This window comes from Gouania willdenowi, chromosome 6 (genome assembly GCF_900634775.1).
Source record: "Gouania willdenowi chromosome 6, fGouWil2.1, whole genome shotgun sequence".
NCBI lineage: Eukaryota > Metazoa > Chordata > Actinopteri > Blenniiformes > Gobiesocidae > Gouania > Gouania willdenowi.
The window spans coordinates 52,958,825-53,535,540 of NC_041049.1; the positions used below are offsets into that span (position 1 = coordinate 52,958,825).

At 37.6% G+C, this 576,716-nt stretch overlaps 21 protein-coding genes and 1 pseudogene across 28 annotated transcripts in view; 7 read left to right on the forward strand and 15 right to left on the reverse strand.

The window, feature by feature from the left end:
- Window positions 1-12,861: 12,861 nt before the first annotated feature.
- On the forward strand, window positions 12,862-207,267 carry ccnd2a (cyclin D2, a). 2 transcript variants are annotated; one of them, XM_028449094.1, is made up of 6 exons: window positions 12,862-12,983; window positions 134,524-134,580; window positions 189,234-189,449; window positions 192,216-192,375; window positions 200,388-200,536; window positions 204,807-207,267. In XM_028449094.1, exons 2-6 carry the CDS (start codon window positions 134,572-134,574, stop codon window positions 204,987-204,989), a joined length of 717 nt encoding a protein of 238 aa, XP_028304895.1. In that variant the 5' UTR covers window positions 12,862-12,983; window positions 134,524-134,571; the 3' UTR covers window positions 204,990-207,267. The 2 variants fall into 2 exon arrangements, with proteins under 2 accessions (XP_028304895.1, XP_028304894.1); XM_028449093.1 differs by lacking the exons at window positions 12,862-12,983; window positions 134,524-134,580 and adding an exon at window positions 187,590-187,808.
- On the reverse strand, window positions 111,184-111,301 carry LOC114466240 (uncharacterized; annotated as a pseudogene).
- A 4,054-nt stretch (window positions 207,268-211,321) lies between the features above and the next one.
- On the forward strand, window positions 211,322-219,343 carry tigara (TP53 induced glycolysis regulatory phosphatase a). The gene is made up of 6 exons (XM_028448454.1): window positions 211,322-211,467; window positions 213,312-213,349; window positions 213,455-213,576; window positions 214,522-214,599; window positions 214,681-214,791; window positions 218,750-219,343. Exons 1-6 carry the CDS (start codon window positions 211,376-211,378, stop codon window positions 219,140-219,142), a joined length of 834 nt encoding a protein of 277 aa, XP_028304255.1. The 5' UTR covers window positions 211,322-211,375; the 3' UTR covers window positions 219,143-219,343.
- Window positions 219,344-222,507: 3,164 nt separating this feature from the next.
- LOC114464260 (fibroblast growth factor 23-like) lies at window positions 222,508-225,231 on the reverse strand. The gene is made up of 3 exons (XM_028448309.1): window positions 225,054-225,231; window positions 223,980-224,083; window positions 222,508-223,616 (listed from the first exon to the last, which is right to left on the reverse strand). The coding sequence occupies exons 1-3, from the start codon at window positions 225,229-225,231 to the stop codon at window positions 223,098-223,100; spliced, it is 801 nt and encodes a 266-aa protein (XP_028304110.1). The 3' UTR covers window positions 222,508-223,097.
- Window positions 225,194-244,699, reverse strand: LOC114464358 (fibroblast growth factor 4B-like). 2 transcript variants are annotated; one of them, XR_003674185.1, is made up of 4 exons: window positions 243,541-244,699; window positions 242,861-242,964; window positions 233,465-233,691; window positions 225,194-225,296 (listed from the first exon to the last, which is right to left on the reverse strand). XR_003674185.1 is itself a non-coding variant. In XM_028448455.1 (3 exons), the coding sequence occupies exons 1-3, from the start codon at window positions 243,887-243,889 to the stop codon at window positions 233,515-233,517; spliced, it is 630 nt and encodes a 209-aa protein (XP_028304256.1). In that variant the 5' UTR covers window positions 243,890-244,698; the 3' UTR covers window positions 231,045-233,514. The 2 variants fall into 2 exon arrangements, 1 of the variants encoding a protein (XP_028304256.1); XM_028448455.1 differs by lacking the exon at window positions 225,194-225,296 and having other exon boundaries at window positions 231,045-233,691; window positions 243,541-244,698.
- A 1,617-nt stretch (window positions 244,700-246,316) lies between these two features.
- LOC114464356 (solute carrier family 45 member 3) lies at window positions 246,317-290,708 on the reverse strand. 2 transcript variants are annotated; one of them, XM_028448451.1, is made up of 6 exons: window positions 290,573-290,708; window positions 263,767-264,132; window positions 257,605-257,795; window positions 255,787-256,444; window positions 250,315-250,580; window positions 246,317-250,228 (listed from the first exon to the last, which is right to left on the reverse strand). In XM_028448451.1, exons 2-6 carry the CDS (start codon window positions 263,912-263,914, stop codon window positions 249,797-249,799), a joined length of 1,695 nt encoding a protein of 564 aa, XP_028304252.1. In that variant the 5' UTR covers window positions 263,915-264,132; window positions 290,573-290,708; the 3' UTR covers window positions 246,317-249,796. The 2 variants fall into 2 exon arrangements, with proteins under 2 accessions (XP_028304252.1, XP_028304253.1); XM_028448452.1 differs by lacking the exon at window positions 290,573-290,708 and adding an exon at window positions 273,960-274,091.
- Window positions 290,709-301,686: 10,978 nt separating this feature from the next.
- Window positions 301,687-322,379, reverse strand: ferry3 (FERRY endosomal RAB5 effector complex subunit 3). Its single transcript, XM_028451518.1, has 14 exons — window positions 322,333-322,379; window positions 321,825-322,013; window positions 320,292-320,437; window positions 316,752-316,933; window positions 314,560-314,659; window positions 314,260-314,384; window positions 312,017-312,123; window positions 311,716-311,913; window positions 310,351-310,479; window positions 308,189-308,254; window positions 307,902-308,104; window positions 303,912-303,969; window positions 303,631-303,698; window positions 301,687-302,007 (listed from the first exon to the last, which is right to left on the reverse strand). The coding sequence occupies exons 2-14, from the start codon at window positions 322,003-322,005 to the stop codon at window positions 301,915-301,917; spliced, it is 1,656 nt and encodes a 551-aa protein (XP_028307319.1). The 5' UTR covers window positions 322,006-322,013; window positions 322,333-322,379; the 3' UTR covers window positions 301,687-301,914.
- Window positions 322,380-325,255: 2,876 nt separating this feature from the next.
- e2f4 (E2F transcription factor 4) lies at window positions 325,256-336,571 on the forward strand. Its single transcript, XM_028449708.1, has 11 exons — window positions 325,256-325,651; window positions 326,912-327,021; window positions 330,301-330,462; window positions 330,591-330,634; window positions 330,725-330,789; window positions 330,885-331,073; window positions 332,756-332,804; window positions 332,962-333,108; window positions 333,312-333,359; window positions 334,825-334,869; window positions 334,952-336,571. Exons 1-11 carry the CDS (start codon window positions 325,487-325,489, stop codon window positions 335,065-335,067), a joined length of 1,140 nt encoding a protein of 379 aa, XP_028305509.1. The 5' UTR covers window positions 325,256-325,486; the 3' UTR covers window positions 335,068-336,571.
- Window positions 336,572-338,344: 1,773 nt separating this feature from the next.
- On the forward strand, window positions 338,345-369,705 carry elmo3 (engulfment and cell motility 3). Of its 2 annotated transcripts, XM_028450814.1 has the most exons (21): window positions 338,345-338,606; window positions 344,578-344,678; window positions 347,827-347,867; window positions 348,048-348,120; window positions 349,981-350,031; window positions 350,258-350,427; window positions 351,467-351,566; window positions 351,651-351,802; window positions 352,855-352,933; window positions 355,319-355,369; window positions 355,446-355,568; window positions 355,676-355,798; window positions 356,555-356,659; window positions 357,565-357,673; window positions 357,759-357,895; window positions 365,142-365,305; window positions 366,290-366,402; window positions 366,470-366,574; window positions 367,435-367,514; window positions 368,212-368,289; window positions 368,488-369,705. In XM_028450814.1, exons 2-21 carry the CDS (start codon window positions 344,601-344,603, stop codon window positions 368,698-368,700), a joined length of 2,145 nt encoding a protein of 714 aa, XP_028306615.1. In that variant the 5' UTR covers window positions 338,345-338,606; window positions 344,578-344,600; the 3' UTR covers window positions 368,701-369,705. The 2 variants fall into 2 exon arrangements, with proteins under 2 accessions (XP_028306615.1, XP_028306616.1); XM_028450815.1 differs by lacking the exons at window positions 338,345-338,606; window positions 344,578-344,678; window positions 347,827-347,867; ... (10 more) ...; window positions 357,565-357,673; window positions 357,759-357,895 and adding an exon at window positions 360,332-360,485.
- Window positions 369,706-370,136: 431 nt separating this feature from the next.
- On the reverse strand, window positions 370,137-382,014 carry fbxl9 (F-box and leucine rich repeat protein). Its single transcript, XM_028450009.1, has 11 exons — window positions 381,712-382,014; window positions 379,796-379,897; window positions 378,741-378,875; window positions 377,248-377,427; window positions 374,725-375,030; window positions 374,441-374,657; window positions 373,694-373,851; window positions 373,382-373,597; window positions 372,445-372,657; window positions 371,637-371,854; window positions 370,137-370,914 (listed from the first exon to the last, which is right to left on the reverse strand). The coding sequence occupies exons 1-11, from the start codon at window positions 381,769-381,771 to the stop codon at window positions 370,728-370,730; spliced, it is 1,992 nt and encodes a 663-aa protein (XP_028305810.1). The 5' UTR covers window positions 381,772-382,014; the 3' UTR covers window positions 370,137-370,727.
- Window positions 382,015-383,440: 1,426 nt separating this feature from the next.
- Window positions 383,441-417,803, reverse strand: LOC114464261 (cyclic nucleotide-gated cation channel beta-1). Its single transcript, XM_028448310.1, has 37 exons — window positions 417,741-417,803; window positions 417,623-417,644; window positions 417,457-417,502; window positions 416,692-416,797; window positions 416,486-416,505; window positions 416,317-416,413; window positions 414,995-415,019; window positions 414,623-414,716; window positions 414,412-414,512; window positions 414,269-414,332; window positions 413,370-413,445; window positions 413,256-413,280; window positions 410,787-411,093; window positions 409,377-409,526; window positions 409,230-409,283; window positions 403,984-404,033; window positions 403,051-403,181; window positions 402,452-402,944; window positions 401,546-401,744; window positions 401,108-401,122; window positions 400,090-400,116; window positions 396,947-397,045; window positions 396,701-396,855; window positions 391,671-391,892; window positions 391,137-391,345; window positions 390,962-391,012; window positions 390,772-390,858; window positions 390,560-390,624; window positions 388,266-388,388; window positions 388,037-388,178; window positions 387,791-387,950; window positions 386,966-387,063; window positions 386,796-386,879; window positions 386,564-386,682; window positions 386,308-386,454; window positions 384,561-384,756; window positions 383,441-384,464 (listed from the first exon to the last, which is right to left on the reverse strand). The coding sequence occupies exons 1-37, from the start codon at window positions 417,801-417,803 to the stop codon at window positions 384,246-384,248; spliced, it is 4,341 nt and encodes a 1,446-aa protein (XP_028304111.1). The 3' UTR covers window positions 383,441-384,245.
- Window positions 417,804-424,313: 6,510 nt separating this feature from the next.
- On the reverse strand, window positions 424,314-440,105 carry LOC114465476 (matrix metalloproteinase-15-like). 3 transcript variants are annotated; one of them, XM_028450511.1, is made up of 11 exons: window positions 439,886-440,105; window positions 439,613-439,732; window positions 437,198-437,346; window positions 435,846-435,968; window positions 435,456-435,772; window positions 435,117-435,278; window positions 430,196-430,527; window positions 428,911-429,049; window positions 427,626-427,776; window positions 427,438-427,553; window positions 426,213-426,691 (listed from the first exon to the last, which is right to left on the reverse strand). In XM_028450511.1, the coding sequence occupies exons 2-11, from the start codon at window positions 439,724-439,726 to the stop codon at window positions 426,213-426,215; spliced, it is 2,082 nt and encodes a 693-aa protein (XP_028306312.1). In that variant the 5' UTR covers window positions 439,727-439,732; window positions 439,886-440,105. The 3 variants fall into 3 exon arrangements, with proteins under 3 accessions (XP_028306311.1, XP_028306312.1, XP_028306310.1); XM_028450509.1 differs by having other exon boundaries at window positions 439,613-439,795; XM_028450510.1 differs by having other exon boundaries at window positions 424,314-426,691; window positions 439,613-440,104.
- A 1,112-nt stretch (window positions 440,106-441,217) lies between these two features.
- On the reverse strand, window positions 441,218-448,295 carry zpd (zona pellucida glycoprotein d). The gene is made up of 10 exons (XM_028450864.1): window positions 447,751-448,295; window positions 447,606-447,657; window positions 447,423-447,530; window positions 445,808-446,016; window positions 445,562-445,719; window positions 444,802-444,916; window positions 443,270-443,397; window positions 443,001-443,184; window positions 441,428-441,551; window positions 441,218-441,339 (listed from the first exon to the last, which is right to left on the reverse strand). The coding sequence occupies exons 1-10, from the start codon at window positions 447,769-447,771 to the stop codon at window positions 441,218-441,220; spliced, it is 1,221 nt and encodes a 406-aa protein (XP_028306665.1). The 5' UTR covers window positions 447,772-448,295.
- An 8,074-nt stretch (window positions 448,296-456,369) lies between these two features.
- Window positions 456,370-486,294, reverse strand: nup93 (nucleoporin 93). 2 transcript variants are annotated; one of them, XM_028450660.1, is made up of 22 exons: window positions 486,153-486,294; window positions 483,636-483,818; window positions 482,304-482,421; window positions 469,769-469,831; window positions 468,385-468,513; window positions 467,844-467,918; window positions 466,922-467,014; window positions 466,691-466,830; window positions 466,456-466,588; window positions 465,487-465,644; window positions 465,238-465,403; window positions 465,069-465,162; window positions 462,502-462,693; window positions 462,303-462,429; window positions 462,138-462,210; window positions 460,316-460,360; window positions 459,571-459,687; window positions 459,365-459,483; window positions 457,885-458,002; window positions 457,720-457,803; window positions 457,501-457,629; window positions 456,370-456,704 (listed from the first exon to the last, which is right to left on the reverse strand). In XM_028450660.1, exons 2-22 carry the CDS (start codon window positions 483,812-483,814, stop codon window positions 456,594-456,596), a joined length of 2,463 nt encoding a protein of 820 aa, XP_028306461.1. In that variant the 5' UTR covers window positions 483,815-483,818; window positions 486,153-486,294; the 3' UTR covers window positions 456,370-456,593. The 2 variants fall into 2 exon arrangements, with proteins under 2 accessions (XP_028306461.1, XP_028306462.1); XM_028450661.1 differs by lacking the exons at window positions 482,304-482,421; window positions 483,636-483,818; window positions 486,153-486,294 and adding an exon at window positions 474,007-474,327.
- Window positions 486,295-489,124: 2,830 nt separating this feature from the next.
- Window positions 489,125-490,101, reverse strand: steep1 (STING1 ER exit protein 1). Its single transcript, XM_028450334.1, has one exon. The coding sequence runs from the start codon at window positions 489,994-489,996 to the stop codon at window positions 489,319-489,321; it is 678 nt and encodes a 225-aa protein (XP_028306135.1). The 5' UTR covers window positions 489,997-490,101; the 3' UTR covers window positions 489,125-489,318.
- A 1,549-nt stretch (window positions 490,102-491,650) lies between these two features.
- mt2 (metallothionein 2) lies at window positions 491,651-492,852 on the reverse strand. The gene is made up of 3 exons (XM_028449589.1): window positions 492,695-492,852; window positions 492,531-492,596; window positions 491,651-491,841 (listed from the first exon to the last, which is right to left on the reverse strand). Exons 1-3 carry the CDS (start codon window positions 492,717-492,719, stop codon window positions 491,750-491,752), a joined length of 183 nt encoding a protein of 60 aa, XP_028305390.1. The 5' UTR covers window positions 492,720-492,852; the 3' UTR covers window positions 491,651-491,749.
- Window positions 492,853-495,834: 2,982 nt separating this feature from the next.
- anapc13 (anaphase promoting complex subunit 13) lies at window positions 495,835-497,329 on the reverse strand. The gene is made up of 2 exons (XM_028450869.1): window positions 497,092-497,329; window positions 495,835-496,233 (listed from the first exon to the last, which is right to left on the reverse strand). Exons 1-2 carry the CDS (start codon window positions 497,188-497,190, stop codon window positions 496,108-496,110), a joined length of 225 nt encoding a protein of 74 aa, XP_028306670.1. The 5' UTR covers window positions 497,191-497,329; the 3' UTR covers window positions 495,835-496,107.
- Window positions 497,330-500,557: 3,228 nt separating this feature from the next.
- Window positions 500,558-517,487, forward strand: rspry1 (ring finger and SPRY domain containing 1). Its single transcript, XM_028451429.1, has 15 exons — window positions 500,558-500,882; window positions 504,121-504,738; window positions 505,223-505,275; window positions 507,056-507,168; window positions 508,212-508,338; window positions 508,548-508,606; window positions 509,711-509,777; window positions 509,906-510,037; window positions 510,137-510,252; window positions 510,354-510,497; window positions 511,909-512,020; window positions 512,163-512,265; window positions 513,804-513,956; window positions 514,276-514,380; window positions 515,457-517,487. The coding sequence occupies exons 2-15, from the start codon at window positions 504,335-504,337 to the stop codon at window positions 515,551-515,553; spliced, it is 1,785 nt and encodes a 594-aa protein (XP_028307230.1). The 5' UTR covers window positions 500,558-500,882; window positions 504,121-504,334; the 3' UTR covers window positions 515,554-517,487.
- Window positions 517,488-518,733: 1,246 nt separating this feature from the next.
- arl2bp (ADP-ribosylation factor-like 2 binding protein) lies at window positions 518,734-524,004 on the forward strand. The gene is made up of 7 exons (XM_028451665.1): window positions 518,734-518,850; window positions 519,052-519,121; window positions 521,259-521,320; window positions 521,521-521,627; window positions 521,714-521,799; window positions 523,376-523,472; window positions 523,856-524,004. The coding sequence occupies exons 1-7, from the start codon at window positions 518,832-518,834 to the stop codon at window positions 523,946-523,948; spliced, it is 534 nt and encodes a 177-aa protein (XP_028307466.1). The 5' UTR covers window positions 518,734-518,831; the 3' UTR covers window positions 523,949-524,004.
- A 576-nt stretch (window positions 524,005-524,580) lies between these two features.
- Window positions 524,581-530,289, reverse strand: pllp (plasmolipin). Its single transcript, XM_028451664.1, has 4 exons — window positions 529,834-530,289; window positions 527,494-527,667; window positions 527,117-527,233; window positions 524,581-525,536 (listed from the first exon to the last, which is right to left on the reverse strand). Exons 1-4 carry the CDS (start codon window positions 529,996-529,998, stop codon window positions 525,429-525,431), a joined length of 564 nt encoding a protein of 187 aa, XP_028307465.1. The 5' UTR covers window positions 529,999-530,289; the 3' UTR covers window positions 524,581-525,428.
- A 1,588-nt stretch (window positions 530,290-531,877) lies between these two features.
- On the reverse strand, window positions 531,878-544,994 carry LOC114465557 (protein-glutamine gamma-glutamyltransferase 2-like). Its single transcript, XM_028450647.1, has 15 exons — window positions 544,956-544,994; window positions 544,178-544,348; window positions 542,842-543,072; window positions 541,540-541,658; window positions 540,371-540,499; window positions 538,991-539,168; window positions 538,689-538,830; window positions 538,481-538,584; window positions 536,245-536,387; window positions 536,035-536,134; window positions 535,011-535,156; window positions 534,811-534,940; window positions 534,557-534,714; window positions 533,091-533,227; window positions 531,878-532,101 (listed from the first exon to the last, which is right to left on the reverse strand). Exons 1-15 carry the CDS (start codon window positions 544,969-544,971, stop codon window positions 531,918-531,920), a joined length of 2,088 nt encoding a protein of 695 aa, XP_028306448.1. The 5' UTR covers window positions 544,972-544,994; the 3' UTR covers window positions 531,878-531,917.
- A 17,130-nt stretch (window positions 544,995-562,124) lies between these two features.
- LOC114464853 (cytochrome P450 2D3-like) overlaps window positions 562,125-576,716 on the forward strand; it is a 21,116-nt gene continuing 6,524 nt past the window's right edge. Inside the window, exons 1-5 of the mRNA XM_028449476.1 lie at window positions 562,125-562,308; window positions 564,751-564,913; window positions 570,488-570,640; window positions 570,728-570,888; window positions 570,967-571,035. Coding sequence (XP_028305277.1) covers window positions 562,147-562,308; window positions 564,751-564,913; window positions 570,488-570,640; window positions 570,728-570,888; window positions 570,967-571,035 — 708 coding nt within the window. The 5' untranslated portion in view covers window positions 562,125-562,146. The remainder of the gene's footprint in view (window positions 562,309-564,750; window positions 564,914-570,487; window positions 570,641-570,727; window positions 570,889-570,966; window positions 571,036-576,716) is intronic.

Sequence of the window (576,716 nt, forward strand, 5' to 3'; positions counted from 1 at the left end):
TAATTAGAAACCTACTACTTTATCCAAATATTCTTCTTTACATTAATTTGCATGCAGAATTTGATTGTTGCTTCGTAAATCTGTTTTATTCTAATATTTCCCACTCCTCTGTGTATAGTTCATCCAGGACACACGTCTGAAATAACTGATTTAACTTTTTATGGTTTCACATAAAGCAATGATTTTAATGCAAATTACTTTATCATTCAGATGGATGATAAATACATTTAATGTAGCTAAGTTTACTGTGCAGACTGAATGCAGATTCCAGGCTATTAAAAAACACCGTCAATTGTCTCTGGTCTTTGGAGAGAGCAGACGTGTTTTCATTCGCTCCGATAACAAGACCTTGGCTACAGCTGGCTACAGCTGAACAGCCTGAAAAATTGGGCCCAAGACTGAAGGAAAATGGTGAAAAAACCGCAGGGAGGCCCTTCAGAACCCAATTCGGGTTTGGAAGAGGTCAAGGAGATGATACGCGAGGGTCTACGAAACCTATCTGCCGAGATAAAGTCGCTGGAAAAGACGCTGGAAAACCTACAAAGCGAAGCAAAGGTACTGAAAGAAAAGAATGAAGGAAATGCTGAAGAGATAAAATTGTTGAACGCCAGGGTTGAACAGCTGGAACAAAAGGAAAGAGAGAAAGATGTCATCATCACAGGCCTAAAGATAAAACCCAGGAGTTACGCGAGTGACGAAGAAACAAAATCGATTGAACAACAGGTCATTGACTACCTGGAGTCGAAGGACATTGTCCTGAACCCTGACAACATCAACTCCTGCCATCTCCTGCCAAAGAAAAATTATAACAGAGCTGTAAAAATAACCTTCAAGAATATGAAATTCAAAGGAGAACTACTGAAGCAAGGAAATAAACTGAAGGGAAGGTGTACATCAATGAAAACCTGACGAAACAAAATGCAAGCATTGCATGGAAGGCACGCCAAATAAAAAAAGGAGGAAAAATTGTGAGGACGTGGACAAGAAACTGCAGGATTTATATCACACCACTGGGAGAAGAGAACGAAAACCAATCCTCATCAAAACGATGGAAGACTTGGGAAAATACGAAGGATCCACCTAAACAACAACATTACTGATGGTAATCATGGATATGGACCCAGATCTATATAAACCCTGGAAACAAAACTCAGACTGTGATTATTTTACGGAGACTGAATTAAATGTGGAAACCAAGAGTAAAAAAGGTCTGTCATTTATTCATTTCAATTGCTAGGTGGTGGGGTGATTAAGGATTACATTAAATTTAAATTCAAAGTGTTTATTGTCATATGTGCAGTTAGAAACACGTTTTCCTGTACAATGAAATTACTACCTTGCTTATGAACTAAGATATAATAATGTGTTTATACAAGTTAAATCTAACAGTGGAAAATACAACACTGCCAATAGAACTAACAACAGCTGGATTAACCTTGATGTAGAGACAAAACAAGCTGCAAACTTGTGTGTCCAAAAGAGACATTCCCGAGTGGTGACATTATGGATGAAAAGGGAAAAACCTTCCAAACACCTTCGAAAGAGGAACTATTCTTGAACTGGAGGAATGCTAACAACGTCTGGCAGGGAACAAGGCCAACACGAACAACGATAGAGAGGAGGAGGAATAAAAACAAGACAACACTGACTACAGATGAGAATACACAAAAAAGGACTGTTCAGAACAACTCAAGAATGTTTGACCAGAGAGACATGTAAACCCATGTAAATTTGCGATGGTAAAACAGGGGACGGGACCCAGATAAGCAAACTGCTTCTCTCGTCTACTTTTTCGGCATGTACAAAAAAAAAAAAAAAATGTAAAAAAAAAAAGTGAATGTAACCATGTCGGAAATAAACTGAATAAATAATAAAAAAATAAATAAATAAATGACTGTTTGGATGAAAACAGAACTTGATTTGGTGAGATGTTAATTTTGTTGAATTGCATTCTTTTAAGTGAGATACCTAGACTTTTATTAACTAACATTAATACCGTTAACGTTTGTAAATATTACAAACACAACTATGTCAGGTTGATAAATGGTAATTTAAACTCCTATCCTATATATTTTAGTGAACTATATCTGTAACAGATTTAGTCGAATAAAATCTAATGTTATTTTGCTGACTAAAACTAGACTATAACAGAAATATTCCTGTTGACTAAATTGGAACTAATTTTTTTTATTTTATTTATTTATTCAGTTTATTTAATAAAGTTGCATTTTAGTCAAAAGACTATGTCTTAAACTACAACAAAATGTGTTATCCCTGTGTGCATGCATGGTGCCTCTTTGGTTTTCTTCCAATGTTTAAAAAAGGTATGTATGGCTATGGAGTCTCTGCATTCACTATAGTGATATATCTTTGAGATATAAATGTATCTAGTGTACACTATTGACATTATTATTACACTATTGCTTTCAGTTTATATTTTTTTTTAATTATATTCTTCTATCATTTCTATAACTTCTATAATAACATGTTACCGCTTCTTATTATGTTAACTCAGGAAGCCCTGCCTTGGATTTGAAGTTAGTGAAATCCCTAAAATAAAAATGCACAAAATGACCCCAAAGAAAACTACAAAAAAACATGCAATACCACTGCAAAAACCGACACAACAGACAACAAAAATGCACAAAATGGCTGTAAAAACACACTAAAATCTACAATAGTACTCCAAAACACACAGGAAAGGACAGAAAAACACAGAAAGGATAACAAAACACTCAAAATGATTCAAAAAAAAAAAAAAATTACTTTGAAAACTCAAAATGACAAGAAATATAGACAAGAGGACCCATCAGATGCAAAAGTTCTTCGGAGTTCATCTTTAAACCTGCTTCTTTCTCACTGCTACCAGATTTATTTTGATAGCGTTACTGGTGACTCTGGTTTTCTTTCTGAGTTTTGTTTTCTCCGAAATCTAATTTTGGTGTAAAGTTGCCAGACAGGAAACGTTGACTGTGGTCCATCACAGCAGGCAATTATTTTATAGTTATGTGTTGGGATTTGAAAGCAACTAGAAGCTGTAATTTGTACGAGTGCTTTGCTTTTCTCGGGGATAGTTAACGATTTCTCATTGTATTGATAAAAATCCCTGAGGTGGCACATTCAATTGCCAAATCATTCATCCTTTTAGTTACCGACGCATTTAACAACACAAGAACTCTCAACAAAATGTGTTGTGGATAACACCAGTTTGAGCTGAATATGACACCTGCTAGGTTGAATGAACATTGAATGTTTCTGTCCTAAGATTTCTACAATGCTTCATGGAGGGGGGAGGGGTAATTCCACCCACTATCAGACAATTAACTAGCCGACAATCAGGTGTGACAAAAACCTCCCTCACAGGAGCTGAATGGATGTGAAAGGAGTACAATCAACGAACATGATTGCCATCTTGCAGCTTCCTCTCTGGGTGGGAGATAGACCCTGTGGAGCTGGCACATGAATTATTATGGCACCTTGGACTTTATATTTGATCGTAGTGCATTACACTGGAGATGCTTTTCTTCTGATTTAAAAACAGTCAGAATGTTTTTAATCATGTTGAAAATTGACCCAAAAATTACAATGAACTATTTCTAATGCTACTAATTTGTACTTGCTGGTGCCTCCTGGTCTCTCAGCCTTTTCTTCCTCTCTCTCTCACCTAAAACACCTGATTCAGATCAATTATCAGGTGGAGAGAGAGGGTATGTAAAAGGGCTGGAAGGACCAGAAGAAGGGAGGCACAACACTAAGGCAGCAGAAATGTGGGGGTTTGTCCAGGATCAACCCGGGACTTCTCGCACCCAATTCGAGAATCATACCTCTAGCATATGATTGTTGGAAATCTTTGTTCTATAACCTTCCTTTGAAATGATACAAAAATTAACTCTCGAGCAGTTTTTCTCAAATGGGGGCATGTGTACCACTAGGGTTACGTACCGGCACTATAGAGAGAGAGAGTGGAAAAGTAACAAATGAAAGCAATAGGGTGTTTTATAAACGTTATTTTGAGTTGAAAATGACAATGATAATAATGATGATGGAATTTTTATTGATTAGAAAATGACCAGTCTTGGTCCCAGACCAGGCAGGAGATGACCAGAAATGATAAAAACTATTGAAATAGATCTATTCATGAGACAAGAGATACTGTTTCATTCCACTTAATTGCAAAATGAGCTTCTTTAAAGTGTGTGTTAATGCTCATTCATTCCATCATGATGCTCTACAGCTGTTTTTTCATAGTATTCTGAGAAAAATGTTGTAGCCGGACAAAAGGGGTACATGGATTCAGACATATAAGAAAGGGGGTACTTAAGCAAAAACAGTTTGACACTGCTTCAGAGGATAACAAGAAGACACAATATAACCATAGTACTGTTATGGCAATTTTTATATTCATCATAATATCGTCAAATGTGTGTTCATGTGTACAATTTGTCATGTTTTAATACATGATGACTGCATTACTCTTCGCACTTTTGAACAGCTGAGTCATGTTAGATTAAACAGTACAGATTGTATTGTACTCAGTGCAACACAGAGTCTCTGCTGAAGGCCATACACACGAACACACACACTATCAAGGACAGATAAGAGTGGCGCCCAATCTTCCTCATAATATACACGTCTTCATCATCCTCAAATGTTTCCACTGTTGGGCATCTGACTCCCTCCTTCTCCTCACCTCAGGGTGGAACTTTTTCTGTTATCTGTATAAAAGCTTAAGCTGTGAAACTGTTAGTTAGCGGGTCTTGCCTTTTTTCTCTTCCACGAGCCTTTTGCCTTTCATTCTTTCAGGATGGAAGCTTCTTTTTTACTCCTTTTTTATTTATTTTATAAAAAACCTTTTTTATAAAATCATCAATGCCTCGCCTGGACTCCATCATTCAACCAGAGCAATAAATCATGTCTCCAAATGAGGTCAACCGCAAATTTGCCGTGACAGTACTTTCTCTAAAGATTTGCACTCTGAGGTGCAGTAGCAGGTGATTTGTTTTCCTAAAAGAGAGGAAAAATTCCAAAGGGAACAATTACTCTTGGGGATAGGCAAGTTTGTCTAAAAATCTACCATGTGTAATGTTTAAAGCACAATTTGACCACAGATATCTTCATGTCACCACAGATTCCACCAAACACTATCAAAAATGTTACAAAATTACACCAACATCCAGTCTAAATTAAAAGTTTGCTATTTGTTGAATGATGTAGACTACAAATCAAATCCATTACCATCGACAGAAAAATATATTTCTTTTTTTCTTTTTTTTTTTTAAGAGCAACCATCTTATCTGACATCTTTTTAATCTTCCTTATCTTCAAAGTTATTTTTTCTGCCAATAGCCTGTGGAAAAGAACAGCTCTGATAGACTATATGGAAACAAATGCAATCAGCCTTTTCTTTTTTGTTGCACTTTTTTTAGATATTTGAATGTTCTTTGAAAGTCAAGAATGATCAGATGTGGACTGAAATTATTTTTCCAAAACAACCCAATAGCCACTCAAATGAGTTAAAATGGGAAAAAAAGTAATGAATAAAGAATAGATTGCTTCAAAAATAGTGTAGAAAATACATTGATTTTTCATCATTGTAAACTAGTAAAAGATGGCCTGGACAGAAAGGAACCCAAAATAATGCAATAACTATATAATATAACATGGTGACATGTTATATCAAAGTATATCCTGTCATTGTGTCATTTGAATCCAATGTGTTTTCAATCTGTCTTTCAGGCTGAAAGCTTTGTTGGGGTGAATTGGGGTCAGTCTGTTGGTGGCACTGAGACTTATACAGCACTTTATATCAAGCAGACTAGTGGAGGAAAGGTAAGGACAGAGTTTACCGAGTTTACTAGAGAGAAAATGATAAACCATCATTTTTAAAGTAGTCTATCAAGTCCATAAAATGTATGGGATGTTGACGGAAAAATAGATGAGACTATTTTGATATACAGGGTTTGTGGAATGGCATAACCGCATATAATTGGTAAGATACTCAGATTCTAGATATGAATTGAGAAAGTATAATGGAATAACGTAGTTGACCATAGAGAAATGATGAACCAAAGCATCTTTGGTACTTTAAAAGGTCCTCATTATTTTAGTATCCAACTAACCTAAAACGACAATCCATTCTTTACCTTAAACAAGTGCTGAAAAACCAAGATCCGCATAAATCTGTATAATGTGCTGGTAATGACTGTGGATGTCACCTGAGGGAGAAATAGATGAAGCAAAAAAAAGGCAGCGGGGTAAGTTAAAACCAAGAGGCCACTCTAAAGGGCAGCCTTTAAACTTATTGTGCCAATGTGTTGAAATGTTCTCAGGCCGGACACAAGTCTGCAAGTTGGCTCCCAAACAAAGGATGTGATTTTATGACCATCATTGATATTTGGATGTCTAGGTCTGAAATGGTGGATACAACAAAGACCACAGAGAGTGAAAAAGTAGCCATCAGCATCAGTTTTGGTCAAGAAGGTTAAAACATTGTATAAGAAAAAAATTCATAGTAAACATTTATTACCTCTGTTTATCTGAGGTAATAAATGTTTGTCAGTTAAGATTATGTCAAAAGCACTTAAGGGATTTTGACAACATTTTTACCAAAGATAGACCTTACGTCATGAAAGACTCAAAGACTAATTCCCATTAGCAAAATTTCAAAAATTAAAATCTTTGTTGTAGTTCCAGTGAGATTCATTTTAGTCTTCTTTTTGAATAGTATGTTAAGTTGAGGCAGTGCTTAAGTTGTAAATCACCAGGTCCCAGAACAAACGCTGGGTGTTTTTCCCGCTCTAAGAAAGACAAAAATGTCACAGAAAGGATAAAAAAAAAATAGAAGTGTCAAGCCCACGGGTCTATAGGTATGTTTTCTTTAGCTTTTATATAAGCGTAGTGTGCCTGTGTTTTCACCTTCTCAGGATGGTTGAATGGTCTAAGGAGCCTGACTCAAGGTATCTTCCTTCCGCTGCTGTGGGTTGGAATCCCACTTTTGTCATATATGTTTTTTCATTTTTACATATTTAACACGGCAAATTCCACCTTTAAATATACATATACGAAAAGAAAAAAAAAGTTTAGGGTATTTCCTGGGTTAGGGTTAGGGTTCGGGTTAGGATTCGGGGTGGGTTAAAATAAAAGGATTAGCGGGTTAGCTCAAAATAGATTAGCTAAAATAAAACTGAACTTTAAGTCACATGGTGCACCCACCACGTCAAATAACCTGGCCAATGAGGGCCGCTTCGTATGCATAGACTGGCAGTCTATGCATACGTTTCCGTATCAATAGCCACGGCCTAAAAAAATTTAAAGCGCCTTTTGCCACCCGTTACGGAGCGCATCTGTCTGTCTCTCTCTCTGAGTGACAGCTGTCAAAATCTGCCCTGTTTCAGCAACAAGGACAGTGCAAAATCACCGCTAATTTAGCCACAAAGGACACTATACTTTCAGAACACAAAAACCCACAAATACAAAATATTTACAACCATAACATAAGGCTATAACTTCTCTAATGAATCAGAAGCACAGCAAAAAATGAAAACAAAATGCGTGCTTACCATTTATTTGTCAAAACACCAAAAAAACCAGCCATTGAGAACTTTGTATCCTCGCAACTTTTTTACATATTTAACAGCCGAGGCCTGCCTTGTTTTTCATATGCCAAGAGTAGCAGATCATCTTGAGTCCACCCTGAGTCCTCCTCATGTCCACTCGATATAGTTCTCCTCCTGTGTCCTTTCTGTTAAAGGCCGGTTCTCCTGCATTAGCATCATCGCTACAGGTGCTGCTAGTCACTAAGCTAAGTGCTGCTTCTAAACATCAGGCTTAGCTTCACTTATTGGCTTAAAAAAGCTCTTTAAATCTGCCTTTTTTTTTAGCCATTTTTCTACCATCTTTCAAGCTAACAGAGAAACTACTTTTGCGCCAAATCACACTTAGGCGTAGCGTAGGGGTGTGACTTGACTTTCCGCTGTCTCTCTCCCTTGCGCAGTGTGTCTACATTCAGTTTTGTGCGTACAATGAAATTTCAAGTCATTTCAACTCAATAAAAGACACAGCTGTCCAAATATAATACTTCAAAATTGAATTAAAACACATAAAAGCAAAAAAGGTGTGCAGGATCTGGCACAAATTAAGCTCTGAGTTGAGATTTATTCCTTTATTCAGACAAGGTTTTTCAAGATTTATTACTGATGAAAACTGGCATTTGACAGTCAAAGCATGTCAGGAGATAAAAAAAAATTCCTGAAAAACCTTGTCTGAATAAACGAAACCTCAACTTCATATCATATCTTTGTAGTTTTGTTTGTTTGTAATGGACAGATATTTATGAAGCTTGACTCAGTCATGTCAAGTTGGCTGCAGAATTACCCACCAAGTTTCATCCGGATTGGGTCGGATTTGGATTGAGTACTTTATTGTGGTTTTTCAAAATAAAAAAATGGGGTTGTCCTTACATTTGGAGCTACTGTGTGGTTATTAATGATGATATTTCTTACAAGCCTTTGAAGTGTGAATGATTATGGTACCATGACCAGCATCACTGATCCAGATAACTGCCAATATCTGGCAAAGAGGATATTTTGCTTGATGGAGGTTTGAACTCTCTTGGTGCTCTTTTTGAATGTCTTTACAGTATCAGATGCAAAAAAGAAGCTACAGTAGGTTTGAGCATTTTGAGGGAGCAACTGAATGATGTTGAACACAGAATAAATGGCCGACTTTGTACCATCTAAGCTTTTTAGCCTCCTCTGAAATCCATGTCCTCTTTGTTTTCAATCTCAAAGTTGACACACAGATCAGAAAATTGGCTGAACTTAGTATGCAAACAATATTAACTGAAAATAGCAACAGTCACATTCTATTTTCACATCTTTTTTAAAATTTACATGTTTTTTATTTAACTGTTTTTATGCTCCCAGATGCTAATACACTTGGTAACATTTAAAAGTGAAAAAGTCAATAAGAATAAAATTACAACTCAACCTTTAAAATTCCTACAACATTCATGAGGCATATTAACCTTTAAAATAATCTAGACATGTTAAGATGCAAATTATGTTATTTGCACTTCAACAATCTTACCTGCATGGCATGTTCTTCGCAAGCTGTCCCAAACACTACATCATCCTTTGATATTCAAACTTAATCTCAACTGATTTTCATTGATTGCTTCTACAACTTGGATGGTGTCCACCTCTACGTGTGGTTAATATAGGTGATATGTGATGTTACTGCACACACCAGTCTATATAAGGTCTTACAGTCAACTGTTTGCATCAGAACAAGAACTAACCAATAAATTCCAATTAATTGACTTCTGAACTCTGAGACTGGCTTGTTTCTAGAACAACAAATCTATGGAAGAATGCAAAAGAATATCAGCAGTAGTGAAGGCCATTTTTAAAACTGGAAGAAGATTTTTAACACCAGTATCCGTCCTAGATCTGATTGACTGAGCTGAGTTACCGTTGATAAAGGGTCTTGGACACAGTGGTGAACCAGAACCCAGTAACACCAAGGCAAAGCTAATGTTTTCCCTTGTGGTGATGCAAGAACCATCCAGAAGGTAAACTATTGCTAAGGTAGAGAGGCCAGACAGAACCACTTCTCAGTAAAAGGTCCAGTGCAGTAGATTGGGTGGCCCAGCCACAGCCCGCACTTGAAACCAATCGAACATCTCTAGAAAGACTTAAAACTGCAGTATGTAGAATTGTTAGATGCTCCACGCTCCCCCCTCCCCTCTGAACAAAACTTACCGGTCTTCTTGTGATGGCTTGCGCGAACGCACACACTGTGGAACTCTTTGCAACTGTTTTACCCATAAGATTAGTAACAAATGTCAGGACTTTATCTTGTGTTATTAGAGAGTTTTCTCATGTCTTAGGGACAAGAAAGCACGTATCACTCACTGTTGTGAGGACAGTAACTAGAGGCTCAGAGCCACACCTCCACCTCCTGATCCCAGCTGATCAGAGCAGAGAGACAGACCCTCTACATTCACACTGCAAATAAATTGTCTGTTCTCTCCACCTTGGATAATGTTTCTTTTAGGTTTACAAACCATTTATCCCGTCTGTTATCACTCTCTCTCCCTGACTCGGTATGTGAGACAGACTGTGCACAGATTGAAAGCGCAATCCGCCGCACATACCGAGGCAGAGGGACCTCGGCGGAGTCCATTCCTCCTGAACACATTTGTGCATTTAAACTGTTGCGTCTCCACCTTGGTCTACCTTTTCCTGCTTGCTTTGCCGTGTAACTGCTGTGCCAAAAGCTGCACAGAGACTTCTGCTGGAACCATAGCATAGCCATAGCACTGTTCCTTTTCTCAGATCGTGAACGCGCATAGACTTTTAACAAGCAGCTTATGCAGCCAATAGTAATGCCCAAAACAGCTAATGAAACACATGTGTTTCTTGAAAGATCTCTGATTGGCTGAAGTCCAGCGTCATGCTCCTGGATTCCTAAACTCATTTACAGGGCCAGGAGAAGGAGAAGAGATTTACTGTCCTACTAAGAACACTTTGGATTACAATATGCTCAAAGATGATTATAGATTTTTGACCTAATGACGCCAAAAATAACTTACATACTACAGCTTTACGGCTGTCCTCCAGTGCTGCCTGTCCAACATGATGGAGCTTTAGAGTATCTGGAAAGAACAAAATGGCAGAAAATGGCCCACAAACATGTTTGCCAAGCTTGAGGAGACATACCCAAGATGACGTGAGGCTGCTGCTGCCAAAGTTGCTTGGACTAAATGTTAAGCCAAAGGTGTGAATACTTGAATTTAAAAAAAAACAACTATAGCGAAACCAGTTATACTATTTTGAAGCATGACGTGGAAAAAGAGAAGGGGTCGTGAATACTTTCTGGTGATATGTAATGCTTTTTTGTTTTGTAGAAGGAAACGAGAGAAAATCCACACAAGCCAAAAGAAAACATGCTAACTCCACAAAGAAAGGACTAAGTAAGGGTTCCTAATCAAAAATCGAATCTGGGCCTTCTTGATCAGTAGAGGATTGATGTGTGTTGGCGGTGGCATCTCTTGCCTCTTTTTGACTGAATGTGAATACAGAAATGTTTTTACAATATGGGCCACAATAATGAAGTGGTTAACACATCTGCCTCACAGCAAGAAAGCCATAGGTCTTGTGTTTGATTCCCAGGGGGAAAACCTCAGTGCTGTTTTGTGTCATCATTTACATCTTCTCCCCATGCCTACAAGGATTTCTTTGGATTCCCTTTCTTCCTGTGTTATATAATGTTAGATTCAGGCCTTAGATCCCCATGAGAATGCAAGGAGATACATGAATTAATAATTTGTCACACTGTTTCACGTAATAACATTTCAACGCACTGAGGGTTGGAAAATTCTGGGAATTATCAAAACTGGAAACTTTCCATTAGAATTAACAGGAATTTATGAGAATTAAAAGAGATTAACAGGGAATTTATAAAACTGGATGTTGGCCATTCACTGGGTAGTTAAATATAGTTGGAAAAAATATACGGCCTGATTGTTTGTTTTATGTGTGTGTTGCTGTGTGGAATCATTTTATTAAATTTTCAAAGTGTTCAAGCAGATGATTAATATTTTACTCAACGACAATGTTTTCTTTGGTGAAAGAAACACTGCAGTGTTTGAACAGTTATTGGTTTTTGGTTCCAAAAACACATTTGTGGTGTTGAAGATCTTTGTGCAAATCCATAAAACAAGATGCTTATAAAACTTTATTAACTCTAAAGTTCTAGTTACAAATAAATCTGTTGAAATGTTATGCTTCTTAATGGTAGTGTTTTGCATGGATTCTAATGTTTATGTTTGGATGTGATATTTTTTTTTAGCTTAGTGAATTAATGATATTACAGTAGTTTATATATATATATATATATATATATATATATATATATATATATATATATATATATATATATATATATATAAATGGGTAATAATAACATAATAAGTAGAAACTCCAACCTGAACCATAGAAAGTGGTAAAATAACCTCCATTTATTGCTGTTTGGGCGAGGTGCGTTACGTTCAGAGGTGTAAAGAGTACTGATATATCCTACTCAAGTAGAAGTACTGTTACTTGATTGAAATTTTACTCAAGTACAAGTAAGTCATACATAAAATAGTCAAGTACAAGTAAAAAGTAGCTCAATAAATAGCACTCAAAGTAAAAGTTACAATAGTTACTTTCACCCCCCATGTTTATTTTTGGTAAATAATATTGCCACATTTCCCTAGCATACAGTAAACATCTCATGAATAAAGGAAATATCCAAATCTTGCACAATTGGAACCTAATTTATTTTCCACAAAGGCATCTGTATAAAATAAAAAGTTCGACAAAATGTACTATTCTTTTGTCTTTTTTTAATAAAATTAAGTAAAATAACAACAATGAATCCAATTAAAAATTAGAAAAAAATCTCAGGCTGAAATGATGATTTCAGCCGTTTTGGCACGGTACAGTACGTTTAATATGGTTGGTTGGCTATGATGTGATGCATTTGATTGTTGTCTGGTAATTTCAATTTTTATTTTTTGTAGTTTCACAATGTCTGTTGATCATTTCAAAACAAAATAATGATAATAAACTCCGTAACGGTTAAGGTGTCAAAATGTAATGAATTACTTCACTTCTTATAAAACGTACTTCAGTAAAAGTAACATTTATGATTAAAAAAAATAAATAAAAAAGTACAAGTACCCATAAAAGCAACTCAATGACAGTAACGTGAGTACTAGTCCTAGTGTTTACTTCTGCATGAAGCTCTGTCTTTCACACTCAGCCCTGTGACCGCGCTTTGGGGGCGTGTCCTACTACACTTCCTAAGGACCAATCAGAGTTCACACTAAAACTTTGTAAACAACTTCCACACGCTGTGTTTAAGCTCCTCTGTGAGCCTTTCCACGAACGACCCTATGGTGCTGCAAAGGGACGAGACCAAAGGTGGCAGAACAGGTGAGACAGCGATGACTCCGGCTACAGTTTTCATGTCTTCTGGGTTTTTATTTCCGCGCAGTGTTGTTTTATCGACGTGAGCGCGCGTGCCTGCTCGACGCGCTCTCGTGACTCGTAGTAGTGGCAGTGGTGGAAAAACAGCTGCACGTCACGCGCGGAACGACATGGAAAAGAGAGCAGTGCACGGCTGGTGTTATCCAAACCAACCCAACAATTCACAAAGAATTGTAGTACAACCCGAGCTCAGAGTACAGAAGTAAAAAAAAAAAGAAACACACTTTTACACCAAGTGAATGTAACCATTGGTTCTCTTTAACAGTAAATACATAGAATATTAATGCTACTTTAGGGATCCACCAGCCTTAAGTGTTGGGCTTTTACACACAGAGTCATCATGAGTAGCTGACTCAATTATTAAAGTGAGAAAGTAGTGAAAAAGCATGAATCTCATCAAATCTGGGTGTGGCTGTGTGTGTGTGTGTGGGGGGGGGGGGGGGGGGGGGGGCTGTGTTATCCAGGTGTTAACTCGGATATGGTGTCACTCTGAACCAGATGTTAGGGATTTTAACACAAAGCCTGCAAAATCCATTCCAAGATGTTACCAGTTAGATTGCATGTCCTCCTCGCTCCTACTATTCCTAATTCATTCTTAAAAACATGCAACCAGAGAAAAGAAGGGAAAAAGAGAGCCCCCCCCCCCCCCCCCCCCCACCACCTCCAAACATACACCAAATACAACTACATACATGTGTATTATGCATGTGAAGGGAGGGTTTTTTTATCCTGGCAGTTTGTCCCTCATCATGTCCAAATGTCACTTTCACTGGCCTTTTATTAAACAAACTCTTTAAACAAAGGCAGTGGCTATTCGTACAGTTGCCGTATCAATATATCGACATTGTAAACGTACGCAGCGCCCCGATTTGGCCAGTTCAGGTCACGTGATAGGTCAGTCATTGGCCAGTTTAGGTCGCGTGACTAAGACTAACCCTGCCCCTAAAAATTGTTGCGATATTGGGTTATAACCTAACCCTAACCCTAAGATGCTACATGCGTGTACTTCGGTAACCGTACCAATATCACCGGGGGTTGTCTGTACGGCAATCGTACAAATAGACACTTTCTTAAACAAACAATGCGTCAAAATGTTGATTGAAGGAAACAACAATTATCGCATTAAATAACTGTACATTAAAGGTGTCATGTTTAACATTGAATTGAATAATAAATAAACTTGTGTGTTAATTTGCTTTGCTGAATAGAAGTCTACTTTTTAAACATCTAGGTCATCTTGATCTAACATTGCAGTTGTTAGTTTCAATATAAAATTAAAAAAACATAGAGTGTAAACGCCCTATGGTATTTGTTTAACATTTCAATTAGAATGAAGTGAGTCAAAAATGACTATAAAAAATGTAATTAATATGAAAAATTTCAGTAATGTACATTCTGCACGACAATGTACACGCTCCCAGCATCAAATCAGATATATCTAAGCTGCTTTAATGCTGGGACATTATATGTAAACGTGATCAGATTTAGGGTATTTCCTGGGTTAGGGTTAGGGATAGGGTTAGGGCTAAAATAAAAGGGTTAGCGGGGTAGCTAAAAATGAGCTAAAATAAAACTGACGATACTTTAAGTCACATGGTGCAACTATCATGTGACCTAAACTGGCCAATGATGGGTGTTCCGTATGAATAGACTGTCTATCTATTCATGCTTTCCCGTACAAATAGCCACTGCCTTTTTTTTCTTCTCAAAATAGCAATATACAATTTATTTATTTATTCAGTTTATTTCCTACATGGTTACATTCACTTTTTTTTACATTTTTTTTTTTTTTTGTACATGCTGAAAAAGGAAACGAGAGAAGCATTTTGCTTATCTGGGTCCCGTCCCCTGTTTTGTACATCAAAAATTTTCATGGATTTACATGTCTCTCTATATATAATATAGATTATATAATATAATTCTTGATATTTTTTAACTGAATAAAGTCTAACTAGAAAGACAGTTGCATTTGCTGATTACACATGCCACACAGCTGCACAATATGTGTCACTTTTTGCATATTCTGCATGTGTGAGTGAGTTCTGTTGTGTGACTCGTTTAGGGGAAGGTCTGGGTTAGGACACAATCAGCAATCCATTTAACTCTGCCTTTGATGCTGTTCTGAGAAGTAGCAAAAGCAGCGACTCCTTAAACAAGTATTTTATTACAATTAAAAAAAAAAAAATCATTATATATGAAAATGTAATTATCTATATCGCCAAAATTGAAACCCTCCTATATCTTGAATCTCAATATGTTGTCTAAATGTACCATTCTTTTTATTTTCATTTTGGTTTTCTTTTGGGCTGTACCAAGTGTCCATTGTCCCTGCTCTGCGCTGTAGCTCGTTGTTTGAAATCTGCAGCAGTTATGTACATCCAGCTCCAACCTATGATGCATGAAGATCTAACTAGATGTATATCACTGTAGCAAAACCATTATAAAGTGATTTTTGTTCATCATACCTCCCCTTTAATGCACTTTATTTTATTTATTTTTTATTTTTTTTTGGAATGTATGTTTTGTTTTATTTGAAGGACTAATATAAATGAAAAACTTTGTTGTGCTTTTTTGTTTTTTTTTTAAAAAAAGCAAAGGCTACTTTAATATTTTAAAAATGTCATAATATTCAATAAACATTTACTTTCTTTAAAGAACATGTCTAAAAATGTATTCAAGGCTATGTATGCACTATTTAAAAAAAATAGTGAAAAACTCAACAATCGCATTCAATATTCAGTATTCGGCCAAGCGTTTATATTTTATTCGGCTTCGGCCTCAAATTTTTATTTCGGTGCATCCCTACTAAAATATGTATTTTATTAACTATAGTTTTATGAAAACTACTTCGAAGTGTGTAAGCGTGAGGCATGTTTAAGGCCCTCTGGTGGTCCTTAAAGTCAATTACAATTCTTTGTCCCTTTTAATAGTCCTTTCGAGAGTCTTTATTGTCATTGTAAAAAAACAAAAAAAAGCAACAACAATATTTCAGGTGCATGCATGGGAATTATACTCAAATATATTAAAAGCAGAATAAATGAATGGATGCTTTAAAAGAAGAACATTCAATACCCATGCACAGCCATCATGTGCATTTTGCAGATTAATGCACACAGCTCCTAATAGTCGGTAATGATAGTCTGTTATTCAATTTCAGGGTATTGTTCAATATGGAGTTGGCTTGGGGGTAAAATCTTTATCCTAGTTCTTGCTTTGTTGTGAATTTGTGGAACTGAGACAGATATATCTTTTTAGCATTGTTTAATCTCTGTATAAAGTTACTGTAAAAGCTGAGTTGTCTGTTGAGAGTCCTGCAGTTGAACAAACGGAACACCAGCCAATGGCCACCAATGTTATATTCATTTTTGTACAGAAATGGTACGAGTTGCATTTAAGCTTTTTATCTCTTGCTGTGACCAATTATTCACCCTTGTGTAAAATGTGGAGTATATGTGCTTCATGCTGAACTTGCCGTGTTTAAATGAACAATGGGCTGGATATAATTTAATAAGCCTGGTAATGCTGAAGCAGAGTTCAGTGGATATCACTTTGCATTTGCCTGCTGACTGAACAGACCTGTTATTAGCAGCCTTTGAATGTGGAAAAGTCGCGATAAGAGTAGGTAACGTTCTGAGGCCACTTAAGTCCTGCTTTAAGTGGAAGACATGGAAATCCAACCACTCAGCGACAGGTTATTGACAGCAGCAAATGTTTGTGTCAAAAGTTTTCAATTATGATTTAAAAGCTGCCTACAAACGGCAAAGCTATCCATCAAAATCACCAGTCGCTCTGTGACGCTCCCTCTTACAACAGAGATTGTTTAATTTGTTTAGTGGACTTTTCTGTGCGTCGCCCACACACCAGTGCATTTCTGTCTGGGTTTAATAATCCTTACGTGTTGCTGTATTTAAGCTCGAATGGCCTTTCAAGGCTTACTGTTGATGTGCTTTTGTTTTGTCGCTTGCTGAGCAGCTTGCTATAGGCGCTGGAGGTGTTTACCCAGAACGGATGTGGGCGAAACTCTTGTTGTGGAACGTCAACATCTGCATGCTCTGTGCTCCCTCAGCACGCCCCCATCAGCTGGAGGAAGGTGGAGGGGAAAGAGTGTTTGTCTGTATGTGTGTGTGGCTTCCTGTCAGATGGGTTGAAAGAGTGATTTAGGTGAAATTTAGTACAGGGGTTCTCAACTAGTCTTACCCTGGGACCCATATTTTTTCCACGGCTATTAAATCGCGACCCACGTTTTTCAAAAATAGCTGTTGAAAAGACACTCTCTATTTTAAAACATAAATCTATATATTTTCCTGTGCAACATGCACTTCACAGCACGCCTGTCAAAAGAAAAAGTTTTTTTCAAAATAAAAGACAAGGCCAACATGAGCAACTTTAAGTATTTATTTATTTTTGACCAGCTGTTTGCGACCCACTGAATACAGGTCCGCGACCCACTTTTGGGTCCCGACCCACCAGTTGAGAATCACTGATTTAGTAGACACTATAAGGTCACATTTTTCCAGGATCACAGAAAATGGATAAAAAAATTAAAAAAAAAAACTTTCTGAAACAGAAGAAGTAATTTGACTAGGGATGAGCAATACAGACTAAAAAAATATCCAGATAATATCTGGTATTTGTCACGATAACCAACAAGGTTTTTAGGTGCATTCTTGGCTAAATTAAGGGACAAATGGCCCCCGCTAATTTATGACATGGGCATTTATTGTTCCTATCTTGGGATTACACATTCTTACCGGTGAGAATACTGACGATATATCGCACATTCTTAAATTTGACCCATACAGCTAATATGACTGCATTTGAATCTGAAAAGGAATCTGTACAAAAAATAATTTAGCTGTTGGTGTATTTGTACAAAATGTGATGAGTTTACCTGGTGAAGCATTCCATCTCCAAGCACGCGGCTGTGCGGTAATTCGTGCAGGGTGATTTGCCAAAGGTTTCACAAATAATGTTATGGAATCATGTTTAATAGCTAGTGTGAAGTAATCCAAACAAGGAATGATGGTAAAACAAAAACAAAATGAAAATGTATTAAGTGACATGGAATGGGAAAACTCTGAAATGGAATTTGGGAAATTTTCCATCTAGTCATTTTCTGACTTGCTTGTTACTTTTTTCAGGGTCACGGGGGTCTACTGGTGCCTATCTCCAGCTCTCATTGGGCGTTAGGCTTGGGAATTTGGGAAATTTTTGAAATGGAAAATCTGAGGCCCTACTATTTTTTGTTTGAAAAATATATTCTTCAGTCGAGACTTGACTTTTTGGTTTCACTTCATTTAAATTTTACTTTCTAGGAAACCTAATTAACTTCAGGTAATGTGATACTGGGTTCTCACCTCCAAAAGTTACTGCACTTGTTTCTTTGTTTTTTTCAAAGTTCTCGCCAGCGCTGTTGAGCGTAGCGCCCCCCGAAGTTGTAACTTTGCTCCCCTACGGAGCGATGGCGCCCCCTACTCTCCGTTTTCAGCAACGTAGGGGGGATTTCCTGTTGTTTTTATCTTCTTTAATCAGTACCGTTGTAATACTTGTTGCACACTTGGACACAAAAGGGACTTCCAGGCGTGCACGTTTTAATTCTCTTTTTAATCTGCATAACCGAGAAATACATACATCAGCTGCATTGTGCAAATCCTTAGTTTTTGTGTGCGCGCGCACGCGTCCTCTGCGCGTGTGTGTTTGTTCCAATATTACTGCAGGTCCCACATAATATCTCATTTAAATTTGAAAAGCTCGTCTTGGAATCAGTCTATTGAATAAAATGTTTTTTGTAGTCTCAACAGTGTCTCTGAATATTTATTAGTGGAGGACCTATACCAAGCATGAGTAACTCTAGCTACATTCATCATGATCTTTCACCAATTCAACAAATATCAGTAGTTGACTCTATTAACCCTGTTTAGCGTGTTTGGTACAATTTCAAGACGTTCAATAGCTAGTAAAGTAATCTAAACAAGGAACAATGGTAATACAAAAACAAAACACAAAAGTATTAAGTGACATTGAAATGGGTAAACCCTGAAATGGAATTTGGGAAATTTTACATCCATCCATCCATTTTCTGACTCACTTGCTACTTTTTTCAGGGTCACAAGGGTCTGCTGGTGCCTTTCTCGTGCGCTCATTGGGAGTTAGGCGGGGGAATTTGGTAAATTTTGAAATGGAAAATCGGAGGACCTACTATTTTTTTGTTGGAAAAATATATTTTTGTGAATTGAGTCTTTGGTTTCACTTCATTTTAATTGTATTTTGCTTTTTTGGAAACGTAATTGATTTCAGGTAATGTGATACTTGGTTCTCACCTTCAAAAGTTCTTGCACCTGTTTTTTTGTTTCGTAATTCTTTTTTTTTTTTTGCTTCTTCCAGCACTCAATAACACTCTAAAAAGAGGTGAGAATGTAAATTAATGGGTTTTATGAACAATTTTACTATTTATAATAAACACATTGAGAGAAAACTCAAACCCCGCCCCTGGTTTTTGTGTGTGCAGGAAAAGCACCAACCTTTAACCCCTGTGCACTTCCTGTATCACGTAGATGTTTTGAGAGCGAGCTGGTGACGGCCTTTGTTTTTCTCTCTGAACAAAAAAACTCTTTCACCAGTGGCTCCATCACCTGCGTGACACACTTGTTGTCTCACCAGCTAACAACTAAGATCAAAAGGTGATTGTGCTTCTTTTTGGAGGCCACTGGGGTTCCAAATGTGTTAATTAAAAAAAAAAGATCTATGTTTAATTGTCATTCCTTGTTGACATGTAATAATACCTTCAACCATATAAGAAGTGTTTGTATTCTTGGGTCCAGTTTGTTTTACAGATAGCCACCATGACTTGAAATACACTGATGTCATTCGTTCCCCTAAGCAGGTACACATTGACCACACTGTTTGGTGGTTTTACTGTTAGATGTACAATAAATGAGGTTGCAGTGAAGCACTAAGGAGGAAGAGAATGAAATGTAGTTCATTTAGTTCTACTAAAGTCTTATGGTTTAATCCACCACGAGATTTGATATTGCACTTCTACAATCATGAAAATGAACATGTTCAAAAATGTTTTCTTAAAACTGAATGCTTAATAGAAACCTTCTTTCGTGCATTCATTTGGTTTGATTTGATTGGTTGATTGATCAGGTTCCCTTCGTTTGTAAATTGTCCATTCTATGTTCATAAACCAAACCAGGGTTAATGTGCAAGCCAACCAAAAGGAAGCTGCATTTCACCTTGGAAATGCGCAAAATCCAAATAGCGCAATAAGAACTGGTAATGGAAACAACTGAATTAAAAAAAAAACACTCATATCGTTCAAAAGTTTTTACGCTTTCACAAGGAGGTATTTCAGGCGTTTTGATATTTACCTGTGTCGCGAAAGCCCAATTGAAACACTTTTTCCGCTAATACACATCACAGGACGTGACAAACCTGGTTACATGACCACTTCTCTCCAAGAAAACATGACGTGGTACATGTAAACTGAAGAGGAGACTGGTACATTTCTTAGCAATGTACTTTAAAATTATGACCGCCACATTAGATATGAAACAACAAAGGATAATGGAGAGTTATAAGGAGGTTTAGAGCATCCATCTTTCTGTAGCAAAGTCTCGCTGGATGAGATTTCACGAGATTTGCGAGACTCCTGCCCAAAACAATGTTCAGTGGAAACACGTTCAAAGCGCAATTATACTGTGTCACCATTTAGAAATATCACTTTAATTTTGTGAAAATCTGTAATGGAAACCCAGCTCGAGTCCGAGAGTGCATTTAAGGATGAATACAATGTCAATATCATTCTGTGTTATTAAAAGAAGTAATCTGTTGTTGCGAGTTGTTGAGTACCTTTACGTTGCATGTCTCTGAGGATTTACTTAAAGGGTATCTAGTGAATTTAAATTCCAAGCTCTATCAAAAGATCATAATACTTGATGTTTTGTTATTTTCTTTAAAAGTATTTTTGTGCAGCCAGGAGTTAATAAAACTGCCATTTTGTTAGACATGCTCACCGTGGTGGTGGCAAATCCTGTGACCCAACACAATAGTGTTTTTCGTCATTCCAATGGCTAAAGTCCATGTTTACTTGTAAACTTTGGCCACCTTTTGTTAGCCATCATCAGCCCTCATCAACCACTGAAGCTGGCGGTTGCTGGTGGCTCCTCGGAAGCGACCAGAATCACCATGTAGCTGGGTCACGGATTGTGTCACAACTCCTTTACGATGCTGACAATGAAATGGCAAGCTTGTAATGAGTATATACATCTTTTATCATGACTTCAAAATGTGAGAGGTATTTGTTTAACCCTTGACTGGACTTTTGACTTTATCGAAATCCTCATGATGCCGTTGTGGAAGTTATACATCTTTTCGACAACTTCTTCCAGTTTGACCTAGAAGAGTCCTATATCTAGGCCTGCCACAAGATGTAATCTCTTAATATGTCTTTGGGATCTTGTCCAAGTTGATCACGCCTGTTACAAATCATGAGGAAGACAACCTGCGGGGATCCTAATGAGATCCCTTAAACACTTCTTAGTACAAAGGAGCAGTTGCTATACTTGAAGCTCCCAGATGGATTCATTCCTCACTCCGTCATGCAGGGTCAGTGTCACCACCGCGTGGAGGATAATCATCTTGGCCACTTGTGACTAGGGATGTCCAGATTCAACTTTTTCACCTCAGATACAATATCGATATTACAGTCTTGCGTATTGGCCGATGTCGATACGATACGATATCAGCACGAATCATACATACTTTTATTACTTATTTTGTAGTGTGGAATGTTAGAAAAGGCTTGATCAAGTGATGTTACTCAAACAGAGAACAATAGTCAACAACAGTAGGTATGAGAAAAACTGTCCCATTTATTATTAACCAGTTGGTCAAAACGTCCTGACCTACAAAGGCAGTGTTCAGTGGAACAGTTTACCAACCACAGTGAGAGAAGCCTCCTGCTTTGACACTTTTAAAAGTCATTTAAAGGAGTGGCTCGGATCAACCCAGACTTGTGACCACAAGTGATTTAAACTAATATTTTTATAATGCACCATAGGGCAATGTGCAATGCACTGTTGCACTTTAAATACAAATCTTAAAGAAAGAAGTACATTAGGGCTATGTGCAATGCACTATAGCACTTCTATATATATACTTTTATTATTAGTATTATTATTATATTTTTCTTAAAAGGCAATTCAGGGCTATTTGCAATGCACAGTGGCACTTTACATAAATTATTATGATAATGAAACTCAATAATGTAAATTTATTGTTGCACTCCTGTTACTGACCAACTCTGAGTATGTGGAAGTGAACGGCTTTTCCTTCCCCTGTCCTTTTCTTCGCCCTACAGCATCCTGTCTATTCTCTTGAGAGTGTAGTTGTTCTGGTCCCAGTGTTCCATTTATATGAAAAGTTACTGTATTTTATCATCCCTATGTTCTTTGTCCTGTATGTAATCCTTTTGCATATTGTTTTGTGTCTCACCTTGTTTTATTGTTAAGTGTGACATTTTATTACATCAGCCTGTCTAACGACAACAAATGGAAATTAGCCGTGGGCTATAATCTGACATTTGAATGTTCATTAATATGTACTGTCCCTACTTAAATAAAGAAATAAATAAAATAAATACATTTTAACCTTCAACATAATATCTACAGTATTCTACAATTGAATAAATATAACATAATATATATCAGAGATTTTAGATGCAGTTCGATAAAATTCGATTTTCGTTTTCTGGCTGATATCGGACCGAATTCCGATATCAATATCAGATCGGGACACCCCTACTTGTGATATTGTGCTAGAGCACTCAGTGGTCTGTTCTACTGAATATGTATATGATTACCCAGCCCTGGGAGTCAGGCGTATCTAAGACTACCGTAAAGGTCCACTGTTAGTCACTGCTTGTATCTGGAATGTCATTCTTTCAGCTTGATATAAATTCATGGCCATAAGTAAAGGGAGTGAATTGATGTGAAACAAAGAGAGCTTTGCCTTGCTCACTCTGTTCAGCACAACTGTCCATAGGAGTGCTGCTTGCTCTCATCACTGCTGCCGCTTGCCTCAGCCTCATCTTAACATACCTCTTTATCTTAAGACTTTACCTCCCCTACCCATGCTTGAATACCGACTTTTATTCGGAATGTGACAATATTAAATCTCAACATAAAATTGTGTTCTTGCTTTTCTGTTTTACAGAGTCGACAACACTCGGTAAAAGGATGTGATATGTCCAAATCTCATCTTTTTTATATATCTGTGTGTACTTAAAAAAGAAATCCACAAGTTTCGCTTTTTCACATTTAAGTCTCATGGTAACTGCCCGTCACATTTCTTTCCTTCTCCCAGCTGCAATGGTATTTTCACAGGGTTGCTGGGTATCTCTCTCATTTTCCATTTCAAGCCTTCCTGATAGATGGTAGAACTCTGACCTCTAGTGGATAAACCCACTTACACTTCCTGGTATTTTATGTGCATCAGTGAAGTATTTCATATGTATTGACCTTGGCATTTTGTCCTAGTACCTAAATCATAATTTTATAACAACATGAGGAGAAAAGTGATCTCTAAATGTTATTTTTACACTAAAGCTTACATTGAAAAAGATTCATTTTCTAAAAGTTTGCTCATTTAATTTTAAATAACTAAAAAATGACATTTGAAAATTACCTATATGGGAAAATAACCTTCATATGTCAACACATTTTTATTTGAAATAACACAAAATAATTTCTAAAGAACAGCAACTGTCACTGGTCTTGCTCATATCAGAATCATAGTAGCAGGAAATAGAATAAACATTTAAAAAGGTAATACATTTTCACTCACATCAGTGAATCAGTTATGCTCCATAAATGTGAATTTAATAATGAAAATTTGGACAATGCATTTAAATTTTAATTTAGACTGTTCTAAAATGACTGACAATCATAAACTAAAATTTGAATATTCTAGTTGAGTGTCCCATGAGGTGTCAGATGATACCACATAAACATATCAAACAAACAAAACCAACATTATTTATGCATGCAATTTTTGTACTGTTTTACTTAAATCAGGCAATGGTACTATTAAATCATGCTTCAGATTGCTACATGTATTACATCTGCTATTCTAAACTGGCACCACTAGAGGGCAAAAAAGCCATGCAAATAAGCTTGTAGTGACAAGCTTTATTACTTACTGAGGATATAGGATATACTGTACAGTTCTTCCAGCTTTATTAATTCAACAAAAATAGAGATTTGATTAATTTCAGTTTCTGAATTTGTTTTTATGTTATGTTCTGATTTCAGGCAAATAAAGGCATTTGTTGTACTCTCATGTCTTAGATTTTAGTCACCAAGTATTGTATATACAACAAGAGTAAACACTTTTTTTTTTTTTTTTTTATCGCCTGTCTTAAAATATGGAGAAAAGAAGCAGCTTTAGCTGTTAGGTAACCCATGCTCGACTGTGTAACATCAGCAAAAGAAAGCAGACATGGTATGGAAGTGTGGTGGGTCTGCTTCCCTTTGAAGTGGAGCTTAATGACCTCATGTAGGCCTTGTGACCCCTTAGGGCTGACCTTAAGTTGGAAGTTTATACTAGAAGCCAAACCTATGCAGACTGTGTTTCACAGAGAGGATGGATGAGGATTAGAGGGGAATGTTGGGTGGTTTGGTGTGCAATCATGGGTGGGTGTTTGGAAGTAAGAAAGAAAAGCAGATATAGATTAATGGAAAAACACCTATTTGTAATCAATTATTAAACTCTATCTATCTATCTATCTTTTCTTTAGACTTTCCTTGACTTCAGTGAAAACGTGAGCTTGAGGTAGTTTTCACTAATACATTCCTTTTTTTAATTTTACTATTAAATATAGCCTGCTGTGTTTCATTTAGTGAACATACTTTGGAAATGTGTTAAAGGGACACTCAACCCAAATTACAAACCATTATATGTAAGCTTTACTAGTAGGAAGGATATGGCATTTAGAAAGGAACTTCAAATGCACGCTTTTGGAGGCCGACGTGTTGTGATGTTGCGGTTACTCAAGGAAGTGCTGCCTTCACGTTACTCCAACGGCTTTGATGAGGTCAAAGGCATCTGATCGTATTATCTTATTCAGCTTTAGTCTGATTGTCTAAATTTAATTTATGTGATACAATGCATATTGCTTTAAGATTCAGGGTATAACAGCAATGGAATTTGATGGATGACACATTTGCATCACATTTGAGAAAAAATTTGATTTCTGAGTATCAATCTACTTCTTTAAAACTGATTTTAAGCAGATACACTCCATAAATCATGTTGGAATTAGATAGTTAGCCCTTCTTTGTGTTTGTAGTATTTTTTTTATTATCTTTGAATGTTATAGCATTATTGTTTTTGATAACCATCATATTGGTTTTTGTTGTTGTTGTGTAGAGTTTTCCTTGAATGTCGTTGAAGGACTATGTACTTCCAGTATTGAACAAATGTCTTTTTCCTGAGGCTGATTGGCCTTTCCTCCATGACGTGTCACTTCATAAGATGAATGACCTCATTATCAAAGGCATGTGGGCCTAATCTTCTAAATTATAATAAATAAATCCTCCAGTTTAAGCAAGGAAGTTACCTGTTTCACAAACTAGCATGTTTAGTCTTCATCTAATTGATAAAATGATTAAGTTCCTTTCTGTGTTTGTGTTTTAAAAGCATTAAGAGTATTTGCTTTAGTTTGAACACACTACTTAAATGTCTCCTGCTGATTAATATAAAACTCTCATAGGGATGGATGCATACCCCTTATTGCAGACATTACATGATGTTTTTTTAATTCGGAATTAAATCATTCAGAGTGTTCTGTTTTGTGTTTACATGGAAATAGTAATTCCCGAACTGAGGTTTACATGGAAATCCGGTTTATTCGGCTTTAGTTAATTCCACTTTAGGTCAGGGGGTTGGGAAGGCTCGGATTGGACAGGGCCGCCAGGTTTGATTATGTCGTCACCCAGTGCGTCATCGCCGCAAGTCGCACATGCGCAAAACAATCAGAATTAACTTAAAGTGTAATTAAGTGTTGTTAACTGTTTACAAGCCACCTAATTCAGAATTAAGTTTAAATCTGATTTAAATTGGCATTAGGAATTAAGTGTTTACAAGGTCATTTTAAAGAGGAATTCACTTTTATTCCACTTTAAAGAGGAATTAAAGCTCCCATGTAAACGTGGCCATTGTTTAAGTTTGGTACATGTTGCATTAGATTTGTATTTTTACTTTACCAAGGAGGCATTTATTTATCTGTTTGTATTTAATGGAATTTGACAACATTCTCACCAAAAATAGATATTACGCCATTGAAGATTCCATTCAATTTTGGAGCAGATATACAGATATATTGTTTCTGGATGAGTTTGAAAAATTGAAAAATCTCTTTCTCTCATCTTTGGTAAACATTCAAAAATTCATATCTTATTTCTTAATTGACCAAACTTCATGAAATTTAGCTGAGTTATGTCGGGTTGGTTCCTCAATTACTGCATCCAGTTTAATCTAGATCAGATCCTGGATTGCATATTTATTTCATTGTGATCCTTTGGAAAAAAATGGGCGTGCACTGACATTTGGACCTACTGCTCCATTATTAATGGGAATAGAAATTTCCTACAAGGCTTTAAAGGCATCCGTCATGGTACCATGACGGATGCCATCTTTGAGTGCTCTTGTTTAGGGAGCATCTTTTTTCAATGAATAAAAATCTCTTTGCTAATTGTTGAGTTGTTTATATTTGAAATGTTGTTTAATTACTAGTGTTTTGTCTGGATGCTCTAATTATCTCCATTGAGATGAAGCAGGACCTCATCATTGCTGAGAACTTGTAGTCTGTAAGACTCAGCTGCCACCCTAGGCTGAATCACTCTATCCTTTAGTCTTCTAAACATTAGAGGCAGCTGTTGTTTTGGTCTTAAAAAGAAGACATCAAACACAGCTCTTCACTCCATTCTTCAGTCTAAACAGATCAGCCTCCTTCTTCTAGTTTCCTTGCCCAATCCTTAACGAGGGTCAGGACGTCCACTGTGGCTAGGTTTCTCTTTTTCCAACTCATTCAGAAACTGTTTGCTGAAAACTCGGGCAAAGGTCAGTGAGTCTGCAATATCTGCAAGTTTTGCGTATCTGTAGCTGGGTTTCCATTACAGATTTTCGCAAAATAAACAATATTTCTAAATGTCGACAAAGTATAATTGCGCTTTGAACGTGTTTCCATTGAAGCCTCGTAACTCCATTGAAATCTCATCTCGTGAGACTTTGCCGCAGGAAGATGGACGTTCCAAACCTCCTTATATCACTCTGCATTGCTTTGTTGTTTCACGTCTAATGTGGCATTAATAGTTTTTAAGTATAATGTTAAGAAATGTTCCGGTCTCATCTTTTCTCAGAGAGAAGTGGTCATGTGACTAGGTACCTCACATCATGTGACCCTAACGTGCATTTGCGGAAAAAGTGTTTTCGTAGCACTTCTACAACACATTTCAATATCGAAACGTCTGAAATTTATGGAAGCCCGTTTCCGCTACAAAAAAAAATAAAAAATCACCAAGGAAAGTCATAATTATGAGTTAGAAAGTCATAATTATGAGAAACAAAGTCATAATTATGAGATAGAAACATTTTTGGTACATTCATCTGTACCCATTGCACTGACCAGAAATCTCCATTTGTTGTTCAATAAACCACGCTACTTCAGCCACATCAGTTTTGTCCTTTCGACGCCAGAGCCTCTTTTTGCTTAGTATCTTTTCAAGGGTGTGTTTACTCAGCATATTTCTATGTGAATTTGCAAGCAAACAAAGTATTTCATCATTTGTAAATCCCCGTCTTTGATAGTTTTATCAGCATCTCTCAGTATCAGCTCACCACATGAACAAGCTGCTGTAAATGTGTTTTAGTATCTCATAATTATGACTTTTTTTCTCATAATTATGACTTTCTATCTCATAATTATGACTTTACTAACTCATAATTATGACTTTCTATCTCATAATTATGACTTTCTTTCTCATAATTATGACTTTCTATCTCATAATTATCACTTTCTTTCTCATAATTATGACTTTGTTTCCCATATTTATGACTTTCCTTGGTGATTTTTTTTTTTAGTGGCGGAAACGGGCTTCCATAGAAATTCCTCTTCATCAAAGCATTAAAAAAAAAAAAAAAAAAAAATTCAGGTGTTTTCATTACCAGTTTTTATTGCGCTATTTAGATTTTTGCACATTTCCAAGGGTAAAGGAAATTGTTAGAGTTTTGAGATACTCTCATGTTCAGTAGCTGAGATTGCATACAGAGAGATATAGTCAGAGGTTATTGCTTTGCTGAATCAATCAATCAATCTATTACAGATAACAGAAAATGAATCAACACCAATATCAAATCAATAGGAGAACAGGAACTTATCTAAAACACAGCAGTGGGCCTCAGGGTTGGCTCACTCCCTCGGCCTTGAATGTAGTTTTCTCAGCATTTTTATTCTATTTTGTTATCTAGTGTTTCTCTTCCCTTGGCTGGCACATGGCTGGGACATGTGTCTTCTTTTGTTATGATACGTAGGACATTTGTGATTGTCAGGGACAAACATTCAATTCAACTTTATTTATATAGCGTAAAATACAACAAAGTCATCTCAAAGCGCTGAAAAAAATATGGTAAATGGACTTGATTTTATATAGCGCTTTATCCCCACACTGAAGCAGTCTCAAAGCGCTTTACATATCAGCTCATTCACCCAATCACTCTCACATTCACACACCAGTGGGACAGGACTGCCATGCAAGGCGCTAGTCGACCACTGGGAGCAACTTAGGGTTCAGTGTCTTGCCCAAGGACACTTCGACACATAGTCAGGTACTGGGATCGAACCGCCAACCTCTCGATCAGAAGACGACCCACTACCACCTGAGCCACGGTCGCCCTTATAAATATAAAGTTCATAGTAAGAAAGAAAGAACCCAACAAGATCGACATGAACAAGCATGAGCTCATCAGAGATAGACATGCACAAATTATGTAGGTCAAAGCATAGATTTCAAAAGTTTATATCTAATAGTATTCTTTTAATTAGAAGATGTTTTACATTTTGAAATGAAATGATCAGTTTTTGTAGTTATTTAAAGATGACATTAACTGCTCATATAAAGCAATACAAATTATGTTCAAGATTATTGATTTATTCATTATTATTATGTATCATTTGGGGTCTATTGTGTCTGTTTATTTGATTTATTAGGTATATGTATATGAGTTGTTTAATGTGTATTAAGTTTAATATTTAAAAAAGAATTACTGTTCTTTGTTAATGACATATTTTGTGCGTTTTGTTCAAATTGTCTTTTTTAGTGTTAATCTGAGTGTCCTATTTATTTATATCTGATTTGTCTAATCGCTTGCTTGTGTGATTGTTAGATTTAGATTAAGTTGAAATCAGATGTTCTAAAACTGTTTAAAAAAATAGGCTTTGAGAAAGTTGACCTGAATATTTTTTCTTATGGGTAAATAAGAGCTATTTGAGATTTAATTATAGTATGTTAAAGAAAAAGAAACCTTGAATAATGATCCATATTTTCAAAACGCAGCTAGAGATGTCTAAGAAAATAGATGAGAAGATAGAAATGTTGCACATGGTCCAATGGTGGGGACCCTCACCCAACATGGAGCACCCAACATGGAGAAACAACTATGGCCTTTGTTTGTCACCCCGTGGATCTCGCACACAGTTAATATAGACTTTTCCCACTGACTCTGCCAAGAGTCTGAAGTCATTTAATGAAGTGGCGGCTGAGTTTAGAAGGAGCCAGTGTGCTTGCTGCCTGTGCTGACAGAATGGAAAATGTCTGTGTTATGCTGTGAAAGGCAAGTGACAAGAAGAGTGTGTTCTGATACTCACCTCAGTGCACACACAAACGCTCACACGTGTACGAAGGAACACACATGTGAACACAGGCGCATTTAACAAAGCTTTATGAGGAGAGACAAGGTGATTATACAAACGTATACACACATGCTTCTCCTCCAGACGGCCAGGGTGCATTCTTACACCGATACATTACAGATTCTTACTGGTTTGTACTGGGCGATGATGTGCGGCTCTACCAAAGTGAAACTTCCCAGCCGAATTCCACAGAATCTTTAAGGTTACACAGGCAAACACTGGTCTTGTTTTATGAGCATGGGAATATTTGTTGGGAAAAGTAGAGTGATTCAATTGTAAATAAGAAGAGTTTATTTCTGGATGATTGTTTCACAAATTCTTTGTGTGTGTGTGTGTGTGTTTCATTTGTTACAGCAAAACTTCACCTTTCATTCTTATTTTCCCGGCTGTCTATTTATCTCCTCTCCCAGTGAATGGACAGTATCTCTGTATGTATTTGGTCACACTTCCTTTCATGTCCCTGTCTTTTCATCTATCTATGGCCAGATTGCAGTCTGTTTTGGTGCCCTATTGTGCAGCTGTCAGTTATTTTTAAAACACTTGAGTGTCATTTGCCTCAGATTCCATCCCTTTCAATTCTTGCTTCTTTTCTATGGGTCCTATAGCGTACATCTCATTGAGTGTGCATCAGCAGGCAGATTCATTCTTCTCTTATTCCAAAAGCGCATTTTTTTTTTTTTTTTCATAGCAGCTATAAGCCTTCTTTTTAAATCCACAGACAATGTGGTTTTGTCCATCCTCCTCCATCCTTTTCAGCGTTGGGTTCAGGGAATCTCTCTCTCTCTCTCTCTCTCTCTCTCTCTCTCTCTCTCTCCCTCTCTCTCTCCCTCTCTCTGAGGGCATCTGGGGTACCCGTGAGCATGGTGCTTCTCTTGAAGCCCATTGTCCTTCTGTAATGAACCATGATGCAAGATAACAGAATTAAATGTAATAATTCATGCAGGCTTCGTTGTGGAGCACGTGGCTAGCGGTTGGCGCCGGCCGTGATAGCCTCCTGTTCTGCTCCAAGAACAATGCGGTGACCCTGTCAGCGCCACTCGCCCTGCTCTGGTCCAGCGATCCTGTTTTGCTGTTCTCTTGCTGTACTCCAGCATTCTATTCAGAGGCACTTAACAGTGGAAGAGGCTCTGGATCACTGGCATACCAGCGCATCTCTTTGGGAAACAAGGCAAACTGTCCTCCCAGAATTCCTTCGTTCTTTAGCAATGCAACTTGCCTTTTATATATAGAGCTTTTTGTTTAGGCGTTTGACATCTTGTTGAGCCTATTGGTTAAGATTTTACGCTGTTGACCTCTTAATAGTGCAAGGGGTTACTTGTCAGTTGTTTCTTCTAATATATGTCATCGCCTTGTGTCATTTACGAGTCACATGCTATGTATTTATTGTACACAAACATTTGACCCAGCCTCAATTCTCAAACATACTTGCGACTGGTTACCACTATGTTTACCTTCTTAAACCCATGTTGCCCCATCCCAACAACATTCTACAAACTAATAAGATCAATCAAAAATGTATTTGTAAAATAAATAAAATCTAATAAAAACAAAGCATTATATAGTGGGAGATCATTAATGTATAACTTTAACATAAGTATATTCTATAATTGAATATAATAAATAGAACAATAAATGAGAAGACCAGACCCTTAAAAATAACCTTAATACATTAAATAAAAATAAATTGTGTAATTAGGAAAATAGGCAAGACATTAGGTGGCTTCTATAGGCTATATGCAAGCATTATTTCTGCATTTGCCTTAAGGATGCAATAATATTTCTGGTTGCGGCGTTCTGAATGCGGAAGTACCGGTGTTATAATTTAAGTTGTTGCTGCAGCAACGGCAGATGTGATCAAAGAGGAGCATGGTGCTAAGCTGCCCTCGTCAATCCCGGGTAGCTTTTTTTTTTACGTTTTACAACTGTTTAAAGTGTTATTATGTGATTGTGTTTGCAGCTCTGTGTGCGTACGCATCACATGTATAACACCGGACTTCTCAGTGCAAAGTGGACTCACCGCGGCTGTTGTAAACAGGAAGTTACGTGTCTCGCACTTCTACAACCCTATGTGTTTTTATTGTATTTTTTACAAAATCTACAGTCTGTATAAAGTGATGAAACAATAAAACAATGAGCACGTATATATGTCTCATAAAAATAAATAAACATTTCAGTCGCTTCCACTGGGAATCGATTCTGCATCAATGAGAAAAACTAAATCCATACGTCTACTGCATTAACCACTCAGCCACTGATCAGCTGTCAGCACACTAATCTCTAATGAGCATACACACTGGAGGTTGCAGGGAAAACGCAGTATTTCCATGTTTACTTGTGACCGCGTTTACCTGAATTTACACATGGAGAAGCTATCTCCATGATTCTTTTTGTTCACAAATGACTCTAAGAACCTTTTTTTAAACAATCTGTGCAGCCAAACTTCAGCGTGGTGTCCAGAACTATGACTGTGTTTTGGTTCAACTGGCGACCTACTTCCGACAAAAAAAACTTCCAACAGTCGCAACATACCACATGTTTCAACTGGCCACAGGTAGTGTATAGACAAGAATAAAATACAAGCCTGTTTACTGTCACTGTAGAGTGAATAACATGTGACTAAACATAATTATGAGATGTGATTAATTATTTGTACATCAACTTGAATGTGTCAATGGTAAAAGTTAAGCAAGTGAAATTACATAAACACACTTGAATTATACACTTCCGTATCATATATTACTTTCAACTTGAATGTAAAGTTACGTGGGACACAGCAGTGGCGGCTTGAACCGCTGCCCTCGCATTTTTGAGGACAAAGCTTTGTTCGCTTACATGTCGTATTACACATAAAGGGAGACGCAAATAGTAAAACAACAACTAAAATACATGATAATAAAAGGCAAATATTGACTCGAGTGGTGAGGTTGCTAGCATAGCACCGTAATAGCATTCAGTGATCGCCAGGAGTAAACGGCCTTCCTGACATTTCAGCGGAAGTGACGTCACGTTCCTGTGCGCATAGAGCCCATTAGTATCACATAATCTTTGAACACACCTGCTAATCACAGATGCCAGAATGACAAGTATCTTTGCTTGTTCCACCTTTGTCATGTTGGTTAAAGCAATTGACATTTAGTTTCTTCACGTTTTCCCATGGAATTGCTTCCCAGTTGTTGTTTGAACATTTTATTACACTGATAGAACAAAAAAAAATATTTGCTGAAGTTGTATCATCTAATACAGATCAATGATTTTGAAATATATTTTTTCCATTATCTTTACTGTTCCTTTGTCAGTGTGATATTTAAAAGTCAGTTCTCCCCAGTTTGATAAATGATAAACACTTTACACTACATGTGTGGTTTTACGTTGTTTGTTCTTTCACGCACCAATGGCAACTAAGCTGCCTTGCAAGCAAGGCGCTAAACCTTTTTTGTCAGCGACTTGGCCTTTAGTGTTGTGCTTAAGGACATGTAGCGAGATAGTAACATGCTCTACCACCTGAGTAGCCTTGTTTTTTTTTTAAGTTTTTTGTTTGGGGCATCTTAGGCAAGGCTTTATCTCTTCAATTTTCCCTACAGTTTGTTTAACTAACCCCCCTTTCATTTGATTGTAAGTGTATAGTTCACACTTTAATTGTTATTAATAATTGAAGCAGGAGAACCTGACATAAAAATGTAATAATCAGTCCCCTCTAAAAAAAAAACTGTTCAGTTGCTCGTCGATTGTTACTAATTTAATGCTAAATTACCCACAGCTTCAGTTCTTCACAACTTTATGCAATATTTTTGTCATCCTGGTTAATCTGAACACAAATCCCCTTAAGTTGAACACATATATTTGTGGAAATTAATTATAATATAAGAATCAACCCAAACTTTTGATTGTTATATTTACATTTCTTGTATTTCGATCATGATTGCAATGTTGTGGCTTTTAAAATCATAAACCCTTGAGAATCATGTCAAATAAGATCATATAAATTGTCATTATATATATATATATTTTACTTTTTGCTGCAGCCTTATTTAATGTAACAGAACAGTGAGTATAACTGAATCTTTGCAGTGACGGGTGAACAAAGAAAGAACAATAAAGAATGAAAGTGAGTCAAACTGTAAGCGTGCTTTGAGTGTGCCAGTTTGGTGGTCTTCCACTGAAGGTTGTTAATTAGTGTAGAATGTAGACTACAGTTTTACTGCCAGCATGAATAAAAAGACGAAAGCAAAAGAGAGAGAGAGTGGGTAAACTGTGTATAGTTGCCAAGAAAGAGGAATTTTTGATGGGTTGAGAGTAGTTCCAAATGGTGGAACGAAGCCTGGAGACTCCTGAGGTCTTTGCCTCCCGACCCATGTGTCTACTGCCGTGTACTCAAGTGTACAACTGTCCACAAGAACCATACACACAGTCAGAAATATCGGTATTTGGAAAAAAGAAACTTAAAACTCATTGGGACAACTTTTGTTCTTCTTTTTATCAGATTAAAACATAGTTTAGGCCTTGCAGATCAATAAATCGAAGATCATTTGCCTGAAAAAAAAGATGTCAAAGGATGATATTGCCACTCGAAAGTTTGTTTTGATTTTGAAAAGTTTTGTTCATTGCTTTGTGAGATGTGGCGTCCCATAGAGTAATGCATAGAAGTGTTTTTACTTTATTCTTGCCTTGATTTCCTCTGAAAGTGACTTTTCAACACATTTCTGGTGTTTTTACGACTGGAACTTTCGTCAAAAACAATGGTGGATGTTTACTTTGGGGCTTAAATTGAAAGATCCGAATCAGGCCGAAATTAAATCTCTCGCCGAGTGAGGTGGTGTCACGGGGAATACTGGGAACAAACTGGAAGAAAAGTGGTGTCAAGCGAATCCCTATCCCGCTTGTCTAGAGACGAAAAACACGAAAAACACTTCTATGCATCTGTCAACAGGACTCCGCATTCTTCAATGCAATACGCAAAACATTTACGATCAAAACAAAGTTTCGATTGGCAATTTCAACATTCTACAACTTTTTTTTTAAAGCAAATGATCTTTGATTTATGATTTAAAAGGTCTACACTATGTCTTTATCTGATAGATCTACATTTTCAAGAGAATAACATTGTTTGTAAAGATAATGGAAGGGGTTTTCCTGTTTTGATAATTCATGATAGATAAGCGTGTACACAATCCAAGTCTTTAATTTTAGGGAGAATTATGGATATACAGTTTGTGAAGTTTTAAACATGTTCCATTTTTAATAGTTGGATAACTGTAAGGGAGGGGGGAGGAAGCACTTTAAAGGTAACCCACATTAAAGAGTTTTCTAGCTGCACATCCATCTGAATTTCACACAATGGAGGCATCAACCCTCCCATGCTCCAAGCCTTTACACAAGGAAATGAATGTTTACTCATCTTATTTGATGATTTCTTTTCATCTTTCTGCTGTATAAAGGCATGCAGAAGAACATTCAATAGACCTTAAATCCCTCTAAAGATACTGCTCAATAGGCTGTCAGGTGTTGTTTTGCACACATTTTGTTTGCTGTATGAATGGACATGGGAAGAATCAGGTGCCTGGTCAATGTGGCCCCATTCAAGGTGTTTAAACACAACATATAAAGCACTTCCACAATTTAGTTTTATTGTTGCAGCGTCTTCCTAAAACAGTTACCGAGAGCAAAACGGGCGAGGCAAACATCCTGGTCTTACCTCCAAATGTAACCAATCACGTTGTGCTTAATGTAGAAGTAACATGTTCTTTTCACAAATATACTGATTTGTGTTGCTTAAATGTCTTTCTTTCTAAATTCAATTAAAGGCAAACTCTATGAAAACATGCACACACTACCCCCCACAACTTACTCAACGTAGTGTAGTTTAGAGGGATTGGATCCCAGTTGCACCCTCCCTGACTGGCCACACCGTGGTGCTTTGTGTGCAGCAGATGTAAGGATAGTCATGAGTAGAGACTGAAGGATATTATGTCTGTAATACATAAGTAAATCATATAAACTGAGGATGTCATGATATTTTTTACATTTATTTCACAAAGCAATGTAAAGATTTGAACAGTGAATTGTATTAACTTATTTGTACATTTGAATTCTTGTGCCCTAATGTTTGAACAATGCTACGAACTCAGTTAGGATTTATCTGAGACCCCACTGGTCGCATGCGTACAGTATCAAACTTTTGAAAAGTTTTCTTCTGCTCCCCTGGGTCAGTCTCAACCTCCCTCTCCCTATGGTCCGCCTCCGAACATCTGCTCCCAGCCAGCCACCTGTCTCCTGTCAGATGCAATATTAATGTACGCCATACACTTGTTAATTATTTCCCCTGAATGTAGTCATGTCAAGCTGAATATGCATAACAGGATTGTAAAGAACCATTTTATTAGACGTGATCACTCTCCCTCCCGCCCCTCTCTCTCTTTCTCTCTGTTCTTCTCCAAAGGCTGTTTTTCAGGTCTTTCTGTCCTGTAAAGTGTGTGTGTGTGTGTGTGTGTGCTTGCATGTGCGTGCATGTGAACTCAGCATGCCTCCATACACCAGCTAGGGCTTGTTTCCCAGGAGACACACAACTGCGTGTGCGAGGAGGGTGGCAGAGGGATGGTCGCGGGGGCCGATGGAGGGGATTGGGTGATGGAGGGGTGGCATGTTGAAACGGGAAAAGGAAGAAGGGTGGGGGTAGTGGGTGTTGAGGGTGAAGTAATGAGAGGTGTTGTGGGAGGGAAGCCGCGGAGGGGGTGGCAGCAAAGCGAGGAGAGGCCAGGCGGGTGGCACGGCAGTTGGGCCTCCTTGTGTCCTGGTCCCTCTTGTCCCTCCTGGTCCCTTTTGCGGACAGCATCTGCAGCCTGCTTTACATGCAAAACACACCCTGCAGAGAGGGCGTCTACACATGGGGCTGAGGGGAAAAGAAGAAAAGCATTCCTGAGGCTGTGCTGGGAGAGGAGGGAGGTGGGATCCTCAACAGCTTCACTTTACCACTGTCTCTCCCAGATGAAGCCATGGGGGGATGCAGTAATGAGGGATGAGAGGGGAAAATTTACTTCTGATTATTTCGCTTTAAGTCCTGCCTCAGCTCATTAACATACACTGACAATGCTATTGTCTTTTTCTGATGAGAACTCCGTTGCACCGCATCCAAAACCAAATTTTAATTTTGAAAAGACAAACATGTCTGTGAAGATTGTTCAACAAAAGTTGGACTTCAGCAGTTGGGTTTCAAGAGAAAAAAACCTGCTTTTAAATAAATGCTTACTTAAAAACATCATAGTAAAAAATATCCATGATACTTTCAAGAGACACATATTGTAGTCCATTTGTAATATAGAACTTTACTTTAAAAATATATGCTATACTTTTGTTTACATTGTCTTTTTCTACTGAAAGACCACTGTGAGACCACCTGGGTCATATGTTGGACAACCCAGGTATGGGATAAATTTAGGTAGATTATATTGTGCATTATCTGATTTTTCTTTGACGTTTTAGCAACTTCTCCTAAGTACACAGCTTAACTTGGTTGGGAATCTCACTGCATTGATTAATTCAAGTCAGGGCTATAAATTATACCAAAGGTTAGTATTTGAATAGGTTGTATCAGAATTCATGATTTGGTGGTGTGTGTGCACGCTGTACATGTATATTGAATGTACTCCTAAAAGGATAACTGATAATTGTCCCATGCACTGATCACGTGGCATTTCTTTGGGTGTTTTGGATGCATTAATACCATCAAAATTGCACAAAGTAGTGTTGTACACAAGACCACACTATATCCAAGACCGAGACTTGCCCAAGACTAGAACGCACCAAGATCAAGACTAGTCCAACACTTTTGGGATTTTAGATTGAGTCAAAAATCTATTTTAAAAACCATGACAAAGTTGAACAGTTAATGAGCATTCTCTCTTTAATTTTAGTTTTCTTTTAAAACAAATTTGCAAGACCAGAACAAGGTGTCTGCAACTCCTTCAAAGCACAACATGCAAAATTCTCAAATCTTGACTAAATTGTTCTACTAAATTCTAATAAGAAATAAATCCTTGTATGTATTTAAGCGCCACTGATTAGTCCAGAATTATAAGATATCTGAATATCTTTCAGGAGAATGGGGTCTAAATGAGTGTTCAGAGGTATATCTGACGAAAAAAGTTGGACTGGTTCGTTTTTTCAGTTGTCTGACACATAAGGCACTTGAAAAAAATTCCAAGGAGGCAGAACAATCAGTGAGCTAATGATGAATGTTTTAAGTTAAATTTCATCCTTTCCAAGTGCCTCTCCTTATTGTCACATTAATGAAGTGAAGGATGAGGCAGAGGGAAAAAGCTCTCGAGTCCAGGACAACACCAAAAACTGAAAAATATGATCTCTAGAACTACAACACTACCACAAAGACCGTTTACGGTTAATGTGTCACAGGCATTTTAGTTGGATCCAGAGTTTAGATTGTGCCATGGGCTCTTTAGAGTCAGACCGAAGTCACCAAATAGCTTTACTTCCTGTTCTCTGCCAGTCACTGACTTTAGGTACAATTGAGTCAGTAAAGGGATTTGGGTTACTCATTTAACTTTTTGCTGCGTTTTCATCTGACACAGGATTGGTTGTCCGTTTTTGTCAGGCTTGACGGGAAAATGAGTTCAACTTTTAAATGTGGCTTTGATACCACTTGTTTTTGTCAGCCGGTCTTGTGAGAGACGTCTTTTCATCTAAAGTTTTCAGAAGAAACCAAGCGGATTTGTTTAATATTATTACCTTAACTGTGCATTTCCCTTTTATGACCAAAGGCTGAGTTAATTTAAACACAATGGGGACTATTTTAGTCTTTCCATTAACTATTTTTTCTTTTTGTTTGGGGTTTATGTCTTTCTCTCTCTCTCTGTACAAATAAGCAACAGGCATTGGAATGTAATTTACAGGACAAAACGAAGGCCAGAATTAGTTTTTTAATTAGCTTAAGGAAATACTTCCATTATTTGCTCAACAAAGATCCTTTTTGTATTGTGTTGTGTCCAGGCTGGTTCCTCATTAAAGCCTAATGAACAACAAAAAAAGCCACTATTCCAGCCCTTACTTCAATATCTAAATGATCCTCCACATTCCTGCCATTTTCACTGTTTGTCTTTTCCATTCCTGCAGAAGGAAGCTTCCTCTTCCTTTTTTTTCTCTCCCTCTGCAGAAGCAAATTGTGTAAGATTGCTTTCTTTGTGTAACTACTGTGTGCAATAATAAACTCAGGAAATGAGGACTGTTGCATTGCTTAATGTTAGTAATACAGATATCAGGAGGTAGATTGCTGTGAGTTCAGGTTTCAAAGTGCAGGCTGTCCCATGCAGTAATGTATTGAGGAGATGAATGAGTTGTTTCTATGCCATTCTGTCAATCAAGCCAGGGTTTACCCCCATCTAAATAAAGACATTTGTTTCATACCCTGATGGAAATGATTTACTTTGACTAAATGTCCAGAGAAGCAGTCTGTAAAGGAAGCAACTGGAAAAACTGTAATTCGGTCAAAGCAGTTACTGTAACTTGCTACAAATTACAAAAAAAGTTCACGTTCTTGTTAATCAGTCCAAAATCATTTTGGTTTTTGAGAAACTATTAGATTTACAGTTTGTAGGAACAATATTTGAAAGCATCCCAAGATCATTGACACATGCTGTGCTGAAAGACCAGATCTCACATCAGGTGAACCCAAACAAAGATCTTTCAAAGACATTTTATTGCTCAATGCTTTCTCTGGTTGATATATGAATCAGATTTTAAAAAGGCATATCTGCTTTAAGCCTAATCAATTTATCCTGATGATTATTTCTAAAATCCCTTGAATTTGCAGCCCATTTCTCAAAAAACTATTCTGTAATTTAAATGATTTTTTGCACTAATTATTTATTAAAATTGAGTACCGATAGGTCAGGTGTGCTCAAATTCAGGGACTTGTTTTTATACTTGTTTACTATACTAGCATGAATAAGAGGCAATTTAGAAGCTGCATATGCAATGGTATAGTATGGCAACCTTGGTTATATGCAAAATAAAATAAATAAAAAGAAAGCAGTTTAAACGCTGTGGAGGTCGATACGTTTGACAAACTGTAACCTAGAGATTACTCAAAGAAGTGTTCCATAAATTGATTTATGAGGTTAAAAGCATCAGCTTGTTTAGACTTAAACTAGTTTTAACGTGTATTCTGTGCTCTGGATGGCATACATCAATCTACAGCAAGATGGCCAACATCCAAATTCTACTATGATGTTTCTGGTCTTCTTTGGAATAATGTCATAGCTTCCAAGGAACTGGATAACACTTCACTCATTCACTGCCAGCCTTTATCAGACCAGCCAACTCCACAGTGCGAGGCGTATTAGATGATTTTCACTGATCTTTCAAGACCCACAGAATATTTTGTACTACAACAATCTTTATGGCTTGTTTTGTTCTTTTGTAATTGGCAATTGAAAAGAAGCAAGTTTGTGAGCAGAAAAAAGCCTTTTTCTGAAAAAACCTGTCAGTGACTTTGAAGCACCTCAACACCTCATCATTGGTTTCCTTCTTTAAAACTACAAAAACAACACTGAGACTGATCATTTGATGGCAAAATTGTTATTATTTAGCTATCTGGGTCAGAGTTGAATGGTTTTCTTACTGTATTTTGGCCTTCCTCCAAGCATCTCCCCCCGTCATTCTCCACACACGCCACTTCCTCCTTCTCCCGGACATGCCAAGTGACACCGCTTGCCTCGTATTTTTTATTGTTTTTCTCTGACCATCTCAACACTCAATAGTCCACTTAGTTCCACACATGTTCTGGTCGAGTGTGAGCTCGACCAGAACATGTGTTCTGGACATGTGTGGAAAGTTGATGCTTCAGCATCAACTTTTGTAAGGCCAATTTTTGTCTTGTAAACTCTTTTCCTCTTTCTCTGAGCTCTGCCCATCACGGGTGATCTCTCATCCACCGCTGCTGCCACCTACATGTCACCAGTTGGTCACTACATCATGGTACAAGCTCAATATTCACGGGAGAGCTTCCTCACACTGTCTCCTAGCAACAACAGCCGAAAAACACAATTGACGTCTTTAGACGTCATTGGCAGTCAACGTTATTAAACCAAACCACGTCTTTAGATGTCAATGGCAGTCAATGAGTTAACTTAGCACTAAAAAGTTGGATTGAAATGTTATTTCACTGTAGAATCTTTATCCGAGCCAAAATACGAAAAGTAGTCCTGACGTGATGACAACATTATATTGGCTGATTGGCTGAAATCTCCAAATGTGTGATGCTTTACATATATAACAATATTACATGGGTGTTTGAAAGCTAGAACGTTGATATAAATGACTCCAAAGACATTTCTAACAAATTATGAGCAAAGTTTTATTTTTCAGCTTTAGACCGATCATCTAAATGTAATTCATGTGATGGGTTGCGCATCGCTTTAATTAGTCACAACTTTTGAGTTTCAGCTCTGTCACCTAGTACCTGGTTGATCTTTGCTTGCTTGTAGGTTCTTCATTTTTTTTCTTTTCATTCCCTCTTTCACTCTCATTTATTCCCATGCAGTGGTAAAGAACGCCTCAGCCATGCCCACTCCAGATGTTTAAGTTACCCTAAAGGAAGGAGGTGAACCATTGCATAGTAGCATAGTAACAAATATACACAATTAAGATTCAGCTTTGAAAGAACATCAATCTTTGTTTCATACTTTTCCAAGTCTGAGTTTTATTATGATATAGTAGTAGTGGATAATCAACAGTGTAGTATCAACAAATTTCCATAAAATATTCTAATGTTTCCCTTCACTTAAAATTTTGGAGGAGAGCATATCCATGTTCCCAGTGATGCAGTCTATATAAATGTGTTCAGCATGTACCACAGATAAATGTGGAATAAATATTATTTATTTAATGATTACAAAAAATATAAATTATTGTGGAAAAAAAATGTATCTTAACTGATGCCATGCTTTAAATACCCAGCACAACTCTTGGGTTTACGTTGACTGTGTTCTGCAAAATTAATATTTCCATTGCAGCTACGTAACCTAATTGTAGGTTTGAGTGCAAATGTAACTACTTAACTCCTTTTCCACTGCTTGACTGCATTGTGTTGTTTCCAGCATTATGAATTGTGGTGTCACAAAATGAATATCTATTCAAGTCTTGATGTTCATGTTCTGGGAAATGAAACTCGCCTTTTTGCTGAACGAGAGGTTTTGCATGAACTTGACACATTTTAGCCAAATAATGGTTCCTTTTTATCTTTTTATACAAAAGTGTATTACTTTAATCCTCCCTTTGAGTCACTCTTCTATGAAACAAAGGAGGAGATGAAAGACACAGGTGATCTACCCTGTAATTCTCCAAGTCTCCCGTAGAACTGAATGTGATCAGGGGGTGATGGAACCTTCTGCATTTAAGTGTCCATGTGCAAGTATGCCTGTATGATATAAGGAAATGCACTGCAATCTTTCTCACAACTTTTTGATTTTTTACACGACCTGGTTGATTTATATTACCAATTAATCGGACACCACCCAATTAATCGGTTGGGCTCTATTATGTAACTATATATCGGTCTTTGGCAGATACATCGGGTATCAACTTTTTAAAAACTGCATCTGCATCAGCCAGAGAAATCCCATATCAGTCTGGCTGTACTCTACTCATACAGTTACCCTTGGATTATTTACCCCTACTTGTCTCTGAGGTAGGTTGTAACTTCTGTTTTGTGGTCAAAACTTGGAACAATCATGCACCCAAACATACACTTCTTCCTCCATCTTCTACCTACTGTATCTTATCCTCTCCAACTTTGGTCAGAGAGTTCTGGATGTTGATTCCTTCTACTTGAAATTGATAGGAAAGACAGACATATTCCATGTCTCTCCATTAGTGTATATACATAGTCTCTTACACACTCAGGGTGCCCTCCACCCAGACATCCCTGTCTTGTCCCAGCTAGCTGTAGCGGCTGCACTGCGAGGGAGCGTGAGGCCCCACAACTGAGCCAGCTGTTCCAGACTCGCTTGCTGCCCTGGGCCCCACATTCCCTCATTCAAGGGAGCTTTGTAGTTCTGACATCTTGGAACAGTTGAGCAGCTCAGCTTCTAATGCTGCTGTAATGGTGAGAGAGGCAGAGAGTGAAAGAGGGAAAGGAAGAAAAAAAAAAGAATGAGACAGACTTTATGTGTGCTTGCTTGTTACCCTCAATCTTTCTACTGCTCGCTCCCTTGACCCCTTCAGCTCCTTTATTTCAAGCCTTTTACTGTACTTTACAGCTTTTACTGGAGTAGATTTGTCGCATCCCGTTTAGATAACTCCTGAACCATGTTTTACTATCTGGTCCAGTGTAGATATTTTGTTGCACTTGATTCAATAGTTTTTGTTACATCATGTTGTAATACCCTTATATCTAGCATTTTATTCAGTGATGTATTTATTGGCCAAACTATTAATTTTAATGGTGAGTATACAGTACCTGTTGTGACTTTAAAGGTTTCCCGGACTCCAGGAGTCAATGAGGTGTATTTCAATTCATTGCGTAGCTGATGCTGTTGTCTACCATTAAAAGCAGAGTGAAATGAGGTACACACATAGAGAATTTCTGAATCGGACAACATTTTTTATCTGTTACAGACTCCACGCATGAAGATAAAAAATCAGACATACAACAACCAAAAATCTCAAAACAGCACGCACACAACATTTCAGTCCCACCACCAATCTAATGAGATATAACGTGATCTAATGCTGCGTTCCAAGCAACGCAGAACTCAGAACTTTCCAAACTCCGACTTGAAAAAGTTACTTGGAACGCCATCTTAAGTCATTACTCCTACTCGGTAAAGTCAGGGAAAAAATTTTCTGATGATAACGTATTGGCGCTGAACAACGTTTAACTCAAAGATGATGATTTTCAACTTGGAAAAGGGAAGTTCCGAGTTGCCTTGAATTCAGCATTACATGTTTCTCAGTCAGCTCGCTTTTTGATTGGCTACATTTCGCCCTACATTACAAATCACGGCTTTCCACACACACACACACACACACACACACACACACACACACACACACACACACACACACACACACACACACACACACACTAGGAGATTTGGTTGTTTTGGTTGTCGATTATCATAGAAAACTGACTTTGAAAACTGAACACACCTCATTATCTTTACGTACATACGCCGCTGGAAGTTTCATTCTGGGGCGTTATCAGCCCAAGTACTTTAACTTTTTCTCTTGTCTTTCTTTCATTTTTTTGCTATACTACTGCCAATTTTAAAAAAAAGAGAACCGTTTTGATTCACAATTTTTAAAAATCGGAGTGGTTTACAATCTGGGAAGTTTTTTACCCAGCTGTTGTGTGTTAACCAATTGTAACCTTAATGAGAGGGTGTCACCTCTTAAACCTTTGTATACTTCAACAGCAATCTAAATTAATGGGATTGGCTTAAAGTTCAGTATCAGTAAATGCTAACCTGCAAATGCCAATAAAAGAAAAGAAAAAAAAAAATGATTGTTGACATTTTCATAGGAGCTGACGCATCCAAATACTTCCTCTTTGTTCACTTTGCATGCCCACGTTCCCAGATCTATCACTGTCTTAACTCAAAATATGAATGATTGGCACAGTTCCCATGGGTGTGAAGTTTTAACTTGCTGAACTCCAGGGCTTTTGCCAGCCGTGCACTTTACATGGCCCCGTTTTTTTTCTCAATGACATGCAATTCAGGAAAGGCCAGTTTCATGGGGTAATCAAGAAGGTTTATCTGAAGTTATGGAATTGTAGATCTTAGGACTGGACTAATTGCTCTCTCCACTACCTTGTCACAGTGGAAGTGCTGTTTGCTCAAGCCACTTATCCATTGCAATCAGCTCAAGTCACATTTGCTTCACAGAAAAACTTCATGGGAAACTTGGACTGATTACCTGCCACGGGAGAGTTTCTATTCCCACTACAAAACACTCTGAGTGCTATGAGACTTGTTCCATGAAAAAAAAAAAGAATCAATATAGCAATATAGCAGTTTTAAAACAATAATGTGAGACTTTATAAATGGTTCTGGTCAATGATATGCAGACCTTTTAAATTCCTCTTAGTACAAGTCCCTCATTTGTCTTCCTGGTGAAGCTTTCATGCACATATTGCATGCATTTTTCTCTCTCATTTTCCTATTTTGCAGATGCAATAAATTACTTTATAGAAAACTTCTCATTTACATTTCGTAAGCTTCATAAAAAGAGGGTTTGTGTTTGAGAGAGAGAGAGAGAGAGAGAGAGAGAGAGAGAGGGACTTGTTATTGTAGTTCCTTATGTAACCTTTAGATGGAACTGCTGTATGCACTTTTGTTGTGGTCTCCATTCAGTTTTCTATTCAAAGCACATGGCAAGTTGTGTACAACAGCAGATAAATGTCCATTGCACACACACGTGAATTCACACATTTCATAGCAGAAAGTGATAACTACAAAACTACATTTCCATAGAAAAGGCTCATGAGAATGCCAACACAAAGGACACATGCCTTTAGTAGAAGTGGCAGTAAAAAAACAAAAAACAAATATAAGGTAGAAAAGCAGCTGCTGAACCCAATAAAGAATTGGCTGCTAAAGACAACCTGTGGCACCAATTAGGAGGCAGCGTTTTCCTTTCTTTGTAAAAAAAAAAAAAAAAAAAAAAAAAAAATCACTGTTAAACGAAGTCTGTACACCTGACTGGTAAAATCTAACTATTTTTGGGGAGAAAGTTATCTGCGAAATACTTCAATACTAAGACTTAGATTACCACTAATTGGTGTAGCGGTGAAGAGCCACCATGCTATACACATACAGGGCCGTTACATTTGGCATTTCACCTTTACTGCTAGCTTAAATAAATTCAGCTGAAAATTCTTTAGCTTGTTTTGTTTCATATGAACATGCTGGCCTTACATAATGACTGGTTTTCATTTATGATACAACAGTTTTAGTCAATAAAGCTTTATGACATGATGCTATCTTGAAGTAACAAGTTGGTAAATGACTAAACTCAGGTTTGCTGTGGAGCTTGAATGAAGATAAGGGCCTGAAAAAATAAAGTGCAGATTTTTCATTGATGTATGATGTTCTGGCGCCCTTGTTTTATTTTGTCTAATGACTATACTACTACAAATAACTCTCGTGAAATCTCATCCTGTGAGACTTCGCTGCGGGAAGACGGTAGCTCAGAACCGTCTTATAACACTCTGCATTCCTTCGTTGTTTGCTGTCTAATGTGGCAGTAACCATTTTAAAGTATAATGCTCAGAAATGTCCCAGTCTCCTCCTCTGTTTACACGTACCGCGCCATGTTTTCTTGGAGAGAAGTGGTCATGTGACCAGGTACGTTACGTCATGTGACCATGTACGTTCTGTGACGTGTGTTTGCGTAGTGCTTTTGCAACACATTTCAATATCGAAACATCTGAAATTCCTCCTCATGAATGCGTAAAAAACTTTTTAGCGATATTTGAGTGTTTTTTTTTGTTGTTTTTTTTAATTCTTGTCTTTCCAATACCAGTTTTTATTGAGCTATTTAGATTTTGCGCATTTCCAAGGGTAATGGAAACACAGGTAGTGATTGATTTATTATGCCGCTATCCCCTCCTGTGTTAAAGAGTTGTGTGGTAATGTCAGAAATGGTGAGCACACTTTGACTGTTGTTCTGTGATCTTAAACGAGTCCTCTTCATTTCTGGCATAGTTTAAGTTTTGGAATTTGTGAACATAGTAAAGATGTAACAATTCATCTATTACATTGACGAACACACAGCTAGAAAACCTTATCTACACCGTCCAGTATCCAGGTATTTATTTCACAGTCACACTGGTTGAATTTTTATTTTGGCTAAATCGTTTTGAATGGAATCGTGCCGCAAATCTGGTCAAAATTTCATACAGCATCCGTTAAAACCATGAACCGACGACTACGATACATTAATCTTCAATAGTCACTTGTTTCGATCAGGGTTGGATATGTCTGTTCAAAACACTGAGTGCACTAAACAAGAAAAAATAAAAGTTTTACGCTTTTTCTGACCAAAAATGCTTTTCACCTTTGTAACATTGGTTTTGTAAAAAAATCAAATTTTTGAAAACAACATTGTGCATGTAAGTGCATTTCCCTATTTCGGAAGAGTTCAGTGTTTTGGCGTTAACGCCTACAATAATATATGGAAAGTTTGGAATCCAAACACCAAGATGAGCCCACAAAAAAAAACATATGAACCTAAGAACTTGAGCTCTTTGATGACTGTACAGCCTAAAGCTCATTCATACTGTTTCCAGTAAGTTCAGTATTCACTGTGAGATTGGTTGAGAGTCTTATTGTGTCTAGGGTTTGTTCAGTATTTACTACAATTATCTGACATCAAACATAATCCTCAGTTTGGTCTAATGGCACGCTAATCCAAACACCTGCTGTTGCTTTTTTTTTAATATAGTGTTCTAAAAGAAGGTTGTCACTTTAATGACACAAAAGAACAATACAGCATCAAACTCCATTGTGAATATAATACAAAACTTGTGTGTTTGTGTTTGACATGCTTGTATAGAACTTTACAACAAAAGCAATGTTTGAGCAGTTGGGCGTTTTGAATGAAGGTAACTCCTGTCACAGTGTGTTGGAACTGGCTGGATGTTTTCTTGTCCTTTAAAACGAATGAAAAATAAATATGTGAATATTTTGACAGAGCTGGAAATTTTTGGAGAATTTGAGACAGGTCCTGTATTTCCTTTATTTTTATAATGAGATCTACTTTAAGGACAAATCAAATAACATTTTTAGGTGTATAAAGACAAATACAAAGCTCTAAAAGTTTTGCAGAGCCTAGTGTTGTTTGAAGACCACAGGTGTGCGACCATCATTAAATAATTGTGTGTGTTTAAGAGACAATATTTAGATCATTGTCTGGTTGTGTGCATGGTTGTTAAAGCAAATGAAAGTAGATATGAGTCTTGTTTTGTATAGAAACAAAGACTAGATATGTGTGGCTTTAAATTGATTTTGTCATTTAAATTGTCAGTATGTCCTCTATCTAGCTAAAATGTAGCCTCACACATTTTTTAAGGGACTTTTCTTTAAACCCGCAGATCACATACATGTTAACCTACATTTTCACAATAACCTTTATTTCTATGTGCTAAATATGAATGTTTGAGGTGTGTCAAAACAACTAAGCTTCAAGTGATGCAGCTTTTTGCCGTGTGCTATACGAGCGTTTCTCAACCTCATTGCTGTCACCATTCATACATAAAATGCAAAGGCTTCGGCATAGTTTGTGGGAGGAAACAAAGCAACTGTTGTCAGAAGACTAAATAGCAGGATAGACACACAGTGACGCAGAAAATGCTGCATGCATGTTCTGTTCTTGGTATTCATATTTAGGAGGATTTCTAGGAATGTGGGTCAATTTGTGTAATGGAGTGGTTTGTCTACTTCCTGCTTTGGGTTTTTAACAGCTCGGCAAAACCCATAACGGTTGTTAAATCTAATCAATTGTTGCTTTTGAGTTTACAAAGACGGAGACAGTGTGAGTGAAAAAAATCACATCATTGATAACAATATTTGTCGAATTAACTTGGAAAAAACAACTTCTGAAATTGGAGAATTCAATTTTATGTACAAATTTAGCAGTTAGAGAAGCAACACAATGGAAGGTTCTAACCTGTATAAAAAAGATCTAATTTACTTGATTCTAGAGCTGGGCGATTTTGTCTTAAAAAAATCTCAGATTTTTTAAAGAAAAATTTGAGTTTAGATTCAATTTTTGATTTTTTTTTTTTTTTTTCCAATGCACTTAAAAATGACTGCAGATTTCAGATATATTGTCAAAAGTGCAACTTTATTGCTGTGATTGTCCTCAAGAGTTAAAATACATTGAACAATCAAAAAATAAAAAGTAAATGAGGCTCTGTCATTCAACAATTTCAAGCTTTAACCCAGGTTTAAGCAAAAGTGCTTCACAGTAGCTTCAATTTTCTGATTAAGAAATCAGATAACTACATATTATGTAACATATAACATTACAATTGAAAAAAATAATACCATCCCTTAGAATCTCAGCATAGTGTGAATGAGAAATTTCTTCCATTGGAAGAAATCAGATAACTACATATTTTATAACATGTAACATTACAATTAAAAAAATAATAAACTCTTCCCTTAGCGTCTCAGCATAGTGTGAATAAATAATTGAACATGCCTGTGGCACACATATAGCCTACTCAAAGGGTAAACACATTTAAACAAAGAGGGGGCTGGCTCACATCGTGCTACGGTAACCCACAACCACGGAACGTGAAAAAGTCGGAAAAAACTGTGGTGGGAAGAAAAAAAATGTAAAAAAAAAAATTCTTTTTTTAAACTCAAATTTGCAAAATAATCTACAAATTCGATAAATTGATTAAATTGATTGTTTTTTATGGCCCAGTCCTACTTGATGCCAATACATCATGCTCAGTATTAGGTGCAATACGTGTCATTCACTTTCTCTGCGTCTTTGTTTTAGCTAAATAAATAACAACGGAAATAATGTTGGTTTTGTGGTTAAAACTGACAATTCTTTAGTTGTACTTTTCTACCATGTTTGTACAAAGTGACATATTTTCAGCGTGTTAAAATATGTAAGTTTAGTGTGTACTTTGTGGATTTCAGTCATCATAAATCAGGATTTAATAACTACTGAATCACAGAAAGAGTTTGCAACGAATCAAACAAAAGTAATTAACACATTTGCTCATAACACATTCTAATACATTCACACATTCAATAATTCAAGTTCTACATTTTGCTCTGTCATGTACAGGGTCAGCTATGAAAATAATCTCATGGGAAGGCTCACAAAAATTCACCAAAATTTATAAAATGACATAAGAAATACATAAAATTAATTAAACTTACAAAAACAGGAGCAGAAAAAAACAAAAAACAAACTACAGACACATAGATAAAACGACCAAAAAAAAAAAAAAACACAAAATGACAACAGAAATACAACAATAGACAAAAGAAACAAAACAAGTGGGGTGGTGAAAAAAAAATCAATTCACATACGAATCGTGATTCTAATCATGCACGATTCTGAATTGATTCTTAAACTTCAAAAATTGATTTAAAAAAAAAAAAAAAAAAAAAATATATATATATATATATATATATATGTGTGTATATATATATGTATAAATATATATATATATATATATTTTTTTTTTTTAAGGCCTTAAAAAGTATTAAATTGAATTTAGATCAGTGTGTGCTTTACTGACTGTGATTGTACAATGTTATTTTTGAAATATCACAGAAAACACCAGTTACATTGTTGTGTCATTTGAAATGGGCACCTTTTATGAGAGAGAGAAAAGCAGCCAGCCTAAGCTTTTATTTAGGCAATTTTATTTATTAACAGAAACTTTATTTTTGTATGCCTTAACATATCCTTATAGTCAATGAGAATTGAGACTTACTAAAAAAAGTTTCTATTTTGAAAAATCACAAAAAACACCAATTTGTGTTATTTGTGTACAGTTTATTTTTGTAACTTCTGGGAGAAAAATGCAGCTTGTCTTAGCTAATTTTATTTGTGAATAGAATTTTTTTTTGTATACTTTAAACTTATTCTTGTTGTCACTGAGAGTTGAAACTTGCTTCTGGAAGAAAGTAGCAGCTGACCTAAGCTTTTATTTAGGCAATTTTATATATGCAAATTATCTCTGGTACAGTAAATAAGTTTTTATTTGTTTAGCATGAATAAATGTTACATTTTGTCTTAAGTTTGCCTTTGTGTGATTTCATAATTAGAATCAGTTTATTGAAAAGAATCTTAAACAAACTATATTGTTTTGATGCCATAATTTGCCTTACCACACATGCATTGTATCATTTTTGAATCGAGAATCTGTTAAAACGAGAATCGATTTTGAATCGAATGGTGAGACACCCAAAGGATCACATTCCTAAAAACAAGTATAAATACCTAAAAACAACAGATACATTTACAAAATTACACAAAATGACTAGAAAAAATAAAAAAATTACAAGAAATGAGGGCTAAACCCAAACAATTACTAAACCCTTGATCAAAGGCAAATGGTGGCCCTGGGGCCACATGCGACCCACGTTCTAATTTTGTGCGGCCCCCAAAAATGTGCAAACACAATAACAAAAACAAAACAAACAAAAACAGGACCAAAAAAAACCATAATTAAAACGACCAAAAAAAAAAAACACACAAAATGACAACAGAAATACAAAAATAGACACAAAAAAAATAGACAAAACAAGTATAAATACCTAAAAAGATATGTTTACAAAAATATGCAAAAAGACTGGAAAAACATAAACAATTACAAGAAATACATCAAAGTTAGACTAAAATACACCAAAATATATCAAATGACATCAGAAATACACAAAACTTAATCAACACTTGCTCAAGATGACTAAAATACACAGAAACAGCAGAAAATTGTACATTTTAAATGATACCTAAAATACACAAAATGACTACAAAAACCCTGTATTAGTGCTATTTTGAATTTTTTTTTTTTCAAAACCTTTTTTGCTTTTTCACTAAAATGTGCAGGTAGGTCTTCACAGAAATGTTGTCACTGTTTGTTGAAAGAATCAATCTATTGTTTACTGGGATATTGCACTATAATGGTGTCACTGGTGAGAAAGACCCTATTTTTTGTTAACAGAAAGCACAGGACATGTACATAGTACACTTTTTCAATGTTTTGTCTTTCAGAGATATAAATTAAAAATTGTATTTTTTCACTTAATCTTTTTTTTTTATCTTCTTGTGATGTCATGGATTATCGTAGATTGATTTTTCACCAATATATCGATAATCGCAGTATCGTCATATTGCGAGATAATCGTTATTGTGAGCTTTGTATCGCGTATCGTGAGGTACCCAGAGGTTCACACCCCTACTGTTGTTAATATTGTTTTTATTTTATTTGGTCCCAGCTGTGATAACAGTTGGCTATCTTTGATCTAAGGTGAGAAACTTAACATCACATCATGCGTAGAGTGTTATTCAATAATGAGTGTTTTATTAACTAGTTTATGATTCCCCTCCACCTACCAAGACACCTTGACGGAGACTTGGTTTGCGCTGTTCATTTCCACATGACTTGATTTCAGGGTTGTATTCAGTGAAGAATGTCACTCAGAAATCAGATACCTGGAGGAGCCATTGTGCACACTGTAAAAGCAGTGAGCAGGATCTCTCACATTAGGCTGGTGAATGCTTGTGTCCACAGCCCATGTGGAAAAGTTTTTAAATCAGACATCAACCCTCCTCCAGAGGTTGAATAACCTCTGGAGGAGGGTTGACCTAGTAATGTATAATCCATCATGGTGTGGAGGTATTTAGATTATAGACCTTTTATAGCTGTAATGATGCAGCCATACTGGGCAGTTGTGTGACTAAGGGGGACTTCACTGTGTCTTGGAGGGAGAGCAGATGCTGGGAGACTATACCTAATCCTACCTTGTCAGTCAATGGGCCTCAGTAAAAAAAAAAAAAAAATTCAGTCATTAGCTGCATTTCACTCTCCATTGCTAAAAGGGCCCAGGAGGAAGTCAAAAAGACATGTGGTCTGCATCAGCTACTTGAGAAAGTCAAGAAATTATCCTGTCATTTACTACAAAGCAGTCCCTCTAAAGGTTACTAGTTGCTAACAATTAGGGTGTCGCAATTCAAAGGTCATTTAAAGGGAGGGTAGTATTTTATTGAGTGAATGTCTCACAGATGAGTAAAGAGAAATATACAAAAAGCAAGATGAGCCACATCAGTGTTTTATTTTCTATATATGTTACTATGGTGATACTAGGTGTGAAGGAGTGATGCATCATTGTGACCTACTTGCTTTGCCAGTGGTTTGGTTGAAGGTGCTGACACTGTTCACAATCGGTTATGGTTGAGAAATAGGGAACATTCCCAAAAGTTATTTGTCATTGTGAAGCATATAAAGCAGATTTTCATGCGCGAAACTCATCATACAATTTAAAAATCTACTAAAACTATTGAGATGTACAGACACTGATCATGTTTCTTGGTCTATTACTAAGGTTTGTACTTGTAGGTGTTGGATGATATTTCAGATGTGTTTTTTCCCCTTAGTTATTTTTTTTTTTTTTGTAATTTTGCCTCAAAACAAAAAACAAAAAAAGAAATCAAATTAAATCATATTTTTTCACTAAATGCTCTGGGATTTTTTGAAGATCACAGAAGACGGACATAAATTACAGAATTCACTTCCTGAAAAGGAAATGTTAATAATAATATTGTATGATTTTGTCCATGCAATTATGCAATGGGAAACAGTGTGTAAATGTCTGATATTGTCTCAAAACATACACAGAAGGGCTTGATTTTGTTTAGATAAAATAATTTAATGACAACAATATTGGAACCTTTATTTTACCTGGTTAGTCCAATTGAGATCAACGATAAAGAAAGGATTTGACACACTTACCTGCTGATATGAGAATGGCAATATGACATCGGCTTAACCCTCATCTACAAAATAATACACATTTTTACAATATTTCTCTGAGGAATGTAACGATTAATCGTAAGGCAGTTAAAAATCGATTCATAGGTATCACGGTTGATATCGATTTTCTGAAAATTGAATCGCAGTACTTTTTTTAACCAGCAGAGGGCGCTATCCACAAGTGTAGGCGGCGGGCGGAGTCTGCTAATACTTTCTTTCTGGCCGCCTTCTACTCTTAAATATGTTAATAAATGATTCATTACCCCTTTAGCACCGAAAGAATATCTGTAATATTACTTGAATATCTGTAAAAGTCACGTTTTTCTATTAGCTCTGTCTGCTAGCATAGCTTCTCTTCTTCACTGCAAGATATCTGCATGCCAACCGACCACTGGGTTACCAACGCCCTCTGCTGGTCCAAACAAATATGATGTAAATCAGTGCAATGACGGGTTTTTTTTTTTTAAGTCCAATTGTTAAGGCACAAAATACATTTTCAGTTGCACTTTTAAAAAGAAAAATAACTATTATGCAGTTTTGCATTGTTTATTATAGAACCAGAATTTAAATTAATAGGCTTCATTTTCATTTGTATTATTCCTTTATTTATTTCATTCAAGATTTATTTTTAGTTAAATTGCATTGTTTTGAATAGTTTATCAAGGAATTCTTTTGACAATGAAAAGTAAAAGGAAAATAGTACCGTATTTTCTAGTTTTTTTCCCAAAAAAAAAATTACAGTCTACAGTCCCATTTTCTAAAATAAATCGTGAGAGAATCGTATCGTGAACCCAGTATCGTGAATTGAATCGTATCGGGAGTTGAGTGAATCGTTACCTCCCTAATTTCTCTGCTTAAAACAGGTGGTTTAATGTCTAGCAACCAAACAAACACGTAATTTCGCCTGATTTCAGTGCAAATAAATAATAATAGTTTCCTCAATTAAAATGGAAAATTGGCTACCTACACTCAATCTATAAGAAAGGAGTATTAGCTAGCGGCTTTATTCATGCTCTATCAATTATTGTATCATTGAGCAAACTAAACCTCAAAACCACGTTATTTTTGCGAAAAAACATCAAAAACCTGGAGTTAATTATAATAATTATAGTAATGCATTGGATTTTATAAAGCGCTTTATCATAGACGCTCAAAGCACTTTGCAGAATTAAAGAATTATTCTTTCACTGCCCTGGGGCAGACTGACGGAAGCCAGGCTGCCATAGTGCGCCATCGGCCCCTCCGACCACCACCAACGCTTACTCACACACTACATTCATACTAGACAATGTGGGTGAAGTGCCTTGCCCAAGGACACAATGACAGATACTACTTTATTGACTGTCCTCCACTGTGGCACCTGGAGTTCTCAGTGGTCTCCCATCCATCCACTAACCAGGCTCAGACCTGCTTAGCTTCAGAGATCTAACGAGATTGGGCAATGAATGGTATGGTCACATAGTTCACTTTTCTTTTTCTTTTTTTTTTACTTGTCTGCACATGCTGTCAAAGGTCAACACTTCAAAAAGTGCAATCATTATGAGAGCAATGCATGTTTTGTTATTGTTAATTGTGACCATCACCAGCCCTTCCTAAGGAAGGGTAAAAAATCTTTTATTATAGGGAGGATATAAAAAGGGAGAGCAGTGTTACACCTAGGTGGAGGGGGAGGGGGAGGGGGAGGGTAAAGGGAGCAGGGAGAAGAGACTCAAGGTAGGAAATAGAAAGGAAATAGAAACATAGTTCTCTGAGGTTTCATTTGCACAGTTTAGCAACTGTGGGGAGCTGTGGTTGTAACTTTAAAAACTCTTGACAAGAAGCCTTTACAGTATCATTATTGTAATATTCTAAGTAAGTATAACATATTGGATTTTGAAAGTTCCTGCATGCATGCTAGGGCAGGGAATAAAATATTTAATCGATTTATCAAAATTGTAGAAAAAAACGTTTTTTATTTTACAAATTTTGTTTTGTTTTTTTCCCACCACAGTTTTTTCGGACTTTTTCGCGTTCCGTCCTTGTGAGCCAGCACACTTTTTGTTTACACTCTTTGAGTAGCTATATGTGTGCCACAGGCATGTTTAATTTTTTATTTTCACTGTGCTGAGATGCTGTTTTTTTTTTTTAACTGTAATGTTATATGTTATGAAATATGTAGTCGTCTAATTTCTTAATTAGAAAATTGAAGCTACTGTGAAGTAGCTGTTACACTTTTGCTTAAACCTGGGTTAAAGCTTGAAATTGTTGAATGACAGAGCCTCATTTACTTTTTTATTTTGGGATTGTTTTATGAATTTTAACTCTTGAGGACAAACACATCAATAAAGTTGTACTTTTGACAATATATTTGATGTCTGCAATAATTTTTAAGTGCATTGCCAAAAATTTTTTTAAATCGAATCGAAACTCAAATTTTTCTTTAAAAAATAGATTTTTTTTTTGGCAAAATCACCCAGCCCTAATGCATGCTTAATTTTTTAAGTTCTAAATGGGCTTGCCCATCCACCTTTAATGGATTTTATATGTAAAAAAAAAAAACCCAAAATACAGAGACTATAGCAATTACCCAAATTTCTAAACACTTCTTAAAAATTGGTTAAAACTAACCAGCCATGCACCCATAGATAATATACAATTACAATTAAATTACAATTGTTTTATTCTTAGAAAATCAATTACAATTACATTCTCAATTACTAGTGTTCAATTACTTTTAAGCTGAACCTGAAATAAATAATGACAATTATATTTACGCCATAATTGTAATTATTATCAATTACAAGATTATAATTGACCCCAACCCTGATTGTGAGTGAATAGTTTTTGTAAATGAATTTAAAAGTATTGCATACTGTTTACTTATATAATTCTACTTAGCGGTGTCCTGATCCGATATCGATATTGGATATCGGTCCGATATTAGCCATTCAATTAATTTTGTATTTATTTTATTCATTTGTAGAATACTGTAGACATTACGTTGAAGGTTAAACATTATGTAACCAATTGGTTAATAATAAATGGGTCAGTTTTTCTCATACCTACTGTTGGCCTACCTATTGTTCTCTATTTGAGTAACATCCACATTCCACACTACAAAATAAGTAAATAATATTTTTTTTATTAGAGAGAGAGAGAGAGAAAAAAGTATGTATGATTCATGCTGATATCAGATCAATATCGGTATAGGCCGATACGCAAGGCTGCAATATTGTTATTATCGGAAATGCAAAAGTTGTTCGAGACATCCCTAATTTACTGTCATAATACAATTACTGAGACTTTATGATAATAATGTGTTTTGATTGTGCTAATAAATGACAGTAAACAAATATGATATCTGTTTGTTTTATGAACAAGTGGTTTTAGTGGGAGCTGAAGTTGAAGTGGTGTGTGGTCATCCTAGGAGAGTCTCCATGTTACTTATGTATCAGTGCGTGGCTCCTATGGAGGTGGCTGGGAGGGTCTTTGGAGAGTTGAGTCCACCATCTGCCATGCTGGGGCTCTGGCTTTGCAGCTTACCTTGAGACTCTGTGTGTGCCATGGCTGTCCACTGTTAACTTGTGCTCTCAAGGTCATGACCCTCCAGTCATTTCCTTCCAGTCACCCATTCTGACAGCAGGGTTAGGTTTATATGATACCCGGGGTAAGTGCTACTTGAAAGTGCCAAGTTTCGGGAACCAACGCTCTTAGCTTTGATACTCTGGTTTCTGTTATGACCCCACTTTGTCCACATTGGCCCTTAGTCCATCTGGACAGGTCCCACACATGCTGACACAAGTGCCACCATCCTTTTATTAGTGAGGATGCTGGAGGCATCTTTTTTCTTCCATTGTCGCAAACTCCTCCTACACTGTTTGTCCAATTTTGACAAATAAGCTATCAAAAAATTCAGAAAGTTCTCTATATTTATGCTTGTACTTTTATAATTTGTAACTTAAACTTTTTGACTAATATTTTTTCTTTCCCATTCCTTTTTACTGGAAATTTTAACATTTTCCAACTTTTAACGCCTTCATCCCCACCCATTATTCAACTGATTTTGACCATTCAACCTTTAACATGTTCAGCTAATGGTTTCAACCCATTCCAACCTTTTTCACCCGATTGCTAATGTTAAGCTATTGTTCGGTTATTGCCATTGCTATGCAAATGCTAATGCTATGTTATTGCTATTGCTGGGCCAGTGTTAATGCTAGATCATTGCTATTGCTAGTCTAATGCTAATGCTAGGTTAATGCTATGGCTAGGTTATTGCAATTGCTAGTGTTGCTAATGTTACGTTTGTGTTCATGCTAGGCTAATGCTAGTTAATGCTAATGTTACGTTAGTGTTAATGCTAGGGTAATGCTAGTTAATGTTAACGTTACGTTAGTGTTAATGCTAGGCTAATGCTAGTTAATGTTAACGTTACGTTAGTGTTAATGCTAGGCTAATGCTAGTTAATGTTTATGTTATGCTATGCTATGCTATGCTATGCTATGCTATGCTATGCTATGCTATGCTATGCTATGCTATGCTATGCTATGCTGGCTAATGTTAAAGCTAATGCTAATGCTAGCTAATGTGAACTAATCCTAAAATAATCCAATCTTCTTCAGGAATTGCAAATATTCTAGTTTGTATTTGATTTCCTCCTTTCAAATTATATTAAATTGAGTAGATTTGTTTCCTTCTAGTTTAGCTTTTTTTTCAATCAATCTTTTTATTCTGGACTGGTAAAATTGCATTGCATCATTGCATTTCATTACAACATAGGTGGCTTTTGGCATCATGACTGTGATGATTATTTTTCTCATTCAATATATACCTCTAAAAATAGAAAATACAGGCTATTTCACACATTTACTTTTCCAAAGCAAAGTTACTATACTCAAATATTGAGATGCTCTTTGGTTCTGTGTGGTCGTTCACAAAGTAACTCTCCCCTGAGAGCTGCCCTGGAATTTGTCGAATCTTTGAACCCTGTGCACAGCCGGCCGGTTTCACAGGCCTGAGGAATCTTTCAGTGGCTCTTGGTGCCAGGAGGAGGGCATCAGGTGTCACACCAGGGCCTCCATCATCCTTTCCCTGACTAATGTTAGGTTTTCCAGGAATAAAAAGCTTAATACCTGACCAAAAATCAGAAGTGGAAATACAAAGAGTAAAGAAAACATTTACATCCCTACTACTATTCTCACCCGGGAAGCTTTTTGTCTGTTTTTTAATGTTTAAAGAAAATAATGACTCAGTCAGTTTGATTTGTACCCATTCCTGCCTTTGTTTACCCTGGTTATTTTTACTGGTATGCTAGTATGTTGCTGTCCTTGGTAGACTTGGACCTCTGATAGATGTCAGCTGGTCTGCAAGACTAAGAACAAGGGCAAGGCTGATTGTAGCTTCCCCCTCACAGGTGCCTCCTATCCTCCAATGAAGGCCGGGATAAGCAAAAGGAAAAAGTCCTTGTTTTCGCTCAGTAGTAGTGATTGTGAAACATCTACATTAAAAAACTGTGTCATCATTACAGTCTATACCTTTGCATGAGATAGTCCAAACTGGGGCAGCGGAAAAGGAAAAAGATTTGAACATAAAAATAAAACAATGCATTTGATACCTGGTACAGATTCAATCTCAAATTTAATGAGTTTACTATCCTAATTCATAATATCTATTGGACAAAGATAAAAACCAAAAAACCTTTGAGTACCGGTATTTATGTGCGGTAGATGTTGATCATAATTGTGTACACACATCTGAAAGAATTGATCCGTTTAGAAAAAAGTATGGAAAACCCCTGCATGCTCATTCAATATTTTGTTTTGACGACCATATTTACATCTGTTTTTGAACGGGACGAAGCGTGCTGGGAAAATATTCGTCAGCTTGCACGACTAGATGCCCGTTTTTGTGGGGGTGGCAGTCACCTTCAGTTGAGTGTCATGGCTCAGGAATGCTGTCAATGATAGCTATTTTTGCGTGAAAGCTCAGAAGCCAAAAAAGAAAAAGGAGTGGGGCACATGGTTTTACCTGTTCAAACTCAACATCTTGGATGGGAAGGAACAGCGTTCAAACACGCATGTTAGCATTGTAATTATACTAGGGAAGTGGCAGTTTGCCAAGCATTTCATTATTTGCCCTTTAAGTTTTATGATGGTGTTTGTGTCAGCATTGCTGCCTTGATTAAAGTTTATTTACCAGTCATTGGATACAGTAGGCTTTCGTGCATGCTGTTTATTGGGTGCCATTGGCATGATATTGCAACACTTTGGAATTTCAAGTCCAGAGAAAGACAACAGAGGTTTGGAGGTATCCCTCTGGAATACAAGCTTTGAATGTCAAGCCTGTTTGACTTGGTCAGAAGTTCAGCCATTCCGCATTCTTGACTAAAGGATAAAGCAGCTCTAATCCCCTTTACCAGGTAGCTAGAGTTGGCAGTGCAGCCAGAAATTCCAGCAGCATACCAATTTTGAGAAGTTGCTAGGGTTTGGATGGACAATTCGAACAACAATGAAGGACTCTCATTCAAAGAACATACGTGTTAGGTTCTGTGAGAAAGTCGGCCACACTTTACCACAGAGATATGTGCCATGAGGAGTGTGGCATTTTTAGAGCGCTTTGCATTCAGAGGCACTAAGCGCTATTAAAAAGTAGACTTAGAGCAAAATATTTAAGAAGACATACAATTTAAGATACAGAAGTAAAGACTAAAGCTGGAGATGTGTATTAATGACATATTGATAGTCAGGTCATAGCGGGAACAGATTATGGTAACAGTAGGCTCTTGGGCGGTTTACCTGACAATCAAACTGAGCAAGTGACCTAAAAGCTCTGCTTCCTAAAAGCCCAGTGTCAGGATACAGGATCACTCCAACAAGAGTGACTTGAGAGACACAGAAGGCAGCTTCCAGCTTCTTTATATTCTTTGATAATGCTCCCAAAGACCAAGGCTTCCACAGAGGTGGAGCAGTTTTGCTGACCTGTCCTGCTGCTCTCCCAGCCTCAGTGGATTAGTTTTGAAAAGGCCCCTCGAGAACAACTGTGGATAAAATACATTGGTCGGTCTTTGTCCTGTCTGTCTGCTGGGCTGGAGAGAAATGACTTTAGCCCTCTGTCAACTCGGCCTTGTGAAACCGCTCTACAAAAGCCATTCATCTGTTGTACTGTACAGGCCAAATGGCCGGCATTCCTGCTCACAATTTGTTTTGAAAGGCACATCTGTCTGTCCGTCTTTCATATTATAAATCAGTTTTGTACAATAGTTTCTATGTCTAGTTGATCTGATTAACCTTTTGTGTGTTTATTACCAATCACTGATCTGGCTTGTTTATTTTTTTTTTGTTCAAGATACTAAGACACAAAATCTAATTTGTGCTTGTACATGAGCTGTACGATGCAAGGTCAAATGCAATTTCTCTTTCAAAAGATTTGTACCCAGCTCATCAGCTAACCTGCCAAACGTCTGTGAATGTATCGCTTATGTTATAGTGAAATATTTGTGTTATTAGTTTTAGGGCTGCTCTGTAGGACAACAGTGTTTTGGTTCCTTACAGTGGAGCGATTACAAGTTGAGCCCATTGACTCTGATCTCGTTGGCTGGATTTAGCATTTTCTCATTGTGATTGTCAATGACAGTGAATTAATTTTTATGGCACCTAATTCGATTTTAGATAGAAAGCAAACAGAAAAAACGGAATCAGTTAAGGGATTAATTTTTATTGTTCAAAATATTTGTACCAAAGAAACATTTTTTTTTTTCTTGGATAAATCATAGGAAGCTGAATCAAACCCCTAAAATGCCTTTGATGAATTCCTTATTAACTTAAAGCTGCTCTGGAAGATAATTACCTCTACCAATGAGATCATTTTTAGAAATTGTCTATTTGTACGGTTGCCATACGGACAGCCCCTGGTGCTATTGGTACAGTTACCAAAGTACAAGTATATAGCGTCTAGGGTGTGGGTGAGGGTTAAGTTATAACCCAATATCGCAACAATTTTTATGGTTAGGATTAGGTTTAGTCTTAGTCACGTGACCTAAACTGGCCAAATGGGCCGCTGCAAATGGATAGGATGTTGGTATATTGATACAGCAACCGTACGGATAGCCACTGCCTAATTTTTATGCTGCTGTTATTTTATTTATTTGTCTGTGAACAGTCTAACTCCAAAAGTATGGAAGGATTTTGAATACATTTTCAGGCGATATTGAAAATTGGAGATGGAATAAAGCTGAGTAAAAAAAATCGATTCAATCAATCTTGGATCAATTTCATTTAAATTTTCCAAAGTAGATTTCTTCATTTTTAGTCTAACCCCAGTAGACGTTAGCAAAGTCGACTACTGCGTCTGCGAAACACGAGACTGCATTCAGTGCAAAAAAGCTGCTCTAACTTAAGTTTGGAAGTTTTCTTATTCATATGCAAGTAAAATGTGAAAAATAAATCAGTCAATACTGAATCAAAATTGAATCATGATTATTTGATTCAAAACCTTATTATTCAGAATTAAATTGATTTAGGAAGTTGGCCATGTTAGGATATGGGGAACAATATACGAATTATTGTATCGATTAGTTCATCTGTAAACTAACTGTAGTCTAACTCAAAAACTAATGGACAGGAAATAACAGAAATGGGAAAAGGAACAAGTTATTAAATTCTGATCAATATACTGATTGTGGATCATTTTGAAAAATTGATAAGTTCCTCTGTTCAGCTCTTTGAACTGGTTTTACAAAACCTCCTGCTCGTGACTTTGTGCATTACGTACTCTAGTCAGAAGTTCAGTTTCCATTTTAATCATCCAACACCACATCCATGTGCTAGACATTTCTTAAAAGCCTTTTGAATGATCACCATGATCAGGATCACTGATCCTGTTAACTGCCAATATTTGACAAAGAGGACATTTGTTGCTTGGCAGAGGTTTGTACTCTGAGTGTTTTTGTTTTTTATGAGATGAAGACATGGTATTGGCCTCATAGATCAATAAATCAGAGTTCACTTGCGTGGAACAAAAGGAAAATATATAAATTGCCACTGCTCCACTGTAAACACTGTTGACATTGTCAATAAAGTTTTTCACATAGAATTGTGGGATTCATTTTTAACTCCTGTGAGGAAACAAAATAAAAAATAAAATCATAATTAAGTGAAAATGTATGTCAAAAAAATAATAATAATTGAAAATAATGAGTAAGATACAATTAAAAGGTACATATTAGTTGTACTGACATTGATTTTTCTGACTGCTCCTTTTGAATTATTTATATGTCTTATAAAGATGTACAGTATGAGAACAGCATTAATGTCACCCAATTTTCCCTCAGGGATCAATGGTTTGATCCGAATGATTTGAATCTGAAGTTTTTATCAAATTAATTTAAATTAACCTAATTTAACTGATCCTGATGACATCATTCCAGACCATAATGATTAAACAAATACAAATGGATGCAAGGTAGTATCAGTTATTTCACCACTAAGGGCCAGAATATTTGGCGATGTTTAAGACTCTACTAATGCTGGCATCGCTGGTCTCGTCCACAACAACAAAACATGAGGCTATGTCATTCAACAATGTCAAGCTTTAACCCAGGTTTAAGCAAAAGTGTAACAGCTACTTCACAGTAGCTTCAATTTGCTGATTAAGAAATCAGATAACTACATATTATATAACATATAACATTACAATTGAAAAAAAAATACCATCCCTTAGAATCTCAGCAAAGTGCGAATGAAAAATTAAACGACAAAAAGTCCGGAAAAACTGTGGTGGGAAGAAAAAAAATGTAAATATATATATATATACATATTTATTATTCAGATTTGCAAAAAAAACATTTTTATCTACAAATTTAATAAATCGATTAAATGGATTTTTTGCCCAGCCCTACGGTGACAGTGTTTCATCCAGATTCTGTCCATTTCTGCTTTCAACAGTGGATTCAGTTTTCAGTAGTCAATTCCGTGATTTCTTCCGCGATTCCGTTAACATGGATTTTATAGGGCCCTAGATGTGGAGTCCCATAGACGGATGCATAGAAGTGTTGTCACTTCATCTTACCCTTATTTTTTGAGTTATTTTGCCAAACACGGAGGACAGTGATAGGCTTGTTACAGCGAGACATTACATTTCGGATTCCGATTTCATTAAACATCCGCCATTGTTGTGCTGCAACTTTAAGTCCATGAAACACCATAAATGTGTTGGGAAGTCAGAGGACAAACACAAGGAGTCACGGAAAGAAAGAGTAAAAAGTCTGTTATCTGATAAAAATAATATTGGTCTCCAGCAGCTTTAATCAACCTAACAAAATGACGTCTTCTGTTTAAAGGGTCCAGAAAATCTCAGTCCTGAATTAAAACTACATTTTTTTTAAATAATTTTTCCTTTCAGAACTATTTTGTTGGTTTCACAATCACACCATCTGTGTCACTATGTCACTGTGTTTGAGTGTGTGCGTTTTTTTTTTTTTTTTTTTTGCATTTGTCACTGTGTCATTCAGTCTTACATGGAGGGCTTAGTTCCCACACGGTTAAAGAAACGCTGCCCAGAGGTCTGTTGCCCATTCCCAACCGGCTCACCGTTTCAGCGGCTGGAAATCCCCCAATGCACAAAGAGGCCAGATATGATACCACAGCACTGCAGGCGAGGGAGGGAGAGAGGGACAGTATTGATACGGCAAGCACTTTTGTCTGGGAAAATTCTTAAGGGAATGCAACCAATTGTTGTTAATTGTATGGGGGCTGCATTTTGTCCCAAGTGCTGCTGGTATGTGTTACTGGTTTTGAATAGGAGAGACAAGCATACTTACTGATGATCAGCACTTGTGTTTTGTTCTATGTGACTTTTTCTTGGTTTGTGGATTGCTCTTTATTCCCAGTTGGGAATGTATCAATCTTCTGAGGTGTACATGTGACATCACCAGGTCATATTTCTCAAAAAGAATTCCTGTAACATGCCATGTGCTTCCTTTCATTATAATGTATATTTTTGGTGTATATGTGTGTATTTAAATCTGCCACCTGAGAGAATATATTGCCATCTGAAATGCTCACCTAGGAACATCCCTTTTGAGTTATTGGGGTTCCCTTAAGCTGGTTTTTACATTTAATGATTAGGTATTCAATACAAATTATTATCATTTTTAGTAATGCACCAGTGTTAATTTCGTTGACTAAATATTTTCGTTATTATTTTCGTCACAGGTATATTTTTGCTCACGAAAACTAAAAAAAGAAGTAATTGATTGAGGCTAAAACTATGAATAAATTGATTGACATTATCATCAACGAATAAAGGACGAGACGAAAAGAGACTGTGATGAAAATCAGGGAGAGATGTAGCCTGGAATCCATCCTAATTTCCTTGTATTATTCATACAGGCCATTAGTCTAGAAGAATTTCTACCCCCAGAGCCAGCCGTTTTTGAGCATTTTGACTGATTTTTAAAGACCCACAGAATATTTTGTACTATGACAATCTGAATTCTGACACCATATTCTGAAAGATTAGAGTTTCTACTTTCATCAAAAAAAGTAGCTTGTTTTGTTCTTCCGAAATCAGCAGTTGAATAGAGCAAGTTTTACACAAATCGCTAGTTTTAGAGCAAAAAAGCTGAGAAAACAGGTAGGGCTGGGCGATATGGCCGTTTTAAACTTTCATGCAAAAAAGGGGATATCACAACTAAGTCAAAGTTGACATAACTGTATTTATTAAACAGTGAGTGGCTCAAACATAACATTGTCAACAGAAAGTGCACGTTCTGTGCAAAATTGTCACAGAGACATTTCAAAACAAGACATTAGTGCAGGATGCAACTCACATGGCATTTCAAAACACAAAATTAAAGTGCACTTTTTGTACATAATGCCACTACAATATTTTAAAAACAAATAGTGCCCTTTTGTGCATGTTGTCATTAAGATGACATTTCAAAACAACACTAAATTTAAGTGCACCTTTTGTGCATAATGCCACTAAGATATTTAAAAAAAAAAAAAAAAGTCCGCAAGTTTAACGGTATGGTCATTTTCAACACCGCACAGACTACAAGCTGCGATATATCGAGTATATTCGATATATCGCCCAGCCATAAAAACAGGCTTTTTTAAAAAAAAAATCTCGGTGACTTTGAAGGAATTTTTTTTTTTGCTTTATTGAAAACTATAACATCTGAACATTGGTTTCCTTCTAAAAAAAATAACAACACTGAGACAAGGCTTTTGATGGCAAAATTATTATCATTTTGCTATCTGGCTCACAGTTGAATGCTCCCCCCGTCAGTCACACAGACGTCACTTCCTCTTCCTCCCGACATGCAGAGATGATCCGTTTAGCCTGGATAGTTGATGGTTTTATCTCACGATCGCAACATTATCAATAATCCACTTAGGTCCACGCATGTTCTGTGTTAGTATGTGGTGCTGTGAGCTGCTGGATACTTCACAATATCACTTCATAGCGCCATAATCTCCCCCGTTCCTGCTTCTCCCTCCTTAGCTAATGGTAGCATCAGTGGCTGATCTCACATCCAAAGGTGCACTGCTGCTACCTTCAGGGCACTAGGTGGTTACATCACACTACATCTTAGATATTGATGGAGGGGCCTCTTTCAAGGTGTATTCTAGTAATCTCTGTGAAAAAACGCACTTTTCTCATCAATGGCACTGAGCGTTTGGATTTGAAATGACGAATTATCTCGTCAATGGCACTGAGTGAGTGAATTGGCCTTGTTTGAGCCTTAAGAATGAAGTAAAACCACTTCTATGCATTCGTCTATGGGACTCCACATCCCACAATGCAACACATGCAAAACTTTTCCGACAGTATTAATAAGTTAGTATTTACAGTGGATTTCAAATAAAACTTTCAAGTGGCAATTTCAACCTTTTACATTTTTTTTTTTTAAACAAATGACATTCAATTTATTGATATGAAACCTGCACTATGTCTTTATTTGGAGAAAAATAAAGATTGTCTCCTGCTGCTTTAACATAGTGTATTGTTTTAAATTTAATTTGTTCACTGTGCTCGATGAAGGATCGGCAGGGGCTGTTTGACTGAGATTGAATCACACCAACAAGTTATAAAACCTTTACATAATACAAGATTTACAAGTTGTTTACAGTCCCAAACTAATGTATTTGGCAGCTTTGGACTTAAAATCATTTATTCTCTAGATTCTGTCACTTTTTGTTACATTGTTTTCAATGAATGGATTTCTTAAAAACCAAACAAAACAAAATGTAAAGAAAACTAACCTATGGCTTGTAAACCACCAGGGAATTCTAGTTTTAAAACCTACTTTTGGTCTCTGTGTAGTGTGATAGTAGGAAAAGGTTTAGTGAGGCCACAGAGAGATCCGTGATACAACCATTGACACAAAGGGTTCCATTGGCAGTATGATGAAGGCGATGTGGTTTGAATGCACTTCAGACAGATAGTAGTGATGTACAGCCCCATGTGCATCTACTCACCACATCATCATTCCCCAGCCCTGAGTAAAAAGCCCTCAAACAGATTTCCACTCCAAACCTAAAATTTCAGAATGTGTCCTCTGCGTGAAGCAAAAACAGGCTTTTAGGAGGCTTGAAACAATGGCCAAATACGTGGGAAAAAATGGTTAATTTCAAAAATGATTTTGAGAGTATTATCAATCTCTGTTGACATTGAATTTTTTTCAGTTTTTTGCAAATCGCAACTGCTTTTGGTTTTTCAACCATTGCCTCAATATCTTTGGCCTGAAAGTAATTATGATTAGATCTCTTATCAGTTCGGTCCGGCTGAAATCAAGTAGAAAAACAGAAAAAAGGTCATTTATGTAACCATGTAGCAGTAGTAAAGAATAAAGTGGCCAACAGATTAAATGCACCCATTCCAGGCTTTTAAAAATAAATGTATGGGTCTAAATATCTAATGCAAAACCATTTATAACTGTATAAATGTATTACGCGTTCAGACAACTTAACATTAAGTGTAGAATCACAACAAAACAATAAACAATAGTTTGATTTATAGTAGTGCTGAACGATTTTGGAAAATAATCTAATTGCGATTTTTTTTTCTCAATTTTGTGATTGTGATTCAATATGCAATCACGGGCCTCTTGTCATGTATTTTTCAATGAACACAAGCAATAAATCAATTTGTTACATTCAAAAAAAAATTCAGATTTATTTAACCTTTAAATAAATATAAAATGTACATTTTAAAGCACAGTTTACAACAATAAAGCAAACAAATCTGTGGCTTTTTTTTCAACATATCTAACTAACGTTTCATGAAACATGTAAACATGTGGACTGCACTTCTTAAACACTCTCTATACTTAACAGGACAGTCTATAAATAAATAACAAAATAAACAATAAAGCTTACTAATATCTAGTCAGTAACATCACATATACTAATGTGCAGGAAAAGTAAGCAGAACTAATATGTGCTTTTACCAATTGGATGTTTTTTAGGTAAATCAAACTCCAAACAGAAAAAAAAGACAAATCGCAGCCTTTGCGATTAGAAAATTGCGTTTTATATCGCGATAATATCGCAAATCCAATTAATCATTCAGCCTTAAATTCTTAATTTATAGCTCTTTCAAAAATTGTGTTTGTGTCACATTAGATACTTAGATGCTTGAGCAAAGTATAGACTTTTCTGTTTTGTTTCCGTTTCATGTTCAGATGACTTTACTGACTATTAAACCTCTTGACATTCTAAATGCGGTTAGTATATTCAACTGTTGTTATATATTTAAGATTATTTATTAAAATGGGATATTTACATTGAACGCATGCAAGATTACTATGCTAGAGTGACAATAGCCACAATGTTAGACCATCAGAGAACCGTTAAACAGAAGAAATACCATGGAAATGTGTGATATGACCCCAAAGCATTATTTATGCAATCTCTAATTATCGCCAACTGGCAAATCACCCTCACATTTTGCACAAAAATCCACACAGCCGCAGGCTTGGAGGTGTAATGCTTCTGCTCCGACATTTGTACACCAGCAGCTAAACCTGTCCTTGTACCAGTGCCTTTTGGGATTAGAATGCAGTCATAATAATTTGGCCCGCTTGTTCCTCACAACACATTAATAACACCCTGCAGATGAAGCTCTGCATGTATTTTTAGTCACAGGATAACTCGATTTGGCGCACGATTTTGATTGAGATTACTGGTGAAATTGGACGTATTTGTCCATTTATCAAATTTTCTAGACATTCAATCAGCCATTTTCTGGTAAGAAGTAGTGTGTAAATGCACGAGACTTTTCCGTGCCATGTTGGGCGCCGACATTTATTTATTGTGTCGCTTTAGTCTTTTTCTCCTATAAGGGAGAGCTCTTGTGAGTGAGTTGTGTTGTGTGGATCTATTTAACTGTGCTTTTCACTCGATATATCAGGAATCTCGATATATCACCCAGCTCTAGTTCATTATGTCTGCAACATGAGGCCCTTTTTTTATTTCTTAAATTTAACTCTCACTTTAATGCATCTCCCCCTTTATCTGATTTAACCCAGTGTTACACGTTTTTGTCACTGGGCCACTTCAATGACCACGTTTACATGGGAGCTTTAATTCCTCTTTAAAGCGGAATAAAAGTTAATTCCTTGTTAACCTAACCTTGTGAACGCTTAATTCCTATTGCTAATTTAATTTCAAATTAAACTTAAATCCGAATGAAGTGGCTGGTTTATTCCGATTTTAATTCTGAATTAGATAATTCTTTTTTCTTGTAAACACTTAACTTGGTTAAAGCCGCTTTAAGTTAATTCACATCGTTTTGCTCTTGCGCGCCTTGCGGCAATGAAGCGCTGGTGACGACATATTCCGAGATGACGGCGGCCCGGACATCATCCAAGACTATGTAACAAGAGCCTTAAAATGCATGGATATAATGAAAAGAGTGGATGGACAGAGGCATAAACATGCAGACTTTCCACGGACACACACAGACTTATTAAACACACACGGACCTCGGTAAACGCGGTAAACGGAACAGGTTTCACCGGACGGCAGGCACTAGGACCCGGAGGTGGAGTAAATGCGTCCCCGTACTGCATTCACAGGCTGTAATATCACCTAGTTTATCATTTTACCTGTTGTTAGAGCTACTATCTTTACCAGGGAGAAAATATTTATTCCTGGTGATTCCTGGGATTTTTACCAGTGATTAGTAACTATCTCCTTCTGCTCCGCGGTCCAAACTGAAACCGTGTTATTTTTGAGCTGCTGCTTCAAAACTACAATCGAAATGAAGGTAAAACAGTTTCATGTGTGGTCTTCTGTGTTATAGCCGACAATAAAAGGTTTGTTGTGTGTTTCTCCCGATAGACGTGATACGTCACATTCTCCCCCTGTCCAATCAGACCCTTCCCAACCCCCAGACCTAAAGCAGAATTAACTAAAGCCTAATAAACTGGTTTTCCATGGAAACCTCAGTTTGGGAATTACTATTTCCATGTAAACACAAAACAGAACACTTTAATTCCAAATGATTTAATTCAGAATAACAAATTCCGAATTAAAAACCATCATGTAACCATTGCCAATATAGAAATGCATGAATTGGAATCCCCTTTTGTTATAGAGCAGTAAATACTGCAAGGACAGGGACAGGACACGGGGAGGATGTCCGACCAAAGCGAAGTCCTATTTTGGTTGAAAGTTTCTATTGTCAGCAGTGTGTTGAAGGCTGACTGCCGAGGGGAGTGGGTGGTTGAACACAGAGGAAGGAGGAGGGATGATATACTTTGAGGACATCTCACTACTATACTTGTCCCAGCCCTCGATCCTTCCTTCTACAGCTCTGATCACTCAGAGGCTCCTTTGTCCCCCATTTTGAATGTTGAACTGATTTCAGTCACACTCTAAAACATGTGTAAAGGCAAAGGCAGGGGTGTGCAGTAGGAGTGGCAGTGGGTGTATGTTATGTAACAGTACTTTCACTAACAGGAACTGGAATTTTAAAGATATAGCGTGGCAGAGGTGTAACCAAAATTGGACGTTAAACAGTTATTAAAAGATGGCTAATAAAAGATTGAAGGAAGACATGATGTCAGGCAGCCTCCCTTTGTGTTGTGGGGCCAATTTTTATCGTGTTGTTTTGTGGCAAAAGTGGTGCCACATGCTAACAATAGCTGCTTGAGGAAAGGGTGGGACGGTGTGATGAGAAAAAGAGAATGTTGGCTTTAAACTTTATTATAAATGGAGATTTAGAAAAAAAAAATTGAAAGATTTATGTGTGAAGCCTGAGAGGAAAAGGAGTGCTTGGAAATGATACACTGAATTATATATGAGTTTGTAATTACCTCTAAACTGTTAACAGATTTTAGATTAAAAAAGCTTAAAACTTAAAAAAAAAAAAAAAAAAGAAAGTAAATTCATTGAGTGTGTGTACTCTGAAACACCGTGAGGCCAGACAAAGATGTTACAGTAATAATTTACTTGATGTTTTATACATAAGGCTGACATTACGCTGTCATTATGTCATAAGCATGAATAAGGTGTCATGAAGGCTGTCATTAAGTGTCGTACGTTACCCTAACCTTAACCTAGGGTTGCACAATTAATAGAATATTAATCGTGATTATGATGTTGGCCTCCACGATTAAATTTACCTGATCATCTGTGATTTTTACATTTAAAACAGGGACTCTGATGCATATCAAATCAGGCACTTTCTTAACCCCAGTAGTCTGCCAACCACCAGGGGGCGAACACATGAACGCAGGCTTCATTAACAAGTGAGCTACCCAACAGCGGCTTTGCAGCTTCGGGTCACTAGGCAAATTAAACTAGATAAGAGTCATGTTGAGCAACCTTCCTGTAGCGCTGCTTTTGTTTTTTTTTTACTAGTTTTTATGAAGAAAAAGCAACATGTTGACATGCTCTGTGGTCAGCAACAAGTTGACTTGATAATACTACGTTAACTTAACGTAGAAGTGAGTGGCAGTCGCAAAAAATTTAAAGTTTTAGGTAGTTTTAATGTTTTTTTCTTCATATGCTGTAATTGTTTTCAAGGAGTTGCGCTCAGAGTATGTAACAGTGTATTTATATAGTTAACCCTCAATACATTTCAAATGTTAGGGTACATTTTAGTATTGTCAGCCTTCAACTTCAAGTAAAGTGTTACTGATGTTACTACGGTATATACACACAAAAATGCTAAAAATGGAAGGTGAAGCAGTGTCTGTGACAGGCAACTAGGACTACTATGGCGTCGACGCAAAAAATACGTTGACGCAAAATATGCGCGCCGATGCATCGTCCGACCAAAAAAAAAGATTGCGGCGAGTTTCAAAAGTGCAAGGCAGTGAAGGCACGCACCCGTTTGTCGAAGGTAGCTGTTCCCCATAACCCTTGTCCTTTATCCCGGGTGTGAGCGGACGGCAGCACATCGATGCGACAAGGAGGAAACAGTAGCAACAGTAGCAGCAGCAGCAACAACACACACACACACTGTGAGCTGCCGGTTCCCACTGCCTTTTTGTTTTATTGAATGCTACCTCTGACTCTGAATGCATTGTTGTGTACTGTTATATTCTTACTTGAACTTTATTTGGGAATTTTGAGTTGAAGAGCAATAAACATATATTGCAATGTTAAGGAATTCATGGTTTTTTTTTTTTCAGTTTAGATATGTAAATCAACATGTATAGATTACTTTTAGTAAATTAATGGGGGGATAATCGAATTGAGTCGAATCGAATCGAGTCGAATCAAATCGAATTTAACTGGAAAAATGAATCGTTTGATTAATCGATGCATCGAAAAAATTATCTCTACATTAATCATTTAAAAAATAATCGTTTATCCCAGCCCTACAGGCAACGTGTTCTTGTCTCAGTTTTACAAAAGGCTTCATCATCCTCCAAACACTTTTAGCTGTGAATCCTACACAGACTCCAACATGCATTGGCCCATACAGGCCAACACAACATGAACCCACCCATACACTCAGGCTGCAGGGGTTTGAGTCCCTACTGCCTGAACTCTATTCTAATGGGGGAAAGTAGTCTGTAATTAGTCCAGATCATTCAATCAGCTCCAAATTGAGACACAGGGAAACTATAGATAATTAGTTTTTTGTGATATGATCTGGCAGCTTACTTATCTTAGATGTTTACAAAATGCTATAATGTTTAGACATTAAATGCAGAGCAATCAGGACTAAAGCAACACCGCATCAAACATAAGCTTCTGAGAGCTCAGAAGGCTGCACAAACAAACAAGATGAAGGTCAGAGTAAATGCTCTGGGCTACAAGTACGTCATGTGTGGGCCATCGAGTCGGAGTCCTAAAGGCCACACACACACACAGAGTACCCACATGCAGCTGTGGATGCACATACTGTACTAAGAAGAAGTAGCATGAACACGCACACACGCGCGCCCTCTCAGACTACAGGGGCCTCTCTGCAGCCTACGTATACACCCACGCGTTCCTGTTGCCGCACTCATCTTACTGGCGGCTCGGGCTGAGCCACTGAGCCAGCTGGTGGTAACAGTACTTCCTCCCTGCTTCCCTCTTGTGCTTCGCTGTTGTGCTCTCACCATCTGCAGCAACTGGCTGAGGCTAAAGTGTCATGTTACCCCTTCACAACTGGAGACCCAAAATCCTGACACTTTGTGAGCTCACACACACATACACAGCAGTAACAGTTGTAATAACCATCAGATTAGAGGGCGACGAGAGCGGAACGTAGTCCAGGTTCTGGTGTTAGGAAAAGGGCTTTAGAAAAGAGGGGAGTGGGACATTTTCTATATATTGGAATGAAAAGTTATACATAGAGACTTAATAATACTTTATTGGATTTTACTAGAAATAGTTTAGAGATAAGTGTTATTATTTGCCAAACCAAATGGCTTTAAGCTAGCTTTCTGCTTGTTTAAAGCCAGAGAAGATCATTTAGATTTAGTTTGATCTACTATAACAATATAAAGTATGTGACTTCCTATTCAGCATCCATATTTATACAGCTGATTGATTACAAAGCAATCCTATTAAAGGAAATGAATTCTCTGAAAAAGTAAGTAAGACAGACTTTTATGATTTTTTTTATTTTTTTTTTAATTGCTTTGTGTAATTATTTGGGCCTTAGCAACCCACACTATATCTTGTGGTTGCCATTACACATGTATCAGTTAGGTAAACCTTGTATATTGAATAGAGGTGTGCCAAAATATCGATACGACCATATATCGCAAGGTTTCGATTCATTGACGCCAAAATGTTGATTTTGTGATTTTTTTTTTTTATTTATGTTTATTTTTTCAAATTGCAACATACAAGACATGACAAAAACAATATATATTTATATATATATATATAATAAATGTATCACAAATTTAATTGATGCAATAGACGTCCCAATTCATTCACTGCATTCACATGCACCTTGAGAAAACTGAATAAATGCCTTAGCCTGATAGTAACTAAATGCATGTAAACAGTTTAGCTTGGCTAGAATCGGACTATCTGGAGCTCAGTTAACACAACCAAATAATATGATCACCAATCAAGTTATTAGTGCTAGCTCGACAGGAATGAGACACAGTAGTGCTATTACTAAAAATGTATAATGGTATTTTTTAAAACTATATTGTTTTCACAGTCTATTATGATATATTTCTTTCAAACACAACTGGGTGTCATGGATTTAGATAATAATTACTGCAGTAATATTTTTAAGGTCATTCTAAGACGTCAACATTACGGCTTTGAAAGACCTATTTTACTGTCATTAGAAGTGATTATGGTGGTAAAAACATTAATGTCCACAGTACACAAGTAATAATGCAGGTTTGCATGACTCCACAAAATGATGTTTACAAGGAGATGCACTCAATGTTCTAATAAGAAAAAATGATTTAAATGGCAAGTAAAGTAATTCACTGCTTCACATCAATGTTTATGTTGTTGAATTATCTTCTCTTCATAATGGCGTTTGTTGGTCACACACATGCTAAAATGAAACGTATTCTTAGCATTCATACAACCAAATGAGCGACAGATTTTGAGACACTAGCCTCACAACGTCCAAACCACAAGTCCGTAGCAGCTTGTTGCTACCAACCAGCAGCTAACCTCCGAGCTAACAGCTAGGACTGTTTTTTTTTGGATGACCTGGCCTAAAAACCCACTATATTATATAAATATTGTAACCCCACGACCATAAAAAAAATGGATGGACGAAAATATTGGGTTATCTATTATTGTACTTTTTGGGTCAACCGGAACTACGTCAATACCAACTGTTTTGTAAATGATAGAACGCCATCTATTGAGTCCAACAAAGTTTGTTAGGAGTTTGGTTTTCTCTCCTGTATGTATACTCGGACAAGACGAGAGGCCTTTAATCGATTTGTAACCATAGCTCCATAGATAGCTTAAGTATCTTCAGGTTGGTAAGTAGCCTACATTTAATTTGGTAAAAGTTATTTGAAACTTTTTTTTACTCCATCATCCCACGGCACAACAGGACTTGCCTCATGGCACACCGTTTGGGAACCACTGGTGTAGTATACATGGTGTGGTATACATGTTGTAGTATACATAGTGTAGTATACATGGGGTCATGAGAAACAATTAACACCTCACGACCAGATCAGCAATCGTATGGGCGTAAGGAAGTCAAATATGTTTAAAATCCAGTATCACACAGTTGAAGCAGTGCCACAGACCGACTTACCTCAAACTCTCACACTTCTCATGCACGAACACCGTACGACCGCTGTAGAACTGACAGACCGTACTGCCCACGTCTGTCCAGCCAGTTCCTGGTCCGTCAAATCGCCACCTTTTTTTTTTTTTTTTTTTAAGCTCTTTTTGCTGAGGTTCTTCTTCTAATTTGTATGTTGCATTTTTGGAAACAAGACCCCAAAAAGTCGTGTATGAACGTACAGTATGAGCACTCAGGTTGCATCAGAGTGTCAGTCCATGTTGTGCGAGAACATGAATTGTGAGCTGCGCACATTCAGACTCTGCAATTGAGTTGCACAATTTAAGCTGGAGCTGAGTACAACAAGTGAAAAAATTGCATGGTGTATGCCCGCTTTAAGTGCATAGTTAAGATCTGAAATGAGGATTGATGAATTCAGGGGCATTTCGGTGGCTTTAGTTTTTATTTTAGATGACAATATGTTGTATTTATATCTGTTGTTGCTCCATTATAAAGTATACTGTAATGGCGTGTGAGGATTTTGTGCGGATCCATTTATTAGGTAATTGTAAAGATCTGTGTGGGTGAAATTGGGCTAATGTTTTGGTGTTGGCTGGGACTTTATATGGACACTCAGACATACTTAGCACTGATAGCCTTATATCGTCCCCTGGTCTCTTCTGGTAGTGTTTCTTAATAGTTGTATGTCATAACGGGATATACAGTAAATCACTCCTGTGTTGAAATAAAGACATTTTTGTCATTGGACAAACAGAAGGCGGACGAGTTGTCGTCCTCCATTTCAAGATGGCGCCTGTTTATTTCCTACCGTTAACGTCGTCTCATCTGTGACGTAAGCCCGGCTTCCCGAATTGAGTTCCTCTAGAAGATCCCTTAGTGATGGTGGGTGGTAATAAAGCAGTAGAGGGAGCCAGGGAGTTTGTCAGCAGAGGAACGCTTGGCTATACTGCTCAGAGGGAGGGCAAGTGCTGCATGTGGCTGGATGGTATCCTTGGGAAAGTTTGCAGCTCACTCTCCCACTCTCTGAATCTTAGCTGGGGACAAATACCACATGGAGCTGAGAGGAAGCCTGCCGGAGCGTGCAGGGCCACGAGCACACAGGAATGTTTCACTTCCAATGGAAAATGTTCACAGCTGTTAGTTAGGCTTGCTCTCTCCCTCATGTTTCTATCTCTGTGTATCCATCTCTCTGTTCCTCTCACTGTCAGAGGTTTTCTGCCTTAGTCAGTGTGTGTTTGTGATTATCACTATTTTTAGTATTCATGTAGTTACACCCCCCCCCTCCCCATACAGTATATATTTGATTTATGTCTGTGCAACATCACCACAAAATTCATTAGACATAGGAACTTATTTGTTTAATTGCTTATTCATCACATGGTTGCCCTGCAGCAGAGGTTAATTTCTCTCTCTCACACTCGCACGCACACACACACACACACACACACACACTTCCTCTATTGGTCATTTGCATGAATATTTGGTAAGTTTGCATTATGTGCATTTTTAGTTACATTTTTGTTAGTCAGCACGCACACACACACACACACACACGCACACACACACACACACACACACACAAACTCTTCCTCTATTGGTCATTTGCATGAATATTTGGTAAGTTTGCATTATGTGTATTTTTAGTTACATTTTTGCTAGTCAGCACGCACACACACACACACACACACACACACACACACACTTCCTTTATTGGTCATTTGCATGAATTTTTGGTAAATTTGCATGATGTGCATTTGTAGTTACATTTGTGTTAATCAGCACACATGCACACACACACACACACACACACACACACACCCTAAGGTCATGCAATCTGTGCATGTCAGAGTTTGCATGGTATGAATTTGCATGAATTTGCATATGAGTCTTATGTAACACACTTTAATTTCCAATACAAGCATATAGACACAGGCAACAACTTACATTTCTGCAGTTAGCTTGAAATGGTTTTGGACAAATGATTACTCTTGTGTACCACTATGTTTGTTAACAGTGTGTTGCTACTCTGGCTATATATACAACTTGTGTTTCTGTCATCCAAAGCTAAATCTGTGACATCATCATCAGCGTTTTTTTTTTTTTTTTTTTACAAAGGCATTTAGCAATAAATCAGTTAAAAAATAGGTTAAAAAAAATGATCAAAGTATTAGGGATGTCCCAGTACACCTTTTTCACTACCAGTACAATACCAATATTGCAGTTTTGAGTATTGGCCGATATTGATATCAATCCGATACGATATCAGCACAAATCAGACATACTTATATGACTTATTTTGTAGTGTGGAATCTTAGAAAAGGCTTGATCAAGTGATGTTACTCAAACAGACAACAATAGTCAACAACAGTAGGTATGAGGGATCTGAATCTTTGGGTGTCTCACGATTCAATAAACTGATTGAAATGATTTAATAACACAAAGGCAAACTTAAGACAAAAGGTAAGGTTTATTCATGCTAAACAAATAAACACACACACACACACTCCTTGTGCTTTCTATGTAATAAATTGTAAGTTGGGGTCAATGTTGTTTCCTGTTGGGATTGTGTCATATACAGTAAAGGTCTGGGTGAGTTTTTGTGTTTTGGCCTAACGCTGTTGCCGTAGTAGTCAAAAGTCGCCATCTTGAAAGCCGATAGCCTACTAGTCTCTACTAACTAAGTTCTTGTATTTTCAGCTTGAAAAAACATATGATTGTGAGTATGTTTAAGTTTACTGTTTGATAATCCTGAGACTGTGTTTGTAAAAGTTAAGCATAAATGGTGTGTTATATAAATCACCGCCGATCGCGGTAAATGTTAGCATGAGCATATTCATGGCTTTTCCCATAGCCGTTAGCATGAAGCTAGCAGACTTTTTGTATCGTGGTATTTTCTTTTTATGAGAACACTAATACGTATTTGTATGTTCAGTTTACAGTGTTTCCTGAGTAAAGACTCTAAGCAGATCTACTAAATCAGAGTTTTTCTTGAAAAATAAAAAATGAAACTAAATTTTTTTTGGAATTTTGAAGTTTATGAATCGATTCAGAATTGTAGATGATTAGAATCGCGATTCTTATGTGAATTGATTTTTTTCCCCCACCCCTAGTAGGTATGAGAAAAACTGACCCATTTATTATTAACCAATAGGTTACATAAATTTTAACCTTCAACATAATATCTACAGTATATATAGTATATCGGAGCCCTGTGATGGACTGGCGCCCTGTCCAGGGTGTACCCCCACCCAGCGCCCTATGAGAGCCGGAGATTGGCACCGGCAGACCCCCGCGACCCTGATAAACGGGAATAAGCAGGTATGAAGATGGATGGATGGATATATATCGGAGATTTTAGATGTAGTCCGATAAAATTCGATATTTGTTTTCTGGCTGATATCGGACCGATATCCAATATACTAAGTATATCACGATGTCACTCACGATGGAAATGAAAGAATAGATCTGCAAACAAACTGTTATTCGATAGGTCCTTCAAAAACATCCAAAATACATTAGAAAAAATAAATAAAAATAAATTGATTAATTCAATGCCTGAATCTATAATTTGACAGTGTACATTGCTTTTAATGCAATTAACGCATTTGTTAGGATTGTTGTCATAAAAAACTCACTCTAGTCACATCTTTTCTGGCAATTGACCTCACAAAGCCCACCTGTAATTACTCACCCACTGATACACACACCTACTGTAGGTAGAGCACATGTTTATCATGCCACACACAAACATACCCAGAGGCTTTAACCGAGGTTTAGTTTTTTCTTCCTAAACCACTTCCCTGCCTTTCCCCATGCTCCTGGTGACGACACACTCTTGGAATTTACTTCTTGTGCTGGTGGTGCTCTCGGGAAGAAAGAGAGACTGACTTTGTTGTTCAAATCTGTCTGTGCTCTGCCGCCACTAACAAGGACCATTCGGTGTCTCCTTTTCCCCAGTCTTTTATTTAGACTTCCTGTTCACTTTTTCCAATACTCATGTTTTATTTCAACTAACACTTGTTTTACTAGAATATATCATATATGTTTAATTACATGGTAGTGTTTAGAGATTAATGTGCTTTATCTGTTGTTATTGTGTTGTGTATAATTATATCAGATGTGTCTGCTGACCACACGCCTCAGAGTTTGTGTAAATTTACTTTTTTTTTTTAATGATAGGAAGCTTTTTGTGCACAGTTTTCAACACGAATGATCATGCCCCCGTGTGTTTCCAGTGAGTGTGTGCGAAACAAACACAGGGGGCATGCCACTGGGTGCTCCAGAGGCCTGTGAAGGGATGGCTTCCCCCCCTCTTCTTTTCAAACCCGGCTGTAGATTGATGGGGGAGGTGTTGCTTTTGCTCACTCATCCATCACACACTTTATTTGGGTTTTAGAGGAAAGGGAAAAGGAGAAAAAAGCAAAATAAAGGAAAAAAGACTTCCAGAAATATCAGAGGTGAGGGGGTGGGGGGTGTGTGGAGGGTTGAGGAGTTGAGTAAGGGGAGGCCCCTTGTGCTACATTGCCCCCCACTTCGGCTCCCCCTCTCTTTAAGCAGATACTGAAAAAGAAGTCTTACCCCTGTGACCCCTTGCCATTCTCCAGCCACAGCACTGATAACAAAAGATAGATAAAGCCAAATGGGGGCAGATTTAGTAAAGATTAGCAGGCAGGTTTGTGATTCTGACTAAGGATTGTGTTATGTGTGAGCGTGCATGCACATGTTTTATATGCACTCTGGTATATGTGGGTTGTTGGCAACAAATTGTGAGATGGGGTTGTTTGAGACTGGTTGGTGGTCTTTGGCTCCCATCAGGGTTGATCACCAGGTCTTAAGGCTCAAACATACTTGGGCGGACTCCCCACACAACAGACTCTGCTCAGACTGTCCTCAGAGCTTACATACTTGGGCGCACCGCCCCGTAGTAGTTTACATTAAAATCCTACATGTCCCGTGATTCTTAGCGCTTTGCTGTAGTCCTTGTACTCCTGGGACATGTTTTAAAGGTGTCTCTACTGTCGTAGCTCGTCTACCAGTCTGTTCTCTAAGCTTGTGTTCATGTCACCTGCTCTGTTTCACCAGGCGGTGAAATGCAGGTCGGTGTTACATTGAATGCGGGTCGATACAATGCCGAGCAGTGTTTTGTGTGGCGAGAGAAGTCAGCGTGGTCGTAAAATCTGAGCTTTGCATTTAATTGGCCTGGCGGACTCTGCATAGACTCTGTTTTGCGGGTGTCCACCCAAGTATGTTTGAGTCTTTATGCTGCGTTCAAACCTGACGCCGCACCAATTTTCATGAAGCTCGCACTGCGCGAATGCTTCCGCAGGTTTGAAAAACATTATCCCCATATTTGCTTCATATGCGCGTCTGAAGCAAATATAAAAAAAGGCGCCAACAAGACTCCCTTTCTTTTCACCATCAACTACAGTGGACCCCTGTAAAATTGCTGCTCTTTACCTTCTGTGGAAGCTGAAGAGCCGTCAAAATGCTCAACGCCGACGTTCCTGCGTTCACAAGGTTTACCAGTGACGCATCCAACTCGGTAAGTTTCACTGTTTGCTTCAGGAGCTGCACCAAATCCTTCCTGGTCCGGTTGCGGTAAAGAAAACGGCCGTGTCGTACACCGCAGCGATTATTTTCTCCTTCATGCTAAAATGGTCGAAGAGACCGGTTTCCGCGTTGGCAACCTGACGTCATTGACAACAGGGACTCTGATTGGCTTTCACGCCTGCACATCACTTGAAACATTCACTGGAGTTCAATGTTTTTAACTCAGGCAAATGACGACGGGAGAAGAATTTGCCTCTTACAACATAAGTGTGTATCAGTACGACCCTCGTTATGATGAAGGGTGGCATTACCAATTCCAGAATAAACCTCATTTGTCATTTTGTTGTTGTTTTTGCCAACCGTGCACTCTACTGATTATGAGCGCAACAGTTGAACACAAGCTGAGACAATTTATAGTGCAGAAATGTGCATAATTCTTCAGATTGAACACACGATCAATCACATAGGCTAAATTTACTGGCATAACCTGCAATATGATTATCAGAATACATTGAAACCTTGTTTGCTGAATACATAATACACATTTAAATGAGTGCACTTTGACTTTGTCCAACTCATATAATTTCATCTTTTCTGGTATCAATGGAATAACCAAAGTTGGAATTCATTTTTGCAGGGATTTATTTTAATGTATTTGGCAGAAGAATTTATTACAGGTGCAAAATCACCAACAAGCCACGTAATGGAAAATTATTGATTGTCACTCGATTGTGGTGTTTTTTTTAACATGATGTGTAAAATGTCAGTTTTTAGTGAAGCAATTAAAAATGATGATGATGAGTGAGTAAAGAGATCGAATTACCTAATAAATAATGTTCCTCAGGTCAAAGTAAGTCAGGCAAAATAGAAAAATAGTTGAATAATTTCAAAGTAAAAAAAAAAACAAATCTTTCCCATATAAAAGTGTGAAAATGTTGGAGGACAAAATAAGACCTGGGTTGTTCATGGAGGCGAGGCTTTTGGTTTTCAGTGAGAAACGTTTCCAAATGTCGTCCTCGCTGTGAATACCTCAAAAGTCTTATTTGAATCACAAATGTCTTTCGCTTCCCAATCGTTCACAGGTTCTGGTCAGTCGAGGAATTTTGGGTGCCATTAAAACCATGTTGACAATGACTTTCACCCTCAGGGCCACCGCAGGGGTCCGCCCTCCTGCTGACCCCTCTATTGCTGCTCAATTTCAACTTTAACATTTCTACTCCCAAATTCTAGTTGGTGCAACAAAGCACCAAGAAAACCAGTCTATGGTGAATGCTTTGCATTCTCCTATCGCTCTTATTCTTCTTCCTGCCTTGTTCTGCTTCTCTTTGAGGCTTATCAAAGACAGCCCAGCTCTGTCATGTTGCCAAATCATAATGACACCCATTTAGCATGCTCATCAGTGGACAGTTATTAATATTCAAGATGCTACCAGGGGCTGATGAATAATAGAGAGGAAGAGTGAAGAATAGAAAGGGTGAGATGGAGCTATAAAAGTTATGTACATGTAGAAAAATAAAGAAATTTAAAACTGCTGGCGACTATACATATACTTAGAACCGTACCTGTATTCACACTAAACATTGTTCTAATCCACTACTGATGCCAGTGTGACCCCAAACTAACTGCCAAAGTGACTTTTCAACACATTTCTGGTGCTATTACAAAACGAAAGTTGTGGCAAAACAATGGACAACCAAATGGTCCGAATTTTTTTTGACGACGGTCCTATCACTGGGAATATTCTAAAGTAACCAGAGCATAAATGCTGTTAAATAAACCACTGTCTTCCATGTCTGGTGAAGAAGCATGAAATCACGTTAAGAATGAAGGTGAAATGTTTGTGGAAAAAAAACATTTCCGCTTGGGCGCCATCTTTGCATTCTTCATGTCACATGACCATTTGTCAACAAACTGATTGTTCGTGTAGGAAATCAAAACAATTTTCAGCTTCAACATTTGTTTGTGAGTAAATTCCAATTAGAGGATTTATGAGAACAACTTTTGGATGACATTCAGGTACAGTTCTAAAAATGTGAGTTAATGTCGTCAGCAGCTTTAAAATTAAACATCTAATCATAGTTTTATAGTGCAGTTTTATAGCTCAGTTACCTTACATTAATATAAGTTGTATCCTGTACCTATGGATTACCAATGGCTTGCAGATTCAAAAGACTCGTGGGTTAATTCAATGATTCAGATTCATGGATCTTAGTCTTTGTTAGATCTTAGTCTAGAGTTTTATGGTTATTGAAAGAGTTATTTTATACCTGTCCGTGTAATAGTCTTCACCCTCATTTTTAACCTTTTCTATGTTGTGGCTAAAAATGTCACACCAACCTGTGAAGTGGACATAACTCTCATCTCATCTCATAAAAAAGGTTATCTCTAAAATAATAAAACAGATCTATAAACACTTGAATTTGCTTTTACAATGACTTTGGTTATAGTATGAGTGTTTGTTTATTTTGTGGATATTAAGTCCCTGACTAAAAGAGTGCTGGCTATTCAGTGGGATTTGCAGCATTGATAGAGTATGTTTTAGGGCTGGGACGGCACCTTCTTGTCCCGATTCGATTTTAATTCCGATTTGATTTAAATTGCGATTCTGATTTTACAAGTATTGCGATTCTACAGCGACGTTTATCAATTTTTTTTCCTTATCCAAACACATAAGTTGAACCCTACACTTCTGAATATGTCACAGTTCCAAAATCGATTTAGTCATTTTCTGATTTATCATTATTTATTCAGTGATTTATTATTATTTATACTGAAATAAATAAAATAAAACCTCCATCATGTACAAAAAAACAAATTTGTACATAACTTTTTGAAGTTAGGAACAAGAGCTGGTCAACATGCTGGTAGTTAGACTGCTCCAAAAGAGAAGTCGTAATGTTTTGCACTGTGAAGATCGGCCTCCCTTTTCTGTCTGAGCCACAGTTTAAAATAAAACAGCTCTTTTCCCCCTCATACTAACGACAGAATACAAATTTTAAAGTTTTTGTCAACCCTACCTTTTGAAAATGTCTTTAATACGTGCCGATATAGTATATCAGACTTTGTTTTTGGGAGACATTTGTGGTGCACTCTGTGACCCTACACAAAAACTCTATTCTGGAGCCAGACGAATGCTGCCCATCCTGTCAGCTTGCAAGGACAGAGACTGTGGCATCGCCAATGCCAGGGTGGGCTCTGCCTGTGGGGTTGGGCCAAGAGTGAACATCAAGAGTGACAGAACAAGAGAAAGAAATTGTGTAAAGAGGCAGTCACTCATAAACACACATTCCCTGGCAAAAACAACACTTCTGCCTGTAATGAAAGGGATTGTTTTTGCTTGATAAGCCCTCATTGCATCTGTACTCAATTGAGTATTTTCTATCTCCCACAGAGAGCCACACAGATGATGAATAAAAACACCACCAAGGAATATTTATGAAGATAACTCAGGAAATACAATGCAGAGGAGAAGGGCACTTAGTTTTACAGTATGTACGACCCTCGGCTCTCTCCTGTATCATAAAGAGAACTGAAAACATCTGTAAAAGTATGCTCCGTCCACTGAGCCATCCATGTCTTTAAATGTAAGTCAAATAATTTTATATTTTTCCTTTATATGGATATTTGTATACATTCATGTTTGAAATTCAAAAAAGTACAGAAATCACATTTTTATGTCAGATTCATCAAAAGGCGTGGAATGGGAGTGAAGTGGTACGGCACAAGACCTGTCATTAAGTTCCCCACAGTTATGACTATTCGGTGACCACCAAAAACAAGGAACTCTTAAACTGTGGGAACTGTTGTCAAATGTAAACAATGTTTCCCTCACATCTTGTTACTTAAGTATTTTTTAAGCCTTTGATGAAAATTCTCCTCACACAACCACATGTTTAGGTTTCTGTGTTCAGGTCAGCTGACCTAACAATGTTTTTTAATGTAGTTTTGTACGTTGTATTGTGTTGTAGTTGTCAAGCTATTGTTCTGCCAGAGTTTTCAACACTGGCTTCCCTCGAGAAATGAAACAGTTGATTTCCAATAAAGTTGTTTATTTCTTAGTTGGTGAATTGGTTGATTTTTATCATTGAACAGGTGAGGGTTCTCAGTTTCAGTTTCTCAGGTGCAAAACCTTGAATTGTAACAGAAAACAAACAAACATCAGCACTTAAACACTTGAGTTAAACATTAATTTCTCACAAATTATGTTTTTGCTTTTAAATGTATTCTCTTTCTCAAAACCTTAGTTACTTTAAGCTTAAAGACTTAACAACATTTAAATAAAATAAGCAAATTTTCACTTGATTGAAATTAATTCAATGTTAACATCTCTTAGACAAAATTAAACTCCGAACTTTCAGTTATAATTTGCTATTTCATTCTAATTTGTTAACAAACTTTAATTAATTAATAACTAACTTGTCTTGTGTATTTGAATTTAAATTTAGCTTTACCAAATTAACTTTATTATTTCTTTAATTTTAATGTTTTGTTTTAATTTATAATTCAGTTTAACTATTTAATTTAATTATTCAATAAATTTAGTTAACTGTTAAACCATTTCATCTTATTTTATCAATTAACAATGATTAATAATATCTGATCATAATTAAATAATGTAGTTACTTAACCGTTAAATAATGTAATTCCCTAACTGTTAAATAATTATTTGATAAATATTATTAGTAAATATCAAAAGATTATACTTAAATAATTAAATTACCTAATTGTTAAATAATTCAATCTTATTTTATAAATTATTCATGTTTAATATCTAAACATTTTAATTAAATAATTGAATTACTTAACTGTTGAATAATGTAATCTTACTTGTTAAATTGATAATGATTAATAGTATTGAAACAATTAAATGATTTAGTTAGTTAAACTAAACTATTTCAACTCAGCATTAAATCACAGAAGCACAGCTGCTCTGCTCTGCATCAGATCAGCCACATGGTCCTGGGTTTCCTCCTGTGGTCCAAGCTTCAGTCACTTCCACATTAAAGTCAGTGTTGTCTTTAGTGATCCTTGTCTTACCGGCTCCCGCTCTGGTTAAGATGCGGTTGCAGGTGAGTGGCGATCATTGGCCACACGTTGATTGCTGCGTGCGGCGCTGCTCTCTCACGTTCTTTTTCAGCCGCACCAAGTGTTCCGCCTTTTAAAGTGGGCCGTGTGTCAATGGACCGGAAGTTGGTTTCCGGTCTGCGTTTTCATTACTACCTGGCTCAGTTTGACTTTACAGTAATTCTTTTGATCATTTGAAATAGTAAATGAATAAGCTATTTCATCCAAACATTGTTCTCATCCACTACTGATGCTAGTGCCTGTTTTCATGGATGGAAAACCAAAACAAAACAATAGCGGATGATGATTTTTTGGCGTTTTTTCACGGAAACACTCAAATACGGCCAAAATCGGACTCGTATCACGGGGGAACACATTAGACAAAGCATGATGAGAATGAAATGGTAAATGGACTTGATTTATATAAGCGCTTTAACCCTATACTGAAGTAGCCTCAAAGCACTTCAGCTCATTCACCTATTCACGGGACTGAGCTGCCATGCAAGGCACTGGTCAGCCACTGGGAGCAACTAAGGGTTCAGTGTCTTGCCCAAGGACACTTCGACGCATGGACAGGTATAGACTGGGATCGAACCCCCGACCTCTCGAATACCGTACCTTCGATTTATTGATCTGAGGCCTACATTATGTCTTTTTTATCACTGTTATTAAAAATCATTAGTTAACTTCCCAAGTGTCCTATAAATTGTAGGTTAATGTACTTTTTTAGCCTTACAAAATCATATCCTATACCAGTGTTTCTCAAATGGGGGTACACAATGGCACTACAGCTGGTATTTGAAAGAGAGAGAGAGTAGAAAATTAACAAATGAAAGCATTAAAAGTATTTGGTTTTATAATTTTTATCATATAATAATGATGATAAAAATGATCTTTATTAGAACATGAACTGAAAATACAAAGGTCACTCTTGGTCCCACACCAGGTGGGAAAAGACTGGAAATGATAAAAACCATAGGAATAAATCTATTCAGGAGGCACTAAATACTGTTTCGTTCCACTTATTTACAAAATTAGATTATTTAAAATGTGTGTTATCACTCATTCATTCCATTGTTATTCTTTACAGTATTTTTTTCATAGAATTCTGTGCAAAATGTAGCAGTCGGACAAAGAGGGTACTTGGATTCAGAAATAAGATAACGGGGGTACTTGAGCCAAAAAAGTTTGAGAACCACTGCCCTATACCATTGTCCTTTTCCTATTTCAGATTTATAGTTTCCTATCATCCTTTTAAAATGTCTATGAACATCTAACAGATGTACAGGTTTTTCCCTTGTTATAAAGGGACTGTGACTTCCCGTACAGTAAGAGCGCACTACTTATATGAGCTTCAAGGAAGCAGACAGGCAGTGTGACACAGGGGTCACTTGTTTCTGTCACATTTACAGAAATAGTCTCCCTCCTTTTCCATGGGGTGGACATTGCAGGTGTGCATTCACTGGGATTGCCTGGGTGGGATGTGCTGTTGTTGTGATTACCTGATTCTGCAGAGGAAGAGCTCTCTCTGAGGACACATGGAAAAAGGCTGCTGTCTGCCAAGGGCTGCCATTAGCACTACAGCCAGTTCCTGGATCAACTCAGAGGGCAAAAGGGTCTAAACCAGTTAGGGGGTTTCCACCAATATCCACGTTTACATTACACACTAGTGTTGTATTCAACACCACACTATTTTAGACCAAAACATGCCCATGACCAGAAGGCACCAAGACCAAGACAGAACCAAGACTTTTGGCTGTCGAGGCCGAGTCAAGACTATGACGCAAATTTTCATGACGCGTTCACTGCGCAAAAGTTTCCGCAGGATCCCAAAAACTTTTTCCCCATTTTTGCTTCATATGCACGCCTGAAGCAAATATATAAAAGCCGTCAACCAGACTCCCTTTCTTTTCACCATCATCTTTATATTTTGATAGCGCTTCGAGAAGACTATTGTTGGAATTTGTGTTATATAAATAAATTTGAATTCAACTGTTGTGGCAGTTTTGACTGGAATGAGTCAAGTTTTAGGGTTGCTGGTCCCATGCGGACACAGTGTTTATTTGGTCAAAGGGTTTTTAGGCAGACCGGTCTGGGATTCAGGGGTTTCCGTATGTGTGTCCCGATGAATCCGTAGTTGTTCTGTGCTCTCAGAATTTTGTATGCTGCTTATAGTGCTAGTCGTAACGTTGACGGAGCCTCTGAGAAAAGGCCTTGATGAATGTTATCAGTACAATAGTATCTGGCCTGCTTTGGGCAGTTTGACCAGAACTGACCAGGAGAGATTCTGTAATATGGAGGAGCCCAGTAAAATCCCAGTAAAATTGTTGCTCTTTACCTTCTGTGGAAGCTGAAGACTCATCAAAACGCTCAACGCCGGCATTCCTGATTCACCAGGTTAACCAACGACGCATTCAACTTGGTGAGTTTCACAGTTTTCTTCAAGAGCTGCCAAATGCTTCCTGGTCTGGTCTCAGTGTCCATGCCGACGACAACAAGGACTCTGATTGGTTTTTGCACACATTCGCTCGTGTTCAATATTTTCAAATCAAGCGAATTAGGAATGTCACGAAAAAACTGGAGCCGGCATGCTACGGCCAACGCTCTTGCGAGAAGAATTTGCCTTTTACCACATCTATCTAATTTACTTAGCATGTAATCTGCCTGCGCAAACATTTCACGCCGCGTCCAATGTGAATGCAGCATAAGTCCATATAATCAATTTTAAAAACCATGTCAAGGCTGAACAGTTAGACTGTTTTATCTTTAATTATAGTTTTCTTTTTCAATACATTTAACAGACAAAAACAAGGTCTAACTCTTTCAAAGCACAGCGTGCAACAAACTTGTGACATATTTGTACAACTAAATTCTGCAAAAATAAATAATTGTATGTATTTAAAAGCCACTGATAAGTCCCGAATTATTCAAAATATCTGAAAATAAGATGTTTATTTTCCAGGTGAATGAGACCTAAAGTAAGTTTTCAGGTATTACCTAGTTTTTGCAGTTTTCTGATACATAAGACAATGGAAAATATTTCCAATGAGGGAGAACAATTTGTGAGCTAACGCTAAATTCCTTAAAGGTCAATTTACAACATGAATTCATCAGGAACAGTTCCAAGTACTTCTCATTTTTATAACATTAATGAAGTTGAGGAATAGCAGATCGCTGCTGGTCTTCAGTGGTCTAACCTGTCCAAAGTATGGACAGTTTGAGACCAAGACCTTCAAAATGTCACAAGACCAAGACTTGGTCTCGAGTACTACAGCACTATCACACAGTACAGTACATGGTAAGAGCGTAAACGGGAGACTTTAGATATGGTTTGAGTATTACTGTTGGGAATTACATCTTTTTTCACTGAGACACTAATTATGATAGTTAATACCTTTAGATTAAAGTCAAATAAAAATTTACCCAGTATTAATCTTAAGAATTGAAGAACATTTTAGGCCAAAGCTTGCTTAAATGTATTGTATAGTAAACTCTTATTTATCGGGACCTTTACACTTTTTTTAAAAGATATTTTACAAGATTACTCGTGAAACTTAGTAGGAAAAACCCAACCTATTAATGGGATAGAACTGCAGCTTATCTTGGCAATCAGCATAACAAAAGCAATAGTTATCTCCAAAATAAACGCACTTCCTTGATTGCCAGACAAATAATGCATTAAACTGTTCCAGATTAACCATTTTGTTGGGATGAAAATGCATCCAGATAGACCACCATAACTGAAAGACCAGTTTGTTAGTCGCCCCTGGAGTTTTTTGGGTTTCACTTTATGTTTTAGTGATAAACAAAGAAAAACAAGTACGTAATGTAAAAAAAAAAAGGGGGGGTTTCACTGACGTGTGCCTCCCACTCTTTCCACTCTTTAATGGGGGCCAAGATGCCTGGCACTGGCCTGAACGTCTCAGCTAGTCCTAGGCAGCTGGGATCTGAGGGATCTCCCAGCAGTTATGCAGTGTGCTGGCAGCCTCCTTTCTCTCACCCCCACCAGTTTTATTTCTGCCTTTTTACTCGCAGCCAGCTTCAGAATACAATACAGAAGAGCCCTGTGCCGTGAACATAGACACACACCCATGGGCATACACACACATCCACACTTTTACAAGCCATTGAAATAGACAAGACAAGGCGGAAAGAGGAGTAGACGCCTCTCAGATGCTGAGCTTGGCTTGGTGTGCCACTTGACACAGACGGCTGCACACAAGATAACTGTTGTTTATTGTTTATGGAAGGACCCTCTGCCACACTCCATGCTCTCTTCATCTGGAGACTGCTAAAGAGCCACAACCGGGGCCTACAGGGGAAAGACAAACAAACTCAATTTCACTGTATGTGTCAGGTTGTTTTTATACGCATGACTTGGTATGCAATTTTTGCAGTGGCTTCTACATTGAGCATTTGCTAGTTCTTTACCTGGATTTGATTCATTGTATAATTTATAGGAACTAGTTTGGCTCTTCGTGGGTCTTAGTTAAAGCAGGTTTTCTTGAAAACTGAAAAATTAGAGGTGTCTCGTTCCAATATTTATATCGGATATCGGTCTGATATTAGCCAGAAAACGAACATCGGATTTTATCGGATCACATCTAAAATCACCGATATAAGTGCTCCGATAAAATTTTCCGCTCCAGCACTTCTATCCATAGGTGACTGTGGTTCACACCTATTGTTGTTGACTATTGTTCTCTGTTTGAGCGTTACCATCACTAGATCAAGCCTTTTTCTAACATTCCACACGACAAAATAAGTAATAAAAGTATGCATGATTCGTGCTGTCATATCGAATCAATATCGGTATCGGCCGATACACAAGGATACAATATCGGTATTATATCGGAAGTGAAAAAGTTATACCGGGACATCCCTATGAAAAATAATGCTCCATAACAGTGTTTTCCAAACAGGGGTACCTGAGCATATTGCGATAATAATAATACTTCGGAAATGTTACTAGTTCCTATTTAGGCTACTTTTCGTACACATTGACCACAAACTAACAGTACTATTGCTTAGAAAAATACTATAATTTCTTGTAATACAGTATTATTTTATGCTGTAGAGGCCAATTTATCCCACTTCTGACAATAGAAGACAATAATTTTAAAAAGGAGAGTTTACTTAGTATTGAAATAATCACATAAAAGTGCATGTTTTTTTTTTTTTTTTAATAAATTAATAAGGAACCAATGCTCGAGACACAGTTAATGGTTTAGAAGACCCTGCTGTTCCACAAATGAAAAAGCATATGAAAATATGGAGAGGGCACTTATTATATGAAGACGGGATACTGTATTATGAGTTAGTGTCATTCCCCCTATTTTTACACTGAGTTAAGCAGTCAGCGATTTTTTTTTTCAATGGTTACAGTATAGATTGGTTGTGCTGTGGTAAAATATCCATTATTAAGTGTTTTCAACAAAAGTTTAGGTTCTAGTTTTGTTTTTTCAAGCTACACTGCTAGGTATACAATGCGCTTTGTTTTGTCATTTATATGTAAGTGCTGTGATTATTAGAATACTGTTACTGTTTTATTAAAATGTCAAAAATTAAAAGACAAAGAAATGTTTCCCTAGTTTTCGTAAACAACAATTTTCCACCTAAACAAAATTAGAATTATAGAAAACCAATGAATACAGTGAAGTTTACTCAAAACTATTTACTAAATACATTTCTCAAATCCATTATTGGCATGATCTATTTCATTTATTTCCTGAATCACTGTTTAGTTAATTAGCCATAAGAGTGACTTTTTTCAAGGACGCACATGATGCAATTGTTTTGATTTCTTGTTTCTTTAGTTTGTTTACAATTTGTTGTAAGCTTCCAGTACATATTGTAAATAGTTTATTTTTGTTTTTATTTATACAAAATGAAAAAATTATAATTTCATACTTTTGTACTTTAAAATCTTTGTACTGTTATTATATTTCCATACAGATTATTTATTTGTACATTTTATATATATATTTATATATATATATATATATATACATACAGTATAAATCCTCTTAATTTCATACTTTGATACTGTTTTTAATCACTTTTTATAATAATTGTTTTGGCTCATTGATTCATTTAAATCATCAAATATGACTTAAATTACTTAATGGATTACAAAAAATAATCAAGAGCTGCAGTTCAACAAGACTAAAACATATAGATAGTGTATGTGTGTTCTAGACAGATCAGATGACCTTAGATGAACTTACTCATGCTCAGTGACAACATACACAGAAGCGAGAATAGAAATGTATACATTTTTTAATATCTGTAAGACGGAGTACATGATTGTATCTTCACTGTGTTTGCAAAACAGACAATATTCTTAAATCTGTAAAATCATTCAACTACGATTAGTTTCATACTTGAGATGTCCCAGTTAAAACAAATGTTTAATGTTTATATATTGAACTATGTCTTCTTATAAAACTTTGCTAATAATATAGTTGTACTTTTAAGACATTATTTATTTCCCTCTTGTCATTTTTATTTTTTTTCTTTTTTTGCATTTTTTTTATTACGTTGTAAGCACATACATTTTTTAAAAAAAATTTTAATACAACAAAATAGCACACAGTCCAGACATATGCTGTATATTCTCTTTCTGAGAAGGTCAGTCTGAAGGTTATTCTTTAGGCTGTAATCAAAGTGTGCAGTCAGTAGGATGGGGTGCAGCTGGACACTGAGCAGCCATGAATAGCGGGGTAGCTCAGGGCGTCATGGAAAGGTCCTGCTGACGACTGTACCACCAGGGTCACAGACCCTCCACGCTGCTTCCACAAGAAAATGAGAGTAAACAGGCATAATAGGGAGGGTCTAAAAGAGACTTGGACTGTGTTCTTGTCAATAATTGCATTCATTGTTCTCTGCCACTGTTGGGTTATGGTCACAAGCTGTTTAGTAGGCCCCTGTCTGTCTACTGCTCACCATGGGCCTGGTGTCAACCCTAACGCCCCCGAGGGAAGCAACTTGTGCCAGGGGTGGGAATGCCAGCCCCCTGACCTACGTCTGCCCACGCCAGGAGCAAACAGTCACTGGGCCAGTTCGGGGGACTCAGGGCGTGCTGTGCGCATGCAGCTTCACTGTTAAATAAAGCTGGTTCAAAGAGCACATTCCAGACCCCGGCCCAACAGCAAAATAGCAAGCTCTCTCGCTGGTAGTGTCAAAGAAGCAGATTGTTTCATTTTATTGCTCTGCCTTTATCTCGATTGGGTTGGCTGCATCATAGTATTAGACTTCCTTGTGTTCTGTGGGTGTGACAGATGGCCTAGTTGTTCCAGATTACCTGTGTGTTTTAGTGCTCAGATGTTTGATGAAAAGCCACTTGTTGTAAACGTTGAGATTTTTATCTTACGGAAGTTAACGCCTTCTTTTATTGTAAGTTAATAAACGATAACTGAAACGAAAGCAAAAGTTTTTTGTCTGTTTTGCACATGCTTTGTGCGGTTTTCATTATTACTTCTATTCAAGGTTGGGGTCAAATATAATTTTAATTGCCTAATTGATAAGTATTTTATGGCATAATTATAATTCTAATTTAAAAAAATATGTTGCTATCATAATTGTAATTCAATTGTAATTGAGGTCAGATAATTGACTTTGCAATTGTAATTGCCATGAAAAATCTAGAAAAATTGTCAATTATAATTTAACGCAAACCATGGGGAACCATGTTACAGTTCTATGTACAGTTCTACACATATGTAGTTAACAATTATTAAAATACGTTTCATATCAAATTGAGGGGTATACTGACACAAAAGAGGCTCAGATGCCAACACCAACAAATATTATTATTGATTAGGAAGCCTAACAAGGTAACTAATAGATAGGAAAGAAATTCCATGATAGATATTTGTTTTTAGTTTACTTTACAGCTGATTTAAGTCCTGTTATCATAAGAGATGCTAACATAAAGCTAACACAAAAGCACGGTTCACTTTTATTAGGTTATTTATTTCAGGTTCATTAATTGTAATTGAACTTTACTAATTGAGAACATATTTGTATTTTTTTTCTGAGGATAAAAAACAATTTAATAATTTGATAAACATAATTTAGTTGTAATTGAAAAAAATACTGGTCACTATAATTATAATTTAATTGTACTTGAACATGGGGAATTGGAAATATAATTGTAATTAAAAAAAAAAAATGTAATTGACCCCAGCCCTGTTTATGATCATCAATAAATGTCATTCTGATTACAGCTGACACAATACCTTGCCATTACAATATGTAGGGGCTCACATTTTCCAGGATTGAAATAGCAACACTTTGATTATTTTTTAATTAGCTGTATTTGAAAAAATATCCCACATTCACACGCTATTTTTCACCGCAAAGAGACGGAAGTGTCCGTTTTTGCGCAAACTGTGACGTAATATATCGCGATATGATGGAGTTCACCTCCACCTTTTTATACCTTTATTTAACCAGGAGAGTCTCATTGAGATTAAGAATCGTACTTTGCGACAATGGCCACGTTTACATGGAAGCTTCAACTCCTCTTTAAAGCTGAATAAAAGTTAATTCCTCTTTAAACTGACCTTGTTTACACTTAATTACTAATGCTCATTTAATTCCGAATTAAACTTAAATCCGAATTGAGTGGCTAGTTTATTCCGAATTAAGAATTAGATAATTTATCTTTCTTGTGAACACTTAACTTGCTTAATTCCGCTTTAAGTTAATTTGGGTCGTTCTGCACTTGCGCGACCTGCGGCGATGACGGGCTGGTGACGACATAATCCAAAATGGCGGTGTCACGGACACCAGCCGAGACTATTTAACAAGAGCCTTAAAAGGCATGAATATGATGAAAAGAGTAGATGGACGGGGGCATAAACATGCAGGCTTTCACACGGACACACACAGACTTAAAGATACACAGACCTTGGTAAACAGAACAGGCTTCACTGGACGGCTGGCACTAGGACCCAGAGGAGGAGTAAATACAGCCTCGTACTGCTGCGCAGAGTTTTACTGGGCTTTATTTACCAGTGATTAGCTCCTATCTCTCTTCCGCTCCGCTGCTTCAAAACTACAATCAAAATGAAAGTGAAAACAGTTCTCGTGTGGTCTTCTGTGTTACAGCCGACAATAAAAGGTTTGTTGTGTGTTTTTCCTGATAGTCACATTCGCCCCCTGTTCAATCAGAGCCTTCCCAACCCCATAACCTAAAGCGGAATTAAATAAAGCCAAATAAACCAGTTTTCCATGTAAACCTCAATTTGGGAATTACTATTTCCATGTAAACACGAAACAGAACACTGTAATTCTGAATTATTTAATTTGGAATAACTAATTCCAAATTAAAAAACATCATGTAACCGTAGCCAATATCGCACATTTACACAAAAGTTTTATCGGAAAACGGGTGACCTAACGTGTACAACTTTAGCAAACGGACAGACGTCATTCACTGCAAATACAGCAGAGAATTGATACCAATAGTTAAGTCAATTAATGGTGTTCAGCATGTTTGGCATGATTTCAGGAAGTTTAAAAGCCAGTATTGACGTTTGATTAGAGAAAGCCAATAACACGGAAACAAAATGGAAAAGGGCCAAATGACAAATTGAAATGATGCAGAAATGATTCTCAAAATGTTGAAACAGAAAATGAGAACCTCTAAAGATAGACCAACTTCTAGGTTTCATTCTAAAAAATGCAGATAATTGTCTCATTGCTTCCCAGTTTAAGTCTGTGTGAGAACAGTCTCCACTCCAGGCAGCGTCATCTGCAGCTCATAACGTTCAAACTTGTGTGACATCCAGCGTGTGGTGACTCTGTTAACAGTGCTGTACATCCCCTCTAAATGCCAGTGGCAGAGTGGAACACACAAGCTGAGAGTGGCAATAGAAGGCAGATGCCATTGAGTCGTTCCTTACCATTGAAAATTGCTCCCCTACTTTCTCCATCTGCTGATAGGATCAGAGGACTTAAAAAAAGGGGCCTCCACCAAGCTGAAGTCACATTTTATTGTGTTGGTAAATGTCAGAAACAAAATGTAGGCTTGAGTAGAGAACTGGAATTGGATCTAATCTGCCCCAGGCCTTCACGTTTGATGTACAACCCCGTCAGTATAGAATCCCAAATGTAGTCAATGCAGCCCATTCAGGATGTTATGGTATTTTGTCCTATAATAACCTGACGTCACTGTGAGGAAAACCACTTTCATATGTTGCTTGACGTTATGAAAACTGTAGGTTGTGTATTCATACATACATTCTCATCTTATCTTTGTTACTGCTTAAATACAGAAGTATTAGTAACCAGATTTATTTAGTGAGTGTATAAAATTAACTAAAAAAAACCCACTGGCCATGTTTACATGACATTTTTTCATTCGGAATTAGTTATTCCGAATTAAGTTATTCGGAATCGAAGTGTTCTGCTTCGTGGTTACATGTAAATATAAATACCGAATTGAGGTTTACATGGAAAACCGGTTCATTCGGCTTTATTCAATTCCGCTTTAAGTCTGGGGCTTGAGAAGAGTTCTGGCTGGACAGGTTGCGATGCGAACGTGACGCATCACGTCTATCGGAAAAAACACACAACAAACCTTTTCTTTTCGGCTACAACATAGAAAACCACATGAGAACTGTTTTCACTTTTATTTTGATTGTAGTTTTGAAGCAGCAGCTGGACAATAACACACGGTTTCACTTAATTTTGTCCTCGGAGCAGGAGAAGGGAGGTAGAGCAGCAGAGAAGAGAGATAGAAGTCCGTACTTTGGTCAATCAAAGCTGTTATATCTCCACTATACAGAACGTTGAGTGAAAAAAGAACTTTCTAATGATCTACACATCATTAGTGAAACTCTGATGCTTCATGTCTCGATGTAGCCTGTTCCTTTTGCCAAGGTCAGTGCGTGTGTATAATAAGTCCGTGTGAATGCCCGCGTGTTTATGATTTTATCTATGCACTCTTTTTTATTATATCCATGACTTTTAAGGCTGTTATTAAATAAATAGTCTCGGCTCTAGTCCGGGCGGTCATCTTGGACTATGTCGTCATCAGCGCATCATCGCAGCAAGTCGCGCATGTGCAGAATGACCGGAATTCACTTATAGTGGAATTAAGTCTTCACAAGAAAGACAAATTATTTAATTCGGAATTAAAATTGGAACAAACCAATCACCTAATTTGGATTTAAGTTTAACTTGTAATGACATTTGCTTTAGGAATTAAGTGTCTACAAAGTCAGTTGTACAGGTACTTTAAAGAGGAATTAAAGCTCCCGTGTAAACCTGGCCACTGTGGCACATTCTTGCTCTGTTAGCAAAATTGCAAAAGCTAAAACAGAAACTAAAAGTTCATTTGCTTTTTTTTTCATCTTTTATAGGAGCTTTTTTATGAGCCCCCGAGGTCATTCTATTGCTTATAACATGTTCTGCGCGTGTATTGTGAGAATAATTCAAGGTGGGAAGTATTTTATTGAGTTTGATTGAGGTTGATTATTCACCACAATGAAGAACTGATCCAAGAGGGCACAGAACACAAGGTTGCACAGCAGTTAAATTAAAGGTACAAAATACACATCCACCCACTCGCGCACACCCTTAGTTTCTAAGCCAGTGTGGGACGATGCCCAAGTTCTTCAAACTCAAACCATGTTGTGCTTTGGATTTATTTATTCATTTGACATTCAATCAGGGAACAAAAGTTAGATAGAGTCACAAATGTAAATAGTGATTTTTATGTGTTACTGTAGTTACAATAACACAATAGATATTAAATATGGCATTTTACTACCCATTTTGGACATAAACTCTATTCTCTGTTGTTGCATGTTCCCAGTTTGTCTTCTTCATCTATACATTGCCTCCGTTAGATGCAAAACATGCATAGGTCTTTGTAGCAGTGGCGTTAGCAGTATGTGGCGAAGCACACGGGGTAAGACTCATTCTCTTTGTGGAAATGAAGGACTCATTCTATGGTAATGAAAATGCCATGATCTGTAGTTACAGATGATTAAACACTCAGGAAAACTACTATTAAATCCCCCTAAATTTCACTTTAAAAACCCAAACATTGCTTTGGTGTGGATTTCCAAAAATTGAAGCAAAACAAAAACAGATGCAAAGAGAAACTATTAAAATGGAGAGAGCATGCATAGCATAATCAGTGGCAGCACCACATCCTTAATTTATGAGTGTATGTTTTTAATGAGGGGGGACTCTGTAACAGAGGTTAGCAACAATGCTACTCCACTCAAAGACCAAGGTTCAGATACACTAAAGTCTTTCTGAACAGTTTGCATGTTCTCAGTTAGGGTACATTACTCGCTGTTTAACAATATACACATTCAGGTTATCAGAGTTTCTGAGTTTATAACTTTATAGTTAATAGTTATACCAGTGCGTATTAGGCTTTATGCTACTGAGTCACATTAGATGACTGGATGTTTCTCTTTATGGAGGTGGATTTGTGTTTTCATTATTCAATCAAAATTATTGCTTCAAACAAAAAATAAATAAAACAATGCAAACAAAGGACTTCTTTTCAATAGAAAAAAAACATTTTCAATCAAAGAAAAATGTGTTTGAATGTAAAAAAAAATATTTGACACAGAAAAATTGCATTTTAACCCTTTTTTCCTTGAATAAAAAGGTTGTTTGATTGAAATGCATGTTGGGGGAGGGGGTAATAGATGGGTTTGAACAATGAAGACACGAGCTGTCTTTCCATTACCCTTGGAAATGCGCAAAATCTAAATAGCGTAAAACAAAACTGGTAATGGAAACACTTTAATTTGGAAAAAAAACACTCAAACGTGTCTAAAAAGTTTTTACACTTTCATGAGGAGGAATTTCAGTCGTTTCAATATTGAAATGTGTCACAAATGTAATGGAAACCCAGCTACACCCTCCATACCTCTTCAGCTCAGTGTATGTTGGTCAACGTGACCTGCTTTAGTTTAAACCAAGAATCCAAAATTTGAGAAATTCTCAAGACAAAAAAAAGTCTTGTTTAATGTCAGAGGCTTAAATTTATGATTAAATTGTTTCAGGTGACAGATTCACTCAAATAACTCTCACAACACATTAAACGTGACAGCAGTATATAGAAGACCAAACCACAATCTGCACCTACATCAGCTGAGCATTCTTTAAACACTAAAGCTGATCCAGTGTTTTTACAAACCATGGCCGTCCTTTTAAGATGACAGGATAACCTCGTCTGATAAGCTCAATTCACGTTTGTTTGTCATTGAGAGTCAAATCAGACCAAATTTAAACAAGATTACAAACAAAGCTTGTTGGTGAGTAGGATAACTATTTCATAATCTAAATGATTTTTTTTCATGGGTGCAACCCACACTCAGCTCTGCTGCTCATCCAGGGTTTCCAACTGTTAGATAGATAGATAGATAGATAGATAGATAGATAGATAGATAGATAGATAGATAGATAGATAGATAGATAGATAGATACTTTATTCATCTCCAAGAGAAATTCACAGTTCCAGCAGCTTACAGGTATGGGAACACAGGGGCATGCAGGGAAAGTACAATGTAAAAATTTAAAAATTGTTGAAGAGTTATTACCAAGAAGCATTTTTACAATAAAGAAATATTTTACCAAACACAAATTTCCCTACTTTGAGGGCTATATACCATTGTTTCATGGTCTTACATATTACACAACAGTTTTAGCAAAAGATTACAAAAAAAAATAATGATTCTCCAGTGATCTTATTGTTGTAAACATGAACAATCTGCATCCGTTTAAAGCAGCATTAGGAGTGTTTTCATTGTGATTTCTGCCATTGTTACAGTCAAACGCAAAACACAATTTAAATTGGATTGTTTTTTTTTTTTTGTTTTTTTTGTTAATTAGAACCAGAATGGTTAAAAAAAACGATTTTTTAAATTTTAAAAAAAGCAATCATGTCATAAACAACAAAGGAGAATAAAACCATGTCATGGACACAAAGAAAATTAGCAGCTGCATCAAATTGGCCGTAAGTACTCATAGAAACACAGTTTTAACAGGTCTAGTCATGCAATATAATTTTGTTGTGTGATCTGAAATTAACTGAACAATAAATTACTCACACACAGGAAAACTGTACATCCATGTATTTTGATTACTTGAAATGAAAACTGTGATGGATTTATCCTTTGAATAACATGACCCCAAAGGCATGTACAGTATAATTTACATCACCCTTCAAAGCAAATGGATTGTCTCGCAGTGAAGTGCAGCACATGGTCCAAATGCTATGCTTCTCTGGACTGCCTTCCTTATGATGCATTATCTTATGACTTCCTTTCACATCCGTTTGCCCCCTTTCCCTCAAACCAGAAAATCAATCTGGTGCATGGACGTTGTCAAACAATGATGTGGACCCCAGTTGGCTCCATCCATGGGGCCCGGATGGGATTGACTAAAGAATTTATCCCGGATGTTTGAAAATACGGTATCAATTACTTAACGCAGGGCTCCAACAATCCCCTGGCTTTGTATACACACACACATATATGAGCACACACACAAACATGCATGCTCACAAAACTGGTTTTTCATCTGAAAAAGTCAGATTACCATCAATGCATCTTAATTGGACACTTTAGTAAATAAAGCTTGGCATTATCAGTGTTTTTCCATCCTTCACTGAGAAGCTCTTTCTTAAGCCTGCTTTTCTTTAACTTTCTGTTTAATTGATTCTGCTTGTTGGAGGCGTGATCAGGCGGTAGTTAGACATGGCATTTGTGTAACACACGTCTCTCTGATGTGTGAATCATATCAGTAGAAACACACTCTGAGGCTGTACAGCTCGCACTGGCAATGAGTTATGTAATGAACACCACTGCTTTTCTATTACTGCTGTGGAGGACTTCAATGATTTTTTTTTTTTTTTTTTTAAGCATTTTCTTCAGGAAATTGACCTGCTGCTTTGAGCTTGAACAGCTTCCCCATTCTTGTCTCTTTGGAATGATAGGACATAAATATAATATAAAGTCCATACAGAATTCAAGATGCTCCAGTAAAGACATGATGAACATTCAAATTTCTTTTTCTTTTTTCCTCCTTGCTGAAATAGCTGTGTTCTAGTTAGGATCCTCTTCTTCCAGAGTGAACTTAAAGCTGCTACCCATTATATTTTTATATTAAATAAAATCATTTCATTTATTTCATTTTATTTATTGATTATTTAAAAGGGACAATGCACATTGATAGACAGACATGCTATACAGTAAATGAGTCAGAGTTGGCCAAAAGAGGCTAGCTTTCATCTGGTATCCCTGGCCACCTAAAATGTAAGGTATTGAAATACAGAAAAGAGAATTCGACAAGACAAAAGAGAACATGTACGACAAATAGCAAAAATAATTACTGATAAATGAAGGCACCAAGAGAAAACACCTTAGTTACCATAGTAACACAGTCCGTGGGTCAAACCTGCTCCCGACCAGGTTTAAGCAGCAGGCTTGGCTTAGGCTGCAGATGCATTCTCATGAAACCATGTCATCATTATTAAAGAAGTAATTTAATGATGCATTAAAACACTCAATAAAGATCTACAAAAGGAAAAAGGAGTAAAAAAAAAAAAACTTCTGTTATACTTTTTTTTAAAAAGGAAATTAAACAGAATATCATGGCAAATATTTAAATATGATTTTAAATCATTGCAAATGACACTAGAATCATTGTTGCATGTTTAATGTGTGCCATATTTTTAATTAGATGATCACAGTCTCCATGTGTTTAAACCATCAGTAATAAGGATGCGTGTATATCCATCGCTTCCGTTTACCACACAGTATGGCAGAGTATGACTCTTTGATCAATAAAATGAACATCATTTATTCCAAAAGCAAAGGAAAAAGCTTGAAAGTTTGTTTTCATCTTCACTCCACCAGTCTCCACATCCCACAATTGTATTCTCTGGTCTTTGGTGAGAGCAGACGTGTTTTTCTTTGCTCCGATAACACGACCTTGGCTACAGCTGGCTACAGCTGAACAGCCTGAACAGCCTGAAAAACTGGGCCCAAGACTGAAGGAAAATGGTGAAAAAACCGCAGGGAGGCCCTTCAGAACCCAAGTCGGGTTTGGAAGAGGTCAAGGAGATGATACGCGAGGGTCTACAAAACCTATCTGCCGAGATAAAGTCGTTGGAAAAGACGCTGGAAAATTCACTGGAAAGACTACAAAGCGAAACAAAGGTACTGAAAGAAAAGAATGAAAGAAATGCTGAAGAGATAAAATTGTTGAACGCGAGGGTTGAACAGCTGGAACAAAAGGAAAGAGAGAAAGATGTCATCATCACAGGCCTAAAGATAAAACCCAGGAGTGACGAAGAAACAAAATCGATTGAACAACAGGTCATTGACTTCCTGAAGTCGAAGGACATTGTCCTGAACCCTGACAACATCAACTCCTGCCATCTCCTGCCAAAGAGAAATGATACCAGAGCTGTAAAAATAACCTTCACGAATATAAAATTCAAAGGAGAAATAATCAAGCAACGAAACAAACTCAAGGGAACGAAGGTGTACATCAATGAAAACCTGACGAAACAAAATGCAAGCATTGCATGGAAAGCACGTCAAATAAAAAAAGAAGGAAAGATTTTGAAGACGTGGTCAAAAAACTGCAGGATTTACATCCTGGAAGAAGAGGACGGAAAACCAGTTCTTATCAAGACGATGGACAACTTGGGAAAATACGAAGGATCCACCTAAACAACAACACTACTGATGGTAATCATGGATATGGACCCAGATCTATATAAACACTGGAAACAAAACTCAGACTGTGATTATTTTACGGAGACCGAATTAAATGTGGAAACCAAGAGTAAAAAAGGTCTGTCATTTATTCATTTTAATTGCTAGGTGGTGGGGTGATTAAGGATTACATTAAATTTAAATTCAAAGTATTTATTGTCATATGTGCAGTTAGAAACACGATTTTTTTTTATATATACAATGAAATTACTGCCTTGCTTATGAACTAAGATATAATAATGTGTTTATACAAGTTAAATCTAACAGTGGAAAATACAACACTGCCAATAAAACTAACAACAGCAGTTAGAAACACACTTATGAACTAAGATATATTACATTAAAATACTACTTTGCTTGTGAACTGGGATGTAGTGATGTGTTCATACAAGTTGGATCTGATCCCATCATCAGACAGTGGAAAATACAACACTGCCAATAGAACTAACAACAGCTGGATTACCCTTGATGTAGAGACAAAACAAGGTGACATTGTGGATGAAAAGGGAAGAATCTTCCAAACACCTTCGAAAGAGGAACTATTCTTGAACTGGAGGAATGCTAACAACGTCTGGCAGGGAACAAGGCCAACAGATGAGAATACACAAAAAAGAAGAAATCAAGAATGTTTGACCAGAGAGACATGTAAACCCATGTAAATCTGCGATGGTAAAACAGGGGACGGGACCCGGATAAGCAAACTGCTTCTCTCGTCTCCTTTTTCGGCATGTACAAAAAATGTAAAAAAAAAAAAAAAAAAAAAAAAAGTGAATGTAACCATGTCGGAAATAAACTGAATAAATAAATAAATAAATAAATAAAATAAAAAATGCGCGAAAATGTCAACAAACTGAGTGTTTACAGAGGAGATGAAAACAAACTTTCAAGCGGCAATTTCAACCTTTTACATCTTTTATTTGAGCAAGGGATCATTGATGTATTGATCAACACCCAATGGATTTATCTGATTAAAAAAAAATATCTGTGTCCTGCTGAAGCCCAATCTGTTAAAACAAAATAATGATATAATAAATGATACATATTAAGTTAAATGAATAAAGTTGTGTGGTACGCTTTGTTATGCAACCTGCTCTTGTGTTCAAAGGCTGCTGAGTACCCTCTCCTGCTTTGTTTGGCTCACACAAGGGTTTATCAAGTGTAGGGTGGGTAAGCATGACGCTGGAGGACTTTGGAAGTGAGCGCTCATGTGTCCATGCCATAGGTTTTGCTCTCAGTGTATTTGTGTGTATGTGTATATGTCTGTGTGTGTGTGTGTGTGTGTGTGTGTGTGTGTGTGTGTGTGTGTGTGTGTGTGTGTGTGTGTGTGTGTGTGTGTGTGTGTGTGTGTGTGTGTGTGTGTGTGTGTGTGTGCGCGCGTGCCTTTGATCGCATGTGTGCAGTGGTGTTCAGATGTGAATGCATGCATGCATTTGTGCAAGCACTTTCTTGTGTCTCACTCAGAGACTTTGTCCTCTCATAGGTGTGCCAGCCAGTCAGCTGAGAGAGAGAGAGAGATATGGTGTAAGAGCTGGGAGAGAGAGAGTATGGGAAAACATTGGAGCGCTCTATTGAATGAGATTGGAGCCAAAGCAGAAAGGTGGCGTCAAAGTGCGGCGTATGTTGCTTTGAACCCTGCTCCAGATGTTTGTGCATTACAAATATTGCAGACAGAACCAAGCTGGTTCAAGTTGGATAAAGATCAATTACAATAACTAAAGCTGACGGAGAATTTCTTTCAGATTAAGTCATAGTGTAAGCCTCATGAATCAATAATTCAATGATCATTTTGCCAGAAAAAAAAGTAAAAAGTTGAAATTGCTGCTCAAAAGTTTGTTTTGATCCCCACTGTAAACACTCTCTTATTGACATTTTTGGAAAACTTTCACGCATTGCATTATGGGAGGTGAAGTCCCGTAGACAAACGCATAGAAGTGTTACTTCATTCTTGTTATGATTTCTTCGCCAGATCAAGAGGACAGGGATTTGCTTGACACCATTTTTGTTCTAGTTTGTTCCCAGTATTTCCCGTTATATGACCTCACTTTAACATTTCGACATAATTCAAATCTTTCTGTGTAAACCCCAAAATAAACAACCGCCAATGTTTTGCTGCCACTTTCAGTCGGTGAAAACACCAGAAATGTTTTGAGAAGTCACTTTGGCAGAGGTTTTGGGGCAAACAAGAAATCACAGTAAGAATGAAGGAAAACACTTCTTTGTATCTATCTATGGGACTCCACATTCCACAGTGCAATGTGAAAACCTTTTCTGACAATGTCAGTAAGAGAAGGTTTACAAAGGACATCATAACAAACTTTCAAGCGGAAATTTTTAAACTTCTACACCTTTTTTTTAACAAATGAAATTTGAGTTATTGATCTGTGAGGCATGCACTGTCTTTATCTGAAGACATTTTCATCTCCAGCAGCTTTGAACAATTGGCCAGATACTTACATTAAGTGTTCTAAATCTCAAAATTGATGATCTCTCATTCAATGTCTTTTTATTAACCCCCCTAGTCTAATCAGAAAGACTTTATAGCTAATAAACTGTATCTGATAGAAAGAAAAGGTACTTTGAGGGAGGCTCACTGCCCTGCCACCCACACTGTTGACAAGGCGCTTAGCCTGATGACGTTGTACAAACAGTAACAGCACTGACTGACCCAAGCACTCTTTGAACTCTGACTGAATTGCGGGTCTCCCAGCAGCTGTCCAGTATGACCTTACCCCACAAAAATCAATCAGTACAAACACACTGGGAAGATTGGCACAGTGGAGCACTCTGGAAAGAAGGATGTGTGTGTGTGTGTGTGTGCGCTCAAGTGTACAGTATTTTGTGCGTGTTGCCTGCTTCACAGTGCTGGGTATGGTACTAATGCAGGGAAATGAAAAATCTTCCAGAAAGTCTGTCCCATTCACTATTTTTTCTCATTCCTTTTAAGAGGACTTTTTCCACTGACCCAAGTTCAACAGATTGGACTAGTGGACTCATCCCAGTGGAAAACTCTTATACAAACCAGACAAACATACACAAACACCGAGTGTCAAGGTGTTCTTTTCAATGATTGAAAGGTGCTATCGCACTTCTTAACCTTTCTTGTCAATTCAACCTAATACCAGACTGTAGGAGACGTAGTGATGAGGTTTAGGAAGCACATATAGTGAACCCTTTGGCTGCCAGGGTGCCCCACCTACTCGGGCACTGGGCAGGACACTCACTGGCTGTCTGTCTTTCTGGCAAATCAACCACAGTTGGCAAAGCTTCCGCCTTCACTACCACCAGATTTTTACAGATTTTTTCTCTCTCTGCCTTTCTGTGACATTGTGCATCTCAGCCAGGCTGTTGCCCTGGGTTTGAGTTATGTGTTGGTTATCTCCTTCTGGAAAAGCAGTGCCCTTGTTGCTTCATGGAGCCCAACTCTAGTGACCGGCTATTGATAAGGCTAATGTCTCCCGATAGCTACCAAGCTTTCAAGTTGCGGCACAAAACAGCCGGCTCTCTTTTATGTTGTTTTCCCAAGCCAAGGACAGGCAGGCCTCCCTGCAGGACTGAGCTGGCTAATCAGTAATCACTAACTTGCTGAGCCCAGCAGTCCCCTTCTGATTGGCTGCTTTTCATTTCTTCTTCCTCAACATCTTCTGTCTTTGCTGAGTCTAATTTATCTTCATCTTTTTTTTTTGGGACTGTTTAAACTTCACTTTTGTCTTTTTACTACCTTAGTGACCAATAAATGATCATTTTTTTCATTATATGCAGTTTTTTGTGAACATTTTTTTTAATGTGTTGTTGGTAGAGAACTCGTATGTTACACTTTTTTTTTCTTTCAGACCATCCAACTTGGCAAATGGTGCTCTTTTAGCCAGCTAATGATACAGACGGAGGGATCAAGAGGGCTATAACTGTGCCACACAGACACATGGTGTTAAATTAAAACATTAGTACCACTGTATGACTTTATTTAGGATATGCCAAAAAAATTGATTAGGTGGCAGGGATGGGACAAAAGAAACTTCTCAAGCCAAGCTTGGCCCATTGTCCGAGGACAAAACCTCTCAGCTGCACAAAGCTGGCTTTCTTTAATTTAACAATGCACAATATGTTTACCCAATATATGCATGGTGACAATATTTAGAATAATAAGGGCATCTTTTAATTTTGTCTGGTTAATCTCACAACAGAAGGTGAATACTCTATAACTTTAAATGTCATTTTATGTAGTTGATTAATCAATAGTTATTGATAATTTGTTTAAAGGTTTGGAACCTATTGTTTGTGAAAGCTCCGTCCCAGCAAAAACAAAACAAATCTGACAACATCCAACCAACCAACAAAGCTCGCAATTCTCATCATTATAAATAAATACAAATGATAAAATACAATCTTTATTTAGAACATCAGTTTGAAAGCCCCTTTAATAACTTTGTTTTTTTTTAAATTAAAACTACGACTGAAATAATAATGATAATGTATGAATTATATTATATATGGATTTGTTTACAGTAGGGGTGGGACGATACACTGAGTTCACGAGATGATACGACGGACGATAATGGGCTCGTGATAATGCGATGTTTGTGGAAAGGTAAAAAATCAAAAGAAATTGCATTTGGAAAAATAACCATGCTTTTATTTGACTCTGGACATAATTCCATACTTACTCCGGGTATGACCTTCTTAACTCTACAGGTACAGTATGTATGAAAAATTATAAACAAACCATCACGATATGTCTTGTGACATTTTAATATCGCAATATTTTGTAACACGATATATCATCCCATCTTTTGTTAAAAGTATACCTAATTATGCCATAACAAATATTTCTAATGTATTTTAACTTCCTCAGCTAAAATATACTATTAGTAATAATCCGCATGGTATCCAAATATTTAAAATATTCTTCACATGCTGTTTTTATATCCAACCTATCACAAACCACAAGGTTCATTCCATGACACAAATGCATTTTGGGTAGAGCAAATGAACTTGGAAATTACCAGAGCATTTTCGATACCGTAATGTTATCCATCAGCAAAGCTAGGAGACGTTAGCGACCAGCTAACACAGTGTTAGGCAGAGCTGACCACCTGTTGGCTCTATAGACATTTCAGTTCTGCATTTATGTATGTTAGATAGATAGATACATTATAGGAATTATCACAAAGAGAAACAAGGATGATCGATAACAGTCCTAAATCCCAGTCCTAAAGGTGAATTCATAAAGGTTGAAATTGAAAAATTCACAACAAATCAACCATATGTGCTACAGATTTGCAACTTTCATCAAAATGCAGCCCCAACACTCAGGAAACATTTGTACATTTAAATGTATTAAAAATTATGAAATGCATCACTGTTTTGAGCCTACAGTGCATTATTTTTTTATTTTTATTTTTTTACTATTTTTTTACAGTTGCTAAAAAACATATACTTGCAAATTCCTCTTAAGTACATTTTCAATGTTGTACGTTTTGGAGTCATTGTACATGATGTTTGGAAAATATCAGAATATTATCTCAAAAACTGATTTAAATTTTTTTATTTCTTTCTACATCATTTTGTATTTCATTCTAATATTTACAATTGTAAGAAATGCAAAAATGGCATTTTTTTAAACACCAGTTTTTCACATGTTTAGCCAATACGGAGACTTGTTAAAGGTCCCATATCGTGTTATTTTTTCACCCATCTCCATTTGTTCTAAGAACCCCAAAAATATAGTATTTGAGGTTTATTTTCCTAAACTCGCCTGTTTGCAAGAGTTTTAGCCTCTGAAAAGTGACTTTCTGAGCAACTCTACACAAACAGGCTGATTTGCGGCCTACTTATGCATATTCATGAGTGGGCGTGTCTGTAGACGGGACACTGACTTCCTCCTCCCCGCACGATGACGTCATCCAGAGGATGGCCCGCCCTCCTCCCACCCACTCCGTAGCCGAGCTCATGCTGCTTTATAAACACAAGACAGAGCGTGGGGGCGGGGCGTTCGCCGGTACATGCATAGACTGTAGAAAATACATACATAGCACTGTGCGAAGGACGCTGAAATGCTCACCTTTGTGGGTGTGTCTGTTTACATGTCAATCACAGCAGAGAGCTTCCTGGAGGCGCGGCTTCTCCAGCTCAGTGCTGCAACAATTTCGTCATCAAAGTGGGAACGCGTCATCAAATTGAAGCGAGGTGTTTGGGCTCACCTTGCAGTAAGAAAGGAGAAAATCACCCTCTGACTAACGATTGAGGGAATCAATGAAAAAAACTATTTGGGCATGTGTATGAAGCCCTAATAGCACTTTATCATGTTTAAAGCACAGAAAAGTTTATTTAGCGAAACATGAGCCCTTTAAGAAAAAATTTCCAACATCTAAATGCAATGTGTGTATGTTTGGATTTTTGACAGCCGTTTGAAATGTGCTTTTGAACGCTAACAGCTGCTGTCTTGTAGGTTGTCAATTTGTGAATCTACCTGTGACGTTTCCATTTGCCAATTAGCTCAGTTAGTTAGCTCAGGATGTTTCTTGATGTTGAAGGTTGTGCGTTCAAACCTCAGCTCATGCAACAATTCTGTTTTTGCCTATAATTGGTCTTGCCTTGACCATTGCTGCGCAGCAGCTATAATTCTTTTCATGCCGCATACCCTCAAGGCTTCCCATGATTCTTTCATAACCTTGAAAACCATATTGTGGAAAGTTTAAGGACAATTATCTTTTTTACATAATAATATTGAGAAACACATTATGCTAAAATAAAGCTTTTAACTAATACTTATTTTAAGATGATAAAACTTGACATTAAGTAATCCTACTCAAGACTTGTGCACATTATTCTTGTCGTGAATCTTTGTGTCCTATTCATTATATAGTTCAAATTTGAAATAACACATGCACATAACCTAATGGTTTCTAAAATGTTTTTTATAACTTGTTTTATGTTTAATATTGAGTACAGTTATTTACTGACAAATTTGTGCAGCTACTTTGTCATAAATGGGAACCCATAACCCATTCTATCTTGCCATCATCCACTACCCCCACCTCCTCTCGTTATTTTCTTTTCTTGTGGGTAACTAGACCCAGATGGTACCTGGTACAGCCCGTCAACGTTTTTTTGGAGTCAGATCCCTCAATCAGTAGCCAGGAAGCCCATAGTAGTAAGAGTAAGGTGTGGGGCTTTTTTCATGAGGCCACACTGGGGTGAACAGAGTCTTAAGGAGACAAAGGAAAGAGTGGGGGAGGTTGAAAATTACTGTAATTTAAGAACTTTTAAATTGTGTTTCATTTCAATTAACTTAAATAGGCAGCACACTCGCCAGCATAGTATGAATGTTTTTCTACATTTCCCACTACGAAACTAAATGTTGCTTTGTGTGATTGAGTGAGAGCATTTGTGTGTGTGGAAGTTGGAATGCCCGACGTGCATGTGCGTGTGTGTAAACTCAGCAGTTCAATATCCGGCTTGGCCATGGATACTGTTGAGGCACTGCACTTTAGCCATTAGTATTGTTTTACATGGTTTATCTGAGTGCCATACTGTGTGTGTGTGTGTGTGTGTGTGTGTGTGTGTGTGTGTGTGTGTGTGTGTGTGTGTGTGTGTGTGTGTGTGTGTGTGTGTGTGTGTGTGTGTGCATGTGCGTGTGATAAAATGATTATCACCATTATTTTGAAATCTACTTTTAAACAAACAATATGTGTACAGTTCAGTACGGTGTCCCAGAAGGGCCACACAATACAACACACCAACAAAAGTCACAACACAACAGCAAAAGCCACAACACAACAGCAAAAGCCATAACAGACCAACAAAAGCCACAACACACACCAACAAATGCCACAACACACCAACAAAAGTCAACACACACCAAAAAATGTCACAACACACCAACAAAAGTCACAACACACACCAAAAAAAGTCACAACACACCAACAAAAGCCACAACACAGACCAACAAAAGCCACAACACACCAGAAAAAGTCACAACACACCAAAAAAAGTCAGAACACACCAACAAAAGCCACAACACAGACCAACAAAAGCCACAAAACATCAACTAAAGCCACAACACACCAGAAAAAGCCACAACACACCAACAAAAGCTACAACACATCAACAAAAGTCACAACACACACCAAAAAAGTCACAACACACCAACTAAAGCCACAACACACCAACTGAAGCCACAACACACTGACTAAAGCTATAACCAAAGTCACAACACACCAAACAAAAGCCACAACAGGCCGATATGTATGTAGCCTATTGTCAATTTAACGGTGATTTAGTTGTAAATTCAGACTCCTTGTGGTTAACTCGATAATAATAATAATAATGCATCAATTCTACATAGCGCTTTATCATAGACACTCAAAGTTGCTTTACAGAATGAAGGCATTATTCTTTCACGCCACACTTAGTGGTGGTAAGCTACTGTTGTAGCCACAGCTGCCCTGGGGCAGACTGACGGAGGCGAGGCTGCCATAGTGTGCCATCGGCTCCTCCGACCACCACCAACACTCACTCACACACTACATTCATACTAGGCAATGTAGGTGAAGTGCCTTGCCTAAGGACACAACAACAGATACCACTGGGGTGACTGCCACCTCACTGTGGCACCTGGAATTCTCAGTGGTCTCCCATCCAATTACTAACCAGGCCCAGACCTGCTTAGCTTCCGAGATTTAACGGGATCGAGCAATGACAGGCTGGTATGGCCACACGATGCGATGTTCGTTCATATTGGGGCTGTGTTGGTAGTCGACGTGTTGTTAACTGGCAGCATTAGTTTGTGATCTTTAAATCTGAGGCTGAAATGTGCACAAACAAAGTAAATGTGTGTGTTGACTTATGTACAGTAGTCCCTTGCTATAACTCGGTTCACCTTTTGCGGCCTCTGTGTTTCGTGGATTTTTTTACAGTGCAATTTGGATGCATTTTTTTACAGCGTATGAACGCGCATTGCGTTCTGCTTCCTGATTGGCTAATGCTGTGTTCACCCATCAGTGACACATCCAACTCGGTTTCACTGCCTGTTGAAGAGAGAAGCTGCGCTCCTTATTCTCCTCTCAAACATAAACCACCAGTGAAAAAAAGCCGGTGTGATTAGCGGCTAATGCTATGCTAGCTCAGTGCTACAGATAGAACTTTACCTGCTACTACCACCTCCTCGCTGATTCTCCTCCACGCCACATCCTTAATAGTCTGGTCCTGGTTATCAAGGCTGTGTCATTCAGCTCCAGGTGGTCACAAACAGCTTCTACTCCGTGGTTGAATGGGTCAACAGACTGGTGTCCATGTTGACGTGACGTCATCGTCAACAAAGACTCTGATTGTGTTCGGCATCAATGTCTGGTCGCTAGCAGTGTGACTCTGAAGTGTTGAAACAGGTTTATGTTTTAAAATCTACGACGGTTTGAACTTTGAGAGTTGTGTTATTTCCTGTCTGAGAAAAGTGTATAAAGTGTTCGGTGAGGGGTTTTACAGCCTTAAAACGTGTATAATAAATGTAAAAAATAAAGCTGACTACTTCGCGGATTTTGCCTATTGCGGGTTATTTTTTTAACGTAACCCCTGCGATCAATGAGGGACTACTGTACTCATACGGAGGTGTGTTTACTTAGGTAGGCTTGTATGTTTACCACAGAATGTTGTGAAGGTATACAGTATGTGCACACGTGTGTGTGTCATGGCCTTGTGGGTGTTGCGGTAGAAGTTAAACTGGTAACCAGCATGTAGAACCCTTAATCTCAGAGCACCCTCGCTGAAAAGTTGAGCAACCCCATTGAAAATGTCTGGAGCCACCCCTGCCTAACGCCCAGTGAGAGCTGGAGATAGGCACCAGCAGACCCCCGCGACCCTGAAAAAAGGAACAAGCGGGTCAGGAAATAGATGGATGGATGGAACCTAAGAATTTAAAATGTACAAAAGGCTAACTGAATAAATACACTATCACAGAGTGCAGAGCACATATTTTAAATGTAAATATTGCCGACGATTTCGTTATTTTAATCGTGGCAACCAAAATCCTGATCATGATTAAAATGTAATTAATTGTGTAGTCCTAGCCCCACATTCCCAAGAGCTCTCACATTGGGGAAAACCTGGAACTTGCATGATATCCTTAAAATTAATTTTGTAGTGAACAGTGCTGCCGCGATTAATCAACGAGTTTAGTCAATGCGTCGTTTTACAACTGTAATAACTAGGATATGTTTTTGCTTTACTGTCTCAAACAGTTTATTATAATTCACCTCCCTACCAGTGACCCTGCTGGTTGATCTACTATACGCCTTCTTCCTTCTTCTCCTCCTTTCGCTGCTTAGACCAAACACGACAGCGGCATATGAGTTGAAAAATATCACTGTATTAAGAGAGACGACTATACAGTATGAAAGGTGGACAATAGTTGTTTGAACACTCTGTAGAACGTCACTGGTTTATCACACGAGCACAAACGCGATACGCAAGCACCTAAAAAGTAATCACACCAGAGTTGTGGGAGATGCGTTCAAAGCGAAGGAAAAAGACAACTTAGGTAAATCATCATTAATGATAGCAAGTGTTTTAACCTCAACATGATAGCGAGTGTAAACTTGAGTTGCATAATATGCATGCCTGCCTGTTTTCAGCACAAGTTATTATTATTAAGAGATCAGATTTAACAATTGGTGTAGCTCTGCATCCACAGAAAAGTGAAAGTTAACACTAGTAAATGATCAGTAATTAAACAGCGAGGGTTTTTAAGCCCACCGTGCACTCACATGTAAACAGCCTGCTTTCAGAACAGTTCATATTTAAGGCATAGCTAAGCTCTTAGGTTCAGGTGTTTAGGCTAGCCTAAAATAATTAGGCAGATTCTGACGTGAAGATTAAGATAAAATCCCACACAGAATATTAGAAATGGACTTTTTATAAATCAGTATCATCAGTAAAAAATATTTGAAATGTGAAAAATATCTGACTGTAATTTTTATTTGTTTAAATTCATCGAATTATACTGTTTACAATTGTCAGTTAAATGTGACGGTTTATGTTTTGGCTCTTTAGTTGTTTTTAAAATAAAATGGACACAACAAAATAACAAACTCCTGATTTTTTTTATTTAGTCACTTAGATTAGTCAACTAAGTACGATATTAATTAGGGCTGAGTATCGCCAGGTACTTCACGATACGATATATTGCGTTATTTTATTTTATTTTTCATCATTCATCAATTTCATCAACGATACATTACGATATCTGTGCCACTGAAGAATTTCAGAATTTATCTACTGCACTGAATTAATTTCACAGGAATTACAAAACATTGTCAATTAATGAATGACAGCCAAGTAAAACAAAGTGTATACAGTGGCTCTTCTTAACACACACACACACACACACACACACTATAAACTTGTAAATATCCATTCCTAACCTATTGTCTCATTATACTGTGTATGTACTGCATTATCTCTGTGTATCATGTGTATATATATATATTGTTTTTGTTGTGTCTTGTATGTTGCAATTAAAAAATAAAAATAAAAAAACAACGATATTTGGCGCCAGTAAATCAATAACGTTATATCGTTGTATCGATATTTTGGCACACCCCTATTATTACCCCCCCCCCCCGAGGTTTGGGCTCCGTCCGTGCATCTGTCCGTCTGAGTTAAAGCGGACATTTTTCTTGGAAACTGTTTAAGATACGATGACCAAATTCGGTGTGTGGCTTCAGGGTATCAATACCTTGATGGAGTTCGAAATTGAGTAGTGCACATTTATTTTTTCCAAAGTTATTGCCCTTGTTTTGGATTTTTTTTCTCAGTTTAAGGTATCTTCAAAGGGGACAGCTTTTCTTAGAAACTGTTTAAGATAATATTTTCTCATGTATACATCTAAGTTCTTAGATTTAGGACATTTAGGAAAAGGTTGTGAGTTATAATGAGAACCAATCTGACGGGGGATGTTGCTGACTATGTCTTCTTGGTAATCGAAAGATTAGTAATTAGAAAACTAGGTTATTTGCTTTAATTCGAGCACACACTCAATCGAAAAATGGAAATGTGCTGCATGTTCATTTTTGAAGTACTCACGTTGCTGTAATTGAGTTGCTTTCATGTGTCGTTGTACTTTTTTGACTATATTTCTAAATCAGTAATTTTACTTGTACTTAAGTACATTTTAAATGAAGTAAAGTAATTTGTTACATGTCTACACCCAACCCTTACTGAGCAAATTATTATTTTTCTTTTAAAATAATCAACGGACATTGTGAAACTACAAAAAACAAAATAACCAGAAAACAATCAAATGCATCATCACATCATAGCCGACCAACCAGATTAAACGTAATGCACCGTGACAAAACAGCATTGAATGCTGGGTATTTTCTGTTTCAGAGTTCATAAATGTCACTCAATTTGGAGCCTGAGAATTTTTTTATTTTTTATTTTGAACTGAATTCATTGGTGTTATTTTATTTACAAAAGAATTGAACATTTTTTATTTTATACAGATGCCTTTGTGGAAAATAAATTAAGTTTTTACATGAGATGTTAATGTATGCAAAGGAACCGTGGCAAGATTTATGACCAAAAATAAACGTGGGTGGTAAAAGTAACTAGTAACTTTTACTCTGGGTACTATTTAATTGAGCTACTTCTTACTTGTACTTGAGTATTTTATGTATGACTTACTTGTACTTGTACTTGAGTACAATTTTAATCAAGTAGGATATATCAGTACTCTTTACATCTTTGCCTATTTGACACTTTTTAACCTGGATTTAAACCAAACTCTAACTTCTGTTAGTCTGAAAACAAAGTGGACTCTGCTCTGTTTTTAGTTTTAGCTCAACACAGACCATTATAAGCTCAAACGCAAAATCCTAAGATTTAACTGTTCCTACAATATATACATGTAGCAGTGACTGTCTGTGTGATGTTGGATGTGCAGTGAGTGATAGCTGAACAGCTGTTTCCGGAGTTGCTACATCACCGTCTCTGCCAGGAGCCGCTGACCATGCTGCACTTGTCCCTGTCCAGGACCAGCTGCCTCTTGTGCTCTGACGTTAGTTTCTGTTTCTGCAGAAACACTGAGTAGCTATGACTCACAGAGGGCGCTAGACAGGCTGGATGCCTGTGACAGTTGGAAGATGCAGAAGGAAATGTAGAGCTGTAGATGTGAGGAGACACTATTCCAATGTCTCTTTAGAATAAAATGATGAGTCTTATTATTGCTGTATAACAGGGATCACCAACACGGTGTCCGTGGGCCCCAGGTAGCCCACATGGACCATGTGAGGGACCCTCAGAGGCTCTTGTCATACTGACAAAGATAAATGCATACAACAGATGTAGTTATTACTTAGTGAAGTTAAATACTACTGCACGTGATAAAGTTTAAGTATTAAATTACCATCTTTGAATATTTATTTTCGCTGAAATATTGTGACAAATGTTTTTAAATGCTGCAGATTTGGTTTACGGGTTGTGGTATGTTATATATCATAATATGATATTGATAAAATATATATTTTTGAAAAAATGCAAGGTGGAATTTGCAAATTTCACGATAAGTTAAAAGTTGTTTGTTTGTAGCAAGTAAAATAGCACCAATTGGATTGGATTGGATTGGTTTATCCAAAAGGAAATATTGAATAAATTAGGAGAAATAAAGTGTTGCATGTTGAAACTTAAACATTTCCTACCTTTTTAAGTTACCGCTAGCCTTCCTTATTATCTTACCCTCTATTTAAAGTGAAACAGTGAAAATGGAGCATTTAAGGAAGCTCTTTTCTAACTGGTAGCCCTTCGGACTACACAGTATCTACGAAGTAACTCACAGTTTCAGGCAGGTTGGTAACTCCTGCTATATAATATATGGTTTGTAGACATCATGATTTTTATGAATATTTTGCTGTCACCACCTGCTTAAAAAACCTGACAAATATGGATAAATACTGATATATTGACCACTGGCTCAGCTCATGGTACAGCAGTGCAATGATGCAGATTTAAAAAGCCATCGTAACCCTGCAACGTGCTCTTCACACCTCAAACTTCACCTTTTACTTCATATCTTCCTGTGGCAAACCCAAAGAAGCATCCTGTTTGCTGCATAAAATGTGTTTTTGTACATATGTCACTTGAACCAACAGTTTGAGCCTATCTTACCTGACCCACCCTTTTAAAAATGACTCATAGGGCAAACTGTGGGTAAACTTAATGCAAAGTAGTAGACACAATAAAACCTTATCAGTTTGGGTGTTAATTTCTTTGTTTTTTATTGCTACAATTTCCGCCACCTCTGAGGACAGTATATCCAATAAAGGTGTGTATACTTATAAAGAGTGAATAACTTACCCCAAGATAGCCAGTAATGCATTGCTTTCCGGATCAGAGTTCACCAAAGCAAGGGTTAGTCTGCCGACACTCAGGCTTCTGTTAATCAGTGATGTCGGCTTTCCTCTTTCAGGTACAGTAAATTGCCCATGAACAGTGGCGACACAGATTTCAAAGAATCGTTCCATCCTTACAAACAAGGCAATTATCAACCAATCACATGGGAATCAGTCTCCCTCTTGTCATGTGGATTTATTTTTGCCCGACACAGTTAAAGTTTAGTCAAATCCCTCTGGGAGTGAAAGAGTTCTTCACAAAAACCTCAATCACAGGACTTGTTTCAAGTGGCTAAATGAATTGAAAAACAGACAAAATTCCTCAGTCCAAAGTAGTAAATGGCAGTGGAATGTTTTGAGGCATTGAATGTGAAGTGGGAATTAGGTGTAATCAGTAAAACACATGAAGAATGCAGCTGTTTAAAGGACAGTCTTTTGCTACTCACATTGTCACACAAATAAAGAGATGAGAGGTAAATAAAGCTACACTGGCCTCGTTTACATGGGAGCTTTATTTCCTCTTCAATTCAGAATAAAAGTTAAATCCTCTTTAAACTGACCTTGTAAACAATTAATTCCAAATGCAAATTTAATTCAGAATTAAACTTCAATCTGAAATAGATAGCTGCTTTATTCCGATTTTAAATCTGAATCAAATAATTCCTCTATCTTGTAAACGTTTAATTCCGCTTTAAGTTAATTCCGGTCGTTCTGTGCATTCTCGGCCAGTTGACGACATAATCCAAAATGGCGGCCCGGACTAGAGCCAAGACTATTTATTTAATAAGAGCCTTAGACGATATGGATATAACAAAGAGTGGATGGACATAAGGATGAACATGCAGACATTCGCACGGACACATGGACTTATTACACACACAGGAACATTGGCAAACGAAACCGGCTTCACCAGACGGGTGATACTAAATAACGTAGATGCTTTATTATCACCATGTATATCATTGTACCGGTTGTTACTACTACCTTAGAGGGTTTTTCAGAGTTTTACTGAGCTATATTTACTGGTGATTAGTTCCAAGGTTCTTCTCCTGCTCCGCGGACCAAAGTGGGGCTGGAGAGTCATCATGTGTATCAAATATGAGGCTGTTTGAACGTTGTATATGAGAGTTATAGCGTTTTTTTTCTATTATGGCGTGCAAAATGAATTTGATGCGAATCCATTGAAAAATAGCGTCTTTCCGCTCGAGGTGTTAGCGTGGGACACCACTAAAAGTGGCGCCCTCTCAGAACGCAAGGCATTATGGGTAATTTTGACAATGAATCTTGTTTAGGGATGGACAGTCAACACGTGTATCAAATATGAAGCAGTTTGAACTTTGCATTTGAGAGTTATATCGAAACGACATGAACCCATGATGGCCGACTTCCTGTTTGGTTTTGGGCAGGGTCATAATGTAACTTTTTGCTCATCTTGAGGTTAAAAATACATGTAAACTTGATGCGAATCCATTGAAAAATATCCAAAATACAGCATTTAGAATGTGATGGCGAAGGATTTTCCAGTGACATTATAGGCCCCTCCCACTGATCACAGCCTGTTTTTTCTTCATCAGCGACCTGCTCCCATCTTATAAGATTCATCCAACACTATTTTGAAGTCAACACGACATATTGTCTTTCCACGAGAGCTGTTAGCATCAGACGCCACTAAAAGTAGCACCATCTGAGAACGCAAAGCATGATGGGTATTTTTCACATTGATTCTTGTTCAGGGCTGGACAGTCATCATGTGCATCAAATATGAAGCAGTTTAAAGTTTGTATATTAGAGTTACATGCATTTTTCTAATATGGCGTGCACCATGAACTTTGACCCCTACTCATTGTTTACTGGTTAGTCGTACAGCTTCAGGCCAACGAAGTAAAATACTCCACTTGAGATGAGCTTTTCAGAAATGTAAGCATCCAACTTGTACGATAAATGTTCTCAGAGATATAGAAAAGTTGGTTTTTTGGCACTTGACGCGACCTTGACATTTTGGTGCCATAAAAGGTCAACTGCATATCCTGGACATTGCCCCTATGAGATGACATACTGTATGTGTCATTAGTGCTGCATTAATAGCCTAGTCCTCCTATTAAATAGTTTTAGGACAAACCAAGTTATAGAAAAAAATAAATGATGAGAACTCTTTGTTCCTTCCTTTGTTAATGCTCAGATTGCTCATTATTCTAAATGCTGACATGAATGTTGATAATGTGGCCCTTCGATCAAACAAACACGTGTGTGTGGCCCCGCTGTGATCAAAGTAGCCCACCTCTGTTTTCGGAAGTTGCAACCATTTTTTTCTGTTTTGTACGAGATGAACTGTATTTGTTGTATTTGAAAAGGTGCTGTCCGCGTTGGAGGCACCGGGCGCAAGCCAAAAGCGCTCGCCGTGCGAAAAGCTTCACGCACAGCGGGACCTCCGACGCTCCCGAGAAGCACGTCCAGCATATATTGTGGATCTACACCTGCCGCTTTCGACGCGTTTGGTGTGAACACAGTTGCAGTTACTCGCTCCATAGTGTAACCGAAGGACAGTGAGTTGAAACTCTGCTAAAATGGTGCTTGTTTGCATCTGCGTCATTAACTGCGATAATTTTAATATAAGGTCCACCAATTAAAACGGAAATGTCTGTTTCACAATATTTGTGATGGAATAATTAACTTGACTTTCATATTTTGAAAAAATATAGCGGTAAAAGGATGGAAGGATTTAGGTTTTCTGAAATATTAAGCTCCTCATTTAGTTGGTTTAATTTCAACAGCAAATTTGTAGAATTGTTATACACTGGCTTCTAAGAATTCTCTTAAACGAAAACTTTCAAAACAGTTGTCTCCTGTTTTATCTTATCTGTCATGACATTTTTGTCATCGCATCCTTTTCACACCCGTTTTTTTTTTACAGTCATGAATTAGAGGATGTTGGGTTAAGATAAAGCATGAATGCTCATTCATTGTGACACCTCTCAGATCTCTGTCCATCTGATACATATCTGCTAAGTTTAACCCCTTCAGAATTAATGCAAATCTTGTGATTGGACCGATATATATCCTGCCTTAGTTATGAATTAGCTTTTGTCTTGTGATTGTGTGTCAAAAGAGGGACATGTATAAGGTTTTGAATAGCCTAAGCCAGGGGTTCTCAACTGGTTTCACGCTGGGACCCACATTTTGCCACAGTCATTAAATCGTGACCCATGAAAACATACATATAATTTTTTAAAAAGCATAGATCTATGTATTTTCCTGTGCAACATGCATTTCAAAGCATGCCTGTCGAAAGAAAAGTTTCTTTTAAAATAAAAGACAAGTCCAACATGAGACATTAAGTATTTATTTATTTATTTATTTATTTTGACCAGCTGTCCGCAACCCACCTAATACAGGTCCGCGACCCACTTTTGGGTCCCGACCCACTGCATGAACTACAGCATTGGTTCCCAATCTTTTTTGTCTCATGTACCCCCTTTGCATTTTTGTAAAATCATGTGTACCCCCTCTTCATATCATTAGTACCCTCTCCATAATTTCATATGCTTTGTCATTTGTGGAACAGCGGACTCTCCTAAACCATTAACTGTGTCTCAGACATTGGTTCCCTAAGGCTTAATCTACAAAGTGTGTGTTTTTTTTTAGAACTTGCTGGAATAATTACACGGAAGTCATGAACAAAACTGTCATTGGACATCACAAAACGATCAACAGACGCCTCTGAGGAAGACTGGCAGTTGACAGTAGCCACATGTCAGGATATCAAAGTAAAGTTATCTGAATAAATCAAACATTAACATATTAATAGTACTGTTAGTTTGTGGTGAATTTGTCCAACAACAAAAAAAAAAACCTAAATAGGAACTAGAAACATTTCCCTATTGTTTTTTTAATTAATTGTTAAATCTTTACGAGAACCCCCTGCAATGTGTTTCTGTACCCCCAGGGGTACATGTACCTCTGTTTGGGAACCACTGAGCTACAGGAACAATAGGGTAGTCGACAGATTAGGTAAAAATCTTAAAAATAAACTGCTTCCCTCTGCGTTGCTTTATCTATATCTTCTGCACACATCTGGCCTTAAAGACGCACACCCTGTCGATGTAACGGACACAGATATTTAAAACTCCAAAGGGTCGTCACGTTTGTCCACCCACTCAGCAGTAACACCCATAATGTTACCAACTGATATGATTTTCATTTTATTATTTTTGACTACTTTATCTGATGCTTATTTGGCATTAAAAAAAAGGAGGAATAAGAACAAAACGTGGAGTCATTGATAGAAATATGTGTAATGAAAGATAGCGGTAATGGGGACAGATGGACAAAGATGGGGAGGTGACAAAGAAAGGAAGATTGGGCTGGTGATTGATAGACAGATGGAGGGAGAGAGAGAAAAAAAGAAGACGGACTGTGATAAGGACAAAGACATCAGTCACGTTTAGGGGATTTTCCCTCCTCCCCTTCAGGGAGTGGACCTTGATCCAAGCCACACAGACTCCACTGTGTCATGGTGTGTGTGTGGCCCTGTGTCAGCTTGCAAGTGGTGACTCTACGAATCATGACACAGCAAATATATAGAGCCAAGTGGAATACAGTTTTGTTATGTCATGGTTTCTCTGCACATTAACATTGGTCACCTTTTAGAGAATCAGAGTTGTTTCAAATTCACCGAGCAATTTAGCACTTTCTGTATTTGTTGTGAATTATTTAATTTACATTTTTTGAGCAAAGTTAGCATACTTTAGCATTGACCAACTCAAGCCAGAAATGGCAGTCGCAAGGCATACCTCAATGTCTGTTTAAAGTTTACACGAAACAAAACAAAATACTTTAACAAATTACCATTTGTTTTTACTTTCATTTTTGGGTTATACAAGTATCAAACAAAGGTTTCTATCTTTAGTGAACCACTATATCACAGCATTAATGTACTACCTGTTGCCACCTACTGACTTAACTTTTAAAAAATGTTCTCTAATCAGATTGCGAATATGGAAGGTACTGATGGCATTCTTTAACACACAAGCACTCAGATAGCGCAAACCTTTGCGAAGCGCCAAAAATACATCTGTGTTAGATGGCAGTTATCTGGATCAATAATCTTGGTTATGGTTCCATGATCATTCACACTTTAAAGGATTCTAAGAATGTTCTATTCCCAGCAATAAAGTTACAATAGGTCAAAAAGAGTTTTTCAAGATTGCGATAAAATGCGCGATCCCAATGAAACTCAATAATAAGTAATCAAGGAACCAACCAGACATAACTGAGTCAAATTTCATCAAGATCGCTTAATTGCAAACTGACATAATTTTTTGAATTGTGCCAATTATTGTTTAAACTGATCCAGAATCAGTGTATTGATCCATATCTCATCCAAAATGTAATGGAATCTTCCATGGCGTAAGAAGGTATATCTATGGTTAAGATTTTGTCAAAATCAGTTAAGTACTTTTGACATAATCCTGCGGAACAGAAACAAACTAATAAACTAATAAACAGTGGTGAAAATATGTGTTAGCAGTCCTAATTTTCCTAACACTTGTTTGATCAAACTTAGAAACATTTGAAAGTTTTTCACAGCCCATCTGATTACCTGTTTTACCCATAGACTGTAAAAAGAATGGATGGAACAAGCTCCCCAGTGGAGTGAAGCTTTTATTTTTAGAGCTCCCCCTGCTGACTGGCTGCAGTATAGGTCATAAACCCCACCTCCTCAATGATAACAGATGTGATGTGGGTCAAACTGTAAAGTTAAAATACTTGTCACGTATTTTTTTTCCAAACCTAAACTCTGCTGTGATCATTACTTATTATCACCCTACATTGTGTTCAAGTGATCATTTTTCTGGGAAGTTTGTATTAAATGAGGTTGAAAAATGGGATTTTACGTCATACTGTATATGAGGATGATTGACAACCGCGGATCTTGCGTAGCTCCCTTTGTGACTAGCAGCTCTTTAACTACATATTTGAGTTGAAATATATTGTGGTTTTGTACTAACCTCTATGATTGGAACAAGCCGTTGGGTAGAATTTCCAGCGGGAAAGATACTTATGTTCTTTGCGTAGCTGGGCTTGCGTAAGTCATCAGGGCAGTATGCTAAATGGGCGGGACGTGTTACCAGGACTCCTCCCACCAGACTCTACTGCACAGACTGTGGCTTTAAATGACGTCAAATTTGCAAGATGGAAGCGACCCTAAAAGCCGTATTTTGCCTTCAAGAACATTGAGTGGGAACAGCTACAGGGCTCACCCACTGGTTCTACCTGGTATTTGACAGTGGTTGTAATTCACTGATCTTAAACAAGCGACCAAAATCTGTTTGTAACTTATATTGCCTTTTACTGCTGGTTTAGACTTTTTAGACCAAAAAATGCCAGTTCATGAAAGAGTGGTCCAATGTGACACCATAAACTAAATCGGCAACAGTTGGTTGTTAGTGAATATTGGAATACCATGTAATATTGTGTGCAGCAAGTATTATATGTTGTCTTATAATTCTATTGGTTAAGTGGTTCTGAATAAAGAATCAGCAGATGTGGACTATCAGATCAGTCCTATGTACAGGATACAGTGCATTGAAGAGGTTAAAGACTCACATTCACGTGTACACTGTCCTGCATTGTGTGTGCATATGAAGGTGTGTGTGTCAAACACTTGCACTTGCAGTTCCTGTTTGGGGAGGTCTGTGGGTCCTGGCAAACAGTGTCTGGTCTTATCTCTTGTGTTTTATGTTTGTAGCAAGCCAAGGGCACAAGCAGCCCTTTGTGGCTAAGAGGTGGCTGGTCTCACTCCAGACCAGCTCATGCAGCTGTTCACCACTGTTGGTCATATCCATGTGTGTGGATGCTTGTGTGTAAAGATACATTGTAGATGAGCGCTTGTTGGATGGGTTTAGGTCAAATAAAGCACTTCATTTAAAACTTTCGGACACATAGATTTTTATCAGATAAACGCCTCATAGATGAATAAATCCTGGATCGTTTGCTCAAAAGAAAGATGCAAAAAGCTGTAATTGCTGCTTGAAAGTTTGTTTTCATTTCCACTGTTAACACCGTCTTATTGACATTGTTGGGAAAGTTTCGCAAATTTGCATTGTGGGATGTGGAGTCCCATAGACGGGGGGCGTTTTTTTGCTTCATGGCACATTCACACCAAACGTGTTGAAAGTGTCAAAAGCGACAGGTGTACATTCACAATACTGTATATATATTCTAAGAAGCGTCAGAGGTCTTGCTGTGCGTCCGCGCCTCCTGTGCGGCGCGTTTTGAAGCTTTTCGCACGGCGGATGCTTTTGACGTGTGTCCAACGCCTCCAACATGGCCGACGCTGGAGTCGGGAGTGTTGAACTTTTGGGGCATATCGCGGTGCGTCGACCAATCCGGAGCGTTCCCCAAACGTGATGTATTCAGAATAATGAGATGGGGGGAAAAAAAACTACAAGACAAGGAGGACTCGTGATATCATCTCATTCCACAAGACAATACATTTCAGCCAGATTCGGATCTTTCCTTGTAAGCCCCAAAATAATCATCAGCCATTGTTTTGCCACAACTTTTAGTCTGTGAAAACACCAGAAATGTGTTGGGAAGTCACTTTGACAGAGTTTTTGAGGCAAAGCAAGAAATCGCATATGAATGAAGTAAAAACACTTGTATGCATCTGTCTACAGCAGTGTTTCTCAAACTTTTTTGGTACCCCATTTCTCTTATTTCAGAATCCAAGTACCCGCTTTTGTCCAACTGCAACATTTTGCTTAGAAAACTATTAAAAACTAATATAGAGCATAATGATGGAATGAACGAGTGATAATACACATTTAAGAATCACATTTTGTAAACATGTGGAAAGAAACAGTATTTAGTGCAGTGGTTCTCAACCTTTTTTGGATCATGATCCCATTTTTATATCATGAATTTCTGACGACCCCAAAAACGTTTTTTTTTGAAGAATAACTTTTTGATCATGTTTGAGCTCAGATATTTATTTATTTTTTACTGCATTTTAGTTGAGTTAGATTTTAATTTCACAAAGTCAAAATATAAAAATACAGTTGTTTAAGATTATCATTTTAATAATAAAAAAAAAGAATAATAATAATAATAATAAAAAACATTCAAAAATGCATTTAGATTTTTTCAGAAATTTCAGACGACCCCACCTAGGGTCCCGAACCCAAGGCTGAAAAACACTGATTTAGGGGCTCCTGAAAATTATTATTTCTGTAGTTTTTGTCATTTCCAGTCATCTCACTGGTGTGGCAGCAAGACTGACACTTTATTTGTTAATTTTCCACTCTCTCTCTCTACAGTGGAGATCAATACAAACTTTCTAGTGGAAATTTTACATTTTTTTTCGAGCAAATGATGTTTAATTTATTGATCAACACTGTCATCATTACTATAATTATATTACTTTTTCTATATTTATTCTGTACATGTTCTGTTTTTGTTTAGTTTTTGTGATGGTGAACTCTATAGTGGAAACCTACAGTAAACTTTGTGTATTAACTTCATGTTCAACCTCTTCCTCAGCCTGCTTCCTGGTGACAACAGCAATTTCCTCATTGGAGGTTACCTCCTGGATATCACAAAGTGCATTGTGCATGTGACCCTTTTGAGCGTTCTTTAGGAGCCACTGGTGAAACCAGCACAAAACCTTGTGCTGCTGTGGTGGCGGTTGATTTTGGAGGGGGCAAGAATGTGGCCCCTAGTCCCACTTCTGGTTATTCAGCATGTTAGAAAGAGGGGAGGGGAGAGAGACAAAGACAGAGGAACATCAGGCATGCTTTGGTGCAGTAGAGTTGTTTTGTCCCTAGTGTGCATATAAAAGTGTTTCATGGGTAAAATCATGCCATCAAATGTATTTCTTCATTTGTTTTTTGTAGGTCTGGGTAAACTGAACATACGTTGTGTTCTTGTCATGTTTACCCACAGACAATACCTATTGAACCCGCTACAATAGATTTAAAGACATTGGTTGTATAGTTTAAAAACATATCTGTGATTCTACCTAGGTTTTACACGATCAGGATTTTTTAGCCGTTCACCGATCAGTGAGTTTAAAAAAACGATCACCGATCTGATCATATGAATTCAGGTTGGTTTTTTTTAGGTACCGACCGAATTCCTTTGGTACTTCCTGATACAGATTCATGGAAAATCTAACGGTACCATGTTTCTGGACCTAAACGCAGCCTTGTGACTGTGAGGGAGTGGAAGAGTTGAATAATTTCCACGCATGACCTCAACATAACATTTGTTGTGCGTGGGTGTGTGGCCCTTTAACTGCGAATGAATGCGCTCGTCGCTCGACCAGTGTAAGGAGTGAGGGAGCGTGTGTGAATAGAGCAGATCGATTATAAGCTGTCTGCTGTTTTTAGTGATTGGCAATATAAACGTTGCAGCTGTTGAGTTTAACCAGAGTCCCTTGTCATACTCAGTGACTGCGGTTAGAGATGAAGCTGTGGAGGCAGACCACACTGGAACAACGTGAAACCTCCATTAGCATTAGCGGAGCAAAGACGTATTTCCTGACTGTTAACAGCTTGCTTATAGTCCGTATTTACAGGTGCACTACGGAGGTGGGCGCATATACACACGCACGGAGACGCTTTCAGAGCCAGTAGACTGGAGAAGAAGTCCATTGTTCAGCCGCTTCGCTCCAACCGAGAGACATTTTTGCCGTTTGCTCATAGCTTTTCACCTTTGTGCACAAATGTGAGTGAAATAAAGCCATGTCACGTAAAGCAAACCACTCTTCAGTGTAAATGAGATAGAGAAAACAATGCAATGGGAGCATCTACACAAAGTTTCATCACGACAATGATATCATTGATCGGATTGGCGATTTAAGACATTACAGCCGTCACTTAATTGCATAAAACGCGAAATATCGGCCGAAGAGATATAGCCATCAGATCGGTATAACGCCTAATTCTAACATTTACTCTGCCTGATCTATATAGCAAAGTTTTTGTCAGTCCCTAGTTGCATTTCATGAAACTGATATAAATTGTGGAAAATGTGCAACTTTTTTAACTTGTACAAGCTGTGAAAAAAAAATGTAGGGCTTTTTTTTCTGTTCAAAATTTCCCAAATTCTATTTCAGGGTTTACACATTTCCATTTTGTTTCATCTTTAGATGATTTTACTAGCTATTAAACTTCCTCAAATCAAACCAAACATGTTAATAGAGTTCATAAATCAGAATCAGAATCAGAAATGTTTTATTGGCCAAGTACAGTTTTTAGGACAGCACAAGGAATTTGACTTGGTAGTCGGTGCGCGAAACAAAAAACAAAGAAACAAGCCAGCAATAATAATAATAATAATAATAATGTTAAAATATATATATATATATATATATATATATATATATATATATATATATATAATGTTATATATATATATATATATATATATATATATATATATATAAAGTCAACTAAAGTTATTCGATTTACATTTTTATGCTTCAGATGCCACCCATTCAATGCCAATTGAATGGGTGGCTGAGGAATATAACTTTATTTGTATAGCGCAATTTACAACAAAGTCATCTCAATGCGCTTATCAAAATATAAATTCATAATAAGAAAGAAAAAACCCAACAAGATCCACATGAACAAGTATTTAGCCATCTAACAAAATCAACGTCGTAAAACACCATTAAAGAAACATAAACAATTATTTAATACAGCCTCCATACTCTCCCAACAAGATATATCTCATGACACGGCAGCACATCCGTTGTTTGTGTTGGAAACACAGAAACACGGAGAAAATGTCAACAACAACAACTCTGAACAGCCTCAGTGAGGAGCATCCACAAAGCTAATCCTTCCTTTTGTACCATTCGCTGTAGAAAATACAAACAATTTTCTGACCTTACCTTTGCTGAAGGTCTGATAGCTCAGGTGTTGGTCTTCCATCTTGTAAAAGCTGTCATTTTTCCTCAAAAAAAAGTTTGTTTATTGTCTCTAGCGCTGTCATCCTGACTGTAGTGTTATCCCGCTTTTAGCTAGAGAACGTAGCAGCAGCGGTCACGTGACATCAATTCACTAATGCACTGTGAACGTAAGTATAGTATTTAGCATAGGTGTAGAGAGCTGCCTTTTTATGTAAATGGTTTTCATCTTGGGGAACTGACTGCACATGCGCAAACATAAAAACATGCTATGGGAACAGAGTCAGAGCAGCAACATGCCTTTCAGAAGGGGTGTGGCCTCCTCCTGCCTTACAGTGGTTAGGAAATAGCGATGTTTAGCGATTTGGGCACTAAAAAGCACAAAATGCTGACACTTTCAAACTTATAGGTACTGTAGGAAATTGAAAAAGCAATAATTTATAATTATAATTAAAACAAATAATCAAAATATCAATTCACCCTTGGGTAGGCACTGCCTACCTTGCCTACCCTGACTGCACGTAGATACTGTACTTCTGCCGTGATTTGTCACAAAGTAAAGCAATCACCAGTTCAGCTAATACTTCAACTTGTCTTTTTTCAAGATTTGAATGCGGTCTTAATAACCTGAGCTCCTTGTAACTCACAACACATTAAATATACACTTTAGATAAAACCTACTTGATCTGTTACGTGTAGCACTTTCTAGACTTTCAGTCACCTATTTTCCAGTGAAAATTAAGTGTAAATGAGCGATATTGTCCCGTGTCATGTTGGGGCCTGATTTTAAATAAAGAAAGTTTTACATTTCAGAATATGGATTCTGTTTTTTTACGTCTGTTTTCTGCTATCACAGAAGATCGGAGGCCCTAAATCTTGTTAAACCTTTAAAATTAGAAATTCAACACTGTCAGCCTGACAGACTATCCTTTTGTCCTGGCTGTAATATTGTTGGTAAAATAACTGAAGATGTTGTTTTTGATGAAGGATTCAGATTCTTGTATCCACATTAGAGGTTGAAGCAGAACAGAAAAGAGCATCTAGGTTCTTCCCTGGTTGGCTGCTTTTTTGCAGCTGGTAAAGAACTATTTGACACATGTTGTTTGTTTGTTCTTCTGGTTACTAATTTAAACAAAGTAAACTCAGTGGGGCTTCTTTGCAAAGATAGAAGCTCAAGTACAACTACACGTCATCAACTTGTGATGCTTCCCGGAAATTCATGATGGCGGATGGCGAATCACAGACCACAAACCACAGCTTTGAAAGAAAAAAATTAATATGGTGCGTAATTAAGGTGTTTTCTTAAGCACAGATCTTCTAAAGTACATTTAAAAGATTTTAGGCTAAACGTGTAAAAGAAAAACAGTGGAGAATCTCTTTAATAACACCACCACAGTTAAGTGAGATGTTAATATGTTGTGAAGTTAGACCTCAGGGCTGTATGAAGTCAATCTAATCCACAATATCTCTGCCCATTTGCATACTCATGTACCTGTGTGCAGGGAAGTCACAGTCATACTCATAATCAATATAATTCTAATGTGTACAGTAGGTGGCCTTATTGTTGAAGTTCAAAATGTTGTTTGAAATCTTTAGGTCTAAAAGCACCCAAAGGAAGTTGCTGTTTAGACAACTTTTTTCAAACCTGGCAACCTCTCACACGTTGCCAGATGTGTATTCTCACAGACAGACCACCGAAGTGGACTTAACAGTTAACACTAAGAACAAAAAGAAAACCCTATCAATTGCAAGTCTTTCTTCTTTTTATTGCTCCGTGCTTCGTTTCCCTTCCCTTAACAAGACAACTTGAAATTCTTCGACTAGTCTATACATGTCACTTCTTCTACAACCGTCGTCATCCATCTTGTTCACTTGCATTTGAAATTCATCGCCTGAATCGACCTTTCACCTCCATATGTGTGTCATTTCCTCTCTTTGGTGGTGTCACTCTGCAGAGGGAAGGGGTCACAAAGGTTAGAAAGATGAGCTGTCAGCATTTGATCCCTGTGCAAAGTTTAGACTGCGGGTGGCAAGGATTCCCTCAAACTTTGGGTCACAAAGCATGATTCTTTTTCCATCCATATCCATTTTTATTCCTTTTGATTTGTCGTCAACTTTTTAGTCGTTTTTCCCTTTTTGGAAAAACGACTAAAAAGCATGAAGAACCTAGTTGGTATAACTTTACAGTAATGCGTTATGTTTTGTTCTTTCCCAGGGCCAGCATTTCATGATTTATCTTAACTACTTGCCTTTTTTGTGCAGGGTAATGAGGGTTACTTGTTCCTATCCTAGCTGACTATGAGTGCAATGCATAGCACACATACCACAGGACAGCAGTCTATGACAAGGCTAACACACACAATAGACAATCATTGTCAGACACACTTTAGAGCAGTGGTTATTCACCTCATTGGAGGAGCGGAACCCTGCAATCTTCTTCACTGCATTCACTGAACCCTTTGTTATTGGAAAGATGAAATCAGATTTTTTAAAACATAGGTAACTATTTTATGTAGAAACACTGATGTTAGAGACTGGGCCCATTTTGTACTTTGTTCAAAGCACTTTTGATCTTATTTTGAACTTTTATAAATTCATATTTAAAATTGAAAATAACATCGTTATTGTAATTTATCATCTAATAAACTAGTTGATCATGGAAATGTAGTTTGTGTACAAATAAATACAAATAAATTACAATTGTTTTTATTGTCTAAGTCAATTACAATTACGTTCTCAATTACTGAAGTTTGATTATAATTAATCACAATTACTGATAAATAGCCAAATAAAAGTTAACATTCCTCTTGTGTTAGCTTTTTTTCAGCATCTCTTATAATAACAAGTCCTAAATCAGCTGTAAAATACACTAAAAACAAATATCTATCATTTAATTTCTTTCCTATCTATTGGTTACCTTTTTAACCTACCTAATCATTGAAAATATTGGTCTTAATATTTTTGGTGTGGGCGTCTGAGCTTTTTTTGTCAGTATACCCCTCGATTTCTTTTTTTTTTTTTTTAATGGTAAAATGTGGGAAAGCTTGATATGAAACACATCTTAATAATTGATGAATAACTTGATGTGTAGAACTGTACATAGAACTGTAACATGGTTCCCCAGTTTTGCTTTTAAATTATAATTTTTTATGGAATTTTAATGGTAATTACAATTACAAAGTGAATTATCTAAACTCAATTACAATTTTATGTACATTTACATTTATAATTACACCATTGCTGTAATTTATTATCAATTCCACAATTGCAATTATAGTTGACCCCAACCCTGGTCTTGACCACTGCCAAACCCTCTGAGACTGACTCAACAAACGCCTGGAGTGCGATTGAACCTAGGTTAAGAACCACTACGTTAGAGAGTCCAAAAAAACAAAACATGCATGTGTTTGGACTGTGGAAGGAATTAGGAATAAACCCAAGCACGCTCAGGGAGAACATGCAAACACTAGAAAGAGAGAACAGGGCCAGCAGAGCTTGAAGATCAACATTAAAGCTGATATCCGGAGTTTCTGAGAAACGTCTCGATGTCCCGCCCTAAACAGCCTCACTTCCTCCCACTGCCTCTACCAGTCTATCAGAAGCCACGCCTCTACTTTTCTGCACGCGCATCGCGGAACATAACAAGGTCGCATTGATATAGGTCTATGGGTCAGGTAAGAACCAAAATCATATTTACATGTTTGCTGTTATGACGCGTGGCCTTGTTTCCGTGCACAGTTCCACATTCACTTTGATTGACAGTCTCAAAAACAGGAAGTCAAAGCCTGTTGGCTGTGCGCAGTCGGCGATCGTTTCCATTTGAATAGTTGTCTATAGGACGAAGGAGGGACTTAACCACATTAATGTATATGAATGACCACCGGCAGTAGACCATAGTAAAAGACTAGTTAGGTATTTTTTTGCATTTCAAAAGAATTTTACATAAACATAGATTTCTCAGAAACTCCATATATCCGCTTTAAGTGTTTATGTCACTGAGCGCTTCACTGATTTGCATTTCCAGTACATCACTCATTGGTTTTTAGGTATTCGATCTGTGTGCTTCTTATTATCATTATTATCACCAACCAAAGTTGAACACAGTGATTTCAGTGAGTCCAGCAGAAGTTCAAATTATAGACACTGTCTTTCTCTTCCAGTGAATGTAACTAACTTGAAAGGCAGGAAAGGAATTTGTGCCTTTGTTCTTTTATGTGAATGCAACTCTTACACTTTGCCCCTTTTTCTCGTCTTCTCTTGTCCGTCTTTTCTTCTCTGTAATCTATTATGTCCTCTCTATCCCACCTCTGCGTTTCATTATCTGAAACATCTCTGTCGACACTGTGTGAATGTGTGTTTTCAGGCATTTCTAAGTTAGTCTGTGTTCTGACCTTTGTCAGGAACATCTGCCTAGTCATGCTGGAAAATGGAAAATAGAGAGATGAAGTTCTTAACAGGGGCCGAATAAAGAGTAATAGAGAGGACATTGAGAAATGCCAATCATCTGGGGTTTTTTTCCCCCACTGCACTGCGTTTGAAAAGATAGGTGAACCACCTTGAACAAATGTGAAGAAGACCAAAGACTTGACTGAAAGTTACTAAGTCTTTACTTGGGTGGCGTTGGAATGGGCTGTTTACTCAAGCTTTGGACTGACTCACAAATCAAAGCCTGTGTCAGAATGGAAAGATTAGGGAACAAGAATAGGTCTGGGATCCTACCTGCACTCTTGTCTCTTTGTTTTCACCCACCTGCATTAGTTGTTCACATTGTGTAACACACACACACACATATACAGACACGGATTATCAAACAACAGAGTAACTTTCTGATACTTTGATAACATACACCTGTTTTTATCTGGTGCGTCAGTAAATAACGGCTGCAAAAGAAAAGCTAATGAGTGTTGCATTAAGATACAATGCAGAAAGGGAGATTCCCAGTCCTTTGAAACACACGGTTGCTCCCAGTGTGACCTGTCACAGCAGCTGCTGACACCTTAGGACACGAACTCCTATACACTTTCCACCTTTGCACCATCAGCACCAACAATCATAGCAATGGAGAGTAAAGTGGACAAACATAAAGGTGTAGAGTCAAAGGAAAACCTTAAAGCAGCAGTGTAGGCTTCATAGATCAATAAATCAAAGATGATTTGCTTGAGAAAAAAGATTTAAATTGCTTTGATCTCCACTGTAAACACTATCTTATTGACACTGACATTTTACTTCATTCTTAGTGTGATTTCTTGTGTTTGTTTCCAAAAACTCGGCCAAAGTGACTTCCCAACACATTTCTGGTTTTTTCATGAACCTAAAGATGCGGCAAAACAAACAATGGAGGATGTTTATTTTGTGGCGTACACGGAAAGATCTGAATCCGGAATAAATAAAATCTCCTGCAGGTTGAGGAGATATCGTGGGAGAATACCGGGAACGAACGAGAAGAACATTTGTGTTGAGTAAATCACTGTGTTGTGAAGAAACACAAGAAATCACAGTAAAAGGAAGGAAGTAAAAACACTTCTACGGGACTTCACATCCCACAATGCAATACGTGAAACTTTTCCGACAATCTCAATTACAGAGTTTTTACAGTGGAAATGAAAACAACTTTCGAGCGCCAATTTCAACCCAGGAAATTATCTTAGATTTTTTAAATCTATTTATTGATTTACTATCATCTTTAGCTGCTTTAACTAGACCAAAGCAATTGATCATTGACTATCTGCCAACAATCTTTGTTCCATGCCAATGAAATACATATTGCAAACTAGTGGGAGTTACAGGGCAAGGCATGTACTGGTTTTGACTTCCTGAGTTGTTGTTTGAAATTGGTTCATTAGACAGTATGAGACGAATATACTTAGATCAGGTTTCAAAGATGGGACAAAATTATGGAAGATATTTCATTTTAAGACCTGAAGGCCTCACACCGGATCTCTTCTCCTGACATCTGAAGGTCTAAGGATCTGATTCAAATCTCTTCTTTTCACCTACTTTGTTTTCATGTGTTTTCTCAACTTCACATTTCACCAACTGTAGGATTGTTTTTCCTTTCTTGTCTCGTCATTCCTTCGTTCCTCCACCGTGTCGTTATGTTTCCCCCGAAGTGAAATCAACCTTGTCCTACTGGTACACAAAACGGTGCAGGATTTCACAGAGAAGGGGTGGAGTATTAACTTTTGGAAGTGAAGTTACCTCTGTGACCTACTGAAAGGCCTCAAATGCCTCATGGGGTTGCATACTTAAGATGACTTCTATGGAGAAAGCAAGGCATTCCACCTGATAGTAAAGAGACTTAGCACTATTTCAATTGGCTGCTTTGTGGGGGAAAATCTACTCATCCTAGTTATAGTGCTGAGTGATAAGGTCTAAATAAAAATATTAAAGCAAGGTATTAACCAAGCATTTTACCTTCCACCTTTTATATAAGATTACTTTCAAAAGAAGAAAATGCATCTCAACAGTAAAAATGCATTATTTCAAGGGAGACTGGAAAATATTCACATAAATCATTTTGAATGACCAGTGTAGCAGAAATCATACCTGGCAACACAAACTAATTAAGTAATTTTCAAAATTATTTTCATCATAATAAAATAAATTTTCTAACATCTTTCATTCTCAAATGTTTTGTTTCTCTAGGATTATGATCCTGTCTGTGAACGATCCGGTGGGAGACTCAATTATGAAATGTCTCAGGTAGGATAATAAATATTTATTGTTTGTATGTTTGATTGATTGTTTGTTTGCTTGTGCAGAGAATAATGGTATGATCTTTGGGGCTGTTTGATTTTCACTTTGAGTAATGTTTTTTAATTAATAGGGGTGTCCCGATCCGATATTGATATCGGATATCGGTTCAATATCAGCCTGAAAACGAATATCGGATATTGGATACAAATTTCCTTTTTTGTTTTTTTTTTTTTTTTGCAATTCATTTTTTATTCATTTTATACAATTGTAGAATACTGTATATATTATGTTGAAGGTTAAAATGTATGTAACCAATTGTTTTAATAATAAATGGGTCAGTTTTTCTCATACCTATTGCTGCTGACTATTGTTCTCTGTTTGAGTAACATCATAATTTAGGAATATCGATATTGGCCGATACGCAAGGCTGCAATATCGGTATCATCTCAGAAATAAAAAAAGTTGTATTGGGACATCCCTATTAATTACAATGAAAGATAAATGGATGGGAGATGGCACCAGCAGACCCCATGGTTTTGGTTTTTTTGTCCCCCATAAGCCACCGTACTCTCTCAGCTGTCCCTTTAAAAATAGGTCTTACATTGATCGTTTGTCAAAAGTTATTGTGTGGATTCCCAGAACCTTGTTCCCTTGTTCTATCCTGTCATCTTTGGCTTTCCTTAATGGCTGTATGGCTTGTTTCTTCTCACTGGCTTTCTGTTGTTTGTATTGTTTACTTTGAATAATAATTATTTATATAGCTTCATACTTATTGACATAGGTAAATAACACATTTTGTGTTATGTGTGTATTTTTATGTTTAATTTAGGCAACAAAAAAAACTATCAGTTTTTTAGGGCATCTCACAAATAATAAATCACACCATAAATAAAAGAATTAGCTTCTTTTTTTTTTTTTGCTAGTACTATTTCTTATAAATTATAATGACTACATTTTATACCCAAGGTTTACAGCTTTGGCAGACAGTTATATTCAAAACTTAAAACAGCCTGTGCTTTGTTATTTACAATAGTGTGAGTTGGTGAATTAGTTGTTAGCTGTTTCATTTATAGCGTGACAAATATTCAGTATTTTTAATAAAAACTAAAAACTCAACACACATGAGTGCAGTCCAGCAAGCTACAATAAATGGTATTTTTCATCATAGCTCTATATTTTCTGATGATCTCTGAGATGGCTTTTTGTTGTAATTGGTGCTATATAAATGAAGATGAATTTAATGTAATTTAATTCAATATGACATAGGTCTATTTGAATTCAATGTAATTAAAAGACTACATCCAGTGCTTTAAGAAGGCTAAAGCTAAATAACTGTTTAAAGTCAGTGAGCCCTCACACCTCTATAGCTATAATTTTATCTCACTTTGGATGGACCTACATTTGTTGTTTTCCATATGTCTGTGCCTCAGGGAGCTTTTACCTTTTGCATTACCACTGACATTGAGGAGACTCCTGCCCTTCCTCTCAACTCAGGCCTGGGGATGTTATTCAGGATAAGACAGAGCTACAATATAATATACTCTCACGTCTGTTACTGTCTCAGTTATATCCCAACACTGCACACCTCCGACTCTACTGAAATAGTGTGTGTGTGTGTGTGTGTGTGTGTGTGTGTGTGTGTGTGTGTGTGTGTGTGTGTGTGTGTGTGTGTGTGTGTGCGTGTGTGCGTGTGTGTGTGTGTGTGTGTGTGTGTGTGTGTGTGTGTGTGTGTGTGTGTTTTATATACTAAGGTGCTATAGCATGTACGTCATGACATGAAACCTGGCAAACTGAAAATATAACTTCTGTTTTCAACCCAAATAATAATAATAATAATAATAATGGCTTGGGTTTATATAGTGCTTTTTTTGTGGAGACAAAGCACATACAGAAACTATTATTCATTCACACTATTCCCTCACATCAGTCATACCGGTGGTGGTAAGGTACAATGTAGCCACAGCTGCCCTGGGGCAGACTGACCCAGTGTCAAATCCACAAACCTTGAATGCTGTTTTATCCGCATCGCTGAGCACTAGTGATGCACCGAAGTTCAGGCCACCAACAATGGCCCAAAGGTGCATTTTTGGTTTTTGGCTGAAACAGTTCCTCACCGAAAAAAGCCGACCAAAACAGGATGTTGTGATAACGCGCGCGCATGTCTAGAAACAGACTCTTAAGCCCCGCCCACCAGCATTCGATGCAACTCTGAACTCTGGGTTTATCGATCGGAGGTCGCTACTTGGAGTGGAACCTCCAGCACGGTAAAGTCGAACTTCCTCTCAAAATCAGTTGTCTAACTTCTCATAACAACGATGGAACCACATGTTGGTGGTAAAACAGTGATTTAAAGCATTTTAATGCTATAAACTTTAGGAAATAATTTACAATATTCACTACGTTCACAGATTACTTATTGTGGAAAACTGTAATGCAGGCTTTATTTATGTTGCTAGTTTTTATGATTTTGAAATGAATTTCAAATGTTTTTTTTTTTTTTGTTTTTTTACTTGAGCTCTGTGATAGTGAAGATGAACACTCTTATCAACCTGGACTACAAATCTCCTCTCTCCATTTCTGTATCTCGGGGCTTTGTTCCGCATGATTTTACATATGCTTGTATGCATTTGTAGTATTACCACTGTTACCTTACAGCCTTTTACACAACTTAAACTCGAGCAGCTGACAGACAAACAGACAAGTCACTGTTTATTGAAACCACAGCAGTCAGTGCACACAGGAGAGAAAACTAAACTAAAAGATCAATCTTTTTACACTGGTATCATTCAATGCTAATCCGATACTATCGATATTTTTTGATCAATACTATCAATATTTTTTATTTAGCCGTGCATATGAAACAGCTTTTGTGATGTTGGCTATGTTTTTGTAACAATCAGCCCGTGTGTAATCAGCTTTTATCATCAATCTGATCAGCCAATCTCAATCGGTTACAGATTGATCGGAGTGGTATCATTGGGGTTGGAGGGGAAGATAGTTTTAAAAGTTCAGACAATCTACTACAATTCAGATTTTTATGGTTTGTTTTTAGGGACGACGAGTTCACGATACGATAGACAATCATTTCTTTATGTTTTTCCTTTCCAAAAACGTTGTGCCATTATCGTCTATCGTATTGTATCATGAACTCATTGTATCATCCCACTCTAAGATGTGATTTAGCAAAATTGAACAGTTTCACACTTCAAGGAGAAAAGAGATTATCTTGAACTTGAAAAACTAAACAATATGGTTTAGATCAAACTAACTGGTGAATTGCAATAACATCAGTTCACTAAGAGGTGGCATTGTCAGGATTAGATGATGACATAGGCAGTGCATGCTGGTCTTGGTTCTCAGTCATCTGCTCAAGCCCATTTGAAATGCCCAAACAACGGCCAAAGCACTGGTCTGCCTTAGGAGTGTGACGATATCTCGATATGGCGATAAATCGCGACATTTTTTTGGGCGATCGATTATCAATATGCTCGCGCTAAGTATCAATTTTTCTTTTTTCTTTTTTGTTTTTTTATTTGTTAATTTTTATTTATTTTTTTTAATTTTTTTAAGATTTGTTTTATTATTTTCAAAACATTTTCTGCTTTTTCACTAAAATGTGCAGGTAGGTCTTCACAGAAATTTTGTTTCTGTTTGTTGAAAGAACCAATATATTGTTTACTGGAATATTCCAGTATAATGGTGTCACTGGTAAGAAAGACCCTATTTGTTGTTTACAGAAAGCACTATTGGAGATACTTATTCGTTTACATTGGTATGTTGACACTTATTTACAGAAATGTTGCACTAAAATAGTGTCACTGTTCATAGGACACTTTTTCAATGTATTGTCTTTCAGAGATATAAAATAAAAATTGTATTTTTTCACTTAATCTTTATTTTTTTTGTTATGTCATCGATTATCAAAGATTGATTTCTGACCAATATATCGATAATCGCAGTATCGTCATATCGTGAGATAATCGTTATTGTGAGCTGCGTATCTCGTATGGTATCGTGAGGTACCCAGAGGTTCCCACCCCTAGTCTGCATACCGCAAATACCACATTGATGTGTGCCAGCCTATTACCAGTGCCCAATGGTGGAGCCCACCCAGAGTCGCAGACTTCCCTCTGCTCACTTTCATTTGGCCTTCCTGCCCTGCACTGGCACTGGATCAGAGGCCGGCCGCATGTCAGGGGACCGGCCTAATGATGGCTGCAGCTATGCCGTCCCTTTCAAGCCCCAACCCCAGAGTACAATTTTAGCTAATGCTATTTCCTGTAGATAAGATTCAAACAAGGGATTTTGACTTCTCTCTCTTTCCTTATCAGGGGATTTAGAAGTGAAGGAAGGGCACGGAGTTGATTTCTTGGTTTCATCATCAGCTGGTTGTGTGTTGCTGGCCACCATTGTGGCTGCCATGATTGTTATCACAATAGAGTGGCTAAGGATAATAATGACAGTCTTCTTTTATTGATTTAGAAAAGAATCAGAAGACTGGCAGGAAGATTGATCTCTTTAAGCTTGGATCTACTGTAGTTTAGTTTCCAACCATTGTCAGTTCCCTAAGTCTATTCGGAGTGGTTATTTCACTCCCACACTATACATTCTTTGTGAATATACACTGCTCTACAACATACTTTAAAACACAACTCAGATTTATTTGGGATAAATCTGATTCATATCTGTGCACATTCATGTTACACATTAAATGCGACTTCTATCAGATTGAGTTTGAACTGAATGTGACCCTGAAGTGACCCGCATGTACAAAAGAGGTCCTGAGGTACTACGTGAGACCGCAACACAGGCACAGCAGCAGCGGTCACATGGCATCATGTACTGTGAACTTACATATAGCATTTAGCATAGCGCGATTACGTCCAAAGGCAGCTCTTTACGCTGCCTTTGGACGTAAATGGTTGTCATCTTGGGGACCTGACTGCGCATGCGCAAACACGTAAAAACACGCAATGGGAACGGAGGCAGAGGAGCAACGTGCCTTTGGGAGGGGGCGTGGCCTCCCTGTGTGTGTGTGTGTGTGTGTGTGTGTGTGTGTGTGTGTGTGTGTGTGTGTGTGTGTGTGTGTGTGTGTGTGTGTGTGTGCGTGCGTGCGTGCGTGCGTGCGTGCGTGCGTGCGTGATACCTGGCGGCTGTGACATCACAGGGTCGTTAGTGACATCACAGGGTCGTCTGGTAGGTTACCTGTATGTGAGTTTAAAGCGGGTCAAAGTGATGATGATGATGATGATGCTCATGTATGAGGAAGAGTACGTTTGATGACGAAGATGATCCTATATTACTTTGCACCCACAAATAAACCCCTTTATAACACTACAGAGTATGTACACCTCTTTGTACATCAACCTTGGCCATAATTGACAACTGTACTTAAGCTCCCACTATGAATACATACTTCCAATGGGCACTGTACTAGTATGAGTGATTACAATTATCCAGTCCAATAACAATGCACCAATGATTGACGTGCAAAGGCTGAGTCAAGCCAAAATCTTTGATAATCAACCTTTTAAGATCACTGTGTGAACTACAGTTTTCCACACGAGAAATTTTACATCATGTATCCCATGATTGTTCACAGCTGGACAGTTTCTTTGGAAACAAAACATTGAGCCACTCTAGCTCTATTCAATTCCCATTTTTTTTATATACTCCTGTCAACAAAAAGATGATTTTTTAAAATCACATCCTTGTTTTATTGCAGTTTATTTCACTCAGTTCTACGTTCGAGCCAATTGTCTGATGAGTTTGTTTTGTTACCTAGCATTTAGCGTTAAATGAGATTCAAAACCTCTCAGCTTTAAATGTCTCACTCCTTTTATATTTTGTGTTCTCGGTTCGAGGACTCTGGTCTTGTCAGGAGGTGCATGATGGCTGGCAGAGTCAGAGCAGCTCACACACACCAGGCCACGTGCCCCTCTGATCTCAATCATTCATAAATTCAGCCAGGGAGATATCCACCCTCCACCCTGCAGTGTGCTCTTATCGCTGCCTTCCACCTCCCTCCAGCTATTAGGAAGGAATGAGATGTTGCAGTGTGAAAAGACACACACACACAAACAGTTACAGTTAGTGCCTTCCGTTCAACCAGTTCCAATATCTCTTTTATCTGCATTTGAGGTTTATATCTTCTTTATATTTGTTTATACTTGCGTGTTGCCCTGGTGTCAATTATTGTCATCTGTTCTGTTCTGTTTAGATTTGTCATTTCTTCTTCTTACTCTTTGAGGTTTCACTTTGAGCTGCTCTCGGAGAAAAGCCGTGAAGTTTCCCCTCAGTCACTGAGTCTACATTTTACTCTGCAGGCATTGCTAGAGACTGTAACTTAACAGAATGTAAATAGAGTACTGCTTTTCACATTACTTCACCACTTATTTTTAGTAGCTGAACAGCAGAAGGGTGTGCCTTTTTCAAGCTCCAACAGAAGGTCTTATCAGTTGAATACACAGGAAAAAAGTGGGATACATTATAAAGCAAACACAACAGTAATGACTCAATACAGGAAGTGTTGATTTAAGGTTCAAGTTTTAACTGTAACTGGGAGACAATTGTGAAGTGTTTTTTTAAGCAGGGAAAGAATGCTGCTTTGCTGCCTGTGTTTTCCCCTTTTTTTTCTTCCTGAATCTGCTGCACATTAACTAAGGATGTCATTGATTTTCCTAAAACCAGTTGCATGGGGAGAGTGGTAGCGTCTTATTACAATGTCATTGTTAAACGACACAATACTTTATAAAATAGCCTAAAAATATCTGGTCATGTACAATTACTAGAACTGACCATCAGGCAAGACCATAACTAGATATAAGTCAGTTAATATTGTAGATATTATCACTGGAAAATGATATTTTGAAGTTTGAAGAAAGGTCCCAATTTATGGATTTAATGAAAACAATGCTTTTCACCTTTATCTTTCTACCATTTCGTAAAATTTCTGTCCACAAATGAATAGTTATTGCAGTACTATAGTTCTCGTTGTAATGTTAGGTTATATTACTATTGTTAACTAAATAGTTACGTATTTTGGGAAAAGTCTTAAAGGGATTAGTCCACATTTGGCAGCGTTTTTGGGGGCAAACACAAGAAATTACATTAAGAATACAATAATAACACTTTTAAGCATTCGTCGCTCAAAAGTTTTCCAACAATGTCAATAAACTGAATGTTTGCAGGGGTGATCAACCTTTTAAGTGTTTTTTTCAAGCAAATGATCTTTGATACAATGATCTGTGATGCCTACATTATGTCTTTAACTGATAAAAAATGTCTCTATCAGCTTTGAAACATTAGTCCACATGCTCTTTGGTGGTAGAAGCTAATGTGTATCCTCGTAGGAGAGACTCACTTGAAATTGATGTGGACGTGTAAGGAAGTAAGCAAACTGGCCAAATCCGGGGTGGTTTCACACTCGACCAGTGTCAGGGTCCGACCCAGTATACCAACCATTGTAGGACACCAGTCAGCTGGTGCAGGTAGGGCCTTTGGTTGCAGTGTTAGCGTAAAAGGACCCTTACTGGATGGTTGACCTTCAGGAATTTTATGTGAAATGTTTTAAATTGAGCCGTCAATAAATAGAAGGCAACAATGCGTTACCTTTTTGTGATGATCTTGGTGTGTTGCCACCGACACACACTCACACACACACTTGTGCTTGGCCTTGTCCCTGTCCAAACAGCCTTTCTATAGTGAGAGGCTCCAATGGAGTGGATCAGCTCCAGCTAAGACACCCTTTCACACTTCCTCCCTCCTTTTCTCAAAGAAACCCTCCCTCCTGTGTGACCGCAGGTCCTTCCTTCCTTCCTCTTGACACACAGGCCTTAGGGAGTTACAGAGAAGTCAGGATGGCCGGATGTCTGTTGATCAGACACACAGACAAACAGAAAGATGGACCGACAGACAGACTGACAAGGAACAGACACTGAGACTCGAGGATACCGCAGCTACCGTGGACCTTGGGCTTGGTTTTCTTTCCATCCGGAGCTGCTGCAACGAGAATTACATCATTCCTGTTTTGATAGGACAGCAGGAAGGTGTGTGGGGGGGTGCAGTGGGGTGTGTGGGTGACAGCTTGAAAAAGTGTGTGGACACTGAAGTGGGAAACTAAAGTGTTGATCAGAAGAACCATTGTTGTAAGGAGAGATGTTTTGACCTCCGGCCTGAAGTAGAAACTCTTCCCCTAACTTTTTAAAATCACAAAATGAGTGTTAAATTTGATCTCAGAGCTGAGTTCTCCTACAAACACGTTTACAATGTCTAAAGAAAAACAAAGATAGCATAGAGAAATGCATTTGCAAAGGCATGGTCTCCAAATACAGTAGTGACGTGCAGTCAGGGTAGGCAGGGTAGGCAGCGCCTACCCAAGGGTGAATTGATATTTTGATTATTTGTTTTAATTATAATGTAATTATATATAATTTTTTATTTATTTATTTTTTTCCCCCCCGATAGTCTCGAGTACCTATAATGTTGAAAGTGTCAGAATTTTGTGCGTTTCAAAGCGCAAAAGACTAAACACCGCTATTTCCTGGTACGACAGAGATGCTGCACAGTCTCACTCTGCTGTAAGGCAGGAGGAGGCCACACCCTCTCCCAAAGGCACATAACTGCTCTGCCTTTAGCCCCCATAGCCTGTGTTTATATGTGTTTGCGAATGCGCAGTCAGTTCCCCAATATGAAAACCATTGACGTAAAAAGGAAAATCGCTACGCTGCCTTTGGACGTAGCCGTGCTATGCTAAATGCTATATGTACGTTCACAGTGCATTAGTGAATTGATGGAGCCTGGCCTGACTTTCTCTAGCTAGAAGCGGGATAACACTACAGACAGGATGACAGCGCTAGAGACGATAAAGAAACTTTCTTTTGAAGAAAAATTACAGCTTTTAAAAGATGGGAAACCAACACCTGAGCTACCAGACCTTCAGCAAAGGACAGGTCAGAAAATTGATGGTATTTTCCACAGTGAATGGTACAAAAGGTAGGATTGGATTTATGGATGTGCCTCACTGAGACTGCTCTGAGTTGTTCTTGTCATTTTCTCCTTGTTTCTGTGTTTCCAACACAAACAACAGATATGCTGTCGTGTCATGAGATCTATCTTGTTGGGAGAGTATGGAGGCTAGTGATAGACCGATGCATCTGCCGGCCAATATTATTGGATGATTTTTGCATATTTTTACGTGTATCGACATCGGCCGATGCGGGCTGCTGCATTCGCCGATCCGCATTATTTGCAGAGAGCAGAAATATTTTTTACATCACCTGTTTTTAATATTTGTTAAGTACTTTTTACTTGTTGTCGTTCTACCTCACCTTTTTTAATTTCAATAAATGTTCCTTTTTTTTAAATTGAGACTTGTACCATTTGTTATCATCAGTCAGTATTGATCAGTCCGCATCGATCATCGGCTAAGGCTGCTGGAAAAAAACGGTATCGGCATCGGCCCTAAAAAATCCATATTGGTCGCTCCCTAGTGGAGGTTGCTATTAAATAATTGTTTAAGTTTCTTTAATGGTGTTTTACAATTTTGATTTTGTTAGATTAACACTTGCCAGGAGAAACATATGAAATTGTCATTGGTGTCGACATTGGTGGTCTCGATTTGCAAAGCCCTGCCTACCCAACCCTTGTGCTCACGGCACGTCACTGTAACCTCATGTTGTTGTGTTGTTTTGTCATAATTTTGTCAACTAATTTTTTTAAGGGACACTAACGAGACTGAGTAATTAAAGGAAAAAAAAAATGGAAAAAATATATTTTCAAAAACCTCCTCAGACCCAGAAGAAAAAAAGTTTTGACATTCATATTTTTTGACATATTGAGTGTCTTTAAGTTAAATAAAATATGTTGCAACAAAAGTTTTCATCTCTCCTTTGAAGTGAACATCAGCTTCATTGTTGATACAAAACGTAACTTTAAATTGCAATGGCAATGCATTCATCTTTTTGTGGATTCTTGTCTACATTTCTTCCATGAACATTACAACAGTTATATGAAGGAAACACTTCTAAACGCTAACATTTATTTTGTAAAACATCATCTCACAAAGATCCTGGGTTTTAGCCCTGTGGTGGTGGCGTAACGGTCGATGAAGCGGGCTTCATATTATCATCTACTAATAAAAACAAAAGTATTCTTTCGACAAAGGGGACGTAATCCAATCAGAACTCATGTGATCATGTGGTCTTACACATCAATCACATCAAATCTGTCTATGTGTATTTACAAACAATAACTCATTCCAATATCAGGTTGATCAATGGTAATTGAATCTTTAAAAAAAAAAACAGAATAAACTTATATTCTTTATATTTTAGTTGATTTCATCGTTCACAGATTTAGTTGACTAAAATTTCAATGTCATTTAGTAAAACTAGACTATAACTGAAATAATCCTGTTGACAAAATTTAAATAGAAATAAGGCTGTGTTTGAAATGGTACACTCCGTACTATGCTCTACAAACCTAATGAGTATATACTGTCTACTACTGTATATACTATTAGTATGATTAGGAGGATTAGGATGGTAACCCACTGAAGTATACTTCCAAGTTTTCCGAGATGCATTTTGAACCTACAACGACAAAAACCTGAAGCACACTGAGGCTAAATATCTCTATTGATTTACCACTTTTGAAAACATTTTAAGTGAGAAAATGACAAACGTGGTCAATTTGATTCATAAAATTCACAGAAAACACATTTCATACCAACATTTCAGAGATTTTTGGAGACCTGGAATTGTGCTGCTTCTGGTTAACTTCAAAGCAAGAGCCCTATTAACAAAAGGGTTGAAAACACTAATGGAAGACAAGAAGAGATGCTTTTATTTTGAAAAGGGGATGTTTGATTTTTAGCTTGAAGCCAGTCCCAGGACGGTTTTATGTTCTGGTTGAGTATGACTAGTGTGCCCACCGTGCATACTAAAGACATTTCCTTATATTTCATACATCCGGGTATTTCTCACAGACTCAATCGTTTCATAGTATCTAATGTGAACACACTACATACTCATTTGACTTCAGCTTAGTATGAGTAGTACTTTAGTATGACATTTCAAACACAGCCTATGACTAAAACTAAATAACACACAGTGCACAGCAGCCTTGCACTTACATCACAGTTATTTCCTCTGTTGCTGTCTTGTGAAAGAGATGTCAAGAAGCTTTATTACTGGATGAGCAGAAGAAGAAAAAAAAACAAGGAAGGATCATTGTAAAATAAATCCCTTTTCCCTTTTCGGTTACTTTCTTTCTTTTTTAATGGGTTTTAGAGTGTGGCAGCTGTGCTAAGCTACTGCTGCAGATTTCACACACCTTCAGAGTGGTCCACATCAGTGCACTCCATCCACGCACCCCGTTGAACTGTCGGCCCTGGTAATCAATTGTGAGCCTTGTGCTGTCACTGTGGGCCTCTGCACGCAGCAGCTGGCTGCAGGAAGACAAGCACTCTTCCTCACTCTGTCCAGAGATCAGCTGCACCCAGCTGTCCTCCAGCAGCAGCCTCTCTATTCATAGCTATGCCACCGCTGCTGCTGCTGCTGCTGCTGCTGCTGCTGCTGCTGCTGCTGATGGCGATAGTGAGCGAGCCCAAGCCCTCTTTCACTGCTGTCACACGAGTTCCCATCACCATTCTTTCTTTTTCACTTCTTCCTTCCTAAATTTTCAACTGTCCAGACACATCCGCCCCTTAATCAGCACAGCAGGCCTCGTGCATCTGTCTGCGCTCGCTCTCCGTCTTTCTCCTTCTTTCTTCTCGGGTCAAAATGTCCATCTGTCTCTGTATTTACGGACTTTTTGTCCACTATTTTCACCTTGCCTTCTTACTCTCAGCTATTCTCCTCCTGTCCTCCATGCTGGGTTTTAGATTAACTTTCCTTCTTCTTTGCTGTCGAGGCTTTTCTCTGTTACCTCCATCCATGTCCCTTCTGTCTCTGTGTTGTGGTACCCATTCCTCTTTTGCTCCTTTGTTGGCTGCCATGTCTCAGTTTCTCCAGTCCTTTCTCTTCAGTACTGTTCCCTTTCTTGGGACTCACACTTATTTCCGCACAATTTCCATTTCATTCTTTGTCACCCCTTCTGCAATCTAAACTTTGCCCTCGTTTTTTTCCCCCAAATGTCACAATACTGTATCTTTTCTTGCCTTTTTCTTTATAGTAACTTCTTTCTCTGTCCCCTTTTCTGCTGTATTTTTTTCACAGGTGTCTGTAAGGCGGGGATTTACATTTTCTCAGGACAGGCAGCCCATGGAGAGAGGCCTGCTGGCAGATCAAAGGCCCCGGCTGTAAAACGATCTGAAAGAGTCCGGCATTAGCATCCATCAGGGTACCTTGAAAGCTCCCTGATCAGCCGAGAGGGAAGCTGAGGGCCCCCCAGAGTGAAAGCCCAGTCTGGAGAGGGGTGATGGAGAGGTGGAGGGAGGGTGGAAGGAGGGTGAAGAGACAGAAAAAGTGAGAAGTAGGGAAGTAGAAAGTTAGGAACATTCTCACAACAAAGTGCAAATGTTATCATTACCTCATTTCATTTTTTAGCGTATGCCAGACATAGGCAACTGGTGGCCCGGGGGCCACTTGTGGCTCTCGGTATAATTTTGTGTGGCCCCAAAAACAAATCCCCAAAAATTGTGTTTCAAGAAGTTGGAAGGAACAAACAAAATAACTCCCAAAACACACAAGTTGACAGCAAATTGCATTAAGATTACACAAAAACAAATACGTAAAATGACTCGTGAAATGCAAAATGACAGCAACGACAGACACAACGACCACTTCAACAAACAGAATGACTACGGAAAAAAAAAAAAAACATATCACAGAATAGTCCAAAGACACACAAACTGTGAACAAAATTACACAAAATGACAGGGAAATACAGAAACAAAACAAAAAACTGAACGTGAACCCAAAAATGTACAAATTCACAACATAAATGCTGAAAATTACATAAAAATACACAAAATTACAAGAACTCAAAAATAACAAAAACACACAAAATGACTAAAAACTTAAACTGAAACAACAAACTCACAGACAAAGACATAATGCTGACATAAATGTTGATAATGTGGCCCTCGGATCAGATACAATCACATTTTTGTGGCCCCCAGCTGTGATAGAGTTGCCCATCCCTTGTGTCCTCTCACTTCCTCCATCTTTCTAAACCCTTTAAGGGATGCGTAACATCTCCATCTCAGACCTTTTCACACAACCTCACGTTTCGCAACTGCACTCTTGTGTCAATATAAGAACTAAGTTTATTAGTCGTGGAACTCGGTAAAAAAAAATAATCTCATTAATTAGACTTTGTAATTAATTAATCGCCCAAAAATATTTGACACGAGAAGCAATGTTTTTCCAATTTAAATAGATTTTTGTATATGTCTGAATCAATATAAACAATGAATGAGCTTAAACAACAAAATTGTGTTGTTATTTTTATCACTGAGTGCTAACGTAATGTGCAATATGAATACAGAATATTATGATTGCATTGTTCACAAAGCATAAACTTAAATTTAACTAAGCTACAGTATATTCAGGCTTTTCCAGATTTTTTGTAAACTTTCTAAAACAGGGGTCACCAACCTTTCTGAAACTGTGAGCTGCTTCAAAGCTAGTGAATAGTTTAAAGCACTTTAAAAAGCACTACATTTTCACGTTTAATTTATGCAATTGTTTTATTTTCAATATTACTATTTTACTAGTGACTAACGACTTTAAATAATAAACTATGTAACATGTTTGTATCACTACATACATCCATTTTCAGACCCACTTGTTCCTGTTTTTCAGAGTCACGGGTGTCTGCCGGTGCCTATATCCGGCTGACACTGGGCACGGGGCAGGGGTACACCCTGGACAGGGTGCCAGTCCATCGCAGGGCAACACAGACACAGACAACCACTCACACTCAAATTCACTCCAATGGGCAATTTAGAGACTCCAACCAGAAGCCGGAGTACCCAGAGGAAACCCACACAGCACGGGGAGAACATGCAAACTAAACACAGAAAGGACCCAAGTGTCCAACCCAGGGCTTGAACCCAGGACCTTCTTGCTGTGAGGCGAACATGCTAACCACTATCTCAAAATTGTGATGCCAAAATACATTTGTCACAATGTTTCAATGAAATAAATGTATAACTTGCAGCAGTATGTATCTCTACTAAGGCTCTGAGTACATCTGTCATTTGTATTGATCTGTGTGGGTTTGAAGCCTGGCGAGTAAATCAGATTTTAATTGGAGCTCATTGGTGACGAGAGTTCCAGAACAGGCCTGAGGGCACCTCACATGGTCCATGCGGGCTAGCTGGTGCCCGCGGACACCATGTTGCTGACCCCTGTTCTAAAATAAATGTGTTTTGTGTATAACATTCTAGAGAAGTGGAAACTGAACGGTGCAAAATAGTTCGAATATCTGTGACATGAAATAAACAGACCACCTGATGAAGCTGATGCATTTTTTTGAAATTGTCTTTATGATGATCAGCTCATAAGTTGGGTCAGACGGTGCTATCTGTAGCACTGCTTCTCGCCCCGCCTACGGTCGACTGTCCACTAAAACCATTTATCCACTGACTTTGTTCATTTGTCTCTCATGGACTGATTCATTTTGGCTCTGAACCCTGTCATCTTGTCCAGTGTGGATTGGAGACACTGCTTGCTCGTACCAGGGTCGCTGTCCGTGCTCGCTGCTACAGGTTTAGCATTGAGGTGCTAGCTGCTCCATGTTAGCATTGAGGTGCTAGCTGCTACAGGTTTAGCATTGAGGTGCTAGCTGCTCCATGTTAGCATTGAGGTGCTAGCTGCTACATGTTAGCATTGAGGTGCTAGCTGCTCCATGTTAGCATTGAGGTGCTAGCTGCTACAGGTTTAGCATTGAGGTGCTAGCTGCTACATGTTAGTATTGAGGTGCTAGCTGCTCTATGTTAGCATTGAGGTGCTAGCTGCTATATGTTAGCATTGAGGTGCTAGCTGCTACATGTTTAGCATTGAAGTACTAGCTGCTATATGTTTAGCATTGAGGTGCTAGCTGCTACATGTTTAGCATTGAGGTGCTAGCTGCTACATGTTATCATTGAGATACTAGCTGCTACGTGTTTAGCATTGAGGTTCTAGCTGCTACATGTTAGCATTGAGGTGCTAGCTGCTACATGTTTAGCATTGAGGTGCTAGCTGCTACATGTTAGCATTGAGGGGCTGGCTGCTACATGTTTACCATTGAGGTGCTAGCTGCTACATGTTTAGCATTGAGGTGCTAGCTGCTACATGTTAGCATTGAGGTGCTAGCTGCTATATGTTTAGCATTGAAGTACTAGCTGCTACATGTTTAGCATTGAGGTGCTAGCTGCTACATGTTTAGCATTGAGGTGCTAGCTGCTACATGTATAGCATTGAGGTGCTAGCTGCTACATGTTAACATTGAGGTGCTAGCTGCTATATGTTTAGCATTGAAGTACTAGCTGCTATATGTTTAGCATTGAGGTACTAGCTGCTACATGTTTAGCATTGAGGTACTAGCTGCTACATGTTTAGCACTGAGGTGCGAGCTGCTATATGTTTAGCATTGAGGTGGTAGCGGAGGCTAGAAGAGGTTCAGTGAGCAAACTCTTTCTTGCACAATTTACACACAACTGGGCTTTTTGTTTCCATCCGGTGATATTATTAAAGTAAAATCAATGCCCACGAAGCACAGCAACAACTTCTCCTTGAGTTCTCCTGTTTCTTGTTATGGTCTGTGCATCAGTATTATGGATAAATCAGGAACTTGTGCAATGAGAAAGGTTCCAAGGTGTTTGGAGTGCATTTAGTGCATTATTTTTCTGTAATTAAATAATCGCAAATAATGCTTTGTTTTTTTTGTTTGTTTTCTTGTGCAAACCGCCTGTTCCATAGTGTTAAAATCATTTGAAATTTATGTAAAAGACCAGTTATTACAGTGGTTCCCAAACTTTTCCTGCTGTGCCCATTTAAAGAATGGAGAACATTTTTTTACCTTTATCGGAAAACGTAATTATCATGACTATTCTTCTTCAAAACTCTTTAAAGAAACGACAACACGTCACTTATTTTAGAGAATTATAATAAACATTTTTGAGTGCCAAGAAAAAAACGTGATTCTATTTTTCAAGCTCATTGTTCAGCATGGCCATTCTCACGCCCTGAAGTTTGGCAACCACTGAGTAAATACATTGTTTTGGTTTGTTTTTCTTGTTTGATTGCTTGGCTGTAGTTTTTGTTCACAACAAGATCTTATTAAATCACGTTTTATTATTTACCTTCTTAAATTACTGTTCAAATAAACCATTAAACTGTTGGCTTACGTTCAGATACTTGGTCTGTGTATTCTCTGTCACCAAAGAACGTTTGATGTAATGATTTTAACTTGACAGGAAATTGCGTGTTGTGCTACTTTTTGTGCAGTGATTGATATATTGTAGAAATGTTGGTGTAAAGACTATAAGTCTCTTTTTGTTCAGGTTCTACTAGAAGTGCTTTACCAAAATATCACACTTTAATAGGATGATGTCTTGTTGTATGTTCTAACATGTACAGTAAGTACTTCTTACCAGTGTTTGGTGTCTTCATCCCAACAACATTGACACATTCACGATGTTCACGATCAGTAGTTTAGCTGATTTCTCTGATAATTAGGAAAGGTTTTTTTGGGGGGTTTTACTTTTTTATTATAATTATTTTTATTTTGTGTGTTCAGTTTAAGCACAATTTCGTCAATTACACATTTAGGTTATTTTGACACATTTATTTTATGATATCTATATACCGTTCAGTAATTATTCCTTGGGACACTGCCAGACAATATGTATTTTTATTTTATTTACAACGCGATAACAATAAATCTAATGTTGAATCTTTATCTGCTAACCAAGTAAAAAAAAACAACTTTTACACATATTTTCTATGTTTCAATCCATTCATTCATCTTCTATAAACCCTTATTTCTCACATAATAAAATAATGAAATATTGAGTCATATTTACTAGCATTGCTTGAATAACACGTGCATGTGCTTGCTCATCTTGTGATTTGAAATGTAATAAACAAAACAATTATACTAAAACTGTTACATAAGAAGTTGTGGAGATTATTTAAGCTGCTAACCGTGATGAGATTTTTTATCAGATAAAATGATAGTTTATGCCTCATGGATCAATGAATCGAACGTTTACTACAAAAAGAAAAGAAAAAGGTCGAAATGGCTGCTTAACTTTGTTTTCATCAACACCCTAAACACTCCATTGACATTTTTGTGCATTGCATTGTGGGATTTGGATGCATAGAAGGTTTTTTTTTCTTCTTCTTCTTACCATGATTTATTGGGGAGTTTTTTGGGATGAGAAGTAGGCCAGTGATTCACTTCACACCATTTTTGTTCTAGTTTGTTCTTGGTATTTCCCATGTTATCAGAATAAATTAAAAACACTTCTATGCATCTGTTTACTGGACTCCACCTCCTACATGTCGACAAATGGAGACAAAAAACAAACATCCAAGCTGAAATTTCAACCTTTTTTACTTTCTTTTTAGGAGTAAATGATTGAGGCCTACGCTATGATTTTATTTAATAAAAAAATATCGGGGGCAGCAGCTTTAAATACTTGTGTTAATCATTAGTTGTTGTTTTTTTTTTTTTTTAAAGGTCTTTTTTCTGTCTTTAACAAACTTTGACAAACACCAAAAGTAAAGTAAGTAAAAAGTAAGTCCATCTTTAAAGGAAAACCTGCAGATCTGCATGTAGAGGTGAAAGTAATGGATTACAAGTACTCATGTTACTGTAATTCAGTTCCTTTTATGGAAACTTGTAGGTTTTTGAGTATATATTTCTAAATCAGTCATTTTACTTGCACTTAAGTACGTTTTAAAAGAAGTAAAGAAATGTGTTACATTTCTACACCAAACTGTTAGTGAGTAAATAATAATTTTTTGTTTTAAAATGATCACATCATAGCCGACCAACCACATTAAAACAGAATTGAATAGAGGTTATTTTACCACTTTCTATGCTTCAAATTGCATATATATATATATATATATTTTTTTTTTTTTTTTTTTTTTTTTAATTCATTGATGTTATTTTATTTAAAAAGGAATTGTACATTTTGACATTTTTTTTATTTTATACAGATGCCTTTGTGGAAAATAAATTATGTTCAATTAAATGCCAATTGAGCAAGATTTGGTCTCTTCTTTTTTAAGTTTATACATGAGATGTTTACTGTGTGCAAGGGAACCGTGGCAAGATTTATTACCAAAAATAAACGTGTGGGGTGAAAGTAACTAGTAACTTTTACTTTTAGTACTATTTAATTGAGATACTTTTTACTTGTACTTGAGTATTTTATGTATGAATTACTTGTACTTGTACTGCAATTTCAATCAGTAACAGTACTTCTACTTGAGTAGGATATATCAGTACTCTTTACACCTCTGTCTGCATGGATCCATCAGGTTTAATAGCACATAACCCATAACTGTGGTTTATCTATATTCATGCATGTACATTTATTTAACTCAGACTGAAAAACACAAATCCTGGCAGCCTCAGTGTACAGGCTGACATGAGTGCAACAACCTGTGTGCACTGCAGGGCCCGGGGCCACAGGCCTCTGCATGCCTCTGTCTCAGCTCAGTAATGGATGTCCCATTTGCTGCAGTCACATACACTTAGTGACCCGAGCACACACACACACACACACACACACACAGACAGACAGACAGCAGCGTCCATCCTGTCCACCAGAGGATGAGTTCCTCCTCTGTTTAGAAAAAAAAAAAAGAAAAAAGGATGTGATCTCACTGGTTAAAAATCCAACCTATGTCGCTTGCCACTCATGACTTAATCCAGGCTTCTCCTTTGTGCAAAGTAACCCTCCCCTTCCCCTCTTCTCCTCTTACTTTTTCTTTTTCTGCATCTTTTCTGCCCATTTATCACTCAATCTGCCTGTCTTTCTAGGAATAAAAGCTGACCGAGAACAATGTTGAAAATAACTAATAAATAACCCATAGTCAATTAGTGTCTCCAACAAAAACTGTAATGTACATGTAAAAATGCTTGTCTTTAGCTTTTTTTTTTTTGTAACAAATGGTGTGAGCCTCACAGATGAAGTGTGACATATTTCTAAAATATGCATCTAACAACTGACCACCCTGAAATGGGTTCCTCAAAGTTTTAAAGACACTTTTGAATGCTGACTTGTTTTTTTTTGTTTTTGCACGACATTTATTGCCTTAAATGACATGCACAATAATGAATGACATATCACTCATCATAAAAAATCAAGGCGACCCTGAGTATATGACGTAATTCACCCCATGGAGAACTGGCAAATGCAATCCCGCTTTATTTGATTGTACTACTGGGGGCAGCACGGTGTCGTGAATGGTTATTCTGCCTCACAACACATGGTTCAACTCCCAGGGTGGAGACCAGGGACTTTTCTTTGTACTCTGGGTTTTCTCTGCGTACTCCTGCTTCCTCTTAGCACAAAAACATTTGTGTTTTTTTGAAAACTTTAAATTGATAGAGGTGAAATCTGTTTTTGGTCTGTGTTAATCAGTGTTAATTTTGACTTCAATGCAATGTAGTTTTAGTCTGAATTTAGTCAGAACTACTTCATTTACACCGCTCGTCATTAAGAAGTAGGTTGACAAAATCTGTTACAAATATATACAGAATATAAATTAAAGATTAATTTACCATTGATCAACCTGATATGGGATGGTGTTAATGTTTGTAAATACACACAGACAGATTTATCTGATGTGATCAATACGTAAGATCGCATGAGTTCTGAGTTCTATAATTTCGTCACTTATAGTTTTGTTTTCATTAGTAGATGATAATATAAATATATTTTGATATCACACATACATGAAACCATATTTGCTACAGAATTTTACCATTTCTAATTAGTAGAGGCATATTTGTAAATGAATACAGATTTTTTTTTTATTTTTTTTACAAGCAGAGTGATTTACTTTGCTATGAAAATGTCTTCAGAAGGCAACGGTCTGAACCAACAACAATACCTCTAAGAACCCCTACGTGGCATTAGTCATAGTTTTAATAAGAACTGGCAACAAAACAGAAGCAGGTTTATCAGGACACTGGTTTGTTAGGATTCTTGATGATTCAGAATAGGAATACGGTTTGATATACAGTCAACATTTTATTCATATCTGTCTTTGATTTGTTGATCTGTTGTCGTACATGCTGGTGCTCTATGTGTTCAAAACAAAGCGTTACAAACAGAATGAGATTCTGTTGGTGGTTTGAATGTATGTTGTTTTCAGTTCAAAACTGTGGTCCAGTCTTTCTTTTCCGTAACACTTACTTTATACCAGGGGTGGACTGGGACCAAAATTCAGCCCTGGCATTTTGAGTCCAGACCAGTTCACTACATTATCACCACTACATAGAAGCCGTTATTAAGTCAACATGTGGCTCTTTATGTCTTAATTTTGATTATTATTCTCCAGAATAATATAGATATACACTATATGTTTTTTATCTTCTATTGAAAACGTATTTTAATTTTTTGGTCAATATAATCAGTGAAAGTTATACCAGCCAATGCAGAATGTAAAACTAAACTAAAAATGTGGCTTATTAATCCGTCCTAAGACTGTAAACTGTCTTAATGTGAAAAGATTAGATTGTGCTATACATTTCCAACTTTTCTTGATTGATAGACAACACATGCACTCTGATCTCAAACAACTGTTCACTTTTTTTTTTTTTTTTTTAATAAAAACATATCAAGGTACTAAAAATTACAAGAAGCAGCTCGAATTATTAATGAAAAACAAACATTCTGTTTAAATTTAATTTTAGTCTTAAAAAAACAGGAAATGAAGTGATGCAGTTGTACCTCTATGTCTGCTGTAATCACTTTGACAGGTGTAGATTCATGTTTCTAAAGGGTATTTGTCCTTTCATGATCAAAACATCCTTAATATATGTGATTTTCTAGTGTGAAGTTTCATTTTACAAATCATATTAACTAAAATAATGTCCTGCATTTTTCAATATATTATAGACCTCGTATCAATACATTGAAGATCATTTGCTCAACAAAAAACAAAAAAAGATGTAAAAGGTTGAAACTGCTGCTCAAAAGTTTGTTCTGACATTGTCAGAAAAGTTTTTCGCATTGCATTGTGGGATTTGGATTTGCGGAGACAAATCCATAGAAGAAACACAAGAAATCAAGGTAAAAATGCAGTAAAAAAAAAAAAAAAAAAAACTTTAATGCATCTGTAAACAGGACTCCACATCCCACAATGCAATGCACAAACATGTCAAAAGCGTGTTTACCATGGAGATAAAAAACAAAACAAAAACAAACCTTCATGCTGCTAATGATCTTTGATTTATTGATCTATGAATTATAGAATTATCTGAGAAATAATTTCAAAACCAGCAGCTTTAACACTTTTATTTTATTTTATTTTTTTAAAAGATCAGTATCCTAATTTATCAACACTACCAGCTTTGGTTTATCTTGTTATCAAATGGTTGTAAAAAAAAAAGAAAATCTCTGGTATTTCACACGTGTACTGAAAGGTGTGCAGAGCCGCAGGTGGCGGCAGGAAATCATGTGTATCTACAAAACTGAAGGGAGATTCCAGAGGACTGAGATAAGATGGTGTTGGACAGGTGGCATGAGGGACAGTTAGAGATAATAACAAAGACACACAAGTTGTTCCTGAAACAGTGGTTCTGCTGATACACATAACACACACATATCAGCCCGTGCATTTGAATAACCTGTGGATATACTGGCTTCTCACACTCATAAAACTTCCTGCTGGATCAATGTGTCAAAACGTGGTGTTTTGTCAAGGAGGGTTTACTGATCCCAGAATGACCTGAGGAACTGCACTAACCGGATGCTGTCTAGTGGGAATAAGAAGGAGAAGATGAGTGGGCGTGTAAATCTACGCCCTCTTAGATTTATATCATATAGTGCATTTTATTTTCCTCTTATGCCAGCCCTGAAGTTGCTTTTGTCCATGTATTAATGCTAATATTAGTGTCCATTTATTAATCAGCTTTGGTATTACACACCCATGCACTATATTGCTGCAAACATCATATAGAGACATGGTTTAGTCTCTCTATCAGTTGTGTTGACCACACAACGTGCCCTCATCAGTGCACACACATTCAGGAATGTCTCTGGAATCGACCTTATCAGGTGCTTTGTCTGTTTTGTCTGGGGGGCATCCGAAAGAGGGCTTGGCGTTACAACTTCTTTTTTTTTTTTTTGAATACCGTTACACATCCCCTCTTCTTATCGTCTATCGTTGTCTCTTCCCTTTTTTTTCCCATACCCCTCTTGTTTGTTTATATTTTCCATACCTACTTTTAACACAGTGTGATAAAATTCCTATTTATTCTTGCTAAACGCTAGATTTTCAGTCAAGTTTTTCAGTTGATATTGGATTATTATTATTGTGAGATTATTATTTTTCAAATAAGAAAATGTATGGAATACGCCCACTCCTCCCTCCCTCTCACTTTACATGTCTGAAGGATATTCTGCACTTAATTAAATAATATGATATGTTAGGGGTCTCCATTTACTGGATTATTCTTAATGTTTCCTTTTTTTTTTATCTATTACATTTCATTTATACTGAATGCAAAGGTAGTGATATGTGTATATTCCTGTGCAGGTTACATGGATGCATTCTTGTTCAGATTTCCTTCCCTTGTGCTATCGTTACCTCAACTTTATACCTCGTCTTTTTATTTTTTTGTAAATCGTTGAAGGGCCAAGCTTAATTAAGCTGCGTTTCCATTTCCCTTGGAAATGCACAAAATCTAAATCACGCCGTAAAAACTGGTAATGGAAACACCTGAATTTCGGAAATATCACTAAAAAGTTTGTATGCATTTCATGAGGAGGAATTTCAGACGACACGTCACAGGAAGTGACGTACCTGGTCACATGACTACTTCTCTTCGAGAAATCATGTATGTGTCGACAGAAGAGGAGGCCGAGACATTTCTTATCTGCCACATTAGACGTGAAACATCAAAGGAATAGGGAGTGTTATAAGGAGGTTTGGAGCGAGAAGTCTCGCGGGATGACATTTCACGGGAGCTACGAGGCTCCTCCCCAAAACAACCTTCAATGGAAACACGTTCAATGTGCAATTATACTTTGTCGCCATATAGAAATATTGCTTTTATTTTGCAGAAACACAGCTAGTGCTAGTTTGTATTATCTTCAAGTTGTCTTTTTACTTTTTTTACTTAAAGCTACTGTTATATTGTTTAAGAAGATATATCTGTATGTTTCAAAACTCAATAAAAAAAAGTTAAGAAAATAAAATGTATACTGTATCAGTTAAGGTAATGTAATGAGTAAAGTTCTCAGTTCTGCCTCCTACAGAACCAACCGATTGATTTATCCTTGATTTGTTAAGAGGCCACTGGAGCTGCGTTTCAATTGGGTCCATATGAGAACAGTGCCAAGAGGTCATCTATAACAATCATTTTCAGTGGCTCATTATTCCCAGGCCAAACAACCCAAAGGCCCAATTTCCTACTGCACTGTTCATAAAAGTGACAGATGGCCAAAACCTGGAAAAGCTTTCCTATAATCGTTAGTCCTCTGAAGTGCTACATACAATGCTCCTTAGTGTGGTGGAGGTTGGACTTTTTCCCTCCCTCACTCTCTCATTTTCTTTCTCCCTCTCACCCTCACCCACTTCTTCCACCTTCTCTATCCTGTTCATTTTTTCCAAGGTGAAGAATGTGAAGGAGGAGAGCAGAGTGTGCTGTAATAGCTCCAGGCCATATTCTACCAGGTTCAGCTTTTCATGTCTTTATGTGCCTCACCATGTGGATAAAGCGCACAAATATTTGTCAGGTAGTTGTGTCTCCCTCGCCAAAGGCTCACTCCACCTTAACGCGGTACTGCTCTTAAAGTCACACACACGCAGACGGAGAGATAGACAAGGTCTTCTTTCATCCCACAGACCTGCCACACTCTGGTATTCAGGGTCATCTAGTCACTTAAGCAAGTCTGCACCCCTCCTCAGCTGCCTGTGAGGGTCTTTTCTTGCTGGGGAAGCGCCTGTGTGATAAATGTGTGGCTTGGAACAACAGCTGAGACGAGGACTTGGCTCGGCCTTCCCACTGCCTGTTTCAGACACAAGTGTGGTTTCCTCATATCTTGGCTCTTTGTCATGAATGACCTCTTATATTTTTTTCTCCACCTCCAGTTTTAACCAAACTCTTCTACTCAGCATTAAAAAAGCAGAAAGAACAACTACTCTTTTCTCTCTCTGTATTACTTTCCACTCCTGTCTTTTGGCCACAAGAAAATCTTTGTCATTTCAGTCACTTTATTACTTCCAACAAGGAGGTTATGTTTTCACAGGCGTTTGTTTATTTATCTGTTTGTTTGTCTGTTTACAGAGTTATGTCAAAAATACCAAATACCCAAATACATTTTAACCAAAGATAGTAAGACACAGGTAACTGGCTGCCCTCGTTCTAATTTTGTGTGGCCCCCAAAACAAAAATTGTAATTCCTGAAGTTGGAAGTTATATGAAGCCCAACGTAACACACGAAACTCCAGAAACACAGAAAACGACAGCAAACTGTCAACAAAGGTACACAAAATGATTACAGCAAAAACATATACAAAAAGCACACAAAATGCCAACAAAATTGCACGAAATGACCGAAAACTACACAAAAAGGCAACTGTAACACAAAAAATACAACAAAAACACATGTGCATTACTCAAAAAACACAAAAAGGCAACAAAAATGTGCCATATTGATAAGAAAATAGACTAAAACACACGAAATGTCTAAAAACTAAAAAAAAAACGCCAAGAAAACCCACACAAAAGGACTACAAAGACAAAACATTTTGTTCTTTCCTGTATTAATGCTCACATTGGTCATTTTTCTAAATGCTAACATACTGTACATGTTAATAATGAAGCCCTCTGATCAAACAATCACATTTTTGTGGACCTCATTCAGATAGAGGTTACCCATCTCTGCCTTACGCCATTGATCCAGATCAATATTGCAGGGTTTTTCAACCTTGTGGTCGTGGCCCCATGTGGGGTTGCCAGGAAATGAAATGGGGTCGTCTGAAATGTCCAATAATAACAAAACTAAAAAAACACTGATTAAAATGATTTCTTATTTCATTTAATTTATTTTTATTGATCCATATTTCTCAATTAAAAAAAACATTGCATAATATCACAGGAATATAGATATCGACAAGGCAACTCAATGTGCTTTACATGATCAAAAAGTGCAACAGAAAATATTCAACAGCTTAAAATCTATAGGAATATTAAAGTCGCCAAAAAAAAAAAAAATTAAATCATCAGCAAACATATTACAACAACAACATGACCAAAAATCTCCCTCTCAATCATACACAGTAGAGAAATAGAGTGCCTTTAACGTTGATTTAAAAATATGAATGTATAAGATATACAAGCTTACAAAGAGCTTACGTGCTAATAATTATTTTTCAAATTAAAACACCACACACACAAGCTCAAACAACTCTATTCTATACTTTCACTTTCTCAAATATAAATCTAGTTCATATATAAATGCAGAATAAAAATATCTTAGTGCACTAACCCTTACTACTCTATTTGTAACACAGCATAAAAAATAAGATCAGAAAAAAAAACGTTTCTGAGGTCGCAAGTAATGTGTAATATAAAAATGGGGTCAAGACACGAAAAAGGTTGCACAACTGATATACTGATTCTGGATCAGTTTGAAGAATCAATACATTTTCTAATATACAGATCTTTATTAAATTTCTTTCAGTTATGTCGGTTGGTTCCTCTATTACTCCGCCAGGTTTAATCTGGATTGGATCTGGATTGAACGTTTCATCATGATTTATTGAAACAATAAATACATTCTAACCTACTGTATGGTTATTAATTGGAATATACATTTCTTACAAGCCTATAAAATGTGAACTATCATGATTCCATGATCAGGATCACTGATCCAGATAACTCCGACTGTTCTTGTTCACTATGTAATCTTGTGTAGGACTGTGTGAGGTGGTGGGTGGGCTGATTGGTGGTTCAAAATTGTTTAAAGAATACATTTCTATTTTAGTGAAACTTTTAAAAACCTGTTTTTCTTATTCCAACTTTCCGCTTTTATGTCCCCTCATTTCTTGTTCCTCCATGGCAGCTTGTATCAATCATATCATTTTTTAAACCTTTTGTTTAGTTACTGTGCTCAAAAAAAATAATAATAATGTCACAAAGTTGTTGTCATTCTTGCAACAAACATGTCACCTCCTACATAAACCTGGTTACCCTGTGAGCTGTGCAATTTCCAAATCTTTCACAACAAATAAATCATCCTCCACAGTTCAGTCGTCTGCTCACTTGAACCACTTACAAATTCACCTTTAGTCTGTTCATTCATTGCGGTGCCTCTTCAACCAACAATTCATCTTGTAAAAATAGGGGGCCGAACCCCCATCTCCTTCAGCCATCTTTCATCCTGGGTTTGTGGCTCTCCCATGTGAGTCTCTAATCTCTCCCTTGTGTCTCCGAAATGTCAGTGCAGAGGAGCAAACATGTACTTGCTCGCAATGGATTTCCCATGGAATGCGCCATTTTCAGTTCGCCCTACGTACGTTGCCTGTTTTGATAGGTGCTGATTATGGAGTATTTATTTTCCTACATGGGTGTGGGAACCCAACCTGTTGGTACACTACAATTGTGAGGTGGGTAGCTAATTTCTTTTGAAGTTCGTGACTCACACAAACACTATATGACAATCAGAATAGATGGAATTATATGACATCTGTGATTAACATTTAGGCCCCACACTAACGGTGACCTTTTGCTGTTTTTGTTTCCAAATGTTTCTTCGAGTGCTAGAGAAGGCAGTACCTGTGTTGAAAACCAACAAGGAAGAGCCAAGTACGGGGACTTAGCTATGCGTGTCAGTTTACCTGGAATTTCAGGATGCAAACGTACAACTGTAACACAGGTTCAGTTTCCATGCACATTTGCATGAATTCACATGCGCGTTCATGCAAGTGCGTGCGCAAGAAAAGTTGGAGTGTGCATGCCATCTTTTGTTTGTTTGTGTTTGAGAGAAGAGCCTTCACAAGTCACAGAGGTTAAGCCCTAACTATCTGGCTCGTTGGTGAATGGTGGAGGTCCAGGCCTGGGACTTAGTGGAGGAGGGGTCAAAACCACGAAGAGAGTGAATGATGGAGGGAGGAGGGGAAAAAAAAAGGAGACCCCTGCTAGACAATTCCCCTGGCGTTGGGTCATTCACAGACACAGGAAATGCTTGACCTCACACCCTGAGAAATGTCCACAGTGGCCCACTTGTGTTAAAGGTGTAATTGGGCATAATTAGAAGCTGGCAGATAGAGAGAGAAGTTTAGACGGTGTGTGCACCCCACATACCTTCAATGCCTGCCTCCAGCTGCCCGGCTGCGACATACTGGAGCCAGGCTGCGCAAATTTACAGCAAACCCATTTATAAACAACCCCCCCCCCAAAAAAAAAGGTTAATTGCTTATTTTAAACCTTCAAGAAAAAAAAATGTTTAAACATTGTTACAACACCTTCTCACTCAGCTTTGACATCTCAATGAAAAGCAAAGTTAAATAATCAATCTCAATGGCTGCGATGCAAACATGTGAGACATGTTTGAGATAAAGAAGTTTAAACCATAACTGCAGACATTAGCTCTGCGTTGTGACCTTTCACCTTGACATCGGCTTCAATCCCTCTTTTGTGTTGCTTTGCGGTTCACAGGGGGGGCTGCCTCAGGTGGCATGGAAGTATTTCCTCAGGACTTCTTTACATACCAGCTTCCTGGCCGTCTTCCTGTTGATGTATGTTTTATTCATTTGTTAGATTACTCAGTTATGCTATACTTACCTTTCTTGGATTGCACTTTGGATGGAAAAAAATCGCCTGTTTTACATGAACTCGCTAAAAAGCACAGGCAGAGTCAGAGATGCACTTTCTTTAAGCTTTTTCATTCACACCATCATCCTGCATGCTGAGGTTTAAAGTGAGAGTCGGGGCTGTCAGTCATTGGTTTAATGGGGGTTGGGTTGATAGCACAGGAATTTAATTGGTTGAGGTTTAGGGATAGGTAAAGTATTGTCTGGAACACAATGTAGAAATCTTGCCGGAAGACAAATATCTCACTAATTTATCAAAACTTGGTTTTCCCATTCCTGCAAAAACAATACATTTCATGTCTGAGGTAAAGCAAGCAAGTTAAAAGAGAGAAGGAAGCAGTAAAGCTATTAACAGCGGAGAGAAACTGAATACCATGGGGGCTGGTGATCTGGAAGTATCATCAAAGGATTGCAAAAGACAACCCCACAGGACTTGAATAAAGAAGTGAACCTGGAAATATAAAAGAAGTGGTGGGTCTGGGAGGAGGAATGGATGGTGGGGGTGTGGGAGAGTCAGGAGGGGGTCGGCAGAGAAGTCGGAGAAGTCAGTGATCACTCAGGAGGTCTGGAACTCTGACCTCTGACCCCATAGCGGAGCGGATGCCACCATGGTGAAAATGTAAGAGGTGAGGTATGTGAGCCCCCCGAGCCCTGGCGGAAACCATTCCCCCAATGATGAATGGGATGTTAGCATTGACACAAATTGGCCTATAATAATGACACAAGGCCGTTAACCACACACACATAGAGTGACAGAGAGGGAATCAGAGAGTGAGAGAGCAGGCAGCGTAAAAGAAAAAAAAGAATAAGGGAGAGAGAACAAGAGAGGGAGAGAAGTCGTGCAGGAAAGCCTCACCCAGTGGGATAACTAGAGAGAGGTAGATTTATGAGCCAGGGTATCTTCAGTGTTTTCTCTCCACTCTTGTGAATGGTGGGACTGCACAAAAGTCTGAGAGCTTAGAGGGCCCCTGACATGCACACGCAGGATGGCCAAGAGGTTGAAACACATGCTCACGTTTTCATCTTGCAACTTCCATTGGATCGCATCCTCACATCGGAAGTGTTTGCATCACTTCCCAATGCTACGCACAGTGCATGTCCTGCTAAAAATAGTCTGAGTCAGAAGAAAATGGTGACATTCCTTTTTATAGCTTTAGCATGACACCGCATGTTGTCGCTTGCTCTCTTTTCCTCTCCTTCTAACCAAACAAGGCATCCCTCTGTCTTTTAGGAAACACATGTATTAGATTAGGCAGGTTGGGAGGCAAGGGTCACACTCCTGTCAGTAATTGAAATGCGATTATGTATGAGCTAACATGATTACAGGGGTGAGGGGCTGGAAGGAGGGGGTGATTGAAAGGTGAAAGCCGGCCTGTGATGTGTCTCTGCTCTCCTATTCCACAGTAGACATTCCAGAGGTAATGGCACATGAATGAGTCTGCCGCCTTCATGCCGATGGGGAGTGAGGACAAGTGGAGTTTATGTGTCTTCTTCTAACTCTCCCCCCCCCCTCCCAATGTAGTCACAAATAAAAACTGTAAAATAGCTTCCTGGGTCATTTGGTGCTTTGTACAAACAGTTATTGATTGTATTGATTCATTTTAAGATGATTGGATGTATTGGAAAGAATCTAAGCATTGGGTTTTGTCTGCTCTGATTAGGACACTGGCTGTGTTTGCATACTATTCTAATGTACTACTCATAATAAGTCCGATGTCAGAATGAGTATGTAGTAGGTTCACATTAGACAGTATGGAAAGACTGAGTACGCAAGAAATACTTGGATATTTACTATATTAGGACATTTTCAAATTACGCACGGTGGGCACATTCAACCGCCCCATGATGCATTGTGAGCGGAACATAAAATCATCCTCAGACCGGTTTTGAGCTAAAAGTCAAACATCCCCTTTTCAAAACAAAAGCATCTCCTCTTGTCTTACATTTTTTCTAAACGTTTTTGTAAATAGGGCTCTTGTTTTGAAGTTAACCAGAAGTTTTGTCAGTAGGCTAATGGCGGTTCTGCGAAAATCTCAGAAGAGTCGGCATGAAATGTGTTTAAGCAAGTTTGATGGATCAATGACCTGGGGCCTCATTTCTAAACACTGTGTACATAAAAAAAGAAAGCGTACGCTACTTATAAGCAATGTTTGGGACTTATAAAAAAAAAAAACCTGGCGAGATAATGTGCACACCTACACGGCTGAACCCTGCCTTACGTAGAAAAACATGTGAAACGGGAAACTCCAAACCCAACAGCAGAGGGATGAACAATACATATCATATATGAAGGATACATTTGCAAAAATGAAGGAGGAAAAAATTATACTGATGCCCCACACACACACGCACACACATACACACACACACACATGCGTCCTCTCTCCAGTTTACCCCATGTCAGTAAAGCGGCAGATGGCGTTTCTCTGTTTTTAAGTGTTAAAAACACGTTTTCTCAGGTGACTGTCGATGCTTCTAAGGTTAGAGCATGGCAGTAGGATGTTAAAACCATCGGCATTGCCTGAAATGCAAAGTTAAATGTGCTGAGGACGTTGGAGATTGTCCATTTGTCGTTTTTGTGGGGAACTGGGGTGTCACTCATCTTCCTCATCAGGAATTCCCACGCTATAGTAAATTCAATTTCCAGCCAATCTGTCTATGCTCACGTTAGGTATGATGAAATCATGTTAGTGTGAGCCCTCCTGGAACCCATAAGGAATGCATTGAAATGACTGAAATTAGAAAAAAACTGATTTTACATGGGAGTCTATTAGAGCAGTCTGGGTGATTTTCAATTTGACTGAGATCGCCCAAAAAACTGCCTAGAACTGTCACAACCCTGTAACACTGTGGAAGAATATGATGAACACTCCTTTTTCCCCTTTGGTAGGGCGTCGCCCTGATCGCCCTTATAAACAAACCGCCCATGGTCGCTACTGTCGTAGTTCGTCTACCAGTCTCTTCTCTAAGCTTGTGTTCATCTCACCTGCTCTGTTTCACCAGGCAGGTGAAACGCAGGTCGGTGTTACATTTAATGAGGGTTGATACAATGCCAAGCAGTATTTTGTGTGACACCAACTACGCAGAGAAGTCCTCGCGGTTGTAAAATCTGAGCTTTGAATTTAATTGGTCTAGCGGACTCCTCACAAACTCTGTTTTGCGAGTGTCCGCCCGAGAATGTTTGAGCCTTTAGCCTCAGTGTGTTTCTGGGTTTAGTCCTTGTATTTTTGAAATGCGTCTTGGGTAACCTGGAAGTATACTTCAGTGGGAACGATCAGCATCCTAATCATACTAATAGTTTATAGTAGACAGTATATGCTCATTGAGTGTGTAGTGTGATGTATGTCAGTAGGCTATTTTGAACACTGATAGAGAATCATTGGAACTTGTTTAAGAGCTTTCTCCAATGGAATTGAATGGACTTGATCCATAGGGCATGCCCTTCACATCAAGTTATTTTCCATCATCTTTTTCTCATGTTTGCCTAATTCATCCGAATCTCAATATATTTCCGTATCATACCCATAAACCAACTTAATTGTTCTCATCTTATTTATTTATTTTTTTGTCTAAACCTAAACCAAGGTGAACATGTGATTCTTTCATTCAATGAGTTTTGGTTTTGTTTTGAGTGAACTACGTCTTCTGAGTAATGTGGGATCGAGATTTCAGTTGGAGGAGGATAACCACATGTGAAGTAAAGATGTGTGTGTAGTCGCCAACATACACACACACACACACACACACACACACACACACACCCACACACGCACACACACACACGCACACACTGGTGTTCCATTTGAGCCCAGTGGTCACTAACTGATGCCAAGTTACAAGCAAAGACGAAGAGTCATTGCTAGTTGTAGTCATAGTTACAAGTGTATCTGTCACCAGTACAACTCAGACTGTTGTACAATTTCATTTTAGATCATAATTTGTGTCTCAGGAGGCTATGAACTACTTTCATTGTGTTAGCAGTTGTTGACTAACCAATAATGTAAAAATATTTTAGTACATTATTGTGTCTATAAGGCTACTTTATAACATTATAATATAGGAAATTCTTGTAAAAATTATTTGTTAATTAAACGTGTATAAGCTGGTCTAGGCAAGGCATAGATATTCTGAATCATTTTATGCATTTGTCTGTTCATCAAACAGGAAGTAGTTTTATTGAGACAAATTCTTGAAATAACTTTTTAGTTAAACATGATTGAAGCTCATTTGAAGTTATTAAAGGGATGATCATTGTTATTAACGGAAGCTTTCATTAATGGAAAAAGATTGAATGACGTGACAAAAATCTGTACTATGTCATCTTCTTTGGGAGAACCTACGGACCTATAACCTATTCAAACAAAATCAGGTACAAACATAATAATAATTAAAAAAAAAAAAAACATGCCATAAAATGGTTAAAATAATTAAACCTAAATCTGACATTCATTGATTGTCACATAATCAACATAAAATATTACATATACCTTCTTACATAAACAATTAAAACAGATGTAATGCAACAATAGTCAACAAGTCCCACCTATTGCACCTGACTAAATTCGATACAGACTGAGCACGTGCAGGTTTTCGCTGCTCTTGATCTCGCTGCAAATGCACATTTTGTTCACATCCTGCATCGCTTCGCTGTCTTCCCTGAGCACACGTTTGTTGCAGCGTTTTTTTAATTGCGTTGTAAAAAAAAAAAATTGTTACAACTGCAAAACCTAGAATGAGCACAGTCTGCAGACGATCTGATAAGAATAACCTGCACACAATAAACAGGTGCCACCAACAAACTCAGGAACTCATTGTTGAGTTACCCAAAAAGAACTGGCTCCGACCTCCAGCTGCTGTAATCAGTTAATGCCACAGCGGTGTTGAAAAAGTTCCCAGGATTGTGCAGCATTTGCAAACACGCGGCTCAATTAGTGACACTTGGAATAGATGAAGTTTGCATTTGAGTCGTGCATGTTTAGAACACTTATGTATGTAGTATTTTTAGGAAAACCTGATTTGATATAAAATTAGTTTTTAATATTTGAATATAATTAGTTAAATTCCTCTGCAAAATGTCTGATGACAAAAGTAGCAGAGAAAGGAATGCAGGGAGGTATGCACAATAAACAATATTTGGACATTGCTGTTGCTAGTCCGTTACAGCGTTCAGACAATTTTGATATTATGACAGGTAGAAGGAGATTGCACTTTGGATCTGCCAAAAGCACTTTAGTCATCAACTTCAGATTAAACTTACTACACAAATAATCAAATCTGACTAAATCGGATTCAAAATTAAGGACCTCTGTCTAATCTGAGTATACATGTAAGAGAGAACAAAACTCTGTCTGACTCCGCCTCGATAGGTGGCGCTGTATCCCTTACAAAACAGTGTGTAACGACGTAGTTGCTGTTAGAAGAAGAAGAAGAAGAAGATAGCAACGATTAAATTGGTTTCCTAATCCGTTCAAAAGTTTGTCTTCTGCCATCAGTCTCGTTTTTGTTTGGTTGCAGGAGAAAGAAAAGGTGCATGTGCAGAACGCTGTTAGCTTGGTTTTCGGTCGTATTTTACTGGTGTGTTATTCGAGCTACAGGTTGTCTAGCTCCAGCCAGGATAACCTCCTGTTTACATGCATTCAAAAATCCAGTTACTGTCAGGCTAAACCATTTCCCACATGTAAACCCTTGGACTGAAATATAATCAGACACATGCATGTACATTTACTGTGATGGACACTTCAGTGTGTCTAAGGGTTGGATGCACCGATGGATCCTAGAGTGGTTAAAATGTTCTTTGCTCAGATAGTCCAACATGCAAACGAAGTCTAGAGGCGTATTCTAGAGTGATTGTTGGTCTCGGAGCGTTTCCAATAGAAGCTTAGAGCAAATAGGTGCGTCGTGAACACAACTGCTCTTGTAGCGGGTAAAACACAGGAAGTATCGGTGATTACTTAAATGATAAATGGTAAATATAGCACTTTAACCCAACACTGAAGTAGTCTCAAGGCAATTTTAAAAAAAAAAGCTCATTCACCCATTCATTCACACACACACCAATGAGACTGAGCTGCCATGCAAGGTGCTGGTCAACCACTAGGAGCAACGTAGGGTTCAGTGTCTTGCCCAAGGATACTTTGATAGGTATAGACTGGGATCAAACCCCCATCCTCTGGGTCAGAAGACAACCCCTCTACCACCTGAGTCATGGTAGCCCTAGAGTGCATGGTATTGTGGGTGGTCAGTAGAGCCGACGACAACACAAAACAGGGCTTTAAAACCACCAAAAGCACGGCAACTTGTTCCTGCTCCATTGTTGAATGTTGTGAAAGAACAAACTGAGAAGGCAGAAGCTTCTGCACACTCTTAAGCGCTCACTTTGGCCCATTGTTGAGAACCTCTTCTTCGGGTTTCTGTTTCTCCGCCTAGAGAAGTCTTTACTCCAGTAACAGCACCACCAAGCAGTTAGTTCATGTAACTGCACCAGAGGCTGTTTGGAGCAGATCAGAATTAACACTCTGAATGCAAACTGAGCCAAACCAAAGTCATAAAATGATCACCTGTCCTCCATCCATTTGGACCGAGTCCGGAACTAAACTGGTGTGAAAGCACCCTATGTACTCTAAAATACATGTTTTGTTTTGTTTTTTTTTACTTTGGGGGACACTGGAGAACCCAGAGATCTCAGATGTATATTTGAAGATTGTGTGCAAACTCTACAAAAGTTACAGTCCATGAAGTCTTGAACATGTCATCCTTTTTGGTGTGAGCCACAGCTAGCCCAAAAATCATTTTGTTGACTAAATATATTTGTCATTATTTTTGTCATAAATATATTTTTGCGACAAACAAAACAAGACAAAAACTAAAAAAGAAGTCTTTGATTGAGACTAAAATTATGAATAAATTGATTGACATTATCATCAACGAATAAAGGACGAAACGTGAATAGACTTTGACGAAAATCATGGAGAGATATAGCCTGGAATTCATCCTAATCTCTTTGTATTATTCATACAGGGCATTAGTGTGGAAGCGCTCACGGCGTTAGAGGTCTGGTAGCTGAGAGGGGCGGGACAAGCACGCACAGAATAGCCAATCAAACGATGAGCGAACCTGATGACAATAGCGCGACAAGCGTAGTTATTTTTCCCTAAACAGAGCCAGCAGACAAAAACAGCGTGTAGTACGGTACAGACTTATGGTTTTAAATCCTCTTCTTGTTGTGGTTTCAACAATATATCCAGATCTTTTAAAACAGAGCACAGCACAGCTGTGATGGTCTTGTCTATGTCAGCTGCCATGTTTGTTTTGATACTGCTTTTTTCCTGTTCGGCTCTCATTGGCTCGACCTGTCACTACCTAATCTTTTCACATAGCGGATCCTTCCAGATCCTTTCAACGCATGCGTGAAACGCGTTTACATCCGGTCGGCCTATTTTACGGCAGTTTGTGTACTATTTAAAAGGTTGAAACCCTGCTATTTAAAAAGAATTAGAAATGTATGTTTGGTTTTTGACATTTGCACTATTTGTTTTGTATAAATTGAGTTGGAAATTAATATTTACACACATTTTTGTTTGCATTATTATGTGAGAAAGATACCTTTTCAAACTTGACATCTGTCTGTCTGTTTGTGTTATTCATTACTGCTTTTGTATTGAAATAATGATATACCAGCGGTAAAAAAAATGTCTCGTAAATCTGTTATTGATTTGATTGTTAATGTTATTGATTATAATAAGACTAAAATTAAACCACATCAGAATGACTAAATTTTGACTAAAAATAAAAACTATTTTAGTCAAAAGACTGAGACTAAAACTAAATTTAAAAAAAATAACACTGATTGAGTTAAGTAGTTTTTTTATTTTATTTTTTGTAATTACTTAACCTCTCAAAAAATGTTCTTTTAACTTGTAGCCAAGAACATAATTACTGTATTTCCACATGTAGTCTACACCTACAGACATAAAACGACTTTTAATGACACGAAATCACACGCGTCGCATCAGTCGGTGCCCGTAGGCAGCCATTTCTAACTAAACATGGAGGCAGTATTGACTTTTTTTTTTTAAGAGTTATTTTTTGATCATGTGTTTTATTTGGACTAGATTTATAATTGAGAAAGTTTAAGTATAAGATACAGTTATTTGACATTTGATGTGTCTTTTTTTTGTTTTGTTTTTTGTTTTTACCATTTTTTACCAATTACTACACATTTCAGGCAACCCCATTGTAATACCAGGCGACCCCAAAGTTGAAAAACACAAGAACTCAATGTAAAAAAATACATTAATTATGTTTTTATCTACAATTTGAAAGAATGTTGTTTTTTTGGGGTGGCAGCGTTTGCTCTTTCAACAACCTTTACGTGTTGGGGAGGAAAAGGACACCAGTCGATCAAAAGTTTGTGTGTACTTGGTCCTAACTTGTACATCTGAGACTATTAGCATTCCAGATGATTCAGTTATTCAAAGCATTGTCATATCTTCTTTCCAAGCTGTTATGTCAACATCTTGCAGCCACACAGCTGCTCCTCCTAGATCTCCACATTAAGTCGCCTCTTAGTGTGAAGTTTGCCTTCACCAAGTCAGTGGTACCCCAAGTCTCTGCTGTCCATTATTACCATAGATGTACCTTATGCATCAGTACTTTGACCCCTGGTTACAGACTAGAGATTACTGATGGTGGCTCTCCTTCCTATTTTCATTTATCTTTCTTTCACCTCTTTATACCCCCCAACCCCACTCCTTCACTCTTTCTCTCTGTAATGTCTCAGCTGTTCCCTGCAGGCAGGGCTCTCTGACTGAGTGCCTGCTCTGTTATGGGTTCATTGAGCTGGTATGCGGCAGGAATCTTTGGATCAAGGTAATTTCACACTGTTCAACTTTTTCCCAGGCTGTTAAGCTTCCCTTTACCTTTGTGCCACTCAGAGAGGGAGATAGGGAGCAACACATGTAGCCGTTAAACACACACAGTGGCTCAGGACTGACGCCACCAGCGGAGCCCAGGGAAAAACTTGAAAGATAGGCCCTATAAATTACAGTCTAACACCTCAGTTTCCCAAAAGGATCAGACTACTGGGCCTGATCCAGAGTGGTGGGAAGGATGGTGAACATTCATGTGTGGTGCCGTAATGAAGCTCCACGTCGTCCCCTCATAATTCCCCGACACTTGCACTTTTCTCTGATCACTGAAATACAGTGTTTGGAATAACGGCGTTTAAAATAACTGTGTTTAAAGTAACAGTGTTTTTTTTTTCAGTAACGGGGTAATCTAACTAAGCCGTGGCAACACCGTTAACGTTACTGAACATTAAATGTGGTGCGTTACATGCATTGATTGAATAAACTGTTATCCGAAAGCGCCACTGGCTTCATACGCAGCTATAGTGAGGAGGTGGGTTAAAAACGAGGTGAGCGATTATGATTGGCTAAGGCAGCGTCATGTTTCATGCTGGCCAATCAGAGCCAGTGTTTTTACACGTGTGTCATTACACGAGCCACACACACACAACCACCACAGATTGGATGAAGCAGCAGAGATGGCGAGCGTGGAGCAGTCCAGTGAAAAGTTGACATTTTTAAGGTGGCGATACAAACACGACTTTAAATTAATTGTGGTCAAAGTTAAGAACATGCATGTGAAGTGTTCATTATATCCAGGAGAGAAGACTTTGTCCACATCCGTTCTAAGCAACTCGAATTTAATGAAGCACCTCACAACGACACACGCATCTAAAAAATGTGAATTATTTGACATATAGCAAATTGAGTTAGTTTTATTATAGAGTAATTAAATTACTAACTCAGTTACTTTTTGGAACAAGTAGTAACTATAACTAAGTACTTTTTTAAAGTAACGTTCCCAACACCACTGAAATATCAAAAAACATCAGAAATTGCATGCGTGTGTGCACATGTTGCATCTTGATTTCTTGCCTTATTTAGTAACCTTTTTTTTAAAAAAAATTTAATCTTATTTTGTAACAAGGCCTTTACTTCTCCTTCCTGTCTCTAAATTCACTTCCTCTCTCATGTATGCATGTGTGATTTGGTTATTCAACTTTTTGTCCCCAAAAATGGAGCACTCAGTGTTATCTTTAGTTACAATGCGTTGGTGAGCGCCCGATGCAGCTGCATTAGGAGGAAAACGATCTATAATTGTCACAGTAATCTTGTTCTCATCTGCGATCAGTTGGCTTTAACATGTTATGTGCCATCTGTTACCATCTGTAGGGCAGAGGAGGAAACCAGGGCAAAAAACGAAAGCAACAGGGTGAAGCCATGTTTGGATGTTTAGTCACTATTTAAGTATGCACACCTAACAAGGCATTTGTTCTGTGTTGGGTGTTTGTTTTTTAGTTTGATGTGAACCATTGAATAAAGCATTCATCTGAGTAGTCTAAGTCAGTAATTATAAACCTTTTCAGCCCAACGCTCACCAAAATAAAGGTGCCGGAGACCAGGGACAGAGCCATCTATAAGGGGGAATAAAGGGGAGAGCTTTTTGGGGCGCATCCATAAAGTCAGCAAAATGATGGTCTATTGTGAATCTACGAAAACCCAATTTATTTATTTATCTGCATAATATCCACTGTTATCCAGGAAGTTTATTATTATTTGTGCCATAGTATATAGTCATCTTAAAGTTGTAAATCACTGTTTAAATTAAAAAATAAAATGGGTTAAAAAAAGACCAAAAATGGTGGAAAAGGTGGTGAAAAACAACAGAAATTAGTTAAAAGTTGCAAATTAGAGTGGTCAAAAACGGACAGGAAAAAGTGTTGGTTTAAAAGTGGCAGATATTGTACTTTAAAAAGTAGGAACAGTCAGTTTAAACTGGCAAATAATAAGCATGACATATCATGAATGTGGTTAAATTGGTAAAAAAAAAAAAAAAATGGGTCAATGGGTGGCAGAAATGGAAGAAATGCAACAAAAATGCATTAAAAGTAGCAAAGTACGGCAAGAAAAAGTGATGAAAACAGGTTAAAATATGGCAAGTTTGGTGTAATTGTAGAAAAATGGTAAAAATAGGCAAAAAGAGTCTCAAATTATTCTGTTTCTTGAAGGCATCTGGCGACCCCCTCTCAGTGTCTCCCGACCCCAAATGGGACCCTGACCCCAAGGTTGACAACCCCTGGTTTAGGTCATTGAGATATGCTGTAAAAATGCCAGGATTATAGTCGCTCTACATGCACTGCTTTGTGCAGATGTTTTTTTTAAACGTGTTCCTGCATCTCTTTGTACAGCAGTAATTAGAGTTAAGTACAATCACCTGGGAGTATTTTCTAATCGTGCCATCATTAAAATACCTGGGAACTTCTGCTGATAAATGATGAGATCTTTTTAACCTCAAACCCCATGTGTTTTAGTCGGAGCTTGTTGTGATCCCAGGTGGAAGTCCTCAGGATGTTGATCCTCCCAAAGCACCAACAGACACAATTTTGGACAGTTTATTGCACCAACAGTCCTTGCGTTCTGTATGTATCAAGGACTGTGTTGGATTAACAATGCCTTTGTTCTTGTTGTGTGCTGTGAAAGAAGGAGGAGCGATATAGGCTGGAACAGTGATGCAGTATCAGCAAGCAGCTGTTGAATGAGTGACAAAGTCAAGGGCTCGTGATAGGAACATGGGAAAATGGTAGAGGAGCCGGAGGGGAAGAGACAGCAGCAGTACTGTTAGTCCAAGTGAGGTTAGCTTCACTTTTGCTAAAAACTCAGTTGTAACGACTACATGATGTTTTTTTTAATTTCAGAATTAATTATTCAGAATTAGATTACTCGGAATTAAAGTGTTCTGCTTTGTGTTTACATGAAAATAGTAATTCCGAAGTGAGGTTTCCATTGGAAAAACAGTTCATTCTGCTTTATTCAATTCCTCTTTAGGTCAGGAGGTTGGGAAGTGCCTTTTCTTTTTGGCTACAGCATAGTAGACCACATGAGAACTGTTTTCACTTTTATTTTGATTGTAGTTTTGAAGCAGCAGCTGGACAATAACACATGGTTTCACTTTGGTCAGCGGAGCAGGAGAAGGACATAAGAACTAATCACCAGTAAATAAAGCCATGTAAAACTCCTGAAAGCAATAACCATGAATAAATATTTGCTCCCTGATAAAGATAGTAACTCTAACAAATTATATAATGATAAATTTGCTGATATTACAGCCTGTGCATGAAGTACGGCGACGCATTTTTAGTATCACCCGTCCGATGAAGCCTGTTCCGTTTGCCGAGATCCGTGTGTTTAATAAATTTGTGTGTCCATCCATTTTTTTCATTATATCCATATCTTCCAAGGCTTTTATTAAATAAATAGTATTGGCCGGAGTCCGGGCGGCCATCTTGGATTATGTCGTCACCGCGCAACATCGCGACTGGTCGAGCATGAGCAGAACGACCAGAATACACTTAAAGCCGAGTTAAACGTTTACAAGATAGAGGGATTATTTAATTCGGATTTAAAATCAGAATAAACCAGCCACCTAATTTGGATTTAAGTTTAATTCAGAATTAAATTTGCATTCGGAATTAATTGTTTACAGGGTCAGTTTAAAGAGGATTTAACTTTTATTCTGAATTAAAGGGGAATTAAAGCTCCCAGTGAGAAACAGGAAAGAGGAAAGTTTTGAAGACATGTAGCAACAGCTCTACTAGATCTAGTTCTTCATGGCCATTGACCGATTGTTGAGATCAAAATTGGATGACTAAGCGTTTTCTTTCCCCAAAACATGTCGTCTTTCATACTCTATTCATGCCATTTTTACCTCCAACAAAGGAGCTAATGTTTTCCCTGGCATTTACTGTATTGATTTATTTGTTTGTCTTTTAGCAGGATGATGTCAAAAGTTCTTAACAGATTTTTAAAAAATGAACTAAAGAATGGACCATATGCCATGGAAAATGGAATTCAATGTGAAGGCAATCCGGATCAATTCCAAAAGGTGTAAAGAGTACTGATAAATACTACTCAAGTAGAAGTACTGGTACTTGATTGAAATTGTACTCAAGTACAAGTACAAGTATGTCATACATAAAATACTCAAGTACAAGTAAAAGTACCTCAATTAAATACTACTTAAAGTAAAAGTTACTTGTTATTTTCATCCCCCACGTTTATTTTTTGTAATAAATCTTGCACAACTGGAACTTAATTTATTTTCCACAAGGGCAGACATAGGCAACTGGCGACCCAGGGGCCACATGTGGCCCTTGGTCTAATTTTGTCAGGCTCCAAAAACAAAATTGCAATTCATGAAGTTGGAAGTTATATGAAGCCCAAAATAACACACAAAACTCCAGAAACACAGAAAACGACAGCAAATTGCAACAAAGGTACACAAAATGATAAGAAAGACACACTGAACAACCACTTCAACTCAGAATGACTACAAAAACAACAACATATACAAAAGGAATTCAAAGACACACAGAATGCCAACGAAATTGCACAAAATGACAGAAAAGTACACAAAATGACAATAACACAAGAACTTAACAAAAACACTCAATAAACACACAAAAAGGCAACAAAAATGTGGCAAAAATGTGGCTTATTGATGATGAGAAAAATGTCTAAAATATCAAAAACAAGAAAACCCACATTAAAGGACTACAAAGACCAAACTCATTGTTCTTTCCTGTGTTAATTTGTCATTCTAAATGCTAACATGAATCAACATAATCAAATTTGTGTGGCCCCGCTCTGATAAATGTTGCCCATCTCTGCAAAAGGGTATCTGTATAAAATAAAAGCTTTGTCAAAATGTACACTTGTTTTTTCTTCATCAGTGAATTCAATTTAAAATAAAAAAAAAAGTTTGGCTAAACTTATAAACTCTGGAACTGAAAAATTACCCAGCATTCAACGGCGTTTTGTCGCGGTGCATTACGTTTAATCTGATTGGTCGGCTATGATGAGATGCATTTGATTGTTGTCTGGTTATTTCATTTCTTGTAGTTTCACAATGTCCGTTAATCATTTTAAAACAAATAATAATGTACTCAGTAACGGTTGGGTGTAGACATGGAATGAACTACTTTACTTATTTTAAAACATTCTTAAGTACAAGTAAAATCACTATTATAGAAATATACTTGGAAAAAGTATAAGTACACATAAAAGCAACTACAGTAATGTGACCACTTGTAATCCGTTACTTTCACCTGTGCTTCCAAGCCTTTAAAGTGTGAATGATCGTGGTACCATGATCAGGATCAATGATCAGTGATCAATGCCAGTATCTGGTGATGAGATGAGATTTGGAGCTTTGGTGGATGTTTGCGCTCTCTGAGTTCTCTTATCAGTGTTGTTCTGCAAATAACCATAACACACATATTTTAAGTGACTGATGTTCAGTGCAGACTACTACAGCGTAAAGTCTTTCTCCTTTTACATCTACCACTGTGCATGGACCTAATCATAAGTCAAATGGTTTCATTATGGGTCATTTAGTCAATGAGGGCACCGTTTAAAAAGGACCATTATTGTCAAATATACAAGTAGTTGGACTTCATTTAACTGAAAAACTGACTGAATTTGTAATTGTACAGACAAGGACATATTTTAGATTTTTTTTTTTTTTTTACTTGTATGAACTAAAATGAGAGATTTAACTCAGGAAAGACTTCCATCCATCATTTTGTAGCTTTGAGACTTGACAAAGAATGATTATTTATACAAAGCATAATAAACCTTTGAGAAGCCTCTTATGTAGTTTATTTAGGGCATAGAAATATTACTGGAGATATTATTTATCACATATTTAGAAAAAAATGTACATTTCAGGTGAGAGGTTCACCTTGGAAGAAAAGAAAGTGAAACAGAGGAGGAATAGAGGAGTTGAGAAAGGCTGAGATGAAGGAATGTGGTTGTGCTTAGGTAAATGAATACCTGACATGTTGTGTGTGAGGTTAAGGTTTGGCCAAAGCTACAATGTCCTGCTGTTGGAGAGACTCACTAAGGTGTTAGTGTAGTATCTTTAACTGTGGTGGACAAAACCTACAAAGTGCCAACAGAAAGTTTAGAGCACAGTAAAACCAGTGCTTGTTCTTATCAAGCCTGAGCTTTCTTCAGCTTTTTTCTTTTTAAGATGGGTGGATTAAAAAGAAGCGATACAGAGACTTACAATAAATCAGCAAAAACAGGAAACTGTATTTCCTGCTATATTTTTTTTATCATTGTTTATAGAAACCGTTGCTAATATCAGAAACATCGTTTGAAGACGTTTCTCAGATAGCGTGATCGAATTTCAACTTCAGTGGCTTGTTAATGTTGACTATTTTCAGTTTTGATATTATCGCTGACTTATTCAGACGCTTGCTGGACCAAGACAACACTAAAGTAAAAGCAGCGATGGGTTTAAAGTGTTGATTACACTTTTAATTCAGCTTTTAGTTGTTTTGCAATTTGCTTGAATTTTCAGCTGTTTTGTCATTAAGCGTTCACCTCCATTATAGATAGGATAATTCATTTATTTTTCAGTCAACACACAAACAGATTATTCTTAAAAACACCAGATTTAAAACTCCCAGATTTCATTCAACTCAAAACTGTCCAAATGATTTATAAAGCAGGCAAACTTCACTTCCAAAAGGGTTGCAGGAAAGATTTTTAGAGAGAGAAGAGGAATATAATATAATATAATATAATAGGAAAACTACATTTTAAGATCAGAATCAGAAATGTTTTTAATGGCCATGTACAGTTTTAAGGACAGTACAAGGAATTTGTCTTGGTAGTTGGTGCACAAAACAAACAACAACAAAAAATTAAAAAAAACAAAGAACAACCCAGCAACAATAATAATAATAATGATAAATATAAAGGATGAGGGATAAATATAAATATATATATAAGATACAATATACTAGAAGAACACAGAAAAGGATGAGTATAACAATAACAGGGGTTTAATAATGGAACAGCCTAAAGAATGAAATAAAAACAAAACACCAATATAAAGCAGTTTAAAAAGCTTTTTAAGATGTTTATCATAAGTAAGTATCAGAATGTAGAGCAACATATTTACCTCGGACAGCAATAATAAGTGATAGTATAAAATATAATAATAATTAATAAACATGATAAAAGGTATATATTGTGACTGAGAATCTCACTATAAAAGCAAGGAATCTCTGTCTGCGTGTGTGTGTGTGTGTTTGTGTGCGTGTGCGTGCATGTGTGTGTGTTTGTGTGTGTGTTCCTCAAATATCTCTGCGGATCAGGATCAGACTGAGCTGAGAGTTTCAACATGGCTGCTGCTTGGTTCAAGGGTGTGCATCGTCAGATTTGTTTGGGTGCCCCACCTCCTGAGTCGATGGACTCAGTGATGATGTCATCAGTCCTTGCTCTACTGTGATGATGTCAATCAATCAATCAATCAATCTTTATTTGTATAGCGCCAAATCATAACCAATGGTATCTCAAGGCACTTTACAGTAGAGCAGTCTTAAGGACGGACTCTTCATTTTATGGATACACACATATGCATATATACGTATATACACATACATATGTATCCCACACCCAACATGAATTCATCATGGCGGCAAGGAAAACCTTCTGTTAAGCAGCAGGAACCTTGTGTGGATCCCATTCCTATGATGAACAGCCATCCACGTTATGCTGTGTTGGGTGTGTGCAGAGAAAAGGGTGGAGACAGAGCCGCTGAGTCTCTGTAACTCCACACTGAGGATCCCACGGACCTGCAAGACAAAAGCCAGAAGGAGTACAGGAGCAAACACACAAGGGAGTAAGCAGACATAGAGGGAGTGTTTGAAAGAGGAATGGGACCCTCTCCGGTCCCTCTCTAACCTAAATGACCTCTCTCTCATCAGATAGAACAGTAGAACATTGGAAAATTGATCCTTACCTCTACAGTGATGATGTCATCAGTCCTACCTCCACAGTGATGATGTCATCCCTATGTTCCAGTGATTATAGTGAGATGTCATCAGTCCTACTAGATAGTTACTGATGATAATTGTGATGAAGTTAGATATCAATGACAGCAGATAAATATATCAACTCTTTTTTATTTGCCAATATTAAACTGAATCCTGTAGTTTTTTTTTTTTTTCTTTTGCAGTCCAATTTTATATTCACCCACCTGTGGATGTTAACATGCCAAAAGCCAATCGTACAAAGAGAGAACTAAAACGTCAGGCAATGCACCGTGCACGTAATGCATGTGAAACCATGTCTGAAAACTTAAGCTCCAACTTTTCTATAGCAATACATTCTTTCTACGGGAACTGCACTCGTATTAATAATTTATATATTGCCACACTAAATAAGTGTAATATTATTTTTTTTTTATTTATTCAGTTTATTTCCGACATGGTTACATTCACTTTTTTTTTTTTTCACATTTTTTTTTTTTTTTTGTACATGCCGAAAAAGGAGACGAGAGAAGCAGTTTGCTTATCTGGGTCCCGTCCCCTGTTTTACCATCGCAAATTTACATGGGTTTACATGTCTCTCTGGTCAAACATTCTTGAGTTGTTCTGAACTGTCCTTTTTTGTGTATTCTCATCTGTAGTCAGTGTTGTCCTCCTCCTCTCTATCGTTGTTCGTGTAGGCCTTAATATTATGTACATGTCATGTACATTAATCTGTATGCATGTATATGTGTTAATGTGTGTACGTATGTATATATGTTTGATGTGCATGTATAAACTGTATATATACAACTTGTGCAGAATATATATTGAATGTGTATTGTAAAAAAAAATAAGTTAAATTTAAACATTGAGCTGCCTCTAACTTGTCCTGAGTTACCATGACTACCTGTCAACATTGAGCTGCTCTGTAAACCCAGGCCCTGGGTTCCAGCCCTGGGATGGACACTTGGTTTATTTTTGTGTGGAGTTTGCATGTTTCTTCTGTGCAAAACATTTATGTTGTTGCTTATGTTAATTAGAATCTCTCAGTTGTGACGGTTGAGAGGGTTGGAAAATGAATGAATTGCTGATGTGGCTGAATTTTAACATTTGGATCAAATTAAATTAACGTGGGCTTTATTTTGGTATCCTTGAAATATCTAAAGGGACTTGGATTTTGGTAAATACCACATCACTTAAGATTAGTTTTTAATTTTTTGCATGTGCATCAGGAAGAGATAGAGACAGTGGAAGGTACATTACACTGCTCTGGCTTTACCCAAAAAAAAAAAGGATATAATTATTGTTTTTACATTTTAAAAGTATGCACAGTGTGTTTTTACATGGTTTATGTTATTCTTATTCTTATGATCTTTGAGGTCTATAAAAGAAGCCATTCTCACAAAATGTCCAGAAATATGAGAATTAAAAAATGGCAGCTATCTGCACTGAGATCTTCATCTCATTCCCTTGTGTGAAAAGTCAAATAGTCCAAATCATGACAAAAAAAACAGCTCAACAACTTTCTGAATGAAATCTTCAATAAATCCTGCATTTAGGCATCTTACCTATTTTGTGTACAGTTCTCCACATTAATTATTATAATTATTATTAATTAAAATGATTATTTAAAGCACAAAAGCTTCATTAAAATAGACAAGTGTCACACTCTGCTTGATCATTCCATATTTAATCTCTTGTGAAAGTTTCATCAATCCAAAGTGACATCTCATCTAACTATGGAATCACAAAGACAGTGCCGTATCACAAAGATGCCAGAAGAAAGGAGTTAGGAGTAAGAAATGTTTGTGCTTTTAACCCCAGTTTTTTTCATTCCTAAAAAAATAAAAAAAAATGATGTGAAGGCCTGTCTCAAAGAGATTGGGAGGAGATGTTATATTTAAAAGAAATAAAATAAGACAAGGAAAGCACTCAGTGTCCAAAGCTGCATTGTTGTAACATCATCAGACATGGAGGAGGTGATGTTAGAAATCCAACAGGTGGTTAGTGGAAAAGTCAGGGACGAGCTGCTGGAAACACTCACATCACGCTGGGGATGCTTCACTCTGCTGGGAGGCAAACATTGAGGATTCCTCAGTGGTTTTTTTGGAGAAAATGTCTTTCATCATTTCATTAAACAATGAACAAATACACTTTACGCATAACTCTAGCTTTACATTTCATACAAAAACATGTTTCTATTAGGCCTGGGCAATATATCATGATTCAAGATATATTGAGTTTTCTATTAAAGTGATGTAAGAAATGACAATATCGTCTATATCGAGATATATCTATATGTTTTGATTTATACATTTCAATTCACTTCAACTTTATTTGTATAGCGCAAATTACAACAAAGTCATCTCAATGCGCTTATCAAAATATAAAATTAATAATAAGAAACACAGTACAAGTCACATTATACAATAATTGAATATCATGCATAGAGTACAGTCAAACAGTGTCCTTCTTTACATTTTTTCCATATTCCTGAGATATATATATTTTTTATTATTTTTATTTAAAGAAAAATAATCAGATAATGTAAAGCAAAGACTAGTGACACATATTTTATAGCTATTTGTTGATAAATGTCTGTGTGACATTTTTCATCAGCAAATTTAAATCAGAATTTGAGTTAAAAATATTGAGATTTATACAGCATATCACCATTTTAAACAAACATATCTAAATATGAGTTTTGGTTCATATTGTGCAGCCATAGTTTCTAGAGCCACATGATGCATTTCTTTATTGTAAGAGCATTTTCTTCAAAACCTCTTTATTTCACCTTATAGGGGGAACCATTTCTTCAAAATGAATGAGGAGTTCAATAATATACATCTGATGAGTGATATTAGTATTTCCATTATGTATGTATATATATATATATATATATATATATATTAGGGCTGAGACATTGTGCTTTTGTCCCAACTTGATTTTAATTACGACACTTGGATGCCGATTTGATTCATATTGCAATTGAATTGGTATTACTATTCGTTAGTAACTAATATTGCAATTTTTTTTTCCTTGTTTTCCATATCCAAAAACAAATGTTTAATCATACCCTATAGAAACAATATGAGTTGTTCCAAAATAATGCACATCACAGTTCAGTCATTCTGACATTTGTTTTAATTACACATGAACATAACAATTATTGTGATTTTTATGTACTTATTTTCCTTATACACAAACAAAAGTTGACAATATATGTACATATAAAATATATATATAATGTATTTATGAACCTACTTTGTTTTATATGAACATTATTGAGAAATGATCAGGAAGAAAGAAACAAGCGCCTTCATCAGGTCAAGGCAACAGGGTTCTCAATTACATCACCATTGTTGGAACATATACCAGTTTATTATTCCAGTTTTTGTTTTCACTCCTGACACAATGCTATGTGACCATATTAAATTTAAGTTGAAAAACAATACATATTTCAGTGATATAGTATCTTCTATTTCCTTACATCTCTGTGAATATGTATTTTATTTAAACTAAAAACCATTTTTAGGCTGATAAAACAAAAAATAAATACAATATTTTAAAGTTTATCATCCATAAAATTCAGGCATGAGAATTTGGAAATTTTAAAACTAAAAATTATCAATCCATTGTCATTATATTAAAGATAATCCAATTTTTTTTTTTTTAAATGTATGCAAAAATACACATTTTTTAAAGGTATGAACTAGTATTGCCAATATTCTGTTGTACTTTAAGTTTCCCAAACCTTCCAAAATTATTCTGGACATTATTCCTATTTTTCAATATACTGAATGAAAAATAATTACAAGGTTTATTCACTTTGTGTATCAGTGATGGTGTGTTAAACTGAAAAGACACAGGTGGATTCTCCCATTATTGACTGTAGCTACAAATTTTTTCTATATTTCAGTTCTTTTAAAAATAGATTAAAGAAATTAGAATGACACATTTGGTTTGATTTCATCCATATTAAATACCCCTTTTGTATTTATTAATTATTTAGTTGGATTATGTTTTATTTTATTTATTTATTTATTTTTAATGGTTTTTTCCATGAGGCTACTGCATCAGCTGTCAGGTGCTTCAGTTGTTTTGACATGATTTTTGTCTGTTTATCTTTGATTTTTGATATATAAAATTATTATTATTATTATTATTATTATTATTATTATTATTATTATTATTATTATTATTATTATTATTTGATAAGAGAAGAGAAGGGATTTTGGCTGTATAGTTAAATTTGATGTTTTTCAGGGTATATACAATTTTTATTCTTGTTTTGTTTATTCTAGAATATCTATGCCTTGTGGGATATATAATAAAGGTTTATTATTATGAATGATTTCAGTATAGATTAGTTAGTGCAAATTACATTAAAGTGTTTTTTATTGATTGGACAGTACAACAGGTGGAGCTGTGTTTGGAAAGGAGAGCTTTTATTGGTCACTTTCAGTCGTTTTTTCGTGTCGGACTTTATCTGAAGTCATGTTATCACTGCTGATGGCTCAGCGGGGGGCGGATAAATCCCCCTCCGACACCGTCCTGTGTGTATGCGTCACACACCGCCGCTGGTGGGATGTGTCGGTCAGATGTAGCATCTCTGTATCTCACTCTGACTGCGTCTGCCAAAGCTGATACAGTGATTACTTATAGCAAAAATCCTCCCTTTAGTCTTTTTTTAATTCATTTTTAATTTTTTTTCACTGTCGGATTTTTATATACAGACAAATATTGGAAAGAAGAAAAAAAAAGAAATAAAATGCAAATTAATAGTAGATAGCGCTTTTTAACACCTAAAATAATAATCAAGTTGTGCAAACGCGTTTTTGTGTAATTTTAAATGTTTTTCTTATTTTCAAAGCATTTTAGAAGACGTTTTTCTAACGACAAACGATTTTGTTTGAGAAGAAGAAAGAAGAAAAAAATAGCCGCGCTAGTTATTTATTCTTCAGTCGGGACTAGACACCCGATTAAACTTAAGAAAGCTTTTGTGCTTTAAAGCAATTGTGTTGACTGTATTTGTTTGATGATTGAATGCTTCCGGGGACAAATGCGCTCCTGCTGCTCTGCGCTCTGACTGGATGCAGCGGTGGAGGGGGAGGGGGGGGGGGACATGGGTTTGTACAGCGGTTTATTCTTACTTCATCAATTATTTGTTTGAAAAAAGCAAGACATCAGATCCATATGTTGTTTGGAAGTGACCTTTATTTTTTTTTATTTTTTTGTTGTTTTTTCGTATTCAAAAAAAATCAATTAAACCAATACAATCTGTTGGACTTTTCCGTTTCCGGTCTCATTTGCTTTTTTTTCCCACCCTCAGAAAAATACATTCTTTTGTCATAACGTCATCCTTTTGCTCTATATGCCGACAGCGTGACTGGCATATACCTTAAAAATGCGTCTGATGTTTAGAAATACGACTTTATTCATGATCAGAACGCGCTATTTTTTTATTTCATTTTTATTTTATTTTTTTTGATGGTGCGCATCTCTGTGCGTAATTGCGCGCGTCCTTTATTAATGCCAAAGGTTTAGGAGCACCTGCCTCTGCTGTTCAGTCATTAGTTTGTTTATTTGTTTGTTTGTTTGTTTGTTTGTTTGTTTTTTGGGGGGGGGGTTGTTTTTATTTTTATTTTATTTATTTATTTTACCTTTTTGCTAATAAACTGTGTTTTTGTAAATGAACTAAAAGTGCACTGATGGAAAAATACTGTCAAATATAACTTATTTTACATTCTCAAATAAAATCGACTTTTTTTTGTTTTTTTTTTTTTTTTAATATTATATAAAAAGTAATTTGCTGTCGGTTTTATTCAGTTTTCTTTGACAGTATAAGCTCGGAAGTTGTTTGATTACCTTATGTTGAACATTTGAAGTATTTTTTGCGCACTCCAGACTATAGCAGTTTTAAAGACAGGCAGAGACTAATAAATGACCACTGTGATGAAGGATTGGAGAGTAGAGCGGGTGGAAGGGGGGGTGGGGGGGTGGGGGGGTGCAGAAGAAGAAGTCTGCCCAGTAACAATCGCACAGCCTCGGTCTGAGGGCTGAGAGCTATTGGCTGTTCACAGGGAGGAGGAAACTATGGAAGCCCGTTTCCGCCCCAAAAAAAAAAAAAAAAAAAAAAAAATCACTAAGGAAAGTCATAATTATGAGTTAGTAAAGTCATAATTATGAGAAAGAAATTCATAATTATGAGTTAGTAAAGTCATAATTATGAGAAAGAAAGTCATAATTATGAGTTAGTAAAGTCATAATTATGAGTTAGTAAAGTCATAGTTATGAGATAGAAACATTTTTGGTACATCCATGACACTGACCAGAAATCTCCATTTGTTGTTCAATAAACCATGCTACTTCAGCCACATCAGTTTTATCCTTTCGATGCCAGAGCCTCTTAAAGGCTTAGTATCTTTTCAAGGGTGTGTTTACTCAGCATATTTCTATGTAAATTTGCAAGCAAACAAAGTATTATGACTTTCTATCTCATAATTATGACTTTCTATCTCATAATTATTACTTTCTATCTCATAATTATGGCTTTCTATCTCATAATTATGACTTTCTATCTCATAATTATGACTTTCTTTCTCATAATTATGACTTTCGTTGGTGATTTTTAATTTTTTTTAGTGGCGGAAACGGGCTTCCATAGGAAACAACTTAGTCTGGAAGAAGAAAAAAAAAACTTTAAAGAGACATTTACCCCACTTTTTTTTTTTTTTTTTTTTTTTCCTTCTTCCGCACCGCGTTGCTTTACAGCCTCTGAGCTTGGGGATGGAAATTACCAGAAAACTTTCACAGCTCCCTGTCTTTCCCCTAACGCTCTCATTCAAGCCTCAGTCTTTGAAGTTGACTAAGAATAGGACTAGGATTAACATATTTACCCATGCAGATTCCCTATTGTGACTGTATGTGAGGCTCAAACTTTTGGCAGTCATTCTGGTAATGATCTGCTCAGCAGCTCTATAGTTTAGTTTCCACCTGCTTGTTTTTTTTTTCTTTTTTTTTTTTTTCTTCGTGGTTCATTAAAATATACATCATATATATATATATATATATATATATATATATATATATATATTCCAAATTGATATCTAAAGGCAGCACGCTGCACAGTGTAATGTTATCTGTTGCTGAACATGATGCATAAGTGCATGGGGAGGGAAGATGATGCTAGAAATTTCCTAGAAAGTTATCACATAAACCACATGCTGTTTGTGACCGCTGTAAAAATGGGAGGGGGGGTGACCATGTGTGGTCGTGTGTGTGTGTGTGTGCGCGCGTGCGTGTGCGCGCGCGTCTCTGATGTGTTCGTGTTTCTCAAAGTTTATGACAAAAAAAAAAAAAAAAAACCCCACAAAACCCGACAGATGTAAAGGTTAAACGTGTCGATTTTTTTTGTAATTTATTTCCAACAGATTATGTGAAGTTTCCCACTCAAATGTGCGTTTTATGGCTTAAAATAAAGAAAAGATGTGATATAATTTATTATCATTGAATATTTATTGTTTTTTTCTTGATATTTTAACTAATTATGGAGATAAATACATCATGAACAAAAAAGATTGTTCTGTTTTGCACACACAAAAAAACCCGCAAAACAATTAGAAGAATTCATGTTTTTTGCTTATATATTCTTCAATTACTCCATGGTTTCCGTCCATGTAAATGTGCAAAAAGCTTGTGTGAGAGTTGTCTTGTACATACAGCAGGACAGTGGAAAGAGGCAGGCTGAGCAGCGTGTTGCGTCTGGTCTAGCCTATACAGAGGCAATGAAGTGAATTGCGTCAGTGGCGCATGCAGGGCAGGCTTGAAATGCGCCTGATCTGGCCAGGCAGATGAAAGTGGAGGCGCACTGTGGGGAGAGAGAGGAAAAGTTCTCAACAAGGAGAGGCAGGACTATACTCTCACGGAGCCCCTGCAGTCTCCTCGCTGCTGCTTCTTATTCTTTTTTTTTTTTTTTTCTTCTTTTTTTTTTTTTTTTTTTTTTACATGCCTCTTCAACACTTTCCCTGCCATCTTTCTGCGTTTTTGTGCGCGTTGACGCTGCTTTTCCAGTGAAAAATCGACTTTTTTTTTTTTTTTTTTTTTTTTCTTCACGCGCAGTCAAAAGCACCAGCACCAGCACCAGCACCATGGAGCTGCTGTGCCTCGAAATGGACACCATCATACGAGCTCGTCCAGATCCGAACCTTCTGTGCGATAACAGAGTGCTTCAACGCTTGTTGAAAATCGAGGAAAGATTTGTACCCCAATATTCCTATTTCAAAGGCGTCCAGAAAGACATCCAGCCATTTATGAGGAGGATGGTCGCTACTTGGATGTTAGAGGTAAAAACCGAAACACCGAGTGCTGACAAGTCTTTATGATTTCCGTGCTCGACTTTGAAGTCCAATAATTTCATAATGCGTGTTTTTTTGTACCATTCTGCATGTGACACGTTGATCTTAGTTCCTCAAAGCAGCTCAATGCGTCGCTGCCTTTTATTTTCCTTTTTTCCTTCGTCTTCTTTTTTGTCCTTACATGTTAAAGTCCGTTCATGTCGGTGGCAGTTTTCTGAAAGTGCAAGCTGTTGAATCCACTGACAGCACAGCCTCCCTGCTTTAAAAGCTCGAAACTGAGCTCCTGTGGATTGTTTAAAGTTGTTATTTTAGATAGGCTGAATATTTCCATGCACACGTATGCACTCGCCAATACAAGGCTGCCTTGCGCTGGTTGAATCGCCATGTTGGTTTTTTTACAGGAGCTCCGGCGCTTTAAAGAGGATTTACAGTGTTAGAAATGCAATAACAGCGGCTGAAACCTATTGGCAATGACAGAGGGGGGTCTCATGTGTCATCCTGTGTTGGAAATAAACTCCAATATTGTTTCAATTATTTTATATATTTCTTTAAATGTCGGGAAGGTACGAGGCCCTTATCTGTTCTTGCGGTCTTTTCCCCACGTCGCAGCTCTTTGCTCTGTATTTATGTTCATTTTTGGGATTATTGTTTGTTTCATGTAGTCATAACACATATGACGAGAAAGGTGGGAACGAGTGCTTTATTTTCATATAAAAATGATCGATGTGCGACTTACACAATATTTATTATTAATATTTGAAATTCACATAGGGGGTTGTTGGTGACGCACATCTGCCCAATCTCCAGCAACTTTCCTTTTGTTTTGACATGTTAACACTATTTATCATGAGGGGATTTTCATAAGAACTGTCGGGTATGATGTGGAAGACTCTCTGGAACATTATGGTGTGAAGAAAAACGGTGTAGGTAATTTATTTAAATTTCTATTTATTTTATGAAAATATGACGAAGGAGAAAAAAAAGTGTTTCCGTCTGCCTCGTTGTTGGGGAGGTTTTTCTTCTTTTCTTGCCTTGGCTGATAGTGACTTATATTCATTTTTTTGTAGTGAATTAACAGCAGGATTGTGGCTTTTTTAGACTATATGTGTATGTGATGTGTTTCATTGTTAGTAACACAATTTGTTGCACATTTATGTAAGATGTCGCAACAGACATGGGGCTGGGCGCAAATTCTTGGCCGGGCCCCAACTATGTGTGTCATTGAATTTATATGTGATATTCATTTTCTTTCTTTTTTTATTTTTCTTCTTTCTTTTTTGCTTTGGTTTGTTTGGTGGCTTTATAAAAAGTTTTATATCCATTACATAGTACAAAGTGTCATATATTTTGAGGGAATCGAACTCTGCTTTTAACGCTTATGCGCTGTGTTGTCTTCTGTCTCCCTCTGCGTAGGTTTGTGAGGAGCAGAAGTGCGAGGAAGAAGTTTTTCCTTTGGCCATGAATTACTTAGACCGATTTTTAGCAATGGTGCCCACCAAAAAGTGTAACCTACAGCTGCTGGGAGCTGTATGTATGTTTCTTGCATCCAAATTGAAAGAGACTCGTCCATTAACAGCAGAGAAGCTCTGCATCTACACAGACAACTCCATCAGGCCACAGGAGCTGCTGGTGAGCAACAGTTGCTTCAATACTTCCACAACACTTGTTTATTTTGATGCACAGATTATATCACATGTGGGGGAAAGTAGTTTTTATCTGAAATGTGTGTGTGTTGTTTTTTTGTTTTTTTGTTTTTTTTAATGCATTTATTTTCTGTCTTCATCCCAAATCATGGGCTCTAAAATATTTTTTTTAATTGTATTTGTTATGCAGTTACTGTCATTAAATGTGCTTGAGAAGTGAAAGTCCAACAGTGAACTGATCCACAAGGACTGCCTTACTGTACAAAAGCCATGCTGCATTTACAGTATCATTACAGTCTTTTTAACGGTCTATATCGCCATCTAGTGGAAAATATTTGCATTTACATTTAGGTCCATTTGAACTCCAGCCAATGTCTTGATTTTGTGTTAACTTTGACATCAATATTTGATTTAGTTATACTCATAGTGTTTTGACTAATGCAACTAAGTTTTAGTCAAAATATAGTCATCGAGACTATTTCAGTTATAGTCGTGATTTTAGTGGACGAAATCTAAGTGGTTCCCAAACTGGGGTACCCCTAAGGGTACTTGAACACTAGGAAGTATACACAAACGTTTGCCAGTTTATTTTTGCACATTTTATATATATATATAATAAAACATGAGTTAATGTATTTAAAAAAAAGATTAAATTACCATATATATATAATAAAACATAAGAGTTAATGTATTTTTTTTTTTTTTAAAAAGATTAAATTACCATTAATCAACCTGATATGGATATAGATATGAAATTAATGTTTGTAAATACACACGGGCATATTTAATGTAATCATAAACTGTCATCTCACTTCCTATTAAATCACTTACCGGTTCTACCGATAGTTTTCACTAGTTAACAAATATACCTAATATGACCTAATATGTTCACATGTATGCTTTTGATAAGTCCGAGTCTTGTTATTGTCACTTTAAGAAACGTAGTCAATTAAAACTATGACGAAAATGAACTCTGCTTTCCATCAGCCAGAGACAGTTTTACAAACCTTCATGTTTTCCTTTTAGAGTTTAGTGCCATCCATAAAAATAAAAAAAAAACAGCAGAACTTCAGTTATTACATATACTATATGGACAAGTGGCTTGGGGATTGTTATTGGTCTCATTTATGCAACAATATTTTTTCTATATAGTCATTCCATTATTCAAAGAAGAAAAAAATAAATAAATAAACATGTCACACATACATAAGTGTTTCCCTTCTGTTTGTGGTGCTGTGGATAAATTCCTCAGTAAACAACACCCAGTTCCACCCATGTGGTAAAGGCCAAGCCACATTTTATTGTGTGAAGGTGGCTGATGGATTCAGGCCCATCTCAGGCTCTCATGAGCTGCCGGAGGGTTTCTGATAATTGCATCTAAAGAAAATCTTAAGTTATTAATGATCGCTTGATTTCGCTCTGCAAAATAAACAGTAAAGTATGCATTTAAAAGTGCTGCACCTTTATGTTCGTATTTTAGAGTTTTGTCCAAGCTAGTTTGCTAAGGCACTGTTCCAGTTCCTGTGCAGGTTTTTTTGGCTTTATGCACATACAGGAAACAGATCAGCTGCTCAGAGCATGTGATCTTTTTTTTTTTTCTCCTGCTCTCATCTTTGGTAACAATTTCTTGTAAAGAGAACCGCAATGTTGCACAGAAGGTGTGACCAGAGGAAGGCACAAGCAGAAGGAAGTGGGTGACAGTCGAGCACGTATTGCAAGCTTTGTCATTGCTATTGTGGCACTTGTGCATTTATAGATCGTAAGGTTTGCAAAGTAGATGCAAGTGTGATTAAACCTTTGCAGCATTGGTTTGACATGGTCCTTTTACTACAATGGAAACCTGAATGTGAAGTAATCCTGACTGCTTGGACAGACACAAAAAAGCATAGTGTATTGATAAAAATCATGTTAATTAGACCTTACAAACAGCTGGTAGAACAGTAAGAGTCAGCCATGTTGGATTGTCTTATGACTGAGGACATGCGGTCTGTCCATAGCTGTAAGAGAAAACAGAGAACCTTCATGAACTCCCGTTACAAGGCTCCAATGCGGAAGCAAACCACAACATTTTTTCCCAAATTAGTCATCAACTCTTCTCTTAATCACCTCCTCCTCCTGCTCTCGGAAGTAAAAGTTACAACGTAACCAAATAAGTGAGAAGTCGCCACACCTAAAACAAAACTCTCCTCATATTGCAAAACATACTAAGACAAAGATGTGCTAACCTAATGTGTTTATCTTACCAATAAAAAAAAGTCTAGGGGTTAATATCTGTAATTTGTTTCATTTCTGTTTGGGAAAAAAAGGTCTTAAGCTTTAAAGTTAGACATAAACATTGTGTAGGAATAGGAAGACCATCATACTTTGAAGCTTTTAATGCTGCACTTCCTTGATGAGCATAGCCTTCTCATCCATTTTCAGTGTATGCTTGTATGGAAGAACCTCTGGTGGGCCTCTTTAGGAAAGTCCCCAGATGCCAGACAGACAGACTGGGAAAGCGAGAGAGAGGGAGAGAGAGAGAGAGAGAGAGAGAGAGTGAAAAGGAGAGAGCGAGAGAGAGACTGTGTGTGAGGTCATCTGGGTTGGTGGCGCTGCTAACATTTGATTGTCCCAGACTTGGCCAAGCAGAGATTAACGTTGATAGAAGTTGATCACAGTCCATTATCAGAGCTTTACACATGTAGGACTATACCACCAACCTGTTTCTCATCCTCTTTCTTTCTCCTCTCTTTCTTTCTTTCTTTCTTTGAAGGAATGGGAACTGGTGGTGTTGGGGAAGTTGAAGTGGAACTTGGCAGCAGTAACGCCAAACGACTTCATCGAGCACATTGTCAGGAAGCTGCCGCTACCTGAGGATAAGCTGGCACTTATACGGAAACATGTCCAAACCTTTATCGCCCTCTGTGCCACAGGTAGGACTCCACAAAAGCATGCACAAGTAATATCTACCTGCAGTAGAAGAGTCTTTATGAAGTAGAATATTTAGTTAGAGGTAGTTATTCAATGAGAGTACACACACACGTATATTTCCCAGTTTGACCAAGTAATATCTTTCATCTACCTTCGTCGAGTTGTTTCTTTTTCCTGCTATGATATGCAGCACCTTACATAGGACCTTAGATTCTCTATGATCGCAGAAAACGGACGGAAAATACAGAATTCACTTCCTGAAATGGTAATATTTTTATAATTGTAATTTATTTTGTTTTAAAGTTTTTTAACACAGTCAGGTCAGTATTGCAACGTGACACTGAATAAACTCTCATGCATGTTTTGGGAAAATATCACGCATTTACTCACAATTTGTCATTGGTCAGAAAGACAGAAACGTCAATTGTTCTTGTGAATAACATGATGTAACAAAACGCGCAATGACGGACTTCACCTTCTGAAATAGAAATAACTAAATCACACAACCTAAACTCTTACTGACATGTTTTGGGACATATCCACTAGTGATGTAAAACTTTTTCATTTCCGATACGATGCCGATGTTGCAGCCTTGAGTATTGGCTGATACCGATATCGATCCGATACGATATCAGCACGAATCATACATACTTGGAATGTTAGAAAATGCTTGATCAAGTGATGTTACTCAAACAGAGAACAATAGTCAACAATTCAAGTTCACTTCAGTTATTATTTACTGTCAGTATATGGTGGGAACAACTGAGGGCGGGGACAAAAACAACAAAAACTTATCGGAGCGCTTATATTGGAGATTTTAGATGTAGTCCGATAAAATCCAATATTCGTTTTCGGGCTGATATTACACCAATATCCCATATCAATATCGGATCGGGACAACCCTTATATCCACAATATTTTTCACTGTAAAAATGTGTGCACTAATATGTAGCTTGTGGCGAACGGCTGGACGTTAAATCTCACGTGATCTTGCGTTTGTTATTTCTGCTGTGTATAAATATGAAATTAACTGCAATAAATAACGCCATAAACCATATCAAGCATTGGAAAGTGGATGAAACTCAAAGGAAAATGTGTAAACTGGCACGGAAATTATATTTGAATTAGTCAATTCTGTATTAGAATTGGGGCAATTTTGAAGCAGAAAATCTGAGGCTCTACGTCCTGCTCAGTGTGTCGGTCACAACAAGCTGAAACCCTGTGGACACAATTCCCTCAGTGACAAATGATTCTCCTGTGACACGGAAGACCTTTTAGCACTGGGATCTTAGGTTGGACATCAATCGTCTGTCCTTTCTGAGGCTGCTCTTTGGTCCGTGTTTTAGAGACATTTCAGTGCCTTCCGCAGCATCCAGTAACACTTCAAAGCAGGGTTAGACCAATGGAGGAGCATTCCCACGTTGCACCCTGTAAAAAGAAGATTTCACTGGGGTGGAGGGAGGTAAACCCATTGTCTCTCAGCTCTTGAGGTCAATTGTTCCTTTAGGATCAAACAGTCCTTGAGTCACGAGGAGAGCAGAAGGCCTTTAACTTGATATAAGTAGATGGTGAGGTGGAGGGGCAGAAGCATGTTGAGTGTATTGTAGTTGAACCAAACCTTTGGCATGGCGTATTCTCATATCTCATTCCCATGATGGCCTACTTTTCATCTCTTCGCTCTTATGTTTTTACACCTGCAATAATGGACCAATGTTGAGATTCTACATGGGACACATTTCTTTAGTTCTTCAGTCTGACTGGAAAGCAGTAGACTTTACCGCTCGTTGGGCTTTAGCCTAACACCTACTGAGGTGACACTGTGCAATTCATGGGTAATAATGTTGTTTTGCATGCCTTTCTTTCTCACACTGGGTGACTCCCACCTCTAACTGCTTCTTTTTTTGCGGGCCACAAACAGGAATGTTAACTACACCCCCCATGGGAAATAGCTCCCTGTGCTGACATCTTTCAGAGGCGTGTGTATGCTATGATGAATAGATACAAAGAAACCGACAGGTATTTACAACATAAGACAATCTTTGATGTTATTATCGGGTGGAAAAAGTCTTTGTGCAAAATTTATGCTTAGAAAGCTTTAGAAAGAAAATGTCTTTTTCATTTATTACGTCTCAATTTTCACGTACGTTTGCTCGCATTGTCTCGACCCTAAGTTTGTGCCAAAGGAACAACGTGAGGAACAATGTGTCAGTGATGGGACCTATTCTCAAAGCGACACTTTAAAAAGCTTGCACTTTGTTCCTAATTACTTCAATGAGGCAGTGGAAATATATTTAAGAGCCTCCCGGATCATCTCCCTGAATTTTTTTGCTTCAGGAGAGAGAGAGATGGTGGGCAGATCGGTGTAGATCTGCAACAGGCCGTTTATCTGTGTACACTCTGCTCAGACTTGCTTAAAGTGGGAGCAAATTGTAAAAAAAAAGATCTCAGGGAATCTGAAACCCCCCCGTTTGTGGAACGTTCCCAGCCATAAATCTTTCGGTTATCTGGTGAGAATCCTCCTTGAGAGATCCTTCCAGCAAAGTTGAGAAGGTAAAGACGGGGCTGAAGGAGCAGATCTCTCAGCAGGATTTACATTTGCAAGGCGGTTGACAACGGGTCACCTGTGGCCTTCCTTATTTCATGCTATCTCATTCAAGCCACCTTGACTCCCACCACCAACGTCTGTGTATTATAAAAAAAAAAGAAAACTTGCATGAAGCCATTGCTCTCAGTCTTAAAGCGAACAAGGGCGATGAGGAGAAGTGGAGAATTAGGCCTCTCCTTCCTAATGGTTTTCTCTTTTGATGAAACAGTTCCGTTCGGGCCACTCGGTGGGATTTTGTCAGGTGGCACAGGCTGGCTCTGTATTAATTAATAACATTGGTTGGTCCATTCAGAGCTATGCAAATGGCTCAGGGGCTCAGCTACTAGCTAGGAGAAAGGAGACAAAAGGCTTGGTCCTTACATTTCATATGCAGAGCCATGTGAGGGTCTGCGATGCTGGGCCACTTGATAGGAAACACCAGCATTTCCCTGAGGCAGGCCGCTGGATAATAGCTCAGAAACAAGCTCATTAAGGGAGATTATCAACCTCCATTCCTGCACACAGACACCAAGCACTCCAAGCTTCCTCTTCTATTCTTATTCAATTGAGGTAAAGTGGGAGAATGGACGGGGTGCATGGGGCAGACAGATGCACCCCGACCTGTCTGCTGCGGTTATTGAGCTCTGTCTTCTTGCCTTATTGGCTGGGATTCTTTTTTTTTTTTATTCTAACCAGTACCCATCTCTGTAATGGTATGCATGAGTGGTGACAATAGTCATAGAAGTTGATCAAAAGAAAATTCTGGAATTGAGCCAATTGTAAATCATCCCAAAGGACACGATAGGAGTGGAGATCCCAACTAAAATAAATCATTTTATGAGATAAAGTGGGACCATTTCAAAATGGTAGACATTGTTTCTGCTGCAGACCTCACACATGAAGATGTGGTGAACTCCGATTATCTTAACACAGAACGATTTTGTCCCACCGTTGACCTTCCTCCAAGACAGAAATCTCACGTGATCAAATGACATCTAACAACCTGATTTAATGATGCGTTTCAAGCAACACAGAATTTGGGATTCTCCAACCTCCTACTTGAAAAAGTGACTTGGAACACTACCTGAAGTCAGAGCTCCTACTCGGTAAAGTTAGGTGAAAAAATCTAATATTATAGCGGTGAGCCTTGTTTGCGATATTTCGATGTGCTGACGCTGAACTCTGAAATGCCAAGTTTTGAAGTACCTGGAACGCAGCATCACGGTGTTTCTCAGTCAGTTTGCTTCTTGATTGCACAAGAATCGGGAGTCGAAAGGTTTCTCCACAAACTCGAGGAGTTTTAGTTGTAAATACTTGCAAATATCTACGATTGTTGGCCTTGTCCCGTCTCAGAGCCATTTATCAGGACAAATTCACTCTTAACACACCTCAGACCACAGGATAATCTTATAAGACAAAAGATAATCTGGAAATTGCCATCCTAGTCTTAATGTGTGTACCCCGCTTAAGATGTCACCAAATATCAACACTGCACGTTTTAGTCGACCTAAACAAATACCTTATTTACCGAGAGCATTCACGCCATTCTGTGGGAAATAGTTGGACCAGATATTTGCCCCAAAGCTTAGCACGTCGAATTCTAGAGAGAGCAATGTATTTCCACACAGAACTGACCAGTACATTTCTGCACAAGAATTCACAGGCACCCTCTTGTTTGTGCACTCAGTTTCATTCCCTCAGAGGTAGGAATGCTCCTCATGAAGCCTCCTGTCCAAGTGAAATCCCCTCCAGTCTCTGTTCAGCATTCTACAGACAGATGAGTCATCTCAGATGTGGTCAATAAAAAGGTCTTCATTGGTGTTTGTTTACATAATATCCTCTTCATGTGGGATGAGTCAGGACTCTGGAAAATTTGCCACCTCCTCTGACAAATTATCACGTGTTGATATGCTTGGACATGTGAGGAATCACGTCCGGTCCTGGCTGCATTGTCAACAGATGAGGCAGGAAGGAGGTTCAGGAAAGTGGGTGCTTTTAAACGGGACACACACAATGAATCATAGTGGCCTGTCTTTAATATTGGTATTTTATCTTGCTTGTGCAATCAGCAAAAAATGCTTTAAATGCTTTGATGAGATGAGTCAAACTGAAAAATTGAAGGCAGAGGTTTTAAAGTTCAATGTTAAAAGGTTCAAAACTCAAAAGATTGTTCGGCTGTTTACCTCAGAGGTCATGTTAACCACTAAGACAAATATTTGTCATGGGAAGAAAAGTCAACTTTAGGGTTGGCTGGGTTTTTTTGTCATGCTTTTGTCTTTGTGGTCCTCTGATGTAGAAACTCTTATCTGACTTTTACAAGAGGGCTTGAATTAAAGTAAAGCATTTAGATTGTTAGCAGAAAAGCATTGAAATATAAGTCCAAACAAGATGAAGACCTCTCGTAAAATGAACCATTGCTTTGGTCTTATAATCAAAAGGTTTTTAACACGTTGCTGGTAATGGTTCTCGAACAACAATCGGGGTAAAGAAACTACTAGACTGTAAACTGCAGATGATTTTATGGGTAAATTAAAGTCTACTCAAATGCACGTCTTTCCCATGTTTGGTGCAAGATTTGTCTTTTTTTTAAAAAGTGCATAACGTTGAACACAACAAAGGGATATTATTATGAAACAGTGAATCAGACGAAAGCAAATAAAGCATAATAAAAGAAAAATAGCAAACATGAAGACTATATGGCTTGTTTACTAGTAGTGAATTTACTTTTTCAGACCAGCTTTTCTGCCTGTTACCTTTGGTTTCTGGTCGAAAGTGTCTGAGTGTTTCTCCACTGGAAGTTGTTTTGACTTCAAACCATGTCATATCATCCCATTTCCACAATTTTTTTATTGTTTTTTAAAACATCTAGTCAACAGGTCCAGGGTTCAAAAAGGTCAATAAGCTCCGCATTTATGAAAAAAAAACAAAAATGGTTTATAGCGCCTCCATGTGTTACGGCTGAAACAATGAAAACTGTTTTACTTTTTACATTTGGCCGCTGGTCAAGTATCCCACTTTAATTAATTTACATTTTTAATATGCATGCTGCTCACTACAGCCACCCAGAAGGAGCAGGCCATGTAGGGCAGCAGACAGCATGACCAGTGGACTGAGAATGACATATCATTGGTTAGAAACATGGAGGAATGAAGACGAGGGGGCACAGGGAGGAGAAAGGGCCATTGAGGGGGTGAGAGGCGTGCAGGCCGGGCTGCTGCTCGCAGGGTGCTTTTCCATCGCCGCCGTCGCCACTCAGCTATACACACCGTTTATCCTTAACATGAATATCAATGAGGGGCTCCTAAAATACAGCCATTCTTTGCCCCACATGCAGTAATCACCAGGCTGCAGCATCAACTCGCACCGGCTGCACGCGCACGTCCTTGTTCTACTACAGGCCCGTCTTGTCTAGATCGCAAAAAAATCAGCTTGCTCCCCACTGCCTGCCTACAAACCTGCATCTGTCTCCTTCAGTCTGTCTGTGTGTGTGTGTGTGTGTGTGTCTGTGTGTGTGTGTGTGTGTGTGTGTGTGTGTGTGTGTGTGTGTGTGTGTGTGTGTGTGTGTGTGCGTGTGTGTGTGTGTGTGTGTGTGTGTGTGTGTGTGTGTGTGTGTGTGTGTGTGCATTGTTTTTTCGCTTGTGTCTCCAAGGTGTCTCAGCCCTGCCTGTCATTCTGCACACTTACAGTAGATGTGTGTATGTCTTTGTCCTCTCAGGCCCTCCATACAAAGTTGTGTTCTTACAGCAGTGATGTAATGCTGGGGGGCTTTGTGTGCTCTTTCCTCTTGGCTCGGGACTGTCTTTAATAAATCGCCCCTTGGCAGAGACCCAGCGGCTCACACAGGGGTGTATAATAAGTTCATTTATTTGTCAACACTGAGCCCACAAGATGAGAAAGCGCCTCGCTGCGCATGTTAAAGAGGCAGTGACTGGCTTTGCTGCTATCAAAGAGACCCACCTCTTTGATTTCTGATATTAAAAAAAGAGGAAGAAAAATCTTCTTAAGAGGCATGGCATGCCGTTTGCTTTGAAATTTAATATGACAATATGTTAATGTGAAGGCTCTCCCCCCCCGCCTCCCCATCATTGCCCCCACTGCCCACTCCTCTGGTCCATTGGTGGCCCAGGAACAGAAATGCTGGTGGGGGGGCGCTTCAGATGGAAGGCAGGAGGTGAGGGTCACTGAAGGGCGTCTCTTTTCTTCTTCCAAAACCTCACAAGAGTCTGGACACAGACTTAAGAGTGATGTGTCATGGAGTTGTCTACCCCCTCTCCCCTCTCACCACGCCCACCACTTTCCCCCTCTTTTCTCCTCATTGCCTTGTCGCCATACCATCCATCCGTCCCTCTTCATCTTTCCCCTCCCGCCGACCCCTGGCCTCATGTCCAGCCAAAGCTTTTGTCCACCCTGCCTCAGTGAATTGGTATCAGCAAAGAGGGGATGGAAGCTGTGTCTCTCAATTGGGTGAAATGAGGTGATGACTCTGGACAATGGAGTCTCACTCTTCTGCCTTCCCCTCTCACAGACCAGCCACTCTATTAATATGCTAAAAGATAGGAGTGTCGCCAATGCAAACCACTGCCTGTTGTAGCAACAAAGACTGGGGCATGTGCGCCATTCAGCGTCCCATCTAAGCAGGCCATGTGTTGTCCAGGGGGAAAGGTAGGAGTTGAGCAAGACATAAAGAGACAAACAGAGAAAGTTTGAGTGTGTGTGTATGTGTGTGTGTAATGGCTGTGTCTGTCCCCCTTCCACTTGCTCTCTCCCTGTGTATGCCAGTTGCCTTGCCTTTTCGGGCTTCTGGCCCGTTCACAAGCTGTCTCATTTGCATTATGAATGACAGTGAGGGGAGCTAACAAGGTTATTGGTCTTTGAGACGCACGCCTGTGACCACACGTGGAAAAAGACCTACAGCAGTGCGCATTGGCAAAGGCACTGAGCCTCTTTATTCCTCCTTTTCCAAGCGCTATGGGGCTTTTTTCAGGGAGCACACGATTTACTCAGGAGATGGAAGAAAAGGGGCCGGCCTGGGGAAAGGGGGTTGGGATTGTGGAGCAGGCAAGGGTGGTTGCTTTTCAGCTCCTTTACAAGCCAAGTGAACCCTCATTATCAAGGCCCCTGGTCATTAGCGAGTGCTGTGTTCAAGCCCAGAGCAATAGAAGCAGTATTTATTAGCTGATTGCTATAGATTACCAAATCATAGTGTTGTGTCTCAGAGGAATATGGACAGTCACACATAACTTCAAATGTTCAATTTATAAATAAAACATTTTTTTTCTCAGATTTAATTGATGGAATGTTAAACCAATAATCAATGGAATCACATATTTTGAATTTCTGCTTTATGTTACGCAACAACCAATCAGCTATTGTACAAATGTTTCAGTCAACAGCACAATTCACCTCTGTTTTTATTTCTTCTCCTTACAGATTTTGGATTTGCCATGTACCCTCCCTCCATGATCGCCACAGGAAGCGTCGGGGCAGCGATCTGCGGTCTGCAGTTGGATTCAACTGATAAGTCACAATGGGGAGACAATTTTACAGACCTACTTGCCAAAATTACAAACACAGAAGTGGTAAGTTTATTTTATACTGTCAGATTCCTGTTTAAGACTATTTCTTTCTGAAACAAGAAGTGATCAAATTAAATAAAAACTGACTTCTCATAAACTGGTTTAAGGTCAAGGTTGCCTGCTCACTACACTTTATTCTGGAACTTTTTATTGTGTGACATTTCATCTTGGTAACAATACAGATGCTAGAATTGTGTGGGCATTTGTGTGACGGTTACTGATTCAAAGGGGAACATTTGGGGAATTCTGTCACAGTTTGCAGAATTTGGAAGATTGAATTCTTTTTGATTCCATTTGTGTGAGCTTACACTGAACGCTCAGTTAATAGGAGTGCATTACTGCATGGGTACGGTGAACGCTACAGTGGTGAGTGCATGTTAACCCTGCAGATACTTGCCTTTAGGGTCTGTTGAATGTGACTCTGCAATTGGTAGTACACAACAGTTAAGGAGAACAGGACTGTATGCCTATAAGTGAAGTGGTTTTTTTTAGTTTCTGTTGGGAGAATCTGTATTTGTCCCATTTAATTCAATTCTAAACACTAAGAATACGTTTATTGGTCAGTAATATCAGAACTTATACCAACGCTGGAGTCAATGCGTGCAGGGTTCACATGCAGCAGATACTGTAAACCTGTGGCTGGTATTTTCAGGCTTTAGCTACGGTGTGTTCATTTCTGCTCCCGAAGGAGGCAGTAGAGGAGGAGCAAGAAAGCTGCTAAAGTGTGAAAAGGGGTGTCATGCCTCCCTTGCAACAATCAACCCTCTCTCGTCCCCTCTATGGTCCATAGTGCATCCCTGCTGGAAAGCATGGCTCCCTCTGGTGTGAGCTGTGTGAAGTCTCGCTCGACAGCGGAGGAAAAACAAATAGCAGATCTGGGCAGCACAGGGGCCTCGCTGTGTTTCTGCTGCAAGGTCTCACACTTGAGGGAATTAAGTCACTCTGTGTCTCTGTGATCAACTTCTTAGATTCCTGGAAGCAGACAAGCTCTGGCTGGTAAACAGTGAAGGCAAAGCAGAGGGCATCCTTCCTAGTTCAACATATGGGGGGGGGGGGGTAGTTTGAAGCCAAGCAAAAGCTGTTAGTGGTTGAATTGCTAGAAACAAATTTAAAGTTGTTGTGTAATTAAAGGGCCTCAGTGCATTTCACAGATATTGTTCTGTGTTAGGTGTTTTATTGTTCACTGAATGGAAAAGAGGAATCAGTTTGCTGCAATCATGGAGCGTAGCATCAATCGTGGACTGTACTTTGGTACAATCATCACACTGTCTCTGATTCTGGCCATTAGAGTCGGGGCTTGTTGACACTGGTCTACCTCAGAGCCAAGCTAATGATGAAGGCACACCAAGTTGCAGCAACTTCTGCATCTACTGAGGCCAACAACATCATTGCCAAAGCTCCCTCCTCCTCCTCCCACTGATGCTATTGGTGTTTGTGCTTCACAGATGTTGTGGTTTTCCTGTGGAAATGGGATAGGGTCAGGCCACCATCTTGGACCACTGGGAAAATAATGTGTAGCTGAATATGACCAAAAAGGACAGAAAAGATAAGAAATAAAACACACTGTCTGAAGCTAAATCCTTCAACAAAGACGTCTTTAATAAGAGTAACAATCAACTGATGATTCAGCAGATAAGTGCTTCAAAATAGAAATGTCACATTATCTATTCTCCTCTATGGAACTTGAAGTCATGTGATGAGTGCCAGGCTCTGGATGCTGTTTGTGATCCAAACTGTGTGTTTCAGCTGTTAGACCACCAAGTCCTCCCAGAGTAGCTAATGCAGTCTTGTGTGGTAAAGTCAGCAGTTGAAATGCATTCCTCGGCTTCACACATTTCTTCCTCTCGGTTTTGTCCGTCTGCACGACTTCCACCAGCTGCCAGTGTCACAAAAGACGCCCCCGCACGTATTGATTTGTCAGAGCGACTGTTCGCCGGACATTTGAGGCGGGGCACTCGGCAAACTGCAACAGCAAAGGAGGATCTGATGTTGTCATGTGTTTTCCGGTTGGAGGCTGTAAAAATAAGATGCTTCAGTGTGGCTCTCCCTCCCATGGCAGGTTTATTCAGTGCTCTCGACCCCCCATTGTCCAAAGACCCTTAGTTTCTCTAAAAAAACAGCATTGGTGCGCTCAGTAGTCACACACTGAAGTCATTAAAGGTTCTCAGATAAAGCCCATGGGGCTTGGCATGGGATCTGAACTGCTGCTCTTTAGAGCAGCAGAGGCAGGGGGAGGATGTCTTTTAAGAGGCCTGCATTCTTGTGGTAAGACACAGGCAGTTCCTTTACATGTTCTGCGCTTTACTTAATTTTCTCACAGGAATTGAGTTTTTATGACCAGTGGGGCACATGGTGGTGGGAAGGTTTTTGTGCATGTGTGAGTGCGCACTGCCCTAAGTTTTGCGGCCGCCCTCTGGAGAAGATTAGGGGACCGGCACTGCTCAGGTTTCCACCATGTTGGACTCATTGTTGAGGAAAGTGTTCTCCCCAAGGCAAAGTGCCTGAGTGAGTCCAGCCTCCCTTACACACGATCGCCTCAATGGATTGTTAGACAAAATATACTGGTGCTTATTACAAGCCGTAACAACAACAACAACAAAAATGGACATACATGTACATTTATGCAAATGTAAGATTTACGACTTACATTTATTTGTGTAGTCAGTGCAGTCTTTAAAAAATTAGATCTCCAATAATCTTTCCCATATGTGCAAAACGTCAACATGCCTCCAAAGGTAAAAGTTTGATTTAAATCACACAGCTTCCCTTTGACAACATGGCACACACTTTACCCTGTGCTGTGTCATGCTGTTTGACCTCCCATTGTGTGACCTTTAGTCACTCAGCCCCGTGCAGCTCCCTCAGAGCAATTCAGACGTGAACCAAGGCTTAGTTCTTGTTTTATCAAGGCCCAGCGGCACCAGGGGCCATGGATTGTGGCCCATCAGGTTTGAATTAGCTGTAAAATCCTGAAGAATGTCTCGGTGCTCTGCAACCTCTAAACTTTCACCCATCTCACTCACTCTGTGTGGACACTCCCACAGATGCATGCAATGCTTTAAGTCGGGGGACCCTAAATGCATCAGCAGTGTTCTAGTACCTCATGCTCTCCACCAGGGCGCGCTATAACCTCCCCATGTGCTTCTGCTGACAGGAACTTTCATATTAGCTTGCAGCATAGCAGCCATATCCTCTTGCTGCTGAAGATTATGAATGACTAACATCACTGTTCCCCACCTTTAAACAGTTTGACCTCTCTCCACTGTGCTTGCTAACACCCCATTCAACACTCTTCTACCTTAGCCCTCCACCTCCCCTGGGAGTTACCCCTGTCTTCCTGCTCCGCGCTGCCCCCTCTCTCAACCCTTCCATCAGGAAAGGATATGAGGCCTCGGTTGCTGTTGAGGGGTTCGTCTCCCAGGTGGATTCTCAGATTGCTCTGGTAGCCTTTGATGGTGAAAGCCGAGGCGGCCGCGTCTCGAATAGATCCCCTGCAGGCAGGCAGGCACACAGACTGGCTCTCATTAGAAAAACACCACCTTTGTGTTCCCAGAGGAGGTGGATGTAATTAACATAGCTTTAATACTACCTGTGTTTTAAACTGCTGTTGTCAAGGCGACTTCTGTTTGGGTGTTTTTTCTGCGTGTGTGTGTGTGTGTGTGTTTGGGAATGGCAAAAGTGAAGGGAGATGTGGGTGGTTGGGATAGGAGACTCACACGTGAGGACTGTTTTGGGAGGCGTGGATGGAGCAAAACTGTGGCGGGCTGATGTAATGCACTGGTCTGGCCCTTGTCTCATTGTTGGCAGCAGTGGGAGTTACTAGAAAGTCAGGGGTCATTTAAAATCCCTCCGCAGTCGTACTGAGTAGGGGTGCTGAAAAAAATATTCTGCGATTTATCGCGATATTACGTTGCGCAATTCTCGGATCGATTTAAAATACATCCATATCGAAGCAAATATAGATGAACGGTAATTCAGAAGCCTGCATTAAACTCCTGCATTTAACCTTAAGGTGTTGCATTTTTCTTTAATTTATTTTATGAAGTTTTTCTATCTTTGAAAATGTTATTCCAAAAATAGATTTACCTTCGCCTGAGTTTTGTATGGGATATAATAAAAGGTGGACTTCCATTCCTCTGTTAGAAATGTATTAACTGTAATTACACAATCCAAGATGCACAAATATTAATTTCTACACTGAATCTGAACATATAGTCTGTGACTATACATTATAGTGATTAACAGGTTTCTTTCCATTTATTCTGCGTTACAGGACGTTCTCAAAGAGTGCCAGAAGCAGATTGAAAGAGTGTTGGTGAGCAGCTTAAGAGAAGGACGACAGCACCAGCAGCACCAGCAGCAACAGCAGCAGACTCAGAGAGGCACCAACGGCAAAGGCCTGGACGAGCTCGATCAATCCTCCACCCCGACAGATGTCCGCGATGTCAACTTGTGAACCAACAGAGGACATCTTTGCACAGGATTCGACGAAAAAAGGAGGAAAATTTAAAGCATCATTTAAAAGAAAAAAAAAAAACCCCAATGTTTTAAAAGCAGAAAAAAAAACTCCACAAAAAAACAAAAAATGTATAAACACAAGCCCTTTAAAGGAAAAAAAGAACAATGCTTGCTAGTTTTTGTTTTGTTTTCGTAGATTTTCTGTTAAAAAAACACCTGCACGGGAAACTATTTTTGATGATGTTCTGGTCAAAAAGAATCAAAATTTGATACAAAATGAAGCTCTGCGGTGCCTTGGATAAACAGAAGGGAAACCAATAATATTTGCATTCTCCCATTGATTGTATTGCATCACCTTTAAGTTATATTTGGAGTATAGCTTGCTAATGAGGCTGTTATTGTTGAAATTGTGGAGAATGCATACATGTGATCACAGTGGGGGGAGGGTCATTTCCCCCCTTTATTTGGTTCTTTAAAGGTATCATCACTATTTCCATATAGTGGTCCATGTAAGAGCAGACTTTTGTACGGCCGTCAGATGCCCACATGCGGGTGAGGTCTGAGGCACAAAGTTAGAGGGTTCTACTGCCAGGGCGAGAGCTAGAGGGGATACTGATCATTACTAGTATTAGAAATATTATTATTGGATATATTTTGGAACTGAATATTAGAGATGAATAAGCTCCGTATGTCAGGCTGCTTGTGTGGTGCGTGGATGCCTGCATGTGTGTGCTATGTTAGTGTTTGTTTGTAGTAGACGTGAATGATGTACAGCGGGTGCGTGCGTGGGGCGGTGAATGTTATACATGGTTTTGTCTCCAGATAAGCAGTGTGAGGCACTTGAGTGAAGTTTTGTAGAATTCACAGTTTTTAGGTTGAACGGATGGTGGAGAAAAGCCCAGTCTCCACATGAATCATCCACCCATGGAACAGGGCATATGCTAGATTACTGCCTTCTCCTCCAAGCGTTAACGATATGTTTGTTGGCCGATGTTAGCCAATAATCGGCTCTCTGCAGAGAGACGTTTTTGGCGCGGGAGGAAGTGAGCAAAGGGACATGGAAGCTGAGCTCGTGTTCTTTGCGAGAACTTTTGTTTTATTTTATTTTTTGTTCCGAAGGTATTTTATTTCCGAGGTTATACGAGGTGTCTGTTTATCACTGCCACAGTCATGATGAAATACCACAGACACTGCTTCCTCACGTTGCTACAATATGTTTCCTTCGTTGTGAAAGGCTGTTGAGAGCATGTACGGCACATGTGGAAACACTGGTCGTTCCTTTCAGAAGTTGGAGCTCCTTTTTAGGAAAAAGAGAAACGAGACCCAGGATGAGCTGAGTGAGGAGGGAGAATACTGGCAGACATTTGGCAAACCAAGAACATCAGCATGAGGATGGTTGGACGGAGACAAATTTGATGTTGCAGGAGTGTGCTGCCTTGGCTGGATGAGGGAAGATGAACAGAAAGGACACACGAGAAAGCCTCACAATGACCCACAGATGCCTGCGCATTTTGGGTGGAATCAACATTATTAACGGATATCTACGAGGACACGGTTGAGTGATCAAAGAATCGTCTGGGGTGTTTCTGATGTGGAACTCGCTTGAGGAACTTTGACTTAATGCTGTCAAACGTTGTGAAAGTACCTTGATAAGGGCGGGGTTGCGGGTGGGAGAGGGTTAGAGGGTTGATAATAAACTGTCAATGCATCTGGAGTCCCACATAGGGTTGTTTTCAGCTTCCCTATATGATTTCAATGGCAAAGCACTTTGAGAACATGCTCCCCAGGAGAAACATAAAGTGAAAAAGCGTTGGGTGGCGATTGGAGGTGAATGGATGTTTTCTTAGTTTTTTTTTTTTGTTTTTTTTCCTTAAAAGCCTTTCCTTTGGTTTACTTTGTAGGGCTGGATTCCCAATCATCACAGACTTATACGCATGTCATGCAGAACTTTTAAAAAGGCTTTCCCAGACATACAATGAGAGGACATTCCTGACCGAAAAACACAAGTAAAACATTCCTGTTTGTGGGAAGTCGGACCATTTCTATTTGACCTAATCAAAAAAGAAAAAAAAGCCAATATGATTTGAAAAGTACCTACACTGAGCTTAGATCTATTTGGTTTTCCTATTGTTGATAAATCTAGGTTTTTACTTGAATTTTTTTTCTTTATTTATCTGCAGCACGGCCACAGAGAGCCACGAGAAGCTACAAAAACTGGTGGTGATTAAACAAAAAAAAAAAAAAAAATCCAGTATTTGCACAAGTTCTTACAAGAACATAAAGGTTTGCAATGTTAAAGACAGCACCAAGCCTTTGTTAGTAACCACCTGATCTGATGTGTGCTGCAGTGGCTGCTCGGTCGTTTCTTCTTCTTCTTCTTTTCGTTTTTATGGTGCTGGCTTGTGTCGGGGTGGATTCAGGCCGATCGTCTGCCAGTGAACACAGGTGTCCGCTGTGAGCTTTGCTGCTTCAAATCATTGTCAGGGGTGGAGAGTGTGTGTGTGGGGGGGGCGGTGGGGGGGATTCACAGCCAAGCAGACAACAGCACAAAAGACCAACGATTTCCTCTTTGATCTGATTGGACACAGAGATGTGTCTGAGTTATTGTTTGGTGTTTTTATCTTTTTTTTTTTTTTTTTTTTTTTTTTGAGGGTATGTGTATTTGCTGAGTGTATGTTTATCAGTCGTCTGAAGAGAAAATGTGGGGATCTGATGTCATTCAGTAAAACTGAGCAATTTGATCATTTGCCAAAATTTCCCCCATTTGAATATTTGGTATGACCCCATATTTTTATTTTTTTGCCTCTGTTTGCCTGATGTAAGCTCTCTCCCAAATGTAATAGTTGTGATTTTCTTTCCTGAAATTTACTGTTGCATGTGTTATATATTGAAACCACCTTGTCCATTTGTGTTTGATATATTTTATGGGGTGACCAGACCCGCAAATGGTTTTTTTTTTTTTTTTTTTTTTTTTAAGATTTAGAGATACTGTATTCCAAAGTGAAGAGAGGACAGAGGAGGAGGTGTGAAGACATCAACATAAAGTGTCAATATTTTATTGTTGTCTTTTTGCGCTGCTAAAAGCTATGAATTTGTTTCATTTATACAAAAAAAAAAATAACATTACCTAGTCGTGATGTGTCACTTGAGTGTGCTGCTATTTTATAAACATTTGTATTATAATATAATTATTTTACTGCTTAAGAGATACAGTCAGAAAGAAAAAAAAAACGAAGTAGATGGCGATAGAAGAACATGAAATGAGTATTCGACTGGAAATGTTCTTTGTACAGTTTGACAGTTTGCTTAGATAGCATGTTTCCTCTTTTTTTTTTTTTTTTTTTTATCTCGTTTGCTCTCAGTCTTCAGTCACAATCTGCACCGGTGGTATTTCTTATACCTCAGGATTACTGGACAGAAATTACACAAATTCATCGTCTATACCTCTGCCAATAGGGAGCGTCGAGTGAAGGATGAAGAACACAGTGGGAGTGGTGGGAAAATCAAACCACAGCTTTTTTTTTGGCATTTTTGTGGATTTCCACCACTGTAGCAGGAAAACAACGAGCCCCACGGGTTGGGAAACGGAACATATGCAAGGCTCCACTGGGACTTAAGGAAAGGAGGAGGAGGAGGAGGAGGAGGAGTGGGGCGGGGGGGAAATGGACATCGCAGCATTTCGGTTGTTGTTTTTTCTTTTTTCTTTTTTTTTTTTTTTTTTTTGGAGGTGTCACATTGCTGATATTTCAGACGTGTTTATTTCTGCTCCTGTTGGTGCTACATCTGGCTTGTTATGTGTAAGAGAGGGGGAAATACTGCATTCCTAAGATGGCCAAAGTACACTTATTGCTTTATACAACCACAATCACTATGAATGTCAGTCGATGAGGATTCTCTGTGTGACAAGGACGTGTCATGGTTAAAAACTAAAAAAAACACACAATGTGGAGTTTTGTGCACCTTTGGATCCGCCACAGAGTGGTGGGTTGAGCTACATGTTCAGTCGTAAATATTCTGATATCTGGATATTTGAGTGGTGCAGGTTTCCCGAGGAGCTGCAACCCCCCCCCTTCTCCACAATAAGTCATATCATGTACCTCAAATGTCTGTTGCACAAACTGTTCAATAAAGTTCTGCTTTAAAGGGTGTGACACCACATCAGCTCGCTGTTTCTTCAAAATTTGTTCTGAATCTTTTTTGTTGTTGTTGTTTGTCTATAATACACTTCCTTATGTGTGTTTTATGGTGCTGTGCCTTTATGATGATATAAACCTTTCTAAAACTGTGAGCTATTGCTTTTATAGGTACTGTATAGTCCAAAGGGCTACCAGTTATAAAAACACTACATTTTCATAGTTTCACTTTAGTTAGTGGCTAAGATAATATTGAAGGCTAGCAGTGACTTAAAAAAGTAGGAAATCCTAATTGTTTCATTTTCATTACATTTCACTCAAAATTATCATCTTAATATTTTACTATATACTAACAAACAACTTTTAACTGATCGTCTAACATGTAACATTTGTAAAATGTAGCAAATATGTCTAATTTTTACGAAAATCCACCTTGCGTTTTTAAGAATATCTCATACCACAACCCATACACCAGGGGTCTGCAACCTGCGGCTCTGGTGCCTCATGTGGCTCTTTGACTCTTTTGCAGTGGCTCCCTATAGCTTTTAAAACTATTGAAATAAATATATAATTTCTTACAAAGGGTATTAATGATTATTGATTTTGACATCAACTAAAATCACGATATAACAAGTTGTCAACCTAAAAATAAATCACATTGTGCAATAACTCTGCCACCTTTTCCCTCCTGAAACAACTACAGACCATTAACCTTCCCTGCACCTTAAGTTTTAAATAAGATAACTAAACCAACTAAAAGACTATTCTGGAAGTAAATATACATTTTAATTGTGTGGGGACAGATTCATTTAACTGCCAACATGGCGGCTAAATATGTATGCATGATATGCGGCAAGAAATGATCAGTTAGCATGTGTTGACTGACATTATGTGTTATCATATTCAAGTTATTTTTTGTAACCCTTCGAATACATTGTCTAAAAAAAACATTTTTTACATAACATTATCCGATAAAATTTAACTATAGAATTTTATACATTATGTTGTATTCATTAAAAAGGTATTTTTTTCGGCTCCAGAAGGACTTTAATCCAGGTGAGATGAGGCAAAATGGCTCCTTTGAGAGTACAGGTTGCAGATCCCTGCCATACACCACATCTACAGCACTTCAAAACATTGGTCACAAAATTTCAGCTAAAATAAACATTTAACTGTACTAACTACTATCTACATCTGTCATATGTATTTATCTTTGTGAGTTTGAATCCTGGGAAATTAATCAGATTTTAGATGGTCCACCTGTACCATGTTGGTATTGGGGGAAAGGTGGATTTTTAAAAAAAATTATTAATTTTAACCTTGTGAATCTACAAAAGTGGAAAAGAAAAATACACTATATACTTATTTAAAGAAGGCTCTATAGGTCGAGTTTAAATTATAGTTGCCCAGTTCCTCCAAATCACAATAGAAAATTTAAAGTGTCTATTTTTACGGTTGCCGTACGGACAACCCCTGGTGATATTGGTACAGTTACCGAAGTAGACGTATGTAGCATTTTAGGATTAGGATTAGGATTAGGGTTAGGGTTAGGGTTAGAATTAGAATTAGGGTTAGAGTTAGGGTTAGGATTAGGGTTAGGGTTAGAGTTAGGGTTAGGGTTAGGATTAGGATTAGGGTTAGGGTTAGAGTTAGGGTTAGGTTATAACCCAATTGCGCAACAATTTTTAAATGCATTTTTTTTGGGGGGGGGGGGGGTAACCTTTATTTCACCAGCAAAGTCTTTTCCACTGCAGGAGACATTGTAACTAGACAAAGAAGTGCTGAAACCTGGACATGTTGACCAGCTTATGTTTATTCAATAAAATCTAAAAATAAAATACTAACTTTCTGCATTTATTTGTTGTTTTATACATAAACATGTTGCACTAAAGTCAAAGTTGGTTTGAAAGCCACAGACAGATTGTGTTGTTTTTTTATTTAAGTTATTGACACATGACATGTTAAAGCCATTGTTTTGAGTGTAAAATATGCCAATAAAATATATTTCATACATAATGTTCTCATGACGGTGTAAACATTTACAGATTAGTTGTTTCTTTTTTTTTTTTTTAAATCGCAATAATAGCCTTATACTTTGATATCGGGATATTTTGTATCGTATCGTGACCTAGGTATCGATATGAATCGTATCGCCAGATGCCAGGCATTACACACCTCTAGTTTAGACAGACTGAACAGCTGCTCCCTGAACACACACTGTCTGTCTGTCTGTTGCTCTACAGACCGCTAAATGCGTCTGTCCCCTGTTTCTGTCAGTAATCTCTACAGCATGGCGACCACTGACGTTACAGCTCTGACATTCGGCCTCACTTTGGTCCGACAGTAAGTAATAAGTGTTATTAAATGTATAGTAATGTTAGTTAGTGTACTGACGGTCAGTCTGTGTCTGTTACTGTAGCTCAGAAGAACACTGATGTCTGTTATTTAGTGAATACAGCGTCACTTTAAAGTTAAAAAAGTCAAAGTAGTTTGTAAATAAAGTTAAATTCATGACTTTCTCAGGCTGAACCTTCACTGTTATAATTTACTACTATTTAGAAACACGTTCATTAAATGTGTTTAACGCCTGTTCTCACACCAAATACTGAACTTACAATAGTGTCCAGACAAGTACACATTCATAGTATTTTCATTTTTAAAAAAAATAAATAATCATTTTAAAACTTAAATGTTCTAATTATTTGGCTGGCGACAGTATCTCACAGTGACCACAAGGGGGCAGCATGGAATAGTTTATTGCATTAGAATAATGAGAAATTTAATTTATGGGAATGAAAGTAAAACACGCGCTTTTAAACTCAATTTGTGCTTTAATTATTATTATTTATTTATTTTTTTTAGCCTCATACACCTCAACTTTAAATAGTTAGACTTCATTCTGCTTTTAGCTCCAGAAATATTGTTTAGATATTAAAGACACTAATAAGTACTTCTACGATTCACAATATGTACATTTTGTTTCACTCAATGTAACTTTTTAACCAAAACAATTATTCAAAAGAAGAAACTTTATGGGAGAATGGCCTTTTATTATAGTTGCTTACTTTGTAAACACTGCTTTCAGAGTACATCTACTGTATAAATAATATTAAAGATTAAATAATAAATACAACTTTTTTTGCAAATGTCTGCCATCAAAGCTATACAATATATAGGTTTGAAAAGAAAAAAATGTGAACTTTATCTACTGCTGTGAGAGTTTTCTTTTTGAATTTGTGTTCAGAACATCTCTTGATTTTAGACTTGGGATTTGTTATATTTTATTAGAAGCATCTTGATTTTTTAATCATCTAGTCTGACAAAACTAATATATGATATATTTATTTTCTTTTTTTAAATTATTCTTATCGGATCCCTAATATTATAGTGAAAATTTTACCAAAAGTTGGGAATATGATTTGACATTGTTTTATCATTTTTAATTCATTTAAAAATGACTATGCTTGGTTAGGGCAATTGATTTTTGAAAAATCAGTTATTTTTCAATTTTATTCTTTTATTTTTTTATTTATTATTATTTATTTTTTGCAAATTCAAGTTAAATTTTTTTTTAAATTTATTTATTTTTTGAACCACATTTTTTTCAGACTTTTTCACGTTCCATCCTTGTGGGTTACCGTAGCGCGATGTGAGCCAGCCCCCACTGTGTTTACATGTGTTGACCCTTTGAGTAGGTTTTGTGTGTCACAGACATGTTTAATGTTTCATTTTCACTATGCTGAGATGCTAAGGGAAGAGTTTATTATTTTTTTAACTGTAATGTTATACGTCATAAAATATGTAATCTGATTTCTTAATCAGAAAATTAAAGTTACTGTGAAGTAGCTGTTACATTTTTGCTTAAACCTGGGTTAAGGCTTGAAATTGTTGAATGACAGAGCCTCATTTACTATTTATTTTGGGATTGTTCCATGGATTTTAACTCTTGAGGACAATCACAGCAATAAAGGTGCACTTTTGACAAAATATCTGATGTTTGTCATTTTTAAGTGCATTGAATAGAAAAAAATCAAATTGAAACTTGAATTTTTCTTTAAAAAAAATCAGAGATTGTTTTTAGGCAAAATCGCCCATCCCTATGCTTGGTACTTATGTACAGTCCAGTATTGATAATACTGTACAGTTGACAAGCCTCTGTATCTGATATTAAATTGTGTTTACTGCAGTGGGGAAACACAATACAACAAAGAAGGACTGCTACAAGGTAAAACAATGCTCAGAACCATTAGAGGAAGTAAATAAGCTGTTTTCTACCATCAGGTCATTTCTACCACTAAGTCTAATATTTCTGCTTCTATCTCACCTTCAGGCCAAGCCGTTGACTCTCCTCTGAGTGAGACTGGCCGACAGCAGGCAGACGCTGCTGGACGCTACCTGAGGGACGTCAACTTCACCAACGTTTTTGTCAGTGACATGTTGAGAGCTAAACAGGTCAGCACAAGAAAAGAAAACCTCACAAAAAAAGTAGATTTAGTCTGTCATCAATGAGACAATCAGAAGATCCATGACTTTACAGAAAATGTTTTAGGCAGTGGCTATCCGTACGGTTGCCTTATCAATATAGCGACATTCTATCCGTACGCAGCGTCGCTCATTGGCCAGTTTAGGTCACGTGACTAAACCTAACCCTAAAAATTGTTGCGATATAGGGTTATAACCTAACCCTAACCCTAACCCTAACTCTAAAACCTAACCCTAATCATAAAAACGCTACTTACGTGTACTTTGGCAAAATAGACACTTTCAATGTTTTAACCCCTTTTACCATTATGTATTAGTAATCCCAGCAGGAAGTACCAGACATATATTTATGTTAAACACTTAGAACAAAGATAGGAAACGGTTACAGCAGGAATGACAAAAATGTGATTGTCTGACCCGAGAGCCACATTATTAACATTCACGTCAGCATTTAGAATAATGACTGACCTGAGCATTAATACAGGAAAGAATGAAGGGCTGTGATCATTTTTAGAGTCACTCTGTGTTTTTGTTATAATTTTCTATGTTTTTCTAACATTTTGTTTGTTTTTTTTAATGTTGTTTTGTGTGATTTTTACATATTTTTCTTTCATTTTGTGTGTTTTTCTGGTCAATTTGTCTGTTTTGTCATTTTGTGTGCTTTCTTGGAGTCATTTTGTGTGTTTTTGTTGGCCTGTATGTTTTTGTCGATTTATTGTTGGTTATTGTTGTAATTTTGTGCATTTCTATCCTCATTTTATATATTTTTTGTCATATTTTGTTTGTTTTTGGACTCGTTTTCTCGTCGTCATTTACTTTTGGGGTGACGCAATACCAGACAGCAGACTGCATTCCAAAAAAATAGAAATTCAAAAAAAAAAAACGTCAACAAATTGTGTTCTTTATGTTTTCCAGACAGCTGAAACAATAATGAAACACAACAGCAGCTGTTTGCGTCTTCAGATGATATGTGACCCATTACTCAAGGAGAAAGTGAGTTGATGTGAGATCTAATAATTTAAAAATATAAATATTTAAAATCATGTTCTGCATGTGTTGCGTTGGTTTTCCCAGAGCTTTGGGGTTGCTGAGGGGAAACCAGTGAAGGAAGTGAGGGAGATGGCTCAGGCAGCTGGTCAGTCCTTTCCAAACTTCACCCCCCCACACGGTGAGACCCAGGAACAGGTGAGGACACGGTCAGAGAAGTGGTTTCATTCATTTATGACTTACGTCTCTATTAGTTGTTTTTTTGTTTATTTAAAAAAGAAAAACATCTTTCTGTAATTATAAATAAATAAATAAATAAATAAATAAATAAATAAATAAATAAATAAATAAATAAATAAATAAATAAATAGGTTATACAGACTAAACTACACTAATTCCCTTTAAAAAAAAAAAAAAAAAATCACAACTCTTAAAATATTTTGCTTTAGTTTCTTTTTAAACGGTGTTCGTAGTTCACAAAGCTACGCTCTAAACTGAAACTGTGATCTACTTTACAGCTACTGTATAGTCCTAAGGGCTACCAGTTTAAAAACACTTCTTAAATGCAACATTTTCACAGTTTCACTTTAATTACAGGCTAAGCTAATAAGGAAAGCTAGCAGTAACTTTAAAAAGGCACTTTATTTCTCCTAATGTATGCAATTGTTTCATTTTCACTACATTTCATAGAAAATCATCATGTTCCTATTTTACTACTTCTAACAAACAACTTGTGAAACATGTAAAATTTAACAATTATGTCATATTTTGCGAAAATCCACTTTGCGTTTTAAAAAAACGTATCTTATATGTACCATATTTTATATATATATACTGTATATACACATACCATACCACTGACCATATATATATATATACACATACCATACCACTGACCATATATATATATATATATATATATATACACATACCATACCACTGACCATATATATATATATATATATATACATACCATACCACTGACCATATATATATATATACACATACCATACCACTGACCATATATATATATATATATATACACATACCATACCACTGACCATATATATATATATATATATATATATACATACCATACCACTGACCATATATATATATATATATATATATACACATACCATACCACTGACCATATATATATATATATATATATATATATATATATATATATACATACCATACCACTGACCATATATATATATATATATATATATATATATATATATATATATATATATATATATATACATACCATACCACTGACCATACACCAAATCTACAACACTTAAAAACATGTTTCAGTGAAATTAAGCATTTAAAGATGGTTAATTTAATACTAAAACTTTATCCCATGCAGCAGTATTTATGTGTCATATGTACTTAGCTTTGTCAGTTTGAATCCTGGAAAAGAAATCAGATTTTAGGTGGAGCTCATTGGTGACTCTAGAGCTCCTGAGGGTCCCTCATTATACAGTATATGTTTATACACAGATCAAATTATTTCTCTGTATTCGCCCCATCCCTGTGGAGCAGTGGTTAAGGGACTTCCCATAATGGTGGCCCGGGTGAGATTGAAACCGGTGACTCTCCGATTACAAGTCCGCTTCTTTAACCAATAGGCCACCACTCCCCACATGGTCCATGCGGGCTGCCTGGTGCCCACGGACACCGTGTTGGTGACCTCTGCTCTACGGAATACCAATTAATGTACAAAAACTTTTCAAAATAAGAGACAATGATTACAATTTAACTGGAGAACTTCACTTTATTCATCTAAAAGTCCACACATCACTTCAAAAACCTTGTGCACTACTGTTTGTGGTATAAAATGATGGAAATAATAATAATAATAATAATAATAATAATAATAATAATAATGATAATATTAATAATAAAGTCTTGTGAAAACTCGTGATATTAAAAAAACAATACAAACTCATGAATTGATTAATTGTAGTCCTGACCTGATATTGCATATTTTAGATATTATTGACCGAGATGTGGCTCAAAAACCTACAAGCAGGCACGTCTCACCCGTGGGTGATGCAGGGGATGCAACACCCGCACGTTCATAAAAACAAAAATTCATTCAACACTAAATACAGAGATTCATTGTTGAAAACGTATTGATCCAGTTAGATTGATTGAATGGTGATCAAGCAAATCTCAGCCAGTCATTTGACAAAGCTGCTGTTCCACGAGGGTAAACAAAGAGTGGTGAGTAAAGTGTAAGTAAAGTGACGAAAAAATGAGTAACAGGTGGCAAAAAATGGTGCAGAAGTGGAAAAAACGTGGCAAGAAATGAATGAAAAGTGACTAAAATGGCCAAAAGCAGTCAAGAGTGGAAAAACAGTTGACAAAAAAAGAAGAAACTGGTGGTATGTAATGGCAAAATGTAGCTTATATGAGCAAAATGTGGCAAAAATAGCTTATTTGGATGAAAAGTGACAAAAAAAAATGATTAAAGAATCAACAAAACTTGGATTAAAGTGTCAAAAAGAACTTGCAAAAAATGAGAAAAAAGGGATATTTATTGGCAAAAGGAAGCTAAACTCTGAAAAAACAAAAAAGTGTCAAATTTTTTTGGGAAAGGAGGAAAAATGGTTCAAAGGAAGTTGCAAAATGGTCAAAGAAAAAGGTAAATGTTTTTTTTCCCCCCTTTTAAGGGTTTCTGCTGAAATAATAATTGAATTGAAGACATGTTGACTATCACTGACTTAATAACAGCTTTATAATGGTTTTAGTAAACTCATTTAATAAACTAAAATGGGATTCAACGGTTGCCCTACCATTAGAACACCCTCACTTTTTAAAACCGCTGCTCTACGCCTGTCTACATGTAATATATAAGTGTGGCCAGTAGGTGGCAGTAAACACTCCCATGTAGGGCTTGGGAAGATGTAACAGGTCATTATTTCATCCACAATGATTTCATGTGTTTTGCATCAGTCGGAGCTTTTCGTTTGAATGGAATGTGATCAAAGTGCAACAAAAAAAAACTGTGTGTTCGTCACCAGCTCCATTAAAAAGTCACCACTAAGCTCTGTGGAATGTGTGTGAGAGGCTGCGTGGGAGTAGAGGTGACAGGAAGGACCATGACCCATTATAAGCTTTACGTCTGAACCTGTTCCCACTGGTCCAACCAAGTATGGCAGGGATGGGCAACTCTATCACATCGGGGGCCACAAAAATGTGATTGTATCTGGTCCGAGGGCCACATGATCACATTTTTGTCAGCATTAGAATAATGATTGATCTGAGCATCAATACATGGGGAAAGGGTTTGGTCGTTTTTTTGGTTGTTTTGGCAGTTTTTAGTTATTTTGTGTATTTTTGTTATTTTTTTGTGTTCTTGGTGTAATTTTGTGTATTTTTCTGTCAATACTTTTTGCATCTATGTTGTCAATTTGTGTGTGTTTGGGGTCACTTTTTATATTTTTGTTGTTTCTGTATTTTCTTGTCATTTTATGTGGTTTGTGTGTCTTTGGAGCTATTCTGTAATCTGTTGTTTTTTGTGTTTTTATGGTCATTGTGTTTGTTTAAGTTGTTGTTGTTGTTGTCATTTTGTGTTTTATGACTCATTTAGTGTGTTTTAGGAATGTTTTGTGTGTTTTTGTGTACTTTGTGCAATTTGCTGTCCATTTGTGTGTTTTGGGTGTATCATATTGTGCTTTATATTTCTTCCAACTTCTTGAAATACAATTTGTGGGAATTTGCTTTTGTGAGCCGCACAAAATATCATCATTTTTGTTTATTTTACTCTCATTTTGTATATTTTTCTCATATTTGATTTGCTTTTGGGGTTGTTTTGTGTGTTTTTCTGTCATTTTCTGGGGGGTTTGAACTTGTTTTGTGTGTCATCATTTACTTTGGGGTTTGGCGCAATACTAGGCAGCGGACCACATGCGGCCCCTGGGCTGCAAGTTGCCTATATCTGCAGTATGGGATAGGCTTATGTTGATTATCATGGTGCTGGTGACAATAATTCTAGTTCTAGTAAAAACATGATTTCCTACTCTCGCATGGCAAACAGGAACCATTGACTGGATGTGGTTGTCACATTTCCATTTGATGCCATGAAGTCCATTCAAAACAAAGCAAACATAGAGTTTTCACTCATTCCTGCTCTGTCCAGGTAAAGGAACGCGTCAGACAGTTCATGGAGAAGATGCTTCTGCTGATGGGAAATGAAGATTGGCTCCACAGAGGAAAGGACGTGTCGTCTGCGTCTGTGCGTGAGACGCAGCAGGAGGAGCAGAACGCACACCAAGGTGTTCAGGGCGTCCAGGCCCACGCTTTAGTCGTCACCCACGGGGCGTACATGTGTGTGGCAGTCCGTCACTTTGTGGAAGAGTTGGGCTGTGATGTGCCTCAGGGCTGTGACAGGGCACACATGTTCTCTTTAAGTCCTAATACAGGCATGTGCAGGTTCATCCTGACTGTGGGCAAAGAGCAGGACACATTAGTTCTGTCAGGGATCCATTGTGTGTTCATCCACAGAAAGGATCATGTTAAAGAGCTGCACTGAGATTGTACATGGTTGATGGTCAGTCACTATTAAAAAGGTATTTATCTATGTTTTTATTACCTCTGACAAGAAAGTGATATTCTCACAAGGTTTTATTTATTTGGATGTTTGTTTGTCTGCATTTTTGTTGCCCTTTTGTGTTGTTTTGTGTTGTATGTTTTTTGTGTCATTTTGTGTAGCTTTGCTCTAGTTTTGTTTACTTTTCTGATATTTTTGGGTATTTTTGTTATCGTTATTTTGGAGTCATATTGTGTAGTTTTACTGTCATTACCTCCACCATCCATCCATCCATCCATCCATCCATCCATCCACTTTCAGACCCACTTATTCCTGTTTGTCACGGGGTCTGCCGGTGCCAATCTCCGGCTCTCATTGGGCGCTGGGTGTGGGCACACCCTGGACAGGGTGCCAGTTTACCTCCACCAAGGAGCTCATATTTTCACCATCTTTTTTTTGTTGTTGTCTGTAAACAGGATTATGTCAAACGTAGATGGACGGTCACTAAACATTTTTTTTTTTTTTTTTTTTAAGTGTTAATTTTTGTTTTTATTATCTCTGCCAAGGAAGTAATATTCTCATCAGAGTTTATTTATGTGGTTGTTTGTTTGTCTGCATTTTTGTTTCACTTTGTGTATTTTTGCCGTCATTTTGTACATTTTTTGTTGCTTTTGTGCATTTTTGTTGTCCTTATGTGTTTGGTTTTATTTTGTGTAGTTTTACTGTTATTACCTCCAACAAAGAGGTCATAATTTCACCACCGTTTTTGTTTGTCTGTTGGCAGGATTACATCAAAAGTTATTATTATTATTATTATTATTATTATTATTATTATTATTATTATTATTATTATTATTATTTTTATTTATTTTATTTTTTTTTTATCTTTATTTTTTATTTTATTTTGATCTGGATCTATATACTGATTCTGATTTTTAAAAAATCCAAAAAATTCCTATCATCAAAAATGAATATCTCTTTTCATAATAGACTGATTCCTTTGAAATTCGACGCAGTTATGTGGTTTCTTAATTATCCCCAACTAGTTTTATCTGGATCGGATCTGGATTGTGCATTTTATTGCGATATTTCAGGAAAAATGGGAGTTCACATACATTTGTACCTCCTCTATCGTTATTAATGGGATTAGTCATTTCTTCCAAGCCTTTAAAGTGTTAATGATCACTGATCCAGAAAAGGGTTTGTGCTCTCTGAGTGCTCTTTTTGATGATAGTTTCATTTTTTTTATCATTCTCGTCTCCAATTAAAAAAGTGCTGCATAAACAAGGCCTAAAAGCCTCTTTGCCTATTTGTTTTTATCTTCTCAAATCATGTTCTAATTCCCCTTCAGCTTACTGTATGTTCAGCTTATCTAAATTGAACACACTTTAAAGTCTGTGTACTAATCAGTAAGCAGCCTTTGTGATTGGTTGCTGAAATTTCCATTTAAATAGTTTGTCACATGAACAGCAGCGTCTTTGAACCCAAAATACTTTCTGTTGTCACCTCGTCGCCCCTGCCTGGTTATTTATTGGTGTAGATGTGAACCTCTCAGGGCCTTAATGAGTCCGTCCGTCTATATTTATCCTGAGGGAGCAGATGGATGTTATGGACGAACACGGCTCACTTTGGCCAATCAGTGACTTTGTCAGTGTTGTGAATTAACAGATGAGTCAGCAAAGAACAAATAAAGGCCACAGCGTGTGGCGTTATAACTGAAATGTGATTGTTTTGTTTATTGTTCAAGCTAAACAAGATGTTTGGGGACATATACAGTAGTTTGACTGTTTTTAACGGACTGAAAGCACTGAATTTAAACTGTGACACATTACAAGTTAAATCCACTCAATGTCTAGCTTGTGTTTCAATGAATTTCAAGTAAAACAAATACATATTTCCAAATAAACTCTCATTTTGATCATTTATGCTTCTTCCAAATTCTTTACACCATCAACCTTTCAACATAGATTTGTTTTTTGTTTTTTTGATACTCATGTTAGAAAACAAAATGCAGTCAATGGACAGAAGACAAATATCAATTTAATCAACATTTGGTGCACTGGGTTACTGGAACTGCATTTCCTATCTTTGAGGATGCCATTAGTTCTGACCAAATCTCTTAATTGGCAGAAAGGCAGCTTTAGACTTGATGGAACCACCACCATGCCTCGCTGTTTGATGCAGAAGTTGTGTATAATTCCACTGCATTAGCTAACAAACTACCACAGTGTAAAGATTTCAGATGTTATTTGTTCAGCTGTTGGTCTTGTATCTCCTTTTGAAATCTGGCATTTTGGCTGCAACTCTTTGAGGAAAATTAGTTCTGGTTGGATTATCCTTGACTGTAAACGTGTGTATACAGGTCACATTTGTTACTGGAAGTTTTCAGACCTGTTTTTTCTTTCTTTGTTTATTTGTACTACTTTTGAAGTATTTTGTAAACCCAGATTAATGATTTGATAATGTGTATCTTTGAAATCCATTAATTTCTTTCAGAAATCTGAAGAAAGCGAATTTTCACACCTTGTAATGTTAATTGTTACCTCAGCCTAGGAGGCAAAACTTTCACCAGCGTTTGTTTGTTACATCAAAACTAGTTAAAATACTTTTAATCATAGATAGACCCTATGTTATGCATGATTCCATAAAGTTTTGGAGTGTATCTGGATCAATATACTGATTCTGGTTCAATTTTTAGGAATCCAAAAATCCCTATCTTTCAAATAAAATCAAAAATTAATCTCTGAGTGCCTGATCTTTATGAATATTGACTCCATTTTGTTGAGTTTGTTCCACAATTATCCCACCCTCTTTTACCCAAATCTTCATCACACTTTTTCAAAAAAAAAAAAAAAAAAAAAATGGGGGTGCCCTTATGTTTGGACCAACTTTATCTTTATTTTATGAGGTTAGAAGTTTCTTTAAAGTGTGAATGATCATCATGACCATGATCACTGATCCAGATAACTGCCAAGAACTGGTAAAGAGGAGGTGCTTGACAGAGGTTTGTGTTCTTGTCTCGATCTGGTAAGAGTCACAGAATTGATTATATCAATGGTTCTCAAACTGTGGGGCGCATCCCCAGGGAGGTTATGACTGTGTGTATTAAAGGTAATTTCCTCTGTCTGCTGTTGGGCGTCTCTGTACTAACAGAGACTCATTCCAGCTGAATGAAACAATCCACACCATATGTTACAATATCATCCATGTTTGCAATGCATAGTATGTTCTTCATACCATCAGCTTTATTTCGAACCACCCAAGTAGATCTTCTCTGTTACATTTGAACATCTAAATTGCAAATAAAATGAAACATGCTGTACAGAGATGATATGTTTTATTTACTTCCACAAAAAAAATGTCCTATCACAAAATATATACAGTAAATACTAAAACAGGTCAGAAATAGAGTTTGGAACACATTTCAATAAATAAATAACTTTCACTGCTGCTGTGGCTGTTGGTGTCCAGCACCTGACCTATTCCCACTACCTACTGCCATACATGGCGAATGCCTCTTTGTTTCCATGTTAGTGAACCAGATTACGCATTTTCACATACTGTATGTTGAAGAGATATGAATGCATCTGGCACTTTGATTAAATTTTAACTGAGAAATGAGGTGAAAGGCCAACAGTACAGTAGTACAATGTTACCAAACTCCTCCGTCATGTGTAGTTCAAACAGGGAGCCTTCCCAGGCCACTGTTATGTAACCAGGTTCAACACAATGTTTGAGAGGAACTTTGAAATGAAGGGTATTCATTGTGCTTCACTCTCAGGAGTTGGTAAATGTTTAGTGCTTTGACAGGACAGACTGGGCTCTCGTTTCTGTGACTTCTGCATCTCTGCAAGTTACTCAGTGGCTTTCCATCAAACAGCAACATGTCTGACAGGACCTGTTCCCTCCATGCTGGACTGAACATCCTTTTCACATTTCAAACCTAAGTTCAGTGTCTTTACTCTTGTTTGGCCTGGTCTGCGGTATTGTCTTCGGCTGGACTGATGGGCGCGTTGAGCTGTAGAACCAGTAACGGCTCATCAAGGGAGGTGATGGTCTCTTTGGACACTTCACTGGCCTGGTCTGCGATATTGTTTTTGACCGGACTGATGGGCGCGTTGGGCTGTAGAACCCGTAACGGGTCATGACAGGAGGTGATGGTCTCTTTGGACACAGCACCGGCCTGGTCCTGTTCGGGTAGACTCTGCTCCACGTCTTTCAGATCCTTAGTCGGATGTGATTCTGTCCGTAACGGATCAGAGGGGTCCACCTGATCGCTCCTTTTCTGTCTTTTCATCAAGGGGATAAGGAGTCTCTCCAGCAGGGCTGAGGAGGGTTCAGGAGGCTCTCGCTGAGCCGCTTGGTTCTTGACTCTCTCCAGTTGTAGTAGTCGGCCACCGCTCAAAAGGGTAAACACATTCTGGTGGTTGGCCGACCAATTGTGCTGAAAGAGACAATCCCTCTGCTCCATCTTCCTCTATATGGGAGGAAAGTGATAATAAATGTAAAATAATCTATGTTTTCTCTGCTGATAATCAAAGCCAACATCAAAAACCTAGTTTTAATAAAGTAAATGGACTTCATTTTATATAGTGCTTTATCACCACACTGAAGCAGTCTCAAAGCGCTTTACATATCAGCTCATTCACCCAATCACTCTCACATTCACACACCAGTGGGACAGGACTGTCATGCAAGGCGCTAGCCGACCACTGGGAGCAGTGTCTTGCCCAAGGACACTTCGACACATAGTCAGGTAGTGGGATCGAACCCCCAACCTCTCGATCAGAAGATGACCCACTACCACCTGAGCCACGGTCGCCCTGAGCCAAGTACTCACTGAGTTGTACGGCTCCCCCATTGAGTCCATGCAGAGGAAGCGTTTTCTCTTCAAGTCAAATATTGACACAACGTAGTTTGTAGCTGTTCTCACTGGCAGGACAACTGAAATAAACAGGCAGGCTGAGGTGAACATAATGGATTACAAATACTTGTGTTATTGTAATTGAGTTGATTTTATGTGAACTTGTAGTTTTTTGAGTATATTTCTAAATCAGTAATTTGACTTGTACTTAAGTACGTTTTAAAAGAAGTGAAGTAATTCATTACATTTCTACACCCAACCGTTACTGAGTAAATTATATATATATATATATATATATTTTTTTTTTTTTAAATGATCAACAGACATTGAGAAACTACAAATAAATGAAATGAAATTACCCAGACATCAGTCAAAAGCATCACATCATAGCTGACCAACCAGATTAAACGTAAAGCACAGCGCCAAAGTTTTAGAGTTCATAGTTCTTTTTATTTATTTATTTATTTATTTATTTATTTATTTATTTATTTATTTATTTATTTATTTATTTATTTATTTATTTATTTATTATTTCTTTGTTTTAATCACTGTATTTGCTGTTGTTGTTTTTAACCTGTAAAGTGTCTTTGAGTTTCTTGAAAAGCACTTTTTTTCCAAGAATTGTACATTTTGACAAAACTTTTATTTTATACAGATGCCTTTGTGCAAGATTTGGTCTCTTCCTTTTTAAGTTTATACATGCAATGTTTACTGTATGCAAAGGAACCGTGGCAAGATTTATTACCAAAAATAAACATGGGCGGTAAAAGTATAACTAGTAACTTTTACCTTGAGTTCCATTTAATTGAGCTATTTTTTACTTGTACTTGAGTATTTTATATAGGATTTACTTGTACTTGAGTAAAATTTCAATGGAGTAACAGTACTACTTGAATAGGGTATATCAGTACTCTTTCCACCTCTTCAGGCAGGGGTGTATTTTACTGTATTTACTGTAATATTTTTACTGTATGTAATAATATATACATGCCAGAACACACTTAAATTAGACAGACCATGTAGAAAGCTTGCATTTAGAACACAACTCACTCAGAGAGTTTCCATGATGGTGCTTTTTCTCCACCCATATGAAGAGGCGTCTCAGAGGTGACCCTGTGTTCCTGCTGCTCTGCTGCAGCACAGGCCGCTCAGCGACCTGGAGCCTGGGTCTGCAGCTCACGGGCAGATGAACAGCAATCAGGATGAGAAGGAAGGGAGCTGGTTGCATGATCAGTGGGGATGAGGGGACCAGTGCAAGCACTAAAGCTCAGGGTTGGTGTGTATGGGCCGCTTCTGGAGGAGGAGAAAGTCCAACAGGTCTATTTAAACAGAGGGTCAATAAACTAGCTGACTCATTGACCAAAAATGACTCAAGCTCACCTGTTTTTTCCATGAAATGCTTGTTGACCTAAACCGAGGAGATGCTTTTAGAGAACAGAACAACCCAATACTTTCCTATTATTTGTCTTGTATGGATAGAAACTAAAAAAGTAACAATAGAGAAGGTGTAAAGATGAGCGAGACTGGGACTTGACTTCCTCTGGAAAGTTTAAAAACAGGTCGTAGTCATGCACAGCGGTGAGTTTCACCATTTTAGTCTTAGACTTTTTGACTGAAATGCCCAAATGTAGTCATCAGGATTATTTCAGTTATAGTCTAGTTTTAGTCAACTAAATCAGTGCTTCTCAAACTTTTTTCTCTTATGTCTGAATCCAAGTACCCCCTTTGTCCTCATAGAAAACTATTTAAAAACAACTATAGATCATAATGATGGAATGAATGAGTAATAACACACATTTTAAAGGATCTCATTGTGCAAATAAGTGGAAAGAAACAGTATTTAGTGCCTTTTTTGGATCGTGAGCCCATTTTCATATCAAAGATTTCTGGCCACCCCAAAGACATTTTATTCCAGAGTTAGTTTTTGATCATGTTTGAGCTCAGATATATATTTTTTTAAAACTGTATTTTAGTTGAACTAGATTCATATTTCACAAAGTGAAAGTATAGAAATACAGTTGTTTAAGATTGTGTGTTTGAAAAAAAACACTGATTTAGTGGCTCCTGCATGAATGTATTTTTATAGTTTTTACCATTTCTTGTCATCTCAAGACTGATGCTTTATTTGTTAATATTCCACTTTCTGTCTCTCTCTCTCTCTCTCTCTCTCTCTCTCTCTCTCCTACCCTGTTGTACCCCCTGTAGTGCCATTGCGTACCCCGAGGGGTACATGTACCCCCATTTGAGAAACACTGAACTCAATAACATCAAGATTTTAATCGCCTGAATCTGTTATAGTAGAGTAAAATATAAAGCACAAGAGTTTACTTGTCATAGTCTAGTTCAGCGATTCTCAACTGGTGGGTCTGGACCCAAAACTAAATTTGGTTGGTTGAATTCTAAAAAAAAGAAAAAAAAAAGAAAAAAAAAGTGGGTTGCAATTTAATGACCATGGCAAAATGTGGGTCCCAGGGTGAGACCAGGTGTGGGTCCCTAGACTAGTTATTAGTTATTACAAAACTAAATGTAGTCAACAAAAACAAACTACTTTATACTCGACAACATGAACACGGTTTCTAAACATGAGATCAGAACTAACTTCACAGATTGATGAGGGGAATTTTTCCTTTGTGTAGTTCTTTATATATTAAGCTACATACTGTATGTCTACATCAGGAGTCCAAAGATGGAGAAGTGCTGATGATTCCCTGACGACAATCATTCACGACAGTGGACAGTGATATTTGACCCAGTACAGTGGGTCAAATAGATGACAGATGAAACATGAATATTTGTGTAAATTACCAACTGAAGCTGTTGTAAATATCTCAGTCCCTCAAAACTATAATGAAACTTCACAATATTTGCAGGACTCACAGTTTTCCCATGTTTATACCACGTGACTGCAGTCATTGTTAATGTGAAAATTCCCTCAAATCACAAAAGATTGGTCAACAAAAAATCTAATTTAAATAAAAACCTGGAGAACCAGGAAGCGCAAACAAATGTTGAAATTTGGAAAACATGGCTGGATAATATTAGAGAAATCAGCATTATTACCACACGAGGGCGCCAGAGACTTGCTCATGAAAATCACTTCAACATGTCTTTAGTTATTTCACTGAAACTCTTTAGTTTTAATTATACAGATGTGATGGTATCCTTCCATCAAAGAAAGAAAGACACAAAATGATAACTGACGATTTTTTATTATCAATTTTGTCAGTGATCAATTCAAGCTTTTCTTTCTTTGACAACAAATGTGTCCATGTCTGTAATGACAACTTTTTGCCAATTTTAGCAACATGTGATATTTTTTTTATTTTTATTTTTTTAACTTTTGATCATATTCAGAGCAAATAACATTTAAATTTTGATTTAATGTTTAATATCTATATTTAACATTTAGATTCCACATTTAGATATAAGCTTTACATTTAACAATTGGATTGAACATTTGTCATTTATATTTAAATGTAACAATTAGATGTAACATTTAGATTTAACATAGATTTGGATTCAATATTTAACATTTAGATTTAAGATTTTAATTTAAGATTTTAATTTAACATTTAGATGTAATGTTTAAATTTTTATTTAACATTTAGCATTTATATTTTAATGAAATATTTAGTTGTATCATTTAGATTTAGATGTAATATTTAAATTTTGATTTAACATTTAGCATTTATATTTAAATGAAATATTTAGTTGTAACATTTAGATTTAACATAGATTTGGACTTAATATTTAAGATTTAGATTTAAGATTTGAATTCAACATTTGCATTTGATATTTAGATTTAAATTTAACATTTAGATTTGATATTTAACATTTTGATTTAATATTTAGTTATAAGCTTTACATTTAACATTTATATTTAAATGTAACATTTAAATGTAACATTGAGATTTAACATAATTTTGGATTCAATATTTAACATTTAGATTTAAGATTTGAATTTAACATTTAAATTTAAAATTTAGATGTAAAATTTTGATTTAGAATTAAGATTTTGATTCAATATTTAACATTTAGATTTAATATTGACATATTTTCATGAGGAAAAAAATATCACAAAATTCACTTAAGTTTTTTTACAACGTGGTTTGTCGCTAAATGTGGCAAAATGATGCTGTTTATTTTAGCACGCACAACTTTACAATGGGCATCCCATATGTCTCTGTATATACTGTATGATGTAAAGCCTGTGCTTGGAAATGACTCACTCCAAACTTCTTTTTACAAAACATCTTTATTCTCATCTCAGGAATACAGTTGACTGCTGTGCACAGCACATACGTACAAAAATAAAAGGAAAACCATTTGTAATATAGCATTTTACTCATACTCGTCATCATATTTTATTTTCAGAAACAAATGATTGGAGAAGTCTGTCGTTCCAAACTAATTTACAATCATTTCAATAATCAGAACTAAGGCAGAAGGTGAGGTATATGTTAAAAAAGAGGAGGGGGGGGGGACTAAGAGGAAGCACTCTACCCTCAGTGCAGGAATAGAAAACTGAGAGAGAAACACAAAGGCAGCGACACACACACACACACACACACACACACACACACACACAATAGTCCAATATTCTGAGTGTGGATCTTTAATCTGAGTGGTAAGACATTTCTCGTCCAATCACATGTCTGCATGCACAATAGAGAGATCAGGGATGCAGAGGATGGATGTTTCTCTGTTCTCCTCTCAGCTACTGCTACGTCAGAGCTGATCAGTGTTGTAACAGTGAAGTCTGCTACTAATGTCTGATGAGCTTTTTTTAGGCTGTCAAATGCAACATTTCCCTGCATAGCTTTGGAACCTTTGTGACTTTTTATTTACTTATCTCCACACTCGAATCAAAGCTGTGCTGTCAGTGTAGTCTGAAACAACACACACACACACACACACACACACACACACACACACAGAACTCAATGGTTCCCAACGTTTTTCGGGTCGTGACCCCAATTTTATATCACAATTTTCTTTTTCATTTTCTCTAAAATTCATTTTTTAAATTTATATTTGATATTTTTATTCTGCATTTGATTTGAACTAGATTGATATGTGAGAAAGTGAAAGTAGAGAATACAGTTGTTTGAGATTATGTATCGTGTTTTTAATTTGGAAAAAGCATCTATTTCTGTGTTATTATGTGTTGTGATTTTTAATTGTGCAAAATAGATAAATAAAAATAAATACATACTGTACAATAAAATTAAGTATATAATTTAATCAGTGATTTTTTTTTTTAAATTTAATTAATACTGGGCATTTCAGGCGACCCCACATGGGGTCACGACCCCAAGGTTGAAAACCATGCACTAATTCATCACAAAATAATTACTTCTCATAGCTTCTTCAGTAAACTGCTCAACCTTAAAAAATATCTCCTTTCTCACTTCCATAAAATCAGACCTTTCAAAATAAAGCTTCAAGCGCTACTTCCAATGATCTGAGTGAGTGAGTGAGTGAGTGAGTGAGTGAGTGAGTGAGTGAGTGAGTGAGTGAGTGAGTGAGTGAGTGCACATTCAGAGTTTTTGAAATGACCCAAACTGCAGCACATAGTGACTACATGACACATTCAGTAACAGTGGTAATACGTGAACAAACAAACAAACAAACAAAAGCAAATAGCTTGAATTATAGTAAATGAGGAACTGTGTGTAAAGTGTTCCCACGCTCAGTGGTGATGTGAGTGGTGCTGACTCAGCATTTAAACCTGAGGGAGTTGAGCAGCTGTCTTCACAGTATTCAGTCCAGCAGACAGATCTGTTCACTCCCTCTACTTATGGAAGCACTTGATTCTTTACTCTATATTTTTCGTGGCCATTTTTGCTACATCAGCTCGGACCATTTGTCCTCCTGTCATCCTTCGGTGTTCTCTCTGTTTCCTCCCTCTCTCTCTCTCTCTCTCTCTCTCTTCCTGTTCTCTTGATTTCACACAATGACCCATTATTCCTGACTCAAGGTAAACTGATCTGAAACCAGCTCAGCCCTCCTCACTTTGGCAGAACATGACAGGGTTGTGTTCAGAAGAACACACACACACATATGCGTACCACACACACACACACACACACTGATACTGCACATCTGTATTACTGTAGTAAAGCAGGAGCTTAAAGGACAACAGCTCACAGACACTTCGTCAGGGTGTTACAGTCATTTTTCACATATGACATTTTATCTTCCAGAATCCTATATTTGACTAAGTTGGTTGTTTGATTCGAGCCGAAAAATTTCCCTCCTTTAGCTTTTAAAGTATTTGCACGTGTGTGTCATCTGAAATGCTCTCATTGCACTAATGTCTCATAGTCTTTTGACTAAAATACAAGTTAGTTTTAGTCGAAAGTTAGTCATCAGGACTATTTCAGTTATAGTTTAGTTTGTCAACTAAATCAGTAACATACATAGTCGACTAAAATATAAGAGTTAATGCATTTTTAAAGATTAAATTAGCATTGATCAACCTGATATTGGATAGTGTTAAAGTTTGTAAATACACACAGACATTAGACGTGATCAATGCAAAATATAACATGATCACATGAGCTCTGATTGGATTTTGTCCCACGTGACGAAATTGTAGTTTTGCTTTTTATTATTTAACCCTCATATTATCCTCAAATATGACTAACACATTAGCCCTGGGGTTCTGTTGCACATCTAAAACAGCTTGGGGTCAAATTAACAGCGGATGAACACTAATGTGTGCAATATGTGTTCAGCACATTAAAAAACATATCATCATGATAAGGTTATGCTTAATCAATTGTACCCATCAAATTAGGAAAAGTCATGAAATGTAAAGAAAAAAAAAACGATTAATTTTTAATTGATGAACACTGAATGTGACCACAAGGCTAATAGGAGGATTAAAGATAATATCAATATATTTTAGTATAGTTTTCATTCACGTGTTTTTTTTAAGACAGTGTCTATTCGTACAGTTGCCGTACGTACAACTGTGCTATTGGTACAGTTACCAAAGTACAAGTATGTAGGGTCTTAAGGTTAGGTTTAGGTTTAGTCTAAGTCACATGACCTAAACTGGCCAATGAGGGGCGCTGCGTACAGACAGAATGTCGGTATATTGATACGGCAACCGTACGGATAGCCACTGCCTATTTTAAATTAGTCATAGTCTAGTTATCGTTTAGCAACCTGTGGCTCCTTGACTCTTTTGCAATGGCTCCCTATAGTTTGACACACACACAAAAAAATCATGATAGAAAATAAATCCCATTGTGCAATAACTCTGCCACCTTCCTACTTCACCTCCTATCAACTTTCCTTGCACCTGTGGCTAACCTTATATTTTAAATCCCTAGTAAGAAAACGAAACAAAAAAAGACTATTCTGGAAGAAAATAGAGATTTCAATTGTGTGGGGAAAAATTAATTTAACTGCCAACGTGCCAGCTTATGTTTAATATTTGGCAAGAAATGATCATGTGTTACCAAATTCATTTTTGTAGCCCTACGAGTACATTAACTAAAAATGACATCTTGTTTAGATATTATTCAAAATAACCTTAACTATATATATAATTTTATACACTGTATGTCTTCATTGAGAAGGTATATTTTTTTGGCTCTGCAAGGACTTTAATCCAGGTGAGATGAGCCAAAATGGCTCCTTTGAAAGTAAAGGTTGCAGACCGTTGGTCTAGTCAACAAACCTCCCACTGCATTGCACATTTCAAAGCAACCTTTCATGTATTTGTTTAACAGGGAGGAGCTGGGGTGGGGAAGGAAGAGAGAGACACATCTCCTGGATGACAAGCACATAAACTCATCTCTGACCTTGTTACTAAAATGGCTGAGGCGCATCTATTGTGCTGCGAGCCCACTAGCGAGGGGCCTCCACACGACAACTATTTCAACCTGCATTGTCAACATCCTCGCCAAGTTAAACAAACAATCAATGCCACATGCCAAGTCCTCGTGTAAGTCCTCTCCATCTGCTTCTCCCTCCATTCACCCCCTCCAATGTTCACAGAATGTTAAATTACAGTATCGGAAGAGAGGAAGAGCGTTTCTGAGTTCAAGTATGATACGCTGCTGCATACACAAAGCCTGACAAGCCTTTGGTTCTAAACAATGCTTCTTATCTTATCTTATCTTATCTCATCCTCCCCTTCACAGAAAGTCCTGCTATAGCACTCAGTCAACAATCTGCAGGATGCATAAATAGCTTAAAAACCTGGGTTTAATGCACAAGAACCACTTTGTCTAAATATCAGACACACTTATCATCTCTTTCATCTATAGCTTTTTTTTTTTAACAGAGTCCAGGATCACTCCTTTCCAAAGTGGAGCATTTATATTTTTAACATTACCTCAGCAAACTGTCCTATTTACAGTTGGTTGGCTACTTAACGACTCTTTGAAGCTTCGTCTGCATAAATACGTTATTTTCAGTGCCAAACATCATCAAACCGGTGTGACTGTCGAGCAAATCAATCCCGATTAAAAAGATTCTTACAGCAACAATAGGTTGGGTCGGATGAAAGATCTATGACGTCATGACACACAAGTTCAAATCAGGCATATCAAAAACTGAACAATTCCACATACTTAGGTAAAATAAATGCACATTTATGCATACAGTACACATTCTCACCAGATTTATGAAAATATAACCCAGGATTGTCAAGACTCCGTTGGGTGTAATGAGCAGAATTGGCACGGATCAAGTGCTGACTGGCAACTTTGTTTCCATATAAATAAAGAGAGCTCCTCTGTGCAGCATGGAGGAGTCTCACTTACCTAAATGATTTCATTATGGAAAGAAAATGAACCAGAGAAACTTGTGGCCTGCTAGGAATTGGGCTAACCCCCCCTTCCCCCTGGAGGTGTCTGAGCTGAGCGATGACTCGTGTATCATTCCTATTTCTGACTCGAGCACCACTCTTCTGTTCTGTTCTTGCAGGCGAGGGTAAGGGAGCCGTAAAGAGGAATTCAAGGCACCGCCGCCACCTCATGACAAAGCAAGAAAAAAACCCAGTGCCATATTTTGCCCTGACAGTGATAGAGACAATCAAATAGATTTAACAGTAAAAACGAACAAGTACGTAAACAAGCATTTCCCTCTGAGGATCTTTTTCATGCATGTTTCTCTTTTTTCTACATAAGCGTCTCAGGTTATGGTGTTTTGAGGTAACAAAGTAAAAGTCAGTCAGTAGATCAACTAATTCCAGCAAGCACCCATAAAAACTGAGGGGACGTCCCCTTCTGAGGACAAAAAATAAAATTAAAAAATTAAATAAAATCAAGAAAATCATAAAAGCAGCAAAGAATGGCATTTTCAGAACTTCTAATACAAAGAAAGCAACCCAAATATACATATATTGTCTCAATAAATACTGTCAGATATAGCTGTATTTCTTCCTTTTACAGTCCATTTTGTGTTTTGTACGTACGTATATAATTGTTTTTTTCTGTTACCTGGGAAACAATCCACATGTGCAAATAAGTTATTGCCAGTTTTTTCCTCATCATATTCGGGGTAGGAAGTGCGTTACAGTCATGGCAGTGGTGGCCCTGTTGCCCCTCTTTACACGGCCATGCTTGGTGAGTGCTATGTAGGAGCCTCTGTAGCTCAGAGACTCGTAGGCGTTGTAGTTGTTTGCGAGCAAGCTCTCCTTGAACTTGCACTCGTCGTGGAAGACTGTCTGGAAAGAACCAGGAGACAGAAAAAACAGACGAGTCAAATATTCAGCTTTTGTTTAATGAAAATCAAACAACTCACATATAAACTAGTAGCTCAGATCTGCTCTATAGCTTCTTTTTTTATGTAAATATCCTCTGGTACCAGTTTGATTTAACGACAACTCAACATTAACTACTACTACTAATAGTAATAATAATAATAAACTTTATTTACAGTGCAAACATGTTACAAAGTGCTTTCCAAAGGCAGCTATGCAATAGAAAATAAAAGATATAGAATGATTATATTATTATCCCCCACCACTAAGTGTGGAAGTGGGATTTAGGTTTGAGCTCCGAGTTAAAGGAGACAGCTTTTCTCAGAAACTGTTTAAGATAGGGTAACCAAATTCAGGGTGTGGCTTCGGGCTATCAATACCTTGATGAAGTTTGAAAATGAGAAGTGCGCAATTATTTTTTCCGGAGTTATTGCCCTTGTTCCGTTTTTCTTTACTATGTTTGAGGTATCTTCAAAGGGGACTGATTTTCTTAGAAGCCGTTTAAGATAGGACAACCAAATTCGGTGTGTGGCTTCAGGGTATTAATACCTTGATGGAGTTTGAAAATGAGAAGTGTGCAATTATTTTTTTTGGAATTATTGCCCTTATTCTGATTTTCTTTACTATGTTCGAGGTATCTTCAAAGGAGACAGATTTTCTCAGAAACCGTTTTGGAGAGGATAACCAAATTTGGTGTGTGGCTTCAGGTTATCAATACTTCGATGGAGTCCGAAAATGAGAAGTGTGGTTGGCCATGGTTAGCCCCCATGGTTAAATAAATACATAACTAAAATGTGTCTGGAGCTGCAAATGAGTAATAGTTTTTAGGATTGTTTGTTTTTTTTGTTTTTTTTTTACTTATTTACTGGCACATCTGTTTGCATTGTTTTTGCCTGAAGACTCTTGATCATGTGAAGATTTAAAACTGAAAATGAATTAAAAACACAGCCCACTGCTTTCACTGAAAACACATGTAAATAAATGAAAATCATCATATGACCGTCCCAACATTGATAGTGTCCTGTTCAATAAGGACACTCTGGGCTCTGTGTATGAAGCAGTGGTTCCCAAACAGGGGTATATGTACCACTAGGGGTACAGGACCACGTTGCAGGGGGTACTCGGAAAGATTGAATAATTAATTTAAAAAATAATCGTGAAATGTTCCCAGTTCTTTTTAGGCTATTCTTTGGACAAATTTACCACAGACTAACAGTACTATTGCTCAATAAAATACTATTTCCTTGAAATATATTAAAACAGAATAATTTTTTGCTGTCAAGGCCATTTCCTCATACTTCTGACAATAGGAGACGAAAATTAACTACATTAAGTTTACACATAAAATTTTTACTGTATGCAAGGGGACTGTGGCAAGATTTCTTACCAAAAATAAACCTGGGGGGTGAAAGTAACTATTGTAACTTTTACTTTGAGCACTATTTAATTGAGCCACTTTTTACTTGTACTTGAGTATTTTGTGTATGACTTACTTGTACTTGAGTACAATTTCAATCAAGTAATAGTATTTCTACTTGAGTAGGATACATCAGTACTCTTTACACCTCTGCCCATGACATCTAGGGCCTGTACTACAAAGCTGGGTAAGTATTTCCGGGATATCTCTCCATTAGTGGGCTTCACCTAACCAAACATTCTCCGTCAGAGAGCCCCTGTACTATGAAACTGGATATAAACATGGTCAGTTCATCTGATGTAAATCTATACCTTTCCTAAAGGATGTCATCAGTAAATTAAAGGAATGCATTTATCTATTAATAATCTTTCTTTCCTAAGTGCAGCTGTCAGATCTACACCAATCAGGATCTTCTAGCAATGGGCAGGTCATTTTCCAAAAAAAATGATTGGTCAGGAGGCGGGGCTTTTGCACTCGCTCAGATGTTATCCAGCACTAAACATATTCTCAACCAGGTTAGTCGTTCAGCCTAAGTTACTACGGTGATTTAGCTCGGTATGAAGTTAGCCAGAATCGTAGTACAGCACACGCCGAATAAATCCCAAAAGTTAGTGCGATAGGAGGAAATCCAACTTCGTAGTACAGGCCTCTAAAATGTTTTTATATAATAATCTCTTCGTGAACAGTACATGAAGTTTTTTTTTCATTTCAGTTTCACATTTAACAAAAGGACTCCTTTTGACGAGCTTAAGGTGATGACGTTCTTATTAATATACACATTTATGCTGAAAAAAATATGAATAATAAACGCCTCAAAGTATTTCACAAATTCTAAACTTTTTCTAAACTTTTTTTTTTATTTTATTTTAAGATCATTGAATTGACAGCCACAACATTCAGAGATGTTCAGAAAGGAATAACTTGACTTGTCCTTTGTGCTGAGCTGGCAAAGTACAAATGAAGCCTCTCCTCTCCATCAGAGACCATGTGGCCTAATTCAATCTCTTATCAGCCTCACGCTACTCTCAGGCTAACGCTTCATCACTCACGAACAGATAACCGGCTCACACTTTATCTGTCAAATATGTGAGCCGCAACAAGCAAACTAGCAGCCGTGTGTCAGCGGGGCTCCAGTAAACACACTTTCCCTCCCCCACCACCTGGGACATCAAGATATTTATAACTCTCTGCTCTGCTTCAAAGCAAAACCAGTCAAATCCTCAAAATGACTGCAGCAAACACACTTTGTCATTTACTTTTTTTAATGTTAATTTTGGGGATGAAACGAATGCACAGCAGTTTTTAGATATAGAGTGCTAATTTTGTCAGATCATCCCATGAGTGTAACACTGACACATCAAACATATGGCGGATGCTACGGGCTGATACAATACAGCATGATCATTGGCATGCACGTTCATTTTCATAGCAACGTAACTAGAAAGAAATGCACAAATAATTCCAGCAAGTTCATTTTGTCTTCTTTTTTAAAATAATATGTTACGGTTTCATTTATTCAAACAATTTTTTTTTCAAAAAATTTACTTTGATTTTTTTTTTTTGCCTTGTCTGCACATGCTGTCAAAGGTCAACACTACATGAAATGCAATGCATGTTTTATCACCAGCCCTCCCCAAGGAAGGGTAAGAAACACTTTATTATAGGGAGAATATAAAAAGACAGGGCAGTGTTACACCTAGCTGAGGGGGGAACAGGGGAGAGGGAGTCAGGGTAGGAAAATGGAAGGGGTGAGGAAGAGTCGACTGTTTTTAAGGTGAGAGTGCAATGTGATGTTATAGTTATGCATATTGTGCTAATTGTGTTGTGTAATCAGTTCAGCCAGTCTGGTGACAAGTGTGGAGAAATTTGAAATAGATTTTGAAATTTACTCTGAAATTTATTTTGTACTTTACTTTGATCTCCTGACATGTTTCGACTGTCACGACAGGGGGCGTGGACAGCCAGGGAGAGCTCTCGGGTTGGCCATGCCCGGAAAGAAATCATAAGGACACATGAAAGCGATCAGTAGATGCCTCTGAGGAAAACTCACAGTTGGCAGTTGAAACATGTCAGGAGATCATGTCAGAAGTAAATTTCCTTAAAAAAGTTGTCACAAAGCACAAAGCCTGAAAATTTCTGACTGAAATGTGTTTGTAAATATCAAAGCCATAACCCAAAATTTTTGCATTTTGTAATTTTAGTGAAAAACTTATAGATCTCCACCCTAAACACTTCGTTTGTAGACATTTTCAGGCATTGCATTGTGGGATGTGGAGTCCCGTAGATTTAGAACATTTTTGTTCTAGTTTGTTCCCGGTGTTCTTCGGGATATCAGAATAAAGTCAAAATACTCCTATGCATCCGTTTATGGGACGCTGCATCCCACAATGCAATGCGTAAAAATGTCATTAAACGGATAGTTTTTGGGGGGAAATGAAAACAAACTTTGAAGCGGTTTCAAGCGACTGAAACATCTGAACAATTTGTTTAGGTTTGAGTCATGAGGGTGTTTAAAGAGTAACTAAACACTGAGGTTTTCATGTGTCTAGGCCCGAAAAACCCAAAAGTGCCTTTATTATGAGCGAGGCTTCTGCAGCACTAAAGACACGCCCAGTCTATACTATAAAATAACCAAAGAACAATCTAAGCTATTCTAACTAGTAGGGGTGTGTATTACCTGGCATCTGGCAATGCGATTCATATCCCGATACATAGGTCACAATACGATACGATATATCCCGATATTAAAGTATAAGGCAATTTTGTGATTTTTTTTTTTATATATATATATGACTTAAGGAACATCTAATCCGTAAATGTTTACACCTTCATGAAAACATTATGTATTAAATATATTTTATTGGCATATTTTACACTCAAAACAATGGCTTTAACATGCCATGTGCCAATAAAAAATAACATACAATCTGCCTGTGGCTTTTAAACCAACTTTGACTTTAGTTCAACATGACTTTAGTGCAACTTAACTGAGGTATACAGTATGTATAAAACAATAAATAAATGCAGAAAGTTAGTACTTTATTTTTAGATTTTTTTGAATAAACACAAGCTGGTCAACATGTCCAGGTTTCAGCACTTCTTTGTGTAGTTACAATGTCTCCTGCAGTGGAAAAGACTTTCCCGTTTAAATAAAACATTAAAATAAATCAATATGGATGCATTTTGAATTGAGCCGAGAATCGCACAACATAATATTGCGATGTATCGCTGAACCGATTTTTTTTTTTTTCAACACCCCTAGTAACTCGCTACTTAACACTCTATATACACAACTCTTCCAATCCAACCTACTCGCCACAGATAGTAGGGTGCACAGTTTTTATAGATGGGGCGGAGCCAACAGTGATAGTCCATGACGTAAGAAGCCACCAAAACATCACAAAGCACCATTTTCAGCCCATAGCCAACTTTGTTTGTAATAGTTAGGTTTCAACCCATAGAGGGCAGTCCCGCTTACATTTTTTATGACAAAAATATGTCATTAAAACAGTCAACAACACTTCATAACAAATACATTTGTTTTCAGCAGAAAAAAGTGTTTTTTGGCTTTAAACAATACAATTTAATTTAGCAGACACTTTTATCCTAAGTGACGTACAACACGTGCAGTTATGGTTAATGGACTTGCTCAACATCCCACAGTGATGGACATGGCTGGATTCAAACTGGTGACCCTCTGAATACAAGCCTGCTTCCTAAACTGATTGGGGTAAAACTAAAACCATTTCATCAGAATAAGTAATGAATTTAATCGGTCGAATTGTTAACTGTTCGTATGTTCAGATCTAAGCGTAGGATGTGCACTTGACCAAATTCTCGCAAGCCTGACTCATATACTTTTTGTTGGCCAAAATGTAAAGAATTGTCTCGAATCAAAAAGCAAGGATTACAGCGTTTAGGCTGTGGATGAGTAACATTTCATTTAAATCGTCATTAGGCATTGGTTTAGTTAGTTATTGAGAATTTATTTCAGATCTCAGCCCGAGTTCGCTCCAACACTGCCTCTGTTATTTTCTTCCACAGAGCGTTTGAATGAGCTCCTTTAATGCCAGTTTTCACACTGCCGAAAAGCCAATCTTTGTTTTTCTTCAACTCAACTGTGAAGATGCTTTGTCAGCGTTTGTTTAACCTCAGTGGGCGGAGCCTCCGAACCGGGAATATTTAAGGGCGTAATTATCAACACCTGATCATTGGTGCGCTGGGATTGGTCAGATACGAATGTTTCATAAGTCCCACGTTGGTCCTGTCGTACGACACAATGTGACCTCAGATTTGCACTTGTTTTCACGCAAGGTTGGTAAATGAGGGCCATCGTGTTTTGTGTGTAAAAAGGACAGTCATCTTACTGCAATGACGGGTAACCTGAACCTGAACCTTTCCTTCAATAAAAACATAGGCAGTTTTGAACATATCACACTTTGTACTATGCACTGCAAACCAACAAAAAGTATGCACTGTCTACTATATACTATACTGTATGATTAGGATGATGAACGTTCCCACTGAAGTATAATTCCAAGATACATTTTGAACCAACAGCGACAAAAACCTGAAGCACACTGAGGCTAAACATCTCCATTGATTCGCTGCCTTTGAAAGTGACCAAGTAGAATATCAACATGTGGTCATTTGAGCCATAAAACTCGCCGACATGTCGGAGACCCACCATTATGCTCCTGAGAAAACTTCCAGTTAACTTCAAAACAAGAGCCCCATTTACAAAAGCGTTAAAAACTAATAGAAGACAAAAAGAGATTATTTTGTTTTGAAAAGGGGATGTTTCACTTTTCAAAACAAAAGCATCTCTTCTTGTATTTCACTTTTTAGCTTAAAGCCGGTCCCAGGACGATTTTATATTCCATACAATGCATCATAAGGTGGTTGAGTATGATTTGTGTGCCCATCGTGCATACTTAAAAAATGTCCCGATATAGTATACATCCAAGGTATTTCTTGTGTACAAAATCTTTCCATACTATCTAATGTGAATGCACTACATACTAATTTTGACGTCTGAATGAGCAGTACGTTTGCATGACATTTCGAACGCAGCCTTAGAAAACATTAAGTTATGGAAACAAGAACAAAAATTTTTTTTGGGAGACCAACTAGTTTTATCACAGAACGTTGTTATTTCCAGACTCATATATTTAGGCCTTTCTCAACCTTTTTTCTAGGTATGCTGCTATAGGTTTATGCTACCTGAAACATTTAAAAAGTGTCAATTTGTACGGTTGCCGCACGCACAACCCCCGGTGCTATTGGTGCGTTTACCAAAGTACACGTATTATGTAGCATCTTAGGGTTAGGATTAGGTTATAACCCTATATTGCAACAATTTTTAGGGTTAGGGTAAGGTTTAGTCTTAGTCACGTGACTTAAACTGGCCAATGACTGACGTATCACGTGACCTAAAGTGGCCAATGAGGGGGCGCTGCGTATGGATAGAATGTCAGTATATTGATACGGTAACCGTACAGATAGCCACTGCCAACATTTAAGTGTCAACATTGATAGCTAATTAAGTCCCTGGTAATCCTGGTCTGGGTGTGTTCTCTTCTCTCTCCTCTTTCTGTTTCCACAAGATTGTCTTTCATTCCGTAGCTGATGTCTTTAGATCTGTGGTTCCCAATGTGGACTGCTCGTTGTCAACTGCTCTCTCCTTCCCACTAGGCCAAATGTCAAAGCAGGTGGCTGCCCTAACTAACCCAACACTGGCTCTGCTTCTGCTGAAGGTTCGCTTTTCACTTCTTTGTCCTTTATGCTTGCTAATGTAAAGCTGTCGGAATTCAGGTTCAAATGGAAATATATAACTTAAAGGTAATGTGGTATTGTCTTTGTTCAGATTTGTAATTATTTGGAGCCTGTTGATGGTTAATGTAGGTGAGGATTTGCTTCACAGAATGTGCTGACCAGAGGTGAAAGTAACGGATTACAAGTACTCACTTTACTGTAATTGAGTTTCTTTTAAGGGTATTTGTATTTTTTGTAGTATATTTCTAAATCAGTCATTTTACTTGTGCCTAAGTCCGTTTTAAAAGAAGTTAAATAATTACTTACATTTCTACTCTCAACCGTTACTGAGTAAATTATTATTGTTTTGTTTTAAAATGATCAACGGACATCATGAATCTACAAAAACTGAAATGACCAGACAACAATCAAATGTAACACATCATAGCCTACCAATCAGATTAAACGTAATGCACCGCACCTAAACAGCACTGAATGCTTGGTATTTTACTAACTTTCTATGGTTCATGTTGGGGTTTTTACTTATTATGTTGTTACCCACATGGCATTGTTTTAGAGTCCATACATTTAGCTATAATTCTTAGAGCCTGATAATTATTTTTATTTTGAATTGAATAAATCAATGTTATTTTATTTATTTTTTTTGAAATTGTACATTTTGACAAACCTTTTATTTTATACAGATGCCTTTGTGGAAAATAAACTAAGTTCCAATTGTGTAAGATTTGGTCTCTTCTTTTATAAGTTAATACATGAGACATTTACTGTATGCAAGGGAACCGTGGCAAGATTTATTACCATAAATAAACATAGGGGGTGAAAATAACTAGTAACTTTTACTTTTAGTGCTATCTAATTGAGCTGCTTTTTACTTGTACCTGAGTATTTGGTAACACTTTACTTGAAGTTTCATACATAAGGCTGACATCACGTTGTTATTATTATGACAAGACACATGTGATTAGCATGAATGAGGTGTCATGAAGACTGTCATTAAGTGTTGTTTGTTAGTCTAACCCTTTGTTACCCCGAACCCTACCAAACCTTAACGCCAACCCTACCTAACCTTAACCCTAACCTTAACCCTAACCTTAACCTTAACCCTACCTAACCTTACCTTAACCCTACTTAACCTTAACCCTAACCCTAACCTTAACCCTATCTGACTCCACTAGATCTCTCCACCTAACCCAAAAAATTCCAACATAGCTCCAAAGGTGTCATAATTTAGCAAACGACACCTAATGAACACATAATGACAGCCTTCATGACACTTTATTCATGGTAATGACAGGTGTCATGTCATAATGATGACAGCGTAATGTCAGCCTTATGTATAAAACTTCAAGTAAAGTTTTACTGAATATTTTATGTATGACTGACTTGTACTTGAGTACAATTTCAATCAAGTAACAGTACTTGTACTTGAAGGATCAGTACTCTTTACACCTCTGGTGGTGTCACTTAAATCGATTTACTCTTCTGCTGTAAGGCACACACACACACACACACGCACACACACACACACACACACACACACACACACACACACACACACACACACACACACACACACACACACACAGACGCACGCACACAGCTGCATCTGTTAACCTCATCATTATCAACCCATAGGCCAACACTGCACTTGCTTTAAATAGAGCTTTATAAATTCCTGATGAAATGAACACACACATGCAGCTTTCAAAACGCATGCACACTGCGCATGAGCCTCCTTGTGTGTGTGTGTGTGTGTGTGTGTGTGTGTGTGTGTGTGTGTGTGTGTGTGTGTGTGTGTGTGTGTGTGTGTGTGTGTGTGTGTGTGTGTGTGGTACAGTAAAGGCTCTGACAGCACCAAGCAGGGTGTGCGTCCTCGCTCCAGGACCAGGACGTGACATTGCGGAGCAGAGCAATAATAGCTGATTAAGCAGAAACACCTACCGTTGCGTACAACCTCCCGCGGCTGTTCATTGCGACAAACATCTCACTGGCCATCCCGTAGAGGCTCACCACCCCTCTCTCCACCGTGGAGATCTCTATCAGACCTGACACACACGCACGTGGACAAAGACACGTCACATCCACATCATCATCATCATCATCATCATCAGAGAGAGAGGACATGAACCCATGCACACTCCTGTCCCTGCGCCTATAATGGGTGGAACCCTGCAGCATGCCGAGCCTTTTGTTCTGCATCCTTCATCATCTCCATCTTTCACCATCATCATCAGCATCCATCCAGCATCCCTCTCTGCACGCACGCTGCTCGTTGCGATGCACTAATTGCGATAGTAAATTGCGCGGACGTGCACAGCTATTGGTCCGTGGACCGCCCTCACCGGGGCTGCGTAAAAATAAGTTGTGTCTAAAAGCGTCCATACATTCATGAGATGGTTGAGCTGGGGGAGGATGAGGAGGAGGAGGATGAAGGCAGAGGGGGGATCAGCACTGATGGATACTTCCACAGATTTGTCTTCAATTCTCACCCTGATTTCCACAGAGATATGATCATGCAGATTATAATAGAGGGGCATCCCAGACTCATGCTTCTTGATGTTCACCCTCCATTATTCCTTTATGTCTATCGCATTATTACATTTGGTGGAGGTGTAACTCACTGTACTGGTTTTCATTATGTACACCGTTTATCCTGCCGTCGGGGAGGACCTGAAGGTGAAACCCGATGCCCACGTTGCAGTAGAGCCTCCGCACTCTCTTGATGCCCAGCAGATAGTCGCTCTCCCAGTTCAGCTCCGGTTTCTCCCCGGAGATCCCCAGTACAGAGCGGGAGAATAGGGTCTCCCATCGTCTCTCCAGTAAAGTGCCATTGGTCCTGCTGCTCGGTACCGGGTACGCTGACACGATCCCCAGCACAAAGCCCAGGAGAGCCACCGCGGTCAGCGTCCAGCAGTGCGGCGTGCCGGCCTCGCAGGACATACTGACGAGGAGCCTTTGCGCAACGGCCATCCGGTTTACCTCCGGGCCACGTGGTCGAAATTAATGACCCTAAAAATACCGCTCTTCTTGTTTTGCTTCCTTCGGCATGCTGGCTGGGGGTTATTTTGGGAGCGCAGAGCAGGGCTTTGGGCATGAAACGCAAGTCCCGGCGCTCAGGAGGAGAGGAGACGGCAGAGCTGGAGCAGGTGATGGAGATGCTGGTGGTGGTGGTGGAGGTGGAGGTGCTGGTGATGATGGTGGTGGTGGTGGTGGTGATTACCATGTTTTGCAGCTCCTCCGCGCCCCTCTCTCTCTCTTTCTCTCTCTCCTCTGAGACTGAGCCCTGTGCTGTGATGTGCGCTACCCGATCACCAAAAAGCCGCTTTCAGCTCCGCATCCCCCGCATGACATCATGGTGACTTCACCGCTGGGGTGGTGATGATGATGATGATGATGAGGATGAGGATGAGGAGGAGGATGATAGAGAGGAGACAAATGCCAAGTGTGTGGAGAGCTAAGTGCTGGTGTGCAGCCGATCCTGATCCCAAATTGGGTGTGTGGTCGTATGTCTGTCAGGCCGCTTCCTTATTTAGAATGAAGGTGTAAAACAGGCCCCACTTGTCACCGGAGAGCCATGACGGGACTCTATGGCTCTATGGAGCTGCTGCGTCTTCTTCTTCTTCTTCTGCTAGACAACTTTTCCCTGCGTAATTTATGTTTTCCTGTGTGTGAAGTGACATGTCAGCTGGCGCCCGGAGCCAGCAGGGGCCCCGGGCTGAGATCAGGGTTCAAGACCTCCAGCATCCGACCACATGACTGTGCCCTTGAGCAACACACTCACACTCACACAGACCCGTCTCCTGCTCCACGGTGACATTTTAATCACGTCTTATTTTTATACGTGCGCCCAAGCCGTTTCCCGCGGTGCGTTCGTGAGAACTATGAGGTTGAAAACTGGAGAGGAATGGAACACATAGTCAGCGTGCCATTCCATGTGTGACAAGAAAGCCCCCAGTCGTTTCCATGTAATGGATAAGGCCACCAGCAGCGCGCTCATGCGTCACTGAGGCAGGAACGAGTGGCGCGCAGCAGTGACGCAAAGTATCCAAAGGATGGCGCCATTTCCCAGCGCATTCACATTCATGGCGCTGGTGACAGTCTTTGGCAAGAGACAGAGCTATGGAGGTAGATTTGAGTCTTTATTAATCAATAAATTAATAAAAAATTATAATATAAAAAAACTGTTTTTCTATTAAAAGAAAAATCACTTCAATAATAATAATAATAATACAAAAGTGTTCAAAGGCAATTATTATTTTTTTATTTTATTGAAAAGTTTTTGGATTTTGATTGAATAACAAAAACACAAATCTACCTCCATACTTTAAAGGTGTACAATTTTATTTTGTTTGAAAAAATTTTTAAATTCTTGATATGTTATAGTAGATTTTCCTCTTAGAATACAGAAACTAAAAACTACATAATACCTACTGACTGGCATTAATAAATCCTCCCTAAAAGACTTTAAATCAGGGGTTGGGACTGCTAAACGACAATAAAAACACACTTAATGACTCAAAAAAAGACGAGAAAAATGTATCCAAAAATACTAAACAACAACAAACTGACACAAAATGAGGAAAATATATAAAAGACAACAAAAAATAAACAATAAAGACTCCAAAACACAACATAACCACAAAACTACTGGAAAACACATCTACAAAAATACAGAAAATGACATAATAAAACCACATGCAATGAGAATAATACACTTTGTGCCTCCAAAACAACAACCGCAACAACAACAACACACATAAAATGACAAAAATATACAAAATGACAAAAATACACCAAACAATAAAAATACTTAAAATGAGTCCAAAATACACAAAATTACAGGGAAAATACATCATGACTCCAAGAACAGAAAACAACAACAAAGAAAGTACTGTAACCCAATTTGGGAAGTTTCTGTATGCAGTTTGCGTGTTCTCCCCATGTTTTCTCTGTAGGTAGCACAGATTAAATGCATTTAACCTACTAACAACCTTTTCATTAAGAGGTTGTAAACCTCCTTTATCAACAAGTAGCAGGAAAGCTGCTCAGAATGGCCTGGAGTACAACTCACAACCTTTTAGATGAAACAGCATCAAATTCACAATGCTTCCCAAAGCTGATCCTCTTTCTGATTTATTTCATCATTTGATCCTCTGCTGCCTGAAGATCCTCAATTTATACACTAACTGTCATTGTATTTATAAAAGTGGAATGTCGTTTCAAGCACAATTGTTGTTGTAAAATGCAAATTTTTCATAGATATTTTATACCATGATAAGAGTAGAATTACATCACAACCTTAAGATTTTACAACAAAAACTATTTGCTACTACAGTATATATGTAAACACACATATATAAACAACTCAGGACAACAATTCATCAACAATGCAGCTTTTATTTTTGTATAAAATGTATTTTGGCACCAGCGAATTTATACTTACTGTGAAACGTGTTTTAATGAGACAGGTACAGCTTTGTGTATTTACTGCATGCATTAGCGATGAGACGTTGGTAACAAGAGGTTTGGGGAAAAAAAAAAAAAAAAAAAGTCATGTCGGAACAAAGTTTGGCACTTTTTGTTTAAATCGAATGAAACCAAATGGGGTCACAAAATTATAAAGTAAAACCATTACCAACACTCATCACTCTGTCATGGCATACATTTATATAATCAACGTTAAAATCTGATTACAAATGTATCAAAAAGACATTTGAAGCTCTTCTGCTGCCTCCCATTTCAGGTCAATTATTGAGATGTTTTTATGCTTTGTTCGTTTTTAAATGTTTTTTATGCAATCGAAACTGCCAATGTAATATTTCAGAATAATATTAATGTATTAGTTTAATTTAAACATAGAAATGACCCATGAATGGTAGACACAAGTAGTTATTGTGACAGATGCATTCACACACAATGCCAAACTAAATAAACCTCAAACAGAGTTGTTTGGTGGAAATAAACTCTCTTTAACTGACAAGACACAGCAGTGATTGCAAAACGTTCCCACATCTGATTAGACACACTCCAACATCAGCAGTACCTACATTGTATAATGTCAACAAAGCTACAGTCAAATCAGTAACATTAGAATAAATTATAGTCTTAATGCAGCGCCTGAACCGGATCTATACAAATAACTTATTGTTTTTCACAGAAACAGCCTTCACCCCCGCACCAAGAAAAGATGCCTAGAAGTCCGATACATGCTATTTTTTTGTGTAGTAAAAGCATAATAAATAAAAAAAATACATACAGTATTTACAAAAAAAAAAGTGTGAAAATAAAATGTACAGGCACTTTTGTTTTGACACCTTTGGCTACTGCCAGGTTTAACTGTGCATTTCAGGGTGAGAGGAAAAAGAATGTCCCTTCAGTGTTTTACCAATGTGACAAATCCTCTCCTCTGCTCACCCACGCACAGAACAACTCAGACAATAGCATCTTTCAGGACAGTTTTTACTCTCTCAGCTTCATCTAGGACCCTTTGTGCAGGACTCAGAGATGAAAAGAAAATAATACTCAAACAAACAGTTATACTGTACAGAAGTAGATTAGGGCCAATTTTGATAGAGAAAATAATTGGGCAAATCAAGAACAAAGTTGAAATGTCGAGATTAAAGTTTAAATTTCAAGAATAAAGTTGTAATATAATGCCGAGATTAAAGTCGAAATTTTAAAGAAGAAACTCAAAACACAATAGCATAATGAAAGTGAAAGATTTGCTAATAAAGACAAATCTACGGAAGCGGACTAGGGCAAATTCACCATATACGACAACGGTCGTGATCAAAACTGGCCCTAATCTGTTTCTGTAGTCCTCAATAGCCACAGACGGAACTGAATGCTCAACCTCTTCCAAACTTGACTGGTTTTTCTTTCTGAACAGATTCAGTTTTTGGCAATATCTCTTTAAAGTTCTTAAGGAGACAACGCTGTATTTATGAGCTAAAAAAAGAAAGAATCTTTGTTATTAATCCTAACTATGAAGTATAGTTTAACACAGGTGTTCTCAAAATTTTTTGGCTCAAGTACCCTCTTTTCTCTTATTTCAGAACCCCTTTGTCCGACTACAACATTTTGCTTAGAGAACTATTTAAAACGATTAAACTCGATTCAACTTTATTTATATAGCGTAAAATACAACAAAGTCACCTCAAAGCGCTGAACAAAATATAGAGTTCACAGTAAAACAAAAAAAAAGAACCTTATTATTGTGCATACAATTTAAAGAATCTCATTTTGTAAATAAGTGGAAAGAAACAGTATTTAGTCCAGTGGTACCCAACCTTTTTTAGATCGTGACTCCATTTTGATATGAAGAATTTCTGGCGACCCCAAAGACATTTTTTTTCTTTCTAGAATTAGTTTTTCATCATGTTTGGGCTCAGATATCTTTGACTGCATTTATGTTCAACTAAATTTACATTTCACCAATTGAAAGTATAGAAATGCAGTTGTTTAGGATTGTGTGTTTTTTTCATTGAAAAAAAGAATAATAATTACCGGCACAAAATTTCAAAAATCTATTTACATTTTCCAAAAAATTCACTTCAACTTTCATCACGATATTGTATTTTGAGTTTGCTTTCAAAATTTTGACTTTAATCTCATTTTTCCAACTTTAATCTCGACAACAAGGAGGCGTTAAAACAAACAGCATTGGGTTCAACACTGGTTTATACAGCATAAGGAAAAACCACTCACACTCCATTGAATATCACTTTTCATAAATTCCACACTTAAACAGCGCTCACTTTTTCTCACGTCTCCACTCGCACGCTCTGACTCACACCGACCTCAGCATTGTTTCCATCCCATTAATGCAGTTCTCACACTTTCACTAATTTCCAGTAACCAAATGTTTTTATTTACAGCAATATTTTTGGGCCTTCTCATGAATGGAAGATACTGATCCAATCCATCTATCACACATTTCCTGATGTGTGGACACCTAAACCCGTCTGGCCTGAGATTGTCGTTTAGGGATCAAATCTGAGGAGCATAAGAGAGTTCAGACCATGAAGAAGACAAAAACAGAAAACAAGAGGAGCAGTGAAGAACAACTGGATTATAACGAAGGATAAACAACTTCATTTAAAAAAAGAAACACCACAGTCGGTAATTTCCCCTCAGCAGGTTGCATAAAAAAGTCCCATAGGGATAATATAGTTATAATGTATACAAAATAATCTTAGTAAAACTATTTCATGTATTAATTATGACACAATATAGATCAGAATAAAGTACATCTTAATTCAAAGAGGGTTTAAAGTCACAGAGGAACATGAGTGATTTTTTTTTTTTTTAAACATATTCCCAAAATTTGCATTGAAACACATTTCACAAGTTGGGCAATGCATTATGGGAAACATGGAATACTGTACAACTTTTAAAAATGAATTAGAAGACAAATGACAGGACATCTTCACTTCACCACCTTTGATGGCACACAAGGAAGGAGTTAAGGCCAAACGTGTTAGAAATAAAAGCTTTAGGCATGCTGTGCCAGTTATGCAAATCTATTATATTTCAATTGCCTTCTAAAGACAGATATTTCACAAATGGCACATTAAGTTTAGTCTTAGTTAGGGCTACTGAAATAAAACACAATAAATAAAATCAGATTGTAAAGACAATCTAGATTTGACCTGTCTGATGTAAACGCCACATGAACCATGGACTATTATTCAAATATTAATCCAACAAGATGATGCCTTGATTGAACCATTATGTAAACTTGATTTTTACATTGTTTGCAGATAGGGAATTGTAGGACAAGCTTGGTATTCTGGGATCAGAAGTGCATGGCTGAATGTCTTCCCTGGCAGCTGATTGACTAGTAATGTTTTACAGTGTTCACCTTCTACAGGTTCCTCAGCGTACCAGGTCCTTTTGGTCAAAGACAATCTGACTGGCCAGGTAGATGGCAACCCCTCCAAAGATGGCCGAGCAGGCGATGTAGGCAGTCACAGACTGTGCAAACTGAACAATCATACCCATGAAGAGGGTGGGGAAAACCTGAGAGAGGAGGAAGGTGCTGTCTAAGAGAGCAAAGTCCAAACCCACGCCCCGTTTCTCGAAGGCCGACTCGGCCTCGTCATGCTCCAGGCTAACGGGGCCGTGAGAGGCGCCGTTGTGGCTTTGTGGGATGGGATAGTACTCGTACCCATCCTGGCTGAAGAAGGGATTTGTGTTTTTGGAAGTCAGTCCATCATCTTCTTCAACAGGAGTCAAATACACAGAGTCATGTTTGGCTGAGACTCCATTCGTATGAATGCTTTTGGTTTTTCTTTTTGGCATATAGATCTGAAACCACACGAAAACACCATTCGTTTACAAGAATCACAGATATACCTGATGAGCCGATAGTTTTTGTGTGATTGTGTGCCTACCTCTTTCTCCTTGTGGTAATGACAGGTGAGTGTGTAAGGCAGAGTTTGCAGCGCTGCGTATGCATAGCCAGTGAAAGCCGCCATGGCCGTGACCAAGACGACACTTTTGGAGAGACAGATGACGAGAGCTGAGGCTGTGAAGCTCACCATGCTGCTCAGGTAGACCCATCGGGAGCCAAAGTGACAAACCAAACGACTCATCACCAAGGAGAAGAAGGTTGAGGTAGCACACTGCAGGAACAGACCCAGGCTGCCCATGCGGATGCCTGAGAGAAGATGGAAAAATACACAATCAGGGATACACACACAGCTGAGTGAGACACAGATGGTGAATATGTTTTTTTACTGTTGTCGGCTAAGAAACCAGCAGATGTTCTCAATCAACGCATCATCTCCCACTAAGGCTCCAACTCTGAAAGACTCACAATGTGTTTGACCAAAAGTGAACTTGAATGCTTGATTTAGCTGCTAAACTAAAGACTACAGACCTACTGTATGTAGGGTGGGAATGAAAGCTCGGGTTATACAACTTAACAGACAGCACTTTATAACTTTACAAACAAACCTTAAAAAGCCAGTGAACATCAAGCACACAGTCTAGCTCTTGTTTACTGAGGCTGTAAGCCTCCTGACTGGCATTTAACTGACTTAGCAAACCAGTTAACAAGAGTAGAACATTTTACAGAATTTGATTCTTTTGTGTCCCATATCCTGCCTAAGATAAGAGATTGTTCATATATACGCAGAGAAAACAGATTGGAAGCTTTAAAACAGGTTAAGTCCTGAATTTTACCAACAATTATAGCTGCTGCGCAGCAATGGTCAGGGCCAGCCAATTTTAGGCAAAACAAGACAGCAGCTGTTAGTGTGTAAATGCAGATTTCGATTGGCTGTCAAAAATTCAGTAAATAAAATAAATCCAAAAATACACATATTGAATCAAGACAGCATTAAGATGTTGATAGTTTGTTTTTATAAATGATTCATTGGCTCCATTAGTGAAAAACAAATCTTTAAAAATGCCATTTTTGCATTGAATTCAATTGTTAGCTTGAGCGAGAAAATCAAAATACTGAAAAAATAAGTTTTTAAGGTAAAATTCTGGTATTTTCCAAACACTGTCTACAATGACTTTGATGATCTTTGAAAATGTATTTGGCAAGAATACATGTTCACAATACCCCATGACCCTGAAACGAGCAGCAAAAAGGTCAGAAAATGAATGTTTACAATATCGTTTACTAGGGGTGTTGAAAAAAATCGATTCGGCAATATATCGCAATATTTTGTCGCGTGATTCTAAATGCATCCAAATCGATTTTTAACCTTTATTTAACCAGGAAAGTCTTTTTTTACTGCAGGGGACATTGTAACAATGTTGTTCTATACATATACCTCAGTTAAGTTGCACTAAAGTCATGTTGCACTAACATGAAAGTTGGTTTAAAAGCCACAGGCAGATTGTATGTTGTTTTTTTAATTTAAGTTGTTGGCAGATGGCATGTTAAAGTCAATGTTTTGAGTATAAAATATGCCAATAAAATATATTTCATACATAATGTCCTCATGAAGGTGTACAAATTTACAGATTAGTTGTTTCTTAAGTCATTAAAAAATAAAATAAAAAATTGCAATAATCGCCTTATACTTTAATATCGGGATATATCGCATCGTATCGTGACCTATGTATCGAGATATGAATCGTATCGCCAGATGCCAGGCAACACACATCCCTACCGTTTACAGTTCAATATTTTAATACACTGTGTAATTTGTGTAAATTTGTGTAGGACAGTCTGCAGATGTGTTGTAGCAAGTTTGGTGTCAATTGAGCAAAAAATGTGAGAGGAGATATTTTGAAATAAACAGATTGATGGACTTGATCATTTGCAATAGATTGAAATGTACAAAAGTTTCTTCGGTGTTGGGGCTACATTTTAGTGAAAGTTGCAAATCTGTAGCACATACAGTATGGTTGATTTGTTGTGATTTTTCAAAATATTGAACTTTAGAGGTTTGATGTCGCACCACCTTTCATGTCCTGTAAATCTTATTTCCCACTCATATTTAAATAGGTTCTCATACCTGTTATCACTTCTTTAATAAAAAAAAAAAGTAATTAAATTCTGATATTTTTAAGATTGCACAGCACAGTTGATCTTTATCTCAGCCTCCAATCACAGTGACCTCTGCTGGCTGTCGGCAAACAATGTGGGTCGGAATTTTAGCATCAGAGCGACATACTAGGTAGATCGTGTTACTCCAGGAAAACAGAACTGATAAACAAGCGTATGAAAAGTTACAGAATCAGAACAGGACAAAAATCTAAACTCTCAGTAATATGGATGAGCCTGAGGCAATGTACCACTCAAGTTTTGCTGAAGAGAACTGTAGTAGATGAAGAACTGTTAGTTTAGCTTAGCAATGATTGAAGAAAGCAAAGTAATAGTCGCAAAAGTAATAGTAGTAACTAAACAGATGGTTCCTTTGTGCTTGGCTTTCAAACACCAGTGATAAAAGGTTTTTAGGCCGGGGTGCCAGACTCAAAACGCAGCTCCCTTTGTTGTTGTTGTTGTTCTTCTTCTTGTGTACACTAGTTAAAAACGCTCCTCTGTTATTCGTGAACGGATCGGGCTAAAATGTGGTAGGTATAATCCATGGCTGTGTATGCATTGACACTCAGAACCTGATTTTCGATTTGGGGCCCCAAAAGAAAAAAAATTAACGAAAGTCAATTTCTCATTTATTTGCGAGCCAAATATTACAAAGGTTGGTGGTACCAAATCATTGGCACATACCAATATATAAATGGGGCCTAGTACCCCATCCGTGTCACGGATTTTTCAAATGACTACTCCTCCATTAGTTCTCGTTAGATTGGAATGCAGTTTGGTGTGACTCTGAATATGATGAGACGCTCGGAGCCCTTTTTTTGAAATGGGGCCTGGGGGCCCACCCCCCATTTCCGGTGATTTCCAAATTTATGGGAACATAGTCGTGCGATATATTGTTTCAAAGGTAATTCAATGTCTCATTTATTTGTGAGTCAAATATTGCGACAGTTGGTGGTACCAAATCATTGACAAATACCAATACACGAATGGGGCCCATTACTTCATATGCACCATGGGGCGCCAGGGGGACATATGCTAAATCCACTTTTTCAGCCCATAAATGCATTTTGTTGTATATTTAGTGTTTAGAAGTACAAAAAAGTTCAAATTAGTCTCTTCAGGTGCTCTGTTGATATCTTTATATTCTGTTTTGGTCATATTTTTCAATCTGTTTTGATTTTTCTATTCTCTATTACGTTTTTTGAACAATAACATCACAGTATTTGCAGCGGAACTGCCAAATTAGGACATCGACTCCAGGCCCAACACTTCGAGCAATCCTCCATTTTTATTTCTCGCTTTTATTTTGTAGTCCAAGCTCAAGGATGTCGAAATTACGAGAGGAGAAGTCAAAATGTTCGGTTGTTGGATGTAGTTAACCACACGCTTCATTACACCGTCTCCCAGCATCAGAACCTTTTCGAAGTGCCTGGTTGAGTTTTATTTTTCACGGAAATGTACCAACATCTGTGGGTAAGGTCATTTTTGTGTGTGTGAAGCACTTCAAGGATGACTGCTTCTGCAACCTCCACCAGTATAAAGAAGGATTTGCCGAAAGACTTCGTCTGATTGAGGGTTCAATTCCTTCTATCTTTGGAGACAATGAACAGAGCACTTCGGTAAGCTGTAAATAACGCTAAAAAGTGTGATAAGACGTCCCTGTCATTTTTTGTTAGCATTAGCAGTTGCACCATCTTCATATGTTAGCGCTGTGTGCTCGTTTTAGATTCTTGATGATATGGCCTACGTGATTTAATTTAAGTCTAAAGTTTTCAGTAGTCATTTCATTTTGCCGTTTTGTCTTCGAAAAGATTGTATTAAAATGCATTTCGTGGCATTAGCTTGGCGCTAGCGCTAGCTCGGCGCCTGTATTAGCTCACTTGTTAGGGTTCTGCAGGTTCATCATCTTCATTTTCATCTCACTTCGCCGGGTCAGACTCTGGCTCCAACATGTAAGGCTGGATGGACAAGTCTTCCGTTGTTGACATTTTGTAAATAACGTGTGAATAAACATTTTCTGCGCCGCTAAATAATCGTATCTCTTCTATCAAACTACAAAAATGGCCGAACAGGGTGGAGTTGAACCGAGTGTCACCTCTGCAACCTGGAGAGGGGGCGGGGTCTCATTTGCATTTAAAGAGACCGCACCAAAACGAGTTGCTATTAGAAGCACATCAGAAAAGGGGTAGAAAAGGGGCCTGTGGAGCTACAATGAGGAATTCAGACCCAAGCATTGCAGTTCCGCTTTGAATAGACCACAACTGTATGATTTATATGTAAAAAAGGAAGGACTTAAATGCATGATATGTCTCCTTTAAATGACTACTCCTCTATTATGCTCGTTGAATCGGACTGTAATTTGACGTGGATATTCTATGAGCGGATGTCAAGAGCCTCTCAGAGACCTTTTTGAAAAGGGGGGGGGGCACCCCGTTTTCTGGTAATTTCTAAATTTATCGGAATATACGTAGTCATGTGATATAAAGTTTAAAAGGCAATTTAAAAATAAACAATAAAACATCATATTTGTAATGCTTTCACTTGTTAATTTTCCACTTTCTCTCTCTCAAGTACCCCTTGTGCCATCAATCGTCAACTGTAAAAATTACGTGAGGATACTCAAAAATACTTTAAAAATAGTAATCTACTTTAAACTCAAGATCAACGAAAGCAATAATTTCATATCGATAACCTCTTACATTTTGTGCTTATTCCAGTTAAAAAGGGAATACTAAATTAGCCAGTTAGCTTGTTAACAGTGTGATTTGACTATAGCTGAGATGCAATGATAACATGATGTCAATAGCTGCGTTTCCATTACCCTTGGATATGCGCAAAATCAAAATAGCGCAATAAATACCTGAATTTCGAAAAAACATTCAAATATTGCTAAAAGGTTTTTACACTTTTATGAGGAGGTATTTCAGGTGTTTCGATATTGAAATGTGTTACACGTTACAGAACGTGACGTACCTGGTCATATGACCACTTCTCTCCGAGAAAACATGGAGCGGGACGTGTAAACAGAAGAGGAGACCAGTTAACCAAATTATTACTGCCACATTAGACGTGAAACAACAAAGGAATACAGAGAGTTATAAGGACGTTCTGAGCGTCCATCTTCCTGCGGCAAAGTCTCGCGGGATGTAGTTTTACGGGAGTTAAGAGGCTCCGGTCCAAAACAACCTTCAATGGAAACACATTCAAAGCGCAATTATACTTTGTCGACATTTATAAATATCGCTTTTATTTTGCATAAATCTGAAATGGAAACCCAGCTAGTGTTTTATCAGTTGGTATAAATGGTATAAATTGTTGGAAGAAAGTAAGACCTGTAAAAGAAAGAGTACACACTGACCTTCATCATATCTTTGTCTGGATACACTTCCTGGTAACGCACTGGGTACGCCCTCATACAGGCCCTCCCCGACAAAGTCTGTGTAGAACAGCATGAAGGACATGACTGCTATCCAGCTGCAGAGCTGAGCCACACACAGCTGCTTCATCACCTGAGGCACGTGGCAGTAGCTCCTGTAGATGGCAGGGGTCATAGACCAGCATGTTCTCAGTAAGCACAGCAAGGGCCCAAACTTGAGGAACCTCAGTTTGCACTTGATCAGGTAGCAGCAGGAGCGCGGCACGCCGCAGCTGCCAGCCTCCAATGCTCCAGGTCCTGTTTCGAGCAGAGAACCCGATATGCTGCTACTGGCCGACGAGGCCTCCTCAGACACTTTCATGGTGATGAGCACGCTGAAGACGAAGATGAGGATGAGGAGGAAAAAAAGGCACTCCGCCTGGCCTCCAAGGTAGATGGAGAGAACGCCATGACTCCAGTCCAGAGCAGGAAGCAAGTACCCCACACAGCCTCCCAAACTGACCATGAAAGAGAACATGGCGAAGGCTTGGCTGCACTCTTCCTCCTCCCGGTAAAGGTCCGACAAAAGAGCTTCCAGTGGTGTGAAGCACATCTGTCCACAGAAGTCGAGCAGGCCTACGCCAAGAATGAGGAAACCAACCTTAAAAACAAAGCAAAAGACAAATACTTTAAACTGTGTTTTAAAGATGCTGGAGACAATATTTTTCTTCTAATCAGATCAAGACATTGTTTAGGCCTCATAAGCTGTGTTTCCATGACAGACTTCGCTGCAAGAAGTTGGACGCTCCAAACCTGCTTATAACACTATTCCTTTGTTGTTTGCTGTCTAGTATGGCAGTAATAATTTTGAAGTATAATGTTTTCTCAGAGAGAAGTGGTCATGTGACCAGGTATGTCATGCCCTGTGACGTGTAATTGCGGAAAAGGTGTTTCCATAGTGTTTGCGATACATTTCAATATTGAAACGTCTAAAATACCTCATGAAAGTGTAAAGTTCTTAGCAACATTTGAGTGTTTTTTCGAAATTTCCAGATTTTACACATTTCCAAGGGTAATGGAAACACAGCTGTAGATCAATAAATGGTAGATTATTTGCACGATTAAAAGATGTAAAAGGTAAATTTGCCGCTCGAAAGATTATTTTCATATCCACTGTAAACACGGTTTATTGACATTTTTGGAAAAGTTTCACGCATTGAATTGTGGGATGTGGAGTCCCATAGATGGATGCATAGGAGCGTTTTTACTTCATTCTTACCGTCATTTCTTGTGTTTTCCCAACACATTTCTGGTGTTTTCACAGACTAAAAGTTGTTGCAAAACGTTGGAAGTTAATTTTGGAATATTTCCGTGTTCATTACATCTTGCAAAGTGAGTTGATATCACGGGGAACAAACTAGAACAAGCAAATCACTGTGCTCCTTATAATTCCAGCAAGTTCATTTTGTTTTCTCTTTGAATAACTTGTCAAGGTTTCATCTACTCAGACAACTTGATCAAGGGAAGCCTCCAGAAAAAACTTGTTTGAGTAGATGAAACCTTGACAAGTCACTGTCCTCCTTGTCTGGCGAAGAAACACATGAAATCACAGTAAGAATAAAGTGAAAACACTTTCTGTATCCATTTATGGGGCTCCACATTCGAGAATGCAACGCTCAAAACTTTCAATCCTTTTACATCTTTTTACTAGCCAATGATGTGGAATTTATTGATCTATGAGGCCTACAATGTCTTGTCTGATAAAATAAACAATAACAATAAGGTTTTGTTTAGTAATAGTTGGTTAGAACTCTATACTACCTGCAGCGTGTGCCCGCCCCAGCTGAGACGTGCTGCCAGGATGTCAGCGTGGGGAATGATGAACAGTGCCAGGAGGACTCCCAGAGACAGAAGCCAGATGAAAGGCCGCCTCCTGCCATAGCTGCTGTTGCAGTGATCACTGGCTGAACCAATCAGGGGAATAAAGAACAAGCCGAGCACCGGACCAATGCCTGCGTTTCGAAAAGGAGAAAACATGGCAGAGGTCAAACATCGCTAACAAAATATTAAATCAAGCAGACGACCAAAGGAAAACTGCAAAAATTCTATCTTTAAACTGGCTCCAAACTGATCCGACTTTCACACGTTTTCTTACACAACACTCTGCTTTGTTATGACTTGTTTTGTTGCTGTCCCCGTCTGTCTTGTTACTGACTTGCTGGAGGACACGTCACATTTATCCCTCTGCCATCCTCCTCACTGAGGCTGGTGCTGAATCCTACAGATGCCCTTCTGCTTGAAGGCAGCGGCTCATCCTCCACACGTGGCTGAGTCTGGCTAATTAGAGCGCACCATGAGACACTGGGTGTTCGCACACAGACACGCACATATGATGGCAAATGACCGCTCTCGGGGCTGCATTTTGACATTTCCAAGCCCCCCTGTGGAGTTTTCTATCAGAGTCAAGACAAGTTTTTTGCTGACATTCAATGTGTCTCATTGTGTAATTGTCCTTTTAATGCTACGAGACAATGAACGATACAACTAAGCTTTCGAAATGCAAAATTCCAAAGAAAAGGGTTGCCACACTTGTTTCACAATGATTTTTTAAAGACGTTTTCAGAACTTTTCAAAAATATTTACCAAATTTTCATGACTTACTGTAGTTCTGAACCGCTAAGATTTATTCAAGACCATCAGACCGGGCCTTTCCAGTAGGTGTGTCACGGTTAGTAGCAAAAATGTGGCACAGGGAATGCAAGTTGTGTCCATCACTTATCTGTCATACAGCATCGTACAATGGCGCAATAGCCTTAGCACCCATTTTGCAATATTTTTTAAATAATGCGTCAGCTATTGCATGTAACATTAAACAACAACTAGTGCTACAATGTTTAATTAAAAGACTATAAGATTACAATTTCAATTAGCAGACAGTATTAAAGCTACAGTATGTAACACAAGGTGTTAGGGTTAAGGGACTTGCTTAACATCCCAATGAAATAGCGAAGGTTGGATTTTAAACATTAAAGGGGACATATCATGGTTTTAAATCCTTCCTTTTTACATATAAATCATACAGTTATGGTCTATAAAAAGCGGAACTGCAATGCTTGGGTCTGAATTCCTCATTATTATAGCTCCACAGGACACTTTTCTGATGTGCTTCTGAGAGCAACTCGTTTTGGTGCGGTCTCTTTAAATGCAAATGAGACACTCCATACCCCGCCCCCTTTTCAGGTGACACTCGGTTTAACTCCACCCTGCTCGGCCATTTTTGTAGTTTGATAGAAGACATACGGCTATGTAGCGGCGCATAAACTTTTTATTCAGAGGTTATTTACAAAATGTCAACAACGGAAGACTTGTCCATCCAGCCTTACATGTTCGAGCCAGAGTCGGACCCAGCGGAGTGAGATGAAAATGAAGATGATGAACCTGCAGAACCCTAACAAGTGCGCTAACACAAGCACCGAGCTAACGCTAGCGCCAAGCTAACGTCACGAAATGCACTTTAATACAGTCTTTTCAAAGACAAAAACGGCAAAATGAAATGACTAATGAAGACTTTAGACTTAAATTAAATCACGTAGGCCATATCATCAAGGATCTAAAACGAGCACACAGCGCTAACATATGAAGTCTGAAGACGGTGCAACTGCTAATGCTAACAAAACAATGACAGGGACGTCTTATCATCACACTTTTTAGCGTTATGTACAGCTTACCGAAGTGCTCTGTTCGTTGTCTCCAAAGATAGAAGGAATTGAACCCTCAATCAGACAAAGTCTTAAGGCAAATCCTTCTTTATACTGGCGGAGGTTGCAGAAGCAGTCATCCTTGAAGTGCTTCGCGCACACAAAAATGATCTTGCCCACAGATGTGAGTACATTTCCGTGAAAAATAAAACTCAACCAGCCACTTCGAAAAGGTTCTGATGCTGGGAGACGGTGTAATGAAGCGTGTGGGTTACTACATCCAACAACCAAACATTTTGACTTATCCTCTCGTAACTTCGGCATCCTTGAGCTTGGACTACAAAACAAAAGCGAGAAATAAAAATGGCGGATTGCTCGAAGTGTTGGACCTGGAGTTGATGTACTAATTTGGCAGTTCCGCTGCAAATACTGTGATGTAATAGTTAAAAAAACGTAATAGAGAATAGAAAAATCGAAACAGATTGAAAAATATGAGCAAAACAGAATATAAAGATATCTACAGAGCACCTGAAGAGACTAATTTGATTTTTTCTGTACTTCTAAGCACTCTAAATATACAACAAAATGCATTTAAGGGCTAAAAAAGTGGATTTAGCATATGTCCCCTTTAAAATAAAATAGGCTATATTTCCAAAACTTTTGGATTCGGTTTTTCAAATTCCATAACCTTTCTAGGAATTTCATGACCGTGGGGACTAGTGATCGATCGAGTCATCGGCCGGGTGATTTCATCGGCCAATTTTTGCGTCTTTTACGTGTATCCGCATTGGCCGATGCTCGCTGCTGCATTCACCGATCCACTTTATTAACAGAGCAGCTGCTACAGGCAACGACAAGTTTGAAACTTTCAAAGCATCTTTTAGCTGTTTAACTTGGGTGTTGTTCCGTGGTTCCACGTGTTGTTATCGTCGCAGTTGTATTTAACGAGCAGCTGGCTGGAGGTTTGGCGTGTGTGTGTATTTATTCTTGTTAATGTTGATGCAATTTAGAACAGACACTTAAACAGTTTGTTGCTTAATGCGCATCTGACATCACGTTATTTTCCTCTGCTAATTTATGTTCTGGGGTTGTGTTGGAATGGACAAATATTCATGGTTTCTTTTTGTGTTTAATACTGTAATTATATATATTTATACTCAATAATACTGTTAATAACATATATCTTCAGTCAGGCGAACTTTTATCAAAGCTATTTTCAGGACAAGGACAAACAGTTCTCTTTTACAATATTTCATGAGATGTCACTATTTTTTACTTGTTCTACATCCCATTTTAATTTTTTTGTTAAATATTTTTTACTTGGTGTCATTATACCTCACCTTTGTTCATTTCAAAAAAATATTCCTTTTTTTAAATTGAAACTTGTACCATTTGTTATCATCATTGTGTAATTTTTATGATGTAAATTGAGGGAGCAAATGTAGTATCGGCTCCAAATATTGGCTCAAGAAAATTGGCACTACGTATCGGTCAATGTCTAAGGCTGATGTGAAAAAAAATTGGTATCGGCATTGGCCCTAAAAAACCCATATCGGTCAATCCCTAGTGAGGACCTTGGAAGAAGCTAAGAAGCTAACTGGCAAATGCAGTCTTGTTGGACGAATACAAGCACTCAGTTCCAACACATTTCATCTGAGTGCAGCTGTGGAAGCCCATCACAACTATCCTCACCATTTACAGCAGTAAGACGGTCTCACGCTTTCTTTTCACTGCTAAGTCTATCTTTCAGCACACAGCCTCTCAAACACACCAAAGAATAAGTGATGTGTATGTCTAACCTTTTATTATTTATTATTATTGTTTTGTTTTGAGATGTGTTATGAGATGTGTCACTATTCACGATAAACTGAACATGCTAGACTAACAAGGGGGAAACTGGAGACAACTGTGGCACGACACAGCCGACACATGGTCATTAGACAAAGCTGATGGCAGCCGGCTGAGAACCTGACACCACTGCTTGGGGAAATTAGCCTTAAACCTCCAAAGACAGATTATCATCGTCATTCAGATAACACACAGGCACTCAATTATTATACAGGCATATGGGAATGAGGCCGAGTGCCATTTTTCAGATTGGTACACAGTCGAGTACAATATAATCATTATTCTTAGTATCACTACTCACAGTGAGAGAAATGGGAAAGCACAAGTGTTTGGTCTTCGTACGTGAATAGCCAGCCTCTGTCGCTAACACAGAGACTCTTGGTGGGATAAACTTGTTTCTGTGTTCTGTAAAGTCACAAGGCAGACTCTCAAAGAGATGCCTTTTGAACAGATAACTATGTGAAAGCCATTTTGTCCTCCAGGATAAAGCAACTATTCACATTTGTTTTCAAGTAAACCTAGTTAGTGTATACTCCGGCTGAGCTATTCTCATGTTTTATAAACAATAACGGAAGTTCAAACATGCTGTGAAAGTGTAAATTATAGAAAGAATATAAGATATACAAAATAAATACATGCATATGTACACATACACAATACACACATGCCCACATATATGCATACATACACTATAAACAAATTAAAATTAAAAACCCTGAGTGAACAACAAAATAAATAAGTTACCCAAAAAGTTGTGGGATCATCAGCTCTAATTTACGGTATCCTTAGCTTCCATTTTCTCTATGTGAGTGAGAAAAGGTTGCCAGACAGTATAACATTTCTGCCTCTTGTGGTGTATCATATTTTCTCATATTTTAAGAAATGAACAATATAATTTACCCATGATTTATAACTCAGAGGATGTTTGTCCATCCATTTAAACAATATTAGTCGTTTGCTAAAAGAGAACCAAAATCTACCAGGGTTTTGGCCAGGGCTTCCTCCGCATTTACAAACTGCTTCTCCGTACCGTTGTGTGTGATCCATAATCTCGCTGGGTAGAGGAGGCCGTATCGGATGTTTGGGCATCCCCGCAACAGCCGCTTTACCGCCGTAAATGCTGATCTCGCCTGCACCACGCTTGGGGGGGTAATCCGGGAATATATAGACGGTAGTTCCGTTGATTTGAAGCGGGCCGGTTTCCCGAGCACGGCGGAGAATCTCCACACAGTCCTGATAATAATGTAGCTTGGCTACAATGGCGCGTGGCTTATCTGATCTCCTTGCAGGTAGACCCCAGTGAGACCGGTCGATCAGAATGTCTCCGTCCATGTTCAGCACCTTTCTCAGCAGACTGGAGACAGCAGATGGAGTGCTAGAACCGGGTGTTTCAGGCACATTCAAGATCCGAATATTGGAGCGTCTCATCCTTTCCTCAAAGTCGAGGCATTTTTCTTTCAAACTGGTTACCTCAGTCTCCAGCCATCCCACTTTAGTTTGCAGTGAAGTCACGTCATCAGAGCACACTGACAGTCCACGTTCCATTTTCCGATATGGTTGTTTTCATCGTGTCCAAGTCGGAGCGGATTGCAGCTGTACTGTTAGTCACTTCTGATTTCACAGCTTGTAGGTTGTTTCTAATGACTTGTAGCTCTTCAACAAGCATGGTTTTCAGCTCCGTCATAAGCAGCACGACTATTTCATTCTTCAATTAACTAAGTATTTCAGCTTCCATGTCTTCCGTGTCCATTTGGTCATGGGGTTTGCGGTGACTCCCGTCCGTCAGCATCAGTAACCGAGGTCGTGGCTTTAGGCCCAGGATTAGAGGATCCTCCGGCGAACTTGTAATTTCTTAAGTTATTAGCCATTGGTGCAGCAAGCACTGAGAAGCGACGGACAAAGGAGACACTTAAAGCGATACAACGTCACCAAAGATGATAAAAAGTGCCTAGTTACAGCTTTTAAACAAATTTTTTCGGTAGAGCTTGACAGAACACGTGTCACTTCATCGCCTGCTCGCTAGCGCCCCCGGTGTTATTTTATTTTATTTTTTAAATATTGTACAATTTGACAAACCTCTTATTTTATATAGATGCCTTTGTGGAAGAAAAATTAAGCTCCAATTGTGCAAGATTACATTTGTTCCTTTTTAAGTTTCTACATGAGATGTTTACTGTATACAAGGGAAACGTGGCAAGATTTATTACCAAAAATAAACATGGGGGTAAAAGTAACTAGTAACTTTTACTTTAAGCACTATTTAATTGAGCTACTTTTTACTTGTACTTGAGTATTTGATGTATTATTACTTGTACTTGAGTACAATTTCAATCACGTAACGGTACTTCTACTAGAGTATGATATATCAGTACTCTTTACACCTCTGCCTACATTACACAGTGGGGTTAGACACTCTCCCTAACTAACCAAGCCTTACCTAGCACCATGGTCATGTAGCGCTCCTCTACTCCAGCCTCCAGCAGCAGCGGGGGCACGTATGTGATCCCAGCTGCTACACAGATCTCCAGGCCACAGGTCAGGGAGTTCAACAGGACGAGACGCCACTGAGACCTCCATCCAGGCATATTTATTCGGAGTCGGCTACCCTTTCCTCCCCTACAGGACGACCGCTACTGGAGGCAGGGGGGGTGGGAGAAGCACCCTGACAAGGGTGAGGGGGGAATCGTTGGTAAGCGGTTGGTGCTCCAGTGGGACCAAAGCTCTGTTGGGAGGGGACGACAGCGAAGACACAAGAATGTCTCAGATGACCTGGACGACTCATCCTCTTCTTAGCATTCTGGATCTGAAGAGGAGAAGAAATTGCTTTAAAACAACATGCACCTGACCTTCATCAAACCATCTCTGGTATGTCACTCATAATATTGTACTGGCAGAAAATGGCAATTAGGAATCTGGTATCTTCTTTTTGACGAGTCTTTTTTCAGTCACTACACATTAATTTTAGTGTCATTCAGTTGCACAATGTGTATACTTCATAAAACTTTGTATACAAACAATGTAACCAAATATAACACAGATTACGTCTAAAGCTAACGATCCTTCACCAACTGCTTCAGTTGAGAAAACTAATAAATAACCTGGCAAATCAGATGAGTTGTTATTCTAAACTTGCACTACAAACCATTTTTACATGTCACTTTTCCCAAATGTTCCCCACCTTTTTACTGTCTTTGACTTATTTTTACTTCCCTATCTAAATCCACCAGCCACTCTCTCCTTAGATGACCCTGTCATTATGTGCATTTCAAACCCTAAACGCAGCTTTGGTCACATTTACATAGGTGCCCTTTTCCTAAAAATTTAAGAAGGAGATGATGGTAGAGCTGTCGAGCTAAGAAAGCATGGGGAAGTCTTTGGATCATGAAAATACCATACCGAAGAGAAGGTTTCAGAGTGGAGGACTGATCTGGTCACATGGTTTAATAAGCCAGATTTGAATAATAGAACTTTTAGGGTTTACTTGATTTTAATCCATCAATGATGAGCAAGCCTCAGCTTTGGGCATTAGGATGATGAACCTGACACTAAAGTAAAGTACAACTACCATTGGACAACATTTACCATTATGTGTTCCACTGCAAAAACACCAAACATTTCCCTAATACAAATCTGCTATGCTGTATTTTTACTCTGCGTTGATGGCATTTTTCTTTTATTAGTTGAAATACAAAAGATACAAATGTGCCTGCCAGCCAAGCAAATCCTCTGCTCATTCCAGGGCCAAATCTTAGAAGAAAACTAAACTGCAACTATATGAAAAACAAAAGAGACACTGTGAAAATAAGTATTCCAATAACACTCATACCTACGAGCATTCATCTCCATAAATCTGTGCTTACTGTGAAAAGTTTACTGTTGTTATACAAATTGAAATGCACTGTTAAAGTACAGGAGAAGATCAGAAACAGGAACAAAAACATAAATAAAACATGGTGCTGTATTTACATTGGTGCTACATTTCTCTGCCAATGCTACACATTTGGTTTCTCCCAGGAAATAAATAAATGTGATGCTTTTGTCACTTAAAGAAAGAACACTTGACTAATCTCATTATGAATGATATGGACCAATTTTTTTTTATGAGGTGAGGAGGAGAAGAAAGGGGTTGAGCAACTCCCGGTGAGTATTTGAAACAGTTGGCTGTAGTTGAATTACTCTGCTACCATAAAAGCACACTTCCTGAGAAAAGCATTTGTTGGACTCAGAATAGATGCTTATGTAGCCATGTGTTTTACTTCAACATGCAGTTTAATGGCCGAAAATAATAAGAGTGTGTGGATTGCCAAAGAAAACCTGTATGGTAATCAGCTGTGGGTTTTCCCGTAAGCTGCTCGACATGAAAACAAGCAATTTTACCGTTAGTGATGCACCAATACTGATACTGGTATCAGCTATCGGTCCGATACTGCACCAATATACTCGTACTCATTAAAGTTCATGTTACCAGAAAATGATACCCATTGCATCTAATGGCTTTGAATGGTGGCCTGTCATTTGTGTTGTATTCTTTTGGATTAGCCACCAGGGGACATATTTAACATTTTTATAGTCATTTTTAAAACTATTTTATCAAATATTCAAACATTTGCTGTAACAAGCAGAAAATAAAATAAAACATGTCTTCTAATTCATCGCATTTGTGATATAAGTATCGGTACTCGCGATTGGCAAGTACTGTACACATACCCAAGTATTGGTATTGTATTGGTTTGGGGAAAAGCTGGATTGGTGTAACCCTATTTACGGTTTTAAAACATCCAATACTTTTACTTTAAGAATAGAGTTCTTTCTTTGTGACTTCAACTAGTATATTTTGCAAAAACAAAACAAAGGTTTTTCTCTCATGCCGACTGGTTTTCTCATGACGCGAATATAAATAAATTAATAAACAAAGTAAGGCCAGCAAAAACATAACCTACTTGGTGGAGGCAATAATATAATTAGGTTTTTGGGATTTTTATTGTGGCTATCTTAAAGTAAAAGCTTTTTGCAAATCTGAAAAACAGTGCAACTGTGTTGACAGATTGGCCTGGGTCACAGAGGGGGGGAAACATTTCACACCCGTCAGATTTCATTCCCCCCTAGCCTGGGCACACTGAAAGACACCCATCGGGGGACCAGCCTTTGCCCCTTCGGTCTGTCTGGCCACTACAACCCCCTAACCCAAAGTGAGTGTGTGTGGGGGGTGTGCGTATGAGTGTGTGTGTGTGTGTGTATCCTCCCTCTCTGATGCATTTTTTTCCCTCATCCTTCCTGAGCCCTCAGGGTCAGCTTTGTCTCTGACCTGCATTCAACAGAACTCTTTTGACATATCTGCCCACGACTGGTTATGCCTTTATGGTTCTGACTCTCAGTGTGAATGATTTCTAATGCAGCCACAGCTGACTCCCAGTCAAACTTTCTCACTAAAACTTAAAGGGTCCCCAGTGACAAGAACAGATACATTTCATTTGTCTACTCAAGCAGTCATGGCTGTCTGCACATTAAGCTAAAAAGGGAGTCAAACCTCAAAGTATAATTGGTTATGACTCCCTTACAGCTGGAATGTCAGGCAAACAAATGGAAAAATTGAGTGGTAGTTGCCAGGAACGGCTCAAACCACCAAATGGTAAACCTGCTTTTTAAATTTAGGTTTTAGTTTATGTGAGATAATGTGTAATATGATCCAACAAAAGCACGAGAAGGGGAATCACTAAATTCGCTCTGATCTGCTCATTTCCGTTTCCATGTGTTAAAATGGAAAAGTGACTCAATGTTTACAAAACGTTAAAGAAAAAGAAAAAAACTAAGTCTGCAAACATAAGTCAATAATCTTGAGCCTCAAGCTGGGTTGAGGACTTTGTCTTTTCGTAAAAACTATGTTGTTGTATCTCTAAGAAGAGAAACAAAATATTAAAACAGAAAATATTCTTACAAAACGGTCACACAATAACAACAAGAAGACAGTCAAGTCGTCAACATCCCCGGACAGATTGTTTGTCATTATAACTCACAACGTTTTCCTAAATGTCCTATATCTAAGAAGTTAGATGTATACATAAGAAAATATTATCACATCAGAATATAAAATTACTAACTATATTAAACGGTTTCCAAGAAAAGCTGTCCCCTTTGAAGACACCTCGAACAGAGTCCAAAAAACGAAACAAGGGCAATAACTCCAGAAAATCTCATTTTCGAACTCCATCAATGTATTGATACCCTGAAGCCACACACCGAATTTGATTATCCTATCTTAAACGGTTTCTGAGAAACGCTGTCCACTTAAACTCAGACGGACGAATGCACGGACGGACGGAGCTAAAACCTATATACCCTTCCACACTTTGTGGCGGGGGATAATAATAAGGTGCTTTTCCAGGTACTACAGTTTCCTTCAAGAGTCAATAAATCCTCTGATCATAAAAATGTTTGTTACATTCCCTGAAGTCTCAGAATTGACCAAAGTAAATTACGTGCCTCAAACAATCTTTCTCCTGTGTGTTGGTCCATTAATAAGCTAGTGTCAGTTAGGGTGTACCAGTTATTCTGCCCTGAGTAAGCTAGAAAATAATGTATTTGAGTCTATTTCTGAGGATACCCATGATAATTTTCAAAAACAAATTATTTCATTAATTTATTTCCCATTGACAACTACATGCTAACAGAACTGACAAGTAAGATCTTTGCTTTTTGTTTTTACCCCATGTTCTAATGTCCTTTAATGCAGCTGATGCTTGGCCATAAGTATAATAAATTCTTTTATATGCACTTTGCTAAAAATACAGCAGGTAATATTCAGAGCTCCCTTTCAAAGTATAGTGAGACGTTGCATTAGCAAACACACTAGAAGTCTTACACTGGCACATCTAATTTAGCAATGATTTATACTCGGGCCCTTCTTTTTACTGGAGATTTGGAAACACACACAAAATCAGTTTTACTCTAGCTTTACATATTTAAATACCCTGAACTGAACTGCAGTCAGTGGGAGGCTGGAGGCTCTTTTTTGTCAACTTACTGACTGAACCTTCACCAAACCCTTTTCAGCCATCGGCTGTGCACCCCTCCAATGAGTGTGAGCAGTATTGCTACAATACAAAACAGGCTTTGTGTACATTGTGCTAGTGAGAGTAATGCGATATAGTGAAGTATCCTCTGCTGTGCAAACGTTTTTGTTTGAAGGAGGTCTGATTTGTGAGAGAAGAGAGACATGAATTTCTCGATGGCGACATTAGACCCACAAACACACAAAGGCAGTGGGTGCACAAACACCAGCAGGAGGGTCTGATTATCCGTCAACCTAAATGTCTCCATCGCTAATGCCTTTCTCTTCTTTTAGATCCTGCACATTAATTAAAGAATTCTGTATAACAGACAGGTTAGAAAAGGGCAACGTTAGAGGACAAGGCTGTGCTATACCCACTGTCTCTGGTTTTAAAAATGAATAACCGGTTTTTAAAAGCTTTCAGAAATGACTAAAAATAAACCCAAAAGGACCAAGAGTTTGAAAAGTAATATCGCAATCATCATCCTGATTATTCATTTTTCTTTCATGTAACACCATCTCATGCCCAATTAAACCATTTTCTAATCTTTTCTGGGTAAATCTTGGCAACTAAAGCACTTTGCAAGGTGTACATGTTATACACATAATGGCAATTAAAAACCCTTGAAAAACCCAAATGTTACAACATGCTGCACCATTACCATTTTCCAGAGCCCAACCAAACTTCTGGGTTGTGCATTGGTGCCATTTTGCTCCTAACAGAGCAGAGTGGGTTAACTGAATACATCTGACAGATATGCGAGTGTTCAGAAACAGGCAAGTTCAGGCAGGGTCAGTGATGGTCACGAAAGGCATATCCTTAGAGAGCTGCACAGACCCCATCGGTCACACCAGAGGTACCTTGACTGGTAACTAGTTCTGAGATGACAGCCTCACACCTCTAAGCAGTGGGCACTGCCTTATTTCTGATGTGTACTGGTGTGCTGATGCCAGTGGATGCTCTGGCTAGTCCTCTGACCTGAATCCAATTCAGTATCATCATGGGACATCATGTATTGTGCAGCAAAAGCTGCCAAGTCACACACACTCTCCAGGAGTGGACTGAAGTCTGGATAATCCTCACTGAGATTTCTTTCTGGTAAATACAATGCACAGTTGATCAACAGAGTTCATAAAGGTATGAGGAGTGAAAAACTATTGAGAGTTTTATTGAGCCTAAAGAAAATACTTCTAATAACAGGGTGCTTGTCTGAGTGCTTACCACTACAAATGGTGTTGCTTCCAATGTAAAGCAATATTATTGAGATCTAAAGTCTCAATTAGGTTAATCAATCAAGTGTACAAAAGTTAAACATTTTTTCAGTTGCGCTTAAAAGTTGTACTGGAACTGATTACGTTAATAACACTTTCATTTTTCTGCCTTGCCCTTTATGTTTTGACATTCAACCAATGGACTGGAACTGTCAGACTAAATAACCAATCGAGATAAATGAAGGTTTCAGACAATAAAACAAAGTAAATGAAGTACTTAACCTGCAGGTTAACAGCATTCAATGTGCAGTTAATTATTTTAACAACAAATTTATGATTGCCATAAATCGACCTCTACAGAGCCTGCTACCATTACCATGAGCAGTTTTCTTCAACCCGTGATAGTTGCATACATGCAGAGTAGGGGTGTAACGAAATAGTGAACTTGCGATTCGATATGAAATACGATAACGGGCTCACAATACTAAATACTCACAAAACGATACAAAAAATTAAGAGTAACAAATGTGTAACAAATCTTTGATCAAAAATGATTTGACTGCAAAAGTTGGAGACAGTGTGTTGGAGTGTTTTGTTTCACAAATATAAAATGGAAACAAATTTACCAGTCTAACATTTCTCAAACGTAAAATTTTTTAAATCTTTTTTCTTAGGACGTTTGTACTTTCCATTCATTAGCTGCCTCTTTCAGTACTGCAGCAATGCTTTGGCCTGTGTGTGATTAAAAAAATCGCTCATGTTTGGAGCACGTAGCTTTTCATTTCCCAATCATCGTCTCAAGCTGGGTTTCCATTACAGATTTTTACAAAATAAAAGCGATATTTCTAAATGTCGACAAAATATAATTGAACGTGTTTCCATTGAACGTTGTTTTGGGCAGGAGCCTCGTAACTCCTGTGAAATCCCATCCCACATGAGTTCGCTGCAGGAAGAAGATGGTCTGAACCTCCTAATTTTCTGTCCACACATATCGCGCCATGTTTTCTCAGAGAGCAGTGGTCATGTGACCAGGTACCTCGCGTCATGTGACCATGTGCGTCATGTTCTGTGATATGTATTTGCGTAAAAAGTGTTTCCATAGCGCTTTTGCGACACATTTCCATATTGAAAAATCTGAAATTCCTCCTCATGAAAGCCTAAAAACATTTTGGCAATATTTGAGTGTTTTTTAAAAAAATTCAGGTGTTTCCATTACGTTTTTGTTGCGCTGTTAAAATTTTTGCACATTTGAAAGTGTAATGGCGTTGAGTAGCAGGTGAAGTCCGGTCGTCTGTAGTTACCGCTACTCTCTCAGCCTTATCCATGGAGTCTTTTACTTTCGCGGACCAAGTCCAGTCGCAATGAAGTGCAAAGGATATCTGGGAAATGTCTGCTGCTGTGTGATCCATGTGTCGACACAGGGGGCTGTGCGTTGAAGTTACAGAAACAAAAACTACACCTATAAGTAGGAGTGAGTTATGGCAAGGATGTTGCAATACAATACGTATCATGATACTTGGGGAAAAAACTAGAAAATACTGTATTATTTTCATTTTTCATTGTCAAAAGAATCCCTTGATAAACTCTTCAAAACAATGCAATTTAACTACAAATAAATCTTGAATTAAATAAAGGAATAATATAAATGAAGAAGAAGCCTATTAATTTAAATTATGGTTCTATAGTATATAGTATACAATGCAAAACTGCATAATAGTTTTTTGTTTTTTTTTTTTAAAGTGCAACTGAAAATGTATTTTGTACCTTAACAATTGGACTTTAAAAAAAAAAAAAAAAAAAAACAGTCTGCATTGTATTTACGTCAGATATTTGTTTGGACCAGCAGAGGGCGGTGGTAACCCAGTGGTCGGTTGGGATGCAGCTATTCTGTGCAGTGAAGAAAAGATGCTATGCTAGCAGACAGAGTTAATAGAAAAATGTGACTTTTACAGATATTCACGTAATATTACAGATATTCTTTCGGCGCTAAAGGGGTAAGGAATCATTTATTAACATGCTTAAGAGTAGGAGGCGGCCAGAAAGAAAGTAGTAGTAGATTCCATCCGCCGCCTCAGCATTTGGACAAGAGAAGGATAAATATATATATATGCTGTTTAAAAAAAGATATCGAAAATCGATATCAACCGTGATACCTATGAATCGATTTTTAACTGCCTTACGAATAATCGTTACATCCCTATTCAGAGGACAAATTCAGTCAAAACTGTTTGCGTCAAAACATTCTATTCATTAAATAAATGTTTAAATTTCCCCCAAAAACCACACCATCAGGAAAAAAAAAAATTTAATTTCACACCCCTACCTGAGAGTGAACCTTTCAGTGTTTTCAGTCCATGCCTCGTCTCAATCTCTGCTTAGAAGACACTTTAGTGCTCTTATTTGTTAAATTACGGCTGTTCCGCGGACATGTTTGTCCGTTTCCAGACACCACGGTGTTTGCTAGCTTACCGTTTCAGCCAGGTAGTTTTTTTTCGATGCATCACTATACACGCAACCGACTTATGAGTCGACGGAGAAGAATCCATAATCTTCACTTAGTCCTCTATCTTGTAAACACTGCAGCATGTACATTACTACGGAAGCAAGAGGGTCTAATTTCTTTATATCACCATTTTTTTTATTTCACTGAATTTTGTGCCGCAAAATGTCATTGCATTTCTAACGCAGATTCATTTGCGTTCTTCCGGCAACTCTTTAAAGGCAGGTCCTGAGTGCCTTGACCCTGGTCCCTAGATGTAATCTTAAGCCCACATCCATCAATGTGACCCCTGACACTGACTACCATTCACTGCACATCATGTGATCAACCCAACATTTCAAAGATAGGGACATCACAAGCATTGGTGCCAAGATCCTCTCAGAGAAGCTTTTTTTATTTATTTATTTTTTTTAATCAATGGAGAACAGTCATCCTGCAATGAATATACGATGAAAGAACAATCTTTTATTTGAATAGTAAAGACAAACATGTCTTTCTTCTTGAGAGTCTGATGACACTTCATGTTCTCATAATATGAAGTTCTGTCCACTCTTTGCATAGGATGATGACTCACAGTAAACCCCTGACGATTCAAAGACCAAAAGTTAAAGCAGGAATCTATTAGTTCATTGTGCCACAGAGAGCTGTGCTGTTTAATATTATCGAGATTAATTTTAATAGGAGAGAACAAGCATAATTTATTTTGTGATTCATTCAATTATTAGCCTAACAGCAACATGTACTGTGTGTGTAGGCAAGCCTGCACCTACAAGGGGACAACACCATTAGGCAAATAAGCTTATCAGGCCATTATGCATGGAATGCAGGCATTTTTCAGAGTATCATCACAAAGTGGACAGGCCGACAGCATGGTGAGCTGAAACTCCTGTATAAGCATATTGTCCCCAATAGTGGACATCAAGGCAATGGTAAGGCTGCTTTAGGCCTCTCAGGCTTATTTTAAAGTTAAATAGAGAAAGCTGTGGCGCATCATGACAAAAACACCTGAAAACAGTGCAGATAATGCAATTCTGTATCTCTGTCAAAAACGAATATACAGTAAAGCCAGCTGGACCCATGTTGGATGACTGATCATTCTGACTCATGCAAACAGCAGAATATTGTGCAGCAATAATTTTTATTTTCACCTTTTGTGAGTGTGGCTGAAAACACAATATGACTGAAGCCATGAATTCTTATTATAACTTTATTGTATTAAATGGAAAAGAACCATTCAAAATAATTCAAATTCCTTTTTTAATTGAATCTTAACGGGGTCTCTTCATGTTCGGTTAATGGAGCCATTTTGTATGAATACTAGGTTAATTACCAGCCAGTTAACAGCAGTGGGATGGCATTTCATTATAATTGTAATTTGAAACTAAATCATGCAGTTTTTTTTTTTTTTCCCCTAAATCTTTTTTATGTGAAGTTATTTGGAAATGAACAGACTTTTGCACATTTTTTTTTATTTTTTTATTATTAATTATCACTATCAAAGGAGAATGGCATGTGTAACAATGATGTTTCATTGGGATTATGCTATTTGGATCTACTATTTCAGCATGATTGGAAAAACATTAATAATTTTTATTAAAAAATATTCTAAACTCTGAGTTTAAATTAAGATTATAGATTTATTAAAATAAATCTTTTGGTGTTGCTTTAATTATCTTATTGTAATCCAATGATTTTGAGACTACTTGACGAACAATGAATAACCTAATCCATACCATGATTAACATCACAAGCTTGGAAATTTCTGACAGATGTTTCACACATACACATTGCAGAGTTGTGGAAAAAAAAAAACCAAACAATACATCACCACCAAAACATAAATTAATTAGGCAGGATGACACTCACTTACCACTGAAGAAAAGCGTTGCTGCAGCTACAGATTTGAAAATCTTAAGGATACCCTTCTAATCTTTAACTGCTTCTTGTTTTCTTTATCCAATCATTGTCTGTTCACTCGTAGTGAAGATCTTGACCACCTACTTCTAGAAAGAGTCTGACTCTTTAAATCCATCCACTGTGTCCTTTATTCCCTCCTCTCTCTTTAGGCCACCTCCTTTGCATCCCTGCTATTATCCCCCTCCCTTTCTCCCTTCTTCTGTCTGTAAAGTGGGAATTGTGGAAATCCCAAAGCACTTGAGGAATCCTGCTGCTTTCAGTGTGTCTGTATCTCTCTGAAAGAAATTACACGCTTTTGCCTCCCCCTCCAAATTATTTTTCTAAGATATAAAATCTGAAATATTAGCGTGTACAAGTACCTAAAATGTGAACAGGAAAACAAATAATACCTCTAAATTACATAAAGAAAAATGACACCCTAATGAGACAAAGAATGCAATATCACCTTTCAACCTCACAGAAATGGCCACACCCATTTCCCCCTCAACTATCTAGCCACTCCCTAAAACTTCAGTATTCTATACCCCCTGACCTAGTATCATGTTCAGCTGCCTTTCAGGGCTGAGGCAGCCCTCCCACCCTCTCTCATTACATCTCCTCGTCTAGTCCAGTTCTACTGAGGCTTATACTCCTGCATGACTGCCCCTCCATAGACTGCTTTAACCCATTTCCTGGTTCAGCAGCTCAGCCAGCAGAAAGCCTATTTGAGGAGACAGGAACACAAAATCACACACATACACACACATGGTTGAATACCATGTCTGCACCCAGAGCCTGCAAGCCAAGTCCAACCCTCTATAGAAACGCTTTTAATTTGATAACGGTGGGAGGAAGAAGAAAAATGGAGCGCAGGGAGATCTAAAATGGGGAGGGTGGTTAGTGGTGGAGGGCTGGGGGTGTCAGGTAATGTCATTAGGCAACGGGTGGCTTTGAGGAATCTCTGTTGCTGGAGCTCAGAGGCAGATCAATAGAGCGGAGTGCAGTGAATAGCTGCTGGCAGCACTTCCCCGCTGCAACAGGAGCAGCCTGTCCGGAATAAAAACTATTCTTACGGCATTTTGGGAAAAGACGGATCACATTTACAGGCTGGAGGTCTGAAATCAGTTTCTTCTCTTTATGCTTTTGTTTGGAGAAACTCACAACATGACAGTTCACTTACAATTAAAGCTGTTGTTTACAATAAATTTTTTTATTAGATAAAGTCATCATGTAGGCCTCATAGATCAATTAATCAAAGATCATTTGCTCAAAAAACAAAGGAAAAAGGTCAAAATTGCTGCTTGAAAGTTTATTTTCATCTCCACCATAAACACTCATTTTCGCGCATTGCATTGTGGGAAATGGAGTCGCAGAAACTGATAAAAGGAAGTGTTTTTACTTCCTTCAGAAGGAGATTCTATGGACACCATTTTTTTGTATCAGAACGAGCTCATTTTGTCTCCACGACTCCACATCCCACAATGCAATGTGCGAAAAGTAAGGATTTATAGTGGAGCTAAAAACAAAACATCTAGTGGCAATTTCAACTTTTCTACTGTCTTTTTGGAGAAAATTATGTTTGATTAATTGATCTATGACATGCAAATTGGGGTTAGCAGTTTTAAATAATTGGCAAAAGGTGTATTTGAAGATCAAAAGGTACGCATTTGAAATTTCTTTACGCACACTCTTAAATAAGGTTTGTACGGTGTCCGTTAAGAATTCAGAATACGTCACACATAAGAAACAGAAGCTTTGTTTACAACACTAATAACACTCACTGACATCTTTTTTTAACAAATGGCTGGAAAGCTCTACGAGCAAAACATGAATTATCTTTAGCCTCTAACGTTTCTGTGCTGCTGCAAAGTTTTTATTGTTACCGATTGTGTCTTTGCTTGACTAAAGCTTTGGCTAAAGATACTGGAATGCTGGCCAAGAACGCTTTCACTCCACAGTAGCCTTTTGAGCAAACGTTCCTTGTCCTGAGCAGGCCAAACCCACCCAGTCCATAATAAGCTACGACACACACACTGCTCTCCGCTTTGATAAACCAGGGAAACCAAAACAGTGTGTCAGAAATAGAAGTCAAGGGCCACTACACTCCACATAGCAGCAGGGACCCAATAAAGCCTAAATGTCACCCACATTATACACAGCATGACAGCAGGCATCAATCACTCATTGTGTGCTTCAACAGCAAATTAACCTTTAAGTAAATACGTGATGCAGATGCTTAAACACTGAGCCTCGGTCCATACATAATAGCTTTTAACATGTCGAGTCCTAAAGATTAGCACTGCTCTATTGACCATCCTCAAGCACTACTAAGCTACAATACCGCAGGAGTTATCTATATTCAGCCATAACATAGCTGGTCCGTGACTCCTCCGTGTGCATCAAATCTCACATAAGCATGAGGTTGCACTCAGCCATCTGTCGCATGAAGCCAAATAACTATCACAGTGTAACAAGTGAACAAAATTCCTTAAGTGTTTTCGAGCAGTGAAAGGAAACACAGGCACAATAGAAAAACCAGAGAATCGCTGACAGATTAAACAGTAGCGTTTAGATTGATTTTTTCCAAATGGAAGCTCATCTATTGGTACAAAAACATTGTAGGTTTAGCGATGGAATTTTCTTTGTGTTCTTAAAATAAAACAAACACTGGATTTTACATGTAGTTTGTAGCTTAAATTGACCAAGATGACCACCTAAATAGGACCTCCAAATACTCTGATCACAACAAAACCCCTGGAAAAAAATTGAATTCAAGTTCTGAAATGGTTTTTTGTTTTTTCTGTTTGAAAACCAAATCAAAATAAAAAATAAACAGCGTGGTTTTTAATAGAAAAATGCTGCTTCTCTGGTTTTTTATTTTTTTGTATTTCTGTTTTGGTTTTAAGTCAGTAAAACAAAAACCCCACACTGTTTATTTGTTATTTCGATTTGGTTTTAAAATGGAGTAACCACAGATCAAAGCGTACACGGATTAAAAAGAAATCTGATCCTTTTTTTCTCGCCGTTTATTTAAAATCAGGCCACAACATAGAAAGGAAAAGGGCTTGCATGCACATTTTGGGACACTATGACACATTTTATACTTATACTTTTTTTACTGGAAAAAAGGTGCCTGAATGTCTAGAAAAAGTAAAAAACGGACAAATGGACAATTGCGTCCTTAATTCCATTCAAAATCTCTCACTACGTGTAATGGTTTGAGTAGTGACCATCATTACAAAGAAAAAGCTGTTGTAAAATGGCAACTGTTGCAAATGTGATATCGTACATTAATTGTTAACTCAACAAAAAATAAACTTTAATATAAGAGACAGAAGAAGAGGTAAGTTTTAAAAGCTTAGCCTGTAAGTAAATGAAGCATCACAACAGAGTAGCTTTTATTAAGCCAATTGCTAACAGTAAAACATAAGATCCATGTGTAAAATGGTTGTCATGCATGATTGGGAATTTGGTATACTTTGTACATCACTAGCATAGACTAAAGCAGAGGTTCCCAAATGGTGTGCCAGGCAAGTCCTGGTGTGCCGTGGGATTTTTGACAACCATACTGTTGCGGCAATCTGCCCGAGTTCTCCCAGCGCGTAATGCTGGGTGCATGTGCCGCTCCAAGCACATGCCAACGCACGCTCATACTGCTTTGTGTGTGCGCATGATTCTCCGCTGCGCAGTCATGATTAATGAAGTGTAATTAAGAAAAAAAAAAAAAAAGCTTTTGACAGCAATTTTCATAATACATAGAAAGTAGGTTTAACTATATAATGCAGAGATGGGCAACTATTATCACAGTGGGGGACTGGGGGTCTCAACAGGTGAGCGCAATCGCAGTGATGAGAAAGTCACCCTATAAATGATGGGGAAAAGCAGTGCGCCAACCTTTGGCTATGCACAACGGAGCTGAGAACAGCACAAACGTGCACTGCGCTACCGGTGAGCTCACAAGGACTGGACTGTTAAAATGTGAACTCATCATTGTCTAATTCATTTGCTCAATTCATTTGCTCAGTTAATTAAGTTATTTATATGAGAAGATAAAAATAGTTTAAAATGTGCTTAAATTAGAGCTGTTTTCCAAGAAACCTTCTACATCTTGTTGTTAAACCCTCTGAAGATCACCAAGGTTATGATCCAAACAGCAGCATGGATACAGTGAATGCAGCAGTGCGTGAAGGGCTGACAGACAGTGGGACAGATGGACATCAACAGGTCCATCTCCTCATTCCAGCGGTTGTTCCAGCAGGAGTAGCCCCCGAGGCACAATGATTAACGCCCGAGTCAAACGCTACACAAACCAGATGGTAAAGAGAGCAGGGCAAAGTCCATTTTCTATCCTTGTTAAAACAGCATAAACCCACACGCAGACACACACCTACACAAACACACACACACAAACCTTTAAGTAGGTTTTAATAAGCATTTTTGACCATAGCAAGACAAGTGCTCTGCAACTGAACAGCAATATTCAGAAAATATTGCTTCTCTCCCTCAATAACAACAGTACAGAGATGAAGAAAAAGCCCACACAATTACATAACGGGACATGCTTTATAATGTTTTACAACATAACTACACCCATGTTAGTTTTTAGAAACAAAAAGTAAGCGACTGTGTAATCACGATTTAACTTCCTTGATTTGAGTCACACACACCCCTTAAAGTTTGATAGGGCACTCATCAGGAAACTGCCCAAACAAGCTCAAAAACAGGGTATTAATATAACAACATAATCAAGGGTAGGACCACAATCATTTGTGGAACTGTTCAGACTGAACATTGTGTACTGTACACACATTTTCTGTGCCGTTCCGTATTTCTGAAACATAAGTGGCCTGGTGTGAAAACTAAAAATGTCTTCATAGCACACTCAAAAATGCAGATTGCTGGAATCATAAGCTGGAGCATTTCAAAAAGGCACAGTGCGTCTCACATATCAAAGGTCTCACTCAGACACTCAATAGCATCCCTTTCAGCTTGCTACATGAAAAACACAGCAGCGTCCTGTAATGTGTCTTTTTCCAGTTCACAGAACCAAACTTCAAAGAGAAAAAACTCAATTTGGAAGCCTTTAACTGTATTATTGTGTTGTACATCCTTGCAGTTTGATGGGACAATATTAAAAGATGGCAGAGTTATTGAACATTTGGCAGACTGTGTTTTTCTCTCTATAGGCTCTCCTTTAAACACTGTGGGGTTGATGAGACTGGCAGGAAAAACCAAGTGTGAATATGAATCATGAACATCTGGCCAAGTCCCTATCATCATGGGAAAAATGTTTGAGAACAAGGCTGCTTTACCCCCTCCATTAAGGCTGGAGCTTGTCGATTCTCGACTTCCACTGTGGCTTTAGGGACCGTGCCAAACTATCATAGCATGCCTCTCATTAACGGAGAATTACCGAAAGTGATATGCTTGTTTGCCTTCTGTTCACAAGAGTGAGACCTGAGGCTGTATGGCTTTCAATGCCATGCATTTTCCTTCACACTTCATCCTTGTGGGCAGAACTAAAAAAACTCAGTAAATGAAAATAAACTTGTTGGGTGATTAAAGTGAAACACAGACAGATTTTCAGTGCTTTTTAACTCAACTTGGTGAGAAGAACAGAAAAGTATATCCTAATTGTTCTCTATAATACAGTAATAGATTACTACCACGTCAATATTCTTGAACTAACTTTAGAAAAATCTTATTCTGGCATTTTCTTTACAAATCTACAAGTGTTTGGAAAAGAAATGTGCCGAGTATTACGTTCAGGATTCTCGCCAGCACTGTTGAGCATAGCGGCCCCCGACGTTGTCAAAGTTCCACTGTGTGCGTCCTCCACGCGGGTGGGTGTGTTCCAATATTACTGCAGGTCCCACATAATAGTTCATTTAAATTTGAAAAGCACATGATGGAATCAGTCTTTTGAATAAAATGTTATTTTTGTCTCTAGAGTGTGAATATTTATTAGTGAGGTACCTACACCAAGGATAAGTAACCAAGTACATTCGTCATCACAAATTCAACAAATAACTTTTAGCTTCTAAGTTAGGTTGGAACAAAGGTTAAAAAAAATGTAACTTTAGCTTTACTTCCCTAAATTTGTTCCTCAGAGAGTTATACATTTTAAAATGATCTGCGCTGGTGGCACTAGCTTGCACACCACGCGATCCCCCTATGCTGTAAAAAATTCCTGGTGAGAAGAACCCTGACGTTAAAGACACAAGAAGAAGCCAAAGGTCACTGATTCGCAAAGTTATTACAATGTTCTACACTTAATAAATGTTGCATCTATTGTAGCTAAGAGTCGTCATATTCTGAGCAGTTTTTATACGAGTCATGATTAATGAAGTGTAATTAAGAAAAAAAATAAATAATCTTTTGACAGCAATTTTCATAATACATAGGACTAAAGTAGGTTTAACTATATAATGCAGAGATGGGCAACTATTATCACAGTGGGGGACTGGGGGTCACATAATCAACATTCATGTCAGCAGTTAGAATAATGACCAATCTGAGCATTAATACAGGAAACGAACGGTTCGTGTTTTTGTTGTTATTTTGTATGTTTTACTGTCATTCTTTGTATTTTGTATGTTACGAGTCATTTTGTGTTTTTTTGTCATCATTTTGTATGTCTCTGTTTTTTGTCGTTTTGTGTGTTTTCATTGTCATTTTGTTTTTAAAATGACTTCAGTTTCTGTTTTTTTTGTCATATGTTATATTTTCCAGTTATTTATTTGTAGTCGTCTTGTGTGTTTTGTGCATTTATCTTATATATATAATAATGTAATACGCAGAATGTCTGAAAACACCTTTGCGGTTTCAAACATCAAAAATTTGACACTTCAAAAAGATATAATAAAATCGAGACTGGATCAGAATGAAAGAGACAAAAAATACAGAATAACCCGGCACATTCTTTTTATATTTAACCTAAAGTACAGTTAAGTACTCTTAAAAATAAAAGTCTCAGACATGAACAAATGATAGTGTACATAAGTGCTGTGCATTTAAAGTAAGTTGAGCATTAGGTGACAACGCCTTAAAATGTGAACGACTAAAATACAGAGCAGTAAATTAGGATTTAGGAGAAAAACAGTTGGTGGAGTGAGCCACGAGAGAACTGAACGAGTGCCAGACAACCCACACACTTTGGCAAGGAGTGATTAGATGGCAGATTGAAGAGAAGATGGGGAACATTCAGGCCTTTAATCAGACAATATTAAAGAAGACTGATAAGTCAGATTTAATATCAATTCAGTTTTGCCCTGATCCCATTTCCATTACTGTATTAAAAAAATGGAGGTGGTCCGAAAAGGTAAGAGAAGTGGAAGATGAGGGCAACTATAGATCAGTGGTAGAGTGGGTCATCCTATAACCGAAGAGTAGGGGGTACAAATCTCACTCTCTCCAAGTCATTGTTGTTGTGTTCTTGGGCAAGGCACGTAAATTTACATTACCTAGTATGAATGTGGCGTGTGAGTGAGTGCTGGTGGTAGTCGGAGGGACCGATGGCGCACTATGGCAGCCTCTCTTCTGTCAGCTGTGGCTACAATAGTAGCTTACCACCATTGTGTGTGGAGTGAAAGAAGAATGCACATCAATGTAAAGCGCTTTGAGTGTCTATGAAAAAGCGCTATATAAAATCCAATGCATTATTAACTATAATTAGTATCACGGTCAAACATAAGGATTGTAAAGCCACTGATAAAGAGAAGGCAGAGAAGGCAAACTTTTTCAGGAATACAATGTTAAAAAATAAAAAAAATAAAAAATAAAGTTGCGCTAAATGCAAACATGGATATTTTTTTGAAAAAAAAAAAAAAGGTAATATATAACAATAAATTTGTGCACTTCTCCCAGTGTTGTTTTTGTAATCGGTGATAGCATTCCTGTGAATTAGGGTGGGAGTTCAGGGCAGGATGTTACAGTATATTACGGGCAAACTGTAAGAACTTAAATCCCACAACCTTGAGAGAAACATGAGGAAAAATGTCATCAGTGTCTCGACTGAGAGGAATCAGACAGGCTCCTTTCCCCTGCTGTTAGTGAAATATGGTTGTATATTAATGTGCATTCCATGAGTTTCAACCTTCTCCCTAAGACTAGGAGCAGCTTTTGTGTTGCTTGTTGTTGATACTGTTCAAGGAGCCATTGAAATACACCACTTCGACAGAGGAGTCTTTATTTCCCTCATTTTTCCCACATTTTGCTATCACTACTTTACTCCCTGCTACTGTAGCGTCAATAATGAGCTCATTGTTTCTACAAACATTTGCACTTTCAGGAGGACACATTTGTTTTAGCTGTAGATATGCAGCATCTAAATGCTTTGGATTGTTTGGATTAAGATAATTAATGAGAAAATAAACCATATAAAGCTGAGAAATGAACCCCAGCCAAATTGAAATTCACACAGAGACAAAAGGAGAAGCTGGTAGCATGGATTCTGACAAAAGGAAGCGACTCAAATTACATGAAGCCTCGAGGCAACTTAGTCCAACTCAAGAAGTAAGGACCAGATTTCATCACATTTACTGGAGAAGAAAACAATCAAGAAGAGTGAAACTTCTATGTTTTATAGCGAAGAGCAAAGAATTGGGCCATACTTTAGTAAATAAAAATGAAATAAAACAAACCAGCAGACTGTGATGGGTGTCTTAAAGAAGTGATTTCCCACTGAGGTTACAGTCTCCTGCTTCAGTCTGTTGGGATACCTGTGATTGTTTACGGCTGAACAAGATATCTGAGTGACAGCAGCACACAAAGCTTTGAAGAGGACAGAGCTTAAAGGGGCGAGAGGGGAAAAAAAATCCTCTGAGCAAAAGCTGCTCAGGCTCTCCCCACTTTGAAAGAGACAGCTAAAAATCACACCCACCATTTACTCCAGCACCTGTCTTTAAAAACATATGCAACAGCCAAGAGTGTTTTTTTGTTTTTTTCAGAAACCAACTACACTAGGAAAAAAGCCAGAAAGCACTTGAAGCTGCAGATAAACAGCCTACGATTGATTAAAGCTGCAAAGCCCACAGTCTCCCTGAGTAGCTTGGTGTCCTCGACCGCGAGTGCTAATCCTACACTTGGCTTTAGGGTGTATTAGACTGTCAGAGAACAACTCCAGAACAGCCAGCTAGTTCAGCCTCAGCATCCTGAGTGAAGAAGTATTTCCATCAGAGTGACAGACGAGCTCTGCAAAAAGCAGTGCAAAAACCTCCTGGGGAAACACACAGTAAGCAGACAATTTTAACATTTCTAAGTTTATCCATTTCTGCGTCATGTCTGTTTCCTCTTTCTCCACTATTTAGATGACTTTACTGGCTAAAATGTTCCGAAATCGTACCAAATGTGAATCAATTGATGCCATTACCGCTAATTTCACATTTATGTGCTTCAAAACGGCTTTCGGAATTTGGAAGCGTTACGCAGAAATCACTCGCGACACTTTGGACCCTCAGTTATACTTGTTCTACAAAAATTAATTTTATGACAAGGTCCCAAATAATATTTGTAAAATCTTTATTAACCAACTGGCAAATCACCCTCACATTTTGCTCAAAACTCTTTGCAGCCGTGTGATTGGAGATGCTTCTACCATCACAGATGGTTCACCACTTCAGCTAACACACCAACAGCTAAACCTGTCTTTGTACCAGTGCCTTTTCAGATTTGAATGCAGTCAAATCTGAACAACTTGTTCGTCACAATACAATAAAAACACACTTAAAGCCCTGCATTCATTTTCAATCACAGGATAACATGGTCATTGCTCGAACCATAACACGTAGCCCAAGATTTGGAACAGGATTATGGGAGGAATTGGACATACACTGAACAAAAATATAAATGCAACACTTTTGTTTTTGCTCCCATTTTTCATGAGCCGATCTCAAAGATCAAAAACGTGTTCTAAATACACAAAAGACCTATTTCTCACACATATTTTCACAAATCTGTATTAGTGAGGTAGAGCTGGGCGGTATGACCAAAAATGTATATCACGGTGATTTTTAAAATTTTAATGTTTCACTGTACTTTTTCTCATGCATAATCAGGTGTTCAGAGTATTTTCTACAGGTCGAGAGAGGAATTACTGCAGTAGATTGACTTAGGATGCTCTATTTTACTGTCATGATGAGTGGATATTGTAGAACAAGTAAACAATAAGAATATAATAATAATATTACAATATACAAAAATTTACAAATATACAAAAACATATTTGAAAATTATACAAAGTAACACCAAAAACACACAAATGACACCAAAAATTCATAATCACAACAAATATACATGGAGTGACTAAAAAACCCACAAAATGACAACAGGAATACACAAATTTAGAGAATAATTTAGAAAATGACAAAAAATGCACACAAAATAACAGAAAAATATGGCAAATAAACACAAATTGAGTAAAAAACACACAAAAGGACTCCAAAAACACAAAATTACCAAAAACGACTCCAAAAATACACTCACAATTAAACAGTTTAAACTCAATGACTCCAAAACCCACAAAATGACTAAATAAATAAATAAAATGACAAACAAAACAATAACACTATTATTTTATTGTAGAATATATTAAGAATAAGCAACAATCGATAGTGATAGTTTGTAATCTCGATCCACCATTTGCTTTTCTGTCGTAGCGAGTCCCTCAAGCAAAGTCTTAAAGTGACATTTGGCTTGACTTTTCATTTGCGTTCCACGTGCTACCTGCTGATGTGGAGGGCACTGACTTTAACTTCATACATTATTCATATTCCATGACTAAGGTGATGGAGCAAATTGCTCGTGTTGCCGCCTCTGGCGACAACAATTGCATAAAATGGTTGTCTGGTCAACGTCGGATTTTTTTAAACCAAAAAATCTCCAACAGACACAGCTCCTCTTTTTGGCACAAGTTCTTCTGTGTCATCATGTTCTAATAGTTCTGCAGCTTCAGAGCTTTCAATGTCTTTCTTATTCAATTACACCATAACTAACACCAGAGCGCTACTGTTTACTTTCCCCTGTATAACCTTGAAAAGGGTCCGGTTGGGAATGCTGTGCAGCGTACCATTCCGAACATTGTGTAATCAAATACACTGGTACGGCGGTATAATAAAAATTTATATCATAAAAATAAACACCAGTATTCGGTATGAACTGGTATATCACCCAGCACTATAGTGAGCACTTCTCCTTTGCAGAGATAATCCATCCCACCTCACAGGTGTGGCATATCAAGATGCTGACCCCCTGGTGCCTTATGCGGCTTGGGGTGTGGTCGTCCGCCCTGGGCGGGCTGCTCCTGGTGCTGCATCCGTTCCGGGTCCTTCCGGCCTGGGGTCGGGCCCCTGCTGGCTCTGGGCTCGCCGGCGGGTGCCCGCTGGCTGCCTGTTCGGCGCGGCTCTGGTCGTCTGCTGGGCGTGGGCTTCGGCTCCTCCGCTGGGGCCTCGGGCAGGGAGTTCTCTGGGCCCTCCCCTCGGGAGGTTGGGCGCGGGGGTGGGGTGGGGGGGTGGGGGGGCCGATGGGGTGGGGGGTCTGGGGGTTGGGGGTGGGATCGGTGGCGTGGTGCGCTGGGTCCTTGGCTCCTTGGGGCTTTCTCGGGTGTGTATGGGGGGGGCGATGGCTGCCTCTCGGCTTGGGATCTTGGGGGCGTTCGGGGGGCTGCTTGGCCGTGGGGTGGTCGCCGGGGGCCCTTAGGCTGCCTGCTCTTGCTACTGGCCTGACTACTTCTTCGGGCCCGGGGGCGGCTCTTGGGTTTTGCAGTGGCGGTTCTTGGAAATACATTTGTCATGGATGCACTGGCCTTGGGCTGTGGGATAACACTCATACTGGGCTCAACCATAGACACGTTGTTCCCAAATACCTGTTTTATGGAATTTCCACTCACCTCTTCCTCTGTTCACAGCCACCACCATTATTCCTAAACCGCACACTGGTCACCAAACTGGCTTGACAACACAACAATAAGCACAATATACACAACCACAATTTCACATCGCATCACTTAAAACCTAACAACTATTCCCCACCCATTCTATATCCTATCTTGTATCCCTCTTCCCTGTTAACTTCCCCACCCCCCTCCAACCCCTCACCTTGGTGTAACACTGCCCTCTCTCTTTTACATCCTCCCTTTAATAAAGTATTTCTTACCCTTCCCTAGGGAGGGCTGGTGACGGTCACAATTATGCAATGAAATAAATAAATTTATTTAATTGCAATAATAAAATATGCATTGCTGTTAAAAGATTGCACTTCTTGTAGTGTTAACCTTCGACAGCATGTGCAGACAAGGTAAAAAAAAAAAAAAGATGCTGAGTAGACAGCATGATTATTACAAAGGTGTGCTTTAGGTTGGCCACAATAAAAGGCCACTCTAAAAATGTGCAGTTTAATCACACAGCACAATGTCACAGATATAGCAAGTTCTGAGGGGAAGTGTAACTGGCATGCTGACTGCAGGAATGTCCACCAGAGCTGTTGCCTGTGAATTGAATGTTCATTTCTCTACTATGAGTCGTCTCCAATGGCGTTTCAGAGAACTTGGCAGCACATCCAACCAGCCTTACAACTGCAAACCACGTGTAACCACACCAGCCCAGGACCTCCACATCCAGCATGTTCACCTCCATGATCATCTGAGACCAGCCACACGGACAGCTGCTGCAACAATCAATTTGCATAACCAAAGATTTTCTGCACAAACTGTCAGAAACCGTCTCAGGGAAGCTCATCTGCATGCTCGTCGTCCTCATCGGGGTCTCAACCTGACTGCAGTTTGTGGTCGTAACCAATTTGAGTGGGCAAATGCTCACATTCGATGGTGTCTGGCACATCGGAGAGGTGTTCTCTTCACGTATGAATCACCGTTTTTACTGTTCAGGGCAGATGGCAGACAGAGTGTGTGGCATTGTGTGGGTGAGCGGTTTGCTGATGTCAGCGTTGTGGATGGAGTGGCCCATGGTGGCGGTGGGGTTATGGTATGGGCAGGTGTATGTTATGGACAACAAACACAGGTGCATTTTATTGATTGCATTTTGAATGCACAGAGATACGTCACGAGATCCTGAGGCCCATTGTTGTGCCATTCATCCACGACCATCACCTCATGTTGCAAGGATCGTTACACAATTCCTGGAAGCTGAAAACATCCCAGTTCTTGAATGTCCAGCAGACTCAGCGGACATGTCACCCATTGAGCACGTTTGGGATGCTCTCGATCGGCGTAAACGAGAGCATGTTCCAGTTCCTGCCAATATCCAGCAACTTCTCACAGTCATTGAAGAGGAGTGGACCAACATTCCACAGGCCACAATCAACAACCTGATCAACTCTATGAGAAAAAGATATGTTGCACTGCGTGAGGCAAATGGTGGTCACACCAGATACTGACTGGTTACAAAAGCTTCAAGTCTCATCAGGGTCTAAATAGAGTATCTCTTTTCTCTATAGGTTGAATAAAGAAACACATTGAAGTGGTCCATGAAAAGGGGAAAGAGGTCTTTGTGTGACAGCAGCCATGGTCATGGTGACAATAAACGTTCCTCTGTCATGGGTAGGAGCTGTTTAACCTTTGATCCTCTTCACTCTTAATGTGGTTTTTGTGCTGTGAAGGTCCTACCATAGGTCAAAGAAAGCACACACATGAAAGTTTCATAGCCAAAGAGTTCAATCCCATCCAAATACTTTTTACATAACCTAAGCAGACATTTGTAACTCCAACAAAGCTTGAAAAGTAACAAAAGACAGCAAAGCAATAATCAGATAAGAAAACTTTTAAACTTGTTAAAAGCTATTGAAGACAAAGAAATTTTATCAATAAATCAAAGATATGCCCACAAAAAGATGAATAGGTTGAAATTGCCGCTCGGAAGTTTGTTTTCATCTCCACTGTAAACGGTGTATCGACATTGTGGGAAAACATTCGCGCATTGCATTGTGGGATGTGGAGTCTTGGAGATGGATGCATAAAAGTGCTTTTCTTCATTCTTCCGGTGTTTTCTTGAGTTTGCCCCCAAAAAATCTTCCAAAGTGATTTTCCAACACACTTCTGGTGTTTTAATGGACTAATCATGGAAAGAATGAAATGTGTGTCTGATTTTTATTTTTTATTTTCTAAATCAGAGACTCCAGCAGTTTTGCGTAGATCTGATTCCAAGATTGTATATGTTTTTTCCACAAGATTCAACTTTTTCTTTTTTTACCACTTCCTGATGGCATCATGTAAAACATGTATTCCATATGGAGATACACTTCCAAACAGGTGTCTAATACAAGAGGCAGGCTGTACAATTAAAGCAATCTGATAATCTTTGTCCTGTTAACTTACTTTTACCCATGTATTACATCAATAATAAGGAATTTCATGTTGTTGTTTTAAAAACAGTCCTGATGACACCTGTGCTTTAGTCTAGACTGAGGAACTAAGAACAGATGTTGGCCAGACGACCTCAGGGATTTCCCTGGAAAAAAGAAAAAGGATCAGAGAAAATTGGTGTGTGAAGTCCATTTAGAACTTTTTAAAGAAAGCATGAAAGTCGTATAATAAATGTGAAAATGTTTTAGGTTTTGCCAAACAAAACATTCTTTCTGTGAAGCTTCTCAGTCATCCAGGTCATGTTTTTACTAAAGCAGCTGAAGTTCTGCTTGAAATCCAAAGCCTTGTTGCCTCGACTAAGTTTTAGAACTAAAATATTCAACATCTGGTGATGGATAATAAAACTAATATTTAAGTCTATTATGGAATAATAGCTGAGACAAAGTCAGAATTTCAACTCTATTAAAATGACTAGATCAGGGGACCAAATACAGAGCAGTTTGATCTCAAGTGGGACACATTTTATGCAGGGAAAACAAGTAATTTCACAATTATTGTGCCTGAGTTTACACTTCTACGTATATTCATAAAATACTAAATACGTAAAAAACCGACAATATCCAAGCAAAGAGTGACATATCATTCCCAAAAGATCTTCACTTTAAATTTCCTAGGTTTTGTGACCAATTACTATTTAATTAAGGGAAATATTGTGTAATAATTTGTGGAAAATTTAAGGATTTTGTAAGAAATGAGTTTTTTTTAACTGTTTAACTTTAAAAACTACTGCAATCATGGAATAAAAGCCCTGGGAAAACTGTGAACCACTACAAATATTGTTTAATTTCATTCACGCAATGACTCATGTTTTCTCTGTCATTTTTACTTTCTACTCAAGTCGAATGGGATGCCCTGAAGGGGCCATGGGTTTCAGACATGTGGACTGGAGTCATCTGAAAAAAGCAATAATTGATTAATTATGAATTTATTATGGACGATTATGAATTGATTCTTAAAATCCCAAATATTGATTATTTACATTTTTCAAATTGTGAATACAAACCAGGTGAGTGGATATTTTAATGACACTAAACAATATAAAGGTGATGTGAGAAGTCAAATAATTCAGCAGCTGACTGATGTTAAATAGAATTTCAATAATCAGCAGTAACAAAAAATGGAATCGATAATAATCAGTGTTGAGAGTAACTAGTCATTTTTGTACTATATTACAGTAATATATTCCTTTTTGAAGTAACTCAGTAGTGTATATTACTAGTTACAATTAAAGTAACTCAAGTTACATATTTAAGTTAAGTGCATATTTGCTTGGTTTTCTCACTGTTTGCAATTATTTGAGAAACAAATGATGATCATTATAGTGAAATACAACTTATGGGGAACAAAAAAAAAAAAAGAGCTTTTTGCTCCTAAAACAGCAGAAGTATTTGAAACAAAACGTTATTCCAACACTATCACTGTGATATAATTAGTGTTCTGAACCAAAAGTAACACAAAGTAGTGTAACTCAGTTACATTTAAAAAAAAAACAGTAAAATAAATAAATAATAAATAAAACAAAACATTTTTATCCCAGTAACTAGTAATATAAATATATTACAAATATAGAGTAACTTACCCAACACTATTAATAATTAAAAATCGCGCCTTGTTGAATTGAGAATTAAAATGGGCTGATGAATTACCGTTAATTACCATCAGGTGTGGTTGTCTGTAATCCACCAATAAATTAAAGTAGAAACTGTCACAACAAAGTCGTCACAAAGAGTTTGAGATGAATATTAACAAACACATCGTGTGTGTGTGTCCTTGAGTCCAAACAACAGGCAGTGAGAGAGGCTGCGGGCACAGGGGGAGGTAGAGGTTATATCGGGCGCTAAACCTGGCTGTAAAAGTTGCTGCCTGCCACCATGGCACTTGGCAGCGCATCAGCAGTGCAGGCAGTCCGGTCCGGAGTGGGTGGTGGTGGGGGGGGAGCTCAGCTGCAGTGTGGGGAAAAAACTTCCAGAGAGCCACATTAAAAGAGACTAAAGCCTAGACAATGATCCTACCCACTACAGATCACCTCCGGCGGCCTGTAGAGAGCCACAGACCCGGCTTGTTCTCACCGAATGATGAGCTCACATTTAGAAACTCGACAGCGCGGACCAAGCGCTTCTTCACCACAATGAAGTTTGAGCACAATGAGCGAGCACAGCACAGTGTAACACACACAAGGACCAGCAAACAGTGAGCAAATAAGTGTACCTTACCAATGAAACAGTCACCGAGGGTCAAACTTCACCCTAAACTTGTGTTGGACCTCCGGCAAATCCATGCAGCGGCTCACTCGCTACCGTCGGACCACTGTTGCTTAACTTGGAGAAAAGGCAACTACACGCTACAGACCAACTGCGTCAACCAATCAACGGCAAGCTGTAGTCATAGCAACCACATCCTGCCCACTTTCAAAATAAGAGCCCCATTTCGCTACAATCAACAATTTTAAATAAAGCAAGGCTTCGCATAATCCAGTGGTGATTTCAAGTACTGAAGTTACTGTAGCTTTTATGGGTACTTGTACTTTTTGAGTCTATTTCTTAATCAGTAATTTCACTGATTTTTAAAACAAGTAAAGTAATTTGTTAAATTTCTACACCCAACAGTTACTGATTATATTATTAAGAAAGTTGGTCCCTTAAACCACAATACTGTACTGATTTCAGTTTCAGTTTATGAAGGCACATTGAACACAATCCATACATTTTGCATGGCACTGTTAAAAATTAGAGGTCATAAATGTAGAAACTTAGCTATTTACTACTTTAGCTATTTGAAAAATAATGTATATTTTGACAAACCTTTTATTTTATACAGATACATTTGTGGAAAATAAATGAAGTTCCAATTGGGCAAGATTTTGTCTCTTTCTTTTTAAGTTTCTACATGAAATGTTTACTGTATGCAAGGGAATATACTGTGTATATATATATAATAGTTATAGTCTATAGTTTTTGGGCTTTTTTTTAAAGTTTCAATTACGATTTATCAACCCATCGGATACCCTACAAAAAACTTAGTTGTGATTGGATTTCATCCCATGTTTAGTTTAATTTTAATTAGTTGATAAAAATGTCAATATGTTTTGATTTACTTTTCGTTCACATGTATTTTCAAAACAAAATGAATACATATTCTTTGAATGTTTCAACAGATCTTTGTAGCATAAATGAACTTAAAGACCACCTGTACTGGTCTTGTAGATAACATAAAATGTGTTTAGTGTATTATCAATAAACAAAATATTGTTTACAATTATTTGAAAAAAAATCAAAGCACTTTTTTATTTGCACAATTTTATTTAGACAGCCATCACACTTTAGTACAGCCGTGCACCATGTTGAGTATCCATATACTGTACATGAAAAGTACAGTATGTTGTATTGGTGCATTGGTTCTCATATGTAGTTTTACGCTTTTGTAATGATACGACATGAATAATGAGATTTTCTTTATTATTTCACGGACGCCTTAGCTACTGCTCAATGACCCGTGGGGGTCCTCAGACCGCAGACCATTGAAATAAAGCACAACACTTTCAAAACAGAGTTTAAGAGGGTGAAAAACTTTCATTCTATATGCAAGAAAACTAAAGCATTTTGTACTAGATCTTGTACATTTTATCTCTACCTGTACAGTAGATGTATGCCCTGATTTATTTGATTTAAATAGTTTTTACTATTTTCTCTATTTTTATACTTATTTTAGGTGTTTACTTAAATATGGTCATCTGTACATACAGTATTCATTTCATGTCTTTTTAAAATTTCTTTTTCATCCGGTGCCTGACTGTAATCCAATCATGAAGGACATAGGAATAAACCTCTTTATATCTGGGAATTAGGACAACAATTAACTTGAACAAGTAGGCCAGATGATAAAAATAGATATTTCCCAGCAGTCGTCTCAGTGCTTTCTAAGTAACAGTTATTCTAAATTAGTCATTTCTAAACCCACCACTTTAAATTTATGAATTAAATTATGAAAAGGGTGAATAACAGCTGTCAAATTATGTTTGAAGTACGACTCATTTTTTATATGAGAATATTCTGTTGGATCTGCTAAATATTATTCATTAATTGTCCTAGTTTTTACATACAATCCACAACTTCTATGAAACCTAATCCTCTTTAGAAATCTTTTTTTTATTGCACATTTTTGGCTGACGGGGAAAATCCGAGTACTTGGAGAAATACCAATCTCTAAACAGAGACATGGTCTACTTCTTAGCTATGAGGTAAATCTGACATAATGCCAATATTAAGCATATGTTTTATTTCCATTTTAACCTCTGTAATTAGGATTTCTATGATTGCAAAAGTTTCCAAAGGGATGAATTAAAGACAGAAAAATATGACAGGTTTTTTTTTTAATCTGCTAAAGCGATTATATTTGTGTAATTATCTGATGCAATCTAATCAATAGACATTAGTTCAATTATTCAGAGGTCCTAAAGCAATAGGTTTAGATATGATTGTGTTGTCAACAGGTAAAGTTGTACAGTTATTCTAGAGTTCTTATTCTACTTGGCAAACTTTGAATCCAGTTTTGGCCAAAAAAAGGCAACTTTTTGTTTTTATAAAAAAAAAAAAAAAACAGATTGAATCTATGATTTGTTGCACAATGGAGTGTAAAACATCTACCAGTGCACTCAGGTTCCTCTCTTTAGGCTACTGACCAAAGAGACAGACACGCACTAGGTTTAAAGTTCACTGACCTTTTTGCTGTGATGCAACAATGTGAGAAGATTTCCAGGAAAGTTCTACACCACAAAGCATTTCAGCTTTTAAAAAAAAAAAAAAAAAAAAAAACAGTGTTGGGGGACTAGTATACTTACTATCATGAACTATACACAATCACACTTTAGTCATATTGAAATGTTAATTTTATAACATCAATCCTATATGCCCGTCTGTTTTGTACCATTGATTTATTGCTACTTCTCTGCCTTTTGGGTAATTTACATATACTGTCTGTAAATGTTGATTTATCACAGCAGTGCACACTACTCCAAATAATATCACCCATAAGGATTCCACATACTTCACATTTTACAATATTGTGGCCTCTGAGTTTTTTTTAATAAGAAGATATACCCAAATTTCTTAATTTCCTGGTGACAGTTTACATACTTTCCTTTTCAATTAGGCTAATACCACCCACAAATGAAGCTGCTGTAATCCTTCCAAGGAGCATATTTGATCTGTGGGTGGCTGCACTAATCGCAATGAATGGCATAGGAATATTTCGGCCCGCAGGATGTTTTTGGAATTACAGAAAACATGAATCATCGTTTAACACCAAATAATTCAGTTGTAGTTATCTCAGCCCTTCTTAACACATACATTTCAATTAAACTTCACAATATCTACCAGGGCTCACGGTTTTCCCATGACATGACGCCATTTTTAATCGCAAATTGTTGAAAAAGAAATCTGTATCTTTTCCAAAATCCTGCAATTTTATTCAAATCATTTCACAAGTTCTGCTCAAATTGAATACAAATGGGTCACAAACTCAAGGAAATGTAAAGATTGGATAGTATCTGTAACTTCCATTACTTCACAAATATTTACAGGGCAGAATAATGTTGAAATTGCTCATTATCCAGCCTAAAATTTGTGGCAAAGTGGTCCGTATTTGGCCCTGGAACTAAAAGGACTGAGATATCTGTGTCAAACAATGGGCGTGCTGTTGGTGTTCTCTGCACCCCTCCCATGCTGCATAAGTTCATGGCTCGGCAGGTGCGCAGGTTTAGGCAATCAGGGAGCATCTGAGTGTTTGGCATGTTCTCAGCAGCAACCAGGATCAGACACTGCATGTTTGGAGGACTTTCCCACTACAAATTGTCTGATCTTAGAAGAGCAAGTTGCTCCGTGGATGCGCTCCATTTACAGTCTTAAATATTTAGTACAATGTTGCATTCAGGGACGCCCTGTACTTCTCATATGTGACCTAGTATGTACTGCCTCTGTTGCTTAGAAACAGAAAAGTGAAGTTTAAAAAATGTGGAGTATATAATATATTAAGGTAAAAACCATTTGGTTAGAATATGAAAAATGATTTAATTTAAAAATGAAAAAATCTTGTTTAAATGTATAAAATATTTACAATGTGAACTTAAATCATATAAGAATGATTTGGTTACAATGTGGTTTGACAGGTTAATAGTATGCCAAGTTTGTTAAATGAGTGATTGTAAAAATGTCTGTTATACAGTTTTCTGTTACGACATTAACTAATTGTTGTTTGTGTTCAAGATTTTTTACCTAAAGACTGAAGGCTTTGCTACCTTCTACAAAGGAATAAAAGAAATGCAGGAAAGAAACCTGATGTCTGAGTAAATTCCCGTCAAACGTTTTCTGAGTGGGTCTCTAGCCCTATCAAGTACGGAACACTTAAGGGAGTACTTGACAGTAAAAAAAACGCTTGGGCATTTACCGAAGAAGGAGAATCAGTCCTGTCAGTCCGACTCCAGTCCAGGCTGAGAAGCAGGCTCCAGGCCAGGTCCAGTGGGGCTCCAGCCCAGCACGACTCCAGCCCAGTCCGACTCAGCACCAGTTCATCTCCAGTCCAGGCAGACAGTCAATCTTCAAGCACATCCTAATCCCAGTCCAAGATGGCAGAGCCAGTGTTCAAGCAGTTAAAGGCCCTCAGAAGAGTGGACAAGAGACAGTTGACAAAGGTTGTGAACCGTGTCGGAAGGACATATCCTGAAATGACTTTTAAAGAAAAATTATTGAAGCTGATAATGGACATAAACAATGACATAGAGGCAGAGCTGCTTGCTGAAGTAGGAGAAGGTAAACAACTTAGTCCTGAGCAAAAAACTGACTTGGCCAGGACAGAAGAGGAGTGTCAAACTAAGCTAAAGGAGACCAAAAGTCTACTGCAAGGGAGATTGAGGGCAGACTTTGGAGAAGCAGAGGTGACATTGGCACTGGAAGCCGCCAAAATAGGAAACCAAAGGTTTACGCGGATCCCATCAGACACCAGCAAAGGGACCTATGATTTTATGGTAGACCATCTGGAGGAGCTTTTAAAGATGGAAAAGGCAACCTTCCAAAAATGGTATTGCTGGACTCCCCGTCCTGAAGCCAGACAAAACGGAGGTGCTGGTGTTTGCCCCTGATGACGCTATCCCAGGGATTCACCAGTATTTGGGCGACCTGAGTTTGTCTGCTAAAACAAGCCTTAGAAATCTTGGCATTATCTTTGACAAAGCAATGTCATTAGAGTACCACTCTAAACTGCTGACAAGGAACTGTTTTTACCAACTGAGGAAAATCTCTAAACTACGTTCACTTGTGTCCAGAGATGATCTTGAGATGATTATCCACGCCTTTGTGTCTTCCCGTTTAGACTATTGTAACAGCTTATTTTCTTGTCTAAACAAAAAGGCGCTGTCTCGTCTTCAGCAGGTACAAAACTCTGCGGCGAGGTTACTGACTCGCACAAACAGAAGGGCCCATATTACTCCCATTCTAAAAGCCCTTCATTGGCTCCCAGTCACTTTTCGTTTCAATTTTAAAATTCTGGTGCTGACCTTCAGAGCCTTGCATGGTCAGGCTCCCTCCTACATTAGAGACTTGTTGTGTCCTTATACCCCCTCCCGGAGGCTGAGGTCTCAAGATCAGAACCTGCTCATGGTCCCCCGTACCCGTTACAAGACCAGAGGAGATCGCTCCTTCCAGGCGGTCGCGCCAACGCTCTGGAACGATCTTCCGTTTTCCTTGCGTTTGCTTGATTCCGTTGATGCTTTTAAGAGCCAACTGAAAACCTATTTGTTTCAGAAAGCATTCTAAATTCCAGTGATAAAGGGTTGTTTTATGACCATCATATTCTTGTGACTGTAACTGCAATTTGTATTGTATTGTATGCACTGTATGTATTGTGAAGCACTTTGTGACTTCTGTCTGTAAAAGGTGCTATATAAATAAATATAACTTACTTACTTACTTATAGACATTACCCAATGGCTAAGAGTTCATGAGCAGCCCCTCCAGGAGTTGGTTTCCTAAAAAGCCGATTACATTCAGGCTAAAAGATAAAATGAAGGAAGAACTTTCACGTTTGGTCAGGCTGCTTAATACAGACCAGCCATCAGACTGAAGCCGACATCCCTGCCAAAGTGTACAGAGAACAAGCGTGACTTCTACCGCTGGTGGAAAGAGTGGGACGCTCTGCAATCACAAGCTGAAACATCAGGAACTAAAGAGGTCAAGAAGTTCCAGTTGCTTGACAGTTTGGAAGACAAAATAGTGCAAGAGAAAGCCCCAAGTGATCTGCAGGACCTTGGTGATACTGGAGCCATAAAAAATCCCTTGACAACCGAATTTATAGAAAGTAAGCTTCCTGATAGTCTCAAAAAAGAGTGGTTGCTGTATGCTGCTGTGAAAGTAAATGAAAGTATACAAAAGAATCCTTTCGACAACCTGTAGTGCTTCCTAAAGAGCCAAGAAAGTATTTACGAACAGATGGATCAGCTAAAAATGAAGAAACCAGTCGGAGAGAGACAAAGTGGGAATCTAGACAAGCCAAGATCAGAGCTACAGGGTCCAGTAGCAGTGACACCTTGTGACCTTTTCAATATGCAGACTCTGTGGGGACCCAAAGCATCTCAAGAAGCTGTACCATTGTTACAAGTTTCAATTCATGAAGCCTGCTGAGAGGGAAGAAGCAGTAAATAAGGTGCCAGAGTGTGAAGATTGGTCAAACCACCACTACTACCTCTGTACAAAAGCTACAAAGACTCCCAGAATGAGCAGCGGTAGCATACCAAGGGGAAGCAGGTGCACAGAGGCTCAAGAGGTTTTTCTGGCAAAGTTGTCACCTGACCCAGCTCAGCAATGCAAGAACGTTTTCTGCAACACAGTGTCTATGACACTAAACTCTAAGAACCAGTCAGATCTACTGGAAGAGCAAGGTGTCCAAAAAATACCTGTCATCATGATGATCTTGGAGGTGACGGATGCAGGTCAGAAGATTGGCATATTGATCTACTGAGCATCAGACACAAAATGTATCACCCCGCTGCAGCAGAGATACTCAATCTATGGTGTGAGGACATCACACTGATGGTGCACAGAGTTAGAGGCATGAAGATCTCAGTGAAAACAAAGAGGTATCGCCTGAAAATCAGGGTCCACTCCAGTCTAGGAACCACAATTGGCTATGTGAACAAGATGGCATCCAATAACTTCCTGTCACAGTTTATGAGGCCGCTGACTTCCGGTACATTGTTGTTCTTCTTACGAAGCCAGTGAGCAAAGGGAAAAATGAACACGTTTGGTGTCAAAAAGAGGTGATTAGACTATCAAAAGGGTTGGAGGTTCAGTATTTTACTGTTGTGTACCTAGATCTACCTTTTTTCATGGTATAATTCCTGTATTAGCTTTAACCGCTTCCCTGCTGATAATACAGCACGTCAGCAATAGCTAGCCAAAATCCGGACAGATAACTGAACTCCAAGTAGGGAAACAAGAGTGTGTAGCTGGCATTAAATTGTGCTTACGCCAAATTGAAAACGAGGACCAGCGGAGACGATTTGAGCTGGCTCTGAGTCAAATAGTGTGGCTCCAGCTGCAGACGTGTTTTGGAGTGCTTTGCTAACTCAGATGACCAAATTCACCATTATTCTAGGTGTTTGCATGTTTTATTCTGTATTTAGTTATAGTTACCGGTGCATGTAGTATTTAAAGTTAAAGCTCAGTGCATGAGTTTTGTGAGGCACTCCACGCTCCCTCCTTCCGTCCTGAATGAAACTTGCGTGCACGGGCACACTGTGGAACTGTTTGCGACTGTTTTCTCCATGGAGACTAGTAAAAAATGTAGAAACTTGTGCTATTGGAGAGGTTTCTGTTGTTTTAGAGACATGAAAGCATGTATCACTCACTGCTGTGAGGACGGTAAGAGGCTAGTCACCGCTGCTCACACACAAGCAGCCGAGCTGGAGCAGATCAGAGCACACACACTCCGTCCACACACCAGATGTTTTTAATAAGCTATTTATTCCGTTTGTTCCCTCTCTCTCTCTGACTCGGGGCGGACTGTGCTGACTGAAAGCGTTTCAACTAATATAATGCAGAAAAAATATGCATCGTATTTCAATTTTTTTGGAAGCGTGGCGCGCTTACAGTTAAGTTGCTAGACAGCTCCATAAACATTCAGTGCTGCTGGCGTAGAAGAGCTGTCACATACTGTACTGTCAAAAATCCAAAACACCGTCATATGGTGCACAGTGCTGCGAGAGCTGTCAGGGACTCGGCCCCTCACACTGTCTCGTCATTGGACCGGAAGTGTGGTGCCTCACACTGTCAAATGCGGAAGTAAAAATGTTCGTTGCCCGGTGCAAGACGCCAATTTTCCACCAACTGCTATGCCTCGGTCTTGACAGTATCGCCGAGATCCAGCGACATGTTACAGCAAAACAACTTGCAAGTTTCTTCCCAGATGTCCACCCTGAAAATTAGATCTCATCAGTCTCAAGGAGGGCAGACTGGTCCCACAAAAGATTCAAACCATTGGTGACCTGGTGCTGTGGGATGGCCCATTGGGGAAGATGGTTGGTGGTTCTCATTCGGGGCTCTTCGAGCAGTCTATTGTTCAGGCCTACACTTCAAAGACTCACTTTGCTTGTTCAATGAGGTCTGCTGCTGTCAGATATGAAGAAGTGATTGAGACACCAGCTGCCCACCAGAAAAGTCTTGCTTCACTTCAAGTTGTGACTTCCTGAGGTGGTGGAGATGGGACAGTATTGGTGCAGCATGTGAGGCCAAGTGTGGTGGTTGCTGCTGTGATAGATCACCCTTTCAGAGGAAAGAGTACTTAAACAGCCACTGCTAGTGACTGTCACAAAACTAGAAAAGAAAGCATTCATCACCACTGTTATGAAGGGTGCAGAGCAAGAAGGCAACAGAAGTCAAGTCTACAAAGCAAGAGGCAGGAGAAGAGCACCCTCAAATGCTGCAAAACTCAACCAATTAATCAGAACCATGGCGCTTGTGTGGAAAGAGGCCAAAAGATTTGTGATGCTGAAAAAACTCTCAGATAAATTAAAGTGGGAGGCAGTGAACTCATCTGGTCCCATCACAACACAGGAGTATGAAGGCACTCTTAAGATACGTCTGCATGGCTACTCAAGGTGAAGGCTCAAGTCAGAACCCCTTCGTCTCCTCAAACATAGACTCGTGGCCTTTAGAGACAAACAAAAAGGTATTCGGTTATGTGGTGGCCAGATCCAATCGTTTGAAGAAAGTCTTATCCTGCCACAATGCTTCGTAGAGATGTTGGACGTCTCATCATCCATCCCATCGAGCAGCAGAAAGACAATCGAGACATCTGCGATGTCTTCATCGGAGCCTCGAAAACATCAAGTAGGAGGTGTGTCAAACAATGGGCGTGCTGTTGGTGCTCTCTGCACCCCTCCCATGCTGCTTAAGTGCATCACTCTGCAGGTTTGGGCAATTAGGGAGCATTTGAGTGTTTGGCATGTTCTCAGCAGCAACGAGGATCAGACAGCATGTGAACAGCAGTACCAGACACTGCACGTTTGGAGGACTTTCCCACTACAAACTGACTCGCTCATCTTAGACGACACCGCCGGTAAGGGCAAGCTGCTCCAGGATACACTCCATTTACAGTCTTAAATATTTAGTACTATGTTGCACTCAGGGACACCCTGTACTTCTCAAATGTGACCTAGTATGTACTGCCTTTGTTGGAGATTAAAGTAAAACATTATTTAGATACAATTTAAGTGCTTAGAAATAGAGGAGTTAAGTTTAGAAATTGTGGATTATGTATTAGGGTAAAACAATTTGGTTAAAATATGAACATTTGGTTAAAATATTTACAAATTAATACATTTTGTTTAAATGTATAAAATATTTACAATGTGAACTTAAATCATATAAGAATTATTTGATTACAATGTGGTTTGACAGGGTTATAGTATGCCAAGTTTGTTAAATGAGTGATTGTAAAAATGTCTGTTATACAGTTTTCTGTTCCGACATTAACTAATTGTTTGTGTTTAAGGTTTTTTACCTTAAGACTGAAGGCATTGCTACCTGCTACAGAGAAATGCAGGAAAGAAACCTGGTGTCTGAGTAAATTCCTGTCAAATGTTTTCTGAGTGGGTCTCTAGTCTTATCAAGTACGGGACAGTTAAGAGTACTTGACAGTAATTTACATAGTGATCCATGTTTTCTCTGTCATTTTCACTTTCTCCTGCGAGCCAAATTGGATGTTGTAAAAGGCCAGATTTGGCCCCCGGGCCTTGAGTTTGACACATATCGCATAGAGGAACAAGACTACCAAGTCTCCTGTCCTGATATTCATTATCAATGTGGATTAAGAAGTTATAAAACCAGTTTCAAAGGGACATCAGACACTCCGAAAAGTATAACTCACTTTTAAAAAGCGCATCGTCACATTTTTCTTATATTTTTGTTTTTTGAAACAGTGCTGTTACAAAGTAATGGGAAAATGCCACAAATATTGGTGAAAAAAAAAATAAAAAATTTAACTGTGGCAATGAGTCGCTGCAGTGTATCTCAACATTCCACGACAGAGGCTCATAAGAGCAGCAATTAAAAAAAAAAAGTAAATAAATTTAAAAAAAAAACAAAATACTTGTAATCGACACAGTGTCACAGCCAAGTCTCATTTGATGCTGGAAACATGTGGTCTTCTTTCAGAAGTAAATAATAAACTAACTATCAAAAGTTGTGCTTAGCTTAAAGCAAACATCACTGATATTTTTGAGTGCCAACATAAGTACCAACACGTAGCTAATAAATCTGTCTGAGGGATTAAAAGACGCATACAGTAAATACACAGTTTACACACACACACACACACTCTTAACACATACATTTAACGGGTTTGTAATGTGATGTTGACACTTTAATTACACATATGTTACAAACACGTTTTACAGAAATGTAATCAAAAGTAGCAGTAAACTAGTTTTCGAACAGATTATTTTCCTTCATCCCAAAATTGTATATTTTACAGTCGGTACAGAAAAAAAAACATCTTTAAAAACACAGTAAAACGTTGCATGTACAAAACGTGGAGCTGTCCATAACTAAGAAATACAGGCATAAAACAATATGCAAAATAACATAATGGATGCCTTCTTTAAACTAGAATATTTTCAGTTTCTGTCGAGTATTTGCAGTGGTGGCAGCTGATGTTATTAACCTCTGTCACTGGAGCATCACCCTGGAGACTTGATATGATAATTGCAGCAGCTGCTTTTCGGTGAACCAGTGAAATCATTTTTAATAAGACGCATGTTCACGAGGTGGAGTTTTTTTTTAAGTCCATCGATTCCAGGGATTGTTCGATGTGTGCACCTTGAATGAGCCGTAATCCCAATCCTATTTTCAGTCTTTTTTTTAAATCGACAATTAGATATGCCTCCAGAACAGCTGGAGTCATATCCCTTTTTTGTGGTGCTACTAATCTTACTGTTGATTTAGCAGAAAACAAGCTTTAGCTTGCCCTAGTGACATGAGAATGCGACAAAAGCTTATTTATTCCTCCATCAGTGCTTAGAAGTGAGAGTCAGGGTTGAGGAAACGCGGAAGATCTGAGGCAACATGTTGCTCAACTGGTAGAACATCTCTTCTGAGATACTCTGTGGATAAAATCAAAAAGCCAAAGTTAATGAGAGGCAAACAAACAGATGTATGCAAAAAAAAATTTAAATAGAAAAAAAAGGTGTGGGTTGTTAAAAACAAATCTCACGAACCCAGGGCAGAAAACTGACAGTGATGAATTCCCTTACTGGCACACATACACCAACTCACAATGTTCTTTGCAACTTTTAAAACTTGAAAAATATGAGCAAGTGGAGAATTTTTTTTCAGAAATGTTTCTACCTTGCCTTTAAAAAAGTAGTGGAAACAAATTCCAAACTTCATGCATCAATATGATGCAATGTTTTTTTTTTTTTTTTTTTAAAGATACACTTTTTAGAAAATACACTGGTTAGGTTTTTACCAAATTGTGAACAAAAACAATTTTTCAGATATATAATAGAAATATACTTCTTTTGTTTTGGTTTAACCTTGATCCTATAAGTTGTGTTTTTTATGCACGTAATTATTTACTTTACCAAATGTAGAAATGTATTTGATTTTATTTGATCTCCAACATGAACACAACAGTATTGTATTTCACAATATAATAATAATATCTTCAAAAAAAGAAAATAAATCAAACAAGCAAAGAGAGAACAAACGGTACAAAATCCTGCTTGGTGAAATCTTTGTTTATTGAGTGCAAAATGTGTCATAAAAAGAGGTATTAAAAAAAAAAAAAAAACTGATTTATGGAGCTACTATAGGGGCAAGAAATGTACAATTTTACTTTACGCTATAAAGTCTAACTTATATATGAGGACTTGTAGAGTGGAAACAGCCCGTCGTGTCTGGTTTTTCCACAGGAGTCGAGACGCTGCAGTGACGTAATCACCGGCAGCTGTGACTTTACCACCATAGGGACATACCGTGTCGCTGCATGTATGCCACCCGTCACACAAGAATGTTAAGTAAATCTTAAAAGCAGCGCTGCATATATTTAGAAAGAGCATTGAGGTGCAGACAACGATGTCATTTAGAGAGGGCGTTATTTGGAAAAGGTGTCTGTGCATGTAGTTGACAGGAAGCCAATTCAGCCAAAGTCCTTTGATGCAGCTTGTTTTATATTTTTATCCTGTCAACACAAAGATCACACTATGGGCTCTACTGCCTTTCTGAAGAAGAAAAAAAAATCCTAACAAAAACACACGCGCAATAAAAGAAAAACATGGAACACTTTTATGAAGGGTTCGAATTACTAATAAAATCCCCAAAAAAGGTCAAAACCTAAACATGAGACTTTTATTAAATAGCATTGACTTATTGAAAAGGTATACCCAATAAATAGTGAGGCCTTAAAGCAGCACTGAGGTCTAAACACTAATCCCAAACACCATTACACCTATTATGATGATTGAGCCTGAGCTATAAACTCTCACTGGTGTAAACACTGGGAAGAAAAACTCAAAGCTCTAGAATCCATGATTAATGACATGCTTTTCCAACCCGCCCTCAATAGCAATGGATAGCCAGGTGTGCCTTTTGTGTTGCTGAGTGCATGAGAGACCCTAAGTATACATCTCTTGTAAAACAACACAAACTGCGAGGCACTCACTCCCAAGTTCAATCGTACAGCTACGAGACAAAACTGTGAGTGCAAATATTCAGCAAATACTCACCTTTGGCACAAGAAACTGAACAGTTCTGGATATTCCTCCATCCCAGGAGGCCATTTCCATCATAAAACCTGTAAAAAGCATCAAAAGTAACTCACAAATAACTTTCAAAGTAACTCGTACCAATACTTTGTACAAACCAACCACTGAAGGGTTAAACATTGTTAACTCATGGTAGTTTTATTTAAATAATTCAGACAGAAAGCACCAAACTACTGTAGTATATACTGTTAACTCTAGTAAACCATTAACATACTAGGCCTTCCACGAACTGTATGCCTTACCTTTGACACATTTGAACACAAGCTCAGCCCTTTTAAGACACCATGGGATAGTCATTTCCTGCAATGCAATGAAAAGTGATACAAAACATTTTAGATTCAATAGGCTTTTTTAAAATAACCATACAAGATTATTTTACACGTCCAAGCTCTTCATGGCTCAGTTTTCACTTCAGTGCATCTGCTTAGAGATATTATAAAAAAAACAGCTCAGGAGAAAACATGCCATTCTATTCAGGCTCTGATAAATTAACAGTGTTTTTCAACCTTGTGTTGTCGCCTGCAGTTTAAAAGATGGTCGCCTGAAATGTCTAGTAATTGATGAAAATTAACTACTGATTTTTAAATGATTATTCTTTTTTCAAATTAAGACACACAATCTTAAACAACTGTATTTTATACTTTCACGTTGCCAAATATAAATCTAGCTCAAATAAGAAGACGGTCATCAACATCCTCCACCAAAAAAAAAAAGGAACAAGGGCAATAACTCCGGAAAAAGTAATTGCGCGCTTCTCATTTTCGAACTCTATCAAGGTAGTGATATCCTGAAGCCACACGCTGAATTTGGTTATCCTATCCTAAACAGTTTCTGAGAAAAGCTGTCCCCTTTAACTCAGACGGACGGAGGGAGCTCAAACCTATATCACCCTTCCACATTGTGGCGGAAGATAATCAAACTAATCATTAATCCTGACTACTCTGTATCTGTAATACAGGATAACAAACATGATCATAAACTAATTTTAGAAAAACGGGGTCACAATCCCAAAAAGATTGGAAACCACTGGGCAATAGTATTCTCCGTAAATGTGTAATCCACAACATAAACATCAGCTTGTTTTGTCAACTGTGATAACATCAATAATGTGAGTTTGTCAGTGTTTTTCAAAATAAGGTCATGATCCTAAAAAGGTTGGAGACCACTGGATTAAAAAACTATAAATATGAACAAAATTTTGATCAAAAAACTGTTTACAAGAAAATATGGACAGTTTTGTCAAAATGTGACTATGATGTATTAATACACTCCACCAATGATTCAAGTTGATCCTTAAGGTTACAAAGTAAACTTATTTAGGATTGTTATGGGTCAGGCTAACATGAAAAGATACGATTTGATCAGGATTATATGAGAATTAAGGCTGATCATAGAATGTTTTTAGAATTCTGGGGAACATTCAGAGTTTAATTTGTAAGTGATTAGGAAAGAATTCTTCCTTTTCAGCCCACATGAGATGTTATGATATTTACCCTGTATCAGAATTACAAACCAGCTAGAAAAAAAGCTTGTCTTGTTGGGTAACATCTTCTCAATTCCTTACTTGTCAGCAGGATTCATTTCCCTTTTTTTTTTTTTTTAAACAAAGATAATGTTTAGGCTCACATCAATTACATCAGAGAGAAAGCAAGTTTATCAGAAGTCAAGTTACTGGTATTTCCTCCTGGCTGAAGACAGCATTAAAAGTACAGTTTCCAATTAACTGGAGAAGAAGAAGAAGAAGAAGAAGAAGAAGCTGAAGAAGAAGAAGCAGAAGAAGAAGAAGCAGAAGAAGAAGAAGCAGAAGAAGAAGAAGAAGAAGAAGAAGAAGAAGAAGAAGAAGAAGAAGAAGAAGAAGAAGAAGAAGAAGAAGAAGAAGAAGAAGAAGAAGAAGAAGAAGAAGAAGAAGAAGAAGAAGAAGAAGAAGAAGAAGAAGAAGAAGCAGAAGAAGCAGAAGAAGAAGAAGCAGAAGCAGAAGCAGAAGAAGAAGCAGAAGAAGCAGAAGAAGAAGAAGAAGAAGCAGAAGAAGAAGAAGAAGAAGAAGAAGAAGAAGAAGAAGAAGAAGAAGCAGAAGAAGAAGAAGAAGAAGAAGAAGAAAAAGAAGAAGAAGAAGAAGAAGAAGAAGAAGAAAAAGAAAAAGAAGAAGCTTTTCATGTTGCAGAAGCAGAATAAAAGAACAGACTTGTAGAAACAAGCAAACCTCTGTAATGGGAGTAAAAGCCTAAAAATTACAAAAAAAGAAGAAGAAGCCACCAATTAAAATATTCTTGAGGTCTTGAAGTTTCAAAGGCTGACAGACTTTGGTAATAAAAACAAAAGCCTCTGGATTAGACATTAGAAGAGAAATTGCACTGGGCATGTTCTAACATGAATGTACTCCAGAGAAAAGAAGCTCATAGACAACCAATCTTTTTTGTTGCTTTTACTGCTTCTTTATTCTTGTTTCATTTAATCATATCAATCAGCTTCATAACTAGTATATATATAATCCCCCTGGATTAAAGGGTAACAAGCACCTCTGAATAAGAATATCTCTTAAATCAGAAACAGATCTGTGAAGTAGATTTGTTTCCTTTTCTTTTTAAAATGTGATTCGTCATTAAATCAAACGTGTTAAAATGGGATTTTAAGGTAAACAAACAGCAGACGGAGGAAAAAAAGACAACAGTTGTTGTTTTCTAGCCACTTAACAAGTATTTATCTTTCCACTGCACGTCTGATCTCAAATAACTTTTAGACATCCACACCCCAACACAGACTAAATGTCTTCCAACACCGTTACTAATAAAACAAGAGGTTTACAAAGCTGTGCTATTAACTAACGTTTTACTAAGCCTGTTTAAGCCTAAAGCTATTTCTGCGGTTTGTAAACTACACATATTTCTTTCCATCAACATTGATCTCTCATATTCTCAGTCTCAGTATTATTTCTTTAATATGGGATTTGTTTTAAAGTCCAATTGTTAAGGCACAAAATACATTTTCAGTTGCACTTAAGAAAAGGAACTATTATGCAGTTTTGCATAGTTTACTGTAGAGCTACAATTTAAATGAATAGGCTTCTTCTTCATTTGTACTATTTATTTATTTCATTCAAGATTTATATTTAATTCAATTGCATTGTTTTGCTTAGTTTATCAAGGGATTATTTTGACAATGAAAGATAAAAGAAAATAGTACAGTATTTTTATTTTTATTTTCAAAGAAAAAAAAAAAAAAGAACATTTTTCAATCGTCATTTGTCTACAGTTTCATTTTGTAAAACAAATTGTGAAAGAATCGTATCGTGAACCCAGTATCGTGCATCGAATCGTATCAGGAGTTGAGTGAATCGTTACATCCCAGCTGTGTGTTTGGGGACATGGCAACGCGTGGAGTGTCCATTCACAGGAGGAAGACAGAGGACAAGGAAGTTACCTCCTTTTGGGTTTTCAAAATAAGGTCATCCTTCGCACTTGCACATATGCGACCAATTTGGTCACAGTTTCGAGCCCTGCATCTGTCAAATTAAATTCAAGACTTTTTAAGACTTTTATATCCATTTGAAATTAAATTGAAGACCAACTTCACAGTAAACACAATTGGGGTAAAAGAATGCCACACCAGTTACATAGGGTTAGCGTACATTTCTTCCAGTGTCTGTGCAGACGTGCATGTTTTTACTGCTGATTTTAATGTTCTTCTTGATTTTTAAGCTGTTGAATGTTTTCTGTAAAACTTTTTGATCATGTAAAGCACATTGAATTGCCTGCCTTGTGTATGAAATGCAATATACAAATAAATTTGCCTAAACACAAATACACAAAATGACAGTAAAATACACCAAAAAAAACACCCAGACTAAAATAAATCACTCCAAAAACACACAAGATGAGTAAAAAATTAGCCAGAAATCTAAAAAACAACAATAAAAATACAAAAAATAAAAACTATTATTTCTTATATTCTTGTTGAACAGGCAATTACATTCATAAAATCATACTTATGTGTTAAAATGTATAACTTTTAAAACATTGATTTAAGACATTTTATTGACAATTTGCCTTATTTTTAGATTCATGAATTTATTGCCATTTAAGACTTTTTAGGGATCCACGGGAACCCTGTAATTACCTAAAGTTAGAGGATAAAAGAAAGTGTTGATGCGATCATTACAAAACTTTTAAAATCACATTTGAAAAAATTTGGATTTATGCAAGATATATAATCATGAAGAATGAGTATTTTCTAACCTCTGACATGTTGTGGACCAGCAGCAGTGGGATGGTGACCGTGGTGATGTCATGGGTGCAGCACACCTTGAGGATATTTCTCAAGCCCATGATAGCCGGGTCCCGGGCCGTTATGTTTCCTGACCGGACGTTGTCGTCCACGCACAGGTGGAAAACCACGTGGACCTCCGACAAGTTGGAGTGGCGCGAAATGTAAAACTCACCTTGGAAAAAAAAAACCCCAATAAGACATTATTTTAGCTTTGCTTGTGTTTAGAAGATTGTGAAATATCAAATAGAATCATTACCTGGTAAAATGTTAGAAGGGTTCCTTTCAACATTTTTGCTTTTATCGTCACCGTTCCTTTGAATGTCTGCAAGTGTAGACATTTGATGTACATGAAAAACATGAAGGGACCAAAAATAATAATAAATGCATCATTATAACACTGAAGTGTTCATTTTAGAAATCAATAATATCAATTGGAGATTTAGTCAACATATAATGGACAATAATGTAATGGGACTGTCCCTATTCTCAGAGCGAGAACGTAAATCAACTTTTGACAAGCAGCTTCAGCAGCCAATAGTAACGCTTAAAACAGCTCATGGGTTCACCCTGTTGGTAGAAAGATCTCTGATTGGCTGAATCCAGGTCACGCACCTGTATTTCTAAAACTCATTTACAGGGCCAGGAGAAGGAGCAAAGATTCACTGTCCACTCAGAACACTTTGGAATATAATATGCAATACAATATAATGAGATGATTATGGATTTTTGACCAAAAAAAACATACATACCACAGCTTTAATGTTGACGCGTTAATAAATATATACACAACAAGCTTGATGGGGAAAAAACTGGATTATAAAAATGCTGCCAGTGGTTAAAGCTGGGGTACTCAAATTATTTTCTTTAATTAAAAAAAGATTCTTATTAGCTTAATATAGTATATCGTAAAAGTAATTATTTCTGAAAAAATTGTACGTCTGCGTGCTGTCTGTGCCTTATAATTAAGTATTTTAGTTAATAAAACCCCGGAAGACAAAATCTTGGTGGTCACCCCTAGGGCGACCGTGGCTCAGGTGGTAGTGGGTCGTCTTCTGATCGAGAGGTTGGGGGTTCGATCCCAGTGTCCTTGGGCAAGACACTGAACCCTAAGTTGCTCCCAGTGGTCGACTAGCACCTTGCATGGCAGTCCTGTCCCACTGGTGTGTGAATGTGAGAGTGATTGGGTGAATGTGCTGATATGTAAAGCGCTTTGAGACTGCTTCAGTGTGGGGATAAAGCGCTATATAAAATCAAGTCCATTTACCATTTACCATTCCCTCCTGCTCCAATCACAGAATTTAGAGAAAGGAGGGGTGAGCAGAGCCCACAATGGAGCATCCTCATTGGCTGCCTCGATATATAGTGAAGCGTGTGCACGGTGCTAACTTGTTTTCAGTAAAGCATGGCTGCCGAACACCCACCAGAATAGATTGCTCTACCTGCGCTTGCACACACACACACACACATATATATATATATATATATATATATATATATATATATATATATATATATATATATATGCTAAATAACCTAAAAACAGAAAATCAGAAGAAGAAAAGAAAGATGCTTGGATACAACTTCAGACTGTCAACCTATGCGTGTGCACGTTCAACGCTCGTACGTGACTTCGTGCACTTCCAGGGGAGGAGACTGGGAGGGATTATCAGAGTGGGGGGCGGGATTTAAGGTTCAAATTCAGCCATGCCCCTCTGTCATGGTTCAAGATTCAGGTAGTGCAGCTTTAAGGCAAAGAATCTTATTGGCCACAATAACTAAAATAAAAACATTAAAAAAAACTGGTTGTATTTCATCCACTACTGATGCCAGTGTGACCCAAAAACACTGACAAACTGACATTTTTGATGTTATCACAGATTGAAAGTTGTTGACAAAACAAGCAGATGTTTATGTTGGGGATTACACATTTACGGAGAATACTATAACCCAGTGGTTCCCATCCTTTTTCGAGTCGTGACCCCATTTAATATCACAAATTTCTGGCTACCCCAAATCCATTTTTTTTCCTTCTAAAATCTGCTTTTATTCATGTTTGATACTGTGTGTGTCATATGAAATATCTAATTTCAATCCACGTCCCACCATGCAATAGTACGCATCACATGACCATTCACCATCAAATGCAATGTTTATGGTGCAGATGAAAACAAACTTTAAAGCATTCATTTCAACCTTAGGACATTTGTTTGTGAGTAAATGATCTTGGATTTATTGATGTATGAGGCCTACACTATGTCTTCATCTGTTAAAAAATGTATCATCGCCAGCAGCTTTAGGTAAATAAAATCATGCAGCAGTATGAGAAAAAAAGATCTAATGTATTTCTTTCATGTTTTACATCATCAGCTACATGATGAAATGTAGCGTACATCTGTCTGTGTTGTTTTTTTCTCTCACCGGGCTGTTCTTTGTGCTTGCTGCTCCGCTGTGCTCGGGCGTAGAGCACCACCTGCTGCACCTCCTCCAGCTGAGCCTCCAGGCACGGGAAGTGGAAGTCTGTGCACTCCTTTGCCACAGTTGCAAAATCTGTTTTAGGTGGGGGGCAAGGGGAAGATCAGCATGCAAAATAAAACATTGATTTTATAGTTCTAAAAAGAAAAAAAGAAATAAATAACAATGGTAGAAACTAGGGCGTCAATCCATAGGTTTTATTGACTAGAGGAGGAAACTAAAGTAACTGGAGAAAACCCACACACACTGCCTGGAAACAAAACTGCCTCAAATGAATATTAAGAAAGTATTTAAACTAAACTGCAAGAAAGAAAATCCTGAAAATATGGCCTATATATACATATATATATATTTTTTTTTAAATATCCAAAACATGTTTCAATAATCTAAATAAACTTGAGGTAAAAAAAAAACCCCAATGAAAATAAATAAATAAATGATGTCCTCTAGGTCATTTGTTCTCAACCTATTTTTAGGTGTTTGAACACAGACATGAACATTGAAGAACAGTCATGTGGAGACAGGTCCATCTACAAAAGGGAATAAAGGGGAGAGATTTTTGGGGCCCATCCATAAAGTCAGCAAAATAGTGGTCCATTGTTCTATGAATCTGTGATCACCACATTTATTTATTTACCTGAATAATATCCACTGTTATCCAGCAAGTTTACAATTATTATTTGTGCTCTAGTACATAGTCATCTTAAAGATGTAAATACTTGTTTTAATCAGAAATAAAATGGGTTAAAAAAAAATGGCCAGAAATGGTGGAAAAGATGGTGAAAAACCACAGAAATGAGTTAAAAGTTGCAAATTAGAGTGGCCAAAAACGGACAGAAAGAGTTCAAAGTTAATTATTACGAACAATTTGTTTAAACTGGCAAATAATGGACATGACAAATCATGAATGAGGTTAAATTGGCCAAAATAAGCATGAAACATGGTGAAAAGAGGTTAAAAGTAACAATAATTGGTCAACAGAGGCAACATTAGGTGGGAAAGGGGGTGGAAAGGGTTTATAAGTGCAGAAAAGGCATTGTACTTTAATGGAGAAGTGGCAGAAATGTGAGGAATGGAGCAAAATTGCATTAAAAGGAGCAAAAATATGGTGAGAAAAAGTCATGAAAACAGGTTAAATATGGCAAGTTTGGTGTAGTTGTAGAAAAAGGGTAATAATAAGCAAAGAAATTGGCTCAAATTGTTATTCGTTTCTTGAAAGCATCTGGCGACCCTCTCCCAGTGTCTCGAAAGAGGGTCGCCAAGGTTGAGAACGCCTGCTGTAGGTGAATTTACAGTACTGTATGCCCTGACCTCTCTTAATGCCACTGTAGGAGTTGACCCTGTTGTCCACCAGTAGCACCAGACCACAGAGCGAGGAGGAGTACAACGAGAGCGCGGTCTGGAGGCGCCGCAGCTTTGAGCCGCTGCTGCCGTGCCGTCGGTGTTTGCAGAAATCCAGCACGTCCGCTCGAACCAGCCGCAGGTTGTGCATCGTCTTTAGTTGTGCTCCTGGTGAAAAGAAGAGAAAAAACACACACAAAAAAAATCATGATCATCTGCACACAATTGCATACAACCAGAAAAACACAGAAGCGCATTAAAAATCAAATACCGAGATGAATGGTGAAGCTCTCCTCCAGCTGAGGCTGCTCCTCAAACATCCTGGCCCCAGAGTCAGATGCTTCAGACAGCTGGCTGGGCTGCATCTTAATCTCCTCACTGAAAATCAATCAGAAAAAAAAAAAAACTGGACCAAATTTAATGACGATTGCAGTAAAATAAAAATGATTCACTATGTAGCTGTGCCAGTTAATTAGTCCAAATTTATCCTGGCATAATATCAAAGCAAGCCAGAAACACACTTTTTTTTTTCTTTTTTAATAAAACCAAGTAAATATTCTTGTAGATGAAATCCTTCAAAGGCTTTTGGGACATTAAACTGCTTAACCTTTAATAATAATTCAGTATTTTATAGTGGGTAACAGATGACAAACTAAAGAGACAATAATTCTCTCTCTGCTCTTTGAGCAAAGAGAGAATGAGTGCAGCACATGAACCATGTAGACTGGAACAATACAGGATTAACATCCAGCATTGTTAAAAAACAAACAAAAAAAAAAACAAGTTTCCTGTTCACTGGTGATTTGTTTTTTTTTTTAATATTTCACAATGAATAACCCCAATTTTTTTATTAAAAACTGAATTTGTAAAGTGTTCTGCATCTCTAATAGAAAATAAACACTGGCTGACAATTATTACAAAAAAGGTGTTTATACAAAACAGCATGTTGACCTAAAAAGCCCATATATGGTCGTTTCAATCGTCCATCTGCATCCATCCATTCTTACATACATATATTACAGTGAGGTTATTAATCAGTGAAATCATTAGTCCTGATTCTGTGCACACAGCCAGTGCACAAATGCAAGAAAGCAGTCATATTAAGCTTCTAATTATGACTTTTAGGATTTATTTTTGTTATTGAGAAATATATTTCCCTCTTAAAAAGGTATTGTATTTAATTTACAGCAGAATCCTACTTTTCAATAAATGAAGGTACCTAAAAGTTAGCGGTTCTCTGTTTCTTTTTTTAGAACACTTATTTTTAAAAATTCAGGTACATCACTAGTGCAACAGTCCAGTTCCACATTAAGGCTCAGATGACAGGATTCCATTTTTAATCAATATTCATAATGTAAGCCAATCTGTGTTGCACCGTCTTAATCTTACTGGACAGTCATGGAGAAGGTGAACACCAAAGTTAAAATTATCCTTTGCTACAAGTTTAATATAGACCTTTGTCATGAGGCATGGTTTAACTTTGCTATTTCTAAACGTGCGTGCATGCGTGAGTTTTCCTTTGGAGTTACAGTTTCCTGTTGTAGCCTCATAAACATCCAAGCTGGAGCCATTTGTGTGATTGCAAACATATTTCCTATTTGCTCAGCAAAAACATCTCAAGGAAGTCTGTCGCAATCAAATCAGGGAGTAGAGAACCATCATCGAAAACAGAGAAATGACTCAACTGATTGTGGGAGAGGTGATTAAATACAGAAAAACTAAAATCCACTCCAAACTCACACCAAAACCTTGTTACATACACATACTAAACTGGACTTAATGTCTTTTTTCCTTGGTATTTAGGAGGATGACATTTTGAAGGTCACGGTTGGTTGTAAAATTGTTTAAGAAAACAATAAATGCTACAATTAAAACAACCAGTGCGAAAACAATTAGTGCAAATGGAAACAGATGGAGAATGAAAATGACTTTTTTACCTCTCCCTACAAATATTTATACCAAATAATACCTATTGTTAAAGCCTAAATCACACAATCAACATCTTACTATTCTTTCTCATCGATGAAGGTGGACAGCCCACAGTTTTTAGATTAAACCACATGTCAAGCTCCAATCCAGACATGGGCAACTAGTGGATCGGGGGCCACGTAAAGCCCTTGACCTAATTTTGTGTGGCCCCCAAAGTAAATGCACAAATTGACTTCAAAAACACACACAACCACAACAAAAATATATAAAATGGGAGAAAAATACACAAAATGACAACAAAAACACACAAAAATGACTCCAAAATCACAAGAGTTTTTTTCGTGTATTAATGCTCTCAAATCTAAATGTTGATATGAATGTAAAGTTGCCCATCTGTCATTCAATCCTAAATAAAACCAACCAATCTTAATTAGATATCATTTAATTACTTCAGGGATGTAGTTTTTTAAACCATTTTACTAGTTTAGATCTTAGCATGATCTCATTTTTTAATTGTGTAAAGGACATTTCATCATTTACTCTTTCTTAATGTGAACACACAATTACAAACTAATGTATACGCACTTGATTTGGCTGCTGTTGTGTGACTTCTGCAGGTCCTGGTGCAGTTTGATGACCCACCCTTGATATTCATGCTTTTGGATGCCGCTCACCTGTTTCAACTCACTAGCCCACTTGTTCTCAAGGACCTGTTGAAAGAGGACAACACCAAACATTACATTTGGAACATTTAAAGTAACAGTGGGTTTTTATTTTATCATAGAGATTTGAGAGTTATTCTATCAAATGTCTGAAGTAAAGCCTGGAGTTCTGTAAAATGAAGTTTTCCCACAGTGAGTCGTTTCTCGCACTCAGTTTGTTTACCTGCTGTGCATCAAAGTGTTGAGAGGCAACAGCATTCACATCATGGTCACTCAGAGTATTCCCCAGCTCATGCATCACTTTGTCCATTTCTGCTGCTTGCCTAAAGACAGGAAAGATGACACCAAATTCATTACTTTTCAAAAAAACTTAAGCTATATATAACTTTTTCATGAAGGATGATAGACTCTCAGCCTACATCAACCCAGTGAATATGTTTATTATGGTTATATATGTATATATATCAGTGACGTGCCGTCAGGGTAGGCAAGGTAGGGTGAATTGATATTTTGATTATTTAATTATAATTTTTTTATTTTTTTAAAAATTTTATTTATTCATTTTTTAATCATAAATTATTTATTTTTCCATTTCCAATAGCCTACAGTACCTATAAGTTTGAAAGTGTCCAAATTTTGTGTGTTTCATAGCCCAAATTACTAAACAGCGCTATTTCCTGGAACAGCTGCACAGTCTTTTTTTTTTTTTCGCTCCGCTGTAAGGCAGAGGGAGGCCACGCCCCCTCCCAAAGGCACGTCGCTCTTCTGCCTCCGTTCCCATTGCATGATTTTACATGTTTGCGCAGTAAGGTCCCCAATATGACATCCATTTACGCGTAAAGGCAGCGTAGAGATCTGCCTTTTCACGTAACTGCGCTATGCTAAATGCTATACGTAAGTTCACAGCACATTAGTGAATAGATGACACATGACTGCTGCTGCTACGTTCTCTAGCTAGTGGGCGGGACAACACTACAGTGTGGATGACAGCGCTAGAGATGATAGAGAAACTTCGTTTTGAGGAAAAACAACAGCTTTTAAAAGATGGAGACCAACACCTGAGTTACCAGAGCTTCAGCAAAGGTAAGGTCAGAACATGTTTCATACTTTTCACAGTGAATGGAACAAAAGGAAGGATTGACTTTGTGGATGCTCCTCATTGACGATGTTCTAAGTTGTCGTCATTTTTTCCGTGTTTCTGTTTCCAACACAAACAACAGATGTGCTGCCATGTCATGAGATATATCTTGTTGGGAGAGTATGGAGGCTATATTAAATAATTGTTTATGTTTCTTTAATGGTGTTTATGATATTGATTTTGTTAGATGGCTAAATGCTTGTTCATGTGGATCTTGTTGGGTTTTTTCTTTCTTATTATGAATTTTATATTTTGATAAGCTCATTGAGATGACTTTGTTGGAAATTGCTTTATACAAATAAAATTGATTTGAATTGAATTAACACTTGACAGCAGAAACATATGAAATTGTCATTGGTGGTCTCGATTTGCAACGTGCCTACCCATCCCTGGTGGTCACGGCACGTCACTGATATATATACTGTATTAGGGTGGTCCAAAATGTATTTATTTATTAATTTTAGTTTCTGTACATTAGAACTCTGCATTTGGTTCCATATCTGGTGAAATGATTTGGGTGCAAATTTTATGCAAATGAATTAATATTAAGAAGATGCACAAGACACTTGAAAATTGCTGCATACTATAACATAGGAGTCCCAATTACAGTAAAAAAAGACATATTGGAATAATTTATGATTTTGTTCTGCAAAACCAACACAAACTTGCATTAATATTGTACTTAAAACGTCCAGCATCCACTTTGGCTTTGTTTACATCTGCTGAAAGAATTCTTTTGAATTGTTGTTCAGATCCAGAGTTTCAAAGAAATTGTGGTGGCAAATTCACTGATCTGCTTCCATTCATAATCTACTTGATTTAGGGCATCACAACGTTTTGGTAGAATCTCTGAACCTTAATGTGTACAATGTTTATGTAATTAGTCAATTTCCACAAACCTTTGAGCAGCTTATGCAACCGCTAAAACAACTCCTAACATACTTTGCAACGCACATATTGGCAACAACCATAAACTACAAAGGAAAGATTGCCCTGCATATGAAATGTATTTAAAGATTAAAACTTTCAAGTGTAAATTTGACTTGGTTCGATAAACAAATCACTCACATTCCTTTGAGCACTTTGAAAGAACTGAAATAAACGGGTGACCAAAAATATGGTTCTCCTTAATAGCTAATGGTTGTGTTAAATCTGATGCATATCTAAAGGAGATGTATAATTATAATTTCCTGATTAAAAAAAAAAACACCAAAACAGTAAAAAAAAAAAAACTAAATATAAAACCACATGTTTTCACACTATTTAAAAACACTGACCTCTCCAGCAACTTTTTCATCTCCATGTCTCTCTCGCTGATGAGCTCGGATATGCTGACAAAGTAGTTGTGTTCCAAGTTGAGGAGGGTATCTGAGGCGGGAGAGTGGATCAGCTCATGGTAAACATCAGCAAAGTCTTCATCCCAGCTGGGCTCTTCAGGCCTGGCATGCTCTAGTGTGGTCTGTGACAGTGACAGAGAAAAGCAGGACATGCATGCAACATAAACCTTGTAGTTTAATGCATCTTCATACATTCCAAGTTGTTTGGGCAGTAAAGAGCAGTGGTGGGAACCTCTGGGTACCTCACGATACGATACGCGATACAAAGCTCACGATAACGATTATCTCACGACATGACTATACTGCGATTATCAATATATTGGTCAGAAATCAATCTACGATAATCTATGACATAAGAAAAAAAAGAGGATTAAGTGAAAAAATAACATTTTTATTTTATATATCTGAAAGACAATTATGTAACATTATAGTGGAATATTCCAGTAAACAATACATTGGTTCCTTCAACAAACAGTGACAACATTTCTGTGAAGACCTACATGCACATTTTAGTGAAAAAGCAGAAAAGGAAAAAAAAAAAAAAAAAAAAAAAAATGATAGCACGAGCATATCGATAATCAATTGCGCGAAAAAACATTGCAATATATCGCCATATCGAGTTATCGTCAGACTCCTAGAAAAGAGTGTGTGATCATCAAAAAGCCTGCTGCGAGCAAGAACAAGCAGAGGAGCATGTAAAGTGTGAAAAAGCCATTCCTAAAACAATATTTACACATCTTTTTGTACTCTGCTCCATAAACGAAAGGTTGTATATTAAGCCTATCCATAATTAGAAAAGCAACAGAAAGGTATTCAATGTCAGAATCTAATCTATTTATATATATATATATATATATATGCAGAAGGATCTTTTGACATCAACTATGAAAGTAACTGGAAAGCTTCCATGTGTATTTCTGTGTGACTGCAGTAGAATCTGAGCTAATAGTCTGAGTTTAATGGGGAAAAAAAGGCAGAAAACCAAACTTGAAAATATACTAGGTATCAAGAAAGGCACCCTGAACAAAAGAGTCACTTTATAAAAGGCATTTCAGGTCATGTTGACCACAAAATACTTTTATAAATCATCTAATTGTGCAAAATCATCACTACATAACCCTTACTGACACAAACGTTCAACCCTGAGATTAAAATTGGCATTTCTGTGTAATGTAATGCTTTAAATTAATGTTTAATGATGCCTATATAATAAAATTGTATTTGACTTGTGTGGGATAAACTTTAAAAGTCAACCATAGGAAACTTTACCAAATGCAGCTTTGTTGGGATGCATCATAAATATGAGACAGCATCGGCTCCAAATCAGCGAAATTGCCTGAACATATTAGGGTCTGTGGAAATTAATCTCTGTGCCTCAGTAAAACGAGCGCGATAGACATTAAGACGCAGCATGCCAGCGAGAGTGACGAGTCGTCCACTCCGCAACAGAACTCATGAATAATCAATTTTTAGATGCACCACATTGCTGCTGTTTAAATTACGTTAATGATCCATGACCGTGCCAAAGTTAGAGGGAGCGTTCAAGGACAGCTTCCCAACGCTCTTCTCTACTACGACAGAAACATGGAGTAGTGGATATGTGATCGCATTATGTTACGCAACCAGCGTGTGAAATTACCTTTCCCAGCACCGGCTTAGCAGGAAATGTGTAATTTATGATACCTTCAGATAATTTATCTTGCCAAGACAAATTATGCAATGTGTACCAGGATTTCACAAGGATTTGCTTTCCTTGAAACAAGGCTGTTAACGTGATTGTTTCAACAATAAGAACACCAGAAAAGATGAAGATATTTTTTTTTAACTCGAATTTGCAAAATAAAATTTTTTTTATATAGAAATTCGATTAATCAATTAAATCAAGTTTTTTTGCCGAGCGCTAATATAAAGTTTTCCCATATTTTACTGGATTTAATGTCTTTTTTTCTTGGTATTTAGGAGGATGACATTTTGAAGGTCACAGTTGGTTGTAAGATTGTTTAAGAAAACAAAAAATTGTCTTAAAAGAAATGCTACAATTAAAACAACCAGTGTGAAAACAATTAGTGCAAATGGAAACAGATGGAGAATGAAAATGACTTTTTTACCTCTCCCTACAAATATTTATACCAAATAATACCTATTGTTAAAGCCAAAATCACACAATCAACATCTTACTATTCTTTCTCATCGATGAAGGTGGACAGCCCACAGTTTCTAGTTTAAACCACATGTCAAGCTCCAATAATAAGGATTATCCTTATATTTGATATGTGGATTATGTAAATAGATCCAATGTTGTCCTTGGCGCCATGGCGTGCACTGCGCTCCTGTGTTTGACGTGCGTTTGTTTGTTGGCTTACCACTAAAACAAATGTAAATATTTCATTTGTATGAGGAAAAAATAGGTTTTAAATGTCGGTTTCAGGTCGGGCTCTGATATAAATACCTAATGCCTGTCGGACCTGTAGGTTTCAGTTTTGCTTTGTCAGGTTCTGGTCAAAGCTTGAATAAGGTTCAAATCATAAATGGTCTGTGTTTAAAAGCAAAACAGCACCACAAAACACCAAAACTAAATATTTGTCTCTCTTTTTCTTTCTCCTCGTCCTCCTCAGCACCTGCTCATTCATTCTCTGTTTTTTTTTTTTGATCGACTAATCGCTACGTGTGCCATAATCTTGGTCGACCAACCATTTCCTTAGTTGACTACAGCCCTAGTGCCACATTTGTACATGCACAAATAAAACGATCCTCCCATGTTATACTCTATATCAGGATTCTCAACTGGTGGTTCGGGACCCAAAAGTGGGTCGCGGACCAGTACTGGGTGGGTTGCGGACAGCTGGTCAAAAATAAATAAACACTTAATGTCTCTCATGTTGGACTCGTCTTTTATTTTGAAAGAAACTTTTTTTTTTTGACAGGCATGCTGTGAAATGCATGTTGCACATGAAAATATATAGATTTATGTTTTAAAAAAGATTATGTATGTCTGTTTTCAACAGATGCTTTTGAAAAACTAAACTTGGTCAGAAGAATTATAAAAAAAAAGATTGGGTCGCACATTAATGACCGTGGCAAAATGTGGGTCCCAGGGTGAAACCAGTTGAGAACCCCTGCTCTATATTACGTCTTGTCGTCCAAACGCATTGGCTATAATGTTTTAGTAAAAAATCTTAAACCCCTTTTAATCCAGACATCAAAGAAATAAGTAAAATAGAGATGCTTTCCAAATGTAAACAGGCAAACTCCTATTGAATGGAAAACTAAAGAGAGATACTTCAGAACTCCATGATGCTTCATAGTAACGCATGGAAATCTCATACACACATATTCTGACAATGTCAAACAATATTGGACAAACATGAACAACAAAAGAAAAGGAAGATGCCATCTATAAAAGGTGAAAATAGTAGGATCAAACTCAATGTTTGAATGACTAGAATTCAGCACCAGAGAACAATGGAAGTATAAAATCACCTCTTCATAAGACCTGCTCCATGCGTTGGTGAGCTGGTTCACGTCAACATCTCCTGAGGTGAGTCTCAGTAGGGCAGACTCTGCTTCACGGTCATAATCCAGAGTAGTTTCTTTCTCAACGAAGTTAGTGAGTGAGGTTTTTAGTTCTAAGGGAACAAAAGCACAAACAGACACACGTTAGTTAATCCAGTGCCATAGTTTAATAGTTAAAACAAATGAAAGTAGAGTATTTCCACACAAAGGTTGCTGTCCCTATACATGACAATGTATAAGAGCTAAAAGCAATTTGTTTTGTTTGAAATCAGTTAGTAATTACCTTTCACACAAATGGTAGAAATGAGAGCTGCTTTTGAGTTGCTAGGAAACACATCCAGCTTCATAATAGACAGAGAGAAAAATCACAGTAGACTTTAGAGCAGGGGTGTCAAACTAATATTAGTTTGATCTTAAGTGGGCCAAAGATTATAGGCAGAGAAAATGAGGAATTTCAACATTACTGTGCCCTAGTTTGCACTTCCAGCTATAAAAAATAATATGTGTAGTATATAAGGCACTGATAATATCACAAGGTATAAGTGTGTGCAGGATCTACTCTTTAAATTTCCTTGATTTCATCAACATTTTGTATGTAATTTGGAAAAGTTTTAGGGAATAATTTGAGGTAAATTGCAGGATTTTGAAAAAAAAAAAAATATATTTATTTTATTTTTTAACAAACTGAGATTAATAATGGCTGCAACCATGTGATATAAGCATGGGAAAACTGTGAGCCCTGACAAATAGTGTGGCGTTCCCTTGAATTTGTGTATTTGGAGGGGCTCAATCTACAATGGAATTAGTTGTAAAAAACAAAACAAAAACAAAAAAACATGAATAATTATTTCCCTCTGTTTTTTTTGTTTCTTCTGCAGGCCAGGTTTGAGGCTCTAAACGGTCAGATTTGGCCCCCGGGCCTTCAGTTTGACACATATACGGAAACATATCAATAGCCCCGGGAACTATCGGTACGTTTTCCGGACCTTTTCTACATAAGCGTAATGTGCCTGTGTCATGATGGCTGAGTGGTCTACGGCACCTGACTCAACAATTTTTCCTTCTGTTGCTGTGGGTTCGAATCCTGCTTTTGTCATGTATATTTTTTTCATTTTAACATATTTAACACGGCAAGTTCCACCTTTAAAAATACATATATGGAAGAAAAAAACGTTTTAGGGTATTTCCTGGGTTAGGGCTATAATAAAAGGGTTAGCAGGGTAGCTAAAAATAAATATAAGCTAAAATAAAACTGAAGAAACTATCTACTATCACGTGATCTAAACTGGCCAATAAGGGGCGCTGCGTACGAATAGACAGCGGGTCTACTACACACATATTACGTACTGATAGCCACTGCCTATAAATAAGACGACGCAAACCCTGCAAATCAGTGTGTGATGCAAACTTATTACCTTGTAGTTTTTGTTTTATTAATCTTTAAAAAAACAAACAAAAAAAAAAACACGTTTTCTATACAGTTAGACTACACAAACTGACCGTTTTCTATGAAGCAGGGTATTTTGTGGAGCAGCATCAGGCGTCCATGCAGGTCACTGATGTTCTGCTGGATGGGGAACTGCAGAGGAACCTTCAGCACACAGCTGTGTCTCCCAGCGTTGAACTCAAACACAAACTCCTTCTCCACTGCACAGCTGGATCTGCCTCTTACTTTCTTCATGGCCACAGCTGGAAAACACAATCCAACAGTCGCGACTGACTGTGGCAAGCACAGACAACACAGCTCTTCTGCTATTATAACAACAAACACAATCAACCAACACCGAAAAACAAAGCTACGTTAAACCGGATAGAGAAACATGTCATTTGTTTAGGGTCAAGGTAGAAGATCTCAGTCACTGTGTCATAATTAGCTTGACATTAGCAAACAACGTGGCTATTTTATTAACCATGAATGCTAAAACAAAATAAAGTCAGTAGAATTCACACAATGCCGATACATTATCCCTTTAATGCTCCTCGAAACAAGGATTATTGACGGTTTTACCGAAGATGAAGCTTCAGCTTGTGTCAGTCAGCTGATTCCGCCGTCAGTAACACGATATTACAGCAACAGCACTTTCGTCACTTGAGGTATGCCTTGTGTTTCTTTGAAATTAAAACTATAGACACATCAATGTATTATATCAGCTTATATTGTGATTTGTATTAGGTTATACTTAAAAGTACATGTATTTATATGTTTTAGTTTAGTTTTTTTATTTATTTAAATAAAACAATTATCTAAACAACGAATCTACCACTACAGATAATATATTTACCACACCCCTTTTCCTACACTCTACCGCCATCTGCTGGTCAAAGAAAGACTTTTATAAACAAGACTCCTCGTTCCCTGTCACTCATGATTAAGCGCCACAATAATTTCTAAAAAACAAAAAAAACAAACAAAAAAAAAACACATAGTTCCTTAATTGCCCAACAGAGGCTGCAAATGTCAAAGTTTATGGGCACAGACTAGCTTTGAATGTCTAGGACAGGGGTCTGCAACCTGCGGGTCTGGAGCCTCATGTGGCTCTTTGACTTATTCGCAATGGATCCCTATAGCTTTAGAAAAAAATATATATAATAATGAATTATTTCTTAGAAATGATATTGATGATTAATGACATTAACTTCAAATAAAATATGCCAAAAAAATTTGTTAACCTAAAACCTAACTTCACCTCCTGCAACATCTACATACCATCAACGTTCCTTGCACCTGTGGCTAATCTGGAGTTTTAAATCCCTGCTAAGATAACTAAACTAACTAAATTGTGAAATTATTCAATTTTGGTTTTTTTTAACGGTATATTATTTATACACTGAATTGTCTTCATTAAGAAGGTTTTTTTTTTTTCGGCTCCGGAAGGACTTAAATTTAGGTGAGATTAAGCAAAATGGCTCTTTTGGGAGTGAAGGTTGCGACCCCTGGTCTAGGATATAACCAAATACGAACTTCCTCTCTTGACATGCAGAAAAACATCCCCAGAAATGTAGCCTTTCACCCACTACAGAGTCGGTGGTGATAAGTAGAACTCTGTAGTTCAAAAACTTGTATTTGTGTGAACTTTATGCCGAAAATGCAGCTCAACCCTCCTTTTTTTACTCACACACATTACAGACATTCAACCAAAATGACTGACCATATAAAACAGCTGAAGAGTTGTTCCAAAATAAATCTTAGATTATACATTTACTGAATTAATGAGGTACTGCAAAGATTCAGGACATATTTTCCATTGCACTTTCAATAGCCTGCTAGAGGTTCCAGGGAATTACAAGCCTGCACAGGAATTGTGAAAGAAAAAATCCTATTGTGCTAAATAATTGTGGTGTAAGATGTCCAATCATGGACTACTTTTATTCAAAATATAAAGCTAATAAAACTTATTTAAAGTAGAAAGTAAACCAATTATGTGTACTATTTCTATCTATTGGCACATAGTCATGTAGTTTACTATATATAATATTAAGAATTTAAATATTTATTGGCTAATAATCCCACTGCAAAAATCAATCCAAACTGTTTTAGTGTTATAACAAAATGCAACACAAGTTTTGTGAACCACTGAATTTCTAGGAATAAGCCGATAAATAAAATTTGTATTAAAAAAGGGTTCAACATAAAATGAAGGTTACATTTACTGTTGAAACCTGTTGTGTCGTGGTTGTTATTGACAGTCTTTTTTTCCATCTGACAAACAAATGAAAATACATCCTTGTAATATGATTATAACATTATTTTGCTATTTGTGACAGTAACAATCACGTGAAATGTTGAACCAATCATTTACTTCCGTTTGATTTAATAAAATTAAATACTCAACTTAGATTACATCTCCAGGCAGCAGGGTTGGGGTCAATTACATTTTTCAATTATAATTACGTTTTCAATTACCCATGTTCAATTGCAATTCCATTACAATTACGGTGACCAGCATTTTTTCCCCCAATTACAATTGTTGTTTTTTTTTTTTTACCCTCAGAAAGTCAACTACAATTACTTATGTTCAATTACAATTGATCAGAATTACTGAGCCTGAAATAAATAGCCTAATAAAAGTTAATCTTCCTCTTGTGTTAGCTTTCTGTTAGCATCTCTATGATAACGGGTCCTAAATCAGCTGTAAAATACACTAAAAACAAATATCTCTTGTTCATACCTTGTTAAGCTTCCTAATCAATGAAAATTTAGGTTTTTAATATTTTTGGTGTGGGTATCTGAGCCTTATTTGTGTCACTATACCCCTCAATTTCTTTCTTTCTTTTTTTTTAAATGGTGAAATGTGGGGAAGCTTGATATGAAACACATTTTAATAAGTGATATATGTAGAACTGCACATAGAACTGTAACATGGTTCCCCAGTTTTACGTTAAATCACAATTGACAATTTTTATAGATTTTGGAAATTACAATTACAAAGTAAATGATCCAAACTCAATTACAATTTTAATACAATTAAAACAGCAACAGATTTTTTAAAATTATAATTACGCCAAAATTGTAATGAATTATTAATTATGCAATTACAATTATAATTGCCTGGCAGCCCACTATAACGTTGGTATGACTTAATTTAAAGTCGTATGACTGTGCAGGAATATGAGTTTGAAGATGCATTTTTTTTTTTTTATCGTATTTTCAATCTTAGGGATATATGTACAACCACTATTTTTTAGGAAACAAAAAAACATGTGTTATACTATCTGATTCCACTAAAAACACAAATTGTTAGTATTTACTATTTCAAAATCCAAGATGACATAACAAGATATATATGTTTTTTTGTTTGTTTGTTTGTTTTTTCAAACTAAGCAAACTTGATTTCGTACGTTTTAATTTGTATTTTGTGGTTTGTCACACGCTCTGAGCTTGGTGTGTATATTTGTAGACGCTCCCTCATGCGATTGAACCGTCCCGTCATTCCTCGCGTGGCCAACGGCTCTTCACCGAGTGCTGCTCGCTCATTGAATAGCTCGTGTCCCTCGATTTAGCGCAATAATTTAAACGCTACGGGCTCCTGTTGGCCCACCAAACCCTGCTAGGTTACCCGGGGTTCCTCACTGTTTGACCAGGGTGGTGTGTGTTCCTCGGGTCGCTGGCCGGGTTTCGGTTGGGGAAGACGGGGGAAGCACGGAGTCGGTCCCGAGTGATCATGATGGAGCTGGAGTCGGTCAGTAACAGGGGCGACCCGGGAGCCGTGGTGGACGCACTGCAGCCGCAAACCCCGAGCAGACACGAGAAGAGCCTGGGACTGCTCACCACCAAGTTTGTGACTTTACTGCAGGAGGCAAAGGACGGAGTGCTGGACCTGAAAGCTGTGAGCGCTCAGTCTTTGTTGTTAGCTAGCACATGTTATTTAGTGCCTGGCTGCTCTCGTACATTTTCGCTAGCCTGCACTTAGCTTAGCTTAGCTTTGCTAACTGGAATGGATGACATTCTCAGTTTGTGACATTAATTGTAGCTCAATTACAGATAGTTGTATTCTTAAGTCCAGTTATTGTGTTGCTTTCAACCTAGTTGAAGGGAAGCATGTTAAATCGAAAGTGTGAACTTCACAGGCTGTGCCCCCTGCAGATTAAAAGTTTACCAAGTGGGTCAGCTTTTGTGCTTCAGCCTACTGCATCTTCACACATGAACAGGCTTTGGTGACAGATAACGCATTTGTCATTTAACGACGTACTGACACTTGATTTAAATAAACAAAGAAAAAAAAAAACCCTATTGTTTCGCTTCAAACGCATTCAATATAAATTCGAGCTACACTTTTCAACTATTCTTTTTAGTAATCGATTAATATCCATTTTTTAACCGATTAATGATGCGAGAAATCACAAGATCGTTAGTCTTTATGGTGCTTGATCTTATTCCATAAATAACAGATTTACGTCCCACAAAAATGAAGCTCTTTTTATATTGCTCACGATATATGAACATACAAGAATGACAAAATTTATTTTACGTGACCTTTTAAATGGGTATTTACTTAAACATAGGCCTAATAAACAATATCCCACAAATAAACTACTCCAGTGCTAAACTTAGGTTAAATACAGTTTTTACCCTAAATAATTTTAATAAATTTTCAATTTTCTTTTTTTTTTGGGCTGTGATAATGCTTGTAGCTAGTGCTACAGTATGTTTAAACAAAACAAAAACAAAACTGTTGAGGGCTTGTCCAACCACAAAATAATTCAATAAGAAATACAGCTTCCTTCAAACATTGGGCTGAATAACGTTACATTGTTTTTTAAGTGTTTTATCAATATTTATGCAATAAAGTCCCCCCCCAAATCACTTATAAAACACTTCGTTTTAAAATTACAGTCTGTTTTCACCTCTTTTTGAGTGATTTTTGTACCTGATTTTTCTAAGATGCATTTTACACAACTCTGTTTCATATTAAGGCATTTTTTTTTAAAAGAATGCAATTAAAAATGCAATAGTGCAGCATCTTTCTGTCTGAAAGTTAACTTATATTTAAGTAAATGTATGCATTTAGCATTCAGCAATGTGGTAACGTTTAAGGTGATTATAATTATGCCTTTTGCGATTTCTCTTTAATTTTTATCTCTTTCAGGCAGCCGACACCTTAGCAGTCCGACAGAAACGGCGCATCTATGACATCACTAATGTGCTGGAGGGGATTGGACTGATAGAGAAGAAGTCCAAGAACAGTATCCAATGGAAGTGAGTCCAGTGTTGGGTTTTTTGTTACTGTATTTTCCAGGGTATAGAGTGCATGCTTTATTGGCTACTTCCCAAGAGTTTTAAAATTATTCTGGAAAAGACAACATAGTAGCTGCGCCAAGACATAGGCCACACCCCATTGGCTGATGAGCGTGCCCTTTAAACGACTCAGCCAATCAGAATGTGCAGGTAGGCAGGCTACTCCTGTTGGATTTACAGAGATTCACAAGTTTTCTAATGAAAACTGATGAGTTTCCATTTATACATTAAGTTTTTTTTCTCACTGCCCCAAGTCTGCATTACCAGTCCATTTACAGATTTTTATGGTTAGTTTTTACTGTAACCAGGTTAATACACCGCACAGTTTCTCCTACCGTGCCTTCTACCCGCAATTGCGCCTCTTCTGGTCCGTGAGCAAACTTAATGTGGAGATTTGGACACTTTATGCCATTTTTTTATCTCCTATTATTACAAACTAGCTGAGATATCCTACATTTTAAACCTTATTAGGGGTGTGACGATTAGGAATGTGCGATATTTTATCGTTTATGATTTATCGTCAAAAACATTCTCACCGGTAAGAATTTGTCATCTCACGATATAAACAAATTCCCATGACGGAAATTAGCGAGTGCCACGAGCCATTTGTCCCTCAATTTAGCCAAGAATGCCCCAAAAAAAATGCGTTCCACAGGCCAAAACTGCCCCGTTTGTTGTCAACAACTTATTCTCTGGAGCGGAAAGTTGTTTACAGAAGCTCTGCACAGTGTGCATTGCCACTGCCCCCCGCACACACCGCTGTCTGTGTGCGTGTGAGGTCTTTGTCACAGCTACCTGAAGCTGCCGTGCAGCGATACAACATGGACCGCTACTTGGTTAAAACCAGATAACCATCCAACAAAGGGAACCGATTCAAGTTTCTCCGTCATATCCACCCAAAGTTCCACAAACACGAGGACAGAGATGAACCTGTAGCAACGATTATGAACTGGAAACTCAACTAAAGCTAACTATGCTAAGCTAACACACCGACACACTGAGCTAAGTGCTAACCAATGCATATAAGGAATAATAGACCAAGTAAAAAGAACACGTCTTAATGTCATCAAACCACAGAGAGGCACCAATTTGTTTATGGTCAGATTTAACATTTGTATGGAAGAATAAAAGCTGAACATGTCACATGTGTGAAATAAATGTTAACATAATAACTAATGTCACTATTCATTCATCCCAATTTGTGAAATGCAATATTTTTTAATTATATTTCATCAGCAGTAAAAACACTATTGAAGTTATTTGTGCTTTTAATATATATATATATATATACACACACACATCGTATTTTTGGGACTATAAGGCGCACCGGTTTGTTGTTATTATTGTTATTATTATTATTAAGAGGTATTAAGCGAAACAAAATAGTCACATAAGTCAAACTTTATTCAACTCATGAACAATAATTCTCAACATTGTTCAGGTTTAACACATAAAATATAGAACATTACACTCACGTTTTCAGTTCAGTATGTTGAAGCACAGTACTGGTACATATCACTCCACGAGGCGCCTGACTACGTTAGCCCTAAAGCGCCAAAAATCCATCAAGAGGTGCAGCTTCATAGTTTACCAAAGTTGTACTAAAACATTTTGACATATTAATTTCATACATAAGCTGCATCTGATTATAAGGTGCACTGTCAATTTTTGAGAAAATTAAAGGATTTTAAGTGCGCCTTATAGTCCGAAAAAATACGGTATATAAAATAATTTTATTTCAAGTGAGGAAATAAATGAATGATGTAAGCGTGAGCTTTTAATAAACTTCTTTTTCCACAAATTGAAACTAAAAGTGAAATTTATTAAAGTTAAAATGAAATAATATATTTATTTCTTTTTTGAAGTGAAAATATTATGTGCAAAACCAAATCAAAGCTCTACTTTGTCAATACAGATTGCAAACAGAGCCTGACCAAGTACGTCATGAGCAACATGCTGCAACTACACAGCCATGTTCTTTTAACTGTTAATAAACTTCTTCCACAAATTGAAACTAGAACTATAATTTCCTCCTCCTCCCCTTCTTCTTTTCCTTCTCCTGCTTTAGGTTCTGGCAGGCTTGATGTAGCAAAGGTGCATTACTGCCCCCACAGGTCACAAATAGAAGTTTGGATAGCTCACACACGTGAGCCGACTTGTTGAAAATCCACATTCAGAGCACTCCGCCATATTGACCACATCCTCAAATTTAAATGAAACAAATAGCGGCCTGCACAATGAAAAATACGGTATTCAGGGATATCATTTGTGGTTTAGTCTTGCTATTTGCTGATTTTTTGATTATATTGCCTTCATGAAATGACATGTTTGTATGAGTAAATAAAGGGTGCTTAAATGTGTAAAGTTAAGACAGTTAATCTCACATTTAGATAACACCAAAGAAGAAGCTAAAAAATTGTAAGATCACAACACCAACTGTTATCATTTGTTACATTTTAAGATTTGCTCTTACCTAAAAAATGTCAAGTGTTTCCTTCATTGAAATAACAGCTAAACAGAAGAGCAACTCACTATCAAAGTGATTAATAATAATAATAATCTTTTTTTATACATTTTACTTATTTTATGGTACAAAATTTATTTATAGTTACATCTTCTATATTTGCTATAGTTTTGTTTGAAGGAAGTTTGGCCGTTTTATAGTTTGTATAGTTTACAATGTGTCTAAGGTAGGGATGTCACGATATAACTTTTTCACTTCCGATACGATACTGATAGTACAGCCTTGCGTATTGGCCGATATTGATCCGATACAGCATGAGTCATACATACTTTTATTACTTATTTTGTAGTGTGGAATGTTAGAAAAGACTTGATCAAGTGATGTTACTCAGAGAACAATAGTCAACAATTCAAGTTCACTTCAGTTATTTTTTACTGTCAGTATATGCTGGGAACAAAAACAACAAAAACTTATCGGAGCACTTATATCTGAGATTTTAGATGCAGTCCGATAAAATCCGATATTTGTTTTCTGGTTTCCCTAGTTTTAAAAGCATATTTGCATGATATGTGCATCAGAAAATACGTGTGGCAATAAATCAACCTATTGAATAGTTTTCTTAGATTTATTCAGTTCAAAATGTAAACTAGAATTGTACCATTGATTTGAAGTGAATATTTGCCCTTAAAAAAATGGAATCTTAATTGTGAATACAGCCTATGTCTTTCAGGATGTCAGATTCAGTTGAATAATATCCCTTCACTCTGGTGTTTCAGAGGTGTGGGTCCTGGCTGCAACACCAGGGAGATTGCTGATAAACTCATTGACCTGAAGGCAGAGCTGGATGACTTAGCTGTGCGGGAACAAGAACTGGACCAGCAGAGAGTCTGGGTCCAACAAAGCATCAAGAATGTCACAGACGACTCCAACAACAGCCCATATCCTTCACTAGGAACATATTATTTACAGACGAGAACAGCATTGTAGTGTTGGGTGCTGTTACAGTGACTCTATTATTTACTATTCACCTTTATCTCTGTTATTTGAACCCTTGACCGTTCCATACTATGGCTTATGTTAAACACGATGACCTCTGTGGAGCTTTCAAAGGTATGTGTGTTTGCTTAATCTTGACAATCATTTATGTCCTTTTACGAGTTACTTTTCATCTCACGTTCCCTACCTGCTCACCTTTCACAGGTGACACGCTGCTTGCAATCCGTGCTCCCATTGGCACACAGCTAGAAGTGCCCAGACCAGAAGCTGTAAGTATTACCTTAACCCGTTGGGTTTTTTTTAAAATTTGTTCAAATGCTTCTCCATTGCCTTCGCCAACTGGAATCTGTATGCATGTGAACAGGTCCTCAACGGACAGCGGAAATATCAGATCCGTCTCAAGAGTTCATCTGGTGCCATTGATGTTTTATTGGTCAATAAGGATTCTTCCAGTGCCTCACCTGTTGTTCTGCCTGTCCCACCTCCTGAAGACATCCTTCAGAGCCTCCCAGCACCAACATCAACTCCCCAGACGTCTACTGCAGCCTCACAGGTCCGCTTTATGGTTTTAAAAAATACACTTTTTAACCCTTGTTCAATGGCAGTGGTAGTGGTTTGCCTCGGCTAAGATGTTCAAGTGATTGGGCTGCTATATGCTGTATGACTTTTGCAATTCTCAAGAGTGTTTCATTTTAAAGAATGAGTGGATTTGTTGAATATTAAAGAACTCACTTGTAGACAAACTCTCACGTGTGCTGCAATAAGAAAAAAAAAAAAAGGAAATCTATTCTAATGGGATCCAGTAGGTGGCTGAAGTATATGTAGCAAAAGTCATGAATAATCTGCATTGAGAAGATTCTTAAAGGAGAAGTATCAATTATTTTGGGATATAATTTTTTAGTGTTAAAAACATACACAAACACTGTAATATTCTGTGCACAAGACCTTTACACTGTGATGGAAATTATGATCCATATCTTCATGAACTGTTGTGAATCTGCTGTTTTCTGTATTGATATGAAAGAATTGAAAAGCAATTGAATTTTTTGGGGGGGTGAAATTGACCAGTCTATGCAAAGTTATAGAAAATAATAAATCCTTATTGTGAAAAATAAATAGCCTTAGCTACAACTTTTGAAACAATATTTGGAAAAGGCTGCTGCAAAATCAGACATTTTAGGTCGTAACAATCTCAGAAATTGGTGCCTAAAGGTACTGAAAAATAGGAAAAGGTCATGTTACCAATTTATTTATAGAAACAATTTTTATATATAATAAAATGTATAATGAATAACAATTTTCCATTTATTTTATGTAATTTTAAGGAAGAAATATTATATCAGGATTTATATCGTTTACGGGTAGCCTGAAAACGAATATCGGATTAAAATTTCCAATTTTTTAAATTTATTTTTTCCCCCAATTCATTTTTTATTTATTTTATTCAATTGTAGAATACTGTAGATATTATGTTGAAGGTTAAATTTGTGTCACCAATTGGTTAATAAAAAATGGGTCAGTTTTTCTCATACCTACTGTTGCTGACTATTGTTCAGTAATCACTTGATCAAGCCTTTTCTAACATTCCACACTACAAAACAGGTAATCATTTATTTTTATTTTTTTATTAAAGAAAAATATCGGTATATCGGAAATTAAAAAGTTGTATCGGGACATCCCTAGTATCATTATCAGGATATAAATCTACCTATATCGTGATATAACATTTTCTCCATAAACAGAATATTGTACATTGTAATAAAATAGCCCATTATTATGGTTATTTGCAATACATATTATATCAGAGATTTTTGATCCAGGCCGATATAATATTCTAGTTTTTTGCTGATATCGGTTTATAATCCGATTATTAGGCACCTCAGAACAAGTCACCTATCCCCGTCTCACTGGAACCTATCCTAGCTCACATTACGCTCTCCACCTGCTGCCTGTGTCATCTGATATAATAATAATAAGTGATTAATAATTATTTTACTCTTTGCTCTATTCTTCTAACCTGATTTTCCTGTTCTATGGTCAAGATGTGTAGGAGCTTTTCCACTTAATTCAGGGAAAAAAAGATGGGAAAGTGAAAGTCTGTTCAGTTTTTATTACAACCCAGTGTAAATCATTTCTCTCTAAACTTTTATTACACTATAAAAACAAATTTAACGTATCTTTTTGTTATCTGCAACTTTGACACCTCCTTCCTTTTCTTTAACATCCACCGCTCAGGTTCCCAAAGCAGCTCCAGCCTCGCCCACAAAACCAGCTTCTACCACAGGTAAATAAGTGGATATCTAGATTGTAATAATGTCCTGTACCATTACTATAGAACTGTATCCAGCTATTGATTTTTATGGAAATGGTTTAGCATATTTTGGAGTAATGTGACTATTGTCTCAAAGTAATGAATGTATGTTTTCTTATGCTTGTTTTAGACGTGAGGAACACAGCACTACTCACATCTACCATTGAAACTCCTGCCACAGTTTCTCAGCAGCTACAGTCCTCCGCTTCTTTGGATGGATCCATGTCGTCATCGGCTTCTGCAGTGTTTGAACCTATTAAGTCAGATCCATCTGAATGTGAGTGCTCAGCTGCTGTTAACATGTTAACCATGTTGGACACACATTACATGTTGTCATAGTTAAGTTACTGATTGAGTTTCTTTAGTAAAAGGACCTTAACTGGATACTGCTGTAAGTTGTGTGTATATGTAAAACAAAAAAACTGTTTAGAATTACTAAGTTATTGATACATGGTTTTTTTGGGGGGGATTTCTTTGCAGTGCTGGATTTTCCCAAAGAGCTCTCTGATATGTTTGATCCAACGAAAGGTAAACTGCTCTGAAGGCATTCATAAAACAGTGTTTGATAACACAAATGAACTACTGAAGCATTTTATTGTATGAGGGTTTTGGCTTGAAAAAGTTACATTTACGATAATCGTATAATTAGGGCCCTATAAAATCCACATTAACAGAATCGCAGACGGAATCGATCAATGAAAACTGAATCCACCATTGAATGCGGAAACGGACAGAATCGGGATGGAATGCCGTCACTGTGAGGAAAAGAACGTTTTTTTTTTTTTATGGGGGAATGTTTTTGGAGACCACTCATTAGGTGCACCGTCCGCCCCCCTCCCGTCCTGGCCACTTCACACACCTTCTAAACCACCTGAAACACCTTCTAAACTGCCAAAAAAAACTAACTCATCACTGACTCCTAAATACGGAGCCACCAATTCCCGTTTAACTTTCCTGTGTCTGTGAAACTCTGTCCGCTTCTCGTCGAGCGCTGCAGTGCTCCGTGAGAACATGAGCAGCTTCACCTGCTCAGAGCATTTAAACAACATCTCATCAGAGCTACAGAATATCTGTGGGAAAAGTTGTTGTGGATGAGACCAGCGATGCTAGCATTAGTAGAGTCTTAAACATCGTAGGCTAATGATAGCTTCTGATACTGTCAAATATTCTGGCCCTTAGTGGCGAAATAACTGATGCTTCCTGACTTCCATTTGTTTTTGTTTAATCATTACGTCTGGAATGATGTCATCAGGATCAGTTAAACTTAATCGATAAACCTGATCAGATTCAGTAAATCATTGATCCCTGAGGGGATAATCAGTCAGAATAATCAATGTCCGTACAACTTATATCTACCTTTTAAGTGTAGCTTACTGTAAATTACTTTTAAATTACATTTTTATTTTTGTTTAATTATGAACTCATTTTAATTTTGTTTCCTCACAGGAGTTAAAAACTAATATTTTCTGAAAAAAAACATTAATATTCCAACAGAAAAAAGAATTTTAGAAAATGAATGTGGAAAACACGGAATTTGGAAAATAATAAATTGGAATTTGGAAAAATAAAATGGATTTTATATGGCTCTATATAATCTTATACTATGTACAGTATTATATAATATGTTATGGTTTCATTTATTCAGCCTCAAGAAATCCACTTTGATCTCCTGACAACTGCCAGCAAGATTACGTGGAAGATTCTTTTGTCAAAAAGAATCTTGTGGAATTTTTTTGCGGAAGCTAAGGAAACTTTAAAGGAAACACCAAAGTGTTCAGCAGATGCCTCTGACGAAGACTGGCAGTTGTCAATTTAAACATGTCAGAAGATCAAAGTGGATTTCCTTAGGAACAGTTGTCTGAATAAATGAAACCTTTACATATTATTCAAAAATAATCTTGTTGGTACCTATTTTATAATTATGATCTATATTTTGCAGGACAGTTTTTGCTTGTGATAACTTTGATACTTCTTGATATTTCTTCTCTGACAGAAATGATAAGTGGAGACCTGTTGGAGGACTTGATGTCATCAGAAGGTGAGCTACAAACTTGTGTTAAACCAGTTCCCACTTGATATTAACCATCTCTTTGGTCTTTTCTCCTCCGTTTCCCTCTCAGTGTTTTCACCTCTGCTTCGGCTGTCTCCTCCTCCGAGTGACCACGATTACATTTACAACCTGGATGAAACAGAAGGCCTGTGTGACCTGTTTGACGTGCCCATTCTCAACCTCTGACCAAGAGGTTTTCACTGAAAAGAAACTGCCAAATATGTTGTTTAACCAATCTTTACCCAAGATGCATCACCGACTCCATCAGTAAAAAAGAAAAGATGGGCAGGAAAGCTGATGAAACCCAAGCTAAGTCAAACAGTCGCTCGATGTCAAAACATTTTGCTTACTGCTTTTTCAACGTAAAAGGATTTCTATTTTTGGACTTTTGTGTAACAACTTTCATATGTAATTGTGTGTGTGCAACAAAAACTATTGTGAGTCAAACATCTCAAGGAAAACAAAAAGTGGAAAACACTTCCTATCAGTGAGGAATCATAGCAGGAGTGGTCCCCACCTCGCTTCATTGAGTCCAAACACACACTAAGCACTGTGCCCTGGTTGATTATTAATACTCCAAATTAAAATGATAGTTTCCTGATGTATTTTGCACTCAGAATTCTCCAAGAGTGTTAAAAATTATGTGCGCGTGCTTCAGTATCTTTACACAATCGATAGAAAGGGTCTAGAAAAACAATTCTGTCCATTAAAAGTCATGTTTTTGAGGCCAAAGTAAAGCCAACAAAGCCATTGTTTGTTATGGTGTCACTTGTTTCATGCCTTTTGGTAAAAACTAATAAATCAGTAAAAATTTGAAACCGGTTTACCCATTTTGTGGGACAAGAACAAAAGTGTAACAAACATTTTTAAAGGCTCAAACTAAACCATCAAAAGAACCAAGGACCAAAACGATGCAAAAATAAGGAAGTTTTAGGATAAAATTATCTTAGCTGTTCTTTCCAGATATATTCTTTCCTTGATTTAACCAATTGCTGTACATCATCAGAAGTGAATGAATTCTGTATATATTTCTGTTTGCCATTGTTTCAGGTTTGTTTATTCACCGATGTGTATCCTTGTCTTACATATTTCTGCTCATGATGCCGAGTACAGTCATCATGAAAGGAACTATGCTGTTGTTTTGCTTGTTTATGTATATTTGGCACTGTTCTGTTTGATAGTTCTACCTTATTTTCCTTTGAGGATATTTTACCTATCGCTTTAAAACAAAGATTATTTTAACGTCTTTGTGAGAGACGAGTCCCATCGATTAATTTGTGCATCTGTTTTCATTTTTTCCAAAGCGCTTTTTTCTGTAAATTCTCTCGTGATAATATCCCATGTTCATAGTACAACATGTATCTATGTACAGTATGTACCGTGTATATCCCACTCTACGGCTTGTATAGAATAGCATTTATTTTTTATACCAACTGGATGTATTATTCCAGGATTGTTGTCGCTACTACTTTGTGGCCACATTTTAAAGTTTTAAGGGAATTCACAGCTAAAGCATCTTGTGTCAATGTTGCACTTTTTCTATCATTGGGGACACACTGGTTCCTCTTCATCTCCATCTGTCACTGTGTTTGGACGTCCAGCGACTCCCAGCAGTTACAGGTTGCACTGTTTGTGTCTCTCTGCGTGTATGTGTGCGCGCGCGCGAGAAAAAATGCACTGTTTTTAACAAGGCTCACAGTTACAAAGCTGTAGTCGCATTCAGTGAAATGAAATAAACACTTCTCTACACTTTTTGTATGACTCGTTACTTGACGAACTCTATCATGTACAGTAATTTGCAAAATGTTGAAACATTTGATTATAAGGAAGTTATTTCTTACTATGTGTATATATATATATATATATGGTATAAAAATGGTTGGGAAAACCCTGAGTTTAACCCAAGAATTTAGGATAAAGGAACCAAACACAGATTCTCTTACTTTGTTTCTTTCTCTCTTTTTTAAAAAACCTAAAAACATGGTTTAGTATGATAAATGTGTTTTTCTACTAATATAAACCAGGATAATCCTTCTAAAAAAGACTGCTTCTACATATCTTACTGCATGGGTAGGTCATGACAAGCACATGAAACTATTAAATATTTTAAGCTCTTTGTTTTTAAATTTGTCGTCTTGTATTTGTTTATTTCAGACATCAACAATTTCAATTCCAAAAGGAAAATCAAAGAAAAATGCAACAAAAAACTATGCTTGAAAAGGAGCAGGATTAAGTTGTAGTTATAGTACTGTATACCATATACATATTTAGTTTAAATGCTGGCAATTTATATTAAGTTGAAGATGAAGATGTAAAATAGAACCTTTTTTTATAGTGGTTATTTTATAGAGGTTTTTAACAGGTAGGTAGGTCTCTGCAGGTCCAAGTGAAGCAAAAAACATTAATTTGTGCTTTACATTAATTAAAACAGTGCACCTGTTTTTTTTTGTTTTTTTTTAAAGCACACTATTATGTAGTGATTAGTAATAAGATGGGTTATTTGTTATTTTGATGTACTACGCAGTCTTGTGATACTAATTTTAACCTAAAGATGGCGTTGTGAGTCAGTTTTACAGTAAAGTACAGTATGTCAGACTATCCATAGAGCAACAAGCTCCAGCCTGTAGCTCCATCTTTTACCTAAATGGAAATATTTCACTTATTAATCTTCCTACATTATTTATCTCAGACAGACGCTGAAATGACTAAACTCCACAACTGAACTCTGCCATTTTACAAACAGTGTGTATCACATAAACAACAGAGAAATGAGACAAAAATTTATATTATTATTACTATGAATTAGCCACATACAAATAATGTTTTCCATTAAAAATATATTATTCAATGGCAAAATCTAACTTTCAACTTTTCAAAGGCCTAAAGCAAGAAGGAAAGAAAAAAAGATTTATATAAATAATACTTTCAAAGTAAAAGTCGGGGGTGCTAAAGAAAACGGTGTTCAGTACACAACTACAGTATATATGATAAAACAAAAACAAATAAAGAAAGTTAATTCAACAAAAAAAAGCATGTAATGATAAATGGGGTTAGTTTGAGTTCCACTGATCAGTATTAAAATATGAATTATTTGACCAAGGTTATGTCAAGATGTGTGTTTAATGTATGGCTTTTTCCAGGCAAATGAAAATGACAGCACGCTTTTTGCATGTTTTTATTTATTTATTTATTTTTAACTGATTAATAAAGTATTTTTGTGTGTTTACTGTATATACATTTCATTTTTTAAATAGTTTATTAGTTCTGTTTGATTTTATTGATTTCATACTTAACGTACTTAACAAAAATATCGATATAATAATGCACTATGTTAAAGTGACTACTCACGTTTTTGTTTTTAAAGTATGCTGAATGTGATTTTTTTTTTTTAATTAGTTTTACTAATTGAGAGACAAATAGCTATCCGCTTTAATGTGAAAGTCTCTGACCGGAACATGAAGGGTTAGTTTGAGAGTTAACCCAAATCCTCGCCTGAACAACCAACCCGGAACTTTTTTTGATGAACTAAACACCGCTGAAAACTTATATCGAGGTTTTTTTTCAGCTGTTCGGCTGCATTTTTAGGAAGAAAAAACCCTCCTAGAGTCGGACTGACTTGTCTTGGACAGAGGAAATAAAATAAAAAGACAGCAGCAGATGTTTTTTGCTCCGACTGCGGCTGTTTGTGCAGGACAGTAAAGCCTCGATTTGTCTTCTCGTACCAGGTAAGCCTCACACTGGAATAAAGCTGTGGAACTCACTCACTTTGAGTTCTTTTTCACCATCTTTGCAAGGTTGGACTAGAGCCATGCTGTTTTATTATTTAGGCCTTATGTACTGTCCTTTAAAAAACAAAACCTAACAACTAAAATATACACATTTGCTGGTATTGTAGCATTTATTTAAGTTAATTTAGTTATTACAAAAAAAAAACAAAAAAAAAAAAAGTAACTTCTAACAAATGATATATTGCAGTCATGGTCAACTGGTGGCCCCGGGGCCATATGTGGCCCTCGCTGTAATTTTGTGTGGGCCCCCAAAGTAAACGCTCAAAATGACAAAAACAAAAAGATTGGAAAATGATGTAAAAATACAGAAAAAGACTGCAAGAAACACACAAAGCAAGACCAAAAATAAGACAAAATGAGGGACGATTATACATGACAACAAAAAACATAGAACTGGAAAAATATATACAAAAAATGACTACATAATCACATGATGACAACGGAAATATACAGAATATTAGTCGTAACACACAAAACTACTAAAACGAACAGCATAACAACAAATTACACAAAAATACTTCAAAAACACAAAAGTACACAAGACAGTATAAACTAACCAACAATAGACCAAACCCTTGGTTTGTTTCCTGTATTAATACTCAGATTGGTTATTATTCTGAATGTTGACATGAATGTTGATAATGTGGCCCTTGGATAAGACACTCAGATTTTCTCTCTCCCCATCAGCTCACAACAGGCATTTCAAGGCAAGGCAAATATATTTTAGGCAGTGGCTATTCATACGGTTGCCATATCATTATGCCAACATTCCATCCTTACGCAGCGCCCCTATTTAGCTAGTTTAGGTCACGTGATATGTCAGTCATTGGCCAGTTTAAGTTGCGCGACTAAGGCTAAACCTTACCCTAAACCTAACCCTAATCCTAAAAATTGTTGCGATATTAGGTTATAACCTAACCCTAACCCTAAGACGCTACGTACATATACTTCAGTAACTGTGCCAATGGCACCGGGGGTTGTCCGTACGGCAACCATACAATTAGATACTTTGTTATTTGTATAGCGCGTTTCATACACAAAGCAACTCAGTGTGCTTTACATGATCAAAAAGTGCAACAGAAAATATTCGACACTTTAAAAATCAATAAGAACACTGAATTCGGCAGCAAAAACATTTAAAATCATCAGTAAAACACTTAAAATCATCAACAAATGCATTACAACATCAACAACATGACCAAAAATCTCCCTCTCAATCATACACAGTAGAGAAAAAAAGTGCTTTTTATTTTTAATTAATAAATGTTCACATTGGATGCTGACTTCAGCTCTGCTGTCAGTTTGTTCCACTTCTTTGCAGCATAACAACTAAACACAGCATCACCATGTTTACTGTGAGCTCTGGGCTCCACTATCTGACCTGTGTCCATAGATCTGAGAGACCTGCTGGGTTCAGACCTGACTAACATCTCACTGATGGATTCTGGACCAAACCCATTCACACATTTATACACCAGCAGCAGAACTTTAAAATTTATTCTGAGGCTGACTGGTAGTCAGTGTACACACACACACACACACACACACACATACAGTCTGTTTTTACTTTGATTTGCTTGTTTTGTCTTTAAAAGCTTCCTAATGTGAAATACAAGCCACCCAACAGTAGGCCGACATAAACGCATATACACGTGTTACACCACAAGTGAAAATGAAACAAGTCACATATATGAAGCACTGTTTGATTAATGTTTACTTTGGAAAAATCACCCTCAATAGTGCTCGTATAATTATCTGAATTATATATTATAATTATCTAAGACTGGATCATCAAATTAATTTTATTTCGGGAGTCATTAAACTAAAGTGGACCGGAGCAGAGAAATTTTTTTTTTTTTTTTTTTTTAAATGACAAAATAGCAATTTCAACATTTTTTAATCAAGTTTGGGTTTTACAAATCACTAAAATTCACTTGGAATATTGTAAAAGATGAAGTCACAGATTACAGTAACTCCAGAATCTATTACTTCAGAAGTTGTAAAATTTGTGGACGCTTTTTTTTTTTAAACTGTAATTTGAGGAAATATTTAGGAGATATTAAAATTTTGAAAAAAGTTTTGCCAAACAATTTTCAATTTAAAAATGACAGAAAATGTGTAACTATTAGGAGTAAAAATGTACAAGTCCCCATATATATTGGGGAGTGTCACTGTTATTACATTGTTTTAATTTGGAGGAACTGATTAAACACAAGTTGTGTTTTTGTTCTAAATTTTAATAACATAATGCACAGAAATACTAACACATTCACTCCTGTACATGTTTTTGAAGGGAACTGAGTACCTGTAGCAAAACCTAAGGAGAACATGCAACTCATGCACAGACTGTGGCCACTGGAGAACACACATTGATTCAGCAATACTACACCCTGTACTGATTATTAGTCTTTTAGATATATTTTAAACTTGGAAAAAATAAATTAGATGTCATCATAAATATTAAGCACACCCTATATAAGGTAACATTCTAACAAATCTTAATTCAAGTGATTAAAACTGTCCCATTTGAATGGATTCATCCAGCTTGTATTTGATTATGTTATAGAATAATGTGCAGAATTAATGTTTTTTACTTTCTAACTCAATGAAATGACATCAATTATAGTGGCTACAATCAATATTACAGCAGGAGTTTTATTATTTAAACACAAGCTTTGCTACTTGCTAACAGCAGTCACATGGCACATGCAGAGGATGATAAACTTCATTTAAAGGACATAGCCACGCCCACACACACCATTTTTACTGTGTAAAAACTTCTCTTTCTTCTTCCTTCTGCAAACCTGAAATAAAACAACATACTGGTTTCTACTGATCAGCGACATTGCTCAAGGTCTTCAAAAGTTAAGATTCAATAAGGAATTTTCTTGTGTCCTTCCTGTCAAGGTAGTACACTCCTGATCAACATTTTAAGACCAGTTGAAAAATTGCAAGAATTTCTGGGACAGAGTGCTTTTGGATTTGATAAAGAAGTGTAATCTTTAAGCAGTAATCTTCAGTATGTCCTTAGACTTGGGGAAAGGCATTTTCAGGCTAAGCTCCAGTCTGAGTTACACAAAGCCTGAAGCATGTACGGACAGGTCACGATGAATGCAAGCAGGCAGCACAGACACCTAATCTTCTCAGAATGTTTCAATAATGAGCCTGTCAGCTGGAGGTGATTGGATTTCCCTCAGTTTTATTGGATTAAAATCATCGTCCACTCTAGTTTGTGTAATTAATCTGTTGTTAAACCAAGCTGGACAAAAGTGGACCATGAAAAATGCATTATTTAATAGTGATTTCTGTTTGGGAGTTGTTGCTTAACCACAAAATATGTTTTATACACTTACCCCAGCCTCCACACAGAAGCACTTCTACTACATTCTGAAATTCATTTTCCGTGATATTTCTGCCGTAATCAAGAAAAAACTAAAATCCCATTAGTCAGCAGGCTTGTTTATTTTGCAAATAACCATTCGTGAGGTATTTTGCATTGATCACTCATGGATTACGATTTATAACAGTAGAAATCCTTGCAGGTGTGCATATTTACAGTTTTATAAATCAAAATATGTTTTTGGCACTGCTCATTTTCAGCTCACGCACACTTAGTATGGATTCTACACTATGTTTTACAAATAAAGCCCCAGCTCTACAGGATTTAATTTGAAGTAGTTCCTAAAGGGAACTTCCAAACTTGTGTGCATGGTGTTTTATCAGGCTTCCTAGCACCAAATGTGTGCTCTCTTTCCTTCTAACTCTGAAGATGTGCTTCAGCAAGAAAAAAAAACCCTGCCTGAAGTCTGCAGATGTTGGTGACGAGTAAAGACATGCACGTGTTGTTACAGCGCTGCTTACATCGTTTTAAATCTCTAATAAATGCAGAAGATTTCCCCGTTTAGGTGATAGCCAAGTCTGTTCATGTAATACACAGCTATTGTTTCTACATGCTGAGAGTGAGCCACAGATAGAGAATTTGGGGGGGGTGGTTCTTCCTTAATGGCGCATTCACACCAAACGCGTTGGAAGCGGCAGGTGTACATTCACAATAAATGGTGGGCGCGCTTCTAGGGAGCGTCGGAGGTCCCGCTGTGTGTCCCGCGCCGCGTTTTGAAGCTTTTTGCGCAGCAGATGCTTTTGGCGTGTGTGTGGCACTTCTAACGCGGCCGACGCTGAGTTGGGATTGTTGAACTTTTGGGGCATATCGCAGCGCATCGACCAATGAGGAGCGTTCCCCAACTGTGACGTATTCAAAAGTGTGAGAAGAAGAAGAGAAAAAAAACACTAACCGGAGGCGGAGGCAGATGGACAGGCTCTTCTGCTGGAACAGAGCGCCTGTAGTTGATGTCCTGGTAGGAGATGCGAGCGCCGATGCCAGTTAGCAGGTCGTCAAACTGGGCACAGGAGAGGAGGAAGTAGCGCGCAAAGCGACTCTCGTCTGAGCGCAGCTCTGGTGAATCTAGAAACGGTGCAAATAAAGCCAAGCCTCTCTGTGGATAATGTAGAGCCGATGAACGGGAGTCAGAGGCATCGTGTTCATCAAGGAACTCCAAACTTTATTCTCCATTCAACCACACGTCTCTATAGCCCTCTGACATCACAGTGAACACACTGAGTCACACCAAAATACATCCAACTGGAAACACTGCCTTCTCATCACAGTCACTGGGTGAATTATGAACTTAACTGATCGCCACAAAATCATCCATTGTATGAACATCACCGGCATTAGAGAAGCCCCTCCCCTCGATGCGCGTCTTCGACGCTGGTGACAAGCATTTATATTCAATGAGCACAAATGTCCAACAACGCGCGTGAGGCACAATTTTGACGTTCGAAACGCGTTTGGTGTGAACGTACCATTAGGAATGATTATTAGGAGGATCAGAAGGAAGAGAGGACAGTATGTGTTCCATGGAAGTCAGAAACAAGTCTGAATCCATGACGCTTGAACTGATCATCATTTACACACACATGCCCCTCACATCTAACACACACTAAGGAAAAACAGTCACTGTTACCTTATTGGACCATTTATAAATATGCCTTTAACCTCTTCTTAGAGAATTCTTAGACTTTATTTTATTTGTATATTTATCAACCCACAGTAAATCTTTGCATGTCATAATTTATTAAGATTTAATTTTTTCGTGTGGCAACACCATTCCAAACTCATTGTATGACTTTGTATAATGACAATATATATCTATCTATCTAACCTTCTCCTTTTTTAAAATTCAATGTGGCTTTACTTTATGCAGCGAAATAAATACATTTTACAATTTGATAGTTTGTGCAGTTAAACTATTTAGTGTCAAATCACCTTCATAGATATCCTGGTTTTGCGTTAATGAACCCTAATGTATTAATTTTAAAGTTCTTTATAGTTTTTCAGTGTTCTTTTGATGCAGCTATAAGTGGAAAAAACAAACAAAAAACATTCATTGCACTGTTGCACTATGTAGGCTTTGCACTGTTGTACCTTATTTGACCATTTATGAATATGCTTTTAACGTTTTCTTAGAGAATTCCTAGACTTCATTTTATTTGCATTTTTATCAACCCATAGTAGATCTTTGTATGGTGTAATTTATTAAGATTTTGTGTGGTAAAACCACCCAAGCTGCTACAAACATCGTTGTATGACTTTGTACAATGACAATAAAAAAACTGTCAGTCTATCTATCTAATAATGCATTTATTATAGGCTTCTTTAAAGATCTTTCATTGTTCTTTTGGTGCAGCTTTAAGTGATTTCGGATTATATAATAATCCCTAATCTTTATATAAGATGTTATGGATTATTTTTATTTATTTATTTAATTATTACAAGATATAAGACTTTTTTTCTTCTTTTTTTTTTAATAAGTTTTTAAAACGTTTCTCTTGTGTTAATATCCAACAGCTGTGATATCCTGAGGGGCCAAGATGCCTCAGCAGAAGGACATAGTAAAGATAGCCATCCAGATGCCTGGGGCCTATCCCCAGCTCATACAACTGGACCAGGTAATTGTATTTATTATTATTAATAATAATAATGTTTGACTCACCAGCTTTAGGTGTGATTCTGCTGCTGATAGGGGTTGATGTTGGTTGTATACTCTTTGTGAATGAGCAGCTAAAGTGTAATAATTACTCATTTATATAGGGTTTTAATTGTTAAACGCTTTTACAGAGAAGTTTGATCATCTTTTTCATGAATGTGCTATAATAAAATGTCGTATTTTTGCTCCATATGCTGACATTGATTCAGCTTGGTGAGTTGCTGGCTTCAGGGGAGTCTGTTCACTGGTTAGCCTGAGAAACTAAAGTGTTTGCCAGATTTCAAGAGGCACTGACACATGAGTTTCAACACCGCTCACAAAAATCCTGCTAAAAATACACACAACACATTTGTTTACTCTGAAGAAAACACCCAGCTAAGAGCTGCACGAGGCCAACAGTTTATAAAAGTATTTATGTTCCTGTTTTTGTTTACTCGACACATGGCCGCCAATCATTTGTCAGTGAATCTTTGGGGGAAGCTTTTTTTTTAAGCGTTTTATTGTAAAAGCATGTATTTATTTTGGTAATGTGTCAAAGAGGAAATGGTTAAAACTGAAACCACCCAGAAGTGGTTTCTGGTTTTCATACCAGTGTGAATGTTGAAAATTAAATCAACAAATAAATAAATAAAGCCGTGAATAACAATAGAGACAAACTTAAACTTTGTCGTTTTGGTTTTGTGAAAAATTCGCAATTGCTGTGGCTTCAGCTGTAGCTTATCTCCACTAGTACGACTGCCGTGTGGGTTCAGTTGGTAAATTAAATGTACAGTATATACACTACCAGTCAAAGGTTTTAGAATACCCTCATTTTTCCAGGTATTTTTTGCAATTCAAGTCGTGCAAGTCCAATGAATAGCTTGAAATGGTACAAAGGTAAGTACTGAACACCTGTTCCAAATTTTTTTGGTTACTTCCAACCCTCTCTGTCTGCATAAAAGGAGTGTTGGAACACACTGTGGTACCAGACCCTAATGAGCATCAGGTGAACAGTATTGTTCATGGATTCCATCATTTCTTTTCTTAAAGTCAAATTGCTTATTTGTTCGATGCTTTCATTTTAAATGGTAAATGGTAAATGGACTTGATTTATAAAGCGCTTTATCACCACACTGAAGCAGTCTCAAAGCGCTTTACATATCAGCTCATTCACCCAATCACTCTCACATTCACACACCAGTGGGACAGGACTGCCATGCAAGGCGCTAGTCGACCATTGGGAGCAACTTAGGGTTCAGTGTCTTGCCCAAGGACACTTCGACACATAGTCAGGTACTGGGATCAAACCCCCAACCTCTCGATCAGAAGATGACCCACTACCACCTGAGCCACGGTCGCCCTTTTAGAGTGCAATGACACAATAACCTGAATAACTTTCAGTAAAAAAATGGAAAAAGTGTGGTGTTCTAAAACTTTTGACCGGTTGTGTGTGTGTGTATGTGTGTATATATATATATATCAAAGTTAATACTTATAGCAAGCATTACAAACTTACAGCACTGCTGCTTTGAACACAAATGACAATATTCTACTCAGATAAAGTTTGTTGATGACAAACAATCCTCCCTATTCTAAAAAAAAAAAAAAAGAATTCAGAATTTTTGGCCCGACCTTTTCATCTGATTGGTTGACCCTCCTGTTTGCCACTAATAACACACCATCTTGTTGGTCTACCACAGAACCTGAAGACATTTTGACTGGGCAACCACAGGCTTGACCACTAATGGCAGACTAGCTAAGAGCCAGACGTGGAAGTAGTCTGGCTTTTACTTATGAACAAAGAGGGATCTAGTTACCGTGGGTAACGGTGTTCATGAAATGTTGGGGAGTGGTAAGATTTCCTCTCCTCACTAAACACAGTTTGCAAACCGTCCAAACAGCTTTGGTTCCTCCATCCAGTCAGTGGTTCTCAACGTTTTCAGACTGTGACCCCCAAAATAAAGGATCCAGACACAGAGCACCCCCACTGTACCTGAAGGTGTTTGAACACAGACAGGAACATTGAAGAACAGTCATGTGGAGACAGGGCCATCTATGAGGGGGAATAATGGATAGAGCTTTTTGGGGTGCATCCATAAAGTCAGCAAAATGATGGTTGATTGTTCTATGAATCCGTGAAAACCACATGTATTTATTTATTTATTTGAATAATATCCATTGTTATCCAGAAGTTTATTATTATTTGAGCAATAGTATATAGTCATCTTAAAAATAAAAATCCTGTTTTGATCGTAATAAAACAGTTTAAAAGTGACCAAAAAATGGTAGAAAAGGTGGTGAAATGGCATTTTAAAAACCACAGAAAATGGCAGAAAGTTGCAAACTAGAGTGGCCAAAAACGGACAGAAAAAGTGGTAAAATTGGCTTAAAGTGTCAATATTGGCACAATTAGTTTAAAATGGCAAATAATGGGCATGACAAATCGTGAATGTGGTTAAATTGGCTAAAAATAAGCATGAAATATGGTGAAAAGAGGTTAAAAGTAACAATAATGGGTCAACATATGCAACATTAGGTGAGAAAAGATGTAGAGTTTGTAAGTGCCAAAAATGTTTGGAAAGTGGGAAAATTGAAATTTGATGGACAAGTGGCAGAAATGGGAGTAATGTAGCAAAAATGCATTAAAAGGAGCAAAAATATGGCAAGAAAAAGTGATGCAAATAGGTTAAAATGGTAGTGGGTCGTCTTCTGATCGAGAGGTTGGGGGTTCGATCCCAGTACCTGACTGTGTCCTTGGGCAAGACACTGAACCCTAAGTTGCTCCCAGTGGTCGACTAGCGCCTTGCATGGCAGTCCTGTCCCATTGGTGTGTGAATGTGAGAGTGATTGGGTGAATGAGCTGATATGTAAAGCGCTTTGAGACTGCTTCAGTGTGGTGATAAAGCGCTATATAAATCAGGTCCATTTACCATTTAAAATATGGCGACTTTGGTATAGTTGCAGGAAAATGGTAAAAATAAGCAAAAATTGGCTCAAATTGTTAAAAAAAACCCCACACATTCTCAGTTTCTTGAAGGCATGTCACACGAACCCAAGGTTGAGAACCCCCTACCTCTATCAAGTGGTGATGATCTTGTATGAATTGAGTTGTATTCCATTTGTTTTTGCAGAAAAAACCTCTGTCAGCTGTCATTAAGGAGGTGTGTGATGGGTAAGCTTCTTCTGTGTTACCTTCACTTTTACTATTTTTATGAATTAATTATTCATGTATGTATAATATCTAGAGTAAAGATAGAGTTAATGTTAGAAACTTGGCCAAATAAAGATGATTGGGATGGTTTACGTAATGGTCAGTAAAGTGCTTGTGTTAGTGACGTCACTTTGTTTACAGCTGGAACCTCCCGGGGCCTGAGAACTATGCACTGCAATACGCTGATGGAGTCCAGACGTACATCACTGAGTCGGTCAGTCACAGCTGCACAATCGCTGAATCAACTCTCTGAGCACATGTGAAATGTGTCTGACTTTAGGCCTGACTCAGCTTTGAGTTTTTCTGCTTTTTTTTTCTGAATCTTTCTCCTAAAATTAATTACCTTAGTTGAGTCAGCGCTCAGTTTACGCTGCGTAAATAGGGGTGGGAGAAACTTTCTGTGCTCGAGACACAGAGATTGAAAGCACGACTACGGCTTGACTCATCTATGTTTCGAAGGCCACAGGAAACCCTCCCCCTCTCTATGACCAAACCAGGACAGAAGAAACATTATTGCCATGGTAGAAGTGCAAAGAGGATGACTGGTTCCAAAGTAATAACTGTAGTTCTAACTGTGACAGTGAGTGAGAGAACACACTGCTCCTCTTCAGCTGTGGCTCTGCCTTAGCGTGTGTGGATGGATGGCTGCTTCCTGACTTTAAAGCTGGTTAAGAGTTTAAACAGATGTTTTAGATTAGGAGCAGCTTCCTGATGAGTGACTGGAGCATTTTGTGTGTTTGTACGCAGTGATAATCAGCTTCAGAAAGGTAAAGGGAATGTTTTAGCTCAGGTGTGGATGTCATTTCTGTCCAATTTTAAAGTATTGATGGTGGAAGGAAGCATTGGTGGAACAAAGAGGAAACATTCAGCTTCATGATATACCAGGTTACTTTATCCGTCTTTTACCTTACACAGGAAACAGGGATTCGATTCCCGGAGGGATCATTTCCCATCTGAAGCATATTTTCTTTCAGAGCAGCATGAAAAACATGTCAGGTTATAATTGCACTATTTTAATATAAATAGGTTGAGATCCTTAGTTGGTCGCTCTGAGGCATGAAACACCGGGGCTGAAAATGAGTCCTGACAATAAAATGGTTTAAAGGGAAATATAGAATGGCCAAAAAGTTAAAGGAAATGTAGTGAAAAGGGTTCAAAGTGTCAATATTGGAACAATTAGTTTAAACTGGCAAACAATGGGCAAAAATAAGCGCTAAATATGGTGAAAAGAGGTTAAAAGTGACAATAATGGGTCAACATATGTGACATTAGGTGGGAAAAGTGGTGGAAAGGGTTTATAAGTGCCAAAAATGTCTTGAAAGTGGAAATAAATGCAGAAAAGGCATTAAAATTTGATGAAGTGGAAGAATTGGGAGTAATGTAGCATAAATGCATCAAAAGGAGCAAAAATATGGAAAGAAAATGTGATAAATAGGTTAAAATATGGCAAGTTTGGTGTAGTTGCAGAAAAAGGGTAAAAATAAGCTTAGTTTCCTGAAGCATCTGGCCACCCCCTCCCAGTGTCTCGCGACCCCAAGGTTGAGAACCTCTGATAAGTGTAGATTCTGATAATGTTGAAAAGGATGTGTTGAAAATAGTAATGTACTCATGTTGAAATAATAAAAAATATTTACATTGTGAAGCAACCCTTACTTGCACTGAATTGAAAATAAGTTTTCCAGAACAGTGCGGTATTGTAAACTTAACATGTCAGGTTATAATTGTACTATTTTAATTATAATAGGTTGAGATCCTTAGTTGGTCGCTCTGAGGCATGAAACTCCTGGGCTGAAAATGAGTCCTGGCAACAGTGAAGCACGGTGGAGGTTCTTTGCAAGTCAATGGCTGCTTTTGTGCAAACAGAGTTCATGAGGTGAAGAGAAACAGTTTTATATAACTGCTTTACTCCATGAATTGATCAGTATTTTTCCGGTAGATTCCAGCAGCATGCCTTGCATACGTGATAAACACGCTGGTATCCATGTGTGTCTCTGGCTTTGTGGTCTGAGTGTTACTGGGTTTGAGAGTCTGCTTTCCCCACTTTTTAAGACTTTCTTCCCTTTGTGTGTTGTAGAATCGTCTGGACATTAAAAATGGCTGCATTCTGCGTCTGACCAAGGCACCGGTGAGTCTGCAACCACGTTCTTTCACTCCCTCTCCTCCTCTTTTTCACATTCCTCCCATTTTTTGGCATCGCTGTCATTGCATCATATTTGTCTTTATGTTCTGTGTGAGGTCAATAATCTAAAATCAGTGTCTTCATGCACTGATACATTTGTGTGAATAACTGATATTTGTAGAAGAATATTTATTGATGGATTGTTTGTTTGCTTTTGTGCTGATGACCTCAGGGTTGCTGTGCGGAGGATTTGTACAAAGGCATCCAGAGCTCAGACTCAGGCGTGCGCTGCGATTCACTGAAGGAGTTGGCAGGAGTCTCCACGGATGTAACCTTTGCTCAAGAGTTCATCAGCAGAGACGGCCACCTCTTGTTGGTCAAGATAGTGGAGGACTCCAATGAGTCAGTACCCAGCTGTTTTTGTCTTTTCCTATCCAATATTTTATAGGAAAAATCCTTTTATTTGTAAAAAGGTTTATTTTTCTTTACACAATAGCAATACAGAGACTACTATAATTCCTGAAAAGTTCATAGATCCATCCCAGAGTATGACTGGGTGCTGGAATAGAAAAATGATAAAAGTAGCAAAATTGAGTCAGCACAATATTGCTCCAAAAGACAGGTTTAATCAAAAAATGTAACGTTTGGGGCTCACGCCCTTCATCAGACAGAGCGCGATCGTTGGGTACACTTCCTTATAAAAGTATTGTGATCAAAAACACCTGTGTGGTCATGTGACAAAGATAAACACAATGCAAAACATAATATATGATTAATATCATTAAATTCATATATAATATATAGAACCACAAGATTACAAGAAATTAAATAACGTAATAATTTTAAATCCAAAAGCAACAATACTTTTGTTCATTTAGTCACACACACGACCATGCCGCGCGGTGAGACCGAGAAGGTCCGTCTGACCAAGTCGTCCTCCGCACGCGCTCGCTAGACACGCACACACTCACAGCGGAGCAATTTATTGTCAAGCTGCTGCTTGATTGACCTAAGTACGGACTTCTCCGTTGCTTTGCTCAAAACCAGGATGTTGGGCGTGGGGGTGAGCTCTCCCGTGATTGGCTCTGGCGCGCACGTGACTCTAGCGGCTCCGCTCCGGTGGACAATTTATAAAGTAATTAATTAACGGTATCATTGCAGTCCAAACAAATCCGACGTTGCACACCATTAAAGCAAGCTGCAGCCATGTTGAAACTCTCAGGTCAGTCTGATCCTGGTCCTCAGAGATATTTGAGGAACACACAGACAGACAGAGATTCCTTGCTTTTATAGAGCAATGTTGTATCAGTATATCAATGATAAAGATGGCTTATTTCTTTAATACTAACTTTTTCAATTTGTCAAAAATAAACAGTATAAACATCTTGTGTTGGCCCAAGGGAAACAATAGAATGTATCACATACTCATATTTTACTGCAGGAGTAATGTGATCATGACCCACACGCTGACGGCCTTCATGGAACTGATGGATCATGGCATCGTTTCATGGGAGAATCTTTCTTCTGTCTTCATCAAAAAGGTTTATTATCTAACCTAATCATCCCTGTAATGCACTTTTTTTAACGCTGCTGACATGCTTTTCTCCTCTTCTTCCTGACTTAAGATAGCTGGGTTTGTCAACACTAAGCCCACCGACGTTTCCATACAGCAGGTGTCCCTGGACATCCTGGAGAGCATGGTTCTAAGCAGCCACAGCTTGTTCCTACAGGTTAAACATGAAGTCACCATGGAGAAGCTTATTGCTCACCTCCAAGTGTAAGTACCAGATGAGGGTATGGATATAGGACGAATACTTTAGCTGCTTTTTATTTTATATATAAAGCATCAAATGTGCTCAAATGAGATTGCTCTTTTGATTTGTCAACATTGAATAATTGTGACAAAAATGATTGGTAAAGTTGTTGATAGCAGGGGTGGGGGGGAAAATCAATTTGGTGATAATTTTTCTCCTTCCACGCACAAAACAATTATTGATATGCTGGAGCAATTTTTTTTTCTCTTCTTCTCCCATGTCTGCATTTGTCATTTTAGGTTGAGACTATTGGAAAATCAGTTTGAAAATTACAACTATGGATGTCTTTTTCATGCAAAAGATGAATTAATAAATATTTTAATTTTGCATAAATAAAAGGATAAAGGGGTAACAGAGGATAGGACCAGTTATTTAATTAGACAAAATAGAAGTCAGACTTTTAAAAGGCACTAAACTTTGGCATCAAGCACTTCAAATTCTGTGAAACTGACACCAAATTAGAGTAAATAAATTGAGACAATCTGCACTTAACATTGTTTTATTTCATATTTTGCACATTAATTTACTGCTAAACAAGAAGGCTAGGCCTGCTTTTAGGTGTTCTATGAAGTTATTTCACTTCTTTTTCCTTGAAAAACTAGCTGAATAGTTGAGTTTGGTAATTGGAATTTTTTAATCCTCTAATTGTTGGAGGTTAAAGATTTTGTATCGACAAAAGTATCAAAAGCGTGTAGATGATGATAATGTTTATTCATGCCTCAAAGAAACCCTCCCCTATAGAGGTGTAACAAAATAGACCGTCTGAGACAAACTCTCCAGTAAAGTCCAGTTAGGTTTAACAGATCTATACTGGGTCTGTACTGGTTGACTAAGAGACTGCTTAGACACAGAAACACCTTTTTATCTTTGGCACCATTGTGCCAGGAACAGGAAGTTAGAACATCATACACTTCCTGCAATTTATTACACTGCGATGAAGGAAAAACAACAATCATTAATAAGCAGACATTATAATGTATATGTACTGTTGTAATTTCATCTTGTTTTTCTCTAGGACTAATCAACAGATACAGACCAAAGCTATGGCCCTGCTAATGGCTCTACTACAAACTGCAGGAGACTCAGAACGACAGGTGCTCTAGTTGTTTTCTTCTCACCTTTCATTGACTTAGTCTCTTTCTGGTCAATTTAAAAACTATCATAGGGAAATGTGAGTCCAAATGTTTATTATTCTTAAACATATTTACCCGTCTTCTAACTCTGATGATGTGTTTTTCCCGGTCAATGTTCATGACCTAATTTGACTTATTTCCCTGTCATAGTTTTATTGTTTCTCTAAACTTGTAACACAAATCTGGTTAGTAACCGTTAGGGGTGTGTGTGTTGCCTGGCATCTGGCGATACAATATATCCCAATATTAAAGTATAAGGCGATTATTGCGATTTTTTTTATGACTTAATGTTCTCATGAAGGTGTACACATTTACAGATAATGTATGAAATACATTGTATTGGCTTATTTTACACTCAAAACATTGGCTTCATCAACTTAAAATAAAAAATAACACAATCTGCCTGTGGCTTTTAAACCAACTTTGACTTTAGTGCAACTTAACTGAGGTATATGTATAGAACAACAAATAAATGCAGAAAGTTAGTACTTTCTTTTTAGATTTTATTGAAACAACACAAGCTGGTCAACATGCCCAGGTTTCAGCACTTCTTTGTGTAGTTACAATGTCTCCTGCAGTGGAAAAGACTTTCCTGGTGAAATAAAGGTTAAAAAAATAAATAAAATGAATGTTTTCAACACCCCTAGTAACCGTATAATCAAAAACAGAAAACAAGAGAAAAAGATTGTTCAACAAGAGCACAAACCTCCACCAAGTGCCAAATATCCTTTTTGTCAGGTATTCAGTTATCTGGATCAGTAATTCTAATCATCCTTCTTACTAATGATGCATTATGTCAAAATAAATGTGATCTGTCGCTTCTTGTATGTAAACTGCCAGCTGTGGCTGCTTCAATGGGTAAAAAAAGTTGGGATGTAATGTAAACACTGCACCGGAATCAACGACTCGGTGTCACATCCTGCTGAACGTCTTTTTAGACTCCTGTGGTGCCACCGTGCATGGTCAAAAATATTGTGTAACCTGTGTTGCCGAGTGCGTACTTGAGCCTTTTTTTTTTTTTTAAAGAAGTGTATTTTTGCTTCTGAGAGTAAGCAACAGAAAATGATCTGTCTTCTGTTTGTTCAGCTCATCCCATCGTCTCTGACACAGCCCAGTCTTTCTACGCCTCTGTTTTCCTGCCCATCTCATTGTGCTCAAACACTTCCTCCATTCAGCTCACAATCGCCTTTTTATCTTTACTATCTGTCTCACACAGACATAAATGCACTTTCTCACTTTGAGATTAGGTTCACAAACCCACCCTTCTTATCAGCACTGCACCAAGAACAAAACACTATTGAGTGAGGGAAACCAGTACCAGTAAGTCCTCTTTATTCTGAGGACAAAGTCCTTCACTGCTGGCTCTGACTCTTAATCACTTAAACTCTGTCGCCCCCTGTTGTTTGAGTCCTGACCCTGCATCCAAGTATTAATGTTTCAAATAACATGTAAGAAAGTACACTTTATACCCTTACAAACATATTCCTACTGCTTTACATAACTTTCTAACATATATTGTGACATTTTCTTTTTGAAACTAAATAGTGTCACTCATTTCTTCATCAACAATATTCCTTAATTTAACCCCTGAACAGACAGACATCTTTGTTTTAGTTCCAATCTTGCCTTTGGTAAAATAAACATTAATTGATCCCTTAGGGTCTATTTACTGGTCTGTAGAAAGAAGTGCTTTTAAATTTAGCTTTGAACAATAATTGTATTAAATTATAATAAACAATGTCTTTAAATTTCGTACGTTTTGATTTAACAAATAATGGATGTGTATGGTCATAATATCCTGATTTGTTTATCAATCATATTGCCTTTTTTTTGCAATAAAACAATATCAAAGTTTTCCACTTTTAATCTTAATTAATTATATTAAATTATTTGTATTTTAACAACCAAATATTCACAATATTTAACATGTGTGTAGTGTATAGTATTTATTTGCCCAGTCTTAAAGAAAACAAATCAAGTATTTATAATCTTCATTCTTTTTAACAAAATCACATTGTTAAAAGTAAGTGAACTTAATTTAACTCTTAAGTAATTCTTTAAATTTTTAGCAGTTTTAAACCAATGTAGATCATTTCTAAACTACTATTTAAACTATTTTATCATATTTGTATTTCACATTAATCAAATCCAGTTTTTTATAGATTTTTTATGGCAATAATTACAAATTCAATCATCTAAACTCAATTACAATTTAATTACAGCAGCAACAGTTTTTAAAAATGACAACTACAATTATAATTGCATAATTGTAATTAATTATCAGTTATGCAAGTACAATTATGATTGACCCCAACCCTAGTGTCTACACACTTTTCTTTTTTCTAGGAAATGTTTGCGTTCCTGAACAAGAAGAATCTGCGTCAGTACATCTATAAGGTATCAGCCATCATTTTTAGATTCATCTGATGTTGTCACATGTGAAAGCTAAAGAAAAACGTTTGTTTTGTTGCAGAACATCATCCACAGTTCTGGTTTAGTCCAAGACGAGATGGCCCACTACCTGTACGTGCTCCAGTCAGTTACCCTGAACCACCTGGAGCCTCGCATGAGGACGCCTCTGGACTGTTACAGCCAGGTACTGAGGGCTTTACTCACGTCCAATAAAAACTACACGTTAAAGTGTGATGACCTCCGATCTTCATTAATCTGCTGTGTTTTCTTTATTTCCTGTCATTCCCGTAGGAACAGAGAGACATCCTTCACGGTTTGCGTCAGGCAGCGTTTGAGACTGAAAGTGAAAACAGCTTAAGTCACGAGAGGCGACGTTCACTGTGCGCCAAAGAATTCAAGAAATTAGGCTTTTCTGTAAGAGGCTGTCATCCACCAGGGTTGGGTTCAATTATATTGATAATTAATTACAATTATGGCATAATTAGAATTGTAATTTTAAGAATGTCGCTCTCGAATTGGCAATTAAATTGTTATTGAGTTCAGATAATTGACTTTGCCATGAACATTCTATAAAAATTGTCAATTATAATTTAACGCAAAACTGTGGAACCATGTTACAGTTCTTTATACGTACAGTTCTACACATATGTAGTTAACAATTATTAAAATATGTTTCATATCACACTTTCCCACATTTTTACCATTTAAAAAAGATCGAAGGGTATACTGACACAAAAAAAGGCTCTGACACCCACACCAAAAATATTAAAACCTATATTTTCATTGATTATGAAGCCTAACAAGGTAACTAATATATAGGAGAGAAATTAGATGATAGATATTGGTTTTAAGTATATTTTACAGCTGATTTAGGACCAGTTATCATTATAGATGCTAACAGAAAGCTAACACAAAAGGAAGGTTCATTTTTATTAGGTTATTAATTTCAGCCTCAGTAATTGTGATTCATTGTAATTGAGCTTTAGTAATTTAAAACATAATTGTAATTGACTTTGAGGATAAAAAATTATTTTATTTGATATGTAATTGGGAAAAAATGCTGGTCAATGTAATCGTAATTGAAAATGTAATTGAGCCCAACCCTGCTGTCCCACCACAGCTACTGTAGCTTTCCCCCCTGTTGATCATATCACACTCTGTGTTCTACAGAACAACAGTAACCCAGGTCAGGACTTGGTGCGAACCCCTCCTGGACTTTTAGCTATGGATACCATGTTTTACTTTGCCAATCGTTATCCTGACGCCTACAGCAGAGTGAGCATCATTTACATATTTTACTTTGTTGTTTCTATTAAACCTGTCAACAAGGTTTTATTCAAACATTTAAAATTGTGGTTAACCTGTAAATTCAATTTACCAAGGGAAATATTCATAACTATTAATCTTCAGTTTTTCTTTAAAAAAATAGGTTGTTGGTTTACACTTAACTTAGAAAAAAAAAAAAAAATTATATATATATATATATGAAGTATGTCATTTTAAATTAATGCTTTTTTTTTTTTTTTTAAATCACCAGGCATCTTGGCAGCAATATGTTGAATCCAGGTAATTCATCAATGCCAGATGCTTAAATCTCTACTAGAAAAGGAACATCCTAATGTTTTAATCTTTAAACAACATATAACTACAACTATTAGTTGTAGTTATATTTTTTGTTGTAGTAGTGTTAAGATTCAAGATTTATTTTATTGTTACATCTCATTGTACAAGTACACAAGAGTCAAATCCTTGGACTCATTCTGGCAGCAACAGTAGTGATAATAAAACTTGTAAAATTGTAATGTAATTTAATAACAGAATAGAAAATACAGTATATATAAAAATAGAAAAGAGTCAAAGACTTAAGTTTACAAATGAATGTGCACGGTGTAAAAAGGTAATGTGAGGATAACCATATTAATACATTAATACAGGTTAGTTTTACCCTACTGATGTGTTGTTGCAATAGTAAAGTTTACAAAAGTTAACATATTGTTAAAAACGATATGTGTTTTATGTGAAGTCATAAACGTTTAAACATGGGCTTAGAATAAAAAAGGGCTTTAATGTCATTCTTTGTGTGTTAAAGTTTTGTTTAAATTTAGTTGGAGTTATTAGAGGTACCCAATTAGATGATACAAAGTTAAGTGTTTTAATTGGCGTCTCTCCGTGTCCCACAGTTTGTCCTGGAAAACAGCAGCAGAGAGGACAAACACGAGTGTCCGTTTGCACGCAGCAGCATCCAGCTCACGCTCATCCTCTGTGAAATACTTCGTATTGGAGAGACACGTGAGTTCATCTCAAACCAGCTACAAAACACTCACATCTTTGGTCTTTCCTCTCCTCACTCCCTGCGTGTCCGTCTCTCCAACAGCCTCAGAGACCGGATCGGACTATCACCCCATCTTTTTCAGCCAGGATCGGCTGCTGGAGGAGCTTTTTTGTGTCTGTATTCAGCTGCTCAACAAGACCTGGAAGGAAATGAGAGCCACGCAGGAGGACTTTGGCAAGGTGGGCTCACAAATCCAAGGAAATACACATTTCGAAGTGACTATTACTCGTTTAGACACTATTAATTCTTTACCTGAAAGTATTTTAAACTAATGCAGTCAGTAAATGGAAGTTAGAAAACATGTCTTTGTTTCTTGGTTTGATAATTGGTGATCTACTATAAAAAGAAATATCAAGGAATTCTTGTCAACCCCTCCAGTATAAATTAAGCTAATCCAAAATTATAGTCCATGCTACTGGCCTGCTACAATCTTGAAAAAGAAAATAAGAAATCCTCCAACCACGACACGGCACCCGTAGAGCTTTGTGTTCATTTGTGGTTTCCACAACCACAACTACACTTCCATAAATTATGGAATAATGTGGAAAATGTTGATTGCCTTTAATCCACTCGCTGTTCCTCTTTATAAAATACCCAGAAACTGATCTCTGGCTGTCGGTGGTTTTACCCACACAAAATTATAGGACTGTGGATACTTGGGGGGGTGGAAACAAAAAGTACATTTTCCAGGAGTCTTTTCCTTGCAGCTTTGTGGGCGGTTAAGTATTCCCACACATTGTTTGTTTATGGGAAATGAGCATCTTTTAGATGGCCGAACCTTCACAGAGCGGAGGAAATGTAGCACAGTGAGAGTGTTGGGTTTTTTTTTTTTTTTTATTTGGCTGTGGTTTGGGTTTTGTTATATTTAATCTCCTCGGCAGACACATACAGTAGGTGACCCTACAGAGTGTTATTGGATCATTCTATAAGGAAGAAATGTGATGAGCGAGCATTCTGAGCAACAGCTAAAAGCAGGGTACACACAAACATAATCAGGCTGTTTATGTCCTGATTTTCTTCCTTCCCATCTAAGGATGGCAAACACCAGATTATTTCATGTTTTATAAGATTATCCTGTGGTTTGAGGTGTAATAAGAGTGGATTTGTCCTGATAATTTACGACTAAAACTCCTCTCGTGTGGGGAAAGCTGACGAGTCCCGACTCATGACCCTGTGATTTGTGACATGGAATAGAATGTAGCCAAACAGGAAGCGAGCTGAGTAAAGGTGCGTTCACACTTCAGCGACTTTGGCAACTAGATTACATTTAAAATCAATGTAAATGAGGTAATGTCAAGCGACCTTTCTTCAAGTGACGCGACACAAGCAATTTCAGCAACTCAATCGCGTGATCTCAGTTGCTGGAAGTTGCTCAAAGTTGAAAAGTTGCTATAATATTAGATTATTTTCCATGACTTTACACCACATGTGTCAAACTAATGGCACAGGGCCAAATCCGGAGCGTCCAATTCAGCCCACAGGAGAAAGACAGAAAACATGAATCATTGTTTTAAATGAAACTCAAACTCAACAATATTGACAGTGGCTCACAATTTTCCCTGTGCTTATATCACGATATTATGATTGCAGCCATTTTTCATATTAATCAGTTGAAGAAACTCAAAATTCTTACAAAATCCTTCAATTTTCCTCAAATTACGACATAATATTTAACTTAATTTATTAGAAATTGGCCACAAAATCTAGGAAATTTAAAGTGAACATTGTGTTGGGACTCATATGTCACTTATTTCTTGGATATGGTCTGTTTCGTACATATTTTGCATTTTATGTATACGTAGAAGTGCAAACTATGACACAAAAAGTTGAAATTACTCATTTTCCTGCATAAAATCTGTGGCCCACTTGAGATCAAACTGCGTCATCCCCTGAACTAAATGAGTTTGACGCCCTTGCTTTACACAGACTTCAGCGATATTTCTAAATGTCGACAAAGTATAATTGCGCTTTGAATGTGTTTCCATTGAAGCTTGTGCGACACTTTGCCGCTGGAAGACGGACGCTCAGAACCTCCTTATAACTCTGCATTCCTTTGTTGTTTCATGTCTAATGTGGCGGTGATCATTTTTAAGTATGACGCTAAGAAATGTCCCAGTGTCCTCTTCTGTTTACATGTACAGCGTCATGTTTTCTTAGAGAGAAGTGGTCATGTGACCAGGTACGTCACATTCTGGGACGTGCATTTGCGTAAAGTGTTTCCATAGCGCTTTTGCGACACATTTCAATATCAAAACGTCTGAACTTCCTCCTCATGACAGCATAAAAACTTTCTAGCGATATGAGTGTTTTTTCAGGCGTTTCCAGTACCAGTTTTTATTGCACTATTTAGATTTTGCGCATTTGGACGGGTAATGGAAACGCAGCTGCTGATGGAGTTAAAGGGGACATTATTTTAGTTTAAGGTGAAATAATTTCTCTCAGCAGTGTTACAGACTCTCTCACCTCACCACATTCAGCTGCCAGGCCTTGCTGCAGGGATTAAGGGAACAGAGACAGCTGCCATTCACTGCTCTGATTGGTCAGTCAAGTTCAATGACAGGACAGAACACGAGTGGAGGGGGAGGGGTAGGGGGGGTTGTTTGGTGTACATGTGTGAGTATCAGAGTGTTTACAAAACACTCTGAGGCTGGCACTGCTCCCATCATGTAGGTGCTCACTGTCACATGATAAAAAGCAGCCACTGTTTTTCTCTGATTTGACGTGTGAAAAGTGTGAAAACGGTTCGATCTGAAGAAGGAAAAAATGGAGGTAAGATGGTTTTTGTGTTTACTTTTACACCCATGACGTTGAAGTCAAAACGAGTTTGTAAGTAGGTTTGTTTGTTTTTATTTAGAACATTGAGATGATAAATGTTAAGTACAGGTCTGACGCTGGAGTCATGTGAGTTATTCTGACACCGAAGACTAAAGCAGGCAATGGTGAAGTCAAACTGAAGTGGCCTGCTTTGTCTTTGCCGCATGTTCACATTTAGAATGACAGCGTGGGTTTTTACAGATGCTCAGGAATCCACCGTGTAAGTAAATATTGTGGTTTATGTTTGTTTTAAATTGTCTAAAAGGAATAAAACGGTAAAGAATCCTGTGCTTTACTGGGTGTCTATCATACGTGGTCACTGATTGTCCTTCACTCAGTTCAATTGGGCGTGAACAGGAATGATGTGGGTCAGCAGAGTGTGATCCAAAGGCCAACGATTGCTCTATAGATTTTCCTCTGCCGCCAAACTGAGAGAACCGTGGATTTTTACAAACTGCCCTGGGCCGGAAGGGTCACCTCACGGCTTTGTGTGTGATCTTAACTCTAACAGGCCATGCAGAAAACACAGACTGCACTTACACAGCTGCGAGTTCAGCACTACCTGTGTTTATTATCCCCCGCCACAAATGTGGAAGGGGGATATAGGTTTGAGCTCTGTCCATCTGTCCTTTCGTCTGAGTTAAAGGGGACAGCTTTTCTCAGAAACTTTTTAAGATAGGATAACCAAATTCAGTGTGTGGCTTCAGGGTATCAATACCTTGGAGTTCAAAAATGAGAAGCGTGCTATTTTATTGCCCTTGTTCCATTTTTTTAAAAACTCTGTTTGAGGTATCTTCAAAGGGGAAAGTAAATATTTTTTATGTATACATCAAAGTTACATTTAGGAAAAGGTTGTGAGTTATAATGAGAACCAATCTGGATTCATCACGATACGATGTCCACATGTTTGGATGACGATACAATGTTTGTCGATATCACAAAATCAGTCATGATACAATTTCAATTTGATTCGATTCACAAGCCTGCGTTTGATATGATGTGATATCATATGCTCATCTCACAATTATTAACATATACTTCAACTCCAAAAAAACAACTGAAATATGATTTGACCATTTTATTTCTAAGGTCTTTCAGGCATCAGACAATAAATAAACAGTATAAACACCATTCTGTAACATTTATCAAAGTGTTAGACTTTGAATTGTGTGAGTGATAAAAAGTAACTAGTAGTTTTATTTAAATTAGTACGGTGCAATACGTTTTTAATAATACAAAAATATGGCTTTAAAAACAGTTGATTTCACTGTAACAAACTAACCAGATGGGGAATAAAGTGTCACTGGCATGTTCTTATTAATAATAATATTATTTTAACATTGACATGTTAATGATGCCACACTGTTATATAACTAAGTATAAAAACTTATTTTAAGGGGCATATGATGAACTTGTGTAAAACAAAAATAACTACATGGTTTACTTGTTATGATTTGGTTTTAAAACAGAATAACAAAGGGTACACAGATAATACTACATATATGGTTTTGTTACATTTTTGTTATTCTTTAAAATTAAATAAATATCTCAAGTGGACTTCCTGGCACTTGTTATCCAGTAGTCCTGTTTAATTATATGAACAGACGCTGTTTGTTGTGGGGAGTTAGAATAAATCAACCCATTTAGATCACGGACCGAATACTGAAACCATCAGATCTCAGTTTGTGTGTCCGCGCAACCACGTGCGTGCTAAACCCCTAGCAAAACAACCTTCTTCAACCCACTTCTTATCGTCTTAAAATCAGCATCACTACTACAGCGCATTGTTATTTCATTTCCTGATTTATAGTTCATCATTTTTACCTCTTTCCTCGCGTGGCTTTTTCCTCATTGACTCCTCGCTTTGCTGAGAAACAATGTAAACAACGCAGGTTCCGTGTCGCTCTCGGGTTACTTCCGACACTGTTCTTCGTTCGTGTTTTATAGCTGTTGGCTCCACATTCAGGGAGCGGCAGCGAGGCGTTACTGGTCGGCGTACTACTGGTCGGCGTACCGTGTACTAATGTGGGTGGCATTAGCTACGCTATTAGCTACGCTATGCCACCATTCCCGCGCAGGAAATGGTGGCACGGACGTACAGACGTGCTATGTTGAATTTCAAAATAAAAGCGTATCTCAACGATGACGATGTTTATCGACGTATTAAGCCTTTTCGCGCTCTTGCTCAGGTTCAGTTTTAATGCATGAGGTTAAAGGTCAAGAGGGATAAAATTGCCATGGCTGACGACGTAGGATGCGAGACTGACAGAGATTTTGATTGTTTTTTCGCCGTTGGAGCGTTGATTCCTTAAAAGTTATTTGCGCAATCTCAATGGCAGAAAGACTGAGTTAGCTGCTAAAGCTAAAGCTAATGCTGCTAAAGCTAATGCTGCACAAGAACTGGAAATTCCGGTTTTGCCTGACGTTTTAACAGTGACCCAGTTTATAGTCAAAGTTTGTAAACATGGATCGGCTGTTTTACTTTATCAGAATCAGACAATACTTTATTTAACACTGAGGGCTTTAATAATGTATAATAAAAGTACAGTATGAACGGAAAAACACCAATAATGATAATTATACACACGCAGAAAAGAGGAGCAAGATTACACTAAGAAAATGTGCAGATTAAATGACCTGTCCATCTTGTGCACTTCCTTCAAATTTATAAATTTAAATGATATAGCTTAATAAAAAATAACCATATGTACGTGGTTAATGAATGTTGTACCTCATAAATGTACCTTACCGTACTGTAATACCTGCCTGGTGTCATATAATGGCTAGTTTATATACATGTACAGTACATGTCTGTGATATGTGTAACTCATTCTGTTATGATTGTTCTTTATCGCTTGCCGTACTAGTCAACAGTGCGCATGCTCCACCTCTCTGAGAGGAGAATCCCCTGCAAGTAGTTCCACAGATACAGTCATGTTGTGAAGTTGTGATTACGAGTTATGAATAAACCAACTAAATGCTCACAGTGGACCTTCTCGCACATTCTTACAATATGGATCAATTGTTAGTCATGAACACATCAAGATTAGACCAAGTCAAGAAATAAGTGATACAGTATATTCTATTCTTCTATGTGTATTTTCACCATCTCACAGTACCGCTAACTACCATTCATATTAGTTTAGTTATCATTTATAATATTAAACAATGTCATTTTGTATTGATCAATTTTATTCACGCATTATTATTATGCCAGGCACATTTTTTATTTTTTTTTGCAACTCTTTGTCCATTACAAATAAAAGTGCAAATACTCATTTAAACTTGTTCATTGAAAGCCTGTATAAATGAGTGACTGCAGTCTGAGTGTTGCACTTGCAATATATTGGAATGTCAGATAGGTTAGTCCTACCTTTATCGTACAAAAAGTCAGCTGAAAATCTTAGCGCATAGCACAAACAGCATCATGTTTACATTTATATTCCTCTTGCCCTATGACCCCCCCACCGGTCGCGCATGCACACTTCCAGAGTGAGAAAAGGCTTCAATGTATTGTTACACCACTAATGACGATGTCTTTTTGTTAAAGCTTAACCTCAGAAAGACGTGGAGTTAACAGAGAACTACTAGTTGGTTTAATGCACAGAAGTGGCAACAGATTGCTCAGTTTTTACATTATGGTTCATACACACAGGGTTACCATAAAGCAGAAAGTTGTTTTTATGTTTGTGATGCATTTCGAGGACTTCACTGCAGTTCTGTTCCAAAAGCACAACCTAACACTGATCCAGTAGAGTAGTGCAATGGCATAACCATGTAAAGTATAATCCAGGGGTGTGCATGGTCACAAATCTGACGATACGATACAATTCCTGATTTGCATGTCACGATGCGATATATCTCGATACTAATCGGTGCGATAAAATACAATTTATTTCATGTTTTTTTTAAACTTGCAAGAACAAGTCCATAGTAACTTACTGTAATTCTAGTACCAGTATCAAAAACAAGTGGTATGTTGATCAAATTGTCAAATTGCATTTTTCAAAAAACTTTTATTTTTTCAAAGATTCTGATTCTGTTAATTTCTGAAATTCCTTTTTTTTTTTTTTTTTTAAGTAACCACATACATCTATAAGTGCCCAGTATGTTTTATGAAAATAACATACCAATCACCTTCCAAACTGAAGAATGAAGTAGTTTAACAAAGTCTGATGCGCTACACTGACACCTAGTGGCCAGGCGTTTACGTGTTATGCATATGTTGGCACAATGAAATGTATTTTTTGTTAGAATCCATGATTTAAAAAAACTATTTGGACATTTTTTTTTGGATCGATACCATAATCATGTGGTGAAATATTACAATATATTGCCGAATCTCCTGAAGATCTCCTAGTATCTTCTCAAAGCTTTTGGAGATGAAAGTGTTTTTTATCAGATAAAGCCATCGTGTAGGCCTCACAAATTATACAGTTAAAGATCATTTGCTCGGAAAAAAAAACATGTTAAAGGTTGAAATTGCTGCTTGAAAGTTTATTTTCATCTCCATTGTTAACACGCGGTTTATTGACATTTTCGGAAATGTTTCACGCATTGCATTGTGGGATGTGGAGTGCTGTAGACATCTGTTTTTCCTTCATTTCTCAGGTGATGCAAGTGGTGAGGGAGCAGATCACCAGGACTCTATCCAGTAAGCCCACCTCCCTGGAGCTGTTCAAGAACAAAGTGAACGCTCTGAACTACAGCGAGATCCTCAAACTGAGGCAGACGGAGCGGCTCCACCAGGAGGAGACGTTGGCTCCACCAGTGCTGTGAGTGGAATCCACTACACTGTGTCTGTCACTTAGATGTGTGTTTGAAAACTGCAGAATGGTCGCCTCACATATGAAAGACTAGGATTTACAATAGAAATTCATCCTGTGGCTCAGTAGATTCTGTTCAACACTAGTTTCCATCAGCTCAGCAGTCTGCTTGCTGTTTTTGTTTCGCCGCTTGTCTCCAAACGCTCAGTGTAACAGTTTAACGCTGTTCTTTTAAAATTAATCACCTCAGATGTGACCTTGTGAAAAATCTGCCATTTTGACCTGATTTTTTTCAGTATTATTTGTACGTTTCTGACGACATTTGTGAAATAGACCAGGACAAGACAATATTATGATCATGGCTGTGTTCGAAATTGCATACTAACGTACTACACACTAAGTATAAACTGTCTACTGTATACTATTAGTATGATTAGGTTGCACCGTTCACACTGAAGTGTACTTCCAAGTTTCTCAAGATACATTTCAAACCTGAAGCAGACGGAGGATAAATATCTTCGTTGATTCGCCACCTTTTAAAGTTGTGAAAGCATTTTAAGTCAGAAAGTGACTAAGTAGAATATCAACATGTGGTCATTTGGTCCATGAGACTCCCGTAAACACATTCCATGATGACATTTCAGAGATTTTCAAAGACTCGTTATTGTGCTACTGACAAAACTTCCAGTTAGGAGAGATGCTTTTGTTTTGAAAAGGGGATGTTTGACTTTTAGCTTGAAGCTGGTCCCAGGACAATTTTATGTTCTGCTCGCAATGCATCATGGGGCAATTGAGAATGAATAGTGTGCCCACTGTGCATACTTCAAAAATGTCCCGATATACTGTAGTATACATCTGGTTATTTCTATAGCTTATTTCTATCTAATGTGAACACACTACATAGTAATTATGATATCAGACTTAGTATGAGTAGTACGTTAGTATGTGATTTTGAACACAGCTCATGTGAAGAAGCAATACTTTCCTCTTTAGTGAGCTCAAAGAGCGACTGAAGCCTGAGCTGCTGGAGCTGATCCGCCAGCAGAGACTCAACAGACTGTGTCAGGGCACCATGTTCAGAAAGATCAGCAGCCGACGCCGACAGGGTGACACTGACACACACAGGTCTGTGACTCGTCAGGAAACACCCTGTAACCGTCTTCTCTCATGCAGATAAACTTTGGTACTGCCGCTTGTCGCCCAATCACAAAATGCTTCATTATGGCGATGTGGAGGACGACACAGAAGCTCCTCCCATAGAAACGCTGCAGAACAAGAGTAAGTAGTGTACAACTAAAGACTGCAATGGATTTTCTTCCCCTTTGTAATAATCATAGGAGTGGGTTCCCTCAGTAATAAACTATAGGTATGAATCTGTTTGTTTACATGATTGGATTTCTGTACAGTTTACCAACGTGTCTGTTTAGTTATTTCAGTGATTCTCAAACTGTTTATGTTGTGGAGCCTTTAAAGAAAGAAAAATGTACGGGAACCATTCGTGAAAAAATGTCAACAACATGGGTAAAAGATGTAACCTTTATTCTTCTTCAAAACTAATAAAAATAACGTAAAATGTAGTAATTATGTATTTTACAACAGTAAAATTTATTTTAGTGTAAAGAAAAAGTACTTTTCATGCTCAATGTTCAGCAAAGTTGTTCTTGCTGTCATTACAACATGAGGAGGGGGCTCGCTCCACAGTTTGGGAACTAATGGGTTAATTGGTTTCTGATTTCTTGATGGGTTGGAAAGCTTGTACACGTGATTGCTGGTCTCTGTGTGTTGGAGTCAGATATGGAATTTCTTGTTTGAAATTGAATGTTTTAAATTCTACTGCTTTGTCTTATTATATTATTTATTTGTAATTTTACTTTTGTCCTTGGTATTTCATTTATTTGTGTTGTCTCTGATATTTATCGTATTTGTTTTTTGTTTTTTCAGGGTGTCTTGAAAGTTGCTTATAGTCAAATAAAATGCATTATTATTATTAATAAAACGAAAAGCCTGAGAGTCCAGCATGGTCACAAATCTGTCTCTCTATCAGGATCAGCACTGAGAAATAACAAAGTTGTTTTTTTTTTTTCATTATAAATATGTTGTCATAATGAGTTTTGTGTTTGTTACTTCCTGTCATTCAGTTCCAGTGGCAGATATCAAGAGTTTGCTGACAGGAAAAGACTGCCCACACATGAAAGAGAACAAGGGCAAACAGAACAAGGTCAGCATACAGTCATGGTCACGCCCTCGTCTGAGCCTGAATTCCTCCAACTCTCTGCTGAGAGCAACAACCTCACTCTGACACTTCTAGACGTAACAGTGTATAATCAACACTGCATGCTTCACCTGGTGTCCGTATAATGCTTTGTAGGAAAAAAACATGTATAAAAGGCAAATAATATTTAATAATGCCTTAAAAAACAAAAAAAAGGCTATTGATGCTTTCTAATAATTGAATTACATTTTTACCATATCAGAATATGTTCTTAAGCTGTTTAAGGAATTTAATATAATTTTTAGAATGATGAATATTGGAGCATGTCAATAAATGTCAAAATTCCCGTTTGCTTCTTTAAGAGTCGGGCATTTGATAACTTTTTTTTTTCTTACATGTAGACTTTTTATTACATATGATGTAATTGTCTCAGAAGCATTGAAGTTCCTAACTTTATTAGAATTATTGTTACCTTACACAAAGTTTTTGTTTCTGTTTAAAACTAAAACACTTCAGGCTGTTTTATTTTCATTATTGTACCAACATTTGAAAGTGTCACTCACTGTCACTCCTGTGTTTTTAGTTGTTGAATAACAGAAGATAAGCAGACAACGTGTTAGACATAAGGGACTTATCTGGACTCTGTATGACAGTGAATGCTGAGTCATGCTGAGTAAAGTTTGGATCTGGTTTCTTTGTGCAGGATGTGCTGGACTTGGCCTTCAGCATCACGTATGATGTGGAGTGCAGCCTGAACTTCATCGCTCCCTCCAGAATAGACGTGAGAACCTGTTTTTCTATCAAAACTAAAATAAGCTGTGAGAAAAAAAAATCCCAAAGGCACTGAGTGTGTTTTGTGTGTTTGTGTTTGTGTGTTTGTGGTGGTGTGTTTGTTTCTGTGTTTGTGTGTGTGTGTGTGTGTGTGTGTGTGTTTGTTTGTGTGTGTGTGTGTGTGTGTGTGTGTGTGTGTGTGTGTTAGTTCTGTCTGTGGACGGATGGACTGAGCGTGCTCCTCGGCCGCGAGATGAGCAGCGAGTCCATGCGCAGCGAGCTGGAGATCCTCCTCTCCATGGAGATTAAGCTCCGCCTCCTGGATCTGGAGAACGTTCCAATCCCTGACAACGCTCCAATCATCCCCAAACCTCCCAGTAACTACAACTTCTGCTACGACTTCAGCCAAACGGAGCAGTAGGACGTTCACACACGGGCTGGATGAGTGTGGACATTTAAAGGTGTGTGTGTGTATTTCCTGTTACAGATCGGTTTAACATTAGATCTTTTATACAGAGTAAAGCAATGAGCACCGCTATGCTACACATCTTTACCTAACTAACAGGTACTGAGGACATTTGAACTTCTTCAGTTGTGGTACTATAAATTTGTGTCCTTACATTTTTGTATTTTACAAAAACAAAAAAAATGACTATTACGTAAAAATACCAGGAATTACTATTTGTGTGGATCTTTTTTAAAATGCAGAGTGAACAAACATTTATTTGGCACCATTGTGGGACTTTATGAAGAGATGAGTACAGTAAAACAATGTTAAGTTTTTCTGACAATATGATGATCTTTGATTTAAAGGCTGTTGTAGCATCTTTAATCATCTGTGATTTACGTCCAAATAATTACTGCTAGAAAATTTTGCACAATTTCTCCCTGAATTGTTTGGATTCACCTAATTTGACACTAAAAGGATATATTTTTAATCTGACGGGCAGTGGATAACCTGTGCAAACTTGTTGTTTTAATACTTGAATTTTGTTAAAGACACTAAAAGTTTGTATCCTTGTGTACAAACTAAAGTTGTGTAAAGTTGAAGCACAGAGTTGGTACAAAATGGATGTAACGTTCTATAGTTTATTAATAACTGCTTTGTATGAGAAGTGTTTATAAGCGCAAGACATTTACAGAATGTAAAGAAATTATAGATATTTTTTACATTTTTGAGTTCCACTAAAGTTGAGGTGATGAAAACACAACCCCATTCATCCAACTTTGAGCCTACCAGTGAAACTGTCACTGAACGACGATGTAAAACTGTCTGAGAATGTTTCCAAGTCTTTTTTTTTTGTATTTCATCCCGATGATGACTTTTCGCTGCAGTGAACACCTGATACACAACACTCTGTGATGATAGTCATTTGGAATTATGTGCAAATGATGACTTTTAAATAAACAATTTCAAAATAATTAACCAGCATGTGTCACAATCCATTTATAGAAGAGTACGTCAAGACTTTTCAGATCACATTGAAGGAAAATGTATTATTTGTAGCAGCAATTTCTTCAAACATTCATCCTTGTCCTCTTACAACCTCCTGCTAATATATATATATAAAAGCATTATTGTCACAGGCTTTGATGTGAAAATTATTTGTCAACAGTTCTAGTCTAATATGTTAAGGTTTCATTTTTTCAAATTTACTTTCATCTTCCTACATATTGACTGTACTGCCAGTCTTCGGAGGTGTCTGTTGATCGCTTTGATGTTTTCTTGACTTCCATGTAATAATTCCAGCAAGTTTCATTTCGTCTGCTTTTTGAATAATGAACTTGCTGGAATTATTACGCGGAAGTCAAGAGAAAACATCAAAGCGATCAGCAGACGCTTCTGAAGAAGACTGGCAGTTAACATTTGGGAATATGTTAGGAGATCAAAGTCAATTTCCTGAAAAAAGCTTGTCTGAACGCTGAATAAATTTATGAAATCGTAACATATTATTCAAAAAGAAGACCAAATTAACTTTCTGGAATTGTTTAAGTCTAGGCTATGAGTTTGGGTTTATTTGACAGGAACCATAAACAAAAACAATAGCTCCAAAAGGTGATCATACTTGGATTTTATTCTTCTATAATTTAAAAAGAGAACCACAGAAATCTCCCGTCCTGATTCTTTTTTACCATTTGTTGCATCATTTTTTAACATCAGAATTTTTTAGCAGATCAACGTTACAGCAAAACCTTTTAAAACGTGCAGGAAAGCATCATTAATCAAGGTGAAATGCATTTATATCACAGTTTAATTTAAACTAATCTTCACATTAAGAAAATATTATTGATGGCTTGTGCTGTTAAACCTGTTTCTGTTCTGAAATTAAAACGTGTGCCCTTTGTAAAATTCATAGTAAGTGTCTCACAGAGAAATAAATCTATCTTCCAAAGACGTAGAATGTCTCGGCCGTGAGGCGTTAAAAAGCTTTGGTGATTAGCTTCGTGCTAGCAGCAGCAGCAGCTGTCGTCAGTCAGAGGATGGTCAGTCCCACCTATGAACCTGCTGTTTATGTTTTCCATGGAGGGCAGCTGAGTTTGCAGGTGCTCCACAGTCCTCATGGAGATGTTTTTGCACAGTGAGATATCCAGAGTCCTCAGACGCTGAGAGTGCTGGACCAGGATGAATAAGGACCTGCAGAGAGGAGCGAGTTGTTTACATGCAGATACCAGGGTTGGACTCAATTATAATTATAATTGTGTAATTGATCATTAATTACAATTATGATGCAGTTAAAGCTGAAATCCAGAGTTTCTGAGAAATGTCTCAATGTCCCACCTTAAACAGCTCCACTTCCTCCCCCTGCCTCTGCCAATCTACCAGAAGCCACGCCTCTACTTTTCAGCACGCGCATCACGGAACAAAACAAGTTCACATTGATATAGGTCTATGGGTCAGGTAAGAACCAAAATCATATTTACCTGTTTACTGTTGTGTCGCGCTGCCTTGTTTCCGTGCACAGTTCTGCATTCACTTTGATTGACAGGCTCAAAAACAGGAAGTTGAAGGCTATTGGCTGGGCAAACTCGACGATTGTTTCCATTTGTATAGGGGTCTATAGGACGAAGGAGGGACTTATATACATTAATGTATATGAATGACCACCGGCAGTAGACCATAGTAAAAGACCAGTTAGGTATTTTTATGCATTTAAAAAGAATCATACATAAACATAGATTTCTCAGAAACTCTGGATATCAGCTTTAACGTAGTTGACTTTCAGGGGAAAAATAATAATTTGAATAGTAATTGGATAAAATGTCATTCACTGTAATCATAATTGAAGACATAATTATAATTGAGTAATGTAATTGACCCCAGCACTGTCAGGTGGACTCAGAGACGTACTGACACACCTGTCAGTGATGTTATCACAGCAGGAGAGGGACAGGTGCTGCAGTCTGTGCAGGTGCTGCATGGCGTCTGTTATTCCACGGTCTGTGATCCCTGGGCAGTGACTCAGCATTAGCCGGGTTAGACTGCGGCAGTGCTGGGCTAGGGAGGCCACGCTGGTGTCGGTGATCTCTGGCAGCGAGGAAAGAGAAAGATGTCGGAGATCTGGAAAACGCAGCACCTGTGAATGAAGAGAAGCAGCGTTAACGGCTAGGACGTGGAGGTACGACAGGTGGGGCGCGACAAACAGGAGGACATTTTCAATTTCATGCCAATCTTTCAAAAATGCCTTTCTTCACTGACAATAAAGATCTTTAACACTAAAGACAGAAATGAAAAGATGATTAAATTATTAGACTGCATTAGATATGCGACCGAGAACAAAATGTAATGTGGAAATAATGATGTCGGGATGTACTTCACATGGAGCAGAAAATTATATTATTATGATTATTATTTCCTGTATTTTTGACTGCTGCACTTTTACATTTGTTTTTTTTTGTGTAGGTGATTAGTTTAATCTGGATTTTGAGTTTTGATTTATTCATGAAATATGTTGCTTGCATTATGAAATACTTCCCTGTTAGTTAATTTCATACGTGTACTCGCTGCTTTTCGTTTTCTGAAACTTTTTGTCACAGATTGCAAACAATGTTTTGTTATTACCTGCATTATTACATTTGTTTTTCATGCAGTTTTGTTTTTATTTAATATGAAATATGATGTTACTTGTGAAACTGCTGAAGTCTGAACCCTGTGCTTCTTTCCTACCTGTGTGAGGCTGGAGTCGGTGAGTTTGGTGCAGCCTGAGAGGTCGAGCTCCTGCAGGCGGCTCAGAGCTAAAAGTGAAGCTCCAGCTTTCTGTTTGAAGTGCTCCAGGTCGTTCTGTGTCACCAGTTTAGGTCGCTCCCCAAAAGGCATGGGAGGGGGCTTGAAGAAGCCCATGTTGCCAAAAGTACGAGTAAACTTGGGGCCTTTTTCTTCCTGTAACATCATTTTAAAAACTTTTAAGTACTCGCACATCATGAGAAAGCTCTGTTAAGAGTATGGAACAACGACTCGAAATGTAACAGGACCCGAATTGTTATAAAAAAAAGTGTATTGATATATAACCCAAAATGGTCAATAACGTAACAAAAGTGCTGAGCCCAAAATGTAATGAATAAAAATGTTATTACATTAGGGGCTGTTTCCCCTAACAGTGTAATAATTGTATTACATCAGAGTGAGTCACTGATTTATGGATTAAAGGATTGATTCTCAACTGGTGGGTCGGGACCCAAGAGTGCGTCGCTGACTTGTACTGAATGGGCTGCAGGCAGCCGGTAAAAAATAAATAAATACTTAATTTATAAATACTTAATGTCGCTCATGTTGGACTTGTCTTTTATTTTGAAAGAAACATTTCTTTTGACAGGCGGCACGCTGTGATATGCATGTTGCACAGGAAAATATATAGATTTATGTTTAAAAAAGATGAGATATGTGGCAAAATGTGGGTCCCAGGGTGAGACCAATTGAGGGCTTATTGCTTCAATGTAGGGAGTAGTATCATACCCAAATGCGTATGCGTAAATATATACAGTATATAATATGTATATTGTTGCAACATTTTGGGTTCTATTAACATACATTTTTTTTTATTACATTTGTTATATAACAATTCGGTTCTTGTTACATATCGGGCTCTAACAAGCCCCTCCCTCACCGTCTCCTCCTCAGGCTCACACTCGCTCTGGTGCACCAGTCCCAGCAGCCCCCAGTCAGTGACCTCTCTGCACCAGCCGAGCCGCAGCACTACCAGCTTCTGGAGGTAGGTGGTGACAGCGCGCACTGACACATCAGTCACGTTGATGCAGGATGTCAAGTCTAACTCCCTCAGGGAGTCCCCGAGAAGCTGGCTCAGAGAGAACACGGCCAGATCCTGGAGAGAGACGGAGAGAAGATAAAGAACACGCTCTGTGTTGTTCTTCACTGTGAAGCTCAAACACAGCAAATGTAAGAAGCGACGCAGACGGACTTGGATGTAGGTGCAGCTCCTGAGGTGGAGCTTCTCCAGCTGAGCACCAGCAGCATCGGATCGCTCCAATCCTTTCACCAACTCAGTCCCATTGACGTGAATGCACTCCGACACATCCAAAGTCCTCAGAGAGGACACGGACAGCAGGTCTGCCAGCCCTGAGAACGCATGAAGGATGGAAGGGTTCAGAGAGAGAGAGAGAGAGAGAGAGAGAGAGAGGGAGGTTTGCCAAAAACCCAAGTAGAACTAACACAATAATGCAGAGGTCTTTAACTGGGAGTTGGAAACGTCTTTTTTCTTAAAGATGTTAAACTACCGACTTCAACGGCTGATTACAAAAGAATGAAACGAGCCAGAAACAATTTTTTTTGATGAAAGTAGAGGCTTCAATCTTTCAGAATCTGGTGTCAGATTTCATATAGTCATAGTAGAAAATATTCTGTGGGTCTTTAAAATCAGTCAAAATGCTCAAAAACGGCTGGCACTGAGGGGGGTAGAAAATCTGAGAATGGCTGGCACTGAATGAGTTAAGCTCCCACATGAATGCATACTTCCGACGGGCACTGTACTAGTTAGTAAAATGTCTCAACCAGGTCCAGTGTTTTCTTTGAAAATCTGACCAAAATGATAAATGCAACTTTACAGCTAGAATTAGAATTTGTGTAGGTAAAGTGACAGCTTTAATCTATTGTTGGTTGCTGTTGAGGAACAGAAGCAACATGAGCTGCTGTGGGAATAGTGATGTACCTTTTTCACTGATCTTCCAGTCTTTGGACAGGTACAGGTGTGTCAGTGACCTCAGGCCTCGTGTGATGGCCTCCACTGATCGGCCGGTCAGTTCGGTGCAGCCGCTCAGGTCCAGTGTGTGGAGGTCTGCTTGGTGCTTCACCAGAACTTCCACTGAATAGTCTGTGAGCTCTTTGCATCCTTGTAGAAACAGTTCCTTTAAGGCCAAATCCTGAACCTACAACCAAAGTAATATCAGCACCATCAAAACCAGTATTAAAGCATATCAAGATCATTTTCCTCACCTGCACGACTGTACGCAGAGACTCAGGGGTGATGGAGGTCCTGCTGAGATCCAGAGCTGTGAGTGTGGACTTCTGCTCCATTAACAACCTCCTCAGGTTTCTGAGGGACAGCAGCGCTGACGAGTCCTCAACAGCCCCCACTGGACACCCTCGATACGGGTCAAACTCAAAAGCGATGTGACAGCCGGCCAGCGCGAGCCGGCGGAGGCGCGGAGTGCATCCCGTGAGTCGATTAAAGGTGAGGTCAGACAGGTAGCGTAAGTCTGACAAGTTGAGTTCCTCAAGTCCGCACAGAGCTGACCTGATCTGAAAACAGCAAATAAACAAAATAAAAACATCACCTTCACTGTGGGGCTCCATGTTCACAGTACAAAGCATAAACAGGGTTCCTATGCTTTAGTCAACTAAAGCATAGGAAGCATAAACTTTTTAATGGATGCCATTTGAAATTTAATTTAAGACCAACTTCAAAGTAAACATAATTGGGGGAAAAAAACACCACATCTACTAGATGGGGTTAGGGTCAATTTTTGCTCATGTCTAGTGCAGACGGTGGCCCCCAAGTAAATACACAAAAATATCAGTAAAATACACAAAAAAACAGACCAAAATAATAAAAACCACTGCCAAAACAAAAATGACTACAAAAATAGCCAGAAATCTATAAAACAACAAAAATACAAGAAATAAAAACCATTAAGAAAAGCCATTAGAAAAAACATTTTTCTTAAATTTACATTTTCCGATGTGGTTTATACATACATAAAAAAAAAAAAGTTACCATTTATTTTAAAATGTGACACTAATTACAATCATAAAACAATACTTATGTGTTAAAATTTAAGACTTTTGAAACATTGATTTAAGACATTTTAATGACACCTAAGGCCTTCATTTTAGATTGCTGAATTTAATGCCTTTAAGACTATTTAAGGACCCACAGAAACCCTGATAAAGCAAAAGAAGATAACAGCACAGGTGTCATTCTAGTTCACCAAATAGTTAAAGGTATATAAAAAATTAAGGCTTAATGCTCAATTCCAATATTTTTTAAAAAGTCTGTTTTTTGTGTGCTCGTTCATATTTACACATTAAATGTGTCTTCTATCAGTTCGGAGTATGAACGGAATGCGAACCTGAAGTGACCAGAATGTGCAGAACAGGTCCTGAGGTACTCCGTGCACATGCACTGTTTACGGAAGTAAATATGGAGTCATCTCGTCTCAGCGTGTGTGTGGCACTGATAATGGAATATAATACATATTTATTAATTTTAAGAACTCACTCTTCTTCGACCGTCTACTTTCCTAGTTACGTCCTCCACTGGGGTTTACCCCCTTCCCCCGCCGCTTCGTCTTGGACGCAGAATTATGACGCTGTCGCATTTTGATGACGTAAAGGTCAGATAAAATGCAACCTGGCCGTTCAGACAGCAGTCGCATTGCAAAATATCAGATGCGTATCAGATTTATATCCACATATCCGGGCAGATCACTCTGCTCTCAATTTGCTGGCCTTCTGGAAGTTCCTGACGTGTCTAGAAGTAGAACAGGAACCAGTTTCCAGTCTCAGTACGGGAGGCTGCTACCCTCCCCACCTTAAAGACTAAACTCAAAACATACTTACTGTATATGCTGAAGCATATACCGTATAATAGCATTAACTTAACTGCTAGAGCGGACATGGGCTCGTCCGTCTGGGACACTCTGATGTTCTATCTCTCTATCCTATTCTGTTGGTCCTTCTGTCCACTAATCCCAACCAGTCGAGGCAGATGGCTGCCACCTCTGAACCTGGTTCTGCTGGAGATTTCTTCCTGTTAAAAGGGAGTTGTTTCTTCCCACTGTTCATGTGGATCTTGTTGGGTTTTTTCTTTCTTATTATGAATTTTGTACTTTGATAAGCGCATTGAGATGACTTTGTTGTAATTTGCGCTATACAAATAAAGTTGAATTGAATTGAAAAGAATGCTCACTGAAAAAAAAAAAAAAAACGCAACAAAATATCAGTGTCATGAATCTGTTAACTGGGAGCTACTGAATCGAAGTAAGTCTGTGTTTGTTTGTTTGATCACATGTTGTGCCAGAAATCAATCCAAGACCCTATGTTGTCAAATGAGAACCTTGAACACAGAAATCCAACAAGTGAAAATCAAACAACTCGTGAAAGAATCTTCAGACCTTTCTGTTTTTACTCAGATGCAGACCAGGAGTGTTAAGCATGACAAAGCAATTATGTAGGGCGACCGTGGCTCAGGTGGTAGTCGGACGTCTTCTGAGGTTGGGGGTTCGATCCCAGTACCTGACTATGTGTCGAAGTGTCCTTGGGCAAGACACTGAACCCTAAGTTGCTCCCAGTGGTCGACTAGCGCCTTGCATGGCAGTCCTGTCCCACTGGTGTGTGAATGTGAGAGTGATTGGGTGAATGAGCTAATGTGTAAAGCGCTTTGAGACTGCTTCAGTGTGGTGATAAAACGCTATATAAAATCAAGTCCAAGTCCATTTATGTGTTGTTATGTAATACCTGCTGTCTGTGTTCCTCCCTGGACAGAAAGGCTCCGGACATAAAGAGACTGTCCAGACCTCTGAGGTCCAACCTGCGCAGGGAGGTTAGCTGCGGAAGGAGGGTTAGCAGAGAGGCTTCTGTGATACTGCTGCCAGGGAGAGCCAGGCTCTCCAGTTTGGAGCCCAGACACAAACCCACCTGTAGACATCAAGGAGATCATCACTCACAACAGGAAATCAAGGAGAGACAGAAGTAAAAGCAAGACTGAAATATATTATTACACAATCCAACCAACAGTTGAGAGTTAATAAGTGTATGCAACAAAGTATATTGGTCCAATAAAGATGATTCTTCTTATCCAATATCTGCTGCTGTTTGGAAGTTGGACTGTGACTTGTTTGATAATAGCTGAGTCACATTTAGGTCTTTGTGACTGAAAGCTAAACACAGTGCTTCAGTTTCAGAGCTGAGATGGAGTAAGATAGTCGTAACAAAGCACAGTACAGCAACAGTACTTCTTAGAGAACATGTAACATGACATTTTCTGCAAGCTGTTATTTTTCCTCAGCGTCACTTGCTGTGTGACCAGACTGATATACAATGAAATGGGTTTTTATCTGTGTGTGAAACCTGTACCACAGAGCTAAAAACCACACACTGAGAAGTGAAAGTCACACGGGACATTTGAGCTGAGATTCTGTATACCTTCCTCCTCCACAATGGGGTCACCAGCATAGGAAAGTCACCACAAGAGGATGAGTGTGAGCTTCTTGGTAGTACGATATATTTGACACAATTCCTTTAAAAACGGAGAGTTGCGGCCTTCACCTTCAACTTGTTTCAAAATTATTTACTGTAGCTCCCTTTTATATCAATCTTTTACATGATTTATTTGCATTGTAAGCAAGTAGGTAAGTAAGTAACATGTAATGTATAGCACTTCTCACAGACAGCAGTCATTGGTCACAAGGAACAATGCAGAGAAATAGCTCCATATGATGAAACCATAGTGGGGAATCTTTTATTTTCAGTAAAGACTATCAACAAATAAAATATAGAAAGTGTCTAGTTGTACGGTTGCCATATGGACAACCGCCGGTGCTATTGGTACGGTTACCAAAGTACAATTTTGTAGCGTCTTAAGCGTTAGGGTTAGGTTTAGGGTTAAGTTATAACCCAATATCGCTACAATTTTTAGATTTAGGGTTAAGGCTAGGTTTAGGATAAGATTTAGTCTTAGACTCGCGACCTGAACTGGCCAATGACTGACCTATCACATGACCTGAACTGGCCAAATAGGGGTGCTGCGTACGGATAGAATGTCGGTATATTGATAGGGCAACCATACGGATAGCCACTGCCTAGAATATATTAATTACAGAATTGTTTAACTGAAATTGAGAAGCGATTGTATTTTAATCCTGTGGAGTATTTATCATTAAAAACAGAAATAATTTGATTATAGGAAGTGTTTTTTGGAAGAAAAAAAACTATAGTGATATAAAATGTACCTCCAACAGCAGCAATCTGGAGACACTGAAGCCATCGAGCTGGCTGATTATCAGGCTGCAGCGAGACTTGTTGCCCAGACAACGGACCAGCTCTAAGGAGGAGGCTGAGGCCGGGAAGCAGAAGGTGACGTTCCTCTGCAGGGAGGAACACAAGAGATGAGAGCTGAGTCATGTGTCCGAACTAGGGTTGCAAAGGGGTGGAAAATATTCAGCAAATTTCCACGGGAATTTAAGCCCAGGAATTTTCGGAATCATTAATAATAAAAGATATTCACTGAAATTATTTACTTGAATTAACCATACATTCAGAGTAATTTTAAATAGCTGATGCTGATATTTTAGTTGATATTAAAATATATTTTTCAAACTACATTTAACATTCCTGTTAAGGGACAAGCTTTAATTTTCTACTGTTTTTGGGTGTAATTGTATTATTTTGCATGGATGATAATATTTATGAATATGATACAGTATGTTTTATCTGGTTAATTCTAATAAATAATTAGAATGAAAAGTTTATGTTTTTGAATAAATTCCCAAAGTTCCCGTGAAAATGTACCCGAAATCTTCTAACCCTTTGCCACCCTAAACTAAAGATCCACAGTCGTCCCTCTTAAGTCATTATTATGTAGTGATAAACCAATACATTGGCCGGCCGATATTATCGGCTGTTTTTTTTTGTTTTTTACGTGTATCGGCATCGGCCGATGCGGGCCGCTGCGTTCGCAGATCCGCATTATGTACAGAGAGCAGAAATATTTACTTGGTCTTGTTCTACATCACCTGTTTTTAATATTTGTAAAAAAATGTTTTACTTATTGTCTTTCTACCTCACTTTTGTTTATTTCAATAAATGTTCCTTTTTAAAAAAATTGAAATTTGTACCATTTGTTGTCATAATTGTGTAATTTTTATTATGCAAATTGAGGGAGCAAAAGTAGTATCGGCTCCAAATATCTGCTCAAGAAAATCGGCAGTCCGTATCGGTCATCGGCTAAGCTATCCCTATTATTATGCATTAGAATTCATTGTGTTCATGCGCAAGGAGAAACTACCTGAAAGCTCAGGTCCTGACTGGCAGAGTACCAGCTGCGACACACCAGGGAGGCTTCCTTTCTGTCTGAGGCATGAAGGAAACTTAAGATGTAAACTATGATCTACAACAAGAGGAAAAGTAAAGTAGAATGGATTAGATTACATGGACACCTTGAAATAGAAAAAAGGTCTCTGAAATAACACCAAATAATAAGATCAAGGACACAAACAAACAGCAACTGTGTGTAAATGTGCACAATTATGTGTGATTTTGAGACAGAAATACAATTTCAACAAAATTAAGATACAATTCAGAAACTGTCTTCTTCTCAGTTAATGGGTGGGCACACTGTAAATTCTTAGTTTGATCAGATGAATACTTGAAATTGGGGGGGGGGGGGGGGGGGGGGGGATCTGTTGGTTTTCGTGCGTCCTTATTTTTCCTCCATTTTCAGCTTCCAATATCTCAGGAACTACATCATATAGGAACTATTTTAACTATTTTAATTGGCCCATAAGCGCATGTGGGAATGTAAGAAAAAATCTGATCTCTGTTTTAATTTATAGTATAAAGGTTCCTCTTTCTTGGGATGTGAAACAATGTCTTATATGCATTTATTGTTGACTAGATTTTCACTAGTAACATAAAAAACATAAAAAGCGTTGCATCAGATAATCATTTATTTTTGAAAACACAATAATAAGTATGAACAAATTTCTCCTGTTCGACATTTTCTCTTTTTTGGGGTGTTTTTTTTTTTTAGCACCGAAGTGCGTGGGATGTCCTGAAAACACATCTTGGCACGCACAAAAAGGTCAAATGTCTTGACTTAAAACAATCTTAAAGGCACAAAAATACATTGATGTGAATAAAATGTAGAGATCGACCAATATATCGGGCCGATATATGGACTTTTTTTTTTATATCGACCAATTTCATTTTTTTTTTTACATTTTATTTAGTACTTTAGAGTAGCCATTAGAAAGAACATAAAAAACATCCATTCAGATGTATGAATATACAACAACAACAACAACAAAAAGTAATAATAACAGCATGTGCATGGGAGAGGGAGAAGCCAATAGACATAGCCAATAGGCAATAGAAATAAAAAGCTGATATATTAGGATAAGGATATAATATAATAGTGCCTGCTCAAATATTATACTATTATATCATTAATAGGAGAAGGATTTTTGTTTTACTTGGTTGTGTACGGGTATATTTAAAGTTCAATAAATGTTAACAGTTCTATTGCTGTATTAAATGTAATTTCTAATATATACATTTATATTATGTGAGTGTTTCAATTGTCTTCATAATCAATATGCGTTAAAAAAAAAAAAGTATATAGGCCTCAAATATCAACTTTAGATATTACGGAAGCTTATTGCATTCACTTGATTAAAAAAAAAGTTCCTGTTTTAAGAGTACTTTACTCATAAAAACAGGATTTATTTTACTCGTGAAAACAGAAACTTAACTCATAAAAACCAAAACTTTTCTCATAAAAACAGAAACTTTTTTTGTATTCAAGTGAATTCAATAAGCTTCCGCAAGATATCGGCCATATATCGGCTGAATGTTTTATTTATTTATTTATTTATTTATTTATTTAATCGGTATCTGCATTGGCCTTTGAAAATCACATATCGGTAGACCTCTAATAAAATGTAGAAGAAAATCACACGGATTATAAAAGTAAGAATTACAGAAGTAAGAACAGGAAGTCATGACAAAAACCAGGGGAAAAAACCCAAAATAATCAGAAAACTTCAAGAAAAAAACCACATGTTGCAATGTACAGAAATAACAAACATTTTAAGAACAAAAACTATCAGGACTCAAAAGAAGAATAACAGCAGAAACTAAATAAAATAAACAGAGTTAATAAGTCACGGTTTTAAATACAATGTGACAGAAAAGTGAGCTCACCTCCACAGGTAGCTCAGGTGTTCTCAGCTCTGCATCGCTGTCCATCTCTATCCACACCATGACAGCTCCAGCTCACACACCTAAACTAGCTAGCAGCACGTCTTCATAATCCTGTCTAAATTTAGCTTTAAAACCACTTCCATTTACTGTAAGCTCGCCTCATAATCACCAGTCAGCTAATTATTATTATTTACTTTGTGATAAGACAGCGTCAGAAAGCGTTTTCGCCTGTATTTTCATTATTTGTTCTAATTCCAGCCTCTGACTGTGCACTAGTGGAATTCTTTAGCTTCCTGTCGGCGAGCAATGCGCGCGCAGTCAATCAGCTGCTCTATGACGTCAGAGATTAGAGGATTTTGGGAAATGTTGTTTAAAGTGCAAAACGTAACACGATGGCACTCACAAAATCCTGCAATTGTTGTTTTTTGGTATGACTATGGATCCTTCTGGGTCTGAAAATAAATAAAACTACCAAATTGGCCCAAATTAAATACAATTTTGGCCACAAAACCTATGTACGTGAAGATCCTACAAGGGTTTGTATTTCTTTGTTTTTATTTTCAATTAACATTTTGTTCAATATTTTCATTGTCTTTTGATATTGATTTTTGTGTACTTTGTCGTTATATATAAAAGATTAATTGTGCATTTTGTCTTCTTATTTTATAAAAGATAAGCTAAGTCTTTATTGTCACTGCATAATCTTACAAAATACAACATACATACCTAAGTGAACCACAGTCCCCCTAGATGCAAATTACATTTCATTCACACACAATATATAGATAAATAAGTAAATAAATAATTAGGATAAAAAAGGGAAAACAGGCAATTCATTGATCATTTTTCAGAATAAAAACAATATGAATAATAAATAATAAAAGCAGTTGAGTGTGAGTCTGTCAGGCGTAAGCTGTTTTCATTCAGAAGTGATATTTCAGTTAGTTATAGGTGGTTTGCAACTGACGACACATATCCCATGATCCTCTCCGATTTGCTTGGATTCGCCATCTCTTTTGAGTACAGCCGCATAACAACACATCTTCAATGGCGGATTCATGTGATTTTTCCCGAATTTATCAAGGTATCGGAGTAAAATAGAGGAGTGCGGTGGGGTTGAACCCTACAGCAATTTGTTAAAATTTGAGGACGATGAAGGCACTTGGCCGAGTGTAAATTACTCAATGAGTCTGTTTTTTTCACACAAACTACTAGTTTGATGTAAAGCTGTCCTTACATAGTGCGTTGCAGAGTTGCAGACTGCACCTTTAAGATCAAATTGGCCTGTAATGGCACCTGAATGAAAATGAGTTGGACACCCCCTGGTTTAGACTCATATTACTAAATATCAGGGAGAAATGAAGCCAATTCTAGTGCAAGACAGAGAACACATTTACCAATATAAATATGAAATCACCAATTATAAAGATGGAGGAACAAAATGAAGATCTAAGCTGTGGTTTTTTCCTCGTTTAACCACATTTAACTTTAAAAATAGGAAACTGAGATTGATAATGAGTGTGACAGAAACCCCACTGGCCTTCGCTAAAGAATTCTATGAGTGAGGAAATTGTTATGTTTCTGCAGATACACCAACAATAAAGCCAGATTTATTCATGGTAAAACATTTATTTTTACAAAATTCACAGATTTCATAGAGACATGGATTATACCTTTGTTCATAGCTCCATCAACACAGAATAAATCAACTCTACAGATTTTAGGGCAGTGTTGTTAGCTGGTTTGGGGCCTCATCTAGGCAGAATAATTATACACATACAAGTAAATCAATGTAGGTGACTGGGTCACAAAAAACAAATAAACAAAAATCCAAACAACAACAATTCAATAATCTGTGTCACTAGAACCTTTTTACACATCCCGACAGTAGGGACATTTACATCATGATGTACATTAAATAAGAATTTTTACATTATTATACAAAAATGACCAATAATTTACAAAATGCAAAGCAATACCAACAAAATGTGCATGTATGGGTTAATCGTTATTGATACACTGACTGCGTTGCTGAATACTACTGCTCTTCAACATGACTTGATAAATCTACAATTAAATATCTTGACAGAAACATATCAACCTAAATTAATAGTAGGCTATCTTTTTACACCTTTCATTTTTCTAGATGGAACGGCATAATTTCATCCAAAGCAGCATAAAAAACATTTGAATTTTTAGCTACTCAAACTAAGACTAAAGTCATAAATATAAGGCATGAATGTGTAAACAGTCGGCAAACAACAGCATAAACAGCTTTTTCCTTTGTAAACTGCAGTTTTGTGGTAATGAACCATCTCTGATGAGGCGGAAACAATACACAAACCCACCTTAGACAAGTGTAATGGCTGAATAATCGACACGGATGATGAAACTGAAAATGATTAGGAAGAACTTGAAGTCGGAATTATTTTCAAGAAGGGAATGTTTACATATCCACTACAGAATGGATCACAGTTGTACCCTGATCATTTGATGTAAGACTGCATCGCTTAAAAAAAAATGTAAAGAAATGCTCACATCTTCTTTTCTTCTCTCTTGCCTTGCACATTCCCTTCATCCTCACTGTCGCTGTGGCATTGAGACACAAACGGAGGCATTGCTGTGGGTCGGCTACGAGAAGCAGAGCGAAATGTGCTGGGACTGGCAGGGACAGGCGACGGTGTGTCTGTATCTCTATCTGGTCCAGAGCTGGAGGCAGGAGATGGAGGAGGCAAGGAAGACGAGATGGAAGGCTGAAGAGAGGTGAGAGGAGAGGAAGCGTTCAGGCATGTTACACATTGGCTAAAAAGACACGCAGAGTTTAGTTTTCAATTGTTTTGCACGTTTACCTGTAATGAGATACTGGACTTGGTGGTCTTCTTGACTTTTGCTAGTGCTCCTTTGAGTCCAGAGGTTTTCACAGTCATCTCGATTGCTGCTCTCAGCAGTTTGGGAGTTTCGGTTCTGACTGGAGCTGCAGGTATCTGAGAGGTTTCCTTCGTCTCTTCTTTTGGCTCAGGTTTCTTTCCTTTATTAAGCATTTTCCTATCGTTTTGCAAAAAATACATAGAGACGATTAACGACAGCTAAAAACCTTTTAGAAAGCAGCATGTAATTAAAATTGAAGACGATCAACCAAAAAGACCAGAACACAAATAACAAGAGCAGATATTTACCAAGCACCAAATCTCTTTTTTGCCAGATATTAGCAGTTATCTGGATCTGTGATCCTGATCATGGTACCATGATCATTCACACTTTAAAGAGTTGGTAGAAATGTCTATCCCCAGTAACTCCAAATGTATGGGCAGTGCACCCCCATGTTTTAGAACAATCCTGATGAAATGCGCAATTCTGGAACCTGTATGAAAAACACTTGGTGCGGTAATTGATGAACCAACCCGACATAACTGATTGAAATTTTGTAGAGATCGGTTCATTATGAACCAAGAAGATAATTTTTGAAATTTCGGCAATGATGAAAGACAGGGGAATTTTATATTTATTTATTTATTTTTATTTCATTTTATTAGATGGATAGGGAATTTCAGATTTTTCAAACTGATCCAGAATCAGTGTATTGATCCAAAATTAAATCTATCATGGAGTTAGAAGGAAAACCCATTAAAGCTGCAGTATGTAAGGTTTTTTTTTTTGGCATCCGTTGGTCAAAAATCCTTGATAATCTTTGATCATATTGTAATCCAAGTGTTCTGAGTGGACTGTAAAATGACATTTATAAATCCAGGAGCGTGACGCTGGATGTCAGCTAATAAGAGATCTTTTTACAAACAGCTGTGCTCCATGAGCTGTTTTGAGCGTTACTATTGGCTTCTCGACGGAAGTCAGGCGCATTCACGGACCATCGGTACTAAAAGTGTACGGACGACCCAGCAGAAGTCTCCATCATTAGACACAACAGTTACACAGCACATCAAGAGAAAAAAGGCAGACTGAGGTGGAGAAGCAACAGAAACATGCTCGGGAGGAACAGACCGCTTTGCGTCTGCCACACACACTGGTGTCAGAGGGAGAGCCTTAACAGACGGAATAACTTGCTTGTAAACTTAAGAGTAGCTTATCCAAGGTAAATTAATTTTACAGTCTGGATGCGGAGTGATGGTTGTCACTCTGCCATGAGCGGCAGCTGGGTTCAGTACAGCCCACTGTGTTATCTTCTGCAGGGGGCGAGCTGATGGCCGCTGCTCGGGGCAGTAATACAGTTTAATACGTGCATTCATGTCAGAGTCCCTAAAACACCAGAAAACTCTTCACTAACACAAGATAAAGTCCATACATTTGTCACTAGTCTCTATTGAGAAAAAAGTCGCATTCACAAAAGACACCGGTAAAAGGTTTCAGAGACAGAGCGGATTCTATAAACTGCAGCTTTAAGTACTGTAATTTCCGGACTATAAGCCGCTACTTTTTTCTCACTCTTTGAACCCTTTACAACCCGGAAATTAAGGTACTTTTGACGTAATCCTGCTAACAGACAAATGATTAAAGGCCAGTGAAAATATGACCTCCTTGGAGCAGGTAAATATTGTAAAATGTCTGGCATTCTGCTGACTAAGGGGGAATCTTATGTTTCACCTGGCTCTCTTGCGGAGCTGTTTCTTGGACTCGGGATAGTGGACCAGGATGTCATTTAGATCTTTTTTGTCTAGAATGAACAGATTGGCGAAACCATGTGCGATGACGTTGGCCGTACGCCTGTTGCCTCCACCGACTGAAAGCAAGCTGTAAATCAGAAAAAAACAGGGGAAAACAAACATCTTTCATTTTTCCCATCATCACCAAGGGATCAAAGCCTCTGTCTCATTTTAAATGTGACCATGGTATTCTTTACCTGATTTCTCCAAAGACAGATCCTGCTCTGAGAGTGACAAACACCGTCCTCCCATCTGGACCCCCAACCACCTGCACCTCCCCCGCCTTTATGATGTACATCTCTCGACCGACCTCGCCCTGAACACGTCAAGAAATGTTTCAAGAAGATGAAAAGGAAGAATGATGTGAGGCAGATGAAATAATAATATAAAAATGAATGTATAACACTAGCAAACAAGAAGCAAAAATACTTTTTTGCAGACATAATCCCCTGGTAGGTAGACCACGGAGCGCAAGCTTTTCAGCATATCAAAAATCATCTGTCTGTCACAATCCTGTCAGGAGGGACAAACAGTGAGAAAAAGACTTCAGTCTTTACGGTCAGCACATGTTTTTAAACAATTAAATGATTATTTCTTACCTGAAAAAGTGGCACTTTGCTAACAATGGAGTAGTTGACGTCCACGGCTATGTCCAGGCGCATTTTGTCCGGCAGCTGTGTCAGCAGCTCTTGCTCATCTGAATGACAAAGAATTCAGGGTTATGTTTGAAAATAACCTCAGTGCTTTCTTTACATAAACACATGTCAGGGTTTGGGTAAATTACATTTTTCAGTTACAATTAAGTTCTCAATTATCCATGTTCAATTACAATGAAATTACAATTACAGTGACCAGCATTTCTTCCAATTACAATTAAATTACAATAGTTTTTTTTTTTTAATCCTCAGAAAGTCAATTTTAATTATGTTCTCAATTACTATAGATAAATTAAAGTTAATCACAATTACTGAGCCTGAAATAAATAAATAAATAACCTAACTTCCACTTGTGTTAGCTTTCTGTTAGCATCTCTTATGATAACTGGTCCTAAATCAGCTGTAAAATACACTTACATGTATATCTATCATCTATGTCAGTATGCCCCTGGATTTTTATTTTTTTTCAAATGGTATTATATGGGAAAGCTTGATATGAGGAAACATATTTTAATAATTGTTAGCTACATATGTGTAGAACTGTAACATGGTTCCCCAGTTTTGCGTTAAAATATAATTGATCATTTCATAGAATTTTTGAGGCATTTACAATTGCAAAATCAATTATCTAAACTCAATTACAATTTAATTACAATTACGACAGCAACAGACTTTTAAACATCATAATCATAATTAATTATCAATTTTTCAATTACAATTGTAATTGACCTCAACTGCAGGTATATACTGTATGGCATCCCTGCTTACCCAGCATGCCTTGGGATTGCCAGGTGTAATTGTACCAGGTCTTGACGCGGTTTTGAACATCTTTGGGGATGCGATAGTAGGACATGTATTTGATGGTGTTGTCCATACACGTGCGGTAATACGTCTGACCTGCTGTGGCTGCACCCACTACATCCCGCATCTGACAAACAAAAGAAGAGATACCAATAAGTTTAAAGATCGTCCTTTCTTTCATTGGACAGCTGTTGATCCTCATGCCTGGCCCACCTGTCCTATCATGATAGAGAAGGCAAAGACTCCAACAAAGTAGTTTATGAGTTGAAAGACAATCTCAAAGAGGGTGGTGGGGTCAGGGAGCCCACCAATGGTGATCAGGGTCTTCACCGCAAAGTAGTAACATCGTATGTAACTGTGTAGAAGAAAAAAAAGACCAAAATAATGTAATTACTCTTTAAGTCTGCTCATTACTGGAACTGGGAGAGTTGATCTCACCCACCTGTTGCCCTCTCCATTGTACACCCACTGAGTGGATCCAAGTCCATTGAAGGCAGAGCCCCAGTAGTAAAGACACGCGTTACAGTGCAGGCAATAGAGAAGGTAGGTGGTGGTTCGGATCACTCTGAGAAGCACAAATGTTTCAGTTAGAACAACTTCTTATTTCAATCCTTATTTCAGAAGTTCTTAAACTTTTTGGATCCAGGTACCTCGTACAGGGGAGAAAATATTTCAAGGACCACCTTATAGTTCTCACATCGATTAAACAATTTACTGCTATTTGTACCCCATTGGAATTATCTATCTTCAATGTTTTGACTTTTGATCTTAAAGGGTACACATACTAGTTTTGTATATACTGTATCATAAGTATTACCGATAAATAAAGGCAGTGGCTGTCCATATGGTTGCCGTATCAATATATCAACATTCTATCCGTACGCAGCGCTCCTATTTGGCCAGTTTAGGTCACGTGATAAGTCAGTCAATGGCCAGTTTAGGTAGCGTGACAAAGACTAAACCTTACCCTAACCCTAACCCTAACCCTAAGACACTACATACTTGTACTTTGGTAACCGTACCAATAGCACTGGTGGTTGTCCATACGGCAATTGTACAAATAGACACTTTCTATAATTTATTTGTTGATAGTCTTTACTGAAAATAAAAGATTCCCCACTATGGTTTCATCATGTGGAGCTAGTTCTCTGCATTGTTCATTGTGAGGTGACTGCTAATATGATATTCATTTTATGCAATATTCCTTTTCACTTAAGGCTGAGTATTGCCTTCGTCATGCTGCTGAACACATGGTTTCACACTCCAAATTCAGTCGCCCTTTGAAGACCTGCTGTTTGCATGTGATATTGTCTTGTGACCCTTGAAAGCACCCAGTTCACATGCCTGCTCTTTCTCCAATTCCAGCTTCATGCTATAAATGAATCTAACTCAGGCCTTTGTTCATTGATATATGGGAGTCTTACCACCATAATGGACAATTGTTGCTTCTTTTCTTTGTGTCCCAGTGAAGGGTAATTTAGTTATCATATGATGTCTGAAAACTTTGTGAGAGATATAAGCACCTCTCTCCTGTTTTTGCTTCAGAGCATGATTTGACCCCAGTTGCTGTCACAGGGTTCCTGTCCCTACCCTGGTTTTTGATTCTGCTTGTTTTAATAAACTTTGTATTATTATGCGAGCCAGTTTCACCAAAGACTTTTTTCCACACTACACCTCTTTTTTACCATTCACATCATCACCTTTGGTTACAATTGTAACCAATGACTACTGTCTGTGAGAAGCGCTATGAGAAGTGCTATACAAATAAAGCTTACTTACTTACTTACTGACCTACTTGCTTACAATGCAAATAAATCATGTAAAAGATTGATATAAAAGGGAGCTACAGTAAATAAATTTGAAACAAGTTGAAGGTGAAGGCCGCAACTCTCCGTTTTTAAAGGAATCGTGTCAAATATATCGTACTACCAAGAAGCTCACACTCATCCTCTTGTGGTGACTTTCCTATAGTGGTGACCCCATTGTGGAGGAGGAAGGTATACAGAATCTCAGCTCAAATGTCCGTGTGACTTTCACTTCTCAGTGTGTGGTTTTTAGCTCTGTGGTACAGGTTTCACACACAGATAAAAACCCATTCCATTGTACATCAGTCTGGTCACACAGCTTACGTCACGTGATAGGTCAGTCATTGGCCAGTTCAGGTCACGTGACTAAGACTAAACCTAACCGTAAACCTAAAAATTGTTGCAATGTTGGGTTATAACCAAACCCTAAGCCTAAACCTAACCCTAACCCTAACCCTAACCGTAAGATGCTATGTACTTATACTTCGGTAACCGTACAAATGGCACTGGGGGTTGTCCGTATGGCAACCGTACAAATACACTTTCATAAATAAATTATTTGTGCATGATTTTCATAGCCATTGCACTTCACAGTGGTACAGCAGTGCGTAATGCCCAGTATCCATGAACTGTACATATAATGTATGTTTGTTTTATTGATGCATTGTTCCTGATATGTAGTTATACACTTTTTTAATGATACACCATAGATAATAGTTTTAAAATATATATACAATAATTTCACGGACCCTCAAGCTATGGCTCAAGAGCTCAAGATAATTTAACACAAAAAATTTAATAATTGAGATGTTATGGTTAGGATTTAAAAAATTTTTAAATCAATATTTAAAAGATACAAGACCTGGAGCTACTGTAATGATGTGTTTTTGTTGTTTTTAAAGAAGCTAAAATGACAATATTTATAGCTGACCTGTAGATATAAGCTTTGGTCAAAATGGCCTCCAGTCGCTCATTGAATTCAAAGAAGGAGTGGATCTGTTGAGAACAGTGAAGAATAGAAGAATTATTGTAAAGTCTCATTCAAAATGTACTCTTTAGAGAAGATAAAACTGTGACATTGGTCTAGGTAGTCTGATTGTTCAAGTTTTTAAATATGCAGTTGAATGATTGTCGGATAAACACCTTCAACAGCCTGGGCAGACGCAGCAGAGGATTGATGCCAGTTTTGAAATAAAAGAGCTCCAGAGGGACGAGGCTCGCCACATCAAACTGAAAACAAAACAAAAAGAAATTATATTAGAACAAAAAAAGAAAAACTTCCATTGTCAAAGGAAAATTGGAGATCTACTATATAATGTTTTTTGTCATTTACCTTAAAGCGTCTGGTTTTAATGTAATTCTTGCGCATTTCCTTTTTGTCACACTGTAAAAAAAATGCATAAAAATACAATTAGAAACCTTGTAACAGTGAAATAAAACATCTTTGAGTGTGTGTGTAATAAAGCTCAGTTAAAGTAATGGTTTTGTTTTATTCATTTTTTACTTACCACAATGTCTCCTCCACGGACAAACTGTAGACGTGGCTGAAAAATGAAGATGTCCAGGATGTAAATGAGGTCACACAGGTAGTCGGTCAGCAGCCAGTAGTAGATATTATCTGGGGTTTGGTATGGAAACGCCCATCGCACTGGAATGAACCACACATTCCAGTTCCAGGCCAGAGACACCAAAAACATCCACAGCACATACATCAGGTCTGAAGAGGAGAGGAAAAAGGAAGACCTCAGTCATTTCAACGGTAAATCAAAACATTCTAATTACACTATCCCATGAACCTTTGGGAACTGAAAAAATATGTAGGATCAGTATTAGAATGTTCTGGAGACCAAATGGTTAAAATCTTTGCAAAATTGAGCTTGCACGTCTTGATCATGACCTCACACTAAGCACTAACCCAATTCAAACAGATGTTTTGAAGTGTGAATACATTTTTTAAATACTTCTTAAATGTCTTTGGCATTTCAACTCAAGCTGAGGCTCCACAGACCAGTAATAAGGAAGACAGTGTGTGTTGTTCTTACTGGTAAAAGGGTCTATGCTGACAGGGAAGCGGAAATGCAAACAGGCTTGTATCCATCGTGGAGTTTTTGTCCTGCGGCAGCAGCTGCTCTGTCCCTCCTCCTCCTCTACATCCTCCTCTCCCCTTTCTCCTCTTTTTTCTCCTTCTTCTGAACAACCTGCCTGTGTCTCCTTGGCTTCTTCTCTTGCTGGCTGAGCAGCAGGCGGTGGGGCTTTAGACGGGGCTGACAGAAGAGGAAGAGGAAGACAGAACATTTGAGATAGTGATTTGAGGTTGAAAGTGTAGCTAATATGTAAACTGGTTAAAAAAGTAAGAAGTTAATATTATTTTTATTTGTAAGTGTTCCTGAAGTTTATTTATCTTTTTGTTTGCTTGTTTGTTAGGATTACGTCAAAAGTACTTGTTAAGATTTTAACAAAACATAAATCTTATTCATTGCATTAACTTTTGGAGAAGATCCCGCTCAATACACTATACTGATTCTGGTCCGGATCATTTTGAAAAATAAAAAACAGCTTTCTTTCATCATTGGCAAAATTTCAAAAATTGATATCTAAGTTTGTTATCGACCAATATTTATGACGTTTGACTCAATTATATAAGGTTGATTCCTCAACTATCCCACACAGTTTCCTCCGGAGCAGGCCCTTATCACCCATTTCATTGCAATATTTAATTAAAAAAAAAGGAGGTGCCCATACATTTGGACCTACTGTATGGTTGTTAATGGGGATAGACTTTTGTTCCCAGCCTTTAAAGTGTGAATGATCATGATATCATCATCAGGATCACTGATCCAGATACAGTGGGGAAAAATATTTAGTCAGCCACCAATGGTGCAAGTTCTCCCACTTAAAAAGATGAGAGAGGCCTGTAATTTTCATCATAGGTAAACCTCAACTAAGGGAGACAAAATGAGAAAAAAAATACAGAAAATCACATTGTAGGATTTTTAATGAATTAATTGGTAAATCCCTCGGTAAAATACTGTAAGTATTTGGTCGCCTACAAACAGGCAAGATTTCTGGCTCTCACAGACCTGTAACTTCTTCTTTAAAGGGGACATATCATGGTTTTAAATCCTTCCTTTTTAGATATAAATCATACAGTTGTGGTCTATATAAAGCGGAACTGCACTGCTTGGGTCTGAATTCCTCATTATTATAGCTCCACAGACCCCTTTTCTACCCCTTTTCTGATGTGCTTCTAAGAGCAACTCGTTTTGGTGCGATCTCTTTAAATGCAAATGAGACACTTCATACCCCGCCCCCTCTCCTGGTTCAACTCCACCCTGCTCGGCCATTTTTGTAGTTTGATAGAAGAGATATGATTATGTAGCGGCGCATAAACTTTTTATTCAGAGGTTATTTAAACAATGTCAACAACGGAAGACTTGTCCATCCAGCTTTACATGTTTGAGCCAGAGTCTGACCCAGCGGAGCGAGATGAAAATGAAGATGATGAACCTGCAGAACCCTAACAAGTGAGCTAACACAAGCACCGAGCTAACGCTAGCGCCAAGCTAACGTCACGAAATGCATTTTAATACAGTCTTTTCGGAGACAAAAACAGCAAAATGAAATGACTAATGAAAACTTTAGACTTAAATTAAACCATGTAGGCCATATCATCAAGGATCTAAAACGAGCACACAGCACTAAAGTAAGGAAGTTAAAATGCATACGTTTTATTTAAAACAGCCACCCCCTATTTTTAAATATTTTCTACAATATGACTCTGATTGACTTTTAATGGTGTGCAGTTACACCTCTTGGTCAGAAGATGGCGACCGCGTGCTTGTAGTGCAGAAAGAGAATAAGAGATTGGGCCAAATCAGTGCGTCTCAGAAGTAAAATGGCGCTGGCTCGATAAAGACTGAAAACCACGTCTCTCTCTTTCATTCACCTACAGGTACAGTTTTACAATAGTATATGCCTTTTACTAATCCATACTTTAAGGGAAATTGTTAGAAAACTGTTTAGTGAAGTTGTCTGTATGGTAGAGTTAGAACTAGGAGTGTGATAGTTTGTTCAAAGTTAAGTGTATGAGAGTTACCATTAGAGTAGATTAGAGTAAGGAAGGATAACACGAGGTACCGTCAGTGCATTTTATAAAAAAGCTTTAGAATGTATAGTGTTCGACTTGATAATGTTATTGTGACTATGTTTAAAATGTTTCAAATGTTGAGTGTATTAAACTACAGTACAGTGTTAAATATTATATTAAAACGGTCTTTTTGGGACTGAAACCTTATGAATAGGTTGCAGCTTCATGTGGTTTCAATAGTGGTAAGTGTTTTGTGTCAGCCGCAATAGATATATGTTGGTAGTGTGCTAAGAGGAAAGTTTATTGTTTGAAGTTTTTTATGTATTTGTCTGTATTTTATAATTGTAATATTATTTAAAGTAAATATTTTACTGTATTTGTCTATATGTTATAATTGTAATATTATTTGAAGTAATTTCTTTTTTTTATTGTCATTTATGTTTCAGTTATTATTTTACAAAAGAATGAAAATGTTATTTTTCTACAAAGTGTGATACCGATTCAAGAAAATGTGTTTTGTTATTGTCAGAAGTAAAATGGCGCTGGCTCGATAAAGACTGAAAACCACGTCTCTCTCTTTCATTCACCTACAGGTCCACAGTGCTCTCCAGCAAATGTATCTCATGTGGCCGCTCAGATTCCCCTAGGTCTGACGCCAGTTACACTAACATATGAAGACGGTGCAACTGCTAATGCTAACAAAACAATGACAGGGACGTCTTATCACACTTTTTAGCGTTATTTACAGCTTACCGAAGTACTCTGTTCGTCGTCTCCAAAGATAGAAGGAATTGAACCCTCAATCAGACAAAGTCTTTCGGCAAATCCTTCTTTATACTGGCGAAGGTTGCTGAAGCAGTCATCCTTGAAGTGCTTTGCACACAAAAATGATCTTACCCACAGATTTGGGTACATTTCCGTGAAAAATAAAACTCAACCAGGCACTTTGAAAAGGTTCTGATGCTGGGAGACGGTGTAATGAAGCGTGTGGGTTACTACATCCAACAACCAAACATTTTGATTTCTCCTCTCGTAACTTCTGCATCCTGGAGCTTGGACTACAAAATAAAAGCGAGAAATAAAAATGGCGGATTGCTCGAAGTGTTGGACCTGGAGTCGATGTCCTAATTTGGCAGTTCCGCTGATGTTATTGTTCAAAAAATGTAATAGAGAATCGAAACAGATTGAAAAATATGACCAAAAGAGAATATAAAGATATCAACGGAGCACCTGAAGAGATTAATTTCAACTTTTCTGTGCTTCTAAACAATCTAAATATACATCAAAATGCATTAAAGGGCTAAAAAAGTGGATTTAGCATGATATGTCCCCTTTAAGAGGCTCCTCTGTCCTCCACTCGTTTCCTGTATTAATGGCACCTGTTTGAACTCGTTATCAGTATAAAAGACACCTGTCCACAACTTCAAACAGTCACACTCCAAACTCCACTATGGCCAAGACCAAAGAGCTGTCAAAGGACACCAGAAACAAAATTGTAGACCTGCACCAGGCTGGAAAGACTGAATCTGCAATAGGTAAACAGCTTGGTGTGAAGAAATCAACTGTGGGAGCAATTATTAGAAAATGGAAGACATACAAGACCACTGATAATCTCCCTGGGGCTCCACGCAAGATCTCACCCCCTGGGGTGAAAATGATCACAAGAACAGTGAGCAAAAATCCCAGAACCACATGGGGGGACCAAGTGAATGACCTGTAGAGAGCTGGGACCAAAGTAGGGACTCAAATCCTGCAGAGCCAGACGTGTGCCCCTGCTTAAGGCAGAACATGTCCGGGCCCGTCTGAAGTTTGCTAGAGAGCGTTTGGATGATCCAGAAGAGGATTGGGGCAAATGTCATATGGTCAGATGAAACCAAAACAGAAATTTTGGTAAAAACTCAACTCATTGTGTTTCGAGGGGAGAAAAAACACCATACCTACTCTAACGTATGGGGGTGGTAACATCATGCTTTGGGGCTGTTTCTCTGCAAAGGGACCAGGACGACTGATCCGTGTAAAGGAAAGAATGAATGGGGCCATGTATTGTGAGATTTTGACTGAAAACCTCCTTCCTTCAGCAAGGGCATTGAAGATGAAACGTGGCTGGGTCTTTCAGGACAACAATGATCCCAAACACACCGCCCGGAGAACAAAGGAGTGGCTTCGTAAGAAGCATTTCAAGCTCCTGGAGTGGCCTCGCTGGTCTCCAGATCTCAACCCCATAGAAAATCTTTGGAGGGAGTTGAAAGTCTGTGTTGCCCAGCGAGAGCCCCAAAATATCACTGCTCTAGAGGAGATCTACATGGAGGTATGGGCCAAAATACCAGCAACAGTGTGTGAAGACTTACAGAAAACGTGTGGCCTTTGTCATTGCCAACAAAGGGTACATTACAAAGTATTGAGATTAACTTTTGTTATTGACCAAATACTTATTTTCCACCATAATTTGCAAATAAATTCATTAAAAATTCTACAATGTGATTTTCTGGATTTTTTTTCTCACTTTGTCTCTCATAGTTGAGGTATACCTATGATGACAAATACAGGCCTCTCTTATCTTTTTAAGTGGGAGAACTTGCACAATTAGTGAGTGACTAAATACATTTTTGCCCCATTGTAACTGAATATCTGGCAAAGATGATACTTGGCCCTTGACATATTCCCTCATTAAAGTGTGTTGTTGTAGGATAACAAATAAAACATGCGGGACTGCAGCGCCCAATAAATATAGTTGCCTTTGCGGAGATATGTGGGAGGGATCACAGGGATATGTAGTTTTATTTAAGAGATGAAAGTATGAATGATGACAAAGGTAAAAGAAGTTACTTTTGTCTTCATCCACATGTGGATATCTTTGAGATTTGCTGGCCATTGGGGTTTCAACTGTAAATCTTCATAAATCAGAAGCTACATTTACTTCTTGTTGACAGCTCAGTGTGTGTAAGTAGATTGAGGTGTAAAAGAAACGCATCCCCACACACTCACATTGTAGGACACTGTCTTCATCTGAACTCTCTGGGTCAACAAGCTTCTCCTTCGCCTTCTCCGTTCTCTCTTTGAACATCCGAACAAGCTCCTGAAGTCGCTCGTTGACCACGGCACTGGTCTGACTGGCTGAAGATGTGGGGCGCTCTTTAAGACTTAAAGTAACAGTGAGAAAAAGACAATTATCACTCTGCTGTAAACATGTAAAACATTTGCTAAGACTCAAAGTCAATTTAAAGGCTTTACATGTCTTCTGTGCTGTGCAGGCTGGACTGGCTCGGCCATGCTCGAACTGGAATACTAGCGTCATCGTCATCATCCTCACTTTGGGAGTGAAGCCTCCTACTAATAGATTAATCAAAGCAACATTACTGCATTGCTAATGTTTATTTATTATTGTATGGGATATCATGGTATGTATGTTATCAGTGAGTCATTGCATACTAACAGGTTTAAAAAACTTCGGAACGCAGTTAATCCCTCACTTGAAAACATTGGTTGTAATTCAAATTGATTGTTTTGCCATGTAGTCTATTAGAGTGCATAGATTTGGATCAATATGCTTTAATTAGTATTTGCTCTGGATTTGAAAAAAAACAATCATTGCATTATTATGTTTTAAAAAAATGGATAAAGTGGGTCAGAAAATGGATGGATGGATGGAAAAACACAAAAGAAACGTTGATGTTACAACTGTTTGAATGCCCTGCGGTCCAAAATGTACTTCGTGTGCATTAACACTAGAAGTCCCAGGGATTTCTATATCCCCCCAGAAGTCCCAGAGCAGGGTCAAATGAACTCTAGCACCAAACTGACGACTCTGATGGCTACAATTTGCATCTATTCATTTGTAAATGAATCACCTGAGAAATCAGCAGGGGGGAGAGCCTGACTCTAACAATGGAAGTCTGGAATGTTAGGGGGAAGTGCCCTGGAAGCTAAAGTCACAATGCCCCGTTTATTAACTCGTTCTGCTTGATGCTGGGGGAGAACAAACACAGACTACAAACATTGAAAGAAACAGAGTCACCTCTTCCAACACACCTGATTCAAATGATTATCAGGCTTCTGCAGAGCTGGATGATCATTTGAATAAGGTGTGTTGAAAGAGGGAAACATCTAAAACATGCTGATTAGTGGCCCTCGAGGACCAGAATTGGACACACCTGGAATAGCCTATTGTCATGCAGCCTTTTGTGCTGTGGGGAATAAATAGCTGGCTGCTTCCACCTGCTGACACTCCACACTTATTCTACTCAAAATGCAGAGAAGACTTACCACTCAAGAAGCATTGGAATTGATCCTGAACAAGGCAAACCCTTGTGACTCAGATGGAGAGGACATAAACCTTCAGCCAAATTCGGATTCGGACTCTGAGCTGTCTTCAGGTTAGATTTCCCAAACATCCTATTTTCATTTCCTGACTTTATTTTTATTTAAAACCAAACAAAAGAATAATTTGAATTTGTTCACATTGCAGATGACGAGACTGCTCCTCATCTGGAAAAGAGAGCTCGGTTGGAGAGTGAGCCAACAGAGACGGCGAAAGATGGCACAGTGTGGCATGAAGAACATGTGGGTACAATTCTCCGTTTCACTCCAATGGAACCGTACGCTGCAGATGGAGAGCCAACAGCAAAGGCCAGAAGAAGAATCAGGAGTCGCCTTCAGAGCTTCCTCTGTTTCATTACTGTTGGCATGCTTCGTACCATTCAAGAATGGACTATTCAGCATGCACGGCAAACGGAGCAGACGGACTGGTTCATGATCCTCCATGAACTAATGGCATTTATTTCTGTTATTATTTTGAGGGGGGTGACCAAGGTTCCATCTCTGCGTGACAGCTGGTCAGCATGCCTGGGAAACCCACTTATCACTGGAATTATGTCACGAAACCGTTTCCAAGACATCATGCGTCACCTACGATTTGATGACATGTTTACGCGCAGTGAGCGAGTGCAGACAGATAAGTTTGCTGCAATTTCGGATGTGTGGGGATCGTTTGTTACCAACTGCATCACATGCTACAACCCTGGTCGACACATCACAATTGATGAACAGCTTTTCCCATCGAAGACTCGCTGCTGTTTCCTGCAGTACATTGCAACAAAACCCGACAAATTTGGCATAAAGTTTTGGGTGGCTTGTGATTTGAAAACAAAGTACATCTGCAATGTCCTCCCATATCTTGGAAAGGACCCCAGTCGTCCCAGTGAGGAGAGACTTTCTGAGAGTGTGGTGATGAAGCTGATGGAACCATTTATGGACAAAGGCAGGACTGTCACCACGGACAATTTCTTTACATCACTGACACTTGCACGACGACTGCTCAGCCGGAAAACCACCATCCTCGGGACAGTCAACAAGATTCGCCGGGAAATTCCTCAGTCAACTAGAAAGATGGACCGCAAGGAATTCACCACTCAGGTATGTTGTTGGTCTTTTTATTCCATCATCACCTCTGAGTGTGTCATTGTGTTTAAAACCGCTATAATAACAAGAATTTCTTCTTTTTTAGGTGTTTTCCACCACTGGTGCCACGCTGACGGTGTATGCGCCCAAACGAAAAAAGACCGTCTACATTCTCAGCAGCATGCACAGCGTGGTTGAGACTGAGGAAACCATCAAAAGGAAGCCAAACACCATCACCCAATACAACACCACAAAGTGCGGAGTGGATGTGATGGACCAGATGGTGCGGGAGTACAGTGTGCGCACAGGAACACGGCGATGGCCAGTCGCCGTGTTCTACAACATGATCGACATGGCGGCACTCAATGCACATCTGCTTTATCAAGCATGCACCGGGGTGCAGGGGAGACGGGTGGACTTCCTGGTTCAGCTAGCAAGAGAGTTGGCTAACTCTCATGTGAGTGAAAAGAAGGCACTCAAAGAGCAACTGCGCCAACAACAACCGCCTACACCTGGCCCTGGGAAAAGGGCTAAGTGTCAGATCAACCATTGCTGCAAGAGCAATTGCGCAACTGTGCGATGTGTTCATTGCCACAAATACACATGTGGCAAATGTAGGAGAGAGATACCGTGGCAGTGCCAAGTATGTCACGAGTCTCAATAAGAGGATGAAGGAGATTCTTCTAAATATGTGCACAGTTGCTTTGTTATTATCATTATTTTTATTTATTTATTTATTTTACACAAATAAAAACCATTGAAAACAAATCACAGTTGTTCTTTTGCACATTTCTCACACCACACTGTCATTAAAAATAAATAATTTTTGTGTTCTCTTTGGGTCAAATGACACCTCTCTGGGTTTTATAGGTAAAAAGTTCATTTGACACCTCTGTGGGACTTCTAGTGTTAAAGCTAAACAGTAGAAATAAACAGTTAAAGTTATTTAAAAAAAACATAAAAAAAGTTTGTCTTACATCTTGGTCCATATCGTTCTTCGGTTTCTTTCATCAGTGTAGGAGAAGAAAAAAAGCCAAGACAACGTAAAGGTAAAAACCATAAAACAATATATGAAAGATTGGGAAGCTCTGGTATTCAAGTTGCGCAAAAGAACAAAACGCAACGCGACGCAACAGAACACAACACAACACAACACAACATTTATTCAATGCCACAAAGAAGTGCCTTAGTCCTTCAGAAACCCTGTGTGCTTGTTTGTTTGTCCATGATAAATGTTGTTTGAGATGGGAAGGAACCATATCACGTCAATGGCTTTCTACACACACTTGGTTTCTCTAAGACATTCCAGTTAAGGGGTGTTAAACAAACAGTTGTCCTTTATTTTCAGCTCATCTGTAGAAAAAATGAGTGATTTTTACTTAAATGACATGAATTCAAGAGTAAACTTCCATTCTTTTCATGTTAATTGTTTAGACTGTTTCCGAATAGTTAACAATTCATGTCACATTTTTTTTTAAATTTTAAACATTATTTCACTTTCTTCTTAATCTTTTGGATATCTTATCATATTCATGTAATTTCCTTTGATTGGCTGATAACGTTTTATGATCAATTGATGAAGAATAAAGTTAAGAGATTATATGGTTTTAAGGGCATTTCCCATTTTATAAACAAGGCTATTTACCCCATCAGTGGTTTAAAGTATACAGTATATATGGTTAATTCATAAATTTGACTGACTGAATTCTGTCTGTGGTCACTGAATTATGAGTTTAATACCCCAGTTGACTGGAAAGCAGCAGCAACACAACAGTAGAGGGCAGTGAAGGAAACGCCAAAGATATACTGTATTTAAAAAAAAAAAAGTGAAGCAGTTTATTCCAAAGGATTTACGAAGGAATGGTGTTTTTAATTACTTTTTTTTTGTCAGCATAATTTTCTCAATAGTCTCTTGAAATAAAATGCTTCACTTTAAATGGGTGCATTCTGTATGTATCACACATAACAGAAACAAAACCCATGCAGTTTCCTTACTCTTTATATCCTTTACTGTATGAGCAAAGAAAAGCAGAAGAAAAATTAGAGGAAATGTTGCTTAGTCTGGTGAATTAATAGCTTTGGTTTTATTTTTCAGATCCTTCTTATCATCAATCACTTTAGGTGAGAAACCTTTATCAAAGCAGGGGCCAAAAAAAATTAAATGTCTGAACCGAGGTTTACATTATCAACATTTATGTCAGAATTTAGAAACACGGGAAAGAACAGTGTGTTTGTATGTCTTTTTGTGGTCATTTTTAGCGTTATTTTGTGCAGATTTGTTGTGTTGTGCATAGTTGTTGACATTTTGTAAATTTCTCTCTCTGTCTTTTTTTGGTTGTTACTTTGTGTGTTTTTGGAGTCATTTTCTGCATATTTGTTGTCTAGTGGAATTCTGTAACTGTGTGTAGTGATGCTAATCCTGCAATTGGTTACCTCTGACGGCTACCTGACGGGGTTACAGGGACAGTGAGGGTTGCAAGTTTGTTGTCCTGTTTTGTGAAGAGTTGAGGGAAATTATTCTGGTCTTCTGTTTCTCCTCCTGATCCTCCATCTTCTCTTTCTCCTCTTCTTTCTTGATCTGAGTCGACATCTTCAACGTTAACAGCTGGCCGAAGGCTGAGGCGGGAGCTCGCTGGAAACACGGACACAAACAATAGGTTATGATCAGCTTGTTTATTAAAATCAATCACATAGGCAAAAATAAGGTAAGTACTCATGCAAAATAATGGAAGAACGCCCAATGTTAACATTGCACAGGACAGGAGAAGAGCAGATTTACTTTAGTACAACAAACTTTAAGCTGTTGACAGAAGATCCAATGTGAAGAAGTACTTGTATAAGACTGTCCTCTGTCTATTAGACAAGCTTAAGTGTTATCCACCAAGCCTTCACAGCAACAACCGTCCACCTCTTGAAATGCAATGATCAGTCAGTGTGTAACATGTCTGTATGCAACTAACATTTTGCTGAACAATTATCACACTACTGACAATAGAGAAAAGAAAAATCTAACAATATTGGTTTTATCCTGATCATCATAACTCACAACTTCAACAGCTCGAACCTAGGTAGATGTTTGGAACACCTAGCTGCTAGGTTGTCCAAACATTGGGATTGAGAATTGCGTTAATGTGTCATGTACAAACCTTACAAGAAGGCCAGAAATACACAACCCACAGCAATGGGGTTGGCTTGAGAAGAGCTTGATCTAAAACAAAAAGGTCTGGCGCAAGATTTCCTTCAATGTTTTTAAAGCAACCTTGATTTGAAGTGACCAAATTAGTTTAAATGAGCAAAGAATGTGATTATAGAGTTCACTTTTCAATGAGGTAGATTCACCTGCTTGTCTTCTTCCTGTAATGTCTGAGTCATCCTCAATGAAGAACGCTGGGTTAGAGAAGCCAGAAAGCTTCCGGGACAAGGAGCTGGAGTGCTTTGATGGCGGGCTGACAATAGGCGGCAGATGAGGATAGGATGGCACATTGGGCAGTTCCAGAGAACTACCATTGAGGGCTGATGGAGAGGGAGAGCGAGATAACAGCTGACGACGATGAAGCGGAGGAGGGGAATGTATCACAAATTGGCTGAGTTCCACTTCTTGCCGATTCTTGTCTAGCTTCTGTTTTTGCTGTTGTTGTTGCTGTTGTTTCTTAGGCATCCTGAGGCATAAGGCTGTTGAGGCGGTTTCGTATGTTAAGGAAGTACTCCTGGGACCGGCTTGGAATTTGGGAGATCTTCTGTGGGATGTTTGAAAAACTCTGCGAAAAGCCGGAAAAACTCGGGGCAAATGAATCCACTGAGGTTTTAGGCAAAAACTCACTGAGCGTCTGGACTATATTACGGGGGACCTGCGTGAGTCGAATCTGGGAGAATTCTTGGCGTAGTTCTGGTGGTAGGGAGGGTAAGTACTTTGTGACGTCAGAGAGTTGTGTGGGTACTTTAGGCATAGAGGGTACTTTAGGGGCAGAGATGCCGTTCTCTTTGAAGAATGCGTTAATGTTCCCAAGGCACTCAGAGGTGTGGGGAATGTGCATCAGGCACCTCTTAAATGCATCGCAGCTGATGGGAACTTTAAGAGAAACAGATGAACAGACATATGGAGTTTTAGGCAGTATAAAGACAAGATTAAAAACAGATACTTAAATCAACGCTAGGGAAAGTCAGAAAATGATTTAGCTTACAGCCATTACATGGTACAACAATTTGTACAAAATAAAATGGACTCAGGTTTTCTAACATAAATAAAGATAAAAACTGAGCAGTTTTAACTAAACATAAAGTAAGAGATGGGGTGTAGCACTGATCCAGATACAGCTTGAGGAAGAGCTTTTGTGTATGGTGATAAAAACATAAACATACCACCACATCCGTCCTCTTCGGATTCCACCTCCTACAAAAGCAAATTAAAAGCAGTTAAGAGGGGAATCAAATCTTACTGTTATACCTAATACTAAATACACGCATGTGTATCATCAATGTACACATTCCAGATTCACTGTATCTCATATACGTTACGTTTTCTGCAGACTTGTCAGTAGTAGGGACCTTGTTGTCTGCTGATTTCTGTGGCTGCTGAGTAACAGGTTTGGTTCCTGAAGTGTTGCACTGTGGCAGTGTGTCAGGCACAGGTTCAAACTTTTGTTCAGGATCTGGTTCAGGATCTGGTTCAGGTTCAGGTTCAGGATCAGGCTCTAGCTCTTTGTTTTTCACATGATCAGGAGTCGAAGGGGGAGAGGGGGAGATCCTCCGTGAATCCGGTTCCTCTTTCGGCTCTACATTTTTTTCCCAAAAAAGACGTGGTAATAATGTATTAATAAGAAGTGAAAAAAGTATTAGTAACTTAGTAGGAACAAGAAGGTGTATGTAGTTACCTTCCTCACATTCACAATGCTGCTCTGTTTGAGCAAGACTCTCTTCGTTCCTGAAAAACATGATTGAATACACAAGCTTATTCAATTAATAACTATCTATCTATCTATCTATCTATCTATCTATCTATCTATCTATCTATCTATCTATCTATCTATCTATCTATCTATCTATCTATCTTTTAAAATGTAAACTGTAGTATTATTCACCTTTAAATTTACTCTGTTTAGAGTTGATGGTATACAGACATTTTAGTTATTCAGGTAATTTCTTATTCATTTGAGTTTTCACACATCTATAAGGTTAACAACAGAAAGAGTGTGACTATGAATATATAGGATATTATTCCTTTCCTGCATTTTGGTTAGAAGAGAAATTAGGTAAAACCTCAATTATTTTTGTGATTTAAAGAAACTTCGCTCAGCCTTGCCCTAGATTCTCTTTTTGTTCTGGAAAAAAACCCCATAAAGCCAATATGTTATAACGTATAAATGTAAAAAGCTAAAAAGCTTTCATAATACTGGCTAGTTTATTGTCCTCATGGGTACACCAAATCTAATTTTAAAGACAACAACCCTATTCTACAAAATCAAATTAGCAAAGCACAACATTAGCCATGTTACATACTCACTTTCTTTACAAAGAATGTGTCTTAATCCACATTTTGCCAATACAGAAGGTTAAAGAGCACCAAAAAACAGCAGGTAACACAGATTTGGATGATGTAGCGTTGATAAGATGAAGTATTTTAGAGATTTTGGAGGTGAATTGTTCCGTTTTGTGATTCTCCGTCCATCAATATAAACCAGCTGCAGCAGGTGCTCTCCATTACCAGGGGAACCGTCAGGAGGAGGAAGGGGGGTTGGCTGTTGCTATGGTGAGCTATGACACGCAACCTTGATGATGAGGCAGGGTAAGGAAATTATCACATAACAAGATCCCGCGGGATTTCAGACCTGCGGAAATACGAGTCAGCACTACATTGGAAAACCAACAGTTTTAGAGTTGTATACCTTAAGATTTCGTACCAAAGTTAGTGCTAGTTAGTTACTCACCAATTTTATAAACAAATAGATAAATCAAGTATAGATTTCTTCCGCAACATTTGCTACAGTTTTTCTCAAGCGCTTTGGTAAATTTCTCAGATCAGAATTGAAATTCTAAAAATTACTTGTTCAATCTTCACATCATTGCATCCCTTGTGCACATCAAAAAAGCAGTTTCTCATTTCTTTGAACAAGTTGCAAATGCCTTGGTACATCCAAGCAAATTATTGTGTCTAATTCTCTGCTGTTTCCTACATTATCAGTTGCTTATGTCATGTTGATCAAAATGTAATATATGGGTCTTTGTTGAATAGTTTCACCCCCCACAACATTTAGGTGATTAGTTCATCACACAGTTCTTTACACGCAAAATGGTTGAATATGTTGTTTATGTCGAGTACATTTCTATAGATTTCTATTAGACTTATTTTCTAAATCTGATTTGGCAAGATGCTCCATGGTGAATCTTGACTTCCTCTAATGAAGGGAAATGTGTGAAGCATTAAATCAACCATTGATTAACTAGTTTTCTGAAATAGCTCAAAGATCTCATAAACAATCAATCAGCAAAATATATACGTATATGGGGCATTGGAGGAGTCAGAAGAGGCAGAGGACGTACACTTGTTCCTGATGAGATTAGAGTAAGGAAATCTTGGGATTACAATGGCAGAGGCTAGTCAAAGGGTGGAGCCAATTGTTGGAAGAACAACTTTGTCCTCAATCATTCAGACTTTTCATTAACAGCACACTACAGCTCTGTGTGTACAGTTTTCCCCGTAGGAAATTGTGGTTATACATTGACAAAGTATTTTCTTTTCTGCATCGCAATGACGTGGTGTGTCAACAAATTAGGCCCACAGGACAAACAGTAAAAGAGTAAATGTGAATCTCATCCAGTCTCTTGCAATCAATCTCCCACTTTAACTTAGGTGTAACTAACAATATACATGAAAACTTTAACCAAAGTGTACATGAGAACATCCCTACAAGAATACAAAAAATGTCTTATCAGTACACAAACGATGACACGTGGACGTGTCATTCTGGTGGCAATGACATGATACTACGAAAGATTTTGAGCAAGAGACTGGCTTTTGCAGGTAAAACATAGTGTTTTGCTATTTGTACAACTTGTTTTGTGAAATGCACTTACTGTTGTGCAAATGTGGAGGATTTGTTGAAGAAATGTACCAAAGCGAGGGAGAAAACTTTCAAATAGTTTGATTATTTTGTACAATAACTGTGATGCTTTTCATTTGCACTTATTTTTCATTTTTATAATAATCTTTGAAACCTAGTTAGATACTATATAGGAAGCTATAGAGTTTACCCTTTTTAATATACATACTTTAGCCATTTCAAATGAATATGAGCATACTCACTCTAAAAGTGTGTTTTTCAGCAGTTGTTGAAGTAACTGAAAGTTCTGAGTGAGTTTCATTCAGGTTTTTGCATCAGTGAAGCCAGTTTACAATCTGATATTCTCATTCATCACGGTTCTACAGCCTCAGAGGGAAAGGAAAGACAAAGAGAGTATTAGATTAGCAAGAAGCAATATTTTACTTTTGGTTTTATAAATTATTGAGTTGGAAAAACTGAAAACTTGAAGTTGACAGGCCTTAACTTTAAATTGGACTATTGGACATTGATTTGAGAACATTTAATTTGTCAACTCAATGTCAGTTAAATTACTGAAAGAAAAAAATGCTTAGACCAACTTAATTGAAATACTTCAATTTGTACCACCTAAATAACTTAAGTTCTTTGAAATTAAGTTATTAAGTTATATTACCACAATTGATTTAATTGATTCTCATATTAATGTTTTGTACCAGTCCAACTTAAAGTAAAGGCATGTCAACATCAAGTTTTCAGTTTTTCCAACTCAAATAGATTGTATAACCCAAAAGTCAAATATTGCTCCTTCCTAACCTGATGCCATCTTATTCATTCCTTTCCTCCTACCCGCTGAAGGCTTGAGCTTCGAGGAGCAGTTAGAGTGAAGGGTCTTGCTCTAGGGCCCATTGATATAACCCACAGTGGGGTTGGAACCAGCGACCCTCCAGTTACAGGTCCTTTAGGTCCATTAACCTGATACTATGGTTGCTTAATATCTAAAATTACAATGGTGAATTGGCAGAAATATAAAAATGAATATAAATTGATAGTTTTCTAGAAACTTTTCTAGAGAAATTCTATAGAAGGTAGAGACATTATGACATGAGATGCACAATAACATTGATGCAGGTTCACTCAAATGTGAATAGCAGGTTGTTGACTGTCTTCCCTAAAGCAGAAATCTAAATGGAACTTTGAGTTACTTTGACAACTGCTGAAATACAATTTTTAGAGTGATATGTCACGACACAACCTTAAGACGATTTATTTTGTGGCAAATATAATATTACAACCCCTATTTTGGTCATATTGAATTATTTCCTTCTCTTTTTGGAGTCCAGCTGTTAAACGTTCCAACAATGACACTTCATGTATGAAGAAGCACATGTTCTCAGAACATGAACCATGAAACTCATGTGCTAAAGCTGAATTATAAACCGGCTACAAGGATTAAAACAATACAAATGGAAATGGGAATCAGATCGCATTACATATTTGGGAACAGTTCTGACAGAGGATCCGTCTAGAGTGTTTAATGCCAACGATGGGCCTCTAATCTCAAAAATAAGATTTACAAAGGTGGAACAATGTTCCATTTTTGAGTCTACACTCGGGTGGAATCAAATAGAATGAATATCCTCCCTTGCTTCCTGTACCTCTTTCAAGGTCTTTCTATTTGTATAACTCAAAAACATTTTGATAAGTGGGATCAAATACTGGCAAAATACATTTGGCAAAATAAAAGTGCTAGGATAAAATATCAAACAATGCAGTTGATGAAGGAGAAAGGGGGGGGTGGGCCTTCCCTGCCTTAGGGATTATTATTATGCTGCTCAAGTTAGACCTTTAATCTGTTTATGTTCGCACATTTTTTCGGCTGTATGGAAAGATGTTGAAGGGACTATTACAGAAGATATACCCATTACAGCCCTTTTAACTGACAAAAACTACAAAGAAAGACTTTATGTATGAATCTCCTCTGAACTCCTGGAATAGAATAATGCTAATATGCAATTTAGAAAGATTGTCTAGAATTTTAAGGTGGTGTGCGTACAATTCTAACTTCAGACCAAATGATCAAGATGGAAGATTTATAGATTGGGTGTCAAAAGGTATTACAACCTATTACTCTTTTATCCACAAAGGAGCATTTATGAGTTTTGAATCCTTACAGAACAAATATGGTTTGGGTCAAGACGACTTCTATAGATAATTACAGGTTAGGCATTATTTTGATCAAAATATAAAAACAACATTAGAAAAATGATTCCTGCAGACTTTCTTAACACTAATTAAATCATTTTCTTTGAATAAATTAATATCTAAATTATACAAATCCATTCAGAAAGGCAAAAAACCTTAAGTTAATTAAGAGGAGATGGGAAATGGAAGGTAATATGCAAATTTCAAATGAAAGTTGGGGGAATATATGTAGATTACAATGGAGCACTACTGGTTCTAACATCTGGCGTGAGTTTTTTTGGAAGAATATAGTCAGGTTTTTTATCACACCTATTCAAAAGAGACACCAGGGTTGTGGAGCCAATCATTTCCACATTTTCTGGGGCTACCCATTGTTAAGCCCTTATTGGTTAGAAATATGTGAGCATATTAATCATATATTTTGGCAGTAAAATACATTGCAATTTTGAAAACTTGTATTTGGGCAACACAGATGTTACCAACTGGAGAAATAAGGACAAGAGGTTGCTTTGGACTCTACTGGCAGTGAGTAAGAAAGCCATAACCAGGAAACGGCTAAAACTGGACCCTGCGACCATCGAAGAATGGCTTAACATATTCAAGAAATCTACACTATGGAAAAACTTTCATTTACTCTCAGGATTCAAAGGGACATGTTTTACAAAATCTAGACAAAATGGACCTCAAACCTATAAGGTCAAACTTTGAATAAATATTAATGTTTTAAGTGAATGGATATCATTTGTGTACAGGTGCTCTTCCTTTAATTGTTCATATTCAAAAATGTTAAAAAACGAAAAATTACAAAAAAAGAAGAAACACCTGTTTGGTGCACACAATGTGGACTGAAGGCTGGTAAGTGTAGCATTAAAACTTACCCTGTGGTCTCACACGGCTCTGCTTCACTGTCCTCTGCCTCGGGCATTGCTAGCCTGACCATGACGAAAAAGGACGAAGTGTCATTTCACTTCCAAGGGAATGAAACACAAACACACACAGATGCCTAATGGTGTTTAGGGACTTACTCAGCTTCAGGCTCTTCCAACAGCTCCTGACTTCCCAGTGACAGTTTGATGGATTGATTCTCGCTGGCCATTTGTCTGATGGCCATTTCAGCTGTCTGCCTTGCCACTTCTTCAGCCATACGCGCCATCTCTATCCTCTCCTGAATCAAACTGATGGGTGATAGATTCATTTGTTTTAATATCTTCTTCCCTATTGGTAAAACATTGGCTGATCCAAGAAGCACATTGATGCTCCACAATCACCAATTTCTTAATCCTCTGACCACAAAAACTCTTTTTTTGCTTGTCTTTGTAAATATAATTACTTAAAGTCTGTGGCTTATTATTTTTATTGGATTGTTTAGTTTATTTTTCAGATCTTCAAATTCATTTTTCATACATTTTGTTTAATTGTAGAATATTCAGTAACACTGCTTGAAGTTTTATTTATAAAGGCTGACATTACGCTGGCATTATTATGATATGACACCTGTTATTAGCATGAATAAGGTGTCATGAAGGCTGTCATCAAGAGTTGTTCGTTACCCTAACCCTACCTAACCTAACCCTACCTAACCTAACCCTACCTAACCTAACCCTACCTAACCTAACCCTATCTAACCTAACCCTATCTAACCTAACCCTACCTAACCTAACCCTACCTAACCTAACCCTATCTAACCTAACCCTTCCTAACCTAACCCTATCTAACCTAACCCTATCTAACCTAACCCTACCTAACCTAACCCTACCTAACCTAACCCTACCTAACCTAACCCTACCTAACCTAACCCTATCTAACCTAACCCTACCTAACCTAACCCTACCTATCCTAACCCTACCTAACCTAACCCTACCTAACCTAACCCTACCTAACCTAACTCTACCTATCCTAACCCTACCTAACCTAACTCTACCTATCCTAACCCTACCTAACCTAACCTTACCTAACCTAACCCTTCCTAACCCACTAGATCCCTCAACCTAACCTCAAAAATGCCAACATAGCTCCAAACATGTCATAATTTACGAAACGACACTCAATGACAGCCTTCATGACACCTTATTCATGCTAATGACAGATAATGACAACGTTATGTCAGCATTCTGTATAAAACTTCAAGTAAAGTGTTACCGATTATTTTTATGTTTAAGGGTAAAATGTATGTAACCCATTAGTTAGTAATACATGGGACAGTTTTTCTCACCCCAACTGTTGGTGACTATTGTTCTCTGTTTGAGTAACATCACTTGATCAATCATTTTCTCACATTCTATCCTTCAAAATAACTAAAAAGGTATGTATGATTTGTACTATCATATCAAATTGATATCGGTATCAAACAATACTCAAAGCTGTAATATTGGTATTGTATCTGAACTCCTAGTTTCTAACAAACTGTTAATTTTCCAACCAATTATTGTGCTTACCGCTCCTCCATGGTAGCCAAAGCCATCCCTTCTGCATCCTTCTTTATACTTTCAATGAATGGCGTCCAGCGGCCCGTCTGCGTTTCAGCGTCCTCCAGAAACGTTTTTGTCACGTTGTTTGCTAGCTGTGGCTCATCATCCTTTGGAGGTTGGACTGAATTTGATTGTGACCTTTGTTCTGTGGTTGATTGTGGAATGGGTAATGTGGAACGCGCTTCAGCTTTGGGACAATCTCTTTGTTTCTGGTGGCCCTCGTTGTCTGACTCCACATCCTCCAAGACCATGTCGGGCTTGAGTTTAGCTGACGCTGCAACAAAAACAAAATGATAGGGGGCAGCTTGTGTGTAATGATAGCTTTGTGAAAGACATGTAGATGTGTATGATGTAAGCAGAGGTGGGAACAAGTCACCGATTCTCAAGTCTCAAGTCATGTCTCTAATGTCAAGACAATCAAGTACATGTCAAGTCAAAAGTCCTCAACTTTAATTTACAAGTTTTAACAAGTCATGAGTAGATAATGTACCACAGCTAGTGCCATTTTACAGAGAGTAGTGTAGGAAGAAGTCATGTCTTCCCGAGTCAATAAGCTCAAGTCTGAGTTAAATCTGTAGTATGTAAGTTTGCTGTCATTTGATCAAAAATCCATAATCATCTTTGAGCTTATTATAATCCAAAGTGGAATCTCCTTCTCCTGGCTCTGTATATTAAGGTTATAAATCCAGGAGCATGACACTGGACTTCAGCCAATCATGTGCTCCATGGGCTGTTTTGGCAATACTATTGGCTGCTCGACTGAAGTCAGGCACGTTCATGTATCAAATGCAATGGCGGTGCAACAGTTACACGGCAAATCAAGTGGAAAAAGGCAGACCAAGGTGAAGAAGCAACAGTTTAAAGTCAAAAATATACTCTGGAAGAACGGACGAAGTCGCTAAGAGCATTCACAAAAGACACTGGTAAGGGAGGCTAAGTTTCAGTTTCAAAACAGAGCAAAGGGAGGATTTTACAAACTGCAGCTTTAAGTCACGAGTCATTTGTTTTCAAGTCTAAGTAGAGTTGCAAATCCTTGTTGAGTTCAAAGTCAGCAAATTTGAACTCAAGTCCAAGTCATGTAATTCAAGTCCACACCTCTGGATGGAAGCCATTGCTAAAAAATGCTACATATCAAGACAGTTAATCCATAGCAATGGCATAATCCAGTTACATTGGTATCAGATTCATAGGGTTAAGTAGCAACATTCTATTACATTGGCATTGCACATTTGAAGTTTCAGAAAAAAAAAACATTCCCGCACAGATGATGTGGGATTTTTGTCACTTTATAGTTAAATGCAAAAAGTGGTAAATAATAAAAGCCCCACATTGATTAATTCATACACTGAAACTTTATTCATATAAGTATTTTAACGTTCAATACAGTGTCATTGTTTTGTAATTACTTTGGTAAAACTGTAAGTTTTCAGCAATGGTGGCTTCTTAAAAAACGAGTTCAACGTAATTCCACAGAAACACATGCCTGGGCCACATTTCACAGTCTCAAAAACAAAACCAAGTGGATCAAAATCCTTCAAGCACAGAATCCATAAAACTCAAAGACCTTACACTACCCCTCACAGATGGAAATGAGCTAAACGTTCTTCAGCACAAAGGATAAATAACACTTTACTACATTGTAAGTCAATTAATAACACAAGAAGACCATCAAATATGTTCTTATACAGCACAACATATAGATACACATATAGCTGCCAGTTATAATTCATTTAAGTTACTGTTTTTTATTCTTTTTTTCCCCCACATGTTTTATTTCATTTGCTTTTAAAATAAGAAAATATAAATATGGTTACACATTTTATCACTTCATTGGACACAATAAGTCAAATATAAAATGTGCAAATTCTGAATCTTAGAGCCTGAGGACAAAAACACATACATCTATGTAAAAATACAACTGATATATTTCACACTGAGTGAATTAACAAGACATTCATATGGATCTGTACAGTGTACAGCCAGGTGAGTTGAACTTTTACATTCTTTACAGCTGCCTATAGTTTCTGCATTGAACTGCTGCTGCTCAGCCTTGTCAGTCTGTCAACACTGAAATCTGATTTTCAGAGCGTCCCTCAGTCGTCTCCTCCTGCTGTTTAAGGGGCTCGTAGCACCTTCCCCCCTGAAACAGAAGGAGAAGAGGGACTGAGTTAAGCCCCGACCGTCCGACCAAAAAACCTCTTCAAAAACTATGGGGGAAAAAACAAGAGGGAGCTTCAATACACGACACAAACAATACTTTACAAATGAAACCCCCCCCCAGAAAACCTCTGAAAATCTCTAGACAACTGTGATGAATCATCAGTGCTTTTCAGATTTAAACCCACTTGATTGAACTGTGAACTGTGGCACCAACAGTAATTGTGAGAAAACGTATGTATTTTTCCAATGATTGAAGTAAATAAAACCTTAACGTACCCTTTTTCAGGATTTCCGTTGCAGCCTAAATAAGAGACAAAAACACAAGAGTTAGGAACTTTATCATAGACAGCAGCACAAGATAAAAGGAAATATAGACGCCATAATTCATGCCTCTGCATCCTCTTTGTTTAACAGCGCAGGTTGAGGCAACTTCAAACCCAGTCCAGAAACAAACCAGCCAACAACACTGTCAACAAAAAAGACACAAAAAACAGTTTTTAAACATTCCAGCCATCCTTTCAATCAATAACACCACCCTATTAAGCTTCATACTATTTAAATACAAATGGATAGATTTGTAACATTACTTGATTTGGAGAGAAATATGTATGATTTTATATTCTTTTTTTGTAAATATCAAATTGATTGCAAAAAAAAAAAAAAAAAAAAGAATTTAGAATAATGGTCCACACTACAATAATTTATAGGTTTTTATTGAAATTTATAAACACAAAAATAAAGCGTCATTGCAATTCTTTGTTTTCTTTTCATGACTAAATAGCAGTCAATGAAGGGTTTCCCAAAAATTTGAATACTTGTTTTGTGGCCTTTTTGGAGGGTTGTGGGAGGGTTGACAACATCTGATTTATCCAATGGGTTACACTGGGTCTGTTACAGTAATATATTTCCATTTTTGTGACCATGCTCAATGAATTTCCATTCATTATTAGTGTAACTATGTTTTTCTGTTTTCCCAAGAGAAACAACATGTGTTCAATTATCATCTGTTTGGAAATGATCTTTTCAGGAGCATTTTTAACCTTTTCATAAATTATTTCTTATTTTTCTTACATTTTATCACACATTTTTTTGTACCCTGTATGTTTGTCGGGGCTTCCTGAAATGACACTTTTTTTGTGATTATGACCTTCAGGACCTTTAATTATAACAAACACATCGATGATACTGTGATTGCAACATGACTTTTGCATCTTTTAGTAGTGTTTCCAAATAAAACCATGCTAAACTTTGTGGTAATTGTCAGTTAGCGTCTATTGTATTTGACCTACCCTGAGGACTTGCTGTCAGTGTCTATCGAGATCCCACTGAGAGATTCAGGTGGTGGAGAGAAAACTGCAGAGCCGAGAATGAGAAAAGTGAAGTTATTAACCATGACATCAAAAAAAAATTGTCAGGTAAGAATTTAATTTACTTTTGTCCAGAGAGGAGCGGGTAGACTTGTTTTTTGGCTCGATAAGCACAGCACCAGGGGGGGTGGGCTGTGGCATCATCTGCTTTAACCAGTTGACCATACTGTAACAACAGAAAGGTGGGAATCATCCATCAATTTTAAATGTACTTGAATAGTATTTAAATGTTTAAAGACTCAAATATGTAGAAAACAAATGAAGTTCTATACTCACTTGGGAGGAAAGTGAGGAGTCAAACTTTCTACTTCTGACGTCTCTTCATCTGACACCATCTCCACCACAGGGATGTGAGGTAGGGGGTCATAATCTGAAACCAATGGTCTCAATCACACTCAAACCTACAACCTGTGTTAAATTTAAAATTGTATTTTTTTTTAAATCAAATCTATTTAAACTCTCTGACAACTTTTTGTTTTATTTTTTTACACTAAATATTTACCACAAATGCAAATTTTCCTCCAAATTGCACTTTGTGCAACATTTACAATGGCTATGACATAATATAATATAATATAATATAATATAATATAATATAATATAATATAATATAATATAATGTCATTAGAAACCCATCTCAAAGCTCACCTGGCATTGTCGCCACTTCAAAGACCTGAAATAGAAATTATACATTTTATTGATAATGGAAACAGTAAAAATGTTGTTTGTTTGTTTGTTTCTATACTGGGAAATTGCTTATGTTGTTTTCTTTCACATGATATTGAAATTTGTATAAAGCACTTTGTGGTTTTTATCTGTGAAAAGCGCTCTATAAATAAAGATTACTTACTTCTTTACTTACTTTATTCAGAAATAAACTCAAACCTTTTGACCATCTGTGATTTTTGCATTTATTTTTTTTATTTTTAAGATAATACATTTTTAATAGATAAACTAGAAAAGCAACTAATAATCCAAAGTTATCTTAATAATGACACTAACTGAACTCAGGCTGTAGTATTTACTCACCAATCAATAATTGAAGATTAGATTGATTTGCATGCAGACCCACTGTTACAGTGAAAAGCTGAGACACAAAGAGCTGCTTTAAACTTCAGGAAAGTCAGTGACGGGGTTTAACGAAGGATAAAGCCCCCCTCCCCTTAATCTATACACCTGATTAGTCTTATAAGCCTCTGACGCAGTATTAACTTGTGGCAGTCAAATGTCATGGAGTTCAGAGATTTAGCAGTAGGGATGGGACGACACACAGTTCACGATACGATGCGATAGATGATGATTAGATATAATTTTTTAAAACCTGAAGTTGCCTTTGATGATACATCTTGCAAAGTTTTAATATTGCACTATCCTGTATATATTGTCTAGGGTGTCCCAATGCGATATTGATATCAGATATCGGTCCGATATTAGCCTGAAAACGAATATCGGATATCGGATTCAAATTTCCGGATTTTCTGATTTATTCATTTTCCCCCAATTCATTTTTTATTTATTTTATTCAATTGTAGAATATTGTAGATATTATGTTGAAGGTTAGAATATGTAACCAATTGGTTAATGATAATGTGATAATGTGTGTGATAATGTTTCATACCTACTGTTGCTGACTATTGTTCTCTGTTTGAGTGACGTCACCTGATCAAGCCTTTTCTAACATTCCACACTACAAAATAAGTGAATATTGTTTTTTTATTAAAGAAAAAAAAAGTGTGTATGATTCATGCTGAGATCCGGTCAGTATCGGTTCGCAAGGCTGCAATATCGGTATCAGAAATGAAAAAGCTGTATTGGGACATCCCTAATATTGTCCCACATATATCCAGCAGAGATTTCCATATGTTCTGAAAATGATATAACTGAACCAACATTAAAACAGATGGAGCATTTTAAAAAAAACTACTCCTGAGTAATGATGATGTGATGATGTCTTATTATCTCCATCTCACCTCTGTTTGCTCCTCTTTCTGAATCTCTTTGTACTTATCATCAGGCTGAGGCAGAACTTTAGTCAGACCTTGAGCGACCCAACCAATCACACCAGACCTGTAGCAAAGGAACACAGATTCACTTCAGAACAAGTGTTTGGTGTTTTATTTGTAGGTTTATTCAAAGTACCTTTCTCCTCCCTCTGCAGACTGGTGCATGGAAACAAGCAGTGGAGTGAGAAGAAACACAGAATACATTGATTACCTTGATGGACGTTGGTGAATTTTAGATTTCAAAGGTTTTCAGTCATTTGCACAAATAACAATGAAAACAAAACTGGCAAAAATCCATTCGTGATAAATGATTGAGACAGTTCAGAAAGCACAAACGCTCACCCTGGCGTCAGAGTTGGAGCGGCTGAGTCGAGGGGAAGAAGCCGGCTGTGGCAGTGCACTGACAAAGCCATTAGACAACCAACCCAGCACTCCAGCTTGGCCCTGGCTGTACAGGATGACAACAATGACAGAAATATGTTTGTTTTAACTGATAAACATATTGTTTAAACCATCAAAGTACTGTAAATGAAAATAGGACTGTCCCAATCCAATAATGTTAATACATATTGGTCCGATAGCAGCAAAAATCAAGTATTTCTGCATCTAAAATCTCTGATGTAATATAATTTACCTATCATTTATTGAGGATATTTTTCAGGGTCTTTTTATATTGGTTTTTTTTAACATGGATTAACATTAATATCCATACAGAAAATGGATCAGATTTAGTCAGAAGGCTATTTTTCATCTGTAGTCCCTGGACAGAATGTTCACCTGTCAGCCTAAAAGAATACAAATTACAGAAAATATACATTAAAATATTGATTTTTATTTATTTTATCCAATTGCAGAATATTCTTATTAATATGTTTTAACGCATTGGTTGATAATAAATGGGTCAATTTTTCCGACTGTTGTTTTTCAAGCCTTTTCTAACATTCCACACTACAAAATAACTCATTAAGTATATATGATTTGTACTGATATATACATATTTTATCAGAGTGATATCGGTATCGGCCCGCACTTAAGGCAGCAATATCGGTATTGTTTCGGAAGTGAAAAAATTGTATCGGAACAGCCCTAAATGAGACTGAGGTTTACCCATCCTCCGAGGCCTCTTCTGTGTTTTTCAGTGGAGGACTTTTCACTGTAAGAGAAAGAGAAAAATAATTACAACACATAATAAGTATAAAATGCTGTGAGTGGGAACGCCATGTGTAGACACACATGGGCCAACTTAAAAAAAAAAAAAAAAAAAAAACCTTACCCTCTCTGTTTTTTGACGTTTCCTGTGAAAACAGTAAAAACAAGGAGTGTAAAATGTAATTTGCAAAAAGAACACAGTATTGAGCAGCGTAAATGGTTTAACGTGTGAATTATCGTACAGCAGCAGGAGCGTCGTTGCTTCCAGGGGGCTGAGGAACTACTTTCACCACCCAGTTAAACATCCTGCAAAAGCAATAATAAAAAAAACACACACACATAGAGAAAAGCTCTTTATAAAACATTAAACATTGATTATAATGTGCATAATTATAATTACCTAAGTTGTTCTGTGTCCCTGCATCAAGTAGCCACTTCATCTCTCACCATGAGAGGTCTAACAATGTGTGATTGAGCCCTGATTAAAGGCTTTTTTTACCTGATCGTATAATGTTTTCCTTCATGAAGGTTGAAGCTTTTTTTCTTTCTCACTACATGACTTTATATTTCTTCTCTGACAGCACATGAATTAAAGACTGTGACTCTAAGTAAACCCATGATTGGACAGGAAGCCTGATCACACAAATGTGGTTTGGAAGTCAAAAGTAAGTAAGTAATTAAGAGAGAAAATGAAGGTTTAACCTGGTTCACAGCACCATAATCTGATTTACCAGGAGCATTCCCTGGTGACTGAGGGTTCAAACAGATAAGTCTGCCTGGATTTAAAGGGAAAATGACGTTTTAAAAAGGCCTTGCTCGCTGTTAGAAATTCAATGTTTCTTAAGTTTTTGTTTGCACATGCTGTTGACGGTCAACACTACATGTAGTGCAATCTTTTCACGACAGCAATGCATGTTTTGTTATTGCAGTAAAATGAATGAATTTATTTTATTGCATAATTGAGATGAAGAAACATTTGATAAAAGGGAGACTATAAAAAGAGAGGGCAGTGTTACACCTGGGTGAGGGGGGAGGGAACAGGGAAGAGGGAGTCAGGGTAGGGAAATGGAAGGGGTGGGGAAGAGTCAACAGTTTTAAAATTCAATGTTTTTGAGTTTCCAGGAGAACTAATGAAATTCCACACATGAAACGTGCAAGAGGTTTGTTTTTGGTTTAATCCACTACATCTATTCTATTCTATTCTATTCTATTCTATTCTATTCTATTCTACAACAACAGAGCAAATTCATAAAACATTTGTCAGACTACTTGTTGTTTTATCTTGTACAATTTTTAAAGCGTTGATCCAAAATGTACTCCCCTCGTCATTTAAAAAGATCAAAATTGATTTCACAGAGCAATGATTTTAAATGTCTATGTCAAAGCAGTTAAAGGTTAGCACATGTATCATTATAAGGTTCTTGTCTCGATGTTACAGTAGATTCTGGATTTTTACTTGTTGTGTGAGCAAAGGTTAGCGCCGATAAATCACATATTTCTGCTAGAGCTCAACCTACAAACCACAGGACTAACAATCACATACTTTAAGTACTTCATTGACCTGTGATGCTTTGTTTGCCTCGCTGCATGTAATGAATTAGACATACTGTACGTTTTCCTACCTGCTTCTCTACAGATGGATCTGCATACCGTTGTTCTAGATCCAGATTGCAGCACAGCCTACACAGAACTGTAGAGATTTCCACTAGCGCATGCATGCGACTAATGGGATTAACCAACAGCACCTGAAGGTCAAGGCACACTGTTGGCCCATGAGCAAACGCAGATTAAGGAAACACATTGTCTGGACATAAATCCTGAATCTAAAACCTGTTGGCCCAACAGAGACAACTCTAGCAAACGTCAAATGGCTTGAGTTTTTTTGCCCCTGACCATTTAGAGCTAGAATTCTCTTTCACTTAAAATCTTTTTTATATCCACATGACCTGTATTAAAGGTATTGAGGAGGATTTTTCCGATGTTTAGAAAAGAAACGACCTCTCCACTTTTTGAAAAAATGCACATGCGCAACACTCTACTTGCTCCCAAGGGGGAACGCCTATTCAAACGTGTGCACAAGCCCGGTGCGTGACTTGTGCCAGGGCTCGCATCGCTAATCATAGCTTACATTAGGATAAACTTCTCTGCTAATAACTACTAGGTCAATTATTGTCACATCTGAATCAAAAGCATAACACTACGATCGTTTTCCGAGTACGTTTCCAGTTAGTGATTCAGCCTCTTTTAAGGGACGAGCACGTACAACGGCCTTACGTCAGAATGATTGACAATTAAGAGGATTAATAGTCTTGATGATCCACCCGGAATTAGAAGCCGAAAAACATCCTCCACAATACCTTGAATTTAACGGCATGTATTGAGATCTTTAACTTTGATGTAGCCAACCATGCATGAAGAACCTTTACCAAGTCCATTATACGGGTTTGTGGTAGGGATTACCAGTTAGTCAGAAGAAACCTATGCCAGCACTGGAGAACATGCAATCTCCCCACTGAAGGGCTTTATGTCCACCCTGGAAATCAAAGTTTGGAGACTTGTAACACTAAACATTATGCTTATTCAGCAATAGCTATCTGTCCATCCGTCGTGCACGTCTAGCAGCCCATCGACAGGTTAAATCCTTTCATAAACAGATTATGTCTGACTATACATTAATTGTGAAACGTATCATTTTTTTGTCGCTGATTAGTCAAAATCAATTAACCTTGAAGTTTTAGTTCCTTCCTGAACAAATAAAAACAGATTTATCAACCGGTGCGGCCGTGGGAATTTTAACAGTTTTAGTTTTAGTCATAGTCTTTTGACAATAATGCAACTTAGTTTTGGTCAAAATATAGTCATCAGAACTATTTAAGTCAACATTATAGTCAACTAATTAACATTTAGATTTTTGTCAACTAAATCAGAAACAGATATCGCCGAGTATAATAAAAAGATAAGAGTTTATGGATTTTTTAATTAAAAAAAAGTATCAACTGCTATTGATCAACCTAATATTAGATGGTATTAATGTTTGTAAATACACACAGACAGGTTTGACGTGTTCAATGTATGAAACCACATGATCTAATTGGATTTCGTCCCATGTGACGAAATTATTTTGTCATTTTTTATTAGTCGACGAAAATTAAGATGTTTTTTTAAATTAATATAGTTTTTGTCACCATTTAAAAAAAATAAATAAATAAATTAGTCATAGTTTAGTTATTGTCATGTAAAAAAAAAATGTGTTGATTAAAACTTTAAATTGACAAAATGAGCACTGCTGTGCTGACTAAGCTGCTTTTTTAGAATACATCCATTACAATAAACAACTTTCCATCCCAACTTTACCCATTCCAGTTCATTGCCCTGGCTAATTTATTAAATATATTAATTCCATTTAATTTTGGTAACACATTGCCTTATAATTCTAATCATTATTTAATTATTTACTGTAGCTTCTGTTATAGCGTTATTCTGTGTGGTGGAGGAAAGTGTCTGAACCATCTCTGCTGCAGTGAGGCTGTAGGCAGCGGGTAGATCCCATTATCAGCTCAGTGTGGGATAATCTGAGAGAACAGGCCCATGGAAGGAACACGAGTGGACATTGCTGGTCTCAATCCTAAAACAAACATCTACATAAAATGTGCTCATACAGGGGAAAAAATGACACATGTGCAGCCACGGATTAATTACGCATGCGTAACTGCTGCTGTGTTGATTATGGAAATTTTAGTTTTAAAAAAAAAAAAAAAAAAAGAAAAGTTTTGTTTTGCATGAGAGAAATTCTCATCTTAGGAAGAGGAGGAGAATTTACAAAGAACAAAATAAATAAATAAATAAATAGAAAGCTGGCAAAGAGGCATGCATGTCATGGATGATCTGTGACAGAAGAAAATTCAGATTACCTCTGACACAGACACAGAGCTCCTCCCACTCACTGACAGCGGACAGAAAACCACCAACAGATTCCATGTACATAGGCGAGCACATGCAAATCACAAAAACTAGCAGAACTCAGTAACAGATGCACCATTGTAGTTGCACATCTCTGAAGGGACAGTTGTTATAATGTGTTTGCTGTCAGCACTGGTCTGTATCTCTAAAAACATGATGGCAGCAGCAGTTACCAGTGTACCACAGCCACTTAGTTTACCTTAGCTAATACCTTTACTTTCCATCATTGTAATACTTGTCCCAAGTAAAACTGCAGGAGACAAAGTCCTCAGTTACTACAAGAAAATGTAAATATTGTTGAAAAAGAACATTTCCATATCTAAAATCTTAGTTGTCATTAAATTGCAACACCAGTTTGTTTGTTTTTTGTTTTTTTTTTTAGAATTCAACCAACTAAATGTAGTTGTTCAAAAATAGCTGTTGAAAACACACACACACACGAAAATAACAGACAAGTCCAACATGAGAGACATGAAGTATTTATTTATTATTGACCAGCTGTCCGCGACTGCGACCCACTTTTGGGTCCCGACCGACCGGTTGAGAATCGCTGGTCTAGACCAGGGGTCTGCAACCTGCGTCTCTGGAGCCTCATGTGGCTCTTTGACTCTTTTGCAATGACTTTGAAGAAAAAAAAATGTAAATAATGAATTACTATGTCTTACAAAGGGTATTGGTGATTAATGGCATAAACTTCAAATAAAATTATAATAAAACAATTTGTTAACCTAAAAATAAATCACGTTGTGCAATGACTCTGCACCTTCCTACTTTACCTCCTGCAACATCTGCAGACCATCAACTTCCCTTGCACCTGTGGCTAACCTTAAAGCTGATATTCGGAGTTTCTGAGAAATCTATGTTTATGTATGATTCTCTTGAAATGTGAAAAAAATACCTAATTAGTCTTTACTATGGTCTACTGCTGCTGTTCATTCATATACATTCATGTATATAAGTCCCTCCTTCGTCCTATAGACCCCTATACAAATGGAAAAGATTGTCGTGATCACACAGCCAATAGGCTTTGACTTCCTGTTTTTGAGACTGTCAATCAAAGTGAATGTGGAACTGTGCACGGAAACAAGGTCGTGCATCACAACAGCAAACAGATAAATATGATTTTGGTTCTTACCTGACCCATAGACCTATATCAATGCCACCGTGTTATGTTCCGCGATGCGCGTGCAGAAGGGTAGAGGCGTGGCTTCTGGTAGATTGGCAGAGGCAGGGGGAGGAAGTGAGGCTGTTGAGGGCGGGGCATCGAGATGTTTCTCAGAAACTCTGGATATCAGCTTTAAGTTTTAAATCCCTAGTAAGACAACTAAACTAACAAAAAAGATTATTCTGGAAGAAAATAGAGATTTTATTTGTGTGGGGAAAGATGTATTTAACTGTCAACATGCCGGTTTAATATGCATGCTTTATGTGTTGCAAGAAATTAGTAATTAGCATGTGCTGACTGACATTATCATGTTATTTTTTTTGCACATAAATACATTAACTGAAAAAATAATGTTGTTTATACAACATTATTCGACATAATTTTAACTGTAGATAATTTTATACACACATTGTCTTCATTGAGAAGGTATTGTTTCGGCTCCAGGAGGATTTTAATCCAGGTGAGATGAGACAAAATGAGACCGCTGGTCTAGACTGTTCTAATTAGATGTTTTAAAGAACTTGTTCATGCACAAATAGGCATATTATTTTGAAGAATGTCATGATGATAACATGATTTGGTTTTAGTTTTAGACTGGAATGAATTGTTATATTTGCAGAGTGGCACTTTTTGCACTTTAAATATGAAACACTGCTCTTACTTATGTTATTGTTTATTGTATTTCTAATATTCCTATTGAATTGAAAAACTTATACCCAGAGTAAGTATGTAAGTAAGGCCGGAGTTAATGTAAAAAAAAACAAAAAAAAACAGTGTCAACCTCATACTACTACATATGGCTTTTTGTATTCTCGTGTCGGCCTGTCCTATTTCAGCTAATGAAATAAGGAGCGATGATCAATGTTAATGATCAATGTTTTCCCTGTTATTTCCACATTTTATAGCTATAAACCATCTGCTGGACACTGAAACTCTTTGGCCCACAGGAATGGAGTTTGACACACGTGTCTTTTCGAACATTTTTTTGAATATTTCAGATCATATTTCATTCATTTCATTTTATTAATTTTGTCAAAAAGATCGCTTACATAATCAAATGCAGTAGTTTCATCTGAACGAAAAGATGCAAAATTAAACATAAAAAGTGCAACAAAAAATATTGGATATCAACAGCCATATATTTATTTATTTATTTATTTGTGCTTTTTTTTTTTTTAATATTTGTGCTAATCATCACAATAATTATTGTTCAACATTATTTATTATTGCTAATGTTTGCTGCATCATTTCCCTCTTGTGGTGAAAAGCAGAATTAAACTATTGAAACTGGCTCACTAATAGGAAACACAGTAGTTTTTCTTTAGTTTTGGGGTTAGCGTAGCTTAGCGTATGGCTTCTGCGATGTTGGATGGTTTCGCTCCGATTGAAAGCTTGTAAAATGCAAAATACCAACCATAAAAAATAATGACGTGAATGAAAATTTTGATAAATGTACATTATTCTTGGTCTGCATATATTGTCAAAGGCAAATTAACCCATATAGTATAGCTTATAGACTTTTATTTCTTTCGTTTGTTTTTATTACCACCACCCACACGGCCGTTTTTTATTAGAAGACAGAAGAAAAAAAACAATTTTTCAAAGAAAGACAAAATAAGGACTCCAGGTTTTGATAAAGCAACAAAATGATTTTATAGATTCAGAACTGCAGGAAAGCGAGACTTGGCGCTTGTTTTCAGTTGAAAGTTTTATTGTTAAACTTGTAATGTGCCCTACACGGGGAGTGTAGAGGCTTTACACAACATGCCCTGCATGCATCAACAACGTCATAAAAATATACTGCAGTTCTTACAGAATACTTGGAAAAACAAAATGTACAAAACTACAATTGGTGCATAAGAAAGTGCAAAAAGATCTCCCATGCTGTTTATAGAAAAACAAGTATGCAACTCACAGGGGAAAAAGGTACAAATAAACAGATAAAGGAAAAGCTAATGATTGTAGAAAAACTATTGAAGTGGCTTCACAAACACACACGCGCGTGCGCGTAGGGTAAAGACTGATTAACAGAAACATAGTGGGAGACTCAACAGAAAAAACACACACAAGGCAAAACATTTTAAAGCAGCTGACGTACTTCTCAGCAAACTTTTTTAGCAAGACAAAGTGGAAGAAAAGGAAAACACTTGGTGCACATAGATAAAAGTAAGGCAATGGCATAAGAAGCGAGGAAATGGCCATTTGCAGTGAAGGTCATCCCGCGCTGACATGCAGAGGGAAACAAAGGAAGCTGAAGAGAGGAGAGAAGGACTCAGTGGCTTAATGTAGGTCAGGAGGCACAATGCCAGCATCGCCCCTCCCCAATATCCTTTTAACCTTCCTCTTTCTCTTCCTTAGTTCTACTTTTCCACTAAATACTGGAAAGAAAGCCCTAACACGTCACCCTCGTCCTCTACCCTAGTTTCTTCCTCACCTAATATCTTGTTCCTCCATTTTCTTTTCGCTCACTGCTACTCTTTTGAAAAATAACTCTTTTTGCATTTTCCCCTGCCAAGTCCCCTCCCACCCTCCTGCTTCCAGGCATGACAGTACTAAATCAGCAACATGTGTGCTTAATAGAAACCAGACCCAGACCCTCTCTCCTCAATCCTCCAGGCTCCAGGACTTAATAAGCTTTGAATATGTTTATCTTAAGCATAAAAGACAGAAGACGGGCTGGGAGAGGGATACTGTTGCTTCTTCTTCTTTCTTCACAGACTAACTGCGATATTTGGAGATTTATCACAGCACTTCTAGTTTCTCTCTCTTCCGACTTGGCATCAGTCATACATCAAGAAGTCTGCAGTGGGATTATGTCTGTAGAGGTGCAGCTTGAATGGTTACTGAACAATTGTGTGTGCGGAAACCAAATATTTCCCCCCCCCCCATTTTGTCGAAACATGTGATGTTGTTGAGTGTATGCAAGTATGTGCGTTTGGGGGGAGGGGGGAAAGGGTGGTCATGGATGCGCAGCTGTCTGGCATTCCTTCACTCGTCGGGGTTGGAGGACGTGTTTTGCCTGCTCGTATCTGAAGATTTAATCAGCAGAATGAATTTGGATTTTCACCGATAATAACTAAAAAGATGATCACAAAGTAAAGACGGAGAGAAAAAGAGCTCATGAGTACGACATAAGTGCTCATGCATTTTGTATGTACACTGTTATGTGCCCTACTGACTTCGTCTGCATTAATACCACGTTTAAAACACTCCTCTGTGCACTCAGAAGTCATAGAAGTGGGTAGTTTCACCCGTAGTGGGTTGGGGTACATTGTGTTGTAAACAAGTTGGAGTTTTAAAAAATGGTAGAAACAATACCCTTGTGTAAAAATATTTAAAAGGCACATGAGAGAAACATTTGGCAAAGTGTAATTCAAGGTCAGAATAAGGACCATGTGGCTCTACAGGTGCTGGCATTACTATTAGTAGTATGTGTTAATCCCTCAGAACAGGATATCCTAAACTTAAAGATGATTCATTATTTTTTTCAGAACTCCAGCACTGAGTCAAAGTTTCCTTCTACAACACTGTGTAACAAACTTTTAAGGCCTGGATGCACCTCATGATCTCCCTCATTCTACAGTACTCCTCACACCCAGTCCTGTAGTGAACGCTTGCAGTGCACCAAAGCCCTCGGTGTCTCTTTCTTCTGCAGAGTCCTCAGGATGGCGTAAATCAAGACGAGGATACACAAAATGAGCACCAGCGGAACCGTCACCATGACCAGGGTCATGATCTTTGATTCGTTGTCAGCCACCGTCACGACCACATTCACCTCTTTGTCCTCCCCCTTCTCCTTCTCTGTGCCGTCTGGCTTAGTGGTTCCATCCTCTCCTGAGTTTGTGTCTTTGTCCTGACCCTTGTCTGGCTCCTTGTGCTCGGTCCGGTCTTTGTCAGACGGGTTGACTGGTACGACTTTGGGATCCTGGTCTGTGTCGGGTTTTGGATCTGGTGCGTCCACGCAGCCCATGAAGTCCTTAAGGATGGAGCGAGGATAGCCTTTATCCGCTTCGGTTTTTTGGTTGTTAAACCTCCAGTAATTAGCTCCTTTGTAGAAATAAGTGTAAGCTGCACAGAAGAAAGATGGAAGAGTATTTCATCAGCCAAATCGGCAAAAGTCTGACAGTGTTCGATGTTCCCTTACGGTTTGTAAGTAAAAAAAAATCACCACCTATGGATTTATTTGAGAATTTGCTACATTTCTCGTCTAACGTAGGGTGACCAGACATCCCGATTTACCTGGGACAGTCCCGGTTTTCAGAGTTAAGTCCCGTGTCATGTCGATTTCCCCAAAATCATTGATTTTTCCAGGTTTTTCACAAGCTCAGTACCGTTTGTCCCATTTATTAAAAAATTCACGGCTGTTGTCACTGACAGAAAAGACCCTGAAAGCAGCAGCATGATCTCTGTGGACTGTGAGCTGTCAATCACAACAGTTGCCATAGTAGCGCTTGCAATATAAACGAATTAAAAAGCTCAAAAGTCTTCCACGCGGTTGCAACTCTTTGCTGATTGGTCGATGGCAATAACAATATTACTAGTTCGCTTCCTCTCATGGTTTTACTTCAACATGCCAAAAACAAAAACAAGTACTTTTTTTTCATTAAAAGCATTTTTTTTTGTCTATAGCCACTCATGAATATGCATAAGTAGGCTGCAAATCAGCCTGTTTGTGTAGAGTTGCTCAAAAAGTGACTTTTCAGAGGCTAAAACTCTGGAAAACAAGCGAGTTTGGGAAAATAAACCTCAAATACTAACAAATGGAGAGCTTTAAAATAAATGTGGCAAATATTCAATATTAGGTCATTAGTTACCGCTATCTTCACTGAGGAAAGCTCCTTTGGGAGAGGGAGGTATAGCGCCCCATCTGCTTATTGGTTTGGGAAAATCCCGGTCTGTACTGCGGGTCTCTTCATTAAATCGCCAGTACCTTCACAGAAAGGATATTTGAAAATGTTAAACGGTCATGGATCAGACATTCAAAGCTCAGACATTTTCATACCTGTCCTCAGAGAAGAAGTATGTGTATCCATTGGGCTCCCACCAGATTGCCAGGTCAATCTTGTGTGGCGGAACTCCTTGCCCATATTCATATAAAGGTTGTGGGTACCCCGGGAGAACATCAGCCTCTCTGAACACCCAGTATCTGTCATCTGCATGGAAGAGGGAGATATTAATTCTCTGAAGAGGCCAAGATTTCCAAATTACCGCACCAATGCTGTTTATTACTAAGCAGAGAAAAGGGATACACAAGGACAAATGGGAAGGATGAATAGCTGAGAGATAAAGTGGTGGCAGATGTAAAGCAATTAAAGAGTGTAACATGTGGTAATGGTATGTGTCATGGTGTAGTTTGATTTTCTCCATATGTAACTTTGAAAGGATAGGGAGGTTAGAAATGGTTGGCACGACACTCATTTTTCAGGGAATTTCCAGCATATGAGCCAACTATACCTCTGGGCACACTTACAGAAACTTTCCAAATAATCTGCCAGAGTAGAGCAGAAGTGCTGAAGGGCGTACCCCATCAAAAACTGTGTGAACACTTCAACAGTTTAGATTTCTTTGAAAAAGACACACACGTTGGTTGAACCCTTCAAAGCTGTGACCATAAGTATGAAAGAATAAGACACGCATATCAACAGTGGTAATTGATGGCAGCATCTGTGCAATCAATCGCTCAATAATGTAATGCCAAAAATGCATGGCAAATCACCATATGGTCTCAGCGCAGCCTGACAACTGTGTAACATCTGGGTCAGAAAAGAGCAGAGAAGGCTGACGCAACCGCGCTCAGGAGGCCAAGTGAGGCTCAGCTGAGTGGAGCAAAAGTGAGCCAGCAGCAGCTGCCTCGCTGCACGGACCTCTTTCAACAGACCCAGTGAACCCATAAATACACTTTATTACACACACTTTATTATGACACAGTCATACCTACAATACTCTCTTTCTTTCTGTGCAGCCCTATTGTTACCATGTTGTTCCACTGCTTGTATTTGTGACATAAAACCATAACTTCTTTATCTGTAAATCTAGATTCCATATGGTTTCTTCTTACTGGGACCAGTTTAACTTAAAGCATGGTAGTGCTTCACTGCTGCTTTTATGTTAATAGAGTGCATTCCTACACTTTGTAAAAGTGAAAGGAGGAAATGTTCTAGGTGTTGTGCCCTGAAGCAAATCTATGGCTTTACTGTTATCCCACATGGCAGTTTTATAGAAACATGCCATTTCTACGCAGCATGAGTCTCAGTGTGACGCTTGTTACACTTAATAAAAATCAGTACCTTTAAAAAAGACAAATTTCCCATCGTGGCGCTCATAGGCTGCATCAATGTCATTGGGGAGACCATGCCAGAAGACCGAGATAGGCATTGGGTAGTTATCTAGCACTCTGTTCCTCCGCACCCGCCAAAACCAACGACCCTTTAAAAGCAAACAAAACAAAGACAGTCAGCAGACACAAATTTGTGCAAATTGCATGAGAAAATATTTCATCATAAATTGACACAGGGCTGAGCCACTTGGCAGCACTGCTATGAATCAGGGTTGAGTGCAGAGTTTGCATCTTTTCCATGACGTGTCCTGACGAAGACCAGAAGGCGGGAACACATTACACCCATTTTAGAATCGCTGCATTGGCTCCCCTTGTGTTTCAAGATCGATTTTAAGGTTCTCTTCCTGGTTTATAAAGGGTCTGAATGGTCTTGGGCCTTCTTATCTTTCACATTTGCTTTTACCATATGAGTCTTTCCAGGCCCTGAGGTCCTCTGGCCCTGGCCTTTGAATAATCCCTAAAGTCAGGACACACACTCACGGTGAGGCGTTGTTCCAGTTTTAGGGCCCCCGTCTGTGAAACAGTCTCACAGCACTGCAGAGAACGTTCATTTTTTAAAAAACAGGCTCAAGACCCAACTGTTCAACTTAGCTTTTCAATGACTTATTCATTGTATTGATTTGTGTTCTACTCTGTCAATTTATCAGGTAATATGCGTCGACATCTTTCTATTTTGATGCTGAGCTATGCTAATAGCGGTAGCCCAGCTAGTTCCTAAACCATTACACTGCCTCATGATTGGTTCAAACCGTTTCGGTTCAGTTTCGAAAGGCAAAGGCAGGAACAGTACAAGATGGATTCTGGTGTTTGTGAGAATCCATCTTGCAGGCAAGGTTAACAGCACCCAGCTTAAGTATAATGGTAGAGGCCATGAACAGAGGGAAGGAGTGAGTGGTTATACAAAAAAACGTATCTAAGGTAACTATGTTAAGCACTTTGAGTTACACTATGTACTCTATACAAATAAAGATTGATTTGATTTGAAAGTGTGTTGATTTTTAATGGGTACCTTCCATAGTCAATGGTGTTGAATTGCTGATGAATAAATAACCATCAGCCAAAGGCCCAGTATTGATAAAGTGATGAATTGTCTATGTAGTCATTAGATCTGATATTGTAAGATTATCTCTGCTCTTGGGGAGGAGGCTAGTTTATCAGTGGGCCAAAGACTTACAGTATCATTAGAGGTAGCAATGATGATGAATGTGCTAAATGTGAATGCTACGTTGTCTAACCTTGAATACAAACATTTCCCCCCTCAGCATGGTCACTGTGTCAAAGTCCCCATCACAGATGTTGGGGGGCTGGTTGTCCGGCTGCTTGGGAGGCCTAGGAGGAGGTGGAGGAGGGGGCGCTTCTCTCCTAACAGTTGGTGCGACAGTTGCAATGGAAGTGGTACGGGTCACAGGTGTGGTTGGGTTTGGTCGTGGTTCAGGTTGAGCTGGGTGAACTGGGTTGAGAGTATTGGGAAAAGGAATGGATGGAGAAGAGGAAGTTGGTTCATCATCAATGGGAGGAAAAGCAGTGGGGTCATCATTGGGGGATGAAGTGGGAGAGATGGGAGGACCTTTGAAAGAGAAAATAAAGAGACATTTGTAAGAAAGATGAGATAGTTATACTTCCATCTCAGCAAATCTCTGCAAACTGTTGCTGTATGACATCAATCAGTCATTTTATGATTAAACTGTGCAGTTTTTTTCTTTTAATCAAATGTTAAGTTTATATGCTGGGGAAAAAAAGAACAGCCAATGTGCTGCTGCTGCTGCTGCTCTTTGAAAAAATAGGCTTTGCTGGTTGCTAGGGGAAGAAAACAAACGAGGCTGGTTACGCAATATGTATGGACAGCTGATGGGTTAGAAGAAGTATTAAATTACTGAGAGCCAAAAATACTGCTATGGATATATGGAAGTCACTGTCGGTCAGTCACACTGCGATCACATCACTACATAGGGGAACATCTGCTTTATATTAAATTGTAGGTAGAAGGTAACCCAGTTCTTGGTTATTTACTTTACTTCAGCATTTTCCAGTAAGGCCTTGGTGTCTTCAAACAGTGTGGTGACTTTGCAACACAGTGAAATGTTTGTCACTACAGAGACACTTTTGTCTGATACTTATTCAGCTGAGTTTTATTTTTTGGAAAGGAGAAGAGACTTTCTGTTAACTAAACCTTCACTGGTGATATTTCCAATATCAGTGTTGTCATTTTGTGTTTTATGAGTCATTTTGTGTATTTTTGGAATTTTTTGTGTACTTTATGCATTTTGCTGTCGATTTTTGTATTTTGGGAGTTATTTTGTGTATTACTGTATATTCCTTCCAACTTCTTGAAATACATCTTTTGGGGATTTGTTTTGGGGAGCACAAAATTACACCGAGGGCCACATGTGGCCCCCGGGCCACCAGTTTGAACGGCTCAGCAAAATCAAACTGTAATACAAGCTTTCTCTTTTAAAGTTATCAAGAAAACAGAACCAACCATTTAAATAGGGATGTAAGTCTTTCATGACGATAGTATATGAAATCAATTAATCAATCAATTTTCCGATATCACAAAGTCTGTTGCGACTAAATTGAGATTTGATTGGATTTATGGGCCTTTGATTGATTTAAGACCCTAATGTATTTACATTCATTTGTGTTTTTTATGTCGTTGTTGTGTTTTTCTAATATATATCTGTCCCACAAATGTCTATCTGCACTATTATCTTATGTCGGTAAAATAATAATGGCTTGAATTTATATAACGCAGAAACCATTATTCATTCACACCAGTCACTCACATCATTCATACAGGTGGGGGTAAGCTACAATGTAGCCACAGCTGCCCTGGGGCATAATGTGGCGGCAATTTCGCGCCTACGGCCCCTCTGACATTCATGCACAATTCATACCCATTCATACAAGGCAACATGGGTAAAGTGCCTTGCCCAAGGACACAACAACAATGACTTGGATTTAGCTGGATTCGAACCCCAACCCTTCGGTTATTGGGCAACCCACTATGTCAGCGACACAAAAATACCAAGGAATGTTGATGCTTTGACAATGTTTTTGCTGAAACATTTAAATGAACACTTTTAAACATTCACCAACAATATTTATTGATGGTATGAATGTCCATCAGTTGGACTGGATCGTTGCTTAACCAATCGATACATTGATTCAAATTGATGATTTATTACACTTCTACCATTTAACATTTTAAACTTCTGTCTTGTTCATTTCTGCTTTGTGTAAATTACTTTAAGATACAAAAGCTCCACAAATCAGCCACTCCAGTGTGATCCACTGGTTAATATTATCAGCCTTGTCCTTAGAAGTTACGCTGAGGTGTTTGGCTCCACGATGAACTGCTAAGTTTTTTCATTCAAGGCCAGAATGCTGCTGTCCTAAAAGTTTTCTATGTCTCCATTCAAACACAGCTAATACAACCAGGAGTAAACACATGCAAACACAGCCACCATATGTGATGCAATAGAAAAGGAATGATCAATGGGACTAAGCTGTCCACAGTATTAAGACATTGTTCTATCTGAACATACAATAGAATCTGTCAGTTTTTGCTACAGGACAGACCGTTAACCTGAAATGTCCAAGTAATACAAATGCATATGGGGAGCGCATTGTTGCTTTTTCATGATTCCTCCTTCCTAGAAACATGTATTATATTATTATCATATTGTTTTCAGGCTGTAATTTATCAAAAAAAAAATATATATAATAATAATCTTCATTAAAAGACAACATGCAACACCCTTTCCAAAAGATAACGCCCAGCTAGGATTTCAAGCCACAATCTTCAAACTGAAAAGATTTGTTAACATCTGTTCCACTGTTAACTGTATAGTTAAATGTTTTTCTGTAAACCTTTAAAAGTGTCAAAGTGCTTATCTCACAATAAAAAACACAAAGACGCCCATGACCAAATACAGTCAATGTCTTTTATCTAAGAAAACAGTGTCAGTTCAGGAATGTGGAGAAAAAAAAAAAAAAAAAAAAAAAGACCTTAGAGTCCAAAAACTGCAAAGTTGCTTTGCCAAATGCACAAAAACATCAACAAAAGATCCCAAATATTTATTCCTACGGACAAAGTTTACACTGATTTCGTCCGTCACTAAGGCATCATTTCTTTGTTTAGTGGAAAGTTTGAGTTTGCCTTGAACGCCTTTTAGGCCTTTTAGTGTTGTTGAATCGAACGAGCTACTGTATAATTTCACACAAAACATTCATCTCACTGTGTTCGAGGCCAACAAACCAAGAGGATCTTATTTTCAAATATCTAGTTTGGCAGAGCTACAGTTTACTTTGGAGCATCTTGAAGCCTGGGAGTATCAATCTACCAGAATTCCGGGAAAGTAGAAGAATGTTGGAAAGACTAAAGCTTTAGCCAACATTCTTAAAGTGAATCAGATCTTTTAACCTTCATGTAATACCAGAGATGTGACTGGTATGGCACATAAGAAACTAAACCGCTATCTCTTATTAAAATAAAAAAAATAATCATTAGACGTGAGAAATTCAGGGAACAAAAGGCCACAGATGAACTACCAGCATTAAAATTCATTCAACCACACTTTGCCTTCACTAATCGACGTGCAGGCACATAAGAGTCCACTATTATATAATAAACAATGACCTCCATTGACTTGGAAAAAGATGATAACATTGTAATGGCATGCGTGACATGCACACAATTATTGTCCACTACTGTGTGTGTCTGCAGCAGATGTTTCTGTGAACAAAGCCTCACTACACGCCTACTGTTGATATACAGATGTGAAAGAAGTTTGATAGGACCGCAATATAACATTTAATCTAGTAATCTTCTCTCTAAAATGATTATTATAGCCAAAACAACTGGAGGTGTAATCTTTTAACAACTGTATGGGTATGGTAGACTTTATTACTGTATTGTGTTGGTGTAATGTGTTGCTCCTAGCCATGACCATGACAACTTTTTCACTTCTGATCGATGCAACCTCACACATTAGTTGATACAAATATTGATCTGATACAATATCAGTAGAAATCATACATACTTGTATTATGAATGAATAGCTTTATTTGTCATTGCACACGTTACAGAGCAACGAAATTTCATTTCAGTTTCATCACGTCCAAGAAATTCCATGTGGGTCGCCACAAGAGCTGCACCCTATATTTAGATGAAAAAAACGTAACAACAGAAGGATAGGTGAGGGGAAAAAGGCTGGTTATAAACTGAATTCCCTATTGTGAAGGTCAGTATTATATATTTTGTTGTGTGGAATACCAGAAAATACTTGATGAAGTGATGTTACTCACAGAACAATAGTTAGTCACAGTAAGTACGAGAAAAGCTGACCCATATATTAGAAGTGATGGAGTCTGGAATGAACTGCTTGTATGGGAGTCCCACGGGGACCAAAACCACACCACCTTACCAGTAGCCTTAACCCAGTACACACAGAGGCACCCACTCAACCACCTCAGGGAACCCAAGCCTACTTACAGGGCCGAGGTCTCAAGCGCGCCCATTCACAGTCCACCCAGCCCACCTGTACCCCAGACGGAGCCCTAACGGCAACCCAACCTGGAATGAAAACAAGCTCTCAGAGCGCCTAGAAGACACTGCAAGGTACCCAACCAGGCCCCACACACACGCACACGCACACGCACACGCACACGCACACGCACACGCACACGCACACACACACACACACACACACACACACACACACACACACACACCAGGTGCCCTAACTGTCCACTAAACAGGGCAAGCCATGGCTGCACAAACACCCATCAAAGCCCCCACCACAGCCCAAAAGGCCCACCACCCCACTGGGCACATCTGCACCACCAGGATGGACCACATGTTGGAGGGATCGGTGAAGCAGAGGGGGGAGGTTACCCCCACACCAATTCATGGCAGCATGAATGTGAGACATCTCACCCAGCCGTTCACCAAACCACCCAAGGGATGGATGTTTGTGTGTGGTGTAATAAAAACAGTTAGTTTTACTGTTGTACTGTGAGATAATTAATGTGTCCTTGTAAAAAAGTTAGCTCCTCAAAGCCAAGAACGAGGGCTAAGGGCAAACACATAATAATGAGTGCCTTGTATTCTTAAGGATGAAAATTAGATGGTAAAATATTGAGCTTGCTTCTCACCGTAGATGTGTTGTATTCCTTTAATGTCATCTTCATGGAGAGTAAAGTTGTTGGTGTGAGTCCACTGGTAGAAAGGAGCCATTGTTGCACTGGGATTATCAGAATGTTCCAGTCCTAGAGCATGACCAAGCTCATGGACAGCAACCAGAAAAAGATCTATACCTACAGGACCAAAGATTATTATTATTTCATACAATTTGTACATACAGTATGCATTTTCACCTACAAACTGACTGATCAATATTTATGAGATATAAGTCATAAGTCCCGTTTGTACAAAGTACAGAAAACTATCAAATGAAAGTTTTAAACAAGTAAAAACAAAACTCATCTTCAGACCTTTTGTATTTTCGTTGTCCAATGTCCAGGGCTCATCTGCATCAAAGTGTGTATCTCCACCTATTCCTGGTCCGGGGTAGTAGGCGTGGGCCAGAGAGCCGCCTTCCCCGTCAAACAAGGACATATCACCATGGAAACCAGAGGCAAACAGGAGCAGGATGTCAGCGACACTTTCCTGGCTGCCGTTGGAGTTGTTCTCTGCTGGCACCTCCTCGAAGTTGAGTGGTGTGACTTTTCTCCACATGTTAAAAGCTTTACGGATGGCGTTGTACGTCCGCTCGTCACCCAGCGAGGACGGGATGTTTTGGTCCATGATACTGCAGCGACAAGACAGTCAAACTTAGACCACGTTGGAAAGCCATAAATCCCTGTTTTTGTGATGCTGTAAACCTGTAGGTGATGCGCTCTTTATTCCACTGCTGCCCAGTAACTGCATAACGTTTGTTTCTTGCTCCGTCAACCAACTCCTCTGGTTTTCTATCAGGAAGACCACAGCGGGGCCTTCGCATGGCCCTGCACACACCAAGTCACAAATATTCACAAATTACAGTAAGTTGCGACATTTAACCATGAAGGTTTGACAAAAATTTTTTAATTCGAAATACTTTATTCATCCTAGGGGGAAATTAATTGTGTTACAGAGGCTCAAGAAATATTACAAATTAAAAGAATAAACATGAAAGAAAGAAACTAACAAACAGAAAACATACATAATTATAACAAAAATGCTGTAATAAGAGTAATAACAATAATTTGCAAATTAATCAGATAAAAAAACTGAAAATACACAACACTTTTTTCTTTATAGTTATTCCACATGTTTTACTTTGAACCGACAAAACATTAGAGCAGTGGTTCCCAAACAGGGGTACGTGTACCCCTAGGGGAACAAGAGGACATTGCAGGGCGTACTCGAAAAGATTTAACAACTAATCTAAAAATAATCAGAAAACATTCCAAGCTCTTTTTTAGGCTATTTTTGGGAGAAATTCACCTCCATCTAACAGTACTATTGCTCATTAAAATACTATATTTTCTTGTAATTTATTGAAAGATGATTAATTTATGCTGTGGAGGCCATTTTATCACACTTCCGACAATAGGAGACAATAATTAGCTACGTTTTTACAAAAGAGACTGTATGAACTTACTACTGAAGTAATCACATAAAAGTAGTAGTTTATCTAAATTCCACTCATTGTTTTGGATTGGTAGATTAAGTCTTAGGGAACCAAGGCCTCCTGTTCCACAAATAAAAAGCAATTAAAATTCTGGAGAGGGTACTTATGACATGAAGAGTGGGTACACATGATTTGACAAAAATGCGAAGGAGGTCCACGGAACAAAAACGATTGGGAATCAATACGTTAGAGGGAATTGTAAGAATCGGACTCACCGTGACATTTCTTAAAGATTGTATTGAGGTGATACGAACACAATGAAATTGAATGTTATCATCATAACAGTGGGCACAGGTCCAGCACAAACTGGTTACAAGATCAAATGATAAATAATGTCATCATTAGGGAGAATCCAGTGCTGTAAAGCTACAGTATCTACTCCAGGCTGCCATATTTACGAGGCAGGTTTATTACCCTACATTCTTCGAGCGTGGACAGCGATCATTTGTTCGAATGCTAGCACGGTATATAATGCAAACACAAAATAGCCCCAATAAAACCCCTTGACTCAGTTGGCGTTTTGTGTGTTTTGTTGCAAAACAGAAAAAAACTGCAGCTCACGTGATGGTAGCTGCATCCATCTGGCCCGTCACATCCAGCCCATAGAACTGCTGCATGTCACTAATGGCTTTGGACAGGATCTGAGCCGACTGCATCGTGGACATCTGCCCGCTGGCCTGGGACAGGTAGCCAAACCTTCGAAGCCATGCCTGTCAGACACAAAGTAAAAAGCCAGATGGGCTTCTGCTTATTGACATGGCTCTATTTAATCAGTCAGCAGCAGGTGGTGTGTACATTCAGCAGTATGACGGTTACATCTGTTGGGAACGACACAATGTGAAGGTATTTGAGGAACAAGTCACTGTCTGAGGACTTGAACCTGCATTTAACACCAGATGGTTTTTATACATACAATAATTCCACTGCATGTCAGTACATAATAAACACACATAAACCCCTGGCTGACACACAAGTGACATGTGTTTTTACGTCCTTGGTTCGTGTTTGCCAGCAGTAGAAATGATCACAAAGAACCACGTTGTCAGGTTACAAAGAGAAAGATCAGCAAAAAAAATTGTCTGGCAAGTGTTTGGATCTACTTTCGAGCCAGTAACGCAGGCCGTGTCACACAGCTGCGACTTGACCTTTTCCTTTGATGTCTGTACAGTATGAGTGAGTGAATACACGCTCATGCATGCACTCAGTACAAAGGAATCTCACTGTTTTGCACAGCTAAGCAGGTTGCATTACTTCTGTTGTCATTGTGCTTGTGTGAAAGTTTTCATTCTTAACAATAAAATGTGTTTCCTTACATTATAAACAGAATATTTTATTACAACCTGGACGTTAAAAAAAAAAACACAAGATGCTTTAGCCCAAAGCAATAACTTAGGATTATATTTACTAAAACATCAATAACAATAGTTATTTGATCGTTTGCATTAACGCAGCCGCACATTTCTTATCTGGTGGAGAGATGCTACATCTGTGCCCCCCCCCCCCCACTGTACGTGGACTGCATGGAAACTCAGCTTCTTCACCACCATCCAATATATACTTTTATTATTAAAAAAGCCACTTCATAAAAAGGCATTAACACAATTAACACACGTGCACAAATGAACTTACTTATATATGTCATGACTAATGATATAATCCTACATGTTGAGTGGATGATTGTGATACAGAAACATCACAAATGGTACTAAAGCTCTGCAACATCTGTGTATTCAATGGTTGGAGGCTTATCTATCAGCTTTGACATATGAATGGATTAGAGTTGGGACGATACAATGGGTTCACGATATGTTACGATAGACGATGATGGGCTTGTGATACCATATTCTGGGAAAAGGAGAAAAAAAAACAAAATAAAGTTTCAGCTGACAAAAATAATCATGCTTTTATATGATTGGAAATATTTACTGTGGGTATGAGCTTTACAACTTAAGATAACAAAAACAATCTGGTGATATATAACCATGACAATCGCGATATCTTGTCCCATGATATATCGTCCCACCTGTAAAATGATTAACCCATTGTATATACCGTAGTTGATTATGCCATTTAAAATAAGAAATTATATATATATAAAAAAAAAGAACTTTCAAAATTTGTTTTAGGTCACTCTTATTTAAAATAAGTTTAAAACTTGTTTAAAAAAATGTTGCATCTGCTTTTAATTTAAAACATTTTTTTTTTTTTTTACGAAAGGTGTCCATGTGTGCAATATAAACAAAACAATGTTATTTTGGGAAAAGGACAAAAAATTAAAAAAAATAAAAATTTCTGTGGGAAAAATAATCATGCTTTTGTTTGACTGGAAATACTGTGGGTTTGACCTATTCAGCTTCATTCAAAAAAATTAAACAAACCAAAACCATAACAATCGCAATATCGTGTACGATATATTATCCCACCTTTAGAATTACTGACCCACTGTGTTTCACTGAGTGTCTGCTTTAAATTAAAAACATTACGAAAGGTGTTTTTAAGAAAGGTGTCCATGTGTCTGCCATATGTGCAGTGTTGTTATTTGGACACACACACACTAGTGTAAAAGTTACTTAACATTCCACCTCATGTTTACAAGCTGCTTTTGACAGTGATGGGTCTCATTGGACACTTGTATGGAGGTAGATTTGTTTTTATTATTCAATAATAAAAATAAAACAAAAAAAACAAAACCTTTTCAATAAAAAAAGGTTTACTTCGATCAAAAATTAATATTGTCAATTAAAGAAAAAGTGTTCAAATGCAAACAAAATTTTAAAAAAAAATACAATTTTTCAATCAAAAAAACATTTTCAATAACAGAAAAAAAGTGTTCAAATGTAATTTTTGGGTCTCAAATACTTTTTTTTCCTTATATATTATATTGAATGATATAACAGTATTTTTTATTTTATTTTTTTTAAATTGAATAATAAAGACAAATGTACCTCCACTACATTGATAGTAGAGCAGGGTTACCTCAGAGTTGAAGCTGTGCTCCTCTGTAACATCATCAGCCACAGAGCTGCACAGGATCAGTGAGAACAAAGACGCTGCTTTGATGAAGATGCTCCATGACTGCTTTGATGCCATCTTCAGCTAATAAATCACAAAGAGACGACGGATCGCTTTCCTCACAAAGTTATGCAGCGACGGAAGTTTCTGCCCATTTTAGTGCATCAAGCAGAGAAATAAACCAAATAGTTAAAATAATAATAATAAACCTGCAGCTAATCTAATAATAAGCCTTACTGGTCCATTCCTGGTCTTATGGAAGGAGTCGTCTTCACTGGTTTACTGATCAGCAGCAGATGACATGCGGAAGTCCAGCAAAAACGAGCAAAACTTGAGGAAAGTAGTGGATTTCGATCCTGATGATCAGATTGAACCAAAACGCGTTGAAAGTTCCAGTAAAGGCTGAGGTTGGCGGTGTGAGAGGAGGAGAGGTGACCGGGTTTAACGCAGCGGATACCCGCCAGTGTTGCCAGATAAAGCTTATACTTCCCACCCAAAAAACAAAAAAAAAAAACCCGCAACACTCTATAAAAAAAAATAATAATCCACTCACTTCAGACTATAGGTGAAAACATTTAAAATACAGCCGTGTAACAAACACGTTTGAGTTCTTCGCATCGAAAACGGAGTTTAAAACTAAGCGCACATGGCGGTGAAGAGCCCAATCTGGCAACGCCGCTTTCTACTTTTATGGTAATTCTAAAGCCCACCTCCTCCACTTGGCAACACCAGGGCTAAAGGATCCAATGGTCAGTGTGCCATCTGCTGTTAACAGATATTAACACAGGTTAATATTAATAAGCCTGAAATAAAAACAAAACCATATATTAATGGTTCTTAGCCGTTTCTATCACTGAATGGATGCAGGGATGAGTGAATTAGTTGTTGCTTCGATTTGATCAAGATCTTTTTTCTCTACTGCTTATGCCAGTGGGAGATTTTAATCATTTGTTGATTTCATGTTGTTAAATGTTTTGTTTAGTATATTTAATATTTTTACTGTTGATTTTTAAACATTTCAGTTGTGAAGTGCCTTATGTATGAAATGCACCTTTCAAATAAAATGTCCTAATATTGTTTGAATCTTAAATGAATCACTTATTGTATACTATGCAGGAATGACAAAGTTTGAATGCAAGAGCAGAATGTATATGGCTGTCTTCCCATTGAGTCAATTATTAGATTTTTTGAGTTCGATACTAATAATCCAGGACATCTTTGCAGCTCATCATTTCCACAGCATTAATAAACAGTTTTTTGGCTGATTGTGTTTGGACACGGACAACCTTGCATAGGCGAGTTAAATATTTAGCCACTAACCCAACATTTTACATGGTAAGCTTTTAATTTCTGTTGAAACAGCAGTTTGTATCAGTAAAGCATACCCTTTCAGAACAGCTTTAAAGTCCAAATTCTTGCCCTCCATGCTGACCATCAACACGCTCACTTAAATCACATTTTTTAAACAAAACATGTCATGGTAAAACAAAAACAATGGCGCAAATAAATATGACAATATTTCTTGAGGTTATTTTATTTGTGCCGCCAGCAGCAACCAAAGAACCACCATCAATACTTCTCTCTTTGTGCAAGACGCCTACTGCCAGCCTTGGCCACAGCGATGAGGATGATGAGGAAGAAGCCCAGAGTCCAGACGACTGCTACGGGCACCAGCACTGCAACCAACAAGCCTGAAACAAGTTCACACAGAACAGTGGTGATCCATATGCATCATGGTGTCCTCGCAGGAAGTGCAGAAGTGAAGTCTAAAGACATTACTGGACTGAGGTCGGTCTGGGATCTCGATCTTGATGGGTCCATAGGACAACAGACCCTGTGGGGACGGGAGACTCTGCGGGGGGGTTTCTCTCTCAGCGGCTCTTTTATTGATGGAGTTACAATTCTGTAGGACAAAAAAAAAAAAAAACATCAATAATGCATTATCTTTATCACACATATGGAGCATCTTGTGACTTTTGCATTTTTAGATTTCACTAAATTCTCTTAAAGAGAAACTAAACCCTCGGTTTCGGCTGATTATTATTTTTAATTCATTATTATTATAATTATGGGCGAGGCTCTGGCAGCAGTTAAGACACGCCCAGTCTAGACAATAAAATCTAAGGCTGCAACCGAATAGTCCCTCCCATCCACTTTTCCATAACCCTGTGGATGATGTCACGGGGTTAAGGAAAAGTGAGAGGAGATAGGAAAAGACCATCACGTTTTTTTTGACAATCAGACGCACTTCCACTTGGTGACGTAATAATCAGACGGCCGCGAAGGTTAGTGACGTCTGCCGTGGAGGAAAAAAAACTACATATTTCTGACTGAAAGTGCATTTAAAACACTTTCCACTGATGTAATATCAAAAACCACAAGGTTTGATTGAATGTAAAGCAGAGGAAAAGAGGCTACAAGGAACAAAAGTGAAACTACAGGAACGTCACATTGAGAATGGTTGCTAACACTCACCTTCCACTCAGAAATATGTATTATGGTGAATAAAACATAATGTGGCTAAACATGTCTCAGAACCCTTTTTCTTGAATGACAGCATATTATTGCATTGGTAACTTATATGATCTCCATCCCTTGTCGGTCATTGTGAGTTTCCGTAAGCGCTTGGGTGTGCGTGTCCCTTTAAATGTTGTCGCCGCAAGGAATTGTGGGTCAGCATCATCTCCTCTTCTTTGGTAAAGGATGCAGCAGTGTTTCCTAGGCTAAAGGAGGTTATAAATGAAGCATTGAGCTTCCTTTCCTCAGCTTAAAGTAAACTCAAACGTTTTTTATCATGGCCACCACTTAAACACTTCCGGGGGTTAAGGAGCCTAAGAAGAACAATCTATGCTATGCTAAATACCTACTCAGTACTTCCTATACCTCACAATCTATGGAGTTTTGTTGGATTGAGAGAATTGCAGGCAAAAAAAAAAAATAGTCCAAGGTTTACTTTTTTATAGGAGGGGCTAATAGTGGTGGTTTGTGATGTAAGAAGTCACCAAAACAAATCAAAATTTGCTTGCAATAGCCAGGTTTCAACCCATAGAGGGCAGTAACTCCTATATTTTTACAACAAAATGTTATGCATTTATTTTATGTTTTAACTGTTTTCAAACTAGCTTGTCTGTGAACTTAGATACCCTGAAAGCTGCTTCTAAATTAAAAGCATTACTTTATCGTTATTAAAATGTGAAGTTTAAATACCTTGACTAAAGTGACAAGAGTTGGACTAGGATCAATCAAAACCACTACTTAATACGAAAATGTGATTGTTTTTGTAGTTTGGTTACTCTTTAAAGATTAACTTCCACATCAAAACATGACATATGGAGACAAAGTGAGCGCTCACAGGGATGCAGGACTCCTGGTCATCTCGCTCACACAGCTGGACGATGCAGTGCAGGTACAGGTCGTGAGGCTCTGCTGTGAAGCGAAACATGTCAAAGCTGTAGTGAACAGTTGAGCTTTCTCCATTATTCCCGGATAATTTTTCTGCGACACTGATGAAGGAAACGGTTTGATCTTTTGCACATCTAATCAGAGGAACAAAACAGAAATAATTGAGCGACTTCCACAGGAGGGAAATGAACACGGCTGTTAAAAAGGAGACGTTCTGACCCGTTCTGAAGCAGGGTGTGGGTTGATCCCTCAGTAGAGTTTGGCTGGGGAGACTGAGTAGCCCAGCACTCATTAATCTGCAGCAGAAAGTAATCAGCAGGCTCTGCAACGGACACCTCTACGTACACCTGAGGAGGATACGAAGAGCTGAAGAACAATTGTCTTATGCACAGTTTTCAAACTTAGTTTTCCTAAATTTACCTCACCTAATTTAGAATGACGGAGGTGGAAAAAGAACTGACCCAATTTAAGTCATCTCCAATGATCATGTGTTCTCGTTTTGAAATGAGGGCAAATCACATTAGGCTTTGAACCATGTCAGACACTTCTGATAAAGAGCTTTTCTGATAATCTGAATTTTTCTAAAGTTGATTTTTCTCCACATAACATTTAAAATAATCCATGTGTGAGCCAGATGAAACATGGTAGAGTAACTGAGGAACCAATCCGGCATAAATGAGTCAAATTTCATAAAGATCAAATTATGGACAGAGATGGAAATTTCGCCAATGATGACAGATGTTTGTACTTTAGAATCAGTATAATGATCCAGTTCCCCTCCAAAAGTTAATGGAGTCTCCCATAGCGTAAGGTCCATCTTTAGTTCAAATTTTGTTAAAATCTGTGAAGTGCTTTTCACATAAATCTATCTATAAAGCAAAGAATCTCTGTCTGTGTGTTCCTCAAAGATTTCTGCGGATCAAAATCAGACTGACCTGAGACTTTCAACATGGCTGCTGCTTGGTTCAAGGGTGCGCGACCTTGGATTTGTTTGGACTGCAATGATACCGTTACATGATATCATAAATGCTTTACAAATTCCGTGTGCATGTAAATGGACTGTGGTGGATTAATGCCACTAAACGAGTCTGGACCGAGTCTGTTCCGGTCTGAGGAGATCCGGATCCGCGAAGACAACAAACTGGATTAGATGAGGTTCAACTCCCTACAGTGTCCTTGTAAAAAGCCAAACTATATGAAGACAATAGTTATCACTACACATTTTACAACAAACCGACGTCCCACCTTCAAACAATCTAATTTGGCCATCCATAAAAAAGCTACTGAACCTCCCACGTTTCTATAGCAATACATACTTCCTACAGGCACTGTACTAGTCTTGCTAAAGGTCAAACAAATGGTGGAAATATATTCCGCCTGCACAACAAATTGACGAAATAAAAAAAGGATAAAGAAAACTAAACAGAACCTATGAATTGAGATAATTAAAAATGTGCAATAATAATCATATTGATTCATGGCACCAATATAATTATTACCTAAACATGTCTAATATGACAGAGTGGCTGCGTCTGGGAACTTTTCTAGATTTATTTTTCCTGTCCTTTATGTATAGGTAGGATCATTTTTGATAACTGGTGATCGCCTCCTGGACGCAATAAGATCAAATGATTTTCTTATGACACTAACTTGCATATAATACAATAATTCATGTGTCAAAGGGTGACAAATCCAGAAATAATATTTGTCAATTTATTTTGTTGTTTAAAAGGTGGTAGTTTTTCACCTACCTTATCTCTGAGTTCAATGCTGGGAGTAGTGGTGTGGACCTTAGTGTATGTATTGTCAGTGTACAAGCTCATCTGTATGGTGGCATCGAGCTCATCCACATGCATCACAGTCTCACTGTTTACGTATGGAGAAAGAAAAAAAAAAAAAACACATTACACCAGCAGTGACAAACTCTTTAATTCAGGGGCCAATTTGGGACCAGTTTGTTCTCAATTGGGCCACATATTTTATTCATAAAGTGCTTTTCATATAAACAATATAACTCAAAGTGTTTTACATCGTTAAAACCTTATAGAATAATAAAAAATAAAAAAAATCATCCCCCAACACAATGTGCCTTAGCTTGAACTTGACACCTATACGTGACAGATATCAGCCCCTGCACGATCTTCACTTTCCTGATTTTGTGACCAATTTCTATTAAATGTAGGGAAATGTTGTGGAATAATTTGAAGAAAATTGCAGGATTGATTGAAAATGATTGTAATCCTGTGATGAAGCATGGGAAAACCCTGGCAAATACTGTGGAGCTCCATTTTGTGTATTTGTAGGGCTGAAATCTGAATTATTTGGTAGTTTACACAATGATTCATGTTTTCTCTGTTGTTTTTACTTTCTTGGCCAAATAAGCAAGATTTGGCCAATAGGCCTTAACTTTGACACATGTGCACTTACAGAAACATGATACATCTCCTGTACCATATATTAGTGTGGGGTTAAAGGGAAAAAAAATACATTGTAAAAACCTTATTTGCTTACCTGGAAAGTGGGGTGACAGGGAAAGGCAGACTAACACTCCTGATGTAAGGATACAAACACTTGAAGTCAAGCTTAATGACTGGATCTCTGATTATGTTTCCAGAAACCTGAGGGTTTGACTGTAGACTCAGTGAATAAGAGATGTGAGTCAGATTTTTCTGCAAACAAAGAAGAACAAAGACACGTACAGACTTTAGGCCTTATTCCTATTGTGGTCATTTAAAGCAGATTACACTGTGGTGGTACCTGTGGCGGTTGGCCTCCACACGTTACATATTTGTCTTTAGAGATCTTGGACATGTAGTACGGCACTCCACCGATGACCTCTCTCTGCGCTCGACACGATGTGTTGGGCAGGTGGAGAGACTCTAATGCTATGTTGTGATATATGAAAAAATCCTCGAGCACTCTGATGGCTATGAAGTCTTTGCTGCACATAACTTTGATATCTGCATCTGGAACAAGAAAGACTCGTTTACACAAGGTTTGAGGCAGTAATGTCAAAATGCTAATGTTAAAAGGTTTGCTTTCTCTGCATTACATGTAGGAGGAAAAAAAACATTAAAAAAAAGGACTCAGTCTACCTTATTCTTTATATATTGAACACGCAAAAATAAAAAAAGTACATGTTTTGTTGTAATGACCTCAAAAGAATAACTTGGGTGCACACAAGAAGCTTTGAATTAATATGCAGACAAAATTTAGAAAAATATACAAGTTTGTCTTTTATATTAAATAGTCAAGGAGCTAGCTCTGGTTGAGTATGAGCATGCACAGTTTTGCATCTTTGATAATTATTTGTCCATTTAAATGTTTGATAAATGAAATTGATTGATATTACACACAGCAAAGTAGCAGGAGACAGTCAATACCCAAAGGTCAAGCTCAACGCTGCTCAAAAATAAATAGATATACTAATATTGCTGGAAAAAAACACATCTTAAATCTGGGATGTGTAGATTGTTCTAGTTTGAAGTCTTAAACAACAAAACAAAAAAACGTGTTATGCAAAGTTCATGCACATCTTTTTGAATGATGCCATGATTTAGTTTTATTTTCATACTGGCATGAAAAGTCAGTCTCTGTTTGCAGACTGGCACTTTAAACAGGAAACATTGCTTATATTTATGTTATTGTTTATAAGAGAATAACTGTATTGATCCTGCAGCGGGGAAATTTACTGTCATGAAAACAAAACAAAAAAAAAAAACTATGACTTTGGTCATGTTGTTGATGATTTTAAAAGTTTGTTTTTGACGACTTTAATCTTCTTATAGATTTTATACTTTTTGATCATGTACAGCACATTGAGTTGCCTTGTGTATAAAATGCGCTATACAAATAAATTTGCCTTGCCTAAAAGACAACACATAGAATACCCAAAAGACACCTCAAAAAAAAAAAAAAAAAATATATATATATATATATATATATATATATATATTGTTTTTTTGTATATATATATTCCTATTGAGTATATATGGTAAGTGTATTTTTTGTGTCTTTTTGCCATTTATAAAGTATTTAATATCATTAACTTGAACTGGCCACTTATCTGCATCAGATGTAAACATTTTTGTTGAAAATTGTACAGTTTCACTCAAATAAAAATAAACTACGGTAATTATCGCATCTCTCATTTGTTGCGTTATTTATTTGAAATTGCGCATGCGTACTCGGACCACGCGTTTCCAGGCTTTTGCGCTAATTGTAACAAATCCGAGGCCATTATTATTATCCTATTATATTATCCTCATCGAGTGTTTGTAATTTTTAAATTGTTCAATAATAATAATAATAATAATAATAATAACAATAATCCGAGGCCATTGATGATGAATTGTGCGGCACCAGTACGTACTTTTATCGCAGCTCTCTCCGTAAAACCCGTTCACACACTTGCACCGTCTGTTGTCTCTGGACAAAACACACTTTGTAATGTCCGTGCAGTGTTTCACGTCACACACTCCTGCACAGAAGCATTAAACACACACTGTGAACGTACCCACACCCGACAGGGTCGTTGCCGGTTATAGTTTCCTACCGTGGACCCATGAGCAGCTCAGGGCCAGGACGAAGAGTAGGACGAAGCTCAGCTGGTGTGAGGAACACAGTCCAGTTTAATTAGTCAACACACACACACACCTGAATCATCAAGTTATCTATCAAACGTGTTGATAGACACCCACCTTCCAGTCGATTGAGTTCATAGCTATTAATGACCGTATATGTGAGTTTAAATGCTCAGACGGGAGACTGTCTGTCTGTCCGTCCGTCCGTTGTTGCGGTTTTCAACACCTGCTGCTGTCCAATCAGGATCACCTGCTGTCAGTACTCACACACACAGAACACCTCTAAAACATCATTTATGGGCTTTATATGTTTTTAAATTCATATACTACATATTTATCATCTGTGTTTTAATTTTAGTTTTGTTTCCGGTTAGGAAAACACTATTTACTAATGGTTAGGAAAACACTATTTACTAATGGTTAGGAAAACACTATTTACTAATTGTTAGGAAAACACTATTTACTAATGGTTAGGAAAACACCATTTACTAATGGTTAGGAAAACACCATTTACTAATGGTTAGGAAAACACTATTTACTAATGGTTAGGAAAACACTATTTACTAATGGTTAGGAAAACACTATTTACTAATGGTTAGGAAAACACTATTTACTAATGGTTAGGAAAACACTATTTACTAATGGTTAGGAAAACACTATTTACTAATTGTTAGGAAAACACTATTTACTAATGGGTAGGAAAACACTATTTACTAATGGTTAGGAAAACACTATTTACTAATGGTTAGGAAAACACTATTTACTAACAGTTAGGAAAACACTATTTACTAACAGTTAGGAAAACACTATTTACTAATGGTTAGAAAAACACTATTTACTAACAGTTAGGAAAACACTATTTACTAATGGTTAGGAAAACACTATTTACTAATTGTTAGGAAAACACTATTTACTAACACTATTTACTAATTGTTAGGAAAACACTATTTACTAATGGTTAGGAAAACACTATTTACTAATGGTTAGGAAAACACTATTTACGAACGATTAGGAAAACACTATTTACTAATGGTTAGGAAAACACTATTTACTAACGGTTAGGAAAACACTATTTACTAATGGTTAGGAAAACACTATTTACTAACGGTTAGGAAAACACTATTTACTAATGGTTAGGAAAACACTATTTACTAACGGTTAGGAAAACACTATTTACTAATGGTTAGGAAAACACTATTTACTAATTGTTAGGAAAACACTATTTACTAACACTATTTACTAATTGTTAGGAAAACACTATTTACTAATGGTTAGGAAAACACTATTTACTAATGGTTAGGAAAACACTATTTACGAACGATTAGGAAAACACTATTTACTAATGGTTAGGAAAACACTATTTACTAACGGTTAGGAAAACACTATTTACTAATGGTTAGGAAAACACTATTTACTAACGGTTAGGAAAACACTATTTACTAATGGTTAGGAAAACACTATTTACTAACGGTTAGGAAAACACTATTTACTAATGGTTAGGAAAACACTATTTACGAACGATTAGGAAAACACTATTTACTAATGGTTAGGAAAACACTATTTACTAACGGTTAGGAAAACACTATTTACTAATGGTTAGGAAAACACTATTTACTAACGGTTAGGAAAACACTATTTACTAATGGTTAGGAAAACACTATTTACTAACGCCAAAGGCCAAGTTTACTCATCTTCGTCTGCTTTTTCTGTTCCGTGCAGAGGTGTAAAGAGTACTTCTACTCAAGTATAGGTACTCTTTACACCTTACATGTAAGTCCTACATAAAATACTCCATTACAAGTAAAAAGTAGCTCAATTAATTAGTGCTCAAATTAAAACTTATACCTGGTACTTTCACCCCGAATTTTTTATTTTTTGGTATTATTGCCATGGTTCCCTTGCATACTGTAAACATATCATGTATAAACTGTACAATTCTCTCAAAATGTACAAATGTTTTTTAAATAAAATAACACCAATGAATTCAATTTAAAAAAAAAATAAAATAAAGTAGGCAGTGGCTATCCGTACGGTTGCCGTATCAATATACCGACATTTTATCCGTACGCAGCGCCCCTCATTGGCCAGTTTATGTCACTTGACTAAGACTAAACCTAACCCTAACCCTAAATATTGTTGCGATATAGGGTTATAACCTAACTCCAACCTTAAGACGCTACGTACGTGTACTTCGGTAAAAGTACCAATAGCACCGGGGGTTGTCCGTACGACAACCGTACGAATAGATACTTTCAATAAAGAATGATCACAAAAAATTATAATTTACTCAGTAATGGTTGAGTGTAAAAATGTAATGAACTACTTTCAATTCAATTCATTTCAACTTTATTTGTATAGCGCAAATTACAACAAAGTCATCTCAATGTCCTTATCAAAATATGAAATTCATAATAAGAAAGAAAAACCCCAACAAGATCCACTTTACTTTTTAAAAGCACTTAGAAGTAAAAGTACTGATTTGGAAATATACTTAAAAAGTACCCATAATAGCAACTCAATTACAGTAACGCGAGTACTTCACCTCTGATTTAGTGTTCATTGGATTTTCTGTTCAGAAAAAGTTATTAAATTGCAAAAAAAAGAATGAGTCATTTTCATTCTTTTTTATTGAAAAATTATATATAACCTTTATATTCATTGTTTCTTTCATCAGGGTCGAAAAGGGTTAAACTTTAAAAGCCATTTCATTTTTCTTTTCTTTTTTTTTTTTAAATTAATTTAAAAGACAGAAACAAAACAAAAACGTCCATTTTTCATGTGATTTTACCGAAAATAGCAGTTTTCAAAATAAGTGCGTATGGGGAGCTGCCTGTCCAGGGGTTTTCAACTTTGGGATTGTGACCCCATGTGGGGTCGCCTGGAATTAAAATGGGGTCATCTGAAATGTCTAGTAATTGATGAAAAAAAATTACTGATTAAAAATGTATTTTTGTTTTAAAAAAAAGACATTTTATTATCTAATTGTTATTTTTTACCACACACAATCTGAAACTAAAGCATTCTATACGTTTGATTTCTCAAATATAACTAATTCAAATATAATCATCAACATCTTGTCACTTAGTGCATAAATCATGGCTTCTCTGTATTTGTAACACAGTATTTAAAACAAACATTATAAAAAAGTAATTCTGGAGAAAAAATGTCTCTGTGGTCGCGACTCGTAGAAGGTCGGGAACTTCTGTGCTAGTCAACGTCTCACTGTATTTGAAATAAGTGGCCACTAGATGGCCCTTAAGAATCTCCATATATCTTGTTATTATCTTTATTTTTCACGTTATGCTACGTACCTGCTGTTAATCCTGATTTAGAGAACACTTACAAACCAACATTCATTTGTAATCTTGTTAAAAAACCCAAAGGTTAATTCTCTTGAGCTCCTACTGTCAATCCACTCTACGGATGGTGATTGAGATAAGTATGGATTTGAAGGACTTGAAGTGTCAGCAGGGGGTTTCCTCCTCATTGTGAACTATGTTAGGAAAATAGATCATCTCCATGGGGGGACTAAAGTGGGTCACTGTCTTCTCTGCGTTGCCCGACTGGTCACGCCCTGAGGCTGGAGTACAGACTCTGAGGCAGCGGAGGCCGTTCCTCACCCGACACCATCTGCTGCTGATGGGATGGATCTGATGATGAGACAGCAGCCAGCTTTCTGTGGACACTTAATACATGTCAATGACACATGGAATCTATGAAATATTTTTATTTTGTTTTTCCATGCATTTTGATTTGACGTGAAGTTGAAAGTTTGTCAAAATTGCAGGATATGGAATTAAAATTTACCACATCGACACAGTGATGGTGACATTGATTGTTACTAAAACTACTCTGCAGGTGTGACTGACTAATCGAGAGGAGCGTTTATGAAATCCTTTGGTTTTGAATCACAAAACTGCAAAAAATTTTGTGATAAGACGAGACAAAAACTAGTTTTGCTCGATTCAAAGTCCTTTGAGCACAACTTTTTCTTTTTTTTTTTGCTTAATTTTTTTAATTTGACCAATTTTCTAACGTTATAATTCAGTCGGTTCCTTTGCTTCAATATGTTACCTTTTCTGACAGTTTGGAGATGATCTGACCTTGTTCTCTATCCATTAAATTTAAGCCCTTGACAACCTCGTCTAAGTGCTTCTGCAGCTCATTTTGTTTCTAACGCAACAACAATAAAGAAAAGACATCAGTTGACTATAAAGTAGTTCTCATTAGAGCTTCGATATGGGATTTTTAGGGCCGATGCCAATACCGATTTAGTTTTATTTCTCTTTATTTTCTCTTTCTGATAATCAATATACTGTATCAGCCGACAACTGAAATAATAACATCGACATACACAGGATACATGGGCAAAAATTTCATTAGGGGCTTATTTCGGAATAAATATGTTCAGGCCTGATGCTTTTTAACATTTTGTTTTTCGGAAAAACTTCACCCACTGAAATATCAAGTATGTATTGCTTTTGTTTTTTTGTAATGCAGGTTTGATTGATGGTTTTCAGCACTTTTTCTTTCCCTTTCCACTCCGTCATCATCAACCGTATCCATGGAAACCCGAGAACATCTTTTTGATGTACATTTTTTTTAAAAAAAAAAAGGAATGAAGGACATTTGGTTCCACAAAAAGGTAACGGAGTGGAAAGACCTTTGTAGTTAAACACTGCTGCTACGCTGGTCATACAACACAGCTAAAATGGAAAATTGATTTTCAACATCCCAAATGTGCCCCTAATTAAAATGTACAAATTCTTATGATAATAATAATGGCTTGGATTTATATAGTGCTTTTTTTCAACGATACTCAAAGTGCGTACAGAAACCATTATTCATTCACACCAGTCACTCACACAGTCGTACCGGTGGTGGTAAACTACAACGTAGCCACAGCTGCCCTGGGGCAGACTGACAGAAGCGTGGCTGCCATTTCGCGCCTATACGGCCCCTCTGACCACCACTAACATTCACTCACAATTCACACGAGGCAATGTGGGTAAAGTGCCACAACGACAATGACTTGGATAGAGCGGGATTCAAACCCCCAACCCTTCCGTTACTAGACAACCCAATCTACCACTGATCCACGGTCACCCATAACGCTCAAGATAAGATTCAAGACAAAGAAGCAAAAATACTAAATTAAAAAAGGCAACTTTAATTACTAACACTGTCAATAAGGACTGTAAAGATACTGATTGAAAAAAAAAAAAAAAACTGGGGGCAAACTTGTGCAAACTGTATTTCAGGGATATAATGTAAAAAACAAACAAAACAAAACATAAATAATATATCAATTACATATCATAGCTGTCGGTTAAGAAAAATTGTAAAACTTATCAGGAGATGGTTGGGATTTGAAATCAAAGAGGTTGTCTTTTCTCTTTAAACAACTTATGTTACTCATGAAAACTACCAATAACAATAATAATAATAATAATAATGGTTGGATCGCTTCGATGCTTTTCCAGACACTCAAAGTGCTTCACATGAACCACTTGGTAGACACACTGCTGGAGGTAAGCTACAGAAGTAGCTAACTTTCAGCAGTAACCATTTTGAATATTAGATACATGATCTGTTCTTCTTCCTGACCCAATAAGGTGAAAGCTTTGTGGTCACATGACACCTATCCTCACAGCAATGATACAACTCGTGTAGATTTAAGTGTTCTTTTACTGTAAATCTTTATTGTTTAAATATGAAGACAACAATTTTCGATCCAGAGGAAAATGCTAATGCAATTTATTAGCAAACACTTTGTGGATCTGAGATGTGCTTTTGTTAATTTATGCTAATGTATTCAATGTGTTGGTGTCTGAAAAACATGAGTTCAGGTGAGATTAGGCAAAAAAAAAAAATGTTTTAATGAAATCGATGGTAACAAATGTAAACTCAGTCCAATGCTGGGGTTGGATGTGACGTGAAGGCATGGTGTTGTCCAGTAGTCAGCGGTGCAGGGCCACCCTGGTGTTGTGAAATAGCCGGGTTAGCGAAGGTGTCTGTCATCGGCCTGATTCACAACACCAGCTGCGGCACAAACACCTGTGAGGATAGGCTGGTCCTCTGCTGGTGGAGGTGTGAGAACCCCCACACAGATGCTGCAGGATGATGACGAGCATAGATTTAGTCATGCATCAGAAAGACTTTTTCCGAAAAGGGTTTTCAGGAAGCATTTGAACAATGTAGATGTTGACTCGTCTTCTCGTTGGAAACAAAGGGAGGAAAATGAACTCCAGGGAGAAACATACGATCTCTAAAAGCCCCTCATTGACTAAAACATTGAATATTTACATAAAAGAGCTGCCGGGAACACTTAAAAACATGTCACATGAGACAAACACATGCTGTGCTGCGAAGGTCCAAAGTACAACAGCATGGAACCCCACGGTTCTTGGCTCGGCTTTGTTCGTGGCCACAGACGAACCCAACATCTCAGCACAGTTATGTGGAGCATAATGAGCCTCCATCTGCGCTCTGTCTCAGGCCAGAGAAGGCCACCAATCCAACACAAAGAGCACAGAGAGGGGGTTGCTAGCAAAACGTCCACCGATGCCAGCTTTTCATTTTCAGCATTAGGTTACACAGCATCACTCCGACTTTGGTGAGAGATCACAGCATGGAGCCAGATTCAGATTTGATGTTTTTTTTTTGTTTTTTTTTAAATTTAAGGCAATCAAGAAAATAAACTTTAGCATAGATGTTTCCAAGCAGATTAAAAACAAACAAAAACTAAGACAACCTCACACACACAAATACTTTAAGCTGATTTCCCTTATCAGAGAACACACTCTATTGTTGTCTCAGAGATGATCCTTCAGATACAGACCAGAATATCCCTGCAGTCCTAAAAGCTGAGCTCAAGCCAACCCACCATCTGCCAGGGGACAGGACGTGTCACAGATATCACACTAGAAGCAACACTGAGAGGAACTCTGTTGTCTAAGATCAATGCTTCCAAGAATCTGCAAGTCACTGCTTTGCAACGCCACATATCGGGAAGTTTTAATCAATCTCTCTTAAAATGGGCATGTCAAAGTCTTTTTAGTTCAGGGGCTGAATATGGACCACTTAGTCCTCAAGTGGGCCACAGATTTGAGTCGTCAAAAAGAGCTACTTCAACATTAATGTGGCCTAGTTTGCACTTCATGTATAAATGACATGTAAAGCATGTAAGACAGACACTATCCAAGCATTACGTGACAGATATCAGTCCCTGCATGGCTTTCACCTAAATATCCTTCATTTTATGACACATTTTTATTTAATTTAGGGACATTTTTTGGGAATAATTTGAGGGAAATTGTAGAAATTTGAAAAAAAATTGAGTTATTTGACATTAAAAATGACAGCCATGATGTGATATAAGCATAAGGAAATCTGTAAATGCTAGAAAATATTATAGAATTTCATTGAATTTGTGTCTGAGATATCTACGACTGAATTGGTCGGTAATTTATATTTTCTCTGTCATTTTGACTTTCACCTGTGGGCCAAACTGGATACTCTAAAGGGGCCATTTTTGGCCCCAATTGTGCTAGCTGTGAAAACACATCAGATGTCTGAAGTGATGGTTTTCATCTCAAGTGAAAACAACTCTTTAATTATAATTTTAATTATTGTTAATTTAAAGATAAAAAATGTCTTCAGTGGGAATTCAGGTTCAGACACTGCCCTCACATATGGATGAATAAGTAACTGTAAATGTTGAGATAAAATCTGAAAGCTTTATTTTGAAGAGATGCTTAAATTTACAATACTTAGTCTGGAGTTTTGATGAATTTAAAAAAAATGGTTTTTTCCCATCCATCTCAATAGCACAGATATTGTACAAAGCAAAACACAATCAATTGGCAGGAAAAATATTAAAAAAATGTTCAGGAAAAAAGAAGACACTTGTAACTTCAGAACTAAAGAATTAGGAACGACAAAGGAGAACTTGTGTATTGTTTGGGGTGTGGATGTGGAGCTCATGCAGCGTCCAAATATAAAAAAATTAACATTAAAAATTAGAAAAAAAAAAAACCAAATAAATGTTTTTTTTTTGTTGTTGTTTTACCATGTAGACGTATTTATTATTTTCAAATATACAATATACTTTTCTTGTGTTTTTTAATTACTATTTTTGTTTTGCTACTATGTTTTTTCAGGGCTATATACATTATAGGGAAGATTAAGAAATGAGGAATATTGATTTTCTCATGGAGAATGGTTTGGATTAAAAAATGCAAATGCTTCTTCCCCTTTTTCGAGTATGTAAAAAAACAAAAAATAAATGAAAATAAAATCTGTGCATATTCAAGGAGGAAGGTGGGTTAACACGCTGTTCATCCTATAGCATGATTAACTAACACCTCATCATGAAACTATCATTATTTCATATTCACTTTTATCCAAACATTATTAAGTGTTTGGATCTTAAAGGTTCTTTCAACCTTGGAAATGTTTTGCTCAAAGCACAGAACCTCCTTGAAGAAAAAACAGTGAGTGTTATGAAGTGGAGAAATCCCACAAGTATTGATTTATGTAATTATGTTATGTTGGACACAAACAAAAACCTGAACCAAAATGAAGGCAAGAACTGCTTCTTCTAAATGTACACACTAACATGTCCTTGGCTAAAATGGCTAAAAACCAATGAGTTTTTACCAAAAAAAAAAAAACATAAATGAGACAAAATGATTATACATGAATGTTTAGAAATAATAATAACAAAAGGACAAATGAAAACCAACTGATTTTTTATTCAAAATGAACAAAGATACAAGTGAGAAACAGCAAAAGGGGAATAATCAACAAAAACAACACACTGAACTGTGATGGACAAATTAACAATGGTTTCTTTAAAACAGTGACAAATAGTCCTTTAAAGGCAAAAGGCCTCATGAACGACAATATGCATGTGTGTGTGTGTGTGTGTGTGTGTGTGTGTGTGTGTGTGTGTGTTCTCAGTTCATCAGTAGCTCCATCTGCACCAGTCGTGCATTGGTGTCCCCGGCCATGTTGTAAGGAATCATACCAGCAAAAGTGATCAGGGCTCTGGCTTGGCTGCGCAGTTGCTGTTAAAAAAGAAAAAAAGAGTGAGTACACAGATTTCAGTCTCTTTACCTTCTATAGCACATGTGTCAAACTCCAGGCTCGGGGGCCAAATCCGGCCCTTTAGAGCATCCAATTCAGCCTGCAGGAGACAGTAAAAAAGACAGATAACATGAATTATTGTGTAAATTACCAAATAATCCAGTTGTAGATATCTAAAATTCACCAATTTAATGAAAATATGCTATATTTTTAGGGGCTTGCAGTTTTCCTTTGTTTATATCACATGAATGCTGTCATTTTTATTTGCAAATTGTGGAACAAACTCAAAATTTTTCCACAAATCTTGCAATGTCTTACAAACAATTCCACTAAATTACACAAAAATTGGTTACAAGTTTAAAGATTCTTTGAAGTGAAGATCTGGCAGTGACTGATATTAAAAACTATGGCACAATTGATGTTAAAATTGTTCTTTTTCCCACCTAAAATCTGCGGCCCACTTGAGATCATACTGGTCCATATTTTGCCCCTGAACTAAAGGGAGTTTGACACCCCTGTTTTATAGTTTTGGTGTGGGCAGGAAACACAGTTCTTATGCTTAAGATGTCACAATAATTTAGTTTATCAGCTTCCACAAGCTGCAATACGAAACCAAAGTGATTTAAAAACTACAATATTAAGCTTTACTTGCCCTGTCATGGAGTCATTCACCTGTACAGCTTTGATAAATACAACAAATGTAACATGACCGACCACAACATAGACAACGTTGACGTTTCACATAGGAAATAAAAGCAGTTTATCAATCACACTCACTATGTCTCTGTCCTCGATGGCCCTCTGTGGTCGTCCTGGTGTTCCTGCTGGCGCCCCCTTCAGGCGCTTGTACTGAGTGTAGAGGATGTTCATCGTGGCCAACAACACTTCTGACAGGTTGTGGCGCACCTGAAAGCCCAGAGGAGACGCATGTTCATTTCAGTGGACATAAAAAAACTATTGACTCCCCAAAAAAACTCAGCCTTTTGTTGCTCAAACCTCATCACTGAAGTTCCTGAAAGCAGCGACTCTCTCCTCCACGCTGTCCTGACTGAGAGGAAGCAGCTTCAAACGTTCCATCACCTGATGGATAAAACCATCAGTAATCTGTCTGAATCAACCCACACCCCAGCCCCAACTGGCCCCCTGTTATTTTGCACTCACGTCATAGGCTCTGTCAACGTGACCTGCGTGATACTCGTCAAAGAACGTCATCAGGTCTAACAGCAGGTAGAACGTGCTGTTGACTGACTTTTCTCCAGCTGTTCCCTGGGAGCGATACCTGTATGACAGGAAGTAGCGACTCAACACATATGTTTGAACTCAAAATGCATCTGACTACCAGGGTTGGGGTCAATTATAAAAAGTGAGGATGCAGGAAGCTATTGCTAGGTTCATGCTTAGCCAATGCTAGGTTAGTGCTAATGCTAGACTAATGCCAATGCTAGGCAAATGTTATTGCTAGACAAATGCTAACGCTAGGTTAATGCTAATGCTAGGGTAATGCCATTACTAGGTTAATGTTAATGCTAATGCTAGGGTAATGCCATTACTAGGTTAATGTTAATGCTAGGTTAATGCTAATGCTAGGGTAATGCCATTACTAGGTTAATGTTAATGATAATGCTAGGGTAATGCCATAACTAGGTTAATGTTAATGCTAGGTTAGTGCTAAGCTAATGCCAACACTAGGCTAATACTAGATACCTGTAATGCTATGCTAATGCTAGCTAAGGCAAGCTAATGTTAGCTAATACTAATGCTAATGCCAATTTATGCTAATGCTAAGCTAATGCAGTGCTAATGTACCTGCATCCTCACTTGCATTTTCTTCAGGAAAAGCAAATATTCTAGATGTAATTGCATAATTCATAATTAATTACAATCATGACATAATTGCAATTGTAATCCTAATTGGAAAAAAATCAGTTTCTGTTCTAATTGTAATTGATTTGTAAATGAGTTCAGATTATATTTCATATCAAGCTTACCTGTCAGTTCTCTTGAGGATTAATTTACCATTTTTAAAGTAATTGAAATCGATTGGTATATCGAGACAAAAAAGGCTCAGACGCCCACACCAAAATTATTAATAACAATATTTTCATTGATGAGGAAGCCTAACAAGGTAACCAAGAGACGGAAAAAAAATTGGATGTTAGATAATATTTTTTAGTGTATTTTACAGCTGACTTAACACATGGATAAAAACTGACCTGTTATCATAAGAGATGTTACAGAAAGCTAACACACATTTTATGGGTTTATTTATTAAAGGCTCAGTAACTGTATTGGAACTTGAGTAATTGAAAACGTAATTGACTTTCAGAGGAAAATAATAATTGTAATTGGAGAAAATGCCAGTCAACTTAATCATAATTAAGTTGTAATTGAACATGGATAATCGAAGACATAATTGTAATTGAAAAATGTAATTCACCCCAACCCTGCCATCTACCTTCCCCCACAGCACAAACCTCCCACAATAAAGTCTGACCTACCCTTCCTGATGGTGACGCTCACAAATATACAATATAATAAATGTATTTGATTTTTTATAAGAATAAAACATGCATAAAATGACATATTCAGACACGGTGAATACATAAAAAACTAGACCCGTCTACCGTGTGTAGTTTCTTACCTCTCGGCAATAGCCAGAGCAGAGTTTTTCAGCCTCTCCTTGTTGGACTGAGGAGCGCTGACCTGTGCAATGACAGGACTCAGCAGCCTGTTCATCAGCTCCAGGACCTTATCAGGGTTCTACAAAGGAAAAAAAGAACAGTTAGAAACCATTAAGTCCTAATTAGTCCACCATCACCTCCATAAATACGTTACAGATGTGCTCACCTTAGCCAGCTCGTACAGCTTCACTGCTTCCTCAAACAAGCCCTTGTTCTCCGCCTCCAGAGCCACTTTGCTGATGATCGCTCGTGTGTCTCCAGCAAACTTATCAATGACTCCAGGCTTCACAGAAGAAGAGGTGAAGTAAAGAAAGGATTCAGAGGGGGGGAAATCTATAGCTGAAAATATCCTGTTTGGCTCTTCTGGTTTCAGCAATCACAGATGAGAAATCTAGTTCTGGGAAAGATTTTTCAAGCTGACTTTTAATCAAAACAGTAAATTATAGAAATTAAACTAGATGTGTCCCTTTTGGCAATATTGTCAGACTGCAGCTCTTATATAGATTACAGAAACATAGATTGACACAGTAGAAACTTATGTTCCTGCAACAGATTGAGTAATCCTAAAATCTGTTTAAGCCTGGCTTAAAACTAACCTGTCAATGAGTATTTTTTTTTTTATATCATTTAAAATTTATATTGCATTTTATAATTGAAATAATTGATTTTTACAAAAGGGAGAAGAAACTGGACTGAATCGGCTTTCATCAGACTAATATCATGCAAAATGAAGAGATTTTTAATCTGTGACAGCAGGACAGAACCCTCCAAACACATCTCACACATGGTTCAAAACATGCAGAAGATTTGTTAAAGACAAAAGAAATAAGACAGAGACGTAGAGTGAGAGACAAAACACTGCACACGCAAGAGAGAGAGAGAGAAGGGCGATCAAAGACTCCCGTTCTTACCTTCCGACTGCCGTCTTTCTCTAATCTACCCAACAGCATGTCAAACTATAAAAAGAAAGACAGAAATATACCATCACAAAATGTAAAATGAGAAACTAAAAAAACAGCCATTATAAAATAAAAACTGTGATTTCGTTGTGAAATGTAATTAATTAAAAAGTCATCACTAAAATTATAAACATTAAGTGCATTTCAACATATAAACCATTACCTTACGTATGATTTAATTATGATATTAAATTAATCTTTATATACACCCTTCCTTGAATGTTAAGGCTGGTGAAAATAAGGGTGGATTAAAGAAGGATTGATCCTAATTTAAACAATTGTTATAGGATCTGAATTAAGACCATCTACACTGGTGTGTTCAACGTCAGGTCAGCTGACCAACTCTGGTCCAGTTTAGAGAGTCAAAGAAGGTTAAGCTCAGCCTGTGGAAGGACACCTACAAAATAAATAAATACAATTGATGGATTTGGAATTATTTATGTAAAATACATCAATGCAGATTTTTGAAAAAAAAAAAGAAAGACAACAATAATAGCACTATATATTGGGTAATTGTTTTTATATTTATTATTTGGCTGCTAAACAATAAAAGGTTCATTTGAGTGGGAAAAACAACAGGTATGTAAGTTATTTGTAATTAGAGAGTTAAAACTATTTAAAAAAAAAAAAAGGAGATTTTGAACTTTTAGTTACAACTCAACTCACAAAGGCAAACACTATTTTTTCAATTTGAATGGCTCTTTAATAATTATCTCTGAAGGTTATTAGAATAGAAATGTCAGAGGACAATTAGGAGCCCAACGTTTAGTCTGAGCTTTATGCAGCCAGGAATGGAGTTCCACAAGGGTCTGTTGTGGCTCCCCTGCTTTTCTCCCTCTATCTTGGTCAATTATTACATTTTTTTTAGACTTGGTTTACACTGTTATAACTACATTTATGATTTACAATTATACATTCTTATAATCTTTAAAAATGGGTCTGACTTGTCCAAACTCGAGGTGTCTTTCAGCTGTTAGGAGCAGGTTCACAAAGAATTTTCTCTTTCTTAACTTTGCAAAAACAGAAGATGAAGGCCATTGGACATCAGAAACTGTATCATCTATTTGATAATGTCATTTTTTTTCTCTGGATAACTGCATTGGAGTTATATTTGACCAGCACTTTATGACAAGAGGTTTTTTTTTCATCTCAGAAAGATTGCTAAGGAAAAAAAAAAAAAAAAAATCACCCCTGTGTTACAAGGATGCTGAAGCCCTCATCCATGCCTTTAACATCTCATGTGATGCCCTTCTGTCAGGATTGGCTAAAAACAGTTTTCCAGTCCTACAGAATCTTGCAGCTTGTATTCTTATCACAGGGAAAATTAAGCCCATTATCCCAGTGATGACTTCTCTTGAGGTGACTTCAAAGTGCTCTTGTTAACTTAGAAAAATGTAAATGGAATTGTACCATCTTATTTATATGACCTTGTCAAAATGTATGCACAGTCTTGTTCTCTTCCTTCTCTGGGAATTAGTATTTTAAATGTTCCTTAAGTCAGTAAAAAGACACTTAAGCTATGGAACTTCTTGCTCGTATTTCAGCCTGTATGCAGCACTTTCCTTGAAAACTGTTATAAGTATTTTATTTTCATTTTTTAATTATGATTACTATTAATTAAAAGAGGATTGTCTAACAATAACTGATAAAACTGATCACATTTTAAGCTCCTCTGTTCTTCACTATCACTGGTGTCAGTGGTATCAGAGGCTATTATACGGTACATGAGTCGACAGTTTCTCGGTTACTGACACTGAACTAATGGCTCACTCACCTCTCGACTCTCAATCACGAGCTCGCTGACACAACGCATGAACATGTTCTCCCCCTGGCTGTCTTTTTCATTACTGTCGGACGACACGCGAGTAAATACATGCATCAGAAATTCACACATTGCAAATGTTCCAATAATTGAGCCAAAGCTGTAGATTTCTGTTACCGCAGGAAGTAGAAGTACTGGAGGGCCTCGCGGGGATCAGTGGACTCAAACTTGCGAGTGTATAGCATAAGCAGGCGGATGAAGTTGAGGCGTCGCACCATTGGAGGGTCTCCGGGCTCCTGACTCACTGCGCAGAAAACGAGAGATTAAAAACCAGGAGATAGAACAAAAATAAAAAATAAAAAAAAGCTTGACATACGCAGCTGTGCACTTTGCCCAGATGACTTCAGCAGCAGCCGCAGCTCGTACAGAACTAACGCAACGTGCACGGCGTGACTTCGCAGCCTCTCCATGCGAAACAGGAAAGCTATGGCGGCTTCAAACTGAGCCGTAAGGAACAACACCTGGAAATACAGGAAAGGATGCTGGCTTGCAGAGAAGTGGGACTCGCCTGTTGGGGGGGGGAAAAAAACCCAAGATAAATGAGTTTTTTTTATTAGCATTTATTTTATTTATTCATTGGACCCCCATTAGCTTCCACCGTGGTGATTAAATTCAAGACAATATACAGGAATATTACATAAAAAGGTACATATTCATTACACCATCAAATACATTTAAAAACACATGATATATAGATTAAGATTGGAAAAAATGTGATTTTAAAGAATTTTTAAATATGCGTAAAGTTGACATGTCTTTCAGATCCCTATAGGCAATTTGTTCAATGAGTGAAAAGCTCTAAAAAAGATAGACATTTGTAAATAGTTTCACCTTAAAGTACATATTTTAATGATCTAATCCAGGGGTGTCAAACTCATTTTAGTATCAGGGGCCAAAAACAGGGCAGTTTGATCTCAAGTGGGCCACAGATTTTATGAGGGAAAATTAGTCATTTCAAATTATTATTGTGCCATAGTTTGCATTTCTACGTATAAATAAAACACTAAATATGTAAGAAACCGACAATACCCAAGTGACAGATATTATTCATTGACCATGTAAAGAACCACAGCTATAACAAAGTGCAATAGATAAAGAGTTTCCTGCTACACAATATAGAAACATAGAGTGACGACAAACAAAGAAACTATTTAACCATTACAGCAACACTTCTGATCTACTCACTCATCCTCCAGCTGTGATTTATAAGCGACAGAAAATGTAAGTGCATATTGTAGCATGCAGGTACTTAGTCATCAAGTTTACTTTTTAATTACTCTTCTAAATCCTCTTGTTGGCAGAAAGTTTGAGGAGGGGAAAAAGGCCGAGCCATGTCAGCCATTTTGAAAGTCTTATCTCAGACTTACAGCGTTTTAGTTCAAAAAGCTCGAGCGAACGAGGGATGGAGAGAGGAAGAGGAGTGAGGAGTGGAGAAGAGAGAAAATTGTGTGAGAGAGTGAGAGAGATACGAGAATGCGGCGAAGGATGGGTGTGAATCGAGTGCAAACACAAAAAGAAAAAAAGGACAAAAACATCTGCATAGAGGGGAAGAACATTTCAGTTGGAGGATGCAGGGATAACAGCTGTGTGTGTGTGAGGAACGAGGGATGAAAAGGAGAGATCGGGATGCAGCGAGTGGCTGATGAAGGAAAAGAACGAATGATGCTGGAAATCAGCAGCAGAGTGTGAGCGACATGAAGATAGGGTTCGAGGCTTTGTGTCCCGCTGTGAAACAAAATGAAGGACAAGGAGGAGGAACACTGCGCCAGACGGCCGAACAAGCCAAGCGGCGAGGAGGGAGAGGAAACAGAATGAGGCTTCAGGCTGCATTTCCCACCGAGCGGCAGGAGGAGAAACGACAGAGAGATGCAGAAATGTTTCCGAGCTTTATCTGAAAAGAACAGAACTGGCCCAAAGAAAAGGCACCACCAAAAGAGCTTTTCCTGCTCTGGGAGATGAAAGGTCCATAAACCAACATCCCCTTCTATGCGCTTGGTTCAGTAAGCAGTTTTTATTGGAAGTAGTTTGGGATCAATCAAAGGTTTACTTATTTTACAAGCAAAGATTTGTTGTCGTCTCTAATGAAAACTGCCTAATCTGTCAAGATTAATCCACGACCAGTTTTTCTCAAAGGTGAAAGTAATGGATTACAAGTCATGTAACTCATGTTACTGTAATTGAGTTGCATTTAATGGGTACTTTTACTTTTTTGAGTATATTTTAAAATCATCAATCTCTGAACCTGCAGGAGTGACGTTCACCTCCACCACCAGCTCTCACTCATTCCTCCCTAATCACTGCTGTGTGTGTGTCGAACTGCCTTTTAAAGAACTGTATGTTCCTCAGTATTCTGTCATTTTACGTATTAAACATTCAGTTTTTTCCCTTAATGTGTCTTTATGTAAATGAACTTTGTGATGCACTCGTCTGTATTAAAGGACTATAGAAATAAAGTTTGATGTGATATGGTGACTAAAGGTCCCCAAGATGCTAAATGAGATAAGCCAGTGGTCGCCTGAAATGTCTAGTAAAAAGACTGCTTAAAACTATATTTTTAAAATTTTGGAATTATTTTTCAGTTTCAAATCAACACATCACCCACAATAAATATCAAACAACTGTTTTCGACACTTAAACTTTTACAAATATGAATTTAGTTCAAATAAAATATAGTATAAAAATCTCTGAGGTGGTGCATTTTGTCACTTTGTCCACTAATCCTGGCTACTCTGTATCTGTAACACACTTAAATAAACATGATCGACCTGATAAAGGTTGGGAACCTCTGAGATAAGCAGACATTTAATAAAATGTAACGAACATCAACTCAAAGGTTACAGTTCTCGTGATTCACTGGAGGTTTATTTATCAAACCAAACAAACCGTAGTCTTCCAGCAGCTGTTTCTGTAGTTGTGGTAGTGTTAGTCTGTCCTGAGGAGAGCTACTTCCATCATCATCAAAGCACACCTGGTTCAACTGAAAGGAAAATACATGATAGTTTAACCATTGTAACAGCTTGAACTGACCATTGGTTTCAATTGTGACCTTCACCTTGAGCCAGAGGTAGTCCTCAGTCTTATCTGCCACCTCTCCATGGTTATCACTGATGTCACATTTGCCAATGAGGCAGTAGACGGCTCTCTTATAAGGGTCGGCACTGTTCCTCAACACTCTGCGATAGTGGAGACGAAGCTTGTTCTCTGACGTTGGTGAAAGGCTGAAGAGATGGAGGGGGAAAAGGAAACAATGTTACCTTTAAAGACAATCTGAGAATGTGAAATCATTGTTTGACGTCCTCACCGTCTGTCTGGGCTGTTCATGTACTCCTGGAACCAGGACTTGAAGTCTCCCAGCTGATGCTGCATTTTGTTGACCACCTGCATGGCTGCATTCAGATCACCACAGCGCAGACAGTAGTAGATGACAGCCCACAGCGGGTGGCCTTCGATCTCACCGTCCTGTTGCAAACACATGTCGAAGGAGTTTTTACTTTTCATGGGAAAAGCGTCACATGCTGCTCTGTAGACAATCTCTGATAAGCCCCGCCCTCCATTCGGTGTTTAATAGAGACCACGATTAGAAAATCTGTCATTTTTGAAAAATAAATACCAAAAAAAAATTAAACCACCAACAGAGTGACTGTAGATGAGTAAGCATTAGTGTTGCAAAGGGGCCAAAACATCATCAAATATGAACATTTTTAAATTCAACTTAAATACACTTTTTCTCTACTGAGAAGGAAGGATTTTTTAAAATCTTGTTATTGTTTATTTAATGTTTTTACTGCTGGTTTTAAATATTCTTATTGATTTTTACGTTGTTTAATGTTTTCTGTTGCAGTTTTTATCACGTAAACTACATTGAATTGCCTTGTGTATGAAATGCAATATACAAATTAATTTGTCTCATCTTGTAAATTTGCAGGGGAATTTAAGTTTGGGAATATTGAAAAATAAAAACTTTTTTATGGGAATTATTTATAGGAATTAACTGGAAATTAGGAGAAATTTCAAATGACTGCATCATATCCAATTATAAATGTCAGCATTCATTCAAATAAATACAATGAAAACCAAACATTTCAACTATAGGGTTGAATAATTATGAGATTTTTTCTGATTTTTTCTGCCCTTAACAAAAAAAAAAAATAAATTAATATTACCAAAATTCCCAGGCTTAAATTCACATGGAAATATATAAACATTTCCACCCTAGTAAGCATCATATCTATTAAAACATTTCTATATTATTTCACCCTCTGTGTTTTACCTGCATACCAGGTAGAGGCCCTGGTAGTTTAATGTTGAGGAAGCTGCGGACTAGTTGGTACGTTCCAGGCACTCCTCCGAGTTGGGCCTGATGCAGGTTTCCAAAAACTGTCACCATGGTGTAGGTTTTATAACTGAAAAGATTTAAAAAAAAAAAAAAAAAGTGTTCAGACGACTATATTGTCACCCTTTACCTGCCGACTTCAAACAGCAGCCTAAATTTCCAGCACAATTACCTGTTCTCCAGAAAACTGAGCGCCTGTCGTACGAAGGCCATCTGCATCTCAACAGATGTGCGACTCTTCAAAGTGTCTTTGGCTGGAACCAGCAACACATCCGACATCTGCTTCACCATGAGCCACATCTCTGACACATTCTGGAGAACAAAAAGAAGGGCTCTCAAAGGGAGCGATGCTAAACTCCTCCCACCCTCAATATGGAGTGAATCAGAGAGCATGAGATCCTACCTTGTCATCCATGCTTTCCAACACTGAAGCACATAAATCTCCAAGATTAGGCTGAATGTGACCATTCACTATTTTCTCATTGAAAATGTAGATCTGAAGGCAGCACAGAGAAAAGAAAAACTAGAAAAAAAGTGCAGGAGATGAAGCGACTGCAAACTCTACGACCATCGGGTGAAATGATTCACAATGAAAAATAGTAGAAAAAGAATCAAAAAGTTGAGGAGGTCATCAAAGAGGATAACAAAAACCAGACAGATGATGCCACATGCAATGTGCCGACACATTTCTGGTGAAAAATGTTTTTTTCTAATAATGTTCTATGTCGTCGAATGAAGTGCAGAGATCAGACTGATGGCAACGACGAGCCAGCGACCGCCCCACAACCCAATCAATCAATCACTGTGTTGGATTGATTTGGCCGTTTGTCACGTCCTGGGTGTCAGTGGCCTCATTTTCACTAAATGATCATTGGTCTACTGTGTGTGTGTGTGTGTGTGTGTTCTGCTTCTGATCAAATTTAGTTTAAAGCAAAATGTATTATCTATTTTTTGTGCGATTAGATGGCATTTTAGTTCATTTTTACTTGTGGATCATATATATGAGTCTGCATGAATTAAAATTAAATCATATTATCCTTTATTCGCCACTCTTACAGTAAAATTGGGTCCTGGATTCCAACCAGCAGCTACTTTGCTGGCACCCAGGTAGCATTTTTTGGTGGGTGAAGGGTCTTGCTCAGGGAACCATGGTGGTGGCCATCAGCTTACATTCTGCTGGATTCAAACCCAGACACTCAAGTCCTCTTCTCTGACCACTACACCACCCACCACTAGTGGGTCAACATTACTATTTCCTTAAAAATCTATCTGCAATTCAAATTAAATTCAAAAAGTGTTGAATATTGGTCATCTGTATGACTCACCTGTCGCCCGTAGGCCACCTCTACGCTGTCCAGCGCACTCCTTCCTGGAGCCATCACCTCACTCACAAAGCTGGGCTGGAACACACACACACACGCGCACACATGCACACGCGCGCACACACACACACACAATGGCAACAGTGAGAGCTTTCACTCCATGCTTGACACAAGAACACTATTTAATTTATATATAAATACCTAATACAATACTTTTTTCTGATAGTGGATTCAACTGATCCAGAGAGCCTACGTAACTTTTTCCTGTTGCATGATGGGATAAGTTTCCATAAAATTAAAGTATTTTATTCTAGTTGCCTTGACAAATAAAATAGAAGAGAGTTTTGCTTTCTTTCCTGGAATTTCAAACTTGAACAAAACAAATGTTTTCTTGAGACCAGATAAACTCGCTACGCAACAGGAGCCTCTTCCTACTAACTGTGGTATATTTAAGGTGTACAATATGCCCATGTTGTATGCAACTCCCAGCCAAATCTGTGCCCCCCCCCCATGCCCGCGCCCCACTTTTTTTTTTTTTTTTTACCTCAACATCTTGAGTGAAGTCCAGAGCATCTTCTCCAGCACCGAGTAACGTGTGCAGCACTCTCTGCTTCACCTGCTCCCACTGAACCAGCATGGTCTCCCGATGGTATTCCTCAGCCAGGAGGAACGTCTGAACACACAGCGAAAGGGAAACGGATGAACAATTGCCACCATTTTACAGTCAGGGAGCAGCTCTTTACCTCTGACAACAGAGATATTTACTGAACACAAACCTAAATGTATACAAGAACCATGAGTGTAATAAGTAGGGCACAAAGGAATACTGTAATATAGGTCTACCTGAAGTGCACGCTCCCACTGAAAGATTGATTTAGCAAGGTTGTGTAACTCCACCAGGAGATGGCGTGGTCTATTTCAGATCCCCACAGAGAATTTAAAAGGGAGATAATGGGAGCACCAGATAATTGAATCTCCCGCTTAGGGAGAAGGAAGCCAGGCTAAAGATGCCATTTAAGGTGTTAAGTTGGTGGGTGAGGCTTTAAATGGGCCTATGGTACAAGCAGCGATAAGTGGAATTAATCCTAGTCAACATGTGCAAGAAAAAATAAAGTGTTAAATACATGGTATACAATCATAGACAACAACGATGGGATATAATCAGAACACATCACAGTCACATGTCATTATAGGGCAATACCTGCACATTTACACACTGCATTAAGACATGGGGAAAAAAAAGTTGTGGCTTGTTGCTTTTTACCGACACCATTGCACTTCCTCAATCATTTCAACTCTTCTTAAAAGCTGATATTGGCTTCTCAGATAAAAGCTGCACCATAGTTGAACAGCTCATAACAAACATGTCAATTAAGAGCCCACATTTCCTGACTGATGCGAAACGCCAAAGAAGCAAGATAAAAAAAAAAAATCAGCAAGAACATCTAACATCCACTTTCTTTTTCATCATCAGTGGGTTTGATCCTTTCTCCCCTCCGCGCTCTGTTCCCTCTCTCATGGTATGGTGGGAGATAATGGGGACGGGAGCTAATTAAACGCAGAGCCTATTAGCTCAGCACATCAGGGAAGCCGTTTCTAAACCACCCCCAAAGGTTCGCTCCAGAGGGACTTTTCGATCACAGCGAGCAGAAATTAGTCAAAATTTGGGTTTTAAGTGTTTCTTAATGGGAAGCGCACACAAACACACGCACACTCGCTATAGTGCTAAAAGTTCATAATGTAGTCAAATTCAGTTTTAACACCACAAACTTACACTGCTGTGTGCGTTTATTCTGCTTCTATTAAGCAGATCAATTCTAATAGATGAAATGTGTGAACACCGTGATGCTCATTTAGCAGAGGAGACTTGATCTTGACAAAAACAAGGATGAAAATAGATAAACATGGCACATATGGGAGGTACTGACCCGGCGCCGTGACTCCTCGATGGCGGACAGGAGGGCGTTGTCCCTCTCATTCTTCAAGAAGCCCTGTGGAAACACACAGAAGAAGACAGACTGTTACAAACAGAGCGACGGGGGAAAAAACAAAAGACATGACTAACTAACTAGATAGAATAAAAGAAAGATATAGATTTTACAGCTTTGCCATGATCCCATTTTTGTCCGTCTCGCTCATTAATAGCACAGCTGCCCCTGAGTAAGTGTCTCAAACACCAGCTCTGTATGTTTTGAGAGCAAAAAACTCCTATTATCCACTCTTCTATAGAGACGCCTGATTACAGCTCTAGATCCAGGTGTTTCGTTCATGAGTAACATTTTGAAATGCAGTCGACGGCCGCCCTTGAATTAAGTTTCACACCCGTGTTCCAGAGGCTGCTCAGAAGGACGAATCAGGATGTTCACACACTTTTCAGAAAGAAATCGGTCATCTGCATGGCTGCCATTTTGTTGTCAGCTCAAGATGGCTGCCGCTGCATACAAACTCGCTCCCGTCTTTGTAAAGATTCACATCTTATCGCCACACAATGAGGTATATAAGTAGCTCTCGGGCAAACACAGGTGTGTAGAGGAGAGAGAGATAAAGAAACTACACACAAGTATGAAGTAGAAACACTAGCTTACAGTTTGTTCAAACTAATACATCATCAAAGTTAAAAGTTGACACCAAAGCTAAGTAATGAATTATCTTAAAAAAAAAAACTAATAAAATAGGAGCTGGATAATAGTCTTGTGCGTTTCCATATCAATCAAAGTGGAACAATTGACAGCAGAAACAAAACTTTAAAAAACAGCCAAAAAAAAAAAGGAAAATAGGTTCCAAATAGTATTTGATATAAGTTAATAGAAAATAAAAATCAGTAAATAACTTAATTTAGGTCAAAATTATTGTAATTAACCATGTTTTAAAACACATCTCTAAAAGCTGTTTGTTTTATGTCTTCTCTGCATGCTTTATTAATTCAGGAAAAAATAATCACTTTAATTAAAGTAAACCAAACACATTAGCACAATTAACACCAATTATTTAATTGCTGACCAGTTAAATAATTACAAACCAAACTACATGCGCATAAATTGAGCACCTCTTCTGATAATAGATGACAAGAAATTATTCTGGTTCAAAGCATTTTTCCTTTTTTTGTTTAATGGCCATTTAGTTTGTTACATTATCCGAGCTCATTGCTACAGTATCCATTTAAAAATACATATAACCGTATCGTATGAACTAAAGAAACTCAAAGTTCTGCTGCGTTTGAGAAATTCATACAACCACAGAGTATCTACTTAGGGCTGAAGGAAGGTCGTTTCCTCTGTCAGATAATGGCGTAGTCATTTACTGACGGCAATAAATGAAGATAGCAGCACCATTTAGGCTCCACGGCCCAGGTGAAAACTAAAGCATTTGTCAAAGCTAACAAGAGATTATTACGATTACAGACACACAACCCATCGTCTGTTCCCAAGTGCCTCAGCACTGCTGCGCCTGCTTCAGTCTCATTCCTATGTCAGAGACCTCGCCTCTGATTATCATTGTGCTGCCGTCCTCTGCTCGCACTTTTACAACTGTGCGAACAAATGAGAATAAATTCCACTTACGCAATAGTCCAAGGTACTAAAAAAAAACTGACTCCATTAAAAACCGGTCACGGCTAAATAGACTCAAACACAGTCTACTTTTATTATTTCTGGTCCAATGACTTTTAGGAAGCTTATTTAAAGAAAATGACAATGAGTTTTTTTTATTGGTGATTCTATCAAAATGCAATAAAGTGATGCAAAGGTGGCACGTATTAGCGAATGATTTGGATGAAATCCCATTTAAGTAACTGCTTACGCTGGTGCTGCAGTGAAAACAAGAAACAATGTTATTTGCTATGTTATTTACAATAGAGTAAACACATTGGCAATTTGCCTATCTATTTAGATTCATTCGTACTGACAATTTGAGCCTTTTGTGGAAAACGCACACCGATGACTTAAGATTACAATGACGTGCACTTTATGGATTGATAAATTAGCAGCAAAAACAATCAATAACATGGCACCTGAAGTTAAATGATTGATATTTTATTTTCTTTGAATCCATTTAGAAAGATAAAATGCAAAATATGTATGCACTCGTTGTCACTTTGGTCCATTTCTTATGACTATAGTCTCTTTTAACCCACTGAGTCTTAATTTTACACCCCTAAAAATGCTGAGAATGACCCTGAGTGTACATGTAAAAACTGTAGACAAAAAGCTCAGGTCAGCACCTGTCATAACAAAACACAAAGATGAAGAACAGAAATTAATAGCACGGTATCGATCCAGGCAGAATAGAAGGCACCAAAATGGGAAAAAAAAAAACAAAACATCCCGAATTTCGAGGGAGATATCGCCTTTCATAGATCAGGAGACCTCACTGGTCACAGGTAGAAGCCTTACAGTAAATTGGAGAAAGACAGATGAGACTGACAGGGAGGTTGGGGGATGGTCTGTCTTCTTTCCAAAAGTACCCAAACCAATGCAGCTGCTCAGACAACTGGACATGACTTCCCTCACCCATTTGAAATCTAGCTCTTGTCCTGTTAGTGACATTTTATAGGTTTGTAAAAGCATCACCAACAACCAATAGTCCATCCATTTTCTATACATGCTTTTCCTGCTCAGGGGTATTGGAGACCATTCCAGCGTACTCAAGACAGTGGGTGTGGTACAACCTAAACAGGTCACCACTTTCCCAAAATTCACATTAGTGCAACATCTACAACATCTACAGTTTATTGGTAAAGTAAAATGTATTGTGTGCATGCTTATTAATATTAATCACAATTTTTGCAATGAAAAGGTGTGTTTTTGTGTCAGCTGGTCAATTATTCCCAACTATGAGGTGTTATCACTAACAAACACAATATCACTGCTGATGATATCACAGCTTCTGGTAATATTTGATAAGAGAAGCACAGCTGAGACTTGGCATGACAGTCTGAGACACTCTGTACCAGCAGCTCCTGCTGACTGCCACTACCAGTGCCTGAGTTCTCCTTTGGATTTTTTTAGCATGACTTAAATGCAAATGAATGTGCAACATTGGAAATAAAACAATAATGTCAAGTGACAAAAAGGTGGCTTAGATTTGTATAGCACTTTATTTCATCTTCAGAAACCAAGTCTGCAGCTGTTACAAGCTTATAGCGAGAGTATGATTAAAATATAAATGTTGATAGAATATTGGTGCTGAAATATTTCTGTGCATCCAATGTACATTTCTGATGCCCCACCCCTGTATTGTGCATACTCAGAAATCTGCAACACATTGTGAACACCCACAGCCTGCTGACCAGACAGCCCAGAAGCTTCGACAAAAACCTCAACACACTCAAAAATAAAAGTCTTTAAAAATTGACAAGCCAATGTTAGCAAAAAGAAATCAGTCTGTGCTGAAATTATCGAATGCGGTTCTGAAGCCGAAAAAAATTAAAATGTATCTTGATCCTTTGTCTCCAATTTCTGCAAAATGATGCAGATATTGTAATAAGCAGTACATATCCTGACAAATTCTTAAATGTATGACAAATGTTTTTAATTAAGAAGCCACAGCACATATTCTTGGTATGTGCGTGTTAACATGGACATGTATGCCCTTCCAATGTGCTGGCACATAGGCCTGTTCAGTGTCCACTGACAGAATTGTTCTACACAGTCAAAATGCCTAAACCCAGATGCAACTTTCTGGAAAATACGTATTAACAATATTCACTTAGTGCTTTGTACGCTCAAAGAGAGACGGTGTGTTGAAGAGGTACTTGATGTCCAGAAATCAAGAGGGTACATGAGGACACAGTCAAAGAGCAGTTTAAGGTGAACAACGGATGAATCGTTGCTCGCTGAGCAAGTCATTGTGCTTGGAAAATTATAGAATGTCTATCAACCACAAACAGAAGTAATCACAGTTGATCAAGGAATCCTACTGAAATTATAAACAGTTTAATAAAAGAAAACCATAGAACAGTGTAAGAAAAATATGAAAAATATTTTTAAATTATTTTCATGTCATTAGAATATATGTATTAAAAATGAATTCACCCTAAAACTACTGAGCTTTAAAAGCTACTAACAAGCAGAGAAGTGAGAAGGAAAAAAAAGTGTGACAGACAAAGCACATGCCTGTCTGTGTGTGCGTTTGTGTGTAAATGTTTATGTGCAGAGGCGATACTCACTGGTGCTGACAGCCTCCCAGCTGGCCAGGCAGACAGATGAGAACACAGGTTTGGAACAACAAAAAGTCAAACATCTTTTTTTTTTTTTATTTCTTTGTCTGCACCAAAGTGTTGGTGCTCGGACAGCTCGGGGACAACGCGTGACGTCCCCGAGCTTCTTCGTCCCCTGGTCTGCCAGTGCCAGAGTAGCCGCCATGCTGGGGCGTGTTCCCTGTGCCCAGTGGAGCCGGCTTTGTGGTCCGCCTGTAGCCCTTTCTCCCAGTCGATGTGCAGGTCAGTGACTTGTGTGCACGCTGAGGAACTATGTGGAAGTGCCACATCGAGACTCTCTGCCGGTGGTTTTATTGTCAGAGGGCCGTACCAAGTCAATGCTCAGACACGGGGGGAATTCCGGGGGAAGGTGCTATAGATTCATATAGAATATTCACCCCTGCAATAAGCAGACACCCCCCCCCCTTCCCTCTCCTAGCCGCCATCCTCCATCTACTCTGCCTCTCTCTCCCATCACTTCATCCGAGCATCTCTGACAGCCCACTCCCTCCTCCCTGCTTCAGTTCCACTCATTTTCTTTCCTTTCTGTCCATCTATGCATCCTTCCTTTCCTCCCTCCCCCTCTCCCTCAGCTCAATGCAATTATAGTAATGGATTTTTTCCTGCTTGGTTGATGGCTTCCGACATCCTGCCTTGAAATGGGGCTAATCATGCTCTTAAGGGTCATGTTTAGTTAATGAAGGGTTTGGGAGGCATGTTGAGGGAGGGCGGAGGGGGAATTCCTATATGCAGGCGGACTATTACAGCACACAGACAAAGAAGGCACATCAATCTGCATACCTTCACTCCCAAGTTTTGTGCACAGAGGAGCATCACATTCCCACACATACGCGTGCAGTGCACACACCTCAGCCTAATTACACATGTGCAGGACAGGATGCACGCTATTCCCACGACACACGCGTATGGTCATTCACAAGCGCACAGTCACTGCTTATAGGAGCAGAGGCAGACATACAGACAGAGCATGGAAAACCTTTGCAAACCACAGGCACACACAATGTGGAGCACAGGAGGTTGCGTGTATTACAGCAGATGTCCTGGAGAAACCAAAGGAAAGAAAATGGTATTATTTAAGGAAAAAAAAAAAAAAAAAAGGTTGCCAATGGCAACAAAGGAAAACAAAAGAAAATGTGACTATGAAAAGAAGTGATGTAGAAAGAAAAAAGGGAAAATCAGCAAAGAAATTGGCTCTGAGAGTCAGGTGAGTGAGGGAAAGTGGAGAGAGACAGAGAAAAAGAGAGAGAGAGAGAGAGAGAGAGAGAGAGAGAGCTGGCAGAGCACGATGAAACAGTAAAAAGTGAGACGAGGACACAGAGGCAAAAAAAAGAAAAAAAGAGGAAAAAAAGCAGCTGGTCGCCATTTTTTTTTTTTTAACTGGATGAGCTCTTCGCCTTTCACATCTAAAATCATTTTATTAACACACTTTTTGTCCCTTTAACATGATGTAGGCTTTTACTTTTAATCCCTTATTGTCCTTTTTTATTCTTTGATTTATCTGAATGACTGTACCACGCTGGGATCAAATAGCATGCAATGTAAGCATATACTGATCCCACTAACAGCGGTTTGGCACCAGCACAAAGAAAATACAGTAAACCATGTCACACTGACAGAGCAGAAGAGAAGGATGTCAGTGCAGGAAAACAGACTAATGGTAACGCTGGAATTCAATAAGTCACAGTTTTGTCAGTTCTGTTGGCTGTGATGAAGCTGCACAGGCTAAGGCAGGGATTTTTTTTTTTTAGCCAGATCCTAAATTATGTTTTCATAGACGGGAAGCAAACGTCATATTGCAGAAATAAATTACATTTTTTCCAACAACTGCTGATTATATCATCCTATACTGTATTTTGCTGATCTCAGTAGTTAAAATACGAAATCCGAAAAATGGATCTTATTGACATTTTATTTGATTTTTTTCTGTTGTTCTTTTCTGGCTGAAAGAAAAATCTCAATCGCAAATTTTTGAGAATGAAAAAATAAAAAATCCAATCAAGTTCAATCACAGCCTGTTGTCCTTTTGTGGGTGTGTCTCTTTAACTTTTTAGTAGGGGTGTCCCGATCCGATATCGGTCCGAAAGCAAAATATATATATTTCTTCAATTCATTTTTAATTTATTTTATTTAATTGTAGAATACTGTAGATATTATGTTGAAAGTAAAAAAGTATGTAACCAAGTGGTTAATAATAAATGGGTCAGTTTTTCTCATACCTACTGTTGCTGACTATTGTTCTCTGTTTGAGTGACATCACTTGATCAAGTCTTTTCTAACATTCCACACAACAAAATATGTCATTATTTTTTTAATTAAAGAAAAGAAAGAGAGAATAAAAAGAAAAAAAAAAAAGTATGTATTATTCATGCTGATATCGGATCAATATTGATATTGGTCGATACGCAAAGCTGCAATATTGGTATCATATCGGAAATGAAAAAGTTGTATCGTCTTGAGTAGACAATTATTTTTCAAAAAATCCATAGAAAAAGGGAAAAAAAAGCCATTGATGATTTCATGACTTTTCCATGGCAAGTATTTACAAAGCATCCCTGTTTGCTTGTTTATTAATGTTTTTTTTTTCTACTGCACCATCGCATATCAACCTTTGTCCATTTCTTTCGTTCTTTGTTCATCTATTTTCAATCACTGTGTGTATTTACATGAACACACACAGATAGACGAATGTGCACGTTGATGGCAAATGCACAAAAAAACATCAACAAAAGTTTTAAATTTTCAAAATGCATAGAGTGCACCCCCAGAAAGTTTCAATTGGAAAACTTTGATAGTAATGTAGGGCTGCACGATTATGGCCAAAATTATAATCATGATTATTTTGATCAATATTGTAATCACGTTTATAATCACAATTACTTATCATATTTGGTAAAAATCTGTTTTTATTACACTACTTTTAAACAAACAATATGTGTACAGTTCATAGTGTAAAATAAAGCTTTTGATGAGATTTATGATTAAAAAAACATGATCACGATTCAAATTTGATTAATTGTGCAGCCCTAATGCAATGTTTCCCTTCCTTCCTTAAACTGTCTTAATAGGCTGTGCTTTAGCTCTACATACATACGTGTTTGATGTTAAAATTCTATAATAATATAACCTTATGTGGTAAACAGGCCTTGTTGTCACAGATGTTTTGTTTATTTTTATTTCCTTTTTTCGGTTTTTGGCCTTTTGCAGCTGATAGCACAGTAACGCTGTCCTCTATCTTACCCCCAGTTAACCCGACCTCTGAGGTAACAGGTTACACAAAGTGACAGAAGTGCTCGCAGGATGTTAATGGAAATCTGGAAGAGTTAAATAAGAAGCAGCTGCAGTACAGATTCACACCTTGGCTCCACCAACCCTCTGTGGCCTTGCTGCCAAACTGCATTTCCTTGTTGCTTTATTATTCTCTCTCAGACCTCCCTGGTGCACTTCAGTCTTCTGCCTTATTGTCTAGCAGCCAAAGACACCTCGCTAGATTAAAATCACAATTTGACATCACTAGTTGTTACAACAGTCTGCTAGGAGTAATTACTTGTGAAGCCTTTATTTAAAACAGATTTCCCAGAATGATATCATACAGCTTCATTACAATACCCCAGAACAACAGAAATTTACATGGAAAGTCATCTTACCGCAATTACCATTTAAACAAACAAATATCGTCGTTTGGATAATTTTGTATTTTCCATCACATAAATAACCTTTTTAAATTAGGGGGTCAAGAAAAAGTAGCTTTGCAACTGATATAATACCGACATTACTGTCGAGAGAAGGGCTGTAGTCAACCAAGGAAATGGTTGGTTGACCAAGATTATGGCACACATCGCGATTAGTCGACCAAAAAAAAAACAAAAAAAAGGAGAATGAATGAGCAGGTGCAGAGGAGGACGAGGAGAAAGAAAAAGAGAGACAAATACTTAGTTTTGGCTTTTTGTGGCGGTTTTGCTTTTAAACACAGACCATTTATAATATGAACCTTATTCAAGCCTAATTGAAACCTACAGGTCTGACAGACATTATATATTTATATCCGTGCATGACCTGAAACTGTTAATTAAAACCTATTTTTTTCCTCATACAAATGACATATTTACGTTTATTTTAGTGGTAAACCTGTTTTTATTAATAAACAACTGTTAATGTACACATCAGATCAGCGCACGGGGAAACAAACGCACGTCAAACACAGGTGCGCAGCGAGCCCTGCGACGCCAAAGACAGCATTGGATCTATTTACGTAATCCACATATCAAATATAAGGATAATGTTCTTGTGCAGAAAAAAGTTCGATTCAATAGTGGATGCTTGTGCTTCAAGCCTGTCTTACTGCGTTCCCTCTCTGATCTGACGACACTGCACAGCTGAAGAGCAACACTTTTTGTTGTTGTTGCAGCGCAGCACTCACTTACACAGCTGTTGCTGGACATAGAATCATGTTTAGGCATTAAATAAATTATATTTGATATTTAACCCTTATCACCTTTTTTTTTTTTTAAACTGTATTGAAACTGATATCATTGGTGGTCGACCAATGAAAATATTGGTCGACCACAAAGGCATCGACTAATTAGTCGACTAAACGACCAAAGTTGACAGTCCGAGTCTAGAGAATCAGCCGATATCAATCTGATACAAAACCAGCATGAATCAGGCATACTTTGATTACTTATTCTGTAGTGTGAGTTGTTATAAATGGCTTGATCAAAGGATATTACTCTACTCGGCAACAGTAGGAAAGACTGATCCGTTTCTTATTAACCAATGGGTTACACACATTTTATAACATAAGAATATTCTATAACTGAGTAAAACTTAATGAACATAAAAAAAATTACCTTAATAAATTTTTTTTTTAAAAACACTAGTTTACCTTAGACTGAAGCATACGCTACAGTTTAGTAGAATAAATAAATTAATTGAATTAAATTAATTAGAAGACTGAAAAATAACCACAATAAACCAAATAAAAAGACGTATCAGAGCACTTCTATTTGAGATTTTAGATGCAGACCCATATATTCTGATACTCGTGCTGATATTGGACCCAGGCCCAACATAAATATCAGATCAGGACACCCTTGGACAAAAGAACAAATAATAAAAAGATGCAAAGGTTTACCATCTACCAAATTATTACAACTTCAGATTTAAAGTGATACACACACTCAGTGTGTGGTCTAAATAAGCCTTAGTGCACCTTTTCCCCTAAGAAACTTGCAGCACAACAAGCAATTCATAAAGTAAGTCATTTCTTCATAATAAATGCAGTTAAAAATCACTCAATTTTATTGCAAAAACTACGAGAAATTGTGAAGTATTAAAGATATTGTGAGTCTTGACAATTTGTGATAAAGAAAAATGCTGGTGCAATGTAACAGTGAGCACAGCTTTGAATGGATAGGCACCACTGCCACTGCCTTGTACTATGTCCAGTCCTGTCCTAGAGCTTTGGAATGTTGGAAAATGGCTTATAAGCTTGTATCACATCTTTGCACACACAACCTGGCCAGCTGCTAATCAGTGAGGAATTGCATAAATTATGGAAAAAAATTAAAGTCTCATTGCAATTAACTTTTGTAAATTTTTTAAATCATAAAACTTGTTCTTCCTATCAAACCTTCTCAGTCAATGCGAAAGTCACTAACGCTAATCTGAAGCAAAAATATTTGTTAGAACAAATCTGGACAAACTATCTAATGGCCCAGTATTACAGGTCTAATGGGAAAAAAAACAAGTTGCTGAAATATATCTGAAGTAACTTGATAGTTGATATTATCTGCTTAGAGTTTGTGGCCAAATGATTTGGCAAAATGTTCACTTATGACTCAGTTATGACTAAGATTAATGACAATCAGATGACTGTCAAAGCTGATTTTCCTTTCAGTGTCTGCGGTTGATTTATTCAAAGTCATTTTCTCAACAAAAAAAGAAAAAAAAAAGAAGAAACTCCAGAAAAAATAGAAACATCTTAATGCATTTCCTATTTACCAATAAGGAGAAAAGACCTCAGAGCCAGAGGGAGAGTGAATGCCAGAAGCTAAGTGCTATTCCAGTCAGTCCGACCCACTCAGACCAGCAGGCATCCGGCTGGCCAGGAAGAATAAAAGAAATGTCGATTGAAGAGGAGTAACAGAGGTCCCGCTGTATGGCTATGGTGAAAAAACTGACACTAAATAAAGGCAGAAACGTTAACCGAGTGTGTTCTCTGGAGCTAATCAGAAGAGGGTTAGCTGAATTACTACCAAGGCTGATTAATATGTTGATCATAAATAAAAAATGTACCAGAAATTTTAAAAAACTATCCTTTTTAATACTAACTTTATGAAATCAATTGTAAGGAATAACAATTTACATTATATATTACTTTACAAACGGGGAGTTTTATTTTTCAACTTCTCACTCAAAAGCAGTTTTCTAACATTACAAATTATTATTTTTCAGTGCAAAAAAATAAATAAAAATTGCCAGAAGCATGTGTTTGGGCCATTAAAAATATTGCCCCATTTTTTTATGAAATACTTTCATGTCCTTCAAAAATATTGAAAATGCTTTCGAAATACATTTTTATTTCATTTAAAATACAGAAATGTGTTTTAATCATTAGTCTGTGCTGATGTAAATCCACTAAGGGGCCTTTATAAGTATAGGATGTGTGGCCCCTTTAACCTGCTGAGCAGCAGTGAGGCTGCCTCTGAGTGTGAACGAATGGAGCTGCAAGTAGACGAGTGAGGCTTCAACAGAGAGAGAGTTTACACTTTACAGTGTGAAAACAAGAGACAATAAAGGCACTATTTCCCTAAACATTGATCCAGTGATTTCACCGCTTCTACAACAGAGGAGCTGACCCTAAGTGTGCAGCTTCAGCCTGTGCAGGAAATGGGGAGTTTATGCTGGGCATTCAGACTATGATCAGAGGCAGAGAAAACAACATTACAATATGACTTACCGAACAAATTCAAACACAAAGTTTACCAATTTAAAATCTCTGAATCTGTTCTTTAAAGCATGGAGTTTTTTTCTTCATAACTTCAACTAACCAACGTGTAACTTTACAACCAATCACAGGCAGCATTTCTAGATTGTGATCGTCAAAGGTACTGAAATTGGAACCGAAAGAACGGGCATCTTTTGATATCTGATAGACGGCTATACATTACCTATTTAATCTCATTTTCATAGCTCTGTTATCAAAAGCAAAAGACAGTTTCACTAAATCTCATTGATAGCAAATCCGTGTATCATTCGTTCATTCGTTTTTCATTATGTAACAAAAACATGAAAAACAAAAACCACTAATTATCTGATATTTATTTCTAAAACCAAAATGAAAAAACAGAAAAGGTCTTGTTTTTCAAATTCAAGCTCTTTTGCTTCGGTACAGAAAATGAAAAACAAACACCTCTATCCATCTTCTCCATTACCGATTGGCCAAAGTACGTGACCCGGAAGTGTACTCTCATCCGGTATGTTGACACTTATTTACAGAAATGTTGAACTAAAATAGTGTCACTGTTCATAGGACACTTTATCAATTTATTGTCTTTCAGAGATATAAAATAAAAATAGTATTTTTTCACTTAATCTTATTTTTTCTTGTTATGTCATCGATTTTCGTAGATTGATTTCTGACCAATACATCGATAATTGCAATAGAGTCATATCGTGAGATAATCGTTATCATGAGCTTTGTATCACGTATCGTGAGGTACCCAGAGGTTCCCACCCCTACATTCTATCAATGCACAATACAAAATAAACTGCTCAGCAAAAAGCACCTAAATTCTCCATGCTTAAGCAACATACATGCAAGTCTGTGACAACCTAGTGAAACTAAATGTACCTGTGTTTATGAAAACTACATCTGCACTACAATTTTTGGTGAAATACAATTAGGCCTACTAACAACTTAGTTTAATAATTCATAATAATTAATCTATAGTGCATGGAACATTTTCAAATATAAAAGCAGTACAAAAAAAGCATTTTGTGTACTACGTAAAACAGCACATTTGGCCAAAGACTGAAGGCTATAAGAATTAATATAATGAGGTAAAATTTAATTCTAGCTTAGAGCAATTTTTCTAATCATTTAAAGTAGGACTGATTACTTGCAAACTCATTCTATCCCAGGAAACATCTGAGTTACAGGAATGAAGATGAATCAACGTGTGTGTGTGTGTGTGTGTGTGCGTGCAATGGGAACAGGCATTATCAGCAAGAACCGTATGTCATACCTGTATGTCAGTGTCTTTGACTGGCTCCAGTGGCTCGAATGTGGTGGCTGCACTTAGACTTTCCAACCTCTGAGAAATGTGGAAGATGTCCAAACCTCTGGAACCGAGCAGGATAGACCTGAGAGTGAAGAGACAAAGAAGTGGTGAGAATCAAAGTTACCAACACCTGTAGTTGTGCCAAACTACCACTAGAGAGCAGTATAGGGACAGCTCTTCAAAGAAGTCATAAGTAAACTTTGAGAGGAGATGCATTAATGTACGGAACCCCTAAAGGGACATAGGAAGAAAAAAAAAAATGTGTTTCTCATGTGCACTAGAATCTAACCTGTGCTCACGTGAAAGTATCTGGTGCTCATGACAAGGTATTTGGTGCACACTAGATATGAGGTAACATGAACCAGGCATGTGTAGCCCTGTGTTCTTGTGAATAAAATGGCATTACATGACTTAATTTTATTATATTTTAACTTTGTACTTCATTACAAGGACATAACTGCTTTGCTTGCTTACAGTCAGTGTTCTATTTTGTCAGAAAATATAAAGGAATTTAAAGTTAATAGGTATCATGCAGGCCTACCTTATCATCAGTTAGCTGGTTTATAGTCCTTGCAGGTATATTTCGCGTTTTCAGGAAAGTAAACAAATCCACCTCAGCTCCCGTGCTACCTCACAGGTACAGAGCCCAGCAAAATGAACAAAATGTCAAGAAAAGCACAAAAAGTAACAATTTTTTTTTTTTTTTTAAATACAAAAAAAGGTCTTCATAAAACACACAAACTTTCAACAAAGACACATTTAACTTTAACCACTTAAACACAAAAACGACTACAAAAACAACAACATATACAAAAGGACTTCAAAGACACACATAATTACACAAAATGACAGAAAAATACAAGAAAAGGCAACAAGAACAGAAAAAATTTAACAAAAACACACAAAAAAAAATTGCCATAATGACAAGAAAAATCAACCAAATGAATTAAAAAAACACACAAAATGTGTGTTTTCAAGTTTGTGTTGACGCTCAAGTTGGTCGTTATTCTAAAGGCTGACATAAATGTTGATAATGTGGCCCTCGGATCGGACTATCACGTTTTTGTGGCTCCCGCTGAGATAGAAGTTGCCCATCTCTGCCCTAAAGGTTTCCGGTGTGCACAGGAAGTTATCTGGATACTTTCTCGTGAGCACCGGTTAGTTTCTAGTGCGGTCGAGAAACAAATATTTGTACTTTTTCTTTCTACGTCCCTTTAGGGGCTCCGTACATTAGTGTAGAGAAATCAATCCTTTATATTTTTTACTACAACCAGACGTGTGGAAGGAATTACTCACGCTTTAACGTCAGCAGCATCCTGCGAGGTGCGGGTCAGGGTACGTGATCGAAGTCTCTCTCCCGCCTGTTGGATCTCCTGAAGGTTTCGCTCTACGTGAGGCAGCTCAGATACTGCGTCTGTCTCAGCAGCCAGCTGCTCTGCTTGTTGCAGCAGCTCCCCAAAACCCTCGGCATCCATGTCACTACACAGAAACACGGAGAAAATGCTTTCATAAGACTAAAGACAACAGTGTGGGATAAAGTTGGTGTAGCTTTTTATTTAGAGCCCGACAGATATGGGAATTTTAGGGCTGATGTATCTACTGATAACCAGTATATCAGTCGATAATATGACATAAGAACATTGATAATAGGATATATGCTGCACATGAACACAAAATTCTTACAATACCTAAAATATGATTTAACAAGAAAAGGTAAACGTGTGCAACCCTTTGCCAGAATACAATGTAAAAAAAATTATATTCAAAAATAAAGTTGCTCATATTACAAACACAACATGGATAAATGAAAAAAGGCTAAATGTAACTGTAAACAACGAACTAGTGCACTTCTCCCAGTGTTGGATAAAAAGATATGTAGCAACTTTAATATATATGCACTTGTTTTTTAAATGTTACTTACCTAATTACTTATGGAATTTATTCTGTTATTCAAAGTGTCAAACATCATGTGGTGCGACTGTCTGGTCATGACTGCTGTTTTGGAAAAATCTTTCAAATTACTCTAAATCTATTCAAATTTATTTTCTGCTTTATTTTAGTTATATTGTTGCAGCCTTGTATAAGATTTCAAAGTGTTTCTCTTTTTAATTCCTTCATAATATTCATGCAAACCTTGCCCTATAATATGCATATTATGAAAAATCATTTGACTTAAATACATTAGTCACATCTTATAGTACTACTGTAAATAAATGTAATCGACCAATGTCGATTAATCAGTGATAGCTAAAATAGTACCTTTCTCTATTGACAAACTCAGAACTTTGTGTAAAATTTAAAAAATTAAATCATGTAACTATTTAATTAGAAAGACAGCATGCTTGTATGTCATGAGGTAAGACAGAGGCGTTTTATGGAAGTTATGTTTGCACTATGTTGTGTTTTTTAATGGAGGCTTGATTTGGTTTAAGTTGGCAGGTTAAAAAAAAAAAAAAACATGATTAAAAATTCTTATTAAGCTATTTGGAGCAGTTTTTTTTTTTTTTTTTAAATCAACAACTAAATGGACAAATATCATCAATGTCCAAAACACTAAAGGACTGTCAGATATCAAATGAATTCAGCACTGTTTTCTCACTTCTCTGTGTTAAGAAGGTGTTGTGTGTTTTTGTTTTTTTGGTGTGTGACAATTTAAAAAATAAAAAAATAAAATTACAACAAAGGCAAATAAAGAATTTGAATAGACAAAGCTCAGTCATTGGTATTTTTATGGCATAATTACAATAAATTAAAATCCCAATATTTGGACTAAACTCCCTGAAACACAAACGTCCATTGTCCATTAATTGTGAGAACATTTCGGTATTCCATGTTGAACTAAACACTGTATTTATTGGACATGTCCGAGAGCACAACAAAACAAACAAACATCAACAGTGACACCTGACGCGCGCACATGGAGAGCTGTAATCATGCTAACAGGAACACTGAGCAGGTGAAGATGATTAAAGCTGATCACGTTTTCTCGGAGCAACGCTGCGCTACACGAAACACGGACGGAGCTTTACAGACACAGCAAAGTTAATCTGTAGTTGGCAGTCAGTGATGATATGCGTTGTTTTAGAGGGTGTTTGTGGTGGTTAAAGATGAGTTTAATGCAGCCAGGACAGGAGGAGGGAGGGCGGTGCACCTAATAAGCGGTCCCCAGAAACATTTCCCCATAAAAAAAACGTTCTTTGCAACACGGTGACGGCGTTTCATGCCGATTTTGTCCATTTCCGCGTTTAAACGTTTTTATTGGTCGATTCCGTGATTCCGTCCGCGATTCCGTTAACGCGGATTTTATAGGGACCTACGAACGTAACATTAGCATGATGCTAGTGCTAAGTTATTATTGTTGGTGCTTTCACTTTGTCTTCAACGACACAACTTTAGAGCATTAATGTTCCCTGCTGTACCAGAAACCATACGTATCAGATGTTACAACACGCCCTTTATTAGAATATTATTGAGACATTAGTCAAATTGAAGAAAACAGGGGTAATGGTTTTATTGGTGTGCATTTTAGATGGTGACCAACTTGCACTACATGGTTTCAAGTGTATACTACGTTTAGTGTTGCTTAGATTATTATCATAGACTATTAATATTAAACAATAAAATAAAACTACAGTCAGCAAAGTCATATTTTTTAAGCAACCAGCGACCGTGTAAGGACGCCCGTCACCAATTACTACGGTTACCAGATAAATGAGTACACTCTCCAGCTAAGCCGCTAACACTTTCCCACATGCTGTCAGTCTAAAACATTATAGTTCTCTCCTCATACGTGAAAAATAAATCATATCATACCTGTTATGTGAATCAACTTGAACACCGGTTTTTGTGATATTCCTTTAACGGTTTGATGAATTAGAAAAAATAATTTTCACAATTTAAGTCCGCCTGAAAAGTCTCATATCATTTGACCCGGTACTTTTCTTCTCATGTGTGATTGGTTGAGACGCAGGATGTAGCGGAAGTCATTCTTTTTCGCTATTTTAATTAAAGTAAAAACTAACAGGAACAGAAACTACCGCCACCTATTGGAATTATGATTCTCTACAGTTATTTTACAATAAAATCAATCCACGTGTAACTTATGGAGGTAGATTTGTGTCTTTATTATTCAATCAAAAAAAAAAAAAAAACTTTTCAATTAAAAGACATTTTTAATTAAAGAAAAAATGTTCAAATGCAATTATTTGGGTCTCAAGTATTGTTTTTTGCATTTCAACACCTTTTTTCTTTCAAAAATATTTTTACCGATATTTTTGATTGAAGTAAACTTTTTTTGATTGTTTTTTGTTTTGTTTTTTTTGATTGAAGTGATTTTTTGTTTGATTGACAAGTTTTCTTTTCTTTTCTTTTTTTTTTTCTAAATGAAAAGTTTTCTCTTTTTTTGATTGCATAGTAAAGACAAATCTATGGAAATCCGTTTCCTCCACTGAAAAAAAAATACAAAAATAAAAAAATCACCAAGGAAAGTCATAATTATGAGAAAGAAAGTCACAATCATGAGATAGAAAGTCACAATTATGAGATAGAAAGTCATAAGTATGAGTTACTGTAGTCATAATTATGAGTTACTGTAGTCATAATTATGAGTTAGTAAAGTAATAATTATGAGATAGAAACATTTTTGGTACATCCACCCATGGTACTGACCAGAAGTCTCCATTTGTTCTTCAATAAACCATGCTACTTCAGCCACATCAATTTTACCTTTTCAATGCCGGAGCCTCTTTTTGCTTAGTATCCTTTCAAATGTGTGTTTACTCAGCACAACTCCATGTTAATTTGCAAACAAACAAAGTATTTAATCATTTATTAGTCTTATCAGCCATCTCTCAGCGTCAGCTACTCACATGTGAGCTGCTGTAAATGTGTTAAAGTATCTCATAATTATGACTTTTTATCTCGGAATTATTCATTTCTACCTCATAATTATAGAAAGCAATTATGAGATAAAAAAGTGATTTTGTTTCTATCTCCTAATTATTCTTCTCTATCTCATAATTATAGAAAGTAATTATGAGATAAAAAGTAATTATGTTTCTATCTCTTAATTACAACTTTACTAACTAATAATTGACTTTCTATCTCATAATTATGACTTCACTAACTCATAATTCGGACTTTCTATCTCATATTTATGAGTTTTTTCTCATAATTATGACTGTCTATCTCATAATTATGACTTTCCGTGTTTTTTTGTGGCGGAAACGGGCTTCCACACAAATCTACCTTTATAGTAACTAAGCTTTAAACCTGAACTGAACAATCTAACATGTATGGTTCACCATAAATAACATCCTACCCTCTTTTTTTAATCAATAGCATTCTTTATATATCCATCACACATACTCTCTCACAGGTTCAAGCAAACAACCCTGCATTTCCTTACTATTCCACAACTCACAAACACTGTTAACATCTCTTTATGTCTATGTTGCCAGTATTCATTGGTACTCTTGTATAGATTTTACACTGCTATTTAATATTTTTACACTATTCTTATTTCATGTTACTAAATTTCACTATCGTTAATACATTTTTGTTATATATGTTTGCACAATGACAATATAGACCATGCACGTCAAACTGTTGCTCTTTAGAGCATCCAATGTGGTCTGCGGAAAGTACAAATTATTAATGAGAAAACAATATCCATTATGTAAATTAACAAATAATTCAGTGGGAGATTTCTCAGTCCCTCCAAAGTCGTAAATTAAATAAAACGCCACAATAATTTTTAATCTTAAAGATTAAGAAGAAAATTACCAAATTGTGTAAAAAACCTGCAATTTCTTTCAAAGAACCCCTAAAAAATGTGGCTAAACTACACAAAAATTGGTCAGGAAAATCAAGGAATTTTAAAAAGAAGATACTGCAGACATTTATTGCTTAGATATTGTTGGTGCTTTACAAAATGACAAAGTGCACACTGGGCACCCTAGGGTACAATGTTGAAATTACTCATTTTTTCTACCCAAAATCTGCATCCCACTGGAGATGAAATTACTCAGTGAAAACTGGTTTGACACCTCTGATATAAATTCATTTTATTTAGTGTAAACCAGTTGTTCTCAAACTTTTTTGACTGTAGTGCCCCCTTTCTTCTATTTCTTAGTCCAAGTACCCCCTTTGACTGACTGCAACATTTTGCCTTAAAAAAATTACAATCTACACAGCATAATTATGGAATGAATGAGTGATAACACATTTTAATGAGTCTCATTTTGTAAATAAATGGAAAGAAACAGTATTTAGTGCAGTGGTTTACAACCTTTTTTGGATGGTGAAGAATTTCTGGTGACCCCAAAGACATGTTTCAAGAATTATTATTTTTTTTAATCATGTTTGAGTTCAGATATATATACTGCATTTTAGTTGGACTAGATTTAAATTTCACAAAGTGAAAATATAGAAATATTTAAGATTGTTGTAATTTTTGTTTTGAAAAAAAAAAAAAACAATTAAAATTGTAATTATCTACAGTATTTTAATTTTTCAGAGATTTCAGGTGACCCTATTTATACTCCAGGTGACCAACACATGGGGTCTCTACACCAAGGTTGAAACACACTAATTTAGTGGCTCCTGAATAGAGTTCTTTCTAGTTTTTATCATTTCCGGTCATCTTACACCTGACGTGGGACCAAGACTGACATTTTATTTGTTAATTTCTCTCTCTCAAGTACCCCTGTAGTGCCATCACGTAACCTTAGGGGTACACATACCCCCATTTGAGAAACTTGGTGCAAACAAATGGATGACAGATCTATTGTTAAAAAACATATCAAACGTGTTTATTTTCCCATATATAAGTACAAATGAACTTATAAAATGTCCAAACATTTCAGAGAAAAAATAAAGAGTCTAAGCAGAGTCCAGGTGAAGTCCCTCGTGTCCTGTGTGAGGTCCACAGACCAACAGTCAGTGTGTCAGTATTCCTCAGTGACTGACCAATGCTGCTCTATTTGAACTGGTTATCAATGAGTGTTCCCTTCATCTTGGCCTTCTTGGCCTCCAGCTCTGCCAGCTCCTGTAACCTCCTCTTACTCATGCCCTTCCTCTCCAGCTGCTTCTCGATCACTTTGGCGTTCTGTGCGTACGAGTCTGCGATCTCCCGGGCTTCGATCTCCTCCTCCTCCTCGTCGATGGTGGACACGGTGACGGAGCTGAACTTTCCCATGTCTTTGGTTCGCTTGGTCATCATCACCCGCACCTTCTTGGGAGCCTCCGGCTGCTTCTGGCTATACACGCTGGTGTTGCCGAAGCCCTGGCCGAACTTAACCACGGCCCCGTCCACCACGAAGGTGGCCGTGCAGTTCTTCTGCTGGTGATGGTAGAAGAGCCGCAGGCCGCATTTCCCACATTTCTTACGGTACTGCCGCTCGATGCCCTCGGCTCGTTTGATGTACGCGCACTCGTCGTCCTCCACGTTGCAGAACTTGTGTGCGTGTTTGGCCCCGTCGATGACACGCGCTTTGTCCCGGGGCCTCATAGGCAGCTTCTCCAGCTGACAGTCCAGGACCAGGACCATCTGTCCGCACAGGCAGTAGTAAACATGCAGAGGCTTCTCTCCGTCATCGTACTCCTCTCTGTCTCTGGTGTCCGAGCACACCACGCTTCTGGACACCACCTTAGGCATGTTAGGACGAGTGAAACACCACTAAAACGAGCCTCTTTCAGCTACTATACAAGTGCGCAACAACAACGATGTACTTCCGGTGTGCGTCACTACACCCATCCGGGCCGAAATGTGCTCCGCCTTGTGAAAATAGTTCCGCATTGGATTGATGGCAAAATAAATAATTACTGAAGTAAATGATACATTATTATTAATAATAATAATTATAATAATAATAAATAGATAAATACTGGATACTTGAGTCGCTTTACTCATAATAGCAATTGGTAAAATATCTGGATGCTCCCCACTCAGTTTTTAATCACTAATAAGATTAAGGAGGTGTCTTACAAAATCATACATAAATCTTATCCAGCTAACCATTACATGCCAAAATTCAAAAATTGCATTAATACTAACTGCTCCTTCTGTAACTCACATGCAGAAACAGTTGTTCATCTCTTGTTGTATTTTATACTGGGAAAATGTTGTCTTTGGTTTTCATAATTTTTCTTAAAAAACAAAAAAACAAAAAAAAAAAAAAAAAGACATTTTACCATTTGCTGTCAGAATATTTGACCTCTGTAAAATGTATAACCTGTTTGTATGATGTGGATGACCCATGGTGTTGAGATATATTCTGTTTTATGTATATTATTTGTACAGTGCTGTTGCATTTAAGTAATACAAAAAAACAAATACAGTATATGGCTCTTAATCAAACAAGCAAAAGCACACATGCAGCCCTCTGTATTTGCAGTATTTATATTAACATAATTTCCTCAAAGCTGATGTGCTAGAATCAGAAAAAAGACATGTAATCATGCAAAGCCTACTTTAATAATCCTTAACACAAACAATAATTAATACATTATATATAAAAGTTAAGCCCACACCCAAAACTAAACAGCTTGAGCAGTATTTACTAGAGCAAGAAAGGACTGCAGTAAATCCCCACTAAATCTTGTCCTTAATTTAGTCTAATAGCTGAGGGGGTGGAAACAGTTCCTATAACACTCCTTATGTTTGCAATGTGCAGTGTTACTTTAATCACATAAAGCACTTTGAATTGCACAATATAACTGGCCTTGTCTCAAGGGGACAGTGTTTACTTCCTACCATTTCCAGATTTCTATAACAGGAAATGTTAGAGGTTTGAGTTGAAAGTCACACCAGCATCATGTCCATATTATACTCTTACATCCAGTAAGGGCAGGAGAGTTAGACCACAGCAAATCAAGCACAGCTGGATTTCAGGATTATATGTCAGACTTCTAGAAAGTCAAACATTTTATTTTTTTTTTTTTAAGACTTGAAGTCAGCTTTTAAATTATAATGGATCCACCACATGACATTAACAAAGGTCATAGAGCATTTATAGGATCATTTTAGAGCTTTGCATTTGACCTTCAGGTCATTAAAGTGAACAAAGCAGCTTTTCTGCACATTTATTGCACTTTTGAAGTATTACACTAAATTATTTAGTCCAAAAGGGCTGAATTGTTTCAAGGGTTAAAATGCAGTCTTGACACTTAGAAAAAAAAAAAACCGCTGTAGCAACCGAGCGAGACTAACAATGTAGACAAAGCTCGGTGGCACACCTCATTTATAGCAAAACATTAACCCTGCCACATTCTTGATAGATCTTTAAGATAGATAAGCCCCACAAAAACCATAGAGTGTTATATACACATTTATTTTTAATATTTCAAATCACATAACATTTTCACTGGTATCCATCTGGAAAACGAGGAGGGTTGCTGATGCATTATCCTCACTGACAGCAGCTGGTGTCACACGTCTTCCCTTTGCAGACGCAGCCAGAGGCACATTTGCTGCAGCCAGATGGGCAACATGGGCAGCAACCTGCAGAGGACAGAACAATTTAAAGTCAGATCACTGTCATAGTCTTCTAGAGGTAGAAAAACAGGCAAGTTAAACTTCAGCTGCCATCCACAATATTTTATTAGATGTGTAATTGAGCAAACTGTTCAATGATTTGATGAATTTACCAAAAAAAAAAAAGTCTCCGGTAGTTATGAGTTTTTATTGTGCAGATAAATTTATTGAGCAGACAATTTTGGAAGAGAAAAGACTACAGCCACACTAATCCTTTAAATAAATAAATTATATATAAAAACACAGAACCAGTTAACATGCAAAATGAAACCATTTTGCAGTTAAAATATGCAGGCTTGCGGATATTAAAGCCAAATTATCTCACATTAATTTAAGGAGTGTCTCCTAGTACGTAATAGTATCTGTATAACTGCATTTTATCCGTACAAAGATAAATTGCCGGCCAGTGAGGAGTTAGTTTAGGTCACGCACCTATCACGTGACCTAAACTGGCCAATGGGGGGCGTTGCGTAGGGATGGAACGCCAGTATACGGATATGTGTTACGTATGGATAGCCACTGCCGTAATTAAACTACATTCACAGCATCAACTTAAATTAATATTTTCAAAGGGCTAAGTTGGTTTGTATTGCCTGTTCTGGGTTAATTTCACTACTGCGAAAGGAACCAATTTGTGGTGAAAAGGACAGACTCACTCTTCTTGCAGCTCTTGCAGGAGCAGTTGGTGCAGGTGCAGGATCCTCCACATTTGCAGGTTCCAGCTGAAACACATTAAAGCATCCACGAGGCTCATGAGCTTCCAGCAGCCAGTCACACATAAACTCTCCATCTAAAAGAAGTGGGGAACGAGGATACTCACTCTTCGAGCACTCGCAGGGGTCCATGTCTGAGTTTTCAGGGTTTCTTTTCCTTGTCCGGAGATGCAGTGGGCTTCGTAGTGAGCAGTGAGCTTGTTGTGATGGTGAAGCGGAGGAGGCGGAGCTTTTATAGCGCGCGGACACGACAGCCGAGTGCAAAAGAACGTGAGTCACGAGCACGTAGGAACGTAATACAAAGAGGTTTGTGCACACGAGCAGGTCAAAGAAAAAGCAGTGTGTTGTTGTGGTGTGTTCACGGACAGGATACTGATGGAAAGGTGGTTATGCAAGACCCTGTTTGTTCCCCAGAGGGAGAAAACTAAACCTGGGACAATTACAGATTATCACGATAGAATAAATCTTTAGAAATGGAAGCACACTGCAACAAAAGGTCACACAACGTGAGCCTCAAAGTGCTGGATCCACAGACCAGGAGGGACTGCCCATTATCAAATATATATATATATATATATATATATATATATATATATATATATATATTAGCCTATATTTTCTGTATTGATAATAAAATAAAATTTTAATAAACCTATCAATAGGATACAATATAATAAATAAATTGAGCTTTGATTGTCATATGAAAAATGTATAGTATTCTAAGTTATATTTATTGTTTACATTCTTTTTCCTAATCTTTAGATTCAATTTCTATGCCTTGGCTTGATTTTCTTTATATATTGTTTTTCCTCTCATATTAAAATGTTTTAAATGAAGATGTGGGTGGATTAAGGTCGACAACAAGTCTTTTCAAGAGGGACCGGTGAGGAACATAACACCACAACACAGTAATTTTTAATTCATTTATTTATTTCGAGCTGCTAGGCAATAAAACAAGCACAAAAAGGTTGTACAAAAAAAAAAAAAAAAAAAGATAGAGAGAGAGGGAAATACATTCTGTGCAAATCAAGTTTGTATTTGGCTCATGAAACAAAATACAATAAAAACAAAACAAAAACAACTATATAGTTATAAAAGACAAATAGAATAAAACTACAGGACACTGACAATTCAATGGCACTGTTAAAACTATAGTAAAATACAAAACAGGAAAATACTTCTGATATTTACTTACTTTAAAAATATATATAATTTTACAATTACTGAATTGTTTGTCCATGAAGCATCTTTCACATAAATAAAATCAAGCACTCACAATAAATATTCAAGGTAGTGTATTATAATTATAAAATGGAGATGGAATAACATCACAACATAGATAGGTAGAGATGTAGATAGATAGATAGATAGATAGATAGATAGATAGATAGATAGATAGATAGATAGATAGATAGATAGATAGATGGACTAAGAAATAGAAACTCAGATATTAGAATAAATATGATAAATTATATAATATATGAAAAAATATCCTGTCGTTACAGCAGCAGTATATCAATATAGTATATTATATTATAATATTCTGAAATAAAAGGCGAAAAAAGTGAAAGTAAATGTAAAGCAAAAATATCGTGTGTGTGTGTGTTTGTGTGTGTGTGTGTGCGTGTGTGTGCGTGTGCGTGTGCGTGTGTGTGTGTGTGTGGTTCTGCACCCGGGCTGCTCTCTCTTCTGCTTCTGAGGAAACGCACGTAGTTATTGCTGCGTTTACGTACCGTGCGCTTTCGGAAATGCCATGTGTAAAAAACGGGTCGTGTGCACAAGAAGCGCTAAAAGATGCTTTGTGCCGTGGTTTACAAATGTATCATCTTTTAAACAAATATGTGCAAAACTGAAATGGAAACTATGTTTAAAGTAAGATGGCAGAACACAGAGAAATGAAGGAATTTCTCCCCTATTCTTTTGAAGTCAGAACTCTTCATGAACCGTCCGTAACACATTGTATAATATCCCATTCCTTAGGTGTGTACAAAGAGTCCCTGCTAAAATATGCTGTGGAGCGAAATTGTTTTAATTTACATTTTGTTTCACATTTTCTACACTTCATACAACTCATTGCGAAAGAGAACTGAAGATACCTTTGTCCTCTTTGCGCTCGGCACTAATTACAGTCTTCCTCATGGAAGCTTCCACACGAGCTGAGTCATTCCAGGACGTGACTAACGTCAACCTATCACGTGACTAACAAGCCACTGCAATATAAAGACAATCAAAAGTTAATAAATAGCATTAATTTGTACGTTTAATGAATGAAATAATATTTCAAGAAAGTCTGTTAACTTGAAAAATACAGTAATTAGTTAGGTTGGTCATTGTAAATTTAAACCAAAACGCAAGCTTGTTTATTGAAAATGTATGTTTTTTTTATTTTTTTAATTTGGGTATAAACACCATGATTACAGATCATTTTTATAGCCGATGGGAGAAATTTGGCTTTTTTTTTTTTTTTTTCAAACTGGAACACCACATTTTGCAACAGTATTTTGAAATATAACCTTTTAAAATAAAAGCTGTTTAAATCTTAGCACACATTATTCAATGTTATAGATGCAGGCTGTTTATATTTTGGGTATTTTAGACATTGTTGTACGTTCACACACTGCAACACAGTAAATGGGCATAGAAGATAAATGAAATAATGAATAAAGTTTGCTATATGTTCATATCAACTCTCGTCAGTGGGCCTAAACGGATGAACCCATTTACTATCCAAGGAGGTCTGGTAAATTAAAAAAAAAAAAAAAGAAAATACACACACACACACACAAGTAACTTAATTATGAATAACATTTCAGAATTGGAGTGTAGGTATAATCAATTTGATGGTTACTTTTGTTAATTGATAAAAATGAAACATCTTTACTTTGTTTAGTTCTCTTTTCTACTGAGCAGAAAAACAATTTCCTGGTCTCCATAAATTAATGAAAATCAACGAGCAGATTTTGGCAGAGCAAAGGGAATAAATCAGGGCTTAAATTTACACCTTTGGATGCAATCTTCATAATCATCATTGAAGTTTTAAATAACTATTTCCAGTATTATTATATAACCTATAACAGGGTGATTTACAACCTAAGATAACATGTTTATTCTTCTTTAATTTAATATCCATTTTGGAAATGTATCATATCACTACGGTTAGAAATTAAATCCATCTTCTGCCACCTATCTGTGGTCGGGGCAGAATTCTTAGCAGAAATGAAAATAAAATGACAAAATTATGAAGGAGGAAATTTATGATGATATTTGTTTTTCTTTGTACAATATGTGTTGTCAAAAGAAAGCATAAATAGTGGGATATAAGAAAATTCATACACACACACACACATCAGTCAAGAAACATCACGTCATTTTACTAAATTGATTCATATTTGCTGGCAAGATAAAACATACTATTGATCAATGATCATCAACAACACAGAAAAGAGGCTTCCAATTTCACATGTCTGGTGCCGTGACAGTGGAGGTATGTAACAATTGGTTCAGAAATTCTCCCAGTCTTTCAGCTTCCAGAACTCGGTGTGTTTTCGTGCAGACTCTGCAGGGCTAAGTCTGTCCATTTCATCTCCTGTTCTTTCACAGACTCAGTGGATCCTCCGTTGTCCTGCTCAGCCTCAGGCAGCTCACTCTGAAAAGAAAATAGGGACATGATTAGATTTCATTCAAAAGGTAGATTTGACACAAAATCTACCATGTGAATGGGAATTTGTGTATCCCAGTGTTTGTGTTATTGATCCGGATGAACTTGGGTAATTAAGGAACCAAAATGACATAACTGAGTCAAATTTCATGAAGATCGGTCAATTACGAACCCAGACGTGATTTTTTTTTTTAAATTTCAGCAATGTTGATAGATTGGAATTTTTAGATTTTTGAAACATATCCAAAATCAGTATATTGTTCTGGATCCCCTTTAATTTTCAATTGAATCTTCCCTGGTGTAAGCCAAGTAAAAGTATATTTAACGTAATCCTGCTTACAGACAAAAAAAATAAATAAACAACGGTCAAAATATTACCTCATTGGCAAAAGTTATACATAAGATTTAACCGCATGATATTTCATAAAATGGGCATTATCGGGCAAGGTTTGTATGAATATTATGATGGCAATGAAAATAAAAATGCTTTGAAATCGTATACAGGACTATAATATAACTAAAATAGGGCAGCAAATACATTTGAATAGATTTAGAGTAATTTTAAATATTTTTTTTTTATCAAAAGAGCAGTCATGATCTGACAGTCGCAGCACATGATATTTTGACACTTCAATTAACAGAATAAATTAAATTAAAATAATTTTTTTTAATTATATACTGTTACTATATATTTGGTATAATTTAGTTTTTTACTAAAATAAATTAGTTGGACAGAATATTTAGGTATGACGTCACTGACCCATATATCCTTGTATGTATTTCAAACCTCTATTTGTACGTCCATCAGAATGCAATGCAGTATGTATGAAGGAGTCGAGGATTTACCAGAGGAATGGTGACATCCTCGTAGGGAAGTCTGTCCTCCCTCCAGGCGTCGTCAGTGAGGTCCAGGACTCTTCCGTCCCGTTGGATTTCACTGTCCATTTTCTCAGTTAACCTCTGCTCCAACAAAAAAAAAAAAAAAAAAACCCAGCGAACGCCCGAAATGGAGTTAGTTAAAGTTTGTTTACGTGTTTGGCCAGGGCACGACTTCAAGCGTTATGTTTAGACGCGGGATAATGACGTCACCAGCCAACGCATGATCATGACGCCAAAACCTACACGTGACTAAAGCACAAACTTAAAAAGATAAAATTTGTTGAGTAGATTTTATTTACAATTATTTTTATTTCTAAATTTTCTGTAGCTTTAACTGTATGTTATTGTTTTTTGTTATTTTTTATTTAATGTTTTTGTCAACTGAAACGTCGACCATCTAGTTGCTACATTAAAACAAACGATAAAATACGATTAAGTGCTTTTTTTTGTTTGTTCTGTTTTGTTTTTTAATCAAAGCATGAATTAAAAAATACGACAAAAATGAAGCGGTATTTTGCAGGATCGGTATTTTACGTGTTTACTTGTCTCCATGGCAACAAAACTTGTCCCGCGGTGCACCCATAAGAGAGCTGTTTTTCCCGGATTTCTGGCATTTAAAGGTAATTATTTCGATAATACTGAAAAGGAACTATACCTACCTTTTATATAAAAGTTCGTAAGGGGATTACAAAAAACTGCTATTGTTCTATTTGGCTCAGGGCATGCGTAGATCTTATCTATGTGAATTGCCATATATTGAATCTTACCTTCATATTCAATATAATCATTATGCTGCTAATTTATCAGAAATATCATATCCACTGTCTCCATATATATATATATAGATTATAATCATCTAAAATGTTTTCTATTTTTATTTAAACTAGCTCTTAACACCTAAATCAAAACCATATTTCTAAATTTCATGTGCACTAGTCAGTGTCAAAGCTAGACAGCAAGTTCAGTAAAAACAGATAAAGGTGGAGGCACATTCTTACATTTAAAATTCAAGTTTAGTTACCATTTGCTCTGGTTTTTCTGCCTCACCTTTGTATTTTAACCTCAAACCAGAGGAAAGTTGTTTAATTTGAGATATAACTAAACATTTTACAGGTGCCTCGCCCTCGAAGATGTCACTTACTCTAGAGGAGGATGCAGAAAACGCCCAACCATGCGTAAACCCTGGAAACCCAGTGTTTTCCTGCATGAAGAAAGCACCAGTTGTAAGGGTGATGACAGCTGGAGGAACAAGGAGCATGAATGTCCTCTACAAGACCACGTCCAGTGACTACGGCCTATACCCAGCACCAATAGAAGGCTCCAAAGGCTCTTTTTATCCAAAAACACAAAGATTTTCAGATGGCTTGAGAAAGAGCGGGATGTATTGTGACAACTCTTTTAATACAGGCCTGGACCGGAGCCGAGTGTATGACTGTCCCAATTTACAACACACCCTCTAATTATATATCCTACATACAGAAATTTCTGTTTATTCTGACATTGTGATTTAATTATAATATCATTCTATCACTGAAAGATTTAAATGATTAAAAAAATGATGTATAGACAACAACAATGTTTTTTGAGTCATTTCAATTATCCACATTCTAGGGCATGTTTCTAAATGTGTAAATTCCTATTCACAGCAACATGTATTACCTTATTGCCCTGATCATGAGAATTTTGGCTTGGTGTTATCGTGTATCAGTAAACATTATTTGTGTACTTATTCTATGCTTTATGCATATAAACATTGTATTGGCTGGTAAACGACAACATTATCATTTCTTCTCTTAAACTAAAATGTTTATCAAGCCCAAATACAACTCAGGAACAATCAGTTTACCTACTTAGGTGCTTTAATACCAATACATACAAAAAGGAACATTTTAAGTCACAATATCAGTAACCTTGTTATCAATATCAAAGTTTTTTACCCGATAAATGTAGTGGGATTTTTATTTTTTTTAAATCAAACATGCTATATTGCGAGTGCAATAGTTTCAGCAATTGTTGGCGATTGTTGTGCTAACCAGGGATTTAGGAAGATATTGTGTTTATTACTTCCGAAACATATCTGTGGAAAAAAACATACAAAGAGTAATAATATATAACAATATATTGATAAAGTATAATACATAAAAAGTTAAAAAATACATTTAAAAAGTTACTTCAGTTATATTTAATATGAAATGCTCAATATATAGACTAACAAGCAAATTATTAAACCCATCCACAAAATTAAAACAACGAACGCATTATTATTATTATCTGTACTATACAACTGCAACTACAATGGTGTTATTGCTAGCACTTCACAGAGTTTTGCATCATCTTTTGATTGCGTGGATTTTCACCAGTGAACGTGGATTTCCTTTCCCCCAATCCAAAAATGTGAATGGTAGGTTATATTGAAATTGGGGTACGCTTGCACACATAATCTTTATGACCCTAATTTTATCCCATATGTGTGCATCCTATCTGGGTCTTGAAGGTGATGTTATGTGGAATAGCATGAAGAGGTTGAATAAATAATTCTATAACCCAGGTAAGACACGGGCTGTATTATAAAGTGCTACCACAAAAAGCATTATTCCTCTACGACTGATGGAGAAAATATCATCCTTCAGTAGGATTTTTAAGGGCTTATGTGCATAGCTGTTTTTAGGGATTAGTGTGGTGTGCAAGCAAACATTATGGGGTTAGGGGTGTCCTGATAAAACTTTTTCACTTCCAATTCAATATGGGTGTTGGCCGTATCAATTAGGGGGAGAGATTTTTCTCAAAAAATCCAGAAATATATTCACAATTTTCACTTTTTTTTTTTTTTTTTTTTTTTAATTTTTACGTGTATTTCAGATCCACAAATGACACAATATCAGTGCTAATCATACATACTTTTATTACTTATCTTTTGGTTTGGAATGTTAGAAAAGACTTGATGAAGTGATATTTGCTCAAACAGAAAACAATAGTCAACAACAGGAGGTATGAGGAAAAACTGGCTCAATTATTGTTATTATTATTAAGCATGGGTTACATACATAAATTCAAACACAAGAATTTTTACAATAAAATGAATAAATACAAATTAAAAGACCCTGAAATAAAACCTAAATATATCCAATAAAAACAATTTTTAAATGCAGGCAGATATAATCCAATACTCGTTTTCTTTTTTTTTTTTTCTGGTATCGGACTGATATCCGATATCAAATATCGTATTGGGACAACTTTAATTAATGGTATCATTTTACCCCACAAAACCTATCAATTTAAGATAACAAAACATGTACGTTTCATAATATATTTATGATTGAAAAAGTTTTTTTTTTTTGTGTAAAGGACAGATTATTCTTAAAAGTAAACAGACATTAGACATGAACTTTTAATGAGTATCAGTTGAATCGTTACACCCGTGCCCTCCCCAAACCTCGCCTCTGAATCCACAGCTGATGGTGCAGCCAGCAACCTTTAGCCCCCGAATGCTACGGAAACTTAGCAGGCTGCTAACGCTGTAGTAGCATCGTAAAATGTGTACGAGGGGCTGCAGTTTACTACATGTAGTGTCAACATCACGGTTCACCTGTATCTGCTGTCCAACATTACATTTATCAGTCAGACAGGATATTATTTAGATGAATATCAATGCTAACAGCTAGCAGGCTAGCGGCTACACCTCGGATCTTGTATGATAGCTCTCTCTGGATAACTACTTTGGTCTGGCTCCACTGCATTGTTTTTCAACTGGTGTAAACGTAAGTATGACTTTGTCCTGTTGGGGGAAACGGGTATTAGCCCTAAATGTTTGTGAAAGTTGGTGAAAGTAACCTTTAATTCTGACTTATAACGTTTCAATGCATATTTCGTGGGTGGCTAGCTTGTTGTTAGCTTTTATTTATCAATACTGGTGCTGATCTAACAACTAACAATTACTGATAAGCTGATAACAGTTCAGTGTTATCCAGCAGAAACAATGATAAACAAGCAGCACATTTAACTGACATTGTGCTTTTATTTATTTTCTTCCAACATATGATATTATTGCAATCATTTGCATTTCATTCTAATAATTAGAGATGGAACAGGTTTACTAAGGAAAATGTAACCAGGGGACACCAATCTGTCTTTCACTGTCGTTCATTTTAAATGCATTAAGGTAACAAAGCATTGTAGAGAACATCCATAGCATTATGGCCACCGAGCTGGTGTTTTATGAGTCCCCAGTTGATGCTACACAAAACAACATGTTCTGTCCAGACATGGGATCCATTAGACCTTTACAGTAGGTGTGTTTGTGGTTTTGGGAACAAATCCTCAGCAGTTCTGTTTCAGCAGATTTTTATTCTCTACATTGCATGGTGAGGAGTCCTTTTATCAGTATGGATGTATTTTTGATATAAAATAAATCTAACACAATGTTGTTAACACCTTAAACTTAAGATTGTAATGCAAACCTTTTTAATTGTAAAGGTCTACCAGTATTTACTTCTGTAACACAAACAGGTATTATTATGTTATTATAAATTAACACAGATAAAGACATAGTTTAGGCCTCATTGATCAACAATTTAAAGGCATTTCTTCCAAAAAAAAAGATTTTACTTGCAAAATGTATCCTTTAATTGATTTGTGTGATGCCATTTTTGTTCTGTTTGTTTATGGCGTTCCCTGTGATATGACGTCACTCTGCAATACATTAAATGTTGGACGTATTCTGGTGTTTCCGTGGAAGCCACATTATTAACATTGGTTTAGCACATTTTAAATCCATGAAAACAGCAGAAATTTAACTTTAGAAGAGTTTTTAGGAGCACAATGGCATCGGTAGTGGATGAGAACAACTTTTGGATGAAACGCAGGTAAAGTTGATCGTCTCCAGCAGCTTTAAACAGAGGCAGCTATATTTCTCTTGATAAATTATGTTGTTAAAGTTCAGCATTCATCTTCCGTCACCTTTTCCTCAACATACACACATTGAACGGTATCACCCATGTGTCTAAACACGCATTAACTGTAGCATTTTAGCTACAGTAGAATGGAGAATAAATACAGATTCTGGTTTACATTTAGAAAATAGAAACCCTCTGCCTATGCACTTGCTATTGGGCAGAAAGATGGAGGAAAACGTTATAAATCTAAATGGCATTTTTATTGTTAAAAAAATTAGGCTTTACACGATCAGGATTTTTGGGCCGATCACGATCAGTGAGTTTAAAAATAATGATCACCGATCATATGAATTCAGGTTGTTTTTTTTAGGTACCGACCAAATTTTTTCGATACTACTTGATACAGATTCACAAAAAAAGTACCAAACACAGCGATAACTTCAGGATGGCTTGTCTTAGTGCTAGTGACTGGGTTGGACAAACTCTCTTTCTGATCTGAGCATTTAGAAGTTAAACAAACTGTATGTTTGTGTATTTTAAAATCTTAAATTCTGATGTCAAATTGCTGCTGTAGGTAAGAGACTTTACCGATGTTACAAATTATCATTTGGAAATTATTTTTACTCTGGTTTTAATATATTGAACCTTTTGTTCCTTGAAAAAAAAAAAAAGAGTTGAATATTTTATGGAGATGATTCTGTTTTGAACAGTTTGAGAGTCTTTCAGAGCCTAAGATGATTACATATGATACATAAAATATGGGTGTTTGACCTAAAGTTTCACAGAATGGATGTGGTACAGCAGGACAATATTAAATAAATAAAAGCATATTTGATAATCCTCTCATTAAAGATACTCGTGTTCAAAAGGGGTAAGAAGAAGTGTAAAACATTTCTAGTCCTACACACTTGTATTATTAGTTTAATAGTGGAGTGAAAGTAAAAAGTGTCCCCCAAATATAAGACTCCAGTAAAGTACAGATACTACAAAATATTACTTCTCTGTATTCACATGTGCACAGCGAACGTGGGGGCGTACACACATGCGCGCGCTTCTGTGTCCACCACCGCCCTGAAACGGACAGAATTGTCCAGTGTGAAAGCGAAAGTAAACGGGAGCGCATCGTTGAACAAACAAAACAAGCGTGCACACACATACAATCGCATGCACACACACTAACAGCAGACGCTACCCTCGCTTTCAGAGCCAGTAGAGCTTTGCTCCAACCAATAAACCATTTCACCATTCGTGCATAGGTTTTAACCTTAGTGCACAAATGCAAGTGAAATAAAGCCATGTCACGTAAAGCAAACAACTCTTTGGTGTAAATAAGATGATAAAACAATGCAATGGGAGCATCTACAGAAAGTTTCATCACGACAATGATGTTATTGATCTGATCAGCAAATTAAGACGTTACAGCCGAAAATGCAAAATATCGGCCGGTCCGATATAGCCGATCAGATCAGTGTAACGCCTACTAACCACACCCTAACCACGCATTTTAACTACAGTAGAATGGAGAATAAATACACATTCTGGTTGACATTTAGAAAATAGAAACCCTCTGCCTATGCTCTTGCCATTAGGCAGAAAGGTGGAGGAAAACATTATAAAACTAAATGGCGTTTTTATTGTTCAATATGATGATGATATTGAGTGCACATCATTAACCCGCAAAAAAGTACAGAACATGAATACAGCCAGAAGGCGTGAATAGTAATGTGTTATATTAACACATGACGGTCATTTAAATGCATTTAGAAACCCAGGTGTCGAGATACAACAATATTGCCTCATTGTTGTTGGTGTTGCAAATGTGCTTCCCCTGTTTGAATAATATTCAGCATATTATTGATTTTTTTTAATGCCGTGCTATTTGTAATGTGAGGCATTGTACTAATTGTGTCAATACAATAGTGTACCTTAATAAAAACATGTTAGCACGTTATACAACTCTGATTTTAACATGAAGACCTCCAGTGGCTTAGACCTGAAGCTGTTTACTAGACGGAGATTAAGAGACAGCAATGCTGAAATTGATGCAAATAGGATGACGTTTTGAGTGTTTATTTGAATAATCTTCTTTTTTTTCCTTTTATAGAAATGCAAACCATCAAGAAGAGTTAGACCTGAGCCTCAGGCCATCTATGATGATCACAGCTTTTTTTCGTTGGGTCACCTGATCTAATCTTACTTCAAGTCATATAATAGTTACTACAAAACAAATCGCAGCTTGGCAACGGAATCATGAGTTTTGCTGACGCCACTCAGCGCACAGGGACAAGAATCCCCCAAAACCAAGCTCCCCTGATGATATGATAGTAGCCACCTGGATCACTTTCTGTGCTTGCAGGAGCCTTGCTCAGGTTCTGCTTTTCCTCTCCTCCAAAAAGTCCCTATCTTCATACTGGGAGACCCTTACAACGGTGGTCTCTGGCTCTGGAACTATGGGAAACAGCTGTGTGTGCAGAGACGACAGCGACTTGGAGGACCATCACCACGGGTCGACGAGGGCGACTCGAGCACAGGGTTGGCGAGTGGATCACAGCTCAGGTGTGGGCGTGGGTGTTGATGTGGGGGAGGCACGGAGCAGTCGGCCCAGGGACCCAGTCAGACCTCCACGACGAGGTCGAGGACCCCATGAGCCGAGGCGGAAAAAGCAGAACGTAGACGGCCTTGTGCTGGACACACTGGCTGTCATAAGGACACTTGTAGACAAGTAGGTTCCTTAATTTTTAAAAGCCATTGCAATATAATAACAAAGGAAGCAGGGAGCTTAGTTGGTTTGCTCAACTCTTGAACTAATACTCTGGATTTATTATTAGTCCTATTTGCTAAGTATTAGGTCAGTATGATTTATGAGTGTTTTATTCATTATCACAGTTATTTTATCGCTTTGTTTTTTGACTAATGATCTACTCTTAAAATGACAGAGACACAGAAAGACACTCTATAACTAAGAGTGGAGTATAAAAATAGTACACAGCAACCATCTGTAGTTGTGCACTGGTGAGGAACATAATGAGTGCAAGAGACATAATGAGAGTGTGCTCACTTTATAATCCATAATGCTTCTTTGTCTGGCGGTTTCTTGCGTCACCAGTGTTTCATACCACAGTGCTGCACCACAACTTTTGTGTAAAAATGCCCTTAAAATTATTAACAAGACTCTGTCTTATTATTATTTTTTTTTTTTTTTTTAGTGACCAAGAGCCTCCTTACTCCATGATCACACTGCACGAGATGGCCGAAACAGGTAAGAAAAGCAACACCCAATCACCTGGACCACCAAGATACTCAGCATGAAGTTTTAACAGTAGTGGATAGGGGTGTGCATTGCCATGATGATACGATTCACAATTTGCATGTCACGATATGATGTATCCCGATACTAAACAATACGATATACATCGCGTTATCAGTTAATACAAATGTAACCTTTACAAATACAAAATGTTGTGAAATGCAATTTATTGCGGGAACAAGTAAATGGTAACTAACTGTAATTCAAGTACCAATATCAAAAACAAGTTTATTAAACTGCCTAATTGCATTATTAAAAAAAGTTCTTAAATTCTGAAAAAAAGTAACCACATCTATCAAAGTGCCCAGTTTGTTTTATGAATATAAAGTGCAATCGACTTCCAAGCTAAATTGCGTTGAGTAGTAGTTTAACAAGGTCTGATGTGGTTCACTGACACCTAGTGAGTGGACGTTTACATGCCATGCACAATGAAATGGTTTATTTCATGACAAAACATGATTTAGAAAATGATTTGGACATTTTTTTTGGATCGATACGATAATCGGGCGGTAAAAATTGCCGAATCGATTTTTTTCTTACAACCTTAGTAGTGGATGGAAAATGGGTGAATTTGGGTCTCAGTAGTGCAGTGTGTGCATGCAGTTGTTTTTAAATCGTATAACAAGGGACAGAAGCTTTTTGATGTCTTCTTTTTTTTTTTTTAAAGACAAAAATATATGTAAGTTTAAACATTAGTCGTTTCCCCCATGCAGTGTCATTGCATCAGTGCGGCTAATGTATCACTGTTTTGACATACAGGATGTTAAAAAATGAAAAATCCTAATCAAGAGTTGAAGTCAATGAAGGCCACAATGAAAGTAAAAGGGAAAACAAAAATAGATACATTTTCAAAATCTTCTCTGAACCTAGAATTAAATGAATCAACACAATCGATGATAGCGTTTTATACAGTTGTGTAAGAAGTGTGAGATATTAATTTATAAAAGCTCTATATGCGTCAACCTGCATCATTTCCTCTAACAAAGTATGCAAGGCTGTAACATGACCTGGCAACAATTACTTTGCATTATTTGTCTTCAACTGAATGGGGCTACAAATAAGTGAGTAAAATGTCATATTTTATTGGCCTTAGCTTGAGTTTCATTGTTGTTCAGCCTTTTGAAGCTTCAGCTGGCGTCTGTGTCTGTGTATGGGTGATGGATGCTGTCATGGGTGCACTCACTGTGGCCTTTGAATTCTGCTTTTGCTCTCGATGCTCAAACAGAAAAGCGTCTAGTGGCTTGACAGCAGCTAAGCTGTGTATCAGGTACTGACACTGAATCATGAGTGCAGCCAAGCAGTAAGTCATCCAGCCAGTGACTCTCTGTTTAATGTGCCACATTATTCAGGAGCCAGTTGGACATTATAAGTGTGTTCGAAATGGTCCTTTATATTGACTAACCTAATGGACAGGAAGAGCACATCATAGTAATTATACTGGAGATATGCTCTTAATCCTGTCTGCCTCACGAAGTTCTCCTTCTTTTTTATTTAAGCGACACACCGGAAGAGACATTATGAAAAGGGAGAAAGCAATGCAGTTGATTTAATTTATGATTTTAGGAAATGCTTCTTTTGTTTTGAGTTTATCTTTGACTTAATGTAAGAAATGAGTAGTGCCCCTTGTGTAAAAATAAGATGTGAGTCAACGTTGTAAAGTTTGTGTAGAAAATATGTTTAAATGGTTTTGCACCTGATTGTAGATTTTTTTTTTTCTGTATTCTGCCCTCAGATGATGGCTGGTTGGAGGTTGTCCAGTCTCTAATTCGAGTAATCCCATTGGACGATCCTCTTGGCCCTGCTGTCATCACCCTGCTACTGGATGAGTGTCCTCTCCCCACCAAGGTGTTTATCTTCCTCCAAACCTTTTTAGAGTTGCTTTCACAATACTCCAACCCCTTATTTATGTTAATCTGGAATGCTTTCATTAAACCAGTAAGCAAACTCAACTACTGCTACTGGGTTATGCCTCCACCAGCACTAGGGTCAGTTTATGGCAGGTTATTGTGAAACAACATAATCATTTTCAGCCTCTCCTCACTATATTTGTGGGTTATTGTAGGCATTGCTGTGTAATTTAATACTTCTGTTGAATCAAAAAAGGACTTCATTAGACTTTGATGTTTGGACTTGTTTATTTTTATCAACATGGGTAAAGTCTATTCAAACATGGTTTATTGGCTCTGTCTTTCAAATCTCAGCTCCAAACACACATTTTTAAACTAGTTTTTAATGTTTGGTTAAACCTGTGTTGTTTTTAGATGCTTTTACTCTCTTCTCTTATTTATTTTTCTTCTATTTATGTCTCCATTTTTATGTCTCACCTTTGTAAAGTGTATCTGAGCACCTGTAAAAGCGCTTTCTAAATAAAATGGATTATTTTTATTGTTATTAATAAAAACTAAAAAAGGAAAAAGAAATTGGCTGGAAAATGGCATCAGGCGATTTAACACAGATTGAATTTAGCATTTTAACTGATTGTGCCAATATATAGTGCGACCATTAATTCTCGATAGATGATTACATAACATCCACAACTGGTAGATTTTCCTTTTGACACTAAAAACTAGATTTTAAGAGTTGCAAACTTCCTAATTTGCTCCATATTGTTTTGCTGATTGTCCTTGTTGGTTTTTAAACCACATTCTCTGCTTTGAGACCCCCTGGTTTTGTGACAGAGGTGAGGTGAGGATTGAGGACAAACCGTTACCCAATAGGAACACCCTGTTGTGTTCTTCTCATATTTATTTTGGATCTGGTTTTCGGTTATTATGGGTCGTAAACATTTCTAAGTGTAACTATGACGCACTTCCTTTTTGATTGTTCAGATGAAAACATCTTTGCACGGCACACCATCAGTGGAGTGACGTGTCGATATTCTCTTACAGGATGCACTGCAGAAACTGTCGGACATGTTGAGTCTAAGTTCTGTTGCTGCACAACAGGACGCCCTGAATCCAGCCAAACACAGAAACACCACAGCTGTGCTGGGATGTCTCGCAGAGAAACTGGCTGGTATTGTTTCCCCGTTGTATCACTTTGTTTCATTTTTTTTCATGTATTTTTTAAGAAGCAAATTCACTAGTTATCCTATCTATGTGTACTTTATGTGAAGTATGAGCTTTAACACGGCTGTTGTGAAATGAATGTTTCCTCCTCATGTTCAGTTGTTTTGTTAGGTTTTTATTTCCGTTCCTCATTTTTATTTATTTATTTTTTTCCAGGACCAGCCAGTATTGGTTTATTAAGTCCTGGAACTCTTGAGTACCTTCTAGAAAGCCTGGTGAGTTAACAGCCACGTCATGTGATAAACACCAATTATCCATCGCATTATAACCACTGACAGGTGAAGGTTAATGCAGTTGAAACACGTTTTTTAGTGTGATGGATAGATAGATAGATAGATAGTAGTTATTGGCTTTCTTCAAACATACAATACAATACAAAGAATAAACATTCATTTTAACAACCAAGAATGGAATGTGCTGACGCTTCAGGCCATTGTAACAGCCCATCCTCAAACAGCATTATAAAAACACAATAGAAACAACTCAATAACAGTGGTATTTATCAGCTTTTCAACTTATGTTTCACTAGGAGCAAAATATTAATTTTTTCAAAGGATTTTTGAACATAGTGAACTCATGAACTTAGTCTTCCTCAAGATCATTCCAAACGTTAACACCATAAACAGAAATGCATCGTCTTTTAACTTTTCTTCAAAATGAACTTTTTTGGAAAAAAAAAAAAAAAACACCTCTTAAATTATATTTTCCTTCTCTTAAGTTTAAAAAGTGATATAATACCCAAAGGAAGGCTTTTATTTATTTAAAATCTCTAACGCTTTTAACTTTGCTATATTCATAACTTTTATTATTATGGATGTTTTAAACAGTTTCTTAGTAGGTGCCTGTAATTCCACTTTATGTATTATTCTTAATGCTCTGGTCATTTGATGAATGGATGTATAAATGTTTTACATGTATTACCCCAGCTTTCTGAGCAATAGGCCAGTTAAGGCAATATAAGAGATGAATGAAGCAACTTCAGACAGTCTCTATTTAATATACTTGATATACCTGGATATTGACAGACTTGAACACTGCTAACCCCCTGAATAAGAGCCACTGCTAAACAGTATTTTTGTATAAATGTAAAGGATTCTTGTATAGATAGCTAGATAGATATAGTTTATTGTCATTCATACATATACACCATAGATGCACACAGAACTACATTTTCCACGCAAGGATTGACTGTTAGGCTTTAAAAATAAAACCATAAAAACACACAATGAAACAGTATAAAAATGCACATTTAAAACATTGTATGTTAAAACTGCCTCTTTCTTTAAGTTGCATCTATTCTTCTCACATTGTTCGCACAGAGCTCTGAAGCCCATCCCACTGTTATGCTGTTTGCACTCATCGCTCTAGAGAAGTTCTCCCAGACTAGTGAGTATATTTGGCACAGTACTGTTCAGCTAATGTGTATCAATAGAAGGACGAGGAGGTGTTGCACTTGAAACACCAAACCAAATAGCTTGTTTAAGTTTGTACTTTGCTGGCCTACTTTTTCACAGGTGAGAACAAACTGACAGTTTCTGAGTCTTCTATCAGCAATCGACTCGCCGTCCTGGAGGCCTGGGCGGAGGATACGGACTACCTGAAGCGTCAGGTCGGATTTTGTTCACAGTGGAGCCTTGACAATTTATGTGAGCAACTTCTGCACTACATTTCAAATCAAAGAGACTTGATGGGCTGATTTAATGTTCTGATAAAAGACGTGAGATGATTTTATTTTTTCTGTACAGTCCTAAAGGATGGACGACAGTTCACCTATGAGAAGGTTCATTTGATGAACATCAATGCAATGCTCAACAGCAACGATGTCAGCGAGTACCTTAAGATCTCCCCCACTGGACTAGAGGTTTGTTTTATTGTGTTTGCTTTAGTTTAATCATTTTTAACATCAAGTTTTGACTAAATACAGAAAAAGTATTTAAACATTATTGCGTCTTCTTTCCCCAGGCCCGTTGCGATGCCTCATCCTTTGAGAGTGTACGATGTACATTTTGTGTGGATTCTGGTATCTGGTACTATGAGGTGACGGTGATTACGTCAGGTGTAATGCAGATCGGATGGGCCACCAAGGACAGCAAGTTCCTTAACCATGTATGCACCGTTGCCATGGTGAAACCTCAAAGCTGCTGGAGACGGTAGTTTTTAATAAATTAAGACATAATATAGGCCTCATAGATCAGTAAATCAAAGATCATTTGCTATAAAAAAAATGTAAAAAGTTGAAATTGCCGCTCAGAAGTTTGTTTTGATCTTCACAGTAAACACAATATTATTGATATTATTGAACATTTTTTGCGCATCAATTCAGTTCGATTGAAGTTGTGGCAAAACATTGGCAGATTTTTATTTTGGAGCTTAATCGGAAATATCAAAATTCGGCAAAATCAAATGTCTTCCGACGTGAAGTGTAATCACGGGGAATACTGCAAACAAACCAGAACTAAGATGGTGTCAAACGAACACTTTCCTCCTCATCTGCCAAAGAAACACAAGAAATCACTGTAAAAATTAAGAAAAAACACTTCTATGCATCCGTCTATGGGACTCCACATCCCACAATGCAATGCGCAAAACTTTTTTGACAGTGCCTGTGTTCGAAATTGCACACTGTACTGTAAACACGACAAACTCAATAAGTATATACTGTGTACTATATACTATTAGTATGATTAGGATGATGACTGTTCCCACTGAAGTATACTTCCAAGTTTCCCAAGATGCATTTCAAACCTACGACAAAAACCTGAAGCACACTGAGGCTAAATATCTCTGTTTATTCGCCACCTTTGAAAGTTCTGAAAACATTTTAAGTAAGAAAGTGACCAAGTAGAATATCAACATGTGGTCATTTAATCCATAAAACTCACGGAAACACATTTCAGAGATTTTCGGAGACCCTCCATTGTGCTACTGGCTAAATTTCCAGTTCACTTAAAAACAAAAGCGTTAAAAACAAATGGAAGACAGGAAGAGATGCTTTTGTTTTGAAAAAGGGATGTTTGATTTTTAGATTGGAAGCCGGTCCCAGGACGATTTTTCATTTTGCTCACAATGCATCATGGGGCGGTTAAGTATGACTACTGTGCCCACTGTGCAATGTCCTGATATAGTATACATCGGGGTATTTCTCACATACTCAATCTTTTCATACTATCTAATGTGAACGCACTACATACTATTTATGACATCAAACTTATTAGTAAGTTAGTATGACATTTCGAACATAGCCAATTTCTGTAAGAGTGTGTTTACAGTGGAAATCCAAAGAGACTGTTGAGGAGCAAGTACAACCTTTTACATCTTTTTTTTAATCTTCTCTCGAGCAAATGATCCTTGATTTATTGATTCATGAGGCCTACACTATGTCATTATCTGATTAAAAAAAAAAACTTATCGTCTCCAGCAGCTTCAAAAACACTCATTCTAATCTTTTAACAATCTTGACCTGGATTGTGGATCAGTCACATATACGGTAGATATGTTATCCGTGTGTGTCTTCCAGGAGGGTTATGGCATAGGAGATGATGAATACTCGTGTGCATACGATGGCTGCAGGCAGCTCATCTGGTACAACGCTCGCAGTAAACCTCACTCACACCCCTGTTGGAAGGAGGGTATGTTTCCCTGTTATAAATGCAGAACAAGAACACATGCACAAGTCAAGCTCTTTGGCTCTGAGTTTGATATGTAGAGTTTTAGTTTGTCTGTCAAAAAAATAATTATTGCATATATTTGGCTTGCTTTGATGTGTTCTAGGAGACGCTATTGGCTTTCTGTTGGACCTCAGTAAGAAGCAGATGATCTTTTATCTAAATGGACATCAGCTGCCACCAGAGAAACAAGTCTTCTCCTCAGCTACGTGAGTCAATGCTCAGAAAAACCTGCATTTTCAACACATTTTAATTTTGTTATTATTCAATGCTACAACCCCTGGCAAAAAATATGGAATCATTAGTCTTGGAGGATGTTCATTCAGTTGTTTCATTTTGTAGAAAACAAGTACATCACTGACATGCCACAAAACTGAAGTCATTTAAAATGGCAACGTTCTGGCCGAAAATGTAAAGCAATATGTCTTGAAACTGAAAATGAAAAGTAAAACAAATGAGGAACAAATGGGCAGAAACTGGAGTAAACGTCTGTGACCAAACTGTAAGAAACCTCCTAAAGGGAATGGGATTCACATACAGAAAAGCTCAACAAAAGCCATCATTAAAGGTGCAGTCCGTGACTCTCAGATCCCTCTGTCCCCCTCCCTCCCCGCTGCTCTCTTGCTCTGCCTCCAAACATTCCAAAGTCCCTCCCTCAGAGGAGTTAACAAGCTAACGTTAGTCTGACAGCAACATCACAGTAATATAACATGATCTGTTAAAAGCATATTACTGCAGCATTTCTCTCTCATGTGCACACACCTCAGCAGCAGCAGCAGCACCACAGTGTCACTTACAGCAGCCACATGGAGGCTGCTGCACACACAAACAACACATGCACCGCAGAGTTCTAGTGTAACAATTACAAATCAAACATAATGTAAATCAAGCAGCAGTAATTACCTTTTAAGCAGAAAAGTCACCAATTCCATCTTCTACTCCTCCCGGGAAAGGGGCGGGGCCTGTGAGCAACAGCTGTCAGACAGCCCATCAAACAAAATCCTGGCTCTGATTGGTTCTTTTTGCTCGGTCGCGGTGCATTCTGGCAATCTGCCAAAGGCTGCAGGAGCAGCAGGGTGGGCTCAATGAGCCTGTTTTTATACACAAACTACTAATTTGATGTAAAACTGTCCTTACATAGTGACAGCTTTAGCAAATATGACAAAAAGTCACTTCTAAGAGCTGCAGACTGCACCTTTAACACCTAAACATAAAGAAACAAGGTTACAATGGGCTAAGGAAAAGCAATCATGGAATGTGGATGACTGGATGAAAGTCATGTTCAGTGATGAATCGCAAATCTGCATTGGGCAAGGTGATGATGCTGGAACTTTTGTTTGGTGCCGTTCTAATGAGATTTATGAAGATGACTGCCTGAAGAAAACATGTAAATTGATTTAAGAAAGCAATTGTTATTGACTACCACAATTTTTTTTTTTTTGATTTCTTTTAGTGTTTGTTAAAGCCAGAAAGTTGCCATTTAAATGACTTCAGGTTTGTGGCATGTCTGTAATCTACTGAGTGAACATTCTCCAAGACTTGCGATTCCATTATTTTTGCCAGGGGTTGTAGAATGTCTGTTTTGTTGTAAGTGCACAGGGAAAGGGACAACATCTTATAACTTACGTACTGACCTAGTATTGCAGCATTGTAACTGGTTTTAGGAGCTAATCTCTTCTTTGTGCTTTTAAGATGTTTTATTTGAATTTGTTTATAAACGAACCTACGTGTTGTATGCCCATGTCAGGTCGGGTTTCTTTGCAGCAGCCAGCTTTATGTCTTACCAGCAGTGCGAGTTTAACTTTGGGGCCAAACCATTCCGACACCCTCCTTCGGTGAAGTTCAGCACTTTTAATGACTTTGCTTCACTGCTGCCCAGTGAAAAGATCATCTTACCAAGGTGAGAAAAGGTTGGCTCCTGGTAAAGTTATTTCCGAAGTGATTGCGTGTCAAAAGTTAAAAACGCAAGATTTGTTTTACCTAAAGATGAGCTATAGTGACTAATTTATTGGCATGCATTGTTACATGCAGGTCTGTTATGAAGCAACTCACTGCTGGATCTTTTGGGGAATTTTACTCCAAGTATTAAGTCTTAGAATGATTACAATGCAAAGGATTTCTGTGCATCTATCGACATGATAGGTGTAATATTAAGACCGTATATGTCAGTGTCAGTGATCGTTTAGCTGTATTGTTAAACTATGTGTTGTGCTTTTCAGACATCGACGTCTGGCCTTATTGAAGCAGGTTAGCATCCGGGACAACTGCTGCACGCTGTGTTGTGATGTAATGGCTGACACAGAGCTACGACCCTGTGGGCATGGGTACGTATATGTACGCGACTCAACACATATTTTTTGGCTTTTTAAAAGATTATATTTATATACTGAAGACATTGATTCTTTAAATGTTCTACTAACATTGCAAAATACAATAAGTGACAAAATAATCATATTCCAAATTTTCTATTGTTAGTTTCTGGTTACCCTCTACTAACTGCTCCATGTGAACATGTATTTCCGAGTTTTGTCTATTCATGTTTTTATTGAACATTTGTGAGATTAGAGTGACTAACGACGACACGCTTCACAAAAATTATTTAATATAAATGATGTACAAAAACATCATATATATACGTATATATAATAAACCTTTTCCCACCTTACAATAAGCAGTTCAACTCTATAGTGGCACACATTAACAGAACTTTACCTTCTGCTTCTAGCTTTCACAACAATAACCCTTTAACTCCTGTTTACTGATCTAATATGAATATGAATACCTTACATTTGTTTTTAAAACACAAGTTTAACCCTAACCGAAATTCTGTTGATTTGACACCAGCGAACAATAGCAACCAATAGCAAATTTCAGTTATAATAGCCAGCGTTCAACCCTGAGTGGCCAGTATACTGGACATTTTAAACCAAAATACACAAAATTAAAATACTTTTACTAAAATGTGAAGAGTGGGACGAGGATCAATCAACAGCACTACTTAATACCCAAATACATATGTATTCAGCAGAAAAAGCGGGTTTGGGGTGTACTTACTCTAATTGTTTATTTGTACCATCCAACGAGTCAAATTCCTTGTATTGTCTGAAAACTGTACTTTGCAAATCAATCTGATTCTGATTTTGATGTTGGATATTGTTCCTCAAAACTTTTCACTCTACTTTGTGAGCTGGCTTTGTGCCATAAAGTGTGTGGCTGTAATTTGACACTTCCACTTTTTAATAATTGCACAGAACAAAATCCTATTCAGTAATACATACATTTTACCAAAGTTGTGCATGGTGCCACTGATTGGCATGAATATATTTGAAAGTATGGATTGACACCTTTGATTCTTGTGATTAGATAATGAAATGTCTGTTCTTGCTGTTCTTCCTTCCAGCGGTATGTGTATGGAGTGTGCCTTACAGTTAGAGACGTGCCCTCTGTGTCGTCAGGACATCCAGACTCGCGTCAGACTCATAGCCCACGTCTCCTGACACACTCACTGTCCTTCCTCCAACAAGGAAAGACACAGAAGCCCTATGCCCTCCTTCTTTGATTTCCTCTCGCCCACTGGGGCTGTGAGGGCTGTGACAGTGCCACGATGCCGTGATAGTGGCAGATCTGCTTAAAGTTAGCCAAGAATGAAAGGAGGTGAGAGAAGGAACAGGAGAAACCAACTCATAGCTGGATCCACAGAATCTCTTTTTTGTGCGTCTACGTCTCTTATTTTCCATTCTCCTCACAAACTTGCTACAAAACCTGGGCCAAGATGCATTTGACCGTGCTCTTTGTTTTGGAACGTGGACTAAGTGCTAGTAGTGTGACGCATAGGCAATCAAACCAAATCAGATGGAACCAACTTCTTGTCTGCGAGCATGTGTGTGGTTGATAAAACATCCTTTAAGATTTAAGAATTAAAAAGCACTTTGAGCACAGAGGCTCCCAACTACGCTACCAACTTTCCCACACGTGTGTGCAGATGTCATGGGGCTGGATAGCTGTGAGGAGCACAGCTTGTAGAGGAGTACTTAAATCATGGTACAGATAAAGTTTAAAAATGTGTCATTTTTGTCCATGTGTTTGGCTCTTAATTCGAAAACCTTGTGTCCTTAAAGGTAATGTTCTCACTTTCTTTTTCATCCCCTATACTTGCGACAGCTTCATTATCTTGTTCAACTTCCAATCCTTCTTAAATAAAAGAAAAGAAAAAAATCTGGCTTACCTATCAAAAAGTTCCACAAGTTCTTGTTTTTTTGAGTTTACGATGGTGTAAAACCAGCTGCAACCATCCAGCAAAAATGTCTAGTTGGTGTTGTCATTGTAGCTGCTTACCTCACTGCTTGTTGCACTTTTATTGTTGTAAGAGGTTTAATTTAAAACCTACGGTTCATCATCGTCAAAAACTGCATTTGCGAATAATATAATTTGTCCCTGAAACAGAGACAACTGCATATTTCAAGGACCAGTGTGGGCTAAGTATAATCAAAGCTCTGTCTCTGCCTTCTAACTTGTATAAAACGATGCTTAATCGGTAATAACAAAGTGGCAACTTTCAGTGTTGCTTCTTGAGTCGAGCCCATTTGAAAAGGTCAGCATGAGTAGCTGTGTTTTAATTTGTGATGGGAAAACATACACATCACAAACTGGGATTTCATTTTTTTTTTTTTTTTTTTACTGAAATACTGGATTTTTCAGAGGAGCAGTAAAATATCTAAAATATCACTATTAATATATCAGTTAAAAGGATTATTATAGTGTCTTTTGCCACCTGAAGTACTTGACAAATTGGCAGTAAAGCAGTGTCCAGCATCGTAACATTACATTCTGTGTGTGCGTGTATGTACGCTGCAGCAAACCATTTGATTTTGATTTTGTTTTTTTTTTTTGTTTTTGTTTTTTTTATGAATAAAAAAAAAGCATTGTATGTGATTTCCAGTTGACTGGATCAGACTGGGTGACACACATGATCTTTCTTTGACTCTGTACTTTCTCTCTCTGTATCCTTTCTTTACTTGAAGCATCTCTGGGTCAACTGATTTATGTTTGCATTTCTGGAAAAGTGAGCAAATCATTATTAGTGAGTTAATAATTTAAAACATAATAGCATTTCAAATATAAACTCTGAGTCAACCAATCTGTTATTTTAAAAAAAAAAAGATATTTAAAGTGGCAGAAGTGTTTTAGATGCATCTCTCATCGCGACGACAGAGTGGTCCAGTCAGTGTTTGTTACTTCGTATTTTCTGGTGCACCTTATACATACATGGCAGGTGACCTAAAAGCTGTCTGTGATTTGAGAAGTCCAGGACTGTAAAGAATGTGTTGTATTTAAAACATTTATCTTGGAAATTTGCCCCAAAGATGTGATTTATTATTGAAGACTTGTTTCCTGAATTGTGTGATATTTGTAATAAATGTACTGGTATGTTCATGTGATTCGTTGTGTATGTCTGACTGGCTTCTTTTCACAAGGCAGATTGACAACATTAGGGATGTGAAACTTGCTTCCCTCGGTCTAATTTTTGTGCATCCCCCAACGTCCAACGCACTAATACACAAAATTCCTGAAAAATAACAAACACAATGACTCCATTAACACAAAACAACAATAAAAATACTCAAAATGACTTCAAAAGCACAGAACAATATATACTAAAATGATGGGGAAATATATATTATATAACAAAACGCTCTGTTCTTTCCTCTGTTGATGCTGGTTATTATTGTAAATGCTGCAATACAAAGTGAATATTATAAGTGCTGAAAAGGTTTGGGGGGGAACAAATTGATGATTTACAATGGCAAAAATATCTGGAATTATGCAAGTGAGCTTGATGCTTCAAGTTTGCCTATATGTTTTGCTTTGAGTGTGTGGAAATTATAAATAATATTTAACTGTGAATATTTTCATGTAAAAACAATGACTGAACTCCATTACAATTGATCAAAGTACATGGCCTTGTGCTGGAGCAGGGATGGGCCACTTTGATCACAGCGGGCTCCCACAAAAATATTATTTTCTGAGCCATGGGCCACATTTGAACATTCATGTTATTTCTTAGAATATTTATCAATATGATCACCAATACAGGAAATAAAGGGTTTGTGTATTGTATTTTTGTATTGTATTGTATGCTGTATTTTGTTTTGTGACTTCTTGGTCATATTGTGGGTTTTTGGTGTCATTTTGCGTATTTTCTATCATTTTGTGAATTTTTGTTGTCAATTTGTGTGTATTTGGAGTCACGTGTGTTTTTGTGTACTATTTTTCTGTCATCTTGAATATTTCTTGTTGATTTGTGCATATTGAGAGTCGTTCTCTGCATTTTTGTCATTCGCTCATAATTTTGTTTTGTATGTAACTATATTTTGTGTTTAAGCGGTTGTTTTGTGTGTCTTTGCTAACATTTTGTATGTTTTACGAGTCATTTTCGTATATTTGGAATTTTTTGGTGCACTTTCGTTGCGTACTTCTGTTGACATTTTGAATTAATTACACTTTTTGGAAGATATATTTTCGCGGGCCACACAAAAGTAGATTTGCCGCAATTTGCTTATGTCTGTGCTATAAATATATATTTATCAGTTAATTCCATTAGTATATAAATTCAAATTTATTATAAAATGTTTTAATTTACACCTAGGAACCAAAAGCACCACATTTTGTTCCTCCGGACTGAATATAGACGCGCACGGATTCCTACGGTTTCCTTGGCAACACATCTACGGTGGGATATTTTTCGTCTGACGTTTCGAGGTTAAAATCAGACACGATGGACGTCCATGAGCACAGTAAGTGGATTGAAGCCTTATAAGAATAATATAACATTTTATATTTAAAGTTCACATCAGGGTCGTTTTGTAAACAGGCCACATTGGTTCAGCTAGCATGCTAGCGTTAGCACCGCTCCATTTAAACCAGAGTGAAGTTTAACTTAACTTTATGATGACTCATTGTGTCACCACCAAACCTTGACTTCTGTCTCCTTGTAGGTGTGCGAAGCTGTGGGGACAACGTGGCTGACATTTTGGAGGTGGAAGAGGAAAACTTTGGGATTTGCAGGTGAGCTTTTTCAGAACAATAATATTAATGTAAACCTTTTAGTATGTGGCATGTTAATCAGTGACATGATTTATATCTGTTAGATCATGCTAAACACTACTGACATTTTCTTTTTGGTATTTTACTATTATTTGTATTTTATATATTTATTTTGAACACAAATAAAAAATTGAAATACATTAAAATAAGAAAATATATGTTTTGTATGTGCTTTCGAAGTCATTGATATTATTAATTTATATAAATTGGTTTTTAAATCCTTGCATAAGTTCACTCCACAGATTGAAATACACATACTCTTCAATGTAAACTGGGCATACTGTGTTTTTAATTTGTATGTTGCATAGCAGGAGTTAAATCCAGTTTTTAGGGCAGAGATGGGCAACTTTTGTCACAACGAGGGCCACAAAACTGTGATCGTCTGATCTGAGGGCCACAATATCAACATTCATGTCAGCATTTAGAAAGATAACCAATCTGATCAATGAAACAGGAAATAACAAAAATATTTAGTGTGTATTTGTTCTTATATGTGTTTTTGGAGCCAATTTGTCTATTTTTTGTTGTTGTTTTGTGTGTTATGAATAATTTTTTTGTGTTTCTGTTGTCATTTTGTGTATTTTTGTGATCATCTTGAGTGTTTTTGGAATAATTGTGTATTATTTGTTGTTATTTTATTGTGTCGTTGTTGTCTTTTTGCATATATCAATCAATTTCTAAATGGGTGCACTGCAAAATGTTTTAGAAGATGTTTGTCAGCTCAGAATATTGGATTAAGAGCTCCTAAACATGAATGATTACTGCCATCTACAGGCCAGAGCCCGATCAGTGTATTACAGTAAATAATACCTGACTTAGTATGCTAGAAAATATACATTTTACACAGGCAGTGAGTACAGCCCAGGTCATTAATTTACTCCCACTATTAGTTTACAGTGTCCAATAAAGTTAGCATACGTGGTTTTGGACTATAACAGCCTAGAGGCCACTGTCATAACATGAAGAAAAAACCGTTATGCTTAGTGAGAGAACATAAAAACATGTTTCCTTTAAGCTTTGAGATGACTTTTGTTGTAATTAGCGGTATATAAATAAAATTGAATTGAATTGAATGAACGTCTGGCCATGCTTATCCTCCTAAACCAGGGATGGGCAACTTTTATCACAGTACGGGATGCAAATATGGGATTGTCGCATCTGTCATGTTAGCATTTAGAATAATAATTGAGCATTAATACAAGAAAGAACAAAATATTTGTGTGTTTTGTGATTGTTTTGTAGTTTTTTTCCCTTCTTTTTTGTATATTTATGTTTTTGTTTCATATATTTTTGTTGTCATTTTCTGTATATTCCTGTAATATGTGCCTTGGAGTCACTTTGTGTATTTTTATTCTAGTTTTGTGTTATTGGAGTCAATTTGTGATTTTTATTTTTTTGTCTTTTTTGATTTATTTTGTATTTGATTTACTTTGGGTGTTGCACAAAATGAGGTCCCCAGATGCCCACGTTTGTCCTAAGCATTATAGACAGACACACAATCTAATACACACAAATGAACAACTTTAATGCCAACGGTTAACTGGGAGGACACAATATGCTAATGCAGCGCAATGGAAAATCATCATGAGTAGAGCTGAACGATTAATTGCACTTGCGATATTATAGCGATATTATATTACGTGATTTTCTAATTGCAAAGGTTGCAATTTTTTATTTATTTATTTATTTATTTTCTTGTCCTGTCTTGTAGTGTCCTGTTAAGTTCAGAGTGTTTAAGAAGTCCACATGTTTGCATGTTTCATGAAACGTGAAGTTAGTTCGATATGTTGAAGAGGTAAAGCCACAGATTTGTTTGCTTTATTGTTGTAATCTGTGCTTTAAAATTTACATTTTATATTTATTTAAAGTTTAAATAAATCTGAAATTGTTTATTATGAAACGGATTGATTTATTGCTTGTGTTCACTAAAAGATACAGGACAAGAGGCCCTTGAAAAAATAATTGCATATTCAATTGCAATATTGAGGAAAAAAATAATCGCAATTAGATTATTTTCCAAAATTCTTCAGCCCTAATCATGAGTCAATCTATTTTCATCCTGTTCATTATTCTGCTGTTTGGCTTTGATTTCTTCCAGTTCCTCGGCCACAGACTCAGCCTTTGATGCAGTTATTGGATGTATAGAAGACATCATCATGGGTACGATAAAGCACTGAAATAGTTTTTTCCTCCCGAATCACCAAATCGTACAACAATGCATTTCATTGAAAATGAAATAAGAAGATTTCAATATGGGAGTTTGTAAAATTGTCATGCTTTTTAAAAAAAAAAAAGAATAATAATGTTTTTTTTTCGGACACACATTTGAGCTTCTCTTCATCTTCCTCTCTAACCACCAGAGGAGGAATTTCAGCATCTTCAGCAGAGTTTCATGGAGAAACACTACTTGGAGTTTGACGACTCTGACGAGAACAAGCTCAGCTACACGCCTATCTTCAATGAATATGTGAGTGGACGGACGTGACACTGCTTGAATGCTGCTCCGATGCACTCTGACTGTCTCTGATGTTCATTTATCTTTACTTTCTACAGGTCGCCCTGATGGAGAAGCACCTGGAGCAACAGCTGATGGAGAGAATCCCAGAGTTCAAAATGGACACTTTCACAGAGCTGCTTCAGTACTGAGCTGCTTTTCTTTTTTTTTAAACACATCCGATAATATTCACTGACTTAAAACGCGACATCATACCCACTATAGTGCAGTGATAAAGAGATAATCTATGATCTGCTTCGGCGCTCATCATTTAAAACCAAGAAAAGCGGATGATGTTTTTTTACATAAACAACGATTTAAAAAGGTGGTTTGATGCAAACAAAAGCTGTTTAACCACATAACTCAACATTTTTAAACTTTTCATCCAAAAGTTTTTCTCGATGCAAGTGTGAATGTTAATATTGTAGCTTCCTCAGAAACACTTGCATACGACCGAAATCGGAGTGACATCATATCACGGAAAAACCATAAAACAAAGCAAGACAAAAACAACATCAAGCAAATCACTTTGTTTGATGAAGAAACACAAGAAATCACTGTAAGAATGATGTAAAAAAAAAAAAAACATTTCTGCTTCAGCATCATCTATTCTTTCTTCTACGGGACTCCCACAATGCAATGCGTGGAACTTTTCAGAGATTAAAATCAAATGACCATTTGACAACAAAGCCATTGTTTTTGGAGGAGTCGTACACAAACCTTTGAGCAAAAAATGATACCTTTGAGATTTGTTTGTGAGTAAATTCCTATCAGACTATAGGATGATCAGAAAGTGAGTTATGTGGTTACCTAGCTTTGAATGTTTTAACCAAAAAAATGATGTAAAGTCACCCTCTCTTTTAAAACACACATACACATCGTGTGTGTGTTTTAAACCTGGGGTTCTCGACTGGTCTCACCCTGGGACCCACATTTTGCCAGTCATTAAATCATGATCCACATTCTTTTTTAGAATTCAACCAACCAAATTTAGTTTTTCAAAAATAGCCATTGAAAACACACATATATAATCTTTTTTTAAAACATAAATTATAAAATTTCCTGTGCAACAAGCATTTCACAGCATGCCTGTCAAAACAAAAGTTTTTTTCAAGTCCAACAAGTATTTATTTATTTTTGACCAGCTGTCCGTGACCCACCTAGTACAGGTCAGAGACCCACTTTTGGATCCCGACCCACTAGTTGAGAATAGCTCATGCTTGTTCATGTGGAATTGTTGGATATTTTCTGAAGAATTTTACATTTTAATGAGCGCTACGAGATGACTATTGTTGTAATTAGCGCTTTATAAATAATAGGGATGTCCCGATTCAACTTTTTCACTTTTGATATATCGAATCATACATACTTTTATTATTTATTTTGTTGTGTGGAAAGTTAGAAAAGGCTCGATCAAGTGATGTTACTCAAACAGAGAACAATAGTCAGCAACAGTAGGTATGAGAAAAACTGACCCATTTATTATTAACCAATTGGTTACATACATTTTAACCTTCATAATATCTACAGTATTCTACAATTGAATAAATATAATAAACATCAGAGATTTTAGATGCAGTCCGATAAAATCCGATATTCGTTTTCTGGCTGATATCGGACTGATACCAATATCGGATTGGGACACCTCTAATAAATAAAGTTGAATTGAATGTGGTATTTAAGCTCTTTATGATTAAAGTTTATTTTCTAATTATCTGCAGGCATCGCAAAGACGAGGTCCCCGAGGACATTGTTGAAATGCTGTTGACGTTCACTGACTTCATGGCTTTCAAGGAGAAGCTCCTGGATTACAGAGCTGTGAGTAATGGAGGCATAGGCTAATTTCCATCTTTTGTCCCTAGACAGGCTGATGTAAGAATGTCACACTTAACAATAACAAGGCGAGACACAAAACAATATACAAAAGGATTACATACAGGACAAGGGACATAGGGATCATAAAATACAGTAACTTTTCATGTAAATGGAACACTGGGATCAGAACAACTACACTATCAGGGGAATGGACAGGATGCTGTAGGGCAAAGAAAAGGACAGGGGAAAGAAAAGTTTTGTTTGTATCGTTGTGATTATTCAGGTGATTTGGGCTTTCGTGTGACATGTTTTTAGCTTGCATACTGTAAATATGTATGGGAGTGATTTGACATCATCCCTGACTGTGTGAACTGGTTTTGTTGCAGGAAAAAGAAGGCCATGGTCTGGACCTGACTCAGGCACTGGTGGTCACATCCCTCGTCCCCACAGGCTGCAAACATGTTGCATCTGGTGAATAATATTCTCATGAAGCTCTCACAAAGCTTAAAAAAAAAAAAAAAATACTTGAAATGAGTTCTTCTCCACATTTAGCTGCGTTTTTGTTGACCCGCCTCTAAACAACAGTTACTGTCTGTATTCAGTCTTTTTCTCATCAAACACAAAAGTACGTTTGTTTTTTTTTTTTGTGTGCAACAGCTGTTTATTGTACATTTCTAAAACACAAACTCATACATCATAGAGGCTGAAACAATCTTTTTCAGTATGTTGTTAAAATGTTTTCCTTGTAGCTAAACATGGTCATGTTCTAGATTTCTTTCAGGTGCTCGTCTGTGAACGGCAACATTTTTTCAAAACTAAAAACCCTAAATGTGATGAAGTCTTTGTCTATTAACCTATTGGCAGTTTGTAGATTTTCTCTAGATGTAACACAATACATATGTTTATAAGATGTAATTAATTATTTGTATTAAGTGTGTTTGGCGATGTGTATATTTGGTACATTCTGTCGGAAAGTGTTTTCTACTTGTTTCAATGTGATTCTTTTCAATAGGAAATATATATAAATATATATATATTCTTGTGTTTATGGAGAAACGCTGAAGCCGTCACACGTTTGTACAAAAAGTTTTGTAATAAACACACCTCAGAGTGAAAGTTACTGTTGACTTTATTTTGAAGGGTTCAGTTGAGCCCAGCATTGATTTGTTGCAGTAGCACCAAGTATAAAAACACGTTTTAATACATCTTGTAAACACACATTCAGTGCAGCAAGGACTTGGCAGGGATTTATAGAAAAGCACAAAACGTTGTTTCTGAGAGTATTTGAATCATTGATGGAGTCATTTGTGTCCAACAGAAGGAATTTACACACAAGGGTTTTATCTGCATTTTCCCCCCTATTTGCTTTTGCTGTAAACTTGTAATCATTGACAACACATGGTGTGAGTGATGATTTGTCATGGTGTGAGTGATGATTTGTCATGCTGCTCGGTGTGCAACATCACATATTTTAAAACATGTAAAAAACTATATACAGTATAAACAACCAGGCATCACCATATACACTGTATATTTCTGAGATTTATGAGCAGCAAAGCCTAAAAAAAACACGTTATTTTACAGGAGCAGCACAGTTTTTTGTGTCAAAAGTAGAAGATAATGAAATCCATCCATTCACCATAAAATATAGCAAATGTTCTTAAATTCATACTCCACAGAATACATTGAAACACCATTAGTTAAGTACGTTAAATGTCTTAAAAATGGTAAATTCTTGACAACTGATAAAACCTAAAATTAGAGAGTACAATAATTGTAAAAAGGCTAAAAAAAAAAAAGAAATCTTGTATTTTAAAATAATTGGTATTTCAAATTTCCTTTCCACTTTAATCAGAATTTCCTTTTTGCTGGCCTCTACACAGTTCAAATTCAATCTTGGGATGAACAAAATAGGAATGATTCATTTCTTCCTCCTAATATGATACTGCACACGGATACTTAGGTGGGCACGGTGGTGGCGGCAGCATTTTCTCTGTCTCCCCTCCAGTCCAAATAGGAGAAGAAAGCACTGGCTCCGTATGTCAAGGTCAACACAGCACCAAAGAACTGCACAGACAACATGTCAAAGTGGTTACGCTAGTGTGAGTAATATTCAACAAATAAATGTTTTATATGCCTCAAAATCCATAAAGTTACTACGTTAAATACACTGTAAATGGATGAGTGTGTGTGTGTGTGTGTGTTAGTGATCATGTGCTAGTGATCATGTGCTAGAACCTATAAATCTGAGAAATGGCCTTGAACTGTGGTGGACTTTGTAGAAACTTATAGCTTATAGCACGTTCTCAGATTTTATTATTTACCTTGAGTTATTGTGTGTGTGCGTGTGCGTGTGCGTCTGCGTGCGTGTGCGTCTGCGTGCGTGTGCATACATGATACTGTACGTAAAACCGCTTTGATCCAGAGTCAACTGGACTCCCAGTCACATGACATGTTTTGTGGTCATGTGGAAATAGTGAGCACATCTTTAAATGGCTAAACAAACATAAATAAATGTATAGAGATGGGCAATATTATCGGCCGATATTAGCCATAAGATGTAGTATCGTCTACATCAGTTTTTCCACAGATGTTTATAAACCAAAATGTGATGTTGTTGACAACATAATAAAAACAAATGCACTCTTCCCATTAATAAAGTTGAATGAATATTTTTATTTCGCACTGATGTTTATTTGTTGAATATATTAATTATGGCATTGCTTTAAAAGTAGCCATAACCTGTCATTTCCATTGAGAAAGACATTATATGACCTATAATTAGGTGTCGGGGAAGGGGTATATATACGCATATATTGTTATCTGGTAATATCGGAAAATGGTAATTTATTATTATAGTATTGGGCAATATTGGCACATCAGATATCAACAAAAAGCTAATATCGAACATCCCTATAAACGAAAAAATCATCACAACTTTCTAATAGTTTTAGTGCAAATTCTAGCAAATACACTGAATACAGATATTTCTGCAGTCACATTACACATCAGGTACGTTATTGATTCCTTAAAAGTGAAAATATCAAAAGAGAGCAAAATGAGAAGATGTTAAAAAAAAATGTATATTAAAAAATATGTTTTGCAACTAAGAATGAAAAAAAACATCAGAACATATTTTACAATCAGTTTCACAGAAGATTTGGCAGCTTTGGTCAAAACCTCTAAAAACATGAAGCAAACATGATGTTAGATGTTATTATTAGTTCAACCAGATATCGCGATATTGAAACGCCACAAGATGTATGGTCGGTGGTGGGGGTCAGATAAAAAAAATTTAAAAAAAATCACATGATCTATTACACACCAGATTTTATGGTTTGTTTTATAATTATTTTGTATGAATCATAATTTTTCAAACTACAATGTTTTTTGGTCTTTTTCCTTCCCAAAAATATTGTATCGTATCATTATTGCGAGCCTGTTATCGTCTATCGTCCCACCTCTAACATCAACACATTATTTATAAAATTAACAAGGAAAAATCTATTCAGAATCTAAAAATGCATACATAACTATTTTATGATCTGATTGTTATTTAATTTTGTAAAGTGGCACATAAGGGTCAGGCCACATGTTTGACACCCCTGCCTTATGTGTGTGCATGTTAGTGTGAGGAGCGTCCTTACAGCAGCAGCTGCCATGTGTCCGTAGAAAGGCTGGCGATTGAAAACATCCACAGATGCTGCGTTGGCTGCAAAGGCAGTAAAATAAAGAACTGAGGCCACACCCTGGTACCCCATCACCTACCAGAAGTAAGGAAACAATGGGATTGTGAGCTTAGTCCACAGATATACTTTTCATTTTAAAAGAGGACTAAAAACTTTCCTTTTTTAACAAAACATTGAGTTTTTCTTCCTTGGTTAGCTTCTGGCTTATTCTATTTTTTAACCTGTAGAAGTTTATTTTAATGTAAAGTGCATCACAAATAATGTGTATTATGATATAAAGGGAAAAAAAAAAAACTTGGTGTTATTTCCCAATGTGAAATGTCTTCTCCACGTACCGTCATTGGCCATGGGATTAGAGTCAAACGTCTTTGGACACCAAACAAGATGACAAGGAACAGGATGCTGGTGAGAATCCACAGCATGATGGCCACAAACAACACCCAGCCGTTGGCCGGGGCTTTGGTGTGGGGGGTGCTGGCTATCAGAGCCCAATGGAGAAGCCCCAAAACCTGGACATCAGGGAGAATAAGGTTGAATAAGTTGTGAGTAAATCAGGCCAACGATACTACACAGTATTTGCTCTTAAACCAAGCCTATGCTCAGTGTGAAGGGTTGCATGTAAGGGTGGAGGAAAAACATTATTCAGCGATATATCGCAATATTTTATTGTGCGATTATTGTATTAGTTAAAAAAATGGCCAAATCGATTTTTTAATCATGTTTTTTTCCTTAATTGTATGAAAATTTGCATAGCACGTAAACAACCTTGTTAAACTAACGCACTCCTCAATGCACTTAAGCTTGGAAGTTGATTACACATACTGGGCACTTTAATAGATAGTATGTGGTTACTTTGTCTTTTCTTTTTTTTTTTTTTTTTTTTTTTAATTTAAGAACTTAACGGAATCAAAATCTGTTGTAGAAGCAAAAGTTAAACTTTTTTGAAAAATGTAAATGGACAGTTTGATAAACATACCACTTGTTTTTGATATTGGTACTTGAATTACAGTCAGTTACCATTGACTTGCTCTTGCAAGGTTAAAAACAAATGGAATTAATTGTATTTCATACAATTTTGTACTTGTGAAAGTGAAATTTGTAATTATTGATTGATATTGCAATATATCGCTGTCTATATTGTATTGTTTTGTAGCAGGATTTATTGGGACAATATCGCATCGTGACATGCAAATTGTGTAAATAAAGGCAACCAGGATTCACTGCTGCTCATTAGAATCAGCAGTGAATCCACCGCTGCGTTGAACAGTAGGATTTACACGCACACGGAGCTCTTCTTCTCTACTTGATGGCGTCTACAAAACAGCAGAGTGGGAACTGTTGCCCCCTGTGGCCACAGATTTTTTTCGGGTCATGGTTTTAATTTAGTTCGTGGCTACGGGTAAGTTAAGCCTAACCGTAGACTGCCACTCTAATGATACGCAGCGCCCCTCATTGGCCAGTTTAGGTCACGTGATAGGTGCACAAGTGACCTAAAGTTCCGTCATTTGTATTTTAGATCATATTTATTTTTAGCTACCCCACTAACTCTTTTATGTTAGCCCTAATATAGTCTATAGTCCCGGCGGCTATGGCTATGTTTAACTTACCTCCATGTAATAATACTAATGGAAACAAAAAGTACATTTAAAAAGAATTTTGTAAAAGATGCTTCACTTTCTTTTCTTACTTTTTCTTTTCACTTCATCATTGAATTTGGAATAATTGTGAATCCAAAAGCTAGCTGTACATGCAGGACAGGGCCTCTCTAGGAACAGACTTGGACACCACCGATTCAAAGCATTGATTGTAAAGAGTGTCTTTATTATGGGCCAATAATTAGATTTTTAAGCTACAATAATTATTGTAAATGAAGCAATTTTATTATAGAAATAATTATTTATTTCATTGACCCTTAAAAACAGCATTTGCTGATACATGTAAAGATGTGGACGTACTACGACAACACCTTGGAAAACCACGTGCCTGACGCCTGCAAATATTTAACTGTAGGGTGAACATTAACAGATCCACACTGTCCTTGATTCTTGTGCTGACGTTGAAGGGATTTTAAGGCACCTATTGAATAAAAGTAAACTTCATAATCAATCTTTTAAAATCCAGCTTCAGCCTAAGGTGTTATTTTTTGTTATAAATGCTGAAACGCTTTAAAATGAATCATCATACCGAAGGCTTATCACCATGTTTCCCTTAAACAAACCCTAGAAAAATACCAGGTCTATTTTTAGGTCTGGGTAGTGGCACGAAGGAACAAAGTCCAACATTTTCTTTTTCATAGCAAAAAATATTTGGGTTATTTTGGCATTTCTATTATTTAACACTTTAATGTTAAAATACAGCCTGAAAGTCACTCACATGTGAAAGTTAAAGCTCAAAAAACTGCATTTGTGTTCATTTATTGGCTTTTGTAGTGGCATTTAAATAAAAGCAAAGCAGGCAAACACGTGTCTTGATAAATCCTCGTATAAAGTGATGGTATTGTTGTTTTTATGGTACTTAATGTGACAAGTAGGCTATGTTGTTTTGTTTTGTACTGCTTTTCTTTGCATTAGAGACATCTTCATTGTCAGTTAGAGTTCTAATGTAGGAATATATTTTATGATATCTTAACAGTGGGTAAAAAGAGAGACAAAAAGAAACCTGAGTGTGTTACATACTATTTCAGCAATCATTAGGAAGGCTGGGATACTTCGAATAAAGGACATATCCATTGTGGTGGTCACATTGGCAGCCAGTCCTTGGATGCTGTTCCCCCTTTGCTGGGAATTCTGGGAGTAAGAGGAACTGGTCACAGTGGAAACATTTGATGGGAAGTCTGCCATGATCAAAAACCAGTGTCTTCAAACCAGCGACAACAGTGAACCTCTCCTATCCAGGGCTGTCAAAATAAAAGCCTCTGATGACAGTTCGTCCACTAGTAGAATATCCATGAACTGATCAGGAAGCTGCAACCTCCAAATGTATTTTGAATAATGAGTAAAAAAAACTAAAAAATCCTGAAGTAAACTGGGAAATAAAGCCCCAACAAGTGAGAAAATAAGTCCTCCTTTGGTTTCTCTGATTCAGATATCCAAAGTTCTGCCTTTACAGTTGCATTGACAGGTGTCACCACCTCGCTCTCTCTCTCTCTCTCTCTCTCTCTCAGCGTTGGCCCCACTCCTTCCTCTCTCTCTCACTCTGGAACCTCCCATATGTCTCTTGGCGCACACTTCACTACAGCAGGATATGGTGGATCCTGACTGTCAGTGAACATTCGGGGGAAGAAAATCAACGTCGTAAACTACAATATTTGCATTTCCTGATGCAGGTGCTGGCCTGCATTAGCTTAGCATTCGCATTAAGTTTAGCATTAGCTTAGCATTGACCTAGTGTTAGCATTAGCCTAGTGTTAGCATTAACCTAGCAATAGCATTAGCCTAGCAATAGTATTAACCTAGCAATAGCTGAATATTAGCAATAAGGTTGAATAAGGTTGAAAAAGTTAAAAAAAACCTGAAATGTGTTGGTTTTAGCTGAAAGTGAACAGACAGCTGAGCATGTTAAAGGGCCCATGTTAAGCTAAATCAACTTTTCTGTGTTTTAAACATCATAAAGTGATATTAGGGCTTCATACACATGCCTAAAGTGTTATTTTCATTGATTCCCTCAATCATTAGTTAGAGGGTGATTTACTCCTTTCTTACTACAGGGTGAGCCCAAACACCTCGCTACAATTTGATGACGCGTTCCCACTTTGATGACAAATTTGACGCGGCACTGAGCTGGAGAAGCCACGCCTCCAGGAAGCTCTCTGCTGTGATTGACATGTAAACAGACACACCCACAAAGATGAGCATTCGCACAGTGCTATGTATGTATTTTCTACAGTCTATGTGTGTACCAGAGAACGCCCCGCCCCCACACTCTGTCTCATGTTTATAAAGCAGCATGAGCTCTGCTAAGGAGTGGGTGGGAGGAGGGTGGGCCGTCCTCTGGCCCTACGTCACTGTGCAGGGAGGAGGAACTCAGAATCCTGTCTATAGACACGCCCACTCATGAATATGCATAAGTAGGCCACAAATCAGCCTGTTTGTGTAGAGTTGTTCAGAAAGTGACTTTTCAGAGGCTAAAACTCTGGAAAACAGGTGAGTTTGGGAAAATAAACCTCAAATACTATATTTTTGGGGTTCTTAGAACAAATGGAGATGAAAACTAGCATATGGGACCTTTAAAGGTTGAATGGTTGAAATCAGTTGTAGAATGGCCGAACAGCCAAACTTCAGAGTTGAAGGTTTAAAATCTTGAAAATGTGATGCTTCGTGCATCCTCACTAATAACACAAAACGGATCCTTACAAATGTTCTGAACAATTTACACCAAACAAATAAATAAGAAGAAAAGAAGGATTCAACATATGTAATGCTTTTATTAAGACTTTACTTTTCTCATTGGGACATAAAAACAGTGCAATACAAATATGCTTGTTTGTTTTTACAAAAATATCTTTTATCTTATAGTTAGTAGAAATACAACTGTTAAAAAAGGGATTCTACAGGTGTCATCGTGTATATTGATTCTTACAATAACAACAAGCTCTAGAAGAAAATGCACACGGGATTAAAAAAAAAAGAAGAATAAAATACAAAGGAGAGGTTTTAAATAACAGACAGGTTGTGGGTAAAGTGCTGAATACTTCAAATAATACGTTTATTATTTACTAATATACTCTTCACAGATGAAAACAACAGCTATGGTGTCTCCCTTAATAAAACCCAGGCAGGACTGAGATGGAGTTTCTGTATTTCTTACGAACAACTACAGTAGCAGATCCCTTCACGTCCTTCAGCCTGTCGGAGTCAAAGTCCACCATCAGCTTCTTCACCCCGCTCCTCATGGGGGAGAAAGAAAACTTTACGGAAACCATCTGACCTGGAGAAATATCCCCACTGGTGGAAAAAAAAAAAAAATGTTTTAGGATCACATCACTTGGTTTTAATTTAAATCTTATAAGACCCACATGACCTGTAAATAGTCTGTCAGGGATTTATTATTGATACTTCCATTCAGAAACCATTGTTAAATACAGCTTATCTACTTTGTCAATCATACAGTACATTCAGTTATCGGTACCCACTTATCCTGTACTCGAGGACAACATGTTTGTTGACCATGGGAGGAGAACTCCAGAGACTTATAAGAAGAAGCCAAAACATGAGGATAAATCCCTATTAATCATATTGTGTAGAGTAGTGGGGATCTACTTACAAAACAATAATACATTTAATATGATTTACCAAAAGCGAGTGATACATATTATTATTAAGGTTGATTTACTTCACTCACATTGAAGTAAGAGGTGTTTGTAAAAGCTGTTAAAGGAATTAAAAGGAGATGTGTTTCTGTTATTGGAGTTAAACACGAGAATGATGCAAGTATGAACTTGACATTTTTTATTTAAGGAAACTTGTTCGCAATTCAGTTTTTGAATGTTGATTGTTGTGCTCTGTTTTTCTTTTTTCCCATGCATTTTGGAAGCGGGCAGTTCATTGAATATATGTTTTTTAATTAAAATAGGCATTTTGTGCTTCTGCCTGTGCCTGTTTTGTTGGTAATGACTGTAGAGTTTTTGTTGTTGTTGTTGTTGTTGAGCCGTCAAATTTGTTGATGTATGGTGACCCAATATATAAATAAATACAAATAAAAACATGCAAACTAAAGATCGAGAAGGCCCATATCTCCACCCCAGGAAATTAACCCATAAACTTCCCTCTGTAATACAGATGTGTTGCTCATTTTGTTATTTATAATTTGTATCATGTTATCTCCTCATGGTGTACTGGTGATATTCTATTAGATCTCTTGATGTTCTAGTTTCCACAGCACTGTTAGTTAAAATGAAGCACATTAATGTTGCTCCTCGAGAGGAAAAACTTACTCAACATAGACCTGAGTGGCAGTGAGCAGGCCCGCCCCCTCCACAGTGAACACGCCCCCTTTCAGAGGCACTGGAAGAGGATTACTGAAGGAGATGTAAGTCGTCACTGGTTCCCAAACAACAGCCTTTCCAGCAACCTGAAGAAAAAAAGAGACCGCTTGTTTTTTTTGTCCCCTTTTATCAAACTGGAGGTTTTGTGGCGCTAAAGAAACTGAACTTATGAACTGAAGGTGTTTGAGATATTAGTATGGAGATAGATTTGTGTTTTTATTCTAAAAAAAAAAAAAAAACAAACAACAAAAAAAAAAAAAAATTTTCAATCAAAAATAATTAAAAATAAATAATTTCAATCAAAAAAAGTTTACTTTTCAATCAATAATAAGTGTTAATATAATATTTGAGACCCAAATAATTGCATTTGAACAATTTTTTTCTTTGATTGAAAATGTTTTTTTTAATTTAATTATTATTATTATTATTTTTTTAAATTAAATATTAAAAACACAAATCTACCTCCATATATTTGCATAAAAATAATCAGGTATAAACATCAGAGTTGCAAAGGGGCTGAAAATGTAATTTAAGCATGGAAAATTTGGGCATATTCAAAAATATAAACTTTTTATGAAAATTATTAATTGGAATTAACCATAAATTTGGAGCAATTTTAAATAATTGTACCTATCATATCTAAACATAAATATTAGCGTTCTATGGAAATAATACTATTGAAGAACATTCAGCATTATTCTAAATGCTGATATGAATTCTGATAGTGTGGCCCTCGGATCAAAGAATCACATTTTTGTGGCCCCTGCTTTGATAAAAAAATAGCACATCTTTGTGCAGCATTTAAAACTAAGATTAACAGAGTCGCGCATATAAGAGTCAGATAATAAGCAGTATTGATGAAGTGAAACACAAATATAACACAGTTCCCAAATAATGGTGCCTTTGTTACATTAATTCATTTTCTGAATACTGTATGTACACTGTAAACCTAAATACGTTACCAGAACAAAAAAATAAATAAAACAATTGGTAATCAATTGCCTCAATTTTTTTTTTTAAGTTGATTAACTTAAAAGTCAAAATTTTCCAAAACTTAAAAGGTTGGATGACTGGATACTTTTTTATAAGAGTTAAATTAAAGTGCTATATAATTTGTTTTTTAAATAATTCCTGTTTGAAACAACAGAAATAACAGCACTTTATCATTCATAGCATGTAATTATATCATATTATATTAAATTGTACTTAAGTTGTGTTTTTAAGTTATGCTTACTTGTAAAAAAAATATATAAATATAGTTAAATTTACTCAAAAAGGAACAACATGTTACACCACCCTGACATCAATGAGTTTTCTATAACTTTGAATAAAAACTATAATCTATTTCATTGCTTTGAACGTTCGGGACTAGTGTATACAACACATGTTGGCTGCTGGGCTTGTTATTTATTGACCTGTATGTGCAGTTCAGGTGTGCTCAGTGTGATGTCAGCCACAGCCATTATTGGCTCCTCCACTGAAGCTTCGAGGAAGGCTTTCACTCGAATCAGACGATGCTCGGACACACAAGTGGCATAATCATCGTAGTGGAGACGCAGCACTTCTCTGTGAACTGCAAACACACAAACAGTCGTAAACTGAGATGGTTGGTCATACGGTCACAGCATGAAACAGAAGACCTATGGACTATAGAGTTGTTTGCTCTGACCTTTGTTGGCAGGTACATTCACAGTGATGCTCTGCCTCTGGCACTCCCCCCTGTGGACAGAAGTGTAAGTGATAGTGGAGGCCAGCAGGGTGAGCTGAGCTTGGACATCACTGGATTCTTCATTTTTCACCTTGGGACAAAGAAAAATGATCACGTGTTAATCTCCAAAACCAGGATTCAGTTTGAAATGTGGTACGTACCTCAACAATCACATCAAAGTCAGTCCCAAACACAGGTTTAGCATGTTTGATAGTAAGCTTCAGTTGTCGTTTTTCAGGGTCCAGTCCAGGTGGTAGCATGACTCGACGTCCGGCTCTCTCATATACTTCTCTCTCCTTTTTTGAGCCTGCACAGGATATTATCAAGAATTATCATTTGAACAAGTTGAGTTTAGGGTACCCCAATCGTCTAGCCCCAGCATCACTTATTTTAACTCGGGGACCAAATACCGAGCATCTTTATTTTCAAGTGGGACATAGAATTTGGCACAGGGGAAAAGAGCAATTTGTACATTATTGTGCCCTAATTTTCACTCCCATGTATAAATGATAAATACAGAATGCAAAGCACTGAGAATATCCAAGAAATAAGTGACAGATATCAATCCCTCCAGGATCTCCACAAATTTCATAGCTCTGTGTAATTTAGGTTGATATTTTGGGGATTGTTTGTGAAAAATAGTATGATTTTAGAAAAATTGAGAGTACTTTCCACAATCTGTGACTGCAGTCGTGTGATATAGGCACGGGGAAATTGCAATCCTCTGCAAATATGATATCATTTATTTATTTAATTTATAAATTTAGAGACACTATTATTTGGTTATTTACACAATCATTCATGTTTTCTCTGTCACTTGTACTTATTCCTGCAGGCCGATTTGGATGCTTAAAGGGCCATAGTTTGGCCCCCAGGCCTTGAGTTCGACACAGGTGACCAAAAAAGTCACATGACCTCAAAGTAGTCAAGCAACGTTGACAATTGGACAAGTCAACCCCGACCGTGTGATGCTAATGTAATAATGCAGAAGTAAATTCTCCTTCTCCTTTATTGGAGCTTCCTGTTTTAGATTTGAAGGCAGAATCAGGAGAATGAAAGCCTGTCTGGGACTGCCTGGGTGTTGTTTGCCAAAATGGCCATTGAGTTGGTCATTTCACGTAATAAATTAACATTTATTATGATTGTTTATTGATTTATATCTCCACATTATCAATCATGCCTAACCTTCCGGATACTTGTATTGCAGAGTGAGATCTTCTCTGTAGTCGCCATAAACACTCTTGGTGCTGATGTGTCTCCCCACACTGCTCTCATCCACTCTGATCTGTAATAAACAACCACACATTGCTTTCAATACATATGTACCATATAGTTAAAAAAAATACAACATATACTGCAGATGAAGTGTTTAAGTTGTTTAAAATAAATGGTTACCTTCCTCCGCTGGCCATCTCGTTGCACAATCCAGTAGACCATGTCAGCGTTCACCTCGGCAAATACAAAGGGAGCATCATATTTTACTCCCAGATTTCCCTCCTTAATGGCGATCACAGGACACGGGCCGCAGCAAAACACCCCTAAAAAAAGGCAACCATCAAGAACATCAACATTACTAAAATATAATCAGTCTTTTGTGTTTTTTTTTTTTTTTAACCAGAATATTGCAAAGATTGCCATTAATTACAGTCCTGAGAATATACAATGGTAAGAAGTAGTGTTGTAGTCAAGAGCACAATATCCAAGACCAAGACTTGCCCAGGACCAGAATGCACTGAAACCAACACAAGACCAAAACTTTTGGGAGATTCAGATTCAAGACTAAGACAATAAAAAAAAATTAATTTGAAAAACCATGACAAGGTTGACCAGTTTCTCTTTCATTTTAGTTTCACCTTAAATACATTTCACAGACAAAAACAAACTGTAACTAAAAAATACATAAATTGGGACAATTATCTTAAATTAAATTCTTGTAAAAAAAAACATTATTTTATGTATTTAAAAGCCACTAATACAGGGGTGCCGGACTCCAGTCCTCGAGGATCAAATGAATGGCTCGTGATCATGCTTTTCCACAGCTTGATGACAACACATTGGTTTCAACCAGGTGTGTTGGAGCAGGGACACATCTAAAGGGCTCAGGAATCCGGCCTTCCAGGACTGGAGTCGGGCACCCCTGCACTAATAAGTACTGAAATATTCAAAATATCTGAAAATAAAATGTTTTAAAATTGTATCAGGTGAATGAAGCCTTAAGTAAGTGTTCAGACTCTCAGAGGTATTTCTGACTAGAAATACGAAGGACTGTCTTCTACTTTTGTGCAGGTGTCTGACAAAAAAGGCACTCGAAAAGAATCCCAAGGAGGAAGAATAATCAGTAAGCTAACACTAAAATCTTTTAAAGGTCAAATTACAGCATGAATTAATCAGGAATAGTTCCAAGTTCCTTCTTATCAGTGATGTGCAGTCAGGGTAGGCAAGGTAGGCAGTGCCTACCCAAGAGTGAATTGATATTTTGATTATTTGTTTTAATTATAATATAATTATAAATTATTACTTTTTTAATTTCCGATAGCCTACAGTACCAATAAGTTTGAAAGTGTCAGTATTTTATGCTTTTCATCTCCCAATTGACTAAACACCACTATTTCCTGCTATGGTCTCACGCCGCTGTGAGGCAGGAAGAGGCCACGCCCCCTCCCAAAAGCATGTTGCTGCTCTGCCTCTGTTCCCATAGCGTGTTTTTATGTGTTTGCGCATGCTCAGTCAGTTCCCCAAGATGAAAACCATTTACAGCATAGAGAGCTGCCTTTGGACGTAACCGTGCTATGCTAAATGCTATACGTAAGTTCACAGTGCATTAGTGAATTTATATCAAGTGGCAGCTGCTGCTACGTTCTCTAGCTAGTGGGCGGGATAACACTACAGGCAGGATGACAGCGCTAGAGACGATAAAGAAACTTTCTTTTGAGGAAAAACAACAGCTTTTAAAAGATGGGAAACCAACACCTGAGCTATCAGACCTTCAGCAAAGGTAAAGTCAGAAAATTGTTTGTAGTTTCTACAGTGAATGGTACAAAAGGAAGGTTTGGCTTTGTGGATGCTCCTCACTGAGGCTGTTCTGAGTTATTGTTGTCATTTTTTCCTTATTTCTGTGTTTCCAACACAAACAACGGATGCGCTGCCATGTTATGAGACATATTTTGTTGGGAGAGTATGGAAGCTGTATTAAATTATTGTTTATGTTTCTTTAATGGTGTCTTATGATGTTGATTTTGTTAGATGGCTAAATACTTGTTCATGTGGATCTTTTAGGCTTTTTTCTTTCTTATTATTAATTTTATATTTTGATAAGCGGATTGAGATGACTTTGTTGTAAATTGCGCTATACAAATAAAGTTGAATTGAATTGTATTAACACTTGCCAGCAGAAACATATGAAATTGTCATTGGTGTTGACATTGGTGGTCTCGATTTGCAACGCCCTGCCTACCCAACACTAGTGCTCACGGCACGTCACTGCTTCTTCTTATTATTATCACATTAATGAAGTTGAAGAAAAGCAGATCACTGCTGGTCTCCACTGGTCTTGACGGAAAATCCCGAGAAAGACTGTTCTTGAGTACTTTATTACAACACTATGAAAAAGTGACTCATATCTGTATTTTACCGTCACTCAGCTCTTGAGGTGTGGGATCCAAAATCTGCCAGCCGTCATTTCCATTTGGTAAATCGTCTCTTCTCATCCAGGACTCGACCCAACAGTGAAAGTTCCTACAGGCAGCAGGAAAATTAGAATCTTTTACATGACATTACGTCCCAGTTTAGAGCGCTGTTCTCCAGTGACCCTGTGCATAGATTAACTTGTGGGATCTTACCAGCTGCTGTCATGTCTGTATCTGCGCTCAAAGCTCTGCAGATTTTCATCCAAAAGAAAGTCAATCGAGAGGTTTCCATCAACATCGTGAGCAGAGGAGAAGTTGGTGACAAGGCGGGTTGGGATTCCCAGACAGCGCAGCACTGAGGGTCCAATCAAATGTGGCTGGGATCAAATGTCTGTACAATTTACCATTCTCACCATGGTACTTTTTACATTGATCAGGATTAGCTTTTGTTTGAAGTCAGATGGATCTGATACAGGTCCAATGTGGATATAGAGAAGCAATTCCATGTAACCAACCTGTGCATGCAACTGCAGCAAACACCCAGCACTGTCCATATTTGACTGCTCTGAGCTCAGTTCTGCTCCACTCTCTGAGAATAGGCACGCTGCCCGTCCATCGATTTGGTGCGACTCCCTGAGTGTACGGCTCCTGCCATCGGCCTGCCAACACACCTCTGTCACCATTTGCGTTCACCTGAGGATTTGGAGACAACCAGAGGTGAACATATTGCAAAAAAACATCAACGTTTGCATCAAGTTGTTTTATTTTAGTCCAGGGACAAAATATGGACCAGTTTGATCTCAAGGGGGCCACAGATTTAAGACCAGAAAACAAACAATTTTAACATTAATTGGAATGTGCCCTCATTTGCAGTTCCAAGTATACTTGATACATAAAGTAGGTAAGGCATGACAACATCTAATCAATACGTGACAGATATCAGTCCCTGCAAGATCTTTACTTCAACATTTCCTTGATTTTGAGACCAATTTTTCTTAAAATTTTGTGGGAACATTTGAATAAAATTGCAGGACCAGAAATTTGGGATAAAAATGACTGCCATCATGTGATGTAAGCATGGGAAAACTGTGAGTTCTGCAAATATTGGGGAGATTGATTGAATTTACAAATATCTACAACAGATTTAGATGGTAAAACACAATGCTTTGGCCGAATTGGATGCTCTGAAGGGCCGGATTTGGGTGTCATTTTGTTTCTTTTTTTTTTTTTTTACTTTTTTTCCCGACGCGGATCCACCAGGACAGGATCCACCGGCCGCGCCCCCACACACACCCACCCAGCACGCCCCTGGGGAGGCCCCAGCGCGGGTGAGGCCCCACAACTCACCCTTCCCTCCCCCCCGAAGCTACACAAGTCGGCCCCTGCTGTCCCCCAAGTGAGCCCCCGGGGAGGGGGGGGCGACCCGGCCCACTGCGCCAGCGGCACCCTCAGCGAAGGCGCTCCCCAGGGAACCAGGCCAAGGCGCCCAGCCCGGCCGGTGGAGCAACCCACCGCAACACCCTGCCACCCAACAACTCAGGACGCAAGCGCCGCCCCCAAGAGTAGCCACTCCCAGTGCCACCCCCACCCCTGACCCCCCAGTCCCGAGGCCATAAACTCCACCACCCCAGGCCCCTGGACCCCCCCGTCAAGAGGCCATGAACCCCACCACCCCAGGCCCCCATACTGCTGCCCAAACAATGAGACTGACTCATTGAAACCATGGGGTTCAGTCGAACCCAGGGTATGAACTTTTACTCTAAAGGCCGGGTTCAATAGGTCTATATATTTCTGTATTTGCACAGTGAAGTATTTAAGTGTATTAGTTTTACATGATATGGTGCAGTGTACCTCTCACTACAATGTCAAATAAATAGTTTGATGAATATCTCTACCATTGCAGTGATGATCCTGCTGACATAGACGGGGTCAGATCTGCGCTCAATGTCCATCTTTAGGTTGTTCAAGGCTTCTTTGGAGTTGTTCAGTACCTCAAAACAGATGTCCATCACATAGTCTTCAAACTAAGGGACACAAAAAAGAGAAATCTTTAGGATTTCCATTATTTGATGTGTGTGTGTGTGTGTGTGTGTGTGTGCGTGCATGTGCCTGTCTGTTTGTCTTTCTCTTTGCTCTCCCAGTGAGCTGTGAAGAGACAAGCCCTTGTTTGTGTGGTTTGAAACATTCTCACACCTCTCGTCCAGAAGTTTCCTCTGTCCAACAAAAAGCTTCCCTGATTCAAGTTGTCACTAAAGTGACAATTCACACACAGTCAGTCACTGGCCTCAGAGACACAGACGGTTCACCCACTCAATTGTGTGTCTTTATGTGTCTGACTTTTGCTTTGATTGTGAGGACTGGTTTTGTTAAGAGGAAGCCTGGACCTGAGAAGTATTTACTACCGATATTCGATATTAGCTTTTTACTGATATCCATAAATCTGATGTTATTCAACACTTTAATTTTTGATTTCCGACATTAACCGATACTGATTTATTACATATATACCCCCTCCCCCCATTATTTAATCCCACTGAATATATTCCACCTAAAATAAGTAAACTAGTTCAACTTCAGTAATGGAAAAATTGCCATGTATATTTTTAAAAGGTCTCAAACAACAGCACAAATGGATATTTCAATATCGGTGGAAAAAGTAAAACCAATACAGATGTCAAATATCAGACGATAATATCATTACGCTGATAATATTGTGGGGCTGATAATATTGTGGGGCTGATAATATTGCCAGTCCATAATATTTACCCTTATTTGTGGATATGATGTGATTTTTAGAATTTTTTTTTAAAACGTACCAATAAGTGTATTATTATGGTTGGGTTGGATTTGGGTGTGGAGTTTCAGAGTGGGTGCAATCTAATTTGATACTATGAAGTGTTATGAAGTTATATTTGTGTATCCTAAATAAGAAGAAAAAAAGAAAAGGAAAACACAACACAATGAGGTAATCACAGTCATATATGATTCCACCCAGCATTTTACTAAATGGGGACAACTGTTAAAAACACTTGTTTCACTATTTCATTAGTTAATGTTTAGATACCTGTCCATAATTCCAAGGAATGCTTGTGATGTAATCCCAGGCTCCAAGGTAAATGAGTCCATTTTCATTCATGATATACTCTTGTAGCAGTATCTCATCCGGGAGGTAAACCACATCATCTGGTGAAAGCACACGAAAGATACATCAGTGACATTGTAATCTGACCAATCAGTGAAGCCAATGAACAAGGATTGTGACTTTGTCCTTATGAGCTATATGCATAATGAGACGTGACGTATTACCGGTTGAAAATAAGACCGCTGACGTCTTTCCTGTTACCGCAAAACCTCTTTGGGTGGTTGTGAGTCTACACAATGACATCCAAAAGGACAACGTTTACCTTCCAAACATCAAGATACCACTGTTGCGTCCCTAAGTGTACAGCTTAATTCTTTACGTTCCCACAAGAGGATGAGCTGCGAAAAAAGTGGGTCATCAACATCCAGAGAGATAATTTTCAAATCACAAATCACACTAGGGTCTGTAGTCGTCATTTTTTGCCAGCTGACATGAAGGAGCCATCAAATCAACAAGGGCATTGGTGGTACTGTCCTCGTTCTTTTTGAAAGGAATGAGTACTCTCATCCTGCCCCTCGTCCTAGTGTTTGGGAGGAAAGAGAGCGACTAGACTCTCCCTCTGAGGACCTCGAGGAGGAAATGGATGTACCATGTCCTGACCACGACTACTGCTCCTCTGCTGAGCCGGGTGCATTGGACCTCAATGTTATAGTGGAAGTCCTGGTGGAGAACGCTACGCTGCGCTCCGGGGACAGATGGCCATCAAGATTGGCTTGGAACGGTTTGCTGCTTCAGATGAGGACATTAGGTTTTATACAAGATAAGAAATGCTATCAAAACATAGCTGTAGCTATTAAAGTTGCATTCGCGCCAGGCTAAACGTAAAACAAGAGGAGCAACGCTGAATAAATAGGAATCCCTGTTCGTCAGTGAAAGGCCAGTAGCTTATGCAAATGTAGCAAATACAGGTTTTTTTCCTGACAAACTTTAAAGGCAGTGGCTAATCGCACAGTTGCCGTATCAATATACCGACATTCTATCCATATGCAGCGCCCCTATTTGGCCAGTTTAGGTCATTGGTCAGTTTAACTTGCGTGACTAAGACTAAACCTAACCCTAAGCCTACTCCTAACCCAAACCCTAACCCTAAGACGCTACGTACGTGTACTTCGGTAACCGTACCAATAGTACCGGGGGTTGTCCGTACAGCAACCATACAAATAGACACTTTCAACTTTAAAAAGATGGACAGACTTTAAACACTCACACACTTATTTGTTTTACCTTTACACCATGGATTAAACAGCAGATGAAAACTAATTTTTTCCATTTCCTGTACGATTCGCCCTTCCGATGACATCATCAGCACGGCCAGGTGATACTGGCCAATGACAGCATCCGGTGGACTGTGCAGAGTCAGAAGTATTTCATCCTGGGCTTCCTGTTGGCTGAACCACCACCTGTTTCTGACTCCACGCTGATTGCCCACGTTTATCACCACTTCATTTCTTTCACCTGAAGAAACACACAGAGCTGTCTCAAACTGGGCCTAATGGGCACCTGTTAAACACTGTCTGAGATTGATGATGATCTCAGCTAAGCAATGCCATTTCAATTTAAAAAACAAACGATGGAGCATTAGCACTATATTAGAATTGTTCAACTCAAAATATGTAGATTATCAACACAAAACAAGATTTAAAGGACTTTGATGCTTCAGAATAACTCACTGAATTATTTTAGCTTGATTTCCTAGTTATTACCTCTATTATCACAGCTAAATGTGACAGTTCTAGTAAGTTTTCTATTATCCTGTATAAAATTGCCGACTCCAAATATAGAAAAGACTATACTACTCTTGTACTATATCTACTGTTTTTATCATGAGCAATATTATATATTTCATGCAAGTCTCCACTGTCCACGTATTTACTTATATGTATATTTACTGGTACTGTTTTTCACACCCTACTGTTATCAGGTGCAATATTATTTATTCATTTTTCCTGTTAAATATTACTTGGACTGTTGAAATCATCCAGTGCCTTTAGTGTCCATACCTGCTGCTGAACTTGTTTTTTCTACATAATTTATTATTATCACCATACTCATTTACACATGTCGTACCTCACTTATAGGTTTATTATTTACTGTATTGCTAGAATAATTTGTTTAAATATGCACATATATAGACTATGTTGTCAAAATGGTTTTGTGTAGTCCTTTATTCGTACGGAAAATTATGTATTTACTTTTTTTGTTTTATCTCTTCAATGCTGTAACAAGGGAATTTTTCCGTTGTGGAATTAATAAAGTACAATGAAATCGAATCAATCAATCAATCTTATCCAATCCAATCCAATCTAATCTAATCTAATCTAATCTAATCTAATCTAATCTAATCTAATCTAATCTAATCTAATCTAATCTTATCTAATCTAATCTAATCTAATCTAATCTAATTGTGAATATTCTTTTGACTGTTATATTCATTATTACAGACAAGCTGAGTCGTCCCTAAAGGGAATTTGGTATCTGGGAAAAGTACGATTTTTTCAATTTCACTCTGCACATCCATCATTATCATGAAGACTGTCAAAACAAGTGGAACTGTTCTCACCAAGGTGCAGGACCAGCTCCAGGTGGTGTGTGGTGGGCAGGGAGTCTGAGCACTGCAGGGTGATGGAGAATGGTTGGCCTCTGCGGACGATCAACCGCTGCCGATCGATCTCCTTGGTGCGATGAGCCAAGTTATTTTCACGACTTCTGAGATCCACGTGAGTGATGAACGCTAAAGAAAAAAAGGAGGGGATCATTAAACATTACATTAAACATTACAACATTAAACGTCACCACACATTTTTGTAGTCAACATTATCAATTATGTTACAAATGCTTTTTGCATTATTATATATGTTACACACATTGTGGTTGGCGTGAATCTCGAGATCTATTTTTTTCTGTTGACCCCCCCCCCCGGCAAGAATCTCAAACTTTGCCTATGATCAAGAGCAGGGGTGGAGTCAATTACATTTTTCATTTAATTCCGATTAGGACAGAAACAGATTATTTAAAAATAAAATTACAATTATATTTATGCCATACTTGTAATTGATTATGCCATTACAATTAAAATTGACCCCCACCCTGATCAAGAGCTTTCAAATGTACATATTTACAAATAATGTCTTGTAAGGAAGAATATTGCAGATTCAATTTAACAGGTTTGCATACACAGGCGGAATGTAGACGGGTTATTTCACACACAGATGTTGAGCAATGCATCAGCATAATATTCACACCTCAAGTATCCACAAATATTTCATATTGAGCATACAAACACAGAGTGAAAGCACAAAATAAGTAAAGGCACCATAAATGACATGTTGTATACTTACTGCTGTGATTATTCATTGTAGCTCCTCTTCCTCGACAATTAAAAGCCTCCAGAACTCAGGGTGTATTTTCTTCATTCCTGTGTCCATCACAGTTATCTATTTATACAGCACAGGGCAGCCCTTCCCTCCTCTATGACACACTCACTCATCCACTCCTCCTCACCTCCATCGGTGACCTCTGACATCACTTACCAAAAACCTGCAGTCCACTGTGGGAGTGTGCATGCATGCATGTGTTTGCACTGCGTGACTGAGTGTTTAAAGGTTCTTTCTCACCCACATTGAAACACTGTGATCTTTGTTGCTGCACACGTTGAAGGGCGGATGTTGCTATCACACATACACCAGGAGCGCAGGAGGGAAGACGGTGAAAATCTGTGACGCAGACTTCAGGGTCAACATTTTCCCGTCACTGGATGTTTCCGTAACTGTGTCCAGTCAAATTTCAAACTCCTCCCATCTTTATGTCAAATAAAGCCATGCTGAGCTCCACTGAACATCAAATTAACACTGTTGTGAATACTGTACATGTGTTACTTAAAAGAATCATGTTTTTATTTGATATTCATTAAAACAGTGGTTCCCAACCAGGGGTACGTGTAAACTAAGGCAGTGTTTCTCAAATGGGGTTACGCGATGGCACTACAAGGGATACTTAAGAAAGAGAGTAGACAATTCACAATTAAAGTGTAAGTCTTGGTCCCACCCCAGAAGTGAGATGACAGGAAATGATAAAAACTATAGAAATACATCTATTCAGGAGCCACTAAATCAAAGTTTTTCAACCTTGGGGTCATTACCCCCTGTGTGTCACCTGGAGTTTAAATGAGTCGCCTGAAGTTTATGAAGAATTAAAATAGAGTTTGGAAATTTTTAGGCCCAAGTGCCACAAGCTGGCGAAGGGCCTCTTGCTCTCGTAGTGAGGGCGGAGCCTATGCTCATCAGTGCCCCTGCATTTTCTGAAAATGTATAATTCATGCTACTCAAAAAGGGGGAAACATTGTTATTGGGTTGGATTATCTTTTTCTTTCTTTCTTTCTTTCTTTCTTTCTTTCTTTCTTTCTTTCTTTCTTTCTTTCTTTCTTTCTCGGTGTCGGAACCAACTCACCTACTTTTCCCCCTCTGAAGCATTATGTAGCGTCTCAACAATTCAAACAAAATTCAATCGCAGGCTTCTCTAATTTCTGGCTATTTCTGATTTAAAAATGCAAAATTCTGAAGCGCCAGCCCCCCCAAGTACGCCAAAAATGCATTACGAGATGGGAATTGCCAAAAAAATTATTTCATCGTAGAATCATGAAAATCAACACAGAAGTAGTAGACAATGACAAGACAAGTAAAAAATATTACTGAAACCATGCCAAAAAATACACAGGAATTCCAGAATCTTGAATTGAAAATTGCAAAATTACTATTTTTGCTCACGTTGTATTTTAACGCATTTTTCCTAGGGCGTTTCACTGACGGGGTTCAAAATCACTGGAGATCATCTAGAGAAGTGGGACACCAAAAGTTAGCCATGGATTTTTTATGACTTTTACGGTGTTTGCAGGGCAGAGCCATGTATTTTGGGCAAAAATGACAAAAAATCAAATTTTTGAAAAATGCTCCCATTTGCCTAAGTGCCTTGCCAATGGACACAATGACAGATACCACTGGGGTGACTGCCACCCCACTGTGGAACCTGTAATTCTCAATGGTCTCCCATCCACCTACTAACCAGGCCCAGACCTGCTTAGCTTCTGAGATGTAACGGAATCAGGCAATGACAGTCTAGTATGACCACTTCTAGAGAAGTGGGACATCAAAAGTTAGTCATGGGTTTTTGATAACTTATAAGGTGTTATCTTGTAATCTTGGCCTAATTTTTTTCTTTTTTAAATATTTAAATATTTGAAAATTTGTGTTAATAGGAAATTGGCCAAATCTTGAAAATTGTCAGCTCGAACTTCAACACACGACTCTTGGAGCTGCTACTACTGCTACTACTACTACTACTAGTACTACAACTACAACTCCAGCATTGTTCTTGGATGTGTTAGTACAACAACAAAAATCATAAGTATGTCTAAGTTCATATCTAAATAGTACATTTTTGTCTAAACAAATCAATAATAATGCATTGATTGTATAAAAGCGGCAAAGCGGCGCAGCGAAGGCGAGGGCCGTTTATTGCCGCCTGCGGCTATATTTATAATTCTTTTTTTGAAATAATAAAAAAAACAGTTTCAAACAACTGTATTTCTATACTTTCACTTTGTGAAATATAAATGAGTTCAACTGAAATGCAGTAAAAAACATATCTGAGCTCAAACATGATCAAAAACTAATTCTAAAAAAAAAAAATGTCTTTGGGGTCGACAGAAATTCTTGACATCAAAATGGGGTCACGATCCAAAAAAGGTTGGAAACCGCTGCACTAAATACTGTTTATTTCCACTTATTTACAAAATGAGATTCCTTAAAATGTGTAATCACTCGTTCATCCCATCATTATGCTTTATAGTTGTTTTTAAATAGTTTTTTAAGCAAAATGTTGTAGTTGGAGAAAGAGGGTACTTGGATTCAGAAATAAGAGAAAGTGGGGTTTGAGAACCACTGCCCTAAGGGGTACTTGAACACACCCCAATCAATAATAAATTGGGGCACAACTCCTGAAAATACATCAAAATATAAAGTTTAAAATCGAACACACCCAAAACATCAGAAATAGATTAATAAAAGGCCTAAATCTGAGGTTAATGTTTGACCAGATGATGGTTCAGATGAGTTGACTCGTGACTACTGATTGCTAACTTCTTTTTCTTCTCTCAAAATCAGCCAATTGTTACTCCGTCAACATCTTTATTGATGTTTTAGCAACTTTATTAAGTATCAGACATTCTGCTATCTTGTTCTCCTCTAAGTGAGGGGGTTTCTTTGTTCTCTCACTCAAACTAGTGACTCTCTAGTATAGTGTTGTGTTACCTACTGTCCTCTGTTGGCCAGGATAGGTATTTAAATGACTGCCAGCAGACTCAGCAAAGAATACATTACAGGTACGGAGGCAATTCCTGTCATAGAATATATCTAATATGTCAGTTGCTTTCCTAAAATTTTTTGACAAACCAAATGAAATTTCAAGATTGAGATTTTTTTATTTTTTTGAATGTTTTTATTTTTATTTCGTTGCTTGTCTTTTGGTTCAAAATTCCTTACTTTCGATTACATTTTGTTCGTGAATCAAGTTTTGTTAATTTATTCTAAAGTCCTTTGTGCGTATTTTGTTTCCAAAGTAAGTGTGTATTTCGTTTTGTGTAATATTAGTAATTAGTAATTACTCTAATTGTCTATTTAGACAGACAGAAGCTGGTGGGGTCATATCAGTCTGCAGTGCATTGTTGTGCAAAATGTTCCTGCCTCAATGATTCTCTGACTGTAATTAATGTGTTTCACACACACTGATGCACAACCACATACACTAACAGTGAACCCATTGGGATGTTGGTCTGACCATAAGAATGGGAGGAATACCTCTCACGTCTGTGTTGCAATGTTGGCATGCAATGTTTCTCTCTATTAAAATTCAGAGCATATAATAACTTGCACAATGAGCCACCTCTCCTATATAGAGTCACATAACCTACACAATTATCAGATTTTTCAAAAAGTGTAAATCATTTTCATTGAACTAACATGTCAGCCAAGTGACATACTAAAGTTTCTCCAAAAACAGAAAAAATACCAGAAAAATGGAAAAAAAAAAATCACATAATTATTCACAAAATGACCACACAAATAACAGAACAACAAATAACTAAAATGAGAGAAAAATTTATGAAAAATGACTAACAAAAACACAAAAAGAGAAACAAAACCTATGTGTTCTTTCCTGTTTTAATGCTCAGATTGGTCATTTTGCTTAATGGTGACATGAATGTTTATAATGTGACCCTCAGATCAAACAATTACATTTTTGTCCTGTTGGTTAAACATATAGCAAAGCAAGGCAAATGTATTTGTATAGTGCATTTTATGCACAAGGCAATTCAATGTGTTTTACACCGATTAAAAAATGCAACAGAAAACATTAAGTGGTTTAAAAACCAATAAGAACATTAAATTAACATTACAAAAACATTAAATCAAGAATAAAATAATTAAATCTCCCTCTCAGTCATACGCAGTCGAGAAAATGTGTGCCTTTAACTTTGATTTAAAAATGCTCACCTTAGATGCTGACTTCAGCTCTGCTGGCAGTTTGTTCCTTTTCATTGCAGCATAACAACTAAAAGCAGCATCACCATGTTTGCTGTGAACTCTGGGCTCCACTATCTGACCTGTGTCCATAGATCTGAGAGACCTGCTGGGTTCATACCTGACTAACATCTCACTGATGTATTCTGGACCAAACCCATTCACAGATTTATACACCAGTAGCAGAACATTAAAGTCTATTCTGAGGCTGACTGGGAACCAGTGTAAAGACTTTAAAACTGGAGTAATGTGCTCTGACCTCTTTGTTCTAGTTAAGACCCGAGCTGCAGCGTTCTGAACCAGCTGTAGCTGTTTGATGCTCTTTGGGGGATTTCTGTCAGAAGACCATTACAATAGTCCAGTTTGCTGGAGATAATGGCATGGACCAGTTTCTACTTATCTTTCTGAGTCGTTCTTTAGGTGCTAGGGGCTGTTTTTGTGATAGATTTAATCTGACTGCTGAATGTCAGATGAGTCCATCAGAACACCAAGGTTTCGGACTTGGTCTTCAGCTTTTAGAGATCGAGACTCAAGGTATTCGCTGACAACAGTCCGCTTTTCCCTGTTACCAAAGAGAATCACCTCCATCTTGTTATGATTTAGTTAAAGAATGTTTTCACTCATCCAGCAGTTTACCTTTTCTAAGTAGTCACACAACACCTCGATCGGACCACAGTCATCTGAATTCAGTGATATATATATAGTTGCGTATCATCTGCGTAGCTCTGATAATCAACCTTACAGCTCTGCAGAATTTGACATAAAAGGAAACATATAAAGGCTAAACAAAAGGGGTCCAAGAACAGAGCCCTGGGGGAACCCCACAGGACGTTTGTTATTCTGTAAGATTCAAAATTGCAGTGCAGCACTTAGATCCAATAAAATGAGAACAGAAACTTTTGCTGAATCAGTGTTTAACTTTAAGTCATTTAGCACTTTGATAAGAACTGTTTCTGTGCTGGTATGACAACAAAAGCCAAAAGCAGAAGCGACCCTCCTGACCACTTTGATCGGTCTCCTGTCTCCCTCTGTTCTCCATGCTCCCCAGCAGACCACTGCAATTTAAATTGCAAAAGCTACCGCAGTGTTGAAAAAAGTCCTGCACTCTCCAAAGGACCTCAGTGTCCTCAGCTGGTGCAGTTGACTTTGGCCCTTCTTGTACAGAACGTCTGAGTGTCTGTGTGGGTCCAGTCCGGTTTGTTATCAAGGTGAACACTCAGGTACTTGTGAGTCTCCACCCTCTCAATGCTCAGTTCCAGAAAGTTCACAAGTAGAATCTGGGTCGGCCACCTCCTAAGGTTGTTCACCATCTCCTTTAGCTCACGTGGGGTCACGGGAACTTTAAGGTAATCCTCCCCATGGTCTTCATCAGGTGAGAAAGTGAGGACCACAGGTCTGAAGTGGTAAGGCTCCCTGGAGTATGCGGTCTTTGGGACTGAAACCACAGAGAAAGTCTTCCACAACATTGGGATCCTCTCCAGGCTCAGGCTCAGGTTGTTGATGTACTGAAGCACCCCACACAGTTGATCTGCACAGTCCTTCTCGCACCTTTGTGTCACCAAATTACATTCTCCTGCGTGTGTCCACCTCAACAATTATTACCTCCACCTCACATTGAGTGAAATTTGTTTTATTTGCTCGTTTTCCTTTTCGGTCCACAGTATTAATGGATATTCATTAAGGGCATTCACCAGACCTTTCATAGGCACCAAATGGGCGGAGCAAGGTGTTTCTTCACGTGCGCCAACCTTCGAGTTGATCGTGATTTATTGCGCCCTCGTTTATAAATAGGAAAAAAAAAGATTTGTACGCACTTCCTGGTTTTTAGGGTACCCCAGCTGAAGTGTGCTTACCTAGGCACACTTTTATAAATGAGGCCCCTGGACTTATGGAGAAGCTGGTGGTAGGTGATGATGATGATTAGGAGGGTATTTTTCTCTTGTTTTGAACAAAAATAAACTCTTTTGAACATTTTTGTTTTACTTTTACATGTCCTGACCTCCTACCTTGGGGCATTTTCAAACAAGTCTTGTAAGGGCATTGAAAGTATACATTTTTATTAAACTTTCTATCAAGGAAAATCTCTGGATTGTATTGGATTTTTGTACTTTGTATTTTTGACTTGTTTATCTTTAATCTTTTGGATTGGTTAGGTAAAACATTTTTCTTTTTTTAATTTCAATTCTTTATGTTAAGAAAGCTCACTTTCCTGGGTTCAAGGCCAAGTCATATAGGCTGATAATAGCCTCAAGGCTTTTCAGCAGTTGGGCAGTCAGCATCAGCTGAGGGAGTGGGAGGATGCATGTTTTCCTGCTTCACTCAATTTACATAATATAACCCCACCCTGTTTATACAGTATAGGCTTAGCCTGAACTCTGACAATGGCCTTTGGAAATGCAAGAAATTCTGGCCAGGGGAGTTTCAGGACTGCTATTGAACTGACAACATGTTTTTAGATCTGCTGACCATAAGGCAAACAAAGTTCAGCACCTACAATATGGATAAGGAAATATGAAAGAGATTCCATTCTGTTCCTTTTTGCACTCAAACAGTCAGTGTCCTTCCTTCACCTTTAGGTGCTAGAGCTTTACATTGGCCATGTTTACATGGAGCTTTATTTCTTCTTTAAAACTAAATAAAAGTTAACTCCTCCTTAAACTGAAGTTTGTAAACACTTAATTCCTAATGCTAATTTAATTCTGAATTAAACTTAAACCCAAATTAGGTGGCTGGTTTATTCCGATTTTAATTCGGAAATAGATCATTCATCTTTCTTGTAAACACTTAATTCCCCTTTAAGTTAATTCCGGTCATTTTGCGAATGCTCGATTACCGTGATGACACAATAATCCAGGATGGCCGCCCGGACTCCACCCGAGACTACTTAAAGGTGCAGTCCACAACTCTCAGATCCCTACCTCCCTGCTGCTCTCTTGTCTTGCCTCCAAGCTTCCCAAAGTCCCTCCCTCAGAGGAGCTAACAGCTAATGCTAGTCCGACAGTAACATCACAGGGAGGCAGCTGCACGCACACGAACAACACATGCATCACAGAGTTTTAGTGTAACAATTACAAATCAAATATAATGTAAATCAAGCAGCAGTAATTACCTTTCAAGCAGAAAAGTCACCAATTCCATGTTCTACTCCTCCAGACCATACACTGTAAAAAAAAAAGAAGGAGCTTCAGCCATCAAACACAATCCTAGCTCTGATTGGTTCTTTTTCTCAGTCTCGGTCCATTCTGGCAATGTGCCAAAGTCTGTTTTTTTCACACAAACTACTAGTTTCATGCAAGGCTGTCCTTACATAGTGACAGCTTTAGCAAATATGACAAAAAGTCACTTTTATAAGAGTTGCAGACTGCACCTTTAATACGAGCCTTAGAATACATGGATATACAGTAGTCCCTCACTTTTTGCGGCCACTGTGTTTCGCAGATTTTTTTAAAATTGCAATTTTGGATGCATTTTTTACAGTGTATGAACGCGCATTCTGTTCTAAGTCCTGATTGGCTAATGCTGCGTTCACCAACCAGCAACACATCCAACTAGGTGAGTTTCACTGCCTAATGAAGAGAGGAGCTGTGCTCCTTGTTCTCCTCTCACAAACATAAACCACCAGTGAAAAAAGCCGGCGTGATTAGCGGCTAATGCTATGCTAGCTCAGTGCTACAGAGAGAACTTTACCTGCTGCTACCACCTCCTCGCTGATTCTCCTCCACGCCACATCCTTCCTAGTCCGGACCCGGTTATAAAGGCTGTGTCATACAGCTCCAGGTGGTCACACACAGCTTCTACTCCATGGTTGAATGGGTGAACACACCAGTGTCCGTGTTGATGGCCTGACGTCATCAGCATCAAAGACGCTGATTGCGTTCGGCATCAACGTCTGATCGCAAGCAGCGTGACTCTGAAGTGCTGTATGTTTGAAAACAGGTTTATGTTTTAAAATCTACGAAGGTTTGAACTTTGAGAGTGTTTAAACAAGAGAGAAATTTTATTTTGTGTCTGATAAAAGTGTATGAAGTGTGTGATGAGGGGTTTTACAGCCTTAAAACATGTATAATAATTGTAAAAATATAAAGCTGACTACTTTGCGGATTTCGCCTACTGCGGGTTTTTTTTTTAATGTAACCCCTGTGATAAATGAGGGACTACTATAATGAAAAGAGTGGACGGATGGAAGCATAAACATGCAGACTTTCACACTGACACACACAAACTTGGTAAACGGAACAGGCTTCACTGGACAGCTGGCACTAGGACCCGAAGGCAGAGTAAAATCTGCCCCGTACTGCATTCACAGGCTGTAATATCACCAAGTTTATTTCTTAGAGCTATTATCTTTAACAGGGAGCAACTATTTATTCCTGGTGATTGTTTTCCAGAGTTATTGTCCAGCTGCTGCTTCAAAACTACAATCAAAATAAAAGTGAAAACAGTTCTCATGTGTGGTCTTCTGTGGTACAACCGAAGGTTTGTTGTGTGATTTTCCCAATAGATGTGATACGTCACGTTCTCTCCCTGTCCAATTAGAGCCTTCCTAACCCCCAGATCTAAAGCGGAATTGAATAAAGCCGAATAAACTGGTTTCCATGATTCCATGATGATAATAACTAATTCCGAATTAAAAAAACATCATGTAACCGTGGCCACTGATGTGTGACTTGTGCTTGCAGTTTAGTGGATTTTGCATTATTACTTCCGCCGTGTTAGCAGGATTGCGTTAAAAGTACTTAACAGATTTTGACAAGATTTTAACTAAAGATAGACTTTATGGCATGGAACATTCCATTAACTTTCAGAGGGGATTGAGATCAATATACTGATTCTCGATTAGCTTAAAAACTCAATGTTGCCCATCAATGGTGAAATTTCAAAATTATATCTGTGTTTGTAATTGATCAATCAATCTGAAATTTGTACAAGTTATGTTGGGTTGCTCCCTCATTTACTCCAACAAGTTTCATTCATATCAGATCCGGATTGCGCATTTTATCATGATTCTTCCAAAAAAATTAGGGTTTCACTTTTCATACATTTGGAGCCATCCATCCATCCATCCATTATCTGACCCTTTTTCAGGGTTGCAGGAGTCTGCTGGCGCCGAGCTCCAGCTTTCAATGGGCGTCAGGCGGGGATACACCCAGGACAGAGTGAAAGCATTTGGATCTCCAGTATCATTAATAATGGGTATAGACATTTCTTCAAAGCCTTTAAAGTGTAATTGATCCTCGTACCATGTTCAATATCACTGATCCAGATAATTGTTAATACCTGGCAAAGGAAAGACTGTAGTAGATAAGTTTCAGCAATAAACTGTGACATGTGCTCATAATGCTGATTGTCTCTTTCCGTCAGAGTGACCTTAAAGCTCTGTGTTAAAATGTGAGAGACCAGCAGGTTTATAGGCAAGGCAAGGCAAGGCAAATTTATTTATATAGCGCATTTCATACTCAAGGCAACTCAATGTGCTTTACATGATAAAACATTCAATTGTTTAAAATCAATAAGAACATTTAAATCAATAAGAACAATTAAAATCATCAGTAAAATCAATTAAAATCATCAGTAAAATCATCATTACATCAACAACATGACAAAAAATCTCTCTCTCAATCATATGCAGTAGAGAAAAAAAGTGCCTTTAACTTTGATTTAAAAATGTTCACATTGGATGCTGACTTCAGCTCTGCTGGCAGTTTGTTCCACTTCTTTGCAGCATAACAACTAAAAGCAGCATCACCATGTTTACTGTGAGCTCTGGGCTCCACTATCTGACCTGTGTCCATAGATCTGAGAGACCTGCTGGGTTCATACCTGACCAACATGTCACTGATGTATTCTGGACCAAACCCATTCACAGATTTATACACCAGCAGCAGAACTTTAAAGTCTATTCTGAGGCTGACTGGGAGCCAGTGTAAAGACTTTAAAACTGGAGTAATGTGCTCTGACCTCTTTGTTCTGGTTAAGACCCGAGCTGCAGCGTTCTGAACCAGCTGTAGCTGTTTGATGCTCTTTTGGGGGATTCCTGTCAGAAGACCATTACAATAGTCCAGTCTGCTGGAGATAAAAGCATGGACCAGTTTCTCCTGATCTTTCTGAGCCATTAAACCTTTCACTCTGGAGATGTTCTTTAGGTGGTAGAAGGCTGTTTTTGTGATAGATTTGATCTGACTGCTGAATGTAAGATCTGAGTCAATCAGAACACCAAGGTTTTTGACTTGGTCTTTAGCTTTTAAAGATCGAGACTCAAGATAATTGCTGACAGCAGTCCTCTTTTCCTTGTTACCAAAGACAATCACCTCCGTCTTGTCATGGTTTAGTTGAAGGAAGTTTTCACTCATCCAGCAGTTTACTTTTTCTAAACAGTCACACAACACCTCAATGGGACCATGGTCATCTGGGTTCAGTGATAGATATAGTTGTGTGTCATCTGCATAGCTCTGATAATCAACCTTACAGTTCTGTAAAATTTGTCCTAAAGGAAGCATGTAATATAGTCAAAACTCTGATCACATTTGGAGCTCCAGGCTTTTTTGTCTGTCTCTGCTTCTGTAACTTTGACAGTAAACCTTGCGTGTATCCGACTCCTCATCTCTGTCTCCGAGTTTGTCTCCACAAAGTCCCACCACAACAACAGTGTTGTTTTGTTCTGTGTACATAAGGAAAATCAGGTCTGGGCAAATCCTTATTGAGGAAAGTATTTCACCAACATACCAATGAATGCACACAAATGCATTGGTTGTTCCTTTTCTTTTTTCTCCCTCTTTTGTTTGAGCCTCTCCCTCAACTTTCACCCAAAGTCCCAAAGTCTACAGCAGAGAGAGGCAGGGCTAAAAGCTGTATAGCTCTCATATACATTCTGAGTTGCACCTCAAGCCTGTTTATTCCAGCTCAGCTTGTACAGCCATATTTTTTCCAATTCTGCTCTTTTGGATCTGCATCTGTTTGATCATCATTCAACTCAAACTTAAAGGGTCAAATAACTTTCCTCCAGGACCCCCAACTTTTCCTATTCAGGACAATCTTCTGAACTTGAGCCTAGAGAATCCATTGGGTGACTTTGAGAGGGTAAAGACAATTCTCTGATGATATAAGTGTATAATTGTCTTTATGTTGCATAATTGCTTGGTTTGTTAAATAGTGTGATTGTTGAAACAGGTGTATACTTATGTTACTTATATTGCCAAAAATATTTGCTCAGCTATCCAAATCAATGAAATCAGGTGTTCCTATCACTTCCATGGCCACAGGTTTGTAAAATGAAGCACCTATGCATGCAAGCAACTTCTACAAGTTCTCAGTGAATTCCTGTATGCAGGGCCGTTGCAGGGGGTGTGCGGGGCCCTGTGCAAACTTAAAATGCAAGGCCCTGCTCTTTGACATGGATGCACAATTGCGCATGAATAACAGTCACACGGATTCAGCTATTATAGTTCGACTGCATGTATAAACCCGCTGCAATACGTTTTTTAAAATTTTTTTTTATTAAGTACAATAATACAGGATAATCATACAAACAGTCACAGCTATGACTTTTTGCTATTTATTTCAAAGGAGGAAAAAATCTACTAAGCAATGAGTGGCTTTACATTAACTCAGCTCAGACATTAATTTTGGTATTTTCACATTTTAAACAAGTAGGTTAGGACACTTTTCATTCATAAGATATGTTGTTTTATTTATTTTTTTACATATTTACTGCTATTTACTGTAACTAAAAAAAACTTTCCTTGCCTTCTTGGCTGTAAACCCAGCATTAAGGTATTCATAATCCAGTTTGAATGCAATGTCCTTTTCAATGGAAAGCAGGGCAAGCCCACACAGTCTGCCCTTTGACATGGAAGTGCGCAAATACAGTAGTTTTTAAACAGTTTCAGCTTTCAAAAGCTTCATTCACCCGATGCCACCGTGAATGGAAAAGTCAATAGGATCCCGAGCTCAATCTCAATTTGGGAACGTTCCTTCAATCCCTTTGACGTAACAAAGTGTTTTAAGCACTGAAGAATTTCCCTTTGGGATTATCTCTCAAAATATTCTCAACTCAGCAGCAGCAGACATGTTAGTATTCCCCCCTCTTCCTTCTTCAATGAGGCGTAATGACGTAAAACAATGAAAAACCTGCTTAATTTGTTGGATTTTTATTTATTTATATATACACAGTATATATATATATATATATATAGTTTTTTGGGAGTTGGGCTCAGCTCCTTAGTTCTGAAGAATATTAAGACATTTTAGACAATTTCATGTTCCCCGCTTTGTGTGTGTGTTTGGAGACGCCCCCTTGCTGTTCCAACAGGACACAAAAACATGGATGAGCAACTTTGCTCCTAAAAAAAACTTAGCTGGTCTGCACAGAGTCCTGAACATAAGCTGATAGAACACCGTCAGGAGAAATTTAGGTGTAGACTGCAAGCCAGGCCCTCTCGTCCCACATCAGTGTCTGACCTCACAAATAAAAGATTGGTAAAAAATTCCCATAAATAGGCTCCCGAACCTCGTGAAAAGCCTTTCTGAAGAGTTGAAGCTACTAACTGCATAGGTTGGACCAACATCATATTAAATCCCATGGTTAAAAAATGGGAGGTTACTTAAGTTCAACGGCATGTAAAGGCCAACAAGAGAATACTTTTGGCAATAAAGAGTACTTTGCATATGATAACATAAGACCTTTCTTTAAGGTTTAGTTTGTAATTCAGCCAGCCAATGAGGCCCATTGTATATCTTGAACTGTTAACTGTAATTCAGTCAGGACAGAGTAAAAATTTTAGTAAAAATAAATGATTTATTAACAATAAAAATGCATTCTTTTTTACATAGTGCCTGCAAGCGCTTTACAGTGATGTGCATGCAATCTTGTATTTAGTGGTATGGGTCTGTTCCGGGACCTTTTTGCCATTTCCGCTTGCTTATGCGGAAAGCCGGAGGTGGGGAGAACACTCTTCCCTGATCTTCCATGAGCCCTAGCTAAATGGTAAATGGTAAATGGACTTGATTTATATAGCGCTTTATCACCACACTGAAGCAGTCTCAAAGCGCTTTACATATCAGCTCATTCACCCAATCACTCTCACGTTCACACACCAGTGGGACAGGACTGCCATGCAAGGCGCTAGTCGACCACTGGGAGCAACTTAGGGTTCAGTGTCTTGCCCAAGGACACTTCAACACATAGTCAGGTACTGGGATCGAACCCCCAACCTCTCGATCAGAAGACGACCCTCTACCACCTGAGCCACGGTCGCCTAAAGGCTAAAGTAAGGAGAGCGGTCAGCAGAAACCCCCTGGAACAAAGCAGAGCAGATGTTAATGACAACAAAATAACATCATTAGTTGGATACATATAACCTGGAGGAGTTGGGGTGGAGGGGGGTTGCGATATGCTTGCTGAGGAAGTATGAGGCAGCTGTCATGGTTTAAGTAGTGCCTCCTCTATGCATTGGCCAATGGGGAGCCAATCTGAGCTGTTGATTGATTGAAGGCTGTGGCTGGCTTGATGTCCGCAACCTGCCTGAACCACCGCTATGCTCAATTTCAGTCAGGACCGCTTTCGTCAAAATAAATGATTAATTAATAATGAAAATGCATTAGTTTTTTTTTTTATAGTGCCTGCAAGTGCTTTACTGTGATGTGCATGCAATTTTGTATTTGGTGGTCTGGGTCTGTTCTGGGACCTCCTTTCCTTTCCATGTGCTTACATGGAAATCCAGAGGTAGGGAGAGCACTCCTCTTTGACCTTCCATGAGCCCTAGCTAAAGGCTAAAGCAAGGAGAGCGGTTAGCAGAAAATCCCAAGACACCATACAATGTTGCGTTAGAGCATATGAAATGCTATGGGTCCTCCTAAGCCAAGGAGATGAGGTACTCTTTGCTTTTTGAGGGTATACTTTCCTGAGGTCGTTTAGCAGGAGATGGGTTTTCCAGCAGGATGATCGTAAATGGATCCAAACACTGTAGATGGAATTGAATACTTGCTATGAGACCTTTGATCGGGGAAGGATGCAAGTGACAAGACTCAAAGCTATGTACTATGAAGGCGCATATGGTGGGGATGATAACGGGAAAAATTGCAGTAGTGAAAGTGGCACAAAAATAATTAAAGTAAGACAATGTCGAATCGTCCATTTCTAATCTAGATTTAGCCAAGCCAGAGCGCATTGTAGTATGCCACGGAATGCATGTAGTACTGCCATGTGTTGCTTAATCGAACACTGTTTGAGCGAATGGTTGAGCGAATCTACACACTGTGCTGCTATGTTCATGCCCCCTTACCATGTAGTCATGATACTGTTCATGTTTGTTCAAAGTTCGTCTCTGTGCAAGTTGAGATGTTATCTGTGATTATCTGTTTGAAATAAAATGTGTAAAATTCTTTATATGCAATTGCTTCAACTACATTTCAACTAATAGTGGTTAAGAAATGCTAATGTGTTACCTCAGCGATACATGTGCTGAACTTTACAACAAGGGTCCAAAAAGCATTCGGTAATGGTTAACTATGGTTAAATAATGCTTATGAGGCAGTTAAGCTTTTGTAATGTGTTACCTAAGGGATACGCGTTACACTGGAGTGTTTCAAAACTGTGCTCCCAGAGAATCTAACTGGAGCAACACTCGACAAAACTGCAGCGTGCACACTGCCATTAGCGGGAGAGAGAGAGAGCTAGAGATAGAGAGAGACCAGCTCAGCGTATACACTGTCAAAACACAGTATCAAACTCCCAGCCGCCGCTTAGCAGCAGCTCCCAGCACACAATCACAAGGCGGATCAATGCTGATGACAATGAAGTGAACGGTACTCACCACCTCAGGCAGCCCCTCTTAAACTGGTCACTTAAGTCGAAGCGGTGCACTCACCTGCTGCAGACTGTGGTGTCTCAGCCCAACTTAAAGAGAAAACAGCGAGTAGCAGCTTCTAGCGGACAAGAACACTCGAGGCGCCAACCTTACCCCCAATTTCCACTGGATGTGGCTCCGCTGCGTTACGTCACCGCTGCGCCACCGGAGCTGATAGGTTTCCATTTTAGTCTATGTGTTAATTTCCACCGGGCCTGCTGCGCTGCGTGTCTGCTCCTTCCCAGCTGCGGTAGTCCGGTGCCCTTCTGGTGGACACCGGAGCACGACGCATCAATCAGCACAGAGCAAATGAAGCTAAACAGGAAATTAAGCACGTATTCCGTAATAAAATATCGGGTTACTTTTCAAAATAAAACACTTCAGATTATATATTTGAAGTAACTACATCACCAAAACGTCAATGTGTAAAAACAAAAGCACATTCACGGTATTGTTTCCTCTCATACTGTAATTGCACTGTAAACTGCAGCAACTTTGATTTAGTTCATGTTTTACTGGTGCAGTTTTATCTCTTCTTTGTTGGTTGTTGCTAAAAAATGTGGCTATGACAAATGCAGAGAGTCTAACCTTCTTGTTCTCCTTCGTTCGGAACACTGACCTGTTTATCTGGTTATTGTTGCGCACTCAAAACGCAACCGGTGGAGATTACCGGACGGGGGAAAGCGGGGCAAAACCGGATCGGTGCCGTGGTGCAGCGGAGACGTATCCAGTGGAAACCCCCAATTAAGGTTACGAAGCTACAAGCGACAAGCTGTGAACAGCAAACAACCCACCTGCTATCGTTATTCGCAATCGCGAGAAGATAGAAGGAACAGATCACCTGATGACACTGGTAGATATAGACTCTCCGGGTCATCCAGGGGTCACAGGTGACTTTGTTGATATAATTACTCGACTTGCGTATGTGCAAGATGGAACATCCAGTGCTTTAAGCAAAATTGTTGTTTGCAAAATTTCACAAACTCATATCTTTTTTTTATTGACCAATGTTCATGAAATTTCACCCAGACATGGAAGGTTGGTTTCTTTATCACCTCACTGAGTTTCATATGGCAACATTATGAATAATTACATTTTCCTCAATCTTTGTAACATTTAGTTGACAATACAATATGTTATGGTGTGGTGAAGGTCTGCGGTCTCTGAGTGCTTTCTAGTTCGTCATTTAAAAAAAAAACATTTTTACAATTGCCAGGATTGGATTCACCTGTGGGCTAGTTTTGGCCCCATGTTTAACACCTTTGTATTAGAAGATCTGGGCTTTCAAAGTCCCTTACATGATCGTCTATCGTATATTCTAAAAAATAGACCTCATAGCCACTTTGCTTTAAGGAACACAGTTGTGCCAGGTTGTAGCCAATCCCCCACTTTAGCACTGCATTGTATATCCAGTACACTGCTCACACTGCTTACACACCATTTACATCATCATGTACATCATCATATTCCTGTATCATGTTTTTCTGCAGTTTGTGCCTTCTCCTCGCCCTTCTCTCTCTTTTCTATTTCAGGTTTCTTGAAGCTGGAGTTGACGGTTCCCGATCTGTGGTTCACGGCTCAACTACTCTGGGACATTCTGATGTTCTATTGCTCTATCATGTCCTGTTCGTCCTTCTGTCCACTAACCCTAACCAGTCGCAGCAGATGGCTGCCACCTCTGAACCTGGTTCTGCTGGAGATTTCTTCCTGTTAAAAGGGAGTTGTTTCTTCCCACCGTCGCTAAATGCTTGTTCATGTGGATCTTGTTGGGTTTTTTTTCTTTCTTATTATCAATTTTATATTTTGATAAGAGCATTGAGATGAAATTGTTGTAATTTGCGCTATACAAATAAAGTTGAATTGAATTGAATTGAATAAATGTTTCACTGTGATATAAAGACAAATGAACACAATGAAAGATTTAATCGTGGCAGTGAATGCAATGAAATAAGGACGTAGGAAAGAAAAAACTAAAAAAGGAGTTGGCATAATTATTGGCGCCCTGGCAAATAAAAAAAAAGTTCAACATGAGGAGGTTGGGCCTGTAGCTCAAAAACCTTTAAAATCAGCTCAACCAGGAAACCTCTTCATCGCCACACACGGGAATCAACATGTTCATCTCAATAGCCCTTTCGTGCATTTTCATTTGCTTCCTCTTTGTTAAACTTCAACCTCAGAGAGTGAATAATTTTCCGCCGGGACCCCCTGCTCTACCTATACTGGGGAACCTTCTGCATCTGAGCCTGAGCAATCCTTTGAAAGACTTTGAGCGGGTGAGAAAAACCTTTTAATCAATGATGGTTTATTTCCTGCATACTCAACACCAAACAACATGCAAGTTGGCTTTTGTAAATAGGACTTTCAGCAATGATTAGCCGAATGTGCTGAGTCATTGATATGTAGGTGAAAGTATGTTGTCCTCAATTTGCTTTATTTAAACTTTTACATTCTAAACTTTTTTAAATAAAAATGAATAAATAAAATAAAGAGCTCGACCAGTTCATGACTCTTTCCAATGATAAGGAAAAGACTGGCTATGAGCTGTGCAAATCCATATAAAAATAAATACAATTTTTGGACCGTATCCCATAATAATATTTAACCATGGTTTCGCAATCTGCTCCAGTGCTTTGAGTGCATATGTGAGATTTGACTACTTCATGATCGATAAGTAAGTTGTTTTTGAGGATTTAAAACAAGATTTCTCATATCTCCACATTCATTGAACAAACACTAGTGTATTTGAACTCAAAATGTTTATTCCACAGCTTTCCACGATTATAGAAACAAAATTTTATGTGCCTACTGTTTTTAAATTTAGTTTGGATTCTCATGTTTTTTCTTTTTTTTTTAAAAAAAAAATTATCTTAAAGTTGTCCTTTTTACGACTTATTATATATTTTTGAAATAATGAAGCTCTCAGCTGGTCTGTCTTGTTCTCGCCTGTTGTTCTTTCTGTCTCTCGTCCCCTCTGCTTTTTTCTATCCATGTTTGCTTTTCCACACCATGCTACCCAATTTTACTGTTGTAGTCTGTGAAGTGTGAGCACAAAATAGTGCAGCTTGTCATAAAAAAGCTTTTTCTTCCTGATACAATCAGTCTAAACACTAGTAAGACGAAGGAGATTGTCATCCGGAGAAGGAGAAGTCTCCACCGCACACACTGGTGAACATTCAGGGCTCGGATATTGAGCAGGTGGACAGCTTTAAGAACCTGGGTGTTCACGTCAACGATAAACTGGTCTGGTCTCACCACACCGTCGCTGTGTACAGGAAGGGCCAGAGTCGCCTCCACATCCTGAGGAGACTGAGGAAGCTTGGGGTCAGTAGACCCTTCCTTCGGACATTCTATGATTTTGTGGTAGTCTCTATATCCACTACGCTGTGGTCTGCTGGGCAGCAAGCAGCGCTGACCGGGACAGGAAGAGACTAACAACCTGATCAGGAGGACCAGTGAATGTCCTGGGCTGCTCACTGGAGGAGGTGGGTGAGAAGAAGATGGTAGCAATGCTTACATCCATCACCCCCTGCATCAGACTGCAGAGGTTCTAAGCAGCTCCTTCAGTGGTAGACTGAGTGCTACCGCAGGTCATTCGTACTTAACGCTGTGCAACTGTACAATAAAACAGTCTGTGGCATTGTACTGTCTATAAATATGTATATATATATATATATATATCCTTGGCCTTGCCTGTTATAGAAGAAAAAAAAAAAAAAAAAAAAAAACTCTTCCTCACCCACCGCGGGCGGTCTCTTTTTTCCTCCAAGCTCTCTACCAGAGGCCTGGGAGCTTGAGGGTCCTGCGCAGTATCTTTGCTGTTCCTCGAACTGCACTTTTCTGGACCGAGATGTCTGATGTATTTCCTGGGATCTGCTGGAGCCACTCCTCCAGTTTGGGGGTCACTGCCCCGAGTGCCCCAATGACCACGGGCACCACTGATGCCTTCACCCTCCAGGTTTTCTCCAACTCTTCTCTGAGCCCCTGGTATTTCTCTAGTTTCTCGTGTTCCTTTTTCCTGATGTTGAAGTCGCTTGGTATTGCTATGTCAACCACAACGGCTCTCCTCTGCTCTTTGTCCACCACCACAATATATATATATATATATATATATATATATATATATATATATATATATATATATATATATATATATATATTCCACAATCAACTGTTTCCTTTATTATTCTTATATATTTTTTTTCTTTTTATGTATATCTTCTATTATTGTATTGTATTGTTTATTTTATTTTATTTTATCTACATTGCACTATTTTTTGGGTGTCTTTCAGGTTTTTCTGTGTGTTGCCTTCTGTTGTTTTTTATTGCACTTCTTATTGAGCTGACATGTCTGTAAATTACCCCACTGCGGGATGATTAAAGAATACTACTCTACTCTATCTACTCGACCGTGGCTCAGGTGGTAGAGGGTCGTCTTCTGATCGAGAGGTTGGGGGTTTGATCCCAGTACCTGACTATGTGTCGAAGTGTCCTTGGGCAAAACACTGAACCCAAAGTTGCTCCCAGTGGTCGACTAGCGCCTTGCATGGCAGTCCTGTCCCACTGGTGTGTGAATGTGAGAGTGATTGGGTGAATGAGCTGATATGTAAAGTGCTTTGAGACTGCTTCAGTGTGGTGATAAAGCGCTATATAAATCAAGTCCATTTACTCAGTATTTTGAAGATTAACCAACTGTATTTTCTTGTTGTGTATTTCAGCTGAAAAATCAATATGGAGACGTCTACAGTATTTTCATTGGTCACAGACCTGCAGTGATCCTTAATGGACTGAAGGCCATAAAGGAGGCTATAATTACCAAGGGTAGTGATTATGCTGGAAGACCTCAAGACCTCTTTGTTAATGCTATCTTTCAAGGAAAAGGTACCAAGAAAAGAAAACATTGAGCTAAAAGCTTTCACATTTCATAATAATTAAGTCAAAATATTTAAAATACTTCTTGTGCTACATTTGATCCTTCCCTTTTCAATAGGTTTTCAGTCTCTCAGGGCTACACTAAAATCGTCAAGCGAGATATAGTGCATCTATCCAAATCCCAATCAATCTCAATGATCTTTTTTTTTTATAAATGATGACAAAGATGTTGTGTAGAATCATCATTTACACCAGGTTGACCATACTACTCAATGTGGCATATTCAGTCACAAGCATTTTATTCCCAGTCGTTGTTAGAGCCCACACAAAACCATTTGGCACATTGAGACTGGGAGTTTTGGGTTGCAAAAAGAAAGAAAAAAACAAAACTGAGTACATTTACAACATATAACATTTAACCAATTTATATGTATATACAGCAGTTCCTCGTTTATCGTGGGGGTTACGTTCTAAAAATAACCTGCAATAGGGGAAATCCGCAAAGTAGTCACCTTTTTTTTTTTTTTTAACAATTATTATACACTAGTACAGTGCCCGTCGGAAGTATGTATTCATGTGGGAGCATAAGGGGTATATTTGCGGGTGCAAAATCTGGGTGCAATTTTCCTGGTTTAATTCTATAGGACATGTGCATGACTTCATAATCACTTTTATATTTTTTTGTATGGTGTATTTTTCTGTAACGTATGTTTTTTGGAGTCATGTGTATTTGTGTATCTTTCTGTTGTCTTTTTGTGCAAAAATGTTTGCTGTTTTTTTATTTTAATTTTGTTTGTAATGTATGTTTTTTTGGAGTCGTGTATTTTTGTATAACTATTATTTTTGTTGCTATTGTAGTGTGATTCAGGAGTAATTTTGTGTATTTTTTGTATAAATATTTAGTTTGTGTATTTTGAGCCATTTTCATATTTTTGTTGTCTTTTTCTGTAAATGTATGTTTTTTTGAAGTTGAGTACAGTGCCCGTCGGAAGTATGTATTCATATAGTGGGAGCTTAAGAAGAGCTGCCAATTATGGACAAGGGAAATTTAGTGCATCTATCCAAAGCCCAGTCCAGCTAAATGATCCTTTTTTTAAAAAAATAAATTATGACAAAGATGTTTTGTAGAATTACCATTTACACCTCGTTGACCATACTACTCAATATGGCACATTCAATCACAATCATTTTCTTCCCAGTCGTTGTTAGAGCCCACACAAAAGCATTTGGCACAATGAGACTGGGAGTATTGGGTTGCTGTGGCTTTATTAATGGCACCTGTTTTAACTCGTTATCAGTATAAAAGACACCTGTCCGCAACCTCAAACAGTCACACTCCAAACTCCACAATGGCCAAGACCAAAGAGCTGTCAAAGGACAGAGAAAATCAAGAAATCAACTGTGGGAGCAATTATTAGAAAATGAAAGACATATAAGACCACTGATAATCTCCCTTGATCTGGGGCTCCACGCAAGATCTCACCCCATGGGGTCAAAATAATCACAAGAACGGTGAGCAAAAATCCCAGAATCACACGGAGGGCCTAGTGAATGATCTGCAGAGAGCTGGGACCAAAGTAACAAAGGCTACCATCAGTAACGCACCACACTGCTAGGATACATACCTGTCAACTATCCCGTTTTGGCCGGGAAAGTCCCATATTTTACCCCTGTTTTCCGCCATCGTCCCGTATTAGTATTTTCCCGTAAATATCCCTTATTTTACTGTAATAATAATTAAAAGATGCCTTACTAAACTGAACGCTGTCACTAGCCTCGCGAGAACTTCCACCTGAAACGGCCTGAGTGACAGTTCTCGCGATATTAGTGTCAACAGCGGCAACAAACCCGGAAACAACTCAGAAGAGTGATGATGAATGAAGACGTTTCGGCAAAAAAAACAAAAAACTCGTGTAAATACCTTGAAAACTGGGACAAAGAGTTTACCATCCTAAAGAGCAGCAGGATGGGACACAGTTACACGTTCTGTTAGATTAATAACTGAGATTTTAACGTCTACCACGGGGGAAGGAATGACGTAAGTCACCATGAAAAATCATCCAATCACAAGCTCCACAAATATACACTGCTTTAAAAAAGTGTTAAAGGATGTAAAGTCTGTAACAAATGTGTCAAAAAAGTCATTAGTGAATACCAGAGAACCACATGAGTGAGTATGAGAAATAAAAGAAAAATATGTAATGAAAAGAAAATGTTAATGTCTAACTTAAAGACAAGCAATGTGAAATTAACAGTAAATATGCAACATGTTGACTTGTATATAAACTGTAAGTATATTAAATAAACACGTGCTTAATATATCCATTTATGTTTTAATTTAGGCTGTTTTATAATTTAGAAATTAGGGCTGGACGATATATCGAGATTTAAGATGTATCGAGTTTTCTATTATATATAATAGCTTATTTTGTATCAAAATACTAGTTTTAAGAGTCACTGCTTTTACTTCTCAGAATAGGTCTAACTCAGAGCTTCACATGTATGTATCACTCACACATTTATGGAAGCCCGTTTCCGCCACTAAAAAAAAAAAAAAAAATCACCAAGGAAAGTCATAATTATGGGAAACAAAGTCATAAGTCATAATTATGAGAAAGTCATAATTATGAGAAAAAAAGTCATAATTATGAGATACTTAAACACATTTACAGCAGCTTGTTCATGTGGTGAGCTGACACTGAGAGATGGCTGATAAGACTATCGAAAACTGCTTTAGACTTTAGGCTTTACAAATGATGAAATACTTTGTTTGCTTCCAAATTCAAATAGAAATATGCTGAGTAAACGCAACCTTGAAAAGATACTAAGCAAAAAGAGGCTCTGGCGTCGAAAGGATAAAACTGATGTGGCTGAAGTAGCATGGTTTATTGAACAGCAAATGGTCAGTGCCATGGGTACAGATGTATGTACCAAAAATGTTTCTATCTCATAATTATGACTTTACTAACTCATAGTTATGACTTTGTTTCTCATAATTATGACTTTCTTTCTCATAATTATGACTATACTAACTCATAATTATGACTTTCTTTCTCATAATTATGACTTTCTAACTCATAATTATGACTTTCCTTGGTTATTTTTTTTTTTTTTTTGTGTGGCGGAAACGGGCTTCCATACACATGCTGTCCCTTACAGGAGAAAAAACCAAAAGTGGCACATATTGTGCAGCTGTTTGTTAATAAATGAGTCGCAAATTTAACCCAGAATTCTCCTTCTTCTCAGACTTCATTCGAAATAAAATTATCTAGATTTATATAAGAAATATTGAGATATGAGTTTTGGTCCATATCACCCAGCCCTAGTAGGAATGTTCACAGCATTTCAATGTTAATAAAGGTCGACCTACCAGATTCTAATCACATAATTGTATTTAATAAGTGGTTGACAAGTGGCTATTTTAGATTTCTTGTACACCTGTCTTAAAATATACGGGATACTGGAGCTTGGTTGAGCGCCTGGGACGGCTCATAGTGGGTGCCAGAAAATTTCTCTTATTTTCAAATCCAAAACTTGACAGGTATGCCAGGGACTCAAATCCTGCAGTGCCAGACGTGTCCCCCTGCATAAGCCAGTACATGTCCGGGCCCGTCTGAAGTTTGCTAGAGAGCATTTGGTTGATCCAGAAGAGGATTGGGGCGAATGTCATATGGTCAGATGAAACCAGAATAGAACTTTTTGGTAAAAACTCAACTCGTCGTGTTTGGAGGAGAAAAACACCATACCTACTGTAAAGCATGGGGGTGGTAACATCATGCTTTGGGGCTGTTTCTCTGCAAAGATACCAGGTTGACTGATCCATGTAAAGCAAAGAATGTATGAGGCCATGTATCGTGAGATTTTGAGTGAAAACCTCCTTCCATCAGGAAGGGTATTGAAGATGAAATGTGGCTGGGTCTTTGAGGACGACAATGATCCCAAACACACCATCCGGGCAATGAAGGAGTGGCCTCGCCAGTCTCCAGATCTCAACCCCATACAAAAACTTTGAACGTCCGTGTTGCCCAGCATCAGCCCAAAGACATCACTGCTCTAGAGGAGATCTGCATGGAGGAATGGGCCAAAATACCAGCAACAGTGTGTGAAAACCTTGTGAAGACTTACAGAAAACATTTGGCCTTTGTCATTGCCAACAAAGGATACATTACAAAGTATTGAGATGAGCTTTTGTTATTGAGCAAATACTTATTTCCCGCCATAATTTGCATATAAATTCATAAAAAATCCTCCAATGTGATTTTCTGGATTTTTTTTTGTCATTTTGTCTCTCATAGTTGAGGTATACCTATGATGAAAATTTACAGGCCTCTGATCTTTTTAAGTGGGAGAACTTGCACAATTAGTGGCTGACTAAATACTTTTTTGCCCCGCTATATATATATATATATATATATATATATATATATATATATATATATATATACTCTTTCTACACTGCTGTTTTATTTTTATTAGTTAGCATAAACATTTTTGTTGGGTACTGTTGATCTCATTGCAGCAGTAATTTTCGTCTTCAATCATTACTCTGTGAATAATCTAAATTGTCATCAATAACTTCCTTGATGTACTGTACACTGTACTTTATTATTCACATATAAGAACTTTTATTGATTCCAAAGGGGAAATACAGGAAACAATAGTAATACTGTACTCCAAATACAAGACAAAATTAAAAACAATGTAAAATATTACATATATACAGGTCAGTGTATACAAGGACGTTTTAAAATCAGGCTGTTGTACAGTCTGATGGCCATTGGTACTAAGGCGTGTCTGAATGGTTCAGTCCTGCTCCTGGGTGGGATGAGCCAAAGCGAGCTGCCCATCAGGTACAGCTCATCATGCAGAGGATGAGCTGCATGATCTCAGCTAGGCTGTCCAGGTCCAGTCCCACTACAGAGCAGGATTTCCATATAAGCTTGTTCAGCCTGTTGACCTCACTGGTCTTTAGGCCCTTCTACCTGCTAACGACAGCCTAAAATTGTGCAGTGGCCACTATAGACTGGTAGAAGGACTTGAGCAGACACCAAACAACTTCAAGAAGAACATGCTGCTCTGGCTTTTCTCGTGTTGTGAATCCAGTCCAGTTTATTGTTAATGTGGACCCCAAAGATAAATGTTTAAATTCTCAATCTCCAGATGGTAACAGGTCTCTGGTTCCTCCTGTAGTCCATCACCATCTCCATAGTCTTACGTTAACCTTTAGCATTTTTACCATTGCTATACACAACAAAGTTCTCCACCAGCTCTCTGTATTCCTCCTTGTCATCATTGCTGATGCATCAGACTACAAAGGAGTCATCGAAAAACCTTTGGGGCGGAAAGATCCAGATTTGAAACTTACTGTAAGTCTAATGTGAATTGCACGAAGAGGAATTGGGACAGAACAGTTGGGGAACTCCAGTGCTGCTTGATACAGTGTCCGATACAGTGCCATCAGCAGCCACTCACTTTGTTGTCTTCTATGCTGCTTGTCTAGAACTTTACTGCAATACTCTAAACCACATCTTCAAATATTTACAAATGATTGTTTCTTAATGCTTTTGTTTTCTCATGTTGTAGGAGTGTTATTTGCAGATTATGGTACCACCTGGAAGGAGCATCGGCGCTTTGCTCTGATAACCTTAAGAAATTTTGGAATGGGCAAAAAGTCAATGGAGGACAGAATTCATGGAGAGATTCAATACATCCATAAAATCCTGGAAAACAGCATTGGTAGTTCACTCTGGAGTTCATTCAAATCAAGTCAATGATACTGTTGTTTTTAACACATTGGTTTGTTATTCTGATCTTCCTCTACAGGCACAACAATAAATCCCCAAGTACTGTTTTATAACGCAGCCTCCAACATCATATCCCAGGTTCTGTTTAATACACGTTACGACTACGACAACGATATCATCAGAGTTATAATTCGATGCATTACTGAGATACCAAAGTACGCCTATGGTGCCTGGGCTACGGTCAGTCTGTTTGAGCAATAAAAAAAGTTATGTTGAAATATGGAATAATGTACAAAACCAGTTTTATTTCCTTTACAGCTCTACGATCACCTGCCCATGATTCAGAACCTGCCTCTTCCTTTCAGAGAAGCCTTCAAAAGCCATAAGGTCAATCTCTTCAAGTATTGATGCTGTCAGCAAACATAACAGTTTCTCAGTGCAACTTCCACACATATTGTCTGTATCAAAACAGACCTTAATATTACGATTAATAAGTAGTGTTAGTTTTACCAGGGAGAGACTCTGTCAGTGATCAAAGAAGTTTAGACAACAATGGTTAATATTTTATAATCAGCCCAGGGTTATTTAAAACTACACAGGTGAATGTAGCAATATAAAGAATATCCTAATTGAAAATATCTTGAAAAAAAACAAAAAAAACTATTAGCATGTGTCCCCACACACAGTTAAAATATCTATAAATACTGGTTAAAATGTGTCCAGACACACAGTTTAAAATACCTAAAAATACTGACTAAAATGTGTCCTCACACACAGTCTTAAAATGACTAAAACTATTTAAAAAGGCCCAATAAAATGAATAAAGGCAGTGTCTATCAGTACTTCCTCTGGCCCTGCATCACAGAGTGGGGAGGAGGAAGTCAGTGTCCCGTCTATAGACACGCCCACTCATGAATATACATAAACAGGCCGCAAATCGGCCTGTTTGTGTAGAGTTCCTCAAAAAGTGACTTTTCAGAGGCTAAAACTCTGGAAAACAGGTGAGTTTGGGAAAATAAACCTCGAATACTATATTTTTGGGGTTCTTAGAACAAATGGAGATTGGTGAAAAATAGCATGACATGGGACCTTTAAAGTTCCGGCAGTTTTATTTTAGCTCTTATTTATTTTTAGTTACCCCGCTAACCTTTTCATTTTAACTCTAACCCTAACCCTTTTATTTTAGCCCAAACCCTAACCCTATCCCTAACCCAGGGAATACCCTAAATGTTTCTTTTTTTGTATATGTATTTCTAAAGGTGGAATTTGTCATGTTAAATATGTTAAATGAAAAAAAAATATGGGCCCGCAGAAGGAAGAATCCTTGAGTTAGGCACCTTAGACCACTCTGCCATTCTGACATGGTGATAACACAGGCACATTACACTCATGTAAAAAAGGTTCAGCATCCATGCTCCGGCGTCCTCTTACCAGCGTCCTCTTACCGGCATTCTCTCCGGTGTCACGGTTTGAGTTTACCTCTGTGCTGAGATTCTCTTACAATCTCAGTACGTGACCGCTACATACTGAGATGTACCCGTGCTGGATTATACTGATTTAAAAAAATAAAGTTACATTAGGTTAACTGTTATGTACTGCAATGTAAATTATAATCATGTTTTTTTGGAAAATAAATTATTTATTTTTGTATGGAGTTTTATTGTAATCATGTTTTTTTCAACATGTGCTTTATTTTTATCCAAACAGAATACACATTATAATAAAAAACTAGTTTTTTAATACAAACTCAATACATGTATTAAAAAAAAAAACTGCATAGAATATATTATAAAACGTTTTGTTTTTTGCAATCGAAACAAAATCTATGTAACAATAAAAGAACAGCATAGAATACATTCTAAAACACGTGTTTTAAGCCACCATCCTCTTCACAAAACCAACATAGGAACTTTGTCGATTTGATTACTACTCAGGGAACCCTCTTACAGCCATGGTGGAACCAGCCATTGCAGATGATTCGATTGCTGTTGTACGGTATACGGCAGTGACAGTAATTGCAGTGTTTTTACGTGGCTTGGATGAGGCAGGGAATGGTAGCATAACACCAGTTGTGATGCAGCTAACCAAGTGGGGGCAATAACCAAGCCTTTAGTCCAAAGAGACTCCAGTTTACCACCCTTACGCCCAGTATTTTTCATAACTCTACGCAGGACAATGTCTTCGTTGGAATAGGAGAAAGTCTTCACACCTTTCGCCTTGCATCGTTTGTATGTCTCCTTTTGCTTCTCCTGAGCTTTCTCAGAGTTCATCTTTACCTGAAAATATATGTCAACAAGGATTATACAAAAAAGCATAATTATAACACAATTAGACAAGTACACATGATAATTTGTGGTAAATCTCCAAATTCATGCATAAATGAACGCCGACTACGAACTAACATGTCAATCCAATATGTACATCATATGACATCATGTGATCAATTAGAATCACTAAGCACAGACAATCACAAGTAAAGACTCATCCCATTTATTTGAATTCACATCTGTCAAATGTACTTACATCCTGCTTGACCACAGCCATGACTTCCTGTCGTCGGGCAACCATCTCATCAAGGTTGACCTCAGGAGCTGTGGGCAACCCCTCGTCTGGTTCATCCCCTGAGCCCATCAGCAAATATAAGTAGAATGTATATGTACACATGTATTATGTAATACAATATATACAACATATGGTTTCATAACATGGCTTCATATTAAACATTGGGTTCAATGTCTGGTTAAAAATGCCATATGCTACTTGAGTTTATCACATACATCTTGAAAAAAAAACAATGCTGTCAAATTATCACATTAAAAAAAACTTTAATTAATTTAAATTAATTAGTTGACTAACCTCACGGGTGGGCCTTGCAGGTGCCGACCAAACATTAGAAAGAAAGGGGAATACTTCATTGTGGCCTGCTTCTGGGTGCGGACGAAGTACACCACATCCTCTAGGCAGCTATCCCAGTCTGTCTGATGCTCGTTGACCAGCTTGCGTTGCCCCATCTTCAGGGTCTGGTTGGGTCTCATATCCAACCCGTTTGTCTGGGGGTGGTAGGCACTGGTGACTTAATCTCTAGTGATGTTGAGAGATGTACATACATCAGTGTTGGTCTCAGCCACAAATTCTCGACCCTGGTCTCAAAGAAGGCGATGAGGAGCTCCCCAGCTGAAATATACATTGTTATACATATGAATAAATGTACAGATAAATTAATAGATATATATCATATACTGTGTGGTCCATAAACTGTATGGTATAGCTAATATAGGGATGCACCTGTCACAAGATGACCACCACGTCAAGGAGCGTTGTGACCGATCTAGAGCTTTATTCAATATCTTTGTGCATTGAGTTCCCCTTGTGTGTAAAATGCACGGTAGAAATGAAGTTGCCTTGCCTTGCCTTTGTGTACAGTACTGTACTGTTACAGAGCTATTGTATATTAAGTTTACTGATAAGTGCCACTCAATGTAGTCTATTATTTACATGAGCAGGACTTAACCAACAGAGAATAACTGTAGCCTGTAGGGTGTTAGTCTGTGTGTAACACGCAGTATAGCTTTCAACAGATCGGCATGAAAGTCGTGATCGTCATGATTTCGATTCGATTGAATACATTTAATGCAGAAAAATAAACATGTTTTTTTTTTTAATATTAATGTGCTAACAAGCAAAAATTCCTCAAAGAAAGAATCTGCTTTATTGTATCAAAAATAGATTCCAGTGCTTAGCTCTTTAGACTTTTGTGAATACTGTCTTTAAGTGTAGTTTTTAGTTTATTTGAGCTGCTTACATTCTTATTTTTTTAAAGATTTCACATCCTTACACAGTCATTATAATTGATAGCAAAATCCTGCCACGAAGGTGGCACATTCAAACTTTGGTCTCTCGCTGTTGCTGGCCGAAATGGCCGTCTCCCGTTGTCTACTGTAACTAGCAGCTAATGCTACAAACACAGCAGTAGCTAACACATGTTGCTCTCCCTCCTCTCTTACCTCGCTCTGTCCGCTCGGTAGCCTATTAACTATTCGAGCTAAATGGCGGTGTCCGGAAAGTTGCTGCTGAGCCATGTCTATACAAACACGAAAAAGCACTGCACTCTCTAATAGTCCACTGAGAAGAGCGGCGTACACAGATGTGGTCCATCTTATTGTCCAGGGAGCGTACGTTGACTAACATGATGGTGTGAGAAAAGCCGGCTTGTGAGGGCTATCCGCTAGCCTTGCCCGGATACCTCCTCTTCTGTTTCCTCTCGTGCCACTTGTGGCGACTCCACTGTCGGCGAGGTTCGAGAATGGGGGATCGTGATCTCGTAGGTCTTCGGAGTAGGTTCGGCCGACGTTGAGCAAAAAGTCACGGCTGTATGTGCGCCTAGAGCCAGATGTACTCAGCGGAAATGTACAAAGACAGGACATACACAACAACTCAGGAAAATGCATTAAGATTTTTTTTTTAAAATTGTTCTTTAGACTCACAAATTGATCTTTACAAATTAATATGATAATCATTTCGGAATTGGAAAATCATTTACCTCTAGCTTGGGAGCGGAAATGGCTGTGCCTTCGGCCGCACAGCAGTGCGCCTGCTCCACCTGCAAGCGGCTAGTGACACCTGCTAAGGTAGCCGTTGGCAGCTTAAGCTAAACACTATATGTCCACGCATGGGATATATGAAATATATCTTCAGCAAAATTTGACCTCGCAGTCTTTACTTACAATGAATTGCTTATGATAACTTCCCAAACACCTGGACAAATTAGCTTGACTTGCAATTACCACCTCTGAATTACTACATCTTGTACAACAACGTGTAGGCTATGACTGTTTATAATGCTACAGTGAGAAAAAGTTGAATAAATTCACAAAACAGTAAAACTTACCATTTAGATGTGAGTCTGGCCCATGCAAGCTCCTATGCACATGCTCAAGATGGCAAATGAAAAGTCAAGACCCGCTCTCACCAAACTTGTTTAATTTAGGTTCGGGCATGTTCAAAGAATTACGTATGAAAAGAGTTTAGGTTAGAATTATTTAATATATTTAGGTTTTCATAAAAAGTATTTTATGTATGCTTTACAAAAATATATATTAATGTGTTTTGTTTGAATACCAATCGAAAAAAAAATGGTTCCATGTTGAAAACATATTTAGTTATTAACAAAATTATATATGTATTTTTCCGGCAAATTAAATAAATGTGTTCGCACCGAAAAGGGGCTTATTTAATGAAAATAATTCAGGTTACCGGGAATACAGACAACCACTCACTCTCTCATTCACTCCTATGGGCATTTTAGAGACTCCAATCAACCTTACAGTCATGTTTTTTGGATTGTCGGAGGAAGCCGGAGTGTCCACCCCAGGGCTTGAACCCAGAACCTTCTTGCTGTGAGGCTAACCACTAAGCCACCGTGCGCCTACTAATATAGTATCATCAAGCAAATTAATACAGAATGTGTTACCCTTAAGAGAGGCCTGTGTCAGTTTTTTGCTCTTAATCTTTGAGGTATTAAACCCTGTAAACTTCAACAGTGGATTCACTGAAACCTTTGTAACTGGAAAATATACATGTGATTTCTCCAAAACATATACATTATATTTGGACACACAAACGTAAGCCTGCGAAATTTTTGGCTGTGTTTAAAACACTTAATTTTAATTTCAATAAATTAATATTAGAAATTAAAATTCAACATTGTTAATTGTGTCTTTTAATGAACTAATTAATCAAGGAAATTAATTTTTTGTAACAATTTTTTACTGTTTTGGTACCTGTCAATTCCCATTACAGTTGTTATTATTTTTACGACTTGTCAATTCAGTCCTTAAGGCCATGCAACCTTGTAAATGAGATCTTGATCGTAATAACTTTTTACCTGGTTAGATAAAGGACAAATAAAAAAAGAGAATAATAAAATTGACCATACATCCATTCGGACATGAAATCATTATCAAAAACACCGACATCAACAAAGTCTCACAAACTCAAATACAAATCAAGAAACTTTAATCAAGACTTTTCCTCGAAAACAGAATGCTGATATTTCCAGATTAGAATAA

Excerpts from the sequence above, each read along its gene's own strand:
- ccnd2a (XM_028449093.1), top strand. The coding sequence starts at position 187,614 with ATGGAGCTGCTGTGCCTCGAAATGGACACCATCATACGAGCTCGTCCA. Across the intron at positions 187,809-189,233 it reads TCGCTACTTGGATGTTAGAG|GTTTGTGAGGAGCAGAAGTG; the intron begins GTAAAAACCGAA and ends CCCTCTGCGTAG. Across the intron at positions 189,450-192,215 it reads TCAGGCCACAGGAGCTGCTG|GAATGGGAACTGGTGGTGTT; the intron begins GTGAGCAACAGT and ends CTTTCTTTGAAG.
- tigara (XM_028448454.1), top strand. The coding sequence starts at position 211,376 with ATGCGTCTGTCCCCTGTTTCTGTCAGTAATCTCTACAGCATGGCGACC. Across the intron at positions 213,577-214,521 it reads ACATGTTGAGAGCTAAACAG|ACAGCTGAAACAATAATGAA; the intron begins GTCAGCACAAGA and ends TATGTTTTCCAG. Across the intron at positions 214,600-214,680 it reads ACCCATTACTCAAGGAGAAA|AGCTTTGGGGTTGCTGAGGG; the intron begins GTGAGTTGATGT and ends TGGTTTTCCCAG.
- LOC114464260 (XM_028448309.1), bottom strand. The coding sequence starts at position 225,231 with ATGCAACCAGCTCCCTTCCTTCTCATCCTGATTGCTGTTCATCTGCCC. Across the intron at positions 224,084-225,053 it reads CCATCATGGAAACTCTCTGA|TTGTCCTGCCAGTGAGAACA; the intron begins GTGAGTTGTGTT and ends TGTTTATTTCAG. Across the intron at positions 223,617-223,979 it reads TGGGGGAGCCGTACAACTCA|AGGAAGATGGAGCAGAGGGA; the intron begins GTGAGTACTTGG and ends CCTCCCATATAG.
- LOC114464358 (XM_028448455.1), bottom strand. The coding sequence starts at position 243,889 with ATGGCCGTTGCGCAAAGGCTCCTCGTCAGTATGTCCTGCGAGGCCGGC. Across the intron at positions 242,965-243,540 it reads ACATAATGAAAACCAGTACA|GTCTGATAGAGATCTCCACG; the intron begins GTGAGTTACACC and ends CGTGTGTGTCAG. Across the intron at positions 233,692-242,860 it reads GCGGGAGGTTGTACGCAACG|ACAGTCTTCCACGACGAGTG; the intron begins GTAGGTGTTTCT and ends GGTTCTTTCCAG.
- LOC114464356 (XM_028448451.1), bottom strand. The coding sequence starts at position 263,914 with ATGCCTGGATGGAGGTCTCAGTGGCGTCTCGTCCTGTTGAACTCCCTG. Across the intron at positions 257,796-263,766 it reads CTACATGACCATGGTGCTAG|GCATTGGTCCGGTGCTCGGC; the intron begins GTAAGGCTTGGT and ends TTCGAAACGCAG. Across the intron at positions 250,581-255,786 it reads CAGACAAAGATATGATGAAG|GCATCCGCATGGGCAGCCTG; the intron begins GTCAGTGTGTAC and ends ATCTTCTCTCAG.
- ferry3 (XM_028451518.1), bottom strand. The coding sequence starts at position 322,005 with ATGAAGAAAGTAAGAGGCAGATCCAGCTGTGCAGTGGAGAAGGAGTTT. Across the intron at positions 310,480-311,715 it reads CTACAGTGGCATTAAGAGAG|ATTTTGCAACTGTGGCAAAG; the intron begins GTCAGGGCATAC and ends CACCTAAAACAG. Across the intron at positions 308,105-308,188 it reads CCCTTCTAACATTTTACCAG|GTGAGTTTTACATTTCGCGC; the intron begins GTAATGATTCTA and ends TTTTTTTCCAAG.
- e2f4 (XM_028449708.1), top strand. The coding sequence starts at position 325,487 with ATGATGGAGCTGGAGTCGGTCAGTAACAGGGGCGACCCGGGAGCCGTG. Across the intron at positions 331,074-332,755 it reads CGTCTACTGCAGCCTCACAG|GTTCCCAAAGCAGCTCCAGC; the intron begins GTCCGCTTTATG and ends TCCACCGCTCAG. Across the intron at positions 333,109-333,311 it reads TAAGTCAGATCCATCTGAAT|TGCTGGATTTTCCCAAAGAG; the intron begins GTGAGTGCTCAG and ends ATTTCTTTGCAG.
- elmo3 (XM_028450814.1), top strand. The coding sequence starts at position 344,601 with ATGCCTCAGCAGAAGGACATAGTAAAGATAGCCATCCAGATGCCTGGG. Across the intron at positions 351,567-351,650 it reads CTTCTGTCTTCATCAAAAAG|ATAGCTGGGTTTGTCAACAC; the intron begins GTTTATTATCTA and ends TCCTGACTTAAG. Across the intron at positions 366,575-367,434 it reads AGAAACGCTGCAGAACAAGA|TTCCAGTGGCAGATATCAAG; the intron begins GTAAGTAGTGTA and ends CCTGTCATTCAG.
- fbxl9 (XM_028450009.1), bottom strand. The coding sequence starts at position 381,771 with ATGGTGTGGATAGAGATGGACAGCGATGCAGAGCTGAGAACACCTGAG. Across the intron at positions 373,852-374,440 it reads CTGGAAGATCAGTGAAAAAG|GGCTGGCAGACCTGCTGTCC; the intron begins GTACATCACTAT and ends ATGCGTTCTCAG. Across the intron at positions 370,915-371,636 it reads TGTGATAACATCACTGACAG|GTCCTTATTCATCCTGGTCC; the intron begins GTGTGTCAGTAC and ends TCCTCTCTGCAG.
- LOC114464261 (XM_028448310.1), bottom strand. The coding sequence starts at position 417,803 with ATGTTTAACTGGGTGGTGAAAGTAGTTCCTCAGCCCCCTGGAAGCAAC. Across the intron at positions 402,945-403,050 it reads AAGTACCCTCTATGCCTAAA|TCCAGACGCTCAGTGAGTTT; the intron begins GTACCCACACAA and ends CCCGTAATATAG. Across the intron at positions 396,856-396,946 it reads CTGCACAGCACAGAAGACAT|TCTTAAAGAGCGCCCCACAT; the intron begins GTAAAGCCTTTA and ends TGTTACTTTAAG.
- LOC114465476 (XM_028450510.1), bottom strand. The coding sequence starts at position 439,726 with ATGGCATCAAAGCAGTCATGGAGCATCTTCATCAAAGCAGCGTCTTTG. Across the intron at positions 430,528-435,116 it reads AGGAATACAACACATCTACG|GTCCTCCCATCTCTCCCACT; the intron begins GTGAGAAGCAAG and ends TCTCTTTCAAAG. Across the intron at positions 429,050-430,195 it reads GGGAAATGTTTGTATTCAAG|GGTCGTTGGTTTTGGCGGGT; the intron begins GTTAGACAACGT and ends TTGCTTTTAAAG.
- zpd (XM_028450864.1), bottom strand. The coding sequence starts at position 447,771 with ATGAACTCAATCGACTGGAAG. Across the intron at positions 443,398-444,801 it reads GCATTGAACTCAGAGATAAG|GTGTACGTAGAGGTGTCCGT; the intron begins GTAGGTGAAAAA and ends TATCCTCCTCAG. Across the intron at positions 443,185-443,269 it reads CACACCCTGCTTCAGAACGG|ATGTGCAAAAGATCAAACCG; the intron begins GTCAGAACGTCT and ends TCCTCTGATTAG.
- nup93 (XM_028450660.1), bottom strand. The coding sequence starts at position 483,814 with ATGGATGCCGAGGGTTTTGGGGAGCTGCTGCAACAAGCAGAGCAGCTG. Across the intron at positions 482,422-483,635 it reads GATGCTGCTGACGTTAAAGC|GTCTATCCTGCTCGGTTCCA; the intron begins GTGAGTAATTCC and ends CTTCACTCTCAG. Across the intron at positions 467,919-468,384 it reads ACTTCACTCAAGATGTTGAG|CCCAGCTTTGTGAGTGAGGT; the intron begins GTAAAAAAAAAA and ends TGTGTGTTCCAG.
- steep1 (XM_028450334.1), bottom strand. The coding sequence starts at position 489,996 with ATGCCTAAGGTGGTGTCCAGAAGCGTGGTGTGCTCGGACACCAGAGAC.
- mt2 (XM_028449589.1), bottom strand. The coding sequence starts at position 492,719 with ATGGACCCCTGCGAGTGCTCGAAGA. Across the intron at positions 492,597-492,694 it reads CCCCTGCGAGTGCTCGAAGA|CTGGAACCTGCAAATGTGGA; the intron begins GTGAGTATCCTC and ends AATGTGTTTCAG. Across the intron at positions 491,842-492,530 it reads CTGCAAGAGCTGCAAGAAGA|GTTGCTGCCCATGTTGCCCA; the intron begins GTGAGTCTGTCC and ends TGTCCTCTGCAG.
- anapc13 (XM_028450869.1), bottom strand. The coding sequence starts at position 497,190 with ATGGACAGTGAAATCCAACGGGACGGAAGAGTCCTGGACCTCACTGAC. Across the intron at positions 496,234-497,091 it reads AGGATGTCACCATTCCTCTG|AGTGAGCTGCCTGAGGCTGA; the intron begins GTAAATCCTCGA and ends TTTTCTTTTCAG.
- rspry1 (XM_028451429.1), top strand. The coding sequence starts at position 504,335 with ATGATAGTAGCCACCTGGATCACTTTCTGTGCTTGCAGGAGCCTTGCT. Across the intron at positions 509,778-509,905 it reads AGAGAAGTTCTCCCAGACTA|GTGAGAACAAACTGACAGTT; the intron begins GTGAGTATATTT and ends ACTTTTTCACAG. Across the intron at positions 510,038-510,136 it reads GTGGAGCCTTGACAATTTAT|TCCTAAAGGATGGACGACAG; the intron begins GTGAGCAACTTC and ends TTTTCTGTACAG.
- arl2bp (XM_028451665.1), top strand. Across the intron at positions 519,122-521,258 it reads GAAAACTTTGGGATTTGCAG|TTCCTCGGCCACAGACTCAG; the intron begins GTGAGCTTTTTC and ends GATTTCTTCCAG. Across the intron at positions 521,321-521,520 it reads TATAGAAGACATCATCATGG|AGGAGGAATTTCAGCATCTT; the intron begins GTACGATAAAGC and ends TCTAACCACCAG.
- pllp (XM_028451664.1), bottom strand. The coding sequence starts at position 529,998 with ATGGCAGACTTCCCATCAAATGTTTCCACTGTGACCAGTTCCTCTTAC. Across the intron at positions 527,234-527,493 it reads TAATCCCATGGCCAATGACG|GTGATGGGGTACCAGGGTGT; the intron begins GTACGTGGAGAA and ends TACTTCTGGTAG. Across the intron at positions 525,537-527,116 it reads GACACATGGCAGCTGCTGCT|TTCTTTGGTGCTGTGTTGAC; the intron begins GTAAGGACGCTC and ends TTGTCTGTGCAG.
- LOC114465557 (XM_028450647.1), bottom strand. Across the intron at positions 538,831-538,990 it reads TGCTGCAGTTGCATGCACAG|TGCTGCGCTGTCTGGGAATC; the intron begins GTTGGTTACATG and ends TTGGACCCTCAG. Across the intron at positions 534,715-534,810 it reads GAATGTACCTGCCAACAAAG|TTCACAGAGAAGTGCTGCGT; the intron begins GTCAGAGCAAAC and ends GTGTGTTTGCAG.